We start from the raw sequence: 443,240 nt of genomic DNA on the forward strand, positions 1-443,240 counted from the left end.
GATCGCTTGAACCCAAGAGTTTGAATCCAGCCTGGGCAACACGGTGAAACCCCATCTCTACAAAAAACACGGAAGTTAGCCTGGCGTGGTGGTGCACACCTGTAGTCCCAGCTACTTGGGAGGCTGAAGTGGGAGGATTGCTTCAGCCTGGGAGGCAGAGGTTGCAGTGAGCCAAGATTGTACCACTGCACTCCAGCCTGGAGGACAAAAGTGAGACCCTGTCTCAAATTAAAAAGAAAAGAAGGGAAGGAAGGGAGGGAGGGAAGGGAAGGAAAGGGAACAGGAGCTGGGTGTCTGCCTCTAGTTCCAACTACTGAGGCAGAAGCCCAGGTAAGAAGATTGCTTGAGCTCAGGAGTTTGAATCCAGCCTGGGCAACATAGCAAGATCCTGTCTCTTAAACAATAAAAATAAAACCCCAGAAAAGTATGAGACAGAATGTATTTGTCTAGCAGTTTTTCTGCTTGATTTACAACTCTTTTTTTGTTTTTTAATTCTTTTTGATCTGTAACTCTTAACTACATCATTTGGTCCTCATCCCAGGCCTTGTATATTTAGGGGTGGGCCTGACTTCAAGTTCCAGACTCTAAATCTTCTTTTTAGAGAAAAGCTCTTGCTCTGTTGCCCTGGCTGGGCTGCTGTGGCGCGATCGCAACTCACTGCAGCCTCGAACTCACGGGCTCAAGTGATTCTCCCGCTTCAGCCTCCCTGAGCAGCTGGGACTACATGTGCATGCCACCATGCCTGTAGTCCCCGCTACACAATTTTAAAATTTATTTGTAGAGACAGGGTCTCACTATGTTGCCCAGCCCAGTCTCAAACTCCTGAGCTCAAGTGATCCTCCCTCCTCAGCCTCCCAAAGTGCTGGGATTACAGGTAAGAGCCACTGCACCCGGCCTCAGACTATATATCTTTGTTCAGCTGCTTTGTCTTCTATATATACCGGTCCCCTTGGAAACTTCCTGGGCTGTCTGAACACCGCTGTGGTTGTTATAATTATGGCCTGTGAGCCCGATGAGGTGGTGGAAGGGTCCCAAGGTCGAGGCTCCTTGAAGGGGGCTGGTCCCAGCTCACTAAGACCACGTGTTGGTGAGAGGCGGCTGGTTTTTCCCTGAAGGAGCTTATCTTGGCTGAATTCTCCTAATCCTCTTGCAGGATTAAGGAAACTCAACGCACGTCCCGTTAATAATGCCCTTTAAGGATTTAATAAGCTTTGGGCCTTCCAAGAGAAAGCCTTGCATGAGGAATTTGAAGAACTTGCTTCAGCTGCAGACTCTGCTTCTCACTCACTGGGTGACCTTGATCTGTGGCTCCGTTTCTCCACCTGCAAAGAAAAGGGGTGAATGGGCCGGGCGCGGTGGCTCACGCCTGTAATCCCAGCACTTTGGGAGGCCAAGGCGGGTGGATCACGAGGTCAAGAGATCGAGACCATCCTAGTCAACATGGTGAAACCCCGTCTCTACTAAAAATACAAAAAATTAGCTGGGTATGGTGGCGTGTGCCTGTAATCCCAGCTGCTCAGGAGGCTGAGGCAGGAGAATTGCCTGAACCCAGGAGGCGGAGGTTGCGGTGAGCCGAGATCGCGCCATTGCACTCCAGCCTGGGTAACAAGAGTGAAACTCCGTCTCAAAAAAAAAAAAAAAAAAGAAAAGGGGTGAATACTGTGGCCTGTGGTCCCTACGCAGTTGTGGTCTCAGGGGAAGGCTCTGGTCGCTAGAGTGTGTATTGGTTTGGAAAGCGTCTACCCCACCTACCCTGGGAGGAGGTAGGGCTGTGAGTCCCAAGCATCACCCAAGCCACATGGGACCGCGTCCACTGGAACACAGAAATTGATCAGGGAAGGGCATATGGCTGGAGCCTTCCTCGGAACTTTTACGAGGTCTTCCTGGATGGGTTGATTTTATGGCCCCTCAACTTGGGGAGATAAGATCAAGCTGCCGTAGCCACCTGTTCTCCATGTGCCCAGTACCTATGTGCAGAATGAAGTTCATGAAGACAAGCAGAACAGCAGATGAAGCCAGAGCCAGAGCCCTGGCAGCGTTACTTGGGACCCTGGATCCAGCCCTACCTGATACCTATGCTGTGAACTAGTAAATTCTCTTTTTAGCATAAAGCTGTTTGAGTGGTGTTTCTGCCACTTGGAACTGAAGGAGTGTGGATGTACCTGTTTCCAGGAGGAGGAATCTATGGATTTCATTAAATTCCCCTTGATTCCCCCAGAGACTAAGAAGCTCTGCCATGGTTTGAATGTTCGTCTTCTCTGACACTCGTGTTGAAACTTAATCCCCAATGTGGCAGTATGGAGAGGTGGGGCCTTTAAGAGGCAATTGGGTCTATGTAGGCTTTGCCCTCTCCAGTGGAGTAATCCATTCATTAATTAATGAATTAATTGGTTATTATGGGAGTGGGATTGGTGGCCTTACAAGAAAAAGAGAGACCTGAGATCGGATGCCAGCCCCCTCACTGTGGGATGTCCTGCGCCTCCTTGGGTCTTTGCAGAAGGGAGTCCCTGCTAGCAAGAAGGGACTCACCAGATGCAGCCCCACAACCTTGGACTTCTCAGCCTCTAGAACTGTAAGAAATAAATCCTTTTCTTTAAAAATTACCCAGCACTGGCCAGAGGAGGTGGCTCACGCATGTAATCCCAGCACTTTGGGAGGCTGAGTCGGGTGGATCACAAGGTCAGGAGTTTGAAACCAGCCTGGCCAATATGGTGAAACCTTGTCTTTACTAAAAATATAAAAATTAGCCAGGTGTGATGGTGCATGCCTATAGTCCTGGCTACTCGGGAGGCTGAGGCAGGAGAGTCGCTTGAACCGGGAAGCAGAGGTTGCAGTGAGCTGAGGTCACACCACTGCACTCCAGCCTGGGAAACAGAGCAAGACTTTACCTCCAAAAAAAAAAAAAAAACAGGAAAGAAAAGAAACCCTGTCTCTACTAAAAATACAAAAATTAACCAGGTGTGGTGGCAGGCACCCATAATCCCAGCTACTCGGGAGGTAGAGGCAGGAGAATTTCTTGAACCCGGGAGGCAGAGGTTGCAGTGACAGGACATCCAGCCATGGCACTCCAGCTCACTCCAGCTCACTCCAGCCTGAGCGACAGGAAAAAAAAATTATCCAGTGTCAGCGTCAGGTGTTCAGTTGTAGCAACAGAAAATGCACCAAGACAAGCCCTGCAGTAGGCTTCTTCCAGCTCCGGGTGCTCAAATCTCTCAGCAGCCACTGGCCGGTGTAACCTGGTGGGGGTCGTCACCAGACTGTTCCACTTTCATCCTGTTTTCCCGCCTGCCCATCTCCACCCTGCTCAGTGCCCTGGGGAGCTGCCCTGTAGGAGCCACCTCAGTGGACTCCCTGCCTCTCTCTTCCAGTGAGATTTGGCTAATGGAAGGAAGACACCAACAGGAGTTGGAGGGAGTGAGAAAGGGAGATCAACCATACCTTCCCCGACTCCCTCCCCGTGTGCTCACCCTGCCTAGAGTGTTCCTTGACGTAGATCACGGCTTCCCAAGGCCCCTCTGTGTCATTCCAGATTCCGGTGTCTGGTCCTTCCCTGCTGCTATGGGCTTAGGAGCGGTCATAGCTCCTTTTCTGCTATCCCAGGTCACGGCAGTGCCTGGCGGTTCCTGACCTCCTGTTCTCCCTCGTGTAAACCATCCCTTTGTAAATAACCCTCCTTGAATTACCCTAATCTCAACCTGCTGTTTTCTCTTAGGACCTCAGAGATGCAAGAGCCACCAAAACACCTTATGATCAAATAAAAGATGGTGACCCGGGATTGCTGCGTGGACCCTGGGGGGGAGCAGAAAGGGTGCTGAGTTGCCGGGGATGGGACACACTAGGGTGTTTTCTGGGCATGCAGAGTCACTCCTGGATACTCTACTTCATCGTCAGCAACAAGAAAGTTCACCTAAAACAGCACATCTCTCTGCTCCTAACTCCTTCAGCAGCCTTTCTTTTTCTTCTTGAGACAGTGTCTTGCTCTGTTGCCCCGGCTGGAGTGCAGTGGCGCCATCATAGCTCACTGCAGCCTCAACCTCCTGGACTCAAGCAATCCTCCCACCTCAGCCTCCCGAGTAGCTGGGACTACAGGCTCAGGCCACCACACCCAGCTAATTTTTGTGGTTTTTGTAGAGATGGGCTTTCACCATGTTGCCCGGGCTAGTCTTGAACTCCTGGGCTCAAGTGATCCCCTCCTGCTGGGAGGATCCCAAAGTGCTGGGATCACAGGCATGAGCCACCATGCCCAGCCTCAACATCAATTCCTTCTTTCTTTCTTTTTTTTTTTTTGAAATGGAGTCTCGCTGTTGTTACCTGGGCTGGAGTGCAATGGCATCATCTTGACTCACTGCAACCTCCACCTCCTGGGTTTCAGCAATTCCCCTGCCTCAGCCTTCCAAGTAACTGGGATTACAGGTGCCTGCCACCACGCTCAGCTAATTCTTTTTGTATTTTTAGTAGAGACGGGTTTCACCATGTTGGCCAGGCTGTTCTCAAACTTCTGACCTCAGGTGATCCACCTGCCTCAGCCTCCCAAAGTGCTGGGATTACAGGAGTGAGCCAACATCAATTCTTCAGAGCAGCATATTTCATGTTTACCATATTAACTTTATTTTATTTCATTTTTAAGAGTCAGGGTCTGGCCGGGCACAGTGGCTCACACCTGTAATTCTAGCACTTTGGGAGGCTGAGGCAAGTGGATCACTTGAGGTCAGGAGCTTGAGACCAGCCTGGCCAACATAGGGAATGCTGTCTCTATTGAAAATACAAAAATTAGCTGGGTGTGGTGGTGCACATCTGTAATCCCAGCTACTTTGGAGGCTGAGGCATGAGAATCACTTGAACCCGGGAAGTGGAGGTTGTGGTGAGCCAAGATCCCACCACTGCATTCTAGGCTGGGCTACAGAGCTAGACTCTGTCTCCAAAAAAACAAAGCAAAACAAAACAAAAAATGAGTCAGGGTCTAGCTGTGTTGTATAGGCTGGAGTGCAGTGTTCTGATCGAAGCTCACTGCAGCCTCGACCTCTTGGGCTCAAGCTGTCCTCCTGCCTCAGCCTCCCAAGTAGCTAACAGGCATTCACCCCCAAGCTTGACTAATTTTTTTCTTTTATTTTTGTAGAGATGGGGTCTCACTACATTGCCCAGGCGAAATAACATAATGAACGTAAGCAATCCTCTTGCCTCAGCCTCCCAAAGCGCTGGGATTACATACGTGAGCCACCCACGCCCGGGCAGAGGGAAGTTCTTAAAAAGGAAGCCTGTTGAGATGAAGCAGTGCACACAATATAATGATCCGCGGGAACGCAGGGTGAGCACTGCTTTGTGAAATGTGTGTCAGTGTCAGGTTTTGTTGGGTGAAATAAATATGCATGTGGGGGAGGGTGGGAAGAACTCTGTCCTTAGCTAAAAGTTTGCCTGTGAGTTCTTGGAGCGCTTGCCTGTGCAGCTGAGGGGAGAGTGAGAGTCAATTTCACACAGCCCTCCCACTCCCGCTAGACGTCAAAGGGACAACCTGGAAACCCCTCTGTGGCTCCCGGCATCTTGCTCTAAGTGAGGCTGGTCATTTTTCCAGGCAGACCAAAATGCTGAGAATTCCTACATTCTGCAATTTGTGGATTAACTCCCCATGGACTTAATTTTTCCTTTTTATTTATTTATTTTTTTGAGACGGAGTCTCGCTCTGTTGTCCAGGCTGGAGTGCAATGGTGCGATCTCAGCTCACTGCAACCTCCATATCCCAATTCAAGCAATTCTCCTGTCTCAGCCTCCTGAGTAGCTGGGATTACAGGCATGCGCCACCACACCAGGCTAATTTTTGTATTTTTAGTAGAGATGGGGTTTTGCCATGTTGGCCAGGCTGGTCTCGAACTCCTGACCTCATGTGATCCACCTGCCTCGGCCTCCCAGAGTGCTGGGATTACAGGCATGAGCCATCATGCCTGGCCTTAATTTTTCCTTCTTAGCCAAAGGTTGTGAGTGGTCTGATGTCTTCTGATCCAGTCCCATCTCAGTTTTCTGGGGCTTTTAAGGACATTTAATAATTGCTGGGGCAGCTGCCTTCTGAGCCATTGGGAGCACAGGGCGCTTTGGATTCTGGAGGAAGGGAAGTGTCAGGGAGTCAGGGAGCTTTCCCGGAACTTTATCACCCACCCAGCACCCTGCACTGTATGGCTTTGGGCAAGTTATGCCTACGCTTGGGGCCTTGGCCATCAAGTCTATGAGGGGGAGTGATTGCCCACAGTTGAAACGGCCCCTCCTCACCTCCCAAAGCATGAGGATGGGAGTGGCGGGCCCAGAGCAGGACTTGGAGAGTTTCTGGGGACATACACCCAGTTTGGAGGAGTTTAGGCCCAAAAGGATTTATTCACTTGTGTAACCGCATTGGGGCTAGAGCCAGGGTGAGGCTCTGCCCCGGAAGTGGCTGGAGGCCAGGCACAGGCCGGAGGATTGCTTGAGCTCAGGACGCTGAGGCTGCAGTGAGCTGAGATAGTACCACCGCACTCTAGCCTGGGTGTCAGAGAGAGACCTGGTCTCAAAAAATAAAAATAAAAAAAAAGAGAAATGGCTGGAACCAAGAATACCTGAGGGTCATCTCTGTCTTTGGCCACCCACACAGTTTCTGGCTCACAGCCACCCTCTTTAATTTATTTTATTGAGACAGAGTCTGGCTCTGTTGTCCAGGCTGTAGAGCAGTGGTGCAATCTCACTTCACTGCAATCTTCACCTCTTGGGTTCAAGAGATCTCCCACCTCAGCCTCTTGAGTAGCTGATTTTATAGGCACTCGCCACCCTGCCTGGCTAATTTTTGTGTTTTCAGTAGAAATGGGGTTTTGCCATGTTGCCCAGGCTGGTCTTGAACTCCTGACCTCAAGTGATCCTCCTGCCTTGGCCTCCCAAAGTGCTGGGATTACAGGTGTGAGCCACCACTCACACAGCCACCCACTTTTGTCTCCCAGGAGTGCCCAACCCTTCTCCCATGGTTCCAATGTGAAAAATCCCAGGGAGAATCTGATTGGCTCAGCTTGGGTCACATGGTTGCCAGGACCAGGAGAGTGGGGAAGTGGGAGGGCGTCACGTGGCTGGGGTGGGGGAGGAGGGGCTCTTCCTGATAAGGGTTGTCTGACCAGAACAGAGAGGGTGCCGGCTTTTGAGTGATGGAGGGTTGCACCACGGCCTGTAGAGTGTTCTCCAGAGGGAAGAGAGAGTGTGAAGTTTGGGAGAAAAGGCTCCCAGGAGTTAAGTGGGAAACAGCTCCTCAAGTCTATTCTTGTCCCTTTGATCCTCAGTGGTATTGTCAATTCCATGACAACGAGAGATGCAGCCTTTTAAGTCACAAGTGATTTTCGCAAGAAATAAACTTTATATTTTTATCACTCTGAATCCTCACAAATGACTGCTTTCTCAAGGGCTGTGCTTGGGGCCTCGCGGAGTCTCATCTAGAATTCACAGTGCTTCCAGGGGCGGATGACACCCCAGTGTTCTTGGGGCGCTCTTGGAATCCGCTCGGTGACGTCATTCCTGCTGCCGGGCGCTGCCTCTGTCTGGCTCCTGTGTCCCACCCCCTCCACTCCTGTCTCCTCTGCCTGAAGGACATTTGCAAGCAAATTGAGCTTTGTAGTGGAGAGAGTCAGCCTCAATTTCACTTGAAACCATCATCTTCAGCTTGAGAGGCCACACACACATAAACACACACAGACACCGTGACACACACATGCACGGGGGGACACACACACTAACACCCCTAAAACGCTGTCACACACAGAAATGCATATGCGCTTGCTTGGACACATATAGACACACACAGACACACACATGCATGCAAGACACACAAACACTGAAGCACACTCAGCCACAGCCACACACACACACAGATACACTTAGACACACAGATGCGTTCACAGAGATTCAGATAGGGACAGACAGATGAACAATGAAACATACAAAGGCAGTATAGATGGACAGACCCAGACACACACACACACTCAGTCTCATGTAGATACACACACTTGTCAGCTGGTGCTGGACTGGTCAGTATTTAACAACCAGTATTCTGACTTGTAGCAGTTGCTAATTTCCACGGTGTCAATATTCCCACCAGTTTCCAGCTATCATTGTAAGGTCGGAGTTGGGGAGAGGCCACACCATCATCTTTGGAGCTGGGAGGAGCTGACTCTGGCACCATGGCCACTGCCAGGCTCACACAGACACTCACAACAGATACATGCACATGTACTCTGCTGAAAACTGTCTCTACCCTGGTGTCCCAGCAGTCCTGGATTCAACCCCTGGCTATGCTGTGTGTCTTTGATCACCTTTCTTAACCTCTCTGAGCCTCTTTTTTTTTTTTTTTTTTTTTTGAGAGTTTCGCTCTTGTTGCCCAGGCTGGAGTGCAATGGCACTATCTTGGCTCAGCACAACCTCCGCCTCCCAGGTTCAAGCCATTCTTCTGCCTCAGCCTCCCGAGTAGCTGGGATTACAGGCATGCGCCACCACACCTGGCTAATTTTGTATTTTTAGTAGAGATGGAGTTTCACCATGTTGGTCAGGCTGGTCTTGAACTCCTGACCTCAGGTGATCCACCTGCCTTGGCCTCCCAAAGTGCTGGGATTACACAGCCGCTGTGACTGGCCGGCACCTCCCATCTCTTGTAAAATGGCAAAAGCCCATGTAGGGCTGATGGAAGGATGGGTGGTCATTTGGGAGTGCCCCACATGGCGCCTGGTGCTCAGTGGTGGCTTGGCCTTGCACAGAAGAGAGAGTGCCCTGTGACCTTCTGCTTGGTTCTGGGGTCCTGGCACTGGGATGGCATAGACACCTGTTCAGCTGCCAGAGCCCCAGGGCCACAGCTGGTGTGTGCCCATCGGCCCTTCAGCAGCTCAAGCTGTCGGTCTCTGCTGCTCTTGGGCAAGGTGTGGGTACGTCCTTGGCATAATTTAGTGCCCCCACCCCCTGCAACCTGGTCCCTCACACTTCCCCTTCCCAGATTTGGGTCTTGGGCAGGTCTCTCTGCCTGGAAGGTCCTGCCTCCAGCCTCTTACCCTTCGGATCATCAAAGTCCCAGCTACTTGGGAGGCTGAGGTGGGAGGATTGCTTGAGCCTAGGAGTTTGAGGCTGCAGGGAGCTATGATTACACCATGCACTCTAGCCTGGGTGACAGAGCAAGACCTTCTCTCTACAATCTTTTTTTTTTTTTTTTTGAGACAGAGTCTCACTCTGCTGCCAGGCTGGAGTGAGTGCAGTGGTGTGATCTTGGCTCACTGCAGCCTCCACCTCCCAGTTTCAAGCGATTCTCCTGTCTCAGCCTCCCGTACAAAAATTTTTTTAAATTAGCATTAGCTAGGTGTGGTGGTGGTGCACCTGTGGTCCCAGCTACTTGAGAGGCTGAGGTAGGAGGATCATTTGAGCCTGGGAGGTCTAGGGTGAGCTATGATGCAGTGAGCTATGATGGCTCCACTTCACTCCAGCCTGGGTGACAGAGCGAGACCCCAACTCTTAAAAAAGAAGAATTTATCAGAGAGGCAGGGCATGGTGGCTCATGCCTGTAATCCCAGCACTTTGGGAGGTCAAGGCAGGCAGATCACTTGAGGTCAGGAGTTCAAGACCAGCCTGGCCAACATGGTGAAACTCCGTCTCTACTAAAAAATACAAAAATTAGCCGAGTCTGATGGTGTGCACTTGCAATCCCAGCTACTTAGGAGGCTGAGGCAGGAGAATCACTTGAACCTGGGAGACAGAGGTTGCAGCGAGCCTCGATTGCACCACCGCACTCCAGCCTGGATGACAGAATGAGACTCTTGTCTCAAAAACGGAAAGGCTGGGTGTGGTGGCTCACAACCTCTAATCCCAGCACTTTGGGAGGACGGGGCAAGGTGGATCATGAGGTCAGGAGTTCAAGACCAGCCTGGCCAACGTGGTGAAACCCCGTCTCAACTAAAAATACAAAAATTAGCCAGGCATGGTGGCAGGTGCCTGTAATCCAGCTACTCAGGAGGCTGAGGCAGAGAATTGCTTGAACCCGGAGGTTACAGTGAACCGAGATCATCCCACTGTACTCCAGCCTGGGCAACAGAAACTCTGTCTCAAAAAAAAAAAAAAAAAAGAAAACAAAGAATTTACCATCAAGAGATTCCACAAACTGCCTTCAAAAGAGAGGAGACAAGAGGTGTGCGTCCAGCCTTCCAGAACCTTCCTGCATCTCCTTGCCAAACCCACTTCCCCTCAGTTCTGGGGTCTTGCCTGCACCCCAAGTTTCCTCTGCATACGGCTGTGATCTGAACTGGGGTGAGGCCCCCTTGTCTGGGCTGGAGCTCCCAGTTCCCAGTCTCATGACCGGCTCTGGGTGGGCCCTGAGGGACCCTCAGTTGGCTGGGCCACAGATACCAGGTCCCAGTCTGTGGGCAGCCTGTTCACCGGCTCGGGCAGCACAGGGGTCCTGTGGAGGGGGACATGTTGTCCCCTAGCCCACCTCTCTCTGGCCTGGGAGGCGTCTCGGCAGGCCCCCCTCCCACTCCAGGGCCAATTCAACCCTGTGGCTTCTCTGCTAATGGGGCCGTCTCTTCCCTCAAAATGTTTCCTGCTGCTGGAGTGGAAGTGATTTCTGCTGATATTTCAGAGGCAAAAGACCTTCCTGAGTGCCTGGAGAATGAAGATTAGAATGAGTGGGGTCGTTTCAGGCCCAGGGAGGCCAAGTAGGGGCCTGTGGCGATCTATTTGTCCTAGTTCCCGGGAGGGTGTCACCCGGGCCAGGGTCGGGGAGGAGGTGGAGATTCGGGGTGTCAACGGGCTCCCACAGCCCAGGCCTGAACCCCTTGCTGGGCTCCCCCGCCCTCAGCTCTGCCTCTGGAGGAGCCAGAGGCTAATCTTCCTCCCAACACTTCTTCATGCTTCAGGAAATCACAGGCTCTCAGAGTGCAGGGCCCCTCCCGGCCCAGCGAGCGTGAATTTTCCCGAGAAGTGGCTCTTATGAGACTGTCTAAGGGGTCCCTGACCTGAAGAGAAGGTTCAGCAGCCCTGCCTCGGAGGAGAAAAATGAACATTCGCTGTGCGTACAAAAATAGCTTGCACGCTCGGAGCCTGTGTTTGGGGGGTGCAGGCCCAGAGCACGGAGGTCTGGGCCCAAGCCCCCAGCTTGCTGGCACTCTCAGTGAACTTGCCAGCAGGTGCGCCCCTCCTGCAGGTTCATTCCCGTCAAGGAGGAAGAAACATTGCCCTCTCCTCTCTCTTCCTGTCCTCGTCCTGATCCCCACCCTTCCTCTCTTCTTCTCTTCTCTCCTTTGCCTTTCTTTCCTTTCCCTTTTTTTTTTTTTTTTTTTTGAGACAGGGTCTCGCTCTGTCCCCCAGGCTGGAGAGCAGTGGTGCGATCTCAGCTCACTGCAACCTCTGCCTCCCAGGTTCACGCGATTCTTCTGCTTCAGCCTCCTGAGTAGCTGGGATTACAGGCATGTGCCACCACACCCAGCTTATATACATATATACATTTTTTTTTTTTTTTAGATGGAGTTTTGCTCTTGTTGCCCAGACTGGAGTTCAGAGGCACGATCTTGGCTCACTACAACCTCTGCCACCCAGGTTCAAGCGATTCTCCTGCCTCAGCCTCTGGAGTAGCTGGGATTACAGGCATGCACCACTATGCCCAGCTATTTTTGTATTTTAAGTAGAGACGGGGTTTCATCATGTTGGACCGGCTGGTTTCGAACTCCTGACCTCAAGTGATCCACCTTGAGGTGGATCTCCTCGGCCTCCCAAAGTGCTGGGATTACAGGCGTGAGCCACTGCTCCCGATCTTTATATATATATAAGATGGCGTCTCGCTCTGTTGCCCTGTTGTATTTTTAGTAGAGATGGGGTTTCACCATATTGGGCAGGCTGGTCTCAAACTCCTGACCTCGTGATCTGCCCACTTGGCCTCCCAAAGTGCTGGGATTACAGGCATGAACCACCAGGCCTGATCTAATTTTTGTATTTTTAATAGAGACAGGATTTCACCATATGGGCCAGACTGGTCTCAAACTCCTGACCTCGTGATTCTCCTCTGCCCTTTTCTTTTTTCTTTTCTTTCTCTCTTTCTTTTCTCTCTCTCTCTCTTTTTTTTTTTTCGAGACAGGGTTTCGCTGTGTCCCCTAGGCTGGAGTGCAATGGCACCATCTCGGCTCACTGCAGCCTCCAACTCTTGGGCTCAAGTGATCCTCCTGCCTCAGCCTCCCTGCATAGCTGAGATCACAGGTGCGCGCCACCACGTCTGGCTAGTATTTTGTAGAGATGGAGCCTCACTATGTTGCCAGGCTGGTCTCGAACTCCTAGACTCAAGTGATTCTCCTGCCTCGGCCTCCCGAAGTGCTGAGACTATAGGTGTAAGACCATACCCAACCCCCTCTGCCTTTCTTGCCCCAACAGGTGAGCGTCAGCCGCCATGTCAGCTGCCATGTCGTTCTGCAGGTGCCGATCAGCTGCCACCTGAGGGCATTCCTGGTGCAGATGCACAGGTGGGGCTGGCCCACGCCCATGATGGGTGACAGCTGGTGGATAAACTCAGTCTTCCTGGTCTCTGGGTTGGGACAGCTACAGCAACCCAGGGGCTCCCAACCAGGTTGAGTTCCACTTGCCCACTGAGGGTCTGACTACCTAAAGAACAGGCTGGTGTGGCCGGACACGGTGGCTCATGCCTGTAATCCCAGCACTTTGGGAGGCCAAAGTGGGCGGATCACGAGGCCGGGGGTTCGAGACTAACCTGACCAACATGGAGAAACCCTGTCTCTACTAAAAATACAAAATTAGCCAGGCGTGGTAAGGCATGCCTGTAATCCCAGCTACTCAGGAGGCTGAGGCAGGAGAATCGTTTGAACCTGGGAGGTGGAGGCTGCTGTGAGCCGAGACCACGCCATTGCACTCCAGCCTGGGCAAGAAGAGTGAGACTCTGTCTCAAAAAAAAAAAAAAATTATATATATTAGTTGGGTGTGGTGGCACTCACCTGTAGTCCCAGCTACTTGGGAGGCTGAGGCAGGAGAATCAGTTGAACCCAGGAGGCAGAGGTTGCAGTGAGATAGTGCCACTGCACTCCAGCCTAGGCAACAGAGTGAAACAGGCGTGCACCACCATGCCTGGCTAATCAGAAAAAAAAATTGTGGAGATGGGGTCTCACTGTGTTGCCCATGCTGGGCTCAAACTCCTGGTCTCAAGCAATCCTCCCATTTTGGGTTCTCAAAGTGCTGGGATTACAGGCCCACCCTGGCCTCCAAAAGTGCTGGGACTACAGGCATGAGCCACCTTGCCTGACTTGTAAATTTTTTTTTTTATAAAAGGAGCTCCTCCCCATCACCAACACAAACCTGCTGGAGAGCTCAAGATACGCTGCATGGTTTTCCAAAAGAACGTGCTATATTTATGTGTGTCTATTTCTGGGCTTTCTATTCTGCTCCATTGATCTATCTGTCTGTTTGCTTGCCAATTCCACAGGGTCTTTATTTATTTATCTTTCCGAGACCAGGTCTCTCTCTGTTGTCCAGGCTGGAGTTCAATGGTGGATCATAGCTCACTGCAGCCTTGACCTCCTGAGCTCAAGGGATCCTCCTATCTCAGCTTCCTGAGTAGCTGGGACTACAAGTGTGTACCACAGTGCTCAGCTAATTTTTTATTTTTCATTTTTGCAGAGATGGAGTCTTGCTATATTTCCCAGGCTGGTCCCAAACTCCTGTCCTCAAGCCATCCTCCCATCTTAGGCTCCCAAAGTGCTGGGATTACAGGCGTGAGCCACTGCACTGTCTTCCCCACTTCTTTTTTATTTTATTTGAGACTAAGTCTCGCTCTGTCGCCCAGGCTGGAGTGCAGTGGCGTGATCTCGGCTTGCTGCAACCTCCAGCTCCCCAGTTCAAGCGATTCTCCTGCCTCAGCCTCCCAAGTAGCTGGGATTACAGGCTCATGCCACCGAGCCTGGCTAATTTTTGTATTTTTAGTAGAGATGGGGTTTCATCATATTGGCCAGGCTGGTCTCGAACTCCTGACCTCATGACCCACCTGCCTCAGCCTCTCAAAGTGCTGGGATTACAGGTGTGAGCCATACCACCTGGCCTATTTTTATGTTTATTTTATTTATTTTTTTATTTGAGATGGGGTCTCACTCTGTCGCCCAGGCTGGAGTGCAGTGGTGTGATATTGGCTCACGGCAACTGCTCACCGCAACGTCATCACCTCTGCTTCCCAGGTTCAAGAGATTCTCCTGCCTCAGCCTTCTGAGTAGCTGGGATTACAGGCGCCTGCCACCATGCCTGGTTAATTTTCGTAGTTTTAGTAGAGATTTGGTTTCACCATGTTGGCCAGGCTGTTCTTGAACTCCTGACCTCAGGTGATCCACCCACGTCTGCCTCCCAAAGTGCAGGGATTACAGGCATGAGCCACCTCGCCCAGCCCTGTTTTTATTTTTATTTTTTTAGGATTGGGCTCTCTCTGTGTTACCCAGGCTTGACTGCAGTTGCCATTCCCAGGTGCAATCATAGTGCACTGCAGCCTTGAACTCCTGAGCCCACTCAATCCTCCAGTCTCAGCCTCCCACATAGCTGGGACTATAGGTGTCCACCACCATGCCTGGCTCATGCCTTGATTACTGTAGTTTTATGGTAAATATTAAATCAGTGTTCCAACTTTCTTCTTCAATATTATGTTGGCTATTCTAGCTCTTTTGTCTCTCCATATAAACTTGAAAATCAGTTTGTCATTATCCATGAAATAATTTGCTAGGATTTTGATTGGGATTGTGTTGAATTGATAAATCAAGTAGAGAAGAAGTGACATCTTGATACCAAGTTTTCCATGAACATGGACTATCTCTCCATTTATTTGGATCTTCTTTGATTTATTTAATCAGACTTTTTTTTTTTTGAGACAGAGCCTCACTGTCACCAGGCTGGAGTGCAGTGACATAGTGATCTTGGCTCACTGCAACCTGCACCTCCCCGGTTCAAGTAATTCTCCTGCCTCAGCCTCCCAAGTAGCTGGGACTACAGGTGCACACCACCACAACTGGCTAATTTTTATATTTTTAGTAGATGATGGGGTTTCACTATGTTGGCCAGGTTTGTCTTGAACTCCTGATTTAAGATAATTCACTTGCCTTGGCCTCCCAATGTGCTGGGATTACAGGCATGAGCCACCACACCCGGCCTATTTCCTCAGACTTTTATAATTTCCCTCCTATCAATCCTATATGTATCTTGTTAGCTTCGTATGTATTTCAGTTTCAAGGTGCTACTATAAATGGTACCGTGTTTTAAATTTCAAATGCCAATTGTTCATTGCCGGTACTTGGGAAAGCAATTGACCTTTGTAAATTAATTTTGCATCCTGCAACCTTGCTATAATCGCTTATTAGTTCCAGAAACTTTGTGTTGATTCTTCATAATTTTCCACATAATCATGTCATCTTGGAACAATAATAGAGTCATTGGCCTTAGAAATATTTTTGTGATTGAATTACATAGAAGCCAAGAGACTAAAACAATGAACCCTTATGTCCTCATCACCTAGCTTTGGCAATTGTCAACCAACGGGTGAGCTTGTTTCATCCATACCTGTCCCTGTGCTTCCTCCCCCTCCACATCCCAGACTTTGAAAATCCCAGATATTCATACCATCCGATTATATTTCAGAATATACTTCTCAAAAAGGATGCTTTTGAAAACCATCGCATAAGACTGGGTGTGGTGGCTCACACCTATAATCCCAGAACTTTGGAAGGCCAAGGCAGGTGGATCATTTGAAGTCAGGAGTTCAATACCAACCTGGCCAACATGGTGAAAACCCGTCTCTACTTAAAAAAAACAAAACCAAAAATTATCCAGGCGTGGTGACAGGCACCTGTAGCCCCAGCTACTTAGGAAGCTGAGGCAGGAGAACTGCTTGGAGGATTCTAGGAGGCAGAGGCTGCAGTTGAGTTGATATCAAGCCACTGCACTCTAGACCTGGGCCACAGAGGGAGATTCCATCTCATGCAGAAAAGAAAAAAAAAAAAGGTGAGGGGTCTGTAATCCCAGAACTTTGAGAGGCCAAGGTAGGCAGATCATGAGGTCAGGAGTTCGAGACTGGCCTGACCAACATGGTGAAACCCTGTCTCTACTAAAAATACAAAAGTTAGCTGGGCGTGGTGGCGCATGCCTGTGGTCTCAGCTACTCAGGAGGCTGAGGCAGGAGCATCACTTGAACCCGGGATGTGGAGGTTTCAGTGAGCCAAGATAGTGCCACTGAACTCCAGCCTGGGAGAGGGAGTGAGATTCTGTCTCAAAAACAACAACAACAACAAAAAAAAACCATCAGGATACCCTTATCCCCCATTATCCCCTAAAAGAAATTAACAATGTTTCCTTAACAGCACTGAATATCCAATTAGTGCTCAAATGTTTCCAATTCCTTCATGAACTGTATAACTTTTTGTTGCGAAAATGTTCAATGTGACAACATGTCTAGAGGAACAGCATGATGAATCCCTGCAGGCCCTTCACCTGTTTTCACTAGTTGTTGAGATGTTGCATTTTATTGTTGATGCAAGAGTTTTACTAGTAGGTAAACATTGCTTTTAGCCATTCTAAATGAGTCATTATCCATTGCTTTGATTTCTTTTTAATAGTCTTTTTTTGTTTTTGTTTCAGCTTTTTTTTTTTTGAGATAGAGTCTCACTCTGTTGCCCAGGCTGGAGTGCAGTGGCATGTTCTTGGCTCACTGCAGCCTCTGCCTCCCAGGTTCAAGCAATTCTGCCTCAGCCTCCCGAGTAGCTGGGACTACAGGTACGCGCCACCACACCTAGCTATTTTTTTTGTATTTTTAGTAGAGATGGGGTTTCACCATGTTGGCCAGGCTGGTCTTGATCTCCTTACCTCGTGATGTGTCCACCTTGGCCTCCCAAAGTGCTGGGATTACAGGCGTGAGCCACCACACCCAGCCCAAACATTCTTATTGGTCCTAATAGTTTCCCATGGGTTTTCTTTCTTTCTTTTTTCATTTTCTTTTTCTTTTTTTTTTTTTTTTTTTGGTTTTGAGCCATGTTTCACTCTGTTGCCCAGGCTGGAGGGCAGTAGCACCATCTTAGCTCACTGTGGCCTTGAACTCCCAGGCCCAATGATCCCCCTACCTCAGCTTCCCAAGTAGCTGGGACTACAGGTGTACACCACCATGCCCAGCTAATTCTTGTATTTTCTGTAGAGACGGGGTTTTGCCGTGTGACCCAGGCTGGTCTCGAACTCCTGGCCTCAAGGGATCTGCTTGCCTCAGCCTCCCAAAGTGCTGAGATTATAGGCATGAGCCACCATCCTGTGAGTTTTCTAGGAAGACAGTCATATTATCTACAAGTGATAATTCTGACTCCTTCTTTCCCATATGTTTTGTTTTGCTTTTTTATTTCTATTTATTTTTTGAGACGAGTGTCTTGCTCTGTTGCCGAGGCTGGAGCGCAGTGCCATGATCTCGGCTTACTGCAACCTCCACTTTCTGGATTCAAGTGATTCTTGTGCCTCAACCTCCCGAGTAGCTGGGACTACAGGTGCCTGCCACCACATCTGGCTAATTTTTTTGTATTTTAGTAGATACAAGGCTTCACCATGTTGGCCAGGCTGGTCTTGAGCTCTTGACCTCAAGCAATCTGCCCAGCTCGGACTCCCAAAGTGCTGAGATTACAGGCGTGAGCCGCCGCACCTGGCCTGTTTTGCTTTTAAATGTGGGGAAATATACACAGCATAAAAGTGACTGTGAGGCCGGGCGCGGTGGCTCACGCCTGTAATCCAAGCACTTTGGAGGCCAAGGCGGGCGGATCACCTGAGGTCAGGAGTTCAAGACCAGCCTGACCAACATGGTGAAACCCCGTCTTTAAAAAAAAAAAAAAGTGACCAGTGCAGCCATTTTAAGTGAACAATTCCATGGCATCGGTTGCATTCATAATGTTGTGCAAACCATCTGGTTACAGAACTTTTCCACCATTCCTAACAGAAGCTCTGTACCCATGAAGCAAACGCTCCACATTCCAACCTCCCCCAGGCCCTGGCAAGCCCCGGAGCTCCCTGGATACACCAGACATCCTGAGCCTTCTTCAGGAATCTCTCTTGACTGGGCAGCTAGCTTTTCTTTTCTTTCTTTTTTTTTTTGATGGAGTTCTGCTCTTGTCGCCCAGGCTGGAGTGCAGTGGTGTGACCTTGGCTCACTGCAACCTCCGCCTCCTGGGTTCAAGTGATTCTCCTGAATGAGCCTCCCGAGTAGCTGGGATTAAAGGCACCCACCACCACTCCCAGCTAATTTTTGTATTTTTTAGTAGAGATGGGGTTTCACTATGTTGGTCAGCCTGGTCTTGAACTCCTGGCCTCAGGTGATCCACCTGCCTTGGCCTCCCAAAGTGCTGAGTTGACAGGCATGAGCCACTGTGCCCGGCCAGTGATTTGCATTTTGAGCCATCTCTGTTTTTGCATCTCAAACAAATTCAAGATCAAGTCTCACCTGGCATGGATATGATACTGCAGCCCCAACCTAGGACCTGGATCTGGGGTCCACACCCCCGACCCCAGGTGCCATAAGCCAACCTTCCCGCTCTCACATTTGAGAATTTGCCTCTCTTTCTCTCTCTCTGGTTTTTTTTTTTTTTTTTTTTTTTGAGATAGAGTCTCCCTTTATAGCCCAGGCTGGAGTGCAGTGGTACGATCTCAGCTTACTACAACCTCTGCCTCCTGGTTCAAGCAGTTCTCCTGCCTTAGTCTCCCTAGTGGCTAGGATTACAGACACGCACCACCACGCCAAGCTAATTTTGTATTTCAGTAGAGATGGCGTTTCACCATGTTGGCCAGGCTGGTCTCAAACTCCTGACCTCGTGATCTGCCCGCCTTGGCCTCCCAAAGTGTTGGGATTACAGGCTTGAGCCACTGTGTGCCTGGCCTTCTCTTTCTTTTGAGCTCAGCCACGTGTTTATAGCTGGGGGATCTGTGTCCACCTGGTTCATTCCTGTTGCTAAAACCCTCCACGTTTTTTCTCACTCTCCCACATAGCCTCTGACGGCAGCCTTTCCATTTAGAGCGCAGAAATAATGGTGCCTACCTCCCCCAGACATGAGCTGGGACTGTAGGCTGGTGCGTCGCCTCTGAAAAGTGAATACGGAATGTATTCCGTGACCAGCTGAAACGCAAAGTCAGGCCACCGCGTAAGAGGATTCGAGGGCCGAGCGTGAATTTAGGATGACTACTAGGTAATCACACCTTCTCTTAACTGGCCTGCTTCTTTGCTGGGTTTTATTTTAAGCACTTTGGAGCATTTGTGTTGCTTTTGTGATCCTTCTCTCATTGCTCTTTTGCAGCCAAGCCCTCCCCCAGCTTATGCAAATGTGAGTCCCCCAGAAGGCAGCCCCCACACCAACTGCAAGGGACAGAGATAGTAAATTCCACAGCCAGGTTCTCGGTTTTGCCACAGGAGAGATAAGGCCTGGAGTTGGGGCTGGGGGCAGGGCACAAAGCCCCTCCTCAATTATCCCCACTACCCAGAGCCCAGCTCCGTTAGTTCTTCTGCAACAGATGGCTCATTCCTTTGGACTGGTGTTACCAAACCAAACTCGAGTCTGCCCGCCTGGCACAGCAAAGCCTAATTCTGACATCAGGACTGCAGTGAAGAGAAAATGAGGTGTTTAGTGCAGGACTCCAAGCAAGGAGAATCGGGCAGCTCATGCTTAAAACCCAGACTCCCCGACGGCTTCCTGATGGCTTCTGGGTAAGGGTTTTTAAAGGTGGGGAGGGCTGGGCATGACGGCTGATGCCTGTAATCCTAACACTTTGGGAGGCTGAGGAGGACAGATCACTTGACACCAGGACTTCAAGATCAGCCTGTTGACATGGTGAAACCGTCTTTTTTTTTTTTGAGACAGTCTTGCTCTTGTTGCCCAGGCTGGAGTGCAGTGGCGCGATCTCAGCTCACCGCAACCTCCGCCTCCAGGGTTCAAACGATTCTCCTGCCTGAGCCTCCTGGGTAGCTGGGATTACAGGCGTGCACCACCATGCCCGGCCAATTATTGTATTTTTAGTAGAGACAGGGTTTCTTCATGTTGGTCAGGCTGGTCTCAAACTCTCCACGTTAGGTGGTCTGCCCATCTCAGCCTCTCAAAGTGCTGGGATTACAGGTGTGAGCCACTGCACCCAGCCGAAACCCTGTCTTTACTAAAAATACAAAAAATTAGCCAGGCGTGGTGGCTCGCACCTGTAATCCCAGCTAATCGGGAGGCTGAGACAGGAAAATCACTTGAACCTGGAGGTGGAAGTTGCAGTGAGCTGAGATTGCACCACTGCACTCCAGCCTTCCAGCCTGAGCAACAGAGCCTGACTCCATCTCAAAAAAAAAAAAAAAAAATCAGGGTCAGTGCAGATATAATTAGTTAAGGGTCTTGAGATGAGGTTGTATTGTATTTAGAGTGGTCCCTAAAGCCGACGACAGAGGAGAAGACAGAGACGCAGAGAGGAGACGGCCGGGTGACAGGGGAGGCAGAGCCTGGAGCGACGCAGCCTCAAAGCGAGGATGCCGGAGCCGCCGGAGCCACCGGAGCCTAGAAGGGGCAGGAAGGATCTCCTCCAGAGTCTGTGGAGGGAGTGTGGCCCTGCAGACACCCGAATCTCAGACCTGTGACCTCTGGAACAGTGAGAGAATCAAGTTCTGTGGTTGAAGCCGCCTGATCTGCGATACTTTGTGATGGCAGCCTCAGGACACTATCCTGCTGGCACCTGGCGGCGTTGGGATTCGAACCGAGATGGCTGATCATCTGGATTGGGTCATTCTTGTCATACTCAACTAAAACAGCATCGAGAGGCCGGGAAACACTGACACAGAACATTGCCCCAAAAATGTAATTCTCTGCAAGCCCCAAGGCTGGCACTGCCTCCTATAACCTGAGACCAGTTTTCTCTACGCTGCTGAGATAACTCACTACAACGCTAGGACTAATTTTGCCCCCTCCATCACCTGTCAATCAGAGCTTCCCAGGTTCCCTTCCTGGGAACCTCACTTGCATCCAGGATCTTTCTCAAAGAGCAGTATGTGCCAGGCTCAGTGTCTCATGACTGTAATCTCAGCACTTTGGGAGGCTGAGGCAGGACGATTCCGAGAGGACGGGAGTTCAGGACCAGTCTGGGCACACGATAAGACCTTATCTCTACAAAAACAAAATTGGGCCAGGTGCGGTGGCTCACGCCTGTAATCCCAACACTCTGGGAGGCTGAGGCGGGTGGATCACCTGAGGTCAGGAGTTGGAGACCAGCTTGGCTAACATGGCAAAACCCTGTCTCTACTAAAAATACAAAAAATTACCTGGGCGTGGTGGTAGGCATCTATTATCCCGGCTACTCGGGAGGCTGAGGCAGGAGAATTGCTGGAATCCGGGAGGTGGAGGTTGCGGTGAGCCAAGATCTCGCCATTCCACTCCAGCTTGGGCAACAAGAGTGAAACTCCGTCTCAAAAAAAAAAAAGAAAAAAAGAAAATGAGCCAGTCTGGTGGTGTGTGCCTGTAGTCCCAGCTGCTTGGGAGGCTGAGGCAGGAGGAGCACTTTAGTCTGGGAAGTCCAGGCTACAGTGAGCTATGATTGAGCCACTGTGCTCCAGCCTGGGCAATAGAGTTAGAGACCCTGTCTCAATAATAATAATAATAATAATAATAATTCAAAGAGCAATACGTTGTAACATTTCCCCTCTCTCTCTCTTTTTTCTACAAAACCTCCAGCCTCCATTTTGTTCTTGGGCATGCCCAGTCAGCGTGGATGCCCCAAATTACAGTTCTATCTCCCCACCTAAAACATTTTATTGTAATTTATTTATTTTGAGACAGAGTCTCACTCTGTTGCCCAGGCTGGAGTGCAGTGGTGCGATGGCTCACTGCAGCCTCCGCCTCCCAGGTTCAAGTGATTCTCGTGCCTCAGCCTCCCGAGTAGCTGGGATTACAGGTGTGAGCCATCACACCTAGCTAATTTTTGTATTTTTGGTAGAGATGGGTTTTACCTGTTGATCAGGCTGGTGTTGAACTCCTGACCTCAAGTGATGCGCCCTCCTCAGCCTCCCAAAGTGCTGGGAATACAGGCATGAGCCACCCCACTCTGCCCAAATAAAACATTTTAACTTCAGAGATTCATCTCTGCATTTTTTTTTTTTTTTTTTTTTTTTTTTTTTGAGATGCAGTCTTTCTCTGTCACCCAGGCTGGAGTACGATGGCACAGTCTCGGTTCCCTGCAACCTCCGCTTCCTGGATTTAAGTGATTCTCCTGCCTCAGCCTCCCAAGTAGCCAGGGCTACAGGTGTGCTCAAGTGATCCACCCTTCTTGGCCACCCAAAGTGCTCGGCCATGCATTTTTATCGTGACTTTCACAGAACCCTGATTTACCAAATCAGAGTGGACACAGGTTTTGAGCTCCTCGATGCTGAAAAGAACCCCTAAGAATCGAGCCTCTTACCTCTGGGATGCTGCATGCAAAATTCTCCCCCTTTTTCAAATATCCCAGGCCCCTCCCTGTGTCCCCTGGGCATCCCCTCAGCCTGTAGGCTAAGCCCCCAAGCCTGTGGCCTGGAAGGGGCTGCCCTGGGCAGGAGATGAGAAAAGCCCTGGCCGCTTCTTCTGGACACACTTCCTGGACTGTGACAAGGGACCCTTGTGGCTAGACGGGCAGGGGCTTAGGCTGAGTTTGTTTTCTCCTTGCAGTTCAGGGTGAGGTCTGGATTCGTCATGGCTGTGGCCTGCAGGGCTTGCAGCCAGCGGGCTCCCAGGAGGCCCTGCTAGGTGGTACTTAAATGAATAATAAATGAGATGGACTGTCTGCTGGGGGGATCTATGACAGTTCCATATCTTACAGAATGGAAACTGTCGGATAGATATGGTGCCTGCCTGGGAGTGGGGGCTTCCTGGGAGTAGCTGTTATCGTGCTGCAGCTGTCACGGCCCCCACCACCCAGGTGGGCCTGGGCCACACTCACGGCGGGGAAGCACCCAGGCCTGTAGCTCAAGGGCTCCAGGCCATCCAGCCCAATCTGCCTGATCAGTTTCACAGCAGCCTCTCTCTTCCTCCCTGGGAAAGGCTGGACCCCAGCAGCATCTGCTGACTCAGCGGATTCGGAGGGAGCCCCACTTCACTGGCTCTAGGATAATCCTCTCCAAGCAGGACCAAGGCCAGAAAGTGTTTCTTCTTACTCCCTCTTTTCAAAATGGCTTTATTTAGCCTTGGCATAATGGCTTACACCTGTAATCCTAGCACTTTGGGAGGCTGAGGCTGGTGGATCACTTGAACTCAGGAATCCAAGACCAGCCGGCCAAAATGGAGAAACCCCATCTCTGCTAAAAATACAAAAATTAACTAGGCATGGTGGCACATGCCAGTAGTCCCAGCTACTCAGGAGGCTGAGGCAGGAGAATTGCTTAGACCCAGGAGGCAGAGGTTGCAGTGAGCTGAGATTGTGCCACTGCACTCCAGCCTGGGTGACAGAGTGAGAGGCTGTCTTAAAAAAAAAAAAAAAAAAAAAAAAAAAGGCTTTATTGGTTGAGCTCCGTGGCTCATGCCTGTTATCCCAGCACTTTGGGAGGCCAAGGAGGGTGGATCACTTGAGGTCAGGAGTTCAAGACCAGCCTGGCCAACATGGTGAAACTCCGTCTCTACTAAAAATACAAAAAAATTAGCCGGGCATAGTAGTGCATGTCTGCAATCCCAGCTACTCAGGAGGATGAGGCAGGAGAATTGCTTGAACCCAAGAGGCAGAGGTTGCAGTGAGCCGAGATCACTCCACTGTACTTCAACATGGGCAACAGAGCCAGACTCGGTATCAAAAAAGACAGGGTCTCACTCTGTCACCCAGGCTGGAGTGTGGTGGCACAATCACAGCTCACTGCGGCCTCAAAAATCCTTGGCCCAAGCAATCCTCCTGCCTCAGCCTCCTGAGTAGCTGAGACTACAGGAACACATCACCACAACCCTGCTAATTTTTGTATTTTTTGTAGAGATGGGGTCTTGCTCTGTTGCCCAGGCTGGTCTCAAACTCCTGGTCTCAAGCCATCCTTCCGCCTCAGCCTCCAGCCTCCAAAGCGCTGAAATTACAGGTGTGACCATCATACCTGGTCTGCACTTGCAGCTTTTGAACTACTTACTGCTTGATGTCCAGAAACGGCCGAATTCCCAGTATCGGTGATTTCGCTCTTGTCACTTTGTCACCTCCACTTGCTCATCCTTGGGGACTTCCACACGGGATAGAGGAGGCAAAGCTGTCTTCCTGCTCACACGCTGTCCGTGTCAGGGGGCAGTAGGCTGCATATTTGAGTTGCTAACTGATAAGAAGGAATACAGCTCGAGTCAAAGGAGACCAATTATTTGTATTAAAAAAAAAGAAGAAGGAATACAGCAATGATGGAAGGGGGTCCCCGAAGACTTAGTTAACACAGTGAAGCTGGCTGGGCACAGTGGTTCACTCCTATAATCCCAGCACTTTGGGAGGCCGAGGTGAGCAGATCACTCGAGGTCAGGAATTCGAGACCAGCCTGGTCAACACGGTGAAACCCCGCATCTACTAAAAATATAAAACTCAGCTGTGCATGGTGGTGCACACCTGTAATCCCAGCTACTCAGGAAGATGAGGCAGGAGAATCGTTTGAACCTGGGAGGCGGAGGTTGCAGTGAGCCAGTATCATGGCTCTGAGCTCCATCCTGGCGAGGGTGAGACTCCATCTCAAAAAATAAATAAATAAAAAAGAAACACAGTAAAGCTGCAGGGCAAGGCAGGGCGCTCACAGGGGGAGCAAGTGCCCCCAAGGCCTATTTCTGCAGTAAGGAAGGTGTCGGCCCAAACTGAAGAGAGACAATTGCCCTGGGACATGATTGTGTTCAAAATCAAACAAGCAATCTTAATCAAAAAGACAGGGAAGCGGCTGGGCACGGCAGCTCACACCCGTAATCCCAGCACTTTGGGAGGCCGAGGCGGGTGGATCATTTGAGGTCAGGAGTTCAAGACCAGCCTGGCCAATGTTGTAAAACCCTGTCTCTACCAGAAATACAAAATTATGCCAGGTGTGGTGGCTCACACCTGTAATCGCAGTACTTTGGGAGGCCAAGGCAGGTGGATCACCCGAGGTTGGGAGTTCGAGACCAGCCTCACCAACATGGAGAAACCCTGTCTCTACGAAAAATACAAAATTAGCTGGGTGTGGTGGCACATGCCTGTAATCCCAGCTACTCGGGAGGCTGAGGCAGGAGAATCGCTTGAACCTCACTGCAGAAGTTGCAGTGAGCCGAAGTTGTGCCATTGTACTCCACCCTGGGTAACAAGAACTAAACTCCACCTCAAAAAAAAAAAAAAAAAAAAATTAGCCAGGCATAGTGGTGTGCCTGTAGTCCCAGCTACTCAGGAGGCTGAGGCAGGAGAATCACTTGAACCTGGGAGGCAGATGTTGTAGTGAGCCGAGATCACGCCACTGCACTCCAGCCTGGGCAACAGAGTGAGACTTGGTCTCAAAAAACAACCAACCAACCAACCAGGGTAGCACGAGATAGGGTGAGGCTTTGGGAGGCTGTGGGAATGGTGAATTCAGAGTCTGCATGAGCAGATTACGTTTACACAGTTCTGCATGGCAGAGGATGGGAATTTTCTGAAAAACCCAGGAGAAAATTATATTTAGATGTCATATTCTAAATACATCCTCTGGGATCCTGTGACTGTGTCTGTAAAACTCGACGAGAAGTCTTTTATTTCCTTCATCCATTCACGGGTCCTGTCAAATATCTGTGGATCATAAAGTGTCCCGCACTCAAGAAAATTGTGGCATGGGCCCAGAAGTGTTTCTCCTCCAGTGCAGGAGGGAAGACTCGGGATAAACCGCAGGGTGGCCAGAAAGTGGAAGCACCCACCAGGAGGGGATAGGGTGTGAAGGAACAACACAGCATGCCCCTCCCCACCCTTTTTTTTTGAGATGGAGTCTCACTCTGTTGCCCAGGCTGGAGTGTAGTGGCGTGATCTCGGCTCACTGCAACCTCCACCTCCCAGGTTCAAGCAATTCTCCTGTCTCAGCCTGCCAAGTAGCTGGGATCACAGGTGTGTGCCACTATGCCTGGCTAATTTTTCTATTTTTAGGAGAGGTGGGATTCACCATGTTGGTCAGGCTGGTCTCAAACTCCTGACCTCAGGTGATCCACCTATCTCGGCCTCCCAAAGTGTTGGAATTACAGGCATGAGCCACTTCGCCCGGCCAGCATGCTCTTTACAACATACATTGGCAGGGCTGTGTGTGGTGGCTCAACCTTATTAATCCCAGTGCTTTGGGAGGCCAAGGTAGGAGGATTGCTGGTGGCCAGGAGTGCGAGATCAGTCTCAGCAACATAAGGAGATGCCCTGTATCTAAACAATTTTTAAAAGATTAGCCAGGGGTAGTGGTGCATACCTGTAGTCCCAGCTACTTGGGAGGAGAAGGTGGGAGGATTGCTTCCCCAGGAGGTTGAGGCTGCAGTGAACTGTGATCATGCCACTATACTCCAGCCTGGGTGACAGAGTGAGACCCTGCCTAAAACAAACAAACAAACAAAAATAAACAAAAAACATCCAGTGTTTCCAATAATCAGGACCCATGATGACTCCATGGACATAAGTGCAGTGGCCACATAAAGGCAGGACACAGCCTGCTCTGCTTCTGCATCCAACCATCCACAGCCACACAGCCACTTAGTGCCCAGGCCAGAATCCTGGTCTGGGACAAAGGCCAATGATCTTCTCAACACTGCGTGAGCAGGAATCACACACATGTATACACACATGTGGACACATGAATGAACATGCAACCCCTGTTCCACGCCATCCTCTGTGCTTCCCGGTGAGGTAGGCACAGTCTCACATTCACACACCCTGCTCTGTGGTCTCAAGCCTTTCTTTTATTGATTGGTTGATTGATTGATTGAGACAGTCTCGCTCTGTTGCCAGGCTGGAGTGCAGTGGTAGGTTCTTGGCTCACTGCAACCTCCAACTCCCCGGTTCAAGCGATTCTCCTTTCTCAGCCTCCCAAGTAGCTGGGATTATAGGCACATGCCATATGCCCAGTTAATTTTTGTATTTTTAGTAGAGATGGGGTTTCTCCATGTTGGCCAGAATGGTCTCAATCTCCTGACCTCATGATCTGCCTGCCTCAGCCTCCCAAAGTGCTGGGATTACAGGTGTGAGCCATAGCGTCCAGCCTTTTATTTTTATATTTATTTTTTGGAGATAGAGTCTCACTCTGTCACCCAGGCTGGAGCACAGTGGCACAATCGTGGCTCACTCTAACCTCCACCTCCCAGGTTTAAGCAATTCTCCCACCTCAGCCTCCTGAGTAGCTGGGATTACAGGTGTCTGTCACCACACCCAGCTAATTTTCTGTATTTTAGTAGAGACAGGGTTTCACCATGTTGCCCATGCTGGTCTCGAACTCCTGACCTCATGATCTGCCCACCTTGGCCTCCCAAAGTGCTGGGATTACAGGTGTGAGCCACTGTGCCCAGCCTATTTATTTATTTTGAGAGGGTCTCGCTCTGTCGCCTAGGCTGGAGTGCAGTGGCATGATCTTGGCTCACTATAAGCTCTGCCTCCTGGATTCCAGAGATTCTCCTGCCTCGGCCTCCTGAGTAGCTGGGACTAATGGTACCTGCCACCATACCCAGCTAATTTTTTGTATTTTTAGTAGAGATCGGGTTTCACCATGTTGGCCAGGCTGGTCTCGATCTTCTGACCTCAAATGATCCATTTGCCTCGACCTCCCAAAGTGCTGGGATTATAGGTGTGAGCCACCGCACCCGGCCCATCTCAAGCATCTCAAATGCCTCCTGCATTCCTATCACTCAGCACGCACCCTTTCTAGGGAGCCTCTTTTGTCCAATACACAGATCCTGTTGTCAGACAACGGATTCCAATTTTGAGATTGGAAAATAAGATTCCCATTAGTCATGCAGGGAGAACACAAAATCGATGTGGGGCTACATACTAATGTAAAGAAATCAGCTCCTAACAGGATATCTCTGTTAGAAACGTAACCAGAAGGTAGGCCAGGTGCGGTGGCTCACGCCTGTAATCCCAGCACTTTGGGAGGCCGAGGCGGGCAGATCACGAGGTCAGGAGTTCCAGACCAGCCTGGCCAGCATGGTGAAACCTCGTCTCTACTAAAAATACAAAAATTAGTTGGGCGTGGTGACAGGCGTGGTGGCAAACGCCTGTAGTACCAGCTACTCAGGAGGCTGAGGCAGGAAAATTGCTTGAACCCGGATGGCGGAGGTTGCAGTGAGCTGAGATCGCACCATTGCAACTCCAGCCTGGGCAACAGATCGAGACTCTGTCTCAAACAACAACAACAACAAAAAAGTAACCAGAAGGAAACATGCAGCAGTGTTAACCCCAGGTTTGCTCTGGCTCTGGAAGTCTCAGATGATCTTTCTTTTCTTTTTTCTTTTTGAAATGGAGTCTCGCTCTGTCACCAGGCGCCAGGCTGGAGTGCAGTGTTGCGATCTCGGCTCACTGCAACCTCTGCCTCTGGGTTGAAGCAATTCTCCTGCCTCAGCTTCCCGAGTAGCTGGGACTACAGGCACGCACCACCACGCCAAGCTAATTCTTGAATTTTTTAGTAGAAACGGGGTTTTACCATGTTGGCCAGGATGGTTTCAATCTCTTGACCTCGTGATCTGCCCGCCTTGGCCTCCCAAAGTGCTGGGATTACAGGCGTGAGCCACCGAACCCGGCTGCTTTTCTTTTGTTCTTGAGATGATTTCTCAGATGATTCACCTGCCTCGGCCTCCCGAAGTGGTGGGATTACAGGCAAGAGCCACCGTACCTGACCAGGGACTGTTTTTTTTCTTTTTTTGTTGTTGTTGTTTTTTTTCAGACAGGGTCTCACTCTCTCCCCCAGGTTGGAGTGTGGTGGTGCAATCACAGCTCACTGCAGTTTTGAGCCCCTGGGCTCAAGTGATCCTCCCACCTCAGCCTCCCCAATAGCTGGGAGTACAGGTGTGTGCCACTATGCCCAGTTAGGGGCAGGGACAGTTTGTGAACAGAGTCACTTGCTGCCATGCAGGGTGAGCTCTCTCTCCCCGATGACCTTATCCAAGTCCTTCTGGAGGGCAGGGCCTAGGGAAGGACCCATGCTCTGAAGCCCCAAAGCCCTCTCTAATGGAAACCGTCCAGTGATGGGCATGTCTTCATCTCTCCAGGAGCCCAGTGGCTATTCCAGATTTGCGGGTGCCTCCTTAGAGGGACCACCAGAACACTGACACACTCCAACCCCTGGAGACAAGAAGCGGGGACAGGATCTGATCCCTTGAACTTTGTCAAAAGGAGCAGAGGACGGGCGCAGTGGCTCACGCTTGTAATCTCAGCACTTTGGGAGGCTGAGGCAAGCGGATCACGAGGTCAGGAGATCAAGACCATCCTAATCAACATGGTGAAACCCCGTCTCTACTAAAAATACAGAAATTAGCTAGGCATGCTGGCATGCGCCTGTAATTCCAGCTGCACAGGAGGCTGAGGCAGGAGAATTGCTTGAACCCAGGAGGCAGAGGTTGCAATGAGCCAAGATTACACCACTGCATTCCAGCCTGGTGACAGAGCAAGCCTCCATCTCAAAAAAAAAAAAGGGGCCGGGCATGGTGGCTCACGCCTGTAATCCCAACACTTTGGGAGGCTGAGGTGGGCAGATCACCTGAGGTCAGGAGTTCAAGACCAGCCTGACCAATACGGTGAAACCCCATCTTTAAAAAAAAATTAAAAAATAAAAATAAAAAATAAAAAAGGAATAGAAAGCCGAAAATAACCGGAAATGATGCCCCCCAGAGCCTCAAGCAAAGGAGCTTGTCTGAACAAACTGCGGGTTTTTCTCCTTTGCCAGCAAGGCTAAAGCTGCAGCTCTCAGCCCTGACTGCAGTGCCCACCTGAAGCAGAGTGACTGCCAGTCACAGTGACATTCTGCATTGCTGTAGGTTTCAGGACGGAATGGAGAAGTGTGGGCGCTCTCACTAAGGTCAACAAGGACACAAATGACGGAGCTGGCCAGCAGCCAGGACACAGGGCCCGTGGCGGACGGCAGGTTCTGAGGCAGTGGCCAGGCACCCTCTTGGGAGCCATTTGTCAGCACCAAGGAGGCTGCAGGGACACGGCTGTGGGTCTACCAAGAAAAGGAGCCGCAGGCAGCCTGGGGCACGGTGCCGTGCCTGGGCTGGGGGTGCCTCGTGGCCAATACCAGCGTGTGTCTGCACATTTCAGAAGGCGTCCAGGGGAGCCAGGCTGGGGTAGCTGAGGGTGGGGAGCTGTGCAGACCCTGGCCCTTCAGAGGACAGCAGTGGGCTCCGCCTGGCCCTGCTCCTTCGGCCTCTGCTAGGAGGAACTGAGCCCTGTCCTGCCCAATGGCACCAGCTAGGAGAACTTAGCTTACCCAGGGAGGGTCTTCTATTTGGGGAGGGGGTGTTTTGTGAACAAACTGCCTCTGAAGCCAATGGGTGACTGCACATACCAGGAGGGGTTTTCTTCACGCTAAGACATCACTTAGTTACGGATTTCCAGGGGACAGGCAGTCAAATTAATGACACTAGGTTGTGAAACACTCCAATTTCTTTCTTTCTTTCTTTTTTGAGACAGAGTCTCACTCTGTCCCCTGGACTGGAGGGCAATGGCGCGATCTCAGCTCACTGCAACCTTCACCTCCTGGGTTCAAGCAATTCTCCAGCCTCAGCCTCCCGAGTAGTTGGGATTACAGGTACCCGCCACCACGCCCAGCTAAGTTTTGTATTTTTAGTAGAGACAGCGTTTCACAATATTGGTCAGACTGGTCTCAAACTCCTGACCTCAGATGATTTGCCCGCCTTGGCCTCCCAAAGTGCTGGGATTACAGGCCTGAGCCACGGCGCCTGGCCAGTTTTTGTATTTTTTTAAAGCAGACAAGGTTTTGCCCTGTTGGCCAGGCTGGTGTTGAACTCCTGGCCTGAAATGATTCACCAGCCTAGGCCTCCCAAAGTGCTAGGGTTACAGGTGTGAGCCACCATGCCCAGCCCCTAACACACTGATTTCATAAACGCCATCACAGGGAAGGAACAGTCTTAGAATGAGTAGATGGCTGGGTGCAGTGCCTCATGCCTGTATTTCCAGCATTTTCAGAAGCTAAGGGAAGAAGATTACTTGAGCCCAGGAGTTCAAGACCAGCCTTGGCAATACAGTGAGACTCTGTCTCTACAAGAAGGCATGGTAGTGTGTACCAGGAGTCCCAGCTACTTGGGAGACTGAGGTGGGAGGATCACTTGAGCCCAGGAGCTTGAGGCTGCAGTGAGCTATGATCATGCCACTGCACTCCAGCCTGGGTGACAGAGTGAGACCCCCAATTCTAAAAGAAAGTGGAAAGAATAAGGCCAGGCGTGGTGGCTCATACCTGTAATCCCAGCACTTTGGGAGGCCAAGGCAGGCGGATTACTTGATGTCAGGAGTTCAAGACCAGCCTGGCCAACATGGCGAAACCCTGTCTCTACTAAAAATACAAAAATCAGTCAAGTGTGGTGATGGGCACCTATAATCCCAGCTACTCAGGAAGCTGAGGCAGGAGAATGGCTTGGACCTGGGAGGTGGAGTTTGCAGTGAGCAGAGATTGTGCCACTGCACTCTAGCCTGGGTGACAGAGTGAGACCCTGTCTCAAAAAGAAAGAGAAAGAAAGAAGGAAGGAAGGGAGGGAGGGAGGGAGAGAGTAGTAGGCCTGGTGTGGTGGCTCACGCCTGTAACCCCAGTGCTTTGGGAGGTCGAGGCAGGCAGATCACTAGGTCAGGAGTTCGAGACCAGCCTGGCCAGAATGGTAAACCCCATCTCTACTAAAAATACAAAAAATTAGCTGGGCATGGTGGTGCGTGCCTGTAGTCCCAGCTATTTGGGGAGTCTGAGGCAGGAGAATTGCTTGAACCAGGCAGGTAGAGGTTGCAGCGAGCCGAGATCGCGCCACTGCACTCCAGCCTGGAAGACAGAGTGAGACTCCATCTCAAAAAAAACCCAAAAAACAAAAAACGGGTGGAACATGTCTTGCACGGACAGAGCCTTGTGGTTTACACTCACTGCTCTGGAACCCCTTCACCACCACACGCCTGCTGTTATCTCCATGGGACGCAGGGGAGCCGAGGGCCCTCTCTAGCACTTTCTCCGTCCCGAGGTGCTGGACAGCTCTCTCCTCAAGCTCTCTTGGGAGCTGTCTCTGCTCAGCTGCCCTCCTTCCCCAGGGACGTGTCAGACTGCACAGTGCCTGCTTCAGAGCAGAGAGCGTTTGCTTGTGCGGTTTGTGTTTTGGTGGGGTGGGGGAGCCTCTGTCTCAAGGCTGAGATCAGGAGCTCAGAGTCAAGCCAGCCGGGGGTGATGCGCTGGATGTCCTCCCTAGATCTGACCAGCTTTTTCTTTCTTTTTCTTTTCTTTTTTGACATGCAGTCTCACTCTGTCACCCAGACTGGAGTGCAGCGGCACAATCTCAGCTCACTGCAACCTCCGCCTCCCAGATTCAAGCGATCCTTCTGCCCAAGCCTCCTGAGTAGCTGGGATTATAGGCGCCTGTCATCACGCCTGGCTAATTTTTGTATTTTTAGTAGAGATAGGGTTTCACCATGTTGGCCAGGCTGGTCTTGAACTCCTGATCTCAGATGATCCGCCCATCTTGGCCTCCCAAAGTGCTGGGATTATAGGCATGAGCCATTGTGCCCAGCCTGACTGGCTTTTTCGATTTATCATCTTAAATGGTGATGAATTGCTCTCCCTGGGGGAATGGCATGATTGGGAAACAGGTCCTTGAGAGGAGGGGAGGGTGGCCAATAAGAACGCAGGCTGTGAGGAGGCCGCGGGGCTGCAGATGGGGGAGGGAGCCCACTGGAGTGCAATGCCATTGTGGCAAGGTCACCCTGTCCCCAGAGGGAGAGGCGCCCTCAGAGACCCACACTCATCCCCAGGCAGTAAGGAGGACAGAGGAAAATTCCCGTTGTCGGAGGAAGCCAGGTTACTCCAAGGCCGCCTTTTGCCATTTTTGTGTTGGGAGTTCATTCAGACTAGCGCATTGGCAAAGCTTCCGGGGTGCGACTGCTCAGCTCCCAAGGACACGGTCTGGCCAGGGCACCCCCAGCACATCAACCTACCAGCCCTGCACAGTTGGGAGACTTCCACCACCTAGTGGCTGTGAGAAAACCCATCCACCCTCAGCAGAGCCCGGTGCTGGGAGACTCAGGCAGTTCCTGCGTCCCTGATGGTCTCTCCCTCTCTGGCAGTGTTAGGATCTAGAGAGGTACATGGAAGGCAGGGTGGGGGCAGGGAGGGCTACAGGGGAGTTCACCTGGCCCGGCCAGCCTCCCTTGTTTACCTAGCTCGCAGGATTCTGACAACAGCCCGCTGGGAAGGAAAATCTTAGCAAGGAAGAGTTTGTAACTGTAGCATGCTTGCAAACTAGAATATTAATTTGTTGAGAGCAATTCTTATGTGTGTGACATATCATATTGCAAGGAAAACCTAGTCAGCCTCCCAGAGCAGAAAACTGCTCAAAGCATTATAACACAGTAACCAATATGAATACCTCTCACACCAGATGAATTAGTTCTTTGAACACAGGATATGTGACTCTTTCCTTTGTTCCCTGGTAAAGAGTGTTTTCTAGTTTGCTTTAATCTATAGTAAACATACACTAGCTGCCAGGTTAGTTTACCTTTAACTAATGAAAGAACACAGAGCATCCCCTTGTAAAACTTGTCACTGGAAAGTAAAGGATAAATACGTGGGTCACAGTCTACTCTGGGCTTTCAGCTGGGAATGCCGGGAGATCCCTGATCGCCCACCTTTTACTTAATATGTGTGTTTCTTAATTCCTTCAGTGCCCTCTGGTTTGGGGTCTCCATGGCTGAGCTAGTCTCAGCATTAATTTTTTTTCTTTTTGGTAGAGAAGGGGGGTGGTCTCAAACTGTTGCCTAGGCTGGTCTCGAACTCCTGGCCTCAAGTGATCTTCCTGCCTCAGTCTCCTGAGTAGCTGGGCACATCAGCATGTCTGGCCAATTTTTAAAATTTTTCTTGTAAAGGCGGGGTCTTGCTCTGTTGCCCAGGCTGGTCTTCAACTCCTAGCCTCAAGCAATCCTCTTACCTCAGCCTCCTAAAGTGCTGGGATTACAGGTGTGAGCCACTGGGCCCGGCCCCTAGGATACTATTTTATAGTTCTAAAGATATCTGCATTACTTATATATTTTTTTGAGATGGAGTCTCACTCTGTCATCCAGGCTGGAGTGCAGTGTCGCAATCTCGGCTCACTGTAACCTCCGCCTCCCCGGTTTAAGCGATTCTCCTGCCTAAGCCTCCTGAGTAGCTGGGATTACAGGTATCCACCACCACGCCCGGCTAATTTTTGTATTTTTAGTAAAGACAGGGTTTCACCATGTTGGCCAGGCTTGAACTCGTGACTACAGATGATCCACCCGCCTCAGCCTCCCAAAGTGTTGGGATTACAGGCGTGAGCCACGGCATCCAGCCGGGAGCTTTTGAGACAGACTCTCGCTCTGTCATCCAGGTTGGAGTGCACTGCGTGCCACTCCTCAGAGTCACTGCAGGACTGAATGAAGGGAGAGGGCAAGCAGGCAGGACGCTCCCAGGCTTCCTTCAGAGCCCATTTCGTTTCGCTTGGGCTTCTGCTAGTACCCGCGTGCTCTGGGATGCCGGTTTGAGCAGGAAATCCCAGCAGCTATTTCCAAAGCTGGTGGCAGAGTTTAGAAGCGTCTCGACTTAACATGCACCCTGCCTCCTCACACTCAGCTCCTTCCTCTTTTCAGATCCGCGCCCTGCAGACAGAGCTGTGTGTTCAAGGAAGCCCACTCCCCAATCTTGTCATTCTGCTGCCCTCAGTGGACTTCGGTCTGAACTCTCCCAGGTCCCCAGGCTCAGGCCCAGGCTCAGCACCGAAAGCACCAGGGAAGGTCAAGAGGAGGGCGCTGAGGGGACCTCGCCAAGCGGGAGAAAAGGCAGCAAAAAGCCCTGCACCGCTCTGCTCCCCAAGTCACCCAGTCTTCAGAGTCCCTTGAGGAAAAGTCCTTTGATGTCGCAGGGAGCTCAAGGACGTTCTATGCCGACCCACTAAAAAGTAATGTCGAGGCCAGGCACGGTGGCTCATGCCTGTAATCCCAGCACTTTGGGAGATCAAGGCGGGTGGATCACTTGAGGCCAGGAATTTGAGAACAGCCTGTAAACATGGTAGAACCTCATCTCTACAGAAACATGCAAAATTAGCCAGGTGTGGTGGTGCATACCTGTAATCTCAGCTACTTGGGAGGTTGAGGCAGGAGGATCACTTGAACCCAGGAGGCGGAGGTTGTAGTGAGCCGAGATCATGTCACTGAACTCCAGCCTGGGCAGCAGAGCGAGACTCCATCTCAAAAAAAAGAAATAAATAAAATTAGAAGCAACAGAAATCAGCACAAGGAATGATGGAGTCTTGTGTGTGTCCCAAGGGATGACACGATGCCTCAGCGTCTGCTCAGACAGACGGTGGCTGTGAGAAGGCCGGATGGAGAGCGGCCAGCCTGGACAGTTGGCTGTGAAGACTCCATGCTGCCCTACACCCTGCAGGCCCCAGGGAGGTGGGCAGGACCGAAACCCACAAGGCTCAGCCTTTGATGTAGAAGAAGGCCCCAAGCTAGAAGGAAGTGTGTGATGAAGCAGTTCAGCTAAGAGAAGGATGTGCTTCTAAAAGAATCGCCACACCAGCACTGCATTTAAACTCACGCCCTAATCCAAACACGGTCTGGTGAGAATGCAGGCAGAACAAGTCCACTGTGTCCTGGCCCACACACGAGCAGGCCAACTGTTCGACCCACACAATTATTCAGACTTGGGGACACCCAGGGGTCTCACCTGTGTAATCCCATCCACCCTGAGAAAGTCTTTTTTGCTTTTTTTTTCTTTTTGAGACGGAGTTTTGTTCTGTCGCCCAGGCTGGAGTGCAGTGGCTCGATCTCGGCTCACTGCAACCTCCACCTCCCGGGTTCAAGCGATTCTCCTGCCTCAGCCTCCTGTGTAGCTGGGATTACAGGCATGCGCCACCACACCCGGCTAATTTTTGTATTTTAGCAGAGACGGGCTTTCACCATGTTGGACAGGCTGGTCTCAAACTCCTGACCTCATGATCTGCCCACCTCAGCCTCCCAAAGTGCTGAGCCATCGTGCCTGGCCAGGTTTCTTTAAAAGATTTTAGTCAGGCTTCCGGCATTTTGCTATAATATTCTAGGTAGAATTACAGGGCAATTTGGTATAAATTAGATGTTTAAGGCTGGGCGCAGTGGCTCATGCCTGAATCCTAGCACTTCAGGAGGCCGAGGTGAGCGGATCACCTGAGGTCAGGAGTTTGAGACCATCCTGGCCAACATGACAAAACCCGGTTTCTACTAAAAATACAAAAAATTAGCTGGGCATGGTGGCGCGTGCCTGTAATCCCAGCTACTCAGGAGGCTGAGGCAGGAGAATTGCCTGAACCCAGGAGGCGGAGGTTGCGGTGAGCCGAGATGGCGCCATTGCACTCTAGTCTGGGTAACAAGACCAAAACTCCGTCTCAAAAAAAAAAAAAAAAAAAAAAAAAGGAGATAATTCTATGTAAGACAGAGGAGAGTCCTGAACAGAAGATCCATGGCTTCCCTGCAGTTTCGTCTTACATCTCTGATACCACAGAGCTAAAGCCAGACGTTTCCACCTGTTTCTCTTGAGTTTAAGTACACTTGAAAATAATGCATTTGGATTTCCTGCTCTGCTGGCCAAGGTGTCACATGTACATTTTTCTTTTTTTTTTTTTGAGATGGAGTCTCACTCTGTCACCCAGGCTAGAGGGCAGTGGCGTGATCTCAGCTCACTGCAACCTCTGCCTCCCTGGTTCAAGCGATTCTCCTGTCTCAGCCTCCCTAGTAGCTGGGATTATAGGCACCCACCACCACACCCAGCTAAATTTTGTATTTTTAGTAGAAACAGGTTTCACCGTGTTGGCCAGGCTGGTCTCGAACTCCTGACCTCAGGTGATCCGCCCACTTCTGCCTCCCAAAGTGTTGGGATTACAGGTGTGAGCCATCACTCGTATATTTCAAACAAGTGACTCAGTCATTCCCTGCATGCAAAATTCTGGTCTACAAAGATGTGGGGCAGGGGACACATGAAACAACAAAGCAAACAAGCCTGCCCTATCCCCACCCTTTGCCAATGTGGCTATGAAACACGAGCGGCCGGGCACGGTGGCTCATGACTGTAATCCCAGCACTTCGGGAGGCCGAGGCAGTTGGATCATCTGAGGTCAGGAGTTTGAGACCAGCCTGGCCAACATGGTGAAATCCCACCTCTAGTACAAAAATTAGCCTGGCGTGGTGGTGCGTGCCTGTAATCCCAGTTATTCTGGAGGCTGAGGCAGGAGGACAGCTTGAACCCAGGAGGTGGAGGCTGCAGTGAGCCGAGATTGTGCCACTGCACTCCAGCCTGGGTGATAGAGCGAGACTCCGTCTCAAAAACAAAACAAAACAAAACACAGGAGTAACACGGATGAGTCAGGAACATGTTTTCCACTACCCCTCGTCCTGTTTCCTTGGCTAAGCTGTGGCCAAAGCACTCCCTGTCTTTTCCATGTGTGGCCTGCTGCTGCTAGTCATGGAGGCAGAGACTCTTTCCTTCCTCTCCAAATGAAACCGTGAGTGGGAAGAGTCACCAAATTCTCTTCATGGCAGGGTGTGGCAGCCATGGAGCTCCTTGGTCCCTGACAGGGACAGGGCCTGCTGCTCCAGGGCGCCCACCACCTCCCAGACCAGCTTGCACCACATGCCCATTACGCTTGGTGTGAAAAGGTGGGACGAAAGAGACCCACGTGTGACCCCCATGTGAAATGTTTCTTTTTCTTGAGATGGAGACTCGCTCTGTCGCCCAGGCTGGAGTGCAGTGGTGTGATCTTGGCTCACTGCAGCCTCTGCCTCCCAGGTTCATGTGATTCTCCTGCTTCAGTTCCCGAGTAGCTGGGATTACAGACGTGTACCATCATGCCCAGCTACTTTTTTTTTTTTTTGTAGAGACAGGGTTTCATCATGTTGGTGAGGCTGGTCTTGAATTCCTGACCTCAAGTAATCCACCTGCCTCAGCCTCCCAAAGTGCTGGGATTACAGGTGTGAGCCACCACCCTGGCCTCTGAATTACACTTCTTACCCAGACTGTCACCTCCCTCCCGCCTGGCTCCTTATTCAAAAACCAGAACTGAATAAACCTCGTGTTTAACTGCAGAAGACACGTTTATGCTGTAGTGTTTATTGGGTGCCCACCACCAGCTGGGCACTGAGCTGGGCATTTGCAGAACACATATTCACACGGCACCTCACAACAGCCCTGTGAGGTAGGGATGGTCCCGCGGAATGGTCCAGAAAACGTGGACGCCCTGCCACTCCCACAGGTAGGCAGGTGGTACAGCAGGGTTCTGAATGCAGTTCTTCTTGACTCCGGCTTCAATGCAGCTCTCGGTCCCATTATCTTGGAGATTACAGAAGGTTCGGTCCAGTCCACGGAGCCCATTCACAACGTTTACAGGTGTTGTTTCCTATCCCCCACCTTCATCGTCTTTTATGGAGTTTGGGAAAATGATATAATTTAATGAGCGTACAGTTTGTGGAGTTCGGCAAACGAGTACACGTTCTGTTTGGTTCAGGGTCCCTCTCCATCTGGGTCTCTGGCACAGCAGTGAGTTCCCACAGGCAACTCAGCGGCCTCTCTCTGTCCCTGTCACTCCCAAGCATGTCTGAGGTCAGCAGTGAGGCTGGGACCCACTGAATCAAGCAGAGAAGAGGAGCTGATGGCAATGAAATGGGTAACGGGAAAGTGGAGGCAGGTTACCCTCCACAATGGCTGGTGAGCAAACACAGAAATCCTCTTCCTTCTTCTTGACCAAGAATCTGCAGTCCTCCTCTCTTCTCTGGGGCGCACAGCTTAGCCTCGACACAGGAGGGCACAGAGTTTCCTGTGTTATGCAGGGAAAACGCCCAGCCAGACCTGCCGGGGCCACCCAAAGGCCGAGGGTCACAGGACATTCAAGGCCTCCTCTGCAAACGGTCTCATCTAACAGTGTGGGAAAACAAGGCTGAGTGAGGAAAAAAAACCCCAGCATCTTCTAGAACTATCAATCCCAAAGAACGATGAGAGAGACCTGGCAAAGGAGATTTGAGTTCCCATATCACCACGACAGGCAGGCACCAGAACTAATGATCCTTTAACACAGACCCTGAAATGCAGCTCACTCTTTGGTTAACAGGAAGCCTGGCTTAGGCTTCCAAATCTCTCATGCATAATTTGGACAATATTTTTTCTCCACAAACACTCACTTTAGCCAAACATGCCTCCCAGGAGATGGAGTCCAAGGTCAGGTTCTAGGTAGCGCCCTCAGGCCTTGTGCCCCGATGAGGGCGTGGGTCAAGGCTGCGTGCTGCTGCAGCCCTTCTCATCCCTGCTCAAGCACAGCCTGCTCTGGCCTCAGCGCTCCCCACTGTCTCAGCCTACATGACTGGGATCCCATTTCGTCAAAGATCCAGGACAGATATGCAGGTTTTGAAGAAAAGTTCTATCTCCCACTTGCATCTCGGCCTAATGCAAACGCCGTGTGTCCCTCACACCAGCAGCTGTGAAGAAACCTGTGTAGTCAGGAACGGCCCCAGCATCCCCTGCGTTTAGAAGTTTGCCGTAAAGCCAACCCAGGAATACCAGGACATTTCACCGCAGCCGCCCAGCTGAGGCGACAACTCCCCTTCAGCTCTTCGCCCAGTGTGACCACGACGCAACCGTCTGGAAACAGGTACCTCAGCCTTCCTCGGTTCAAAAACCCGAGCCTGTAAAGGCAGGGCAAAGCCAGTTTTTGCTTTTTCCCTTTTCGTAACTTACACCACTCCCAAGATTCTAAAGCCATCTCTCATGCCACTAATTCCACTTAAATGCCCTCAACACTTTCGCTGCTAGATGTCTTGGTTTAGAATGCAGAGTCTGAGGTATTTGAGGTTGTTTTAATTCTGTAAAAATGAAAAGGGAAGCGAGGTGAATACTGAAACTTGTAACCACAATCTCTCATCAGTTTGCTGAGGAAACTTTCTAAGATTAAAATAGAAAAGGCACATGCCACCCTGGAAAGGACGTGGCCCAGCCGCCTTATCTCTCTGTGGCTGCCTCCCACTACAACCTCTCACACAGGTAGGCAGCCCCTGTGGACGCAAGGCCCAGCGAGAGGGCAGCTCGGACGGCCATCACACTCTAATTCTGTGCTCTCCTGGGCACAGGAGTAGCTACAAACTTTCCTTAAAAAAAAAAAAAAAAAAAAAATCACACAGTTTTTCAACAAGAAGGGTAAAGTAGAAGAACAGATCATTTAATTATACAAACAAAATCGCTTTCCTTTGCTCCAGGGAGTCCAGGCAAACTTTCAAGTTCATTTGCTACCTGACAGAAAGGTTTTTAGTATCAGAAAGAACCTCGCTCTCCTCCGATATCCACATGGAAAACAAGATCAGAAACAGGAGTCCACCATGGAAAAAATCCCAGGATGATCCAATCTGGAAAGAATTTAATTGACAAAATAAAATGGAGGGAAAATGGTCCAGGTGGGGCCCTAGGGAGAGAGGACTCGTGTTCCAGGCCGAAGTCCGCCCAGCACACCCAGTGGGCAGCCTTGGACCTGTCACTGCAGAACCAGCCTTGATAAGCAGACCCAGTGTGCGTGGCCACGGCTTCCTGACGCACTCGGCATACGTACAGATATGAAAAACCCAATGGCAGGTGGTTGGAAAGTGGCTTCTAGCTCTCCTACGCTGGCTTGGCACATTCACGCATGCAAAGCGAGGAGGTTTTGCGGGCTTCACCAAATGGTTAATTTTGGCAAAAAGAGAAAACAAAAAGCTAAAATTCATAAGCAGGATTAAAAGCCACTGAAGTGAAAAAGATGTATTTCCTCGGCGTTATGGAGTTAGACTACCACTACAATCTTTTTTTTTTTTTTTTTTTTTTTTTATAAAGTCTGCCATCCTCTCCCCCGACTCAGGTCAAAGTTAATAGCAGCAATGCACAAAGTCCTCTGTGAAGCCAGTGTTCTCTGCTCCCTGGGTCAGAGGTCATAGGTCAAGTTCAGTCAGTCCGAAGAATCATGGGGGGCTGCTCGCTGTCCTCATCCAGGCGCAGGGCGCTGGCCTCATCCTCCAGGCAGGTGCCGCCCACGGCACCCAGGTCGTCTGCATAGGCTGCAAAGAGATGATGAAGTCAGACTTCAAAGGCTGGGGACACACAACAGACCCCATGACACAAACTGAGGACTGTGTTTTGGAAACGCTGGTGTATGTTTATAAATTGCAGCCTGTATGAAGACATTTTGAATTCTGATTGCTTTTCTAATGAAATCTTTGCAGCCTTAGGCAGCTTGAGATGAAGTCATTTGTTCTCTGACATTCTTAAATGTCAAAATGACACCTGCACAGTCAACAGAGGATTCCTAATGGATGGGACACAAACTCTCTCAAGCTGGGTATACTGAGCTCAAAAGTAATGCTAGGAAACAAACAACGATGCTAAGAGACTCCTGGCCTCATGAACTGGAAGCGCCAGTTCATGCATGGGAGTGACGTGAGCAGGCACAGCCCCGCGTGGGTGCAAACCGTAGGCTCTCCCACTAGAGGTCGAGTTGGCTTTTTTAAGAGGGTGGCTCGCATGGAGCGGAGGCTGTGGCTGGAGGATCTTGTGCATGGGTCTCAGTGCTGCCGCTGGAGGGGAGCCCACTGGCCTCATTCCTCTCCAGCCTCTGCACCTCACAGGCCCAGCACCAAGGCAGTACTCGATGCAGATTTGCTGAAGGATGAAAACGGTGGGACGGAAAGACTGAGGTCAAACCCTGGGCAGTGCTTTCCCCATGGATGAGAGGCGGCCATTCTGGGCGCAGGTCACGCACCCCCAGAGTCACCTAAGCCAGAATGACCACTTTTTCTTGAAAAATGGAGAAAAATGGGCCCGGTGCAGTGGCTCATGCCTGTGATCCCAGCACTTTGGGAGGCAGTGGCGGGAGGATCACTTGAGCCCAGGAGGAGTTTGAAGACCAGCCTGGGCAACATAGGGAGACCCTATCTCTACTTAAAAAAAAAAAAAAGCCAGGTGTGGTGGCTCAGCCGGTAATCCCAGCACTTTGGGAGACTGAGGCGGCCAGATCATGAGGTCAAGATATTGAGACCATCCTGACCAACACGGTGAAACCCCGTCTCTATTAAAAAACACAAAAATTAGCCAGGCGTGGTGGCGTGCGCCTGTAGTCCCAGCTACTTGGGAGGCTGAGGCAGGAGAATTGCTTGAATCTGGGAGGCGGAGGTTGCAGTGAGACAAGATCGTGCCACTGTACTCCAGCCTGGCGCCTGGCGCCAAAACCAGACTGTCTCAAAAAAAAAAAAGGAAACTGAATTCGGCCTTGAGAGGTCTTGGGAACACCCATTTATGAACACTGGTCCGCGTTCTCCAAACCATTCCTCCCTTTCCCAGTGAGGGGCTGGTGGGGCGGCTCTGGAGCCAACAGGAGGGAGCAACCCGGGGCGGCTGCGGCATTAATTACCTTCCAGGTTTGTGTCACGCCCCTTACCAAGTCTTGTTGGGGATGAAGGCACGTAAGTACCTTTTGCTGCAGCTGCGCTGTACGTCTGAGTGACTAAGGGGCAGTCGTGAGAGGCAGAGTCCAAGATCTCACTGGCCGTCTCCAGACTGCCATCCAGCCTGGAGGGGAGAGAAAGTGACACAGCTCAGCGTCTCCACTCAGGGTGGTCTCTTGGGCAGCACATGCCGGCAACAGAGCCGACGCGCCACTCACCACACAGGACACCAGGCATCCGCCACGCCGCAGCAACTTTAATCTCTTTGTGTATCTGCACACATTTTTACATGAAGAGTTTACATGGAAAGTCTAAAGAGGGAGTTATACCTAATGAGGCAATATTTCACTTTTACGATGGAGAAACATAATAACTAGGATTTACTGTTAAAAAAGACCCCATCTCTACAAAAAAATAATTAGCTGGATATGTTGCGTGCCTGTGGTCCCAGCTACTAGGGAGGCTGAGGTGGGAGGACTCCTTGAACCCAGGAGCTCAAGGCTACAGTGAGCTGTGATTGCACCATGGCACTCCAGCGTGGGCGAGTGTGAGACCCTGTCTCTAAAATAAATAATTATAGTATTGTTAGAACTTTTCGTCATAAAAAATGTGTAAGACAGAATGAAAATGCATTACTTCCTGATGAACAAATGTTAACTTCCTGTTTTCCAAGAGCAAACCCGTTCCCCACAGTGAGACAGGAGGCTCTCAACCATGTGTGCACTGAACTGTGGGGGCCACCACGCTGCGCCTTCCTTCCCAAATGCGAAGCTCCACCCTTTGGAAGAGGGCCTGGCCTCCCTGTGCCTCTACCCAGCTAAGAACAAATGCAGCTCCCGCCACCCTTGCGTCGCCTCTGTGCCCAGTCCCTGAGGGAGCCCTGGCACCGCATCGATTTCATCTGGGAAAGCAAAGCTCCTGACCAGCGCGGCATGGGCTGCCACACTGGAATCTGCCCCTCTATGTCGCTGGTTTTCAAGGAAATAAACAAATATATGCCAGGCACCCCAAAGGCCACCTGCCAGCGTGGAGCAGCTTGGCGCAGTGGGGCCGGGAGCAGACTCACCGGTGCTGCTTCATCAGGGCGCACTCACCGCCCTCCTGGGGGTCCAGGTTGTACATGTACAGATACCCGTCGGAGGCGCCCACCAGCAACCGTGGGATCTTCTGAATTCTAGGGAGAATCAAGAGCAGCCAAATTCTAGACAACCTTCACAAGAAGGGGCTTATTACACGGGCAGCCTCACTCTTGGCAAGGTGAGGGAGGAGACCCCAGCAAAACGAGCACTAGGGCAGCTCTGGGCATTTAGTGTGTCCGGCCCACAGTGTCAAGACTGCACTCCGTGCGCTGAGCCCTGAAGCCCACAGGAGTAGAGAGCAGGACAAAACCATTTTTGTGGCTTCTGTGAATATTACGGTCATTGTCAGAGAACTTTTCGACGACACTAGTCAGATAACAGAACTAGAAAACGATGTTTAGAGACGCACGGAATCCCAAAGCCCTGCTATCACTGGAGGTAAAGACAATCTTTCCTGCACACAGCACAGAGCCTTAGACGATCCCAGGCACCTTCACAGGCCCGTGTGCATTCTGAAGCTGGACCCTGGAGCTGGATGGAGGACTGAGACTCGGAAAGTGCGGTTAACTATGGCACGCCCACGAGGTTTGACTTAACGTCTTTTATTAATACTGCAGACAGACTGTCGACAAAAACAGAACAGCAGACCATGTAGAAATGAACCCCACATGAGACTTAGGAATTCTCTAACAAAAAACAAATAAAATAAAGAAAAAATAAACCCCGCACACAGCGGTGAGCCTAGCACCTGCCAGGGCGCCTCCCACCCCCGACGACTCTAGATGGAGCCCCAGCTCTAAGGAGCTGCTTTTGTTCAGGAGAAACATGGAAAGGATCACGAGCTGCCAGGACTGGGCCCCTCAGCCTCAGGCGCTCAGGGCAGGGGACGGAGGCACCGGCTCTACTCACGTGGCTAGCGAGCAGATGTTTTTGTGGCCGCAGAATGGCAGGCGGACCGTGGCGAAGGCTCGGCCCTGGTTGAACATTTCTGTCACTTGGGAAGGCAGGTAGCTGGTGGAGGCCATGAGCACTTTCCCAAAGTACCCAGTCCAGGTGGTGGGCTCCTCTGGGGGTCTGGAAGGAAAGGCCACCAGACACATGAAGCTGCACCCTCCCTGGAGGGACAGCCACCACCTACTCACATAGACATACAGCTCTGGAGCCAAGAGCCAAAGTCTCCATTCTTCACAGGAAAACTAAAAAGGTTTGGTTGGTTACATGCAGACACTCGGAGCCCCAGGGGTGTTACGGAGCTTCCTCTGGGAGGCATCGGAGGAGGCGGTGCTCAGGCTCCAGGGCAGGGGGAGCTGTGACCCTTGTGTGGCCATGGGCAAGACATGGCAGGTGACCACACATCCCCTTTGGAAGGGTGTGATGGGGCCTGATGAACCCTGCTAGATCTCTGTAACAGAAGTCTCCAAAAACCTTGAGTATAGACCCAAAATTGTTATTTTCTCATAGCCTATTTGTGTGGTTATTCATCATTTTTTTGGGGAATGGCAGGGCATGTTCCATTTGTTTTTAAAATTGTGATTAAATATATATAACAAAATTTATTATTTTTAACTATCTTAAGTATGATATAATACTGATCTGAGTGGGATGTTCTTTTTCAACTTTTTAAAGAGAGGCTGGGCACGGTGGCTCACGAGCAGATCACTTGAGCCTAGGAGTTCCAGATCAGCCTGGGCAACAGAGCAAGATTCCATCTCTACAAAAAATTTAAAAATCAGCCAGGTGTGGTGGCACATGCCTGTAGTCCCAAGTAGTCAGGAGGCTAAGGCAGGAGGATCACTTGAGTCCAGGAGGCTGAGGCACAGTGAGTAACGACTACATCACTGCACTGCAGCCTGGGTAACAGAGTAAGACCCTCTTTTTTTTTTTTTTGAGTCGGAGTTTCGCTCTTGTTGCCCAGGCTGGAGTGCAATGGCGCGATCTCGGCTCACCGCAACCTCCGCCTCCTGGGTTCAGGCAATTCTCCTGCCTCAGCCTCCCGAGTAGCTGGGATTACAGGCATGTGCCACCATGCCCAGCTAATTTTTTTGTATTTTTAGTAGAGACAGGGTTTCACCATGTTGACCAGGATGGTCTCGATCTCTTGACCTTGTGATCCACCCGCCTCGGCCTCCCAAGTGCTGGGATTATAGGCGTGAGCCACCGCGCCCGGCCCTCTTTTTTTTTTTTTTTTTGAGATGAAGTCTCGCTCTGTTGCCCAGGCTGGAGTGCAGCGGCACAGTCTCAGCTCACTGCAACCTCTGCGTCCCGGGTTCAAGTGATTCCCCTGCCTCAGCCTTCCAAGTAGCTGGGACTATAGGCACACGCCACCACACCCGGCTAATTTTTTTTTGTATTTTTAGTAGAGACGGGGTTTCACCATGTTAGCCAGGATGGTCTCGATCTCCTGACCTCGTGATCTGCCTGCCTCAGCCTCCCAAAGTGCTGAGATTATAGGCATAAGCCACTGCACCCAGTCAAGACCCTCTTAAAAGACCCTCCTCCCTCTACATATTCATTGCAATAGTAAATACTTATGGAAGTCACCCATGTCTCTGATTACCCATGGGCAGGGAAGAGACACAGCATTCACCCTTGAGGGCAGTCTGATCACAGATGCTTTTGTCTGTGAGGGGAGTGTGAGGAGAGGCCATCCTCCTCATATTCCCCTCACAGACAAAAGCAAAAAGAGGATGTCCACCTGGACCCTTCCTGCCCCACGCGAGGCCTCTGCCTGTCCTGTGTGCTGCCGGTGGGAGAACCTGCCTGCTTCAGCCTGCCCTCCTCACTGCCAAGCCCGATGGGGCCCGCCTTCCTCACTGCCAAGCCCGGATGTGGCAGTGCTGGTTCTATGGCCGTCTCCAGGGTCCTCACCGGCCAACAGTATCAGAGGGCGGGACAGATCCTTGCTTCCATCTCATCCCATCAGCAAGTGGAGACAAAGGGTTCTGCATTGTTTTTAAAGGAAGGAATGTTTGCAACTCACTTTTCTTTCACAGTCTCCAGTTTGAAGATGTGCACGGTCTCCGTGTTGCTGGAGGCGGAGAGGAACATGCCGTCCATGCTGAAGGCCAGGGAGCAGATGCTCACGCACCTGGGGAGACGCGCAGGTCGGGGTGGGCCACAGGAGCCAGCGGCTGCCCCAGGGGCTCAACTCAAGTGGCAGAGAAGAGTTCCTGTCACGGGCACACTTGGGCCTGCTAGTAAGTTTTATTCCCCTCCAGCCACCTTCTCAAACATTTTCCTTGAGAGAGGAAAATGTTCAAAAGGAAAAATACTAAGCACAACTGGTTAACACAGCTGCAACCTTCCAGGTGACAAAAGGAATCATGATTTCACTAAACCACTTTTAGCCGCATTAGGATGGATTTCTAGTCCTAAGGTGAGTAAAAGAAAACTCTGTAATTTAAGTTACAGCAATTCTTTCTATGCCAGAGGGTAAATCTGCAACTTAGGTAAGGTTTAAGAAAGAGTAAAGGGCCAGGCGCAGTGGCTCACGCCTATAATCCCAATACTTTGGGAGGCCGAAGTGGGTGGATCATGAGGTCAAGAGATTGAGACCATCCTGGCCAAGATGGTGAAACTTCGTCTCTATTAAAAATACAAAAAATTAGCCAGGCATGGTGGTGTGAGCCTGTAATCCCAGCTACTCAGGAGGCTGAGGCAGGAGAAGTGCTTGAACCCGGGAGGCAAAGGTTGCAGTGAGCTGATTATCTTGCCACTGCACTCCAGCCTGGGTGACAGAGCAAGACTCAGTCTCAAAAAACAGACAAAGAAACAAACAAAAAACAGAGCAAAACTTTGAACATGCAAAGTGGCTCAGGTGTATCTTAAAAACCAATCGGCATCCCAAAGCCACTAAATTCATGTGAATTTCTTCATAACAGTAGAACTGCAAGACAGTTAACCAAGGGCTAACCCTGTCCATAATAGGGATTTTCTTGGAGTCAGTATTTACTGCATGTATGAATTAGATATGGGTAGAAATTAGGAATGGTTCTTGCCTTAACACAGCGTTCAACGATGGAGGTGGGGTCAGTGAGGTGCAAATGAAACTGACTTGGCAAAATCATGACTGAGACGGTGAAAGAGATCTAACTTAACCGACTCCATCTTGCTACTCATCTCTAAGCTGTCCTTATTCCTTCCTGGCATAGGCTGAATTAACTTTGGGAGAAACTTTGCTTACGATATTTTGTAGACCCTACACTTGACAGATCTGCTGGCCCCTCCCAGATCAATCAACTGGCTCATCTGATCTTGTGGCCCCCACCCAGGAACTGACTGAGTGCAAGACAGCTCCAACTCCCTATGATTTAATCTCTGACCATCAGCACTCCTGGCTCACTGACTTCCCCCAACCCGAGTTATCCTTAAAAACTCTGCTCCCCAAATGCTCAGAGACACTGATCTGAGTAATAATAAAACTCCAGTCTCCCACACAGCCAGCTCTGAGTGAGTTAGTTTCTCTACTGCAATTCCCCTGTCTTGATGAATTGGCTCTGTCTAGGCAAGGGGAAAGTAAACCCCTTGGGTGGTCACCCAAATATTCCATCTGCTATAGGCAAAAGAATGTGAGAAAAATACACGTGGAAGGCACTAGAGAAGCACAGAGAAAAGGATTTAACCTAAGGATCAAAAAAAGGCCTCCTCTAGGGTGACACTCGACTTGGACTCCCAGGCTTATGGAAGCTGGCCAGGCCACTAGATCCGCCAGCCCACGCAAGACCCTAGTGGATGAAAGAGATCAGCTCTTCCGAAGTGTTGAAGGTGTGGCACAGCTGGAGCCGGGACAGGGAAAGCGGAATGGAATTGGACTGGGCGGAAAGCCTGGTGAAGCAAAGCAGGGAGCATGGGATCAACCCTGCAGGGGACAGCAGGGCGGTGGAAGATGTTAGGTGGGGTGTGATTGGATTACATTTACATTTTCAAAGAACAGTCTGGGAGAATCTGAAGACCAGCCTGAAGGGAATCCAGGGAACAGCAGAAACCAGCCAAAGCCTGGGTCTGGTGGGGTGGCGGACGTGGCGCAGGGCCAGCCCACAGTGGGAAGCTCCTTGGATGCACCGTTCCGGCAGAAGGACACAGGGCCGAGCCCCTCTGTCTTGGATGCTAGGGTGCTGGTGGGTGGCACTATTTACCAAGATGGGGAGGGTGAGGGATGAGGGGTTGCTGGGGGCACACTGGCCTGGTGACTTGAGGTGCCCAGCACCCAGCAGGGAGGAGGAACACGGGCACCTCACGAAGCTGGGCTACGCAACCAGCCCTGGGATTGGGACATATAGCCCATGGGAGTGTGGCAGGGGGCTGGGTGAGGAGCAGCTCCAGGCAGAAACAGGCACAGGAGGGGAACTGAGCAGAAGCAGCAACACAGGAAAAATCCAGAAAGGTATGCTGTGAGGAAGACCAAGGGACATGAGGAGGTAGGAGCTGGAGGAACAGTGACATTTGGGGACACTGAGGTCCACCTGTTTGCACCTATGGGGATCCCATGAGGAACGGGGGACCAGATGGCAGGAGGGTCCCTGAAAGACAGCCCCTCCTCTTTCAGTGGCCACCCTCAGGGAGGGAGGTACTGATCTGAAATGAGGAGCCAGAGACTTGGGGTCAGGTCCTGCCGACCAAGGCCACGTGGCGGCAAGTGTCCCCTAGGGGTCCGATCCGAAGCCTCCCCTGCTCTGCTGTCCGATGAGAGAGGGACGGTCCTGCCTCGGAAGCAGGAGCCACAGAGGGCATGCTAAGCACAGATGAGGGAGACTCTGCAGCCTGGATGGAGGAAGGCAAGGGAATGCCAGGCTGAGGCGTCTGGGTTTGTTCAAAGAAGGGGCCAACACCATTTGCTGAGGGTGAAAGCAGAATCAGAGAGCTGGGAACAGGTTCTCAGAGGGTAGCCTTTAAAGGAGGGGCGTGCTACCCACTGGGAGCCACAGGGCACTGAGGGCCTGCCTGGTTCTGTGAGCTCCTCACAACTCTCATACTAGCTGGTGGGACTGCAGACAAATAAAAACCCAGTTTGCTTTTCTCAAAGTGGTCTTGAACCCGTGACAAGATCAAGTCCTAGACCTCAACCGGTGACCCAGCTGGGCTAGAAATGCTCGTGTGGAATTCTCCTGGGGTGTTTGTTCACAGATAACATAAAACTGAAATCCAAATACGACCTCCAGAATCCATTTTGGACATTCATATACTTTACCTCTTCACTCCTCTCCGAAACTCAAAGAGTTTTTGTCCCTCTGGAATGGAAAATACCCTAATCACGGTCCCCTGTGGAAGAGAAAGAGAAAAGAAGAAAGAATTTCAGCTGAGTTAAAACAGGATTTTCCGATCTTTCACAGCAGACTGCAAATGCCCACCACATGGCTATCTCCAGGACAGCTCTGCACTGGGCCACCAGGGAGTCTGGGGTCCTCCAGGGCCCCCCATGAGTATCACCTCCACACTTTTTGCCATGAGCATAGGAAAACACTCCCCTGTTCTATTGTGGTCTTACTGTTCAATCTTCTCTTTAAATCTATTTTAATTGACTACTGACTCTCAACACTAACAGCCTTGAGGGCAAAAGTGGCATATCATCGTTCTAGTGTTCTGAGTCATTTGAAGTTTAAACTATTAAAAATAAAAGCCTGGACTTGTGTGTGGCACACTGGCAAGCCCCTGTGGTCTGACAAGGTTTCAGACCCCACTGAAGTCCTTTCCTGCTGCTTTCAATTCAGTTACTGACCAAGAGAACCGATTAGCTGCAAAGCTCAAGTATCTGGTAAGAGTAAATCCCAACTCATGAAATGGTAAGATGCACATGAAGAAAATCTTACTGCCGGGCGCGGTGGCTCACGCCTGTAATCCTAGCACTTTGGGAGGCTGAGGCGGGTAGATCACTAGGAATACATGGGAGCTCAGCATGTCCCTGTTTTAATGGGAAGTTCTTGAAGATGCCAGCTTCCCCAACTAAGGTAATATCAGATCTGTGGATGATGAGACAGATGTGAATATCTGGGGGAATAAATAAGAGAAGAGCCAAAAAATCATGAGAGGGACTTTCAATGCTTGAATATTAAAAGAATACTATCAGGTGATAATTTTAATGGTATTAAATTAGCACAAAAAGAGACTGATGGAAAGACAGGCCATCAAATGGGTAGCATTTCAAATTTGCAGGGCAGGAAAAATTATTCAACATTTATCCTCTGCAAATTTTAGAAGGTTCAAACTGTTAAATATAAAAACTGTTAAGCATATCTAGGCCAATGGGAGGCCGAGGCAGGCAGATCTCCTGAGCTTAGGAGTTTGAGACCGCCCTGGGCAACACAGTGAAACCCTGTCTCTACCAAAATACAAAAAAAATTAGCTGGGTGTGGTGGCACGTGCCCCCAGCTACTTGGGAGGCTGAGGCACGAGAATCACTTGAGTCCCAGAGATGGAGGTTGCAGTGAGCCAAGATCACGCCAGTGCACTCCAGCTTGGGCTACAGAGTGAAACTCTGTCAAAAAAAAAAAAAAAAAAGTATTAGGCCAAATGCAGTAACTCATGTCTGTAATCCCAGCACTTGGGGAGGCCAAGCTGGGACAAACACTAGAGCCCAGGAGTTCAAGACCAGCCTGGGCAACATAGCGAGACCCCATCTCTACAAAAAAAACAAAAAATTAGCCAAGGTTGATGGTATACTCCTGTTGTCCCAGGAGAGGAGGCAGCAGTAAGCTGTGATCATGCCACTGCACTATCTGCCATGCTTATAGATAGTAAAATGTGGCCGGGTGCGGTGGCTCACACCTGTAATCCCAGTACTTTGGGAGGCTGAGGCGGGTGTATCACGAAGTCAGGGGTTTAAGACCAGCCTGGCCAACATGGTGAAACCCCATCTCTACTAAAAATACAAAAATTAGCTAGACGTGGTGGCAAGCACTTGTAGTCCCAGCTACTTGGGAGGCTGCGGTGGGAGGATCACTTGAGCCTGGGAGGCAGAGGCTGCAGTGAGCAGAGATTGTGCCACTGCACTCCAGCCTGGGTGACAGAGCAAGCAAGACCTGCTTAAAAAAAAAACCAAAAACTGGCACTTAGAGGATAGCTGGTTCTTTCTGGATGGAGGGGCACAAAATGAATTTATAACACTGAGAATTAGGGGATCAAATATTTTCTGCATCCACATGTAAAAATAACCAAAGCAAAGGTTTTGTCTTCTGTAGCCTCAACTTTTAGATGGAGATAATTTTTTGGTGGCATATCTACTGTGCAATACTAATTAATTAAAGGTTGTTTTGTTGGCCAGGCGTGGTGGCTCACACCTGTAATCCCAGCACTTTGGGAGGCCAAGGTGGGCAGATCACAAGGTCAAGAGATCAAGACCATCCTAGCCAACATGGTAAAACCCCGTCTCTACTGAAAAATACAAAAATTAGCTGGGTGTGGTGGTGTGTGCCTGTAGTCCCAGCTACTCAGGAAGCTGAGGCAGGAGAGTTGCTTGAACCTGGGAAGTGGAGGTTGCAGTGAGCTGGGATCGTGCCACTGCACTCCAGCTTGGCAACAGAGTGAGACTCCGTCACAAAAATAAAAACAAAAACAAACAAAAAAAAGAGTTGTTTTGTTGCCACATGACCGCAAGATTCTTGAAAGCAGGGTTAGATCACAGGCCTCAGTGGGGCCTCGGCACCTGGGACAGAGCAGGGCTGGGAAGGTCTTGATCCTCTCACTCCAGAGACTAGGAGGATTCGTGTAAAAGCAATCACGTTTGCTCTTTATAGTCCAAAACGTATTATTCTATTTTTATGGGCCTTAAAATTCCATCAAGTACCTTTGGGCCTTTGTAAGAGCTACTGAAAAATATAACAGTGAGACTTTGATTAGTAAAGGAGTAACAGAATTTCAGGGCCATTTCAAAGGGAAATGAAAAGGACAAGGTGATACTGGGATAGTCTAGCACAATTAGAATCAAAGTCAGGCTTGGTGTCTGATCCCTCTGTTGCTGCCTGGCTGGGCAGCCCAGACACACTGCTTAACCTCTCTGAACCCTTGCTATGAGATGCAAAAATGTTTACCTTGCTGAGGGGAAACAAATGAGGTAATGAAGATAAAAGATCCAGGATAATGCATGACACAGAAGTGACCCATAAACAGTGACATCATTTATGAACTCAGGTGTGAGATTCAAGAACAAAGACTCAGGCAGGAAAGCTAAGGAAGTGAGCCGGCTCTTTATTGTATCTCATCTGCTTGGTAGTTTGAGGGGAGAGAGGACTTGAAAGGGGAGGCTATTTGAGGATTTCAATGAGAAGCAAAATCAAATCCAAATCAAAGTAACAGTCATCTGTGGGCAATGAAGAGCAGGACTGGCATCCAGAGGAGATGATGGAGGCGGGAGAGCAGACGCTACCTCAAGACAGAAGAAGGGAAGACGGAACTTTCAAGAAGAGAGGAACCGAAAAGAAAAAAGACGCAACAGTCCAAGTCAGGAAGAGAACAAGGACCCTTCAGTGTCCTGGAGGCTGAGGGAGCTTTGCCACATGTTCACAGGTACATGGGGACATTTAGAGGCCATGTCCTTTAAAGCCCGACATTCTTCTTACTGGAATCTCTTAAATTAATAGTTAGAAATACATATAAAAGATTGATACATAACTTAAATACACGACTATCTATGGCATCAACATGTTTGAAACATAGCGTCCCAAAAGGGTGATGTTGACATAAATCACAACTGAATGCTGCACAGCCATTACAAGTGTTTTTAGCTTAGAAAAATGTCATCATGCAGAGTGAAAAAGGATAAATTATACCCATAGTGGGATCTCAATTCTGTTGAATAAAGAGAAAATGAAAGGAAATACACAGAAATGTATTCAGATTGGCTGGAGAGAATTCTGTCTTGGCTTTTTTACGTTTCATTATTGTCTGGGTTCTTCCCCATAACATGTTAGTTTCATCATTTAGAAACACACGGGGCGAGTGGCACAGTTATACACAGTGTTTCCGTCTCCTTTGGACATTTCTGTGTTTTCTACTACTAACGTGTACCAGTTCTCCTGTCCACAGGGGCACGGCGCAAGCTCCGCTCACTCTCAGGCAGCACACGGCTACGGTCTGAGAAGCAGGAGGCTGTTTCTGCTTCTCCCTGAGCCGGTCGTATAGGACCTTGCTTCTGAATTGGCTATGTGAACAGAACTGGGAAAGTCTGTGGAAGCCTTCATACCACGGCTCCCCCAGGGAAAAACAGACTCACCTTCTCCGAAGCCGTGGCAAGCTTAGTTCCACTAGCATCAAAAGCCAACGCTGCTAAAGGACTGTCATGAGCCGGAATCATGTTTGCAGCTCTCTGAAAAAGGGAGACCAATAAAATGTGACCGCCGGGCAGTGACAGCCCACACCTCAGGGCTGGCACTTGGAGTACAGTCTAAAAATGCCAGTTAACTGTTCCTAAAACACCATCTATACAAATGCCAAACCCACTGATTTACTGGGGCTGGGAATCCAAGGAAACACTGCTCCAACTTTAGAAAAAACAAAGCAGTTTACCCCTAAGCTTTTCTACGTTCCTTAAAACATTCCTATGGCGAGGAGCTCAGCACTGGTGTGAATGCTGCAGCAGATCCAGAAGCAGAATGAGCCAGACCTGCTCTGTCAGTGAGAGGAGTAGCAGGGCCAGGTGCGGGGGCACCCGCCTGTAATCCCAGCACTTCAAGAGGCTGAGGCGGGAGGATGGCTTGAGGCTAGGAGTTTGAGGCCAGCCTGGGCAACACAGCAAGACTCCGTCTCTACCAAAGTAAAAAATTAGCTGGGTGTGGTGGTGCATGACTGTAGCTACTTGGGAGGCTGAGGCAGGAGGATCACTTGAGCCCAGGAGGTTAAGGCTGCAGTAAGCTAGGACTGCACTACTGCACTCCAGCCTGGGCAACAAAGTGAGACCCTGTCTCAAAAAAAAAAAAAAAAAAAAAAAAGTACAGCAGTTAGTATTGCTGAGCCAAGAAAGTCAGGATGCCAGAGATGCCACAGCGCTCCTCCGCAGGAAAAAGCTACACTTGAAAGAGCTATTCGAGTAGGAAAGGCATCTCACCAAATTAATGGTATCGAAGACCTGCACCTCTCCGATGGTTGCGCTCCCTGGGTACGCCAAGTAGCAGTTGTCATTGTTGATTGACAGCGCACACAGGCCTGCAAATGACACCCGGAGGACGAGATGCAAACTCACACCTGAGAGCTCCTTCTCAGATGTCAGATATAATTCAGCATTTATTTAACAAAGCATTAGGAACAAATAATAATAACTTGGATATGATCTTGTTTGCTGCGTTAAAAAAAAGTTCTATGACCCCAAATCCACCTTAGGTGATACCAGTATTGTAAAGAGATTAAAGGCCTTTGGTTTGAACTGATCGGTAACCTCAAACTTGAAAGCTGATCAAACCAATGAGTTTATGTGGTCACACGACCAGCATCAGTAGGAAGGTAGCCTGGTTTGGGATCAATACTTTTTAAATCTGTCTCATCTGCAGAACCTATACAGAGAAAAAATCTCTCACCTATAGCTATCTTTCAAAGGCAAAATCAGAAAAACAGGATTCTCTCCTCGCAAGTGAGCTCACCTGCAGGGTTTGGAGGCGTCTCCCTGATCGTGTGCAGTACCTTCATGTCCCGAATGTTGTGGATGTACAGGGACTCTTCCAGGCATACTATTAGCCTCTAGGCAAGAGATGAAATGAAACCAAATGTGAAGCAACAGCCGGTGCAACACACGCCCCAATCTTCACTGGATTCACTCCAGGACTATGATGCTCTCAGTTGCTCCTATTTTTATTTTTTTTGTAGTTAGTGTCTTGCTGTGTCACCCAGGCTGGAGTGCAGTGGTGCGATCTTGGCTCACCGCAACCTCTGCCTCACGGGTTCAAGTGATTCTCCTGCCTCAGCCTCTTGAGTAGCTGGGATTACAGGTGCCTGCCACCACGCCTGGCTAATTTTTGTATTTGTACAGATGGGGTCTCACCATGTTGGTCAGGCTGGTCTTGAACTCTTGACCTCAGGTGATCCACCCCCATGTTGGCCTCACAATCTTAGTTCCTTCTAGAACATCATGCAGACCAATGTTCGAAGCACTGAGGGTACAGCTGCTTTCCACCAACAATCAAGGGGGAGCCGGGGCGGGTGCACCTCTCCCTCGATACCCAGCTGTACTGGGAATTCTAACCAGGCCATTTAGTTCAGGGTTAGGCAAATGCTAACCTATAGCTAAGACAAGTGTGCTGTGAATAGATTTGGAAAGATTTGCTTTTTAAAACTGATGCTGACTGTGGCGCAGGTAAAGTGAAAATAAGAGCCTGGGGGTTTTAAAAGGTCTAACGTTTATTCTGCACTCAGATTAGCTTGCAAGTTCCTGCTCCATTTGGAAGAAAATGAATGTAGACTTGAAGATGATGCATTGCTGTGATGATTTATGCAAGAAAGATGATGGGCCATGCGCCCGGCTCTACATCAGGTGGATATGAACACAATTTGTATGCTTTAAAATTTTTACATGCTCAGGCTGGGCGCAGTGGCTCTTGCCTGTAATCCCAGCACTTTGGGAGGCTGAGGTGGGTGGATTACAAGGTCAGGAGATTGAGACCAGCTTGGCCAACATGGTGAAATCCTGTTTCTACAAAAATACAAAAATTAGCCCGGTGTGGTGGCATGCGCCTGTGGTCCCAGCTACTCAGGAGGCTGAGGCAGGAGAATGGCTTGAACCTGGGAGGCAGAGGTTTCAGTGAGTTGAGATTGCGCCACTGCACTCCAGCCTAAATGACAAAAAGTGAGACTCTGTCTCAAAAAAAACAAATCTTTTTTTAAATGCTCAAGGTATTATGTCTTATACTTTCCCATTCTAATTAACTTTGTCAATTAACAGACCAATTCCCAGTCTCAACTGTGTGAGGTAAGAGGGTCTCTACTGTGATCACTGCATCTAGTCACCGCATCTCAGAGTGCAGCTGTTGGCTGTCACAATGTACGCTCTGGAGGCAGCCAGCTGCTTCATCAGCTTTCCCTGCAGGGAATGTGGTCAGAAATAGCCTGCGAGGGGTCTTCTGGATGATGCCATTACATTGGGCTTGAGCACAGGCTGGGAGGCAGCCCCACGAAACACAGGCATGTGCCACCCACTGCATCCTTCCTCTAAGCCAGACGTTCTTATTAGTTTAGGGGGAGATACAGAAAATAGATCCTTTATCTTGAATTTCACGTTAAATTAACAATTTACAAAAGGAAAAAAAAGTCTAAAAATTTTAAGTAACATTCAAGAAGCAAAACCAGGCAATAAGTGAAAGAGACTCTGCTGTCCACCCTCTGGATAGGCCCAGGGATGCCTGTATGGGAACAGTGTGACAGAGGCCCGGGCATTCGTCGTGAATGGAACGGGCTGAGCAAAGCTGGTGGGATGAGAAAACAGAGCTGGTTGCTGGTGGCAAGGATCTGTGCCCAGTAACGTGGGGCCAGGCAGTCAAGCAATGGCGGAGGGACTTGCTGGTGGGGTGGGCTTGTCCCAGAGGCTAGAGGGAGCAGCAGACACGCCCACACCCAGCTGGGCGCTCACCTGCCTGTTGAGCTTCACAGCCAGAATCGTGTTGGAGTAGCTGTAGTTGCAGATCTCAGTTCCCTTCTTAAAGTGGCACACCTTTAGCTTCCTTGGTGCTTTAAGGCTCACGATGGCCACTAAGCTGCTAGAGAACAATCTCTCTACAATGCATACATCTTCTGTGTCGGCTGAAATCACAAAGGGAAGTACGTGCGTGAACATCTACACATGGCCACGGCCACAGGCAGAATCTGTGCTGGGAAATAAACACATGCCTGGGCAACACGCAGAGCACAGCGCTGGGGGGCGCCTGCAGAAGGTGTGGTCACGGCGGGGTGGGGGGGGAGGCGGGGACAGCACAGGGGGTCTGAGGGTCCTGATTCGCTGGAGCCTGAGGAGCGTTTCCACAGTGAGTAAGGAAGGCCCTACGTGAGCATTCACACGAAAGACAAAGGTTCCTTTCAATCAGTTCTGTTGCTGGATTTGAATGGTGTGACCTAAAAACACGCGTGAATTTAGGAACCAAACAAACTACTAGGTAAAGTCAAAGAGGAAGGTCTAGGACCCCCTTCATTAAGACACAAACTCCTAGGAAACTGCAATCGCTTCCTGTGGGTGGCACAGACTCACGTGCTGAGTGCTAGCCTACGTGTTCGCATACCGAGGCTGGCCAAAGAATCACACGTGTCCAAAGTGGCAAGACACATACTTATTTTTTAAAAAGATGCTGCTATTGTAACTCATGTGTCACAAAACACTGCCATACAGTCTAAGAAATGTCCGGTAGGCAATCCTGCTGTGCCTACACAAAGCTAGACGGTCGACCTACTAGGCCTCTAGGCTACATAGTGTGGCCTGTAGCTCCTGAGGACAGACCTGCTCGGCCTGTGACTGAATACTGTGGCCAGCCGCAGCACAGTTCTAAGTACCTGTGTGTCTAAACAAAACATGGGAAAGCTGCAGCAAGAACACGGCCTGGTCCTCTCACAGGACCACTGCGGCACACGCAGCCCCTTCGCTGGCTCACACACCAACGCAGCATGACGCCACTTTGAATGGAACAGCAGTCAACTCAAGTGCATCATTCTAAGCTCTTTTCAGTGGCCAGTTTCTTCTCAGTTGCTTTTACTAGACGGTTGCTATAAACCTTCTTTCTGACAACAGCAAATGACCTTTATTCAAAAAGAACAAAGGCAAGCGTCTGCACAAATGGGGGGGAGGGGGCGTGCACACGTGCAGGGAGGACAGGTTCTGTCTGCAGCTTCTCTGCCCAGCAGCATATCAGTCTAAGGGCCACCCACCGCCTTCCAGGATCTGTCATGCCAGTGCATGGGGGTGGGTGGTGATCATGCTCCTGTGTAGAGGCAGGAGTCCGTGTCTGTCAACGATGCCCTTCTAGTACCTGGCATGCAGCAGCACTCAAACACGAGGTCAACCCAACTCAGAAGAGATGGTGCATAACCTGGAATGTGTCAATTATTTGCAGTAAAATATAATTTCCCTAAAGATCAGACCCTCATGTTCTCTGATCAGTCCTCTCTTTCCTTCAGGAAACTGACATGGATACCAAGTCATGACAGAACCCTGCTTGCTAGACAGTGGGGGAGAAAGAGGGTTGGGCCAGATGTGGTGGCTCACACCTATAATCCCAGCACTCTGGGAGGCCAAGGTGGGAGGACTGCTTGAGGCCAGGAATTTGAGACCAGCCTGGGCAACATAGTGAGATCCCATCTCTACAAAAAAAGAACTTACTTCCAAATAGGTCTTCTCTTCATCACTCACAGGCTCTGTTCTGTGTACCTGCCTGCTTGGTAAGGTTTATTTGTGACCTCACATCAACACTCATGGTGCTTTTACAGTCGTCCATGGACACGTGCAAAGTGGGAAATTTTTTTTCTTTTTTTGAGATGGAGTTTCGCTCTTATTGTGCAGGCTGGAGTGCAGTGGTGTGATCTCAGTTCACTGCAACCTCCTCCTCCTGGGTTCAATCGATTCTCCTGCCTCAGCCTCCCAAGTAGCTAGGGCTACAGGTGCATGCCACCATGCCTGGCTAATTTTTGTATTTTTAGTAGAGACAGGGTTTTGCCATGTTGGTCAGGGTGGTCTCAAACTCCTGACCTCAGGTGATCCGCCCACCTTGGCCTCCCAAACTGCTGGGATGACAGCCTTGAGCCACCGCCCCAAGATTTGTCACATGATGCACATGTTCCTGGTTGAGGTCACACAGGGCGACGTCCTGTCTTCTCATGTCAATTCTCATACTGAAAACAACTGTCATTTTTGTGGTCTACTGAGGGCTACTGAGTGCCTGCTTTTCGTACTTTTGTGCTTTTTGGTGATTTCACTGTTGGGCCTGGCACAGTGTGGAGTGTCATCGAGTGTCCCTAAGCACAAGCAGTCTGTGATGTGCCCTGCGGAGAAAACATGCATGCGAGAGGAGTTCTGCTGACGAGAGTTCCATGCAAGCTGTTGAGTTCAATGTTAGTGACCCAGCAATCTGCATTGCATCAGCACGCCTTGAGGCAGGGGAGCACACAGAAAACCAGGTTTTTTTTTTTTTTTAAGGTTGATCTTCATACAATTTTTTTTTTTATTGTATTTGGGCTCTGGGGTTGTCTTTTGATCGGCTGATGAAAATGCTGTGACCAGAGGCGACCTCCCATCTTTCCCCTGGGGAGCAATACTTCATGATTCGCTAAGCCAGGGTCCCAGAGATTTACAGACTCTGTGAATAACGAGAATCAATTGTATTTTTATGTTTTTTCAAAGAACAGATTCTTACTGCTTTGCTTGGTGAAACTTACTTACTTCACTCATTCAACACAAACAACCACATCCTTACCAGGGGAGACCACTGCAAGTATACAGTGGTAAACAGGACGGCGCCATCACGGAGAGGAGGCCAAAGAGATGTGGGCCCAGGGCCCTGTGTGGCACTGAAACTATCCATGGTCAGCAAAGGAGACTGAGGAAGAGAGAAGCCAGGACCGTGTATGAGACGGAACCCAAAAGAAGAGGGTATCTGAAGACCGGCAGGAAAGCAACTGTGCCCAGCGCTGCAGGGGAGGAGGAAACAAGACACGTCCCCCGAGTCTGGGAACGAGAAGCTTATCTGGAGACCTTGACTTATTTTGAAGAAGATGTGCACAAAGAATGGCTGAAATGTGAAAGAGAGTGAGGAAGTGGGAAAAAAACTCAGACTATCTGCAAGAGTTATGCTACGGGCCAGGTGCGGGGGCTCACACCTGGAATTTCAGCACTTTGGGAAGCTGAGGTGGCCAGATCACCTGAGGTCAGCAGTTTGAGACCAGCCTGGCCAACATGGTGAAACCTCATTTCTACTAAAAAAAAAAAAAAAGTAGCCAGGCCTGGCGGTGTGTGCCTATATTCCCAGCTACTTGGGAGGCTGAGGCAGGAGAATCTCTTGAACCCAGGAGGCAGAAGTTGCAGTGGAGATCAGATCGCACCACTGGACAGTAGCTTTGTTCATAATAGCTAAACTAGAAAGAGCCCAGATATCTATCAGTAAGAGAATAGATGAACAACTGTGATATATTCACATAACCGGGCAAATGAGACACAAGATGTGGATAAATCTAAAAAACATGCAAAGCGAAAGGAACATCATCAAAAGAGTATATGCTCTGTTCATATGAAGTTCTAGAAGATACAAAGCTAATCTATAGGCTGGGCGCAGTGGCTCACGCCTATAATCCCAGCACTTTGGGAGGCGAAGGCAGGTACATCGTGAGGTCAGGAAATCGAGACTATCCTGGCTAACATGGTGAAACCCCACCTCTACTAAAAATAAAAAAAATTAGCCAGGTGTGGTGGCGCGTGCCTGTAGTTCCAGCTACCTGGGACGCTGAGGCTGAAGAATCGCTTGAACCCGGAAGGCGGATGATACGGTGAGCTGAGATCATGCCACTACACTCCAGCCTGGCGACAGAGTGAGGCTCCGTCTCAAAAAAAAAAAAAAAATGTATATGTTGCCTCTTGGGCAATGTGGGTGGAAGGGAGCTGTGACTGAAAGGAAGTATGAGAGAACTTTCTGGAGGGATGGTAAACCTTTCAGTTCAGAGATGCAGGCAACTGTTAAAACTCACGTAGCGCTCACTCAAGAAATGTGCATTCCACTGTAAGTAAATTTTACCTTACAAGAAAAAACAAACATTGAACTCTACTTAGTATTTAATTGATGCCTACCATCTATTCAGAAATGCATACACATAAAATAAAGCCGAGTGTGGCAGTTTGTCTGTAATCTCAGCACTCAGGGAGGTTGAGGTGGGAGGATCACTTGAGCCCAGGAGTCTGAGACTAGCCTGGGCAACACAGCAAGATCCTGTGCCTACAAAAAAAAGCTAATAAATTAGCTGAGCATGTCGGTACACTCCTATACTCCCAGCAACTCTGGAGGCAGAGGCAGGAGGATTGCTTCAGCCCGGAGGTTGAGGCTATAGCAAGCTATGATTGCACCACTGCACTCCAATCTGGCTGCCTGGGTGACAGAGCAAGATGCTATCTCAAAAATAAATAAATAGGCCAGGCGCGGTGGCTTACGCCTGTAATCCCAGCACTTTGGGAGGTTGAGGCGGGTGGATCACGAGGTCAAGAGATCGAGACCATCCTGGTCAACATGGTGAAACCCCGTCTCTACTAAAAATACAAAAATTAGCTGGGTGTGGTGGCGCGTGCCTGTAATCCCAGCTACTCGGGAGGCTGAGGCAGGAGAATTGCCTGAACCCAGGAGGCGGAGGTTGCGGTGAGCTGAGATCGCGCCATTGCACTCCAGCCTGGGTAACAAGAGCGAAACTCCATCTCAAAAATAAATAAATAAATAAAAAAGATGGATGGAGTGTGTGTGTGTGTGTGTGTGTGTGTGTGTGTGTGTGTGTGTGTGTGTATGTGTGTTAGGACAAGTATAGTGAAATGTTAAGGGAAGAATCTAAATGGTAGATACACAGGTGTTAGCTGTAAAATACTTTCAACTTTTCAGTTTGAAAATTTCCTTTAATAAAATGTTAGAAAAAGAAAAATGAGGTCTTCAGTTGCTTAAGTGCAGGTGCAGAGAAGGTAAAGAACTAATGGGTCAGGATGTCTGTTTATCTCTCCTACCAACTATCATCTAGAAAAGCAGAGCTTTCAGAATGTTTTAAACGGGGATGGGAGGATGAAAGCAGAAAAGTGCTTTAAAACTGTAAATATTCATAAAACAGTAAAGTGAACCTCCATATACCACCACCTAATCCAACAAACACTAACTTTTTCCCCTTTTGCTTCAATTATTTTTTCTTTATTGAAGTTTAGAAGAGAAGTTCATCCTGACATTTACCTAAATGCTGCAGAGTAAGCCCCTCTACCTAAGTAAGGACACAGACAAGCATCCTTCCCAGCCCCTGAATGCAAGTGAGAGGTCCTTACATTGAATACACTCCAAGTATTTCAGGTAAAACATAACCCCAAAGTATTAGATGACAAGCTTGGGAAATGTTTTACGTACATGCTGGGAGTAGGGAAAATCCTTTCTAGTATTTAGAAGCCTTAGCAAAAAAAAGACTGATGCACTTGAATATATAGAAATCCAAGACTTCGGCCAGGTGCTCACACCTATAATCCCAACACTTTGGGACGCCAAGGCAGGCAGATCACCTGAGGTCTGGAGTTTGAGACCAACTGACCAACATGGTGAAATCCCATCTCCACTAAAAATATGAAAAATTATAGGCATGTGCCACCTGGGCATGGTGGCACATGCCTATAATCCCAGCTACCTGGGAGGCAGAGGTAGGGGAATCGCTTCTACCCAGAAGGCGGAGGTTGCAGTGAGCCAAGAATGCGCCACTGCACTCCAGCCTGGGCAAAAAGAGTAAAACTCCATCTCAAAAAACAAACAAACAAACAAACAAAAAACCAAAAAAAAAAAAAAAAACTCAAGACTTCAGAATCATAAACAAGGTCAAAAGGCAAATGACAGTCCAGAAAAAAATATTTGCAACCGCTAACAAATAAATGGCTAATTTGCTTTAAGTCATTACAAGAGGTATAACCCAACAGAAAAACAGGCAAAGGACAGAAACAGGCAGTTAAAAAAAAAAGCAGCAGCAGCATGACTGCATGAGAAAAAAAAAGCCTTCAGTTTAAGTTGATTTCAGAAATGGAAATAAGGCCGGGAGCCATGGATCACACCTATAATCCCAGCACTTTAGGAGCCTGAGATGGGTGGATCACTTGAGGTCAGGAGTTCGAGACCAACCTGGGGAATAAGGGGAAACCCCACCTCTACTAAGAAAAAACATAAAAAACTGGCCAGGTGTGGTGGCACACGCCTCTGGTCCCAGCTACTAGGGAGGCTGAGGCAGGAGAATCAGTTGAACTCGGGAAGTGGAGGTTGCAGGGTTGTAGTGAGCTAAGATCGCACCACTGTGCTTCAGCTTGGGTGACAGAACAAGACTCTGTTTTCAAAAAGAAAAAAAAATGTAAATAATTAGCTGGGCGCTGTGGCTCATGCCTATAATTCCAGAACTTTGGAAGGCTGAGGCAGGCAGGTTGCTTGAGGTCAGGAGTTCAAGACCAGCCTGGCCAATATGGCGAAATCCCATCTCTACTAAAAATAACAAAAATTAGCTGGGCATGGTGAAGTGTGCCTGTAATCTCAGCTACTCGGGAGGCTTAGGCAGGAGAATCGTCTGAACCTGGGAGGCAGAGGTTGCAGTGAGCCAAGATCGAGACTGTGCCACTGTACTTTAGTCTGGGTAACAGAGCAAGACTCTGTCTTTAAAAAAAAAAAAAAAAAAAAAAAAAAAGATTTGTAAATAATAAAGAATAATAAAGGTAAATGGACATATTTTTTAAAATCTCAGACTCATAAACATAAAAATGCTGGGTAATGGACAGCACTGGTGGGGTGAGGGGAGGCAGGCACGCTCACTCTATTAAACAGGAACATAAACCAGTACAATTTTAAGGGCAACTTGGCAACGTTTATCCATTTTATAATGTGGTTAATCTGCTGATTCAACATTTCTGACTTTAGGGCTTTATCTCACAGCTGTACTCACAAGCAGGCAAAACAAAGATGTCCACCCAGCAACTGCACTCCTACAGTTATGAACATTAGTTACAATTTTTACGTGGAAAAAAAAATGTATTTCCACACAAAAACTTGTAACTAATGTTCACAGCAGCACTATTCACAGCAGCCAAAAACAGACCATCACCCCTATGTCCATCAGCAGACAAATGAATAAAGAAAGCAGGGTACATCCACACAACGTAATATTATTCAGCAATCTGAAGGAATGGTGCTGATGCGTGCTACAACACGGATGAACTGTGAACAATGCTACATGAAAGCAGCCAGCTGCATAGGATTCTGTTTATCTGAAAGGCCCAGTGCAGCAAATCTAAAGAGGCAGAAAGGAGGTTCATGAGTGCACAGTGCTGGAGGGTGGGGAAACAGGGAGAGGCTGCTAACGGACGCAGGGTTTCTTTTGGGGATGATAAAAATGTTTTAAAATTAGGTTATGATAAGGCTGCACAACTTAGTAAACAGACTAAACACACTGAATTGCAGACTTTAAAGAGGTGAATTTTATGACATACAAATTCCATTCCAAAAAAGGTGTTTAAAAGAAAAATCCTCTGTATGGCTGCTGCTGAAACAAACAAACAAACAAACCAAAACACCCTCAGCCAACCTACTGCACAGATGTGAACTTTGGTTGATATATTAAGATGTGACACACGACACACCTGATGTAAAGCAGCAGGGGACTTTGAATAGCAAGTCACACCTACTGTGGGGACACAGGCAGAAGCAGAGGCAGGACGGAAACTAAGTGTCAAGGCTGACTGCAGTGTCGGTAGATAGCTGGCTGGGCCTTGTGGGTCTCTAACACCACTGAAATCATATGCTAAACACTGAGCATTCTGGAAGAAACAGATCTGTAACTCTCACCACATTTACAAGAATCAGTAATCAAAAGTAGGAGAGGTGGCTCTGCAAAAGGTAGAGATGAACCACCCATCACTCTGAAGTGAACATATTTTTGTCATTACTTAAGACAAATAGGCCGGGGCCAAGCACGATGGCTCACGCCCGTAATCCCAGTACTTTGGAAGGCTGAGGCAGGCGGATCACCTGAGGTCAGGAGTCTGAGACGAGCCTGGCCAACATGGTGAAACCCTGTCTCTACTAAAATTACAAAAAATTAGCCAGGCGTGGTGGTGCACGCCTGTAATCCCAGCTACTCGGGAGGCTGAGGCAGGAGAATCACTTGAACCTGGGACGCGAAGGTTGCAGTGAGCCAAGATCTTGCCACTGCATTCCAGCCTGGGCAACAGAGCAAGACTCCGCCTCAAAAAAAAAAAAAAAAAAAAAAAAAGACTAAAATGCCGGGCATGTCAGCTCACACCTGAAAGCCCAGCACTTTGGGAGGCTGAGGTGGGAGGATGGCTTGAGCCCACGAGTTTAAGACCAGCCTGGGCAACACAGTGAGATCCCATCTCTTAAAAAAACAATTAGCTGGGCATGGTGGTGTGCACTTGTAGTCCTAGCTACGTGGGAAAAGAGGATCACCTGAGCCCGGGAGGTTGAGGCTACAGTGAGCCGTGCTGACACCACTGCACTCCAGCATGGGCGACAGAGCGAGAGCCTGTGTTTTGAAAAGCAGTTGTAGTAGCAGCAACAGACATAACTCAAAAGAATGTACTTCACAGTGACTAAGTTCACCAACCTGACTAGATCACTTCAGGAATACACCTTTTATAAAGCAACTTACTTTTATATAATGCTAGTAGTTTAGGTTTGTGCCATTTTTCTACTGCATTATTTCAAGATGCTCTAATATTTTTTTCTATTACAGTTCATATCCAGATGAACTTTTTTATTTTTTAGAGAGAGTCTTGTTCTGTCGCCTAGGCTGGAGCTCAGTGGCGCAATCTCAGCTCACTGCAACCTCTGCTTGCCAGGTTAAAGTGATTCTCCTGCCTCAGCCTTCCCAGTAGCTGGGATTACAGGAGTGTGCCACCATGTCTGGCTAATTTTTGTATTTTTAGTAGAGGTGGGGTTTCAGCATGTTGGCCAGGCTGGTCTTGAACTCCTGACCTCAGGTGATCCACCCGCCTCGGCCTCCCAAAGTGCTATGATTACAGGTGTGAGCCACTATGCTGGGCCCAGATGAAGTTTTAAACACATAAATACAGATGGAACCCTCATAGCCAGAACAATCACTTTCCACTAAACTGAAGCACAGACGCCCAGACCTCCCATGAAATAATGGTGGACAATGGATCAAACTGCTAGGTGAAAGATGCTATAATCATCAAACGAGGCTGGGTGCAGTGGCTCACATCTGTAATCCCAGCACTTTGGGAGGCCGAGGCAGGTGGATCACGAGGTCAGGAGTGCGAGACCAGCCTGGCTGACATAGTGAAATCCCGTCTCTACTGAAAAAAAAAAAAAAATACAAAAATTAGCCGGGCATGGTGGTGCGCGCCTGTAATCCCAGCTACTTGGGAGGCTGAGGCAGGAGAATCACTTGAACCCAGGAGGTGGAGGTTGCAGTGAGCCAAGATTAAGCCACAGTACTCCAGCCTGGGTGACAGAGGAAGATTCCCTCTCAAAAAAAAAAAAAGAAAAAAAAATAGTAGCAATCAAATGAAAGCAAAAGAAACCAAGCTGCACATATGTATTGACTCAAGATGGCATATCCCAGGACGCCGGTGCCAAGAAGCACTCAGGCTGACACTAAGAAGGGCTGAGCGTGAACTTCAGTGACCTCGTGTCAAAGGCCTTGCTTTTAGCCCTCATTCTAGGTGGCCTCAGCCACAGTTTCTGCCAAACTTCCCTCCTAGAGATTGCCTGACCAGCACTTAAGAAATTAATTAATTACTTGATTTAAGAAAGAATGCCTTTTTGTTTCTGCTGGTGAGGTTTGTAGCTGGCAATGATGAAACTCCTGGAGTGGGAAGGGAAGAGTTTTAATCCACTTCTGCAAAAGCCTGCGGCTCCTCCAGGATGCAAGGTAAGAGCCCAGCATTCCATCACCACAGACTGAGGCCAAGAGGTGCTCGTGGTTTCTCCTCTATAGGATCCATTACTATAAATCTCACTGAAATTAATATTCCAACCAGTGCACTGCCTGTCAAATACACTAATGTCAGAAAGCACCATTTCTCAAACCTTAAGATGCAGATGATGGCCCGTAAAGTAAATGATGATTAGTTTCTTGGCCAAGCAGGAAGGTTGATAAAAGGTGTTATATGTCAATGGTTGCGCTTCCATAATCAACGCAGGCTCTAGTCACTTTTGCTGAGCTAAGGAGCAGTCTGCTGGTGCTGGGTTTCAGAACTTAATGTTTATGAGCTCTGTTTTCCTAGCTCAGAAATCAGCTTAGCAAATGCAAAGAAAACACATAGTACAGTTTTTGAAGAAAGCCAACTTCTAAACTTTTGTGATCTTTTACAAATAACAAACCCATACCCTTCATTTCTTTTGCCTAACAGTGTAGGACACTGCTGTAGAATATTTTAGTGAAAAGAGAGCACATATTTGTGCATTATGTATATTCAAAAGACAACGACGACAACAAAAATGCACATGGAGAAAGAAAATAATCATATGAGAGGCTGGGTGTGGTAGCTCACACCTATAATCCCAGCACTTTGGGAGGCTGAGGCAGGAGGACTGTTTGAGGCCCGGAGTTCAAGACCAGCCTGGGCAACATAGCAAGACCCCATCTCTACACAAATTACAAATAAATTAGCCAGGCATAGTAGCTTGTGCCTGTGGTCACAGGTACTCAGGAGGCTGAGGTGGGAGGATTGCTTGAGCCCAGAAGGGCGAGAGTACAGGGAGCCATGATTATGCCACTGAACTCCAGCCTGGGTGACATAGAGTGGGACTCTCCTCATATGAGGCATCCATAAACAATGGGCAAAGCCTATCTGGCAGTTCTGCAACTTTCAAGTCTGAAATTATAACATCAATCATAGAAAATCTATCTTCCAGTACTGTTAGACCAGGCTTTTGTGTGTGTGTGTGAATTTTCTTTTCTAAATAAATAAAAGAAGAACAAGTAGTTGTCAATCTTGTTTTTCTCTAAGACCAGCTCTGGCTCATTCTTTCTGTAACAGCCACAGTGAGTGACAGCAAAGATCTGATTTTATGACAGATTGTTAAGGAGTTTTTAAGGTAGAAGTCAATCCTGAGCCTGAACTAAATATTGAGACATGAAATAATATTCTTTACTCTGAGTCTACTTACAAAAAAATGCTAGAAAACAATCTTGACATTTCACTTAGTAGCTAACCTGTTTTCTAAGTGACATTCTCTTATCTATTAAAAAAAAAAGGATATGAAACAGGAAAGGCAGATAATATTCCAGTAATAGAACGATGTAATAGCTTCAGTTTAAAGTATTAACCCTTAAAACATTCTTTGTCCATTTCATCATCTATTTTTAAGGGCCAAAGTTCACTAAGAAGAACACAGAAATTCATGCACCTGCCTTACCATGTTGGTCAGTAAATATCCATTCTTTATTTTTTATTTATTTATTGAGACAAAGTCTCACTGTCACTGAGGCTGGAGTGCAGTGGCACAATCTTGGCTCACTGCAACCTCTGCCTCCTGGGTTCACCTTGTGCCTCAGCCTCCCTAGTAGCTGGGATTACAGGTGCCCACCACCACACCTGGCTAATTTTTGTATTTTCAGTAGAGACGGGGTTTTGCCATGTTGGTCAGGCTCATCTCAAACTCCTGGCCTCATGTGATCCACCTGCATTGGCCTCCCAAAGTCCTGGGATTACAGGCATGAGCCACTGTACCTGGCCAATATCCACTCTTTAAAATATGCTATCAAAACATCTCATTTTGTTCCACAAAAAAATCTCTGGAAAATAAGGCACCAGAAGCCAGTAAATAAACTTCAATTTGTGGAAGAGGAAAGACCAGGTTTTGGCATTCTTCCACTCTAAGCACTAGCCTCCAATAGGGGAAAAAAATGCTGTGTGTTTCAAAACAGATGACTACAGTGACTCCTGCAACAATTTAATAGCACAATTCAGGCGCTTCATTCATCTGGACCTTGACTGAAGAGATGTTTCATTCATAAAAGCCTGGAGACAGGGCTGCCCTCCATTGCAGAAACCCCCCATGGGGAGCAGTCCTGTGTGGCTCAGGTGAAGGCAGCCAGGTGGCAGGGCTTCAGGAAGGCGGGTGGCACCTGGGATAAACAGCCCTGGTTCACACCTATGTTATCACCCAGATCACATCTCCCAGCCTCCATGGCAGAAGGCTTTTTTGGAAGATTTAGTAAGCACCAGTAGGCAAGTCTAAAGACAAAAAAAAAAAAAGGCATAAAACCTAAGCCAGCCAGCAGGAGCCCGGAGCAGAGATGCAGGCTCACTTGCAGAGAGGAGGCCAGGGTCCAAGAGGGAGCCTAAAAGGCCCCACCTCCTGGTGGGCCAGGAGAAGGCCATCATTTCAAGTCACCAGCACAAAGAAGTGATTTTTCCCAGTGTCTTCATCTTATGTTAACGGGGGCGGGGGGGGGGTGCTATCTATGTCTGCTCACCACTGTGTCCCTAGCCTGAGAGCTGACACCTATATATTTGCTCTTGGTCGTCCTCCACTGAAATGCAGGCATCATCAGAGCAGGAACTCTGTGGAAACTGCATTGGCATGCGGCAAGCCCTCAATCAACACATACAAGGGAAGAGAAACAAGAATGAATACAAAGTGTTTATCCACATGAGCTCCCTGATCCTCCTCATTCTTGAGAGATGTCAATAGGAAAAAGCAGAATTTCAAAATGTTACACCAAACCATGGTGAAAGCAAAGTTCCTCAAACCGGAACACTCAGAAAGGCAATAATGGCATTGTCAACAAGGAGGAAGCCCAGTTCCCCAAAAGCTCTGCAGATAATTAAAATGGTCACGATGAACTCTCTCCTTGACCCGATATCCCAGTATCACTACTGCGACTGCTGAACTCCTCCACTTCCTGTGACCATGATTCCTAACTGAAGTCAGGGCCACAGGGAGGTTCAGGTCTACTCTAAGTGTCACTCCTAGAGGAGACGATATTTACAAGGCACATTACCAACCAAGGATGAGTATCAAGCAGATACAATGAACTTGCAAAACTCAACACTAAAAACACAAATAATCCAATTAAAAAGTGTACAAGAACATGCATAGATGATTCACCAAGGAGGACATATAGATGACAGAGCAGCACATGAGGTGGCCTGCTAGGGTAACGCAATCACAACCACGGTGAGGCAGCAGCACACGTGTCATGTCCGTCAGAGGGGCTGGAAAAGCAGTGAGAACACCAAGTGCTGGCAAAGATGCAAAGACACAGGGTCACTCCTACATTATTGATGAGAATATAAAATAAGAGTTTGGGAATTCCTCAAAAAACGTTAACATGCAACTCTCATGTGGCCAGCAACTGCACTCCTGGGTATCTGCCTCTGACAAATGAAAACTGATGTCCCCACAGAACCCTGTACGTGAATGTTCACAGCAGCCTTATTTGTAATACCTAAAAACTGGAATCAGCTCACCTGTCCTTTAACAGGTGGGTGGCTACACAAGCTGTGGTACAGACAGAACATGGTGTATTACCCGGTAATACAAAATAAGCTGCTGACAGACACAACGGCTGGCATGCATTTCCAGGGAATGATGCTGACTGAAAAAGGCCATCACAAAAGGTTTTAGGCTTCCATTTATCAAACATTTTAGAAATGATAAAGTTTTAGAAGTGGAGGACAGGTGATGCCTGAGATTAGGGGTGAGATGCGGGGGCAGCGGGAGGGAGGGGGTGTGGTATGAAAGGGCAGCAGGAAGGAGCACTATGGTGTTCCAACTTGACTGTGGTGGATACAGGGAGCTGCACAGAACCTGACCGGGCCCGGTGGCTCATGCCTATAATCCCAACACTTTGGGAGGATAATGCAGGTGGATATCCTGAGCTCAGGAGTTCAAGATCAGCCTGGCCAACATGGTGAAACTCCGTCTCTACTAAAAATACAAAAATTATCTGAGGGTAGTGGTGGGTGCCTGTAAGTCCAACTACTCAGGAGCTGAAGCAGGAGAATCGCTTGAACCTGGGAGGCAGAGGTCGCAGTGAGCCAAGATTGCACCACTGCACTTCCAGCCTGGGCAGTCAGAGCAAAACTCTGTCTCAAACAAAAACAAAAACAAAACACAGGCCAGGAGTGGTGGCTCACGCCTGTAATTCCAGCACTTTGGGAGGCTGAGGCGGGCAGATCATGAGGTCAGAAGTGCAAGACCAGCCTGGCCAATATGGCGAAATCCCATCTATACTAAAAAATACAAAAATTAGCTGGGTGTGGTGTTGTGCGCTTGTAGTCCCAGCTACTCAGGAGGCTGAGGGAGGAGAATCACTTGGACCTGGGAGGTGGAGGTGAGCCAACATTGTACCACTGCACTCCCACCTGGGTGACAGAGTGAGACTCTGTCTCAAAAAAAAAACAAAAAACTTTCAACTTGCAAAGTGGCTCAAGTGTCTCAAAAAAAAACAAAAAAACCCTGCACAGAACTTACACGCACACAAATGAGCACAAGGAAGACTGGAGAGTGTGCACAGGAGAGGTGGATGTCAATATCCTGGCTATGATAGTACGCTAGGGCTTTGCGAGATGTTATCATGGGGAAGAACAAGGCAAAGGGTACAAGGGACCTATATTATTTCCTACATATGAATCTATAATTATCTTAATTAAAAATGACACGTGGGAAGAGTCCAAAGCTTCCCGTCACCGTCTCCATCACGGGGTTTACTTAGCAAGCACTATTTTGCACACTGTTAAGTATACACGTACATAATCTCTAATCCTGGCAATAATCTTACAGACCTGCATTATTTCTGTTTTGCAAAAAATAAAAGAAACTGAGGCCCAGAGATGAAGTATTCCACCTAGAACCACACACAACATGACTGAGCAAGAGGCCGATGCACCTGACCCTCCCCACTGTTCCACGTGCCTCTCTGACAGGCAGGCTGCTTCAATGCTGTAAAATGCCAATGCGAGAAAATACATTGTTCCTACAGGGGCTGTAAAATTTTCAATTTTCTGGGAGCCCTTTATGACAGTAATCTAGGCAGTTTAAACGGCATTAAAAAGGGAGAGACGTTACAGAACAGTACACATGGTATGAGATCATGTACTGAAGACCCTCATGAACAGAACTCCTTCTGTATCCAGAATCCTATGTGGGCAAATGCACAGATCTGGGCAGGCACCTACAGGTGTCACCAGTTGCCACCTCCTGGGAGATTAAGGTGGAAGCAGAGGACTGACTGGTTAAAGGGTGTTTGAACTTCAACCACAGTGTCTGAGTTTTAGACCGCATTCCAGTTCAAGTACAACTTGTCTTTTTTTTTTTTAAGAAGGGGAAAAATAAAGCAAACACTTACTGCATTCATAGATCTGTTCCAGCTTATCCACAGAAGAAAGGGAGAAAAATTTATAACCGGATTTACTACCAACAGCTAGGGACCTGCAAAAAAGCCAAATTCAGAAATAAGAGCTGATTACATGCAGACAGTGACAGTGTACAAACTAGCTCCCACATTCCCAGTGAGTACCCGGCTAGTTCCCAGCATGCCTACCACAAATCAGAGCAGACCATTTCACATCGTTTGTACCAAGTGCCTGGGACAGGAAGGTGTCACAAGGTCAGTAAAATAAGGACAATATTATTATTTAAAACCTGTAAAACTTTTCTGAGGCTGGATGTGGTGGCTCACGCCCGTAATCTCAACACTTTGGGAGGCTGAGGCGGGAGGACTGCTTGAGCCCAGGAGTTCAAGATTAGCCTGGGCAAAATACCGAGACTCCATCTCTATAAAAATATTAAAAATAAAACAATTAGCCAGGCATGGTGGTGTCCCTGTAGTCCCAGGGAGCTACTTGGAAGGCTGAGGTGGAAAGACTGCTTGAGTCTAGGACAGGAGGTTGAGGCTACAGTGAGCTATGATCACATCCAGCCTGGGCGACCGAGCAAGACAATCTAAAGAAACCAAAAAACTTTTTCTGGAGATCTAACATAAAGCATGGTGACTGTAGTTCACAATAACGTATTGTGTACTTGAAGTTTGCTAAGACATATCTTAAGTGTGCTTGTCACAAAAAGGAGGTAACTATTTGAGGTGATAGATGTGTTAATTAACTTGACTGTGGTGATCACTTCAAAAGGTACGTACATATAAAACATCACACTGTATACCTTAAACAGACACAATTTTAATTATACCTCAATAAAGCTAGGGAAAATACAAATAAAAATACTAAAAAACAAACTCTATAAAACTTTAAGTTTGGGATATAAGCGAACGTCATCAGCCTTAAATTACTGTTTCCTTCAAAACAATATATCAGCTCCTTCAAGTGAGCTGATATATACATACAGTATATGTCAGAGTAAGAGAGTTAAGTAAGCTGGCCGGGTGCAGTGGCTCAAGTCTGCAATCCCAGCACTTTGGGAGGCTGAGGCAGGCAGATTACTTGAGGTCAGGAGTTTGAGTCTGGCCTGGCCAACATGGTGAAACCCTGTCTCTACTAAAAACACAAAAATCAGTCAGGCATGGTGGTAGACGCTGCCTATAATCTCAGCTACTTGGGAGGCTGAGGCAGGAGATTGGCTTGAACCCAGGAGGAGGAGGCTGTGCCACTGCACTCCAGCCTGGATGATAGAGTGAGGCTCCATCAAAAAAAAAAAAAAAAAAAAAAAAAAAGTTAAGTGAGCGAATTTTCTAAATTTTAAACAAAGATACTTACAGTCAAGGTGGATGTAGGCATCTCTCTGCATTTCTGCAGGCCTTTACCACCTGTGGCTCCATCCCTTATGCTGTGCCATGGCTGAGCATTAGGATGGAAATGAAATGGACTCAAAAGCTACCTTAGAGTCTGGAATCAGAAGGCCCCATCATCGGCTGACAAGGACAAAGCAGAGGACTGGTTCGATGGCCTTGCGTTTAAGATTCCATAGTCCTCACCCAACACCACTGCTTCTTCGAGGAGGCTCAAGGAGCCCACAGCTCAGCAGCCCCTCCCAGCAGGGGCCTCAGGGATACCACAGGAGGGGTTTCCTCATCAGAAAAGTGCCTCTCCAGAACCCAGCTGACCAAAGAAAGCACAACAAGAAGCAAGTCCAGCTTTCAGCAAAAGAAAGATGAGTGAATGAGCAGGAAGCATTGGGTGCAGAGGAATCAGACACCATAATCACTTCGAACGTCTGGGAGAAGGTGAAAATGAGCAGGTAAAACAGAAGGCTGGAAACAGGGAACGGGTACGTTCCACACTGAGTATTTGTACCCCAATAGGATCAGGGCTAGTTTAATGATCATATCATTTATTAAAAACTTGAGATTTCCAACTACTCTTTCGCATGTATGTGGAAGAAATGTATTCCAAGAAGGAAGTTGCTACAATCAGTATTAATCTGTAAAATCACATTGGTTCATCTGACAAGTATAAAAAGAACAGAAACAAAACTCTTACAGCTCATATCATTTTTCTTTGCAAAAATTCTTTGCTTCTTTACTACATTGAATTATATCAATTGTTATAGCAATGAAACAATTAGGTATTACCTGTAAGTATTCTGAAAATTAATAAAAGAACCAAGAAGAATAGAGTAATATCCCTAGGTTAAAAATAAAACAAAATCTCAGCAACACAGAACTTTTGGGAAACTGATGTAAAGGAAAATATTTTCCAGATAACTAAGGGTTGCTATTTTAAGCATCACTCCCCCACTCCCATTTTATGATTAAAAAACAAATTGTTCCTGAATTATATACCTTCCTGTGTCCTTAAAAGAAGGGATGACAAATTGTGTCCTTAAAAGAAGGGATGACAAATTCTTTTTTTTTTTTTTTTTTTTTTGAGACAGAGTCTCGCTCTGTCGCCCAGGCTGGAGAGCAATGGCGCGATCTTGGCTCACTGCAACCTCTGCCTCCTGGGTTCAAGCAATTCTCCTGCTTCAGCCTCCTGAGTAGCTGGGATTACAGGCATGTACCACCATGCCCGGCTAATTTTTGTATTTTTAGTAGAGAGGGGTTTCACCATGTTGGTCAGGCTGGTCTCAAACTCCTGACCTCATGATCCACTGCCTGGGCCTCTCAAAGTGCTGGGAGAAGAGGTGTGAGCCACCGCGCCCGGCCTAGGGATGACAAATTCTTTTGAGGGCTTGGTGTACCCCATATCAAACAGCCAGACTGTAGTGCTGAGTTTATTTATTTATCTATTTTTGAGAATGAGTTTCACTCTGTCCCCCAGGCTGGAGAGCAGTGGCTTGATTTTGGCTTGCTGCAACCTCCCCGCCTCCCAGGTTCAAGCAATTCTCCTGCCTCTGCCTTCTGAGTAGCTAGGATTATAGGTGCCTGCCATCATGCCCGGCTAATTTTTGTATTTTTAGTACAGACAGGGTTTCTCCATGTTGGCCAGGCTGGTCTTGAACTCCTGAACTCAGGTGATCCACCTGCCTTAGCTTCCCAAAGTGCTGGGATTACAGGCATGAGCCACTGCGCCCGGCCTGTAGCAATGAGTTTATAAAAATATTTTTCTAAAAAAAAAATTTTTTTTCTATCTTTTGTTTTGCTAACAGTTATCACTTTTCCTCGTGACCATCCTACCATCATTAACAGCCCTTCTCCTTCCTAATTTCTTAGTAACTTGGAAACCAAATCACCAAGCTTATTAGCATTATGGATAAAATAAGCGTAGGTAGGGCTTCTCCCATGGGCAAAATTAACGAGTCTTACTTAGCCCCTGATCCCTGGGTTAGACATCCTGGTTCTCAGCTGTGCTCCCTACACACAGAATTTGTTAAAACTTGCCAATCAAATTCAGATATTTGGAAGCTGAGTTAGGATATTAAATACCTCAGCTAAAAGTTTAACCCCACAGTTTATAAAACTGTGCATTCCAATCAATAGAAAGGGAAGCAAAAATATTCCAAATATGTTTTGAGATGTATATATAACATAGTATGAGTACATACTATTAGTAAAGATAAGTTTTGTTTTGCTTTGTTTTAAGACAAAGTTTTGCTCTTGTTGCCCAGGCTGGAGTGCAATGGCACAATCTTGGCTCACTGCAACCACTTCCTCCCAGGTTCAAGTGATTCTCCTGCCTCAGCCTCCCAAGTAGCTGGGATTACAGGCATGCACCACCACGCCCAGCTAGTTTTTTATATTTAGTAGAGACAAGGTTTCACCATGTCTCTACCAAATATAAAAACTAGCTGGTCAGGCTGGTCTTGAACTCCTGACCTCAGGTGATCCACCTGACTCAGCCTCCCAAAGTGCTGGGATTACAGGCATGAGCCACCACTCCCAACCAAATGTAAATATTTTTAAAGAATGGTATTAAATATAAATACAATTGATATTTTCGTCTCAACATCAAACAATCAAGTTCCACACCCCTATGGAGATTTTGCTTTAAACCATTTTGAAACTGATCTGACCATAAAATGGCTGACATGTTAATGGGAGAGGCAGAGCAAGTATGAGATCTGCCCTAACACAGTTTTATTGCCAAAAAATGTTTATTTCTTTAGGGCAACAGAGTGAGTTTTTTTTTTTTTTTTTTTTTTTTTGAGACAGAGTCTCACTTTGCCACCTAGGCTGGAGTGCAGCAGTACCATCTCACCTTACTGCAGCATCAACCTCTCCTGATCTCAAATGATCCTCCCATCTCAGCCTCCCGAGTACCTGGGACCACAGGCGCGTGCCACCACACTCGGCTGATTTTTGTGTTTTGTGTAGAGACAGGGTCTCCCCGTGTTGCCTAACCTGGTCTTGAACTCCTAAACTCAGGGGATCCTCCTGCCTTGGCCTCGCAAAGTGCTGGGATTATAGGCATGAGCCACTGTACCTGGCCCCACCAGTGGGATCTTTCACTGACAAAGAGGAAAACTAGCACATCATAACCAAAAAAATGTGTATTTGCTCAATCCCCCAATCTTCAACTGTACCTGGTGTCCAAACCCAGAGATCCTGCTCTACCCTCCACAGAGACCAGGCCTGTGCTTTGCTAGGGAAGGAGAGTCACTGCGTTTTGTTTTGTTTTGTTTTGAAAGAAAAAGAATGAAGAAGAGGAAGAAAAAGGAAGAGAAAGAGAGAGAGAGAATGGGAGTATTGCTTTCTTGCCCAGGTTAGAATGCAGTTTAGTAATGGGTATTGAAAACCTCTTTTATACCAATAATTATACTTAATGATGTAGACAGGAAGGAATAAGGGAAGAAAATAACAAACAAGCAGCCAACCAATAGTTCATTTAAACCTATGAAATGCTATGTGATTACTGAGGAGTGATTTACTTCCAATTATGTAGTCACTTTTGGAATAGGTGTGAGGTGGTAATGTATGTTTTGTGTATTTGAAGTAGAGAGTTCTATAAATGTTTATTAAGTTTACTTGTTCCGGGTCTGAGTTCAAGTCCTGGATGTCCTTGTTAATTTTCTGTCTCGTTGATCTATAGAATCGTTAGCTCTTCTTGTTATATTGATCCTTTTGCCATTATGTAATGTCCTTCTTTGCCTCTTTTGATCTTTGTTGCTTTAAAGTCTACTTTATCAGAGGCGAGAATTGCATCTCCTGCTTTTTATTTATTTGTTTATTTTTACTCTCTGTTTGGCTGGTAAATCTTCCTCCTTCTCTTTGTTTTGAGTCTTTGTGTATCGTCGCACGTGAGATGGGTCTGGATGCAGCATACCGATGGGTTTTGGCTTTTTATCCAATTAGAATATATATAAGTTTAATACTGGTATTTGATGCTAGCTGGCTGTTTTGCCCATTAGTTGGTGTAGATTTTTCATTGTGTTAATAATGCTCTTTGCTTTTTGATATATTTTTGGAAAGGCTGATATTGGTTGTTCCTTTATATGTATAGTGCTTCTTTCAGAAGCTCTTGTAAAGCAGGCCTGGTGGTAGTGAAGTTTCTAAGTACTTGTTTGTTCGCAAAAGATTTAATTTTTCCTTCGCTTATAAAGCTTAGTTTGGCTGGATATGAAATTCTGGGTTGAAAGTTCTTTTCTTTAAGGATGTTAAATATTGGTCCCCACTCTTTTCTGGCTTGTAGGGTTTCTGCTGAGAGATCTGCTGTAAGTCTGATAGGTTTCCCTTTATGGGTAACCTGACCTTTCTCTCTGGCTGCCCTTAGTATTTTCTCCTTCATTTCAACCCTAAGAAATCTGGCGATTATGTGCCTTGGGGTTGGTCTTCTTGAAGAATATCTTTGTAGTGTTCTCTGTATTACCTGGAGTTGAATATTACCCTGCCTTGCTAGGTTGGGAAAGTTTTCCTGAATGATATCCTGAAGAGTATTTTCCAACTTGGATTCATTCTCTTCGTCACATTCAGGTACACCTATCAAACATAAATTAGGTCTTTTCACATAGTCCTGTATTTCCTGGAGACTTTGCTCATTCCTTTTTATCCTTTTTTCTCCAATCTTGTCTTCTCGTTTCATTTCACTGAGCTGGTCCTCGCCTTCTGATATCCTTTCTTCTGCTTGATCAATTCGACTGTTTAAACTGGTGCATACTTTGCGAAGTTCTCGTGTTGTGTTTTTCAGCTCCATCAATTCACTTATATTCCTCTCTAAATTGTCCATTCTTGTTAACATTTCGTCAAACCTTTTTTCAAGGTTCTTAGTTTCTTTGCAATGGGTTAGAACAAGTTCTTTTAATTCACAGAAGTTTCTTATCACCCACCTTTTGAAACCTGCTTCTGTTATTGGAACATACTCGTTCTCCATTAAGCCTTGTTCCGTTACTGATGAGGAATTGCGATCCCCTGTAGAGGGAGAGGCATTCTGATTTTGAGTATTCTCTGCCTTTTTAGGCTGGTTTCTTCCCTTCATTATATATTTATCCCTCTGTCGTCTTTGTAATTACCGACTTTCTAACTAGGTCTCTGAGCAGACGTCCAACTTGTTGATTCCCAGCGCCGAAATCTGAGCAATCCACTGTGCCGGTCAAAACAGCGGTGTTAAGATTGATGGTGCTTTTCTGCCCGGGAATCTCCAGACTCTGCACCAAGAATTGCTGCGCTAAGGCACCAGCAAAACCGCCGCGCCGGCCACAAGAGTCACCCTGGCGACCCATGGGGCTCCTCTGCTGGGAATCTCTTGGTCCGTGAGCAACAAATATTCGTCTGAAAGTGTGGCGTCCTCTCGTTCTCTGAGCTTTCACTGGGAGCTACGAGCCCGAGCTGCTAGTGATCAGCCATCTTGGATCTCTCTCCGAGTCACTGCGTTTTAAACACACTGGAATCCATCCTCCTCATTTCACACCCCACCACCCTGCTTCTGGAGCCCTAGACTGCCCATTCCTGAGCCTGTCGGGGATTCTGCAGTTTAAACTATGTTGCTTCTCTGCTTTCTCCACTAGTAATTTTAGATCCAGCTTCCTTTACCACTTGCTAGCTTCCAAACTGGCTAGTATCTCCTTTCTCATTCTTTCTATCCTATGGATTTAAGCCTTTTAAAATATCTTTTTGAGGTCAAGAGTGGTGGCTTGCATCTGCAATCTCAGCTACCCAGGCAGGAGGGTCAATTGAAGCTAGGAGTTTGAGACCGGTCGGGGGAACAAAGTGAAACCCCATCTCTACAAAAATTAAAAATTAATAAATGTTTAAAATTAGAAAATATAGCTTTTTGATATTTTACTGATTAACATTTTACTAGGGTCTGGGGATGGAGCCACAATAAATGTTTATGTTTGATCCATCATTTTTAACTGAAAGTCTCTGTCAATGAATTTAAACTTGAACCTTCAACATCAAAAAGACAGTGATAGCCACTAAAAAATGAAGATGTGAGTCAGATCTTTTGCTTAACTTCCTTTTCTCTACCATCCCTAATTGTCAGTCTGTAAAGGCTCTCCTCCTTTATGATCTTTGCGGAGGAGCCATACTCGACGGTGAGCTTAGGTGGATATAGCCCAACACTGTAAACCTAAAGCAACCTCAACTGTGGCTGCCAGTCCAGACCTCCAGTGGGTAGGCCCTGGTGCCCTCTTTTTCAGGGCTATGGACAGCTTACCCCATCCCCGCTCCACCTCACATCCTTTCCATTCCAGACCTCCACCTCCATATCCCTGCAGCCTTTCTGACTCATCAGTATCCCAAGCAGAGTTCACCCTTTCTAGGCTTTTTCACCATGATGTTATCACGTTCATTCAGAACCCAAGCCAGAAACTGGGCGTCACCTAACTTCTCCCTTGGCTGCATGATGCACGTCCTGTGGGTCACACAAGTCCTGATGACGAGTCAGTCTCCTTTCCAGTGGTCACTGCTGTTGGACAATATCCTCCTCAGTCACCCCCTGCCCTCCTCCAACATACCCTCCTGCAGAGCAGGCAGAATGACTTAACATTTTCAGGGTGAAGGATCTTAACAACCATCTTCAGGCCGGGCACAATGGCTCATGCCTGTAATCCCAATACTCTGGAGGCTGAGGCAGGAAAATAGCTTGAAGCCAGAAGTTCGAGACCAGCCTGGTCAACAGAGCAAGACCCTGTGCCTACAAAAACTAAAATTAGCCAGATGTGGGGGCCCATGCCTACAGTCCCATTTTCTCGGGAAGCTGAGGCAGGAGGACCGCTTGAGCCCCGGAATTCAAGGATGCAGTGAGCTATGATCATTACAATTGTGCCACTGCACTCTAGCCTGGGCAAAAGTGAGACTCCATCTCAAATACAAAAACCAAAACCCTTGATTAACAGATGAGCAAAGAGAGGAGAGCAGTACCTTTCCAGCACAATGACATAAACTAGAAGAGACATGGTGGAAGCAAACAGGTTTCTCCTATTGTCTCCAGACACTTCAGAACATAAATTCTGCAAACACAAGACTTGGAAAGTCAAGTCCCTTCTTTATCCCTTTAACACATGGCGTTTAAAACAGACATTGCTACATCACTAACTTCCCACAAGTTGCAGTGTCCACCGGAAAAATTTAGTCCTTGATATTTCCATTTAAGATTCAAGTGATCCTCTGCCACTTATTAATTTCACTTCAATTTCAGAAAGCCAAAAAGTCCTCTAACATAAACCTTCCAAGGTGATCGTTCAGAAACCAGGGTTGGAACTAACCAGACAACAGTGCGATGGCCAGGACCAGTTGCTCTTGATCCCCTTTTCACTGCTCTAGGTAAAAAAAAAACAAAAAAACACAAAAACAAAAACAGATGGTAAAACGCAAATAAAACTTATTTACATTTTTAAGATAAGAATCATGAGAAAGTACAACATTGGAAATCATATTACCAGTACAAGAAGAAGGCAGGACAGTTACAGTTTGGTATGTAACGACTACAGAAAGAATTTAAAAGACAAAAAAAGTGAAATGACCCTATAACTAATATATATTCTAGTAAGTGAACTGGCTTCCAAATTTTCTCACCGAATACAGTCAATGTGAGTTCTAGACGGACATTCTTTGTCTTGCTAAAAATGTTGTTCCTCAATAAATTCTGGAGATTAAGAAGGAAAAGGTAAAAGCCATTAAAGCTCCCTCCGGGAACTTCTCTGTTTCTTTCAATGGTAGATTTAAAACAAATCACAGTCATTTTGGCCTAGTCAGCTTTTGGTATAATCCTAACTTACTCTTCATTCTAATTTAGGGTTACACGACATCAAGGTCTCTCTGACAAGTCAAAGTTATGAAATCTCAAAGTTACAGAAATCTCTTGAACATAATAACTTCAGGGCACATAGAAAAGTGGGTAAGTGTGAAAATTTCCAAGTGTGAAAAGATCCTATTTCAGGCCAGAGTGACATTCTTCTACTACACTGGGAACTTGGCAGTCTAGCTGAAATCACAGCAAAAGAGAATGCTTTCCTTTATTTGATTTCATTCTGATATAAATAATTGGTGAAAAACTGAAAGAGTGGTCGATGATGTTTTGGAAACTCTCTAATTTATACAAGGCATAAAACCCCCTACTACCATTTCTTACTGGTCTCAAAATACTGTGGGCTTGGGCTTCAAAACCAAATCACAATTGGTTTGGAATGTCCTCTTCCCTATCTGGATTTAACATAGTCTATTCCACTTCAACTGCAACAGGTTGTCTGAAATGTTTCTGTTGTCTGGCTTTTGGTCACATTGAACACTACAGTATTTGGGAGTTTTAATCTTTACATGTCGTTATGCTATGATTTCTAAATTCACTGTCTTCAGAATTCTACTCCATAGGTAGAAAAAAACAGCATGGCAGAGCAGAAATAATATTGGAAGAGAACTCAGGAGGCTAGACTCTACTCCTGCCCCCACTCCACAATTAACCAATTCTAAGACCCAGGCCAGCTCAGAACCTTTCAGAATGAGTTCCTCATCTGTGGTGGGATGAGGCGATCTGCCCCTTCCAATTCTCATACAGTCCAACTGTGCGACTGTCTTCACAGCTTTGCGACAGTGCTATTGAACACCTGCTGCACACCATCCACTGGATATTGGCCATTCTAAACTTCTAATTTCCTAAAAAATCTAATTTACTGCTTTAATTCCACTCAGGCAGTAACAACTCAACCAATTACTTAGTAAGAAGCCAAATGACCCACTCCTCCTCCTCTTTCATCACTTCCTCTTACTCACTTCCAAGATGGCTCTCCTCCCTTCCAACCCCATAAGTCATCCTTCTCTCTCCAGAAAGCTCATCTATTAACCATCCTCACAAGTCCTCCTCCCAGGAATCTGAAGACCCAGCTTCTAACTCACATCAGTGTGGACAAACAGCGTTCCGAATGCATGGGCTAGCACTAAGGTCTTCTCTTGCCCTGAGGATGACCCACCCCCTAGAGCTCCGAGACCCCTGGGGCACTGGTCTGTAACGCCTCTCTTGGCTCAGGTTCTCCCTAGGTAGGTCAGATGCCAAGGTTATTGCTAAGTTTGTTCCTTGCTGGAGACGACATCAAAGTTACCTGCCAAAAAGAACAGTGAGGGCCGGGCGCCGTGGCTCACGCCTGTAATCCCAGCACTTTGAGAGGCCGGGGTGGGCGGATCACTTGAGGTCAGGAGTTCGAAACCAGCCTGGCCAACATGGTGAAATCCGGTCTCTACTAAAAATACAAAACAATCAGCCGAGTATGGTGGCGGGCACCTGTAATCCTAGCTACTTGGGAGGCTGAGGCAGGAATGCTGCTTGAACCAGAAGGTGGAGGTTGCAGTGATCTCAGATCCCGCTACTGCACTCCAGCCTGGGTGACAGAGACTCCCTCTCAAAAAAAAAAAAAGGAACAATGAGAAACGAAGAACAGAACATCAGAAAGAGAGAAGGGGCCTTAAGACGATGATGAAGAGACAATAAGAAGGAGCTGATTCAGAGAAGACTGAGTACGAGACGCTAAGCAAAAAGCAGGGAGAGGAGAGAAGAGGAAGCGACTCACTCCCACCGCTCCACAGGCGACCTAGACAAGCCAAGCCCCAAAGTTTGGCCCCAACTTTGCGAGAAGTAGTGAGGTGTAAAGCCAGGGGGCCTCCCCGCAGAAGGGTGAAAGCAGCCCCCTCTCCACCACCTCTCCCGCCCCGAGGCCGCAGCTGCAGGGCAGCAGCCGAGGGTCTCCCTGGAGGGCGCCCCTCCCTGCGCGCCCCGGGCCCGCCCCTGGGGACGCCTCTGCCCGCCTTGGCCCACAGGGAGGCCGAAACTGCGACTCCGCTGAGCTTGGCAGCAAGGACCTCCCCACACTGCCAAGGCCTAGGACCGACCCCGGCCTCACCCCGACCCCAACTCCCGACCCTGACCCTGACCATGGCCTTACGTGTTGTCCTGGTTGAAGTTGGCGAAGAGCAGCTGGCCGGCGCCGGCCTCCCCGCTCTGGCTCGCCAGGTTCATGGCTGGGCGCGCGGCGGGTGGGCCCGGCCGGGGAAGGCGCGCGCGGGCGCGCGAGGGCGGGTCAGGCTGCACTCAGGGTCGGCGCCGGGCCCCGCTCGCCGCCTCCGTCGCCGCCACTCGCCGCCCCAGGATCAATCGCCGCCTCATCCCCGCTCTTGTTTATGCTCCGGAGCCGGGGCGCCCGGTGCGCCTGCGCGACCCCGCCCCTCGCGACGCACGGCCTCGCACAGCGCAGGCGTACTGTGGAGGCCCCGCCCTCTCACCTCCTGCCCGGGCTCGGGTTCTGGTGGATCACGCACGCGTGGGGACGCGTAGGGGCACGCAGGGCCTGGCTGAGGGCGCGACGCGGCCGCGCATGTGCATGGGGAAGAGCTGGCGGGAGTCTATTCTCTGCGTACAGTCACTCAATCGCGGCGCGCGGTGGTTCACGCCTGTAATCCAGCACTTTGAGAGGCCAAGGTGGGTGGATCATTTGAGCTCAGGAGCTCGAGACCAGCCTGGCCAACATGGTGAAACCCCGTCTTTACTAAAAATACAAAAATTATCTGGGCGTGGTGGCGGGCGTCTGTAGTCCCAGCTACTCCGGAGGCTGGGGCAGGACAGTTGCTTGAACCCGGAAGGAGGAGGTTGCAGTGAGCCGAGATCACACCACTGCATTCCAGCCTGAGTGATAGAGCGAGACTCTGTCTAAAAAGAGAAAGAAAAAAAATCTCATTGGGCCCTCCGCTTGCCAATTACTGCTGGATTCTTCTGCACATTACCTTATCATTTTATTATTATTATTATTAATATTATGAGATGGAGTCTCACTCTGTAGCCCAGGCTGGAGTGCAGTGGTGCGATCTCGGCTCAGTGCAGCCTCCGCCTCCAGGGTTCCAGTTCAAGCAATTCTCCTACCTCAGCCTCCCAAGTAGCTGAGATTACAGGCACGAGCCACCATGCCCAGCTAATTTTTGTATTTTTAGTAGAGACGGGGTTTTACCATGTTGGCCAGTCTAGTCTTGAACTCCTGACCTCATGATCCACCCTCCTCGGCCTCCCAAAGTGCTGGGATTACAGATGTGAGCCACCTCACCCGGCCCATTTTGTTATTATTTTCTTTTTTTACTGTCCTCTGAAGAGAAGAAATTTGGTTTAACCATTTTATTATTTTTAAAGACAAAGTCTCGCTCTCTTGCCCAGGCTTGCAGTGCAGAGGCACAATCACAGCTCACTGCAGCCTCGAACTCATGGGCTCAAGAGATCCTCCTGCCTCAGCCTCCCAAGTAACTGAGAACACAGGCGCCCACCACTTTGCCCTGCTAACTTTTAAATTTTTTGTAGAGATGGAGGTGGGGGGGAGGTCTCACTATGTTGCCCAGGCTAGTCTCGAACTCCTAGCCTCAAGTGATGCTCCCGCCTCAGCCTCTCAAAACGCTGAGATTACAGTTGTGAGCCACCACGACCAGCCGCATTATCTTATTTGATGCCCACTACAATCCTATGTAGAGAATAGTACATCTTAATTTACAGATTTGGAAATCGAGGCTCGGAAATAATAATCTATTTGCCAAGCACTAGATCTGACACTGGAATGTCCTTGTTTCTCCAAGGTCCATGCTTTCTGGGTTCCTGGGACAGGATCATCCCTTAAATTTATTCATTCAACAGTACTTTGACACACCTCTCATTCGAACTAAATAGGCCTCCTTTCCCTCAGAGAAGTTATAGTAGGGGAGATATTTAAATATCATTAGAAGGCTGGGCTCAGTGGCTCTCACCTGTAATCCCAGCACTTTTGGGAGGGGGTTAATCACCTGAGGTCGGGAGTGGATCACGCTGAGGTGGGTGGATCATGAGACCAGGACTTTGAGACCAGCCCGGCCAACATGATGAAGGTCTGTCTCTACTAAAAATACAAAATTTAGCTGGGTGTGGTGGCAGGCGCCTGTAATCCCAGCTACTTAGAAGGCTGAGGTGGGAGAATCAATTGAGCCCAACAGATGGAGGTTTCAGTTACCCAAGATTGCGTCACTGCACTCCAGCCTGGATGGATGACAGAGCAGAAGAAAAAAAGGCCAGGCATGGTGACTCACGTCTGTAATCCCAATACTTTGGGAGGCTGAGGCAGGTGGATCACCTGAGGGCATGAGTTCGAGATTAGCTGGCACAACATGGTGAAACGCTGTCTCTACTAAAAATGTAAAAATTATCTGGATGTGGTGGCACGCCCTTGTAATCCCAGCCACTCAGGAGACTGAGGTGGGAGAATTGCTTGAACCTGGGAGGTGGAGGCTACAGTGAGCCGAGATTGAACCAGTGCACTCCAGCCTTGGCAACAGAGTGAGACCCCCGTCTCAAAAAATAAAATAAACACATAAATATAATTAGAAACTCAGGGGTATGACAAACACATATGGAAGTCATCCAACCTAGATTTAAAGGACAGGGACTGTGTTGAGAAGGCTCCCAGAAGAGATGAGACTTGAAGTTTGATTAAGTAGTCTAACAGGATGAAAACACTGTATGGAAAGGGCTTGGGGATGAGGGTGTGACCTGATCAAAGAACTCTGTATTCAAAGTGGAAATGCAGACACAAGGCAAGATTTGGCAGGCGAGACAGGAGGTGGCCAGATCAAGCTGGGTGCTGTTACACAAGGAACTGATCATTATCTGATTATTGTCCATAAGAGCAATGGTCTGCCATTAAAGACAGACGGGAAAATGGAATGATCCTATGAGTGCTTAAAGAAGTTAATTCTAACCATAGGGTCAGGAATGCATTGGAAATCATTGATGAAAGGGTGGTCTTTTCAATAAAATCCCCCTACCTTACACCATATCCAAAAATTAATTTAAGATAGATTATAGTCCTAGACGTGAGAGGTAAAAACAACAAAATTTCTAGAAGAAAACGAGAATGCCTTCGTGATTTTGGGATAAACAAAGTCATCTAGACAGGTACTTTAAGGCAGGCATGTTGGCTCGTCCCTATAATCTCTACACCTTGGGAGGCTGAGGCAAACAGATTGCTTGAGGCTAGGAGTTTGAAACGAGACTAGGCAACATAGGCAACCCACTCTCAACAAGAATACAAAAATTAGCTGGGTGTGGTGGTCTGTGCCTGTGGTCCTAGCTCCTCCAGAGGCTAAGGCAGGAGGATGGCTTGAGCCTGGGAGTTTGAGCCTGCAGTGAGCTACGATCGCACCACTGCACTCCAGCCTGCGCGACAGAGCGAGATCCTGTCTCAAAACAAAACAAGTTCTTTAAAAAGTACTAATCACAAAATAAAAGATTGGCCTTCATCAACGTTGAGAAAAATGGCCTGTTCATCAAGAGACCATTAGGAGAGGATGACAAGGCAAGCCTTAGGGATACATATGTTTGCAACATATATTTTTGATAAATGACTCACACCCAGAACTTCTACACATCAATAAGAAAAATATAGACAGCTCTTTTTTTTAACTAGGCAAAAATATATGAACACAAACACTTCACAAAACAGGATATCACAATGGTTAATGAGCACCTGAAAAGGTGATCATCATTAATACTCATTAAGAAAATGCAAATTAAGGCCAGTCATGGTGGCTCACTCCTGTAATCCCAGCACTTTGGGAGGGTGAGGCAGGCAGATAACCTGAGGTAAGGAGTTTGAGATCAGCCTGGCCAACATGCTGAAACCCCGTCTCTACTAAAAATACAAAAATTAGCCAGGTGTGCTGGCGTGCACATGTAATCTCAGTTACTCTGGAGGCTGAGGCAGGAGAATTGCTTGAACTCAGGAGGTGGAGGTTGCAGTGAGCTGAGACTGTACCACTGCACTCCAGCCTGGGCAACAGAGTGAGACCCTGTCTCAAAAAAAAAAGATTGAGAGGATCAATTTCTATGTTTATTCAAAGAAACCGTAAACATCAGTTCCATGGGATAATTGGGCTTGTTCCACCTAAAGAACTAAACCCTAAACCCTGGGCCTCCTTTACTGGTGGCCAAGTCATCTAGTTTTTTTGTTTTGTTTTTGTGTTTTAGACAGAGTCTCCCTCTGTCACTCAGGCTGGAGTGCAGTGGCGCAATCTAGGGTCACTGCAACCTCCGCCTCCCGGGTTCAAGTGATTCTCTGCCTCAGCCTCTTGAGTAGCCAGGACTACAGGCGCACGCCACCATGCCTGGCTAACTTTTTTGTATTTTTAGTAGAGACAGGGTTTCACCATGTTGACCAGGGTGATCTTGATCTCCTAACCTTGTGATCCACCTGCCTCAGCCTCCCACAGTACTGGGATTATAGGCATGAGCCACCACACCCGGCCTCACTTGTCCAGTTTTTGTTTCACTGCTCTATCATCTGTGTGATACTGGAAACAGCTGGAAGGTGTTGCTGGAGAGCAGGCTGGGTTTCTGCCAGGGACGTGATCTGCGTGTCACTCAGGAATGCACCTGCATGTCTCAGCTCACCTGGAGATAGCATCAGCTGACATTCCTGATGGCGTGGAGAGCAGGAAGGATGCTCAGGGGCTTCTATCACCACTTTGGGATTCCTCCAGGTGACTGGCCCGATGCCAAGCTCAGAGAGAAGAGACCTGCTTTCAATGTGACAGCAGAAGCATCATCTGCAGGTTTGTGGAGTCTCCTTATGTGCAACCTTTGGAGCTGAGCAATCCTCCCACAGACAAGTTCCTAAATAAACTTGTGGGATAAACAGCTGGCATGGAGGAGGGAACTAAGGACTGGAGTGAAAGGGCACATGAGATGAGGCAGTGGGGGAGGGGTTGGACATGCAGAATACCAAATCAGACAGGTGTATTGGGGTTCAAACCCTGGCACAGCTCTCAGGGGGTATATGACCTCATATCAGTCACCTAACCTCACTGAGCATCAGTCTCTTCTCTTCTCTTCTCTTCTCTTTTTTGAGATGGAATTTCGATCTTGTTGCCCAGGCTGGAGTACAATGGAGCGATCTTGGCTCACCTCAACCTCTGCCTCCTCCTGGGTTCAAGCAATTCTCCTGCCTCAGCCTTCTGAGTAGCTGGGATTACAGGTACCTGCCACCACACCCGGCTACTTTTTGTATGTAGAGATGAGGTTTCACCATGTTGGCTAGGCTGGTCTCAAACTCCCAACCTTGTGATCTGCCCGCCTCAGCCTCCCAAAGTGCTGGAATTACAGGAGTAAATAAGCCATTGCACCCGGTCACAGTTTCCTTAAAAAGAAGGGCTACAGCCGGGCGCGGTGGCTCACGCCTGTAATCCCAGCACTTAGGGAGGCCAAGGCGGGTGGATCACCTCAGGTCAGGAGTTCAAGACCAGCCTGGGCAGCACAGTGAAACCCTGTCTCTACTAAAACTATAAAAAATTGGCCAGGCGCGGTGGCTCACGCCTGTAATCCCAGCACTTTGGGAGGCCGAGGCGAGTGGATCACGAGGTTAAGAGATCGAGACCATCCTGGTCAACATGATGAAACCCCGTCTCTACTAAAAATACAAAAAATTAGCTGGGCATGGTAGCGCGTGCCTGTAATCCCAGCTACTCAGGAGGCTAAGGCAGGAGAATTGCCTGAACCCAGGAGGCAGAGGTTGTGGTGAGCCGACATCGCGCCATTGCACTCCAGCCTGGGTAACAAGAGCGAAACTCCGTTTCAAAAAAAAAAAAAATTAGCCGGGTGTGGTGGCAGGTGCCTGTTGTCCCAGCTACCCCAGAGACTGAGGCAGGAGGATTGCCTGAACCCGGGAGGCAGAGGTTGCAGTGAGCCAAGATCATACCACTGCACTTCAGCCTGGGCAACAGAGGAGACTCAATCTCAAAAAAAAAAAAAAAAAAAAAAGGCTTATGGCTGGGCATGATGGCTCATGCCCATAATCCCAGCACTTTAGGAGGACGAGTCGGGTGGATCACCTGAGGTCAGGAGTTCAAGACCAGCCTGGACAACATGGTGAAACCCCGTCTCTACTGAAAATACAAAAAATTAGCCAGGTGTGGTGACGCATGCCTGTAATCCCAGCTACTCAGGAGGCTAAGACAGGAGAATTGCTTGAACCTGGGAGGTGGAGGTTGCAGTGAGCCAAGATCACACCACTGCACTCCGGCCTGGGTGATAGAGCAAGACTCCATCTCAAAAAAAAAAAAAAAAAAAAGGGCTAGAATATCTCATCTCCTAAGAATGCTATTAAGATAGGATGGGGGTTGGAGGAAAGGGGGTAATGATTGACAAAGGGTACAAAATCTCAGTGACAGGAGGAATGCTTTTTTGAGAACTATTGCACAGCTTGGTGAATGTAATTAACAACAGTGTATAGTACATTTCAAAACTGTGAAGAGGTCAGGCGTGGTGGCTCATGCCTGTAACCCCATCACTTTGAAAGGCCGAGGTGGGAGGATCACTTGAGCTCTGGAGTTACAAACCAGTCTTGGCAATATAGTCGGGCTCCATCTCTACAAAACAAATTAAAAAATTACCCAGCCATGATGGCATGCAGCTCTAGTCCCAGCTACTTGAGAGGCTGAGGTGGGAAAATTTCTTGAGCTGGGAGGTTGAGGCTGCAGTGATCCGTGATCATGCCACTGCACTTCAGCCTAGGTGACAGAGTGAGATCCTGTCTCAAAAACAAACAAAAAAAAGTTAAGAAAATAAATTTTAAATGTCCTCACCACCAAAAAATATAAGTATTTGAGGTGGTGGATATAGTAATTAGTTTGATTTAATTATTCCATATTGTATGCATAAGTCATAACATCATGCTGTACACCATAAATACACACATGGTCAATGTACAATAAAATAAAAAAATTTAAAGCATAACAATGGAAAAAAATAGATTGAATGCATAAGAGGAAATGCTTCCAGAACAGTGGAGCAAGAATCTCCGAAAACCTGCTTCTCCATAAAAGCAAAGAGAACACTGACAAAAATGGTCAAAATCAACTTCCTCAGACCTGGAAATTATCTAAAGGCTTGCAGCAATTTGAAGAGCATGTGTTCAAGTAAAAGGGCTGAATCTCAGTATAAACACTGATTTTGTAGCATTTTAATTTGCCCTAAAAGCATCCCTGTTTCCCAGATCCATGAAAATCTGCCAGCTTTTAACCAAGATAGCTGTGAAAACAAGTATCCTGCCAGCCACTGGAAGAGGCAGGCTGGGCTTGGAGCTCCCTAAAGGCCCCATCCCCAGAGAACTGTCACTATTTGACTTGTCTGGCAGTTTGCTGGAAAATGCCATTCTCAAAGCTTATCTTTTTTTGATCCAAGAGTTTTCCAGTATCTGTGTGACTAGCCCTATGTCCAAGGCATTTGTCCAGAACAATCAGTGGCAATTGTTTAACATTGCAACTACCTGATATGGTGTAATCAGTTGGGGCCAATAAGAAACTGACCAAATTTTTTTAAAAGGAGTAAGTGGGAAACAGGATGTCAATAAGATACTTTAAAAAGTTCCTGCTGTGTTTCCAAGAATCCAGTGGGCTATATGTACGTGCAGGGCTGGGCACACACCCAGGAAGACCTGAGAAGATCCTAAATTCTCACCTCTAGCTGACCTTGAAAGCCTGCACAAGAGGAAATGAAGGCTAAGGCAGAGTTGTAAGTTGCCTGCTGGAATATTAAAGACATGCGTCAACACGCACACACTTCCTCAGAATATGCTGCAAAAGTTAATGGTTCAAAGCTTTTAAAAAGGTCTCTTTAATTTTTTAAATAAATTTTTTAAAAACATGTAATAATTCACGAATTTGTGTGTAATCCTTGTGCAAGGGTCAGATAATTTTCTCTGTATCATTTTAATTTTAGTATATGTGCTGCCAGAGCAAGTACATGTCTAGGCAGATCTCTGTTCAATTATTAGCTGACCACTGAGATAACTAAGCAAAGTCTTCAGTTGTTGCACAGAACAAAGAACACAGATTTTACAGAATTAAGTCCAGAGAAGTCACTAAACAACCACCATCAACAAGAAGCAACAACAACATGAAACCCCAGGGAGTAGGGAGAAAGGAATCTGATTTCCAGAAATGCCATATTGTTTGCTTGTTTGTTTGTTTATTTTTGTAGCAACAGGGTCTTCCTATGTTGCCCAGGCTGATCTCAAACTCCTGGGCTCAAGCAATCCTCCTATCTCAGCCTTCCAAAGTGCTGGGATTACAAGCATGATCCACTGCACCCGGCCATAAAGTATGATGTTTGCTAGGCTAGGTATATTGACTGCATTTTGACTTATGATATTTTCAACTTAAAATAGGTTTATCAAGACATAATTCTATTGTAAGTTGAGGAGTATTTGTATATGCATAATGGCAGTCCCCGAAGGATAGGATTAAGAAAAGGGAGCAAAGAATATTAGAAGAAATAGAGGGTGAAAACTTCCTGAGTTTGATTTTAAAAACATTAATCTAAATGTTTGAAAAATTTTATGAACTCCAAATAGGATAAACTAAAAAGCAATCCACAACTAGGCACATAATAGTCAAACTGTTGAAAGTCAATGAGAATCATAAAAGCATCAAGAAAGGGTGTCTCATTACATATAATGAGTATGTAATTAGTCATAACCTTCAATAGAATTAACAGCTGAGTTACTATCAGAAAAGATGGTCATGATCCAGTTTTCCCAGCACTAATTTTTTTGCAAAGGCAATTCTTTCCCCCTCAACTTGAAACACTTGTCAAAACTATAAGGGCTTCCTTCTGGACTCTTGATTCTATTCTATTGATCTAATATCTATCCTTATGCTAGTAATACACTGTCTTGATTACTGTAGCTTTTTCTTTTAGAGACAGGGTTGCTCAGGCTGGAGTGCAGTGGCTATTCACAGGGGTGATCCGCTACTGATCAGCATGGGAGTTTTGACCTGCTCCGTTTCCGGAGCCAGTTCACCGCTCCTTAGGCAACCTGGTGGTCCCCTGCTCCTGGGAGCTAACCACATTGATGCCGAACTTAATGTGGACACCTGATTGGCATAGCGCACTACAGCCCAAAACTCCTGGATTCAAGCGATTCCCCAGCCTCAGCCTCCTGAGTAGCTGGGACTACAGGCATGAGCCACCATGCCCAGCAATTACTATAGCTTTGTAGTAAGTTTTAAAACTCGAAAGTTGTGAGACCTCTAACTTGGTACATCTTTTTCCAGATTGTTTTAACTATTCCAGGTTTCTTAATTTTCATAGGAACTTTAGGGCCAGCTTGTCAGTTTTCATAAAACTACAGTCAGAATTCCGATAGGAATTGTGTTGACCCTGTAGATAATTTTTGAAAGAACTGGCATCTTAACAATATTAAATCCTAGGCATGGTGGCCCATGACTGTAGTGCCAGGTACTTGGGAGGCTGAAATAGAAGTATCATTTGATACTTCAGAAGCTCAAGTCCACCCTGGGCAACATAGCAAGACCCTCATCTCTAAAAACAAAAACAGCTGGGCGCGGTGGCTCACGCCTGTAATCCCAGCACTTTGGGAGGCTGAGGTAGATAGATCACCAGAGGTCAGGAGTTCGAGATCAGCCTGAGTGACCAACATGGAGGAAACCCTGTTTCTACTAAAAATACAAAAGTAACTAGGCATGGTGGTGCATGCCTATACACCCAGCTACTCGGGAGGCTGAGGCAGGAGAATCACTTGAATCCGGGAGGCAGAGGTGGTGGTGAGCTGAAATCTCACCCTTGTGCTCCATGGGCAACAGAGCAAAACTCCGTCTCAAAAGAAAAAAAAAAGCCAAAACTCACAATATTAAGTCTTTTTGATCCATGAATATGGAATGTCTTCCCATTTATTTAGGCCTTTGATTTCTTTCAACAATGTTCTGTGGTTTTCAATATACACATCTTGCAGTTTGTTTGTTTGTTTATTGATTGATTGACTTGAGATGGAGTCTCTGTCTGTCTCCCAGGCTGGAGTACAGTGGCGCGATAGCTCATTGCAACCTCCGCCTCCTGGGTTCAATCGATTCTCATGCCTCAGCCTCCCGGGTACCTAGGATTACAGGTGTGCGCCACCACGTCTGGCTAGTTTTTGTGTTTTCAGTAGAGAAGAGGTTTTGCCATGTTGGCCAAGTTGGTCTGGAACTCCTAATCTCAAGTGATCCAACTGCCTCAGCCTCCCAAAGTGTGGGGATGACAGGTGTGAGACAATGTGCTCGGCCCAAAATTGGCATTCTTTAAATGTTTGGTAGCATTTACCAGTGAAGCCTGTAAGATAGGTCATGCTATCCTACTCCTTCCCTCCCTTCCTTCCTTCCTTCCTTCCTTCCTTCCTTCCTTCCTTCCTTCCTTCCTTCCTTCTTTCTTTCTTTCTTTGTTTCTTTCTTTCTCTCGAGACAGAGTCTCACTCCATCACCCTGGCTGGAGTGCAGCGGCACAATCTCTGTTCACAGCAACCTCCGCCTCTCAGGTTCAAGTGATACTCTGGCCTCAGCATTCTGAGTAGCTGGGACTACAGGCTTATGCCACCACTCCTAGCTATTTTTTTTGATATTTTTAGTAGAAATGGGGTTTCCATGTTGCCCAGGCTGGTCTTGAACTCCTGACCTCAAGTGATCCGCTGGCCTCGGCCTCCCAAAGTGCTAGGATTACAGGCATGAGCCACCATGTCCAGCCTATCCTATCTCTTTGCATGTCTCATAGTTTTGTCTTGAAAGCCGGACTTTTTTTTTTTTTTTTTCTGAGATGGAGTCTGGCTGTATCGCCAGGCTGGAGTACAGTGGCAAGATCCCAGCTCACTGCAACTTCCGTTTTCTGGTTTCAAGCAATTCTCCTGCCTCAGCCTCGCAAGTAGCTGGGACTACAGGCATGCACCACCATGCCTGGCTAATTTTTTGTATTTTTAGTAGAGATGGGGTTTCACCACGTTGGCCAGGACGGTCTCAATCTCTTGACCTCATGATCCGCCCACCTCGGACTCCCAAAGTGCTAGGATTACAGGTGTGAGCCACTGCACCTGGCCAGCTGGACGTTTTAGATAATATATTTTAGCAACTCTGACACTTGATTACCCCAACTCCAGCCAGGGGTTGTGGTCACTGTTGTTTACTGGATCATGTATTGCTTTGTGACTTAGTTGAACAAGTTTCACCATCATGATCCTCATCTCACACTATGCAGACTCTGATGTCCCTGCTCAGATTTTCTCTTTCTGTTTTTACCTTTTAACTTGGCTACCTAGGGGTCACCCCTGGGTCAGCATAAGCCACTTAATGGTTAAAGGTTGTACTTGGCTAGGCACGGTGCCTCATGCCTGTAATCCCAGCACTTTGGGAGGCTGATGCAGGAGGATCACTTGAGCACAGGAATTTAAGACCAGCCTAGGCAACATAGCGAGACCCCCATCTCTTAAAAAAAAAAAAATTGACTGGTGTGGTGGCTCACACCTGTAATCCCAGTACTTTGGGAGGCCAATACAGGAGGATCACTTGAGCCCAGGAATTCAAGACCAGGCTGGGCAACATAGCAAGACCCCATCTCTACAAAAATTTTTAAAAAAATTAGTTGGTCATGGTGGTGCATGCCTGAAGTCCCAGCTACTCGGGAGGCTGAGGTAGGAGGATTGCTTGAGCTCAGGAGTTCAAGGTTGCAGTGAGCTGATTATGTCACTGCCCTCCAGCAGCCTGAGTGACAGGGCAAGACCTCGTCTCTTTGTCTCTCTCAAAAAAAATTGTGCTTAAGCCCCTTGGCCAGTTAGATTTTTGCCCTTTCCCATCAGATATGTATGTGGCTTGGAGGCTGCTATCACAGTTCGGAGTATTTCCCCTTTTGCCTCATTGTCAGCCAGGGACTAGTAGCTTGGCATTCTCCCTGTGCTGTCTCCTGAGAAGTCACAGCCTTGGGCAGGCAGCCTTCCAGATGGCCGGGTATGGCTGTGACGTCATCTTTAAGCCCAGCTTCCTAGGATTCACCGCTGTGCCAGAGCTCCTTATTGTTCACTCTGTGCTGGTCACAGCTTATGCTAAGCCCCCGTTGCCTGTGACGATGGGTCTGGGTGCGTGCGGGGAATGTTTCAGATCTACTCCAGGTGTCAGATTGCTTCGAGTGGGTGCCGCCGAGCACAGGTGCACAGACTGCCTGACCCCCAGTTTGTCTGTGATCCCAGTGGAGAAATTCTTGGCTGTTTCTTTCTTTGGTTCTCTCTCTCTCTTTTTTTTGGAGACAGAGTCTATGGCTGTTGCCCAGGCTGGTGTACAGTAGCTCCATCTTGGCTCACTGCAGCCTCCACCTTCTGGGTTCACCCGATTCTCCTGCCTCAGCCTCCCAAGTAGCTGGGACTAGAGGCACATGCCACCACGCCCAGCTAATTTTTGTATATTTAGTAGAGATGGGGTTTCACCATGTTGGCCAGGCTGGTCTTGAACTCCTGACCTCAGGTGATCTGCCTGCCTCGGCTTCCCAAAGTGCTGGGATTACAGACGTGAGCCACTACACCTGGCCTTAAGTTTCTTTTTAGTCAATGGTGCCTCTTTGCTGCCTGTTTTTATGTCAGGGATTTGTTGGAGAGACTGAAGCCCCTGTTGTACAGACGGTCCCGCATTCTGGATGTGGCCAGTTGTGTTCCTGTGGTTTTGTTTAACACAAAGATAAGAATATTCTTGTCTCTTTTACTTAGAACTAGAGGAAATCTGTTTGGGCAACAAGAGTTCTGTGATTCCCATAGGTTAGAGGGTGTATTGTATTTTAAATTTTGACTTGTGCTGCTAAAAAGTTTGCACTAATTTACAGGCCTCCAACCCTTTATGAAAATGCACCCCCTCCCCCACCAAAAAAAAGAAAAAAGTCCAGGTGCAGTGGCTTACACCTGTAATCCCAGCACTTTGGGAGCCCGAGGCGGGTGGATCATGAGGTCGGGAGATAAGACCATCCTGGCCAACATGGTGAAACCCTGTCTCCACTAAAAATACAAAAATTAGCTGGATGTGGTGGCACGCACCTGTGGTCCCAGCTACTAGGGAGGCTAAGGCAGGAGAATCACTTGAACCCAGGAGGCCGAGGTTGCAGTGAGCCAAAATTGCACCATTACACTCCAGACTGGCAACAGATTGAGACTCTGTGTCAAAAAGAAAAAAAAAAAAAAAAGAAAATGCCATTTCCACCCCAGTCATAAGCTGAATTAACCCTTATTGTGATCTTTTAATTTTTGAAATAGAGACAGGGTCTTGCTCTGTTGTCTGGAACTACTCCTGGGCTCAAGGGATTCTCCCACCTGGGTCTCCCAAAGTGTTGGGATACAGGCACGAGCCACCACACCTGGCCTACTCTGATCTTTTTGAAATTCTTTTAGTTTTTTTGAGATAGGGTCTCACTCTGTCACCTGGGCTGGAGTACAGTGGCACAATCATGACTCATTGCAGCCTTGACCTCCCAGGCTCAAGTGATCCTCCCACCTCAGCCTCCCAAGTAGCTGAGACTACAGGAGCGTGCCACTATGCCAGCTAATTTTTATTTTATTTTTCTGCAGAGATGAGGTTTTGTCATGTTGCCCAAACTGGTCTCAAACTCCTGGGCTCACCTGGGCTTCCCAAAGTGCTGGGATTACAGGCAACAGCCACCGTGCCCGGCCTATTGTGATTTTTTTTTTTTTTTTTTTTGAGAGGGAGTCTCTGTTGCTAGGCTGGAGTGCAGTGACGCGATCTTGGCTTACTGCAACCTCTGCCTCCTGGTTCAAGTGATTCTCCACCACAGCCTCTTGAGTAGCTGGGACTACAGGCATGTGCCACCATGCCCTGCTAATTTTTGTATTTTTAGTAGAGACGGGGTTTCACCATGTTGGCCAGGATGGTCTCGATCTCTTGACCTCGTAATCTGCCCGACTTGGCCTCCCAAAGTGCTGGGATTACAGGCCTGAGCCACCGCACCTGGCCTGTGATCATTCTTAACATGGGATAATTCTACTTCTAGCCACAAGAGGCCACCAAGGCCCAGCATATTGGACCCAAGGGGGCCCTCCTAGGCATGGGGTCCCCTCTTGGGAGGCCGGGATGGCACTATTGTTCTAGAAAATATCTCAGGTCCAGTGATCAGGAGTAGGGGAGTGAGGCTGACAGGGAAGGAGTGGACAAGAGGCTGCGCATGTCAGAGAAGGACCAGGTTGCATTTCAGACCTGGTGGTCAGCTCCTGGAAATTCGAGCCCTGAACATTTCTGTGATTAAAAATGCATGGCAGTTAAAGCTGCCAGTCATCGTTATGGTAGCAGCAGTAGCAGGTGTGCCCTCAAACTCACTTCTTCCTCCCTCTGCTGCGCATGTGCGCGCATGCACACACACGGTACAAAGATATAGAGATGTGCTCTCTCTCTTTTTGTTGGTACGGTTATATATATTTTCAGGGGCTTTTTGTTGGTTAATTGAAGTCTAATTTACATACGGCAAAATTCACCTGTGTTATGTGTATAGTTCTATAATTTTTTTTTTTGCGACGGAGTCTTGCTGTCACCCAGGCTGGAGTGCAGTGATGTAATCTCTGCTCACTGCAACCTCCATCTTCCAGGCTGAAGCGATTCTCCTGCCTCAGCCTCCCGAGAAGCTGGGATTACAGACTCCCAGCCACCACACCCGGCTAATTTTCGTATTTTCAGTAGAGGCAGGGTTTCATCATGTTGGCCAGGCTGGTCAACAAGCAATCTGCCCACCTTGGTCTCCCAAAGTGATGGGATTACAGGCATGAGCCACTGCACCCAGCCTAAACCATTTTTTTCAATTGTGATAGGACATATGTAACATAAAACACCATTTGCAGGTACACAGCTCAGTGGTACTAAGTAAATTTGCTGTGTTGTGCAAGAAGGCAGGTGTAGTTTACTCAATAGGAAACTGCCAAACTGTTCTCCTGAGAGGTTATGTCACTGGGTGGGTAACTAGGGAAGAAGGGCAGGGGTGGGCCAGCCTTCCCCCCAGCAATGCATTAAAGTTCCCTTTATGGCTCACGCCAGTAATCTCAGCACTTTGGGAGGCCGAGGCGGGCAGATCATGAGGTCAGGAGTTTGAGACCAGCCTGGCTAACATGGTGAAACCCCGTCTCTACTTAAAATACAAAAAAATTAGCTGGGTATGGTGGCAGGTGCCTGGTAGTCCCAGCTACTCGGGAGGCAGAGGCAGGAGAATCACTTGAACCTAGGAGGCGGAGGTTACAGTGAGCCGAGATCTCACCACTGCATTCCAGCCTGGGCGACAGAGTGAGATTCTGTCTCAAATAATAATAATAAATAAAAAGGAGTGAACTACTGATGGACACAACTTGGATGGATCTCAAACACATCATGAGGAATCTAGAATGATTCCATTTCTAGTAAGTTCTAGAATAGGCCAAACTAGTCAGAACAGGCAGTGGAGATTGGAACAGGCATGATGGAACTTTCTGAGATTCTTTTTTTTTTTTTGGAGACAGGATCTTGCTCTGTCACCCAGGTTGGAGTGCAGTGGTGCAGTAGCATGATCATAGCTCACTGCAGCCTTGACCTGCCGGGCTTAAGTGATCCTCCCACCTCAGCCTCCTGCCTAACTGGGACCACAGGCACGCCACCAGGCCTCACTAATTTTTGTAGCTTTTCTAGAGACAGGGTCTTGCCATGTTGTCTGGGCTGGTCTCAATCTCCTGGACTCAAGCAATCTGCCCCACCTTGGCCTCCCAAAGTGCTAGGACTACAGGCATGAGTCACCATGCCTGCCCCATCTTTTTTTTTCTTTTTATGCATTTCAAAGTAGCTGGCAAACATCACGATAAGCACTTCAGCATGCATATCATTAGCAGGAGTTGAATATGTGTTTACAGCTTCTTTTTTGGCAGGGGAAATTTACACAGTGAAATGCACAACTCTTGAGTGAACATTCACTGATGGCTAACAAAGGCAGACACATGTGTGAGCCAAAGCCCCTTAAAGAGATATAAAATCAGGCAGGCACGGTAGCTCACGCCTGTCATCCCAGCACTTTGGGAGGCCAAGGTGGGCGGATCAACTGAGGTCAGGAGTTCAGGACCAGCCTGGCCAACATGGTGAAACCCCATCTCTACTAAAAATAAAAAATTAGCCAGGTGTGGTGGTGGGCACATGTAATCCCAGCTACTTGGGAGGCTGAGGCAGGAGAATCTCTTGAAACTGGGAGGCAGAGGTTGTGGTGAGCCAACATCACACCACTGCACTCCAGCCTGGGTGACAGAGCGAGACTCCATCTCCAAAAAAAAAAACAAAAAAAAACCAACTATGTATATATAATCTGGCTGGCCAGGTGCAGTGATTCATTCATGCTTTGGGAGCACTTTGGGAGGCAAAGGTGGGTGGATGGTTTGAGGCCAGGAGTTCGAGATCATCCCAGGCAACATGGTGAAACCCCATCTCTAGTAGAAATACAAAATATTAGCTGGGCATGGTTGCAAGACAGCACCACTGTGCTTCCGCTCGGACTCAGAGTGAGACCCTGTCTCAAAATTTAAAAAAAAAAAAAAAAGGACTGATGAATGGATAAAGGGATAGATAGATACATGATGGGACAATTAGGGTAAGATGCCAGTAGTAGCATCTGGGAGGTGGCTATATGTGTGTTCATGGTACAATTCTGTTAAACTTCTCTGAATGCTTGAAAAAGTACAAGATAAAAATGTTGGCAAAATTAATTGCCAGTGATTTCTCTTTCTGCCTTTTTTTTTTTTGTTTCTGTGTAGAGACAGGGTCTGGCTCTGTTGCCCAGGCTGGAGTGTAGTGGTGTGATCATAGCTTTCTGTAGCCTCAACTTCCTGGGTTCAAGTGATCCTCCTGACTCAACCTCCCCAGTAGCTGGGATTAACATGCCCAGCTAATTAAAAAAATTTTTTGTAGAGCACTTTGGGAGGCCAAGGTGGGTGGATCACCTGAGGTCAGTAGTTCAAGACCAGCCTTGCCAGCATGGTGAAACCCCACCTCTACTAAAAATACAAAAAAAAAAAATTTAGCTGGGCATGGTGGCACACGCCTATAATCCCCAGCTACTTGGGAGGCTGAGCCAGGAAAATTTCTTGAATCTGGGAGGTAGAGGTTGCAGTGAGCAGAGATCATGCCATTGCTCTCCAGCCTGGGTGACAGAGCAAAACTTTATGTCAAAGAAAATTAAAAAAATTTTTTTTTTTAGAGATGGGTCTTACTCTGTTTCCCAGGCTGGTCTCAAACTCCTGAGCTCAAGGGATCTGCCCCGCCTTCGGCCTGCCAAGGTGCTGGGATTACAGATATGAGCTACCTTGTTTGGCTTGATTTCTCTTTCTTAGTAGTACCTAAGAGAAACATGCATCTTATAGGTGATAGTGTTCTAGGTCTGATGAAATATGGTATTATCGTCAAGAAGCTCAGCCAGGCTGGGTTTGGTGACTCACACCTGTAATCCCAACACTTTGGGAGGCTGAGGCGGTTGGATCACTTGAGATCAGGAGTTTGAGACCAGCTTGGCCCACATGGTGAAACCCCGTTTCTACCAAAAATACAAAAAATTAGATAGGCATGAGAATATCTTGAACCCGGTAGGCAGAGATTGCAGTGAGCCGAGATTGTGCCACTGCACGCTAGCCTGAGTGACAGAGCAAGACGACTCTCTCAAACAAACAAACAAAAAGGGCCGGTCTCGGTGGTTCATGCCTGTAATCCCAGCACTTTGGGAGGCTGAGGCAGGCGGATCACGAGATCGGGAGTTCAAGACCAGCCTGGCCAATACGGTGAAACACCAACTCTACTAAAAATACAAAAATTAGCCAGATGTGGTGGCGCACCACTGTAGTCCCAGCTGCTCGAGAGGCTGAGGCAGGAGAAACACTTGAACCTGGGAGGTGGAGGTTGCAGTTAGCCAAGATCACACCACTGCACCCCAGCCTGGGTGACAGAGCCAGACTCCATCTCAAAAACAACAACAACAACAACAAATGAGAAAGATCAGCAGCCAGGAACCAGGATCCTAGGCACTGCCCACGGTGGCCACCACCTACTCCTTTTCTTTGAAAACGCTGGTCTCTGTTTTCTGGAATATCCATTCTCTGATCCCTCAAGTCAACGTGGAACCCCCAGCTCCTGCCCTAAATGGCAGCACCACCTTTTTTTTTTTTTTTTTTTTTTGAGATGGAGTTTCGCTCTTGTTACCCAGGCTGGAGTGCAATGGCGTGATCTCGGCTCACCGCAACCTCCGCCTCCTGGGTGTAAGGTTTGTTCTTGCCGAGTTTAAAAGGAAGAAACTGAGGCCAACACAAGAAGATCCAATATGAAGGAATTTATTCAGGCTCCCGGGCGAGGTTCCACGGTCTGACAGGAGGGGCCTGAGAAGTCGCGCGGACTCCTCTTAGACGTGGCGTTTTATAGGGAGTGAAGGAGCTCGATTGGTTGTGGGAGAGCAGGACTGCTATTGGGTAAGGTTACAAGCCTTTGTTTGCATACAGGACTTGGCTGCTATTGGTTAGAATTACTCGGCTGCTATTGGCTAGAAAGACTCGGCTGCTATTGGCTAGAAAGACTTGGCTGCTTATTGGCTAGAATCACAAGACCCGGCTTGCATACTGGGTTCTTTAAGGGAAAGCCAGGATGTGCAAGAAAGAGAAAAGGGAACAACTACCTGAGCATGTCCGAGCTTTCGGAAAAAAGGCAGGGGGGGTGTGCGTCCGAGCTCCCGGTGAGGCAGCCGGCCTTACACTGGGTTCAGGCAATTCTTCTGCCTCAGCCTCCTGAGTAGCTGGGATTACAGGCACGTGCCACCATGCCCAGCTAATTTTTTGTATTTTTAGTAGAGACGGGGTTTCACCATGTTGACCAGGATGGTCTCGATCTCTTGACCTCGTGATCCACCCGCCTTGGCCTCCCAAAGTGCTGGGATTACAGGCGTGAGCCACCGCGCCTGGGTAGGCCCACCTTTTTGGAGCACCCATGCCACATCCTCCTGTGGCATTGAGTATGTGGTTCCCCTACTTTCTCGCCTCCCCAGCATCTGGAGGACAGAGGTCAGACTCCAATCCCAGGAACCAGAAGGACTCCAATTGCACCACACTGCTGCATGCGCTGAGCCTTTTCGGGTGCTGGCATTTTTGTTTGGCTTTTTGCTGTTGTGTTTTTTTAGATAGCATCTCACTCTGTCGCCCAGGCTGGAGAGCAGTGGCTCAGTCTCAGCTTACTGCAACCTCCGCTTCCTGGGATCAAGTGATTCTCATGCCTCAACCTCCCAAGTAGCTGGGATTACAGGCGTCTGCCGCCATGCCTGGCTATTTTTTTTTTTTTTTTTTTTTTTTTTTGAGACAGAGTCTCACTCTGTGGCCCAGGCTGAAGTGCAGTGGCACAATCACAGCTCACTGCAACCTCTGCCTTCTGGGTTCAAGCAATTCTCCTGCCTCAGCCTCCCGAGTAGCTGGGATTACAGGCATGTGCCACCACACCTGGCTAATTTTTTTGTATTTTTAGTAGAGACAGAGTTTCACCGTGTTAACCAGGATGGTCTCGATCTCCTGAGCTTGTGATCCTCCCACCTTGGCCTCTCAAACTGCTGGGATTACAGGAATGAGCCACCGTGCCCAGCCTAATTTTTGTATTTTTGGTAGAGACCGGTTTTTGCCATGTTTGCCAGGCTGGTCTCGAACTCCTGACCTCAAGTGATCTGCCTGCCTCGGCCTCCCAAAGTGTTGAGGTTACAGGCAACTGCCACCATGCCTGGCTAATTTTTGTATTTTTAGTAGAGACAGGGTTTTGCCATGTGGACCAGGCTGGTCTTGAACTCATGACTTCAGGTGATCTGCCTGCCTCAGCCTCCCAGAATGCTGAGAATATAAGCGTGAGCCACCACACCTGTCCACAGGTGCTGTTGATGCTGTTCCCTTTGCTTGGAACGCACTTCCCTACTTGGCTGCCTTTTTCTCACCTGCTCCCTCTTGCCCTCCTGCCTGTCTTCCAGCCATCTTGAAAAGAACTCAGCTAGAAGACTTCCCTGACGTCTTTCAGACCCTAATGCCCCAGGCAACGTTGTTTCCCCATCCCGAGGCCACCCTTCCCTCCCCCAACAAAGACACTCACCTTGGCCAAACTCCAGCCAGGCCCCTCTGAGCCCTTTCTCAGCTGGGCCTCGGCCTTGGCCCATAAAGACTTGAACAAACACGAACCTCGAACCTCGTTTTCAGCAGCTCAAAGCTGAAACTCTAGGATGGCCCCTGTCCCTCGTAAAGTGCCTGCCAAGAAAACTCAAGGCTGCCAGAAGTTAACAGTTTGTTCCAGCAACACAGGACGAGAGGGCCCCTGTGTCCCAGCCTCCGTGGGAGGGCAGGAACCTATGATAAGCACCGTTAGCAAATGAGTTCATGTGGACCAATGCCCGCTTCATGCGTTTTGTAACTTTTCACTTCCCGATCCTCCTGAGTCCCTAGCCAACCCCTCCCTTTTCCATCTTTCTCCTTTTAAAAAAATTTATTTATTTTTTTGAGACAGAGTCTTGTTCTGTTGCCCAGGCTGGAGTGCAGTGGCGCGATCTTGGCTGACTGTAACCTCTGCCTCCTGGGTTCAAGCGATTCTCCTGCCTCAGCCCCCAGAGTATCTGGGATTATAGCTGCACACCACCAGGCCTGGCTAATTTTTGTATTTTTAGTAGAGATGGGATTTCACCATGTTGGCCAGGCTGGTCTTGAACTTCTGAACTCAGATGATCCACCCGTCTCGGCCTCCCAAAGTTCTGAGATTACAGGCATGAGCCACTGCGCCTGGCCTTTAAATATATTTTTTTGGAGACAGGGTCTTGCTCTGCTGCCCAGGATCGAGTGCGGTGGCACGATTGTAGCTCACTGCACCCTCAAACTCCTGGGCTCAATCAATCCTACTTCAGCTTACCAAGTAGCTCGGACTATAGGTGTGCGCCCACCACACCTAGCTAATTTTTAATTTTTTGTAGAGATGGGGTCCCGCTATGCTGCTGGTCTTGAACTCCTGGCCTCAAGTGACCCTCCCACCTTGGCCTCCCCATGTGATGGGATTACAGGTATGAGCCACCATGCCTGGCATGCTTGCAAAACTTTCAAGTGCCACGAACCTGGCCCTGGTGGCTACTGGTGCTACCTTGATACCTTGAGAAGAAGAGGAACAGGGACGGAGGGGGAGTTTTTTTTTTTTTTTGAGATGGAGTCTCACTCTGTTGCCCAGGTTGGAGTGAAGTGGCGCAATCTCAGCACACTACAACCTCTACTTCCGGGGTTCAAGCGATTCTCCTGCCTCAGCTTCCTGAGTAGCTGGGATTACAGGTGCACACCACCATGCCTGGCTAATTTTTGTATTTTTAGTTGAGACGGGGTTTCACCATGTTTGTCAGGGTGGTCTCGAACTCCTGACCCCGTGATCCGCCCACCTTGATCTCCCAAAGTGCTGGGATATCAGGCGTGAGCCACCACGCCTGGCCTGAAGGGAGAGTTTTGGCTAGGTGAGGTTGATGGGGCTGAAGTACTCAGTGTGAGTTGTCCCTGAGGCAGGGGCCTCAGTTTCCACCTGGAGATGGGACAGCCACCCACTCCCAGAGGTAGCGTAGAGAGGCTTAGGTGACCAGGCTGGGCCAAGCTGGAGCCCACAGAGGCGGCAGGAGGCGAGTGTGGCTGAAGGGAGACAGAGTCATTAGGAACTCAGTCAGGTGAGCTCGATCAGGTGAGGGGATTGGGGGTACACTCCTGTCTGGAGGGGCAGACCTGCCGCCTGCCCTAGGCGTGTCCCCAGCTGCTGCCTGCCCCAGCCCCATCCCCGCCTCATCCCTCATCCCACTCCAACCCCACCTCCTCCTGAGCAGGAGTCAGGCCCTTGGTTGCCATAACAACTGGATCCCGGCAGTAAAAATAGTAACTAATTTTTTATTCAACTTCTTTTGCTCTTGGAGAAAAATAAAATCCATTTCTGGGCTTGAGTTTCACTTTGGGGGTCCCCTCTGGGGCCCTGAAATTTCCACTGCCAAGGTCTGCTTGAAGGTCAACAGCAGGCCGGGGCCAGGAGGAGGGCAGCGGACCACGGGGCCTGGACAGGTCCAGCCCCAGCCTTCTGGGAGCTGTGGTTACCAGTGGCAGCCTGGGCCTGGCTGGGGCAGAGGTGTCGCTGGTACCTGGGGACAGGTGTGTGTCCCGGTGCAGTGGACAGTGAGGCCTGGACCTGCGGGGTCAGAGCAAGGGTCATAGAAGTCAAGCTCAGGGCCGAAGCCAATGGCGTGCAGGGCTTGGCTTGGCTTACTTCTGTTTGATTTCTGTCTCCTGGAGGTCTGAGAAATCACCAGAACAGGAGTTCTGTGTCGGGAAATCAGCCTAGAGCTGGGCAGTCCTACCCCCACAGGCCCTGTGACCTTGGGAAGGACCCCTAGCCCATCAACCTCAGTTTCCCTCATTGGCCCGAGGGCATAGGAGGCATTCATCTCTCCTATCCGAGGTCTCACTGGTTTTGTGACTTGTGATGCCCAGCAGGGAACTCATTACCCATCCTGGCTGGGACACACACATGCAGACGCCAGACACGCAGCAGAAACAAGACTGCAAAAATGTGACTGCTCCTTACCATGCACCAGTGCTCAAAAGGTCATTTCTTCTGTTTCATTTCACTGTTTTGCTTCTTCTTTTTTTTTCCCTCTTTTTTCTTTTTTTGAGATGAAGTCTTGCTCTGTCACCCAGGCTGGAGTGCAGTGGCACAATCTGGGCTCACTGCAGCCTCTGCCTCCTGGGTTCAAGCAATTTTCATGCCTCAGCCTCCTGAGTAGCTGGGATTATAGGTGTGTACTACCACGCCCTGCTAATTTGTTTTATTTTTAATAGAGTTGGGTTTCACCATGTTGGCCAGGCCAGTCTGGAGCTCCTGACCTCAGGTGATCCACCCACCTTGGCCTCCCAAAGTGCTGGGATTACAGGCATGAGCCACGCACCTGGCCTTTTTCTTTTTATTAGAGATGGGGTCTCACTCTATGGCCTAGGCTGGAGTGCAGTGGCGCCATCACAGCTCATTGCAGCCTCCAACTCCTGGGCTCCAGTGATCTTCCTGCTTCAGCCTCCTGAGGAGCTGGGACTGAAGGTACATACTACCATGCCCAGCTAATTTTTAAATTTTCTATATAGATGGGGGTCTCACCATGTTACCAAGGCTGATCTTGAATTCTTGGCCTCAAGCGATCCTCCTGCCTGAGCCTTCCAAAATTCTGATATTATAGGCATGAGCAGTGGTTCGCCCCACCTGGTTAAAAAAAAAAAAAGATAGATGCTAGACGCAGTGGCTCACGCCTGTAATCCCAGCACTTTGGGAGGCCTAGGTGGGCTGATCATGAAGTCAGGAGTTCAAGACCAAAACGGCCAACATGGTGAAATCCCGTCTTTACTAAAAGATACAAAAATTAGCTGGGCATGGTGGCTCGTACCTGTATTCCCAGCTATGTGGGAGGCTGAGGTAGGAGAATTACTTCAACTGGGACCCGGGAGGCGGAGGTTGCAATGAGCAGAGATCACGACACTGCACTCCAGCCCGGGCTACAGAGCGAGACTCCATCTCAAAAAAAAAAAAAAAAAAAAAAAAGATAGATATGTGTGAGAGGATTTATTTGGAGAATTGGTTCTTGTGATTATGGAGGCTGGGGTTGGAGGCTGAGATGTCCCACAATAGGTTGTCAGCAAGATGGAGGCCCAGGGATGCTGGGAGCATGGTTCAGTCCAAGTCGGAAAGCCTCAGAACCAGAGAGGCCAATAGTGTAACTCTCAGTCCAAGGCTGAAACCCCGGGGGGCTGAGGAGGGTGGGGTATGGTGGGGAAAGCGGGGGAGGGACATTGGCGCAAATCCTGGAGGCAGAGGTTGGAAAACCTGGAGTTCTAATGTCCCAGGGCAGAAGAACATCCGGGCTCCAGGAGAGAGAGACCATCAGCTACTTTTTTTTTTTTTTTGAGATGGAGTCTTGCTCTGTCATCAGGCTGGAGTGCAGTGGTGCGATCTTGGCTCACTACAACCTCCACCCCCCAGGTTCAAGCGATTCTTCTGCCTCAGCCTTCTGAGTAGCTGGGATTACAGGCATGTGCCACCACGCCCGGATAATTTTTGTGTTTTTAGTAGAGACAGGGTTTCACCATGTTGGCCAGGATGGTCTCGATCTCCTGACCTTGTGATCCGCCCACCTTGGCCTCCCAAAGTGCTGGGATTACAGGTGTGAGCCACCGAACCCAGCTTCTAATCCACCATTCCACCATCAGGGTAGTCCAGTGGGCTTTACCTCCTAAGCATTCCTGACCCCTCCTCTGGTCCCCACCTCAGCCATCCGCACCCTACCCCTCAGCCTCCAACCCTGCTGTGGCCTCTGAAAGCATCTACCTGTAACTCTCTGGTCCTCCCCAATGGGAGTGCTGAAATAAATTAGATGGAGTCACTTGCAATCCCAGCACTTTGGGAGTGCTGGGGCAGATTACCTGAGGTCAGGAGTTCAAGACCAGCCTGGCCAACATGGTGAAACATGGTCTCTAGGAAAAAAATACAAAAATTAGCTGGGCATGGTAGCGGCGCCTGTAGTCCTAGCTACTCAGGAGTTTGAGGCAGGAGAATCGTTTGAACCTGGGAAGCAGAGGTTGTAGTGAGCTGAGATCCAGCCACTGCACTCCAGCCTGGGCAACAGAGTAAGACCCCGTCTCAAAAAAAAAAAAAAAAAAGATGGAATCCTTTGTCTTTTTCTTTTCTTGTCCTAGCTCCCTGGGGGCAGAGGGAGTGGGTGGAATTATCTTCTGAATGTTTAGTAGAATCTCAAATAAAGCATTGTTATATTAATAATAAGGAACAGAGGGGTGGGGAAGGCTGGTGAAGTGTATGTGCAAAGGAGGGGCCTTCCTTCAATTCGGGGACCAATCCTTGGGTTCCCCAGGTGCCGGTGGCATTTCTTTGGCATGGAAGGCTGTCTTCCCTCCATGGGTCCCCAAGGGTTCCAAGCCTCCCTTAGAGTGATTGGTTTTCCAAAGCTGAGAAGCTGGCCCAGGTCTCCTAAGGGAGAAAGCTGGATATTGTACTTGGGAATCCAGTCACCAGATGCAAATGTTCCTGCCATGGGGGTCACAAGGGTCTCTAAAGTCATAGTCTGGGGGAAGAGGGTTTCCTGGAGGCTCTGACCCTTTCTGGGCAGTTCACTTGGTGCCCTTGAGCCCCCAGCCTCGCAGGGACACAGGGTGGTGGTGGGAGAGGGGAGGAAGGTGGGGGGACAGGGGGAATAGGCGAACCACAGGTAGACCTGGCTATACTGGGGACGATGGGCACAGTATCCCCTGTCCCTCCAGCCCAACCGGGGCCAGTGGGGACAGAAAGCAGCAGCTCTGTCTATCCTTCACCGCCGTTTTCCTCCTCACTGGAAAAAGTACTGTCGGGGGAGACCTGGGAAAAAGGGGCTGGATTCAGAAGTCCCCCATCCATTTCCCACTTCCTCCACCCCGCACCAACCCCCCCACTTTCCACTCCCTCCACCCCCAGGTCCCCCACTTCCCCCAAACCCCCAACTTCTCACTCCCCCATTCTCAGGCCCCTGCTCCCCTCGACCCCCCCACTTCCCACTCCCCCCACCCCCAAGTCCCCCACTGCCCCACAACTCTCCCTTCCCACTTCCCTAACGTCCCTTCCCACTCTCCTTACCCCCTACTTCTCACTTCCTCCAACCCCTCCAGCACCCCAGTTCCCACTACCGCCCCTTCCCACTCCCCCACTCTCTCAGCCCCCCAACTTTGCACTCCACCCCCCACCCCCACTTCCCAGTTCCTTCCCACTCCCCCTACTACCACTTCCTGTTGACTACTCCAGTAGCCCCCCACTTTCCCCCTCCCAGCGAGGGCAAGGGGAAAGGGGGCCAGGAACACGGTCGCCCCAGCGATTGGTGGCTCGTGCACGCGTGGTCAGGACGCCCCCCGCCCCGCCCCGCCCCAACCCCTTACGCCCACTTTCTTACCCCCTCCTCCCCCATCCCCTTGTCCCGTCCACCCTCCCTCTCCCCGGTGGAGGCGGCGGGGTCGCGGGAGGGAGGGGGCCGGGCCCAGGCGATTGGCGGCGCGCGCCCCGGAGCCCCCCCGCGCCCCCGCCTGCCCGCCCGCCCCGCCCCCGCCACCATCTGCTAGGGATTTGGCGTCGGCGGCTCCGGGCGCCTACAGCTCCGGCTCCGGCTCGGGCTTGGGCTTCGGCTGCGGGTGCCGACCCAGTCCCTCCGGCCACCGCTGCGCGCCCTCCAACCTGCTGCTGCGGCCGCCGCGTCCCCCAGGCTCTGCCAGGCGCCCGCGCTCTGAGCCCGGGGCCGGATTCCCATGGAAGCGCCGCGATGTTCGCCCCCCGGCTGCTGGATTTCCAGAAGACGAAATACGCGAGGTGAGCGGGGGCCGCCGGGGGTCCCAGGAAGGGGGTGCGCACGGCGGCGGCGGGGACCGAGGGGCCACCCTGGCTCCTGGGCCCTGCTGCCCGGAGCACTGGAGGGGATCAGCGGACCCCTGACCCCCTCCCGAGGAAACCGGGACCCAGGCAGCCTCGTCTTCACGCTGGAATGGAGTAACCTGGGGGCCCGCGTCTCCTCGCTCCGCAGGGTGCCGTTGGGCTAGTCGCTTCACTTCTCTGAACCTCATTTCCACGTTTGCAAAACGGGGGTTATGCGAGTCCCCGTGCCCCGGGCCCCCGTGAGGATGAAGCGAGCTGGTCCTTGCAAAGCACTTTGCACAGCACCTAGAGCCCAGTTACGCTCGGTCACTTACGCTCGGTCTCTCTTGGGCACTCTTGTTCAAGGGAAAAGGCGTTGGTACCACCTCTGTCCACCCTTCCGGCAAGTCGGAGGAAAGAGTAAGGGCTCTTTGAAAATGGAGAAACTGAGGCTCAGGGCGCAGGACGGGCGGAGGGCACCTGTACATCCTGGTCTTTTCATAGTGTGAACTCCGCGGTCCCCTCAGAACCTCGGTTTTGTAAAATGGTAATAACAGACGCCGTGATAGCTAAGTAGAAGTTAGGCTCCTGTTGCTTGGAATTCCAGCTAAGGGGGTGGGCGTGGGGCTTGGCGTTTCTCCTTACTACATTTCTTTCTTTCTTTAATTCGGAGTTTCACTATGTTGCCCAGGTTGCAGTACAATGGCCCAATCTCTCGAAAGGCTCACCACAACCTCTGGCTCCCGGGTTCAAGTGATTCTTCTGCCTCAGCTTCCTGAGTAGCTGAGATTACAGGCATGCGCCACCACGCCTGGCTAGTTTTGTATTTTCGGTAGAGAGGGAGTTTCACCATGTTGGTCAGGCTGGTCTCGAACTCCCGACCTCAGGTGATCCTACGACCTAAGTTTCCCAAAGTGCTGGGATTACAGGCATGAGCCAAAGCGCCCCGCCCCTTATTACATTTCTTTAAGATTTTGTTGGGAGGTGTGCTTACCTGGAAGCTGGCATGAAAAATCCCCTCCTAAAGTTGCTCCTCGGTCCCCAGTGGTCTTTGGGGAGCACAGACCGTTCTGGTGGGATCAGCCCCCAGGACCTCTTTGGAGGGCGCACCAGCCTGTCCTCCAGGTCACCTTCCCCCCTCTGCCACCTGGGGTCCCCTGCCTTCATGCTTCAGCCTCCCGGAAAGCTGGATTACAGCCGCACACCACCATGTCTGGCTAATTTTTTTTTTTTTTTTTTTTTTTTGAGATGGAGTCTCGCTGTTGTTAGCCCCGGCTGGAGTGCAGTGGCGGAATCTTGGCTCACTGCAACCTCAGCCTCCCAGGTTCCAGCAATTCTCTTTCCTCAGCCTCCCAAGTAGCTGAGATTATAGGTGCCCGCCACCACACCCAGCTAATTTTCGTATTTTTTAGTAGAGATGGGGTTTCACCATGTTGGCCAGGGTGGTCTCAAACTCCTGACCTCAGGTGATCCACTGGGATTATAGGAGTCAGATACCGTGTCTGGCCAGCTTTAAATTTTCTAGTAGACATTCAGTTTAATGTGTGCCTAATATTCCATCTTGTTATAAGAAGGTAAAAATAAACAGGTGAAATTATTATAATTTTTAGAATATATTTTAGTTAACTCTTTATTCCAAAGCATTGTTATATCAACATGCAATGAATATGAACAAGTTATTTATGAGGTATTTTATATTTTTTTCCACCACAAGTCTTCAGCATCTAATGTGCATTTTATACTTACAGCCCATCTAATTTGGACTTGTCAATTCCAAGTACTCAATAACCGTATGTGATTCGTGTCTACCATATTGGTATCTTCTGTGGTGAGAGTATTCCAAATTAATGCTGTGTGACATTGCAAAAGATGCTCTCCTTGGAGCCTCTGTTTCTCAACGGATGGATGGGCCAGCTAATTCCTAGGTTGTATCCTAGAGTCTTTGATGTAAGTAACCATTTGGTCACCTGGAGTGGTTTTTGTACATAAGGAAACATTCATATCATAAAGCTGTAAGAATTAAGACAGTATGGTGTTGGTGCGTGGTTGGGCAAATTGACCAGTGGAGTAGAATAGAGAGGCCTGAAACAGATTCATGCATGTAAAGGCATTTTAAGCTGTGTGTAGTGGCACATGCCTGTAATCCCAGCTATACCTGAGGCCAAGGCAGAAGAATCACTTGAGGCCAGGAGTTTGAGAACACTCTGGGCAACATAGAAAGATCCTATCTCAACTTTTTGAAAGGCATTTTATTTTTACAAAAGATAGTGTTGCTGATAAACCTAGGCAAGGATGGTCTATTAAATACATGGTACTGAGACGATTCTCTATTCAGTGAGAACAGTGGAACAGGAGCCCTACCTCACACCATACAGAAAAGACACTTCTAGAGGGATAAAAGATGTAAATGAAATAAATAAAAAACTTGAAAATTTTGAGAATCTATGAAAGAATAACTTTTGACTTCAGGATAAGTAAAGGTTTCTGAAGGCACATAAAGTACAAATTGTTAAAAAAAAGATTGATGAACTTGACTACATTAAAAATTAAGTTTCAGACTGGGGAAGGTGGCTCATGTCTGTAATCCCAACACTTTGGGAGGATGAGGTGGGAGGACTGCTTGAGCCCAGGAGTTCGAGACTAGCTTGGGCAACATGGTGAAACCCCATCTCTACAAAAAATACAAACAATTAGCTGGGCTTAGTGGAGCGTGCCTGTAGTCCCAGTTACTCAAGAGGCTGAGGTGGGAGGCTTGTTTGAGCCTGGAGATTGAGGATGCAAGTGAGTGGAGACTGCGCCCTGCACTGCAGCCTGGGTGACAGAGGGAGACCCTGTCTCAAAAAAAAAAAAAAAAAGAAAAGAAAAAGAAAATTAAGTTTCTGTTCATCAAAAATGCCATGAAGAAAGTAGAAGACAAGCCACAGTGTGAAGGACATATTTGCACTCTAGCGTGGGTGACAGAGAAACTCCATCTCTAAAAAAATACAGTAAAATAGGCCGGGCACGGTGCCCTACGCCTGTAATCCCAGCATTTTGGGACGCTGAGGTGGGTGGATCATGAGGTCAGGAGATCGAGACCATTCTGGATAACACAGTGAAACTCCGTCTCTACTAAAAAAATACAAAAACTTAGTCAGGCGTGGTGGCACATGCCTGTAGTCTCAGCTACTTGGGAGGCTGAGGCAGGAGAATCGCTTGAACCTGGGAGATGGAAGTTGTAGCGAGCTGAGATCGCGCCACTGCATTCCAGCCTGGGTGACAGAGTGAGACTCCATCTCAAAAAATAGTAATAATAATAATTAATAAAATAAAATAAAAGGCAAAATATATAAATTTAAGATGAGTAACTATAAAAATTTAAAGTCCAAAGCAGTTCAATAAAATTGAAATATTTTATGGAAATGAGACTGAATCGCAAGAAAATGAAGGCGCTCAAGCTGAGGGTTCAATGTCCATGTAGTTGCCAGTGTAAATAACTGGAATTGTCTTTTATGCAAGTCGTGTCTAGCCCAACACCTGCATGAGTTCAGGAGTTGTTGGAATGTGTTGATATTGACAGTGTTTCCAGCTGCCCTGTGCACCTGTTGGAAGTAGCCAAGGCAGTGCTGACCAAGACAATTACCCGCCCTCCTGGAGCTCACATTCTTGTGTGGGAAGCAGACAACAGATAATAACTATGTGATAACACTTCAGACAGGAATATGGCCAGGCGAGGTGGGCAGCTGTGGGGATGGACGAAACAGGGATGAGGACGCCCTCTTCGGCTGGGCATCATGGTCATGCCTGTAATCCCGGTGGATTGCTTGAGGCTAGGAGTTCGAGACCATGTCTCAAAATAAACAAACAAAAAACACTGGGTGCTTACACCTGTAATCCCAGCACTTTGGGAGGCTGAGGCAGGTGATTCACTTGAGGCCAGAAGTTCGAGACCAGCTTGGCTAACATGGTGAAACCTCGTCTCTACTAAAAATACAAAAATTAGCTGGATGTGGTGGCAGGTGCCTGTAATCTCAGCCACTTGGGAGGCTGAGGCAGGAGAATTGCTTGACCCCAGGAGGCAGAGGTTTTGGTGAGCCAGGACTGTGCCACTGCGCTCCCTCCAGCCTGGGTGACAGAGCAAGACTGTGTCTCAAAAAAAAAAAAAAAAAAAAAAAAAAGATTCTCATAAGGAGCATGCAACCTAGATCCCTCACATGTGCAGTTCACAATAGGATTCATGCTCCTAGGAGAATCTGAAAAATAGGCCGGGCCCGGTGGCTCATGCCTGTAATCCCAGCACTTCAGGAGGCCGAGGCAGGTGGATCACGAGGTCAATAGATTGAGACCAGCCTGACCAACATGGTGAAACCCCGTCTCTACTAAAAATACAAAAAAAATTAGCTAGGCACGGTGGTACACGCCTGTAGTACCAGCTACTCGGGAGGCTGAGGTAGGAGAATCGCTTGAACCTGGGAGGTGGAGGTTGCGGTGAGCCAAGATTGTGCCACTACATTCCAGCCTGGTGACAGAGTGAGACTCCATCTCAAAATAAATAAATAAATAAATAAATAAAATAAAAATAAAAAATAAAAAAGAATGCCTTTTTGGTAGGATCGACTGTGAGGAAATGCACGCAGAATGGCATACAGTAGGTGCCAAATAAACAATGGGCTGATACTGTGCAGCGTTGGGGCAGTGGCTTCTGTGCCTATGCCCAGGGGAGCTGTCCTTTCAGCACCAGCGGGGCTCAGTGTGTTTCCTCCTTGACTGAAAAACTGAGTTGACAAATATGCAGGGAGAAGTAGGAAGTGAGATTTGCCTGGAAACCCCAGCAGTGCAGAAACGCATCTTCAGATTCATCCAGGCATAGCCCACCCTTCCAGGTTTATCCCAAGTGCCAGGCCTTTCAGACTTCAGGAATGAGCAGGGGATGGCCCCACAGGTACTGCAACTTTGCACACCTCTCCCCAGCCAGACTGCAAGCCCCTCAGAGCGGGAATGGGCTGGGGCTCTTCAAACCCTCTTATGTCCCACAAGGGACCAGCATGGGCTGGCATGTGGTGGGCGTCCCTGCCTTGTCCACTACCCACACCTGGTTCATTGCTTTATTGATGTATTCCAAAACCTTGTTGAGGCTGGGCATGATGGCTCATGCCTGTAGTCCCAACACTTTTGGAGACTGAGTTGGAAGATTGCTGGAGCCCAGGAGTTCAAGACCAACCTGGGTGACATGGTGAACCCTCATCTCTACCAAAAAAAAAAAAAAATGCAAAAAGTTAGCTGGGCATGGTAGCACAGACCTATAGTCCCAGCTACGTGGAAGACTGAGGCAGGAGGATTGCTTGAGCCCAGGAGTGTGAGACCAGTCTGGGCAACATAGCAAGACCCTGTCTCTACAAAAAAATTAAAAATTAGCCAGGTGTGGTGGCTCATATCTGTAGTCCAAGCTACTTTGGAGGCTGAGTTGGGAGAATCACCTGAGCCTAAGAGATCGAGGTTACAGTGAGCCATGATGGTGCCATTGCATTCCAGCCTGGGTGACAGAGGGAGACCTTGTCTTGGGAAAAAAAATGAGTGGGGCTAGATGCTGGATGACCAGAAACCACAGGTGTCCATGACAGGACAGGACCAGTCTCAGAGGTTGCAGCGTGTAGGTGGGGTTCTTCAGGATGAATAGGAGTTTTCCAGGGCGAGGGAAGGACATTTCTGAAGAATGAGGACATTATGGGGTGAAGTGCAGGGACCAGAACAGGATCTGGTGAGGCTGCAACACAGGCCAGGCGTGGAGAGGATCCTGAGCCTGGTCCCAACAGGCCCTGGGCACACCCAACCACTGTCCCATGGGCTCTATGGCACCATTAAGGGCTTTTAAATGGAGGGCACCATAATTTGGGCTCCAGAGGGAAGGAAATAAAGGGACAGAAGCTACTTTTGAGGTTGGATCACAGTTAGCAAGGGAGTAGCTCTCTGGGATTCCAAGGGCAGGGTGGAGCTGCAGATGCCTTGTCGGGTGAGGGCTGCCCTTCACCTCCTGGACTGTGGGAGTTACCTGTGGACATCAGGACCCTAGACCCACAAACCCTTCAAAGTGCTCTCTTATGCAATGAGATCAAAATAAGGAAATTTAGGCTGGGTGCTGTGGCTTATGCCTGTAGTCCCAAAACTTTGGGAGGCTGAGGCAGGTGGATCACCTGAAGTCAAGAGATCGAGACCAACCTGGCCAAGATGGTGAAACCAAACCCCATCTCTACTAACAATCCAAAATTAGCCGGGCTTGGTGGTGCCTGCCTGTAATCCCACCTACTTGACAGGCTGAGACAGGAGAATCGCTTGAACTTGGGAGATGAAGATTGCAGTGAGCCAAGATGCACTCCAGCCTGCTGGGTGACAGAATGAGACTCCATCTCAAAAAAAAGAAAGAAAGAAATTTAGCTTTAGAAAGGAAAGAAGTTCTGGCACACGCGGCAGCCTGGATGAACCACGAGGACGTTCATTATGCTAAGTGAAATCAGCCACAAAGGGACAAATACTGTATGATTCCACTTACCGAGGTCCCTCGAGGAGTCAAATCCAGAAACAGGAAGGGGAGTGGTGGCTGCCAGCAGCGGGTGGGGGCAGGTAGGGAATGGGGCATTAGTGTTTAATATGGACAGGCTTTCAGTTTTGCAAGATGAAAAGAGTTCTGGAGATGGATGGTGGTGACAGTGGTGTAAGAAGGTGAATGTACTTAATGACAGAAAATTGTATGCTTAAAAATGCTTAAGTATATTTGATGTGTATTTTATCATAATGAAAAAATTATTCTAAAAATACCTAGCTGGAAATAGTATCATAGGCAGTTCATTTATTAAATGTGAGAGGAATTGGTGGGGAAGAAAGGAAATTTGACATTGATGCAAAATTATGATCAAATTGCCTTAGCTCTTATAAAATGCCATCATACTATTCAGCCATAAAAAGACTGAGTCTGTCATTTGCAACAACATGGTTGGAACTGGAGACCATTCTGTTAAGTGAAATAAGCGAGGCACAGGAAGACAGACATTGCATGTTCTCACTTATTTGTGGGATCTGAAAATCAAAGCAATTGTGGCCAGATGTGGTGGCTGATGCCTGTAATCTCAGCACTTTGGGAGGCTGAGGCGGGCAGATCATGATGTCAGGAGGTTGAGACCATCCTGGCCAGCATGGTGAAACCCATCTCCACTAAAAATACACACGCACAAAATAATTAGCCAGGCATGGTGGTCTGTGCCTGTAATCCCAGCTACCTGGGAGGCTGAGGCAAGAGAATCGCTTGAACCAGGGAGGCGAAGGTTGCAGTGAACCGAGATCATGCCACAGCACTCCAGCCTAGGCAACAGAGTGAGACTCCATCTCAAAAAAACCAAAAACCCAAAACGATTGAACTCAGGGACATAGAAAGTAGAAGATCATTACCAGAGGTTGGGAAAGGTAGCAGGCAGGTGGGAAGGAGGTCAGGATAGTTAATGGGTACCCAAAAATAGAGTGAATAAGTAAGGCCTAATATTTGATGGTACAGCAGAGTGACTATAGCTGATAATAATTTAATTATATATATATGTAGAGAGAGAGAGAGGGAGAGACAGAGTCTTGCTTTGTCCTCCAGGCTGGAGTGCAGGGGTGTGATCTTGGCTCCCTCCACCTCCAGGGCTCAAGTGATTCTCTTTCCTCAGCCTACCGAGTAGCTGGGGTTACAGGGGCACGTCACCATGCCTGGCTAATTTTCGTATTTTTAGTAGAGATGGGTTTCGCCATGTCGGTTCAGCTCACTGCAACCATCTTTTGTATAAGAGAATACAAAAATTACTTGGGCATGATGGTGCACCGCTGTAGTCCTAGCTACTCTGGAGGCCAAAGTGGGAGGATCACCTGAGTTTGAGAGATGGAGGCTGCAGTGAATTGTGACCATGGCACTGCACTTCAGCCTAGACTAGATGGCTTATAAACCACAGAAATTTATAGAAGCTCAAAAGAATTTTGGAAAGAAAAAAAAGAAACCACAGAAATTTATTTCTCATGGTTCTGGAGGCCGGAAGTCAAGATCAGAGTGTCAGCACAGTCATATTTGTTCCCAGGTGGCAGATGGCTGACTTCTCATAGCCTCACATGCCAGAAAGAGCTCTCTGGTCTCTTCTTCTAGGGGCAGTAATCCCATTTGTGAGGGCTCCTCCCTCATCACCTCGTCACTTTTCAGAGGCGCCGCCTCCTAATACTATCACATTGATGAGTAAAGATTTCAACATGGCCGGGCGCGGTGGTTCACGCCTGTAATCCCAGCACTTTGGGAGGCCAAGGCGGGTGGATCACGAGGTCAAGAGATCGAGACCATCCTGGTCAACATGGTGAAACCCCGTCTCTACTAAAAATACAAAAATTAGCTGGGCATGGTGGTGCGTGCCTGTAATCCCAGCTACTCAGGCGGCTGAGGCAGGAGAATTGCCTGAACCCAGAGGCGGAGGTTGCGGTGAGCTGAGATTGCGCCATTGCACTCCAGTCTGGGTAACAAGAGTGAAACTCTGTCTCAAAAAAAAAAAAAAGATTTCAACATGTAGATTTTGTGTGTTTGTGTGTGTGAGATGGAGTCTCACTCTGTCACCCAGGCTGGAGTGCAGTGGTGTGATCTTGCCTTACTGCAACCTCTGCCTCCTGGGTTCAAGTGATTCTCCTGCCTCGGTCTCCCAAAGTGCTGGGATTACAGGTGTGAGCCACCACACCCAGCCTAAACTGCTTTTGTTTATGAGTGACACAGTCTCAGGTATTCATAGGAGTGCTGCTTGAGCCTGTAGTCTCAGCTACTGGGGAGGTGGGAGGATCTGCTGAGCCAAGGAGTTCGAGGCTGCAGTGAACTATGATTGCACCACTGCACTCCAGCTTGGGCGACAGAGCCAGATCCTGTCTCTAAAAATAAGAAGAAAGAAAGACAAGGAGAATTATAGGCCATGTGGTGTACATCATCTTACTGGAAGATACCTGGTAGAGCTGCTTCCCCTGGTGCTAGGTTGCTCCATGGGGGCTCTAAGGTAGCCCCTGAGATGATACTGAGCTGCTTTTCAGCATCCGGTTACTCAGCAGCCTCTCAGCCTATACTGGTCTTAGAATCCGTTGGTTATCATTGTCTGAATCCTTTGTTTCACTTGAGGTTGCAACATTGTACTTTTTCAAGATCCTCCCTTAGTGAAGACTCTGCACCCTACGCACCTCCAGCATTGCTGGACTCTGATTTTTAAAGTACTTAGATTTTCATTATTATCTTAGATAGAGCCAAGGTTTCATTTCTTTCGGAGAAAGGCCCCAGAGGGAAATGAATCGATCAGTCCGTGTTTGGAGCGTAGCTATTCTTAGGATGTGTGGATGGAGTTTCAACTGTGTGAGGCTCCTGGGATTGTGTGCACAGGGTGGTGTGTGTGTGTGTGTGTGTGTGTGTGTGTGTGTGTGTGTGTGTGTGCGCGCGCGCGCGCGCGCGCGCGCACGCATTTTGCCCCATAGAGGTGTAGGTCTCCAGAGGAATCTTCTCTGAGCTGGCAGCTGCATTGCTTAGGAATGAATGCTGAATTCTGGTCTTTGGGAAAGGAGTTGGGCTGGAAACTGGCTTGAACATATTTCAGAGCTCTCTGCTTTGGAATTTTCACTCCTCTGTCCCGGAGGAAAGAAGGAAAGGGGCTGGGCGCGGTGGCTCACACCCATAGTCCGAGCCCTCTTTGAGGCCGAGGAGGGCAGATCATTTGAGGTCAGGAGTTCGAGACCTGCCTGGGCAACATGGTGAAACCCCGTCTTCATTAAAATTACAAAAATTAGCCAGAAGTGGTGGTGCGCACCTGTAATCCCAGCTACTTATGAGGCTGAGGCAGGAGAATCATTTGAATCCTAGAGGCAGAAGTTGCAGGGAGCCAAGACTGCACCACTGCACTCCAGCCTGGGTGACAGAGTGAGGTCTCCAAAGGAAAGGAAGGGAGAAAGGGGAGGAGGGGGCCGAGTGCAGTGGCTCACGCCTATAATCCCTTTGGGAGGCTGAGGCAGGCGGATCACCTGAGGTCAGGAGTTCAAGACCAGCCTGGCCAACATGGTGAAATCCAGTCTCTACTAAAAATACAAAAATTAGCCAGGTGTGGTGGTACACGCCTGTAAACCCCAGCTACTTGGGAGGCTGAGGCAGGAGAATTGCTTGAACTTGGAAGGCAGAGGTTGCAGTGAGCCAAGATTTCACCACTGCACTCCAGCCTGGATGTCAGAATGAGATCTCCAAAGGAAAGGAAGGGAGAAAGGGGAGGGAAGGAAAGAGAGAGTGGAAGAAGAAGAAAGAGGAGGAAGAAGGAAGAAGGAAGAAAAAGAAGAGGGAAAGAAGAAGAAGGAGAGAAAGAGGAAAAAGGAAAAAGAAATGTGTTGGTTTCGAGGAGGAGGAAAAAAAAAGAAGAAAAGAAGAAAAAGCAGAAGAAAGAGAGAAAAAAGGAGTGTATTGGTGTTCAGAACTGGAAAGACTGGAAGTAGCCGGGGTGCAGCAGGACCCCGAGAGGCTGTCTCCTGTTCTGGGCTCTGGGATGGTACATCGGACCCGTGGCCATAACTTTGGTGGAGAATGGCCATTCCAAGGCCTCCCCCATCTTCCACCAGTCCTTTCACAGGAATAGTAGAAGTGCCGAGAGGGCTGAAAAGTGGAGAGGAGGCCAGGCGTGATGGCTCACACCTGTAATCCCAGCACTTTGGGAGGCCGAGGTGGGAGGATCACGAGGTCAGGACTTCGAGACTAGCCTGGCCAGCACGGTGAAACTCTGTCTCTAGTAAAAATACAAAAAATTAGCTGGGTGTGGTGGCCCACACCTGTAGTCCCAGCTACTCTGGAGGCTGAGGCAAAAGAATTGCTTGAACCTGGGAGGTGGAGGTTGCAGTGAGCCGAGATTGCACCATTGCCCTCCAGCCTGGGCAACAAGAGTGAAACTCCGTCTCAAAAAAATAAAAGGTATAGACAGGATGAAAAGTGTAATGGGAATTAGAAATGGCCTCCTAGGGCTGGGCGTGTGGCTCATGCCTGTAATCCCAGCACTTTGAATGCCAAGGCAGCATGATCACTTGAGGCCAGGAGTTCAAGACCGGCCTGGGCAACATAGCAAGACTCCATTTCTAATTATTATTATTATTATTATTTTCTAATTTTTTTAAATAAAAAATAAAATAAAATAAAAAAGAGAGAAAGAGATGTCCTCCCAGGCAGGGCCAGGTGGCTCGCACCTGTAATCTCAGCACTTTGGGAAGCCGAGGCAGGAGACTCGCATGAGGCCAGGAGTTCAAGACTAGCCTAGGCAACGTGATGAGACCTCCCATCTCTATAGAAAAATTAAAAATAAAAAAGCTGGGCATGGTGGCTTAGGCCTGGTGGCTCATGCCTATAATCCCAGCACTTTGGTAGGCCAACGTGATAGATCACCTGAGGTCAGGAGTTTGAGACCAACCTGGCCGACATGGCAAAATCCCGTCTCTACTAAAAATACAAAAACTAGCTGGGCATGGTGGCACTTGCTTGTAGTCTCAGCTACTCGAGAGGCCAAGGCAGGAGGATTGCTCGAACCCAGGAGGTACAGCTGCAGTGAGCTGAGATCGAGCCACTGCACTCCAGCCTGGTGACAGAGTGAGACTTCACCTCAAAAACATAAAAATAAATAAATAAATAAATAAATGACCTCCCACCAGCACCAGTAATGTTGCACCACAAATGTATCTTGAAAGTGTCCTTTGGCATGCAGACGATTTTGTCACCCCAAGGACAATTTAAAGATACATTTGTGGAGCAACATTACTGGTGCTATTAGGAAGACATTTATTTCTTTATTTGAGTCAGGGACACCTGATCCCCATGACATGCAATTCACCTACATAACAAACTTGCGCATTTACCCCTGAACCTAAAATAGAAGTTTTTAAAAGTATTAAAAATAATAATAAAATGCATTATTCGACTGTTAATATAAAGTGTCTTTTTTTTTTTTTTGAGACAGGATTTCACTCTGTTGCCCAGGCTGGTGTGCAGTGGCACGATCTCGGTTCACTGTGACCTCTACCTCCTGGGTTCAAGCGATTCTCCTGCCTCAGCCTCCTGAGTAGCTGGGATTACAGGCATGCAACACCATGCTTGGTTCATTTTTGTATTTTTAGCAGAGATGGCGTTTCATCATGTTGACCAGGCTGGTCTCGAACTCCTGGCCTCAGGTGATCCACCTGCCTCAGTCTCCCAAAGTGCTGGGATTACAGGTGTGATACGCCGTGCCCAGTCAGATGTGTCCTTTTTCTGTTATTACCTGAAAATTTACCAACTCTCAAAGTAAGGCTGCCTCTGACCTGCCAACCTGAGACACTGTGATTGGGTGCTGGTGAGGTCACAGGAATCTCTGGGAGATGATTGGTGGGTGAGAGCCCCCAGCTCAGGTGGAAGGAGGGCTTAATGGTTAGGGCTGGTGTTTGTGGCCTGTTCACAGAGGCAGACCCAGGAGCTAGCTGAGGACAAACAGGGCAAAGCGTTCCCCATCTTTGTTGGGGTGACCCCTCCTTCTAAACCCACTCAGAGCAGCCAGCAATGACCATGTCCTTTTCACCTGATAGCATCTGGGAGCTTCCTGAGCTGGGAAGATGGTCCTGGGAGATGGGAGATGTGGACACTTCTCAACCCATAGGGGAAGAGATTTCCTGGGGAGCCACAGGGTGGGCACCAGGGCTGGGAGCTGGTCTCAGATCTGTTGGGTCAGTACCCCCAGGCCCAGGGGGCCATTCGTATGGGATGCCACGCACAGTGCACCTGCCCGGGCCTGGCCCAGGGGTGCTGGTTCCTGCAGATCACGCCAGAGTCACCCAACTCTGGCACGAGATGCGAGCCCGGGCCTCTTCCACCCCTTGCTCAGTTTCCCCTTCCTGTTCCCATCACTGTCTGCTCCAGGATTTTATTTCATGACCATTCCCTGGTGGCACCGGCCCAAGGACTATTTCCCAAAGACTGAGCCAAGATACCACCAGCCTTTCAGGAGGAGCCTTGAATTCATGAATGAACACAAAGAAGCAACCAGGGCCAAGCGGAGATGGGGAGAGATGCTTAGCACGGCCGGGGCCAGCTTGGTCCTGCGTGGTCCTTTGCCTCTGTGGGACAGATGCACAAAACACCCTTTGTGTAGGAGCCTGGGCAAGTCTCTCTAGTTTTGTCCAAGGGACTCAGGGTCGCCACCGACAGGCACCAGCCCAGCCTGGGAGGGGTGGCTGCAGCCTCATTCCCGTGCCTGGGCTCATTCATGAAAGGGGGCGGGCTTCTCTCTGGGGGCCGCAGACCCCAGCTGGGTCAGGCCAGAAAGAGAGCGAGGAATTGCAGAAGCCGAGTTCTGAGGCTGGGCCTGGCTCCTGCCAGACTTCGAAGGAGGGAGCAGGGGGAGCTGAGGTGTGCCGGACCCTGCACCCAAGTCAGGATCCTCAACACGCTGGGACCCAGGGACCCCTTCACACCCTGTTAGTTCCTCCTCACCACCGTCAAGTGCAGCCACTCTCCTGCCTTTTGTCATCAGACCTGTGCTGGCTGTTCTTGAAGTTTATAGAAATAGATTGGGCCAGGCACAGTGGCTTACGCCTGTAATTCCAGCACTTTGGGAGGCTGAGGCGAGCAGATTGCTTGAGGTCAGGAGTTCAAGACCAGCCTGGCCAACATGGCGAAACCTCTTCTCTACTAAAAATACAAAAAAATTAGCTGGTATGGCTCTGTGTACCTGTAGACCCAGCTACTTGGGAGGCTGAGGCAGGAGAATGGCTTGAACCTGGGAGGCAGAGGTTCCAGTGAGCTGAGATTGTACCACTGCACTCTAGCCTGGTGACAGAGTAAGATTCCAGCTTTAAAAAAAAAACGAAAGAAAGAAATAGATTGGAAGTGTGTGCGCCGCCATTTGACATTTGTCTGCGATCTGCAGCGCATTGCAGATCCTTATTTCTGCTGAAAGCTGTAATTCATTCATTCGCATTACTATCTAGTGTTCCATTGTGTGAATATTTCCATTCTAATTCTACCATGGGTGGGCATTGGGTAGTTTCCGGGACATTTTTTTTTTTTTTAAGACAGGGTTTCTCTCTGTCCTCCAGGCTGGAGTGCAGTGACACGATCATAGCTCACACTGCAGCTTCAAACTCCTAGACTCAAGCCATCCTCCTACCTCAGCCTCTTGGGCAGCTGAGACCACAGTTACACACCACCACACCTGGCTAATTTAAAAAATTTTGTAGAGAAAGGGTCTTGCTATGTTGCCCAGGCTGGTCTTGAACTCCTGGCTTCAAGCAGTCCTCCTGCCTCAGCCTCCCTAAAGTGCTGGGATTACAGGCATGAGCCACCAGGCCCAGCTTCCGGGATTCCTTTTACCCAGCCCCTGCCCTCCTTAACTTTTTTTTTTAACTTTTTCTTTTTTTAAGATGGAGTCTTGCTCTGTCACCCAGGCTGGAGTGCAGGGGCATGATCTTGGCTCACTGCAAACTTCATCTCCTAAATTCAATTTATTCTCCTGCCTCAGTCTCCCTAGTAGCTGGGATTACAGGTGCCCGCCACCACACCAGGCTAATTTTTTGCATTTTTAGTAGAGACAGGGTTTCACCATGTTGGCCAGGATGGTCTTGAACTCCTGACCTCAGGTGATTCGCTGGCCTTGGCCTCCCAGTGATGGGATTACAAGTGTGAGCCGTCATGCCCAGCCACCCCTCCCCAACTTTGATGCAGCTTGTTTGAGGTCATCTGGCCTTGAGTGTTGATTTCAAAACTTGACTTTATCTAATACATTTTTTATTTGATTAGATTTTAAAAAGATCACTGACGTAGTACACGAACACTGTAGCTGGTCAAGTAACACAGAAATATAAAGAAAATAACATTTCTCATGCCTGTCTCTCCTCTGCTACAGCCAGCAACAAGGTTGGCTTTGCTTGCTTTTTTTTTTTTTTTTGAGTTGGAGTCCCTCCCTGTCGCCAGGCTGGAGTGCAGTGGTCCTCACTGCAACTTCCGCCTCCCGGGTTCAAATGCTTGTCCTGCCTCAGCCTCCCGAGTAGCTGGGACTACAGGTGCATGCCACCATGCCCGGCTAATTTTTGTATTTTTTGTAGAGACAAGGTTTCACCACGTTGGCCAGGATGGTCTTGATCTCTTGATCTCGTAATCCTCTAGCCTCAGCCTCCCAAAGTGGTGGGATTATGGGCGTGAGCCACCGTGCCTGGCCGGCTTTGTTTTCTTTCATACTTTCTGTCTTTCCAAGTCAACAACCTGGCCTTGCCCTTGCTATGTTTCGAATGTGTGTCTCTTCCAAAACTCATTCTGAAATTTAATCCCCATTGTAACAGTATGAAAAGGGTGGGAAATTTGACTGTGGGAGGTGGGACATTTGGGAGGTGATTAGGATTAGCTACAGCTGTGAGGTTGATGCATTAATGGCTTTAGAAGAGGAGAAAGACTTCAGTGAGTACCTACAGGTGTCTCACCAAGGGATGCCCCACACTGCCTCCAGATTCTACAGCGTTCCCAGCAGCAAGAAGGGCCCTGAAAGATACAGCCCCTAGACCCTGGACTTTCCAGCCTGCAGAACTGTAAGAAATTAAATCGTTTTCTTAGGACCAGGTGATGTGGCTCATGCCTGTAATCTCAGTGCTTTGGAAGGGGGAGGATTGTTTGAGGCCAGGAGTTTGGGACCAGCCTGGGCAACAATAGCAAGACCCAATCTCTACAAAAAAATGTTAAAAAAATTAGCTGGCTGTAGTGGTGCCCCCCTGTAGTCCTAGCTACTCAGGAGGCTGAGGCGGGAGAATCACCTGAGCCCAGGAGTTCAAGACCAGACTAGGCAACGTGGCGAGACCCTGTCTCTACAAAAAATTAAAAAGCTAGCTGGGTGTGGTGATGCATGTCTATAGTCCCAGTTACTTGGGAGGCTGAGGCAGGAACATGGCTTGAACCCAGGAGTTGGAGGCTGCAACGAGCTATGATTGTGCCAGTGCACTTCAGTGTGAATGACAGCGAGAACCCATCTCTAAAAAACCAAAACAGCAAAAAAAATGTATAATTTATAATAATTTCTTTTTCTTTTTTTTCCCTTTGAGACAGAGTCTCACTGTGTTGCCCAGGCTGGAGCACAGTAGTACAATCTCATCTCACTGCAACATCCACCTCCCGGGTTCAAGCAACTCTCCTGCCTCAGCTTCCTGAGTAGCTGGGATTACAGGTGTCCGCCATTGTGTCTGGCTAATTTTTGTATTTTTAGTAGTGACGGGGTTTCACCATGTTGGCCAGGCTGGTCTTGAACCCCTGACCTCAGGTGATCCACCTGCCTCAGCCTCCCATAGTGCTGGGATTACAGGCATGAGCCACCAGGTCCTGCCTATAATAATTTATTTATAAATTACCCAGTCTCAGGTATTCCAGCAAAAGATGGACTAAGACACCCTTTAAAGACTGCTTGAGGCCAGGCGTGGTGGCTCATGCCTGTAATCCTAGCACTTTGGGAGGCCGAGGTGGGTGGATCACCTGAGGTCAGGAGTTCGACACCAGCCTGACCCACATGGTGAAATCCCGTCTCTACTAAAAATACAAAAAATTAGCCGGGTGTGGTGGCAAGCACCTGTAATCCCAGCTATTCGGGAGGCTGAGGCAGGAGAATTGCTTGAACCTGGGAGGCAGAGGTTGTAGTGAGCTGAGATCGCACCATTGCACTCCAACCTGGGTGACCGAGTGAGACTCTGTCTCGATTTTTTTTTTTTTTTTTTTTGAGACGGAGTCTTGATTTGTTGCCAGGCTGGAGTGCAGACATGTGATCTCGGCTCACAGCAATCTCCGCCTCCTGGGTTCAAGTGATTCTCCTGCCTCAGCCTGCCGAGTAGCTGGGACTACAGGCACTTGGCACCATGCCTGACTAATGTTTTGTTTTTTGTGGGGTTTTTTTGTGTTTTAGTAGAGATGGTGTTTCATCATGTTGACCAGGATGGTCTCGATCTCCTGAACTCATGATCTGCCTGCCTTGGCCTCCCAAAGTGCTGGGATTACAGGCGTGAGCCACTGTGCTCGACCTCGAGGCTGCCTCGAAAACATAAAAATAAAAATAAAAAAATAAAATAAAATATTCTATGGCAAACATTTCCTGTAGAATTTTAGCATTTTTTTAGGCTGGGCGTGATGGCACATGCCTGCAATCCTAGCTCTTTGGGAGGCCAAGGTGGGAGGATTGCTTTAGCTCAGTTCAAAACCAGACTCGGCAACACAATGAAACCCCATCTCTACAAAATAAATTAATAATGAAATAAAGTCCGGGCATTTTGGCTCATGCCTGTAATCCCAGCACTTTGGGAGGCCGAGGCAGGTGGATCACAAGGTCAGGTGATCGAGACAATCCTGGCCAACATAGTGAAACCCTCTCTCTACTAAAAATACAAAAATTAGCCGGGTGTGGTGGCACATGCCTGTAGTCCCAGGGCTATTCGGGAGGCTGAGGCAGGAGAATCGTTTGATTCCAGGAGGCGGAGGTTGCAGCAAGCCGAGATCACACCACTGCACTCCAGCCTGGGTGACGGATTGAGACTGCGTCTCAAAAAAAAAAAAAAAGAAAAAAGAAATAAGAACACTTTTATTGTAGTTATATGAGTAAAACTTGAATACGATCTCATAAAGACTCAAATAACACAAGTCAAATGAAAGACCCTTTGTCTCCCACCCAATCCTAAAAATTAAAATATAAGGGAGGGGGGCAAAGTCCTCTGAGACCAGCACCCCCAAACTTACCAGTTCCTCCATTTTCTTTCAAGTCTATTTCTGTACATTTATGTTCCTAAAATGTTGGGGTGTGTGTGTTTTATACTAATTAAATCATGTTGTGTATATAATTTTATCACTTGATTTTTTTCATTTGATTTTCATGAACATCTTTGAGTTGTATGTGGTTACACTTAAAATTTTTTTTCCTTTTTTTTTTTGAGACAGAGTTTCATTCTTGTCGCCCAGGATGGAGGGCAGTGGCGCCATCTCAGCTCACTGCAACCTCTACCTCCTGGGTTCAAGTGATTTTTCTGCCTTAGCCTCCTGGGTAGCTGGGATTACAGGTGCCCACCACCACGCCTGGCTAGTTTTTGTATTATTATTATTATTATTATTATTATTTTGGATTCAGAGTTTTGCTCTGTTGCCCAGGCTGGAGTGCAGTGGCACAATCTTGGCTCACTGCAACCTCTACCTCCCAGGTTCAAACAATTCTCCTGCTTCAACCTCCTGAGTAGCTGGGACTACAGATGCCTGCCACCATGCTGGCTAATTTTTGTATTTTTTGTAGAGACCAAATTTCACCATGTTATTCAGGATGGTCTTGATCTGACCTTGTAATCAGCCCACCTCAGCCTCCCCAAGTGTTGGGATTACAGGGGTGAGCCACTGTGCCCAGCCTTATTATTATTATTTTTTGAGGCAGGGTCTCACTCTGTGGTCCAGGCTGGAGTGCAGTGGCACGATCATAGCTCACTGCAGCCTCGATCTCCTGGCTCACATGATCCTTCCACTTCACCCTCCCAAGTAGCTGGGACTACAGTCATGCACCACCACTTATGGCTAACTTTTTTTTTCTTTCTTTGAGACAGAGTCTTGCTCTGTCACCCAGGCTACAGTGAGGTGGCCTGATCTCAGCTCATTGCAACCTCTGCCTCCTGAGTTCAAGTGATTCTCCTGCCTCAGCCTCCTGAGGAGCTGGAATTACAGGCATGCGCCACCAAGCCCTGCTAATTTTTGTATTTTTAGTAGAGACAGAGTTTTACTATATGGGCCAGGCTGGTTTTGAACTCCTGACCACAGGTGATCCACTCACCTCAGCCTTTCAAAGTACTGGGATCACAGGCGTGAGCCACCACCTCGCCTGGCCTTAAACCATATTCTTTATGACACCTGTAGGCTACGTAATATTATTACCTTTTACATCCCCAGAAGCTGCAGCCCAGAGACGTTAAGTAATTTCCCCCAGCTCACACAGCAGCTAACTGCCCTTGCAGGCATTTTCCGCCCAACAGTGCCTGGCCCCAAAGCCTGTGCAGCCTCAAGTTCAGGGTGAGAATTCAGCATTCTCTCCTCGTCTCCTGCCAGTGTCTGGCTCTGGATCCTGGCTCAGTTTGGGAGTCCTCCACAAAGCCACGGCCGTGTGGTCATCTAAGCAGTAAGGGTTCGCTACAAAATGAGGATTCTGTTCTCCAGGGAGGAGGAAGAAAAGCCCACTTCTCTCCTTTAGTTTAACCAGTGACGGCCCGCTAGCAATGTCGGCTCTTTCAAGAGAAGTTTCCCACAGTCAAGGCTGCCTCTCTGACTGCCGGCTCTGTTCTCACACAGTCTTAATTTTATTTATGCATTTCATTTGTTAAAAATGCATCCTGACCAGGCACAGTGGTTCACACCTGTAATCCCGGCACTTTGGGAATTAAAGGCAGGAGGATTGCTCGAGACCAGCAGTTTGAGACTAGACTGGCAACATGGCAAAACTCTGTCTCTACTAAAAAGACAAAAAAAAAACCCCAAAAACCCAAAAAATTAGTTGAGTGTGGTGGTGGAAAAAAAAGCATTGTGGGCTGGGCGCGGTGGCTCATGCCTGTAATCCCAGCACTTTGGGAGGTCGAGGGGACAGGATCACCTGAGGTCAGAGTTCAAGACCAGCCTGGCCAGCGTGGCGAAACTCCGTCTCTACTGAAAATACAAAAATTAGCTGGGCATGGTGGCATGAGGCTGTAATCCCAGCTACTTGGGAGGCTGAGGCAGGAGAATCTCTTGAACCTGGGAGGTGGAAGTTGCAGTGAGCTGAGATTGTACCACTGCACTCCACCCCGGGAGAAAGTGCAAGACTTCATCTCATAAGAACAACAAAAAAAACATAGGACGGGGGGCAGGGCCTTGGCTGCCAAGCTGGCACTGGGCAGAGGTTTCAGGTGCAAAGACGGGGGCAGGAGAGAATTCTGGGGGATGGTAATCTTTTTTTTTTTTGAGGTGGAGTCTCGCTCTGTTGCCAGGCTGGAGTGCAGTGGCATGACTGTGGCTCACTGCAACCTCTGCCTTCCAGGTTCAAGCGATTCTCCTGCCTCAGCCTCCCAAGTAGCTGGGATTACAGGCACATGCCGTCACATCCAGATAATTTTGTTGTTTTAGTAGAGATGGGGTTTCACTATGTTGGCCAGGCTGGTCTCGAACTCCTGACCTCATGATCTGCCTGCCTCGGCCTCCCAAAGTGCTGGGATTACAGGTGTGAGTCACTGCGCCTGGCCCGGATCTGTTATTTATCTTGATGATGATGGTGGCAGTTATAGGACTCTCCACATTTGTCAAATCTCATAAAACTATAGCAAAAAAAGAGGAAATTTTACTTTTTGTAAATTAAAACACAAATGAAAATATGAATTCACGATTTTCTTAAAATCCTCGACTAGAGGTTTATGGAGGAAAGAAATGAGGTCACAAGGAGTTAAAGGGAAAGTGCTCGGGTCTTCAGGGTGGTGGGAACGCTCTTTCTTGGTAGTTTGCCCACGGCCCTGTCTCCGGGCCTCCCTCTCCCCTCTCCACCAGCATTCAATGGCCACAGTGACTGAGAGACAAGGAGAGTCTTGTGGAACCCAGAAATAAATAAATAACTGCCCGTCCCAGGTCGCCATGGCAACCGTGACATCATCCTGGGACCCTGTGGCTGGCACCCTTGGTGGCTTGCTGGTGTTTGTTATAGGAGTAAGGGGAGCCAGGGCTGTAGACCCGCGCCTGGTGGCAGGTGGAGGGGGAGATCTCAGGGGGAGAATGGGTTTCCCACCGTGGAGACTGGGGCGAGCTGCACCCTAACAGTTGGTGTCGGGACGCCCTGCCCTGTTAGTGGAAGCATAGATTGGCCTGGCTTCTTGGAGGGCTTTTGGGCAGAGTCTCTCTAAATGAATACTGTGAGGCTGGGTGCAGTGGCTCATGCCTGTAATCCTAGCACTTTGGGAGGCCAAGGAAGGAGGATCACTTGAGGTCAGGAGTTTGAGGCCAGCCTGGGCAACATAGCAAGACCCAGTCTTTACAAAAAAATTTAAAAATTAGCTGAGTGTTGTGGCATGCATCTGTAATCCCAGCTACTGAGGAGGCTGAGGCAGGAGGATCGCTTGAGCCCAGGAGTTTGAGACTCCTGAGCAACATAGTGAAACCCTATCTCTACAAAAATTAGAAAATATTAGCTGGGCATGGTGGAGTGCACCTGAGGAGGGAGGATCCCTTGAGCCCAGGAGTTCAAACTTGCAGTGAGCTATGATCACACCACTGCACTCCAGCCTGGGTGACAAAGTGAGCCCCTGTTTCAAAAGAAAAAGGAAAGGAGGCCGGGCATGGTGGCTCATTCCTGTAGAGGCTGAGGTAGGAGGATTAACTGAGGTCAGGAGTTTGAGACCAGCCTGGACAACATAGTGAGACCTCGCCTCTACAAAAATAAAAAAAATAAATTAGCCGGGGGTGCTGATGCATGCCTGTAATCCCGGCTACTCAGGAGGCTGAGGTGGGAGGATCGCTTGAGCCCAGGAGGTCGAGGCTGCAGTGAGCTATGATGGTGCTATGGCACCCCAGCCTGGGTCACAGAGCAAGAATGTTTCTCAAAAAAACCCCACCAAAACAAAACAAAACAAAACAAACAAAAACACCAACAACAAAGGCCGGGTGTGGTGGCTCGCACCGGTAATCCCAACACTTTAGGAGGCCGAGGCAGGCGGATCACTTGAGGTCAGGAGTTCGAGACCAGCCTGGCCAACATGGTGAAACCCCATCTCTACTAAAAATACAAAAATTAGCCGGGCGTGGTGATGTGTGCGCCTGTAATCCCAGCTACTCAGGAGGCTGACACAGGAGAATCGCTTGAATCCAGGAGGTGGAGGTTACAGTGAGATGAGATTGTGCCACTGCACTCCATCCTGGGAGACAGAGCAAGACTCTCTCAAATTAAAAAGAAATAAAAATAAAGAACAAAATAAGCACCACATGCACCTGTGTTTGTGTCCAAGCGCTGCAGTCACAGATGACCACACACCAGGCAGTTTACAACAGCAGCTATTTATTCTCTCACAGTTCTGGAGGCCAGAAGGCTAAACCTCAGGCTCTCCTGCAGGCTCTGAGGCCCGGGCTGTCTTGTGGCTTTTGGTGGCCGCCAGCAGTCCTGGGTACCACTGGCTGGTGGATGCATTGCCACAACCTCTGCCTGCACCGTCACGTGGTCATCCTCCCCCTGTGTGTCTCTGTCTTCATTTGCCATTGTCCTCTGTGTCTCTCTCATCTTTTTTTTTTCTTTGAAGTGGAGTCTTGCTCTTGTCGCCTAGGCTGGAGTGCAGTGGCTCCATCTCGGCTCACCACAACCTCCGCCTCCCAGGTTCAAGCGATTCTCATGCCTCAGCCTCCGGAGTAGCTGGGATTACGGGCGCCCACCACTACACCTGGCTAATTTTTGTATTTTTTTTAGTAGAGATGGGGTTTTACCTTGTTGGTCAGGCTGGTCTTGAACTCCTGACCTCAGGTGATCCACCCGCCTTGGCCTCTCGAAGTGCTGGGATTACAGGCATGAGCCACCATGCCCGGCCTGTCTTATCTTCTTAGGAAACTCTAGTCACCTTGGATGGGGCCCCACACTACTGCAGTCTGGCCTCATCTTAACCAGTGACATCTGCTCCAATCCTATTCCCAAATGAGGTCCCCTTCTGATACTGGGAGTAAGGGCTTCGATGTGTGAATGTTGGGAGGACATGGTTCAACCATATCACTATTTTTGTTGTTATTACTTACTATTTAATGAACCAGTCTTGGCCAGGCATGGTGGCTCATACCTGTAATCCGAGTACTTTGGGAGGCTAAGGTAGGCAGATCATGAGGTCAGGAGTTCGAGACCAGCCTGGCCAACATAGTGAAACCCCGTCTCTACTAAAAATACAAAAATTAGCCAGGTGTGGTGGCACACACCTGTAGTCCCAGGTACTTGGGAGCCCGATGCAGGAGAATCGCTTGAACCTGGACAACAGACGTTGCAGTGAGCCAAGACAGCGGCGTTGCATTCCAGCCTGGATGACAGAGCAAGATTGCATCTCCAAAAAAAAAAAAAAAAAAGACTCCATCTCAAATAATAATAATAATAAGCTAGTCTTGTCTACAGGTAGCTTCCTGGCCCACCTCGAGGAAGGTGGGTGGATGGACGGCATGTTCTGGGCTCCTGGGGAGGCTTCAGTGGAGTCTCCAGGGTGGGTCCTCCATTTTCTCTTGCTGCTTAGGCCATGGAAGATGGGGCGCTGGTGTCTCTTTGGCTTGGTTCAGAAGCCTGGCCCTGGCGGTCTTAGTTTTCTCACCTGTCGAATGGGCTTGGCGTGACCCTGGTGTTGAAGTCACTTGACTGACTGTGGAATCATGTGACCATGGAATCCCAGCTGGATGCAGGCAGAGGGCAGTCACCTGAACCGTTGGACCCCTGGGCTCACCCAGGCACCAAGTGTCCCACGGCAAGCCACAGTGTCTGTGCCTGGCAGACTCCCCTGCGCAGCCTTCACTCCTGCCCTGCCACACCAGCATACATAAAGCCAGCATACACGATGTGCTCCATAAATGCTCCCTGAACTGTGCTAGCATAAAGCCAGCACACAGAAGGTGCTCAATGAATGCCCCAGGGTCCGTACTAGCATGGTGGCAGCACACAGAAGGTGCTTAATAAATGCTCCATGAACTATACTTAGCATGGAGCCAGCACACAAAAGATGCTTAATAAATGCTCCATGAACTACACTTAGCATAGAGTCAGCACACAAAATGTGCTCAATGAATGTTCCAGGGTCTTTACTAGCATGGAGCCAGCACACAGGAGGTGCTTAATAAATGTTCCATGAACTACTGGTATGACATCGGCATACAGAAGGTGACCAATAAATACTTCGTGACTCATACATACTTTATGGAGCAATTTGTTCTGAACCATACACTCATTTTTTTGGGGGCAGTCTACAAAGTAATCATTGGACCTCAGGGGGACAGTTTTTGGTGTGTTTAGCGGAGTTGAACCCCATTGGGTGGCTGCTGCTTGGCAACGTCCAGGTGAGCTGTCCACTCACCTGATTCTGAGCCTGTGTGGGCCGAAGACATGCACACTGCTGTGGTCTCGGCTGCTGGTCTGACAGCCAGGTGTGTGCAGACCTTACCCCCAGCTCTTGGATGTCTCTTCCCTGCCCAGCCAACCCTTGTCTGTCTGCCCAGCCTGACCTAAGTCCCCCAGCACAGAGTCGTGTCAAGGCAGGACCAGAGGTTGGAATCAACCAGGGCTGGGTTGAGTCCCATCCCACCCGGTGATCTGTTTCCTTCACCTCCCTGCCCTGTAGCTTCTCCATCTATAAAATGGGTAATAGCTTCACATGGTGCTCCCATGGGGCTTAAACACAGGTGATAATGTTTTGAAGATTCTAAAAAAACACCAAAACATCAGGATTTTTTGTGTGTGTGTTTGAGAATGAGTCTCATTCTATCCCTCAGACTAGAGTGCAGTGGCATGATCTCAGCTCATTGCAACTTCCACCTCCGGGCTCAAGCGATTCTCCTGCCTCAGCCTCCCAAGTAGCTGGGATTATGGGCCGGTGCCACCACTCCTGGCTGTTTTTTAAAATTTTTTTGGAGATAGAGTCTTGCTCTTGTTGCCAAACTGGAGTGCAATGGTGTGATCTTGGCTCACTGCAACCTCCGCTTCCTGGGGTCAAGCAATTCTCTTGCCTCAGCTTCCCGAGTAGCTGGGATTATAGGCATGTTCCACCACGTCCAGCTAATTTTTTATATTTTTAGTAGAAACAGGGTTTTACCATGTTAGCCAGGCTGGTCTCAAACTCCTGACCTTAGGTGATCCACCTGTTCATGCCACCATGCCTGGCCTCTTTTTTTTTTTTTTTTTTTTTTTTGAGGTGGAGTCTCACTCTGTTGCCCAGGCTAGAGAGTGCAATGGCATGATCTTGGCTCACTGCAACCTCCAACTCCTGAATTCAAGCGATTCTCCTGCCTCAGCCTCCCAAATATTTAGGATTACAGGTGTGGGCCACTACACCCAGCTAATTTTTGTATTTTTAGTAGAGATGAGGTTTTGTCATGTTGGCCAGGCTGGTCTCGAACTCTTGGCCTGAAGTGATCCACACACCTTGGCCTCTTAAAGTGCTGGGGTTACAGGTGTGAGCCACCGCACCTGGTCAGGAATGTTTATTTTATTTTTAAAATTTTTTGTTTTTTCAGATGGAATCTCGCTCTGTCACGCAGGCTGGAGTGCAGTGGCTCAATCTTGGCTCACTGCAACCTCCGCCTCCTGGGTTCAAGGTATTCTCCTTTCTCAGCCTCCCAAGTAGCTGGGATTACAGGCACACACCACCATGCCTGGCTAATTTTTATATTTTTAGTAGAGACAGGGTTTCACCGTATTGGTCAGGCTGGTCTCAAACTCCTGACCTTAGGTGATCCACCTTCGTCAGCCTCCCAAAGTGCTGGGATTACAGATGTGAGTGACCACACCTGGCCAGGAACATTTATTTTTAACATGAAGTCATTTAGCAATTTCACCTGAGCCCAGCAGAAATAATTGCATGTGTTCAACAAAAAAAAGTGCACAAAATGTTCATGGGCCGAGTTATCCATGATATCCCCAAACAGGAGTGTCCACCTGCAGTGGATTGGGGAAATCACTCGTGGTGTGTTCACCCAGCGGAATACGATACAGCCATGAAAACTACCCATTGCTGTATGCCAAAAGGTGGATGAATCTCACAAAAATCATGTTAAGCAAAAGAAACCGTGCTCAGGTGTGCACCACCATGCCCAGCTAACTTTTGTATTTTTAGTAGGATGAGGTTTCGCCGTGTTGGCCAGGTTGGTCTTGAACTCCTGGCCTAAAGTGATCCACCCGCCCTGGCCTCTTAAAGTGCCAAGGCGAAACCTCATCGCTACTAAAAACACAAAAATTAGCTGGGTGTGGTGATGTGTTCTGTATGAGTTCACTGAGCAAGTGCAGGAAACAAATCTAAGATGACAGTGGCCGAGGTGGTTTCCCTGGGGAAAAGGGACCCATGGGAGGGGCACTGGGCACTTTCTTGGAGGTGAGAAGTGAGCTGTAGCTCTTCCTGGATGGTGATTGTGTGGGTCTACGCATCTGTAAAAATCTTTTGAGCTGCGCCTTTGCAGAACTATAGTGTATGTAAGTTATATTTAGAGAAAATAAAAACCAGGAAATGAAGCTGGAAGTGGTGGCTCACGCCTGTAATCCCAGCGCTCTGGGAGGCCGAGGTGGGCAGATCACAAGGTCAAGAGATTGAGACCATCCTGACCAACGTGGTAAAACTCCGTCTTTACCAAAAATACAAAAATTAGCTGGGTGTGGTGGTATGTGCCTGTAGGCCCAGCTACTCGGAAGGTTGAAGCAGGAGAATCGCTTGAATCCAGGAGGCGGAGGTTGTAGTGAGCCAAGATCGTACCACTGCACTCCAGCCAGGTGACAAAGTGAGACTCTATCCCAAACAAACAAATTTAGCCAGGCATGGTAGGTCATGCCTGGTAGATCGTGCCTGTAGTCCCAGCATCTGAGGAAGCTGAGGTGGAAGGATGGCTTGAGCCCAGGAGGTGGAGGCAACGGTGAGCCATGAATGTGCCACTGCACTCCAGCCTGAGCTCCAGCCTGAATGACAGAGTGAGAACCTGTGTCAAAAAAAAAAAAAAAAAAAAAGGAAGAGAATGTAACAAACACCACAATGGGGATTAGGCACAAAATATTGGACAATTCAAAACCATTTAATGATTGGAAAGAGGGAGGGAGGGAGGGAGAGGGAAGAGGGGAGAGAGGGGGGAGAAGGAGGTACTGTTCTTTTCCTACCAGCAGCAGGTGAAGTCTTCAGGCCTCCAGGGAATTCGGATGGCATCTCTTCCCCAGCGGAGCTTCCTGGAATTCTCCCTCTCCTTCCAGGTTCATGAACCACCGAGTCCCTGCCCACAAGAGGTACCAGCCCACAGAGTATGAACATGCAGCCAACTGTGCCACCCATGCTGTGAGTTGGCTTTTGGGGAACTGAGGACTGAGATGGGGACACTTCCGGGGAAGGGTGGGGGAAGGCACCTCCTTCACATATGTCCTAAGTGGCCTGTTCCTTGGGTCTTCTGTGGCCCTCAGAAGAGTAAGTGGACTGTGGTGCTGAGCATGCATCTCTCTTGCTCCAAGAACCTTGGATGGGGCTGGGTTCAGTGTCTCACGCCTGTAATCCCAGCACTTTGAGAGGCTGAGGCAGGTAGATCACCTGAGGTCAGGAGTTTGAGACCAGGCTGGCCAACATTGTGAAACCCCGTCTCTACTAAAAATACAAAAATTAGCTGGGCATGATGGCGGATGCCTGTAACCCCAGATACTCAGGAGGCTGAGGCAGGAGAATCGTTTGAACCCAGGAGGCAGAGGTAGCAGTGAGCTGAGATCGTGCCATTGCATCCAGCATGGGTGACAGAGCGAGACCGTGTCTCAAAAACAAACAAATAAACAAAAAAGAACCTTCGATGGCTCCCTAGTACCTACGACAGCATCCTGTCACCATAGCAAACTCCTAGCCCATCTGTCCACGCACCTCCCACCACCCTGCTCTTGCTCTCAGGCTCAAGCCCTTGAATCCCTCCATTTCCTAAATAGAAGGCATGACTCCATGCCTTTGCACATGCTGTTCCCGCTGCCTGGAATACTTGCCATCTCCACTCTAGCTCTGCCTATGAAACCCTTTTCATCATTCACAAGCCTTGCTGAAATGTTCCCCAACAAAGCCTTCCCCTCTGCCCAGATGCTGGGAAGCTGAGCCGGTGCCTACCTCCCCAGCCACCCTCACTGCCCACACCATGCTAGCTGGAATGTACCAGTCCATCGCACATTCATTCAGCAAACATTTCCTGGGTACCCTCAAGGCACCAGGCAGTGCTCCAGGCACTGGCGATGCAGACGTGAGTTCACACAGAATCCCTGCAGGGTTCTTTGGTATCTCAGGACATCTCAGCATGCCTGGCACAGGGAGGTGCCCAGATAGTGTGTGTGGAGGTGAATTGAATTAATTCTCAATGCCACCCCACCTGTTAGACTCTGGGGGCTAAAAAGTAGTGGCTGGTGCTGATTTGAACTTAGTGTGCGCCTGGGATCACGCTAAGTTCTTCCCCCCACTACCCAAGATAGTCTTGCTCTGTTACCCAGGCAGGAGTGTAGTGGTGCCATCTCAGCTCACTGCAACCTCTGCCTCCCGGGTTCAAGCAATTGTCCTCTCCTGCCTCAGCCTCCCAAGTAGCTGGGATTACAGGTGCCCACCACTGTGCCCAGCTAATTTTTGTATTTTTAGTAGAGACGGATTTCACCATATTGGCCAGGCTGGTCTCAAACTCCTTGACCTTGTGATCCTCCCACCTCAGCCTCCCAAAGTGCTGGGATTACAGGCGTGAGCCGCCATGCCCAGTCCACACCGAGTTCTAAGTTTGCATTTCCTCAGTCAGTCCCTTTAGAGCAAGTGCTCTGCTGAGCAGAAACTGGTTCTTACTGGCTCACTTCTGAAGCCCCGTGCTGTGTGCATAGTAGAGGCTCGGAAAACATTTGAAAATGGCCACATGACTCCCTCTTTTGCAAGGGAGGAAACTGAGGTTTGGGTCAGAGAATTCGCCCAAAGCTACAAGCTGACTCATCGACACAAGTCTGCAGTGCATCCCAGAAAGTGAAACTCTAGCAAGAGAAGACCTTTCAATCCCAGCTCCATTATTTAGTGGCCCTGAGCCTCAGTTTCCTTATCTGTAGCATGAGCATCGGAAGAGCCACTCCCAAGGGTGGCCGTGAGTGTTGCTCAAGGCACCTTGCTGGCACAGCGTAGGCACATTGACAAGTATGTTTCCTTTCCAGCACACTCTTGGGGAAAGAGGTGCTGAATTGGCCGGCCAGTGGCTCATGCCTGTAATCCCAGCACTTTGGGAGGCCGAGGTGGGCAGATCACAGTTCGAGACCAGCCTGGCCAACATGGTGAAACCCTGTTTCTACCAAAAATACAAAGATTAGCTGGGCATACTGGTTCGTGCCTGTAATCCCAGCTACTCAGGAGGCTGAGGCAGGAGAATTGCTTGAACCCAGGAGGTGGAGGTTACAATGGGCCAAGATCATGGCACTGCACTCCAGCGTGGGCGACAGAACAAGTGAGACTCAGTTTCCAAAAAAAAAAAAAAACCACCTGTAATCCCTGAATTGATCCTGCTGTCACACCTGTGAGAAGCTGTGAGGCTGGGGACAAAACCCTATTTATGATCTCCTCTGGGCACTGATGCTGTAAACACAAGGCATATTCATAGTCCAGCAGGCTCCAGGAAGGGAGTAACTGAGTCACGGGTACCAGGCCCCCGCTGTTAACTCATTCATTTATTGGATGCACCCTCAGTTAGCACCTGTGGGCATAGGGTGAGGGCAGGGTGATGGGCATGTATCATTTCATTCCTGAGGACATGTCCTGTGCTCACAGGTTTGTGGAATGAATGAATGAGTGAGTGAGCAACTGAATGAATACTAGGCATGGTAGGTGACCGAAAAATAGCACAAAATAGGAGCTATGTGCAGTGGCATATGTCTGTAGTCCCAGCTACTCCGGAGGCCAAGACAGGAGAATCACATGAGCCCAGGAGGTCGAGGCTGCAGTGAGCTGTGACTGTGCCACTGCACTCCAGCCTGGACAACAGAGTGAGACTCCATCTCTAAAAAATAAAATGAAATCTTTTAAAATAGCACAAAACATAATTGGAACCCATAGCCTAATGAGAATGATGTCCCCAAATTATGAAGTAGCATGAGATAGTTGCTATTATTTATTTATTTTTTGAGATGGAGTCTTGCTGGGACTACAGGCGTGTACCACCATGCCTGGGTAATTTTTGTATTTTTAGTAGAGACGGGGTTTCACCCTGTTGGCCAGGCTAGTCTCAAACTCCTGGCCTTAAGTGATCCACCCACTTCAGCTTCCCAAAGTGCTGGGATTACAGGCATGAGGCACCGTGCCTGGCCAGTTGCTGTATATTTTTTAAGATGATATAATAAGATTAACTAAAGTGATTTTTTTTTTTTTTTTTTTTTAACAGAGTCTTGCTCTGTCACCCAGGCTGGAGTGTGGTGGCGTGATCTTGGCTCACTACAACCTCCGCCTCCCAGGTTGAAGTGATTCTCCTGCCTCAGCCTCCTGAGTAGCTGGGACTACAGGTGCCTGCCACCACACCTACCTAATTTATGTATTTTTATTAGAGAGGGGGTTTCACTGTGTTGGCCAGGCTAGTCTTAAACTCCTGACCTCAAGTGATCCTCTTGCCTTGGCATCCCAAAGTGCTGGGATTACAGGTGTGAGCCACCACACCCAGCCAAAAGTGATTTTTTAAAGTTTGTAATTCCATCCCCTTCAGCAGGCTCCTGTCTTCCCTGTTGGTGTTCAGTCTGCCATGTGCAGATGGACTGTGGGTGGCTGATGGCCTCTTATTAAGGAACCATCCCATTCTGGTGCTTTGCTGTTGACCTGTCCCCATCCTGTCCCCAGCCTGGATGTCAGGGAGGCTAGCAGGACACCTCTTTCCTTTGGGACCCACCTGGGCTGATTTTGCAGACAGATTGCATTTCAGTGATTCCTAGAGGATGCACATCGTTGGGGCTGTACTCCCCACCTGCCTACTTAAAAAAAAAATTTTTTTTAATTATTATTATTTTTTGAGATGGAGTCTTTCTCTGTCGCCCAGGCTGAAGTGCAGTGGCAGGATCATGGCTCACTGCAGCCTGTGCCTCCTGGGTTAAAGTGATTCTCCTGCCTCAGTCTCCTGACTAGCTGGGATCACAGGCACCCCACCACCACACCTGGCTAATTTTTTTTTTGAGATGGAGTCTTGCTGTGTCACCCAGGCTGGAATGCAATGGCATGATCTCAGCTCACTGCAACCTCTGCCTCTCAGGTTCAAGTGATTCTCCTGCCTCAGCCTCCCGAGCAGCTGGGACTATAGGCATGCGCCACCACACCCAGCTAATTTTTGTATTTTTAGTAGAGATGGGGTTTCACCATGTTGGCCAGCATGGTCTCGATCTCCTGACCTTGTGATCCACCTGCCTCAGCCTCCCAAAGTGCTGGGATTACAGGCATGAGCCACTGTGCCTGGTGTGTATTTTTTTTTTTTTTTAAATAGAGATGGGGTTTCATGATGTTGGCCAGGCTGGTCTCAAACTCCTGATCTCAAGTGATCCGCCTGCCTTGGCCTCCTGAAGTGCTAGGATTACAGGCGTGAGCCATCATGCCCAACCCCACTTGCCCACTTCTTCCCTCTTTAGGCTCTTCCAGCATTTCTTCCTTCCTTCCTTTCTTCCTGCCTACCAGCCTGTCTTCGGTATATATTTGTCTAGGTGCCCACCCTGTGCAGCTCATGTCGTGTATGGGAAATAATGATCAAGTAAGTCTATCATATAAGATGTGGGGCTGCCAGGGAGAGAGGGCACCAGGTGCTACAAGAACAGACAATAGAAGAGACCTCTGTCAGACAAAGGACAGAGCAGGTGCTCCTGCCAGAGTGATATTAACCAGCTCCTGAATGATGACCGGGAGCCGGCCTCCCAGAGAGTTAAGGGAACAGCATGTGGAGGACAAGGGAACAGCACGTGCAGAGGCCCCGAGGCAGGAAAATGTTGGGACACTGGACGAAGGCCAGGAAGGCCAAGGCGTGGTGACCTGGGGCAGGGAGAGCAGAGTAGGAGGACTGGGCAGGGCCAGGCCATGCCCCTATAAAGGCAGAGGATTTGGGGATTCCATTCTCTACAGTGAATCCTGGCAGATCATCCGCTATTTAAATCCCTTTACAAGCTGAATGGTACCTGGGTGCCTGTGCTGCTCAGGGCTGGCCTCTGCCTTCAGGGCAGTCCAAGCAGGTGAGGTCAGGACATCAGTGATGATGGTGTGTGACATGTGGCACATCAGACTTCTCTGTGTGGTGGCCCAGGGAGGGCCTGGGGCGTGGTGGGGGTGGCTACTCCCTGGGACGTGGTCTTTGGCCGTTTCATACATGAACCCCCTTTGAGAATCGAATCAAAGATCTAGACCCGCACTGTCCAGGTTGGCAGCCACTGGCCCCACATGGCTGTTGAAATTGACACCTGAAGCTGGGCGTGGTGGATCACGCCTGTAATCCCAGTCTTTTGAAGGCCAAGGTGGATCGCCTGAAGCTAGGAGTTCAAGACCAGCCTGGGCAATATAGCCAGATCTCGTCTCTATAAAAGATGTTAAAACTGGCCAGTTGTGGTGATGTGAACCTGTAATCCCAGCTATTTGGGAGGCCAAGGTGGGAGGATCACTTGAGCCTAGGAAATTGAGGCTGCAGTGAACCGTGACTGGACCTCTGCACTCCAGCCTGGGTGATGAGACAAGGCAGGAAGGGAGAGAGGGAGGAAGGAAGGAGAGAGGGAGGAGGGAGGGAAAGAAAGAGGAAAGGAAAGGAGAATGAAAATAAAAAAGGAAAGGAAAGAAAAGGGGAAGGGGAAAAGGGAACTAATGGAAAGAAGGAAGGAAGGGAGAGAGGAAAGAAGGAAGGAAGGGAGGAAGGGAGGAAGGGAGAAAGGGAGAAAGGCAGGAAGGGAGGAAGGAAGGAGGGAAGGAAGGAGGGAAGGAAGGAAAGAAATTTACACTTTAATGAATTAAAGTAAAATAAAGTGATTCCACTCTTAAGTGGCACTGACCACATTTCAAGAGCTGAGTGCGCCATGTGGGGCAGCTCAGCCAGGGCAGGGGCGGAAGGCATGCTCTGAGCCGGTCAGCTGCTGCACCTGTCCCTGCTGTCCCCGCCCCTCCAGTTCTGGATCATCCCCAGCATCCTGGGCAGCTCCAACCTCTACTTCTTGTCGGACGACGACTGGGAGACCATCTCTGCCTGGATCTACGGCCTCGGCCTCTGCGGCCTCTTCGTGGTGTCCACCGTGTTCCACACCATCTCCTGGAAGAAGAGCCACCTCAGGTGCCTCCTGCCTAGAGGACCCATGCTGGGTGGGGGCCCGGGGCAGGGGGGCCCACGATGGCCCCGGGGGTGAACCAGGGCACCCGGTCTGCCTGGGGACATTCCCCGCTGAGCTGGGAGGGGCTGGGGTGGGCGACCCACGGGATGGCTTTGCAGAAGGCACAAGCCCTGCCTTATTTAAGCTGCAGTTAGGTCTCTTCTGGGCAGACCACCTCACCCACAGGAGCCTGGTTTGCTCACTTCTTTTTTTTTTTTCTTTGAGATGGAGTCTCGTTCTGTCGCCCAGGATGGAGTGCAGTGGCCGGATCTCAGCTCACTGCAACCTCCACCTCCTGGGTTCAAGTGATTCTCCTGCCTCAGCCTCCCAAGTAGCTGGAATTACAGGCACCCGCCACCACGCCTGGCTAATTTTTATGTTTGTTTTTGGTAGAGATAGGGTTTCACCATGTTGGCCTGGCTGGTCTCAAACTCCCCTGCCCACGTTGGCCTCCCAAAGTGCTGGGATTACAGGCATGAGCCACTGCACTTGGCCAACTTGTTTTTTTTTTTTGAGACAGAATCTCAATCTGTTGCCCAGACTGTAGTGCAGTGGTACAGTCTTGGCTCACTGTAACCTCTGCCTCCAGGGCTCAAGCGATCCTTCTGCCTCAGTCTCCTGAGGAGCTGAGACCACAGGTGTGTGCCATCATGCCTCGCTAATTTCTGTATTTGTTGGAGAGATGGGATTATGGGGTTTCACCATGTTACCCAGGCTGGTCTCCAACTCATGGGCTCAAGTAATCCACCCGCCTCAGCCTCCCAAAGTGCTGGGGTTACAGGGATGAGCCTTCATGCCTGGCTTGGTTTGTCTGCTTCTGAGAGGACCAAAAGAAAAGGCCTTGCTGGCTGAGGCCAGCTCCTCTCCAGGCCTCGTTCCAGGCATGCTACAGGTGCCATTTTCTAATCTTTTCAATAATTCTGCAATGTAGGGATTAGAATCCCTGAGTTTTATGGTTTTGATTTTTTTTTTTTTGAGATGAGGTCTCACTTTGTCTCCCAGGCTGGAGTGTGGTAGCGTCATCTTGGTTCACTGCAGCTTCCACCTCCAGGGCTCAAGTGATCCTTCTACCTCAGCCTCCCGAGTAGCTGGGACTACAGGCATGCACCACTGCATCTAGCTAATTTTATGTATTTCTTGTAGAGATGGGGTTTTATCATGTTGCCCAGGCTGGTCTCGAACTCCTGGGCTCAAGCATTCTACCCTCCTTGGCCTCCCAAAGTGCTGGGACTACACGTATGAGCCACTGCACCCATCTAGTTTTGATATATATATGAAAAAAAAAATACAGTGAAGCTGGGAGAGGTGGCTCATGCCTGTAATCCCAACACTTTGGGCGGCCGAGGTGGGAGAATCACTTGAGGTCAGGAATTTGAAACCAGCCTGGTCAACATGGTGAAACCCTGTCTCTACTAAAAATAAAAAAATTAGCCAGAAACAGTGGTGCACACCTGTAATCCCAGCTACTTGGGAGGATGAGGCATGAGAGTCACTTGAACCTGGTAGGTGGAGGTTGCAGTGAGCCAAGATGGTGCCACTGCATTCCAGCCTGGGCAATGGAGTGAGACTCCGTCAAGAAGGAAGGAAGGAAGGAAGGAAGGAAAGAAGAGAGGGAGGGAGGGAAGGAAGGAAGAGAAGGAAGGGAAGAAAGGAAGAGAGAGAAAAGGAAGGAAGGAGAGAAAGAAAAGAAACCTTATTGCTGAAGGTTGCACAGCAGCCAAATCCAATGCGAGCTGACTCCAGGAATCCAGGCCCCCCATAAAGCTGTATGCTGCCCCCTTTAATTTCTATGAAGATATGCAGTTGAGCCATGCATACAATCATTGGTCAAATTTGTTCAGGGTTGCACTTTGCTAGACAGAACCACAGTTGTATTGGTGAGCGATTGCTGTGTAACAAAGTATCCCAGAGCATCATGGCTTAAATAACGAGAAACACTTATTCTCTCTCAAAGCCTCAGAGGGTCAGGAATTTGAGAGCTTTCGCTGTGTAGCTCCAGTTCGTGATGTCTCCTGTAGTCAGAGGTTGGCTGGGGCTGCTGTCAGCTGTCATCTAATGGCTTGACCGGCACTGGAGGGTCTAAGCCCACTCACATGGCTGGTGAGCTAGTTAGTGCTGGGTTGTAATGCGGCTGTCTTCACAGCCACATGGGAGCTTGTTTGCCTCAAACTTAGTGACTTAATTGAACACGGTGGAAGCTCTAATGTCTTTCATAATCTGGCTTCAGAAACTACACACCATCATTTCTGCAATGTCCTACTGGTTCCCTGAGTTAATCCTGCTTTTTTTGGGAGGGGAGGGTCCCAAAGTGTGAATATCAGGAGTGTGGCTTATTGCACACCATTGTGGAGGCTGGCAGCATGCCAGTCCCATGTATTGAGGGTTACTGCTCACTATTCAAAGTGAAGTCATCATAAAAATGGCTGGTGTTTATTGAGCACTTACTATGTACTGTGCTATTAGCTAATTTAATCATCCCCACAGCCCTATGTTGGTTTGCTGGCATCCTCTGTATTTACAAAGGAAGAAGCTGAGACCTAGAACGAATAGGTAACTTGTTCAAGGTTGTGCACTCCTGAAGCGTAGAGCTGGAATTCAAACCCAGGCCTTCTGGCTCCAGAGCCTGGATTCTAGCTACTAAGTTCTAACACAGAATGTCAGCTCCCAGACACTTTTGAGGAGGACATAATTTAGTAGTTTTTGATTTTTTTTTTTTGAGACAGGGTCTAGCTCTGTTGCTTAGACTGGAGTGCAGTGGCACAAACATACAAACATGGCTTACTGCAGCCTCAACCTCGCAGGCTCAAGAGATCCTCCTGCCTCAGCCTCGTGAGTAGCTGGGCCTACAGGTGCACACCATTATCCTGGCTGATCTTTTTAACTTTTAGTAGAGATGAGGTCTCACTGTGTTGCCCAGGCTGGTCTCCAACCCCTGAGCTCAAGCAATTCTCCTGCCTCAGCCTCCCAATGCACTGGAATTACAGGTGTGAGCCACTGCATCTGGCTGTTTTTGCACTTTCTCCACAGAATTATTTCTCCATTTGAAATCTCTGGAAAAACCCCATATATAAAGCAGAAATGCACAATGGCTCAGATTAAAGTAGGGGAGGATGGCGGGGCGTAGTGGCTCATGCCTGTAATCCCAGCACTTTGGGAGGCCAAGATGGGTGGATCACGAGGTCAGGAGTTCGAGACCAGCCTGGCCAACATAGTAAATGCCAAAAATACAAAAATTACCCACGTGTGGTGGTGGGCACCTGTAGTCCCAGCTACTCGGGAGGCTGAGGCAGGAGAATTGCTTGAACCCGGGAGGTGGATGTTGCAGTGAGTCGAGATCGTGCCACTGCACTCCAGCCTGGGAGACAGAGCGAGACCTTGTCTCAAAAAAAAAGGTGGGGAGGAGGATGTACGATCCTTACCTTCAGGGGTGCAAGGCCTTCAGTGGGACTCTCGAGGCAAGGTGTCTCCATGCAGCCTCTAAGGTGATAAGGAGCCTGGTTTGGAGACCGCTGCCCTGGTCACTTACAGATGGGGATTCTGAGGCCCCAGGGGTCCTGGCTGGATAGAGGAGCCCAGCCCCGCTAACCTGTAGGCAGGCGCGATCAGCCCAGGGCATGGCTCTGGGGGCTCTGGCCCTTCCCTGCTGCGCAAGGGCCATGACCGCCGGCTTCTCTGCCGCCCTAGGATGGTGGAACACTGTCTGCACATGTTCGACCGGATGGTCATCTATTTCTTCATAGCAGCCTCCTACGCACCCTGGTGAGTACCGTCCCGCCCCCAGCAAATGCTTGGAGTCCTTTCTTTTCATTGTTTGAATTTATTTTTCTATTTGGCTGGGTGATATGTTGACTTGGCACAGAGGAGTCAGGGGAAAAGCTTCCTGACACCCTTTTCTCCTTCCTGGAAGCAGCTACATATACCCACTTTCTTTACCCACTTTCTTGTGTGTCCTTCTTGAGTTATTTTATGCAGATAAAAGAAAAATATACTTTTTTTTAGAATTCTGAGACAGAATCTCACTCTGTCACCCAGGCTGGAGTGCAGTGGCACGATCTCGGCTGACTGCAACCTCTGCCTCCCGGGTTCAAGTGATTCTCCTGCCTCAGCATCCCGAGTAGCTGGGATTACAGGCATCCACCACCATGGCCAGCTAATTTTTGTATTTTTAGTAAAGATGGGGTTTCACCATGTTGGCCAGGCTGGTCTCGAACTCCTGACCTCAAATGATCTACCTGCCTTGGCCTCCCAAAGTGTTTGGATTACAGGTGTGAGCCACTGTGCCCATCCAGAAAAGCAAATATTAATATGTAATATTTGTCTCTCTATATACACATATGCATATTTGCAATAGACATATTATATGCATATGTATATAGACATGTATATGCATGTGTCTATATATACATATAAATATGTGTAACAGACATAGACATATACATACACATGAATATGCACACATATATACTTATATTTATTTACTTAATATATAATTTATTTACTATGGCTTTTAAGTTTTTAACTGTTTTTTTAGAGACAGGGTCTCACTCTGTTGCCTATGCTGGAGTGCAGTATTGTGATCATAGCTCACTGCAGCCTCCAACTCCTGGGCTCAAGTCATTCTCCCGCCTCAGCCTCCCGAGTAGCTGGGACTGCAGGTGCAAGCCACCATGCTTGGCCACTATTTTTATTTTTGCAGGATCTCAATATGTAGCCCAGGCTGATCTTGAACTCCTGGCCTCAAGCCATCCTCCTGCCTCTGCCTCAGCCTCCCAAAGTGTTGGAGTACAGGCATGAGCCATTGTGATGGCCACATTTTATAAATATATGTTTATTTTGTTTTTATTTTTTGTTTTGTTTTTGTTTTTGAGATGGAGTCTTGCTCTCTCCCCAGGCTGGAGTGCAGTGGCTTAATCTCGGCTCACTGCAACCTCTGCCTCCCAGGTTCAAGCTATTCTCCTGCCTCAGCCTCCTGAGTAGCTGGGATTATAGGCATGCACCACCACACCTGGCTGATTTTTGTATTTTTAGTGGAGACGGGTTTTCACCACGTGGGCCAGGCTGGTCTCAAACTCCTGACCTCAGGTGATCCGCCTGCCTCGGCCTCCCACAGTTCTAGGATTACAGTCATGAGCCACCACGCCTGGCCTGAATTTCTCTTCGTTAGCCCTGGCTGTGATTGACTGGGCACTGCCCTGTGCCAGGCCCTGTGCTGGTATCTGAGGACATTGTGACAAACAAAAACCCCGGCTTCCTCTCCTTGTGGAAAAAAAAAACACTATTGAAAACCAAATACTGAAGGTTTTATATAATAAGGGAGAATACAGACATTTTCAGAAAGCCAATATTAAAGCAATCAGAGAGAAGCTGATAAAAATGAAAGACAGAGACAAATTCTTCAGGCTTCAAGACTGAACAAATAAATTATTTGCAAAGTGAAAAAACAAGCTGGCTTCTGAATGTGGCCACAGCACCATTTAATGCTGACACACAGTGGAGACGCTTCTAATAATTTCCCAAAGATAGACTTCAGAGGAAACATCAAGCGTGATTATCATGCAGACATAGAAACAACAGGCACCATGTCACACGTGAAAGAAGTCCAAGAGGCTGGCACGGTGGCTCATGCCTATAATTCCAGCACTTTGGGAAGCCGAGGCGGGCAGATCACCTGAGGTCAGGAGTTCAAGACTGGCCTGGCCAACATGGCGAAACCCCGTCTCTACTAAAAATATCAAAAGTAAGCCGGGCATGGTGGTAGGCACCTGTAATCCCAGCTACTCTGGTGGCTAAGACAGGAGAATTGCTTGAATCTGGAAGGCGGAGATTTCAGTGAGCCAAGATCAAGCCATTGCACTCCAGCCCAGCCAACAAGAGCGAGACGCCGTCTAAAAAAAAAGAAAGCCAAGAATACAGTACCCATGAGGAGTTTTTTAAAGAAACTAGTTTGTGATGGCACGTGCCGGTAGTTCCAGCTACTCAGGAGGTTGAGGCAAGAGGACTGCTTGAGCCCAGGAAGTCAAGGCTGCAGTGAGCTATGATTGTGCCACTGCACTCCAGCCTGGGGGATAAAGTGAGACTCTGTCTCTAAAAAAACAAACTAACAAAAAACCAGAAACATGTAATTTTAAAAACTCAACTTTCTTTTTTTTTTCCTGAGTGTTTTGCTCTTGTCACCCAGGCTGGAGTGCAGTGGAGCAATCTCGGCTCACTGCAACCTCTGGCTCCCAGGTTTAAGCAATTCTCCTGCATCAGCCTCCCAGGTAGCTGGGATTACAGGTGTAAGCCACCACACCCAGCTAATTTTTGTATTTTTAGTGGAGATGGGGTCTTGCCATGTTGGCCAGGCTGGTCTGGAACTCCTGACCTTAGGTGATCGACCTGCTTTGCCCTCCCAAAGTGCTGGAATTACCGGCATGAGCCACTGTGCCCAGCTGAAAATCCAATTTTCTTGTGCTTTACATAATTTATCTTCAGAGTCAAAGTGAATTTTACGGTGAAGAAACATTTGTTTGACATTCAGGAAAATTTTTAGGTTTCCATTTTCTTCTTTTAAAGTCAAGTTAAAATTAAATGTAATACTTTTAATTAAACATGATAAGTTAATTCTCACCCCTCTCCTTTCCCTTCATCCCATCCTATCCTTCTACCCAGCGGCCTATTTTTAGGTCTGCTTGGAAGGGTATGTAGAATGATGTTCACTGATGGTTATTTTGGGTAATGAGATGGGTTATTATTTTTTACCCTTAAACTTTTCAGTGTTATTTAACTCCTTTATAGTGACAGACTCTGAGCAGGTCACTTTTTTTTGGCAGAAGTTTACATAAGACATTCTCATTTCAGAAATTCATTTCAGGGCAGGCGCAGTCGCTCACGCCTATAATCCCAGCACTTTGGGAGGCCGAGGCAGCCTCCTGAGGTTGTGGGAGGCGGATCGCCTGACGTCAGGAGTTCAAGACCAGCCTGGCCAAATGGTGAAACCCTGTTTCTACTAAAAATACAAAAATTAGCCAGGCGTGGTATTGGGTACCTATAATCCCAGCTACTCGGGAGGCTGAGGCAGGAGAATTGCTTGAATCCAGGAGGCAGAGGTTGCAGTGAGCCAAGACTGTGCCACTGCACTCCAGCCTGGGTGACAGAGTGAGACTCTGCCTCAAAATAAATAAATAAAATAGTAAAATGACGTAATAAAATAAAACAGCATTGCTGGAACTGCAGTGACCGAGAATGCACAGTTGCCCTCCAAACAGGCTTTACTTGTTCATAATCCCACCAGTTTGAGGCGCCACTTACCTCTTCTCCTAGATATTGTCAGTTTTGCTAATTTTCCTCTAACCGTTGCTTGCTGTTTCAGTTTGTCTAGTGCCCTTTCTGCCTGTTCATCTGTCTTCCTGTGAGCGCCCCCGTCCCAGCCGTGAAGCCACAGGTGACAGGGCTTCCCTGGGATCTGTTTCCTGTGACAGGCCGGCCCTTGAGGGCAGAGGTCCTGGTGGGCCCCGCCTCAGGCCATGACTTTGGGTCTCTCTCCCAGGCTGAATCTCCGGGAGCTGGGCCCCTGGGCCTCCCACATGCGCTGGCTGGTCTGGATTATGGCTTCTGTGGGCACCGTCTATGTCTTTTTCTTCCACGAGCGGTAAGCTAGGCCTGGGGGCTTCAGGGAGGCGGGATTCTTTTTTTTGTAAGAGATGCTCGGGCCTCCCCAGTGCTCCTGGGCACCCGAGAGCCCAGGATGATACCATAATCATGAGAGCGTAGCTCTGGCTGGCATGCCATTCAGGCTCAGGGATGGCCACCAAGTCTTGCAGCCCCTAGGGTCAACCTGAAGTTGTCAAAAAGACATCATGGGTGGCCAGGCGCGGCGGCCCACACCTGTAATCCCAGCACTTTGGGAGGTCAAGGAGGGTGGATCACTTGAATTCAGGAGTTCGAGACCAGCCTGGCCAACATGGTGAAAACCCATCTCTATTAAAAATACAAAAATTAGTCAGGCATGGTGGTGGGTGGTGGGTCCCAGCTACTCAGGAGGCTGAGGCAGGAGAATGGTTTGAACCTGGGAGTTGGAGGTTGCAGTGAGCCAAGATCGCACCACTGCACTCCAGCCTGGGCGACAGAGTGAGACTCTTACCTTTAAAAAAAAAAAAAAAATGCCGGGCGCAGTGGCTCACGCCTGTAATCCCAACACTTTGGGAGGCCGAGGGGGGTAGATCACGAGGTCAAGAGATCGAGACCATCCTGGTCAACATGGTGAAACCCTGTCTCTACTAAAAATACAAAAAATTAGCTGGGCATGGTGGCGTGTGCCTGTAATCCCAGCTACTCAGGAGGCTGAGGCAGGAGAGTTGCCTGAACCCAGGAGGCGGAGGTTGCGGTGAGCCGAGATTGCGCCATTGCACTCCAGCCTGGGTAACAAGAGCGAAACTCCGTCTCAAAAAAAAAAAAAATCATAGGTTCCTAGCCCCATTGAATGGAGGGGGTGGGGGTGTGTCACATGCCACCTGCCCTTCTTAAACTATTAGCAGATGGAGGGGAGAGGTCCCGAAAGAGTCACACTCTCTGTATCCCCATTCTGCCGAGTGATGGGAACGGAAATAATTCAGTGGAGAAAGAAACAGGATAATAGAAGCAAAAGAGAATAACAGGCTTCTGCAGTCTCAGAGCCCAGAACCTCTGGAAGTCATTTAGTCCAGGGACAGCAGAGAGGCTTCAGTTGCTGCAGCAGCCCAGCTCGATTGGAAGTGGCTGCTCCGGCCCTGTGGGAAGAGATGCTGGGATTGAATAGTGATGTCTATTCATGCGGGAGTCCCCACATGTGTGCAATGCTCAATGTTTGCCATTCCTGCTCTGGCTCCTGCATGCATTTTACAGAAGTGGAAACTGAGTCTCAGGGAGGGAAAGTGCCCAAGGTCACACAACTGCCAGCACCTGTTGGCTGTAGCTGGGTGAAATCTGAGCCAAAGCATGCTAGACAGAGAAAGCATCCTTTCTTCTCACTGTTCTGGCAAGAGTGTTTCCTCTTCCCCAGGAACAGGGAGCTCTGCGTGGTTTCCTCATGGGGAGGCATGTCCTAAGGCTGGCATGGCTTGTCTTTCTGCCAGGTACAAGCTTGTGGAGCTTCTCTGCTACGTTGTGATGGGCTTCTTCCCTGCCCTGGTCATCCTCTCCATGGTAAGTGTTGGCTGCCCTGCGTGGATGGGTCCTTGCAAGGGACCAAGAGTGTCCGAGCTGGACATAACTGTTGAGATTGTCACAAACTCTCTCCTTTGGCAGATGGGGAAACTGAGGCCTGGCATGACTTGTCTAAAGAGGCAGTAGGGCGGGTGCAGTGGCTCATGCCTATAATCCAGTCCTTTGGGAGGCTGAGGTGGGAGGATAGTTTAAATTTAGGAGTTTGAGAGCAGCCTGGGCAACATAGCAAGACCCATCTCTGCAAAAAAAAAAAAAAAAAAAAAATTAGCCAGATGTGGTGCACACCAGTAGTCTCAGCTACTCCGGAGGCTGAGGCAGGAGAATCGCTTGAACCCAGGAGGCAGAGGCTGCAGTGAGCCGAGATCATGCCACTGCATTCCAGCCTGGGCAACAAAAGCGAAACTCTGCCTCAAAAAAATTTTTTTGTGTGTGGAGGCAGGGTCTCCCTGTGTTTCCAGGGATGGTCTCGAACCCTTGGCCCCATGAGGACTTGGCAGGTTCTTCTTGCTCAATTCCCTCCTATTCTATGACTGTTTCTCTCTCTCTCTCTTTTTTTTAAGAGATGGGGTCTCTCTATGTTGCCTAGGCTGGTCTCGATCTCCTGGGCTCAAGCCCACCTTGGCCTCCCAAAGTGCTAGGATTACAGACAGGAGCCACTGTCCCCAGCAGAGAGTTTCTTTTACTAAGAACAACTCATATTAATAGTACTCACATCTGAGGACTAGGACTACTACTTTTTCTTACCATGTTTTTTCTCTAAACATTTTTTGCCATGAAGAAAACAATTTTTGTTTTCTCTACTTTTTTTTTTTGCCGTGCCATTACTTTAAACATTTGTGGTAAAATCTTCAGTTCAGTGGCACATTCACTGTCATGCAAGCATCACCACTATCCATCTCCAGAACTTTTTGCATCTCTGCAAACTATAACTCTGTTCTCGGTTTTTTTTTTTTTTTTTTGAGAACCCAAGCTGGAGTGCAGTGATGTGATCTTGGCTCACTGCAACCTCCACCTCCTGGGTCCTGGTTCAAGCGATTCTCCTGCCTCAGCCTCCCAAGTAGCTGGGATTACAGGAGCACACCACCACACCCAGCTAATTTTTGTATTTTTAATAGAGATGACGTTTCACCATGTCGGCCAGGCTGGTCTTGAACTCCTGACCTCAGGTGATCAGCCTGCCTCGATCTCCCAAAGTGCTGGGATTATAGGTGTGAGCCACTGTAACAATAACGTTTTTTTCCCCCTTGCCCCAGCTCCTGGCAACCACCATTCTGCTTTCTTCCTTTATGAATCTGACAACTCTAGGAACCTCATATAAGTGGAATCATACAGTATTTGTCCTTTTGTGACTGACTGATTTCATTCAGCCCAATGTTGCCAAGGTTCACCTATGTTGTAGCATGCATTAGCATTTCCTTCCTTTTTAGGGCTGAATACTATTCCATTGTATGGATCGAGCTCATTTTGTTCGTTCATTCCTTGGTGGACACCTGGGTTGCTTCCATCGTTTGCTGTTGTGTTTATGCTGCAATGAACATGGGTTTGCAAACATCTGTCAAGACCCCGCTTTCAATTCTTTGGGTATATACCCAGATGCATTATAGGTTTACCAAAGATAAGCTATAGGGCGGGGGCAGTGGCTCACGCCTGTAATCCCAGCACTTTGAAAGACCAAGGTGGATGGATCGCCTGAAATCAGGAGTTTGAAACCAGCCTGGCCAACATGGCGAAACCGTCTCTACTAAAAATACAAAAATTAGCCAGTTGTGGTGATGCACGCCTGTAGTCCCGGCTACTTGGGAGGCTGAGGCAGGAGAACTGCTTGAACCTGGGAGGTGGAGGTTGCAGTGAGCTGAGATCTCACCACTGCACTCTAGCCTGGGTGACAGAGCAACTCTGTCTCAAGAAAGAAAGAAAGAAAGAAAGAAAGAAAGAAAGAAAGAAAGAAAGAAAGAAAGAAAGAAAGAAAGAAAGAAAGAAAGAAAGAAAGAAAGAAAGAAAGAAAGAAAGGAAGGAAGGAAGGAAGGAAGGAAGGAAGGAAGGAAGGAAGGAAGGAAGGAAGGAAGGAAGGAAGGAAGGAAGGAAGGAAGGAAGGAAGGGAAAGAAAGAAAGAAAAGAAAGAAAGAAAAAGAAAAGTCATAAAAAATATTATTTGAAGCTGAGTGTGGTGGCTTGCACCTGTAATGCCAGCACTTTGGGAAGCCGAGGTGGGAGAATCACTTGAGGCTAGGAGTTTGAGACCAGCCTGGGCAACATAGTGAGCCCCCCTACTCTCCAAAAATAAAATAAAATTAGCCAGGCATGGTGGTGTCATGGGATGTCTATAGTCCCAGCTACTGGGGAGGCTGAGGCAGGAGGATCACTTCAGGAGTTGGAGGCTGCAGTGAGCTACACTTGTGCCACTGTTCTCCAGCTGGGGCAACAGACCGAGACCCTGTCTCGAAAAAAAAAATTGGTGAGATTTTAATAGAAATGAGAATGTCTGTCCTTTGAGAACTAGTCTGGGGAGAATTGCTGGTGTATCAGTGTTAAGGCTTCCCACCTAGGAGTCTGGGCTGGTTTGCCCTCTGTGAGTCTTTTGGTTTTGGGGAATGGGGACCAGCTGATGCTTCCAGCCACACTGGCTGCTCTTCTGACCTGTGCCCCACCCTTGTCCTTGCCGACAGCCCAACACCGAGGGCATCTGGGAACTGATGACCGGAGGGGTCTTCTACTGCCTGGGCATGGTCTTCTTCAAGAGTGACGGGAGGATCCCCTTTGCCCACGCCATCTGGCATCTCTTTGTGGCATTTGGTGCTGGTACCCACTACTATGCCATCTGGAGGTACCTCTATCTGCCCAGCACCCTGCAGACCAAGGTGTCCAAATGAGGTGACCCAGACTCCAGAGGTTGTTTGGGCTTTAGGAGCGGAGCACCACAGAAAGCGTTTCTGCGAATGTTAACCCGGAGCACAGTGCCAAGGCCTGTCTTCCTTTCATTGGGTAGAGTTCTTGATGGGTCTCAGGCGACTTTTGGTGACAGCCAGATTGTCCCTCGAGTCCCCAGCGAGAAAGAAAGCATTTAGCCATTCTTACAGAGGAGAAATTAACCCTGTAATGTGTTTCTATTTTAGATGAGTGTTTCCTAATACAAGCAACATTAACATCTTTAGGAAAGGAAGCAGGCATGGTCCTGGAAAATTGGGGAATGGCAAGCCAATCTGTGTTTCTTAAGGTCCTGAGGAATCTGGCAAGGAGTCCTGTGGTTTGTGTATACCTGGTGGCCAGAGCCTCCCTCTCTGCTACCAAAGTCCAGGCTGGGGAATTGTCTCTGGTTCAGGGAAAGGGGACAGCCCAGCTTGTAGATGAGGGATGGTGAACGACTGTGACCATGGCAGACATCACCAATCAAGTGCAGCACGTGGGTGATGTCAGAATTCTTCCCAGCACAGTGTTCTGGGCAGCCAGTACCAATCAATTTGGCACTCACTATGGAACCTCTTTGCCCTTCCTGTCTGGTATGCTGTAAATGCGATCATGGCCAGAGTAGCTGAAAATCTCCATATGCGGATTTGCATGCCTATCTCCTCATCTCCCCCTCCCTTTTGGGAAGCTCCTGGAGTAGGCAGTTTGGGGGCAGTAGAGGGAAACTGAGGCACATACCCATGCAGCCCCTGACGTTCTGTTCCACCGTAGTTGGTTCTCAGTATAGTTGGGGATGAGGATGTTGTTACTTGGCCATTTCTTCCCATCTCCCAAAATCCAGAGACAAGAGCCATTCATTCATAATATGGGGCAAATATAATAATATGGGGCACTTGCTCCCTGCTTCATACTTAAGGTTGGTGATGCCAACATTTGGATTCTCTCTTGGTGCCAATCAGTGGCTGTTAGAGGCGACTCAAGTGCACCCCAGAGGGAAGGCACACGGATCTGGAGAGACTGTTCCAGGTCCCCTCAACCTCCAAAGTGCCCAGTAGCCCAACAACAAGGCTTCCGAGGGTCTGTTATTTAGTCCCTGTCAGGGCGGGGCCAGCCTTTCTGTCCAATGCTGCCTGGACGTTTACTGGGGAGGTGAGTAGCAGGCCCAGCTCCGAGACCTGAATTGGAATCTCAGATTCTCTGGATAAAGAATTTGTCTCCACCAGGCAAGGTGGCTCATGTCTGTAATCCCAGCACTTTGGGAGGCCAAGGCAGGCGGATCACGAATTCAGGCGTTTGAGACCAGCCTGGCCAACATGGTGAAACCCCGTCTCTACTAAAAATACAGAAATTAGTTGGGCCTGGTGGCGTGCCCCTGTAATCCCAGCTAGTCAGGAGGCTTACGCAGGAGAATTGCTTGAACCCAGGAGGTGGAGTTTGCAGTGAGCCGAGATTGTGCCACTGCACTCCAGCCTGGGTGACAGAGCACTGAGACTCCGTCTCAAAAGCAAACAACAACAACAACAACAACAAATCTATCTCAAGTCAGGAGGTTCTCATTCTGTGACTCCCAACCAGAGTGGGGTGGGCACAGACAGGAGGCCTTATGCCTATCTCTAGCACATTCCAGGGGGTTCTAGGGCTCCTGCACCTGGAATCCTGTGTATCCAAGCCAGTGTTAAATCGTCTTGACACATTCCACAGACCAGATGGCTTCTGAGCTGGGAGATGCTGTGTGAATAGCTTTTGTCTTCCTGCCCATTTGTGTATGTGTGTATGGTGCATGTGTGTGCACACGTGTGCCTACACGGTCACTCCTAATGCCTGGAAGCTGTCTTCTGTAAGCCTGCCCTGTGGAGCTCACCAAATACTTTCCACCAGCTGGGGTCAGGGCTGGAGGTCAACGGGGAAAGTTTTGCAGGGGAGGGCTGGTTGGGGAGAGACTTGCTCCCAAATGGGGACAGAGACACTGAAAAGTTGACCTCTGCCTGGGCCTGGGGCTGGGAGATGGGGTTCTGGGGTGCTGTTTAGGAGACCTCCCATAGCATGGCACCATGCCAGGCCAAGATAAAAATCCTGTCATCAAGATGCTGATGGAGGCCAAAGCACCTTCCTGGGACCAGTGACTTGGGACTCCTCCTCCCTCCCTCCCTCCCTCCCTCCCTCCCTCCCTTCCCCCTCCCCTTCCTTCCTTCTTTCCTCTTCTTCCTTCTCCTCCTCTTCCTCCTCCACTTCTTCTTCTCCTTCTCCTTCTTCATCTTCTTCCCCCTTTCTTCCCCTTCTCCTCTTTCTTCTTCTAAGATACTTTGACTTATTTCCCTATCTGGATGACTTGGGACTTCTTTAGTGACTCCATAGCCACTGCTGACTCCTCAGCCTGGCACCTGCGCTTCCTGTGCCCCTTCCTCCTGGGCATCTGGGCTTGCATTTTTCCCCAGGGCAGCCTGCCCCTTCATGCCCCTGGCTCTTTGGAGGTGCTGGTTCTGCTGGTGGGAACTCTATTTGTCCACCCAACTTACTCCTACTCATCCTTCAAAGCCCAGCTCAAGCATCAGCACTGGGGAACTTCTGGCCTTCCTCTGACTTAGGGGCATCTCCTCTGCTTCCTGCCAGGCTCCCTGCCCTCCTGCATCACGGCTTGGAGCCCTGTCCTTCATCACACAGGTACTTGCGTCGGTCCCAGACCTGGGAGCTCCTGGAGGGAGGGACTGTGTCTTGCTGGACTTGGAATCGAATCCAGCGTAACTCCAGCATTGTGAGAGCTTTAGACAGTTTCCTACCCTCTCTAAGCCTCAGTGTTCTCAGCTGCTAAATGGATATAGTAAGGCAGCACTTTGCCGGCTGCTTGAAGATGCAGCAGGATAACAAATGCACAAGACCAGTCTGCTCTCCTCATTAGTTCTGTTGGCTTTTCAATAGAAAGCAACCCCGATCCTGAAGATGACACGTTTTCAGGGGTGTTGGCCAAAGGAATGAATCACTAATGGTGGAATTTCCAACTGCAGCTAGTCTGGTGAGAACATGAAGGGCATTCTGAAGGGCTTTGGCCACATTTCCCCCCTCACTCCACTTCAGGACATGCTTCCCATGAGCCTTTTCTCTTTCCCAGCATCATTCTGGAAGAGTTTTTCCCAGGATTCCATTTCACCCAAGCCCAGAACCTGGATGTCCTCTGGATGCTTCGTAAGGTAGTGCAGGAAAGGGAAAGAAGTTTTCCTAGGCCATTCTCTCCCGTGGGCAAGTCCCCATCCTGGCAGCATTCTAGGCTGTGCATGGGGTGTATGACATAGAGAGGGGCACCAAGCATGGTGGCTCACGCCTGTAAGGCTGAGGTGGGTGGATCACCCGAGGTCAGGAGTTCAAGACCAGCCTGTTAACATGAGGAAACCCCATCTGTACTAAACATGCAAAAATTAGCTGAGACCAGGCATGGTGGCTCATGCCTGTAATCCCAGCACTTTGGGAGGCTGAGGCAGGTTGATCACCTGAGGTCAGGAGTTTGAGACCAGCCTGGCCAACATGGTGAAACGCTCTCTCTACTAAAAATAGAAAATTAACCCAGTGTGGTGGTGGGCACCTGTAATTCCAACTACTCAGGAGGATGAGGCAGGAGAATTGCTTGAACCTGGGAGGCAGAGCCGAGATCGCGCCACTGCACTCCAGCCTGGGCTACAAGAGCGAAACTCTGTCTCGAAAAAAAAAGTGGGAGTGCCTACTGGAAATTCAGACAGCAGCACTCTCTTCCTTTCCATTCCTGGGACCATGATGTTCCTGGTGACCCCGCAGAGCTGTTATCATGTCTCAGGGAGTCAGCAGAGCAGTCGGCAGCAGCCTGGCATGTGTGACATTCTGGGCTTGCCGGCATCTGCACCTGCGCTCAGTGGGCACTCCCAGGGCAGGATGAGTGATGGCTGGCAGGAGTGGGGCAGGGTCCTGCTCAGAGGACTCACATTTGGGAGGGCAGCTGAATTAGTGGCCCCAGGAAACACACTTCCCACTCTCTGGCCGCTGCCCAGCTGGGAGGACTTCCCTGTAAGGCCCAGATAGAGCCTGGCTAGGGTTGTCCCCAGGGTTGACAGCCTCCCGGTCAGGGAAGGGTTTGAGTCAGTGTCACAGACCAGAGCTGCCTTTCCCACTGGATTGGAAGCTGAAGGTGTGGTGTGAGCTGTGCTGAGCCTTCTCTGTTCCATCAGCATCAGGCTCCGCTGGGGAGAATCCTAGGATAGCGCTTGAGGGTGGGGAGTGGGAAGCAGAGATGGAAATTGCAAGTGGGCCCAGACTGGAGATCTAAAGCCACCTTGGTAGTGGGTGGGACTGTGCATAGTGCATGGTGGGATGACAGCACTGAAGGCTTGCAGAACACTTTTACAGTCCCTGGTTTTCAGTTTCCCAAACTAACTCCCCTTCCCTCCCCTCCCCTTCCTCTCCCTTCCCCCTCCCCTCCCCTCCCCTCTCCTTTCCTTTCCTTTCCTTTTTTTGATGGAATCTTGCTGTGTTGCCCAGGCTGGAGTGCAGTGGCACAATCTTGACTCACTGCAATCTCTGCCTCCTGGGTTCCAGTGATTCTCCTGCCTCAGCCTCTTGAGTAGCTGGAATTACAGATGCGTGCCACCACGCCCAGCTAATTTTTGTATTTTTAGTAGAGATGAAATTTCACCATGTTGGCCAGGCTGGTCTCAAACTCCTGACCTCAGGTGACCTGCCCACCTCAGCCACACAAAGTGCTGAGATTACAGGCATGAGCCACCACACCCTAAATTCTCTTTTCCATGTCAGTTTGCAAAAGCTACAGAGCCTTTTTCTCCACTGATGCCTGAGCCGCTGCTACTGGGCTCAGGAAGTGGGAGGTGGGGGCAGCTTGGGCTGCTAAGTGTGCCCACGGGCTTCATGCACCGCAGGGGACGAGAGGGGGCAGGTGGAGATCAAAGGGTCACAAGATGGACACTTGTCAAATTTGCCACCATGTGCAGTGTAACCAGATGCTGAAATGCAGGCTCTGGGGACAGCATCTGTAGGATTCAGAAAGAGCCAGTGACAATCCCAGCAGCCACTCCCAGTGAGTATGCTAATGTCACAGGCATGGTGTTCAGCAGGTGTGAAGAGAAAGAGCTAGAAGCTGGGGCTGGCAGAGGCTCACCTGTCTGGGTCTCCTCCAGGGTACCAGTCTTCCTTGGTGGTTTTATGGATGCTCTCTTCACTGATTCACACAGACTCCCCCATGGAGTAAGGATAATTTGCTGATATTAAAAAGCAAGAAGCCAAAGCCCAGAGAGGTTTGGCGATTTCCCCAAGGGCACCCAGCTTCTAACCAGCAGAGCAAAGCAATGAAGCCAAGACTGTCTAACACCCAAGCCTCCTGCCCTTGGCCAGACCTGGCTGCTTGCAAGGAAACCCACTGCCTCCAAATATTTTGCCCAGGGAGGAAAGCTGAACTTCAAAAAAATTAAAGAATTTTTTTTTGGCAGGGTGCAGTGGCTCACGCCTGTAATCCCAGCACTTTGGGAGGCCAAGGCGGGAGGATTACTTAAAGGCGAGAGGATTACTTGAAGTCGGGAGTTCGAGACCAAGCTGGCCAACATGGCGAAACCCTGTCTCTACCAAAAATATAAAAAGTTAACTGGGGTTGGTGGTGCATGCCTGTAATCCCAGCTACTCGAGTGGCTGAGGCAGCAGAATTGCTTGAACCTGGGAGGCAAAGGTTGCAGTGAGCCAAGATCACGCTACTGCACTCCAGCCTGGGCGACAGAGTAAGACTCGATGTCAAAAATAATAATAATAATAATAGTTTTAAAACCTCTGGTGTGTAGCATTGCCAGTTTCCATGGTGTAAACACTCATGCCAGGGCCAATTCTGTGCAGCCGCAGTGGCATTGCTGAGGATGAAAAGGGATGTATATAATTGATGGTCACAAATGCTACAAGCCAGGTGCAGGCTGCTGCCGCTCTGCCACCTCCCGGTCACACCTCTCACGAAGCCCGGCCAGGGAAGCCAGGTGTAAAGTTGGTGACAACAAACACAGCCCCAAAGGGTCCCTGTGCAGGGCCAGTTCTGTCACTGAGACGCGCAGAAACTGCATCGTAGGTGTCCAGAGTTTGGTGCCAGGTGGACCTGATCCAAATCCAGCTCTCCATAGACCAGTGTGCAAGACCCTTGCCTGTCCCTTATTCTTTCTCTGCCTCAGTTTTCTGATTTATGAAGTGGAGATTACTATCCACAAGAGCTTTACACAAAGGATTTGAGTTTTTCTGTTTGGTCTTTATTTTTATTTTTTTTTGAAACAGAGTCTCGCTCTGTCACCAGGTTGGAGTGCAGTGGCGTGATCTCGGCTCACTGCAACCTCTGCCTCCTGGGTTCAAGTGATTCTCCTGCTTCATCCTCCCAAGTAGCTGAGACTACAGGCATGCGCCACCACACCCAGCTAATTTTTGTATTTTTAGTAGAGACAGGGTTTCACCATGTTGGCCAGGCTGGTCTCAAACTCCTGACCTCGTGATCCGCCCACCTCAGCCTCCCAAAGTGCTGGGATTACAGGCACGAGCCACTGCGCCCAGTCCTTGTTTGGTCTTTAAATTTTGTTTATTTATTTATTTATTTATTGAGGCAGATTCTCTGTCACCCAGGCTGGAGTGCAGTGGCATGATCTCAGCTCACTGCTCAGCTCACTGCAACCTCTGCCTCCCAGGCTCAAGAGGTTCTCCTGCCTCAGCCTCCCAAGTACCTCGGACTACAGATGCCCACCACCATGCCTCATTAATTGTTGTATTTTTAGTAGAGATGGGATTTCACCATGTTGGCCAGGCTGGTCTCAAACTCCTGACCTCAAGTGATCTGCCCACCTCAGCCTCCCGAAGTGCTGGGATTACAGGTGTGAGCCACCGTGCCCGGCCTGTATCCCACTTTTAAAGTATCTTTTCGTGTTATTTCAAGCTCTTTGTAAAGCTTATTTAAAAAGTTTACATTAAATGGATGTGCCACAATTTATTTTGCTATTTTTGTAATTCAGGATGTATTTGTATATGTGTGTAGATAGTCTATAATGAGGATATTTTGATATAAAGCCAATCCCTCCATTTTTTTTTTTTTTTTTTTGAGATGGAGTCTTGCTCTATCCCCTAGCCTGGAGGTCCCAGGTTCAAGCTATTCTCCTGCTTTAGCCTCCTGAGTAGCTGAAATTACAGGCATGCACCACCATGCCCAGCGAATTTTTTGTATTTTTAGTAGAGCTGGGGTTTCACCATGTTAGCCAGGATGGTCTCGATCTCCTGACCTTGTCATCCACCCACCTTGGCCTCCCAAAGTGTTGGGATTACAGATGTGAGCCACCGCACCCTGCCCAACCCTCCATATTTAAGGTATTTTTCCTAGGGCACATTAAGAAATTAGGTATAACTTGCCTTCTGCTGACTGTACCCCCAGCCAGGGCTGCCATTCTGCCTGCTGTGACTGGACTGACCGTTCTCCACACTTAGCACTTGTCTGCATTCCTGTGGAGTCTGGACATTCAGGGAGCTACTGCCAGGGAGCTACTGCCAGAGAGCTGGTTTATCTGGAAAATCTAGAACAGTCAACTCTGGCACCAAGAGCAAGGTGTGGAGGGGAGGAGGCAAGAGGAGCCCCGCCCTTGTTCTACTGCTGACCTGGTGGGCGGCAAAATAGGGAATATGGGTTGTGGAGGGGACGCTGCTGGAGGGAGAGCCACGAGGGGTTTATGTGAGGAGGATATCCCATCCTGTCTCATGTTGCTCCACTGCTAGGGTGGGAGATGAGGAGTCATCGAAGGTATCAGTGTTCTTACATCCTTAGGACACCCTTGAGACCGATTGTTACATATTCAGGCTTTTGAAAGTCATTAAAGGACTGGTAGGGTGAAATTAACCAAGGTGTGAGTATTTACACCATGGCGATTGGCGAATGCTACAAATCAAAGCTTCGTGTTTTTGGAGAGCTAATTTGCAGGCACACTACGAGCTGCACCACATGCACACATCTCTGCACACCATCCTCCTGACTAGTCTAACAGATAATATATGCACTCATGAACGTGCATACATTCACATCATCCCTGTTCTTGTATTTTGCTCTTCCAAAAACCTGGCAAGATGAAATTACCCTTTTCTTTCTTTCTTTTTTTTTTTTGAGACACCATCTCGCTCTTTTGCCCAGGCTAGAGTGTGATGGCATGATCTTGGCTCACTGCAACTTCCATCTCCTTGATTCAAGTGATTCTCCTGCCTCAGCCTCCTGAGTAGTTGGGATTACAGGCACCCGCCACCATGCCCAGTTAATATTTGTATTTTTAGTAAAGATGGGGTTTCATTATGTTGGCCAGGCTGGTCTCGAACTCCTGACCTCAAGTGATCCACCCACCTTGGCCTCCCAAAATGCTGGGATTACAGGCATGAGCCGCTCGGCCAAAATTACTGTTTTCCTGCTACATGAGGACACTGTGGTTGCTCAGCCAGGGAAGTGACTTGTTCAAGGTCATCTAGTTAATGCAGGTGAGGCCTGGAATTCAGCTCATGGTCCTTGGGGGTCGCATGCTTCTTCTTTCCACAACACCAGGCTCTTTTGCTCCCCAAGAGGCCAGGCAGGTAAAGGCCATTTCTCTAAGTCCTCCTAGCAACCTGTGTCCTGGCTGCTGGATCCCTGATTTTGTCAGTTCTTCCTGAGCTGTGAGAAGTCTGAGGATACAAACACTGATGTTCTCTGCCTGTGCCTCCCATCAAGCCACTGCAGGGAACTGGAAAAGGCTGGAAATCTCTCTGGTGGGCAAGGACACTTTGTACCCAAAGCCTCCTGTGCAGCCTAGCAGCCTTTGCAACCTGAGCTCTGGGAAAGCCTTTTGTTTTGGGGGCTTGATTGGGCAGAAAGGAGGCCGTGGACCGTGGGTCTGTCTCCTGTAGCATCCATCTCTGTGCAGAGCTTTCTCCACCAGCAACCACACGATAAAGGGCATTTAAATACCTTAACAAGGCTATATATATACATATATTTTGAGATGGAGTCTCACTCTGTTGCTCAGGCTGGAGTGCCATGGCCAAATCTCAGCTCACTGCAGCCTCTACCTCCTGGGTTCAAGCAATTCTCTGCCTCAGCCTCTCGAGTAGCTGGGATTACAGGCACTTGCCACCACGCCCGGCTAATTTTTGTATTTTTAGTAGAGATGGGGTTTCACCATCTTGGCCAGCTGGTCTTGAACTTCTGACCCCGTGATCTGCCTACCTTGGACTCCCAAAGTGCTGGGATCACAGGTGTGAACCACCATGCCTAGCTGGCAGTATTTTATTTAAAGAATTGTGAGTGTGTACATAGAGAAGTGACTGTTTTTATCCATCGGGCATTTTGGGATTTGGGATTCTACTGGACTCGGCACAGCCATGACTGGTTATTACAGGTCTGTGAGCAGAGGTCTCTCTGCTCACACACCTGTGGCTTCTCCTGACAACTTTCTCTTTGCAAATCTGGCTTCCTGATGGACATTCAAATGGGTTTTTGCCCTTGTTGCAGTGTTAAAAAAGGAGGGTGCGGCTGGGTGCAGTAGCTCATGCCTGCAATCCCTGCACTTTTGGGGGCCAAGGCGGGCGGATCACCTGAGGTCAGGAGTTTGAGACCAGCCTGACCAACATGGCAAAACGCTGTCTCTACTAAAAATACAAAAATAGCTTGGTATGGTGGCACATGCCTGCAATCCTAGCTACTCAGGAGTCTGAGGCAGGAGAATCACTTGAACTTGAGAGGCAGAGGTTGCAGTGAGCCGAGACCGTACCATTGCACTCCAGCCTGGGCAACAAGAGCAAGACTCCGTCTCAAAAAAAAAAAAAAAAAAAAAAAAAGAGAAGGTGCTACATCCTGGCTGGGCCAGCAGCCCTTACAGGGTGGGTGTTGGGTTTATCTGTATATCATGTGACCCACCCATTTCATCACCTGGGATTCAGGTGGCAGAGGTCAGCGTCTTCTGTTTACTACTATAGGGCACTAAGAAATACATTTTCCAGACTGGGCACAGTGGCTCACACCTGTAATCCCAACACTTTGGGAGGCCAAGGCAGGCAGATCACGAGGTCAGGAGTTCGAGACCAGACTGACCAACATGGCGAAACCCCATCTCTACTAAAAATACAAAAAAAAAATTAGCTGGGCATGGTGGCACACACCTGTAATCCCAGCTACTCGAGTTGCTGGCAGGAGAATCGCTTGAACCTGGGAGGTGGAGACTGTAGTGAGCCGAGATCGCGCCACTGCACTTCAGCCTGGCGACAGAGTGAGACTATCTCAAAAAAAAAAAAAAAAAAAAGAAATAGGGCTGACTTCGGTTTCGGTGATGTGCTCTGATATTTGCTATGTTATCCTGTCCTAGCTTCATCTATTTTGGGTGCTACAACAAAATGCCATAGACTGGGTGCATTATAAACAACAGGAATTTATTTCCTATGGTTTTGGGGGTTGAGAAGTCCCAGAACAAGGAACTGGCAAGTTCAGTGTCTGCTTCCTGGTTCAAAGGTGGTGTTTTCTCATTGTGTCCTCCCATGGCCGACACAATGGGCAAAGCAGTCGGGCCTCTTATGTAAGGGTGCTAGTCCTATTCATGAAGGTGCAGCCTCCCCGACCTAATCACCTTCCAAGCGCCTCCCTCTCTCCCTCCCTCCTTCCTTCCTTCCCTCCTTTCTTTCTCTCTCTCTCTCTTCCTGCCCTCTCCTCTCCTTTCCTTCCCTTCTTTCCTCCCCTCCCCTTCCCTCCCCTCCCCTCAGAGTCTCACTCCATCGCCCAGGCTGGAGTGCAATGGCGCAATCTTGGCTCAACCTCCGTCTCCTGGGTTTAAGCGATTCTCCTGTTTTAGCCTCCTGAGTAGCTGAGATTACAGATGTGCGCCATGGCACCTGGCTAATTTTTGTATTTTTAGTAGAGATGGGGTTTCACCATGTTGGCCACTTCAAGGCTGGTCTTGAACTCCTGATCTCAAATGATTCACCTGCCTTGGCCTCCTCCCAAAGTGCTACGATTACGCCTGGCCCAAATGCTTCATTTCTTAATACCATCACTTTGGAGTTAGGCTTTCAAGATAGAATTTGGAGGGACACAAATCCTAGCACCATTCAATCTTATCCTATCCTATCCTTCCCTATCCTATCCTATCCCATCGTATGTCATTGTTTCAAATTGCTGGTTGCAACCCACCAAATTGATCTTATGACCCATGAGTGGGTCTGAATCCTCAGTTCTGGAAGCTGTTCTTGGTGGTACATTCCCGGAAAGCCACAGTTGCTGGTAACAGGTGCTTAGTGTCTATTTGCTGCGATTGGCAGGGCTCAACATGGTGTCATACCTTGGGAGCCAGAGAGCCCCCAGGCCATATGGGGACAGGTAAGGAGAAAGAAATTAGGAGCTTCCAAGAATCTGGTTACCCAGAAGCCTGAGCCCACTGGGAGGAATACAGGGTCACATTTTATGGGCTCTTGTCTTGGTGATGGCTGCATTCATGGGGGACCTTGGGGCTGGGTAGTCCTAGAGACCCAGTGGGCAGCGTGTCCCTGAGCCTACACCAGCATTAGGTCAGGAGGGTTGAGAAGGCAGGAGAAAGAGATTAAATAGGCCAGGTGCGGTGGCTCATGCCTGTAATCCCAGCACTTTGGGAGGCTGAGGTGGGCAGATCACTTGAGGCCAGAAGTTCGATACCAGCCTGGCCAACATGGTGAAACCCCATCTCTAGTAAAAATATGAAAATTAGCCAGGTGTGGTGGCAGGCACCTGTAATCCCAGCTACTCAGGAGGCTGAAGCAGGAGAATAGCTTGAACCGGGGAGGCGGAGGTTGCAGTGAGTTGAGATCGAGCCACTGCACTCCAGCCTGGGTGACAGAGAGAGACTCCCTCTCAAAAAAAACAAGCAAACAAACAAACAAAAAAAACAAAAGAGATTAAGTACACTGGAGAAAGGAGGGCACCCAATTTTGGAAGGGCTACTCTGCCTCCCTAAGCATTTTCAAATTTCAGGCTCTGGCCATTCACAGAATGCACTGCCCACCAGTCCTGTTTACACTGCCAGGTTCCGCCAGGAGCTCTTCCACTTCTGCAGGTGCAGGCCTCGCTGCTTCTTAAGGCCTTTCTCTGGGGTGGGGGGAAGCAGAAACTATATGATTGTCTTTCATATTCACTTTTATAGACCTGTGATGTCTACAACGTCTGAGCGTGGCATTTGCAGCATGACTTTTAAAAAATCCTGCTGGTATCGGACCCTTTCTGTGTTTGTGAAATTGCTATTTTGTATTAACACAGTATTTGGTAAACATTTGTATTAAGAAGAATAATCCCTCTGCTGAGTATTATTGTTTCCAATGGAGTAGAAAGAACTTAAATTTTAAAAAAATTCAAAATGTCTCACTCTCACCTAATAGTCTTTTTTAAAAAAATATAAAAAGGAAATAAAAAGATTTATATAAAGAGAAATCTTTTTATAAAAATGTTCTCTGTTCATTGTAGAAAATGGGATGATTGAGGTTGGGTGGGTGGGTGTAATCCCAGCACTTTTGTGGGGCTGAAGCGGGGGATCACCTGAGGTCAGGAGTTCCAAACCAACCTGACCAACATGGCAAAAGCCTGTCCCTACTAAAAATACAAAAATTAGCTGGGCTCTGGTGGTATGCACTTGTAATTGCAGCTACTTGAAAGGCCGAGGCAGGAGAATCACTTGAACTTGGGAGACGGAGGTTGCAGTAAGCCAAGATCGAGCCACTGACTGGGTGACAGAGCAAGATTCTGTCTCAAAAACAGAAAGAAAGAAAAAGAAAGAAAGAAAGAGGAAAGGAAGGGAGGGAGGGAGGGAAAGAGAGAGAGAGAGAGAAAGGAAGGAGAGGAGGTAGAGAGAGAATTATTGCCGAAATATATGGGGTAAAAAAGAGAAAGAAAGAAAGAAGGAAAGAAACTGGGATAATTATTGCTGAAATAAACGGGGGTGGAATAACACTAAAGAAAAAAAGAAAATGGGATATTTAGAAAAGACAAAATGAAAACTCCTGTATTAGCTATCGATTACTGCATGTAATAAATTATCTTAAAATAGTGGCTTTAAACAATAGTCATCCATGCATTTTGTGGTTTTCATGTGCCAGGAATTAGAGCCTGGGCCTCAGCTAAGGAGGTGGAAGTGAGGCTGGAATCACTTGAAGGCATGTTCTTGCACGCATCTGTTGGTTAATGCTGGTGGCTGACTAGGGACCCAGCTGGAGAAGTTGGCCAAATACCCTGTTTTAAAATGTAGGTTTCAGCTAGGTACAGTGGCTCATGTATATAATCCCAGCACTCTGGGAGGCTGAAGCAGTCAGATCACTTGATCCGAGGAGTTCAAGACCAGCCTAGGCAACACAGTGAGACCCCATCTCTACAAAAAATAAAAATAAGTTAGCTGGCATGGTGGTGCACACCTGGGGTCCCAGCTAACTTAGGGACTGAGGTGGGAGGATCGCTTGAGCCAGGGAGTCTGAGGCTGCAGTGAGCTGTGATTGTGCCACTGCACTCTAGCTTGGCGGTAAAACCTACATCATCATCATCATCATCATCATCATTGTTGTTGTTGTTGTTATTATTTGAGATGGAGTCTCACTCTGTCACCCAGGCTGGAGTGCAGTGGTGCAATCTTGGCTCACTGCAACCTCCACCTCCTGGGTTCAAGCGATTCTCCTGCCTCAGCCTCCTGAGTAGCTGGGATTGCAGGTGCACGCTGCCACACCCAGCTAATTTTTTGTATTTTAGTAGAGACAGGCTTTCACCATGTTGCCTAGGCTGGTCTCGAACTCCTGAGCTCAGGCAATCCACCCACCTTGGCCTCCCAAAGTGCTAGGATTATAGGCGTGAGCCATGGCCTGGCCTATTACTTATCTTTGAGACAGGAAAGCAAGACCCTGCCCTAAAAATAAATAATAAAAATGTAGGTTTTACCATGATTCAGGTATGGCGAGAGTAACAGATCATGCAACAAGTGCCACTGAAGACAGTTTGTTACTGTTGGAAATAGAAGTTGGAAACAGATGCTTGGTGCTGCAAAGAAAATTTAGCACTGAGACAAAGGATCTTTCAGCAACACAATTTTTACTTCCTGGGCTGCAGGAAGGGTACTCTCACTAGCCATCTTGCCACGGGAGTACCAAGAACAAAGGAAAACACACAAATTTATCCATTACGCATTTGAGGTCGTCCTTACTGCTGTGTCTGATCTCCATTGGCTGCAGCCAGACCTCACAATCTAAACTAAAACCCGATTGGCTAACTTAAAACTTTTCTAAACAGGTAGAAGCAATGGAGAGCTGGGACGTGCCTGTGAGCACATCCAGCACAGATATCTTGGTTAAAGTACAAGGACATAGAATGTACTATGTGCCCATAAGCATGTCTAACGGCTACATAGGATAGGGCTTAACAAAGATATTAGCACACTTATGATTTAACAAGAAAGGAAACTTTAAAAAGGAACTTTTCAACTTCCCACAGTTACTTACAGATCCCGAAAGGAGGGGAGCACATCACACAGGCAGGCCACGTGGGGAAGCACCAGGCTTGGTCAGGAAGGAGTGATGGAAGAACATGGGCAGGAGCCCTTGTCATGATTTCCCAGGAAGGAGTGGGCAGGGCATGGTAAACAGGTTTAGGATTTGCTCGTTGAGTAATTTAATCAGGTTCTGGGGTGTAGAGGTTTTCCTGATAATACAGAATGCCTTGGCTCCTAAACTCCACCCTCAAGCCGGAACCTCAGCCCTAAGTCAAAACAGCGGACCCCGAGTTTCTACTCTCCCCCACCACGCCCCCTGCAAATAATTGCCATGTTGGTCCACCTCACCCCTATCCTGTGCCCATAAAAAGCCTTCAGCTGGTCAGGTGCAGTGGCTTATGCCTGTAATCCCAACATTTTGGGAGGCCAAGGCAGGCAGATCACCTGAAGTTGGGAGTTTGAGACCAGCCTTGCCAACATGGTGAAACCTGTCTTTACTAAAACTACAAAAATTAGCTGGGTGTGGTGGCTGGCTCCTGTAATCCCAGCTACTTAGTAGGCTGTGGCAGGAGAATCGCTTGAACCCGGGAGGCGGAGGTTGCAGTGAGCAGAGATTGTGCCACTGCACTCCAGCCTGGGAGACAGGGCGAGACTCTGTCTCAAGAAAAAATAAAAAAAGACTTCAGCTGGCTGATGCAAGTGATTAGAGATGCAAGTGGCTGAGTGTCGGAGATGACACGATAGATGAGGCTAACTTCAGACGGAGCAGCTTCAGGGAAAGATCACTTTCTTCCCCTGAGAGCCACGTCCGTCACCCAATAAAATCCTCTGCATATGCTATCCTTCAACCCGTTTGGGTGACCTGATTCTTCCTGGACGCGGAACAAGAACCTGGTGCTGAGAGGGCAGGGGCATGGATGTTGCTGCTGCAGGGTTTGCACAGAGCCTGCTCCCACTGGAGGGAAAGGACTGGCTGGTTCCAGCGTTCGTTCCCTCCAGTTTCTGCGCTTGCTAGCTTGCATGCTCCTTCTCTGGAGGGGTGGCCAGGGGCGGGCTGAGTGAAACAACCCATTCCAGTTCCCACCCACGAAGGCGGTTAAGGTCAAGGGACTATCCCATCTCACTGAGACGTCTGGTACCTGGCCCTGGGGTGATTAGGATGGGGGAATATTGGCCTGTAATCTGGTAGCCCCATAGAGGAGGTGGAGGGGGTGAGCTGGGATTGCTTTGTTTGCATATAAACGGCATGCTTAAAAGCCACTGTGTTACTCTTTCTGGGAATTGACTAGCTCTGGGAGGGACAGTCCCTCCAGGATCAGAAAGGCCCCAGATGTCCAAGCAGACTTTTTATTTTATCAGAAATAACTGCCAGGCGTGGTGGCTCACGCCTGTAATCCCAGCACTTTGGGAGGCCAAGGCGGGTGGATCATCTGAGGTCAGGAGTTCAGGACCAGCCTGACCAACATGAAGAAACGCTGTCTATACTAAAAATATAAAAATTAGCCAGGTGTGGTGGCGCATGTCTGTAATCCTAGCTGCTTGGGATGCTGAGGTACGAGAATCGCTTGAACCTGAGAGGCAGAGGTTGCAGTGAGCCAAGATTGTGCCAGACATGGTGGTGTATGTCTGTAATCCCAGCTACTCAGGAGGCTGAGGCAGGAGAATCACTTGAACCTGAAGGCGGAGATTGTGGTGAGCTGAGATCGTGCCATTGCACTCCAGCCTGGGCATCAAGAGTGAGACTCTGTCTCAAAAAAAAAAAGAAAGAAATAACTAAAAAGAGATGCTTAATATACATTCACATGTGACTTCTCCATGTGGCCTGGACTTCCTTACAACATGGCTCTGTCCTAAGGCAAGTGTCTCAAGAGACAGAAATAGCCAGGTGGGAGACGTGTTGCCTTTTATGACCTAGCCTTGGAGGTCGTGCATCATCATTCCTGCCATATTCTTTGGTGAGAAGCGTTTGAACCAGAGGGACTCCATCTTGTATAGGCGCTGGGTGAAATGAGGCTGAGACCTGCTGGGCTGCATTCCCAGGTGTTCAGGCATTCTAAGTCACAGGATGAGATAGGAGGTCAACTTAAGATGCAGGTCACAAAGACCTTGCTGGTAACACAACATGTGATAAAGAAGCCGACCAAAACCCACCAAAACCAAGATGGTGAGGAAAGTGACCTTTGGTCGTCCTCACTGCTTATGCTAATTATAATACATTAGCATACTAAAAGACACTCCCACTGGCATCACAACATTTGCCAATGACATGGCAATGTCAAGAAGTTACCCTATATAGTCTATAAAGGGGAGAAACTGTTAGTTCTGGGAATTGCCCATCCTTTCCTTGAAAACTCATGAGTAATCCACTCCTTGTTCAGCATATAATCAAGAAATAACTAGGCTGGGCGCAGTGGCTCACGCCTGTAATCCCAGCACTTTAGGAGGCTGAATCAGCTGCATCACCTGAGTCAGGAGTTCGAGACCAGCCTGATCAACATGGTGAAACCCTGTCTATACTAAAAATATAAAAATTAGCTAGGTGTGGTGGCACATGTCTGTAATCCTAGCTGCTTGGGATGCTGAGGCACGAGAATTGCTTGAACCTGAGAAGCAGAGGTTGCAGTGAGCCGAGATCTTGCCACTGCACTCCAGCCTGGGTGACAGTGCAAGACTCTGTCTCAAAAAAAAAAAAAAAAAAAGAAAGAACCATAAAAATAGCCAATCAAAAATGAAAAAAATAAAAAGAAGTTGATGCTCTGGCTATGGAGTAGCCATTCTATTAATTATTTACTTTCTTGATAAACTTTCACTTTACTCTATGGACTCCCCCTGAATTCTTTTTTGCACGGAGTCCAAGAACCCTCTCTTGGGGTCTACATCAGACCTTTCCGGTAACACTTTTACTCAAGGCAGCTAAAAAGATCCTCCCAGTTTCAAGGGGAGGGAATGTAGACCCATTCTCCCACACCTGATAGAGGTACATTCACTCCTCTTATAGCAAGAAGAGTGCATGCAGTGGAATCTGTGTACTGAGGTGGCTATCTTCAGAAATAAATTGCAATCAGTCGGCTGGGTGTGGTGGCTCACACTTGTATTCCCACCATTTTGGGAGGCCGAGGTGGGCAGATCACAAGGTCAGGAGTTCGAGACCAGCCTGACCAACATGGTAAAATCCTCATCTCTACTAAAAATACAAAAAATTAGCTGGGCGTGGTGGTGAGTGCCTGTATTCCCAGCTACTGAGGAGGCTGAAGCAGTAGAATCACTTGAACTCAGGAGGCAGAGGTTGCAGTGAGCCAAGATTGCGCCACTGCACTCCAGCCTGGGCAACAGAACAAGACTCTGTCTCCAAAAAAAAAAAAAAAGAAGAAAAAGAAATTACAATCGGTCATAAACTCCATCATGCAGAAATCAACACTGTTAGTATGTTCTCCATATCCTGCTTGCACATATTTTAATTAATTGTTCTGATTTATTTATTTATTTATTTAGAGCAGATTCTCTCTTTGTCACCGAGGCTGGAATGCAGCGGCACAATCTCGGCTCGCTGTAACCTCTGTCTCCCAAGTTCTGGCGATTCTCCTGCCTCAGCTTCCCGAATAGCTGGGACTATAGGTGTCTACCACCACGCCCAGATAATTTTGGTATTTTCAGTAGAGATGGGGTTTCACCATGTTGGCCAGGCTGGTCTTGAACTCCTGACCTCGGGCGATTCACCTGCTTCAGCCTCCCAAAGTGCTGGAATTGCAAGCGTGAGCCACTGCTCCTGGCCTTCATTTATTTTTTATTTTGTTCTTTTAGTTCACAGATAAAAATTGTGTATATGTATCATGTATGGTGTGATGTTTTGAAGTATATATACACGGTGGAATGGCCCAATTGAGCTAATTACCATTTGCATTATCTCACTTATGTACCATATTTTGTCGTGTGAACCAAAAGTATCTGAGACAGGTCTCAATCAATTTAGAAAGCTTATTTTGCCAAGGTTAAGGATGTGCCTGTAACACAGCCTCAGGAGGTCCTGACAACATGTACCCAAGATGGCTGGGGTACAGCTTGGATTTATACATTTTAGGGAGATATGAGACATCAGTCAATATGTGTAAGATGGACAGTGGTTCAATCTAGAATGGTGAGACAAGGAGGGGTGCTTCCAGGACACAAGTAGATCAGAGACAAACAGTTGCTTTTTTTTTTTTTTTTTTAAGATGAAGTTCCGCTTTTGTCACCCAGGCTGGAGTGCAGTGAAGCAATCTCCGCTCACTGCAACCTCTGCCTCCTGGGTTCAAGCGATTCTCCTGCCTCAGCCTCCCGAGTAGCTGGGATTATAGGTGCCTGCCACCACACCTCGCCATTTTTTTGTATTTTTGGTAGAGACGGGGTTTCACAATGTTGGCCAGGCTGGTCTCAAACTCCTGTCTTCAAGTGATCCACCTGCCTCTGCCTCCCAAAGTGCTGTGATTACAGGTGTGAGCCAACACGCACAGCTTCAATTGCATTCTTTTGAGTCTTTGATCAGTTGTTCACCGAATATGCAATTTACATGTGAGAGTGGGGTAGAGGAAATAGTCATTTATGCTTTAGACTGGCTTAGTGAATGCACATTTTTATTAATACATACTAGGGCAGAGGAAGCAATCTGATATGCATTTGTCTTCGGTGGGCAGAGGGATGACTTTGTGTTCTGTCCTTTGTCCCTCGCCTGTGAAGGTCAGCTATCATTTACATTGCCAGGGTGAAATTCAACAGAACTGTTTTAGAGTAAAGATCTTGAAGCCCACAAGGTATTTTCTTGTGGACAAATTGTGAGGGAGGTATGTAGCTTTTTTTGTTTGTTTGTTTTTAAATCTTTGTAGCTATCTTATTCAGGAATAAAATGGGAAGCAGGTTTACCTGATGCAGTCCCCAGCTTGACTTTTCCCTTTGGCTTAGTGATTTGGGGGTCCCAAGATTTATTTTGCTTTCACAGTGGTGAGATTGCACATCTTTTAAAAAACATCTTGGCCAGGTGCAGTGGCTCACACCTGTCATTCCAACACTTTGTGAGGCTGAGTCAGGAGCATCACCTGAACCCAGCAGTTCGAGATCAGTCTGGGCAACATAGCTAGGCCCCCATCTCTACAAACAAAAAAATTTAGCTGCGTGTGGTGGCACATGTCTGTGGTCCCAGCTACTCAGGAGCTGAGGCGGGAGGATTGCTTGCGCTCAGTGGCTTTGATTGCATCACTGCACTCCAGCCTGGGTGACAGAGTGAGATCCTATCTCTGAAAAAACAAACAAACAAAGTGGATGGACATAATGATGTCCACCTTGCAGAGTGGAGGTGGCACGTTTACTTATCTCTGCAGATTGTATGATTCGTTCACACATCTTTCTTCGTTCTCATCGCAGACATGGCTACTTACCACCTTGAGAAGAGCATCCTATCCTGACCCCTGGACGTTGGACTTAGCCATGTGATTTGTTGCTTTTTTGTTTTGTTTTGTTTTGTTTTGTTCTTGAGGCAGAGTTTTGCTCGTTGCCTGGGCTGGAGTACAATGGCACGATCTTGATTCACTGCAGCCTCCGCCTCATGGGTTCATGCAATTCTCCTGCCTCAGCCTCCTGAGTAGTTGGGATCACAGGCATGCACCACCACGCTCAGCTAATTTTATATTTTTAGTAGAGAAGGGGTTTCTCCATGTTGGTCAGCCTGGTCTCGAACTCCCAACCTCTGGTGATCTGCGCACCTCAGCCTCTCAAAGTGCTGTGAACCACCACACTCAGCCTATTTTTTTTTTTTTTTTTTTGACACAAGGTCTTGCTCTGTCACCTGGGCTAGAGTAGAGTGATGCAATCACAACTCATTGCAGCCTCCACCTCCCAGGCTCAACTGATCCTCCTACCTCAGCCTCCCGAGTAGCTGGGGCTACAGGTGTGCACCACCACTTCTGGTTAATTTCTGTATTTGTTGTAGAGATGGGGTTTCACCATGTTGCCTAGGTTGGTCTTGAACTTCTGAACTCAAGTAATCCAACTTCCTTGGCCTCCCTAAGTGCTGGGATTATAGGCATGAGCCACTGCACCTGGCCATGTGATTTGTTTTGGTTGATGAAATGTCGGTGGGTATAACATTAGCAGATGCTTTAGGTAAACTTGTGGCTTGGCCTCTTGCATCTGCCAGCTATCATGAGAAGACTGTGCCCCTGGTAAATGCTGCTACCAGATTATGAAGGCATGTGGAGCAGATCTGAGCCCAAACCTTGCCAATTCAAACCCAGCTCTCTAGAGCCACAGGCAACCTGCAGAGCTTACCCACTCTCCATTTTTCAAAATAAACTTTGAAATTTTAGAATGTTTTCAGATTTGGAGGAAAGATGATGAACCTTGTTGGAAGTAGAAAAGTTCCTTTTTAAAGTTTCCTTTGTTGTTAAAAAAATAAGTGTGCTAATAACTTTGTTAAGCCGTATCCTATGTAGCTGTTAGACATGCCATGCTTACAGGCACACAATACACTCTATGTCCTTGTACTTTAACCAAGATATCTGTGCTGGACGTGCTCACAGCCATGTCCCAGCTCTCCATTGCTTTTACCTGTTTAGAAAAGTTTTAAGTTGTTAGCCAATCGGGTTTTAGTTTAGATTGTGAGGTCTGGCTGCAGCCAATGGAGATCAGACACAGCAGTAAGGACGACCCCAAATGTGTAAGGGATGAATTTGTGTGTTTTCCTTTGCTCGTTGTACTCTCATGGCATGATGGCTAGTGAGGGTACCCTTCCTGCAGTCCAGGAAGTAAAAATTGCATTGCTGAAGGATCCTTTGTCTCTGTGCTAATTTTTCTTTGCGGCACTGAGCATCTATTTCCAACAAACCTCAAAAACTATGCCAAGGGAAAGAATGCAGACACAAAAGGTCACATATTCTATGACTCTACTTATATGAAATATCCACAAGAGTTGTAACCACAGAGGCAGAAAGTGGATTGGTGGTTGCTGGGACCCAGGGGCAGGAGGGAATGGGGTGTGCCTGCCTAGCTGGCATGGTCTCTCCTTTGAAGGTGACAACAATTTTTTTTCTTTGAGATTGAGTCTCACTCTTTTGCCCAGGCTAGAGTGCAGTGGTATGATCTTGGCTCACTGCAACCTCCACCATTCGGATTCAAGCGATTCTCGTTCCTCAGCCTCCCAAGTAGCTGGGACTACAAGTGCACACCACCACACCCAGCTAATTTTTGTATTTTTAGTAGAGACAGGGTTTCACCATGTTGGCCAGGCTGGTCTCGAACTCCTGACCTCAAGTTATCTGCCCACCTCTGCCTCCCAAAGTTCTGGGATTACAGGTGTGAGCCACAGAGCCTGGCCAACAATATTTTAAAACTAGACAGTGGCGATGATTGAATAACACTGTGAATGCCCTAAATTCCACAGAATTATACACTTTAAAATAGTTATTTAATATGCTCTGTTCATCAGAGCGTAAGTTCCTTGAGGGTTCCTGCTCATCTCTGTAACTCCCTGTATCCTGTACATTATCAGGGACAGGAGGACCTACATCGTTGAGTGAAAATTGCTCCTCATAAGACAGGAAGAAAAATAATTGCTGAGTTTGGGCTGGGTGTGGTGGCTCACACCTATAATCTCAGCACTTTGGGAGGCCAAGGTGGGAGAATCAACTTGAGCCCGGGAGTTTGAGAACAGCCGGGAGTTTGAGACGGGCAACATAGCGAGACTCACCTGTAAAAAAAAAATTTTTTAATTAGCCATGCGTGGTGGTGCATACCTGTAGTCCAAGCTACTCGGGGGGCTGAGGCAGGAGGATCGCTTGAGCCTGGGAGGTTGAGGCTGCAGAGAGCTGTGATGGTACCACTGCACTCCAGCCTGGGCAACAGAGTGAGACTTTATCTCAGTAAAAGAACAAACAAACAATAACGCAAACAATTGCTGAGTTTGGGGCTTATGAGTTTACGAGGAATGGGTAAACCCAAAGCACTGCTATTTTTTTATTTTTTTTTGAGACAGAGTCTTGCTCTGTCACCCAGGCTGGAGTGCAGTGGTACAACCTTGACTCACTGCAGCTTCCACCTCCCGGGTTCATGCAATTCTCCCACCTCAGCCTCCCATGTAGCTGGGACTACAGGTGTGTGCCACCATGCCCAGCTCATTTTTAAATTTTTAGTAGAGTCGGAGTTTCACCGTGTTAACCAGGCTGGTCTCAAACTTCTGATCTCAAGTGGTCCTCCTGCCTTGGCCTCCCAAAGTGCTGGGATTACAGGCATGAGCCATAAGCACAGCTATTTATAGGTGTGGAGGGCCTGAAGAATGGAATCCAAGTATTAAATCACTTGTTCTGCCAGCCCCTTCTAGGGATACTGGATGTAGCAGTCTGGAAAAGAAAGGTTGGGATCTAATGCTCCCCAAGTACCTCCTAAAGCCTGCCTTCTCTCTCTTCTGGGCTCTGAAAGATCCCAGTCTCTTTGCCTCTGGACGGCCATCTCTTGGGCACCAAATGTTGGACTTTAGCCAGATCCTTTCCCTCTGGGCTCAGGTCTTTTCCTGGAGTCAGTTCCAGGATTCTGTCCCTCTCTGGTGGCCAAGCAGGACAGCTCAACCCTCCATTTTTGCCCAGTGGATTTCCAAAGATACTTAACCCGACAGTTCAAAAACTGCCCAGGACCCAGGTGCCGGAATATAGAGATGAATACAGCTTTGGACTTTCCCTGGAGGGAGGGGGTAAGAGTGGAAGGAAATCTATTCCATTCCTTCATCTACTCATTTAACAAATATTTATTGAGCACCTGCTAGGTGCCAAGTATAACAGTAAACAAGACACATGAAGCCCTTGCCTTCCAAGAACACAAATTCTAGTGTATGTTAAATACATAAGCAAGTACGTTGACCTGGTGATAAAGTCTATGAATTAAATAAAGCAGGTGGCCAGGTGTGGTGGCTTACACCTGTGATCCCAGTACTTTAGGAACCAAGATGGGAGGATCACTTAAGGCCAGGAATTTGAAACCAGTCTGGGAAACACAAGGAGACCCCAATCTCTACAAAAAATAAAAATAACAAAATTAGCCAGACATGTAGTCCCAGCTACTCAGGAGACTGAGGTGGGAGGATCATTTGAGCCTGGAAAGCACAGGATGCGGTGAGCTATGATCATACCACTGCATTACAGCCTGGGCAGCAAAGCCAAGACTCTCTCCTTCTCTCTCTCTCCCTCTCTCTCTCTCTCTCTCTCTATATATATATATATATATACACACACACAGATATATAATTTACATATATATGTAAATTAAACAGATAATAAAATCGAGAAAGACTCGGGGGTGATAGTCAAGAGGTGATCAGAAGACAGGAAGGGAGATGAGTTTTTGCACTGGGAAGGGGCCCAGCATGAAAACACAGAGGGGAGGCTGTGGGGTCAGGAGATCAAAAGAGAAAAGGTCTCAGAGAAGGGAGATGACCTCAGTGTGCATGAAAAAAGAAGCTCCAAGCGGCTGGAGTGCCAAGGCCAAGGAAGAGAGTAGTTGGAGCAGGGTTTTGCAAGCCCTACTTTATTCTAAGTGCAAAAGGAAAAGTCATTAGAGGGTTATAGGTGGAGGAGTAATAACATCTGGCTTATGTTTAAGGAACATAGTGTGATTAATGTGGGTTTGCTTAATAAAAAGGTAACAAAATAACAGACTGTGGGAGCATAGAAGAGGGCATGTAGCCAAGTCTAGGGGACAGGAAGATCTTCCCGGATAAGGGGTATTAGTTATCCATTGCTGCATAACGAACTGCTCTCAAAACTTAGTAGCTGAGGTCAATAATAAACATTTATTAGCCAGGTGGAGTGGCTCACGCCTGTCATCCCAGCACTTTGGGAGGCAGAAGTGGGCGGATCACCTTAGGTCAGGAGTTCGAGACCAGCCTGGCCAATATGGCAAAACCCCATCTCTACTAAAAATACAAAATTAGCTGGGTGTGGTGGCATGCGCCTGTAATCCCAGTTACTCAGAAGGCTGAGGCGGGAGGATCACTTGAACCTGGGAGGTAGAGGTTGCAGTGAGCTGAGATTGTGCCATTGCACTCTAGCCTGGGCGACAGAGTGAGCCTCCACCTCAGAAAACAAAAACAAAAACAAAAAAACATTTATCATCTCATAGTCTTCGAGGGTTGGGAATTTGGGAGTAGCCTTGCTGCAGGGAGGGGGAGATATTTTGGCTCAGAGTTCTTCATTGGAGTTCAGTTAGGATGTCAGTCACCTAAAGTCTCCTGGGGCTGAAGGACTCACACGCAACATGGCTCACTGACGTGGGTGGCGAGTTCACCTGGCTGTTGGTGGACGCCTTAGCTTCTCGCCATATGGACCTCTGTAGAGCTGCTTGAGTGTCCTCCCAACATGGCAGCTGGCTGACCTCAGAGCTAGTGATCTAAGAGAGAGCAAGGGCTTCTTTCATTATCACGTTTCCTTATCACGTCTTTCATTATCACGTTCCGGGAGTCACAATACCATTTTGGCAACATCTTACTGGTTACACAAGTCGGCCCTATTCAACCTGGGCCTACACAGGAGTGTGAAAACCAAGAGGTGGAAATCACTGGGGCCCATCTTGGAGGTTGGCTTGTCTAAGTCTCAAAGGATGAGTACAAATTAGCCAGGTAATGAAGGTTGCTGTTATGGTCTGAATTTTGTCCCCCTAAAATTCACGTGTTGAAGCCCCGACCCCTCACACCTCAGAATGTGACTATACTTGGAGACAAGTCCTTTAAAAAGATGATTAAGTTATAATGAGGCTGTTAGGTTGGTCCCTAGTCTAATCTGACTGTTGTCCTTATGAGAAGAGGAGATTGGGCCGGGTGTAGTGATGGTTCACGCCTGTAATCCCAGCACTTTGGGAGGCCAAGGTGGGAGGATCACCTGAAGTCAGGAGTTCAATATCAGCCTGGCCAACATGGTGAAACCCCATCTCTACTAAAAATACAAAAAATTAGCTGGACGTGGTGGCAGGTGCCTGCAATCCCAGCTACTCGGGAGGCTGAGGCAGGAGAATCGCTTGAACCCAGGAGGTGGAGGTTGCAGTAAGCCCAGATCGCACCACTGTACTCCAGCCTAGGTGACAGAGCAAAACTCTGTCTCAAAAAAACAAAGAGGAGATTGAACACACAGAGAGACAGCCAGGAGGTGCACACCCAGAAGAAAGGCCATGTGGGGACACAGCCAGAATGTGGCCATCTGCGAATCAAGGAGAGAGGCCTCTCAGGAAGCTGAACCTGCTGACAGCTTGACCTTGGACTTCCAGCCTCCAAACTGCAAGACAATCCATTTCTGTTTTTTGAGCCACCCAATCTGGAGTTTTGTTATGGCAGCCGGGGCAATCTCATATAGTTGGGAAAGGTGTTTCAAGGTCGAGGGACTGGCCTGAGCAAAGATATAGAGGCATGAAACAGCATATTCATACAAAAAAAAAAAAAAAAAAAAAAAAAATCAGCATTACTAGATCCAGAAGCAATCCACAAAATTTTTCTATAGAGGTCCAGATAATATTTTAGACATTTAGGACTGTAAAATCTTGGTTGCAGGAAAGCAGTCGTAGATAATATCTAGACAAATGAGGGTAACTGTGTTTGAATAAAACTTTATTTACAAAGACAGAAGGCAGCCCAGATCTGGCCCATGGGTTGTACTTATCTTGCCCCTGTGGAAGTGTGGGGAGTGTGGGAGATGGGCCAGGGGCAGGGTGAGGAATATTTCAGTAGGAAGACCCTGGCCTGAACCCAGACTCCTCTTCAGCTCTGATCATTTTGTCTCTTCATGTGTTCCTGAATTGAAATATTCAAGCATATCATTCCTTTCAAGCATCCCGTCCCAGGGCAGGTGATGAGGTTGGTGTGTTTACAGAAGGTCCTGTATTCCTGGCTCAGTTCTTGGCTCCACCTCTAGCAGCCTGACCCCTCTGTGCCTCTATTTTCTCATCTGAAAAACGGGAATATTACCAAACAAAAGGGTTCCGTGCTTGCTGTGCTAGAAGCCAATCTTGGCCAGGTGCAACAGCTCACGCCTGTAATCCCAGAACTTTGGGAGGCAGAGGTGCGTGGATTAACTGATGTCAGGAGTTCAAAGCCAGCCTGGCCAACATGCCGAAACCCCGTCTCTATTAAAAATACAAAAATTAGCTGGGCATGGTGGCAGGTGCCTGTAATCCCAGCTACTCAGGAGGCTGAGGCAGGAGAATCACTTGAACGCAGGAGGCAGAGGTTGCAGTGATTGTGCCATCACACTCCAGCCTGGGTGACAAGAGGAAACTTTGTCTCAAAAAAAAAAAAAAAAAAAAAAAAGCCAATCTCACTGCACTAAGTTTTTGAGACAAAAGCTTTTATTGTGAGTTGATCAATAAGGAGACAGGAGCCTGGCTCAAATCTGTCTCTCTGTGCTGGCTTTAAGGCAGTATTTTATTAGAAAAGATTTAGGAGGTGGATTTTAGGATTAGCAGGTGATAGGTAGAGGAAAGGGGAGGGCTGAAATGTCTCAGACATCTCTGTCTCACAAGAATTGATGTGAGCATTAAGTGAGGTGGCCGAGGTTGCCTAGGGCATGGCACACGGAAAGTCATCAATGTTTATTCCCACACCCGTCAATGTCTATTTCTACCTCCATTGTGAATATGGGGTCATTACTACTGGAAATCACACCATGATAGCTGTCCACAAAAAGGTTCACTCCCGGGCTAGGGGCAGTGGCTCACACCTGTAATCCCAGCACTTTGGGAGGCTGAGGCGGGCAGATCACGAGGTCAAGGGATTGAGATCATCCTGGCCAACATGGTAAAAACCTGTCTCTACTAAAAATACAAAATTAGCTGGACGTGGTGGCGAGCACCTGTAGTCCCAGCTACTCGGGAGGCTGAGGCAGGAGAATCGCTTGAACCCAGGAGGCAGAGGTTGCAGTGAGCAGAGATTGTACCACTGCACTCCAGACTGAGAAACAGAGTGAAACTCCATCTCAAAAAAAAAAAAAAAAAAGGTTCACTCCCAGGGCCTGGGTTCTGCATATTGATTCCAAGCCACCTGAATCTCCCAGCTCCAGCCCACATTCCTCAAAGGGAAAATCCCGGCCAAAGTGCTGAGGACACAGCTGGTTTTTAAACAAGTCCCCAGGGAGGGTAGTTGGGGCCACAGCCCAGAGCTGACCTGGCCTTTTTTTTGCATCATTGTAAGCAGGAGTGCATGACCTGATTTGTCTTTTAAAACTCTGAGTGAGAGACAGATTGTAGGGGAGAGGGAATTCCTCCCTTCTTCCTTTTCAATGTCTTAGATGTTCATTAATTGGGGGTCACGGCTCTACCCTCCTCTACACCCATTCACTGGGCTACTAGAAGGTTAGATCTCGAAATAGCCCACCCAACCGCGGAAGCCCAGAGACTACAAGCAACTCAGGGACACAGAACCGGCCCCGCCCTTCCTGCAGGGACCCCCTCTTTAAACTGCTGTCAGGTGGGCTGTAAACCCCGCCTCTCCACAATCAACCTCACCACTTCCTTCAAAACCCCGCCCCTCCTTGTGAGGCCTCGCCCCCTCGAGGCCGCATCCCCGTCCATTGAGTGGCCGGCAGGAGGCGCCAGAGCACAGCCCACCTTTACTAGTATGTTAGCCCCGCCCCTCTCCTCGGGGCCCCGCCTCCTCGAGGCTTTGATCTGCCTATTGGAAGCCGAGGCCCAGCTCCAGCCCGCCTTTTCTCGCCCGCCCCTTCCCCTCAGGACCTTGTTTCTGCCTATTGGGCGCCGAGGTGCCCGCTCCAGTCGCCTCTTCTCGCCCCGCCCCTCCCTTGGTGGCCCCGCCCCCGCGAGGCCCCACTCCGTGCGTTGTGCGGCCGGCAGGAGGCGCAGCGGCACGCGCGGGTCTGGGCGCCGGCCCCGGCCAACGGCGGGTGGGAGCAGCGCGGGAACGTGGTGGCGCGGCGGGCTGTGCCTGAGGTGAGTGCGGGGTGCGCGAGGAGTGGCTGCGGAGGTGGGGTGGCTCGCAGGGGGCGCTGCTCGGCCGCTGCCGGGGGCCCGGGGTGCGGAGGCCTCAGGGCGCACTCCGGAACCCTCCTGCGCTCGGGTCGGGGCGCGGAGGGCAGGCTTGCTCAGTTGCCATGGAAACCGACCGGCTCTCGGGCCCGGCCTGGTCGAGGGGACTGCATTCGGAGGCCAGCGAGCGCGGGCAAGGGCTGCCCAGACTTCGGGGGTCCAGGTGTCCGCGCTGCCATCCTCCGCGAGCCCCTGAGTCTGGCCGTCCGCGCTGGCCCCGGACCCTGAACTCCAGGGGACTCTCGGCCCTCAGTTTCCCCGGCTGTGCCCTGGAGGGGGACGTTCGTCTCGAGGTTGGGGGGCGCCGCGAGGGAGCGGGCCTCAGGGTTCCGCGCGCTCTCACACCCGGGCCGACGAGACGTCCCCAGCACGCACCCCTTCGCGGTTGCAGCCAGATCCCCACCCGTGCGCCAGCTCAAAGCCTTGTTTCCCGGTTATTTCTGTACCATTTCCAGCCCCTCGATAAATAACTGCATTCAAGAAAACAGATGCTGAGCCGAGCCCCTGTGGCCCCGCAGGAGGAGCCCGTTGGTGGGGTTGGCAGGACCCTGGCCGAGCTGCGGACCTGCCTGCGCTGCCCTGTCGCCTGTCAAGTGTTTAGCTAATCTGAATTGCACAAAAGAATGTGATTGTTCATGTCCCCGGGTTAACATGGGCCACCTCTTGTGAATTCCAGACAGGAACCAGTCTTGAAAGTCCCTTTTGCTGGGGGACAAGTCAGTCCCCTCTGCAGCACCTAGCAGGTCAGCATTAAATCTGATGGAATTATGTTTGCTTTTGAAAGCGTGGCTCCGGCTGGGGCAGTAAAGATAGGATTCATGGAAGGAGGGCAGAGGGCAGGGTGGGTGAAGCCTGCTCTTGGTTTTCCCTCCTGCTGGAAATCATAATGGGTTCCACATTGTCCTGTTGGAGCAGAGAGATCACTCCACCCATGTTGTCAGCGCAGCCCTGACCTAACTCCCTGGACTCGCGGCTAGGACTTGAGCTTGTTTTTCATCAGAAACTGGACCCTTCCTTCAGAACAAGAGAAAACATTCTCTAAGAGCAGCACCAGCCAGCGCCCCACACCCTCGCTGTCCAAGCCCTGAGCTTTTCCCAAGTATTTGTGTCACAGAGGAGCAAATGGGGCAGAAGAGACTGGTCGCACTTTCAGAAAAACAGATCTGGTTACCCAGAGTGTGCACCGCTCTCTGGGTCGGATTTTCCTGCACTCCTCTTGGCCTTTTAAAAAAACGAGTCCGTCGCATTCTCACAAACAGGCCGGTCCCTGCCTTCGGGGATTCGGAAGCTGGCTGCATGTGAGCAAGGGGGCACCCTCTGGGCTGGCGAAGGGAGGATGGCCACACTGGGAGAAAGGCTTTCTGAAAACCCCAAAACAGATAAGGTTTGTGTGCACAGGGACTTCTGGGGGCTTAAGAAGGAGTTACTGGAAAGGAGTGAATCACGTTCTCTCTGCTTACATTTTCTCCTGTCTCATGATGCTGCTAAGTCTGCCTCTGCCTTCGAAGCCTGCTCGAGTTTTCAGAGAAACTGCTGGAAAAGTAGAGGTGGGGGCGTGCGGGGAACGACACTGTGGAAGTTGAAGCTTCCAAGGCTCTGGGTGGGGACCTAGCAGTCGTGTGTTTGTAATTTTCCATTTGTTTTTTTATTAAGGAAGAATTGTGTAAATGTCAGACCTTACAAAACCGATATCCACCCCTGGGCTCCGAAATATCAACTCACTTCTCCATTGTATTTGGGGGCCTTTTTATAATTTTGGTCCTTTTTTTTTTTTTTTTTGAGATGGAGTCTCACTCTGTTGCCCAGGCTGGAGTGCAGTGCTGCTATCTCGGCTCACTGCAACCTCCGCCTCCTGGATTCAAGCGATTCTTCTGCCTCAGCCTTCTGAGTAGCTGGGACTATAGGTGCACACCATGCCTGGCTGATCTTTTATTTTTATTTTCTGTAGAGATCAGGATCTTGTTATGTTGCCCAGGCTAGTCTTGAACTCCTGACCTTAAGCCATTCTCCTGTCTTGGCCTCCTGTCTTGGCCTCCCATCTGGAGGCCTTTTAAACACTTGCCTCTGCTTTTCATTACTTTTCTGTGACGTGGGCTTTCTCCTGCATGGAGGGGGCTTCCCCAGTTTTTGGTGTCATGCGTACATCAGCATTCAGACTTCATTGCCAGAGGCAGAGGTTTCCTGAGCCACAGTTGCCTGGTGGCAGAGGCTGTACTGTCCACAACCTAGAGTTTGGCTTGGCACCCTGGGGAACCTCCTTTGGAAATGTCCACTGTGAGAAGGTGGTCGCTGATCCTCTGGCAGTGTGTGCTGGCTGGAGGCTTCTAAGCCGGGGCGTCTGGAGAAGCGCTTGCGGGCTTTGTGCAGCTCTCATGGATGGTTAATAAGGTGCTGGCTGGAGAGGCTCTTGAGGGGTTTTGTTCTCTGATTCCAGGTACTCACTTTGAAAACTGACCACAGGAGGCTGAGGTCAGACTCGAGGGCATTTTGAAGCTGCCGGTGTGGTGTGCCCAGGCAAAGCCACACATTTGTGATGTGAGCACTGTCTGAAAATGCTTTTGTTGTAAGTTAAATTGAGGCCTTTGACGAGTCCGTTGGGGAAGCTGCAGCCGGCTCTGAGCTGCTTAGGATTTGACAAGGAGACTCGTTGCACCGTCCTCAGAGGAAGAGAAACAAAGGCTTTCCTCCTTTATGGCCTGGCTTGCTGGGGCCAAAGAGAACCTGGAGGCTGTGTCTATCTGCTCATAACCTGTACTGCGATCTCCATGACACCTGTTATAGCAAGTTCACGTCTTCAGAAAGCCAGGCTCAATGAAAGGCTTTGCCATGGTGAACTGTCAGCAGTGGGCTGTGGGAACAGAAGAAGTGGCAGCCACCCACCCCGCAGGGCAGATGTCCGCGTTCACGACCCAGTCGTTGGTGTGCGAAGCTGTTGGAAGTATTTTTGAAGAGTTCAAGGTCCTTGGAGAAAGTGCAGCTGCTGGCTGACCTGGGCTGGTTCTGGAGGAAGCGCATGGTGGTCTGATTTCAGGAGTCATCCATGACCGCCCTGGTTAGCAGTGAGAGGCTCCAGAAAAGATGACCGATGCCTCGGCGATATTAGAAAGAGTCCAGTCTGCAGTGTCAGCTTTGGAGGCTGGGACGGTTCCACTGTTTAGTTCCCTAAGGGAGAGTGTGACTCCTTGTCTTTGGAGGGGTTCCCTGGTTGCTTTCTCCAGCCCTCGGCAGCCACCGTCCTTTCTAGATGCCTTCTGCAGTGCCCACTGCGTGAGGAGTGAGTCAGGCCTGGACAGTGTCAGTTGACTGCTGCCGAGTTTAGTGCTGACCCGGGTCTCAGTGGCGGGCGACCAGTGACTCGGTCCACTCTTTGCAGAGCTTTTCAGAAAACGGGCTTTCCTCGGGGCTCATTCGTCTGCCGCCTTTGTCTTTGATGAGAACCTGAGCACAGAAGTGGGCTGCAGGAATCAGGAGATGTGCACGCTGTTTTCCAGCGTTTCCCTGCATTGTGTTCAAGCCTCACCTTTTGCAAATCGGAGACCTGCCTTCCTTTTTCTCTGCCCTCCTGCCCCCACAGAGGTTCTGGAGGGAGACTGAGAAACCCTCTGGAACTCCTGGCCCTGGGCACACTAAGGACATTGGAAGTGTGATTGTATGACACGCCAACGTGTCCCGAGACTGTTTTCCTAGTTTACCCAGGAGACTGCATCTCTGTGGCCTGGAGCGCCGGGCACCCCAGCCTATGGTGGGCGGGATGCATGCATTCCGGCCATGCCTGCACCAGCTCTAGAGGGGCCCTTTGTGCCCGCTGTGCTTGTGAGGCCACTCAGCGCTGTGGTCCCAGGGAGTGTCTCCTTCAAGCCAGGACGATAGGTCTCTTGCCCAGAGAGGTAGATTCTGGGGGTTTGTGTCTGGAATGTCTGATGGTTGGTTCTGTTAATGTGGCTGCAATTTGCCAGTTTTCCTGGCTCCACCGTGTTTGTGATCCATTTCCCGCATTGCAGCCTGTGGTGGAGGAGACATGGGGTTTGTGGAGAAGTGAAGCTTTGCCCTCGGGCTGCCTGCTGCTCTTCTGCGGCTGTGGTGGTGCCGGGGGTAGCTCTGGGTGGGACGTTCCTTGATGCTCACCACACGCAGGCATTGCACCCAGCACTTCCCAGAAATCCAAGCCCCCACAGTGGAGTGTATCTTACTGTGGCGACCTCATCGTGTTTCGCAGTAATGGCTTTCCTTGAAGGACATCTAGCCTGTTGAGACCTCTCTGTCTCTGGTGGCCCTGAGAGCTCCAACCACATCCTTTGCTCAGGTGCTCTGTGAGGATTGGGCCCCTGGTGGCAGGTCTGTGGGGCCAGGATGCCCACGGCCTGTTATGACCATTAGGTTTTCAGATGTGGTCTTGCTCTGTTGCCCGGGCTGGAGGGCCATGGCATGATCATAGCTTGCTAAAACCTTGAACTTCTGGGCTCAAGCCATCCTCCAGCCTCAGCCTTCAGAGCAGTGGGTACTACAGGTGCACGCCACCACAGCTGGCTAATTTTTTAATTTTCTGTAGAGACGGTGTCTTACTATGTTGCCCAGGCTGGTCTGGAACTCCCAGGCTAAAATGATTGTCCTGCCTTGGCCTCCCAAAACGTGGGGATGACAGGCAGGAGCCACCACTTGTGGCTTCATTTGCTATTGGTGCTTGTGATGGGTGGCGCTAACCTCTCTCACTTTTTCTCCCAGGCCACAGCTCCCTAGCATCCTTTGGCTGAAGCCCCCGGTCCTTGTCCATGAAGCGTCACCCACCATGTTTTATGGGACACACTTCATCATGTCCCCGCCCACCAAGAGCAAGCTGAAGCGACAGAGCCAGCTGTTGTCCAGCATGCTGTCCCGGACGCTGAGCTACAAGTACCGGGACCTGGACTCCACCTTCTCCAGCCTGGGTGCCAGCGACGACCCTGCTGAGCTCTCCACCCAGCTCTCGGCCCCTGGTGTCCTGAAGGTGTTTGGGGACAGTGTCTGCACAGGAACTCACTACAAAAGTGTCCTGGCCACCGGCACCTCCAGTGCCCGTGAGCTGGTGAAAGAGGCACTGGAGCGGTATGCCCTGGACTCTGGGCAGGCCGGCCAGTACGTGCTGTGTGACGTGGTGGGCCAAGCCGGTGATGCTGGGCAGCAATGGCAGGCCCAGTGCTTTCGGGTTTTTGGGGACAGTGAGAAGCCCCTCTTGATCCAGAAATTATGGAAACCCCGAGAAGGTTTATCCCGGAGGTTTGAGCTGAGGAAGAGGTCGGACGTGGAGGAGCTGGCAGCCAAGGAGGTGGATACCATCACGGCAGGTGAGGAGGGCGGCAGGTTCAGGAAGAGCCTTGGGTCTGAGTGCTGAGGCCAGCCGGGGGAGGGGCAGAAGGAGTGGCGCAGGGACGCTCCTGGGGCAGGCTAGCTCTGCGGGAGGCAGTCGGAGCCCGTGTCCTGGATGTTTGAAGGCTTCCTCTTTTGTTTTCTGAGACAGGGTCTTGCTCCATTACCCAGGCTGGAGTGTAGCAGTGAGCAGTAGCACAGCTCACTGCAGCCTCAACCTCCTGGGCTCAAGTGATCCTCCTGCCTCAGCCTCCTGAGTAGCTAGGACTTTTTAGGTACATCACTACACCCAGCTAATTTTTTTTTTTTTTTGAGATGGAGTCTCACTCTGCCTCTTGGGTTCAAGCGACCGTGCCCAGCTGATTTTTGTATTTTTAGTAGAGACAGAATTTCACTATGTTGGCTGGGCTGGTCTCGAACTCCTGACCTCAAGTGATCCGCCCACCTTGACCTCCCAAAGTGCTGGGATTACAGGCTTGAGCCACCGCGCCTGGCGCTAATTTTTTACTTTTTGTAGAGATAGGAGTCTCACTGTGATACCCAAGCTAATTTTGAACTCCTGGCCTCAGTGATCCTCCTACCTTGGCCTCCCAAAGAAGGCTTCTTCTTGAACTCACCGTTTTCACCTCAGGTGTCTGTGAAGTCGTAGTTTGTCTACGTGGCAGGAGGCTGGCTGGTGTTCCTCAGTGGCTGGTGTTCCTCAGTGATATATTCTTGCAATGTTTGAGGCCATATCTGTTCTTTTATCTGATCAGATCATTGTCCAACTCTCCAGCAGTCATCTCATTGACCACAGCAACCACGTGAGCCTTGTTAAATCAGGGTCACGGCAAGTCCCTTGGCACCTGCGACCTTGTTGGGGAGTTTTTGGGGCAATCAAATGAAAAGACAATCAAGGAAGCTGTCCCAGGTGAAAACCTATGCGGCATTGCAGGGTTGCAAGGTCTCCAGAGGTGACCAGGTTGCGCTTGGCATGCCACGGGTCTGTGGGTACCTGGGCGGTCAGAGGCCTTCCTGAGGAGGGCCCAGCCACGGCAGCTGGTCATCATCCAGTCCGAGGGTGCCGAGAGTGGGAGCAGCCTGCTCCAGGCTTGAGAGCCCCATGACCTGGGCCCGTTGTTTGTGCCTGGTTATTTATTCAATGATGGAAAGAAGTTGATTATCTTAATAGGTATGTGTCATAAAAAATAATTTTGGCCCCATGTGGTAGCTCACACCTGTAATCCCAGCACTTTAGGGATTACAAAGTAATTACAAAGGGATCGCACCTGTAATCCCAGCAAATTAGCCAGGCATGGTGGTGTGCACCTGTAGTCCCAGCTACTCGGGAAGCTGAGGTGGAAAGATTGCTTGAGCTGTGGAGGCAGATGCTGCAGCTAGGATCACACCACTGCACTCCAGCCCAGGCAACAGAGTAAGACCATGTCTCAAAAAAAGAAAATTAAAAACAGTAACTTCAGGGTACTTTAATTATGAGTCTTAAAGTCTGCTCAGACAAGCACCCCCGACTGTCTGTACCTGGGGGCCCTTCCTCCACCCCAAAGGCCGCTGCTTCTGGGATTTGGTTTTCATCCTGTCCCTGCTGTATCATGATCCAGTGGCCCCTCGGAGGGACCAGTTATCCAGTGGCAGAGAAGGGGTCCCTCCCCTCCTGATTCAAAAAGACCTCCTGTGAGGCCGGGAAACCTGAATGGGAAGAGGTTCATGCTGGGATGTACTCTGCACAGAAACAAAGGGTCTTCAGTGTCAGACACAGAATTTTAGTTATTCTTCTGCCCTGCGTTGCTGCTGCCAAGTGGAGGGCAAAGAGTGAGTGGGACAGGGCCATCTCAGGGCTGTAGAGTATGGGCCGGGGCTGCTGCTGTGTGGCCGGGGTTCAGCCTGGCCAGTCCTGAGGCCATTGCGTTCTGCATCACTGGGTGAGGAGGAGCTTTGGGGAAGCCCACCTGCTGGCACCGGTGATGGGTGATTGCCGTTGTAGGATGGGCAGGGCCAGACTGCACATTGCAGGAGAAAGGAGCTTGTCTGAGGCTCATATGCTTCTTTTTTTTTTTTTTTGAGTTGGAGTCTCTGTCACCCAGGCTGGAGTGCAATGGTATGATCTTGGCTCACTGCATCCTCTGCCTCCTGGGTTCAAACAATTCTCCTGCCTCAGCCTCCCGAGTAGCTGGGATTACAGGTGTGTACCACCATGCCTGGCTAATTTTTCTATTTTTAGTAGAGACAGGGTTTCACCATGTTGGCCAGGCTTGTCTCGAACCCCTGACCTCAGGTGATCTGCCTGCCTCGGCCTCCTAAAGTACTGGGATTACAAGTGTGAGCCACTGCACCTGGCCAAGCTCATGCACTTCTTTTGGAGTCATTCCTGGCACGTTATTCAGGGCAAGCAAAAGTGCACCTGCTTACAGCCTGTCTAACTTGGTGCTGGTTTTCAAAACTTGCCAAAGAGTCCATCAGGTTGCCCAGCCATACTAACACACTCGTCTGGGCTGCGGCAGGTTGTGTTACCTGCCTAGAGCCAGCCCCCTGGGCCCTGGGGACTCATCCTTCCTTGCTGACCTTATTATCTGGCTGTGGCCCGGGGACTCCTGTGCCCCCCTGGCCATGCCAAGAAGGTTCACAGAGGTGGCTGGGTGGTTTGAGATGGAGCAGCTGGTACAGGCATGCACACATGCTTCCGCTCATACAGAACGGTTATTGAGCCTCTGCATGGAGCCAGGGGAAGGCTAGACTTGGGGATCCCCATGTGGATAAACCAGGCTTCTCTGGGGAGGACGCTGTACAGACCCCGCTACCGCCGGACACCCCTACCCCACGCCCAGAACCTTTGCGCTAGAGCATGTTCGGTTGTTGTGGTGACACATGGGTACCCAGACATGGGAATGTCCACACAGGTGCGCACACTCTCGAAGTCTCCCACTTGGAACTGTTCCCACATGAGGCACCTGTGCGGCCTTTCCGTGGATTGGAGGTGGCCTCTGTGCACATCCTGGGAGCTTGCCTGAGAAGTCTCTCTTGCTGACTTGGAGGCACGGAATGGGGAGTGCTGAGCTGTTGTGTCGTGTCCCGCGCCCCCCTCAGTGAGTCTGCAGCCTGCGCTAGGTGCTTCCTCCCTCACCCCTCTCAGGGGAATGACTGAGAGCCAGAGAAGGGGAGGCGGTGAGAAGCCGAGGGGTTGTTCACTGTAGCAGCTTCTCCAGCAGCCGTGGGCGCCACCTGTCTCAGGTTGGAGTGATGCAGAAGAATCCTGGTGGGGGAGGCTTTCCTAAAACCTGCCGTGTCCTTTCCCTTACATGCCCCCAGTGATGGGGAGCTCTGCACCTCCCAGCAGCCATCTGTCCTGCGCCTCCTTGGGCCCTGCCTCAGCCTCCCAAGTAGCTGGGATTACAGGCATGCACCATCATGCCTGGCTAATTCTTTTATATTTTCAGTAGAGATGGGGTTTCACCATGTTGGTCAGACCGGTCTCGAATTACTGACCTCAAATGATCTGCTGGCCTCACCCTCCCAAAGTGCTTTGGACAAAGTGTTTGTCCTGAGAGTGGTCCTCAGTGTGTGGCATGCGTCACGTGTCGCTGCAGAGGGCGGGGGCCTGCAGTGAAACAAATCCTACTGAAGTGGGTGCTGTAGTTTCAGAAGGACGGCAAGACGGCATGTGCCTCTGCAGGCAGGCCAGTGAGGTCCCGCTCACGCCAGGGCCCCTTCATCTCCTGCATTCTTTCCCCAGAGGACCCAGCATGGGGCTGTCCCTGCTCTCTGGTGAGAGAACAGTCCGACCTCATCTGGAAAAAGTGGCAAAAAAGGGAAGGAACCTTTGGCCTATGCGTGTGTGTCCATGTGTGCATGTGTGTGTGTCCAGGTGGTGTGCATGTGTGCATGTGTGTGTCTGTGTCCGTGTGTGTGAACGAGTCTGCCCCAGTTGCTGAACACAGTAACACTGTTTTTCTATAATTTCCAGTTATTGCTCCTACGGTGAGAGTCACACTTGGCCAGGCGCAGTAGCTCATGCCTCTAATCCCAGCACTTTGGGAGGGTGAGGCCAGCAGATCATTTGAGGTCAGTAGTTCGAGACCAGTCTGACCAACATGGTGAAACCCCATCTCTACTGAAAATATAAAAGAATTAGCCAGGCATGATGGTGCACGCCTGTAATCCCAGCTACTTGGGAGGCTGAGGCAGGAGAGTCGCTTGAACCTGGGAGAGGGAGGTTGCAGTGAGCCGAGATAGCACCACTGCACTCCAGCCTGGGTGACTGAGCGAGACTGACTCAAAAAGAAAAACAGGCCGGGCATGGTGGCTCACGCCTATAATCCCAGCACTTTGGGAGGCCAAGGTGGGCGGATCACAAGGTCAGGAGATTGAGACCATCCTGGACAACATGGTGAAACCTGTCTCTACTGAAAGACAAAAAAAATAGCTGGGCGTGGTGGCACATGCCTGTAGTCCCAGCTACTCAGGAGGCTGAGGCAGGGGAATTACTTGTACCCGGGAGGTGGAGGTTGTAGTGAGCCAAAATCACGCCACTGTACTTCAGCCTGGTGACAGAGCAAGACCCCGTCTCAAAAAAAAAAACCAGAGTCATGCTGGTCTGAGTTGGGCTAACAGGTTGCACCATTTCAGAGGAAGCATTTCGCCAGAGCCTCTCAGGCCTCTCCCCTGCCCCTTCACTGGGACTCCCCTGCAGAGTCAGGTGGGCAGGGTGAGTCAGCCAGGTGCTTCCTGCCGGAGGTCAGTCATCATTTTCTTCACTGCTGCCCACCTGTAGAAATGCACACAGGCACTTTGGGTGTTTGTTCTCCATAAACATTGCTCTTCATAGCTGTCAGGCTCCCCCTGGTTTCCAGAGTCACAAAACCTAGAGGGTCTCTTCCAGGAGGGGGCTGGTGCCGGAGGAGTGAGTGGGCTCGAAGTGGTTCTTACCCTCTTTTCCCAGAAGGCTGGTATTTAGGGCTGTTGCCTCTCGAGGAGAGGGCCTGGGTCCCGTCATGGAGATAAGACAGCAGTCACTTAGGCATACTGGGGAGGGGCGATGGCAGGGCCATGTGGCTCTTGTTAGGGCTGGGGAAGGGTGAGGGGAGGGTTGGTTTGCCTTTGTAGCAGGAGTGAGAGTCCTGGGAAGGCTGTCCTTCCTTGCTTTCTCCCTTTCTCCTGTTACATTTTAGGTTGGGGCATCTTTGCTGAGGGAGGTGTTCGTGGTTGCAGGGCATTGAGCAGTGTCCCTGGCTCCTGTGCCTCCACCCCTAAGTAGTAACAACCAAAGATATCTGCAGACATGGCTAGCTGTTCTCTGGGGATAAACTTTCGCTCTGTTGAGAGCTACAGTCTTGGACCTGGCTGCCTGGACTCGGCCACACCAGCCCCTGCTCACTGGGGCCATGTGGCTGAGTGCCCGCTCCAGGCCCTCAGGCCTGATCCACAGTGGCAACACTTGTCTCTCCCAGGCCACTGTTGGATGGGCTGGGGTGCCTGGGAAGCCCAGGGTCTCAGGGATGGTCACGTGCAGAGTCTCAGCATTCATGCGTTCCTGGAGACAGGGACATCACCGTGGCTTTGGATGTCCCCTTTGTAAAGAGGCATCCTAGAGAGTTTGTAAATTAGCCGGGGGAGGTTTAGCCAGGAATGTTCAGGCTAAACAAAGCCTGGGGATACCACCACAGCACTCACTGGGCTTTTGACTAGAAAACAGTCCATCTGATGTCTGGCAGAGAGTAGGCACTCATTAAATACCTGTGGAAGGGGTGGTGCCCTGAGGCGAGGAGGCGCCTCTGTGGGTTTCAGCTCCCATGCGTCTGCCAGACTGCAGAGTGGGGTCTGTTTTCTTTGTGTGTGTGTGTGGGAGGGTGGCATAGGGACTGTGTGGCCATCCAGGAGTGTCGATGTGGCTTAAGTGACAGAGGAAGCTACAGCCCTGGCCACCTGGCAGCGTGGTGGGCTGCCCTCCTGCCCCCAGCACCGCGATGGAGCTGGCAGGCAGGCAGCAGGTCTCTGTTGTCGCTGAGTGCCAGCTCTGAGTTTGTGTTTGTCATCCAACCTTGTCATTCGGGACAGGCAGGAGGACTCGGCCTCCCTGATGACTGCCAGTGGTGTTCAGGCTGCAGGGACTGTTGTGTGCATGCAGGAAGCCGCTGCTGTCTTCCTCTGCTGGCTAGGTGCCGTGAGTTCTGTCCTCCTGTGTCCCCAAACCTTTCTGTGGTGGTTTTCATTTGAAATATTTTTCTTCTGCTATGACTCCAACTTTAAAATAACTCTTATCTTAGGACGATGGAGGTGAATGGATTGCTTTTCCTCTTTTTACTTGGGAATAACTCACTGCTGCTTGACTGGGATTTCCTTTCCAGTGGATTCCCAATGACAGAGTCACCGTGGGAAATGTTCATTTTATGTGGTTTGGCTAAAAACAAAACAACCCCAAATCTTTTTTCACCAGCCTAAAACTAGAAAAGTTATTGAACTTTAAAGACATGTGTGAGCATTTCCAATTCAAAGAGAAAATAGTCGAATGGTTAGTTGTCAAAGCCAGTTGCATCCTTAAGTTTACCACTTAGACTTTTAAAAAAATCAGTAACCTTCCATTTTATCACAGAAGCACCATTAGCAGCCCTGTTGTCCCCTGAGCTGAGTGAGTCCCGGAGTGGCAGCGTCTCCTCTTACTCTAGAGACTGGGGTGACGTCCAGCCTCATTCCATAAGGGGCCGCTGACAGAGTTTAGCGTTAACACCAAAAACAAAGGGATGTTGTCACTGGTGTGAAACGTTTGAAAGACGTAAAACAGAAGACAGGTGGTAAAGATGTGGCCGAGGCGGACCTTACAGGGCAGAATTTTAGCCAGTGTAGGAAGCATGTAACTGGGGAGGGGGAGGGGCTCCAGACCCCCCGCCCCCGGATTGTTCAGGCACAGGCCTCCCAGAGAGCCCATTTAGGCATCAGCCTGAAGGCACAGGTGCGAGGAGTGGGGAAGAATCCCAGAGGTTTCTCAATCCATACGTTCTGTGATCCCAAGTTCAAAATTCTTGATTTTCCTTAATATTTTGCCCCAAATTGGGATACCCAAAATGTCAGTATATGTCATGAATAACCAGTGATTTTGTTAACTAAACAGCACTGAACTCATATTTTCAAAACCTCCTTATTGTTTTACTAAAATTGATTTTTAAATTCTAGAAATATATTTTTAAAAATTTATTAGCTAGCATTAATTGTTTAGTTAGTGCAACAGTGTGACCTGTTTCTGGATACACTTTTGTGTTGTACCAAATATCTTTCTTTTTCTTTTTTTTTGAGATGGGGCTTGGCTCTGTCACCCAGGCTAGAGTGCATTGTGCAATCTCAGCTCACTGCAGCCTCCACCTCCTGGGCTCAAGTGGTCTTCCTACCCCAGCCTTTTGAGTAGCTGGGACCACAGGCACGCATCACCATGCTCGGCTAATTTTTGTATTTGCTGTAGAGATGGGGTTTTGTTTTATTGCCCAGGGTGGTCTGGAACTCCCGTCCTCATCTATCCACCTTGCTCTCCCAAAGTGCTGCGATTACATGTGTGAGCCACCATGCCTGGCTGCCAAATTTCAATAAAATAAATAATCTCTTCAAAGCTGTCTTCAAACAGGCAAATATAAAAGCAGAATTTTGAATTTGGTTAAATGGAAATAGAGATCCTACTTTGTCCCATCAACAATGTGAAGCATTTCCAAGAAGTACTAACATATTAGCGTATTACTCCTAACATGTAAACCATGTTGGCCAGGTGCAGTGGCTCACTCCTGTAATCCTAGCACTTTGGGAAGCTGAGGCAGGCGGATCACTTGAGGTCAGGAGTTCGAAACCAGCATGGCCAACATGGTGAAACCTCATCTCTACTAAAAATACAAAAAAATTAGCCAGGCCTGGTGATGGGCGCCTGTAATCCCAGCTACTTGGGAGGCTGAGGCAGGAGAATTGCTTGAACATGGGAGGTAGAGGTTTCAGTGAGCCGAGATTGTGCCACTGCACTCCAGCCTGGGCGACAGAGTGAGACTCCTTCTCAAAACAAACAAAAAAACATGTTAATATCTGTTGGTTCCCAACAGTGACCTATAATGTTGGTTGAAATATGTTTGGGGATCTGTTTAAATCATACTGAGTAGCGTCTCTGTTGGTTTTAGAGAATATGCTAACATAGAGAATGTTAACTATCAAAGTATCTTTCGTTTTGATGTTTTAAGTGGCAGAAGAGTTTCCAGAGATTTCAGATATATACAGACTGAAAGAAGTAAGCTCGACCTGCGTGCTTCTTCTCCACTGTGCTGTCCTTGAAAGACTTGGTGTCCATGTTTGTTGTTGTTGTTGTTGTCATTGTTTGAGACAGGGACTAGCTCTGTCGCCCAGGCTGGACAGCAGCGGTGTGACTATGGCTTGCTGCAGCCTCAAACACCTGGGCTCAAGTGATCCTCCCACCTCAGCCCCTCTGAGTAGTTGGGAACACAGGATATGCCACCACACTCGACTTACTTCTTCATTTCATTTTTTTGGTAAGATGAGGTCTCATTATGTTGCCCAAGATGGTCTTGAACTCCTGAGCTCAGGTGATCCTCCTGCCTTGGCCTCCCAAAGTGCTGGGATTTCAGATGTGAGCCACTGCAACTGACCTGAGTGTCCATCTTTGTGAAAGAGTCAGATTCTCGAATGCCTATGATAGGTTTGAACAAGACAAGCAAAGGTGGGAAGGATTGACCTTATTAGTCTTGAGACATATCTTAAAGGCATGGTGATTGAAACTATGTGGTTTTAGGGGCAGGAGGAGTCAAATAAACCAATGAAACAGAATAGAGAGTGCAGACACAGACCAAATACCCTGTGGGAATTGGGTGAGCTACAGCATGCATCATAAATCCCAGGGAAAGGATTTTGTAAATGACGTTAGGATAACTGGCTTCAGCCATATGGAGAAAAAGGAAATGGACCCTTCCTCTAAATGCTTCAAAGACCTAGATGTCAAAAGTAAAATTATATGGCCAAATGAAAGATTTCATAAAGAGGGCTTAAAAAGTACAAACTGGTTGGGCATGGCGGCTCACACCTGTAATCCTAGCACTTTGGGAGGCTGAGGTGAGAGGATCACTTGGGCCAGGAGTTGGAGCCCAGCCTGAGCAACATTAGAGATTCTGTCTCTACAAAAAAATATAAAAATTAGCTGTGTATGGTGGCATAGGCCTGTAGTCCCAGCTACTCAGGAGGCTAAGGTGGGAAGATCACTTGATCCCAGGAGGTTAAGGCTGCAGTCAGCTGTGATCTGTGAGCTGTGATCATGCCACTGAACTCCAGCCTGGGCAGCAGGGCAAGACTTCATCTGTTTTGTTCTGTTTTGTTTTGTTTTTGAATTGGAGTCTCACTCTGTTGCCCAGACTGGAGTGCCATGGCTTGATCTCAGCTCACTGCAACCTCCACTTCCCGGCTTCAGGCCATTTTCCTGTGTCAGCCTCCTGAGTAGCTGGGATTATAGGCACCCACCATTTTTGTATTTTTAGTAGAGATGAGGTTTCACTGTGTTGGCCAGGCTAGTCTCGAACTCCTGACCTCAAGTGATCCACCTGCCTTGGCCTCCCAAAGTGCTGAGATTACAGGCATGAGCCACTATGCCCAGCCTGTTTTTTTTTTAAGTACAATCTGTAAGAAGAAAAAGTAGATAGATTTGACTGTATCAAAAATGAAAATTTCTGTTTGACCAAGGACACCATATAGATAAAAGATAGGTGATATACTAGAAGAAAATGTTTGCAGTATCTAAAACTGCTGTGATGAATAACTAGAATAAAGTAATGAATGTCTAAAAATCAGCAAGAAAACAGCAAAACACTCACTAGAAAACATGAAGCTGGTACAAGTTTGCAGCAGCTGGAAGAAGGTGAAGCCAGCGTGGCTAACACACACGACAGGGGAGGCCAGCCTCACTAATGCCATTGCCACCCATGGTTGGCTCTGGCTGCACAAAGCTGGACAAAGATTTTGGCTCTGCATCCTCTAGTACAAGGCAAAGAAGTTGTGAGGGTTGGGGATAGCTAATCCACTGGCTGCCACATGTATACATATATATTATTTTAAAAAACAGGTCAGGCGCAGTGGTTCACGCCTGTAATCCCAGCACTTTGGGAGGCTGCGATGGGTGGATCATGAGGTCAGGAGTTCAAGACCAGCCTGGACAAGATGGTGAAACTTTGTTTCTACTAAAAATACAAAAATCAACTGAGCGTGGTGGCGGGCGCCTGTAATCCTAACTACTCAGGAGGAATTGCTTGAACTCGGGACATGGAGGTTGCAGTGATCTGAGTGCGCCACTGCACTCCAGCCTGGGCGACAGAGCAAGACTGTCTCAAAAACAAACAAATAAACATGACAGTTCATTTCCCCAGAATAAGAAACCAATGATGTCAAAGTCAAGGTTATGAAAGTTAGTTTGCTCTGCCCTGCAGCCATGACCAAATGCCTAATACAAGGCAACCATCTTACTAATGTGGGGAACAAGTAAGTGCCAAGAAAGGGCTGCACAAGCTTCTGTCTGCTGTGTGTGGCCATCACATGCCAATCTTCTGGCACATGCTCTGGTGGATGGATAGGATCATTTTCTCTTTTCATTGCCATTCTGTCCGTGGGAACCCACTCTAGTGTATTAATGAATACCATTCCAATTTACCTTTCATATGTTTTGATTCATATGTATCCTTAGGACATAAATAATATTTTGTATATGTTTAATTTACCTAAGTGGGATTGTGCTATAAAGCCCATTGTTTCTTTTGTAACTCACATTGTGTTATTTATTTTAAAAATAGAGACAGGGTCTCACTTTGTTGCCCAGCCTGGTCTCGAACTCCTGGGTTCAAGTGATCCTCCCACCTCAGCCTCCCAAAATGCTGGGATTACAGCAATGAGCCACCACACCTGGCCTCACATTATGTTTTTAACATCTACTCATGGTGCTCTATTCAGTTAATTGCTTTTGACTGATGCATAGTTTTGCATTATATGCCTATACTACATATTCATTCCCCTAAGTACAGACACTCAAATTGTGTATAGCTTCTTCCTACTGAAAATGGTATTCATTAATAACTATGCCATTGTTAGGTATGTCTAACAATGATATATCTAACATGACATTGTCAGAACATCCTAGAATAACTTACACAAACCTAGATGGTACAGCTTACTACATACACAGGCTGTATGGCATAGCCTGTTGCTCCTGGGTTACACACCTGTACAGTATATTTCTGTTCAGTATATTTCTGTACAGTATATGTTCTGTACAGTATATTTCTGTTGCTCCTGGGTTACACATCTGTACAGTATATTTCTGCTAGGAGTAATTAGAACACAATAGTAAGTATTTGTGTGTCTAAACATATCTAAACAGAAAAGAAACAGTAAAAACACAATATTATATTCTTGTATGGCAATCATTGTATATATGGTCTGTTGTTGTTCAAAACATCATTATGTGGTACATGACTGCAACTACATGTTGTTTTATGTGCTAGGAAAAAGAAGCACAGCTGCTAATTTAGAATGAGGGTTAGGAAAATTCGCTCTGAAGAGGTGAAATGTAAGCCAGTCTCAAAGATGACAACACACCAATCAGGTGGAGAGCAGTGGGCAGTCGGTGGGGCAGGAAGAGCATTCTGGGAAGAGAGAATAGCATTGTGCAAAGACCCAGGGATGAGAGAGAATGAAGCAAAGGCAGGCACTGCAAGAAGGTCATTGAGCTGGTGCGAAGGGGAAAGTTGCAGAAGGTGCGGCCAGACAGATAGTCGGGGGAAAGAGCAACCTGGCTTGTTAAGTATTTTGGATTTTGCACTGTATATAATGCAGGGTCACTGGAGGGATTAAAAGACTTTAGCTCCTAGGTAGAGAATACTTTGAGAAGGTCAGTAATAGGAGATTAATTCAGTTGCTGTAGAAGTCAAAGTGAGAGTTGATGGTGGCTTACACTAGAGTTATAAGGGAAGGGGTGAAAGCAGTAGAGGGATTTTAAGTATATTCTGGAGATGAAATCAACAGAACTTGTAAATAATTGGATGCTGAGGATGCAGAAGAGGGAGATGTCCAGAATGACTCCTAGGTTTCTCGTATGAAGAGTTGGGTAGAAAGAGATGCCATTTCCTAAAATGGAGACTATTGAGAGAAAAGCAAATTATGGGAGGAAGAGTTAGAGTTCTCTTTAAACTATGTTAAGTTAGAGACATCCAAATATAGGTGGCAAACACAGGCAGTCAGATAATATGGATCTGGAGTTCAGAAGAGAATCTGATTAAAAGTATTTTTTTTGTAATTAATTTGTAAGTAGGTGATATTTAAAGCTGTGGAAACCAATAGATTAGGTAGTGAATGTACATGCAGTGAGGAGAAATGAGGGCTTAGAATGGAAACTGGAGGACCTCCAACATTTAGAGGTCAAATAAAGGAGGAGGAATCACCAAATCCAACTGAGGAGTGGCCAGACATGTAGAAGACAACATGAAGAGTGTGGTGTCACAGAGGCCAAGATGAAGCTAAGATAGGTCAAAAAGGATGGAAATCATTGGAGTCATGGATTGGGCAACATGGAGGTCACCAAAGACTTTTCTGATAGCTGTTTTTGAGCATGCAAGCCAATGTTGAAACGGGTGGAAAAGAAGGTATTTATATTGCTGGCAATATGTGGGATTAATTATCCTGAAAATCTTTCTATGTAAAGTACCTGGAAATGTTGAATAAATATAAGAAATCATCTATTAATGCATAGCTGAGTACCCATGAAAATAAAGGAAATCTCTAGGAGTGGAAAAAAAAAAAAAAAAAAAGAGATACCGAGGCATTTGCCAGTCTTAGAAACTGAGAAACTTAAGTTTAACAGCTGTCCAAGAAGAGACAGAAAGCCCTTGGGACCTTAAAGGGCAGGGAGTTAGAACTGAGACCCCTCCAAATACAGTTGGAATCCTTGAAGGGTGACACAGTGAGTGCAAAATTGGAATAGGAAGAATCTGCTACCTCGTGAAAGGAGATGACAAAGAAAGTTCTCTCTCTTGTACTGGGTGGGAAAAACTAAAGACTGTTCCTTAGAATTGAAAACCACATGTCCTCTCACATGTATTTGGGGTTCAAAACCGCACCACCTACATATTGTAGATAATCCCTGGATAAGAAATTACACTGTATGCAATTTGATAGTGTACAAGAACATCTGTTGGAAACAAAGCAAATCCTCTTTGGAAGGATACATCCTCTATAAAGGCATTCCAAGTCACACCAGAAATTAGCTCACAATCTAAAATTACAAGACACAATAGGTAATCCCACTCTGAGTTCTTTTTTTTTGAGACGGAGTTTCGCTCTTGTTACCCAGGCTGGAGTGCAATGGCGCTATCTCGGCTCACCGCAACCTCCGCCTCCTGGGTTCAGGCAATTCTCCTGCCTCAGCCTCCTGAGTAGCTGGGATTACAGGCACGCGCCACCATGCCCAGCTAATTTTTTTGTATTAGTAGAGACGGGGTTTCACCATGTTGACCAGGATGGTCTCGATCTCTTGACCTCGTGATCCACCCGCCTCCGCCTCCCAAAGTGCTGGGATTACAGGCTTGAGCCACCGCGCCCGGCCTAACTCTGAGTTCTTAACAACAAACTATAGATTTCTCAAGAGCATTCGGAATTGGAATCATTAGTTATAGAATACTAAATAAGTATGTTTAACACGTTTAAAGAAATAAAAGATGGGGGGAAAAAGCAGAGAAGCTTGGAAAAGAACAAAATAGTGTTTCTAGTAATAAAATAGAAGTATTTAAATGGATATTTCCATGATGCTTAAACAGCAGACTAAATACAACTGAAGAGAGGACTTGGCGGTAATCTGGCATCACCCAGAAAGACACATGACTTAAGAGACATGGAGAACAGAGTGAGAAGGTTGACCACGTGTCTAAATGAAGAGAATCAAGAGACAGGTGGGAGAACATATTCCGAGGAAGTGCCTGAGAAGCTTCTGGAAATCATGAAAACATGACTTCTGATTTGGGAATTATAGTGTATCCTGTGTAAGATTATTAAAGAGAAATCTATCCCTGGACACACAGTGGTGGGATCACAGGGCACTAGGGACAGAGACTTTTACAGCCGCCATAAGAAAAGACAGACGAGCAGCACTTAACCCAGCTGCGGGATTCTCAATGGGAACCAGAGGACAGCAGAATTGTGCCTTTAAAGCATGGCCAGAACACAGCTGTCGACCTCAAATGCTGCCCCAGCTTAAAACAACGTCCACAAACAGCTCAAGAAACAAGACAGGAACTGCTTCCCACCAACGAGTTCCCACTGAAGGGGTGTCTGGACATCCAAGGATGTATGCGAGGGTGAAGAGGGCTGAGGGTGCCCTCAGAAAGGATGCACGTCTGAGATGTCAGGAGACTTGGGGAGCAAAGAATTAGATGGGTAAAGCTGGGTAAATACGTAAACTAGTGGTGATAAAAGGGTTGAATTTGGCCGGCCATAGACCACTTGAGCCGTGCCCACCCACGTCTGGAGCCCACCGCACAGTTGGGGGGCCCAGCCCAGAAGGCCGTGGCTCCCGTAAACCCTTGCGCCGGCTGCTGGTGCGCAGGCGCCTACGCGTGTGCGGTTGGTTCTGGAACGCGGCCGCCTAGGGGCTGGCGCCATGTTGGGGCCGAGGGGAAGGAGGGGAAGCAGTTGAAGCCGTGGGCGCGCAGCGGGAGCGGGAGTAGGGTGAAGACCAGGGCTGCTAGGAGCCCTGCGCTTCCCGCCTCAGTGGATCATGACCTGGTCGGGGTGGTGGGGGACGTGCCCTGGCGGGACGGGCGCTGAAAGATGATGCCGTTTCCGGTGACAACCCAGGGAACACAGCAGCCGGCGAAGCGCTACGGCATCTCCTCACCGATCAGCTTAGCGGTCCCCAAGGAGACGGACTGCCTCCTCACCCAGAGGCTAATAGAAACTCTCAGGCCCTTCGGGGTCGTCGAAGAGGAAGAGGAACTGCAGCGCAGGATTTTAGTTTTGGAAAAATTAAATAATCTAGTAAAGGAATGGATACGCGAAATCAGTGAAAGCAAGAGTCTTCCGCAATCTATACTTGAAAACGTTGGAGGAAAGATTTTTACATTTGGCTCTTACAGATTAGGAGTATATACGACAGGCGCAGATATTGACGCCTTGTGCATTGCACCAAGGCATGTGGATCGAAGTGACTTTTTCACCTCCTTCTATGCTAAGCTGAAACTACAGGAGGAAGTAAAAGATTTAAGGGCTGTCGAGGAGGCATTTGTGCCAGTTATCAAACTGTGTTTTGATGGAATAAAGATTGATATTTTGTTTGCAAGATTAGCACTACAGACTATTCCAGAAGACTTGGACCTAAGAGATGACAGTCTACTTAAAAATTTAGACATTAGATGCATAAGAAGCCTCAACGGTTGCCGGGTAACCGGTGAAATTTTACATCTAGTGCCAAACATTGACAACTTCAGGTTGACTCTGAGAGCCATCAAATTGTGGGCCAAATGCCACAATATCTATTCCAATACACTAGGTTTTCTCGGAGGTGTTTCCTGGGCCATGCTAGTAGCAAGAACGTGTCAGCTTTATCCAAATGCAGTAGCGTCAACTCTTGTACAGAAATTCTTCTTGGTATTTTCTGCATGGGAATGGCCAAATCCAGTATTACTGAAAGAGCCTGAAGAACGGAATCTTAATTTGCCTGTATGGGACCCAAGAGTAAATCCCAGTGATAGGTGCCATCTTATGCCTATCATCACACCAGCATACCCACAGCAGAACTCCACGTACAACGTATCTGTTTCAACCAGGATGGTCATGATTGAGGAGTTTAAACAGGGACTTGCTATCACCGACGAAATTTTGCTGAGTAAGGCAGAGTGGTCCAAACTCTTTGAAGCTCCAAGGTTCTTTCAAAAGTACAAGCATTATATTGTACTTCTGGCAAGTGCACCAACAGAAAAACAACATTTAGAATGGGTGGGCTTGGTGGAATCAAAGATCCGGATCCTGGTTGGGAGCTTGGAGAAGAATGAATTTATTACACTGGCACATGTGAATCCACAGTCATTTCCAGCACCCAAAGAAAATCCTGATAAGGAAGAATTTTGTACAATGTGGGTGATTGGGTTAGTGCTAAAGAAGCCAGAAAACTCTGAAATTCTCAGTATTGATCTCACCTATGATATCCAGTCTTTCACAGATACTGTTTGTAGTCAAGCAATAAATAGTAAGATGTTTGAGACGGGTATGAAAATTGCTGCAATGCATTTAAGAAGAGAGGAACTTCATCAGCTGTTGCCTCATCATGTGCTTCAGGAAAAGCACACTCAACAGAAGGTAGAAAATTGACAGATTTGAATGACAGCAGCTTTGACTTGTCTGCAGGTGGTGAAAACAGCATTTCTGTGCCTTCATCTACTAGCACTATGAAGACAGGCCCATTGATTAGCAGTTCTCAGGGTAGAAACAGTCCTGCCCTGGCTGTAATGACAGCATCTGTGGTGAACATATAGGCTACTGAAATTTCCTTGCAACAGGGAATACCAGTGAAAGTGAAAGTTCAGGGGCTGCATTAAACGAAAGTATTCCTCACGCCGTCTCTCAGCCTGCCATTGCTCCATCACCAAAGCCCATGGTCACCAGAGTTGTTTCTTCAACATGTCTCATAAGCCATCCAGACCTTCAGGAAACGCAGCAACAAACATACCTAATCCTATAGTTGGAGTCTAGAGGATATTCTTGCTTCATAAAGAAGAAAGGACCAAGAAAACCTAAACAGGAAAAACTCAGTACAAAGACAAGTACAACTTCATTAGAAATAATTCAGACAGCATCTTCTCTGTTGGCCTCTCAGGGAACTTCAGTACAGATCTTTCTAGTATCCCCGTTCTCCCTGCAAATCCAATTCCTGTTATCAGGAATTCAGTAAAACAGGTTGAATGGATAAAAACAACCACAAGGGTCCATCAACAGTATCTGCTAACTCAGCCTGTTGTCTTCAAATACTAAAGAAGGAGAATGAAGGATACAGGACTAGATATGACTTGAAATGGATTTAGGCTCATTTAGTAACTTCTGTTACTGGGCTAGTCTTGATCAGAAGTCCAAATTAGTATGTGACAGCTAGAGGTACTGTTATTAATGTGTCAGCAACAGTTACATTAACTATTTCAAAACTGCCCTTAAAAAGAAAAAACTTTCCAGCTATATTTATACCTGTGACTGACATCTGGACTGGATTTATGTTTGATACATTGTTGGGAAAATTTGAATACAAACTGGTATCAGAATTCCTTACACTGATGATGCACTTTATATTTTTTGTTAGAAAGTAGAACTAATTTTAGATTTTTCAAACTGGTGAATTTTATTTTTCCCTGAAGAGGTTTCTTCACTATTAATCTTAAAATTGGATACCATTGTGCAGTGGTGTACTGTACTTCAGAGAAAGCAAAAAAGTACATCTGGCTCAGTCCCTATGAGGTAGCTGTAACCCTTTAAAATTAAATGTCAACTTTTAGGTATGTATTTGACATCAAAACAATCATTAGTAGGTGTTTGGTTTTGATGGCACACCATGGAGAAATGATACACTGGTTTTATCTGTAGAACTGTTTTAGAGAGTAATCAGAAATCAGATATTTTCTCTGAGCTGAGAAAGCTCCATATTGTCTTGTCCTCAATCATTAGTCCTAAAACAAAAAGGCTTTTTGCCTCCCCCTTTTCTCTTTGCTTGTATGCACAGAGTATGCTTATGTGTCATTTCACACACACACACACACACACACACACACACACACACAAAAGAATAATTTTCTAAACCATGATGTGAGACTGACAATCCTGTGGCCATATGGTACAAAACTCCACATTGTAGCAAAACTTTACTAAATATAATGCCTATGAGATGTGTTTCTGATCTTGGATGACCATTTGATCTCTACATATGGGAAGTGTTGTACATTCCTCGGAATACTTCCTGATAGGAAAGTTAATTTCCAGTTTCACACATAAGCAAAAAGGCATTTTCTCCAAGAGTTTTAAACACATTTTTATTTTTAAATGACTTATCGAAACTCATCTGTAAATTTTACATGTAGAAACATATAAAAGTAATTTTTAGCAAGCCCTTGACATCTTACTGGCTTTCTGCTCTTCTGTTTTAGTCTACAAAAGATCAGCAATACTTTAAGTGGAAAAAAGAAGATCCCTAGTAATTAAGCAGTAGAGCATCGATGTTTAGGAAATATGAGGGACAGCAGATGTGGATGAATGAAAGTTTAGTCTTTCTTAATCTAGACAGCAAACTTAACAGTCTCTCCAGTTAGCCTTGCTTTAATCCCTTCCCTCCCTCCTCTAATTGCAGTTTCATGTTAAACTGCAATTACTGAAACTCTTTTCCTGTCCTTCTGGATTAATTTTCCAAAGTTGAAATATAGTCATTTCCTATTAGGCTGTACATTACTTGAGACTTTTCTTTCATCATTACCTTCTGATGTCTAGTATATGATATTTCTTTTTTTCACATCTTTGCCCTTTCACCAGAATAATAAATTGGGTGAAGTGTGCACAACATCTGTATTTTGAATGGCTATGGTGTTAGGTTGAAACGGCCAGGCACAAATTTAATCTGATCATTTTGTTTACACATTGGGAAAAAAAATAGTTTATTAAACATTACCTGTAATGTACCTGTTTTACCAAGCTGGAACCTTGGGACTTCTTATTTCTAATTTTTATTACCTGAATGTGAGACTGTTTTTTCATGTGATGTACATAGTGAGTGGAGTTTGCTTTGTTTTATAGTATCTATACTCCTGGTATTTTCAAGCACTGCTTTGAAAACAGATGACTTATTTCTCCATTAAAAACGCAATAAAAGTAAATGGCAAACAAGCAAAGTGAAACTAAAATACTGGCAATAGTAACATTTAAATCTGAGATCTGAATTCAGATGTACTTACATTGTTCTGAAGGAGGGTAGAGACACTGATGAACTTTTCGACCTTACTAAGTCTAGAATGTAATAATGTTTAGGGAAACATGAAAAGGTTAAAATTTCATATCAGTAAAGGTGAAAAATAAAGCTAAGCTGAATCCAAAAGAAGGCAGGAAAGAAATGGGGGAAGCATACCAAAAAATAGGGTAAAAAGAAAACACGATCTGTAGTCATGGAAATGAAACCAAATATATCTGTCACTACAATAAATGGACCAAACTTCCTGACTAAAAGGCAGAGATTGTCAGATTCCATGGGAAAACCAAGTCCAACTCTATGCTATTTTACTTCTGAGAGACACATCTAAAATAAAAGAATGGAAAAAAAGGCATGTTAAGAGAAAAGAAGCTGGTATAATAACAATATCATTTAAGTAGGTGTTAGAGCAAAAATAATTATCAAGGACAGAAGGACCATGGATTGATGATAGAAGACCTACTGCATCAGGAAAACTGAATGATTTAAAACTTGTCTGCACCTGATAAATCACTCTTAACATAAAATAACAAAGATGAACAGAAATTGCTAGATGTGTCGTTATCATAGAATATTTCAAAACAGCTCTTTCATTAATTGATATCAAGCAGATAAAAATAGAAGGGAAACAGTTTTTGAACACAGTCCAGTGTAGCGGTTGGTGAACTTTTCCTATTAAGGACCAGATAGTAGCTATCTTCAGTTTTGTGAAGCCATACGGTCTCTGTCACAGCTACTTAACTCTGCTTTTGTAGGGTGAAATCAGTCGTAGACAATATGTAAACAGATGGCCAGGGCTGGATTTGTCACCCATCCCCCTCAGCCATTGTTTGCCATCAATGATCTAGTGAACGTTTATTATAGAACCTTCCGCCCAACAATTGGAAAATGCATATTATTCTCAAGTAAGTATTGGGATGTACAAAAATTAACCTCGTGCTGTATCAAAAGTAATATTTAACATACATCAAAGTATCTGATTTATAGGACATGTTCTCTGACCGCAGAACAGTAAGGTAGAAATTAAGTAACAAATAGCACAAAGAAGACACAAAAAAGCTTAAGCCATAAAAAGAGAGATTGGTACAATTATGAGATTTTGTTCATCAAATAATGAACGGTGAGAAACTGAAAAACAGGCCTTAAGCTGGGAGAAGATTTTGTGATAACATGAAACTGACAAATGTTTACTATCCAGAATTTATTAAGGATGGCAAAGGAAAAAGTCTAATTAAAAAGATCAATAGGCTGGGTGCAGTGGCTCATGCCTGTAATCCCAGCACTTTGGGAGGTCAAGGTGGGCAGATCACTTGAGGCCAGGAGTTTGAGGCCAGCCTGGGCAACATGGCCAAACCCTCTATTTACTAAAAATACAAAACTTAACTGGGTGTGGTGGCATGTAGCCGTAGTCCCAACTATTCCGGAGGTGGAGGCAGGAGAATCGCTTGAACCCAGGTGGTGGAGGTTGCAGTGAGCTGAGATCATGCCACTACACTCCAGACTGGGTAATGGTGAGAGTCTGTCTTAAAAACAAAACAAAACTGGGTGTAGTGGTTCATCCTTGTAATCCCAGCATTTTGGGAGGCTGAGGCAGGCAGATCACTTGAGGCCAGGAGTTCGAGACCAACCTGGCCAATGTGGTAAAACCTAACCTTTTGTATTTTTCTCTACTAAAATACAAAAATTTGCCAGGCATAGTGATTCGTGCCTCTAGTCCTAGCTACTTGGGAAGCTGAGGCATGAGAATCGCTTGAACCCAGGACATAGAGGTTGCAGTGAGCCAAGATCATGCCACTGCACTCCAGCCTGAGCAACAGAGCAAGACTCTGTCTCAAAAAAGGAAAATAATAAAATCTCCAACAACCTAGTTTAAAAAGTGGGCCAAAGAAATGCATAAGCATTTCACAGAAGAGGAACTAGGAATGGCCAATAAACATGAAAAGATGCCCAATCCCATTAGTCATAAGGAAAATACAACTTAAGACCAGAGAGGTGTTTTTTAATACAAAAATAAAAAAGTCTAACAGTGTCTAGGTTTGTCGAGGATGAGGAGCAATGGACATTCTAACATGGTGCCACTGAGAGTGAAAACTGTTTTGGCCCCTTTGGGAAACAGTTGGGTCTTATCTAGCAAAGTTGACAGGCCCACACTCTGTGTTCCAATTATTCCACTTGTAGGTCTTCATTATCATCCAGTGGGACACTGATGGACTTCATCTTACTGATTCCCCTTAGTCTTTGGGGTGACCAGAGTCTGTGGGACCACAGCCGTGTCCAGAACTCTACACACCTAGTTTACCTCCAGTGTGCCATTTAAATACCGTAATGTTCTATATATGTTGTGGTGTTAGAAAAGTCAGGAAGCACTTGGAGATGAGTATGAGAGTGTTTATGTCCACGTTTTGTAGTGGTCTAAAGTTCAAGACAATCCACATAGCCACCAATGAGAGAATGGCTGGATGGTGACATATTCACGCAATAAATAGTATAAAATTGTGAAATTAAACCGTAGCTACCTGTGTCAATGTAACTGTGTCTTATAATGTTGAGAGGAAAAGTGCATTGCAGAAAAATGCAGGATGTGATACCATTTATATAAGGTTTCAAAATAAGCAAAGTAGAGCAGTATAATTTAGGGTTCCAAACGTGTGGTATAACTATAAATGAAAAATAAGGCCATGTTAAACACAGAATCCAGAAGAGTGATTCCCTTTGGTAGGGTGAGAGGTGGGGACAGGCAGGAAGATGTGTTTGGGAGAGGTGATATGAGCCTGGAAATAGTCTATTCTTTTTAGGTTGGATGGTGGATGAAATGGTGTTCATTTTGTTATTAGTCTAAGTTATAAATGCTTTCATATGTGTGAAATATAGTTGAATAACCAATACCAAAGTGATATCTTAACCTCTTTATCAGCAGTGACAAAAAACAAACACCACCCTCCCCCAAAGTAAAAGCAAACAAACAGAAACCCCATGTAATGCCTCTTCATCAGTTAAGAATTGCATTTGACCAGGTTAGAGTAGCCTGGGCACAATACAGGTTACTTTTGCCTAGCAGTAAGTTCAGGGCTGGTAACATGGCTTTCCTGGTCACCAGGGACCAGGCTTTTCCTACTTTCGGCCCCATTGTTTTAGTTCATGCCTTCTGTCTTCAAGGTTACCTCAAGGTGCAGGATGGTTATGGGGGCCACTGCCATCACATCTTGATTTAAGGCAGGAAGAAAGAAGGAAGATGGGGAAGGGCAAAGGTGTCCCTGCAAACTATCCACCTATGGAGCTTTTCAAGAAGTTCCAACAGCGGCATCCCCTCATCTTTCACTGACTGCAACTTAGTCACATGGCTGTGCCTACCTGCAAGGGAGACAGGAAAATGTCGCTTTTCTTAGCTTGGTACATCACCTCACCAATAGGACAGGGCTTATGCTATTAAAAGGAAGGAGATAATGTCTAGTAAAAGGCAATGATAGCCTTCTCTTTCACAGCACACATATATTTAGAAGTTCAAAATCACTTCCAAATTACCCCCAGCATCATCTTCTTTTTTTTTTTTTTTTTTTTTTTACGTAGTTTTGCCCTTGTTGCCCAGGCTGGAGGGCAATGGCACGATCTCGGATCACTGCAGCCTCCGCCTCCTGGGTTCAAATGATACTCCTGCCTCAGCCTCCTGAGTAGCTGGGATTATAGGCATGTGCCACTATGCCCGACTAATTTTGTATTTTTAATAGAGATGGGGTTTCTCCATGTTGATCAGGCTGATCTTGAACTCCTGACCTCAGGTGATCTGCCTACCTCAGGTGATCCTGACCTCAGGTAATCCCTCCCAAAGTGCTGGGATTACAGGCATGAGCCACCGTGCCTGGCCTACCCCCAGCATCTTCAAGTCAGCAGTAGCACGTCAGATCTCCATCATTTTTTGAGTATTTGACTTCCTTTCTGCTTTTTTTTTTTTTTTTTTTGACGGAGTCTCGCTGTGTTGCCAGGCTGGAGTGCAGTGGCGCAATCTCGGCTCACTGCAACCTCCGCCTCCCAGGTTCAAGCAATTCTCCTGCCTCAGCCTATTGAATAGCTGGGACTACAGGCGTGTGCCACCATGCCCAGTTAATTTTTGTATTTTTTTGTAGAGACGGGGTTTCACCATGTTGGCTAGGATGGTCTCGATCTCTTGACCTCGTGATCCACCTGCCTCGGCCTCCCAAAGTGCTGGGATTACAGGTGTGAGCCACTGCACTCAGCCCCTTTCTGTTTTTTAAAAGGCCCTTAGGTTAGGCCCACCTGGATAATCTTCCTTTTGATGAACCCAGAGTGAACTGATTAGTAAACTTATTTATGTATCTGTGAAAATCTCTTTTGCCATACAACAAAACATAATCATGGAATGACATGATATAAACAGTTCCCAGTCACGCTCGAGGTTGGAGGGCAGATTATGCAAAGCAAGGGTCATTGGGGGTCATCTTAGAATTCTGGCTGCCACAGTCTGCCCTCTGGCCTCCAGTGATCCATAGTTACACCCGCATGCAAAATACACTCACCCCATCTTAAGGTCCCCCAGTCTTATCCTATTACAGTATCAGTTCAAGTCTAAAAATCTCATCATCTTAATCTAAATCAGGTGTGAATGGGACTTCTGGATATAATCTGTTAAGTAGAACTCTTGGGGCACAATTTCTCTCCATCTGTGGACCTGTGACACTAAAGACACAAGTATCTGCTCCAACCCTCCCAACTTACAAGGGTGGGACCTCTACATGGATGGTAACATGTTTATCAGCCACTTCCTGTCTGTATTCCCCCTTCATTTTTCAGTCTCTCTGTTCCTTTCAGTCTAGGCCAGCAGTGTTTCTGCTGGTATAATTTTCTGAAAAGCCTGTGTGCTAGAGAGGATTGCATGAGATTTCACTCCATTAGAAGCCACATTCACAAATGTCTCTGAGATAATCCCTTCTCTACTTTTAGCTTCTGGTGTGATGGTGGATGGAAAGTGCTCTTGAACTTCCTTGAGGTCCTCTGTTTTGACTAAGAAATATATATGAGAAATACCCTTACTCAACTGGAGGAGTCTTTTATGTGGCCAAGTACTCTGACCTTTTGGTCTTCCTGGGTTTCAGCAAAGGGTTGTACAGGCACACACGTGGTTTTTCCTCTGTGCCTCACATGAGAAGCCATTTCTGACTTTTGGCATCTCTTGACATCTGGAAAGGCTGCACATTTTCAAACTTGTCCAGTCCTGGTTCTTTTTTTGCTGAACAGTTCTTCAATTTTCCTCTCTCTCCTGTTGCCTCTCACCATAAGCAGCAAGAAGAAACCAGGTGGCACCTTCTACACTCTGCTTGGAAACCTCCTTGGCCATATCTTCAGGTTCTGCATTTGCAAACTCTGCTTTCCAGCAACGGCAGGATGACAATTTCAGTGAGCTCCCTGCCCTCACATCACAAGGACCCTCCTTCCTCCAGTTTCCAATAACGTGCCCTTCACTTCCTTCTGACCCTTTGCTGGCAGCATTGTGAGCATCTAGGTTTCTGCTGTTCACAGTAATTTTGCCTTTCTCTGAGGTGATTTAGGAAAGTTCTCACTTTATTCTGAGGAATAAGCAATGTCTTTACTGTGCGCATTTACTAGCAGCCTGTTCAAGGCAATGTAGACTTTTTCCATCCTGCTTCTGAGAGTCCTTCCAGCCTCCACCCATTGCCTGATTACCAAAGCACCTTCACGTTTTAGGTATTTGTTATAGTAGCACCCCATTTCCTGGAACTAAAATTTGAACTTTTCTCTTTTTTTGAGACAGAGTTTTGCCCTTGTCACCCAGGCAATGGTGTGATCTCGGCTCATTGCAACTTCTGCCTCCCAGGTTCAAGCAATTTTCCTGCCTCAGCCTCCCAAGTTGCTGGGATTACAGCCATGCACCACCATGCCTGGCTAATTTATTTGTGTTTTTAGCAGAGACGGTGTTTCACCATGTTGGCCAGGCTGGTCTTGAACTCCTGACCTCGGGTGATCCACCCGCCTCAGCTTCCCAAAGTGCTGGGAATACAGGCATGAGCCACAGCACCTGGCCCTGAACTTGTTTTCTATTGCTTGCAACTACAAGTGTAGCTACAAGTGCGGCTTAAAACTACACTTTTTAAAACTATCCTAACTCACAGTTTCCATGAGTCAGGAGTCTGGGCATGGGGGAGCTGGACCCTCTGCCCAGGTCTCACACAGCTGCACTCAGGGTATTGGCTGGGCTGCATTCCTCTCTGGAGTTCAGGGGCCCAGACTTACAAGGTTGTTGACAAAGTTCAATTCCTTGTGGTTGTAGGACTGAAGCCTCTGTATCTCTTCCTTCCTCTCTCACTGGCTTACAGCTGGGGACCACTCTCAGCTCCCAGTGACTGCTCTCAGGTTGCCCCATGGTGCCCTGGAGAACTGCCCTGGCATCACACCCTTCTCACACTTCAAACCTCTCTGACTTCTTTTCCGTGACCAGCTAGAGAGAATGCCCGGCTTTGAAGGAACACACTTGATTAGGTTTAGCCCAGTGCAAAACTTCTATATCTTTTTTTTTTGAGACGGAGTTTCACTCTTATTACCCAGGCTGGAGTGCAATGGCGCGATCTCGGCTCACCGCGACCTCCGCCTCCCGGGTTCAGGCAATTCTCCTGCCTCAGCCTCCTGAGTAGCTGGGATTACAGGCACGCACCACCGTGCCCAGCTAATTTTTTTTTTTTGTATTTTTAGTAGAGGCAGGGTTTCACCATGTTGACCAGGATGGTCTCGATCTCTTGACCTCGTGATCCGCCCGCCTCGGCCTCCCAAAGTGCTGGGATTACAGGCGTGAGCCACCGCGCCCGGCCCAACTTCTATTATCTTAAGGTCAACTGTTAGGCATCCTTAATTTTATCTGCAGAATCTCTTCTGCCATGTATCATCATCACAGAGTGAGCCCAGGAGGCAGAGATCATGGAGCCAGCTTAGAATTCTGCCTACTATAGTGAACTTCCATGCATTTAGTGTGCTTATATTATTCTTCAAGGGAGTTCTTACACACATATATACATACATACAGGGCTCTTTTTGTCAAGATTTTTTTTTTTTTTTTGAGACAGAGTCTTGTTCTGTTGCCAGGCTGGAGTGCAGTGACACGATCTTGGCTCACTGCAACCTCCACCTCCCAGTTCAAGCAATTCCCCTGCCTCAGCCTCCCGAGTAGCTGGGGCTACAGGCATGCACCACCACACCCAGCTAATTTTGTTGTGTTTTGGTAGAGATGGGGTTTCACCATGTTGGCCAGGATAATCTTCATCTCCTGACCTCATGATCCGCGTGCCTCGACCTCCCAAAGTGCTGTTGGGATTACAGGCATGAGCTGCTGTGCCCAGCCAAGTTTTTTTTTTTTTTTTAATGGGATCATCTGTGTAGTGTGGGTAAAAGGAATGAAGAAAAAAAATGAAAAGAAAAAAATGGGGGATCATATACTTACTTTTCTGTATTTTTCATACCAGATCCTCTCTGGAAGTTACATCATGTGTCATAGCTCCAATTCATTCATCTTAATGGTTATGGAATATTCCTTGGTGTAGATGAAACACAGTATTTGGGGATTGTTAGGAACAATTTTGCAACATACATTTCTTTACTAAAGAAAAGATGTTATCAGTGGTCAGATCACCAGTGTTTGCCAACATAAAAAATAACTACATTTAAACTAGGACATAATACTTTCTTATTACCTAGAATTTTAATTTTTGTACTTAAGCTATGTCATATCTAAATATTTATCTAAACACAGATTTTGATCTGTATTCATTTTGTGCATACACAGAAAGGTATGCAGGAGTGAAATGAATTCAGAGTCTTTTCGAATCAGAGCCCTCCCCATTCACATTCTCCACACAGTATCATTTTCTTTTTCCTGGAGAGGATTGGTGATGTGGCATCCCCTGCTGTCTCTAGCACTTTCTTCCAAGCCACTCGCATATTCAGTCTGCAAGTTCGTTGCAGATAACAGCTGGAAGGTATGTTCATTCTTTGGATGGTCCTGAATTAACTGAAATGTTGCAGAATCTTGCCCCAGGCAACAACAACCAAGTTCTCCTCACAGCTGCAGCCTGGCTGACATTCCACAGGATACAGGATGCCTTGTAGTTCCAGAGATGTTAGAATATAAACACGTGTGTTTAGGAGTTGATGCAATTGATCCTATGAACATTCATTCATTCATTCATTCATTCATTCTTGTAGTAGACTGAAAATATGTACACTTAAAAATTTTTCCTTATTATAATCAAAGTTATGCATATATGCACAGTGAAAGCAATACTTTCTTATTACTAATTAAAAGCAAAACAGCAGTTCTCTGTCATAGCCATTCCTTTGTCCCAGTTTGGAACTCCCTACAACCACTTTCAACTGTGAACTGTTTCTTTTTGGCATTTAATTCCCTATCTTTAAATAACAAATGTATCCTACTATGTCTTGATTTTTTTTTTTAATTTCAGACATTTTCTTTTCTTTTTTATTTATTTATTTTTTTGAGATGGAGTTTCTCTCTCGTTGCCCAGGTTAGAGTGCAATAGCGCGATCTCGGCTCACCGCAACCTCCACTTCCCAGGTTCAAGTGATTCTCCTGCCTCAGCCTCCGAAGTAGCTGGGATTACAGGCCCCCATCACCATGACTGGCTAATTTTGTATTTTTAGTAGAGATGGGGTTTCTCCATATTGGTCAGTCTGGTCTTGAACTCCCGAGTGCAGGTGATCCGCCTGCCTCAGCCTCCCAAAGTGCTGGGGTTACAGGCATGAGCCACCACACCTGGTCAAATTTCAGACATTTTCTAGTGACTTCCTTCAGTGAAAAATGAGAATATAGGTCTTTTCACCACTGCTCTCTCCAAATTTCCAATTCCTATTGCCTGATCTTCTCAATATAACCATTTTTTTTAGATTAGTAGTCAGGATTTACATTTTTATGATCATTTATAGCTTTTTATAACTGAAGATTGTCTATATAAAGATTGTTTCTCCTTCCTGTCCAACCTTTAGTTTGCTTTGTAGTTAATTATTGTCATTCTTGCTTGTCCATTCTTTTTCTTGGTATTTTTCATTATTTCAGCATTCCCTGAACACTCTGCTAATTGTCTTACCTCTTTTCAAGATGTTCAGGTATATTCGATATCTTATCAATTTCAGCTTCTTGGAGCCATCTTCTTTGCTTCTGTTTGGACTGGGGGCTTATGACATAAAGAAATGTATTTTCTGGGTTTAAAAAATCTTTTATTATGAGATATTTTTATACCATAACATTTACCTGTTTTTAGTATACAGTTGAATGAATTTTTAGTAAATTTACAAAGCTGTGTGATCATCATCACAGTCCAGTCTTAGCATCTTTTTTTTTTTTTTTTTTTTTGAGAAGGGGTCTCACTCTGTCACCCAGGCTGGAGTGCAGTGGTGTGATCTCAGCTCACTGCAACCTCTGCCACCTCCCAGGATCAAGCAGTCCTCCCAATTCAGCCTCCTGAGTAGCTGGGACTACAGATGTGTGCCACCGTACCTGACTAATTTTTGTATTTTTGGTAGAGACAGGATTTTGCCATGTTACCCAGGCTGGTCTCGAACTCCTGAGCTCAAGCAGGCCGCCTGCCTTGGCCTCCCTAAGTGCTGGGATTACAGGCAAGAGCCACTGTGCCCAGTTGGCACATTTTCATCACCAAAAGATCTTTTATGTCTGTTAGCAGTCAGCCGGTCCCACCCCCAGACCCAGGCAGCCCCTAATCAGTTTTCCAGCTGTATACATTGACTTTTTCCAGCTATTTCATATAAATAGAATCATACCTATGTTTTTTTGCCTCTAGCTTTTTTCACTTAGCATAGTATTTTTGAGTTTCATCCATGTTGTAAAAGGTATCAGTATGTTGTTCTTTATCATTGCTAAATAGTAGCCTATCATATGGATAGATTTAGTTCATCCATTCAGCGTGTGATGGACATTTGGCTTTTGGATTATTTCTACTTGTTGACTATTCTGGATAGCGCTCCTATGAACATTTGTGTATAAGCATTTGTGTGGACATGCATTTTTTTACTTCTCTTGGGCATATACCTAGGAGTGGAACTGATGAGTCACAGGCAAATTCATGTTTAATTTTTTTTTTTTCTTTTTTTTTTTTTTTTTGGAGACAGAGTCCTGCTCTGTCACCAGGCTGGAGAGTAATGGTGTGATCTTGGCTCACTGCAACCTCCACTTCCTGGGTTCAAGCGATTCTCCTGCCTCAGCCTCCTGAGTAGCTGGGATTACAGGTGTGTGCCACCACACCCAGCTAATTTTTGTATTTTTAGTAGAAACGGGGTTTTACCATGTTGGCCAGGATGGTCTTCGATCTCTTGACCTCGTGATCTGCCCGCCTCGGCCTCCCAAAGTGCTGGGATTACAGAAATGAGCCAGCGCGCCTGGCCTCCTGTGTAACATTTTAACACATCCACAAGGTGTTCTACACAGTGGCTACAGCACTTGACTTTTCACCAATCCTGTATGAGGGGTCCAGTCTCTACACTCTTGATATTGTTTACCCTTTTTGTTGTTGTTTGGTGAGATGGAGTCTCGCCCTGTTACCCAGTTGCAGTGCATTGGTGCAATCTCAGCTCACTGCAACCTCTGCCTCCCTGGTTCAAGCGATTCTCTTGCCTCAGCCTCACAAGCAGCTGGGATTACAGGCATGCACCACCACACCCAGCTAGTTTTTGTATCTTTAGTAAAGACAAGGTTTTACCATCTTGAACAGGCTAGTCTCAAACTCCTGATCTCAAATACAGACGTGAGCCACTGCGCCTGGCTTGTTTTCCTTTTTTATTATAACCATGGCAGTGGATGTCAAGTGGTGTCTTATTGTGGTTTTCATCTGCATTTCCCCAATGACTGATGTTGAGCATTTTGTATTGTATTTTAGTGGCCATGTGTATTTCTTCTTTGAAGAGATGTTCATTCAAATCCTTGCCCATTAAAATATGTGGTTGTGGCCGGGCACAGTAACTCATGCCTGTAATCCCAGCACTTTGGGAGGCTGAGGCAGGTGGATCACCTGAAGGCAGGAGTTTGAGACCAGCCTGACCAACATGGTGAAACCCCATCTCTACAAAAAAATACAAAAATTAGCCAGGCATGGTGGCACACACCTATAATCCAGCTACTTGGGAGGCTGAGGCAGGAGAATTGCATGAACTCATGAGGGAGAGTTTGCAGTGAGCCAAGATCGCACCACTGCACTCCGGCCTGGGCAACAAGAGTGAGACTCTGTCTCAAAAAAAAAAAAAAAAAAAGATGCAGGGGAGGGAAGGGAGTTTGAATGATTTTCTAGATGGGAAGGGAAGATTCCCCCACCAAAGTTAAGACTCAAGATACTTAGCAATAGAAGATTATAGCTCTGGAACAAAAGAGCCAGTTCTCCCACCCATCTCCCAGGAGACAAATACCTAGTGTTGCCTGAGATGAAACAGCACCCTCTATAGGGTTGTTGGTGTTGGTGGCCTGACTAGCACCATGCTGGATGTGGTGAGCTGGGGCGTGCTTCACTGGTCACCATGACCCTCTCTAAGAAAGGACTTAGCCGGGCGTGGTGGCTCACGCCTGTAATCCCAGCACTTTGGGAGGCTTAGGCGGGTGGATCACGAGGTCAAGAGATCTAGACCATCCTGACCAACATTATGAAACCCCATCTCTACTAAAAATACAAAAAGTAGCCGGGCATGATGGCGTGTGCTTATAGTCCCAGCTACCCAGGAGGCTGAGGCAGGAGAATCGCTTGAACCGGGAGGCGGAGGTTGTAGTGAGCCAAGATCACACTACTGCACTCCAGCCTCTCTTTCTTTCAAAAGAAAGAAAGAGAGAGAGAGAGGAGAGTGAGAGGGAGTGAGAGAGAGCGAGAGAGAGAGACAGAAAGACAGAAAAGAAAGAAAAGAAAGGGCTCACAGGCTTCCCAGGGTAACTGGCTACCGCCCTTGGTTTTGGCTGGAGAAAGTTCTCGGTTATGCAACGCTGCTCTTTGCTCGGCACAGTCCCCGGAGAGCTCCGTTTCCATCTGTGTCTGCCTAACAAATGGCTTAAGCATTTTATCTCCTCAGTTACCCATTATCTTAATTAGGTTTTCAGTTGCTTCTCAGAGAGGGCGATTGTTATTCCCTAAGACTCTAATTAGTATGAGGTGGTCCAAGTTTCATCATGGAAATAATACTCTATAGTATGTAAAAAAATAATTTCTCCCCCCTCTAAAAAAATGGAACCTCTTGATTGCTGAAAATTTGGAAACTAAGTGAGAGTATAAAGAAGGGAGTAAAAATCACCTGTCAGATCACATCCTGGAGAGAATCATCTTCAATGTTTTGGTGCTTTTTATTCTGGTGTTTTCTTAGTGTATGCATTCCTTTACTTCATTTATTGATTGATTAGAGATGGGGTTCTGGCGTTTTCTCAGAATATGCCTTCATTTTCTTTCTTTATTAGAGAGGAGGTCTTGCTCTGTCATCCAGGCTGGAGTGCAGTGGCACAATCATATCTCACTGCAGCCTCAATCTCCTGGGTTCAAGTGATCCTCCTGCCTCCACCTCCTGAGTAGCTGGGACTAAGGTGTGTCCCACCACATCTGGCTAATCTTCGTATTTTTGTGGATTCAGGGTCTTGCTGTGTTGCCTAGTCTACTCTCAAACTCCTGGCCTCCAGTGATCCTCCAGCCTCACCCTCCCAAAGTGCTGAAATTACAGGCGTGAACCACCATGACTAGCCTACATTAGCTTTCTTTAGGGTTTTTTTCCTCCCGCAAGATGGAGTCTTGCTCTCTTGCCCAGGCTGGAGTGCAGTGGCACGATCTTGGCTCACTTAAACCTTTGCCTCCTGGGTTCAAGCAATTCTCCTGCCTCAGCCTGAGTAGCTGGGATTACAGGCCCTCTGCCACCACACCTGGCTATTTTTTGTATTGTATTCACCATGTTGGCCATGCTGGTCTCAAACTCCTGACCTTGTGATCCAGCCGCCTCGGCCTCCCAAAGTGCTGGGATTACAGGCATGAGCCACCACACCTGGCCAGGTTAGGGTTTTGAAGTATTCTGCAAATATATAATTGTCATATACAGGACACCCCTTGCTTCTTTTTTCTTTTCTTTTCTTTTCCTATGCAAATCAAATTCTGACATCCCTCACTTCTTAATTTGGTCTCTTTCCTCGATCCTAGCATTCAGGGGCCACATGTGGTTGACTCCTCAGTCATGAATCTGACATGATTTGCTTCTAATCTTTAAAAATATTAATGGCCAGGTGCAGTGGTTTATACCCATAATCCCAGCACTTTGGAAGACTGAGGCGGGAGGATTGCCTTAGGCACAGGTGTTTGCGACCAGCCTGGGCAAAATAGTGAGAGCCTGTCTCTACAAAAAATACAAAATGAGCTGGGTGTGGTGGTCTGCACGTGTAGTCCCAGCTACTTGAGAGGCTGAGGCAGAAGGTTGCTTGAGCCCAGTAGGTGGGAGCTGCAGTGAGCTGTGATCGCACCACTGCACTCCAGTCTGGGTGACAGAGCAAGACCCTGTCTCAAAAACAAAACACAACAGCCTGAATTTTGCTTATTCACCACGTCTAGTCACCTTGCTGAATTCACTTGTTAATTGTAATATTTTTTCCATAGATGTTTTTGCATTTCCTACATGCACAATCATATCATCTGCAAAATAATGATAATTGAACTTCTTTCTTTTCAATCCTGTGTCTTTCCTCTATTTTTTCTTGCCTGTTGTACTGGCAAGGACCTAGTCCAATGCCGCATAGAAGTGGTTACAGCAGGAATCCTCACCTTGTTCCTGATGGCAGAGAGGAGGTTACATATACATTCTCCTTAGAATTGTTTCCCTAATGGTAGAATTGATTCCAAAAAGTGAGGCTAATATGTTCCTGTCTAGCCACAGTTCCTTTGTAGGGCTTTTTTTTTTTTTTTTTTTTGAGACAGTGTCTCACTCTGTCACTCAGGCTAGAGTACAGTGGCGTGATCTTGGCTCACTGTAACCTCCGCCTCCCGAGTTCATGCAATTCTCCTGTCTCAGCCTCCCAAGTAGCTGGGATTACAGGTGCATGCCACCATGCCTGGCTAATTTTTGTATTTTTAGTAGAGATGGGGTTTCACCATGTTGTCCAGGCTGGCCTCGAACTCCTGGCCTCAGGTGATCCACCTGCCTCGGCCCCTCAACTGCTGAGATTAAAGGCGTGAGCCATGCCCAGCCTTTGTAGGGTTTCTGTAATGAGAATAAAATGGAATTAGATGGAAAATGCCCAGAATCAAGCTGGTCGTGGCATAGAGATGTGCTTACCAAATTATGCCTAAGCAGTTCTTTTTTGTACATTTGAAATGATTTTCCTTCAAGGACTGCTTGATGGTCTTATGGCTCCGTGTCCTTTACTAGCTTAAAAGAGGGTGTTTCAGCTAAAAGAAGACTCGTTTCAGGCCCATCAGACCTCTGTGTTTTGCAGCAGTAACTGCAGTTTTTTTTAGCAGCACATCCCCAGCTGTGATGAGGGACCACTTTAAAATCATCTCCTGGCCAGGTGCAGTGTCTCACACCTGTAACCACAGCACTTTGGGAGGCCAAGGCGGACAGATCACTTGAGGTCAGGAGTTTGAGACCAGCCTGGCCAACATGGCGAAACCCTGTCTCTACTAAAAATGCAAAAAATTAGCCAGGCGTGGTGGTGGGCGCCTGTAATCCCAGCTACTTGGGAGGCTGAGGCACAAGAATTGCTTGAACCTGTGAGGCAGAAGCTGCAGTGAACTGAGATGGCACCAGTGCACTCCAGCCTGGGCAATAGAACAAGACTCCGTCTCAAAAAATAAGTCTCTTGCTGGGCATAGGGGTGCATGCCTGTAGTCCCAGCTATTCTGCGGCCAGAAGTTCGAGGCTGCAGGGTGTTATGGGGACCACGCCCATGAATCCACACTGCGCTCCAGCCTAGGCAACATAGCAAATAAGTACAATGGTCTCCTGTTCCCCCATAGCAGTAAAGTTCCCCAGCGCAGGCACGTTTCATTGCCTCCTCTGTCTCCAGTCATAGGCGCCTCATCTCTGAGGCCCAGGAGTGGGGATGAGCGACAGAAACGGTTCCAAGTTGTATATATCATTATTCCAAACCGTCGGAGCCAGGGAGGGAAGAGAAAACAGGATTGGGAGGTGAAAGCTGCCGGCTGAGTTTATAGAGGAACTGAGTGACGTTCAGGAAAAGCCTGTGTTTATCTTTCCAGGGCTGTTCAGAGCCTGTGAGAGCTGGTGATGGTCTCCAGCTGCTGTCCAGGTTCCCTGTGCACCCTCAGCACGCAGAGCCCTGCCCTCTCTTTCAGCAGCGGGTCACTAGGCACCGCCTTCTCGAGGAGGGGAGGCTGGTGGCCTAGACAAGAGCTGAGTGGCCGTGGTTGGGTGCTGCTCCCTCGCCACTTCCTCCAGCTGTGAGTACCCCACCTGGGAGATGAGGCTGTGCTCACCAGCTCGGTTCTGCCCAGGCTGGGAGGAAGGCGGCTAACAGGGCTTCAGGGACACGGAGCTCAGCACTCCTTTCCTTAAGGCCTCTGCTGTGAGAGGAGAGGAAGGAAGTCAAGGAGACTGTCCCATTCCATCTTCCCATCGCAGTGGCGCCCTGCACTTTCTACTCCTTCCATTCCAGTGTCAAAGGCAAACATTTCATGGCAAGGCTGGGCCTGTCTGTGAATCATGATCCCTTAGGAAGGGTGCAGTGCTATTCCAGGCTCTGGCCTTGTTTTTTTTTTTTTTTTTTGAGATAGGATCTTGCTCTGTTGCCCAGGCTGGAGTGCAGTGGCACAATCATAGCTCACTGCAGCTTTAACCTCATGGACTCAGGTGATTCTACCATTTCAGTCTCCCGAGTGGCTGGGACTGCAGGAACGTGCCACTATGCCCAGCTAATTTTTATATGTTTTGTAGAGATGGAGTCTTTGCTATGTTGCTCGGGCTGGGCTTGAACTCAAGCCCTCCTCCTGCGTTGGCCTCCCAAAGTGCTGGGATTAGAGGCCTGAGCCGTTGTGCCCGGCTTTGTGTTAAAATGTCAAGAAGTATACATTTTGCTTCTGAGGCTGGGACTCTGTGTATTAGCAGATGTTTAGAGCCAGGCAGTTCCCTGCAGGTTGCTGGGGGTGAAGCAGGGCTGCCCACCAAGGTCCTAGTTACCCAGACCCCTCCTCATTCCTGAGCGGATCAACAAGGGGCAGCAGGGGTCACCCGCACCCATCAGCCTCCTCTGCAGGAACCGACAGACACTTATCCCGAGAAGGATCGAAATCAGCACCAACTGGAGGTCCCCAGCAAGCTCTACCCACGCTTGTGGGTGTCCCCTTCTCCCCTGGAAGGAATCGCTGTGGACAGGGCTTTGGGGGAGGGGGAGTGCTCTGGCAGTGGCTCCTCTACCTGGCTGCTGTGTTCTAGAACCTTCCAGATGGCATTTACCAGTACAGATTCCTGGGCATCCCTCAAACCTCTGTAACACCTCTGATCCCAGTGAACTCAGTCATGCCAAGGCATGAAGAAGACGAGGGAGCTCGGGCCACAGCTGACCTCGGCTAAAACCAGGTGGCCCGTCTCATCTCTCACATGGGGCAAGCAACAAAGGACATGGGTGTATTCTGGCTTCCAACCCCTTCACCCACACCAGGGTCTAGAGCTTTATTTAAGAAGCACAACTTTCCATCTAAAATGACAGTTAGAAAAGGCTGCAACCATCCTGCCATTTTGCTTGATTAGAATTCATTTGTTTTGAAATAGTGGTTTCTTGATGATGTATTTCTCACTGAACTGATTGCATGTTGGTGGAATCTCCCATTGCTTGCATGGGGGCTTCTGGAGTGACCTTGTTCTTGGGAAAGGCCATGCCTGTATAAGACCCCCAAACCACTGGGTGTGGTGGCTCACGTCTGTAATCCCAGTACTTTGGGAGGCCTAGGCGGGCCGATCACCTGAGGTCAGGAGTTTGAGACCAGCCTGGTCAACAACGGAAAACCCTTTCTCTACTAAAAATACAAAATTACCTGGCATGGTGGCACATGCCTATAATCCCAGTTACTTGGGAGGCTGAGGTAGGAGAATCGCTTGAACCTGGGAGGCAGGGGTTGCGGTGAGCTGAGATCACGCCATTGCACTCCAGCCTAAGCAACAGGAGTGAAACTCCCTCTCAAAAAAAAAAAAAAAGACCCCCCAAACCAGGCAGTCCCTGCAACTGCAAATGCCTTGGCCTCCCCTTCCTCAGCAGTGTGCTGTCAGTCTGAGAGCCTTGAAAACACCACGATCTGTGTCTAGTGACGGCGCCATGTGATGCTTCTGAAGGTGTCTGGGGTCAATGTTGCCAGTGATGCTCTCTGTCACCTTCCACCCAAAGGCCAAGTGGGGTGGTTTCTGTCCCAGATTAGGCAGATCCGCCCTGGGTCTGGGCAGCACTGAGACCTTGGGTGACAACAAAGCTGTATCAAGTCAGGCGCAAACAGGGCACGATTGCAGCTCTCTATGAGAACTTGGGAGGCCACATAGACCCCCGACAAGCCTGACCGCTGACTCCCTGGGAACGCGAGTGCTAGGGTCGCATCTCCTGCAGCCTCATCTTGGGACAGGGCCGAGTCACAAAGCAGGGACGTGAGCAAGAGGCCTTTCAAACTTCTGTGATTTTTACTCTAACAAAAGTTTTTAGGCTGGGTCTGGTGGCTCACACCTGTAATGCCAGCACTTTGGGAGGCCAAGGTGGGTGGATCACTTGAGGTCAGGAATTTGAGACCAGCCTGTCCAAGATGGTAAAACCCCATCTGTACTAAAGATTCAAAAATTAGCCTGGCATGGTGATGCACACCTATAATCCCAGTTACTTGGGATGCTGAGGCAGGAAAATTGCTTGAACCTAGGAGGCAGAGGTTCCAGTAAGCCGAGATCTTGCTACTGCTACTCTAACCTGGGTGACAGAGTGAGACTCTGTGTCAAAACAAACAAACAAACAAATGTTTTAAAAAGTAAAGTATAATCAGTTACATTTACCTGACACCTGGGTTTTTACCTCCCAGATTTTACAGGTAAAGATTTTTATCATATTTGTTTGGAGTTCAAAAGAAATAAGTAAAATATGATATAAAGTTATGATAATATATGTATTATAAATTATATATAACATATATTCTGTTACATGCTGGACACTATATTAAATCCTATGAAATTGAATTCATTTCTTCCACTACCCCTAGACTTCCCCCCGCGCCTGTTGAGGACAGCCTCCGTGTGGTGAATTCACTGTGTGTGTGCATTTCTGTTTTAAAAAATAGCTCTACATTGGGCCAGTCTTGGTGGTTCACACCTGTAATCCCAGCACTTTGAGGCCGAGGCAGGTGGAGGGTGGATCACAAGGTCAGGAGTTCAAGACTAGACTTACCAACATGATGAAACCCCATCTTTTAAAAAATACAAAAATTAGCCAGACTTGGTGGCGGGTACCTGTAATCCCAGCTACTCAGGAGGTTGAGGCAGGAAAATCGCTTGAATCTAGGAAGTGGAGGTTGCAGTAAGCTGAGACTGCGCCACTGCACTCCAGCCTGGGAGACAGAGTGAGACTCCGTCTCAAAAAAAAAAAAAAGTAGCTCTACAATGACCACACATTTGATCATAAAACACATTTGTTTGAATTCTCAACAAATTCAAAAAACTAACCAGAGCGTGGTTATGCCAACCACACTCTCCAACCCCAGCCCAATAAAAATAGAAATCAGTACTAAGAAGATTGCTCAAAACTGTACAATTATATGGAAGTTAAGCAACCTGCTCCTGAATGACTTTGGGGTAAAAAATAGCTTTGCATGCACATATGTAGAAACCAGAAGTGAGGTACGGTGGTGTTTTAGGTGCTTTTAAGAAAACTGAGCCAATGAGTCGTGTCATGTGTTAACCTGCAGTTTGGTCTTTTACCCTGTGGTCACGTGCATGGCTGGCTGTAGGCTTCTCTCTGCAGAGTTGTCCTCCTGTGCATGGTGGCTCCCTGCAGGGGCAGACTGGGTGGGTTCCGGGCTTTGCTAATTCAGGCGGTGCTGAATGCGCGTGTGCACGTGTGCACGGGTCCTGCCGGCTGTCCCATGGCAGGGGACTGAGGAACAGAGTGCCGTGGTCAGTTGCTGTCCACACTGGTCATGCCCACAGCTGTGCCAGTGTCGGCAGTGGATGCTGTTGCTGCCTCACCCCCTCACCTGCACTGAGAGGGAGGCTCTGTCGTGCTTGTGGCCTTGGGTGCAGGGACAGCGCTGCTGCCCAGTGGAGAGGCCTCACTTCTGGCTCCTAGTTGAAGGCTGGCAGCCTGGCGCTTCTGCACTCGTGCGGGCCTGCCCAGCTCAAGGAAGGAGATCCTGGAAGTGGCCCCTGAGTGTCAGCGTTGGTTCTGCAGAGAGCGCAGCCCTGGGCCTGAGGAGGCTGTGGGGCCTTGCGTGGAGGAGCAGGGTGCACTTAGCTGTGAGCCACTTGCCTGGGGCTGCAGTCCCAGGGGATTCAGGCCTGGGACATCCCGTCCTGCAGTTGTGGTCAGGCCCTCTGGGAGCCCCTGGGAATCTAGGAGGAGAAGCCCTCCTTGCCCCATGGCCCTGGGACTTCTAGAAGGTCACCCTGAGGTCATCTCCTGCAACCCACCCCCAGATTTGGGAGAAACTTGGGGGCTGGAACATAATTTGGAGCTGTTTGTGTTCTTTCAGATCTGGCCCCACAGTTGTGCAGTGAGGCTGAGCTGTGGGGCTGGCAAAGCTTGTGGGAGTGGCGGGTGGGATGGGGTCGGAGAACTGGGCCCCACCTGCTGGGCACCTGCCACCCGCCAGGCTGGGCTGGGCTCTGTGGCAGGCAGGAGCACAGGGGCAGGAGCACAGCGGCGAGCAGCCAAGCCCAGCAGCCTCGCACTGCGGCTGGGCAGCCTCCCTCGCGACCCGGCCCCCCGCGGGCTGCAGATGCACAGGCTGCTGGCTGCCTTGGGAAGGACCGTGGGGCCGCCAGCGCTGGCAAGGGGCGTCCTCGGCCAGCTACCACCTCCCTCCGTCCGGCTTTTGTTTGGTTTTATTGTGAATGGCTGGAGGAAAGGCTGCCACAGATGGGCACGGATCTTAACCTGAAAGACTGCATACAGGAAACTCAGCAGAGAGCTCAGAAAAGACAGCGCCGGGTCAGCTGGGGACTGGTGAGCGGTTTTCATCTATCGCAGCCGGTTGGCTTTCCCAGAGCATGCATTTAGAGAGTGTGTCTGTATTTATGAGATTTTAAAAGTCTTCTAAGTGTGTGTGTTATCTCTGAGCTGTGTGTGCATGTGTGTGTGCACATGTATGTGTTAATGTGTGTGCATGTGTGTCGGCATGTGGGTGCACGTGTGTGTTTGTGTGCATGCCTGTGTGCATGTGTGTCTTTTTGTGTGGGTGCATGTGTATTTGTGGACATGTGTATGCACGTGTGTGCATGTGTGTGTGTGTGTGTGTGTGTGTGTGTGTGCCTGCCTGCTTTGACTTGAAGATGTCAGAGACAGGCTTGGGAAGGAGGCAGCCATGCTGTCGCAAAAGCAGGCCATCAGCAGCCCTGTGGGCTGGTGTGGCATGGCACAGTGGCACCCCCTTCTTGTAAAGTGGGGGCAGGATGATGACCATTCCATCTCATCTCATCAGAGCACCCCCCAGGGGAGTTTCACCTGGTACACAGATGGATGGGGCAGGGCTCTGGAGGTGGCGTGGTGACCCTGCAGAGGCCGCTGCTGCCGTGGGAAAGCATTTGTGGTTTGAGGCCCTGTGGGCCATGGTGCCGGCTGGTCGGCCAGGCCGTGGTGCGACCCTGGGCTGCTACAGGGCAGGCATGGTCCCCTCAGCATGAGGGTCTGACAGGCAAGCTGCTGGCTCTGAGACTATCCTGCCACAGTGGTGCCAAAGCACTGCCCAGTTTTTTGAGGGGCGTGGCTAGAGGACAGAATCCTTGAGCCTCTGCCAGACCTGCTTTGACAGAACAGTGACAGGCATTAGGAGACGTGGTTTAGTGGGGTTTGAACTCAGAAGGACCTGGACCATGGGTGCTATTAGACTTTTTTAGGGGGATGGAGTTTCGCTCTTGTCACTCAGGCTGGAGTACAATGGCACGATCTTGGCTCACTGCAACCTCCACCTTCTGGGTTCAAGCAATTCTTGTGCCTCAGCCTCCTGAGTAGCTGGGATTACAGGCGCCCACCATGCATTTTTGTATTTTTAGTAGAGACAGGGTTGTTGGCCAGGCTGGTCTCGAACTCCTGACCTCAGGTGACCCACCTGCCTCGTCTTCCCAAAGTGCGGGAATTATAGGTGTGAGCCACCGTGCCCGGCCCTGGAGCTATTAGACAGCTAACTGTTCACCCTGCACTGCTTCTGTTCCAGGGATAAACGCCCAGGCCCGGAGGCTGCAGCGGAGCCGTGCGAAGGGAACCCCGGCCCTGGCCCTGGGGGATGCCCGGAGCTCCCCTCCACCCCTGCTGCGCCGCACAGTCAGTGAGACCAGCCTGAGCCCAGCGACCGCCCTGCCTGCCACTGCCCACGGCCCTGAGGAGCCTGGCCCAGACGCCATGCGGTACTTGCTGTACCAGTCCCCACATCTGCTCCTTCTGCAGGGCTACAGCCAGCAACATGTGAGCCTCCCTCCTGGCACCCACTGCCCAGCGCCGCTGCGGGGACAGCACACAGGACTCAGAAGTCAAGGCCTCCTCCTGCCTTTAGCCCAGTTGGCCGTGAGCTCTGTGGCTGCAGCCCCTCTGGCTGTGCCGAGGCTGTGGAATGGGGCGGTGGGGGCGTGTGTGGGGTCCTCCACATTTTCCCTGTCCAGACCATGGCAGGCGGCAGCAGGGTCCCCTTACTTCCCCAGTCCCAAAGTGGGTGCCTTCAGCACCAGGCGCCTTCAGGGAGAGCTCCTCACACCTTTCTGGGCTGTATCTCCTGTCTGGCTCCGGGGAAGGACATGGGCAGGTGGCCAGGGCCAGTCTGCTTCCCGCTGCAGGCGAGGGGGTGCCAAGTCACCACTTGGTGACCATGTTCTCTGAGGGGGCACTGGGAAAAGGCCCCACCCACCCCCACCTGCCCAGAGCTGCTTCACACCACTTCCATCAGAGCAGATGGGCAGTCGCCTGAGCAAATGCCACGAGCACGGCTGCCTTGCCTCACCTTGCCTGACACTTGCTCTGCCCAGCAGCTGTTCTCCCCGCCCCTGCTTGCCCCACCCCCTCCCCTCCTGTGCAGCCAGCTCCTTTGCTGCTCGTTTCCATAAGCATTTTACAGCCTTTGGGCTCCTGTGCCCAGGTCTCAGGTGGCCTCTTCTGTCAGGGCAGTGCTCCCACACAGTTTTGGTGATGACCCGGAGGAAGCTGGGTAGTGCTTGGCCCAGTCTGTAGCAGCAGTGCCTGTTTCCCAGACAGCCCTGACCTGGCCTCTCGCTGTCTCAAAGCTGGGTCTCTCCTGTGCCCCCGGGGTTCCTCTGGGAAACCACCTTCCCTGGGATGGGCCTGGACATCGAGGGATGGGTTCCTGAGAGCCGCCAGGGCTCTGGTGTGGGGGTGGCCGGGGACATGGAGAGCCCGGGGGACAACGTCCCAACCACGCGGCTTCAGCAACCAGTGATGAGACAGGCGGCCTTTCGTGTCTGCCGCTGGCGTTTCACCTGCCCTGAGTGGAGTCTCTGTTTCAGGACAACCTGGTGTATGTGCTCAACCGGGACCGGCACACGGTGGGCCAGCGGACCCCCTCCAGCAAGCCCAGCATCATCCTCTCGGCCCCCGACATCCTGCCCCTGCACTGCACCATCCGCCGCCACCCGCTCCCGGACAGCGGCCAGGCAGGGGGGTGGCTGGTCCTGGAGCCCATCCCCGGGGCGCCCATCTCTGTCAACTTCTCTGAGGTGGGGCGCCGGACTGTGGTGCTGCACCACGGGGACCTGCTCTCCCTGGGGCTCTACTACCTGCTGCTGTTCAAGGACCCTGCGCAGGCCCAGCCCCTGCCCGCCCACGCCTTGGTGCGCCTCCGGGCGGTGCCGCAGAGCTGCCGGCTGTGTGGAGCTGCGCTAGGGGCCCAGGGAGCCACCTCCCCCACGCAAGCTGCCCTGCCCAGGCGCCAGCAGCTGCTCCTGGAGTTTGAGCCCCACCTGGAGGACATGCTGCTGCAGAGGATCATGACACTCATTGAGCCGGGGGGCGACGACCACAAGCTGACCCCCGCCTTCCTCCTGTGCCTCTGCATCCAGCACTCAGCCACCCACTTTGAGCCGGGCACATTCGGGCAGCTCCTGCTCAAGATAGCCAGGCTCATCCGCGAGACTGTATGGGTCAGTGTGCTGGGGTGGGTGGTCTGTGTCCTGTGCCAGGGTAGGGGAGAGGAGGGCCCGGAGCTGGCCGTGGTGGGGTGGCAGGAGTGCCTCTGTCTGACCCCCAAGATGCTGTGCTGCTGAGTGCAGGGAGGCCCTTCCCTGCCTGTTGCTGCCTCCCAGCCCCTTAGGCCACCAGGAGCCTCCCCAGAGCCCAAAGCATCAGCTGCAGCACTTTGCCCCTGAGGATGGGGCTGGTGTGGGGTCCAAGGTCACCTCCTGAGCTCTGGGCTTGTACCCTCCCTGGGGTCCCACTGGGCCCAGCACTGTCATGTGCCAAGAGCGAGGTGCCCCCCGAGCCTGGGCACTGTGAGGCTGAGGTGATGTTGGTAGCTCTCACAGGCCCCTGCCCAAGCACCCCAGAAGCCCCCGTCTGTGCTGGTGCCCCATGCTTGCTGCCAGGGGCTGGTCGAGCAGATGCCCACTGGAGCCATCCCCCATCCTTGGAGGCGCAGGGCTGGTCGGCTTTTGTGCTCTGACAAACTTTCCTGCAGGCCAGTGTCTCTTATCCCTGGCCCTGTGGACACTGGCAGGAGAGTTCCTTGCTGTGGGGCTGGCCTGGCCTCCACCCCTAGAGGCTGGTCACCCCCCGCTGCTCCGCCACACACGCACACACACACACACACATACACACCAATGGCTCCAGGCATTGCCAATGACCTTGTCAGTAGGCAGGACTGCCCCCTGGGCCCATGAGCGCTAGAGCAGGCATCACACAGTCTGGCTTCCCTTTGGGGCCTCGCCCCACAGTGACTCAGCTCCCAGGGACCCAAAGGATAGCTTGTAGTTGTTCAGGTTCATTTAGAGACCCTCAGACCCTCGCTAGTCTGGGCCATGCTTATCCACGACAGGCGTGGGAAGGGGGAACCATTGACTGTGTAGATACCTCATCAGTTTCTCATATCAAAATTCACATTTTAAATGTGTGAGGCTTTTAAAAAGTAAAAGCCAGCTAAGGCTGCCCTGTCCAAAGGTCAGTGGGTGCCATCTCTGCCTCATGGGTGTTGTGATCCAAGTGTCTGTGCCTTACCCCCTGGGTTCCTGGCGTGGGATGTGGTAGGAGTGCCATTGCGGCATGCCCATGTCCCCTCCATTTGTGGGCACAGAGCCAGGTGACGTCCATGTAGTGTGCGTCCACATCACCGCCGCTGTGACCCAGAGTTACCTGCTGGCCAGAAGTCATGGGTTTTTGCGCGATCATCGTCATTTCCGAGTCTCATCTGCGCTAGGCACTTATTTGCAAACCAAATGCTGTTTGATTTCTTTCTCACAACCACCCTGACGATGTAGATGCCACATCCTACGTCACAGCCAGGGAAACTGAAGCCAGGGGTTTGTAAGTCACTTGCTGAGGGAGCCAGGTTCCTGCCTGCGTCTCAGCCACTTGGGGCTTGCTGTGCACTGGCCCACTCCTGGCAGTGCACCAGGGCTCACCCTGCCCCTATTCTATAGGCTCCGAAACAGAGGCTCCCAGATGTGACCTGCCTGGTCCAGGGATTGAGCTATAGACATCAGACAGAGCCCCAGTCCACCTTTTCCCCCTGCACCCACTGTAGGAATCCGAAGCCTCCTCAGGGTGCCGTCCAGATCCCATGTGAATGTCATTAGCTTGTTTGTTTCCTGAGAATGAGCAACTACCCTGTCCTCCCGCCACTGCCCTGTCCTCATTTCTTACCAAATATATAGGCAGATGCTTAGAGTCTAAGCACAGTCAGCCGCCAGGGTTACATTTAGCTGGTAATAACTTACTACTAAGGCAAGAGTAATTCTTTTTTGTTTGTTTTTTTGAGACGGAGTCTCAGTCTCTTGCCCAGGCTGAAGTGCAGTGGTATGATCTGGTCTCACCGAAACCTCTGCCTCCCAGGTTCAAGCTATTGTTCTGACTCAGCCTCTTGAGTAGCTGGGATTACAGGTGCATGCCATCACACCTGGCTAATTTTTGTATTTTTAGTAAAGATGGGGTTTCACCATGTTTTCCAGGCTGGTCTTGAACTCCTGACTTCAAGTGATCTGCCAGCCTCAGCCTCCCAAAGTGCTGAGGTTACAGGTGTGAACCACAGCACCCAGCCAATAATAATTTCTTGGTTAAAAGTGACAACAGGGCCAGGTGCAGTGGTTCATGCCTATAATCCCAGCACTTTGGAAGACAGGACGACCATTTGAGGTCAGGAGTTAGCAACAAGCCTGGGCAACAGAGTGAGACCCTGTCTCTATAAAAAAAATGTTTTGAATTATCTAGGCATAGTGGCATGTACCCATAGTCCCAGCTACTTGGGAGGCTGAGGTGTTAGGATCACTTGAGCCCAGGAGTTAGAGGCTGCAGTGAGCTATAATTGGCCACTGTACTCCAGCCTGGGCAACATAGCAAAACCCTTTCTCTAACAATAAAAAAAAAAAATCAAAAAATACAGTGACAGCAAAACAGAAAATGTTAGCTAAGCCTGAGTCCCTGTTGAGAAGTTTAAATCTCTCTATAAATATTCAGGCACGTATGCATCTCCTTACGATTACTGTGCTGGCATTTCCAAATGTCTATATTCAGCTTAACAATGAGAGTATTAGTAGAATCTTCATTCTGGTATTTGTAAAATGTTTGGCCTGTCTCTGCTATTTTATTTTATTTTACTTTTTGAGATGGAATGTTGCTCGTTGGCCCAGGCTGGAGTGCAGTGGTGTGATCTTGGCTCACCACAACCTCCACTTCCTGGGTTCAAGTGATTCTCCTGCCTCAGCCTCCTGAGTAGCTGGGATTACAGGCATCTACCACCGTGCCTGGCTAATTTTTGTATTTTTAGTAAAGATGGGGTTTCACTAGTTTGGTCAGGCTGGTCTCGAACTCCTGACCTCAAGTGATCCGCCCACCTTGGCCTCCCAAAGTGCTGGGATTACAGGGGTGAGCCACTGTGCCCGGCCTCTACTATTTTAGCAGCCGGTTGTTATGTAAGCTAGAAAGCTGTGAGATATTCTATTGTGGGAAACTTGTAGGTCATATTCGGTAATGAAATGGGAAGATGTCTAAGTTACATGGAAAATGTCCTTTCCAGCATAGCTTGAATAAATAGTCAGTGTCACATAGGATGCCTGGGACAGCGTGGCTTCTTTTCATGTCAATGGTATAATGTGTATTTGAACGTGTCCCTGAGTTAGCCTGTTTTTCTCATGTGCTTTTTCTCCCACTTTGTAATTGTAGGAGAAAACCAAAGAACTAGCAGAGAAGCAGGCGCCACTGTGAGTATGACCCGGTTACTGTACCTGCTTCTTACCCAGGTCCTGGGGGCCCTCACTTCCCTTTGGAGCCACCCCACGCCTTGGGGTCAGCTCTGGGCTGTGTCCTTCCATCTGAGCCGCCTTTTTTGCTTCTTTAGTCATCCACTCTGGGAAGCTCTGAGTTGAGAAATTGCTTCAGGGCACCCTGAAGACAGGACGGGTGAAGTCCTCTTTGTTTGTTTGTTTGTTTGTTTGTTTGTTTTGAGAGGGACTCTCACAGTGTCGCCAGGCTGGAGTGCAGTGGCATCATCCCGGCTCACTGCAGTCTCTGCCTTCCAGGTTCAAGGGGTTCTCCTGCCTCAGCCTTCTGAGTAGCTGGGATTATGGCACCCGCCACAACACGGCTGGCTAATTTTTGTATTTTTAGTAGAGATGGGGTTTCACCATGTTGGCCAGGCTGGTCTCCAACTCCTGAACTCAAGTGACCCGCCCACCTTGGCCTCCCAAAGTGTTAGGATTACAGGCATGAGCCACTACGCCTGGGGTTGGTTTGTTTTTTTTTTTTTAAGGAGAATCTTTACAATTGTATTAATTTGTTTATTTTTCACTTTTATTTTAAGTTCAGGGGTACAAGTGCAGCTTTGTTACATAGGTAAACCTGTGTCATGGGGGTTTGTTGTACAGATCATTTCATCACCCGGGTATTAAGCCTAGTGCCCATTAGTTATATTTCCTGATCCTCTCCTTCCTCCTAACTTCCACCCTCTGAAAGGCCCCAGTGTATGCTGTTCCCTCTCTGTGTCCATGTGTTCTCATCATTTAGCTCCCACTTAGAAGTGAGAAGGTATTTGGTTTTCTGTTCCTGAGTTAGTTTGCTAAGCATAATAGCCTCTAGCTCCGACCATGTCCCTGCAGAGGGCATGATCTCGTGCCTTTTTATGGCTGCATGAGGCCCTCTTTTGAGCCTTCTCCTCCCTCGCTCTTCCCTGATTCTGTGTTAGAACTGACCTGCTCCTTCAGGGAAAGGCGCAGCCCTTGGGTTAGAGGCAGGGCTGTGCACCGCCACTCTCCAACGGTTGTTTGCACAGAAAACACTATCTCTACCCTAGACTCTTCTGGGGCACTTGGGAAACTATTCGTGTGGATCTGATATAGATGTGCAGCCCCCGGGGCCCACACTCCATTCTTGAGTGGACCCTAGAGAGCCACCTGCTCATGGAGGGCAACGTGTCCACACAGGAGCTGAAGCTGCCACGTGTCTCCTCCAGGCAGAGGGCTCAGCGGTGGCAGGGAATGACCTTCAGCCACTGCTCTCTCAGTGCAACTGAATCCAAGACAATGCTGGGAAAAAGTGCCCAGCACAGTGTCTGTGATATTAAATGTATGTGCGCGTGTGCTCGCATGTGCGCGCGCACACACACACACGTATGATATTCACAGCCAAACCATTCTATTTAAGATACACATGTGAGATGACACTGACAAAGGCAGAGTGGAAGGTGGTGGTGGCCACACTGGGCAGTGAGGGAGGGGATGCATCTCAGGGGCTCAGGCTGCATGGCTGGTAGCACCCCCTTAAGTCAGGCTATGGTACACAGAGCTTTGTGTGATTCCCGTCCGTGCCTGTATTAATCTGTTCTCACACTGCTAATAAAGACACGATGCCTTGGGGGTGGGTCCCAGCCTCTGAGGTCTGTGACTGTGTGGGGGACCCAGGCTCTACTTCTCAGCTGGCAGGAGGGGGCTCCAGACAGCATGGAAGGGTGATGGACAGCCTGACCCATGGCGAGGAGGTGGCCCAGGCTGGGACCCCCACGGTAGCACCTGACGTCTTGTGGGCTTTCAGTATTGAGGAGAAGTGTGTGTGGGAGGTGGGACTGGGCCCAGCGATGGTGTGGTGGCCTCCCTCTGGGGCTTTGCTCCAGGACAGCTGGAGTTCTAGGGTTGAGGCAGGATGTGGAGGGGATGGGAGTGTACCCAGCCCTTATCAGGGTCCCTTCCACCCCAGCACCTGTTTGTTGGGCGGCCTTCTGTCTGAAGCACACATCTGGGTGGACCCAGCTTCCTCGTTGATGGGAAGGCCTGGGCCCTCCCTGCTGCAGCCGTGTGCTTGCGCTGTGCCTTCCAGGATCGTCATCGTTAGGGCCTAAAAACAGCCCTGTTTCTATCCCTCATGCGTGCCTGGGGGCTTTTTCCTTTTTCCTTTGTAAAATAATGACTCACTTCCAAAACACAGAACAGTACAGAATCTGTCACTCACCCATGAAGCCACACCTAAAACTGACGTGATAGTGATGATGATGATTTGGGATTTAATATTCATTTTGCCCTGTTTGCCTCAAACCTTTGTGCCTGTGTTTCAAATTGTGAATGACCATTGAATTTGACTAAATAGTTTTCTGCGTCTGTGATCATCATATTTTCCCCCGTTAATCTGTTAATGTGGGGTGCTACGTTCCTAGGTTTTCTTTCTTTTTTGAGACACGATCTTATTCTATCACCTAGGCTATAGTGCAGTGGCGTGACTTCTGCTCACTGCAACCTCCACCTCCTGCACTGAAGCGATTCCTGCACCTCAGCCTTTAAACAGCTGGGACTACAAGTGTGCACCACTGCCTCTGGCTAATTTTTGCATTTTTCATGCCCAGCTAATTTTTGTATTTTTTGTAGAGATGGAGTTTCACTATGTCCAGGCTGGTCTTGAACTCCTGAGCTCAAAGCAGTCTTCTCACCTCAGCCTCCCAAAGTGCTGGGATTACAGGCATGAGCCACTGTGCTTCGCCTATATTTTTAATATTTTGAGGGGCCTCCATACTGTTTTCTGTAATGGCTGTGCTAATTTATGTTCCCACCAACAGCATGCAGTCCTTGCCAACACCTTGATCTGTCATCGTTTTGATAATGGCAGTTCCAACAGGAGTGAGGTGGCGTCTCGTGGTTTTGATTTGAATCTCCCTGATGATTAATGGTGTTGACTGTTGATCTTTTAATTAGGATTTTCCCATCTGAATTTATTGGTAAAATTGGTCTATGAACTTTTTTTTTTGCATTGTCCTTATCTGATTTTAGTAACAAGGTTCACAACACATGAGTTGGGGAGCTTTCTCTGTTTCTTAGTTCTCTGATTCTGTTCATATGAGGTGAGGACTGACTCTGAAAGTTTTCGAGAAAAACATCTGGGGCAGTGCCCTCCGGGAGGAAGACCCCTGTTTGCCTAATCCCTGTCTTTAATGATTATTGGTTTATTTCTTTTGTCTTTCTTCTCTTTTCTTTTCTTTTTTTGAGTCAGGGTCTCACTCTGTTGCCAGGCTGGAGTGCAGTGGCACAATCCCATTTCACTGCAACCTCTGCCTCCCAGGTTCAAGCAATTCTCCTGCCTTAGCCTCCTGAATATCTGGGATTACAGGCACCCACCACTGCACCCAGCTAATTTTTGTATTTTTAGTAGAGATGGGGTTTTACCATGTTGACCAGGCTTGTCTTGAACTCCTGACATCAAGCAATCCACCCACTTTGGCCTCCCAAAGTGCTGAAATGACAGGCACGCTTCCGGTCTGTCCTGATGATTCTTACTGCCCTAGAATCTTCCTTTCCCTGGGGGGAGCACCACATCTGCTTTCACTGGTTTGCTAATCGCCTGATGAGTTTCTTCCATGCCCGTACATGAGACTATGGGAAGTTTACATTCACCCTTTCTGTGTCCTGTTGTTTCATTTTTTGAAAGCAATTGTTTACTCACCTGACTTATCTTTGTTAACAGGCAAGTTGAATCTTTATTGCCATTCCTGATGTCTTTGGCCACATTTTTACCATCTGTTTTGCACTATTTTCCATGCCTTTTGCCTTTAGTTTTTATACTTTTCTGTCTGATTGGATTTTTTTTTTTTTTTAAATAGAGTCTGGCTCTGTTACCCAGGCTGGAATATAGTAGTGTGATCTCAGCTCACTGTAATCTCTACCCACAGGGTTCAAGTGAGTCTCGTGCTTCAGCCTCCTAAGTAGCTGGGATTACAGGCACATGCCACCAGGCCTGGCTAATTCTTGTATTTTTAGTGGAGACGGGGTTTCACCATGTTAGCCAGGCTGGTCTCGAACTCCTGACCTCACGTGATCCACCCGTCTCAGCCTCCCAAAGTGCTGGGATTACTGGTGGGAACCACTTCACACAGCTTCTGATTGGATTTTTAAAAATCCCTCCCTTTCCTCCTTTATTAGTTTCAAAGTAATTCTGAAAATATGTATATCTTCATCTTTTTGTGGAACACTAGATCTTAGGATGTTTTGACCCCCATCTTCACTTCTGGGATTTCATTTTATTACTTATCCTATTCCGGCTTCAGCTTGCTTTTAACACTGTGGTGTCCCAACTCATTCTTTGTTTTTACTTCATTTAATTTAATTAATTGTTATTATTTTTTGAGATAGGGTCTCACTCTGTTGCCCAGGCTGGAGTGCAGTGGTACAGTCACAGCTCGCTGGAGCCTCAACCTCCTGGGCTCAATTGATCCTCCCACCTCAGCCTCCCGCATAGCTGGGATTACAGGCATGCACCACCATACCCTGGCTAACTTTTTGATTTTTTTTTTTTTGTAGAGACAAGACTCAAGTGATCCTCTTGCTTTAGCCTCCCAAGGTGCTGGGATTACGGATGTGAGCCGCCGCACGTGGCCCCCAAAGAGCACTTCTAACAACTTGTTACAAAATAGTCACCATTTCATTCCCCTTCTTTTTATTTTTGAGATGGAGTCTCACTCTGTAGCCCAGACTGGAATACAGTGGCGCAATCTTAGCTCACTGCCACCTCCACCTCCCGGGTCCTGGTTCAAGCAATTCTCCTGCCTCAGCCTCACTAGTAGCTGGGATTACAGGAACGTGTCACCCTGCCCAGCTAATTTTCATATTTTTAGTAGAGAGGAAGTTTCACCATGTTGGCCAGGCTCGTCTCAAACTCCTGGCCTCAGGTGATCCACCAGCCTCAGCCTCCCAAAGTGCTGGGATTACAGGCGTGAGCCACTGTATCCAGCTTCTTTCTTTCTCTCTCTTTCCTCTTTCTCTTTCTTCCTTTCTTTCTGGGTGAGATGGCACTGGCTGAGCTATCTGTGGTTTGCTTTCTCACTCACGACCTCTCCAGGTGGGTGGATGTGGCTGACCTGCTTTTTGGGGCACGCCGTTCCCTGATCCTCTCCTGATGGAAGCGATAGGCATGTGCTGGCCATGGCTGGCCACCCACATTCTCGTCTCTGTGCTCCTTGTGGGCCATGTGAGTGTTTCCATGGCCTCGGCTCCCAGGACTGGGACTCCAGTGCCACGTTCCCTCCCTCCTCCCGCAGGAGATGCCCGCACCCTGACTGGCCTGCCCCAGCCAGCTGCGCCGGTTCCTCCTGCCAGGCTGTGCTGTCCCCACCCGAGTGCCCTTTCCTCTGCCTTCTTCTAGGACAACTTATGTATTCCTTTTCCACCAGACCTGGTCCTCCGTCCAGACAGGCCTGGATAGGATGGGCTGGATCTTCATCATTCCCTGGGCCCCCACTCACGTGGCCCCAGGGTAGCAGGTGGGGGGCATGCAGCGCTGACCTAGCCTGGGTTTGATCCTGAAACTCCAGCTGCAATGTCTGGTTGTTTGTTTTCCTGGAGAGGCCTGTCTATCCTCTGAGTTCCGGGGAAAATTGAAAAGGGCAGTAAATGTTGAAAACAAGATGGAATTAGTCTCCGAAGAGCCCAACAAACCCTTCTTTAACTGCATAAAGCTCCTTCTGCCCATCTGCAGACATGCATGTCCTTCAAGCCAGTGTACAGAATGGGCAAAAAGGAGCAGGACTTTGAGCTGTGCCAGATACACAGCAGGCAGCAGACCTGCTTAGCTGCCAAAACAAGGAGAGACGGTCTCAGGCCGGTTTCTTCCCTCCCGCAGTGTGAGCGCACGAGAGAGAGATCAACATTGTTTGTGGACAAAAGTGAAGTGACATCAGAGAGAGCAGACAACACTTTGGGCACCAGGGAGAATCTGGGACGCAGCCTGGGCTTCCTCCCTCTGCCTTTCTTGGCTGCCCAGCTGGGGAAAGAACAGGAAGGAAAACAGGGCCTCAGCCCTTCCCAGATGCCCTCACTAATGGCTGCCTGAAGGTCCTGGTGACTTTTCCTGTGGGCTTGGCACCTTTTGAAGGACCCCTTGGCACCTTTTGAAGGACCCCTGGGACTGTGTGCGTGGTGGTCACTCTGACAGCCATCCAGCCTTGAGCCTGGCTGTGCCCCAGGCCTGGGGGCAGGCACTGGGCTTGCACCATGCTCTGAGACCAGCAGAGTGGCAGTCACCTGGCTTGCCCCGTAGAGTCCCCCCAGTAAGGGACACAGGTGACGAGGGGTCCCTGGGCCAGCCGCGGGCCAGGCAACAGGGCTGCCCTCCACACCCCAGGCAGACCCGAGTCAGATCTGTGTGGTTTGATCTGTTTGCAAAAGGATCCCTTCTGCTCACCGTGCAGGGGCGCTCAGCTGTTTGCATCTGCCAGGTGCGATTGTGGAAGCTTATGGATGAATGTGTCCTCTGAGCTGCTGGGACCCCTGGGCGTCCCAGGCAGCCTGTCCAGTGGCTTAATGCTGAGCTGGTGCATGGACCAGACGAGGAACCTGTGAGAAAAATGTGTAGCTGGCATTTTAAATGAGGAATTACCCGGGGACCTCAGCACAGCCTTGCTGTATCCACCCCTCAGACGTTCCAAGAGGCCACCTGAGGACACTAGAAGGCAGTTTCAAGTCACACCAGACAGACACATCCTGGGGCTGGTTCCCAAGAGATGTGGGAGAAAGGGTTTGGGAGCTCTGAGCTTGGAAGCCAGCCTGATGGTGGAGGCTGCCGCCGAGGGTGGAGGCGGCCCTGATGTTGCTGTCATTCCCTGAAAAGGGAGCACTGATCCGCGGAGGCAGCAGGCCTGAGAGGGAAGAGCCTTCCACCCCTACCTGCATCAGGCTGGCGAAGGAGGGGCCTGAGCTACTGCTTTTGTTACTCAGAGTAACAACCAACTCCATGGATACAGAAGCATGGCCAGGCATGGTGGCTCATGCCTATAATCCCAGCTCTTGGGAGGCCAAAGCAAGAGGATTGCTTGAGGCTAGGAGTTCAAGAGCAGCCTGGGCAACATAGCAAGACCCCGTCTCTAAAAATAAAATGTTTTTTAGTAATTAGCCAGGGATGGCAGCGCATGCCTATAGTTCCAGCTACTTGGGAGGCTGAGATGGGAGGATTGCTTAAGCCCAGAAGTTGGAGGCTGCAGTGAGCTGTGATTGCACCACTGCACTCCAGCCTGGGTGACAGAAAGAGACCCTTGCCTCTAAATAAATATATTTTTAAAAAGACAATAAATAATAAAAAAAGAAAAAGAAAAAAGAGACAAAGAGACTGTGCCAAGAAGTTTGTGGTAGAAACCTGGCCCAGCCCCTTCCCTTATACAGATCTCAGAGGCAACCTTGATGAATGGTGTCCAGCGTCCAGTTTTTTTGTTTTTGTTTTTGTTTTTGTTTTTGTTTTAGAGACGGAGTCATGCTTTATCTTCCAGGCTAGAGTGCAATGGCGAGATCTCAGCTCACTGCAACTTCTACCTCCCAGGATCAAGTGATTCTCTTGCCTCAGCCTCCTGAGTAGGTGGGATTACAGGCGCCTGCCACCACACCAGGCTAATTTTTGTATTTTTAGTAGAGACGGGGTTTTGCCATCTTGGCCAGGCTGGTCTTGAACTCCTGACCTCAGGTAATCCACCTGCCTCGGCCTCCCAAAGTGCTGGGATGACAGGCGTGAGCCACCACGCCCGGCCTCAGTTTGGGTTTCTCATGATTGCCTCTGGGTCTTCAGTTCTCATGCTTTGTCTGCTACCCCATGATTCATGGACTTTTTCTGACTTCCTGCTTTAATAAAGTAGCAGTTCATCTTGCCTTGTGCACCTCCGAAAATGGCTCTATTATTGTTTATTTCCTTTGGTAATTACCTTGTAAACTTAAATAACATAATGGAACTGACATTTCTTGTTCTAAAAACTATGGACCCATCCCCTACCCCGTGCACGCATACAGGTGAACACACACATATTTGCACGCATTCTCTCTTAGCATTCACAGCTACTTTATGACCTCATTTCAAAAGAAAAGGCATGCAAGCTGTTTATTTACCAAGGTTTTTTACCAGTGGCTGTGGCACCTGGCTGTCTCCCCTGCCAGGTTTGTAGGGGCCTCTGGCTGTCTGGAGTTGTGGGCAGGTGTAAGGTGGGTACATATATTGTCAAATGTCCCCACCCAGCAGAGTCAGGTTGATGGTTGCAGTTGTTGTCAGTGTCCCATGAAGATGTGTGTCCTTGTATAGACAGAAGGCTAGGTTCAGCCTCCTGGGTGTCGGGTCCCCGCGTAACTCTTAGTCTTTCTGTCTTGGTAGCCAGGAGCCCGTCTCGCTGGCCAGCTGCGCCATGACTGACCTGGTTCCGGACCTGCAGCCCATTCTTTTCTGGATGTCTAACTCCATTGAGCTCCTGTACTTTATCCAGCAGAAATGCCCACTCTACATGCAGAGCATGGAGGAGCAGCTGGACATCACAGGTATGGCTGGCGCCCCAGGCAGGGGAGTATGGCAGCTCCTCTCCGTCGTTGGGACCGTGTTGGCCATGATAGCAGGGATGGACTCATGCTGGGGCTTTCTTAGCCCCTGGGCTGGTGCATGTCAGACCCTCAGGGATGGCCTTTGAGGCTGGTGCTGGTGGCGTGAACCAGTTAGGTACCTCCTGCCCACAGCACCTTGGTACTTAGGCTGTCCCCATCATCCCGTGTGCTCCATGCGGTGGTGTCCCCTTGACCGCAGCCTCACTCTGTTCTGCTTGCAAGAGGTCCTGGGGAGACACACGGGTCAGTAGGGAAGACACAGATGCCACTGTGAACCAAATGCAAGGGGTGGTGGAGAGAGCATCAGCCCTCAGCCACCACCTGTTCCTAGACGCACCGTTTTTCCAGAAGGATGGATGTTGCCAGTCCTCGTTGTGAAACTGTAGGTCATGTCGGTTTCACAGATTATTATGTGGGAAATACACATTTCAGGATTTCTTTTTTTTTCTTTTTGAGACGGAATCTCACTCTGTCGCCCAGGCTGGAGTGCAATGGTGTGATCTTGGCTTACTTCAACCTCCGACTTCCAGGTTCAAGCAATTCTTGTGCCTCAGCCTCCTAAGTAGCTGGGATTACAGGTGCCTGCCACCTCGCCTGACTAGTTTTTGTATTTTTGGTAGAGATGGGGTTTTACCATGTTGGCCAGGCTGGTCTTGAACTCCTGACCTCAGGTGATCCTCCCGCTTGGGTCTCCCAAAGTGCTGGGATTACACCCGTGAGCCACCACGCCCGGCCAACATTTCAGGATTTCTGAAATGCAGTGGGAAGTGTTCTGAAAATACTAAGGGAGAGGAGTTCCAACGGGGCAGTTGGCGGCGGCGGGGGCGGTTTGTGGGGAAGGCGGTGTGGGGTCAGCCCAGGGGCCAGGGTAGGATTTTGGCTGGCGAGTCTGCTGAGGGCTGTGTGGGGCCTGAAATGGAGCCAGGTGGGGCAGCAGGACTGTGCCGCTGTGCTGCGGAAGTGACGAGCGGGCACCCAGGGGACTGGGGCCAGAGCCGCTCGTGAGGGGCTTTGGTTCTAACCCCCACAGCCTTGCTATGCACCCTCTGCCCACACACCTGTGGGGTGCGCTGTCAGGCGGGCCCAGGGCCATAGAGTCCTGAGTGGCCGTGGCCTGGTGGCCCTGCCTCTGGAGGGCCTGGGTCAGTGAGTGGTGCATTTGGAGCTGCCCCAGGCTGCGTCTCTGAGCTTCGAGGGAGGCCTGGGCCAGGTGTGCAGGGATGGGTGCCCCCACTGGCGTGGTCTACCAGACACTGTGGGGTCTCTGTGTACTCAGCTGTGTCCCTATCCTGGGAGGGCGCTGTGGCTGTGGCTGCATCCGAGACAGCCCCGAATACACAAGGCCAGGCGAGGTCCTGGCCGGACTGAGTCAGGGGTGCTGGGGCCCTGCCGTGCCCCCCATGCCTTAGGGGCAGGTTTTCTGAGAGGAGAGGCTCTCGATGGTGAGAGGGAGGTGCCAGGGCATCTGCGCAGTGACCCTGTGGTGGGACAGGCTCCCACATTGTGTAGGGGCCCAGTCCTCAGCCTCCAGGTGGGGGCCGGGCTGCAGAGACCAGGCTGGACTGAAGATGCGTGGAGGAGGTCAGGCCAGCCCTGGCCATGAGGTTGTGGGGTGGGGTCCTGACTCCTAGGGGAGGCAGAGCCAGCTGGGATCTGTCCGCATTCCTTCCTGCTGGCCACGGCTCCTTCTCCCCTCCTTCACAGGGAAGGGAATGTGGGGCCCTGCCAGGGGCTCCCTGGCCTGGGAATTGGGGCTGCCTTGGATATGTGGGGGTAGCGTCGACCCCTCCTGGCTCCGGTGGGCATCCAGGCCTCTGGCCTGCGGCCTTAACCCCCACGTGACGGGGCAGCCCCTGCCTGTCCACAGGGCCTGGATCTAGGGCAGACCTTTCCTCTGGCTTTTTCCTGGAAAGTGACATAAACGACTGTGGGTCCTTAAGCCTCCACGCAAGGTCCCCACGTCCAGCTGCCTGGCACAGGCCTCCCCTGGGGGGCCTGGCCTCCCGGGACTCCAGCGCCCTCTCCCAGCACACCTGATTCCAGCATCCTCCAGCGCTGGAGTCACAGCTGGCAGGCGGGCCCTGGGATGGAGGAGGCTCTGGGATTGCAGCCCGCCAAGGGCGACTCTCGATGACTTTGCAGTGCACTTGGTCCTTCTGTGTGACACGGGGATGGGGGCAGGTTTTGTTCTGGCCCCCACAGAAAGACTCAGCTCTGGGACCTGTGACTTTTGGGCTCCGCATTCCTGGCGGGTCCCTGGCCAACTTTCCACGTGGCTTTGTGGCTGCCTGGGTTTGGTGGCCTCAGGCAGCTGGGTCCCATGCGGTCCCCGTGTTGGCTGCTCTTCATGGGAAAAATTGCTCTGGGCTGACGGAGCTGCTGCCTTTGGTCTTGGGAGGAAGTTATTTTTGGTCGGGGCCTGGGTGGCATTTGGCCCGGCGTTGGGAGTGGGGCCCAGGGACGCCTGCAGGCTCCGGGTGTCGAGGGCCAGGCAGACACCAGGGAACAGAGTGGGAAATAGCCCCAAGCAGGGGCTGGTGTGGGGGAGGAGGTCAGAGCCGAGTCCAGCTTCCCGACCCTCTGCAGGAAATGTCTGTGGGAAGAATTGGGAGAGCAGAGCTGTCGCTTCCCAAGAGCGAGTCACGTGGCTGTTGTCCTTCCCCAAACACTGTTTGTCCAAAGCTGTGACTCAGGCCCCTCCCTCGCCACCTCACAACTTCTTCGTGTGCGTCTAGGATTCTCCCATCTTCTCTCTTCACGGCTGAGGCTCAGCGCCTTCTTCTTTAGAGACAGGGCCGGCTTCCTCAGGGGTCCTGGGGCTTTGTGGGCAAGTCAGGGGCACTGGCCAGTGTGTCCCCTTAACGGCCTGTGGGCTTGGAGCTCTTCAGAAATTCCCACCGGCCGTGGCACCACAAGCAGAGGCGTCTCGGGGCAGGGGTTAGAAATGGAGTCTCAGGGCCAGGCTTACGCCTGTAATCCCAGCACTTTGGGAGGCCAAGGTGGGCAGATCAGTTGAGGTTAGTAGTTCAAGACCAGCCTGGCCAACATGGTGAAACCCTGTCTCTACTAAAAATACAAAAATTAGCCAGGCATGGTAGTGGGTGCCTGTAATCCCAGTTACTCAGGAGGCTGAGGCAGGAGAACCGCTTGAACCTGGGAAGCAGAGCCTGCAGTGAGCTGGGTTCGTGCCATTGCACTCCAGCCTGAGAGACAGAGTAAGTCTCCGTCTCCAAAAAAAAGAAAAAAGAAAGAAACAAATGGAGGCTCGGGGCCAGGTGTGGTGGGGGCTGCATGTCTGTAATCCCAGCACTTTGGGAGGCCAAGGCAGGCAGATTGCCTGAGCCCAGGAGTTCCAGACCAGCCTGGGCAACATAGTGAGACCCCCATTTCTACTAAAAATAAAAGAAGAAACGGAATCTCAGGCTCTTGGGGGGTGGTTGGAGCCTGCTCTGTGGTTTTGTTCCGCACAGTCCCTGCCACCTCCTCCTCCTCCCCATCATTCCCACAGCCCCGTTTCCCTCTTCCCACCAGTGCCCTGCCATTGCCCAGGGAGGGCTCTCAGACCTGGCAGCCTGAGGCAGCTGGGGGCCAGGGCACCAGGACAGGTGGATGGGTCAGAGCTCAGCCTCCTGGCCTGTCTCCCTGCTGCTGTGGTGTGAATATTCTCGGCTAGCACTTGCTGTGGGTGCCATTGGGCCACCTTGCACGTCTCTCAAGCGTGGAGGCTTCTGGGCACAGTGTCAAGGTTGGCAGAGCCTGAGAGCCCCTCACTGCCCCAGACCCTGGTGTCCCTCCAGCTGCCCTGCCTGGGTCCCAGATGTGACCCCATGGGCCAGGCACTAGGGGTGCCTCACAGGTTCTTGGGGAGTGGTCTTGGTGGGTGGCGGCTAGGCATCCCCGAGCCCCTGAAGGAGGAGGAGCACCACCCACAGTGGAGTGAAAGTGACGGGGGCTTGTCCAGGGGCTTGATGTAGCATTGTCCTGGTGATGAGTGGGCCGGCCCCTGGTGCAGTGTGCCCGGCAGAGGGTGGGCGGGGCCCGTGTTCCAGGGAGGCCAGCATCAGGGTGATTGTTGGCCTGGCTCACCAGGCACCACCCATGCAGCCCCAACAGGCAGCCCTGATGGTGCCGCCCCTCTGCCCCTCCTGTCACCACCACCACCACCCCTCCACAGTCCTGGGAGAGAATGAAGATGCCCAAAGGTGGATGTCCAGGGTCCTAGCCCCTTCCCTGGGTGCTGATGGGACCCCCAGTCACTGAGACCACTAGATGCCCCCTCACTTTCTGGAAGCCCCCCGGGGAAGGCTCCACCCTGTCGGGGGCCTTTTGACTTCACAAGCGCCCCCACCCAGAGGGCAGGAACCACCCAGTGACCACCGTCACTGCTCCCCCAGGGGTGGCTCCCCCAGTCTCAGCTCCAGCTGCCCCGGCTGACACCCAGGGGTGGGAGTGAAATAGGTGATTTGGGCTTTTTCTTCCTGAAAGACTGTTACGATTCCACGGCATGGTGGCCACTCACGGGCTGCTGCCAGAGTCCTTTGACCCGTGTTGCGAGCAAGAAGCGACCTGTGGGGAGGGGTTAGGACTCGCTCTTTTGGGTGCAGCTGGTTGTAACAGAAAACTCATCCAGAACATGGGAGTGAATGAGCACTTGGGCTGGGCTGGGCTGGGCGTTGTGACATTGGGTGTCCGGATCCCTCCTGCCCCCTCCCCAGCATTCCTGGCCCCAGGTAAGGGCGGTGATGGTTTGCTGCACTCCTCCAAGCCAGGGCCCAGAGTCCCTCGGCTGGTTCATCACATCTGCACCCCAGATGGGCACACTGGGCGGAGCTGGTGACCAGGAGGGAGCTGGCAGCTGGCTGAGTCACCACTGTCTGCTGTGCCCCTTGTGACTGTTGGTGTGGCTGTCTCCCGCAGGCTCGAAGGAGTCGCTCTTCTCCTGCACGCTGACGGCCAGCGAGGAGGCCATGGCAGTGCTAGAGGAGGTGGTGCTCTATGCCTTCCAGCAGTGCGTCTACTACGTCTCCAAGGTGCACGGGACGGGAACTGCTTCTGCACTCAGGCAGCTCCTGGGATGAAGCAGGACACAGGCTTGTGCCTGTGGCTCTCCTAGGGGCCTTCTGGGGGCTGAGGGAGGGGACTGTGACAAGCTCCACTTCAGCAGGGAGCAGTGGCTGCAGGTCCTGCCCAGGCCCGGCTGCACCCCCACACCCCACACCCACGTTTCTCCAGGTCAAGCAGAAACCCTAAAACAATCCTGGCTCCCTCTTTCCCTCACCTTGAAACACTTGCCCTTCCTGCCAGTGTTTTGAGGGTCAGCGATGAGGTGGGGGAAGCCCCAGCATGGGAAGTGAGGGATGAGGTAGGGGAGGCCCCAGCATGGGGTTCAGGGGACGTGGCATGGTTATCACCCTGGACCCATGGGTGCCAGAGGTGCTGCCGCTGGTCCCTCTGTGGCCCTGGCCAGCTTGGGGTACATCAGGGGTGCAGTGAACCACTTTCCTGGGGAGTGGTGGCTGTCCTGTTACTACCCACGGGTGTCTCCAGCCCCTTCGTTGGAGCCCATCCCCCAGGTGCCACCTCTGTGCGCCTTCTGAGGTCATCTGTGCCTTGGACAGGAGCAGATCCCTCTGAGCCCCCTGCACCCCACCTCTGCTCCCAGCAGCCCCAGGAGGCATCTCCTGCACCCCAACACCCTGCACTGGACATTTGCAAAGCCGTGACCTGTCCAGCAGGAAGCCACCGAGGCTGGGTCCCTGTGAGAAGTGCGCGGGTGGGAAGCTGGCTGGGTCAGGCCCGCATTTGGCCACCAGCGCTTCTGGAAATGCTGGCTGCTGTTTTCCTTTCATCCCCCCAGTCCCTGTACATCTGCCTCCCGGCGCTCTTGGAGTGCCCCCCGTTTCAGATGGAGCGCCGGGAGAGCTGGTCCTCAGCCCCCGAGCTGCCTGAGGAGCTGCGCCGTGTGGTGTCCGTGTACCAGGCGGCCCTGGACCTCCTGCGGCAGCTGCAGGTGCACCCCGAGGTAGCCTCACAGATGCTCGCCTACCTCTTCTTCTTCTCCGGGACCCTGCTCCTCAACCAGCTCCTCGACAGGGGTGAGGGCCTTGTGCGGGGCTGGGGGCTGGGGGCTCACATTCCTAGACATGACAGCTGCTGGCCCCTCCCTCGCCACTCCTGGGGACAGCTCTGCCCTTGTTGGGGCTCCTGCTTCCTGAGCATCTGGTGCCCCTGGGGAGTGGGAGGCTGGGGGGCAGAGGGACAGATTGCCACAGTGCATTCTGTAGGAGCCAGGGTCCCATCAGGGTTTCACAGAAGCCATGGCCGAGAGGTCTGCCCGGGCCCCTTGCCTGGGGAGGGAGGGAACAGGCTCAGGGCATCACTGGACTGTCCCAGAACTGCCCGGTGGACACGTCAGAGCCAGGATGGAACCCAGGTCTGTGCAGCTGTAGACTGGCCTTGGACCCTGCCTCGAAGAAGGACTTCCTCCATCACCTGCAGGGTCCAGGGACATTGGTCATTCCCAGCCGGGGCCACTTTGGGGGCACGGGGAGACTCTGGTGGGGGCAAGCCCATGGCACATGTGTGTGGGGGTGGGAGACGGTCCCAGCCAGGGGCTGCGCTGTGGAGTCAGTGGCTCTCACAGCCCACCCTGCCCTGCTACCTTCATCTCCCACTGCACCCCTGCTCCAGAGAGGGGTTTTAGGCTGGTCTGTTGCCTTGGAAACCTAGGGAAGGTCTCCTGCCTGTCATGGAGTTGTGATGTCCTCAGTGGCCTGGAGCCAGGGAGGGCAGGCTCTGGGGACAGGCCTGTGTCTGTGTCCCCGGGGAGGGCAGCCCAGGCATCACCCTCCCTCCCTCCCTACACAGGCCCATCGCTGAGCTGCTTCCACTGGCCCAGAGGCGTCCAGGCCTGCGCCCGCCTGCAGCAACTCCTGGAGTGGATGCGGAGCGCCGGCTTCGGGACAGCTGGAGAGCACTTCTTCCGCAAGCTCTCCTGCACCCTCAACCTGCTGGCCACGCCCAGGGCCCAGCTCATCCAGGTAGGGGGGGCACATGGGAGGCAGGGAGGGGCGGGGCCACATGCTGTGGGTCCCTGGCTCACAAACCAGGCCTGCGGTAATTAGCAAGATTGCTTCCATTCCATGGCTGTCTCCAACTGGGGTAGACAGGATAATGGCCCAAAAGATGTCTGAGACCTGTGACCCCGTTACCCCCTAAGGCAAAGACGACACTGGAGATGTGACTACAATTAAGACCTTGAGATTCAGAGATGACCTGGGTGTCTGAGTGGCCCAGTCCACTCCAGAAGGGTGGCTCAGAGAGAAGCGGAAGAAGAGGGGACGTGGCTCTGGAGCTGGAGGAGGGACCAGGGGTCGAGCAGTGTGGTGGCCTCTAAAAGCTGGAGTGGCCCCGGCTGACAGCCAGTCTAGAAACAGGACTTCAGTCCTACAACCGCAGGAACTGAATTCTGTCAGCAACCGGAAGAGCAGGGAGACAGGTCCTCCCCCAGGGCCCTCCTCTTGCTGTCCGCTCTGTGAGACCTGGCTGAGCTGCGGAGCCACAGAGCTGTGAGAGCGTACACTGGTGTGTCCAAGACTGCCCCGCGTGCGAGCATGTGTCACAGTGGCAGTGGGAAACCGACATGCCCCTCCCTGCCTCCCTCACCACTCACCACCCCCTTCCCAACACAGTCATTAATGGAAATGAACCGATGGTTTCACGTGCTGTAGGGTGATGGGAAGAGTGGCCACAGGGCAATAGCTTGAACTTGGGAGGTGGGGTTGCAGTGAGCCAGATCACGCCACTGCACTCCAGCTTGGGTGACATAGTGAGACTCTGACTCAAAAAAAAAAAGAAGTGAAGCATTTTTATTTACTATAGAAAATTTGGAAAATGAGGATGTCTGGATCCCATGTGTGGTAGATTGAACACATGAATTTAGTTAGCTTCTCCTACGGTATCACGGAACAAAAGTAAAACAATGCTTTTTAATGGCACACACCCATGAGGACAAAGTCGTAGAGGAGACAAAAGCAATGCTATTTTGGAAGGCAGAAAGCAGGTGGGGGAGCACCTGCCTTAGCAGACTGAAGAAAGCTGACTTGGCCAGGCACGATGGCTCATTCTGCCTGTCCTCCCAGGGCTCTGGGAGGCTGAAGTGAGAGGATCGCTTGAGGCCAGGTGTTTGAGACCAGCCTGGGCAACATGAGACCCCATCTCTACAAAAAAGAAGAAAATAAACTGACTCCTGAGAAGCCACTCAGTTTACATGAAGCCACCGAAAGGCTCAGGAATTGGTAGCTCCAGGATAGTGATGTCGAGATGGGGCTGAAACAGGAGAACATGTGATCGTCATTGTGGAAAGCACTGGGGCTTGGATGGAGGAGCCGAGCCTGCAGTTTCACTGCGGACAATTCGCACAGCCGGAAAGAAACATAGTCGTCGGTTGAAAGGCGTGAGAGCTCCTGAAGGATGAGGAGAGGGCAGACCGCAGACGGTGAGCCTCACAAAATGCTGACCTGTGGGTCCTGTTGCTTTTCCCTGGGGACATTGGCTGTCCTGGGAGCAGGTTATGGTGTGAGGCTGAGAATCCAGGCTTTGTCCAGGCAGGGGCCACTACTGGGGAAACAGAAACCCGCACAGCACAGCACTGGCCATCTCACAGGCGAGAGATAAGCTCAGAGACTTCAGGGCCTGAAATGCACGCCCGGCTTTTCCCTGAGACACTTGCAACTTTCTCAATCTCCAGGGAGTGCGATGGAGAGAGGCTTTAACACTAAACCAGAAACTTTGAAAAGAAGAGTGTAGGCCAGGTGTGTGGCTCATGCCTGTAATCCCAGCACTTTGGGAGGCTGAGGCGGGCAGATCACAAGGTCAGGAGATCGAGACCATCCTGGCTAACACAGTGAAACCCTATCTCTACTAAAAATACAAAAAATTAGCCAGGCATGGTGGCACGCGCCTGTAGTCCCAGCTACTCACTCAGGAGACTGAGGCAGGAGAATTGCTTGAACCTGGGAGGCAGAGGTTGCAGTGAGCCGAGATCGTGCTACCGTACTCCAGCTTGGGCAACAGAGTGAAACTCCGTCTCAGAAAAAGAAAAGAAGAGCAGAATCTGTGGTGGTTTCACAATGCAGAGGAGACAGAGATAAAGAATCCAGGACCCCTTAGGAAGTAAACACCAGGCCCTCAGTGGAAACCCTGGGGTGAGAGGCAGGCATGGGGCAAATGCCTGTAGTCCCAGCTACTTGGGAGGTTGAGGCAGCCATTTGAGTCCAGGAATTCAAGGCTTCAGTGAGCTATGATCACACCACTGCACTCCAACCTGGGCAATAGAGGAATATCCCAACTATAAGAAAGAAAGAAAAAGGAAGGAAGGGAAGAGAGGGAGGGAGGAAAAAAGGAAGGAAGGAACTAAGAAACAAACGAACCTTGGGGTGAGGACCCAGCAGAGGCCATCTGAGCCTTACCCAAAGCTTGCCAACCCCAGCTCAGCATTCAGCTCATCAGCAAAATGAAGATACAAAATCTCCAAACCTGTGGGCTGCAGTTACAGCAGTTTTATGGGGAAAAGTTAAAGCCTCATATGTATATATTAGAAAACAAGGAAGGCTAAGAATTAATAATCTTGAGGCAAGAAAGAGAACGACTAATCAAACCCAAGGAGAGCAGAAGGAAATGACAGATGAGAGCTAAAAATCAGTGAAATGGGAAACAAATGTGCTTGAGATGAGCAATAAAGTCAGGGGTTGGTTGTGTGAAAAGTTGAATAAAAGTCTGAGCGCAGCGGCTCATGCCTGCAATCCCAATACTTTGGGAGGCCGAGGCAGGTGGATCACCTGAGGTCAGGAGTTTGAGACCATCCTGGCCAACATGGTAAAACCTCATCACTATTAAAAATACAAAAATTAGCTGGGTGTGGGGGTGTGTGCCTGTAATCTCAGCTACTCGGGAGGCTGAGGCAGGAGAATCACTTAAGCACGGGAGGTCTGCAGTTAGCTGTGATTGCGCCACTGCACTCCAGCCTGGGTGACAGAGCAAGACTCTGTCATAAAATCATAAAATAAATAAGGCTGGGCACGGTGGGTGACGCCTGTGATCCCAGCACTTTGGGAGGCCAAGGCAATGGATCACCTGAGGTCAGGAGTTTGAGACCAGCCTGACCCTGTCTCTACTAAAAATACAAAAATTAGCCAGGTGTGGTGGTGCATGCCTGTAGTCCCAGCTACTCAGGAGGCCGAGACACATGAATCACTTGAACCTGAGAGATGGAGGTTGCAATGAGCCGAGATGGTGCCACTGAACTCCAGCCTGGGCAACAAAGCAAGACTCCATCTCTATATAAATAAGTAATATAAAAAAAAATAAGATATAAAATACTCCTGAAAGGGGAGGTTGAGCTGATGGAGTCAGTTGCAGTGAGCGCGCCTGCAGGGCTGGAAGTGGGTGGGGCCTGCCTTGGTGCTGGAGGGGCCTGGGGCTGCTGAGCTGCTGCTGCCCACGTTCTGGTTCTGGTTCTTGGGGCTGGGTACGCAGGTGTGTTCTTCTGGGAGAACTCGCTGAGTTGTGTGTGTCAGGTGTGTAGTTTTCTGTGTACACGGAAAGGAAGCAGCAGCAACACTCAGGATCTCTGCCTCCCCCTGCACAACTGGGTGGGGACATTTCTAGAACCTTAAAAACAGTTCTCCTGGCTGGGGAACCTAGGCCAAGCTGAGGGCAGGAACCCCTTGCTGGAAAGGGGGCCCCAGCCTCTTGCCCCACTTGGCAGCCAGGCCTGAGAACCCCTGTGGGAGATGGGCAGGCTCAAATCAGCAGTGACAGCCCTGGGGGGCAAAGGAAGGCATGAGGGATTTTTCAGAAGCGGCTGGGCCACCCCACACTGAGGCCGGGAAGTGCCCTCCCTGTACCCCACACCCTAACACAGCGTCTAAAGTAGATGTGGAGGGGCTGGTGGCGTGGGAAGGAGCAGACCAGGGCCTGCAGGCTTCTTCTCTGAAGGGCCAGGCTGTGAGGACTTTGGGCTTTGTGGTGGCCTTGTCTCTGTCCCATCTCCTTCTTTGTTTTTTTTTTCCAAACCCTTTAAAAATGTGAAAACCTAGCTTGGGGGCCCTATAAAAATAGGTCTCGCTGGGCCTAGTTTGATGACCCCTGAAACGAACAATTCAGGGAGAGTCTTGGTGAAAAAGCCATTTATAGCCTCATAAAAATAAAAGAAGATATAGTATCCATAAAATAATAGTAAGATTCTATCCATGAGAGAACAAGAGGAGTCTTGGAAAATAAAACTGTAGAAGCAGAAATAAAACGCTGTGTAGAGGGTGGGAAGCAAAGCTCCCAAGACCAGAGACCACCAGAGAGGAGGGCGAGGAGCAGGGAGAGAGGGGCGGAGGGATGGGGGAGTGGGGGCAAGAAGGGAGAAAGAGAGACAGGGAGAGAGAGAAGGAGGGGGGAGAGAGAAGAAGGGGGGAAGGAGAGGGGGAGAAGGGAAGAAAGGAGGAGGAGGGGAGAGAGATGGAGGGAGGAGGAAGGGAGAGAGATGGAGGGAGTGGGGAGAGATGGAGGAAGGGTGAGGAGGAAGGGGAGAGAGATGGAGGTGGGGAGGGATGGAAGGGAGAGAGATGGAGGGAGGGAGAGAGATGGAGGTGGGGAGAGAGATGGAGGGAGGGAGAGAGATGGAGGGAGGGAGAGAGATGGAGGGGAGAGGGAGGGAGAGGAGGAGGGGAGAGAGATGGAGGGAAGGGAGAGAAACGGAGGGAGAGAGAGGAGAGGGAGGAGGGAGGGGAAAGAGAGACGGAGGGAGGGAGGAAGAGAAGGAGAGGTGGAAGGGAGGGGAGAGGGTTCTGTTTCCTTGAAGCTGAAGCTGATCTCTCGGCCCTGACAGCTGGCCCCCTCTGACACTAACCCTGGACCAACCACAGAAGTGAGAGTAGACACAGTTCTAGGAACTCACAATTAAACAGAACCACCCCCGGGCAAACCAGAGACTTTCTTGAACTGGGGTGTGCGTGGGTGAGGGTGGTGGGGGGTGGAGGTGTTGAAGGAGGACCTTCTGAGGCTGGGGGGTGGTGCTGTGCCCTCGCCCCTCTCACACAAGGCTCTTGACACCGACTGTCCATCGGCATGGACAGCTGGTAGCCGCAGCCCAGGTCCCAGGATGTTGGCAGTAAAACTTGGGAGAGAAACAGAGGAAGCAAAGGTGAGAACAGGTAGGCCCCATCAGCGAGGCCAGCATCCAAACAGTGGGAGTCCAGAAAGAGCCACAGAGAGGGTGAGGCCCTGGACACTGGGCCAGGCCAGGGTTTGCACCCAAACTGTGCATCCCAGGACTACAGGATGCTGGGCACAGAGAACCACAGGCTTCCAGACAGGAATCAGTGCAAGGCCCATCCTGAAGATTTGCACTCAGGATGCTTTCGGCAGAGCAGCGTGGGAGTCACAGGACAAAGTGGTGCCTGCAGAATCTGAACGGTAATGCCCTCCGGCCTGGAGTGCTGGGCCAGCCAGAGGACTGGTCCAGGGTGGGAATGAAGACTCCCAACACTCGGAGCAGTGGTTTTCCTGTGAGTGCCCCTTTCGAGAAGCTACTAGAAGATCGGTTCCATGGAAACAGGACGAAGCAGAGAGCTGAAGAAGTGAATTCCAGAAAATAAGAACCAGCTGGGAGCCGGGAAGGGAACCCCAGAAGAACGATGACGGAAGTCCCAGGGGGCGCACAGCCTGTTTAATTTCATGGGAGGAATTCACCCTTTCCTTATGGCAGATGCTTTTTGACTTGCCTGGAAAGTTTTCCCAGGCCGGGCGCAGTGGCTCACACCTATAATCCCAACACTTTGAGACGCTGAGGCAGGAGGATCACTTGAGGCCAGGAGTTTGAGACCCACATAGTGAGACCCCCATCTCTACCAAAAAAAAAAAAAAAGAAACAGCAAAACTAATTAGCTGGACATAATGGTGCATGCCTGTGGTCCCAGCTACTCAGGAGGCTCAGGTGGGAGGATCACTTGATCCCGGGAGGTCAAGGCTGCAGTGAGCTATGACGGAGCAACTGCACCCCAACCTAAAACAACAAAACAACAAAGTGCTTTCCCTGCCTCCTGTCACCTGGGTGATGAATGTTCCTGCCTTCTGGTCAGGACTTTAGCCGACTTGACTTCTTTTCCGCTGTTGGAGGTAGGAATTGGATTTCACTGCTCGTTTCCCAGCAGTGGTTTCTCTGGTTGGCGGCCACAGTGTAAGGTGGGCACTTGCTTGAGATGGGGGTGGGTTCCCTGGGCAGGGGCTTCCTGATGGCACCTGCCGGCCTCTCTCTGGAGCAGCTGCCAGGAAGTGCCAGGGTGAACTGCTGCTGTGTCACCGTCCCCCTCACAGATGGCCCCTGGTGGGAGTGAGGACCGCAGCACCCCTCAGCCGGCCACCCCCAGCCACCCATGGAGGCTGCCCCTCCCTGGGCTGGGGTCTGCCCCTCCCTGGGCTGGGGTCTGCCCCTCCCGGGCTGGGGTCTGCCCCTCCCTGGGCTGGGGTCTGCCCCCAGAGGCCTGTGACCATGAGCTCCTTCTTGTCACCCAGATGAGCTGGGCAGCTCTGCGGGCCGCGTTCCCTGCCCTGAGCCCAGCCCAGCTGCACCGGCTGCTGACTCACTACCAGCTGGCCTCAGCCATGGGCCCCATAAGCGCCTGGGAGCCAGGGACCCAGGACAGCCCCGACGCCTTCAGGTCAGGTAAGCCCCACCCCAGGGCAGGAAGGGGCTGGGGACTCAGTGGGAGACTCGCTCCGAGCTGGACGGAGCCTGGAGGCAGCCTGAGCTCTCATCTCATCTGAAGTGAGTGTGGAAGCCCTTCCTCCTGGGGACCTCCCTGGAGGAGCCTCCACCTGGAAGACCCCTGACCCATCCCCCACCTGGGGACCTCCACAGCGGAGGGTCAAGAAGCCAAGAGTCCTTGCCCAAGTTCCAACCTCCAGGCTCAGGTCCCGGGTCCCCTCATTCCTCATGAAACTGGAGGATGGGGCCTCCCCAGTTGCATGGCTGCCTAAGAAGGGAGCAGAGGCGGCACACGGCCATGGGGAGGCATCCCTGAGCACCTGTGCTGTGTACGTGCACACGCAGGCTTCCACACGGAGGGGTCTGTGTGCATATATATGTGGACATGCATTCATACGAGTGCATTGTATTGATTTTATTTTTTGAGGCAGAGTCTCACTCTGTCCTCCAGGCTGGAGTGCAGTGGTGTAATCTTGGCTCACTGCAACCTTCACCTCTCAGGTTCAAGTGATTCTCCTGCCTCAGCCTTTCAAGTAGGTGAGTTACAGGTGCATGCCACCATGCCCAGCTAATTTTTGTATTTTTAGTAGATACAGGGTTTCACTGTGTTGGCCAGGCTGATCTTGAACTTCTGACCTCAGGTGATCCGCCTGCCTTGGCCTTCCAAAGTGCTGGGATTACAGGTATGAGCCACCTGGCCCAGCCAAGGGTAAATTTTATTTATTTATTTATTTACTTAGTTACTTACTGAGATAGTCTTGCTCTGTCACCCAGGCTGGAATGCAGTGGTGCAATCTTGGCTCACTGCAACCTTTGCCTCCCAGATTTAAGCCATTCTCCTGCCTCAGTTTCCCAAGTAGCTGGGACTACAGGTGCACACCACCATGCTCAGCTAATTTTCGTATTTTTAGTAGAGACAGAGTTTCACCATGTTGGCCAGGCTAGTCTTGAACTCCTCACCTCAATTGATCTGCCTGCCTTGACTTCCCAAAGTGCTAGGATTACAGGCGTGAGCCACCGCGCTTGGCCAGGGGTGCATTTTAATGTGTAGATTATTCACACATTTTCCTTCATTAGCGTTACATGTAAACACATCAACAAAATAGTACAGGATGGCAGAAGCGATGGGGCCTTGGATACTGTCCCACAGCCCCGGTTCACCTGGCACTGGGCGTGGGCATTCTCCCTCCCCATTGAGTCATTTTTGTGGCCTGCTACGTGGCAGGCTGTGCTAGGAGTTAGGAGCTCAGTGTGCACGCAGCTCTTCCGCCTCCTGAAAGGCGCCGGTGTTCCCAGGGACAGAGACCAGCCTGGACATAGGCCGTTCAGGTCCCACGAAGCCTGCAGGGAGGCAGTTGTCTCCTGCCCTGGGAGGAGCTTGTGTCAGCTCAGCAGGGCCAGAGGAGCTCCAGTTACCTGGGGACTCCAGCAGGGCAGAGATAGGCCTGGTACAGAGCAGCTCAGTGGGCCTGGAGGGTTCCTGGCCACAAGGCCCTATTCTCAGTCCTGAGATACTCGGACTTCATACCAGGTGGTCAGTGGGGATTCAGAAGGGATGAGAGCCAGGATAAGATCGGTCACTGTGGCCAGGATCCCAGCCTCCTGTGTCCATAGGTCAAGGGACTTGGCTCTATCTGCTGGTCCCTGGGTTCCCACAGCATTGGGCAGGGCAGCCTGGTGAGGGAGGCAGCTTCACCCATCACGGGCATCCTCTCTCCCCTACAGAGGACATTCTGGAGTCCTATGAAAACCCCCCACCCATCATCCTGCCCAGCGAGGGCTTCCAGGTGGACTTGGAAGCTGACTGCCTGGACGACAGCATCTACCAGCACCTGCTCTACATCCGCCACTTTCTGTGGGGCCTGCAGAGCAGAGCCAGCCCTGGCAGCCCTGGCAGCGGGGCCCCCCAGCCAGCCTGCCCCGAGGTACCTGGGGAGGGACCCAGCCAGCATGCCCCGAAGTACCCGGGGAGGAGACTCAGCCAGCATGCTCTGAGATTCCCAGGGAAGGGACCCAGCCAACATGCCCCAAGGTACCCAGGGAGGGGCCCAGCCAGCGTGCCCCCAGTGCAAGAGGACAGGAGAGGGCCTGGAAGCTGGACTGGGGACAGCAAGCAGGAGCTCCAGGGGCTCTGGGAGTCCTGGCCCAGCCCAGGCCGTGCTTCCGATGGCAGAGGAGCCCCCGGCCTCTTGCAACAGCTGCCAGGAGTGCTTCTCTGACTCTGCCCCCGCCTGACGGCCCTTCTGCCTGCAGGCTGCCCCTCAGTCACCCGAGTGCTGTGCCCACCTGGCCACCCCTCCTCTGCCTGATTTCTTGCCCTTCCTCTCCCCAGGGTGTGCACCACGCCATCCCTGAGGGGCACCTGGAGGCCCCGAGCTGCCCCCTGGCTTCCAGGGACCCCGGCCCAGCAGCCCGGGAAGCCGCCTTAGAGCGTACTCTTCCCTTGAGGGGGGCTCCCTGGGCACAGGCCCCCTCTGGAAGGCAGCCTGGCCTTGCGGGCTCCCAGGCTGGCCCCTTGCACAAGGACTCGTCCTGCTTGCTCACGCCTCCCAGCACTCCACTGGGCCCTGAGCCCGGGGACCCGGACTGGCCAGTGCCCGGCGGCCCCTATGGCAAAGTGCTCCCAGAAAGGCAGAGGAACGGACCCAGAGGCCTCCCGGGTGCAGCTTCGGAAGGTGAGGCCTGCCCAGCGCTCAGGTGGCCACCCCCCCCACACCCTGCACAGCACCCTGATGGCTGTCCCCTCAAGGTCATTCCATCCTCGGGGTCCTGGGTTTCAGCATCTGCCCCATGGACACCTGCATCCTGGGATGGGAGCCAGATGGAGAGGACTCGGGACAGCTCAGCCACACCGCTGCTGGGTCGAGTGGTTGCTGACATGTCTGTGATCTGGGAGGGAAAGGGTCTGGAAAGTGCTGAGTCACTCCAGTACCGGCGGAGGAAGGGATGGCTGAGCCAGTGGAGAGGATGTGCTGAGGGGGAACCCAGAGGTCTTCAGGGAGGAGGAGGAGCTGGAACCCTCTGAGGGCAGGGCATGTGCGTATGGATAGGTGTGCTCAACGTGTGCATGGATGTGCTTGTGCATGTGCATCTGTGTGTGCATATGAGTGTGTGCTTGTGTGTGTGTGCGCATATGGGTGTGTGCATGAGTGTGCGCATGGGTGTAAGTGCATGTGTATGCATGAGTATGTGTGTGCAGCTGGGCTAGGCTGGGGAGGGCATTGAGGGTGAAGCATACCCAGCTGGCCCTGGCCCCTGGTGAGGACTTGGGTGTGCCTTGCAGGAGCACAGTGTCCTGGGTGTGTGTGCAGAGTCCAGAGTGTGCCCTGTGGCTTGAGGCCACCTGGCCGAGCTGGGTCCCAGGCAGGCCACCTGCCCAGGTACACAACTTATCTCTGACCCAAGCGCCCCCACGGCAGGATCGCCATTATGGAGAGGGTGATCTCGGGGCAGGTGATTGGGCTGGGCTGGGCTAGGGCCTGGGGTCCAGGTCTGGTCAGTGGTGGGAACCCTCTGGTGCACATGGCCACATCTGGGTGTGGAGGGAGGAGGAGGAAGGGCAGAGACTGCTGAGGAGGCGGCATAGAATGCATGGGGCCCTGGAGCCCAAAAACAGCTGTCCCTGAGAGGGGCAGTGTCGTGGGGCTGTGGGAGGCGGGGACTGTGACGCTCCTTCAGGGCACATGGGGGTGTCACCCACAGGCGGACCCCAACCCTGATGTCTGGGTTGCCATTCGAATTCTGCCTGAATGGTGTCTCCTGGGAGCCACGGGAGGCCTTCCCTGTCCCTGGCCCCCCGCAGAGGCAGCCCGGCCAGGACATCCTGTTCCTCATCCTGACTCCTGGTGCCTCACTCCCACCCAACTTTCCTGGCCCCCCACCCAGGAGACTCTGCATCCCCCAAGGACGAGTCCCCTCCAGCCCCCTCCAGCCGCAGCTCCAGCACCGAGGATTTCTGCTACGTCTTCATGGTGGAGCTGGAACGAGGCCCCTCGGGGCTGGGAATGGGCCTGATCGATGGGATGGTGAGTGGCCCGGGCCCCTGCCCCACCCCCATGCAGGCTGCCTGGCTCCATTCACTGAAGCCTGGCTGCAGCTTGATTGGCCATATGGCCACACGAAGGCCTTTGGGGAGGAGAGTGGGGTGGCCCCCTGCAGCTGGGATGGAGGACCCGGCCTGTCCAATGGCCACACCCCCTGGGCCTGCTGTCTCTTTCTTCTGTCCTCAAGCCTTCAGGGGCTGTCCTGGGCCTGTGGGGATGGTCGTGTCCACTGCTTTTCTGGAGGGCTACGTGACAACCATGAGTGGGCCTGACTGGATGCCACGGGGACCTGTTGGTGCCAAGGGAGGGACTGCGGGGGTCCTTGCCGGGGAAAGCGAGTGTCAGAGGCTTGCAGAGAACCCTGAGGCCTCTGCTTGTCCCCAGCACACGCGCCTGGGCACCCCTGGGCTCTACATCCAGACCCTGCTCCCGGGCAGCCCCGCAGCGGCCGATGGGCGCCTGTCGCTGGGGGACCGCATTCTGGAGGTGAACGGCAGCAGCCTCCTGGGCCTCGGCTACCTGAGGTACCCCCACCGCTTGCATGCCCCGCTGCTCCTCCCAGACACCCTGCTCGGGGGAGGGGACCTGGGGCAGCAGGAGAGGCCGGGCTGCACCCTGTGGGGCCTCCCTGGTGCCCCGCTTCCCAGCCTCACCTCTGGCGTGGATTTCAGAGCCGTGGACCTGATCCGCCATGGGGGGAAGAAGATGCGGTTCCTGGTCGCCAAGTCTGACGTGGAAACAGCCAAGAAGATCCATTTCCGCACGCCCCCTCTCTAGGGGGCTGCAAGGACACCCCTGCACACCCAGCGCCCTGTTCCACCCGGTGACACCGGGCTTCCTCCCGCCTTCATCCCTGTTTTGTAACTGACTGAGTTGGGTGCCCGGGTGGGCAGCCTCACCGTGGGGACGCACCTATTGATAACCTGCATCTCAGTGGAGGTTTTATTTATATGGCAGATGACGCAAAGTTGTGATGTTTGTTACAGAGCTTTTATGTTTAAAGACTTTAATGGAGAAAGTACAGATTCAATAAACTATTTTTCTTGTTCTTAGAGGGTGACCTGATGGGATCTCATCTCGCGCAACAGTCGGGGGCCGCTCAGAGGGGCTACAGGGGGCTCCCTGTGGCCTCTACCTGCCAGTGCGGGAAGATGCGGTGACAGCTGTTGTCAGGATCATCTAAACTGACTCTCCCTGCCCCCGCCCCACCCCGACACAGGGCACAGCAGGAAGCAGCCCCAGCAGCCCCTCCCAGCCAGCACAGGGACCAGACCCGCCATAGAGGCTGCTGGGCTTCTGATCCTGCTGCTCAGCACAGGCCCCAGAGAAAGGTCTAGAAACCCAGGGGTTGGAAAGTGGATGGGCCTGATGGTCTCCGAGGCACCAAGCCCACCTTGGACCTTGCCTCCTCTCCCAGGACTCGTGCTCGCTCCCGAGTGCCTCTTCCCAACTAAAGCCACCAGCTTGGCCCTAGTACCAGGCTGCCGGCCCCAGGCTCTTATCCTCGTCGGCGTTCCCCTGGCCACAGGCCCTAACGAGGTGAGGAGGCTGGCCTCCCTCTCCACCAGCCGGCTGACCGTGCGCAGGGCCAGGGCAGGGCCCTGCCGGCATCGCAGTGACAGCGGGGCTGGCTGGGCATCTTCAACAGGGTTAGCAGCTCTGTGGCCCGGCTCCCACACCCTCCTCACTGTGGTGGAGCTGGTGGCCCCGGGTCATCTTTGATACCAAAAGAGAGGCCCTGGGGAAGAGGGTCCCTGCCAGTCAGTTGCAGATGCCCCCCTCACATGGCTAGGGGTCTGCGCGGGGTCCCCAAACCGGTGTCCTGGGCCCGTCCCAGGCACGGGGCCTTGTGCAGCTCCATGCTGCCCTCTGGTGTGCACTACAGTGAGGTGCAGCGTGTCCGCCTGGCGCCCTGTGCGGACCTGCAGTTCGCGGCTCCACGTTGCGCCTGGCTCCAAATGGCTGCCCACTGCCAGGTTCCTAAAGCACTATTTAAAAAAATATATATATTCGTGTATGTATATATATATATATGATATATATTTATATAAATATATATTTTATTATATAAAATATAAATATATATATATTTTTGAGATAGAGTCTCATTCTGTTTCCCAGGCTGGAGTGCAATGATGCGATCTCAGCTCACTGCAACATCTGCCTCTCAGGTTCAAGCAATTCTCCTGTCTCAGCCTCCCGAGTAGCTGGGATTACAGGTGCCTGCTACCACGCCCGGCTAAATTTTGTATTTTTCGTAGAGATGAGGTTTCACCATGTTGGCCAGGCTGGTCTCGAACTCCCGACCTTAGGTGATCTTCCCACCTCAGCCTCCCAAGGTGCCGGGATTACAGGTGTGAGCCACCGCGCCTGGCCTGTTTTTGTGTTTTAAAAGCATTTTATTTTGACATAATTATAGATCCAAAGGAAGCCGTAAAAATAGCAGAGTCCCGTGTACCTCCACCAGCTTTTCCCACTGCCGCACGGAAGCAAAACCTGAAAACTGACATTGATTTTTTACTATTAATATACCAGCTATGCTTTGTACAGTATTCAGTTGTCACCACTTTTTAAAGGAATTCACATAAAGTTAACTATTTAAAGTGTATAATTCAGTGGCATGTAGCACATTCACAGTGTTATGCAACCATTGCCACTGTCTAGTTTTAAAACACTGTCGTCACCTGTAAAGGAGAAAACATGGCCACTCAGCAGGCGCTCCTCCTTCCCTCCTGTGCCCAGGCCCTGGCAACCGCAGACCCACTTTCTGCCTCTGTGGCTACACGTCTTGTGGATATCTCACATCAGGGTTACCAGAAAGGGGTCCTGATCCAGACCCCAAGAGAAGGTTCTTGAACCTCAAGCAAGGAAGAATTCAGGGCAAGTCCATCAAGTGAAAGCAAGTTTATTAAGAATATAAAGAAACAAAACAATTGGCCAGGCGAGGTGGCTCACGCCTCTAATCCCAGCACTTTGGGAGGCTGAGGCAGGCAGATCACCTGAGGTCAGGAATTCGAGACCAGCCTGGCCAACATGGTGACTCTTGCCTCTACTAAAAATACAAAAATTAGCTGGGCTGGCCAGGCATGATGGCTCATGCCTGTAATCCCAGCACTTTGGGAGGCCAAGGTGGGGGAATCATCTGAGGTCAGGAGTTCGAGACCAGCCTGGCCAACATGGTGAATCCTGCCTTTACTAAAAATACAAAAATTAGCGGGACCGGCTGGGCGTGATGGCTCATGCCTGTAATCCCAGCTACTTGGGAGGCTGAGGCAGAAGAATTGCTTGAACCTGGGAGGAAGAGGTTGCAGTGAGCTGAGATTGTGTCATCGCACTCCAGCCTGGGCGACAGAGCGACTCTGTCTCAAAAAAAATGAAAAAAGAAGAAAAAAAGTCTACTCCATAGGCAAAGCAGCAGGGTGGGCTGCCAGACTGAGTATACTTAGAGTTATTTCTTGATTATATACTAAACAAGGGGTGGACTATTCGAGTTTTCTAGGAAAGGGATGAAGATTTCAGGGAACTAAGGGTCCTTCCCGTTTTTAGACTATATAGGGTAACTTCCTGATGTTGCCATGATCAGGAAACTATCACTGTGCCGGTGGGAGTGCCTTTTAGCATGCTAATACATTATAATTAGTGCATAATGAGCAGCGAGGATGAGTAGAGATCACCATGGTTGCTGTCTTGGTTTTGGTGGGTTTTGGCCAGTTTCTCTACAGCATCCCATTTTGTCAGGAGTGTCTTTGTGACCTGTATGTTGAACCTGCATCTTGTGCAGACCTCCTTTCTCATCCCGAGACAGAGTGCCTATCGTTCCAGGAATGCAGCCCAGTAGGGCTCAGCCTCGTTTTTACCCAGCCGCCATTCAAGATGGAGTTGCTCTAGTTCCAACGCCTCTGACATGATATGAAGTCATGCAACATGTGATCTAGGGTTTGCATTCTTTCACTTAGTATAATGTTTCTAAGGTTCATCATCTTTTCTGTAAATCTGAAACTATTCTAAAATTTTAGTTTATTAAAAAAACAGTTGTGAGCTGGTGAGCTCTGCCCCTTTCCCAGCTGCCTCCTGGAACCCCCCAGGAGGCCGCTCCTCCTTGGGCTGGGGTCGTGCCCTTGGAGTCACCAAGATGAACTGGACAGCCCTGCAAGCCACACCCCCCGTCCTAAGCCCGGCGCAGCTGCACAGGCTGCGGGAGTAGCACCAGGTGGCCTGGGCGGTGGCCCCATCAGTGCCTGGGAGCTGGGAGCCAGGACAGCACCGACGTCTTCAGGTCAGTGAAGCCCCGCCTCAGGGCAGGAGGGGAGCTGGGGACTCTGGGAGACTCATTTTAAGGCTAGGGGCGGCCCCGCGCTCTCTGAACTTCAGGATGGGCCCAGCGGCGCCCTCATACCCCCTGCTGCAGGCGGGGTCGTACAGCGCACGGGGAAGCGATCCCGAGACCCGCGCACATGCATGCACGTGCGCACGCACACCTTGGTGTGCACAGTTCTACACGTGCGCTGCTGTTTCCACGTGGAAACACAAACACAGCCGACGGAAGCGCCTTCCAGCGCCTGCCTTTCCTGCGGCCCCTGGCTATTCTGGGGCCAGCCCGCCCGGCCGCGGGGAACACCATCCTCCCTGGAGCTCAGAACGCGACCCCTGGCGGTGAGGACCTAGCGGGTTCGGCCCAGGCGTCTGGGGAGCTCCAGAGCCCGCACGGTGTCCCCTGCTCCGCCCCCTGCTCTCTCCGTAGTCCAGAAGCCGGGTTAGGGGCAGGATCCCCCGGCAGTCCCCAGCCGGTGGTTTCTTGGCCGCCAAGCGGCGGGGAATCGGGGTGGGGCCAGAGCAAAAAGTGGGCCGGAGGCGGAGCCAGAGCCGGGGGTGGGTCTGTGGGCGGGACGCGGGGCTCGCGGGGCAATGGCGCCCCCTGGTGGCTGAGCCCGTCCTAGGCGCCAGGCAGAGCGCAGAACAAAGCTGTGCCTCGATGGCCCGGTGGATAGGAGAGTAGGGCCCGGGAAGGTGGCGGGGCTGGTGCTGCACGCTCAGGCGCTCCCCTTCGCGCGAAGCCAGTGCTCTGAGCTCAGCCCTCGCGCAGGTGGCTCCCTGGGCCTTCCCCTCCGAATGGCCGGAGGCTGCAGCCTGCACAGGCCACAGCACCTGCAGCCCTCCCCGGGCCCTTCCTCAAGAGCATCAAAAGGGGCACTGACCAAGCGCACCGCGCAGCAGAGTGACCGCCCCGGGAACTCACACCACTGCCTTCTGGACTGTGCACGAATGCCGTTTTCTGCAGCACCTGGCAGCAGCCTGACCTGGCAGAGCCCCCAGGACTGGCAGCAGCTGCAGGGGCTCCCATCCCTGGCCCTCTCCCCAGGGTGCAGGGCACTGTTCACAGAGACACTTGTTAAAGGAGATTTATTTTTACTGCAGCTTTTCCTGCCCCTAAACTGCCCAAGAACAAAGACTAGGAAACAGACCCAGCAGCCTCCACCCAGCCCAGCCACAAGGCCTGCCTCCCATCAGAGCTGCTCCACAGCTCCCCTCAGCTCAGCTCAACATGGCCGAGGAGCAAAAGGCTTGGAGACAAAGCCCAGAGGGTGAACAGGGGGCCTGCCCTGAGTGTCTCTGAGGGCGCCAAGCCCAGCCTGGGCCCTGCCTCTCTCCCAGGACTCCTGTGCCCTCCTGAGTTCCTCTCCATCATGAAAGCTCACAGCTTGGCCCTAACAGCAAGCTGGCGGCCCCAGGTTCTTAATCTGCGCCGGCGTCCCTGGCCACTGTCCCTTCACCCTGGCAGAAGGCCAGCCTCCCTCTCCACCAGCCTGCTGACTGTGCGCAGAGCCAGGGGCAGGGCTGTGTTGGCGTCGCGGTGATAGCGGGGGCTGCACACCTCCGCGCTGGGCGTGAACACGAACTGGGCCACACTGGGCATCTTCAGCAGGGTCAGCAGCTCCGTGGCCCGGGTGCAGATGGCTTCCACGCCCTCCTTGCTGTGCGTGGAGCTGATGGCCGGGCTCTGAGCCAGGTTCCTCATCTTTGACAGCAACAGAGAGGTCCTGGGGAAGAGGGTCCCAGCTGTGAGCTGCAAATACTCCCCACCCAGGGATAGGGTCTGTGTGGACGCCCAGCCAGGGTGGCTTTAGCTCAGCAGGGCCCACCCCAGCCCAGCCAGCTGCGCCCACCCAGGACCTGAGCTGCTGAGGCTATTTCACACCTGGACAGGAAGACCTCAGAAGCCTCAGCTCTTCCTTTCCCCAGGAAAGCCAGAGGGCTTCTCTGCCTCCCCGCCCAGGCACCTGGGGATCAGGTCTTGGCTCCTGGAGGCCAGCTTCGTCAGCGTTGTCATCAGTACAGTGACCACCTGTGGGGGACAGCCGGGCAGTGTGGCAGAGGGGCGGCACTGGGTGACCTCGAACAGCAGGGCCTCCAGGGCTTCAAAGAACTTGTTGATCTGCTCCACGGTGCACCTCCGATCGTAGGTCACCGACAAGTACTCGCCGATGGCCCACACCTAGGCCCAGGGACACAGGCTCAGCCCCTACCCAGGCCTCCTGGGTCAGGAGTGGTGGAGGGAAGCCAGCGCCCGCCTTACCACGCTGGTGACGAGGCTCGCCCTGCTGTGGAGGCCATTCACGCTGCCCAGGAATTCCAGCAGGTCTCTCGCCAGCTCCACCACCAGGGAGGGCTTCAGCTTACATAGGGCCAGGAACTGGGAGCTCAGCACCCTGCCCGAGAGCTGGGTCCATGCTTGCTCTGTGCAGACTCCTGACCCTGTCCCCACCCCCTACCCCATCCAGGCCGAGGGCCCAGAGGGAGCCAGGAAGTGTCAATGGCAGGTGCAGGCTGCACCCTCAGATAGGGACATTAACAGATGATTGCCATCCCTAGAGGAACTGTTCACCTCACTGGGGAGAAGGCTGGCACCTGCACTGGCCTCGGGGCCCCAGCTCAGAGTGGAACCAGGATGGGCCTTTGGAGAGAAGGACCTGGGGGACGGGGTGTGGAAGAGGGACTCGAGCCAGGCCCGAAGATGACAGGTTTGGCAGAGGGAAGGACAGGGACAGAGAGGAAGCGCCCAGGACTGGGCATGGGGCCGAGGGTGGGGGTGGCAGGGTCGGAGGCTGCTGAGGGCCCAGCTGGGGGCGGAGCTGCAACCACTGAAGGGAAGGGAGAGGAGAAGGGTCCAGGAGGTGCCTGCCCAGGGCTGCGGCAGGGGCGCAGGAGGGACCCACCTGTGCACACAGGCCGCGTACCCTGGTGCCGGGTAGAGAGAGTCGCTCCTGCCCAGGAGCAGCAGCGCCAGCTGGTTGGTCAGGGCCCCATCAGCCACCTGGGGGTTGGGATCAGAGATGGGTTCGGCCCCACCCCCACTGCAGGCCCTAGGGTGGGGGTGAGGCCATGGTGAGGGCTGGAGGTAGCCAAGAGGCTGGAAACTTCTCGTCCACTGCCTTCTCCAACACCCAGGGACACAGAGACTGAGCTGGCAGCATCTGGGCACCGGGAGGGAAGCCCTGGGGCAGGCCCAGGAGCCCCTGGAGAAGTGTCGCTTCTGCTCCGCAGCTCCTCTGCCAACATCCGCTCTGCAAGGCTGGGGCATGTCCTGCTTGGACAAGGGTGCGCCCAGGGGATGCCCAGCCCTGCGTGCAGCCCCCTGCCAGCCTGCCCCCTTCTCAGCTCTCCTGTGCTGGCGTCCCACTTGTAGCGCTCCCAGAGGTGGGAACCAGCGACCAGTGTGTCGGGGGGGAGCCACCAGCCTTTGGGAGTCTTTATTTTGGCCTCGGATGAAGATGTTAAAGGTATCAGGGCAGCAAGGGGACAAATTGCTCTGCCTCAGCTATGCTGCCAGTGCCAGGGCTGCTCACTTTTCCCCCCAATGGGAGACGGGGCCTGCTGGGACGGGAGTGGGGATGGGGCCTGCCAGGTTGGGGGATGTGACCTGCCAGCACGGGGGACGGGGCCTGCCAGGGCTGTAGCATGTGGCTGTGGACAGTGTGTGTGGTGGGATGAGCCTTCTGCAGAGCTCAGGGGGACCCTGCCGGCTGGCTCTGACTTGCCCCTTGGTTGTGGGAATGGGGGGCTCCAGGCAGCGGGCTCACCTGGGTCACCGATGAGAAGAACACCTGCAGCAGTGTGGGCACGGCCTCAGCACACTGGGCCACGCGGGCGCAGCCGGCCATGGGCTGCAGCAGCTGGTGGAGCCGTGCCAACCTGGGGACACAGTGTGGCTGTGAGAGCCACCCGCTCCCTTACCCGATGACTGCCGGCCAGGGCCAGGCATCGGGGCCGCGTCATCACTACCCCCCCTCATGTGGCTGTGCCCGCTCCCATCCTGGCTTCTCGCCTCTCAGGACCACCTGCTCTCCTGGGTTCAGGGAGACCCCTGGTGTCGGCATACCAGGGACAGTGGAGCCGTTGGGGCAAAGGCTGGAGTGGGCCAAGGACAGGAGGTCTGTGGGCCAGTCCTGGGCCTCCTGCTTCCTGGGTTCAGCCTCGGTTTCTCCATCTGCAAAATGGAGCACCCACAGGGCCGACCCCCAGGCTTCTAAGGGTTGATCTGGGCAGCAGAGAGAACTGAGCCCTAGGCCCCTACCCAGCAGACCATGCTGCAGGAGGGCCTCTGCGACAGTCATGACAGCTGCTCTCTGGGGTGGGAACACAGCCTTGTCTGGGGCATAAAGCAACCTAGCCTCAGCCCAGGGCCCAGCAGCAAGCCCCATCCTGGCGGCTCCCCAGCCTGAGGGGAGGTAGGCACCACCTACTTCTCAGTGGTGCCACTGGCCTTGGGGCGCAGCAGGTATTGGAAAAGACCCTGGAACTGTGGGTCCCGGAAGGCCTCCAGGCAGCTGGGGACCCTGAGAGAGGTGTCCCAGAGTGGCCTCTCGGATAGAGCTGGCGATGACCTGCGTGGACAGATGCCCAAGGCCGGGCTGGGATGCGGCACAGGCCACTCAGGGTCCCATGCAGCCCCTGCCCCCACAGGCACACCCCTTGTTGGGAGACACGCAGCAGATGTCTGTAACATCACAGCGCCTGGATGCTGGGAAGGGCTTGGGGGCACGGGAAGGCTCCAGGCCTGGGCGTGAAGATGGGTAAGGAACCCCAGCGTGCAGGGGCTGCCCCTGGCGGGTGGCCAAGGATGACAGACTCGCCCTGTCCTGAAGGTGGCTTTGCAGGGCAGGACTGGCCGGGTGTTGGGAGTGGGGAGGAGGGTCCCCAGTGTAGGGGTCAAGAGCGGTGAGGAGAGGCCCAGTGTGCACGACCAGCTGGCTGGGTGAGGCGGTGCTGGCAGAGGGTGAGGGGCCCACCTGAGCTGCAGGTCCAGCGCCGCAGTCAGGCACGGCAGGTCCAGCAGCGCGTGCAGCATCTCCAGCGCCGTGCCTGCATCCACCAGGGCCGGGAGGAGCTCCACGAATTCGGAGGTGAGGGGTGGACTGTTCCAGGCCAGGAACTGTAGGCATAGCACAGTGGTTTGGACAGAGCTCAGAGCTGTGGGGCAGGCGTGACGCTGCATGGGCACCCTGGGCCCTCACCTTGTGCTGCACCCCACATCCCAGGCCCAGGATCCACAGGGCTCTATGCTCAGCCAGGACTTGTCCTGAACCCCGCTGGAAAGAGGGGAGGAGCCCAACCCCCGCCCTGGCACCCAGGGATGCCCAAATGTGCCTTAAAGAGGTTGGGGAAGCTCAATCTGAGGGTGCTGAGGTGCCCGGCGAACAGGTGAAGGTTGTCCCTGCAGAACTGGATGAACTCAAAGGCCAGCATGGGGCTGTGGAACTGCTCAGACGGGATCCTGGTGAACAGGTGCCGGTACACGGCTTCCGAGTCCACCGCAGCCACCTCCCCTGCAAGACCAGGGTCCGTCAGGGCGCACGCCTGCTGGACGCACGTGTCCTGACCTAGACCTAGTCCTGGCAGCACCGCTGTGTGGCTGGTTAGAGCCTCTGAGTCTCAGGCCTGCTCCCCAGGACACCAAGGGCTCTGTCCTACGTCCTACGCCGGGACGCTGGGGAAGCCGCACTCGGTCTCCCTCTCCCAGCAGCACGGCCAGCTCGTGAGTCACACAGACTATGGCACAGTTTTTGGAAGGTGCCAGTTCCTAGACTTTTGAATTTCATGGGCTAGGGACACAGCAAAGAGTTTCTGTTTATTTTCCTATTTAACAGTTTGAAAATTACCAACATCTAGCACAGGGATCCATAAAAAAGAAACATGACGGCCGGGCGCGGTGGCTCACGCCTGTAATCCCGGCACTGCGGGAGCCCGAGGCGGGTGGATCACGAGGTCATGAAATAGAGACCATCCTGGCCAACATGGTGAAACCCTGTCTCTACTAAAAATACAAAAAATTATCTGGGTGTGGTGGCGTACGCCTGTAGTCCCAGCTACTTGGGAGGCTGAGGCAAGAGAATTGCTTGAACCCAGGAGACGGAGATTACAGTGAGCCAAGATGACGCCTGCACTCCAGCCTGGGTGACAGTGTGAGACTCAGTCTCAAAAAAGAAAAAAAAGGCCGGGCACGGTGGCTCATGCATGTAATCCCAGCACTTTGGGAGGCCGAGGCAGGTGGATCACAAGGTCAAGAGATCGAGACCATCCCAGCCAACATGGTGAAACCCCATCTCTACTAAAAATACAAAAATTAGCTGGGCGTGGTGGCGTGCGCCTGTAGTCCCAGCTACTCAGGAGGCTGAGGCAGGAGAATTGCTTGAACCTGGGAGGCGGAGGCTGCAGTGAGCCGAGATCGCGCCACTGCACTCCAGCCTGGCGCCTGGCGACAGAGTGAGACTCTGTCTCAAAAAAATATATATATATATGAGCTGGGTGAGGTGGCTCATGCCCCTAATCCCAGCACCTTGGGAGGCCAAGGCAGGAGGACTGCTTGAGGCCAGGAGTTTAAGACCAGCCTGGCCAACATAGGAAGACCTGTCTCTATTCAGTTAAAAAAAAAAACAAAAAAGGGAAGAAGAAATCCTGTTCTAAAATGAGGGACAGGGGCAGAGCCCCGAGAGCTGTCGCCACCCCCTCTGGGCTCACCATGGCTCAGGAAGAAGCGGGCGAGGGGCAGCAGCACCCGCACAGAGGCTGGGTCCCCCTGCAGCCGCCCGTGCAGGGCCTTCAGGCAGGAGAGGCTGCGGTACAGGAAGGACGGGTCCTGCCGGCACAGCACATCCAACACCAGCACGGCCTCCACCAGGCACTGCGGGACAGGGGCCGCGTCAGACGGGCTGAGTTACCGCCTCCAGCACCCCACCCCCGCCGTACCCCCATCCCCAGCCACTTACAGCTTTCTGCAGGTCGGAGTCCCCCTTCCTCAGGGCTCCTGGAAGGATTGGGAATAGGTCAGCTGGCTCTGTCTCAGCCTCGGAGCAGCCCAATGAGGGGGCGGCATGTGTCCTGGAAGCTCCAGGCAGGACTGGGAGCAGAGGGGCAGACAGGTCCCCGGAAGGCTCGAGTGGGACTGAGGCTGAGGGGCCCAGGCGGGATGGGGCTGGGCTAAGGGCTGGGGTTGGAGCCTGAAGAGCGCTTGGGGCTGACCCCAGAAACAAAACGCCCCTGCTCCAAACTGGCTCCCCAGGGCCCACCCTCTGGAGCAACAGCTTGAGGAAAATCTGCGGGCCTCGGGTCACCTTGCGTGGCAGGTGGGTGGAGCCGGGGGGGCAGTGCCTGGGTGGGGGACTCACGCCGGTTACTCTGCTCGATGAGGCGCTGGCAGTACTCAAAGGCCACTTCCCGAAGCCGCTCCCGGGGCGGCAGCAGGCGGCCAGTGGAGGAGGTGGCGGAGATCACTGACAGCGTGGAGCCTTCCTGCTCTGACCCATCATCTGTGAGAGGAGGGGACGCTCAGCAGGCTGGCGTGTGGCTCCTGGGCTGGGACATGCCCGCTGCCCCCGCTTGGAAGGGCAGGAAGGGAACACAGGCCCCGGCCCCTCCCAGGGGTGTGCGGTGTCACCATCTTGGGACATCCACCCGCCCAGCAGCTTCCCCATCACAGCCGCCCTTCAGGGGAGCTGAGGCTTCTTCCCCAGCAAGTCCAGAGCAGCTGGGAGGAGCAGTGGGTGTCACGCCCACTCCAACAGTCTTAAGGGCGCCTGCCTTAAACGGCGACTCTGCTTCTCTTGCACATCGTATGATGGTCACTAGGCATCCACAGAGGACCCCCGGTGCTGACCCTGGACCCCAATCACGCTGGCCAGGAGTGTTCTCTGCCCAGCCCTGACCTCTGCCTGTGTCCCCTGCGACCGACCCACAGTGCACCCACCTCCCACCCATCTGACGCTGCCCCATCCCCAGCACACCTGTGTCCAGGGCACCTGGGCCCTCGGGACCGCTGTGCAGCAGCCACGCCCGCAGCATGGAGAAGCCCTGCACGTTCAGCCACTGGTCCTCCGTGAAGTGGTGGCCGGTAGACAGCACCGTGAAGAAGTCTGTGGCCACCGCCCCGTCCACCTCAGTGATGGGGCCCGGCTGTGGGAGGGACAGGCAGGGGTGGGTGGAGGGGCTGAGGCCAGGAAAATGCCGACCTGAACACAAGCTCCTCAGAGGGTGGAGGGGAAGCTGCCTGAACGTGAGCTGGGGCAGTGGCCCGCCCTGTGTGACGCATAAACACCGTCCCCACCTGACCCCCAAGGCAGACGCACATCCCACATCCTCCTGCGCAGGCCCCGGGAGTGAACCCACACACAGATCCCCAGAGCCACGCAGGTCGGGGGACTGTGGCCCTGTATGACCCAAGCCCCACAGCAGAGGCAGGCTTGTCCTGGACCCCGTGCAAGGACAGCAGGTATGGACGGGAACCTGCTGGGCAGGGCTGGCCACAGTGGGCACAGGAGCTCCCGGGGAGAGACTGTCTGTGACTCTGTTCCCCACGGTCCCGGAACAGCCCTGCCCTCACCTGCCGGGCCCTAGGCGTGGAGAAGAAGCTGCCAGAGTGCGGGAACCCCTGCTGGAGGCTGGCATAGCGCAGCCAGTCGACCAGTCGCTTGCTGAGCAGGGTGGTCTGGTCTACAACGGGCGGGGTGGTATGGGGAGAGGAGGTTAAATCCTACGGACGTCGGGATGCTGGCTGATTTTTCTCAGAAAACAGAATCCTGCAGCATCCCAGGCCCTTGGGCCTCCCTGTTCCCCCACCCACCCTCCACGCCCCCAACCCACCACAGGCCTTGCAGGCAAGGACCTGGGAGGGCAGACCCCGAACAGCCTCTTGGGAGGGGCCCCACGTACCCTCCTGGAGGGTGCCTGGGCTGAGGACCACGATCTTGGCCATGATGGGGAGGAGGTGTCTGAGGCTGGGCCCCTCTGGCTGCCGGCTCTCCAGGGCCCGCAGCACACCCTGGCCTACAGCTCGGACCTCCTCATTTCTGTCACCCTTCAAATCAAACACAGGGCAAATGCTGGGGTACTGGCCCATGGCACCTGCCAGAGACCAGCTCCGCCCATTTCAGAAGTCTGTGTGACACTCCTGAGAAGCGTCGGTCCCTGAGACCCCAAGCCCAAGGGGTGGCAGGGCAGACGTCGTGCCCAGGCCCACCCAGGGCAGCAAGGTGGTGCCTGCTCCGCCTCCAGTCTCTTTCCCTGAGAGCTGCATCCCTGAGGCTGGAGGAGGCCTGGGGGGGGCATGGCTAATTCAATGCTAAAAACACAGTGGCAGCCACCATGGGCGTGGCTGCAGCCACAGGACACCCCATCCTGCAGGGCCTCCAGTGTGGAGTCCCATCTTTAAACCGCCCACCTCACTCTGCACAGCCAGATGCTGAAACGTCTGAGCAGCACCAGGTGCACCCGGCACACAGGCCAGGCGGTCAGGGACAGGAGGAGGGCACTGGGTGGCTGGGAGGCACACCGCTGGCGCCTGGCAGCAAGATCATCTTCCACCAAAAAAAATTAGAGTTGCTTGAGGAAAAGGGGCTGCTTCCAGGCTAGGTCAGAAAATGAGTAAGAAGAGCCAGAGTCATCTTGTCGCAAAGGCGAGGAGCCATCACAGCGTTAGCGGGGTCATCTTGGGGGCCTGGAGGTGGCCTGCAGGGGCTCCGTGAGGTGAGGGAGCTGGGCACCACGAGGATGACCCCAATGACGGAGCACAACGCCCGGTATGCCGGCGCCCACGAGCTCTCATCCGCACAGCAACCACAGGCTCTGTGGCACCCTTCCTGCAGACTCCGCACCCCTGGGCAACCCACGAGCAGAGGCAGCAGCTTCCCTCACACAAAGGAAGCTTGTGAACCCCCGGATCCCCATGCTGAGTGTCCAGGCCTGCTCCCGACACAGAGGGAGGGAGGACATGGACTTGGGAAAAACTCCTGGCCGAGGAGGGTGGATTGCCTGAGCCCAGAAGTTCGAGACCAGCCTGGGCAACATAGAGAGACCCCAGGTCCCTACAAAAAATACAAAACTTAGCCGGGTGTGGAAACGCATGCCTGTAATCCCAGCTACTCAGGAGGTTGAGGTGGGAGGATTGCTTAAGCCAGGGAGGTTGAGGCTGCAGTGAGCTATGATCACGCCATGGCACTCCAGCCTGGGCAGCAGAGTGAGACACTGTTTCTAAAAAAAACCACCAACAACACCAAAAACAAAAACAAAAAAGGTCTGGAGGCCTGGCCTTCCCCAACGTACTGCCTCAAGGCCGTGCCTGAGAAACCGAACTCCGTCACCTCTACTGTGCCCCTCTAACAGCACAAATCCAGGTCTGAAAACTCCTGGAACGGGGCCCGGGGAGCTGAACCTGCTGCTCTATCCACGTCACCCACGCCACCCTACGTGGGTCTCGGAATGCCACCAGAGCAGCCCCGGCTCTGCAACCTCACTGAGTCGTCGACAGGGCATCGGGATGACGGCTTCCCCAGGAACAGGGGACACGAGAGGCCAGGTGACTGCTTCCCCAGGAACAGGGGACACGGGAGGCAGGGGCGCCGGCAGGTGTCTGCTCGTTCTTGGCAATCTCGGTGCTGAGTGTCTGGCACGCCTGAGGCCGTGACACGTCCTGTTGACTGGCACGGGGACCTGAGTCCACCAGGCCCACATGGCACATTGGTGCACGTGAGGGAACACAGGCCGGCCTGCTGGGTGCACCTGGGGCTGGATGGCCCACTGGGGTGGTGACTGTCACGTTACCTGGGCCAACAGCACAGAGGCCACCAGGCTCAGCTGCCGGCTGTTCTGGGTGGGATCCCAGGCCAGGCTGAGGCTGTCGCAGGGGGACATCTCTCGCAGGACGGCGGTGCAGAGCACCTGGAGCTGCTCGGGGCACGCAGGCAGGCTGAGGGTGGCCTGCAGCAGGTCTATGCACGTCTTCTCCAGCCTGCAAGGCCAGATGCCCACAGCGGGCGGCGACACGTCATGCCGGTGGCAGGAGCATCCGGCGCCCCAGAGGACCTGGCCGGGTATCCTCAGGCAGGGGGACAGAGCGTTTTATGTGAGGATGGACCTTCAGCACCAGTTTAAGTGGACAATGACTCAACCCCCCCACCCCCAACCAAGGAGCATCTGTGCTGACCTGCTGGGCATGGGGCGGGTTCTCCTGGGGCTGCTGCGTTGGGAGCCGGCCTGAGCCGTGGCCACACTCACCTCCGGTGGTACTTTGTGGCTGAGATGATGAGGAAGAGCCTCTGTAGGGAGTCGACGGTGTCCGGCCCCAAGTCCTCTGTCTGCAGCAATTTACTGATCCGGGAACAGAACTTCTTCAACTCCTCGTCCTGGATCTCCCTAAACAGAGAAGAGGACTTCAGAACCCAGAAGCACTCACTGCTCTGAACCAAAAAAAGAATAACTCTTGGAGTGGGGAAAAATCCCTCTTTAGAAAAGAGAAGCTGAGGCCAGGCGTGGTGGCTCACACCTCTAATCCCAGCACTTTGAGAGGCCAAGGTGGGCGGATCACGAGGTCAGGAGATCAAGACCTGGCTAACACTGTGAAACACCGTCTCTTCCTAAAAATACAAAAAATTAGCCGGGTGTGGTGGCACATGCCTGTAGTCCTAGCTCCTCAGGAGGCTAAGGCAGAGGAATCGCTTGAACCTGGGAGGCGGAAGTTACAGTGAGCCGAGACTGAGCCACTGCACTCCAGCCTGGAAACAAAGCAAGACTCCATGTCAAAAAAAAATTTTTTTACTAGAATAAGTAACTGGCTTAATTTAAAACTCTCTCTAGTAAGCCACAGGTAAGATACCGAATAAATTCCCAAATGGAAACCTGTTTTTTTTTTTCTTTTTTTGGAGTCCGATGTTTGAGGGCAGGAAGCACCCAGCATGGCCAAATGGAAACCTGTTTTTAGGTTTCTATTCTAGTCTAAAAGAAAGAGTCAATAATGTGCAAAGGGTCTGCTGTGCCAGGGGACTCTGGGGGCTCCCTGGGAAGTCCCCTAAGTGGCTATGCCCTCTACAGGCCACCTGTAATTCCAGCACTTTGGGAGGCTGAGGTGGGAGGATCACTTGAGCCCAGAAGTCTGAGACCAGCCTGGGCAACACAGTGAGATCCCGTCTCTACAAAAGAATTAAAAAAAAAAACTCGCTAGGCATGGTGTACCTGAAAGGCTGAGGTGGGAGAACTGCTTGAGCTAAAAGATCAGGCTGCAGTGAGCCGAGATTGTGCCACTGCACTCCAGCCTGGCCAACAGAGTGAGACCCTGTCTCAAAAAAAATACAATGGAGAATCTTTCCCAGAAAGGTGGAACTCCTTATCCCGATTTAATTCCCTTCAGCATATTCTCCAAATCCCAAGCTTCCTTCTAAAAAGCCAACTCACTCAAACCCTTCAATAGCTCCTCACTGCTTTCAAATCCAAACCCCTACAGGCCCTAATGCTGCCTAGAAGACCCCTGCCCCAGCTTCCCTCTCCAGCCTCCATGTCCTGTTTCTCTTGCTTCTGCCTCTTCACACGGACCCTCTGCATGAAACACACCCCAGCTTCCGGTCAGCGGCTCCTGAGCTTCCGGTCAGCGGCTCTACCTCCTGGAAATCCTGACCTTGCTGGGCATCCCTCCATGCCTCAATCCTTGACTCGCTTCCTGCTTTCTCCATTTATCCTTCAGCTTACAGAGCTATCTTTCTCTGATAACTTTTTCCACCCTTGCTTCTCGTACCTCTGACACATTTAGAGAGAAACTAAAGTTCACTCCAAATCTTTTTGGCTTTCTTTGGAGACAGGGCTTCCCTCTGTCACCCAAGCTGGAGTGCAATGGCACAATCATAGCTCACTGCAGCCTCAACCTTCTTGGCTCAAGTGGGACGATACTGCCTCCTGCCTCAGGCTCCCAAGTAGCTGGGACTACAGGTGCATGCCACCACACTTGGCTAAGTTTAAAAAAAATTCCGTTTTGTAGAGATGGGTCTTGCTATGTTGTCCAGGCTGGTCTTGAAGTCCTGGCCCCAAGCAATCCTCCTAACTCAGCATCCCAAAGTGCTGGGATTACAGGCGTGAGCCACTCACTGCACCTGGCCCACTCCAAACCTTAACCCTCAAACTATAGCTGTTGATTTTAAAACATCACCAGAAATCACAGGCTTAAATTTATTGTGAAAACTAATAAGCCCTGATGTATTATTAACCTTCTTTAAACCTTAACAGAGGGCAACTGTAGAACTCATGTATGTTACGTAGGGAAATTCAACCACACGCTATCCTCAAAAATGCCTGCCCACCCTAGCCAAGGAGGCAGAGAAACAGGTATTTAAATAGTGAGGGCTCAGCTGGGCTTGGTGGCTTGCGCCTGTAATCCTAGCACTTTGAGAGGGCAAGGCAGGCAGATCACCTGAGGTCAGGAGTTCCAGACCAGCCTGGCCAATGTGGCAAAACCCCATCCCTACTAAAAATATAAGAACTTAGCTGTGCATGGTGGCAAGCACCTGTAATCCCAACTACTTGGGAGGCTGAGGCAGGAGAACTGCTTGATCCTGGGAAGCGTAGGTTGCAGTGAGCTGAGATTGTGCCACTGCACTCCAGCCTGGGTGACAGAGGGAGACACTTTCTCAAATATAAACAAATAAATAAATAACTAGTGAGGGCTGTTCCTTTCGTCTTTCATGTCACAAGTTTATGACCTTGAGTAGCATGTGACTTGGGAATGGAGTTCTCAGTCAGTGTTTTTCCTTGTCTCTTGGTAAGGACTTTGGGATGAATATATTGCATGCTGAGTGAGATGCCAGTATTTTTCATTTTCATACAGTCCCTAAATTCAAATGAATTTATCTGTCCAGGACTAAAGGGAAGGCTGCTGGTGTTGAGCTACTGGGAGATGATACTGCATATTCACCAAGCACTTTCCTAATGAGTGGAATCTTTTTTTTTTATAAGATGGGGTTTCACTATGAAGGCCAGGCTGGTCTTGAACTCCTGACCTCAGGTGATCCACCAACCTCAGCCTCCCAAAGTGCTAGGATTACAGGCGTGAGCCACCGCGCCCGGCTATGAGTGGAATCTTAAGGGTTATTTTGATCAGAGATTTTTGTCCTGTTCGGACTTTAGCAGCTTCATCCATCTGAATCTTTCCCACCAATTGATCTAGCTCTGAATCCAGGTTTGCTTGTTTGTTTTGAGACGGAGTCTCGCTCTGTCGCCCAGGCTGGAGTGCAGTGGCGCCATCTTGGCCCACTGCAGCCTCCACCTCCTGGGTTCAAGGAATTCTCCTGTCTCAGCCTCCTGCCTCACCAAGTTTGTTTGTTTGTTTGTTTGCATTTACCAAGGGGCTGTAGTTCTGGCTGCATTTTCTTTTAAGCATGTAGTATCAAGCTTTGCCTGTTTGGTGGACTGTGAGTCTTTTCAGTCCTGGCCTATACTGTTTTCCCCCATGACTGGTTAGAGGTGAGGAAGGGTCAACCCACTCGTTAGTGGGAGTCCAGGGACAGCCTGGTACCAGCCTGTGGGGGATTTCTTAGCCTAGCCAATACAACCGCGCAAGAGCGACCTTTCTAAGTGATAAAACCCTCCCACGGTTCCACCAAGCCCTCGGATGGCGTCCAGCTCCGTGGCACACAGCCTTACTCCTAAGCAGCCCTTCGACCTCTCTGTGACTTTGTGTCCTTAACTGTGAGGCAACGAAAGCTTCTGGATGCCCGATTACCTGCCAGATGCGGGGTTCTCACCACCAAGCCTTTGACCAAACTGTCGCCTGGGCCCCGCCGAACTTGCTTTCACTCAGCTTTCACTTACCAAGACTCTGTTCAGGTGTAACCTTCTCCGGGGACCCACCGTGGCCCTCCCTGACCTCCTCACCCCAAGCCTGGCCGTCATGTTGCGTTCCCCGATCCCCAAGTCTCCAGGACGGGTCCAGTCGGGCTCCTGCAAGGCGGGCGCCCGGTCCCCTGTCCTGTGAGACCCACCCCCGGGAACCCCTAGGGAGAAGTGCGGGAAGGAGGGCTGGGGCTGCAGCTGCCCCACACCTGGCCTGGTGGAGCAAACTCTCCGCTCCTGCGGAGAACATCGCGTTGCCGCCGCCTCCAAGCGGGCATGAACCACGGAGACTCCAAGGGCAGCAGCCCCGCAGCCCAGCAGCCAGGCAGCCCCGCAGTCCCGCAACCCGGCCGACTTCCGGGACCGTGTCACGTGAGCGCACCCGGCTTCCGCGGTTGCGTCACGTGACGCATAACGTAGACGAACGGACAGGTTGCTAGCCAATGGGCTTCGGCGTGGAGCGTTTGGCGCAGGGCATAGGTGCTCTGGCCTGGGGACTACGGAGTGCAGCGACCCCGGAACCTCGGCACTCGGGGTCCCAGCGCCCTTCTATCCCGGAAGCCCTTCCGGCGGAAACTGGGCGCCTGGGGCCTTGGGAGAGGGTGTCGCCTGCCCCAAAGTGCCACTGCCCCAGTTCTGGTTTCTGTTTCGTAAACAACTTTATCGTGCTCGAATCCCTACGTTAAGACAGACCTGAGAATCTGACACAAACTCCGCCATTGGTGGGCTGAGCCCAGCAGCATCCAACAGTTTGCAAGGAATTGCCGCGGCTCTGGACAGTTTTGGGGATTTTTTGAGCTCCCATTTATTGAGCACCCATCACGCGCTGTTTCTGCTGCTTTAAACAAAAAAAATCGCTTATTCAATCCCTTATTCATGGGATCTCGCGATCTCTCTCTGTATATTTTTTTGAGACCGAGTCTCGCTCTGTCGCCCAGGCTGGAGTGCAGTGGCGCAATCTTGGCTCACTGCAACCTCCGCCTCCTGGGTTCAAACGATCTCTTGCCTCAGCCTCCCGAGTAGCTGGGAATATAGGTGCGCGCCACCACGCCCGGCTAATTTTTGTATTTTTAGTAGAGACGAGGTTTCACCGTGTTGGCCAGTATGGTCTCGATTTCTTGACCTCTTGATCTGTCTGCCTTGGCCTCCCAAAGTGCTGGGATTAGCGATCTCTATTTTACAGATGAGGCCACAGGCTCAGAGAGGGGAAGTTTCTGTTCATTCTAATAGATGTGTTGGTTGCCCAGGATGTGCTGGGTCCTGGGGATGTTTGCCACCCTGCAGACGGCAGGGAGGCACAGGGCAACACATCAGCGTCATGATGAACCCAAGGGTGTCCAGACCAAGAGGTAGAGATGGGGTGGGCTTAGGACAGGGATCTGCTTCCTGAGGCTTAAATGCACCCCAGGGAGAAACTGACCTCTGGCCACAGGGGAGAGAATGGATGGGGAAGCTCCCGAGGTAGAGAGAAGGCTGGTACAGCCTCGTGTCCCCCTCCCAGGGGAGGGAGTTTTACTGATGGATTTGCAGGCAGGAGGAAGAAAGTGGAGAAATCAGGGGTAACTTCATGTTTCTGGCTTTGGCACTGGGTGGTGCCATTCATTTGGTGCTGGGGCAGAAAAGGACAGGGAAGTTTGTGCCAAGAGTCATTCATTCAGTGGACAAGCGATGATTGAGTCCTACCTGCGCTAGGCACTGCTGAAGGTTCTGGGGATTAGGGTGGGGAGTGGGAATCAATGTTCCGTAGATAAGGTGTGTCAAGGTTAGACCTTGAAGGGGTAAGTCCCGAAAAGACACCTGATGGAAGGAAGGAGGAGGAGGAGGGAGGGAGGGTTTTCTGCAGGAGTTCCAAACATGGCTTTGAGATGCCCTTGGGTGCCCAGTGATGTCTGAGGGCACCTGGTGTGGAGGATGAAGAGATTGGAGTCTCTTGGTTCCCAAGCCAGAAACATGAATTTACCCTTGATTTCTCCACTTTCTTCTGCCTGCCTGCAAATCCATCAATCCCTTCCCTGGACCACAACTGTACCAGAATGAGAGAAGCTTCCAAACGTGGAGTGAGGTGGTGCCCCGGAGCCGCAGGTTGAAGACTGGTAAAGGAAAGCTGGTGACAGGTATCTTTGAAAAGCCTCCTACCAGTGTTCAACGTTTACTAGGGTAAAACGTACATGTCAAAGTGCACAAATCTGATATGAATTTTGTTTTTTATATTTCTAGAAATCTGTGGTAAATTGGAAAATGTCTTAAGTCTTGGCTCCATTGGTGGTGTGTGGGGGGGTGGGGGGGCTGATTTGTGTTTGATAATTTCTGTGGTGTAAATACTCCTGCCATGGCTGAGTTCAAGGTCTAGACCATTTCTAGCACCCCAGAAGTCCCCCTGTGGCCCCCTCCCAGTCAACACCCACTCACCTCCCACAGAAGTAACTGCTAGTCCTGCTTTTTCTTTGGGGGGAGGCGGGAAACGGAGTCTTGCTTTGTCACCAGGCTGGAGTGCAATGGTGCAGTCTCAGCTCGCTGTAACCTCCGCCTCCTGGGTTCAAGTGATTCTCCTGCCTCAGCCTCCCAAGTAGCTGGGACTACAGGTGCACGCCAGCACGCCTGGTTAATTTTTGTATTTTTAATAGAGACAAGATTTCACCATGTTGGTCAGGATGGTCTCGATCTCTTGACCTTGTGATCTGCCTGCCTCGACCTCCCAAAGTGCTGGGATTACAGGCATGAGCCACTGTACCCAGCCTAGTCTTGCTTCTAACCAGAGATTAGTTTCGCCCCTTTTTACACTTCACGCAAATGGAATCATACAGTACTTAGCTTTTCCTGTTCTTCCATGAATAGTTGATTGGTTTCCAGTTTCTGACAATAATTAATAGAGCTGCAGTGCACAATCATTATGTCTTCTGGGGTTCTCAGAGATGCACCCCTCTTTGTTGTGTATATACAGAGCAGCTAACTTAAACTGAGAATCTAACTATGTGCCAGGAATCTCAATCTCTGTCTCTCTCTCTCTCCACACAGGCACAACCCAAGCAATTTTACCAGGGGTAATATTTGACTTGTTTCTTACAAAATGTTTACATTAGTGTAATATGTTATTTTAAGGTCTCACTAGTGAAAAATGATTGTCCTAACCAAAAGCAAAAAAGGCCAGGTGCGGTGGCTCACACCTGCAATCCAAACACTGGGAGGTTGAGGAAGGAGAATTGCTTGACCTGGGCAACATAGCGAGACCCCATCTCTAAACAAACAAACAAATACAACAACATCTTAAAAAGGAGAGATTCGATTAATAATTACCCAACACAGCTCCCTGGAGGAAGCTTACGCTTCTCTCTCATGCTTGCTATTGAGCTGAATTTTTTTTTTTTTTTTTGAGACTGAGTCTTGCTCTGTCGCCCAGGCTGGAGTGCAGTGGTGAGATCTCAGCTCACTGCAACTTCCGCCTCCCAGGTTCAAGTGATTTTCCTGCCTCAGCCTGCTGAGTAACTGGGATTACAGGCACACACCACCATGCCTGGTTATTTTTTTGTATATATATATTTTTTGTAGAGATGGGGTTTTACCATGTTGCCCAGGCTGGTCTCAAACTCCTGACCTAAAGTGATCCATCCCCCCTCGGCCTCCCAAAGTGCTGGGATTACAGGCATGAGCCACCCTGCCCGACCTAGGCTGAAAATCTTTTTGTTTTTTGTTTTTTTCCTTTTTGTGCAGAACGGGGTCTCGCTATATTGCCTAGGCAGGTCTTGAACCCCTGGGCTCAAGCTATCCTCCCGCCTCTGCCTCCCTAAGAGCTGGGATTACAGGCGTGAGCCCCAGCATCCGGCCGAAATCTTAAACTAGAACTAATCTGTTAAAGTTATGTTAGACTCTCGCAGTGGACATGGAGTAACTTGAAGGCAGGCAGAGAAGCATTCAGACTTCAGCTGTGGCTGTGGGCAACTGTGCATTCTGAAAAGTGCAAGTTGTTTAGCTGAGTGAGTCACACGCAAACACTACAGAACCTTGACAAAAGATAGACTTGCGACAAGCACGCACTGCTATCAAGACTCCCTGTGGAGGTCGTTGCACAGACACCCAAGGGCCTTGTAAATCTGGGGGACTCTCAGAAGAGACAGAGGCTGACTGCATCACAGTCACAGTGCGTCACAGGCTAAGTCCCATAGCCAGTAAGGACAGAGCGGGAACCTGAACCCGGGTCTGTGTAGTTCCAAAGTCAATGCCATTCCCACCCCATGGGCCCCACACCTACAGTAAGCAAGGCCTGAGAGAATTTCTACCCATGCGCCAAGATGAGTAGAAAGTCTCACCTAGCCAAGCACCAGCAGGAAGGACCCACAGTTGCCCAGAAGCTGCTGGGGCAGCAGTGAGTACCTCTAAGTGCCCCCCAGCCAGGCTGTGGGCATGTGCCAGGAGCAGGGGGTTGGCTTAGCTGGTTTCTCCCTTGCCATATCTAAGGGGCAGACGCATGTTGTCTTCACATTCCTGGAGCTGCAAATATCCTTGCTCAGAGCACTCCCAGTGGGTGGGGGTCACCGAGTCCAGGAGCCACAGGCATCTGCAGAAGTGTCTCCTGCATGAGCCAGGAACGGGATACCCAGGGCCTATGGGGCAACTTCCCTTAGCAGCAGCCGCCCTTCAGCCTCTGGAGCAGGGGGCCTGGTATCTGTGTGTCCAGGGGGTCAGGAGCCCATGCGTCCAGGGGGCCAGGGGCCTGTGTGTTAGGGGGCCAGGACCAGGTGATCAGGAGCCTGTGTCTCTAGGGGGTCAGGAACCTGTGTGTCCAGGGGGCCTGGTGCCTGTGTGTCCAGGGGGCCTGGTGCCTATGTGTCCAGGGGGCTGGGTGCCTGTGTGTCCGGGGTCAGGAACCTGTGTGTCCAGGGGGCTGGGTGCCTGTGTATCTAGGGGGCTGGGTGCCTGTGTGTCCAGGGGGTCAGGAGCCTTTATGTCCAGGGGGCTGGGTGCCTGTGTGTCCAGGGGGTCAGGAGCCTGTATGTCCAGGGGGCTGGGTGCCTGTGTGTCCAGGGGGTCCGGAGCCTGTGTGTCTAGGGGGCTGGGTGCCTGTGTGTCCAGGGGGTCAGGAGCCTGTATGTCCAGGGGGCTGGGTGCCTGTGTGTCCAGGGGGCTGGGTGCCTGTGTGTCCAGGGGGTCAGGAGCCTGTGTGTCCAGGGGGCTGGGTGCCTGTGTGTCCAGGGGGTCGGGTGCCTATGTGTCCAGGGGGTTGAATGCCTGTGTGTCTAGGGGGCTGGGTGCCTGTGTGTCCAGGCCGCTCGCCACCCTCAGCCGCCATCCTGTGCACAAGGACCACACTGGAGCCTCAGGGTCATTTCTTTAATATAGAATTTTATTTCTGGTTATAGAAACAAATGCTAAGAGGAGAAACAAAACTTCCCCATCCACATACAACAATTTAATAGATAAAAGAACAGTTAAAATAAATGAAAAAAAAAAGGTAGAAATTTTAAACTTTGTTATAGCTTTAAAACATTAACGTCTGATACAATTAGAAATCACATTCAGATCTCGAACTTTAAAAAAAAAAGTATGGCTCCTTATTAAAAAAATACTGTATCCCATTTGAAATGAAAACACAGGCCGCCCGCTGTTGACATGGGTGGGGCTGTCCCTTCCTCTGGTCTCATGCGTGCCCTCTCCCGGTGCTGGGGTTCAGCCACCCTCCCTAGGCACCCACCTCCACTCCTTCAGGGCGGGACGTGCAAGGTGACATGAGCGGAACCTCACATCCAATGCTCTAGAACTGACATTTCCTCTTTCTAGGATACTGCTGCTTTTTAAAGCACTGATTATTAAACAAGTTGAGAAAAATACTTTAGACAGGCAGCCACTGTAAAAAAAAACCAAACACACTCACACACACACACAAATACACACACACACCCCCCGAACACCCACCCCTCCCAAATTATTTTTACAGGGGAATTATCATTCAGATTAAAAACAAAAACAAAAACAAAAGCTCAGGATTGGCTTTAACCCCTCCGGCACGGGTGCTGAGCTGCCAGCCTTTGTCACCTGCAGGGTGCTCGCAACCCGAGTGTCTGGACTCAGTGACATCTCAGGACAGAATCTGGAACACAGCTGTTGTCTCTCCTCCTGCCCCACCCCCCTTTTCCTGAAACAGAAATCAAGCCACATAGGTGAAGGTATTCCAGGTATCCAAAAAGCCTTTCTTGAAAGAAAGGAGAGAAGGGCAAGACTTAAAACATTTTATTTTATTTTTATTTTTGAGAGAGAGTCTCCCTCTGTTGCCCAGGCTGGAGTGCAGTGGTATGATCTCAGCTCACTGCAACCTCCACCTCCCGGGTTCCAGTGATTCTCATGCTTCAGCCTCCCTAGTAGCTGGGATTACAGGTGCCCGCCACCACCACGCCTGGCTAATTTTTTGTATTTTTAGTAGAGACGGGTTTCACCATGTTGGTCAGGCTGGTCTCAAATTCCTCAGGTGATCTGCCTGCCTTGGCCTCCCAAAGTGCTGGGATTACAGATGTGAGCCACCTCACCTGGCCAACCATATTATTTTAAATCCCCGTTGTTAAAAAAAATCTGGACCAGTTAACCTAGAAATTGAGAGACCACAGACACAATTTAACATCCATACAGGCCTGTGAACTTCATGCAGGAAAAATCATCTAATTCAGTCACAGATCTCGCTTCAGCTCAGCCAACACATTTGGAAACGGGGGACAGTTCTAGAAGCTGCTTTTGACTCTGGACTTGGAGGGGCAGGTCTTGTAGCCGGAGGGAAGAAAACATTTCTTGGCTGTGAACCCGCATTGAAGCCGCTTTGCTTCTCCTTGGCCCTGGCCTCCTGCACACTTTTCATTGTGTCTGACACGGGGTAAACCACCAATGACTCAACTGAGCAAATGATTCCAGAAAAAAGAATCTGAGATAAAGGATAACCAACCAGGAGTCTTCTGATTCTAGCCTCTCAAAAAAAAAAAAAAAACTGGGTAAGGAGCAAAAAAAGTGATAGAGGCTGGGCGCAGTGGCTCATGCCTGTAATCTCAGCACTTTGGGAAGCTGAGGTGGGTGGATCACCTAAGGTCAGCAGTTCAAGACCAGTCTGGCCAACATGGTGAAACTCCCATTTCTACTAGAAATACAAAAATTAGCCAGGTGTGGTGGCAGGCGCCTGTCAGCCCAGCTATTAGGGAGGCTGAGATAAGAGAACTGCTGAACCTGGGAGGCAGAGGTTGCAGTGAGCTGCGATTGCACCACTGCACTCCTGCCTGGGTGACAAAAAAAAAAAAAAGTGACAGAGTGACATGGAGACCTCTTCAGTCACCCTTGGCAGCCTCTGGTTGACTGAAATCTGGCGGATGGAACCTGAAGACGCAACTGGGTCACTGGGGCCTGGAGCGGGGTGGGGGTGGGGGGTCATTTATAGCCAGTGTTCAGCTGCTTAACCAAAGCAAAGAAATGCGTTTGTGAGCTTCTCCCTGGTCTTAGTATTTTTCTTTTCAACGCATCTTCCCTGTGGCAAGAATGACAGGCAGGTGCAAAGACTGACTAAGATTCTTCCGAGGGGTTTTCTCCCTGGACAGAAGGAAAGATGCCTAAAAATAGAGTGACTGCCTTCTTAGTTATATTCTCTGATACTCTGAGCAGCCAAAACCAGCCATTAGGATGAGTAAAAAAACAAAAAAGTCCAAGGCTCACTCATTCAAAGGAAGAATGCTCACTTCAGTCCCATAGAAAAATACAAGGAAAATGCCAGTCTTGGTGCCAGGCAGAACTTCTGGGTCACGCTCAGGCCTCCTGGGAATGGTGGCTTCGAGGGAGGGCCTCCAGTCACTGACCCCTAGGTATTCATTCTCCAGGGACTGGGCTGTTTCTCAGGGCAGGACTCTGACCTCCTAGCAGCTGGCACAGGCTTGGATGTGACAGGCAGTCATGGCGAGATTCATCAGAGATGAATCCTCCTCACCACTCTCCCCGCCACCCCTCTCTCTCATGGCCTTCTGATTCTGTTTTGTCCGAAGAACCTTCTCAGCCACCTCCTGGAAAAGCCAGCCCAGCTTCACACCTCTGGTAGCACCTCTGGTCATGGCGCATGCCGGGCCTGACCCTGGGCCCTCCACCCTGCCCACCTTCCAGAGGTGGCTCTGAAATGTCCCATCCAGCAGCAGAGCTGAAGGCTGCAGCCTCTGCTTGAGAAAGAGAAGCTGGGATGGGGTGGAAAAGCCCAGCAGAGGCAAGGTTACATGGCTGTGGGCTCAAAAGACAACCCAAGAGAGAAACTATTTTCCCTAAATGAAGTCAGTGAAATGGGTCTATTTAAAAAATTTCAGTTCAGAGGAAAATGTGTGTGGTTGTATCCCCAAAATCCCATTCTTCCAAGCAGCTGTGACTTCGAGTTTGGGTGACAGAGAGGACAGAGGGAAGGACGCAGCAGCTCCAACAGGACAATCCCTTCCACAGATTTAACTCCAACCAAATTCAAGCCACATGCAGTGGGAAAGGGCCCTCTCTCGAGGCACAGGCCCAGCTCACCACCCTGCGGGGGGCTGCAGTACCCACCAAGATCCCTGGCAAAGCACAGATTCTAAGCCTTCCCTCTGGTCACCAAATGTAGCAGCGTTTTGTATTAAAAGACAACACGAATTGCAAATGTCTTGCACCAAACCCAACAACAAAAAAAGCAGAAAGTATGTGGGTGAAGAAAACCGTGTCCTGAGCACTGAAAAACAGGCCTGGAGAAAGGAACTTGGAGAAGGAAATTGTAAGATGCAGGAAAACAATCTAAAAATAAGGGACAGAACCGGGTGAGAGACCATTTGTTATATTCTAAATTCTACCCTTACTTCCAAGAGCCGAAAAACATTACCCGGGAACCTCCAGAGCTGAGTCCCGTCTAAAGATTACTCCTGTCTTCATAGCAGCACATGTGAACTATTTAAAGTATTCTTATTAAATAATATTGCTTTGAAGCAGCGGTACTGTCAAGGAGGCTCGAGGCGAGGCTGTGGGTAAACACGTTTTCATCGGGAGTGTGAGGCCCACCGTGGCCGCCCCTTACCGCAGACCCACTGCAGCCAGGCCACACCCCGGGGGCCAACGAGGCCTCCATCCAGCATTCCGGGGCTCTGCATTTGCGAAGAGCCTCACAATCTGGTTTTGTAACTTATTCTAGCGTAAGGAGCGTGTGATTCCACCCTGACACGTGAGGCGGCACACTGGTGATTCTAAAGCCTTTTTGGGGGGGTTCTCTCTGAGAGGAGAGAGGAGGAGCCCAGGATGGACTTGGGGTGTCCTCCCTACAGAGGTCAACAGTTCCTCATCCCGCGTGAAGTCACTCAAAGACAAAGCAGAATGTGAAGCTTTTGAAGCCAAACAGACCCTGCGCTCCTGCCGGCTCTGAAAGCTAAGGGGAAAATCTTCTCTCCTCGGATGCGTCCCCATGTTAAACTACGTTTTCATTTTTCCTACTGAGGTCTGTTCTTTGTCTCTATAAAAACACTGGTTTCAAAGCCGAAAAGCTTTCTCTTCCTCCTGAACTTGCTGAACCGCCTGAAGAAGGGATTTCTCTCTCTCTCTCTCGAGGGGGACCTTACTCAGGGCTTTCTGAGAGTCACAGTGCCCTTGGGTGTTCCAGAGAGAGCCCGCTTTGTGTAGAGGACATAAGAGCATTCGCTGAATGACGCCTGCGATCTCAAACAGTACAGAAACGGACCAGGAGTCAGGGGGCCGAGGTTCAGGTGGGCTGAAAACTTCTTGGGGCTCCGGCAGTCTGGAGGGGGCAGGACGAGGCCCCCCCTACCCTGGCCCAACTCCACCAAATCCATTCCCTCCCTGCTCGAGAAGCCCAAAGCGTGGTACCTAAGATCAGGGAACACTCTGCAACTCAGAAACTCATCTCCACCTTTTTCACTTGGCATTGTTCTTAAATCAAAGAAAAAGGAAATACAAATAAACAGCAAATCCCAGGGAGGAACAACCAGACCGTGGGAGGGAAACTGAGGGGTGAGTGTGAGGTGCACAAGCCTCTGCCTGCCCAGTCATGGTCCCCCCGCAGTGTCTCCCAGTGCTGCCTTGAAGGTCTCTACATGGGGACCCGACAGCAGTGTCTCATTTCACTCAGAGCACACGGCGGCCTCTAACGTGAAGCCAGCAGGACAGGATGGGGTGCTGCACAACCATGAGGCCCTGCGGCCCGACTGGCGAGGGACTGACGTTGAGGTTTTTAGGAATGTAGAAAGAGCAGAAGAGGGATGCTCTCTCTGGGTCCCTCAAAGGCATGAGTGAGAGGTCCCATCCTCCACGGAGGCCAGGTGTCACTGGGAGAACGTCTGCATGGTAGGAAAGACAGAAGTAGCTAAGAACAGGCACACGCTGGGACGCCGGGCACTGTGCCCTCCACGGCCGGGTTTCCCTGAGCTCCTCTGGCTCTGCTGCTCTGTGGACACTGGGCTGGTTGCAGAAGCTGGCACAAGAGAGGGTGCCCTGAGCCACCTGCTGCCCTAGCAGTTGGGGGACACTCAGGCCCTGCCTTCCCACTTCTCAGGGGCCACCAGATGGTCTTGGTGGAATGCCTGTGCTCAGCTACTTCAGATGTTTTCTTTTGGGACTTACCTCCTATCCAAAGCGGGTGTCTTCTTGTATTTGGTAAACCTGGCAAGTTACTGAGCAGGAAGCAGGAAAGAGAAGTGGGTTACTGGGCCCATGGGCTCTGAGGGAGCCCCTTTCAGAACAGGGCAAAGTGGGAGGGGCCCTTCCCAAAGCCACCACTGTGACCTGCTGTTCTCGTCCATGGACCATGCCCCCAGCCCCTGGTTAAAGGAGGGCAGGCCCTCAGCCTCTGCTGTGACCCTAGTATGGGGCTGGAATCCAGTTACTTTTGCTCCCTGCATTCCTGCACATTGCTAGGGTCAACCCAGCCTTGACAACCTAGAGAAGGTTCTCAGGTTCCTGGCTCCCCACAGCTCAGGGTTACAGGTGGCTGGGACTGGGGGCTGAGGCTCTCCTGGTCCCCCGGCCTGTGCTCTTGCTTCTGCGAATGAGCCTGGCTGGGAGGTGCTCGCTGGGCTGGCTCAGGGCACACCAGGAGGCCTGGAGCCACGCGTGGTACCTGCTCCGATGACCAAAAACCCTTTCAAAATCTCATGGTTATGAGCCCAGAGCAGTGGGTCGAGGACCCAGCCATCCTCTCCCTGCCCTGCTCCGAGTCTGAGCTGACCCCTAGGCCCACTTCCCTTTGTCCCTCTTTGCAGTCGCTGCAGAAGCTACATAGCACGGACTCCCCACACAGCAGGACGCAGCAGCCCTGAGGTCCTGCGCTCGCTACCCCCCAGCTCCACCCACCACCCCCTTGGCATTGAAGCAGTAAAATCGGTGAGAATCCTACCGCTAACAGAAAGAATGTGCTCATCTCAAAAGCTGGGAAAGCAAGTGGGTCGGAGCCAGCCTGAGCAGACCAGGGTGAGAGGCTACCTCACATTTTGTGACCAACACGTCGTACGCAGTGCTCCATGCAGACATCAGCTTGCACAAGGAGGCCGACCTGTAGTGGCTCAAAAGCAAACAGAACTCCCCCATGAAGGTGGCCACACAGCCCTGGGGATACACGGTCACCATGGGGGAGAGGGCAGCAGCAGGTGATCACAGAGGCCCCCACTGACGGCACTGGCTCAGGCCACACAGGCACCAGTGTCAGGGAGCCATCTCTGACCACCACGCCCCGTTCCCTCATGCCACGCATGCACACACCAGGCAGCACAGAAAGAAAAGGCCCACAGACAACAGCAGGAGCTGCGCATGTGGCACGGAGCGCGATCTTTCACCCTCCATGGACGGAACTGCACCCGGGATGCCCGGCTGTGTTCGTCTCGCCCCTACTTCTCTGAAACCTCAACCAAGGCAACAGGTGTGGACTTCCACAAAGAGCTTATTTCCCATGGAAAGGTTAGTGCCATAGAAACGACTCGTTTGGGGGGCTTAGAAAAACAATGGAACAGAGGAAGGAAACAGAACAGGGGTGTTCTCTATCTAGGTGGAAGGAGGGGGCCACAGAAGTTCTGAACTTGTCCTAGGGTTGGGGACTCTGATGGGGCCATGGGCGCCCCCACTCCACCACACAGCACGCCGCTCCTCCTGCACTGCCTTGAAATCGCTTTGAAAAGCATTCTCTTTTCTTCTTCAGGGAGACACCTGCCCAGCCACCTCCCTCAGATGCCTTCCAGGCACCTGGGTTCCTCTGTGGCTCTCCTGCTGAGGCCCGGGTGGAGGCTGCTTTGCTGGTGAGAGGCTGTGATGCGGAGGATGGGCGATTCCCAGAAACACCGCTCCTCTGGCATTTCTGGAGCTCAATGTCGAATCTGCCACTGTTTCTTGTTGTGGTCCCCAACAGGAGGGCCAGCGCTGGAGGATTCGGGAAGATCTGGCCTGCAGAGCAGCGGCCCTGACCTTCTCCGGCAGCGTGATGCCTGCAGCCGGCAGATCCAGGGCCATCTTTCATCCGTGGAACCTTCCACGGTGAATGCCAATCCGGGAAGTTGTTGCTCTTACTTGAAGTTATCAGACAGAGCAGGTTTACTCTCCGAGAGGATGAATGCCAGCGGGAACCCCGGACCCACAGCCAGTCATCAGACCGTCAGCAGGTGAAATCCTCCAAAATAGATGATCCCTTTTGTGTCTGCCTCAGGTGTACAATGAAGTCTGAATTCCATGTTTAAACAAAGAAAAACCTGAGGTCCGAAGTGAAACCGGACACTCCCCGAGTTAATGCCAACACTCTCTATGTCACGTTCCGGGCAGAGAGGCTGTTAGATGGTCTGTGGCGTGGCAGCAGCTCCTGGCTTCCCCAACAGGCCTCGGTCTAGCACCTGGGCTTCCCCTATAGCCTCAGGGTGTGCCTTGCTGCGTTTCTGTCTGTCCTCCCAGGACAAAGGCGGCTGGCCATGTAGCATGGAGCGGGCAGAGCTATCTTGACACATTCCTCGAGATGCTGAACTACAGCCTGCTCCCCATACCTGACAGGGAGGCTTGGGGAGAGGCGAAGGACATGAAAGCAAAGAATTCCCAGAATCATACAATCAGTTGTCTGAACTTGTTTATGTTTTTGTTTTAAACCACGGGAGGACAGGCGATACCATGGAAAGGGCTGGGTGTGTCCAGGTGCCGCCGATGCCCACAGGCTGCTGTGGGCTGTCCTCCGTCCGTGGGTGCGGCCGCCTGTGCTGCTGGGTCCAGCTCTGGGGTCGCCGCTGGGTGAGTCCCACTCCCCCTCGTGCAGGTGACCTCATTCCCCGGTGCCCGGCCCCTGGGGGCCGGCGGCTGCGATCACTCCAGCCGGCGTGGTCGCGGTCCCACTGGGCTCCTCCACCCGAGACCTTTTGACCTCAGGCTCTCCAGTGGAGGAGGCGGAGGCAGAGGCGGTGGTGGCAGTGGCTGGGGTGGTGGTGGCCGTGGCTGCGACGGCTGCTGCTGGCTCCTTGGCCCCCACCTCGCATACCCGGGTGACCACCACCGGTGAGGACGAACTCGCTTGGGCCGCAAGGAGCTGCAGAGGGCTGGTGAGGGCTGGAGTGGAGGAAGAAGAGGGTTACTCTAGGGTCTGGTTGGAACCAAGCTGTTTTTTTCTGAATAGAGGCCCAAGTCACCCACACATGGGCTAAGCCACCAAGCAGGGGAGCTGAGTGCACCCTGTGGGCCCTGCTGTCCCCTCCCCACCAGGTCTGTCCTGTCCTTGCTGGCCCCAGTCTGCTGGGTGGAAGCCCCTCTCATTGCTGTCTGGATCCTGGGGGACATCAATGGGTCGCACCACTCCTTTACACAGATGTATTGCCCTGAGCTATCCCACTGACACCCCACCCAGCACCCTGGCTTCCTGCACTCTGCCTGGTGCCCTGGTGCCCCTGGGTTCCTGCACCCCAGCTCTCCTCCTTCCTTCTCAGACCTCCTGCCTCACCCCATGGAGTGTGAACTCCAGACAATGGGCAGATCTGGGCTTTCCTTCCACCTTCTTTCCTTTTTTTTTTTTTTTAAAGGGACAGGGTATCACTCTGTCATCCAGGCTGGCATGTAGCGGAAAAATTACAGCTCACTACAGCCTCACTCTCCTGAGCAGCTAGGACCACAAGTGTGCGACACCACACCTGGCCAAGTTTTGGAGTCTTATGTAGAGATGGGGTTTTGCTATATTGCCTAGGCTGGTCTTGAACTGGGCTCAAGCGATCTGCCTGTCACAGCCTCCCAAAGTGCTGGGATGATAAGTGTGAGCCACAGAGCCCAGCCCCTTCCACCCTCTTTTCTTAGCGCTGTCCTAGTGCCTGGAGTACAGCAGATGCTCAATAAACTGAACTGTGAGGAGGATCGGACAATACTGGAGAAACGTTGTCATGCTGCACTGACTACTAGGAAGAGCCACAGAGCTCGGGAGGTGGCGCAGAGAACGGGGCGGGGCCTCACCGTAAGCGTTGCCAGCTAAGCTGTTTGTGGGAACCGCATGCTTTCCATTCTGAGTGACGGCCCGGACTGGAAGGTGGTGCTGGCCGAGGGTCACGGGTGTGGCAGGCTGCAGGATGGTGACTGTGTGTCCGGGGACCCCGGGGGCCATCTGGCTGGCCACCGTCTGGATGACTCCGCTGGCTGCCGGGATTGTGGCAAACGCAATGGTGGGTTTCTCCTCTAGGCCTGCAGGACAGGAACCAAGTTAGCACCACACTCAGCCAACAAGACAATCGATTTCCTCGATGCCTGGGCAGCAGGTTGGCCAAGCGGGGGAGTGAGTCGGCACTGGGAAAAACGGGTTTGCCAGAGGAAAATCTCATGGGTGAAATAGGTTTGGGAAGAAAACGACTGCTAGGGTTTTAAAGTAATATTTTACTTATTCACCTATTTTTTTGAGACAGGGTTTTGTCGCTCTGTCACCCAACTGGAGTGCAATGGCACAATCTCGGCTCATTGTAACCCCACTTCCGGGGTTCAAGCGAATCTCCTGCCTCAGCCTCCCGAGTAGCTGGGATCACAGGCGCGCACCACCACACCCGGCTAATTTTTTTATTTTTAGTAGAGACAGGGTTTCACCATGTTGGCCAGGCTGGTCTCGAACTCCTGACCTCGTGATCTGCCTGCCTTGGCCTCCCAAAGTGCTGGGATGACAGGCATGAGCCACTGCACCTAGCCTAGACTTAGCTTTAACCAATCCAAATTCAGTCTGAGAAAGCAAATGTATTACTGGGAATGAAATGATCTGATTAGAGCTGTACCTTGGCCTTCCTTATTATGGCACTACTGAAACAAAAACCACCACTGAGATGAAGTCAACGGAGGTGAGTGAAGTCAGAGGCTGCTGCCCATCTGAAGGTGTTCCAGAGAGGGTCTTATGGGGGGTGGGGGTCAGCTGCATGCTCAGTATCTACCCCATCAAGCCCTGGGATCAGATTCCTTTCAGCAATTCAGAACTACCTTTTCCCTAAATGACTTTTAAAGTCTCCTTATGAGGGAGTAGAAAAGAACAGTCTTCCCAGGCTCATTCTTTCTTCCGTAGAAAATACTAAATTCCAAATTTATGCAAGGCCACAGCACAACTTAATTCAATGTTACCTTAAGGCAAGGACACAGCTGCATGCATCCGAGGGCATATTCAGCAAGGAAGGATGCATCTGTGGACAGTCATGCTTTTTTTTGGTGTGTGAGATAGGGTCTGGCTCTGTCACCCAAGCTGGAGTGCAGTGGTGCAATCTTGCTCACTGCAACCTCCGCCTCCAGGGTTCAAGCGATTCTTTTGCCTCAGCCTCCCAAGTAGCTGGGACTACAGGAGCGCACCACCATGCCCAGCTAATTTTTGTATTTTTATTAGAGACGGGGTTTCACTATGTTGGCCAGGCTGATCTTGAACTCCTGACCTCAAGTGATCCACCTGCTTGGGCCTCTCAAAGTGCTGGGATTACAGGTGTAAGCCACCGCACCTGGCTCATGCTGATTTAAAAGGACATGGCAGTGAGAGGCAGAGGCAGAGAATCATCCTCCTCAAGCCCCAGGCCCAGGCTGATGGTGCTGCCTTCAGGAACTGCTGGCCGGGACCACCACGGAGAGTCCTGTGAAGGCTGCCGTCCACGGCCGCATTACCTCTGGCCTCGCTGCCCAGGTCCAGCACAGCTGCGCCCGCTGCATCGTGGGAGCTCCCTGCCGAGCCCTGGCTGGTGAGGATGTATCCGTTGGCCGAGCTGGCGGACGTGGTGACCACCCTGACCATGGTGACGGTGGGGGCCTGCTGCACGACGTGGATGGCATGGCCCGTGGGCTGCTGTGAGGTCACGATGGAGGCGGGCATGTAGGCCACGGGCTTGGCCACAAGGCTGGATGGTCGGGGTGGCACGGCCATGATCACTGGCTGGGTGCTGACGGGGGAGCCTGCACGGAGGGTGCGGAGTGGACAGTGACCCCTCTTGTGCCCCGAGAGTCCCGCCCCGCCCCGCAAGAGGGCCGCCCGCTCCTTACCAGGTGCGCTTTGGGAATACCGGTACTCTGGGACAGAAGCTAACTTGGACCCGAAGTCAGGGTCGTGTGGAACGGGGGAGCCCTCCCGAGACAGGCACTCTGGGGTCTGCAGGCCACTGGAGCGAGGGGACATCAGCCCGGGGTGCGTGGGTGAAGCTGGAGCGCTCCTGGAGAAGAGGGAAGTACCTCGGCAGTCAGCACCCGCCCGTGCAGAGGGACGGGAGGATGTTTCCGAGACATCACGCAGCTCAGTGTCACCAGTGTCACCCCGTCGCCCACCCACGCTCCCTGGAGCTCATCTCTGTCCTCCCCATTCAGGCAGTGAGACCCACCCCCTGTAACCTGAACCCAGCGTTTAAAACTCCATTTGAGGGGGGCTGCACGGGGAGGCTCCGTTCAATGGGAGGGAGCGGTGTTATCTGAGGAGACACCCTAGTGTTCACTTCCACCACAGCCAGCCAGTTGTCTACGAAAATGGCTCAGACCTTCTCTATCAAAACATACAAGCTTCTGTTTGGTGGGCACAAGCGTTCTACCATGAAAACGCTACCCTGAGAGGCAAACGAGCTTTGGGAGCACAGCTGTTTCCTCAACAACCAACAGTCCGAGCACACTCACCCTGCACCACGAAATCACCACCCGCTCCCCATCCTGCCCCCCTGCCCACTCCCCATCACCATCGACCCGGGTTCTACAATAGAGACCCGGTTCTACAATACAGCGTTCCTGCCAGGTGCCACCCGCGAGGGGCTGGTGTGGGCGATGGCGACACAACCGAGACCCAGGCCTGGAAGTAGTCAACTTTCTTCTCCGGGACCACCCAGCACACACGTGCAGCAGGACAGCAGCCCACCCACGCTGCTGTGCACACAAAGCAGGAGGTTTCAGCAGAGACCCAGAGAGGCAGGAAGCTGGAACCCACCAGAGGCGCCTGGGGGTAAGGAACCAGTCTTTTTTAAAACTTTTTTTTTGGTAGAGACAGGGATCTTGCTAGGTTGCCCAGGCTGGTCTCAAACTCCTGGCCTCAAAGCGATCCTTCTGCTTCAGCCTCCCAAAGTGCTGGGATTATGGGCATGAGCCACTGTGTCAGCCAGTCTTCACTGTGTTACAAATACCCTTGGTCACTTTGCGTATGCTGTGTCTACTGCCGGTGGCTGTGCTTGGCCCTTCCTGGGCTCCTCGGGCAGAGGCCTGGGTGCTCCCTCCCTGTCCCTCCCCTCCCTGCTGCCCTGCGGTCTCTTCCAGACCACTTAGCTCCCCGTCTGCTCTTCATCCTGGGCCTGGAGGCCTTGCCTGCTGAGTTCAGTGCTCAGCTGATTCAGTCCCAGACCCGTGTGGCCAAGGCGGCTCCCCACTTCTCGAGTCTGCCATGGCTCTCATTCTTACCAAAGAGGCCGAACACCTATCAGGGCCCTCTCTAATCTCCCCTTCCTCTACCCAATCACCCCCTTCCCTATGACCTGCCTCCCTTTAAACCCATCCAGCCTCTGCAAGTCAAGCCAGCCTCCTCCCTCTACGGAAGACCCAGCTCTGGCTGTGCCATCCTCCTGGCCTGGAGGGTCCTCCTTCCCCCCATCACCCAAGCAGATTCTATCAGCAGATCTGCTTCCACAACTCCAAGGGTGACCTTGAAGATGGGACCCTGCCCTCCCTGCAGGCCTTCCTCACACACAGCTCCCCGGACAGCGCTGGGCATACAAAGCAAGTCCCAGCCACTTCCCCTGGCTGACAGACTGCCCTACAGGTGAAAAATGACACTGGCAACTGTCAGGGGTTTGCCTGTCCCACAGAGAAGACGCACTGAGTCCTAACCCCCAGTACTGCAGGATGTGACCTTATTTGGAGACAGGGTCTAACAGAGGTGATCAAGTCAAAATGCCACAGTCATTCAAGTGGATCCGAATCCGATGACTGGTGTCCTCATACGAAGGGGAAGTTTGCACCCAGACACCCAGACACAGATCACAGCACCACTTGAAGATGAAGCAGAGGTCGGGGTGATGTGCCCACAGGCCGAGGAGCACCAGAGACCGTGGGCAGCCATGGTGGAGGCCTGGGGAGACTCCCCGCAGCCTCAGAGGGACCTAGCTCTCCCGACACCTTGACTTTGGACTTCCAGCCTCCCTCCAGGACTGAGACAGTCATCATTTGTGTAAGCCACCCAGTGTGCGGTGCTTGTTTCAACAGCCCTAGCAACCTAACGGTGCAACAAAATTTCTCTCCACATTCCATTTAGGTGATGCTGTGTTCTGGAAAAGCTGAGCTCTGTTGAAATCTTCCAAATGATGTTCAAACACTTTTTTGAATTCCTACCTTAACCATATGCCCAGTTCACCTGAGAACCACCATGCCAGACCCTATGCCCGAAATTAATTTTCAGATATTTCAATCCCTTCCTTCCTTCCTCCTTCCCTCCTTCCTTCCTTCCCTCCTTCCTTCCTCCCTCCATCCCTCCTTTCCCTTCCCTCCTTTTCTTCCCTCCCTCCCTCCCTCCCTTATTTCCTTTCATGGAGTTTCATTCTTGTCACCCAGGCTGGAGTGCAGTGGTGTGATCTCAGCTCACTAAAACCTCCACCTCCTGGGTTTGAGTGATTCTTGTGCCTCAGACTCCCGAGTAGCTGGGATTATAGGCATTCGCCACCATGCCTGGCTAATTTTTGTATTTTTAGTAGAGAAGAGGTTTCTCCATGTTGGCCAGGCTGGTCTCAAACTCCCGACCACAGGTGATCTGCCCGCCTCGGCCTCCCAAAGTGTTGGGATTACAGGCGTGAGCCACTGCACCTGGCCAGATAGTTCAATCTTTCATCGAATTGTGTTGGAAACAGAATTTTGAAATGGGAAGCATGAGATGCTACCATGTCCTTCCACAGGGAAGGATTTCCGAGAGGGCCTCTTGGGAGATCTCCTCCCCAACACTAGAATGGGCTCATCTGATGGGCAACCTTGGGAAGAGCCACCCAGGCCGCTCACAGGCACCCAAGCTCCTCCAGACTGGGCTTGGCCAGGACAGAGCTGGGCAGGGGTGGTCCTGACCCACCAGGCGGGTGGCAGAGGCTGGGGGAGGGTCTGTCCCCCCGCCACCTGCAGCAGAGCCACGTTCTCCAACATCTGTGAAAAGCAAAGGCAGCTGTGGGCTCCCCAAGTCATACCCCGAGTCTGTCCCTTCAAAGATTGGCTCCCCCGGGTCCTCTCTCACTGCAGCAGAAAGCTCGGAGCCACCAGAAGCACCGCAAGCCGCAAGCCATTTACTCCTGGCCTTAGGAACTGTTCCCACTGCTACACACATTTCCACTTTCTTTTTTTTTTTTTAGATGGAGTCTTGCTCTGTTGCCCAGGCAGGAGTGCAGTGGCGCGATCTCAGCTCACTGTAACCTCCTCCTCCCGGGTTCAAGCAATTCTTTGCCTCAGGCTCCTGAGTGACTGGGATTACAGGCGTCTGCCACCATACCTGTAATTTTTCTATTTTTTAGTAGAGGCTAATTTTTCTTTTAGTAGAGACAGGGTTTCACCATGTTGGTCAGGCTGGTCTTGAACTGACCTCATGATCTGCCTGCCTCGGCCCAAAGTGCTGAGATTACAGGTGTGAGCCACTGCGCCGGCCCATATTTCTGCTTCTAAGAACTAAAATGTTATTATTAGTAGAATAGTCAGTGGCTTAGTAACATTACTATTTTAGGAATTCCTGGTCCTGAGATATTCTTTCAAAACAAAACCAAAACCAAAAAATGGTGGAGTCTTTAAGTGCCAAAAAGAGCAGTCACCCCTCAGTATTTGAGGGGAGGGGGCTGCAGCTAACAAATCTGCAGATGCTCAACCAAGTTCCTCATAAATATGGTGTCGCATTTGCATACAACCTATGTACATCCTCCTGTAAGCTTTAAATCCTATCCAGGGTACTTAGAATCCCTAACACAATGTACATGCTCTGTAAGTGGCTATTGTAGTGTGTATTGTTTCATTTGCATTACTTTTTTTTTGACAATTTTTTTTTTTAGTCAAAGTTTTGCTCATATCACCCAGGCTGGAGTGCAACGGCACAATCTCAACTCACTGCAACCTCTGCCTCCTGGGTTCAAGTGATCTCCTGCCTCAGCTTCCCAAGTAGCTGGAATTACAGGTGGCCACCACCATGCCCGGCTAATTTTGTATGTTTTTAGTAGAGATGGGGTTTTACCATCTTGGCCAGGCTGGTCAACTCCTGACCTCAGGTGAACCAGTCTTGGCCTCCTAGAGTGCGGGGATTACAGGTGTGAGCCACCGCACTAGCCTTTTTTTGGGACTGTTTTTGACCTGTGATCAGTTGCATGCCCAGACACTGAGCCTGCAGCTATGGAGGCTGCAGATAGGGAGGGGGAGGGCCGACTGTGCCACGCATCCCTAAACTCCAGGCCAGCCCAGCTTTCCTAACAGCTCTAGGACAGCCACACAGAGAGCTTTACCTTGAGGACAGAGGCCCGAAGGGGGTGCGGAAGCAGGAGACGCCCCTCTGCCTCCGTTTCCGGAATGCCTGTTCCACGAGCTTGGCTTCAGAGGCAGGGTCTATACGCCAAAAAGACCCCTTCCCAGGCTCCTCCTGGGAACGCGGGACTTTAATAAAGTAACGGTTCAAAGAGAGGTTGTGTCGGATAGAATTCTGCAGGGAAGCAGAGATATTCACCCGTCATCAGCAAGTCAGAAATCGAGTCCCACCTGCCCCAAATCTGCAACATAGGTGGGACCAGGGCGAGGGGAGGCCGTCCCGCTGTGCAGAGCCCTCGGTGCTGCGCGGGAGCAGATGCGGGGGGCAGGCCATGCCTATCACAATCTGACACAGCATCATTACCATTTTACCATCTGTTTTTTTTTTTTTTTTTAAGAAGGAGTCTCACTCTGTTGCCCAGGCTGGAGTGCAGTGTCATGATCTTGGCTCACTGCAAACTCCGCCTCCTGGGTTCAAGGGATTCTCCTGCCTCAGCCTCTTGAGTAGTTGGGACTACGGGTGTGGGCCACCATGCCTGGTTGATTTTTTTGTATTTTTAGTTGAGACGGACACACTCTTGGGCTTAAGCCATCCTCCCACCTTGGCCTCCCAAAGCGCTGGGATTACAGGTGTGACCTACTATGCCTGGCTGTCATTACCATTCTTTACAGAAACAGTGAAAGAGAAAGACTGATCTTGGTCTAGGAGCATGTCTGGGACAAAACAAAACAACAAACAAACAAACAAACACAACACTGGGTCTTGGCTGGGCGAGACGGCTCAGGCCTGTAATCCCAGCACTCTGGGAGGCCGAGGCGGGTGGAGTGCTGGAGGTCAGGAGTTCAAGACCAGCCTGGCCAACATGGCGAAACCCCATCTCTACTAAAGTGCAAAAAATAGCTGGGCATGGTGGTGGGCACCTGTAATCCCAGCTACTCAGGAGGCTGAGGCAGGAGAATGGCTTGAAGCTGGGAAGTGAAGGTTGCAGTGAGCGGAGATCGCGCCACTGCACTTCAGCCGGGCAACAGAACGAGATCCTATTAAAAAACAAAACAAAACAAAACAAAAAACAAAAAACAAAAAACCAAAACTAGTGGATGGGCTATACTGACTTTGGAGAGAAAATACAGGCAAATGCAACATGCGTCAGTCATGGCTGGTGTGAACAAAGTTCTTATAATCCCATCCACAATTCAGACGTGGGCGGTTTTATTAACAGTATATGGTGCATTTCCAACTTAGCATGGGACTGTAAAGCACAGCAAGCACAAAATCTAACAAGGTATGTCCCCATCTTCTCAGTCTGGGAAAATATCCCTCTTTTATTTTATTACTTAAATTTTTTTTTTCTTTTTAGACACAGGGTCTTGCTCTGTCTTCCAGGTTGGAGTGCAGCAGAGCGATCAAAGCTCACTGCAGCCTCCACCTCCTGGGCTCAAGTGATCCTCCCACCTCAGCCTCTGAGTAGCTGGGACTACAGGCATGCACCAGCACACCCAGCTAATCTTGAGTAGAAAAGAGGTTCTCGCTATGTTGCCAGGCTGGTCTTGATCCTCCTCCTGCGTTGGCCTCCCAAAGTGCTGGGGTTCCAGGCATGAGGCCCCTTACTGCCCTCTTTTCTGTCTATTTTCAGGGAAGCGATGTGCCTGTTAGTTTCGTGTTCCAGGGGCGTTTGGAGGCGCTCCAGGCCCAGGGCCCACCTCACCTGCCAGCCTTTGTCGGCTGTTCGGTAGTAGGGGTAATGCTTGGTGATGTGGGCGTAGATGCCGCTCAGGGTCAGCTGCCGGTCCTGGGCGGAGGAGATGGCCTGCACGATCAGCTGTGCGTAGGAGAACGGTGGCTTGGACTCGTCCTGCGGAGAGACGCGGCTCACAGGTGAGCTCCAGCAAGGTCCCCAGGTCCACCCCACCCGCCTGCCACTGCTGACGGGGAGGAACCTTCCCCTGAGGACGCACTCATCTCGACAATCCCAGTGCCCTCCAATGATCCTGTTAAGGGGCTCACATTAAACTAGGAACAGCGTTTTTGCCTCGTGGGAAGGAAAACTTCTGTTTTTATCATAGTTTAATTCTGAAATTTCTCACCTCTTCCACAAATCGATTTTAAAACAGCTGTTGGACAGAAATGAACTAAGACAGAGTTATAAGGAGGGCGCCATCCTTCTCAAGGGCTGTGTGAAGGCTCTGACGCCGGGCTGCCAGTGGCAGATGAACAAGGAGCGGAGCGGGAGGGGCCCTGGTGTCAGTGCCACCCATCACCAGCAAATGGCCAACAAGGACAATTTGGGCATGAAAAGGAGAAAGGGCCAATGGCTCTACTGCCAACTTCGGCTGCATTCCTTGTGGGTCAAGACTGCCTCGAGCGCACTGCCGCCCGCGCCGGGTCACTACAGCCCGATCCTGGTCACCACCTGCATCACGGCGCCGGCGCGGGGGGCGGGCTCAGACCTTGGGGCTGTCTCCTCCAGACGTGTCTGCCTGCTGCTCCGACGCGGCCTTCGCTGCAAACTCTGCTGCCAGTTGCAGGTCCGAGGTCACGTTCTGCACAAAGCGGTAACTGGAGGAGCCGGCACCTCGTGGACTAGCTGGGCAGGAGTTGGGGACACTGAGAAGAGAGAAGGACACTGTAAGCTTATGGCTCTGAAAAGGGGGTCCCTGAGGGGCACAGGACTTTCAGGACCTACCGGGAGGGTGGGGCTGTGGGGGAGAAACCTGCACTTTCCAATCATAAGTGCCGTCACACTGCCCCGCCCTCATAAAAGTCCAAGGTCACACAGCGTCAGGGACAACAAGATGCTGGAAACGGCAGACATGTTTCCTCCCAGCGATGACTTCTGCTCAGGGGCTGAGAGTGCCGTGGGCCCGCCTCCTGTCATTGTGCAGGGCCCAGGGCAGCACCTGGTCAGGAAGCTCTGTGGAGGCCCCTCCTCAGCTGCCCCACGTAGCTACAGGACGTGCACCTGGGGCAGGTAGCCTCTGCAGGCTGCTGGCCTGTGTGCAGGTGTCCACAAGGTGGCGCCATGGGAAAAGGCTTGGGCCCGGGACAACGCAGTGTGGTCAGAGGCAGATGTTGGAAAGGGGCCCTGGAGGTGCCATCGCCCTGCAGGATAAGGGCTCTGTGGCAGGTGGCTCTCCTGGAGGCACCGCCTTCGGGAAGAGCTGGCCCCTGTGGTTTCCCCCTGAGCCACTGAGATGCCCCAGCCCTCGTCCCCTCTCCCTCCCAGGCTGGAGCGATCACTGACTGTTGGGAGTGACCGACACCCCTGGCTGCAGGTGAGGCCAGGGCCATGGACGCGGGCTGCGTCCGGTGGCTGAGGAGTGCGCCCTGGCCTGCTTCCCTAACTCACTCAGGCACAATTCGGTGAGCAAACCACGGCAATGTTTTGCTTCTGAAAATGATTTCTATTATAGGTATTCAGAGAAAGTCAATGAGGACATGAAGAATGGGTGCAGAATCCCCCGAGAGAAAGAGCTCCCACTGTCCTGAGCACGTGGGCACCCACCTGGTCCCGTCCCAGGAAAGGCCCTGTCCCGGATGGGCCCTGCCCACCTGTGATGCTGACATCCCTGCCTCAACCGACTTACAGCCCCCATGGTGAGCAGGACGTTCCCTGCTGCCCTGCCCTGCAGGCCACCCAGAATCCTCCAGAAGGTCCACTCTCCTCCTCCCACCTTGCTGCCGCTTCCTCTGCCTGGAACATCCTTCCCTAACCGTCCAGGCACAAGACTCTCTCAGATCTCCAAACTTAGGCTCCGAGGCCGCCTCATCCATGCTGCCCTCCTGCCCCGACTCCTAGGGCAGCCCCAGGCCCAGAATGGTGATGCGAGTTTGCAATTTGTCTCTCCTACTAGGTAGGAGCCCCGCCTGCACTGAAGGGGGCTTGAGAAACATTTCTTGGATGGAACAGGAGGATGAATGAAAAAAGCCCTGTGGCTGAGAAAAACCTGGCAACTGACATGAATGATCAGTTCAGGTCTGGGGCTTTTTCAGGGATGACTCAGTGTCAGCCACACAGAACATTAAGGACTCTGATCTGGAATTCCTGCTCTCTCTTCCAACAGACTCCTCAAATATAGCACACACAGGTTAAGTTCTGCATGTGTCGAAACTTAAATGAACACACCCACAAATGGCTCGATCGAGGTAGGAAACAGTCAAAGGGAAATTTTTTTTTCTGAATTTAATTCTGAACCCAAAATACAAAACTCAAGCTTAAAAGTAAGGTGAGGCCGGGCGTGGTGGCTCATGCCTGTAATCCCAGCACTTTGGGAGGCCGAGGCAGGCGGATCACGAGGTCAAGAGATCGAGACCATCCTGGCCAACATGGTGAAATTCTGCCTCTGCTAAAAATACAAAAATTAGCCGCGGTGGCACGTGTCTGTGGTCCCAGCTACTCGGGAGGCTGAAGCAGGAGAATCGCTTGAACGCGGGAGGCAGAGGTTGCAGTGAGCTGAGTTCGTGCCACTGCACTCCAGCCTGGGTGACAGAGCGAGACTTTGTCTCAAAAAAAAAAAAAAAAGGCATGAAGGGGAGAGAAAGGTTTTGACTGATAACAGCACACAGCCCCCAAAATCAGCTTTGTCAAATGCCTCTGGGAACCAAACACCTCCCTGTCAAGGCAGGATGGCCTTGTGGCCGGGGCAGCTGCAGACGACGTGGCCAGCATCGCACCTGTGCACCCAGCCCCAGACCCAAAGCCACTGGACGTCCCCTGGGACTTAGTGGGAAGAACTGAGATTCAGGCCTTGCTGGGGACCACTGAGCCGAGCTGTCACTCAGATACATCCTGATCTCCAGCCACAGGATGGGGAATGGCCGCTCACCTCGGAAAATCCTGTCTGAGGCCCATGAGGTGGCAGGTGGGCTCCTCCATCCTTCCTAAAGACCAGCAAGGGGCTCCATGACAAACAGTGATTGGCCCAGCACGTGCAGCAGGGACCCGCTCCTGTTCCCAGCAATGATTTTGCAAAAGATCCTAGAAAATTCATGTCTGCTGGGCTCAAAGGCTCATACCTGTAAGCCCAGCAATTTGGGAGGCTGAGGTGGGAAGATCACTTGAGCCCAGATGTTCAAAACTAGCCTGGGCAACATAGTGACGACTCCATCTCTACAAACAATTTAAAAAATTAGCCAAGTATGGTGGCATGCACCTGCAGTCTCAAGCTACTCGGGAGGCTGAGGCAGGAGGATGGCTTGAGCCCAGGAGTTTAAGGCTGCAGTGAGCTATAATCGTGCCACTGCACTCCAGCCTGGGTGACACAGCAAGACCCTGTCTCTAAAAATAAATAAGTAATGTTTTAAAATTTAAAAAATGAGCCAGGCGTGGTAGTGCACACCTGTAGTTCTGGCTATCCAGGAGGCTGAGGCAGGAAGTTAGCTTGAGCCTAGGAGGTCGAGGCTGCAGTGAGCTATGATCACTGCAGTCTAGCCTGGGCAACAGACTGACACCTTGTCTCAAAAACACCAAAATTATTTCTAAACCTCAGGCAGTAAAACTCACCAGAAAGGTTGTCATTCCCAAAAGAAGGATTTCAAGTGAAAATAATAAAGGTTGGCAAAGCCTGGCTCAAAAAACAGGGAGAGAGGAGGGTGGTCTCTCCACCCCTTGCCCCAGCACTGAACCTGGCCTGGGCTGCTGGATCCTGGTGTCACTCCAGCTGGGACAGGTATGACACCGCAGTTTCTGAGGTTCTCCAGCCACCTGGGCTGAGGGACAACGTGTGTTTGTTCACATGGCTCCTCCCGCCCTTGAAGCAGCCCGTCTCTCAATAAGCCCCATTCAGCTGTCCTCTGCAGGCTGGCCTCAGCCATGGGGCTGTGCCTGGTACCAGGCCCCCAATGCCAAGGCCCCATACCAGGCCTGCAGCTGAGGGAAGCGGGGAGCAGAGGCCACTGGAGCCACAGCCGCTCAGGCCTGTAAAGTGCTCTGAGGGCGCCTGGACGTGGTGGCACGGGACACCCAGCTCCACAGCCAGGGTCCTAGTCTTGGGGACTGAACAGAAAGGGGCCTTGGAGTCATCTGAAAATGTAATCAACACATCCCGGCCAGGCGCGGTGGCTCATGCCTGTAATCCCAGCACTTTGGGAGGCCGAGATGGGTGGGTCAGGAGATCAAGACCATCCTGGCCAACATGGTGAAACCCTGTCTCTACTAAAAATACAAAAAACTAGCTGAGCATGGTGGTGGGCACCTATAGTTCCAGCTACTTCGGAAGCTGAGGCAGGAGAATTGCTTGAACCCACGAGGCAGAGGTTGCAGTGAGCTGAGATTGTGCCACTGCACTCCAGCCTGCTGACAGAGCAAGGAAAAAAAAAAAAATCCCGTGTCTGATGCCAGGAGTCCACGGAAACGTTCTCTGACCCTTAGCTGAAAATGGTGGCGTACACATCCACACGTGTCCTCCTGCAGGAATGACAGAGAGCAGGAAGCTGAGGGGACCCCATTGCTCCCTGACGGGGACTCCCAGCTCAATTGCAGGAAACAAGAAATCGCTCCTTCTGGGGGAAGTACCCCAGGCCTCCGCCAGCCCCCGTTCCCACTCCCCAGCTGCTAGTGTGGGCAGCAGAGGCTGGACAGCGGCAGCCCACAGATGTGTTAGGAATCAAATGCCTGTGCCCCCCAACTGGAGGCTGAGAGTGGGACTGAAGCACAGCAAGCAGCTCACCCCTAGGCCTGGATTTCCCCTCCCTTCTATAGAGGACAATTTCCAAGTCACATTTCTGCTTCATGCGAGAGAGCTGGAGGATCCTGAGTGGGGCACTCTCGGAGCTGTGTGCTTGCAGGGACAACCCTGTGTGGGCCCGGGACAGACAGCTTCCACCACACCCGGGAGCCGGGTCTAGAAGGTGCCTCCGGACCACCCAGGACATGCCTGTGCAGGGACACTGGAGAGGAATGGACAGCCTGCGGGACGCACGGGTAGCTGGGTCGTGTTGTGATGAGAACTCACACTGAGAAAGGCAAATCCAACGACAGACCCAAAGCCAACTCTGGAGCCGCCAGCTGGGTTCCACCTCCAGAGCCCAAGACAAGCCTTCCCCAGGGCACAGGGCAGCAGTCCTTCCAGATCGCCCTCAATGCCTGTGGCTCTTCGCTGAGGCGGAGAAGGCCACCCTGAGAGGCCTGGGATGTGGCTTCCCCCAGGCCCAGAGAGGGCATTGGGGGCCTGATCCTTCCCGAAGCCCGAGAGATGCAGATGGGACCTGCCTGGAGGGGCTGGAGGAAGGGGCTGGGACAGAGCCTTGTGGGCAATGGAGGGTCCAGGAGGCTTCGGGGGTCTGAGTTGTCCTTTGTGTCCTGAGGCGGTGCCTGAAGCCTCCTGGTGGAACCTCCCTGGAGATGAGGATGCTTGGGGTCCCTGCCCCAGCCCTTGTTCCAACACCAGCTGCTCTAAGAGGGCTTTTAGGACCTCGCTGTTAAATAGAACAGCTGGCCATGGCACATCTGTGGTTTGAGGAAGTTTCTACCAGGCAGGACATGGTGCAAGACAGAACAAGGGAGGAGGGACCCAGGGGAAGCTGACGGGAGCCGGGGGGGGGGGAGATGAAGCGCGGTTCCCATCCCTAGGGAGGTAATGATGCCGTCTCAGTAAGACAGTAAGAACACCACACAAAGCACACTTGCAGAGCAAGAACACTCTCTCATAATAAAAAAAAAAACTCAAAAAAGGAGAAATAAAAATCCAAGAAAGGGTAGAAGGAGAGACTGGAGAAAATCTCCCAGAAAGTAGAGAGGGAAAGGGAAGGAGCGGAGTGAGCTCAGCTCAGAGGCCCGCCAGGCACAGCCAGTCCCAGAAGTGGGGACGGGATCTGGGGGTCCAGGCGTGGTGGGTCACACTTGTAATCCCAGCGCTTTGGGAGGCTGAGGCAGGAAGATCACTGAGCACAGGAGTTCAAGACCAGCCTGAGCAACATAAGGAGATCCCATCTCTACAAAAAATACAAAAATTAGCCAGGCATGGTGGTGCACACATGTTGTCCCTGCTACTCGCGAGGCTGAGGCAGGAGGATCGCTTGAGCCCAGAAGTAACAGCCTAGGCCACCAAGTGAGACCTTGTCTCTTAAATCAGTAAATAAATGAAAAGTCTCTCTCCTGTGCCCTTTCCCAGGAAGCGACTGGAGGATGTACTCTAGTAAAACAAAGTAACAAATCAGGAAAGAGGAAGACCATGGGAATCAGGAAATAGCCCTCTCTCCACCACCACCTCCTAAGGGGACTCCCAGGATGGTGGAGAAGATGATCCTGTGGTCAGAGAGGAAGGCCTTCACAATAAATGGAGAAGAGGCCATTATATTAACTCCAAGAGGGGGGAGTGTGGCGGAAATAAGCCAATAGTACAGGAAGGAAATGGCTAAGCATTGTAATCACTACATAGTTCTAATACAGAAAACGCTAATGCTGAGTGAGCCAAACATGATGATGTAACTTTACGGGATGGAGCGGGGAAGCTAAATCCTCAATTTCCATATAAGAAGCTGTTGTACAATACCAAAAACTGAAAAACCAAGACAGTCATGTGCGACGATGACTCAGGGACACAGGAGTGAGAAGGGATTAGCTCTGGGGAGTGTCACATGGGGGATTTTCATTTTCTGAAATGTTTGGATTTTGTACGATGCGTATAGATAGATACAGTCTCTTCGTAATCTGGAAAAAAAAAAAAAGGAAAGAAAATTTCCAGAGGCAAATTTCTTACAACAATCGTAATGAATGTTTCTGTCCCTTTAAGATAAATCCGACACTGTAAAACTCTGGGAAGCTATTTTTAAAAATTAACTAGTGGACCACTCCTGTAGTCACGGCTGAGGTGGGAGGATCGCTTGAGTGCAGGAGGTAGAGGCTGCAGTGATCCGTGACGGTGCCACTGCACTCCAGCCTGGGTGTCAGACAAAACCCTGCCTCAAAACCAAACCAAAACAAACAACAACGACAACAAACCAGACCCACACCATGTAATCCTGGCACTTTGGGAGGTCGAGGTGGGAAGACTGCTCGAGGCCAGGAGTTCAAGACCAGCCTGGGCAACAAAGCAAGACACCATCTCAACAAAAATAAAAAATGAGCTGGGTGTGGCAGTGCGTGCTGTAGTCTTAGAAACACAGGAGGCTGAAGCGGGAGGATCGCTTGAGCCCGGGAGGTCGAGGTTGCAGTGAGCTGTGACTGTGTCACTGCACTCCAGCCTGGGCAATAGAGCGAGACCCTGTCAAAATACAAAAACAAAAACAAACCCCCAAAGCCACAATTGGAACTGCCATTAAAAATAATAATGTAGGGTCTGGGCGTGGTGGCTCATGCCTATAATCCTAGCTTGTACCCAGGAGGCGGAGGTTGCAGTGAGCTGAGATCACACCACTGCACTCCAGCCTGGGCAACAGAGACTCTGTCTCAAAATAATAATAATAATAATAATAATAATAATTATTATTATTATTATTTAGGCCAGGCACGGTGGCTCACACCTGTAATCCCAACACTTTGGGAGGCCAAGCTGGGCAGACCAGGAGGTCAAAAGATCGAGACCAGTCTGGCCAACATGGTGAAACCCCATCTCTACTAAAATACAAAAGTTAGCTGGGTGTGGTGGCATGCACCTGTAATCTCAGCTACTTGGGAGGCTGAGGCAGGAGAATCGCTTGAATCCAGGAGGCGGAGGTTGCAGTGAGCTGAGATCTCGCCACTGTACTCCAGCCTGGGCGACAGAGTGAGACTCTGTCTCAAAAATAATGATAATAATAATTTAAAAAATTAAATTAACTTGTTTCTGAAGTACATTTTGCCCCAGTGAAGAGTAACCAGCATGCTGGCCTGAACAGGAGCTGATCTTGGGTGAGACGTGGACCTGAGTGGGTGCTTGAGCGGAGAGGTGCCCCACAGCTCTGTAGGTGCTGGGGTCAGCTCCATGCCTGCAGACACCCTCTGCTTCCCCTGAGGCTCTCGTGGGGAACCTGGGAAGGACTGTCCCCGTGTATCACCTGCCTGCACAGAAGCCGTGTGACAGGCCTACTCCACACAAGCCTCGTGTCACCAGAGGTCTGAGAAGTTGGGTGCTACACCTAGAAGGGCCCTCCCAGAGATTACAGGACAGCCAGGGGTGGGGCCATCCGTTTACCAGATTCGAACAAACACAAGGACATCCCTACCAAGCTTCATTCCGAGCTCCCAACACTTCAGAGCCAAAGCCACCCCTCGAAGGGATCTAGGCAGGAGGGAAAAATAAAAGGAACACACAGAAAAGTCCCAACCTTCCCGTGTGGAGGAAGCAGTGGTTACTTCCCCAGAGTTCTCAGATTGGAAAAGGCGTGAGAGGGTGTGGTGGGGTGGGGAGGGGCGGCAAGGCCTACGGGAACAGGGACAGGGACAGGGAGATGGAGGGAAGAGGGACTCTCATCACCAGCATGGCTGATCAGTCAGGCGGGATCCCCGCTAGAGGTGACTCACACATTCGCACCACAGTCCTCCTGCAGCCATGCTGAAATACAGAGAAGACTGCAGCCACAAACTTGTGTTTTTTAATTACTATTATTTTTTGAGACGGGGTTTTGCTCTGTTGCCTAGGCTGGAGTGCAGTGGTGAGATCATAACTCACTGCAGCCTCCAACTGCTGGGCTCAAGTGATCGTCCTGCCTCAGCCTCTCAAGTAGCTGGGTCTACAGGCGTGAGTCACTGCACTTGGCTGATTGAAATTTTTTTTTTTGTAGAGATGGGGGTCTCACTATGTTGCCCAGGCTTGTCTGGAACTTCTGGCCTCAAGCAGTCCTCCTGCCTCAGCCTCCCAAAGTGCTGGGATTCCAGCCTACCAGAAACTTTGAAACAGATGAATCACTCTGTGGGAAGGAACCAAAGTTTGTCAGAAAAAGGAGAGTATTTCTAATGTAGACCCAATAACCTCCAAGCTCAAAAGCCCTCTAACATTACAAAACAACATAAACCGAATTAGGACTGAATGTCATCTAGCAATAAGTTAGAACTGTGTTTAAAGGTCATGAGTAAAAGGGAAAGATTTTGAAGTCAGTTGCTGAATTTTTACTGTATATTTATGTACTGCTGACCTTCACCAAATTGTACGAGTTACTTTCATTTTTGATCTCCGCATTGGAGAAATCAGGAAAGGCCTTCTGAGAGAAACAGCTCCTGAAGTCTTGCCCTCGTGAACAAAAACAGTCACTCTCTGTGCAATGCTCTTTCTCTCACTGAATTTCAGCAGTTTTCTTAAAACTCTACCTCTAAGGAACACTTTTTAGACTGGTGTCTGTTTGGTGGACTCTAGAAAATTATTAACTACTTTAATTATTTGATTAAATACTTTAATTCCTTCCTAAAAACACTTTTTTTTTTTTTTTTTTTGAGATGGAGTCTCGCTCTGCTCAGTCTGGAGTGCAGTGATCTCACCACTGCAACCGCCACCTCCCAGGTTCAAGCACTTCTCCTGCCTCAGCCTCCCGAGTAGCTGGGATTACATGCCTGGCTAATTTTTGTATTTTTAGTAGAGACGGGGTTTCACCATGTTGACCAGGCTGGTCTCGAACTCTTGACCTCAGGTGATCCGCCCGCCTCTGCCTCTCAAAGTGCTGGGATTACCAGCGTGAGCCACTGCGCCAGCCTGTAAAAACACTTCTTTGCAAAAAGGAAAGAAAGGTCAAAATGCTTCTAAAGATAGCAGAATTTATTTCAAAGAGAGTTCATTCATTTTCTGGGTGGACTACTTTCAGGGCAGAAAAAAATAAACCAGAAACACACACACACACACACACACACACACACACACACACGAAACCACACACCCACACCCACCCACCCTGGGAAAGGGAGTGAGGGCCTTCGAGAGCAAAGCAGGAGGAGTGGAAAAGAAGGAGGAAGAGTGGTGGGGGGCAGGGGCAGCTGATCAGGGAGGATCCCACAGGGAATAGCCGCTCCCTCCCAAGCCACTCCCGACTCCTGGGAACGAGGGGCTCCGAGCGAGCCGGCCCACACCCTAGGCAGGCCACTCCACGGCCAATGGGGACCGGCGAGGCGAACGCACACCAAATTAGGAAGGCAGGCATCGAGGGGGCGGGGCGGCACCCGGGAGGGGCCAGGCGGGCAGGAAGCCCCGCACTGGGCGTGGAGGCCAGCACCGCCCCGATGTCTTAGGGAGCGCAGCCAGCGGGAGGAGAGTGGGGAGGTGGCAGGGAAGGGCAGGGAGTGTTTGTAAACACGCCGGCTCCACCCTACGGCAGAAACTCAAACTGAAAAGTATCTTGGCAAGCAAAACCTCAAGGGCCTCTGAGGTTTCTAAACACTCAATTGAATTCCATGGTGCTAAGATAAACGGATGTAAACAGAGAGGCTTTTATTGTAACAATGGTAGGCCAAAGAGCCAGTCAGTCAGTCCCTAACTTACTACTTTCTCCGCAAACTCCCCTAACAAGAATCCTTTGCACAGGGCAGCTTCAAAGAACAAGACTGGGTTGGGGGCGGGGAACGGGGGTCTCCCACCTTCCCGGCTCCCACAGCAAGAGCAGGCTGGGTACAGGACCAAGGAGCTGCACACCCCAGCCCCCCGCCCCCGCCCATGGGAACTCGCGGTCACAGGAGGCCCACCCAGCTTCTCGGAGCTCCAGCCGCAAGAGCTTCAGGTGTTCAGTACAAAGTATCTTTACTCCCAGCTATAAAAAAGAACGAAATCTCGGCCAGGGAAGCAACACGATGGAGCTGGAGGCCCTCGTCTCAAATGAAATAACTCAGAAACAAAACTGCACACTGCCTGCTCTCACTTACAAGTGGGGGCTGAACAGGTGGGTGCCAGGAACACGAAGATGGAAACAACAGACGCTGGGACTCCAAAGCGGGGAGGTGGGAAGGGGCGAGGGGTGAAAGATGACCTCTGGGGTGTGAGGTTCACTATTTGGGTAACGGGCACCCTAGAAGCCCAATCCCCACCAGGATGTAATATCTCCCTGTCACAAACATGCACGCACACCCCCTGAATGGAAAATAAAATAAAAATAAACAGTACTTTCCCCGCCCTAATTTTTAAAACCAGTATCTTTTATCAACTCCTTTGCAAACCACTACCTTTCTTGTAATACAAAAGCGACTTTAACATGCAAATCTGGATTAATGCTGGGAAATATTTTTGTTTTTTAAGCCCCCTCCTGGAGCAAACCAAAACATTTTTCTTTCTTAAAAAGCTTGTTTAGCTGGATTACAACCTGCTGAGTAAGAACCTACTGCCAGGCTAAGGCGGGGGGCGCGGACCTAGCCCTGTGGCAGGAGCCCCGGGTCAGTGCCTGGCCTGCTTCTCTCTGGACCCCAAGGCCTTTGCTGCCCACCCCAAAAGCAGCAGGACCAGACTTTTTTTTTTTTTTGAGACAGAGCCTTGCTCTGTCGCCAGGCTGGAGTGCAGTGGTGCGATCTCGGTTCACTGCAACCTCCACCTCCTGGGTTCAAGTGATGCTCCTGCCTCAGCCTCCCGAGTAGCTGGGACCACAGGCGCCCACCACTGAGCTTGAATTTTTGCATTTTTAGTAGAGACAGGGTTTCTCCATGTTGGCCAGGATGGTCTCAATCTCCTGACCTCATGATCCGCCCGCCTCGGCCTCCCAAGGTGCTGGGATTACAGGCGTGAGCCCCTACACCTGGCCAGGACCAGCCTCTTCTGGTGTGAGCTCCCAGCAGCACATGAGCTCGTCTTGGCCACCGTTTCTAAAGTGCCTTTAAGGTGGTACTAGGTAAAGACTCAAGGACATAGGCGGTGTTCAGTTGTGTTCTTCAGATACAATTCTAATAATGCACAATTCACCATTTATTTATTTCTTACGTATTTATTTATTTTGAGATGGAGTCTCAACTCTGTCACCCAGGTTGGAGTGCAGTGTTGCAACCTCAGCTCACTGCAACCTCTGCCTCCTGGGTTCAAGCCATTCTCCCGCCTCAGCCTCCCAAGTAGCTGGGACTACAGGTGTGGGCAAACATGCCTGGGTAATTTTTATATTTTTAGTAGAGATGGGGTTTCGACATGTTGCCTAGGCTAGTCTTGAACTCCTGGCCTCAACTGATCCGCCTGCCTTGGCCTCCCACAGTGCTGGGATTACAGGTGTGAGCCACCTAGCCCAGCCAATTCACCCTTTAAAGTGACTTTTAGTATATTCACAAAGTTGAATAACCATCACTGCTATCTACTTCCAGAACATTCTCCCATAAAGCCATATGGACTAAAAAAAAATACTGCATGTGCACTGCTCAGCACAGGGCCAGGCAGGCACACACCAGGGTTTCAGTCACTTAGGATTCTCCATTATCACCATCATCATCATCATCCCAGAGGGTCATAACATCACAGCACTGGCTCCACAGATGGGAACCAGGCCCAGGGGTTGGGGGCTGAGGCAACCATGCAGAGTCACACACGCGACCATGCCTGGCCTGAGCCCAGCAGCTTTTCCACAGCAGCAGCTCTGTCCCTGAACTTCTCTTGCAATGAGAGACTCTCCTACCCACTGCCTCTGGAAAAAAGGAGGCCAACTCCAAGCAACTCAAATGGAAATGATTCGCACCTTGTAACTTGTAGGAAACCACTGGTAAGTTGTCGGCAAAGCTGGGTAGAGGTGCCGTCCCCCAATGGCTGTGTTCTAAGATAAGCCAGTGGGTAATTCTAACGTGGACTCTGAAAAGGTGCAGGCCACGTATGGGCCGGGTGTGTTGGCTCATGCCTATAACCCCAGCACTTTGGGAGGTGGAGGAGGGAGGATCTCTTGAGCCCAGGAGTTCCAGACCAACCTGGGCAACATAGCAAGACCCTGTCTCTACAAAAGATGAGAAAATTAGCTGGGTGTGGTGGTGCATGGTCCCAGCTACTTGGGAGGCTGGGGTGGGGGGATCACTTGAGCCCAGGAGTTGGAGGCTGCAGTGAGCTATGACTGTGCCACTGCACTCCAGCCTTGGTGACAGAGAGAGACACTGTCTCTGCAAAACAAACAAAAGTCCTCTCCTCTCCTACAGTTGCAAGAGGAAAAAAAGAAAGAAAGGTGTAGCCAGGGCTTGGCAGAGTGACGTGATTGGACTGGGAATGCCATGGTATTCCCTCTAACAGACCAGTGTGCCCAGAATGTTATTCACAGATGTCCCCAAGGGCCCTGAGCCCCTTCCAGGGTATACGTGAGGTCAACATCATGTTCACAACAACCATAAGATGCGATCTGCTTTTTCTACTGGGCCGACCTTTGCTGGTGACGCACGAGCAATGTGGAAGCTGCTGGTGCCACAGAGAAACCACAGCTCTGGCACCAAACCACACACGGCCACACATCTTCAGGGCCACCGATGTGCAGCTGGGAGCGAGAAAAGCCAGCCGTGTTTAGGAATGTCCGAGATAAGGCCGGGTGTGGTGGCTCACGCTGCAATCCCAGCACTTTGGGAGGCCGAGGTGGGCAGATCACAAGGTCAGGAGTTCCAGACCAGCCTCACCAACACGGTGAAACCTCATCTCTACTAAAAATACAAATGTTAGCTGGGCATGGTGGCATGTGCCTGTAGTCCCAGCTGCTCGGGAGGCTGAGGCAGGAGACTCGCTTGAACCCAGGAGGCAGAGGTTGCAGTGAGCCGAGATTGCACCACTACACTCCAGCCTGGGCGACAGAGCAAGACTCCATATCAAAAAAAAGAAAAGAAAAAGAAAGAAATGTCCATGATGCGATGAAGAGGTAAATCATTAAACAATGTATGACCCTCCAGCCTCAAGCACACATCTGCTTTTGCATCCTTGTATGACAGGACCCGGGCCAGCATTGTGTGCCACACATCCAGCTACTGCCAGAGGTTTGCGTGTGACTCAATCCAAGGCTCACCGGCACTCTCTACACAGAGCTCTGTTCACACTTTTTACCCTGAAATGCCTCCCTCCCACCCCCAGGGTTTATCGTTGTCTAACACACCAGAGATGAGAAAGTTTAAGGACTTTCTCCAAAATCTAGATTAATTTCTAAAAGGTCGTAGAGAATTTTCACAAATAAAGAAATAAAGTTCACCAAATCCTGGTGGACAAATATTACTTTAAAACATTTTCAGCTGGGCGCGGTGGCTCACGTCTGTCATCCCAGCACTTTGGGAGGCTGACGTGGGTGAATCACTTGAGGTCAGGAGTTCAAGACCAGCCTGGCCAACAGACCCGTCTCTACTAAAAATACAAAAGTTAGCCGGGTGTGGTGGCAGGCGCCTGTCATCCCACTATTTGGGAGGCTGAGGCAGGAGAATCGCTTGAACCCACAAGGTGGAGGTTGCAGTGAGCCAAGATCGCACCACTGAACTCCAGCCTGGGTGACAGAGTGAAACTCCGTCTCAAAAAAAAAAAAAAAAAAAAATTTTTCAATGTATTAAAAAAACAAAAAAAAAACCTGTGCTTGCTTTAATAAGCCCTAATAAGTAAAACTTCCAATGGGAAAAGTGGTGATGAGGCAGTGACCCTTCCCTTTACAAGAGAATTCACAGAGATTTCAGCCAGGTACCAGATGCACATACAGCACTTTCCATATTTTCATGCATGTCAATTCTCCTGAGAGATACAGAACCCGGTGTCGTGTGCATCAGGCATGCCCAAGTTATCTCCCTCTCTCCTGGGGGCTGAGGGCAGGCTGGGGGTGCTGCTCACCTGATGGTGCCAGTTGGGGAGGGGATGGGGCTGACCATGCTCCGGAGGTCCGGCTCCGGGATGTGGATCTTCAGTGGGGAGATCTGTGGGTAGAGCGGCCGGAGTGGGGAGGCCGGGGCCTCTTCTTTGTGGTAGAGCGACGTGAACTGGATCTTGATGGCCGTGCTGGGAAACCGGAAGGTACACCTGGAACGGGAGGAGGAGTGGGTGTGAGGTGCAGGACACTCGAGAGGACGCTAACACCCAGGGAAGGTGCGTGTCCGTGGGTCTAAGTGACCAGACCTCAACTCTCAAACCTGGGCCCCAGAGAGCAGTTCCATTGCTTTTGTTAGGACATGCAGGAACTGAGACTTAGGCTCATTTGGACATCAGTTGTCTTTCCTATTTTATTTTATTTTTTGAAAGGGAGTCTCACTCTGTCGCCTGGGCTGGGGTGCAGTGTGGCGCAATCTCGGCTCACTGCAACCTCCGCCCCCTGGGTTCAAGCGATTCTCCTGTCTCAGCCTCCTGAGTAGGTGGGATTACAGGCACCTGTCACCACACCCAGCTAATTTTTGCATTTTTAATAGAGACAAGGTTTCACCATGTTGGCCAGGCTAGTCTTGAACTCCTGACCTCAGGTGATCTGCCTGCCTTGGCCTCCCAAAGTGCTGGGATTACAGGCGTGAGCCACTGCACCCGGCTGTCAGTTGTCTTTCTACTGTGCCTGAGAACAGAAGAGATATAAATATCCCCAAACAAGCGCCGCTGATGCGTCCAACTCCCACTCAGGCTCCAGACAGTCAGGGCTACTTCCTGTCTCCCAGGGCAACTGCTGTGGCACCCAGGTGGGGTCCCTCTCAAAGGACACACTGGGAGGCTGAAATGGCATGGCAGCCACCTAAGCAGAGATTTTCAAGATGATTCCCTGCCGCTGCCTAGAAGATCTGACAGAGCAATTCCACCCCCGCACGGGCCGGCAGGAGTCGCAGAGTGTGTGCGTTATCCACCCAGCGCTTAATGGACCGGCTTCACAGTCTGTTCTGGGCTTAAAACCCTAAGCCTCGGTTTTTCTATGGGAGATGACCAAGTGCAAACAAAGCCAGCCACAAGCGCCAGCGTCAACACCGGTGTGCTGTGAACGGTATCCAAGGTTCATCTGGCTTGAGGAAACTGCCACCTTTTACAAAGCTGAGCGTTACTTATCCAGCTCACCTTTCAATTTCTAAACTGATGAGGCAGCAACTATCAAGTTGCTCATTGCAGGACTCAGTTCAAAACAAAACAAAAACAAAAACAAAAACAACGTAAAGCAGGAGCCTGCCCACACAGAGATAAGCAACGCTGGCCGCCTGCATAGCTGTTTGGAAAAGGCTCTCGTTTAAAAGCATGGGAGGGGGTAGAAAGAATGTATAGAAACCACCCGTGACAATGCACTTTTCAGAGTTCCAGAAGGCATTCAGAACAGGCCAAGGGACTCAACACTTGAGAAATGTTGAAGTCTCTTGTAGGGGAACTTGGATGAAGCCTCCAAGCACCAGGCTGCTGGGTCTCTGCCTGACTGTTTTTAAATCTGAGGCAGTGTTGAAAGAGGAAATCTATCTAAAATCCTGCACAGACACACGCAAACACCCATCTTTCGTTTGAAAGCCCCTTTGCTCTTCGTGAAAGCATTTCTGAAAAGCAGGATGGAGGAACAGGTCAGAGTGTGATGAAGGGTGCCTCTGGCTGTCGGCAGGGGGTCCCCTTGCGTCTTCTTCCCAGGGACCCGCTTCAAAGGAAGTGACTCAGCATTACAAATGTGCTGCTCCTCCCATAGCTCTGCTAGCCAGGCTGCCCACATCGGAGAGAGAAAATCAGGCACTTAAACTGGCTCAACTGGGCCAGTCCTGATTGTCCTCGAGATACTGGGCAGAGGAGGCCAGGCTGCATCGTTCAGCACCAGGTGCTGTCGGGCCTGTGGGCACCAGGTTTCTATTTCTAACACAAAAGGGATACTCTGAGACTGTTTCAGGATGAGAAGCTGTCTGGGAGGCTCGCCCAGCAAGTGGACCTTGGGTGGTCAGTCGTGGGTAGCCACCTCACCCTGAGGTTCTGCTTAAAGGGCAGCCCACGGCTATTTGAAAATATTCCGCAATTTCGTCCTCTTCAGTCACGTTGAGAGGAATGTCTGATGATGTCCTCCTTTACACTTTCTTCAGTTTTCAGCCCGATGGAAATTTCCTACATCTGTATTTTGACTGGAAATGTGCATCACCCATTTTTTTTTTTTTTTTTTTGAGACGTAGTCTCGTTCTGTCACCTAGGCTAGAGCACAATGGTGCAATCTTGGCTCACTGCAAACTCCGCCTCCCGGGTTCAAGTGATTCTCCTGTCTCAGCCTCTCCAGTAGCTGGGATTACAGGCATGCGCCACCACCCCTGGCTAATTTTTGTATTTTTAGTAGAGAAAGGGATTCGCCATGCTGGCCAGGCTGATCTCAAACTCCTGACCTCAGGTGACCCACCCACCGTGGCTCCCAAAGTGCTGGAATTACAGGCGTAATTCCTGTGCCCGGCCACATCACCCATTTTCTAAGATGTTTTATGAAGTCTAAAGGCTCTTCAGTGCTGGGGGCTGTCAGCTTTTGTGGGTCCCAGAGCCGATGTCCACCCAAGCTGGTGTCTGAGGATGGGCCAGCGGTCCCTGACCTAGAGAAGCAAGGAAAGAGGTTTGGGGCCAGCATCTGGCTGAGGGTCCAGACAGGGGAGCTAAGGTGAGCTCCACCTGTGAAGGATGGTGCTGAATGAACACAGTATGCATGCATGTGTATCTGTGCACACACACACGCATAACACACTGTTCCACCAGCGCTGGACACGGTGGCAGTCATGAGGACAAACGTTTAAAGACAGTTTCTATGGCCCTTGCTGTTTGTCTCTTTTCTCCAATTCCCTCAACCACTGCAAATCAATGAAACAAACCATGTTTTCCCGTTTGTCAGAAGGGCACAGTTGAGACCTCAGACTTTCTGCGTGGTGAAAGCCTCTATGTTAATACGGGATTGTATCATGCTGGAACCGTCAAGGTCAAGTAGAAAGAAGATGTGGCTTCTGGCCCATGACTGGGGTCACAAGAAGATGGGGACCTTGGAGACCGGGGTTCGGATGTGAAGACATGAAGAGGTGCTTATCGGTAAGACATCTGCGGATGCACGTGCGCATACGCAACACACAGGTGCACACATGTGCACGGAAGACAAGCATGGTCTCCCTCCGGACTGGGAGAAGCCAGAGCCTATCTGCCCCAACGCTTGACTTCTCCCCTTCAAAGAGCGAATTGTGGCAGCAAGGAGAGCCATAAGGTGTGGGGATCTGCAACAAAGGTGAACGCCACCAAAAGAGACAGCTGGTTTAGAACCACTTGACTTAACCTCTCTGTGCTTCCGGGATCTTTACGAACAAAACACAATGGCTGGAACAGAAGAGACCATTTCTAAGTTGCTTTCCAATTCAAAAAACTGATTCTAGGCTGGGCTTGGTGGCTCACGCCAGTAATCCCAGCACTGATGTGGGCAGATCACCTGAGGTCAGGAGTTTGAGACCAGCCTGGCCAAAATGGTGAAACCCCCTCTCTACTAAAACTACAAAAAAATTCGTTGGGCATGGTGGCACGCACATGTAATCCCAGCTGCTTGGAATGCTGAGGCAGGAAAATCGCTTCAACCTGGGAGGCGGCCATGCTAGTGAGCCAAGAACGTGCCACTGCACTCCAGCCTGGGCAACAGAGCAAGACTGTCTAAAAAACAACCCCCCCAAAAAAAAAACCCCAAAACTAATTCTAGATATTTACATATATATTGAGTTTTCAGTAAAACAAAATGACGTTTTGTAAGACAGGCAGGGATCTAATACCATCTATAGATGACATTAGGACAATTTCCTACTGTAATAGTAGTTTTCCAATTAAGGTTTAACAATAAAGATTTTCATAGTTTTTGCTGTAACAGTGATTGTCCTGAGGCAGGCGGCCTCATTACTAGGAAGAGGAGAAAATGCCATGAAGCATGCTACTTGATTTTATTTATTTTTTGAGACGGAGTCTTGTTCTGTCACTCAGGCTGGAGTGCAGTGGCACAATCTCAGCTCACTGCAACCTCGGTCTCCGGGGTTCAAGAGATTCTCCTGCCTCAGCCTCCTGAGTAGCTGGGTTTACAGGCATGAGCCACCACACCCGGCTAATTTTTTGTATTTTTAGTAGAGATGGGGTTTTACCATGTTGGCCAGGCTGGTCTTGAACTCCTGACCTCAAGTGATCCATCCACTTCAGCCACCTAAAGTGCTAGGATTACAGGTCTGTAATCCTAGCGTCTGGGGTTGATTTTGAATAGATGTTTCCCCAGCGTGCTCACGGAGTTTGCCAGTTACATCTCTCCCTGTAATATCTCATGGAGTTGCAGGGTTCTAGCTGGAATTTCAATGAGCACATTTTGCATCGTGAAGCTGCTGCACAGTGATTTAACCCCAGCCACACACACTGCTGGTCTTTCCTGGAGGAGCTTCCGCTACGGTCAAGTGGGTCCACAGGGTAGAAATCTCCGTCCACTGGGGGGCAGGTTCTTGTACAGGCAAGTGCCCATCTTTGGAGGAAATCTCTCTAGAACATTCTTGCCTGACTTAGACGGAAAGGAGATTAGTGGTTGCCTAGGGCTGGAGTGGCAGGTGGGACAGGAAGGGGGAATGGAAAATGACCAAGTGGCGCGGGGCTTCTTTCTGGAGCTGTGACAACGTTCCGAGCTTGCCTATGCTGGTGGCTACACTACTCGGTGAATGCACTGAAAATTACGGACTGGAACAATCCAAAGGGTTAGTTTTGGGTATGTGCATTCTATCTCAGGCAAGCTGTTTTTGGGGAGAATTGTTGCCCAAAAGCTCCCACACTGAGCATCTACTCCAGCCTTGGGTTTTTCTCATTTCTACCCAGAAGCCAACAGCTCCTGGAAGTTGGGCCAGACTGGTGACTTGGTTGGAGATGAGACTGCCTGGCTCAGCCTCAGACCACAAAGCCCTCTGCACAGTGAGCTGGCACTGGCCACCGCTCCACCAGTGATGAGCCCAAGTGACTTCGGACGTGTCACGTGCCATGCCTTCATTCCCATCCCCTCCTTAGGCCATGAATCCTACCACCTGCCCGGCCAACCAGAAAGCTGTCAGGAAAACAAAAATAGCTCACTTAATTCTCGATGATATAAATACAAATACAATTGCTGTCATTTTAGACACAGAGAAATAATCAGAGGGAAGGACCCGTGAAAGCTTCCGGAGGCAATTTTCAAGATGAATGCAACAGATTTCTCCTGTCCACAGCTGTCCCCCCTGCCCTGTCCCTCCCAGCAGAAAGACGGGTTTACTTTCTGGAGGGCATGAACCACGAGGTCTGGACAAGGGCACCTCACACAGAAGCAGCAGAGAATGACATCCCACGCCGAAAATAGCCTTGCAACCTGAAATTCTGTAGGAGGACCGGAGGAGTACCCCGCAAACTTCCAGAGCTGAGCCCAACTGTTGGCAGACAATGGCCCAGGAGAAAGGCCTGAGGCCCAGCCTTCCTAGGGCCCCTGTGAAGCCCCAGGGAGGGAGCCCCGTGCACCGATGCCCACACACAATTGGGCAGCAGGGAGTGGGGGCGCCTCCTCTGCCACAGGAACAGACACTTGGGGAACGTCACCAACAAGGAAGACAAGGACCGAGGCAAAGGATTTTGAGGGGCGCAGAGGCTGCAGACCATCAGGCACGGTGGGAGCCATACAGCATCGCCTCATTCTCCCAAGGTCAGAGCGGGCCCCGCCCACCCAGGCCAGGACCACAGGAAGCCACGTTCAGGGGAAAAGGGAAACCTCGCACAGTTTAAAGTGACTCAGAAAACTTCAAAAGGAAGGCTGGATGAGATGTGAAAACCTCTCCCAGGAAGGATGAAGTAAACAGGAATTTCAGAGACTCTGTCCGGGAGGCCTACGGCTTGAGTTAGCATCACCTCACACAGGCCGCTCCTTCTCAGGAGTCCGCGAATACATCTGTCTCCCAACTGTGGTGGGGCCGGTCCTAGAGCTGGACGGCACAGTCACCAAGGTTAAAACGCAGGCATTGCTTTGGTGGTTAGGAGCTGAAAACATGGGCGATGAGCTGGAAGTCTGATGGCCTTCCCTACACCAGGTGAAGCTTCCCTCGAGGCCCCTGGAGGACAGACCCCTTGTGGACAGCACCTGCCACTGGGAGGAGCTCTGGCGGAAATCCAGGGTTGGCGCATGCTGGGAGGCTCCTGTGGCTTCCATAGTCCCATGGGGCTGGCTGTGATGGCCAGAGAGAGGGAGCCAGCTGGAGTAAAGACCATGGAAAGGCTCCCACCGTCCCACCCAGCCTGCAGCTTCAGGGGCCTCAGAGCAGCCACCACTCCTGTGAGAGACACAGCAGACCCAAGCACAAGGACCAGAAGACGCCAGGCTGGTTTTTCCGGGTGGGTGCTGGGCAGCTTCCTGGACTGTGGTTCCCAGAGCACCTCCTCTCCTGCTTCTACAGCAAACATGGAGACAGAGAAATGCAACCATGAGACAATGAGCTGGTGGATGGGATACAAATGGATCATGTCTATATGAAGAACCAAGGGCCTTCTTCACTCCTCCCCTTCCCAACGGCCGGATGTGGCCATGATGGCAGGAGCCAAGCAGCCACAATGGGCCATAAAGGGGCAATGCATAACAGAGCAATGTAATAGAAAAAGCCTGGCGCCACCAGGTCATAGCTAACATTAAGATGGTCAAGTGTGGCCGGGCATGGTGGCTTACGCTTGTAATCCCAGCATGCTGGGAGGTGGAGGTGGGAGGACTGCTTGAGCCCAGGAGTCTGAAACCAGCCTGGGCAACATAGCAAAAGCCCAGCTTGAAATTAAAAAAAAAAAATTTTTTTTAAAAAAGACTGTCATGTGTAAAAGACACATGCCCTTGTCATTTTGACCTTTGTTACAAAATCAAAACTACATCCTCACTGAAAGAATCCAGGAAGAAGATGAAAAGCCCCAGAACAGAAGCTGTGCAGGAGCCTGACGCTGTGCAGGAGAGAGCCAGGGCTCTCGGGAGAAAGTCCCCAGGACAACTCAAGCACAGGAATGTCGTGTTACCCGACTGCTGAGCGGAGTTCTAGAGTTGTGTCAGCGTCCGCAGATCAGTTCTCGATAGGTACAGAGAATGCTGGGCGAGTGAAAGAGAAATTCTGCACCATGGGAAAAAGGCACACACGTGCAAAGAGGGTGTGTGGTGTGGACTTACGGCTCTCGGACGAGGATGGGCGGCAGGAGAGCCAGACCCTATGTTCTCCAACAGAAAGCCACGAGTGTCTACCACGGGGCGAAAATTCAGTGAATAGCAGCTCAGATTGTTCATCAGGAAGCTTTAAAAGCCATTGTTGGCCAGGCGTGGTGGCTTATACCTGTAATCCCAGCACTTTGGGAGGCCGAGGTGGTTGCATCATGAGGTCAATAGATGGAGACCATCCTGGCCAACATGGTGAAACCCTGTCTCTACTAAAAATACAAAAAAATTAGCTGGGCATGGTCGTGGATGCCTGTAATCACAGCTACTCGGAAGGCTGAGGCAGGAGAATCACTTGAACCTGGGAGGTGAAGGCTGCAGTGAGCCAAGATCACGCCAATGCACTCTAGCCTGGGGACAGAGTGAGACTTCGTCTCAAAAAAAAAAAAAAGCTGTTGCCTCTGGGAAGTGAGACCTGAGGACTTCTGTTTGAACCCATTACTGTGGCCATTGAAAACTATGTATATTGGCTGGCGCAGTGGCTCATGCCTATAGTCCCAGCGCTTTGGGAGGCTGAGGTGGGAGGATCACAGGAGTTCAAGATCAGCCTGGGCAACACAGCGAGACCCTGTCTCTAAAGTTTTTTAAAGAAATTAGCCAAGTGTGGTGGCTCACACCTATAGTCCCAGCTACTCAGGAGGCAGGATTGCTTGAGCCTGAGTGGTGGAGGCTGCAGTGGGCTATGATGGTGAATGAATGAATGAATGAATGGACAACTGTTGGCAATGGGATCTTTGGTCAATCTCTCCGTTGGTGTCGTTTGCCTCATCAGCGAAATTGGGGTAATGATGGTGCATATTCAGAGTTCTTGTGAGGTCTGAACAAATGATTCCAAGCAACGCCATCAGGAGCACACAGAGGGTGTCACACACAAGGAGCCCTCGCTAAATACTGACAATATGGAGATATTTACAACAGCTTCATCAATCTGGTGCAACACCAAGTGCAGCAATGCAGTGGCTAACAGCAGGGAGGGGAAGTTGGACCTGCCTGGCTTGAGCTTGGGCGGCTCGGATGCCCTGGGGACACCTGGGTAAGTCACTGGATCTGAGCCCTGCCCTGGCCGGCTTGTGTGGCCTCAGGTCTCCATGCCGTGAACGTCAGCCCTGTCCAGATGGCTGGCACATGGCAAGCGGTTACTGAAAGTTTGCTTCAGTTATTCTTGTTATTAGATAAGGACTGGAAGGAGAAATGAAAACAGCCCTGGATAAGGGTGGTGTATAGTAGCAGACCCCTCTTTCTTTTTATTTTTTTGAAACAGTTTTACTCTGTTGCCCAGGGTGAACTGCAATGGTACAATCTCAGCTCACTGCAACCTCTGTTTCCTGTCAAGCAATTCTCCTGCCTCAGCCTCCTGAGTAGCTGGGATTACAGGCACCCGCCACCACGCCCAGCTAATTTTTGTATTTTTAGTGGAGATGGGGTTTCACCATGTTGGCCAGGATGGTCTCCAACTCCTGACCTCAGGTGATCCACCTGCCTCGGCCTCCCAAAGTGCTGGGATTATAGGCATGAGCTGACGTGCCCAGCCGTCTCTCTCCTTTCAAAAGATTCTTTAGATGTTGCTACCATGTCCTTGAAGAAATGAAAGACTCAAGAATGGGAGGTAAAAGCTGTTATATACTTCCTAACAGGTTCTTTCAAATTTTGCAGGGTATAATGTGTCTTTAAGAAACCCAATCAAGTATTAAACCTAGCTCACCTGGTTCTGTTAAGGGGTCCGGCTCCGAGGTGGGGGAAAATGTCCCCCAGGGCCCAGGCTCCCGAGTCTCAAGGGAAGGCTGGGGAACAGCAGAGCTTGACTCGTAGGGATGCCGCCCACCATCTTGGAGCCCCCTCACTGCCTCCCACCAGCGTGTTCTCTGCACAGGCACAAGAAGTCAGGTGACGGTCCCAGGTGGACCACAATGGATAAGGCCTAAAGCTGGAATGCCAGAGGCCCCGAGGCTCAATGTTCGCTTAAACTCCTTGGAGGAATAAGACTGTTCAGCAAATGGTTTTAATGTTTTAATGTAGAGACAGGGTCTTGTTATGTTGCGCAGGCTAGTCTCGAACTCCTGGCCTCAAGGGATCCTCCTGCCTCAGCCTCCCAAAGTGCTGAGATTACAGGAGTGACTGCACCAAGCCTCAGGAAATGGTTTTGAAAGAAACTTTAACATATAAAACCCCCAAATCAGATAATTCTGAAAGTCTTAAATTTAACCTAAAATATTGTCTTTGTATTAAAAATGAAAGATACTTATTTATGATGCCCCAAAATGAACACAGGTGGCTACAGCCACAGGCGCCTCTCTATTGCAGAGACCCCATCTTTGCCAGTGTGCTAAGAACGGTACAAAGCAGCAAAGGGACGCAAGTTACAGGTGAATGCGCACAGAAACCAGCACTGGCATCTGCCAAGCATGCCCTCTCCACTGTGCCTGCGTCCCTCCTCCAGGAACCACAGCTGCAACGCTGACTCTCAGTCCATGCCCCAACCTCATCCTCCTAGAACCCAGGATTCATGTGGCAGTGGCACAGCTGACAGCGGTGGCAAGCTGGAGAGCAGGGTGGTCAGGGACGCAGCTCTGAGCCTGCCCACCACTCAACTGGCCACGTGGACTCGGCTCTGGACCCTCCGTTCTTGCAGCAACAACAATGTGGGGGTGTGCATGGGGTGTGCGAATTAAAACATACTAGTGGTTCTCGTGTTTGTAACTTATGTTTTCCTAGGGCCTAATTCTTTCAAATAGAGAGAATGCATTTATTTTTGTAGTCAGACAAATGAGCACATTTTATCTGGAAAAAGAAAAAAAGACAGCGAGATACTCAAGCCCATATGCTGAGTCAGCGACACGCAGTGAAAACCGCAGATGAAGGTCTGACAAAAGCCAGGGTTTCTTTTTCTTTTCGTTAGTCACTTTTTAGATGGAGTCTCGCTCTGTCACCCAAGCTGGAGTGCAGTGGGGTGATCTTGGCTCACTGCAACCTCTGCCTCCCGGGTTCAAGGGATTCTCCTGCCTCAACCTCCTGAGTAGCTGGGATTACAGGTACCCACCGCCATGCCCAGATAGTTTTTGTATTTTTAGTAGAGATGGGGTTTCTCCATGTTGGTCAGGCTGTTCTCGAACTCCTGACCTCAGGTGATCCACCTGCCTTGGCCTCCCAAAGTGCTGGGATTATAGGCGAGAGTCACTGCACCTGGCTGGGGTTTCTTTTTGAAGCTGAAGTCTCAGCCTCTGTCTCAGGAGGACTCTGGAGGAAGGTGACGAGAGACCTCACTGAACTAGGATGGAGGCCCACAGAGCAGGCCAAGCACAGCCACGGCCACCCACCCTCCCTGGGTCTCACACGTGTGTACCACTGGGTTGGGGCTCCCGGGGCCCAGCAGACCCCACAGCAGCACGGGCGAGGACGGCACCCTTCACGTTCACAGCTCCTTCAAAATCACCCCACCTTCCCTTCGCAGGAGGAACGCTCGTCTGGTAGGTGACTGCTTCCCAATCCTACCATGGGAACTCGCAGTGACTCCCACAGCTTTGCCCGGTGGAGGCTATAGGGCCCCCAGATGACTGACTCGGCCAAACGGCGGTAGCCCCAGTGACCTGCATTTCTCTCAGACACTCCCCTCCCCAAGACAGCCTTGCCTGCCCCAGGAGAAAGTCACTGCCCACTGTTCCCGAAGAGGATCCTGAGGTCAGAGAGTAGGCTGTGAAACAGTCTCCGCTCCCCACCATGCAGTGTGGCTTCAATGTAAACAAAAAGACTGCATAAAGATGGACTGGACTCTTTAAGACAGCAGACACAGACACAGCCTTCTGCAGCCCTCTGGGGCTGACCTGGGCAGAACAGGCTGCACACGATGCCAGAGCTTGCTGGTGATGAGCAGTTCAAGCTATCTTCCATCTTCTGTCTCTACGCTGATGTAAGAAAATGCTTCCAGGAAGTCCAAATGGCTTAATCTGCAGATCTCAAAATGCTGCCCACAGTAATTCCACTTAGTCATTATTCTGGCCACCTGATGGATACCAAGTACGAGACACTGCTTTATCCGAATAGACTTTGGGCCCTCCAAGACTCTGTTCCCCAAAGTCCCCTTCTCTATCTAGGCAGCCTTCCTTCAACTCCCTGGCTCACTCTCAGGCTCGACTTAGGGGAATACGTTTTCTTTCTTTCTTCTTCTTCTTCTTCTTCTTCTTTTTTTTTGAGATGGAGTCTCACTCTGTCACCCAGGCTGGAGTGCAGTGGCACAATCTTGGCTCACTGCAACCTCCACCTCCCAGGTACAAGCGATTCTCCTGCCTCAGCCTCCCAAGTAGCTGGGACCACAGGCATGTGCCACCATGCCTGGCTGATTTTTGTATTTTTAGTAGAGACGGGGTTTCACCATGTTGGCCAGGCTGGTCTTGAACTCCTGACCTCAGGTGATCCACCCACCTAGGCCTTCCAAAGTGCTGGGATTACAGGCATGAGCCACTGCGCCCGGCCTTCTTTCTTGTTTTTTTTTTTTTAAAGAGACATGGTTTCACTATGTTGCCCAGGCTGGCCTCAAATTCCTGGCCTTAAGCGATCCTCCTGCTGCAGCCTCCCAAAGTGCTAGGACTATAGGCTTGCACCAGCATGCCTAACTGGGAGCATGCCTTTCTCTGCCTTACTGGACTGCAGGTTCCTGGAGGACGGATCCCTCCGGCTGCTGGTTTGTTCTCCCCATAGCACGTGGCTCCCACAGGGCAGGGGGTCGGTACACATGCAGCATGTGCAGTTTAGTGCACATGAGTAAGAGTGCATAACCATGCAGTTCTTTCAGGAATTTGGCATCTACAGGAGGTAAACGCACAGAAGCAAGTGTATCATGTGAGGTGGAATGAGCTCAACGCTCCACAGCGGCACAGCCACAGCCAGGAAACCCGGAGGACTGAGAGCTAAAATCTGGGGGCTCTTTGGAAATTCTAAAAAACAGGAGAAATTTAACATTAGACTTTTCTGATCCTGGATTAACTTTGAAAGGACAGCAACAATACTTGCCTTTGCTGTGTTAGAATCGATGATCCAAAGAATCAGAGAACGTTCCGCAGGCAAGAAGGAGCCATGCCACATCTCCACTGGAGGCGGGGGCCGTCAACAGAACTGCTCCAAACAGAAGCTTCTGAGCCCATCCTGGCAGCCATCCAGGGCTGGGGCAGTCCCCTGGTTGCTGTTCCAGGGGCCCAGCTGCCTGAGGTCAGTGTCACTAAACATGCCTGGGGGAGGGGGCCCCTGGAATTGTCTGTGCAGTGATTGATATCTGTCTATACCAATGCCAATCCAATTGGCAAACAAACGCCACCGACTATCTCCATTTTACAGGCCAGTTTTCCTCCCCTTCTGAAGGACGGGTGTCCAAGCACCAATGTGAAGACCACAGACAGACCAGGAAACCAGGAGAGGCTCAGGGGTGGCCACAGGAGAGGTTCTCTGGCAAACAAGTCATAATATCATTTGCTCTGGTAAAGTGCTTCCTCTGTGCACTGGAGCCACTACTCCGATGTGACCTGGAGGAACGATGGGCTGGTGGGGCAGGGCCCAGTCCACTGCAGGGACGGACAGCAGGCCGCCCTCAGCACTGAAGCCTGAAAACAGAAACACTGCGCTTTAGAACAAACTGCAAAATCAGGCCCGGCACCATGGCTCACACCTGTAATCCCAGCAGTTTGAGAGGCCGAGGTGGGCAGATCATCTGAGGTCAGGAGTTCGAGACCAGCCTGGCCAGCATGGTGAAACTCAGTCTCTACTAAAAATACAAAAATTAGCTGGGTGTGGTGCTGCATGTCTATAATCCCAGCTACCTGGGAGGCTGAGGCACGAGAAGCACTTGAACCCAGGAGGCGGAGGTTGCAGTGAGTTAAGATCGCACCACTGCACTCCAGCCTGGGCGATAGAGTGAGACTCCTTTAAAAAAAAAAAAAAAAGATAGTAAAAGAATAATCTGCAAAATCAGGAGTCTGTTGCTTAAACCTTAACATGAAATTCTATAATAAAAATAGGCTGGGAGCTGTGGCTCACACCTGTAATCCCAACACTTTGGGAGGCCAAAGTGGGAGGATCACTTGAGGCCAGGAGTGCAAAGCCAGCCTGGGCAACAGAGCAAGACCCCATCTCTACAGAAAAAAATTTAAAAATTAGCTGGGCGTGGTGGCATGTGCCTGTAGTCCCACCTGCTCCAGGAGGCTGAGGCAGGAGGATCACTTGAGCCCAGGAATTCAAGGCTGCAATGAGTTGTGATTGTGCCACTGCACTCCAACCTGGGTGACAGAGCAAAATCCCGTTTGTTAAAAAAAAAAAAAAATTAAAATTAGTAGTTGACAATGAATATCTGCTATTATTACATATACCAGGTATTATGTGCTAAGCACTTTAAGTAGATGAACTCACCAAAATATCCCACTTCTCTGAACAGTTGAGTCATGTATAAATACATGGAGTTTGAGGGAAAGTGCCTGTTATCATTTGGCAAAGCAGCTGTCCCAGCAGAGAGGAGAAGAAACAGGAGTGGCACAGCAGACTGGGCTCCTGCTATCTGTCTTCTGGACTCAGGCACCTCCAAGGCCCAGATCCAGCTTTTTTTTTTTTTTTTTGAGAGGGAGTCTCGCTCTGTTGTCCAGGCTGGAGTGCAATGGCATGATCTTGGCTCACTACAACCTCTGCCTCTCAGGTTCAAGCGATTCTCCTGCTTCAGCCTCCCAAGTAGCTGAGATTATAGGCATGCACCACTGTGCCCAGCTAATTTTTTTGTATTTTTAGTAGAGACGGGGTTTCACCATGTTGGTCAGGCTGGTCTTGAACTCCTGACCTCAAATGATCTGCCAGGCCCAGTTTTGCTAAAGCTGGTGGAGGAAATGTTTTCAGAGCGGAGGGGGAGAGCCCGGGAGGGGCCTGCCAGGAAGGTGCTGGCCATCCCGCTGTGGCCAGCTCCAACAGACGGTCTGCAGCATGGGTCTCGTCCTCCCTAAGTAAAAGCATCTGTTTGCCAAGAACAAGAACGTGCTAGTGAAACATATGAAAACCTCCTGTCCCTCACCGCACAGACCTTCCTATCCAAACTCAAAGTTACTATTTTAAGACTTTCCTTTTAGATACTATCTTCAAAGACAGCGGCAACGCTCAAGAGAGCCCCCAAATGCAAACCTCAACCACACCCCAATAGAGAACAAAAGTTCTTTGCTGTTTAAAAAAAAAAGTTCTGTTTGCTGAAAGAAAACAGGGATGGTGTCTAAATGCCTTGACAAATCACTTCCTTGCTTCAGCCACTGCAGCCAAGCTCAGCTCCCCTTCCTAATATGGGGAATACCACCTGGCCCAAACCCACACCCCGCCAGCCAGAGGCCCCAGCCCCAGTCTGGCACATGTGCTCCTGGCTCCCTACTCCTCCGAGGGTGGGCACCTCACCTGGCACCCAGCCTGTTTCCCTGAAGAACTGAAATCACAGGGCAGCCTGGTCTGGGCAGCCACGGCAGTTGACAGAGATTGAGAAATCGCAGGCAAGTGGCATCACCCGCCCACCGGGCCAATCGGCAGCCTGGGTGTGTCCACTGCTGAGCGAGGTCTGTGCAGCGCCCGTTCTCCTGACAGAGCCACACGCCCGGAGCACCGGTGAGTCCCAGAAAGTCCGTCCACACAGACGGGCCAGAGAGGCCCAGCCAGAGGGACCCAGCCGCTAAGGCAGTGAGGTCTTGCTCCTCATGCCTTCGGAGCAAAAGAGAAAGCGGGACATCTGACCCCAGGCCTCTGCCTTCGAGCAGGAAGCTGTGTCCCCCTGGCTGGCTGGGATCCTGAGACAACTAAGGCTGGTTTCACTTTGGGCAACAGCAGTGAAAAAAAACCTGATGACATCACCCCCATTGCTTTCTGAACAAAAGCAGCCCCCCGGTCAGACCAAGGGACTGGACTCCCTGCTGCCTGCTATTCCTGGAGCCGAGGGGTCGGTGCTCTAAGGGGCGCTCTGGCCACTTGGGCCAAAGCCTGCACACTGCTGTTCTCAAGAGGCAGCTCCCACCTACCCACACAACCCCAGCTTTCAGTGTAGTGAAACCCATTCAGAGAGAGAACGTGTGCCTGCAGGAACTGCCAGTGAGTGGAGCGCAGTGAGGTGGGCGTGGAGGGCGCTGGGGTGTTGGGTGCACCCCACAGGGATGGGCCTGGGGGAGCTCCTGCAGGGGACAGTGGGTAGCAGGCACGGTTAGGAGGGCAGGGCGCCGCCCAAACCCACTTCTCCTCTCCCTGTCCCCACTGTTTTTCTGTGTGCCATGCACCCAGCTAAAAGCCAATGTTTCCTGCTCCCCTCGCAGCAGCTGGGGTCCAGCAATGCAAAGTGGGTGTGGCCTACGGCACAGCCCTCATGGGAGTCTCCGAAGAGGTGGGCAAAGAGCTACCAAGTGAGGATTACCACCCATCATCCCTCCCTCCTACCTCTTGCCTGGAATGGAAATGTAATGACTGGGGCACTGGCAACCATGCTGAACACCGAGGCCACTTTGAGACTTGAGATGGAGTTTCACAGACCAGTGGAAGCAGCCTGCTGGTCTGCTAAGCCCAGAGCCCTGGCCGGGACCACAGTATAGGATGGGGGCTGTGGAGCTATCACACACATCCTCCCCCCGCAAGGCACAGACCCCTTACACATACACACACACACACACACACACAAACACAGACACACACACACAGCACAGACCCCTTAACACTGACATATTTGGACAAAATAGAAATGCTTGGCTTTAGAGAGGAAAATAGTCAGAGCTCCCCAACCAAAGAAAAAGCGAACTCTGGGCGCAGTGGCTCACGTCTATGATCCCAACACTTTGGGAGGCCAAGGTGGGTGGATCACTTGAGGATAGGAGTTCAAGACCAGCCTGGCCATCATGGTGAAACCCCATCCCCACAAATAATACAAAAATTAGCTGGGTGTGCTGGTGGGCGCCTGTAATCCCAGCTACTTGGGAGGTTGAGACAGGAGAATCACTTGAACCCGGGAGGCAGAGGTTGCAGTGAGCCATTGCACCCCAGCCTAGCTGACAGAGCAAGACTCCATCTCAAAGAGAAAGAAAGAAAGAAAGAAAACAAACCCCAATACACAAACTCTGGATGTGCACAGAATCCCAGCTGGGAGTGGGAGGTCTCAGGCACTGCCTGGTGCCCAGCCATTCAGAGCACCAGAGCTGCTTTGGCAAGGCCATTATCGTGTTCACTCACACAAATTTACAACCCAAAGCATCAAAAGCTCTCGAAAAAGTAAGCAGGAGAACATGCAGGATCATTTAAGTTTTTAAAAATCAAATGGGCTGAGTGCAGTGGCTCACGCCTGTAAGCCCAGTACTTTGGGAAGCTGAGGTAGGAGGACCACTTGAGCCTAGGAGTTCAAGACCAGCCTGGGCAATACAGCGAGACTCCCATCTCTACCAAAAATGCAAAGAAGTTAGCCAGGTGTGGTAGCACACACTGGTAGTCTCAGCTATTCGGGAGGCTGAGGCGGGAAGATAGCTTCAGCCCAGGAGGTTGAGGCTGCAGTGAGCTATGACTGGGCGACAGAGCAAGACCCTGTCACAAACAAACAAACAAACATTGGTAGTAACTGTTTTGAGCAACATTTGGAGAAAGGAAAAGCTCCTTGCACGTCTGCAAATCTCCACACTTGGTCCTGTGCTGTGGTGACTGTAGCACAGCAATGAGGGACCTGTGTTTGCAGAGGGCAGGGGCAGGCGCCCAGGACTGACGACAGACAGACCCAACGGGCCACAGGGGCTGCGTTTGCTATTTTTAGTTTGCAACATTATTTAACTGAGCAAGATTATTCCAAGATGGTCCTTAAAGGAAGAATGCAAATGTAGTCAACTGGGAATGGCCAAAAAAAAACTGCACAGAAAACAAAAACAGCTTTGAGAAGACAAATTAAGCCAATGTTTTCAGGCAGTATTTACCAACAAGCTCTTTTGCTAGATTTGTCACTCTGGAGCCAGGCGGCAGCCACATCCTTCAGAGTCCAGGCCTGCCTGCTCGGTGCTGAGCCAGGGGGCATGCAATGTGCAAGCCGCCCTGGGTGTACACTCACCCGACGGGCAACTGAGAGCACATGCCCTGCACTGGGTGTTTTGACGTTCCCTCACAGCCACGGTGTTGGAATCAGCACGGTGCTGTTACCATCATCCTCACCAGGCTTGGGAGACCCATTGTTGTTCAGGATGGCGAGCTGATACAGGCAGTGTGGGGATCCGAACCCAGTTCTGCCTCTTGTCCAGATCTCAGGTCTGAGGGTGCCTGGGTCGGCCACCTGCTCCTGGGCGTTCTTCCTATAATGACTGCCCTGCCTCTGACCACACCATCTCCCATAAACAGCTCTGCCCACAGGCACCTCACCTGGACACCAATTCTGTGGCAACTGGACCCCGAACCGGAGAGTGACGGAGAAGGAGCAGAGACGCAGCGGAGGGCTGAGGAGGCCAGTGGCCAAGTGGGGCAGCAAAGGAATGGAATCCCCCAAAGCCATGCTGGGCAGTCGACTCGCCCTGAATGGGGACCCGAGCTACTGAGATGGGTCTCCTACAACTTCCCATTTCATGCAAGGAAGATCCCGTTTCTCAGAAACACTGGAGAGAGCCCGTGGATGTGCATGAGTGTGCGGCTGACGTGTATGTGTGCCCATTGTGTACATGAGTGTGCCCCTGGTACATGCATGCAAGTGTGTGGTTAACAGGCACAAGTGTACCCGTCCCAGCACAGGGCACTGCGCTGAGGCCACTGGCACTGAGCAGTGCACCACTCTGCTACGTTTCTCCGGCACTGCCGCCACTTGGCCACAGGACCTCTGGCCAGGATCTCAGGGAAGGCCTCTTCACAGAGAGAACAGTTTTCAAGCCTAGGAAATATGGACCACCAAGGTATATAAGAGGCAACAATGGGAATCTGGGCAAAACCTTAGAGAGTTTCTAGAACAAAGAATTTTGGAATCTGAAGCAGGGACACTCAGGAAAGGCAGAGAAGGCAAAGGCAGCTTGCACGGTGCTGGCATTTATTTCTAGGCAGCTGCGGATGCAAAATCCAGCATCTGCTGAGATACAGACACCTCCTGCTCCCTCATCTACTGAATCAGGGCAGGATGTGACCAAGAGCCCAAGGCCTCACCAAAGTCCCCTCTTCAAGCACGTCCGCCCACAGGAAGGAGGCTGCTGGGATGGGTGGAGGGTACAGGACTCAGAGGGGTCACCATTCCCGCCCTGGCCCCCTCCTCTTGGAGAAAGTGATGTGGCTGTGTGTGTCCCTGTTACTCCTGCATGAGAAAGGGATGCACTGACATTTGAGAAATCTAATTTGGAAAAACAAAACTCAAATATTAAAATGAAAACAGCCCAGGTGCACTGGCTCACACCTGTAATCTCAGCAATCTGGGGAGGCTGAGGTGGGCAGATCACTAAGTCAGGAGTTGGAGACCAGCCTGACCAACATGGTGAAACCTGTCTCTACTAAAAATGCAAAAATTAGTCGAGTGTGATGGCGGGCGCCTGTAATCCCAGCTACTTGGGAGGCTGAGGCAGGACAATCGCTTGAATCCAGAAGGCAGAGGTTGCAGTGAGCTGAAATCGTGCCATTGAATTCCAGCCTGGGAGACAGAACAAGCCTCTGACACTCAAAAACAAAAAGAAAAAAAAAAAAAAGAAGAGGGCTTTTTATGCTGCCATCCGTGGGTTCCTATCAGTGGAGAGCAGGGAATTACTCTTATTCTCAAAGTTTAAGAAAAAGTTCTTCATGCAATTTAGGTTAATTGATGGCAGACAGCTGGAGATAAGGATTCAAGGCCTTTTACTGAGCCACCTGCAGAAAATAGGCTGGAGGGCCCAGGGAATGTTGCTTCTCACCAAGGTCATCAGAAGGTTGCACCAGCGTGGGCCGCAGCATCACAGGGCCGGGCCAGCAGCTCAAGGCCAGGGAGCTCCAGGGGGTTCCATGCATCAAGACCCACATGCCCTGCCACACACAGGCAAGGCCCCACGATGCCCAGATCCAGGCTCCAATCGAGCCGCTGCATCGAGCCATGTGCGCAGACTGAACGGAGAGCCCCCTCCAGGGCCCTGATGCACAGAGGGAGGCTGCTGACTCGGGGGAAAGCACTTACGGCAACAGCGACAGAGTAAAGCAAGGAAGGGACAGAGGCACGGAGGGCAGTGCAGAGAAAACTGCAAGACTTAACTGAAGGGCAAGAAGACCTAGGTAAAAAGCTACTTTGAGAGGCTGAGGCGGGCGGGTCATTTAAGGTCAGGAGTTTGAGACCAGCCTGACCAGCATGGCAAAACCCTGTCTATACTAAAAATGCAAAAATTAGCTGGGCATGGTGGCATGCACCTGTAACCCCAGCTACTTGGGAGGCTGAGGCAGGAGAATCACTTGAACCTGGGAGGCAGCGGGTGCAGTAAGCCCAGATTATGTCACTGCACTCCAGCCTGGGCAACAGAGTGAGACTCTGTCTCAAAAATAAAAAAGCAAAAAGCTAGGCACGCAGCATACAAAGCCAGTTTCCAACAGCTCGGCCTAATTCTTAGGAAGCATCTGCCTGCTAGAGAGGGAGGGGGCTGAAGCTGGAGCCTCCCCGACCTGGCTCTGCCAGCGTTGAAGTGCGCCACAGGCCCCCCAACACACGCCACACGTCCCCGCCGAGGCACAGGGGAAATTTTAGATCTACAAAGTACAGCAGCTGAAATTAAACCTCAATGAACAGGCTCGTGCAGAATGAAAAAGCCAGAGTGAAAAAGAAATCAGTGAGCTTGAAACTGAAACAGTAAAAATTACCCAACCTGAACAACAGAGAAAAGAGACTGAAAATCAAATATTCGAGTCTCAGGGACACACTAGACCGTACATAACAAAAGCTCTCCCATGCATGTCCCAGAAGGACAGAAAGTGGGTGAGGTGAAAAATAGCCAAAGAAATAATGGCTGGAAAATTTCCAGATGTGGCAAGAATGATAAACCTACGGACTGAAGGTGCGTGAGGCCCATCTATAGGGCGAAGTCGATGAAACCCATCCAGGCTTCTGAAAACCAGAAACAAAGCAGCCAGGGAGAAAGCAGTGAGGGAAAAACAATTCAAATTTCAAACAATCCTTCAGGACCTGGGGCTTGGTGAAGAGTTCCTAGCCATGACACCAAAAACAGGATCCGTAAAAGAAAAACAAAATAAAAAACCTTGACACATCAGACTTCATAAAAATGTAAAGCTCTGTGTGGGCGCAGGTGTCCAATGAGAGGATAAAGAGGTCACATGCTGGGAGGAGAGTCTCCTCTCTAGAATACAGAAAGAACTCAAAATTCAGTATAAAAAACAAACAATTCCATTAGAACGAGGACAAAACACACGAGGAGATATTTCACTGAAGAGGTTCTGCAGCTGGCAAGTAAGCACATGAAGAGCTGTTCAGTACCGGCCGGGCGCGGTGGCTCAAGTCTGTAATCCCAGCACTTTGGGAGACTGAGGCAGGCGGCTCACCTGAGGTCAGGAGTTTGAGACCAGCCTAGGCAACATGGTGAAACCCCCATCTCTACTAAAAATAGAAAAATTAGCTAGGGTGTGGTAGGGCATGCCTGTAGTCCCAGCTACTCAGGAGGCTGACACTAGAGAATTGCTTGAACCCGGGAAGCAGAGGTTTTGGTGAGCCAAGATCTCGCCACTGTACTCCAGCCTGGGTGATGGAGTGAGACTCTGTGTTGGAAAAAAAAAAAAAAAAAGGATCTGCAGTATAGTTAGTTCACAGCAGCTCACACTGTAATCCTAACATGTCGGGAAGCCGAAGCAGCAGGATCATTTGAGGCTGAGTTTGCGAACTGCCTGGGCCACACAACAAGACCTCATCTCTATTAAAAGAATCTCTTTTAAAATTATCCAGGTATGGTGGTGTGTACTTGTAGTCCCAGCTACTTGGAGGCTCAGGCAGGAAGAACACTTGAGCCCAGGAGTTCAAGGCTATAGTGAGCTGTGATTGTGCCATTTCATTCCAGCCTGGGCAACAGAATGAGACCCTGTCTCAAAAAAAAAAAAAAAAAGGTGGGTGTGGTAGCTCACACCTGTGATCTCAGCACTCTGGGAGGCTGAGGCAGGCGGATCACCTGAGGTTGGGAGTTTGAGACCAGCCTGACCAACATTGTGAAACCCCATCTCTACTAAAAATACAAAATTAGCCGGGTGTGGTGGCAGATGCCTATAATCCTACCTACTCGGGAGGTTGAGGCAGGAGAATCACTCGAACCCAGAAGGCAGAGGTTGAGGTGGGCTGAGATTGCACCATTGCACTCCAGCCTGGGCAACAAGAGTGAAACTCCGTCTCAGAACAAACAAACAAAAAACAACAAAAGCTACATACCTATCAGAATGGCTAAAATTTTAAAAATACAGCAAATGCTGGTGAGATTGCAGAGACACTGGGCTTCTAATATATGGGTAGAAGGAATGTAAAATGTGGCAGCCACTCTGAAAGTGAGGTCGGCAGTTTCTTTAAAAACAAAACCTTTGCTGAGAATAGGCCTTAGCCACTGCGCTCCTGCATACTTACCCCGACAAGCAAAACCTATGTCCACTCAAAACCTAAACATGGTTGCTCATAGCAGCTATCATATTTGTAATATGCCAAAAAATGGAAAAACGACAACGCCCTTCAGTAGGCAAGGGGGTTATACAAACAGGGGAACCTCCACCCAGCACCCCCTCAGCAATAAAAAGGAATCCACTCCTGAGGCCTGAGATGCAGATGGACGCCCTGTGCTGGGGATGAGCCGCTTCCGAAACCTCAGAATGACAGGCCTGCAGCCGTGGAGACATGTTTACTGGTTGCCAGGGTTACAATGGCTGCGTGACCTCTGTGGTGGGGATGGCTCTGCATGGTGACCGAGGTGGCAGTCACACAGAGCCACATGGGATGAGATGATGGAACCACACACACTGCACCGATGCCAACTTCCTGGCGGTGATGCTGATGGAAGTGTTGGAGGAAGCTGGTGGCTTGTGCAGGGAGCTCTCTGCAACACACCTGCCGCTCCTTGTGAAACTGTAATTGTCTCCGAATGAAAAGTGCACCCGTGGAGCTGGTGGGAACAAGGGCAACGGGGCCCCCAGAGCAGTGACCCTCACTTTTCTTTCCTTCAACACTGAAACAGCACACAGGAGGGGTGAAACATCAACCACAGTCTGCGGACATTTATCAGGAAGAAAAAGTGATGAGGCAAAGATGCTTAATATTCTCCCGCTTCTGATCCAAGATGGCTGATGATTAGCAGCTCGGGCACGTACCTCCCAGTGAAAGCTCAAAGAACGAGAGGACGCCACACTTTCAGACGAATATTTGTTGCTCACGGACCAGGAGATTCCCAGTGGAGGAGCCCCACGGGTCGCCAGGGCGACTCTTGTGGCCGGCGTGGTGGTTTTGCTGGTGCCTTAGCACGCCAGTTCTTGGTGCAGAGTCCGGAGATTCCCGGGCAGAAAAGCACCATCAATCTTAACACCACTGTTTTGGCCGGCTCAGTGGATTGCTCAGATCTCGGCGCAGGGAATCAACAAGTTGGACGTCAGAGACCCAGTTAGAAAGCCGGTAATTATAAAGACGACAGACGGACAAATATATAATGAAGGGAAGAAACCAGCGTAAAAAGGTAGAGAATACTCAAAATCAGAATGCCTCTCTCTCTACAGGGGATTGCAATTCCTCATCAGTAACGGAACAAGGCTTAATAGATTACACGTGTGTTCCAATAACAGAAGCAGGTTTCAAAACGTGGGTGATAAGAAACTTCTGTGAATTAAAAGAACTTGTTCTAACCCAATGCAAAGAAACTAAGAACCTTGAAAAAAGGTTTGACGAACTGTTAACGAGAATGGACAATTTAGAGAAGAATATAAGTGAATTGATGGAGCTGAAAAACACAACACGAGAACTTCGCGAAGCATGCACAAGTTTAAACAGTCGAATTGATCAAGCAGAAGGAAGGATATCAGAAGTCGAGGACCAGCTCAGTGAAATGAAACGAGAAGACAAGAATGCAGAAAAAAGGATGAAAAGGAATGAGCAAAGTCTCCAGGAAATATGGGACTATGTGAAAAGACCTAATTTACGTTTGATAGGTGTACCTGAATGTGATGAAGAGAATGAATCCAAGTTGGAAAATACTCTTCAGGATATCATTCAGGAAAATTTTCCCAACCTGGCAAGGCAGGGTAATATTCAACTCCAGGTAATACAGAGAACACCACAAAGATATTCTTCAAGAAGACCAACCCCAAGGCACATAATCGCCAGATTTATTAGGGTTGAAATGAAGGAGAAAATACTAAGGGCAGCCAGAGAGAAAGGTCAGGTTACCCATAAAGGGAAACCTATCAGACTTACAGCAGATCTCTCAGCAGAAACCCTACAAGCCAGAAAAGAGTGGGGACCAATATTTAACATCCTTAAAGAAAAGAACTTTCAACCCAGAATTTCCTATCCAGCCAAACTAAACTTTATGAGCGAAGGAAAAATTAAATCTTTTGCAAACAAACAAGTACTTAGAGAGTTCACCACCACCAGGCCTGCTTTACAAGAGCTTCTGAAAGAAGCACTATACATATAAAGGAACAACCAATATCAGCCTTTCCAAAAATATATCAAAAAGCAAAGAACTTTAACACAATAAAAAATTTACATCAACTAATGAGCAAAACAGCCAGCTAGCATCAAACGCCGGTATTAAACCTATATATATTTTAATTGGATAAAAAGCCAAAACCCATCGGTATGCTGCATCCGGGCCCATCTTACATGCAACAATACACAAAGACTCAGAGAGAAGGAGGAAGATTTACCAATCAAACAGAGAGTAAAAATAAACTAATAAACAAAAAGCAGGAGATGCAATTCTCGCCTCTGATAAAGTAGACTTTAAAGCAACAAAGATCAAAAGAGGCGAGGAATGACATTACATAATGGCAAAAGGATCAATGTAACAAGAAGAGCTAACGATTCTATAGATCAACGAGATAGAAAATTAACAAGGATATTCAGAACTTGAACTCAGACCCGGAACAAGTAAACTTAATAAACATTTATAGAACTCTCCACTTCAAATACACAAAACATACATTACCACCTCACACCTATTCCAAAGGTGACTATATAATTGGAAGTAAATCACTCCTCAGTAATCGCATAGCATTTCATAGGTTTAAATTAAATATTGGTTGGCTGTTTGTTTGTTATCTTCTTCCCTTATTCCTTCCTGACTACATCATTAAGTATAATTATCAGTATAAAAGAGCTTTTCAATACCCATTACTAAATTGCATTCTAGCCTGGGCAAGAAAGCAATACTCCCATTCTCTCTCTCTCTTTCTTTTCCTTCTCCCTCCTCCCGATTCTCTCTCTCTCTTTCTCTTCCTTTTTCCTCCTTCCTATTCTCTCTCTCTCTTTCAAAAAAAAAAAAAATATATTCTCCCGCTTCTACAGCAGAAAACCATCACCCAACATACTCCAGCCAGCCTGACACCAGAGCCCAAAGACGTGAGCAACACAGGGCAGTGCTCGGTCTTCACCTGGAGCATGACCAGTGTGTTTGTAACTAAGAATGCACAGTGCAGCAAAGCTGCAGGATGAACAGCATTTAGAGGTGGGGTTCAAGCACCTCCTCATGCAGAAGAAGCTGCAATGCCCCGAGAGACAAGGCTGCCGCCAGGACCAGGTAGGCAGTGGGGTCAGGTGTAGGGAAGGGCCCAGCCTCTGGGGCTAGGGTGGAGTACCTCCCAACACGCACCCCACAGACACCTGCCTTAGAGCCACCCACCTCCTGCTACTGCCTCCCAGCCACCACCTCCCAGCCACCGCCTCCCAGTCATGTGCCTCCCAGCCACCACCTCCCAGCCACGCACCTCCCAGCCACTGCCTCCCAGCCACGTGCCTCCCAGCCACGGACCTCCCAGCCACACACCTCCTGCCACTGCCTCCCAGCCACTGCCTCCCAGCCACGCACCTCCCAGCCACGAAGCTCCCAGCCACACACCTCCCAGCCACCACCTCCCAGCCACTGCCTACCAGCCACCACCTCCCAGCCACTGCCTACCAGCCACCACCTCCCAGCCACACACCTCCCAGCCACTGCCTGCCAGCCACACACCTCCCAGCCACTGCCTACCAGCCACCACCTCCCAGCCACACACCTCCCAGCCACTGCCTACCAGCCACCACCTCCCAGCCACACACCTCCCAGCCACTGCCTGCCAGCCACACACCTCCCAGCCACTGCCTACCAGCCACCACCTCCCAGCCACACACCTCCCAGCCACTGCCTACCAGCCACCACCTCCCAGCCACACACCTCCCAGCCACTGCCTACAAGCCACCACCTCCCAGTCACACACCTCCCAGCAACCACCTTGCAGCCACACACCTCCCACCACGTACAACCTGCTCTTCACCTGGAGATGAGCTACACATGCAAGCCAGACACAAACAAACCCATTTTAATTTCTATCAAAATGAAGAAAAGTCAAGCGATCAGCTTAAAATAATTCACAAAAAGAAAACTTGCAGATATCTGTTTTGTGATGCCTTTGTAAGTCAGCTCCAAACCAGTAACATGGAGACACCCACAGCCCCTCTTACGCAGCTTCCAAGGAGCACATCTACCCAGCACCTGCCATGCCCTCACTGGCCTCTGTACTCACCTGCTCCCAAGACCAGCACTGGGTCTTGGAGAAGGACATAGGCTCAGGCCCTGCCCGTGGCCACAGTGACATGTCTGGGGCCCCTCTCACTGTACTGGCTTTTTGGAGGTGGCCCATTCTACTGGTCTGTATTTCTTTTCTCTCTCTTCCTATCTGCTGGTCTGTATTTCTTTTCCCTCCCTCCCGCCCTCCCTCTCCCTTTCTTTCTTTTTTTGACATAGGGCCTTGCTGTCACCCAGGCTGGAGTGCAGTGGTGTAATCATAGCTCACTGCAGCCCTGAACTCCCAGGCTCAAGTGATCCTCCTGCCTTAGCCTCCCAAGTACTTGAGGCTACAGATGCGTGCCATGACATCCAGTTGATCAAATTTCTTTTTGTAGCAACAGGGTCTTGCTATGTTACCTAGGCTGATCTTGAACTCCTGTCTTCAAGTGATCCTCCCACCTTGAAGTCCTCCCTCCCTCCCTCCCTTCTTCCCTTTCTCCCTTCCTTCCTGAGATAAGGTCTTGTTCCTCTGTTGCCCAGGCCGGAGTGCAGTGGTGTAATCTCAGCTCACTGCAGCCTCCACCTTCTGGGTAAAATCAATTCTCCTGCCTCAACCTCCCAAGTAGCTGGGACTACAGGCATGCACCATCACACCTGGATAATTTTTGTATTTTTAGTAGAGACAGGGTTTCATCATGTTAGCTAGGCTGGTCTCAAACTCCTGACCTAAGGTGATCCACCCGCCTTGGCCTCCCAAAGTGCTGGGATGACAGGCGTGAGCCAGCGCGCCTGGCTGAGGTCTGCCTTTCTGATCCTTCAAGCACAGACAGCAGATATTGGTGGCCAACACTGAAGCTCAGCAACTCCCATCCTGTGACCAGTGGCTGGAAGGACAGTCTTGTGAATTTTGCTTTTCCTACTTAAGTTTGAATACTTTTTACTTAAGTATTCAAAGAGATGGCTATGGACAGGAGCACTCTTTGGTAGAATCGCTATGGGAGAACCTCAGGGTGCCTGGTGCTGGCTTGTCCAATGACAACCAATCTAACAGCGTGCACTACAGAGTGACTTGGCAAGCCCCGGTTCCTGCCAGTCAGGCACAGCAGGGAACAAAGGGGACGGACACAAGGACTCACAAAGTTCCGTATTTCACAATGCCAGAGCATTTCAAATCCTATTCATTCATTCTAAACTTGACTCTGCTGAAGTTGAAAGCTGAATGCTGATAAATGAAGAGCTTCTCAGAGCTCAGGCATTCCAGCTCCTGCGGCCGGCCAGGGGGGCCAGAGTTCCAGCGAACCCCCCAGAAGGAGGGAGGCTGGGTGGGGATGGGTGCACTTCGAGCTGGACCACTGTGCAAATGATCCACTCCTGTACCCGGGCCGCCCACAGCCTAGTGCCCTGTGCACTTGGGCCTGATCATATCGGCTTCACTCTGAGACACACTTTGCCAGCAAACTGAAGCCATGACTTATAACTTCTCCTTGAAACAAAAATGCACTCTATCACAATGCCACCATGCCCTGTATCATCACAAATCCACCATGCCCTGTATCAGCACAATCCCACCATGTCATGTATCATCTCAATCCCACCACGCCCTGTATCATCACAATGCCACCATGCCCTGTATCATCACTATCCCACCATGCCCTGTATCATCACTATCCCACCATGCCCTGTATCATCACTATCCTACCATGCCCTGTATCATCACAATCCCACCATGCCCTGTATCATCACAATTCCACCATGCCCTGTATCATCACTATCCCACCATGCCCTGTATCATCACAATTCCACCATGCCCTGTATCATCACAATTCCACCATGCCCTGTATCATCACAATCCCACCATGCCCTGTATCATCACTATCCTACCATGCCCTGTATCATCACAATTCCACCATGCCCTGTATCATCACAATTCCACCATGCCCTGTATCATCACTATCCTACCATGCCCTGTATCATCACTATCCTACCATGCCCTGTATCATCACAATCCCACCATGCCCTGTATCATCACAATCCCACCATGCCCTGTATCATCACAATCCCACCATGCCCTGTATCATCACAATCCCACCATGCCCTGTATCATCACTATCCCACCATGCCCTGTATCATCACAATCCCACCATGCCCTGTATCATCACTATCCCACCATGCTCCGTATCATCACAATCCCACCATGCCCCGTATCATCACAATCCCACCATGCCCTGTATCATCACTATCCCACCATGCCCTGTATCATCACTATCCTACCATGCCCTGTATCATCACAATCCCACCATGCCCTGTATCATCACAATCCCACCATGCCCTGTATCATCACAATCCCACCATGCCCTGTATCATCACTATCCCACCATGCCCTGTATCATCACAATCCCACCATGCCCTGTATCATCACTATCCCACCATGCTCTGTATCATCACAATCCCACCATGCCCCGTATCATCACAATCCCACCATGCCCTGTATCATCACTATCCCACCATGCCCTGTATCATCACTATCCTACCATGCCCTGTATCATCACAATCCCACCATGCCCTGTATCATCACAATCCCACCATGCTCTGTATCATCACAATCCCACCATGCCCCGTATCATCACAATCCCACCATGCCCTGTATCATCACAAATCCACCATGCTCTATATCACAATTCCAGCTACACTTGCTTTGAATATTTCTGTACTAAAGCCATGAAACTCATCTGATCAGAAAAGCTACGCCACAAGCCTATGTAACCTCTGATTATTGCAGGTGCAAGATTTGGGAGTTACAGGCCAGTTTTCAGGGCTCATGAATAGACGACCTAAAAAACCATCTTAAAGATGGGTAAAAAAAAGGAGGCCAAGTGCAGTGGCTCACATCTGTAATCCCAGCACTTTTGGAAGCCGACACGAGTGGATCACCTGAGGTCAGGAGTTTAAGACCAGCCTGATCAACATAATGAAACCACATCTCTACTAAATATAAAAAATTAGCCAAGCGTGGTGGTGCATGCTTACAATCCTAGCTACTTGGAAGGCTGAGGCAGGAGAATCACTTGAACTTGGGAGGTGGAGATTGGAGTGAGCCAAGAGAGCGCCATTGCACTCCAGCCTGGGCAACAAGAGCAAAACTCCATCTCAAAAATAAAGAAGGAAGAAAGAAAGGGAGGGAGGGAGGGAAAAAAGAAATAAAAAAAAACAAAGGACCAGGAGCAGTTGCTCACGCCTGTAATCCTAACACTTTGGGAAGCTGAGGTGGGTGGATCATGAGGTCAGGAGTTTGAGATCAGCCTCACCAACATGGTGAAACCCCGTCTCTACTAAAAATACAAAAATCAGCCAGGTGTGGTGGTGCGCTCCTGTAATCCCAGCTACTCAGGAGGCTGAGGCAGGAGAATCAGGGAGGTGGAGGTTGCAGTGAGCCAAGATCATGCCACTGCACTCCAGCCTGGCCAACAGAGTGAGACTCCATCTCAAAAAATAAAAATAAAAAAGCAAAGATGGTGGTTATGCAAATTCTTTTGTTTAGGGAGCGGACCTTGCCTGGCTTTCCTGGCCCAGCAGCTGCGGTGGCCGTACTGTGGTCTAATTCTTTCTCTGCCTTCATTTTTTCCACGACACCAAGCCCACAGCAGCGGGAATCCCAGCCTGCCCGAAGCCCAGAGCCTAGCTTAGGGCCTGGCATGGAGTACCGTTACAGTCAGTATAGGAAAGAAATATTTTCCAACTACTTTAAAATTACACGATGGGCTGTGACCAGAGCTATGGACTTTGTTGACTATTTCAAAATGTAAATTACTAGCAAATTAATAGGGCAAGAAAAGAATTCTTTTTTCAAGCCACAAATGTACCTGGATTAAATGACCTGAACAAATGTTATCTGACTATGAGCTCCAGATGTGGAGTTATCGGTCTAAGAGGGACAGGAAGGGGGTGTGCCCCCTTTGCCGGTATTGGTCATTATTCCCACTCTTACTGTATAAAATGAAATCTTGTTTGGAGTTATGCAGAAGTCACAGAGTACTGAGCACAATTTAAAAATAAATGCCACCTCTTGTCAACTGGAAATAAACAGAACAGAGAACAATGATTCATCCCCTACCCCTCCATCGCCATCACGCTGCTGTGTGTCAATAAACTCTGCCCCAGCTGTTTGAGCAGTGTTTAATCATAAATGGATTTGAACACACTCTGCAGCATAAACAGATCCAAGTATCTCCGATCTGACAGAGCGACAGATTAGCGAGGTAAGAGGATAGGAAACCCTTGAGTCGTAAAATGAGAAGCCCGATCGCTGGTACACTTAAACACAAACATGACCAGTCTTTTTGAGACTGCAGTAACACACCCAGAATTCAGGGAGCAGTGGTTTGATTCTAACAGCTCTCCATGTTCCTTGCCAAGTGAGCGCACAGGCAGGACAAGTGGGTTCAACCGCCTCTGAGAGGTGTTTATGCCTTGATGGTAAATAATCAAACTGAAACTGACACGTCTCCTTTCCCTTCTCAATGATGATGATGTAAGGCGAAAGGCGTCCATGAACATGATTGGAGGACGGCAAGCCTTTGCTCTGAGGAGTTCTGAGGAACAGTCAATCCTCAGCTCGGATTATTCAAGACCACTGGCAATCAATACCAATTTACAGCCCTTTTTACATTCCCTTTAAAGCAGTCGTATTTATGGAGACAGGAACCAAGTGCGGGAGTAAATTGTTTCCAAGTCAATTACTGCACTGATGCGGGAGATGCTCTTGGTGAAGTCTGAGAACACATCACACATCTCACCCCAGGGAGGCGACCAACGGAGAAGGGAAACCATGTACCTGGATTTCATCTCTACCCTCCTCCCCATCTCATGGTTTAAAGGCAAATAAACTGTCATAGATAGATGGTGGATGAAAAATGAGAGACTGCTAAAAAAAAATAAGCACAGATGATCCACCTCCGAATATCAAAGAATCTGAACATCCAGCTTGGGACTTGGTGGGCTCTGAGACCTGCCACGTCCTCCCTCCTGCTCGGCGGCACCTGCCCTCCCCCGCCCAGAGTCCCTGCCCCATCCCAACTTTGAGTAATATTCCACCAAGTTCAGCCTCAGCTCCAGCCCCAACTCACAGGTTTCCCCTCGACACCAGCCGACCGTGATCTTTTCTCTCTGACCTTGCGTTTTCTCCACAGTCCGTGGCATCTGCCCTGCAGGCACCACCTTGCCGACCTGTGGCTGAGCCCAGCCTGATGGGTGACGCACAGCTGACCTCCTGGCAAGACATGACAGCACCACTGCCTACCCCTTATGGGTGATGCAGATGAGAGAGGATATGACGCCCTTAGCCCAGGGCACGCGGTAAGGACTAGGAGGCATAAGTAGTCACTATTGTGGTCATTATCATTATTCTCACAAAGGCCTTTTCTCACTACCACCATCTGCACAGTGCCGGGGACTTGTGCTCCTGAAACCTGCTCTGATCTCCCCACCTGACTGCTCTAGGAGCTTCTGCCAGTTCTCTAGTGGCCATGGGACAGGGCACACCTCTTCATGCTCTTCACTTGCCAAGACGCCTGAGGTCTACCGAGAGTCACATCTTCCTCAACATCCAGATCTCTCCCTCCTCAACACCCAGATATCACTCCAAGGAGAGCTGGCTGCTGACTGGGGCCCACCCAGGGACTGCCACATCCTCTTACAGGAAGCCCTTCCATGCTGGGCATGTTTATTACTGTGCCCCGGCCTCCCTGACCGATACATCCCATGGTTGCTTCCCATACCCTCAGCCTTCTCACCCTGTGCAAACACCCCCAGGTGTCGGACCCGCTGCTGTGCCTCCTGAGGCGCCCAGCAGAGCACACCAGCACACCTCCTAAACAGAGCTGAGCACATGCTGCCCCCAGCAAGGCATCAGGAATGGACATCTGTTTGAGTGGAAGAAGTGATGGAGACTAAGGAAGATCTAGGCCTAGCTTTGACCTGCACAGCTGATGGACGTCTGTATCTATCCATCTCTGGCTTCTCTAAGTGTTCTCGAAAGCCGTGCTGTGCTGCAACTCTGTGAAACTCAGGCATTGTGATCGGGCTTCCCAGAACAGTGGCTAGGACGGTGTCGACAGGTAATGCTATCAGACACATCTCTACCCAGAAGGAACTACACAGGCCAGGAGAAGGAACAAGAGTCACAACAAACAGGAAACAAACAAATGGGAAAAATCCAAGACATGGAATGGCTGTAATTCCCAGTGGTGGGAGCCGGTGGCTCCAACTGAGCTCAGCTTCTATTAACAGCACTGTGGCCCATGCAGACACAGAACAGACACCACTGGTGCTGCAAAGCCACCCTCGCCCTGAATGCAACCCTGCCTTCCAAAGCATGAACATACCCTGTGGTCCCACAAGCGGCAGAAAGCCATACACCAGGCTGTACCCATTTCTCCAAAATAAACAGCCATTTTTCATTTTTATTATTTATTTATTTTTGAGACAAAGTCTTGCTCTGTCGCCCAGGTTGGAGTGCAGTGGCGTGATCTTGGCTCACTGCAACCTCCGCCTCCTGAGTTCAAGTGATTTTCCTGCCTCAGCTTCCTGAGTAGCTGGAATTACAGACGAGTGCCACCACGCCTGGCTAATTTTTGTATTTTTAGTAGAGACAAGGCTTTACCATGTTGGCCAGGCTGGTCTTGAACTCCTGACCTTGGGTGATCCACCAGCCTCCACCTCTCAAAGTGCTGAGATTACAGGTGTGAGCCACCACACCCAGCCTAACAACCACTTTTTAATTGCAAGTATAAAATAGTCCTCTCCATAAAATTCCAATACTCCATTTCCAATTAAAATGCCAATTAAAACACTGATTGATGCCACCGTATCCAAAGCCAATGTGTGTGGGTCTTTTAAACAAACAGTGGAGGATGCAGTTAGAAAGAACTAACTAGAAAGAACTCACTTTATCCCTTATTTTCTTTTCTCTTTTGAGACAAGATCTCACTCTGTTATCCAGGCTGGACTGCAGTGGTGGGAACATAGCTCACTGCAGCGTTATCCTCCCTGGCTCAAGTGATCCTCCCACCTCAGCCTCCTAAGTAGCTGGAATACAGGTGCATACCACCATGCCCGGCTAATTTTTCAGCTTTTTTGTAGACACTGGGTCTTACTATGTTGCCCAGGCTGGTCTCAAAACTCCCGGGCTCCAGCAATCCTCCCGCATCAGCCTCCGAAGACGATGGGATTATAGGCGTGAGCCAGTGCACTGGCCTATCCTGTACTTTCTGAGACCTCTGTTATCTTAAGAAAGGAAGCTGGCATTTGTGTTGTTTACGGCTGAGGAAACTGAGGCTTGGAGCAGATGAGCTACTCATCCAAAGTCATCAAAACAGGAAGTCAGATTCTGTTTAAGTTCCAACCTTCTAATTCAGATGAGGAAACCAAGAAACTGAATTTTGTGAATTTGACAATACTATTAAAACCACAAGCAGTGCTGCTGAACTAACTTGCCACCACACAATTTAATGTTCAAAAGTCATGGATTTTTGGGCCGGGCACAGTGGCTCACCCCTGTAATCCCAGCACTTTGGGAGGTCGAGGTGGGCAGATCACCTGAGATCAGGAGTTCATGACCAGCCTGGCCAACATGGTGAAACCCCATCTCTACTAAAAATACAAAAAATTAGCTGGGTATAGTGGCGTATGCCTGTGATTCCAGCTACTTGGGAGGCTGAGGCAGGAAAATCACTTGAACCCAGGAGGCAGAGGTTGCAGTGAGCCAAGATCGTGTCACTGCAGTCCAGCCTCGGCAATAGAGTGAGACTCTGTCCCCCTCAAAAAAAAAAAAAAAAAAAAAAAAAAATCATGGATTTTGCCTGTTTTTCTACCCCTTCACACTGGAACAATGTTAACGCCTAACACATAGGCTCTTGTGCTTAAATGTGTCACATGTTGTTCTAAGTGAACTCATTCAATCCTCTCTCCTAGGAGGTGGGGATGGCTTTTGGACCTATTTTACAGATGGGGAATTGCTCGCTGAACAGTGAGAAGATGCACAGCACATCGTGAGGTCACTCAACGCCAGGAATTACCATTACACTGTGGAACTTACCACCCCAATGTTCAAACCAATGGCGTAAAATGCAATGTGACATTCTGTATTATGTGAACTACACTTTTGTGGCAAAATTAGTTCACAGTTTTACTAAAGTTACAATTCTCTGAAACCTCCCTTTTCCTAGCAGACCACAACGAGCCTGCTGCAAAACCAACTGTGCACAGGGCTCTGGGATAAGGTCCGTCTGCCCAGGTCACGATCTACCAGCAATGGTCATAGGCCAGCAGCGGTGGGCCAGCCTCAATCTGCTTGGAGGCGTCCAGTCCAAACAAGCAGCCAACATTGACTATGTACGTGGGAAAGGCCTGGAGAATGGAGACTGAAGCCAGGCTTGCAGACGCAGCAATGTGACGGTTGGGAAGGAGGTACAGTAGGCGGCCTCACATTGACCTGGTAGAACAAGGAGGGGTCCTGGCCAGATATGAAACGTGCAGTGGGGATTCTAGGGGTGACAGGCTGGGGATGTCAGGCACCAAACAGCGTGGAATGTGGATAAGGCACAAGGGGATCGTGGGGCCTCGGGGACCCAGTGTGCACAGCAACAGCCACGTGAGGCTTCCAGGAGCTACACTTTCCCACCAGCCTCTTTTCCTTTCTTTTCTTTTTGTTTTGAGATGGAGTCTCACTCTGTAGCCCAGGCTGGAGTGCAGTGGTGCAATCTCAGCTCACTGCAAACTCCGCCTCCCAGGTTCAAGTGATTCTCCTGTCTCAGCCTCCTGAGTAGCTGGGACTACAGGCACCTGCCACTACGCCCACCTAATTTTCATATTTTTAGTAGAGATGGGGTTTCATCATATTGGCCGGGATAGTCTTGATCTCTTGACCTCGTGATCTGCCCGCCTCGGCCTCCTAAAGTGCTGGGATTACAGGCGTGAGCCACCGAGCCTGGCCTTGCCTTCGGGTTAACTTCCCGCAGATCAGCAGCCCTGGAGGAAGGAGGGTCGGATCCCAGATCCAGGATTCGCAGGTGCTTCCAGTTTTCCTAAGGGCAGCTGGGGTCACTGCGGGCAACCAGGCCGTGTTTACAAATCAACGGGAACTCCTTTTTAGAGACCTCTCTGTCAACCAGGATAAAAACGGAACCCAAACAAAGCTGCACAGCATCAGCACCAATCAGCATCTGAAAAAGCCTTCATTTGGTGGAAGACTCGGGCCCTTCAAAGAGCACATTCCAAGCACTCCTGGAGGGCGGGGCGGGTTCCAGGCTGGGAAAAGGAACTAGGCTCTCATCCTTCCAGTTAATTCCCACCAGCTAAAAGGCTGTACCCCGGCGCCAGGGCGATTTCTCCCTCCACTTTTACTCAGATTTCAGAAAACAGGTGAAAACAGGCTGAGCGCGGTGGCTCACGCCTGTAATCCCAGCACTTTAGGAGGCCGAGGCGGGGTGGATCACTTGGAGTAAGGAGTTCGGGACCAGTCTGGTCAACATGGTGAAACTCCATCTCTACTAAAAATACAAAAATCAGCAGAGGTTGAGGCACGAGAATTGCTTGGACCCGGGAGGCGGAGGTAGCAGTAAGCCAAGATTGCACCACTGCACTGCAGCCTGGGCAACAGAGCAAGAGTTCGTCTCAAAAAAAAAAAAAAAAAAAGAAAGAAAGAAAAAGAAAAAAAGGGAAAACGGAGTACTGCTGGCAGGCTACGGTCGCACACGCATGAATCAGATACGAATGGCATTCGGGGAACATGCCAACTGCAAAGACCCAGTGAGGTAGCTTCTCCACGCACACCAGGAGAGGAAGGCGTCAATTCACCGACTCCCACACCCACCCTCTCGCTGCTGCAGATACCTGAGTCACTAACTATATCTTAACACTACGAAGGCGAAATGATCCATTTGGGGAAACTGGGTCATAAAGTAGATTAATAACACGGAAAGCCCGCCCAGGGAGAGGCCTGGTTTCAGCAGCATTGCAGGAGGTACTAAACTAGCTTAATCGTTATGTAAATTGCACTCTCGGTCCCATCTGTTTATCCCGGATGGCCCATTCATCAGAAGACTTTTCCCAGAAATAAACACTGAGCAGACCTGCTCTTTACCAGCGTCCCCGCGACCAGCACATCACCCCGAACGTCCTGAATTCCCTGCCCTGCGCCTCTTCCCTCTCCGTTAGTGTTTGGGCCGTGTTTGGGCCCCGACACCAGGGGTGGTAACAAAGCAGGCAGCGTGACGTCATGGGAAACGCGGAGGGGAGACATCGCCGCTCCTCTAAGGTTGGAAGGTGGTCCTTACAGACAAAGGCAGGAAACAACCATTGGTTTTTAGCTTTTTATTTTTAAGAAGAAAATGCAATGGAATTCAATTAGGGCGTAAAGTAGCTAAGTTATTTCCTTGAGAAGGGCAGAGGGAAGTGGGCCGGAAGTCTAGGGCACAGCCCTCCTCAAAGAAGGAACCCCCGGGGGGTGGGAGGGAGAAGGCGCAGGCAGACCCAGCAGTTCTAGACTAGAGGGGCCCAGCGGCTCTGCATCCGGGCGGCCAAGGAAGGTCAGCCCTAACTCTGGGGTCAATGATGACTTGGCTGATACTGACAAAGGAAAGCATTCCTCATTCAGATGACTTTCAAACGTTTCACCCTGTGATATCTTTCACGAGGATACATGAAGACCTTTTCTGCACTCCGAAAACAATTCAGAAAGAACTGTAAATCATATTTTGCTTTTTGGTGACTGTCGGCTTGATCTCATCCAGCTGGTCGGGTGGGGTGGATATCAGGATTCCGCCCACCTTGAAGAAGGGTGGAGAGGTTCCTTCTTCTTCTTCTTTTTTTTTTTTTTTTTTTTTTGAGACAGTCTCACTCTGTTGCCCAGGCTGGAGTGCTGGGAACAGGCGTGAGAGGTTCCTTCTTGATAGGAGGGAACCACAGACACCCAGCCAGGCTGCACAGGACTGTCCTGGCTGGGCCCCCAACTGTCAGCATCCATGGCCCCACCCTACTCTGGGGCTGGAGGCCCGAATTTCTGGAACTTCCCTGACCACCTCCCCTTGCTGTTTAGCTGGAGAGAGGGAGGGTCACAGATATAAACTCCTAACTTAGGGTGGCAGAGCTCTTTACTCACTTAAACAGATCATTCACAGAAAGTTTTGTTTTGTTTTGTTTTTTAAGTATTTAAGCCCCTAACCAATTGAGATTCTGATCAGCAGCTGTTGTGAATATGCAAATATATGGTTTCAGCCAAGTCCCTGCTATAGATTTTGTAAAAGGAAGCAGGAGGAAAACACTGGAATGTCATCTTTGTGGAGAGTTCTATGTGGTTTTTCTCCTTCTCACATTTCTGTATCTTTCAATTTTCTATAAGCATGGTTTGCATATATATATATATATATATAATTTTGAAAGTCTGAAATTATATAGTTTTTTTTCTTTCTTTTTTTTTTTTTTTTTTTTTTTAAGACGGGGTTTCACCATGTTGGTCAGGCTGGTCTTAAACTCCCAACCTCAGGTGATCTGCCCGTGTTGGCCTCCAAAGTGCTTGGATTACAGGCATGAGCCACCACGCCCGGCCTGAAATTATATAGTTTATATAGATATATAACATAAAAACTGAACTCTTAAAATTGGCTTTCTTTTAAAATTGGTTCCTACAAAAAGAAATGACACATAAGGGCCGGGGGTGTGGCACACTCCTGTCATCCCAGCACTTTGGGAGGCTGAGGCGGGCGGATCACGAGGTCAAGAGATTGAGACCATCCTGGCCAACATGGTAAAACCCCGTCTCTACTAAAAATACAAAAATTAGCTGGGCGTGGTGACGCATGCCTGTAGTCCCAGCTACTCGGGAGGCTGAGGCAGGAGAATCACGTGAACCCCAGAGGTAGATGTTGCAGTGAGCTGAGATAGAGCCACTGCACTCCAGCCTGGTGGCAGAGAGAGACTCTATCTCAAAAAATTTAAAAGTGACACATAAGAATTCTCACTTAAGGCCAGGTGCAGTGACTAACCCTTGTAATCACAGCACTGCAGGAGGCTGAGACAGGAGGATCACTTTAGCCCAGGAGTTCAAGATCAGCCTGGGCAACACAGCAAGACCCTGTCTGTAGGGAGCCGGAGTAGCCCACCTGCTCTGGGGGGATCAGCGGCAAGGCTGCTGTGAACTTTAGGTGAACTTCAGGGAAGTAAAACCACAGTAAGAGAATGTGTATGTCTCGGAGAAGAACAGACGGACCTAGAGAGAGATAACCAGCTTTCGCTGACCTTGCTGCAAGATAGTTTTTAGCTAAAGTATGTTAACTAAAGTATAAGAATAATAACCAAAGACTGTTCTAAGGAACTGCACCCTCCCTCAGCTATATGCTTTGTGAACATATAAAATAAAGTACACTAAGACAAGTCAGGGGCCAAAAAAACTAACATCATCACTTCCCAGACCGTCTGGCCCAGTTTTCTGTATTTCTATGTCTGTGTCTGTGTCTTTCCTTACCCCCTGCCGTTCCCTCTTAGGTCCTTAAAGCCCCGTGCAATGCAAAACACGGCACAACTGTCTTTACAAAAAAAAAAAAAAAAAAAATTGGCCAGGGTGATGGTGTGCACCTGTAGTCCCAGCTACTGAGGAAGCTAAGGTGGGAGGATGGCTTGAGTCCAGGAGGTTGAGGCTGCAGTGAGCTGTGATCGTGCCCCTGCCCCCAGCCTGGGTAACAGAGTGAGACTTTGTCTCTAATAACAGCAACAAAAAAATTAAATTCTGACTTTAAAAAATTGGAGAATTAGGCCAGGCACAGTGGCTCACGCCTGTAATCCCAGCACTGTGGGAGGCTGAGGTGGGCAAACCAGCCTGGCCAAAGGGTGAAACCCCATTTCTATTAAAAATAAAAAAATCAGCTGGGTGTAATGGTGGGTACCTGTAATCCCAGCTACTCAGGAGGCTGAGGCAGGAGAATCCCTTGAACCCGGCAGGTGGAAGTTGCAGTGAGCTGAGATTGCGCCACTGCTAGAGACTCTGTCTCAAAACAAAAAAAAGAGAATGTAGACAGATTGAAGAAAACTTATTAGGCCAGGAGCCATGGCTCATGCCTGTAATCTCAGCACTTTGAGAGGCTGAGGCGGATGGGTGGATCACCTGAGGTCAGAAGTTCGAGACCAGCCTGGCCAACATGGTGAAACCCCGTCTCTACTAAAAATATAAAAATTAACTGGGGGTGGTGGAAGGTGCCTGCAATCCCAGCCACTCGGGAGGCTGAGGCAGGAGAATCACGCAGTGAGCTGAGATCGCGCCATTCCACTCCAGCCTGAGTGACAGAGCTAGACACTGTCTCAAAAAAAAAAAAAAAAAAAGAATAAAACACAGATCTGTTTGGGAGGCCAACTCAAGGCCAGGAGTTTGAGACCAGCCTGGGCAACATAGTGAGACTCTATCACTACAAAATGAAAACAATTTAAAAAGTATCAATACAGATGGGCATGTGATCCGAGCACAGCCTGACACACTGCCACACTGATGTCAGCCTTGCCTAGGACACAGGGCAATCCCTCCTGTGCGTGGATCCCAGCTTAGCTTATCCAATTCTGAAATAGGGAAAGCATTTGTTCACAAAATACCTGGTAATCCTTTGAGGATTTATTTTTAATTTTTGAAATACTTATTTCTTGTTTTATGAAAGGAACATTTCTCCCTCCCTCCCTCCCTCTTTCTCTCTCTCTTTTGAGACAGAGCCTCACTCTGTTACCCAGGCTGGAGTGCAATGGCACGACCTCGGCTTACTACAATCTCTGCCTTCTGGGTTCAAGCGATTCTCCTGCTTCAGCCACCCGAGTATCTGGGATTACAGGTGTGCACCACCAGGCCTGACTCATTTTTATGTTTTTGTAGAAACGAGGTTTCACCACTTTGGCCAGGCTGGTCTCAAACTCCTGACCTCAAGTGATCTGCCCGCCTCAGCCTCCCAAAGTGCTGGAATTACAGGCGTGCGCCACCATGCCCAGCCAGGAATGTTTCTTAGCAATGCATTTTAAAAAATCTTTCACCTTTAAATGAAAAATGCCCATAGTGTACCCTTGGCAGGTCCTTTCAGCACAGCTATTGGCAGACGCTACTAGGGTTAGACGCTGATTGGAAGCCTCACCATGAGTAATTCATTCCCAAGTTATTTTGTTAAGCATGCAGTAGCCAATTTTCCACACGGAGGGGTACATACATACACGTTTTTTTCTACCATGTTTGGTTTTTCCATATTTATAGTGACTGAGAGTATTTATTTGGACTTCATGGTTGTAATGTTATGTGACTGTCACGTGTGACTTTTCTCCCTTCTCCAAAATAAATCATGGTCAGGGGAATCTCTCTAAAGCTCTCCGCAGGCTGTGATTCCATTTTCATCACTTTTATGTCACAACACTCGGAAAGACAAGGCTAAAAGTGCCTCCTGAGCACTGAAGGGCCTTCTGGTCGCCTGAGCAGTGCTGTGTGAATTTCATGGAGCACCAGTCCCCTCCTGCGGCTTTCCCTGAGATCATTTGGTTTTAATATCCAAACTTTTAGTTTTGCCAGATATAAAAACAATTCTTAATGATCTTCTGTCCCCAACCCTAAGATGAGTAAAATGTACCCAAGTCTCCTAGGCACCTTCAACTTCCTGTGGCTCTTTCCCTCCTGTGTAGCAGGGTCAGGCCACCCTGGAGGAGGCTTGCAGGGTGAGGACACCGGGACCCTTGTCCTGTGCTGGACGCTACCAGCCCTGCAGACTCGGTTCTCCGCATGGCCTGGGGACGCTAACTTCACCGAGTTGTCCTCCTGTGCCCTGAGAGCCAGGCTGTCGACATGCCCTATCCACTTGACGTCCTAAATAGCTGGCTCCCTTGGGTTCTCCCCCTCCCTCCCCTTGCCCCAGAGCTGAGAGGCCCAATGGCTGGAGGTGTGTCTCCCTGACTCCTCATCCCCAGCTCCTGCCTATAACTTAGACCTTGACTAAAACAGAGCTTCTTCAGAAAGGCCCTCCCTGCAGCCTGCCCTGCAATCTCCTGAGAGAGCCGGTCTTCCCAGCCCAGCCCAGCCCCCCACACAGCGGTGCTCTCACTCAGCACTGCAAGCAACCAGGGGTCTTGGTCTCCAACTGGACCTGGCGGGGGCAGCTGAAGACAGCCTTTCAGGTGGAGACGCAGGCCAGGAGCTCAGGAGGGTGAGGTGGACACGCAGCTCTGAGGACGGGGACAAAGGAACCCAGAGCCTGAGCTGGGTGGGACAGGCATGCTGGCTCTGCCACCCAGAGGGACACAAGCTTGCATCCCCTCTGGTGAAAGCTGAGAAGAGGAAGGCAGGGGAGAAGGCCATAGGCCCCTCAAGGCCCCGTCCCGGATGGGGGAGCTACACCCACAGGGGTCACGCACATCTGATGGCGCCCACCTATGATGTGATCTTTCCAGAGAAGTGGAAAATACAAATAGGATCATGAAGAAGATGGCATGATACCACTTATGCAAACCTGAAAACTCACACAAACTAAACAATGAATGTGGCTGGGCATGGCGGCTCACGCAGCACTTTGGGAGGCCAAGGCGGGCGGATCACCTGAAGCCAGGAGTTCGAGACCAGCCTGGCCAACATGGTGAAACCGTCTCTACTAAAAATACAAAAAATTAGCTGGGCATCGTAGCACACGCCTGTAATCCCAGCCATCTGGGAGGCTGAGGCAGGAGTATCACTTAAACTGGGGAGGTAGAAGTTGCAGTGAGCCGAGATCGTGCCACTGCACTCCAGCCTGGGTGACGCAGCAAGACTCTGTCTCAAAAAAACAAAACCCAAAAAACAAAAACAACACCAAAAACAAATAAACAACAAATGCCTCTTAGATATCTACATGTATATGGGACATATGCGAGAGGACTAGGGTTAAATTCCTCCAGGAGCTACCTCTGGAGAAGGGACAGAAACAGGAGGGGAAGGCGGAGGACAAGGGACCTCAATTTTATCTGTCATTTGTCTCATTTTAAAAAGGGCTTGAAAAAAATATAACAAAATGTGAATAAGCACTGATTCTTAGTGAGTATAATACAACTTGGTTTTCTTGTTTTTGTTTTTTTATTTTTATTTTTTGAGACAGGGTCTCACTCGGTCGCCCAGGCTGGAGCGCAGTGGTGCAATCACAGCTCACTGCAGCCTCAACCTTTCTGGCTCAGGCGATCTTCCCCTCTCCGCCTCCCGAATAGCTGCTACTACAGGCAAGCACAACCATGCCCAGATAATTTTTTATTTTTTGCAAGAACAGAGTCTTGCTATGTTGCCCAGGCTGGTTCTGAACTCCTGAGCTCAGTCTCCCAAAGTGTTGGGATTATAGGTGTGAGCCACCATGCCTGATCAATAGTACTTGTTACATATCCTTGTACTTTTCCATATTTAAAAAATGCCTTAAAATACATATGAATCGGCTGGGCACGGTGGCTAAAACTGGGGGCTGTCTTGAGATCAAACCTTATCTCAGTGCCCTCCCTAAGTTTTAGCCAGTCTCTATACCCGATGAAGGTTACTCAAACTCATTCAAGGTAAAACCTGAGTCTGTCTCTTCCAGTCCCCTGTACTTTGAGCTCCCATTGTCTAGATAAGCAGCTCAGAAAAACACAAGAAAATAAACCCCTGCTGTTTAGCTCTGATCATGAAAGCTTCAGAGCAGCAGGGAACTTGGAGATACTGGGCCCGCCACCCCTGCTGGAACAGGCTGGGGTGGGGAGCTCAACAGACCTGAGGGCCAGTCTGCTCCATTGTGAGCAGCTCAAAGCACCGCAGCATTTCCCTTTGCCCTGCAGCAAACCTCACTTCCGACATCACAGAATGAATACATCCTTGACAATAACAGCAGCGATGATGACAGCATAGACGCGTGTATATAGGATGTTTCTCTATTAGCGCTGTCTGTGTGTCAGGCACTGAGATAAATACTTGTTTAGTTATTTTCCCTTGAGACAGGGTCTTGCTCTGTTGCCCAGGCTGCAGAGTAGTGGTGTGATCACAGCTCACTTGACCTTTCAGGGCTCAAGGGATCCTTCCTCCTCAGCTTCCCAAGTAGCTGGTACCACAGGTGTGTGATACCATGCCTGACTAATTTTTGTATTTTTTGTAGAGACAGGGTTTCGCCATGTTGCCCAGGCTGGTCTTGAACTCCTGGCTTCAATCGATCCTCCCACCTTGGCCTCCCACAGTGCTGGGAGGGGATTATAGGTGTAATCCCACTGAGTCACCACACCTGGCCCATAAATACTTCTAATATTCTCCAGTTATTCTCACAATTACCTATGAAAAAGGAAGTGTGCCCACTTTATAGATAAGAAACAGGATCTCGGGGGTCAATCCAAGGGCACCCAGCAAAAAGCAGATCTTTAAGAAGCTAAGCTAATGTAACTTCTGATCACTTTCTTAGACCAGGTTATTTTTGTATTCAGATCTCTCCTATTTGTTCATTCATTTTGCCAACAATTATTTACAAAATGCCAACTATGTGCCAAGCATATTGGTATGTATTGAGGTTATGCAAGAAACAAGAAAAACTCGGTCCTGCCCCCACAAAACTCAGTGTGTCTCAGATAAATATAACTACAAACAATGACAGGCCACACGAGGTGCCATGGGGTGCTGCGGTGCACCCCAGTGGAATCTAAGCTCAGCCGGGAACCGGGGAAGACCCCCGAGAAAAGTGGCTCTCAGGCAGGCAGAGCGGTATTTACTCTGAAATGCTTCATAGGCTTTTCTTTCCAAGACAGAAACAAGAAGCCCATTATCATGGCACTTGGTCAGTGTTATTTGGAGATTCTAGAGGATTCAACCAGACAACACAAAGAAATGAGATCTAAAATACTGGCATAGCGCCAGGCACAGTGGCTCATGCCTGTAATCCCAGCACTTTGGGAGGCCACGATGGGCAGATCACGAAGTCAGGAGTTCGAGACCAGCCTGGCCAACATGGCAGAACCCCATCTCTACTAAAAGTACAAAAATTAGCTAGACATGGTGGCGGGCGCCTGTAATCCCAGCTACTCCGGAGGCTGAGACAGGAGAATCATTTGAACCCAGGAGGCAGAGGCTGCAGTGAGCCAAGATTGTGCCACTGCATTCCAGCCTGGGCGACAAGAGCAAGACTCTGTCTCAAAAAAAAAAAAAAAAAAACTGGAACAAAGAGAAGAATTATTATTTGCACATGAGGATTATAACCTAGGAAACCCAAACACATGAATTAAAAAACTGTTACTAGAAACAAAATGTGACGAGAAAAAAATTAGCAGGGCGTGGCGGAATGTGCCTATAGTCCCAGCTACTCAGGAGGCTGAGGTGAGAGGATCACTTGAGCCTGGGAGGTCGAGGCTACAGTGAGCTATGATGGTGCCCGTGCACTCCAGCCCGGGCAACACAGGGAGTCCCTATCACAAAGAAACAAAAAAACAAACAAAAAAAGTGGTCTGTGGACTGCACATGAGCTAATCATATGGGGTCAGTGTTAATGTTCCTGAATAACAAACTGTGGTTATATAAAATATCCTCCATCCCTTTTTTGGGTGTCCTGGGGTGGACATGAATAAAATATCCTTATTCTTGAATATGATGAAGCGAAAAGAAAAAAAAATCTTTATTCTTAGGAAATGCATCTTGTGGTATTAAGAAAAAGGGCACGATATATATACACATACATACATATATAAAATCTCACTCTCAGATACCATAAGTACAGACAGAAAATGCTAAACATGGCAGAGTGCTAAAAAAGAACAAATCTGGGCAGAGGACATGCAGGAGCTATTTGGACTCATCCTGCAACATTTTTGGAGGCGTGCAACGTTTTCAAAATGTAAAATTTTAATAACAAATTAGGGCCAGGCACAGTGGCTCTCGCCTGCAATCCCAGCAATTTGGGAGGCTAAGGCAGGAGGATCACTTGAAGTCAGGAGTTCAAGACCAGCCTGGCCAGCAAGGTGAAACCCCACCTCTACTAAAAATACAAAAATTAGCCAGGCGTGGTGGCACACTCTTGTAATCCCAGGTACTTGGGAGGCTGAGGCAGGAGAATCGCTTGAACCTGGGAGGTGGAGGTTGCAGTGAATCGAGATCGCACCACTGCCTCCAGCCTGGGTGACAGAGCGAGACTCCATCTCAAAAAAAAAGAAAAAAGAAAAACAAATTAGTATTATAAAATTCATACCAAAGAAATACACACACACACACACACACTCTCACATAGCCTACCTTTACTGTACGTAAACACTAACCTTCAGAAAATAGTAAGAAAAAAGATCCTGTTCATATTCCCAAAACCCAGGATTTAACATGACAAGAAACACAAGCAGTTTGATGTGAAGAGAAATTGGTAATAAAAGATGCTGATGAGCCCCAGTGAAATGCAAAGATATGGAAGAGTAGAAGTCTTTGGCCTAGGGCAGGGGTGTGCAGATGGGCCACCGGGCATGGCCAGAAAGAAATAACGCAGGTTCTGGGGTCCACGTCTCTGGCTCAGCTCGGCAGCCACAGACAGCACTTAACAAATGTGTGTGGTGTGTTCCAATAAAACTTTATTTACAAACACAGGCGGCTGGCTGGATTTGGCCCACAGGCTGCAGCTGGCTACCTTGAGCTAAAAAGTTGGCCACGACTACTGGCTGGCTGTTCAGCGAGCCACTGCCCTCTTTCTCCTGGGCACAGTGCCTTCCCTTGGGGTGGCCAGAGACTGAGCTCTGGTCACTGGCTTGAGTGGAAGTGAGATCTGCTGCTTCTGGGCCTGACCTCCCCTGGACCCCTGAGACCCTCCCTCTCTTTCTCCAGATGCAGACACCACTGCAGCAGGCACAGCCACGCCCAGGCCACTGGACTCCAGAATCACCCCTTGAAGGAGGCATTTTCTGTTTTTTTTTTTTTTGAGATAGAGTTTTGCTCTGTTACCCAGGCTGGAGTGCAATGGCGTGAGGATCTCAGCTCACTGCAGCCTCTGCCTCCTGGGTTCAAGGGATTCTCCTGCCTCAGCCTCCCGAGTAGCTGGGATTACAGGTGTACACCACCATGCCTGGCTACATTTTTGTATTTTTAGTAGAGACGGGGTTTCTCCATGTTGGTCAGGCTGGTCTTGAACTCTTGACCTCAGGTGATTCACCTGCTTTAGCCTCCCAAAGTGCTGGGATTACAGGCATGAGCCACTGCACCCGGCTATTTTTTGTACTTTTAGTAGAGGCGGGGTTTCGCCATGTTAGCCAGGTTGGTCTCAAACTCCTGACCTCAGGTGATCCACCTGCCTCAGCCTCCTGAAGTGCTGGGATTACAGGCGGGAATCACCACACTGGGCCACAAGACATTTCAAAAGGAGCCTTTAACAGGGGTCTGGAGGGTGGGCTCCCTGCCTCAGGGCACCTTGTGACCACAGACAACTTCAGGGGGTCTGCAAAATTCCACAGTTTTCACCAGACCTTCCTGATCATTTCCACCTCAAAGCCAACTGCAGAAAATCATACTGTGCCACTGAGGTCAATGGGGTAAACTGAGGCAGTGGCCACAACCAGTCACCAGGGAGCTTGGAAACCTATAACCTCTTCAAAGGCACTGCTGAGCAGCAGTGTGTGTGGTCACTTCAATTTAACTTAAAAACTAAAGCCAGGGCTAGACACAGTGGCTTATGCCTGTAATCTCGGCATTTTGGGAAGCTGAGGCAGGTGAACCACTTGAACCCAGGAGTTCAAGACCAGCCTTGGACACATGGTAAAACCCCATCTCTACAAAAAATATAATAATTAGCTGGGTGTAGTGATGTACACCTGTAGTCCCAGCTGCCCAGGAGGCTGAGGTAGGAGGATCATCTGAACCCTGGGAGCTAGCAGTGAGCCATGATTGCACCACTGGACTCCAGCCTGGGCAACAGAGTGAGACCCTGTATCCAAAAAAAAAAAAAAAAAAACTAAATCCAAATGAAAAATTCAGTTCTGTAGTGACATGGGCCACATTTCAATTTAAATGAAAATCATTATTATTTTTGAAGTGGAGTCTCGTTCTGTTCCCCAGGCTGCAGTGCAGTGGTGCGATCTCAGCTCACTGCAACCTCTACCTCCGAGGTTCACGTGATTCTTCTGCGTCAGCCTCCCGAGTAGCTGGGACTACAGGTATACACCACCACACCCAGCTAATTTTTATATTTTTAGTAAAGACAGGTTTTCACCATGTTGGCCAGGCTGGTCTCAAACTCCTGACCTCAGGTGATCCTCTCGCCTCGGCCTCCCAACGTGCTGGGATTACAGGCGTAAGCCACCGCGTCCAGCCTTGAGCCACCTTTCAAATACTCAACAGCCACACATGCCTAGTGGCGGCCATGCTGGACAGCACAGATATAAAACATTTCTACCACCATAGAAAGTGCTAGACTCGCCACGGCATCCCTGATTGGCCAATCCAAGGGTAGGCGGGGCTGTAAAATCTGTCCACACCACAATTTATGGAGAAAAACAGAATTGCGAAGGAAGCTGGTTATTCTAGCCAAATCTTCTTGCAGGTTAGGCACCAAATTCGGGCTGCCAATGTTCCCTGGTTAATATGGAATCTAACCCAAGGGAGGTGGACGTTCTTCAGGGAAAGATGTTTTCATCAAGCGGTGATGAATCACTGCTCCCAATGCCAGGGCGGTACGGCCAAGCAGACAGCATGGCTCCATCCCAAGGGCAGAGGGAGCGAACACAAACTTTGCAGTCTTCCTTCTTCTGAGCCTCATGGCTAAGGCCGGCCTGCTCTGTTGTCTGGCAGTATCAGCTATCATTTTAAACATTCTTTCAGAGTCAGCTCCAGAGAGTTACTAAGTTTACAAATCATTTTTCATTGACTAATTCTAGCCAGGGCTTCTTGGTAAGACGTAGGAGGTTCCCTAATTTCATTCGTAAACTGTATCCAAGTCACAGGATGGGAGGGTGTATTTCTGGGAAGGTTTTCTATGGAGGACTAATCCCACCCGCGGCGGCTTGTGCATTTATCCGGGCGTCAATCCCTCTGGCTCCTGGGTTTGGGGAATGAGAGGGCCTCTGCTGACAGACACCCTGCAGCTCCCTGCAACTAACTGACCCCGGCGGACTCCCAGCCACAGGTGAGACCCACACCGGTCATCCTACAGACAAGGCTGGCACAAAGTTCCAACTTTAGGTTATGACATTATTTCGGGGTTCTATATGCTGCCCCCAACAAAAACAAAAATAAAGACCAAGCCCCAAAACACATCTGTGAGACAGAGCACTGTTTGGGCCTGTGGGTGGGGCTGGGAGGAGCCTCTATCACAACTGTATGTTCGGAAAAACAGTAAGGACCTTTCACCTTCGTGACACAAATCATAAAAAGCAAGCTTTTTCAGAAAAGGCAGAAGACTGCTTTTATTCTCTGTGTAATACTGATTTACTGTGATTTATAGTGAGAAGGGAAAGAAAGAGAGAGAAATTTCTCCCAGGAGTTCCTATCAGACTGCGGAGGGAGAAAATGAATTTTTATGTTTATCCAAAGTGGCACAGTTTTTCAAAAAGTCTGCTTATTTAGATGTAAATGTTCCAAAGTAAACAAACAAACAAAACTTAAGAAAAGTTTCATGAAAAATTCCACACAACAACGTTTCCACATAAACACATCCTGGCTGGGTGTGGTGGCTCACACCTATAATCCTAACACTTTGGGAAGCCCAGGTGGGAGGATCCTGTGAGCCCAGGAGTTCAAGATCAGTCTGGACAATATGGCGAGATACAGATCTTTATTAAAAAAACAAAAAAAATTAGCTAGGCATGGTGATGTGCACCTGTAGTTCCAGCTACTCAGGAGGCTGAGGCAGGAGGATCGCTTGAGCCCAGGAGTTGGAGGCTATAGTGAGCTGTGATCATGCCATCGCACTCCAGCCTGGGCAACAACATCCGGTCTCTACAAAAAAAGGTTTTTGTTTTTTTTTTAAAGAGATTATTTATAGCCAGATGAGGTGACTCACATCTGAGCACAGTGGGAGGCAGAGGCTAGAGGATCACCTGAGCCTAGGAGTTCAAGACCAGCCTGGGTGACAGAATAAGACTGTCTCAAAATTAATCAATCAATCAAACAAACAAAACAACAACAACAACAACAAGAAAAACAAGTTCTGTTATCGACTTTACTCCAGGACTCACCTGGGACACCCCAACCCTGTCCCACCTCCCTCATCACTCTGCTGTTCTCCAGGGGAGGAGACCCCCACGTCTGTGCCTGAAAGGCCAGGGGCACCATCAGAGAGTGGCTTGGGAGACAGAGAGGCCCCCAGGGAAAATAGCAGAAACTGATGGGATGAATTGTGCTACCCTAAATTATCAAAAAGTTACTGTACATTAAAAAAAGTATGCTAAATTTAGCCAAGTCATGTCACAAGATGCTAATAAGGCCAATGACTAAATTATGTAACTTTTTTATTTCTATAAAAATATGCTTTTGCTGTGAACCTAAAACTGCTCTATAAAAAGTCTATTAAAAATATGCTGTGTCATTCAACTTTTAAAACAGATTTAAAAATTAACTGACTTCAAAATGCCTGTTCCTATAGAAGATTTCTACTTTAAAAAACATAGCTTATGGGGTTTGAAGGGATCAAGTTTAACTACCAGCTGAACCTCAGGATAAAACAGACTTTGTTTTGTATAATTATATTAATATTAGAAGATCTGCATAACTCAATCAATATTCTTCCCAATGGCCAATGTATGATGTTACAAAATCACACAGGGGGCAAAAGATTCATTCAAAATGAAAGACAGAGCAATGAGTTTTAACGTAACACAGTACAAAACATCCATGCACATAGCAGAGGGTGACTTAAGACCAGGAGTTTGAGACTAGCCAGGGAAGCATGGCAAGACCCCATCTTGACAAAAAAAAAAAGAAAGAAAGAAATAAGCTGATCTGGTGGTGCTCACTTGTGGTCCCAGCTACTCAGAAGGCTGAGGTGGGAGAATTGCTTGAGCCCAGGAGGTCGAGGCTGCAGTGAGCTATGATTGCACCACTGCACTGTAGCCTAGGCAACAGAGCAAGACGCTGTCTCAAAAAATAAATAAAGAGAGACTACCTAGCCAGCACGGTGGCTCATGCCTGTAATCCCAGCACTTTGGGAGGCCAAGGTGGGCAGATCACAAGTCAGGAGTTTGAGACCAGCCTGACTAACATGATGAAACCCCATCTCTACTAAAAATACAAAATTAGCCAGGCGTGGTGGCACATGCCTGTAATCCCAGCTACTCGGGAGGCTGAGGCAGGAGAATTGCTTGAACCCAGGAGGCGGAGGTTGCAGTGAGCTGAGATGGTGCCACTGCACTCCAACCTGGGCGACAGAGCAAGACTCCGTCTCAAAACAAAACAAACAAAAGAAACTATCCCTTGTCAGGTTTTAGTGAGGGATCAAGGATCATCCACAATATCTGAAAAGGCTACTAAAATACTTCCTTTTGCAACTACGTATCTGCAGGAGGCTGGCTGGTCTCCATGTACTTCAGCCTAAACCACACATCACAGCCAACTCAAAGCAGAAGCAGCCATGGATTCCAGCTGCCTTCTATTAAGCCAGACATTATAGAGTTCTACAAAAAAAACTCTTATTCTATTTTTTCGAGGGGGCAGAATTTAGTTTTTTTTAAATAAAAATATTTTTGAGGCCGGTTGCGGTGGCTCACACCTGTAATCCCAGCACTTTGAGAGGCTTAGGTGGGCGGATCATGAGGTCAAGAGATCGAGACCATCCTGGCCAACATGGTGAAACCCCATCTCTACTAAAAATACAAAAAAATTAGCTGGGCATGGTGGTGTGCGCCTGTAGTCCCAGCTACTCGGGAGGCTGCAGCAGGAGAACTGCTTGAATCCTGGAGGTGGAGGTTGCAATGAGCCAAGATTGCGCCACTGCACTCTAGCCTGGCACCTGGCAACAAAGCGAGACTCTGTCTCAAAAAAAAAATATATATATATATATTTTTTTCTTTTGAGATAGTTATTGCTATTTTTGAGCAGATGAAGAAATACGTATATTTTAATTTCTAATATGGTCAGCATCAATAGATATAGCCCATATAAACCAAAGCTCTTTGGGGTCCCCAGAAATGTGTAGGAGTATCAGAGTATAAAAGGGCTCTGAGACTGAAACAAATCTGGGGATTGCTGGTTTAAGCAGAGAACGTCCAGCAGCCATTCTGCCCCCAAAGAGAACCATGCCCTTTGACACTTAGGGGAACAAGATAGGGGAGGAACTTCAGAATACCAGGGTCTCTGCTGAAGGGCAGGGCCTCACCCCCCTGGATATATGGGAGCCATTGAGGTTTCCAGGCAGGGCAGCAACATAATCAGAGTGCAGCATCCTCTGAGGAAATAGATAAAAGACAGTTTACACCTTTTCCAGTAAGGTTAAATGCAGATTCTTCTTAATCAAATCATGTATAAAATCCCCATCTGGGTCAGGCATGGTGGCTCATGCCTATAATCCCAGCACTTTGGGAGGCTGAGGTGGGCAGATCATTTGAGATCAGGAGTTCAAAATCAGCCTGGCCACCATGGTGAAACCCTGTCTCTACTAAAAATACAAAAATTAGCTGGGGCGCCTGTAATCCCAGCTACTTGGGAGGCGGAGGCAGAAGAATCACTTGAACCCAGGAGGCAGAGGTTGCAGTGAGCTCAGATTGCACCACTGCACTCCAGCCTGGGAGACAGAGTGAGACTCTGTCTCAAAAAAAAAAAGAAAAAAAGAAAAAAGAAAAAGAAACCCATCTGTATTCTGTATGTTTATTGATCAGTTTGTCTATCTCCTGAAAATTATTCTTAGGAGAGAAAAGCTATGCATTTGCAAGCAGTGCATGATTTAATGATAGAACTGTTATGTTTAAATAAAGCAAAACATGCCCGAACACATCTTCACAGCATCCTAGGAGAAAACATATATCGTCAACACTGTAGAAATGGGTCTCGGATGAGGTGAGTTCTTTTTTCTTTTTTTTTTTTCTTGAGACAGAGTCTCATTCAGTTGCCAGACTGGACTCGATCTTGGCTCACTGAAACCTCCGCATCCCAGGTTCTAGCGATTCCTACTGTCTCAGCTTCCTGAGTAGCTGGGATTACAGGTGCGTGCCACCATGCTAGGCTAATTTTTGTATTTTTAGTAGAGTCGAGGTTTCACCATGTTCGTTGGGAAGGTCCTGATCTCTTAACCTTGTGATCCGCCCACTTCGGCCTCCCAAAGTGCTGGGATTACAGTCATGAGCCATCACGCCTGGGTGAGGCGAGTTCTTAAACCCTGGTTCCTCGAATCCTGGGAACACGCCGAACGCCTTCTTGGTTTCTCTTTGTAAATTCACCAACTACACTCACACGCACATTCTGTTTTCATCCTTTCTAATTACCCGGCAACATTTTACCAGGAAACTAGAAATTCATGAAAAGTAATAGTTGCAATGAAAATTAACTACAAGATCGCCCAACAAGTCACAACGCAGGGGCCTATTTCCAGGAAATCAAAGTAAGAGCATTTTATATAATCCTCTCATTTTAATATGAAATGCTTTAAATGTAGGGTAATTATGGAAATGAGGCATTGCTGCAATTTGGGTTGTCATTAATTTAGCAAGTTTATCCTCTGACATTCACAAGATGCAAAAACAGCAAATCGTAAATTACTCTATCTCCAAATCAAATGCTTTAGTTTCATTTCAGCCCATAATTTTAAACATAGCTGCGTCTTTTTCAAAAGTACTAAATATGAACACCATTATGTTCTACACTTTTAGCACCCACAAACTCTATTCCCCGTCAATATGACGAAGGCTTTCATGTGGATATTCTAAATTCAATTCAATAATACTACATGATAGCACCCTTCTCATAGATTGACTTTTAACATTCTATATAACTTTTCTTAAATAGGCAGCAAGTTGAAAAAATTCAACGTGAACCAAATACTAGAAGTGGCTCATATTTTTAACACAGACCCAATGCACTTGCCACGCGCCCACAAACCTTTTTAAAGTAACTTTTAACAAGTTGACAGTCTCACTTGGAACAAATATATGTGATACACAATAACTGCCAACTAGCAAAAAACCAGAATAAAGCCTTTATTCAGAGATGCCGCATTTCATATTTTGACTATCAAGATACAACCGGACAGAAACTAAAGCTTCACCCCCCTCCAGGAAGCAGCTCCCCTCCAGCCTCTGCAGAAGTGACCGTTCTCCCTGGCTCCGTTTCAAACCATCACCCAACGGGAACATTCCTTTCTTCAGCAGATCCTGCAACCCAGATCTGCTCCTCCCCAGGGAGCAGATCCGGGTGCAGATCCAGGGCTGCAGGTCTCAGGACAGGCCTTTGTCTCCTCCATGGTTTCCTTCACTAAGAGACCAACCCCCACTAATCACAGCCCTTCCCTGCCTTTCTCACTGCAGGTTGATCCTCCATGTGGAGAAGACAGCAACACCCAAATTTTCACATCTACCCGCTGGAAAGAGACTGATCTGACACCTTCTCTTGTCCCAAGTGCAAAGCCAAGCATGACACAGGCACTGGGTCACCTAAGGGGATGGGGGAGGGCAGTGACAAGGGTGGAAAAACCCCAGGAGAAGAGGAATGCCGTGACCGTCCCTTGATGCCAGATAGTGGGACGTTGGGCACAAGCTTACTGACTTCCCTATGTCTGGGTGACTTTCCAGTTAATTTCAAGATAATGTCATGTCAATCTATAACGAATTGTATGATGGTTATACAATGTATAAAATTAATTCGATATTCTTCAAGTGACCAGTTGGAAATAGCCATGAGAAACAGGCTTCTGTATGTTTTATTTATTAATTAATTTTTCAGGTCAGACAGGTAACGTGCCGACGTCGTAACAACGTTCCAGGGTGGCACATTTCACACACAGCGTGAAAACACCCAATCATCATGCTCATGAACTACAAAACGATCTCCGGATGTTTTTAAAGGGACTAAAACATTTATGTAGTAAAATGCTTTGGTGGTTACAATTAATTACTTCTTCTCATGGCACATGTGCAGAGGCTGTGATCCATAACACCTGCCATTCACACTACGCCTCTCAGCAGGTGGAGCACGGCAACCCGGCCAGGTATCCAAAGCTGGCAGCCAAAATGAACCACAAAAAAGTACAGGTGGCTGGGTGCAGTGGCTCATGTCTGCAATCCCAGCACTTTGGGAGGCGGAGGTGGGCAGATCGCCTGAGGTCAGGAGTTCAACACTGGCCTGGGCAACATGGCAAAACCCCCTCTCTACAAAAAATACAAAAATTAGCCAGGCGTGGTGGTGGACACCTGTAATCCCAGTTACTTACTCTGGAGGCTGAGGGAGGAGAATTGTTTGAACTTGGGAGGCAGAGGTTGCAGTGAGCTGAGATTGTGCCACTGCACTCCAGCCTTGGCAACAAGAGTGAAACTCTGTCTCGAAAAATAAAAAAAGTACAGGTGAGAACAAATTAAGGGACCCAGGCAATGACCACCGAAAGCTGCTAATGTTACAAATGGGGGACATCCAGACATTTTCACCTCTGTACACACCACCGCCTATAAGGCAATTCTGGCAGAAAAGCAAAACAAAGCAAAACAAAACACCTGAGTCTGATCAAATCCCCGGGTCTAGTAACCAATTTACAGAAATGACAAGGGGGAGGGACATAGTGAATGGACGCTGCCAGAATCCAATCTGTAAAGTCAGGTGTGGGGAACTACACAGGACAAATGACCTCATGAGAAAAAAAGCAGGGGGCGCTGGATGCAGTGGCTCACACCTGTAATCCCAGCACTTTTTGAGAGGCTGAGGCGGGCAGATCACTGGAGGTCAGGAGTTGGAGACCAGCCTGGCCAACATGGTGAAACCCCGTCTCTACTAAAAATACAAAAATTAGCCAGGTGTGATGAGGCATGCCTGTACTCCCAGCTACTCAGGAGGCTGAGGCAGGAGAATCACTTGAACCCGGAAAGCGGAGGTTGCAGTGAGCTGAGATCACACCACTGTACTCCAGCCTGAGCGACAAAGCGAGACTCCGTTTCAAAAAAAAAAGAAAGAAATAAATAATCATGCAGACAGTAAGAGAAACCTGCGGGCTGATTGAGGACAGTAAGAAATTATTATTCATTTTTTAGGTGTGATAATGACATTGTGGTTAAGTTTTTTTTTTAAAAAAGAATTATCTTCTAGAAATTTTGGTTGAAATATTTACAGACAGAGAAAGATGACATCTGTGATTTGCTTCCAAATAACTGGGACGAGGGGGAAAGGTGAATGGGGGTAAAGATAACACAAGCCTGGCCACCAGACGATAGCTAGATAGCTACTGACGCTGGCAACAGGCACATGGAAGGAAGCTCATTACTCTATGTTTGAAATTGAGCATGATAAAAAAGTGTGTTTTTAAAAAGCAGCCGGGTGGCCAGGCACGGTGGCTCAAAGCTGTAATGCCAGCACTTTGGGAGGCAGAGGCAGGTGGATCACGAGATCAGGAGATCGAGACCATCCTGGCTAACAAGGCGAAACCCCATCTCTACTAAAAATACAAAGAATTAGCTGGGTGTGGTGGCATGAGCCTGTAATCTCAGCTACTTGGGAGCCTGAGGAGGAGAATCACTTGAACCTGGGAGATGGAGGTTGCAGTGAGCTGAGATCCTGCCACTGTACTCCAGCCTGGGCAACAGAGTAAGACTCTGTCTCAAAAAAAAGCAGCTGGGCATGGTGGCTCATGCCTGTAATTCCAACACTTTAGGAGGCCAAGGTGAGAGGATCGTTTGAGGCCAGGAGTTCCAGACTAAGCTGGGAAATATGGCAAAACCTGTCTCTACAAAATTCAAAAATAATTTTAAAAAGTAACCATGTTCACTGCAGACAATATGGAAAACACATAAAAGTATAAAGAAAAAAAGATGCCCATATGAATCTTGCCACTGAAAGTTATCACAAACAAGTCTTGTTCTCACTGTAATTATTCAAGTAATCTACATTTACTATAAAAACACTGGGGAAAAGGCTGCAGAAAAAGAGGGGAGAGCAAGTATGGGATATGGTCGGGGTCTCTTAGGTTCATGAATAAAGCATAGTTTTTGAATTTTGAATTGGGTAATTCAAATTCAAAAGTAAGTGGCATCAGGCCAAAATTGGCAGGGTGCCGTGGCTCACGCCTGTAATCCCAGCATTTTGGGAGGCCAAGGCAGTGGATCCTAAGGTCAGGAGTTTGAGACCAGCCTGGCTAACATGGTGAAACCCTGTCTCTACTAAAAAAAAACAAAATACAAAAATTAGCCAGGCGTGATGGTACACACTTGTAATCCCAGTTACTTGGGAGACTGAGGCAGTAGAATCGCTTGAACTCGGGAAGCAGAGGTTGCAGTGAGCCGAGATCCCGCCCCTGCACTCCAGCCTGGATGAAAGAGTGAGACTCTGTCTCAAAACAAAAACAAAACAAGAATTCAATTGGTACATTCACTATGTAAAAAAAAATTAAGTAGCATCAAGGATGACAGCACACACACATGTGCACACACACCTCACACCCCTCTCCCCATAATGGAAGAAGGCTGTCTGAATTCCCCCACGACAGGCTCACCGGTCCTTTTAGGACACCAGGCTAAATCAATGATGTTATTTTTCTTCTATGGAAGCTGAAAATTCATTAGTGCCTTAATTTGTTCACTTGACAAACAGAACTCAGTTGTCGTGTACCTAATGCCAGCCAGTGCCTGCACGAGGTCTCTGGGGAAAGATCCTAAATTCTTGGCCCCAGCCACAGGGAGCTTATGGTTTAGAAGATACGCTACCATGGAGACCCAGGCAGGGCCTCCAAGTCAACACCAAGCAAGCCTGAATCAGAATCCACGCACACTCTCCTGTGCCTGGGAGCTCTGGTGACATGCTCACCCACCACACACAGCGTCAGATACCCAGTGGACCAAGATCAGCTCTAAGCTGGGTCACAAGCCATTTTTCTCTCCCGCCAATAATTAAGAATATTGAAGATTTGGAATTACATACTTCCAGTAACAAATAGGGGTGAATTCTGGTATCCTTCCTGGATGGGAAGGGTAACACACACAGAGAGTGTGTGTTACATGCACCTGATCCAAGGTGAAGCGGGCGGCCTGGGACGACATAGCTTTGGAAAATGGTGTGAGCACCAACACGACATGGACTTCCCACCAAATCCAAGCATGCTCAAGGCAATCGCACTTCAACGCAGCAAGAGAATTTGCAGTTTACAGTAAAGAAATTCACAACTTTCAATAGCAATGGCAATAGAGGTACCAAAGCCCAAGAGAAAACAGATACAGTAATTCTTGACATTCGGTGATGAATTTCCCACTCAGGGGTGACAAAAACTTATGCATCTAACTTCCTTGCTCTGAATTCCTTAAAATTTCTTAATGACTTCCAATGTAACAGGGTTAAGAATTGTGGTTTTTTTGTTTGTTTGTCTTTGTTTGTTTGAGACAAGAGTCTTGCTCTGTCACTCAGGCTGCAATGCAGCAGCATGATCTTAGCTCACTGAAACCTCTACCTCTCGGGTCCAAGGGAGTCTCCTGCCTCAGTCTCCCAAGTAGCTGGGCTACAGGCGTGAGCCATGCCCAGCTAATTTTTGTATTTTTTGTAGAAATAGAGTTTTGCCATATTGGCCAGGGTGGTCTTGAATTCCTGACCTCAAGTGATCCACCCACCTTGGCCTCCCAAAGTGCTGGGATTACAGGCATGGGCCACTGCACCTGGCCAGGCTTAGGAATCTTTAACTAAAAAGAAGTTTATGACAGCCTACTCTACCTATGTGACTAGTTAGGCGTTAAGTTTTCTAAAATTAAAAGAAAAAAATGTGAGGTGGTGGCTCATGCCTGTAATCCCAGCACTTAGGGAGGCTGAGGCAGGTGGATCACAGGGTCAGGAGATCCAGACCATCCTGGCTAACACGGTGAAACCCCATCTCTACTAAAAATACAAAAAATTAGCCAGGCGTGCCTATAGTCCCAGCTCCTTGGGAGGCTAAGGCAGAATTGCTTGAACCCAGGAGGCAGAGTTTGCAGTTAGCCGAGATCGAGCCACTGCGCTTCAGCCTGGGAGACAGCAAGACTCCCGTTACATTAAAAAAAAAAAAAGTGAAACTGCTTGAACTGCAAACATTTTTTGTTGAGATTTTCACAGCTTTCAGAAACAAACAGCTTTATGACCAGGTGAGTTGGCTCATGCCTATAATCCCAGCACTTTGGGAGGCCGAGGCAGGAGGATCACAAGGTCAGGAGATTGAGACTATCCTGGCTAACATGGTGAAACCTCGTTTCTACTAAAGTACAAAAAGTTAGCCAGGCGTGGTGGCACGTGTCTGTAGTCCCAGCTACTCAGGAGGCTGAGACAGAAGAATTGCTTGAACCCAGGAGGCAGAGTTTGCAGTGAGCTGAGATCGCGCCACTGTGCTCCAGCCTGGGCGACAGAGCAAGACTCCGTCTCAAAAAAAAAACAAAACTGCTTAAACTGCTAAATATTTTTGTTGACAGACTTTGGCAGCTTTCAGAAGCAAACAGCTTTATGGTCGGGCGAGTTGGCTCACGCCTGTAATCCCAGCACTTTGGGAGGCTGAGGCACGTAGATCACTTGAGGTCAGGAGTTTGCGACCAGCTTGGCCAACATGGTGAAACCCCGTGTCTACTAAAATATACAAAAATTAGCCGAGTGGTGGAGTATGCCTGTAATCTCAGCTACTTAGGAGGCTGAGGCACAAGAATGGCTGGCACCTCAAAGGTAGAGGTTGCAGTGAGATAAGATCCCGCCACTGCACTCTAGCCTGGGTAACAGAAGAGACTTCATCTCAAAACAACAACAACAACAACAACAGAAAGCAGCAGCAAAGAGCTCTTCTCTAGGCGGGTGGACATGGACATCCATTTAATGTTTTCCTTCTGCGCATCTGCTCTGTTCTTGTAAATTTTACGTTGCTGCCTACATAGATACTGCTCACACGTGCAGGTGAAGTCAAATAAAAACAGACAGGCACAGTGGGCTGAGCACTTCACGCACATCTAATGCACCAGGTCAGCAAGCGGGCATCTGTTTAGCCTGACAGCTCTGCCACGATGCTCTGTAATGTACCCACTAAGAACATGAGCTCCCTGGAGCATAAATGTGCAGGGACTGTATACACTGATAACATTTCGTAAATAACAGACTTGTTACTGGCCTATTCAGTGACGAGCTCAGGTCGAAATTTTTTCCCCTTGAGCTAGAAAAAAAATACTGTGAAAGCCTCCTTCAAGATTCACTAAAGCTGGGTCTGACTCGGGAGTGTACCTGTTTCCACGGCTGGGACGGGAAATTGAAAACAAGACTGTTTAAAGGAAGCACTCAGAGAACCTGAATTATATAAAGGTGCATTTGTAAAGCACGGCTCTAAGGGGGTCCTGGGGGAGCCCACCTGACATTTTCTTACCAGAGGGGAGACAGGCCAGGAAATGCATTAATGGCCCCAAATGGAGAGAGTGTGTAGGTTATGGAAAAGAGAGAGCAGAGTAATAACTGAGGCAAAGAACAACTTTGTTATCTCCCGAGTTCTGATTCTACCAAAATGCACACCTTTCAGCATGGTTGGAAAATGAAGGTATACTTCCCCTCTTACCCCTAAGTGGGAGTGAGTCATTGTTGATGTTGCATTTCAAATTATTCAATGTCATATTTGTAACCAAACAGACACAGGTTTGTAAGTTTACAGATACAAACTTTGGGCCCTAGAAATTATCCCAGCAAAAATCTCCCCCCCGCCCCCGACCCCATTCAAGGCGCTTATAAAAGGGAGTAATTAGACAGTCAGACAACCCTTGAACAAGAAACACATTGAAGAAATATAAACATGGGTGATGAGTTACAGGCAATCACTAAATAGAAAAAGAAAGTGGCTCCAGAGGAAATGAGTAATTAAACAGGCTTTCTCCTGATCAACAGACCTTGAGGTCGGGGCAGAGCAGAGGGTGGGGTGCTGGAAAGGAGGGAAGCGGAATGGGTGGGAGGTGACCCTGGGATGCTGAGAAAAGGCACGACAGGCCTGGGCAGCCATCCAGGCCCAGCTGGGTCTCTCTGTCCCCGGTGACCTCGGGCCCGGGGGAATCTAATTGGAGCTCGGGGTCCCGCTACTCCCTCTGAGGAGTACTCACTGGTGAGGTAAACTGAGGCCCGGGATTCGTGTCCTGGCCCCTCCCCACCAGGCCTCTGCCCCTTCAGCACAGTCCAAGCTCCTGGGGACCTCACACTTCCCAGAGTAAAACTCTCTCACCCTCCCGTGTGACTGCACTGGGGTCCTCAGGACCCAGACTGGATGGGGTAGGGGTGGCCCAGGGCAGGCCAGACAGGGTCAGGATGGCCACTGGGTTCCAGAGCAGCAGGGATAGGCACTAGGGTGACTCGAGGCTCTGGCTGGTGGAGGTAGAGGGTGGTCCTGAGAAACAGGCCAGGCTGTGGTGACCCTAAAGTCCAAGCCCGTGGGGGTCCAGGGTGACCTCACTGATTCAGCTGGGTAGAACAGGAGTGGGAGTGGCCCTTCAAGCCCAGGCTTGTGGGGTTAGCAGTCAGAGGTGACCCTGGGGTGCCTAGGAAGTGGGGGTTGTGGTTGACCTCGGGTGTTTAGACTGCGTGGGGATGAAGATGACCCCAGGGATCCAGGCCGTTGGGGGTTCAGAATGACCCAGAGTCCAGGCCGGTGGGAGGGGGGGCAGCAGGGATCTGGGTCAGGGGTGACCTCAGAGGCCCAACCAGTTGGGGTTGGGGTAGGGGTAGCTCCAGGAGCCCAGGCCAGTGGGAGTTGAGGTCAGGCGTGACCCCAGCGCCCGCGAGATATGGGCCAGGGTTGAACCCAGAATCCAGGCCGGTTGAGGTGGGAGGCGACCAGGATCCCCAAGTCCCGGCTGCAGGGAGTGGGGTCGGTGGTGACCACAGGGGTCCATTAGACAGGAGGTCCGAGTTGACCCCCGGGGGTCTAGGTCGGTGGGGGTTGGGGGCGACCAGAGGGTCCAGGCCCGGGAAAGTGGAGGGGGAACCTCAGGCCAGGGCCGCAAGAATCGGGGTCGTGGTGACCCCAGAGGCGCAGGAGGCCGGGGTCGGGGTTGAGCACGGAGTCCAGGCCGGTCGGGGGTTACGGGGGCGGGGAGGGGTTCAAGCTGGGGAGGGCCGCAGAGATCGAGGTCGGGGGTGAGCCCCGGGTGCGGGTGTCGGGGATCGCGGGGGCCACTCACTGCTTAGGCAGCTGCAGGGCGGGCGCGCCGCGCCGCTGGAAGGCCCCGTCCACGAAGACGCCGTTCTTGCCGAGACAGCGCAGGTAGAAGTGCGGCTCCTGGAAGCTGAGCTGCAGGTGGCGCCGCGAGATGAAGCTGGACAGGCCCATGCTCAGGTCCACTGAGCCCTGCGAGGAGTTGCGGCCGATGGTGACGCTGGGCTGGCGCATGAGGAACTCGAACTCGCGGCCCTCCAGCCGCGCCAGCGCCGGCCCCGGGCTCTGCCGCACCGAGGCGGCCGCCGCAGCCACTAGGGCGGGCGCCGCGCCCTCGTCCCCGACGCCCCCAGAGCCCGCTGCGTCCCCGGAGCCCCCGGAGGAGCCCCCGGAGGAGCCGGCAGAGGAGCCCGCGCCCGCGATCGCGCTCTGAGGCAGCGGCAGCGGCGGCGGCGGCGGCGGCGGTGGCGGCGGCCCGGGCGGGGGCTGGGGCTGCGCGGGGGCCGGCGGGGGCGCGGCCGCGGGGAAGGCGGCGGCGGCGGCCGCAGCGCACAGCACGGGGCTGCAGGGCGCCGAGCGTAGCGCCAGCAGGGCGCGGGCGCCGCTGTCCTCGCCGACTTCGGCCATGTTCGCGCGGCTCCGAGCGGCCTCCGGCGGCGGCAGCAGCGGCAGCGGCGCGGGGGGCGGGGAGGCCGGGGCGCGGGGCGGGCGCGGAAACCCGGGCCAGATCGCGCCGGCGCGGAGCGGAGCCTCCCAGCCCCCCGCGCGCCGCGCCCGCCGGTCCCGCCCAGCGCAGCCCACGCGGCGCGCGCCAGGTCGGGGTCGGGGGCAAGGCCTGGGCTGGCTGAGCTGGCGGGCCCTCCGGAGGGCTGGGCCCCGACGCCCCGCGGTGCTGCAGGCAGCCGCTTTTCCTCCATCGGAGGTACAGGAGACCCCTGAAATGCCCAGCTGGAAAGTTTTGAGCCTGGGCCACTGGAGAAAGGGACGGATGACCTCAGCATTTTCCCCAGCCCAACCACTCAGGCCCCCAACCCTAACGTGTGAGATAGATACATACATACATAGATAAAATACATGAGTATTATATATAATATACATGTTTCTGTTTTGAGATGGGGTCTTGCTCTATCGCCCAGGCTGGAGTGCAGTGGCACAATCATAGCTCACTGCAACTTCCACTTCCTATGCTCTAGTGACCCTTCTGCCTCTGCCTCCCAAGTACCACCATGCCCACCTATTTTTTTTTTTCTTTTCTTTTTTTACTTTTTATAGAGACAGGGTCTTGCTATGTTGACCAGGCTGGTCTTGAACTCCTGGCCTCAAGCAATCCATCTGCCTCGACCTCCCAAAGCACCCTGTGAGCCACTATGCCAGGACTGATGATTCTTAAGCCCTTAGATTAAAGGTCCTCATACTCTCCTTAACTGAAGACCACTTGAGATCAATCCCCGAATCCCTGATCCCCTCTCTCTCCTTCCTTCCCTGTCCCTCTCTCCTTTCTTCCCTCCCTCCCTCCCTTCCTTCTTTCTTTCCTCTTTCTCTCTTCCCTTCTTTCTCTTTCTTTCTCTCTTTTTCTCTCTCCCTTCCTTCCTTCCTTCCTCCCTCCCTCCCTTGCTCCCTTCCTTCCTTTCCTTCCCTTCCTTCCCTTTTTTTCTTTCTTCTTTTCTTTTTCTTTTGAGACAGGGTCTCTGTCACCCAGGCTGGAGTGCAGTGGCCCAATCATAGCTCACTGCAGCTTTGACCTCCTGGGCTCAGGTGATTCTCCCACCTCAGCCTCCCAAGTAGAGGACCACAGCTATGAGACATCATACTCAGCTAATTTTTTAAGTTTTTTATAGTGACGGGGTCTCACTATGTTGCCCAGGCTGGTCTCCAACTCCTGGGCTCAAGCAGCCTCCCACCTCAGCCCAGCTTCTCCAAATGCTGGGTTACAGGCACGAGCCATTGCCCCCAGCCTATCCCACTCTTTCCTTTTGGAGCCCTTCATTCACTCATTCAATACTCTAGACCCAGGCAAGGCACCAAGGCTACAAATGCCCCCACAGAGAAATCTTAGCTGAATACAGGGAGTGGCAAACTTGGGCATCTTTGGGATCCCTTTAGGACTTCAGTAGCCTGGTCCTCCTTCGATAATTCAGGTTCCCCTAAAAAGGCGGTGCAGTTTCCACATTTCCCTCATTTATGAATTATTGAGGGTGGGAAAGGAGACACAGTTCCCACCCTGGTGGAGCTGATAGTCAAGGGGGAATTACAGACATAAATCAAAGACGCATCCTAGTAAAAGTAAAATCAAGTCACAGCTGTGGTAAATCCAGTGAGGGATTGGTGCCTGGCGACATGCAAGTGTAGACGGGAGACTAGACCTGTCTAAGGCGGGAACTTCCCTTACCCACGCTCCAATCTGGGGCTGAAATAGGTATTAATCTCATCTCTCAGTCTTGAATATGTGCATGCAAACAGAGATAAATGTTTGGGAGGCAAGGAACTTATTATGAGCAAGCACCGAAACAGAGTACCTGCTTGATTGGGGGCGGGAGGAGAATGGTAAACAGAGTTGGGGGCTCCTCCCTGAGGTCTATGGGATGCTGATTAGGGAGGGGGCCTGGGACTGTGAGGGCAGTGCCCCAGCCAGGGAACTGCATGTGATAAAGAAGGAAGTATGGGCCTTGGAGGGTGGAACCCAGTGGCCTTGTTCAGCTGAACCAGGTTAGGCTAAGGAGGGAAGAGGGGTGGAGGTGAGTCCTATAAGGATCTGGGGCTGATCCCAAGAGCAATGGGAAGCTTTAAATGCAAGACGGCAGGCACATCCACGTGCAGTATCTGCAATGCAATCACTCCAGCTGCCCTGGGGATCCTGAGCTGCAAATAGGTTAGAGTGACAGTTGGAGGTCACTCAGAAAGCAGACATTTACATGCACACACTGTTGGTGGCAATGGAAGATGGGGCAGCCTCTGTGGGAACCAGCATGGTGGGTCCTCAAAAAGTTAAAACAAGACCAGGTAGGCAGTGGCTCACATCTGTAATCCCAGCACTTTGGGAGGCTGAGGAGGGTGGATCACCAGAGGTCAGGAGGAGATCACCAGAGATCACCAGGAGAGACCAGCCTGGCCAACAGGGTGAAACCCTGTCTCTACCAAAAATACAAAAAATTAGCCAAGTGTGGTGGTGTGCACCTCTCCAAGCTACTCGGGAGGCTGAGGCACGAGAATTGCTTGAAGCCAGAAGGCAGAGGTTGCAGTGAGCTGAGATCACACCACTGAACTCCAGCCTGGGTGATAGAATGAAGCTCTGTCTCAATCAATCAATCAATAAAACTAGAGTTCCCATAAGATGCAATGCAGAATTCCACTTCTGGATTTGTACCCCAAAGAATTGCAAGCAGGGTCTTTTTTCTTTTTTTCTTTTTTGAGACTGAGTCTCTCTCTGTCGCCCTGGCTGGAGTGCAGTGGCACAATCTTGGCTTACTGCAACCTCCGCCTCCCGGGTTCAAGCAATTCTCCTGCTTCAGCCTCCAAAGTAGCTGGGATTACAGGTGTGTGCCACCACATCCAGCTAATTTTTGTATTTTTGGTAGAGACAGGTTTTCATCATGTTGGCCAGGCTGATCTCGAACTCCTGACCTAAAGAGATCAGCCAGTCTCAGCCTCCCAAAGTGCTAGGATTACAGGCGTGAGCCACCACGCCCTGCTGACGAGCAGGGTCTTGAAGAGATACTTGCCTGGAGTGCTCACAGCAGCGTTACTTACTCATGAGAGCCAGAAGGTGGAAGCCATCCAAGTGTGCATTTACACCTGTGGCACCACATCCAGAGGGGCACGATTCAGGCTTGAAAGAAAGGAAACTCTGACACACGTGACATGTGAAGGGATGAGCTTTGGGGACGTTATGTTCAGTGAAATCAGCTGGTCACAGAAAGACACAGTAAGAGTCATAGAGACAGAGAGTAGAATGCCGGGTGCCGGGGATGGGGAGAGGGGAGACGGGGAGTTACTGTCAGATAGGGACAGAGTTTCTGTTTGAGGAGATGAGAACCTTTTGGAGGTGGATGATGGTGATGGTTCCACAACAGTGTGAATGTGCTTGATGCCACTGAGCTGTGCACTTAAAAACGGTTAAGATGGCTGGGCGTGGTGGTCACGCCTGTAATCCCAGCACTTTGAGAGGTTGAGGAAGGCAGATCACTTGAGCTCAGGAGTTTGAGACCAGCCTGGCCAACATGGTAAAACCCTGTCTCTACTAAAATACAAAAATTAGCCAGCTATTCAGGAGGCTGAGGCAAGAGAATTGCCTGAACCTCATACACTCTCTTCTTTCCCCAAGGAGTGAAGTACAATAATACTTCAAGAAGTCCATGAGGCCACCTCACTGTGACATTGGCAAGTCCAGACACAGATTTAATCATTTGCCATTCTTTTTGCCTTATGCAGTCACTGCATACATTGGTAGCGTCTACAGGGAATGTTAAAAAAGTACCACTGAAAAGGCATTGGCCAACCAAAATGTTAGAAACTGAATTCCTCTCTCACCCCCTCCAGGTCCAGAGGGCAGGTGAAAACTGTCTTACAAAACATGCGCGCAAAAAAAGAAGCATAGCCAGCCTGGTGGCTCATGCCAGCATTGAGAGGCTGAGGCAGGAGGATTGCTTGAGTTCATGAGTTGAAACCAGCCTGGGTAACATAGCGAGATCCCCGCCCCATCTCTACAAAAAAATACAAAAATTAGCCAAGCATGGTGGCGCACACCTGTAGTCCTAGCTACTTGGGAGGCTGAGGTGGGAGGATCACTGGAGACTGGGAGGTCACGCCTGTAGTGAGCTATGATCTCACCATTGCACTCCAGCCTAGGTGACTGTGGGAAGTAGAAAAGTTTCTTTTTAAAGTTTTCTTTCTTGTGAAAGAATAAGTGTGCTAATAACTTTGTTAAGCCCTATCCTATGTAGCTGTTAGACACGCCATGCTTAAAGGCACCTAGTACATTCTTCGTCCTTGTACTTTAACCAAGATACTCTGACACACGTGACATGTGAAGGGATGAGCTTTGGGGACGTTGTGCTCAGTGAAATCAGCTGGTCACAGAAAGACACATGCTGTGTGGACCCACTTCTATGGGGCCCCTTGGGGAGTAAGAGTCATAGAGACAGAGAGTAGAATGCTGGGTGCTGGGGATGGGGAGAGGGGAGACGGGGAGTTACTGTCGAATGGGGACAGAGTTTCTGTTTGAGGAGATGAGAACCTTTCGGAGGCAGATGATGGTGATGGTTCCACAACAGTGTGAATGTGCTTGATGCCACTGAGCTGTGCACTTAAAAACGGTTAAGATGGCTGGGCGTGGTGGTCACGCCTGTAATCCCAGCACTTTGAGAGGCCGAGGTGGGCAGATCACTTGAGCTCAGGAGTTTTCAGACCAGCCTGGCCAACATGGTGAAACCCCGTCTCTACTAAAAATATAAAAATTAGCCAGGCCTGGTGGTATGCACCTGTAATCCCAGGTACTTGTGAGGTGGAGGCAGAAGAATTGCTTGAACCTGGGAGAAGGAGATTGTAGTGAGCTGAGATCGCACCACTGCACTCCAGCATGGGAGATAGATTTAAAAAAATATGGTTAAGATGTTAAGTTTTATATTATGTGTATTTTACTGCAATTGTAAAGAGAGAAATTTACATACAATCTCCTTGTACAATCTCTTGCTTCGGACTCACTGAGATGACTTCTGACTTCTTTTTTTTGTTTTTTGAGATGGAGTCTCACTCTGTTGCCCAGGCTGGAGTGAGTGCAGTGGTGTGATCTTAGTTCACTGCAACCTCCGCCCCCTGGGTTCAAGCAATTCGCCTACCTCAGCCTTCCGAGTAACCGGGATTACAGGCGTCTGCCACCTCACCTGGCTAATTTTTTTGTACTTTTGGTGGAGATGGGGTTTCACCAACTTGGCAGACTAGTCTTGAACTCCTGACCTCGTGATCCACCCACCTTGGCCTCCCAAAGTGCTGGGATTACAGGTGTGAGCCACCATGTCCAGCACTTCTGACTTCTTAATGACAGATCTATTTAATGAGAAGAGGCATATATGTACCCCCAGGCACCACAGGCCTAACAATATTAAATGTAGAGAATCGTAGGCTGGGCATGGTGGCTCACACCTATAATCCCAGCACTTTGGGAGGCCGAGGTGGATGGATCACTTGAAGTCAGGAGTTTGAGACCAGCCTGAGCAAGATGGTGAAACCCCATCTCTACAAAAAATGCAAAAAATTATCCAGGTGTGGTGGCACAGGGCTGTAATCCCAGCTACTTGAGGGATGGAGGCTGGAGGATCACTTGAGCCCAGGAGGTTGAGACTGCAGTGAGCAAGATTGTCACACCACTGCACTCCAGGCTGGGGGACAGAGTGAGACCCTGTCAAAAGAAAGAAAATAAAAAAAAGAAAAGAAGAAAGAAAGAAAGAAAGAAAAGGAGGGAGGGAGGAAGGAAGGAAGGAAAGAAAGAATTGTGCACAAACTGACAAACCTAGGTGTTGTTTTCCCCAAGAGCAAAAAGCTGTACAGTAATACCGCAAGGAGTCCACAAGGCCACCTCACTGCGACCTTGGCAAGTCCAGACACGGATTTAATCATTTGCCATTCTTTTCCCTTACATAGTCAGTCACTGGATTTATTGGTAGTTTCTACAGGGAAGGTTAAAAAAGAAACAGTAAAAAGGCATTGGCCAACCAAAATGTAAGAAACCGAATTCCTCTCACACTCCCTCCAGGTCCAGAGGGCAGGTGAAAGCTGTCTCACAAAGCATGTGCTCAAAAAAATAAGCATAGCCGGCCTGGTGGCTCGCACCAGCACTTTGGGAGGCTGAAGCAGGAGGACTGCTTGAGTCTGTGAGTTGGAGACCAGCCTGGACAACATAGTGAGACACCGCCATGGCTACAGAAAACCACAAAAATTAGCCAAGCATGGTGGCACACACCTGCAGTCCTAGCTACTTGGGAGGCCGAGGTGGGAGGATTGCTTGAGCCTCGGACGCCAAGGCTGCAGTGAGCTATGATCACGCTACTGCACTCCAGCCTGGATGACAGAAAGAGATTCTGTCCCAAAACAAAAACAAACAAAAACAGGAAAGAAAAATAAAAAGGTTGCAGCCTGACGCAGTGGCTTATTGCCTGTAATCCCAGCACTTTGGAAGGCTGAGGAGGGTGGATCACCTGAGGTCAGGAGTTTGAGACCAGGCTGGCCAACATGGTGAGACGTCATCTCTACTAAAATACAAAATTGGTGAGCATGGTGGCGTGCACCTGTAATCCCAGCTACTCAGGAGGCAAGGCTGGAGAACAGCTTGAACCCAGGAGGTGGAGGTTGCAGTGGGCTGAGATTGCACCATTGCACTCCACCCTGGGTTACAGAGTGACACTCCATCTCAAAAAAAAAAAAAAAAAAAAAGCAAAGGAGGGATGAGTCAACCTTTTCAGGCCCCACCATACCCAGGCTCTTACCTTAGCAGAAGCCTGTGGAGCTGGTAGCGGAAACGAAAAGGAACGAAACTAACTCCAAGGCACTAAGCTATTCACAAGACCATGATGTGAAGTTCAGGCTGTATTAAAGAGGGAGTTTACTTAATCCTATTGTTAAAGAGGCAACAAAATATCTAGAGAAACAATCCATTGAAAGGCAAATCCAGCCTGGCCAATGTAGCAAAACCCCATCTACACAACAAATACAAAAATTAGCTGGGTGTGGTGGCAGGTGCCTGTAGCTACTCCGGAGGCTGAGGCAGGAGGATTGCTTGAGCCCAGGAGGTCAAGGCTTTAGTGAGCCATGATTGTGCCATTTCACGCAGCCTGAGCAACAAGAGTGAGACCTTGTCTCTAAAAATACATTAATTTATTTAAAAATTAGGCAAAAGACGCAAACAGATACTTTTCTAAAGAAAGTATATGGGAGGCTGAGGCCTGCACTCTGGGAGCCTGAGGTGGGTGGATCACCTGAGATTGGGAGTTCAAGACCAGCCTGGCCAACATGGTAACACCCCATCTCTATTGTAAAAATTAAAAAAAAAAAAATAGCTGGGCTTGGTGGCAGGCACCTGTAGTCCCAGCTACTTGGGAAGCTGAGGCAGGAGAATCACTTGAATTCAGCAGGCAGACGTTGCAGTGAGCCGAGATCACACCACTGCACTCCAGCCTGGGTGATAGAGTGAAACTGTCTCAAAATGTAAATAAATAAATAAATAAAACAACTAGAGTTCCCATAAGATGCAATGCAGAATTCCACTTCCGGCTTTACACCCCAAAGAATTGCAAGCAGGTTCTTGAAGAGATACTTGCCTGGCATGCTCACAGCAGCATTATTTACTCATGAGAGCCAGAAGGTGGAAGCCATCCAAGTGTGCATTTACACCTGTGGCACCACATCCAGAGGGGCATGATTCAGACTTGAAAGGAAGGAAACTCTGACACACGTGACATGTGAAGCGATGAGCTTTGGGGACGTTATGCTCAGTGAAATCAGCTGGTCACAGAAAGACACAGTAAGAGTCATAGAGACAGAGAGTAGAATGCCGGGTGCCGGGGATGGGGAGAGGGGAGACGGGGAGTTACTGTCAGATAGGGACAGAGTTTCTGTTTGAGGAGATGAGAACCTTTTGGAGGTGGATGATGGTGATGGTTCCACAACAGTGTGAATGTGCTTGATGCCACTGAGCTGTGCACTTAAAAACGGTTAAGATGGCTGGCCGTGGTGGTCACGCCTGTAATCCCAACACTTTGAGAAGCCGAGGCAGGCAGATCACTTGACCTCAGGAGTTCAAGACCAGCCTGGCCAACATAGTGAAACCTTGTCTCTACTAAAATACAAAAATTAGCCAGGCGAGGTGGGGTGTGCCTCTAATCCCAGCTACTTGGGAGGCTGAGGCAGGAGAATTGCTTGAACCTGGGAGGTGGAGGTTGCGGTGAGCCATGATCACGCCATTGCACTCCAGCCTGGGAGACAGAGTCAGACTCTGTTTCAAAAAAAAAAACCCAGAAAACAAAATGGTTAAGATGTTAAATTTTGTTATGTGTATTTTACTGCAGTTGTAAAGAGAGGGATTTCCATACAATCTCTTCCTTCCACTCATCTGGTTGACTTCTAACTTTTTAATGAAGGATCTATTTCAGGACAAGAGGCATGTATATACCTCCAGGCACTGCAGGCCTAACAATATTAAGTGTAAAGAACTGTAGGCTGGGCATGGTGGTTCACACCTGTAATCCCAGCACTTTGGGAGGTTGAGGTATTGGATCACTTGAGGTCAGGAGTTGGAGACCAATCTGGCCGATATAGTAAAATCCCGTCTCTACTAAAAACACAAAAAATTAGCTGCAATCCCAGCTACTTGGGATGCTGAGGCAGGAGAATCACTTGAACCCAGGAGGCGGCGGTTATAGTGAGCTGAGATGGCGCCATTGTACTCCAGCCTGGGCAACAGTGCGAGACTCCATCTTAAAGCACGCAAAGAAAACGTAAAGAACGGTAGGCTGAACACGGTGACTCACGCCTGTAATCCCAGCACTCTGGGAGGCCAAGGTGGGTGAATCACTTCAAGATGGGAGTTTGAGACCAGCCCGAGCAAGATGGTGAAACCCCATCTCTACAAAAAATGCAAAGAATTATCCGGGTGTGGTGGCACAGGGCTGTAATCCCAGCTACTTGGGGGATGGAGTCTGGAGGATCACTTGAGCCCAGGAGGTCAAGACTGTGGTGAGCAAGATTGTCACACCACTGCACTCCAGGCTGGGGGACAGAGTGAGACCCTGTCTCAGAAAAAGAAAAAAAAGCACAGAAAGAAAGAATTGTGTACTACCTGACAAACCTAGGTGTTGTTTTCTCCAAGAACAAAAAGCTGTACAATAATACCGCAAGGAGTCCACGAGGCCACCTCACTGCCACCTTGGCAAGTCCAGACATGGGTTTAATCATTTGCCATTCTTTTTCCTTACACAGTCAGTCACTGCACATATTGGTAGCTTCTACAGGGAAGGTTAGAAAAGGACCAGTAAAAAGGCACTGGCCAACCAAAATTAAGAAACTGAATTCCTCTCTCACTCCCTCCAGGTCCAGAGGGCAGGTGAAAGCCGTCTCAGAAAGCATGTGCTCAAAAAAAGAAGCATAGCTGGCCTGGTGGCTCACACCAGCACTTTGAGAGGCTGAAGTAGGAGGATTGCTTGAGTCTGTGAGTTGGAGACCAGCCTGGGCAACATAGTGAGACCCCCCCCATGCCATCTTTATAAATAAATACAAAAATTAGCCAAGCATGGTAGTACATACCTGTTGTCTTAGCTACTCGGGAGGCTGAGGTGGGAGGATCGCTTGAGCCTGGGAAGTCAAGGCTGCCGTGAACTATGTTACCACTACTGTACTGCAACCTGGGTGACAGAATGACATTCCATCTCAAAACAAACAAGAACAAAAGGAAGAAAAATAAAAAGGTTACAGCCTGGTGTGGTGGCTCATGCCTGTAATCACGGCACTTTGGAAGCCTAAGGAGGGTGGATCACCTGAGGTCAGGAGTTTGAGACCAGCCTGGCCAGCATGGTGAGACCCCGTCTCTACCAAAATACAAAATTAGCCGGGCATGGTGGTGTGCACCTGTAATCCCAGCTACTCAGGAGGCAAGGCCGGAGAATAGCTTGAACACAGAAAGTGGAGTTGCAGAGAGCTGAGATTGCACCATTGCACTCCAGCCTGGGTTACAGACTGATACTCTATCTCAAAAAAAAAAAAAAAAAAAAAAAAGTTGCAAAGGAGGAATGAGTCAACCTTTTTAGACCGCACCATACCCAGGCTGTTACCTTAGCAGAAGCCTGTGGAGCTGGCGGCAGAAACGAAAAGGAACGAAACTAACTCCAAGGCACTAAGCTATTCACAAGACCATGATGCGAAGTTCAAGCTGTGTTAAAGAGAGAGTTTATTTAATCTTATTGTTAAAGAGGCAATAAAATATCTAGAGAAACAATCCATTAAAAGATAGGCAAATCCTTCATCCGTGTGCTTCAATCTGAATCTGAAAAAAAAAAAAAAAAAAAAGATAGGCAAATCCAGCCTGGCCAATGTAGGGAAACCCTATCTACACAACAAACACAAAAATTAGCTGAGTGTGGTGGTGCATGCCTGTAGCTACTCGGGAAGCTGAGGCGGGAGGATTGCTTGAGCCCGGGAGGTCGAGGCTTCAGTGAGCCATGATTGTGCCATTTCACAGCAGCCTGAGTAATAAGACTGAGACCCTGTCTCTAAAAATACATTAATTTATTTAAAAATCAGGCAAAAGATGTGAACAGAGACTTCTCCAAAGAAGATATATGTGGTCCAGGTACGGTGGCTCATGCCTGTAATCTCAGCACTTTGGGAGGCTGAGGCAGGAGGACTGTTTGAACCCAGGAGTTTGAGACCTGCCTGGGCAACATAGGGAGATACTGTCTCTGCAGATAATTTTAAAAAATGGCCGGGTGTGGTGGCGCGTGCCTGTGGTACTCTGGAGGCTGAGGCAGGAGGATCAGTTGGGGCCAGGCAGTTGAGGCTGCCATGAGTTATGACAGCGCCGCTGCACTCCAGCCTGGATGACAGAGACAAACCCTGTCTCAGAGAGAGGAGACAGAGAGAGAGAGAATGTCAATGAGGGTGTGAGACACTCAGAAACTCACTCATGTTACCTCAAGACATGAAGCTTATTTGGCAAGAGTAGATTTGGAAATGAGAAAAGCAAGAATCATCGTAGCCCAAACACCAGATTCACAGCAGCTCCCCAAAAGCTGTTCAACTGGGATCATAGCACTGGACCGAGTTTGAGGACTAGAAGTCCATTGGGATCCAGAGATGCTCTGATGTCCACATCTCTGCCCCATTTAGGTGCAGGGGATGATGATAATAATAACAGCAGATACATGTATATCAGGCAGGTGCTGTGGACCAGGTACCGCTCAGAGCATTTTGCAAACATTCATCATTTCATCCTCACAACACCCTTACGTGATTATAGCTGACTCCGATTTTATAAATGAGAAGAATAAGGCACATTCAAGATGAGTGATTGGTTAGTCTCTGGTACCCGCCCCACCCAGTCCATCCATCTGGCCCTGGTAAAATAGTTTCCCTTGAGGGCAGGCCTTGCAAAGAATAGACAGCACTCTGGTGTGTTTCAAAACATCTATATTCTGCTTCCCTCTGCTGAAGCATGAGGGTTTGGTTTGGTTTTTCTCTGATCTTCACTGTGAAAATCTGGTAGGAGTCCAGGAGGCAAAACACAAAAGTGTGAGAACCCTCTAGGGCTGGGTCCCCTTGGAGATTTTAACACTCAGACTTGTCCATTCAGAGCCTCCAGGAATTCATCCGTTACTGCTTAGGTTTTCCTACCCTGGTACTGGTTCCCATGGAATTTTTTTTTTTCCGGGCAGTGTCTCGGTCTGTCCCACAAGCTGAAGTGCAGTGGCACAATCTTGGCTCACTGCAATCTCATGCTCCCAGGTTTAAGCGATTCTCCTGCCTCAGACTCCCAAGTAGCTGGGATTACAGGCTCCTATCTCCACACTTGGCCAATTTTTTTTTTAAATGGAGTCTTGCTCTGTTACTCAGGCCGGCTGGAGTGCAGTGGCGCAATCTCAGCTCACTGCAACCTCCACCTCCTGGGTTCAACCGATTTTCCTGCCTCAGCCTCCTGAGTAGCTGGGATTACAGGCATGTGCCACCATGCCTGGCTAATTTTTGTATCTTTTAGTAGAGATGGGGTTCCACCATGTTGGTCAGGCTGGTCTTGAACTCCTGACCTCAAGTGATCTGCCTGTCTTGGCCTCCCAAATTGCTGGAATTACAGATATGAGCCACCTCGCCCAGCCTAATTTTTGTATTTTTAGTAGAGACGGAGTTTCACCATGTTGGACAGAGTGGTCTTGAACTCCTGACCACAAGTAATCTACCCATCCACCCACCTTGACCTCCCAAAGTGCTGGGATTACAGGTGTAAGCCACTGTGCCTGGCCGAATTTTGTTTGTTTGTTTGAGACAGGATCTTGCTCTGTCACTCAGGTTGTAGTGCAGTGGTGCAATAATAACTCACTGCAGCCTCCACCTCCTGGGCTCAAGCGATCCTCCCACCTCAGCTTCCTTAGTAGCTGGGACCACAGGCTCACTCCACCATGCCCTTCTCATGGCTTGCATAAGTGTTAATGTCAAAGGGGTTCTGTGGGTGTAGCTGTATCAGTCGAAGACAGACAAGGAAAGGAAGCACACAGAATAGCTGACGCCCTGCAGAGGCTCTGCCATGGGGTACAGTGGTTTTGAGCCACAGAAGCCAACCCCAGCCAACTTAAACAAAAAAATGAATGTATTCGCCTGTAGTTCACATAACAGAGGAACGCCAAGATCCAGGCTTCAGAAAAGACAGGAGTCAGGGCTCCTGTGGGATTCAGCAGCAAAAACCCAAGACTGTGTCTCAGGATGTCCCACTGGGATCAATCAGCTCTGAGCTTTTCCATTCTTGCATCATTCTATATGAGACTGGAATCTGGAATCCCCCCAGGGATCCCAGGCGGCGATCAGCTTAGCAGAGGTTCTATGTCCAGGGCTGGGCTAAGGGTGGGTTGGTATATATGTATATTGCCTTGAGGGGCAGACTCCGGAAGGCTGCCTGTGAACGACTGGCTATTCCTTCAAGCGAAGCCTGACTCCTGTTAGCAGAAGGGGAAATGAATGCTGAGCAGGCAAAAACTAGACGTTCACTGCCTCATTCCAGCCAGATGTCGTCAGTGACCTGTGCTCCAGAGCTTCATTTTTGTTTTTTAAAAGACTCTTTAGTTTATCTTTATTTATTTATTTATTTTAGAGATGGGGTCCCGCTCTGTCACCCAGGCTGGAGCACAGTGCTGCGATCATAGCTCACTGCAGCCTTAAACTCCTGCATTCTAGTAGTCCTCCCGACTACAGGCAGGCACCATCATGCCCAGCTAATTTGTTTTGTTTTGCTTTTTGAAACGGAGTCTCTCTCTGTTGCCCAGGCTGGAGTGCAGTGGTGTGATCTCGGTTCACTGCAACCTCTGCCTCCCAAGTTCAAGTGATTCCCTGCATCAGCTTCCCAAGTAGCTGGAATTACAGGCATGTACCACCATGCCTGGATCATTTTTTTGTATTTTAGTAGAGATGAGGTTTAGCCATGTTGGTCAGGCTGGTCTCCAACTCCTGATCTCAGGTGACCTGCCCGCCTTGGCCTCCCAAAGTGCTGGGATTAACAAGCGTGAACCACTGTGCCTGGCCTAATTTTTGTATTTTTTTGTAGAGATGGGGGTCTCCCGATGTTGCCCAGGCTGGTCTTGAACCCCTGGTCTCAAGCAATCAATCCTTCCTTGGCCTCCCAAAATGATGAGATTACAGGTGTGAGCCACCGTGTCTGGTAGTTTATCTTTTAAAACTTTTTTTTTTTTTTTTGAGACAGAGTCTTACTCTGTTGCCCAGACTGGAGTGCAGTGGTGCAATCTTGGCTCACTGCTACCTGCACCTCTCTACAAAAAATAAAAGAATTAGGCCAGGTATGGTGGTTCACACCTAGAATCCCAGCACTTTGGGATGCCAAGGAGAGGGCAGATGACCTGAGGTCAGGAGTTCAAGACCATCCTGGCCAGCATGGTGAAACCTATATAGCTGGGTGTGGTGGCGGGCGCCTGCAATCCCAGTTGCTGGTGAGGCTGAGGCAGGATAATGGCTTGGACCTGGTAGGTGGAGGATGTAGTGAGCTGAGATTGCCCTACTGCACCCCAGCTTGGGCAACAGAGTGAGACTTCATCTCCTAAAAATAAATAAATAAATTAATTAAAATAAATTAAAAATTAGCTAGGTCTGGTGGTGTGTGCTTATATTCCAATTACTTGGGAGGCTGAGGTGGGAGGATTGGCTGAGCCCTGGAGTTCAAGTCTGCAGTGAGCTATGATCGCACCACTGCGCTCCAGCCTGGGTGACAGAGCCAGACTCCATCGCAAAAAAAAAGAAAAGAATATCTCCATCATCCTAAAAATTCTCTCACACCCATTTGCAGTCAGTCCTCACTCCAGCACCTGCTTTTCCCTTGACCATTTCTACTTTTATTTACTTATTTTTGAGATGAAATCTTACTCTGTCGCCCAGGCTAAAGTGCAATGATGCGATCTCAGCTCACTGCAACCACCGCCTCCTGGGTTCAAGCCATTCTCCTGCCTCAGCCTCCCAAATAGCTGGGATTACAGGTGCCTGCCACCACGCACGGCTAATTTTTGTATTTTTAGTAGAGATGAGGTTTCACCATATTGGCCAGGCTGGTCTTGAACTCCTGACCTCAGGTGATCCACCTGCCTTGGCCTCCCAAAATGCTGGGATTACAGGCGTGAGCCACAGCACCTGGCCCATTTAGACTTTTCCATCAATTTCACATACACAGGTTCATGCAACATGTGGCCTTTTGTATCTGGTTTCTTTCACAGAGCACAAGCTTTGGGGATTCATCTGTGTTGTTACATGTACCAGCACTTCATACTTTTTATTGCCAATAATGTTGTATGGTATAAATGTACCACACTTAAAACAATAAATTGGCCAGGAGCAGTGGCTCACACCTGTAATCCCAGCATTTTGGGAGGTGGAGGCTGGCAGATAACCTGAGGTCAGGAGTTCAAGACCAGCCTGGCCAACATGGTGAAACCCTGTCTCTACTAAAAATACAAAAATTAGCCAGTTGTAGTAGGACATGCCTGTACTCCCAGCTACTCAGGAGACTGAGACAGTAGAATCGCTTGAACACAGGCGGCGGAAGTTGCAGTGAGCCGAGATCGCACCATTGCACCCCAGCCTGGGCAATAAAGTGAGACTCTGTCTCAAAAATAAATAAATCCACAACTAGATGGACACATGGATTGCTTGCAGTTTTTGGCCCTATGAATAATGCAGTTGCTATGAACATTCACAGACTAGTCTTTGACATGTGTTTTCATTTCTCTCCAGTTAGATTCCTAGGGATGAAATTGCTGGGTTACATACTAAGTATATGTTTACTTTTTGAAGAAATTACCAGACTGCTTTCCCAAGCGGCTGCGGAATTTGACATTCCCAAGAACCACGTATGAGGGTTCTTGTAATTGCTTTGGGTCTAGGCTTCCCCATCCATTTCCTTTTCTTCCCCTTTCAAGAAACTGGGTCATTTGCTCATTAGAGTTTCTCACAGTCTGATTTTGCTGATTGCATCATGGTGGTGAAGTTCATCTGCTCTCAAATAAAAAAAAAATGCATTTCTGCTAGCTTACTCAGAATATACATACATCAAAATGAAAATAGATCAGTAAATGAGAAAACTAAAAACAGAAAAATAGTGACCAAAAAATAAAGATTAAACTATGCATATAGTGAGTACACAAAATACAAACCCTAATGTTTACGTAGTTGGGAGAGATGGATCCCAGTTTTGGTTCTGAGCTACCTAGCAGCCAAAACAAGGAAGGAAACATGTTCATTTCTAAGGTTAACTCTCTATAAGATTAAAAAGCTGATTGCTAAGTGGAAGCTACTTTTTTTTCCTGGCAGAGACCAAATAAAATTTTCTTTTTAAATTTAACTTAATTTTTAATAATAGAGGCAGGGTCCTGCTATGTTGCCCAGGCTGGTCTTGAACTCCGAGGCTCAAGCAATCCTCCCATCTCAGTCTCCCAAAGTGCTGGGATTACAGGGATGAGCTACCTTCCCTGGCCAAAAGGAAAATTTCAATCAGTATTCCTGCTTCTTTATTGAGCATGTGGGAGCAACTCTTGGGAAAGACACCCCCATTGTTAACCAGACCAATGGACAATGGTGTTTTTTGAGAAACTTCAGGAGTGGAAATGGCAGTTGGTTTCTTTGGGATCTGATGAAAGAACCTAAAAAGTCAGGTTTTCAATTCCAAGTCAAAGAAGGCAATTTTATTTCATTTTATTTATTTTTTTGAGATGGAGTCTTGCTCTGTAGCCCAGGCTGGAGTGCAGTGGCACAATCTTGGCTCACTGCAAACTCTGCCTCCTGGGTTCAAGTGATTCTTGTAAGGTTTGAATGAAGCAAGCGAGGTTCGAATGAGGCAACTGAGGCCAGTTATTGGAATAAAGAAATTTAATCGGCTCCTGGGCGAGGTTCTGTGGTCTGACAGGAGGGGCCAGAGAAGTCACAGGGACTCCTCTCAGACATGGGTTTTTATAGGAAGTGAAGGAGCTCGATTGGTTGTGGGAGAGCAGGACTACTATTGGATAAGGTTACAAGCCTTTGTTTGCATACAGGACTTGGCTGCTATTGGTTAGAATTACTCGGCTGCTATTCACTAGACTCAGCTGCTATTGGCTAGAAAGACTTGGCTACTATTGGCTAGAATCACAGGACCCTGCTTGCATACTGGGTTCTTTAAGGGAAGGCCAGACTGTGAGAGAAGGGGAGAAGGGAACATGCCCGAACATGTCCGAGCTTTTGGACAAAAGGAGGGGGGTGTGTCCGAGCTCCCGGCGAGGCAACCAGCCTTACATTCTGACCTTTTGATGATAGATAGAGGGTGCTGCTCTTTCTAACTACTTCCCGCTGAATAGGGGCAAAGTAAGGGGGACAGGTCAGTCAGCTGGTGCCTCGACTGTGAATTGGATGAAGGGATGAGGCAGCATTTGGTTGACAGCCACTTGTCCAATTTCTCACATACAAGCCTGTAGGAACCTCCTTTTTCTGCTGTTAATAGGTCAAGGGCCTGTCGGTTTTGGAGAATTACTTGGGCTAGTGACGTGATTTGTTGCTGGAGGGAGGCCAGAGAGGCAGCTGACGCTTCAATGGCCACACGGAGCTTATCTTCCAGTTGGGTGGCTGAAGTGACACTGTACTCTAGGGCACCACTCCCGAGTCCGGCTGCTGCTAGAGAGGCTGCTAGAGACCAACAACTATTGGGAGGAAGACAGACTGCTCGTTTGTTTCGGGGAGCAGAGGGAAGCGTAAGGAGAGATAGGAGCTCAGCTTTCCTGTATACCTCCAACTGTGAGACTAGAGTAAGGGGCACACAGAGGGAGGGGAGAGAGGCACTTATAACCTTGGTTAGGGTCCCATTACACCAAAAGTATCCTCCCGGAGGTGAAAAGGTAAGGTCTGGGCTAGAGAGAGGAAGGTTAGACAGGCCCTCCCGAGGTGTAACAAATGTATCCATTAGTTTAGGACAGGAATGGGCTGGGGAGGGGGAATGGGATGGAAGAGGAAACAAAGTAGCCCAGTTGAGTAGAGAAGTGGGATGAAGGCTGACTAAAGGATTTTCAAAGAGAAAGTAAGACTCAGAGTGTAGAGGAATAGTAAAGCAGGACTGAGACCTGGGAAGGTATGCTAGGCCCTGAGTAGGAAATAATAGTTAACTCCCATATCCACTAAGAAGGAAATGGACTTACCCGCTACCTGCAACTTTACCCTGGGCTTGGCAAGGGTGATGGGGGTCCTCAAGAAATTCAGGCAAAATGATTGCTTCCTGTGGACTGGCCTGCTCCTCACATACAGGTGTGGGGAGTGGGCCTGTGGTCTGGGACGGGCATTCAACCTTCCAGTGTTCAGTCTGTTTGCAGTTTGAGCAGGGTCTGGGAGGTGGACGAGGAGAGGGGCACTGCCGGGCCCAATGTCCCTTTTGACCACATCTGAAACAGGGCCTGGGCCAGGCCCTTGGAGCCTTTTGGAAAGGTTTCGATGGACCTCCCCCACTGGACGTTCAGGGGGCTGCCGGCCTCAGGGCTGCTACAAGAGCTCGGGTTTGGAGGCCTACCTTCTGCCATAAGTAGGCCTGTCGGGTGGCCTCAGCCTTATCCTCTCGGCCGTTAAAAACTTTAAATGCTATGTTTACCAGGTCCCGTATGGGAGCTTGGGGGCCCTCCTCAGCTTTTAAAGTTTCCTCCTTATATCAGCCTCCAACTAGGAGATGAAGTGGGTGGCTAGAACTGTAGCCCCTGCTAAAGAGGCCGGATCCAGCCGGGTATGGAGGATCATAGCATTAGTTAGTCGGTCGAGATAGGTGGCGGGGTTTTCAGTAGGGCCCTGAGTTATTTCCCTCAGCTTATCATAATTAACTACCTTCTGGGCTGTGCTTTGCATGCCCGCTAGGAGGCATTGTTAGGAACACAGCATGAGCAGGTGTGAGCACTAACAGGAGAGGCCAGGTTGTAATTAGGAGGTGGAGGAGCTGAGGGGGATTGAGGTCTGTCATAGGGCAGAGGATCATTGGGTCGGGCCAGCGGAAAGGAGAGTTCCTCAGACGAGGAGCACCTGGGCAGTGGTGCAAGAGGAACAGAGGGTGGGGTGGGAATGAAGATACCAGAAAGCCTGCAGGTTTACAATGATTATAATCGGAAAGAATACAAAAAAAGACAAGCTAGGGCTATCTGCCACATGGCAAAATTAGCGGAAAGCAAGAAACGGCCGTTATCTAGAGAGAGAGAGAGAGAGAGGGAGACAGAGAGTTAGGAGACAGGAGCAGAAACAGGAGCTGAGAATACAGCCGAATCTGGATTTACTGCTTAGAATTTACTCACTTACCCACTCACTTGTGCCGAGGTTAGGAGGAGAAACGAAAGTACAGTTACTGACGTTTTAGTGGTGCAAACCGGGGGTCTGGTCCTGCTCCTGAGCAGGGCCCGGGTTTGTAAACGGGGCTCCTGACTACCCAAGCCTCAGCTGCTGCCGCGGAGATGATCGGAAGGGCGACTCAGCATCGTGCCCCCCCCGAGCACCGGAGATGATTGGAAGGGTGACTCAGCGTCACGCCCCCGAGCACTGGAGGGTTCAGGAAGGTGGGGACATCTCCCTCAGATTCCTGACCCAGAGATACCCCTTACAGGGAGAAGACAAGAGTGTAGGGACGTCTCCTTTATGCTCAGGTCCTCGGAATGGAGCCGGGGCCCTGGGCCCTTGGCGGGAAGATGGGGTCCTGGACCCACAGCAGAAAGGAGTCCCTGACGCAGCCGCAATTACAGACAGGGAGTCCTCGGAGCAGGCGGTGGGAGAGGCTATGGGCAGCAGAAGTCTTACCTCATGGCAGAGCAGCTCCCTGGTCTGGCTTTGGGTGGAGGAGTCAGCTTCCCCAGGGGGGTCTTACAACTCCTCCCGGGTTTCCGGCACCACTTGTAAGGTTTGAATGAAGCAAGCGAGGTTTGAATGCGGCAACTGAGGCCAGTTATTGGAATAAAGAAATTTAATTGGCTCCTGGGCAAGGTTCTGCAGTCCAACAGGAGAGGCCAGAGAAGTCACATGGACTCCTCTCAGACATGGGTTTTTATAGGGAGTGGAGGAGATCAATTGGTTGTGGGAGAGCAGGACTACTATTGGATAAGGTTACAAGCCTTTGCTTGCATACGGGACTTGGCTGCTGTTGGTTAGAATTACTCGGCTGCTATTGGCTAGAAAGACTTGGCTACTATTGGCTAGAATCACAAGACTCTGCTTGCATACTGGGTTCTTTAAGGGAAAGCCAGACTGTGCGAGAAAGGGAGAAGGGAACATGTCCGAGCATGTCCGAGCTTTCGGACTAAAGCGGGTGGGGTGTGTCTGAGCTCCCGGCGAGGCAACCAGCCTTACACTTCTTCTGCCTCAGCCTCCCAAGTAGCTGGGATTACAGGTGCCTGCCTCCACATTTGGCCAATTTTTGTGTTTTTAGTAGAGACTGAGTTTCACCATTTTGGCCAGGCTGGTCTTGAACTCCTGACCTTAAATGATCCACCCGCCTTGGCCTCCCAAAGTGCTGAGATTATAGGTGTGAGCCACTGCACCTGGCTACAATGGCATATTATTTGGCAATAAACAGGGGTGAGGTACTGATACATGTTACATTACGGGTGAAGCTTGAAAACATTATGCTAAGTGAAGTAAGCCAATCACAAAAGACCACCTAATGTGTGGTTCCATTTATATGAAACGTCCAGAATGGGCAAATCCACAGAGACAGCAGATTAGTGGTTTCTTAGGACTGGATGGGATGGGGGTGTGGGAGAGAAAGCTGATAGCTAAGGAGCATGGAATTTCCTTTTGGTGTAATGAAAATGTTTTAAGGCTGGGCATGGTGGCTTACGCCTGTAATCCAGCACTTTACAGGTCCAAGGTGGGTGGATTGCTTGAGTCCAGGAGTTCGAGACCAGTCTCAGTGACATGGCGTGATCCTGTCTCTAGAAAAATTAGCCAGGTGTGGTAGTGCACACCTGTAGTCCTGGCTACTTGGGATGCTGAAGTGGGAGGATCGCTTCAGCCGAGGAGGCAGAGGTTGCAGTGAGCCATAATCATGCTACTGCACTCCAGCTTGGGCGAGAGTGAGACTCTGTCTCAACAACAAAAAGAAAATGTTCTGAAGTAAACTGTGTTGATGGATGTGCACATCTGTGAATATACCAAGAGCCACTAAATCGTACATTCAAAATGGGTGATTTATATAATATGCACATTTTGTCTCAGCTGTTAAAAGTTGGCAGAAATTTTGTGGGAACTAAATTCAGTGAAGTGTAAGTTAAACCAATTTATTTGAATCATCTTTCTAGGTAAAGTCTGAATCATGCCTTTCTTGTTCCCTACAAACCTCACAAAATTTCACAGAGTTAAAAAGTTTTTGTTTCCATTTTAAGTGGATTCATGGTAAGCAGCTTTTTAATGCAGATCATAAGGTCCTGCTGTATGTCAAATCCTCTTACCCTGAAGTGACAAATAGCCACGTGTTTGACAGATGTGAGAACAGCAATGAGGAGATCAGACCATTTTCCGAAGAAACTGGTTTCCAGGCGCGGTGGCTCACCCCTATAATCCCAGCAGTTTGGGAGGTTGAGGCTGTAGGATTGCTTGAGGCCAGGAGTTGAAGATCGGCCTGGGCAACAAAGGGAGAACTCTCCCCCGCCCCGTCTCTCTCTCTCTCTCTCTCTTTTTTTTTTGGAGACAATCTCACTCTGGCGCCCAGGCTGGAGTGCAGTGGTGTGATCTCAGCTCACTACAACCTCTGCCTCCCAGGTTCAAACACTTCTTGTGCTTCAGCTTCCTGATTAGCTGAGATTACAGGTGCATGCTACCACTCCTAGCTAATTTTTGTATTTTTAGTAGAGACGGGGTTTCACCATGTTGGCCAGGCTGGTCTCGAACTCCTGACCTCAAGAGATCCACCTGCCTTGGCCTCCCAAAGCTCTGGGATTACAGGCGTGAGCTACCATGCCTGGCCAGACTCCTGAGTTTTAACTGCAGCTCCAGCATTTACTAACTGCATGATCCTGATCAAATCACTTAATCTCCATGTATGCCTGCCTCAGTTTCCCCACTTCAGGTGAATCTGCAGTCTAACTGGGGGTTATGTGTGTAAAAACTTGGTGCAGGGCTGGGCGCGGTGGCTCACGCCTGTAATCCCAGCACTTTGGGAGGCCGAGGCGGGTGGATCACAAGTTCAAGAGATTGAGACCATCCTGGTCAACATGGTGAAACCCCGTCTCTACTAAAAATACAAAAAAATTTAGCTGGGCATGGTGGCGTGTGCCTGTAATCCCAGCTACTCAGGAGGCTGAGGCAGAAGAATTGCCTGAACCCAGGAGGCGGAGGTCGCGGTGAGCCGAGATCGCGCCATTGCAGTCCAGCCTGGGTAACAAAAGCGAAACTCTGTCTCAAAAAAAAAAAAAACCAAAAAACTTGGTGCCATGCCATGAATATAAGCACGATCTCAATATATGCAGCTTATAGTTAGGTTGAATCAGATGCAACTGCCATTCAAAAATGGTCAAATGTGAGGGCCAGGAGTGGTGGCTCATACCTGTAATTCCAGCATTTTGGGAGGTTGATGTGGGTGGATCACCTGAGGTCAGGAGTTTGAGATCGGACTTGCCAACATGGTGAAACCTCATCTCTACTAAAAATACAAAAAAATTAGCCAAGTGTGGTGGTGGGCTCCTGTAGTCCCAGGTACTCAGGAGGCTGAAGCAGGACAATCACTTGAACCCAGGAGGTGGAGGTTGCAGCAAGCCAAGATCGAGCAACCGTACTCCAGCCTGGGCAACAAAGCGAGACTCTGTCTCAAAAAAAAGGTAAAAATGTGGTTAATTGTCATTACTTTCATATGGCTCAATCTAAAATTATAATCAAAACTGAAGTAAGAAACAAAAGCCCAAGTGTAGGAGTTTAATTACAAATCTTCAGAGCTTTGAACAGGAAAAAAGGAATTACATGGAGACAAGGAGAGAAAATGAAATTGGATGTTAGTGAATTACATGTGAGATGTAGGAACTGCTTGTTTCTCATGCTACTCTAAATATATATTCACATATTCACTGTTTTGAAGCGAGATGAAAGGAAAGAGGAAACGTAGCTTCCCACATCTATGAGGAAATTCGTATCCTAGAGAAGGAAATGGAATTTGAGAAACCCTGGCTTCCAGCCCGTTGCTCAGCCATTTATAAGAAGTGTGGTTGTACTGAGCATACGTGGTGCTGCGGTAATTGAAAGCAGATGAGATGTGGCCTGTTTTATGTGTACCTTGCAGCTATGCAGCCTCCAACGATGAAGAGGTGTGGGGAGACCACAAAATGTCCATGAAATATGCAAGGCCCAGTGTCCCTTGGCTGATACCTATTGATCACATTGTCTCCTCTGCAGTTTGTCCTATTCATGCTTCGAAGGAACAAACCAAGCTGGCCAAGAAAGTCTTCCACTAAGTTGATAAAAAAGATTCAATCTAGGCCAGGTGTGGTGGCTCACACCTGTAATTTCAGCACTTTGGGAGGCTGAGGTGGGTGAATCATGGTGTCAGGAGTTCAAGACCAGCCTGGCCAATATGGTGAAACCTCGTCTCTACTAAAAATACAAAAATTAGCCGGGCGTGGTGGCTTGTGCCTGTAATCCCAGTTACTCAGGAGGCTGAGGCAGGAGAATTGCTTGAACTGAGACCCGGGAGGCAGAGGTTGCAGTGAGCCCAGATCATGCCACTGCACTCCAGCCTGGGCTACAGAGCCAGACTCTGTCTCAAAAAAAAGATTCAATCTATGAGACTTAAATTTGCTTTCCTCTTTTTATGTATATTAATGCCATAAAGCCAAAGCACCTGGCTGCTGAAATGAAAGTGAGCCAGCATATGGATTTCATGGATTTGAAATCCTCCCAAACAAGCATTTTATTACCAAGTCAATAAGAGTAAATGCAGGTACCAAAAGGTACCCAGAATAAAGACATCTAGAATAAAACAATACTTGGCAGGGAGCAGTGGCTCACGCCTGCAATCCCAGCACTTTGGAAGGTCGAAGCAGGCAGATCACCTGAGGTCAGGAGTTCAAGACCAGCCTGGCCAACATGGTGAAATCCCGTTTCTACCAAAAATACAAAAATTAGCTGGGTGTGGTGGTGCACACCTGTAGTCCCAGCTACTCGGAAGGCTGAGGCAGGAGACTTGCTTGAACCCGGGAGGTGGAGGTTGCCGTGAGCCAAGATGGCAGCACTGTACTCCAGCCTGGTGACAGAGCGAGACTCCATCTGAAAAAACAAAACAAAACAAAAAAACTTAATGTTTGAGAAAAACAGCAGATAAATACAAAATCAAAAGAGAGTACAGGACACAGGATTCCTGAACCCATCGCAAAACTAAAACAATTTTTAAAAATTGCAATGGGGTCTTGCTGTGTTTCCCTGGCTAGTCTTGTTTTTGTTTTTTAAATTGAGATGGGGTGTTGCTGTGTTGCCCAGGCTGGTCTCAAACTCCTGAGCTCAATTGATCTGCCCACCTTGGCCTCTCAAAGTGTTGGGATTACAGGTGTGAGCCACCGTGCCCGGCCAAAACTAAAATCTGTGTGTGTGTGTGTGTGTGTCTGTGAGACAGAGTCTCACTCTGTTACCCAGGCTGGAGTTCAGTGGCATGATCTCAGCTCACTGCAACCTCTGCCTACTGGGCTCCAGCAAGTGGGACTACAGGGACATCCCCACACCTGGCCAGTGTTTGTATTGGTTGTAGAGACAGGGTTTTTTCATGTTGTCCAGGCTGGTCTCAAGTTGTTGAGCTCAAGCAATCTACCCATCCCAGCCTTCCAAAGTGCTAGGATTAGAGGCGTGAGGCATTGTACCCAGCCAAAACTAAAATATATATATATATATTTTTAAGATGGAATCTGACTCTGTTGCACAGGCTGGAGTGCAGTGGTATGATCTTGGCTCACTGCAACCTCCGCCTCCTGGGTTCAAATGATTCTTCTGCCTCAGCCTCCTGAGTAGCTGGGACTACAGGCTCCCTCCACCATGGCCGGCTAATTATTATTATTATTATTATTATTTTGTATTTTGAGTCAAGACAGGGTTTCACCATATTGGCCAAGCTGATCTTGAACTCCTGACCTTGTGATCTGCTCATGAAGGCCTCCCAAAGTGCTGAGATGATAGGCGTGAGCCACCGCACATGGCCCAAAACTAAAATCTTAAAACCAGAATTTCCATTCAGAAAGAGCCAAGCATGACTGCAAACCACAGAAGGAAAAATGGCATGTATGTAAAATCATCCATGGTTCCACTGGATGATCACTTTCACCTGGTAACTCACCAAGACATAGTGGGAAGGTTTTCTGCATAAACCTCTCACCTTTTGAATATAATTAGTCACTGAAGATTCAAAATGCTAACATATGGAAATGGTTTTCTCTCTTGGCTGCCAGAAATGAATAATTGTTTGAATGAGAGAAACAGACAGTGTATCCTATGTGGGCCACCAGCAGAAGACCTGGCTTCTGGTCACAACTCTAATGATAGCCATGTGATCTCAGGCAATGTTGCAGGGTGGTTAATGATTTTTTTTTTTTTTATTTTCGAGACAGAGTTTCGCTCTTGTTACCCAGGCTGGAGTGCAATGGTGCGATCTCGGCTCACCGCAACCTCCGCCTCCTGGGTTCAGGCAATTCTCCTGCCTCAGCCTCCTGAGTAGCTGGGATTACAGGCACATGCCACCATGCCCAGCTAATTTTTGTATTTTTAGTAGAGACAGGGTTTCACCATGTTGACCAGGATGGTCTCGATCTCTTGACCTCGTGATCCACCCGCCTCGGCCTCCCAAAGTGCTGGGATTATAGGCTTGAGCCACCGCGCCTGGCCTGGTTAATGATTGCTGTCTGGAGTTAAAGGGCAGAACCACTAGCTGCCTCCCCAGTATCCATTCTGCCCTTCCTTCTAATTAACAGGACTCTGTTTTTGCCTGGGGTGGTCATGAGCCCTGCTAAAAACCTACATATCTCAGCCTTCCTTGAAGCCAGAGGTGACCAAGGTGACCTTAGAAATAACTACAGTCAATGCGTTTAAACAGAAGTCACAGTTTAGGGTGATCAACTCATCTATGTTTGCCCAGACTTTCTCAGTTTCGCCACAAAAGTCCTGCCTCCTGGGGAATAATTCTTCAGCCATGCACAATCAGGGACAACTGATCATCCTAGTAGAAAGCTCTTTGAAAGGGGAAGGTGTGGCTGACAAACACCATTTCCCTCTCTTGCTGCATGGGATGTCGGCCCAATGCTAGACTATGAAGCAACACGCATGAACTCAAGAGCCACCAAGTTATTTTAATAGAAAGAACTTGATCTAATGAACCATTAGCTAGGTATAAAATTGTGACCTCTGTAACCAACATGGTAAAAACAGAATTCCAAGTTTATCTTAGAGGTAGCAACTGGATGAAGTAGCTATTACCCAATAGGGATGAGTGGGGAGGGGGGGGCATTGCATGAAGAGGTTGGAATTATTGAAATTCAGGAACTTAGGGGAGCTGAAACTCTGATTTCTGAAGAGTGGGTTGGCAGGAGCCGGTGATGGTGAAGGGTCACAATGAGGCTAGTTTTGTGAAGTGATGGAAAAATGGCATGCAGGATTTAGCTGCTGCTGCACAAAGGAATGATGGTGCAAGGTTGAAGAAGTTTTGCTGGGAACCTTTAAAAGGGGCAGGAAACAGGTGGAGGCCCAAAAGGGAACAAACAGGAAGGAGGAAGTCCTTCCTGTTCCAGCCTCAAAGTCCTTCTCTAGTGCCCCCTATGGGAAGAGCTGGGTGAAGGGAAAAGGGTGATGTGGATCCCAGATTCAACATCACAAAGCCCAGCCCTAAAGGTTCAGAACTTAATAACTGGCATGCATTCTTGCCCTTTTCCCTGAGAGGAAGACGCTATGCCAATGACTTTGATCATCATTTCCTTGCTTTTCCTTAGTTTTATCAGATATGCATGCAACCCTAAATAATGTGGTTTGATTTGAGCTCTTTTCATTTTTATGATTAGGTTTCTACTGTTATGATCTTTTATGTCTGGCTTTGGGAATTGTTTAGAGATGCATCTATATTTTGCACCTGGCTACAGTTCATTCATTTCCAATGCTTTGCAGTATTCCATTATAGAAACATGCCATCCTTCAAGGGTCCTCAGTCTCCAAGCCCCGAACTGGGAATCAGGCCACACAGCAGGAGGTGAGAGGCCAACTAGCCAGCGAAGCTTCATCTGTATTTACAGCTGCTCCTCCACTTGCATTACTACCTGAGCTCCGCTTCCTGTCAGGTCAGTGGCAGCATTAGATTCTCATAGAAGTGTGAATTCTATTGCAAACTGCACATTTGAGGATCTAGGTTGCACAACTCCTCATGAGAATCCAATGCCTGATGATCTCCCATCATCCCCAGATGGGACTGTCTAGTTGCAGGAAAACAAGCTCAGGGCTCCTACTGATTCTGCATTATCATGAGTGGTGTAATTATTTCATTATATATTACAATGTAATAATAATAGAAATAAAGTGTACAATAAATGTAATATGTTTGAATCATCCTGAAACCATCCCTCCAAACTCTGGACTGTGGAAAAATTGTCTTCCACACAACTGGTCCCTGGTACCAAAAAGGTTGGGACTGTTGGGAACAGATGCTCCGTGCCACAAAGAAAAATCAGCACTGAGACAAAGGATCTCTCAGCAAGCAATTTTCACTTCCTATAAGAAGGGTACCCTCACTAACCATCTTGCCATGAGAGTACAATGAACAAAGGAAAATCAGACATATTTATCCCTTACGCATTTGAGGTTGTTCTTACTGCTGTGTCTGATCTCAGCAGCAGCCATACCTTACAATCTAAACTAAAACCCAACTGGCTAACAACTTAAAACTTTTCTTAAAAGGTAAAAGCAATGGCATAGGCTGTGAGCTGGGACATACCTTGGTTAAAGTATAAGGACATGGAATGTACTACGTGCCTGTAAGCATGGCATGTTTAACAGCTACATAGGATAGGGCTTAACAAAGAGTTATTAGCACACTTATGATTTATTCTTTAACAAGAAAGGAAACTTTGAAGAGGAACTTTTACTTCCCACAAGGACCACTGCCATATTTTATTCATTCAACTGGTGATGGACATTTTTAGTTGTTACTCTATTCACAGGTCTTGTGTGTATATCTGGGTACTGTGCATGTTTCTCAAAGTGTGATCCTCAGACCAGCAGCATCAGCATCACCTGGGAATTTCTTAGAAATGCACATTCTCAGGTCCCACCCCTGATCTACTGATTCAAACTCTGAGAGGTGGCTCAAAAGCCTTCCATGGGATTCTGATGCTAAGATTTGAGAAGAATTGTTCCAGGTTATGAATCTAGAAGCAGATTCACTGAGTCATAGGATTTGCAAAGTTCAAATATTTTAGGTAATGCCAAGCTATTTTCCAAAGCCATTGCAGCAATCTACACTCCCACCTGTAGTGTCTAAGAGTTCCCATTGCTTTACGTCTTTGCTATCACTTGGCTTTAAAATGTCTGACAGCCTCAAGAGTATAAATGTATCTCACTACTGTTTTAATAGGCACTTGAATGACTTCTAATGAGATTGAATGCCTTTTCAAATGTTTATTGGCCATTTGGACTGCCCCTTTTGTGAATACAAGGAACCTATATGAACCACGAAAGTCAGTCATCAAAAAAGGTAGCATATGGGAGAAAAGGAATATTAAAGTGCTGTTCTTGTTTCTGTTATATCTCATGTAAGAAATAATATTTCCATTTCTAGATCCTTGAGGAATTGCCACACTGTCTTCCACAATGGGTGCACTAATTTACACTCCCACCAACAGTGTAAAAGTGTTCCTATTTCTTCACATCCTCTCCAGCATCTGTTGTCTCCAGATTTTTTAATGATCGCCATTCTAACTGACGTGAGATGGTATCTCAATGTAGTTTTGATTTGCATTTCTCTAATGACCAGTGATGATAAGCATTTTCTCATATATTTGTTGGCTGCATAAATGTCTTCTTTTGAAAAGTGCCTGTTCATATCCTTCACCCACTTTTTGATGGGGTTGTTTGTTTTTTTCTTGTAAATTTGTTTTAGTTCTTTGTAGATTCTGGATATTAGCCCTTTGTCAGATGGGTAGATTGCATTCTGTTGGTTGCCAGTTCACTCTGATGATTGTTTCTTTTGCTGTGCGGAAGCTCTTAAGTTTAATCAGATCCCATTTGTCTATTTTGGCTTTTCTTGCCATTGCTTTTGGTGTTTTAGTCATGAAGTCCTTGCCTATGCCTATGTCCTGAATGGTATTGCCTATGTTTTCTTCTAGGGTTTTTATGGTTTAAATCTTTAATCCATCTGGAGTTAAATTTTGTATAAAGTGTAAGGAATGGGTCCAGTTTCAGCTTTCTGCACATGGTTAGCCAGTTTTCCTAACACCATTTATTTAATAGGGAATTCTTTCCCCATTGCTTGTTTTTGTCAGGTTCATCAAAGACCATTTGACCCAGCAATCCCATTACTGGGTAGATACCCAAAGGATTATAAATCCTTCTATTATAAAGACATATGCACATGTATGTTCACTGTGGCACTGTTTACAATAGCAAAGACTTGGAACCAACCCAAATGCCCATCAAGGATAGACTGGAAAAAGAAAATGTGGCACATATACACCATGGAATACTATGCAGCCACAAAAAAGGACGAGTTCATGTCCTTTGCAGGATCATGGATGAATCTGGAAACCATCATTCTCAGCAAATTGACACAAGAACAGAAAATCCAACACACATGTTCTCACTCATAAGTGGGTGTTGAACAATGAGAACACATGGACACAGGGAGGGGAACATCACACACTGCGGGCTGCTGGGGGGTGGGGGGCTAGGGGAGCAATAGCAGGGGGTGGGGATGTTGGGGAGGGATAACATTAGGAGAAATACCTAATATAGCTGATGGGGGATGGAGGCAGCAAACCACCATGGCATATGTATACCTATGTAACAATCCTGCAAGATCTGCACGTGTATCCCAGAACTTAAAGTATAATTGAAAGAAAAAGAAAAAAAAAACTTTACTTCCAAAAAATAAATAAATAAATAAATAAATAAAGAAATGATATTTCCCTTTTGTGAAGCGCCTATTACAGTCTTTTGCCCATTTTTCTATAGGGTCATCTGTTTTTCCTTTATTGGTTTGAAGTTCTTTGAACTGTAGGAAAACTACTAGTCCCGGTTGGTTACAGATGTTGCAAGTATCTTCTACTATTCTCTGTGACTGTTTTTTTAATTTTCATTTTCTTTTTGTGGCTGTACACTGATGAACAACTTCTTAATTTTAATTCAGTCATATGTATCACTATTTTCCTTTGAGATTAATGTTTTCAGTAATCTTGATACTTTGGGAGACTGAGGCAGGAGGATCACTTGAGCCCAAGAGTTTGAGACCAAACCGAGCAACATGGTGGGACCCCATCTCTTAAAAAAATGAAAGAAAATAGCCAGGCTTAGTGCCATGCACCTGTAGCCCTAGATACTCAGGGAGGCTGAGTTGGGAGGATCACTTGAGCCTGGGAGATTGAGGCTCACTGTGACCTTTACCTCCTGGGCTCAACCAATACTCCCACCTCAGCTTCCTGAGTAGCTGGGACTACAGGTGTGCACCACCACACCTGGCTAATTTTTTTTGGATTTTTTTTGTAGAGATGGGGGTTTTGTTATATTGCCCAGGCTAGTCTTGAACTCCTAGGCACAAGCAATCCACCCACCTTGGCCTCTCAAAGTGCTGGGATTACAAGATGAGCTGAAATTATCTCTTTTTATAAGGACAGCAGTTGTATTGGATTGGGGCTGGCCCAACTCCAGTATAACCTCATCTTTTTTTTCTTCATAGACAGTGTCTCTCTCTGTCACCCAGGCTGAAGTGCAGTGGTGCAACTGTAGCTCACTGCAGCCTTGACATCTTGGTCTCAAGCGATCCTCCTACCTCAGCCTCCTGAGTAGGTGGGACTACAACCAAGTGCCAGGACCTCCAGCTAATTTAAAATAAACTGTTCATATAGATAGGGTCTCACTATCTTGCCCAGACTGGTCTCGAACTCCTGGTCTCAAAGGGATCCTCCCACCTCAGCCTCCCAAAGTGCTGGGATTACAGGCATGAGCCATTGTGCCCACCCATATAACCTCATCTTAACTACCGATATCTGAAATGACCCTATTTCCAAACAAGGTCACACTTTGAGGGACTGAAAGTTAGAACTTAAACATAGGAATTTCAGGGGCATGCAATTCAATTCACAACAAGAAGCAGACGCTCAAAGCTGGGACACTTTTGAGAGTAAAGCAAGGGGTTTTTATAATTACACCAAGATCACAGGTGCAGTCTGAGTGTGGTGGATGGCCCCAATGGATAGGTCACCCAATGCAGAGGGGAGATTGGGGTATCCACATCATGCAAGCCTTTAACTTAAGCACTGGCTCAGTGAGATGGCTTCAGATGGGAAATAGCAGAAAGTTTAACTCAACATGGCTCTGACACTGAGGGTATTTATATTTTGCATAATAAGAACTTAGGAGGCTGAGCACTGTGGCTTATGCTTGTAATTCTACCAATTTGGAAAGCTGAGGCAGGCAGATCACTTGAGGTCAGGAGTTCAAGACCAGCCTGGCCAACATGGTGAAACCCCGTCTCTACTAAAAATACAAAAATTAGCCAGGTGTGGTGGCACACGCTTGTAGTTTTAGCTACTCGAGAGATTAAAGCAGGGGAATCATTTGAACCCGGAAGGCAGAGGTTGCAGTGAGCTGAAATCACACCACTGGACTCCAGCTAAAAAAAAAAAGAACTTAAGAGATGAACAGTCAGTCCTGCGGTGGACTGATTCAGTGACTATGATGTCATTGAGGACTCCATTTCTTTTTATTTTTCTTTTTTTGAGACAGAGTCTCGCTCTGTCGACTAGGCTATAGTGCAGTGGTGTGATCTGGGCTCACTGCGACCTCTGCCTCCCGGGTTCAAACAATTCTCCTGCCTCAGCCTTCTGAGTAGCTGGGATTACAGGTGCCCACCACCACGTCCAGCTAATTTTTTGTATTTTTAGTAGAGATGAAGTTTTGCCATGTTGGCCAGGCTGGTCTCGAACTCCTGACCTTGTGATTCGCCCGCCTCAGCCTCCCAAAGTGCTGGGATTACAGGCGTGAGCCACCGCGACCGGCCCGAGGACTCCATTTCTTTCTATCATTCATCCCCTCTGTCCTGGTATGTTGGCTCTGATGATTTCACGATGACTGCAGGGACCTTAGGCTTGCCATCCACAATGCAGGCTCCAGATACCATTTTTGCTTTATTAGTCTCTTTTTAGGAACAAAGATCCCTTTTTCCTGTGCTCCCCTCCCCCAGCATGCTTCCCCTCTTGTCTCACTGGCCACAATGACATCACGTGTCCATGCTTGGAACCCATTCCAAGAGAGCTGTCTGGGATCACTTTGCTTTTCTTGGCTCTGCCATGATTCCCTCTTAGGAACTGGGGTCCACCTCCCCTGAAGCTGATGGAAAATGAATATCTGGATGAAATCTGGGTTCTCTGGATAGGAAAGGGGGAAGGGCTGATAGAAAAGTTTGCAATTGGTGGGGTGCGGTGGCTCAAGGCTGTAGTCCCAGCACTTTGGGAGGCCGAGGCGGGCATAGCACAAGGTCAGGAGTTTGAGACCAGCCAAGCCAACATGGTGAAACCCTGTATCTACTAAAAATACAAAAATTAGCCTGGTGTGGTGGTGAGCCTGTAATCCCAGTTACTCGGGAGGCTGAGGCAGGAGAATCGCTTGAACCTGGGAGGCGGAGATTGCAGTAAGCCGAGACCACGCCATTGCACTCTAGCCTGGGTGACAGAGCGAGAGACACTGTCTCAAAAAAAAAAGTTTGCACTTTGGTACCCAACTCATTCCCTTTTCCTCTTTTTCTCCTTCAATATGCCTCCCAAAGCACACATTTATACTGTTTTGCAAAGAGTAATTTATTAATGCATGTACTAGACAGTTATTTAAAATAATGTTGGGCAGATGCAGTGACTCACACCTGTAATCCCAACACTTGGGTGGGGCCAAGGCAGGAGGATCATTTAAGGCCAGGAGTTTGAAACAAGCCTGGGCAAGATAGCACATACAAAAGGCATGTGCTGTAACAGGTCAGTGGAGAACTCTGAGACAGAGACAGCAGTGTGCAAGGGACTGACAGATCTGTACACCTGCAAATTGAAGCAAAAACAGGGAACCATGAATCTTTAAGGTGTTATTCTTTCCGGTACATTTGTTCACTGTAATGTTTTGGGAAATTGCCAGTGGTTCCGACGTCCACTCGGTAATTGAGAAGGCCAGGTAGTTTCACTGCGGCCCTGGTCTGCAATCATTTCACACCAGATTGCTCTGCAGCTCAGCCCTGCTCAAGGGGACCGGTGAGAAAAAGATCTCATTAAAAATGACTGTTACCAAGCAACAAGCTAGCATCTCAAGAATTGCATACAAGGAACTTAAGTGGACCACAAACGTCAACCATCAAAAAACGGTAGCATATGGGAGAAAAGGAATATTACAGCATTGTTCCTGTTTCTGTTACATCTCATTTAAGAAATGATATTTCTCTGAATTAGAACTGCAGTGTGTATTCATTGTAGGAAATTAGGAAATATATATACAAAAGAAACAGATCTTATGCCTCACCTTACAGCTGGCTATTTTCAGCTTCTTTTCTTGCTTTTTTTTTTTTTCACTTTATGTGGTATTTCCCCGTGCTATTATAAATTCTTAGTTGACATAATCAAACAAATTTTTTAATAGACAAGGTCTCGCTCTGTCACTTAGTCTGGCATGAACATAGCTCACTTGCAGCCTCAATTTCCTGGGCTCAAGTGATCCTCTGGCCTCAGCCTCCTGATGAACTGGGACCACAGCCATGCATCACCATGACTGGTTAATTTCTTTATTCTTTATAGAGATGGGATCTTGCTATCTTGCCCAGGCTTGCTTCAAACTCCTGGCCTCAAATGTTCCTCCTACCTTGGCCCTCCAAAGTGTGAGTTACTGCACCTGGCCAACATCATTTTAAGTAACTGTATAGTTATTCAAAATGCATTAATCAAGTACTCTTTGCAAAACACTATAAATTTGTGCTTTGGAGGAATATCACAGGGGAAAAAGAGAAAAAGGGAGTGAGTTCGGTACCAAAGTGCAAACCTTTCTCACTAATCTTATTTGTTGAACTTTGAAATTAGGCAAAGGTTGGCATTCTTCTAATGTCTTCTTTAGTCTGGGGAAAATAAAAGCCTGTGTTGAGGATGGAGCAAGAGAAACATTTCTGAACTTTTTTTTGTGTGTAAGATCCTGTACATTGATTGGTGCTGTGAACCATAAAGCAAAATACGAAACGTTCCAGTCACTATTGGCATTAAAGATCAGCTGAGGGCTGGGTACAGTGGCTCACACCTGCAGTCCCAGCACTTTGGGAGGCCAAAGCTGGAGGATCAATTGAGGCCAGGTGTTTGAGACCAGCCTGGGAAACATAGTGAGACCCCATCTCTACAAAAAAATAAAAAACGTAGCCAGGCATGATGGTATGCACCTGTGGTCCCAGCTACTTGGGAAGCTGAGGTGGGAGGCTCATTTGCACACAGGAGTTCCAGGTTGCAGTGAGCTATGACCATGCTGCCACACTCCAGGCTGGCAACCAAGTGAGGCTCTGTTTAAAACAAAAACAAACCAAAAAGGTCAGCTGAGAGTTATTTGAATTCTTCGTGGCAAATAACAGTGAGTAGAACCTCAGCTATATTGTAAATTGTTTACTTTTCCAGGTCTCATTAATCCTTAGGCAGCACGTAAAGACATTATTATAATCATCTCTCTAATTAGAGTGTCTTTTTTTTTTTTAGTTAAAAAAAAAATCTTGGCCGGGCTCGGTGGCTCACGTCTGTGATCTCAGCACTTCAGAAGGCTGATGCGGGCGGATCACAAGGTCAGGAGTTTGAGACCAGTCTGGCCAACATGGTGAAACTCTGTCTCTACTAAAAATGCAAAAATTAGCTGGGCGTGGTGGCGTGCTCCTGTAATCCCAGCTACTCAAAAGGGTGAGGCAGGAGAATCGCTTGAACTAGGGAGCCAGAGGTTGCAGGGAGCCAGAGAGATCGCACCACTGCACTCCAGCCTGGCGACAGAGTGAGACTCCATCTCAAAAAAATAAGTAAATAAATAAATAAAATAAAAAGAAGAAATTTGGACATGGAAACAGATACGTGTAAAGGGAAGATGATGTGAAAAGACGGAGAAGATGGCCTTGTAAAAGTAGAGACGTGAAGAATTTGCAATCTCAGGATTGCATTTGATATTCCTCCCAAAACACACATTTGTAGTGTTTTGCAAAGAATACTTGATTAATCCAAGGACTGCAGAAATGATGCCTCTATGGGCCAAGGAGCGCCCATGGCTGCTGGGAGCTGGGACAGAGGCCTGAAAGATTCCTCCCAAGGGCCCTCAGGGGAACTGTGGCCCTGCTGACACCGTGATTTCAGAATTCAGGCCTCCAGAACTGCAGGAGAACAAACTTCTGTCATTTTAAGCCAAAAATGAAACAAAAACAGAAGAACACAGAGTGGGAAGTAAAGAAAGGCAGGAAAGGATTGGGCAGGAGGGAGGGAAGGAGACAGCAACGTGTCATCAAGTAAGTTAGGAAATAAAACTTGGTTGTGGCTGGGTGCAGTGGCTCACGCCTGTAATCACGGTACTTTGGGAGGCTGAGGTGGGAGGATCGCTTGAGGCCAAGAGTTTGAGACCAGCTTGGGCAACATAGCAAGATCCTGTCTCTATCTACTAAAACAAAACAAAACAAAACAACACAAAACAACTTCGGCCGGGTGCAGTGGCTCACACCTGTATTCCCAACACTTTGGGAGGCCGATGGGGGGATCACTTGAGGTCAGGAGTTTCAGACCAGCCTGGCCAACATGGCGAATCCCTGTCTCTACTAAAAATACAAAAAAATTAGCTGGGCGTGGTGATATGCACCTGTAATCCCAGCTACCTGGGAGGCTGAGGCAGGAGAATCGCTTGAACCCGGGAGGCAGAGGTTGTAGTGAGCAGAGATCCCGCCATTGCACTCCAGCCTGGTGACAGATTGAGACACAGTCTCAAAAAAAACAAAACAAACAAACAAAACCCCCAGAGAACCAGAAAACAATTTATATGAAAAAGAACACCATTCAGAAGCTTAACAATCTAGGACTGTCCCCTTATGCCTGATAGCAGCCACAGTCTCCGGGTCAACAGGCAGCCCTGGGCCAAGCACAGCAGCTCACGCCTATAATCCCAGCACTTTGGGAGGCTGAGGCGGGCAGATCACCTGAGGTCAGGAGTTCAAGACCAGCCTGGCTAACATGGTGAAACCTCATTTCTACAAAAATACAAAAGTTAGCCAGGCATGATGGTGCATGCCTGTAATCTCAGCTACTCAGGAGGCTGGGGCTGGAGAATGGCTTGAACCCAGGAGGCGGAGGTTGCAGTGACCTGAGATCGTGCCATTGCACTCCAGCCTGGGCAACAGAGCAAGACTTGGTCTGAAAGATTTAAAAAAAAGGAAAATTAATTGGGCATGGTGGCATGTGCCTGTAGTCCCAGGTACTTGGAAGGCTGAGGCAGGAGAATTGCTTGAGCCTAGGAGTGTGAGGCTGCAGGGAGCCGTGATCATGCCAGTGACCGCGCTCTCCAGCCTGGGCAACAGAGTGAGACTCTGTCTCAAAAAAAATAATAATAAAATAAAAAATAAATAAAAATATTAAAAAGCGGTATCTCAATAACAGACAAACACACACCCACAGGCAGCAGGCCTGGTCCCGGGGGGTAGCGAGTGCTTACCAGGGGAAATGATTGCTTGGTGTATTAGCCTGTTTAAAAATAGAAGCCAAACTTCACATTGATAGGTTAATGAATAACGCAATATCGGTTATTGGTTAATGCAGAACAGCAACATCAGGTGGGGGAAAAAAGAGAAACAAAGAAGTTGTGATTCAACGTTACGTCTAAGAAGGAAAGAAAATGGGAGTTTTGCCAGGCACCGTGGCTCATGCCTGTAATCCCAGCACTTTGGGTGGTTGAGGCGGGCAGACCACCTGAGGTCAGGGGTTCCAGACCAGCCTGGGCAACATGGAGAAACCCCGTCTCTAATAAAAATACGAAATTAGTCAAGCATGGTGGCGCATGCCTGTAATCCCAGCTACTTGGGAGGCTGAGGCAGGAGAATCGCTTGAATCCGGGAGGTGGAGGTTGTGGTGAGCTGAGATTGTGCCATTGCACTCCAGCCCGAGCAACAGGAGCAAAACTCCATCTAAAAAAAAAAAAGAAAATGGGAGTTTTGTTTTTTTCTCTACTTTGCTCCTAGTAAATGTCTACTAAAAAAAAACCAAACATTATTCGATTGGGTCTTTTCAGTTTCTAAAATAAAACAAGGAAGGGGCTGCATGAAGCGAGACCCCTCGCTCACCCACTCTGCTTCCTGCACGGAGCTCTTTGGGGTCCCGAGTGAAACTGGTCACGTTCCAACTTCCCCCCGCCACCATGCACCCAAGCAGGCTTTTCTTGTGTGTTAAGTTGGCCAGAGGGGCTGGGGGAATTTTCTGCTCAGGCCTCTGCAAACCTCTTCCTGCTTAGAAAAGAGGTTTTGTTTGACTCCTTTTGGGGCCTCTGAGGCGCCAGGGGGAGTGATTAATAGAGAACCACCTCAAGATTTCAATAGAGCAGCAGCATGAGCTCCCAGGGCCAGCCGGGCCTTTGTTCCGCAGAAAACGGCGATAAAGCCCCATGGGCTGCCTGCTGCAATCCAGTCCTCATCCGGCCTGGTTTTATCCCTGCGAGGCCAACCTCACGACCTAAGCCGGCCTGGGAAGATCCGTCTACCCGCACACAGGGCAGCGTGAACAGCAGGGGCCTCCCTCCTTGGCAGAACGCTTGGGGCTGGTGTGGGGGCCCAGGGGCCCTTGGTTTCTTTTGTGAAATTCTGCAGATGAGAGCAAATGCACAGTGGCGAGGCCATGATGTTTTGGCTTCCCAGGGAAGGGGGACAGGGAACTCTGAGGCTGAGGGGTGGAGAGAAGATGTGAATTTGTGAACAGGGAGGTGGAGTTTGGTTAGCCTTGGCTGAGCTTTGAGCAGGTTCTGTGGGCCTCTTTTTTTTTTTTTTTTAACTTTTTTATTTTTATTTTTTTAAAGACTGGGTTTCACCATGTTGGTCAGGCTGGTCTTGAACTCCCGACCTCAGGTGATCCACCCGCCTTGGCCTCCAAAGTGCTTGGATTACAGGCGTGAGCCACCACGCCTAGCCTTCTGTGGGCCTCTTAATATCCCAGCAGAAGAGAGGGAGAGCTTTGGAAGTGAGAGGAGGGTGACAAGGTACAGCAGAGTTAAAGAGGGAGGAAGGCAGTGGTCAGCAGGCCCAGGCAGCAAGGTACCAGTGAGCTGAGATCGTACCACTGCACTTCAGCCTGGGCGACAGAGCAAGACTCTGTCTAAAAAAAAAAAATTGGGAAATGTAACACACATACAGAACGGTGCATCCATATGTTTAATAATTACGTATTTGTTAGCAGCTTAAACCAACATCCATCTAGCACCGCATGGTCTCCCTGGGGCAGGAGCCTGGGCACAGCTCAGCTGGGTCCTCTGCTCAGAGCCTCCCATGGCTGTAATCCAGGTTGAGTTGGGCTGCATTCTCATCCAGAGGCTCAAATGGGCAAGAATCCTCTCTCAAGCTCATTCAGCCTGTGGCAGCGTGCATTTCCTTGTGGCCACATGACTGAGGGTCCCAGTGTCTTTCTGGCCATCTGCTGGAGGCTGCCTTCAGGTCCTGGAGGCCACTCATAGTCCCTGGCCATGGGGTCCTCTCCAGGGGCTGTTCACAACATGCTGTTTGCTTCTGCAAGGCCAGCAGGAGTGTCTGTGTCTCTAGTGGGCCAGGACCGGATCTTCTATAATGTCATGTGACCATGGGAGCGATGGGAATAGGAGCCTCTTGCCCTTTGCATATAACATAACCAGCATAACCATATCTGGGCAATGACATCTGCCCCATCTGCCATGTTCCACTGGTTAGAAGCCCATCACAGGCCCTGCACTCACTGAAGGGAGGGTGTGATACACGTGTGTGACTCCTGGGCAGGTGGTCACTTTTGGGTATGCCTAAGTGTAACCCATGCTAAGAAATGGAACTCTGTCTACCATTCCAGAAGCCCATCTCCACTTCCAGATAAGACTAATGCTGAGTTGGAGCTGTTCATGAGAGCCGATCTGTGAAATGTTCAGGATTTCGGTGAATTGGTTGTTATAAAAATTAAATTATATTAGGCAAGGCACGGTGGTTCACACGTGTAATCCCAGCACTTTGGGAGGCTGAGGCAGGTGGATCACTTGAGCTCAGGAGTTTGAGACCAGCCTGGGTGACATGGTGAAACCCCGTTTCTACAAAAATATAAAAATTATCCAGGCATAGTGGTGCCTGCCTGTACTCCCAGCTACTAGAGAGGCTGAGGCAGGAGCACTGCTTGAACCTGAGCAGTGGAGGTTGCAATGAGCTGAGATCACACCACTGCACTCCAGCCTGGGTAACAGAGAAAGATTCCATCTCAAAAAAAAAAAAAAAAAAAAAATTAAATTACATTAAGCTTGCAGTGAAATAAATTCTATTGAAAGGGTCTCAAAACTTACCATGTCCTAATTATTGTACTGTAATCTATGCTTTTGAGGTTACTTATAACTACCCCATCTATGTACTGGAAATTCTCTTCCCAACTCCAAGTTCAGATACTCTGCGTTGGTTCAGATACTCCACTTGGCAGCTCGGATCAGATATTTACACTGCAGAAATCTGAAAATACTACAATTCAGGGTTTTGAAGGCCAAATCTGGCTCTTGCTTGTGCTAAAATTTTTTTTTTTTTTTTTTTTACATTGTTAAAGGGTGGTTAAGACAAAACAAGAGACTGCGCCAAAGACGGCATGTGTCTGGAAAAGTGGAAAATATTTACCATCTGACTCTGCAGAATCCATTTGCCAATCCCTAGACATAAGAAAATAATGGAGAAAATTAACAATGTGGTTAAACTTCAAATTCTGTGATGTCTGTAGCCATTACATTGAGAATAGCACAAAATGTTGAGGAAATATTCATCCAGTAGTAGAAAACCGTTCTCCAATACAGCAAAGAAGTTGTTGACATCATCAAGGAACAAATAAAGTTCTGATCTGCACGGTTTTTTGCTTCATTTCTTACTCGTTAACGTAAGTGAAAATATCAACACTCCTGTCAAACATTACATTTATTTTACTTTTATTTTTCTGAGACAGGGTCTCACTGTTCCCCGGGATAGAGTGCAGTGGTGTGATCATGGCTCACTGCAGCCTCCAACTCCTGGGCTCAAAAGATCCTCCAGCCTCAGCCTCCCAAGTAGCTGAAACCACAGGTGCATGCTACCATGCCTGGCTAATTGTTTTACTTTTTGTAGAGACCAGATCTTGCCGAGGCTGGTCTCAAACTCCTGGGTTAAAGTGATCCTCCTGCCTTGGCGTCCCATACAGTCCCAAAAGTGCTGTGATTACAGGTGTGAGCCACTCTACCAGGCCAAGCATTATGTTTAAAGACAACAAATTTACTGGGAAAATGGGGGTTGGGTAACAACTCAACCTTGAAGATTACAATTCAGTTTCAAGCACAGGCTGGCTATGGACATGGGAGTTCAACGATGCTGAAGGAAAGAATTCTCTGAGAATCAGCTGACCATGGAATTTACAAACAAAAAGAGTACGGTGCGTTTTATCATTATTTGTAATTGATATGATACACATGCTTCATACCAGTAACATTTATAATAAATGTGTGTGTATACATGCAGTCCTTCCCCAGTTGATTGTTAAACATGTGCCATTAGCCTGACCGTTAGGATATGTACTTCCTGGCCTTCCTTTATAATGTCACCACGTTTAGATTTTCCTTTTACCTGAATAGCGTCACCTCAGAGCCCGGAGCAGTATCTGGCACACACTAGGTATTTACAGTCATGAAACAGGCCAACCATTCAGGCCATATATGACAGCAGTCCTCTAAGATTATAATACTGTATCCCTTTTTTTTCTTTTTTTTTTTTTGAGATGGAGTTTCGCTCTTGCCCAGGCTGAGTGCAATGGCGCAATCTTGGCTCACAGCAACCTCTGCCTCCCAGGTTCAAGTGATTCTCCTGCCTCAGCCACCTGAATAGCTGGGATTACAGGTATGCACCACCACGCCTAGCTAATGTTTTGGATTTTTAGTAGAGATGGGGTTTCTCCATGTTGGTCAGGCTGGTCTTGAACTCCTAAACTCAGGTGATACACCTACCTTGGCCTCCCAAGGTGCTGGGATTACAGGTGTGAGTCACCATGCCCAGCCTATAATACTATATCTTTACTTTACCTTGTCTATGTTTAGATATGTAAATACCGTTGTGTTACAATTGCTCATAGTATTCAGCACATTACATTAATATGCTGTTAAAGGTTCGTAGCCTAGGAGCAACAGGCTGTACCATACAGGTTTGTGTAATTACACACTATGATGTTCACACAAGGATGAAATTGCCTTACAATGCATTTCTCAAGTATCCCCTTTCTCAAGCAATGCGTGGCTGTATTTAAGATGGGCTGGCAGAGGTGGCTTAGACCTGTAATCCCAGCACTTTGGGAGGCTGAGGTGGGAGGATTGCTTGAGCCCAGGAGTTTGAGACCAGCCTGGGCAACACAGTGAGACTTTTGTTTCTACAAAAATAAAAAATAAAGGATGTTGCTGGGCTGGGCATGGTGACTCATGCCTGTAATTGCAGCACTTTGGGAGGCTAAGGTGGGAGGACCACTTGAAGCCAGGAGTTTGAAACCAGCCTGGGCAATATGGCAAAACCCTGTCTCTAAAAAATATAATAATACAAAAATTAGCTGGGCAGGGAGGATTGTGCCTGTAATGCCAGCTACTCGGGAGACTGAGGCAGGAGAATCACTTGAGCCCAGTAGGCTGAGGGTGCAGCGAGCCATGACTGTACCACTGCACTAAAGTCTGGGCAACACAGTGAGATTCTGTCTCAAGGAAAAAAATGTCCCTGGAGTAGATAAATTGAAAAATACTAATTTTACACAAACAACCAGCAGTGGCAATGCAGTTCTGAGCCTTTGCTATAAAATGGCAGAAAAAGGAGAAATTTTGCGTTTTTATTTTTTCCTGCCACTTGCTTTTTAATCTTTATAAATCTCTCAAATCCTTTTAGAATAGGGTATACATTTATTTCTGTTTTTGTTTTTAAACAACCATAACAACTACCACTGACTGCTTAGGAAATGCCCAATAGATTTCATGTAGAATCTCATCAACACGCCTGTAATCCCAGCACTTCGGGAAGCTAAGGCGGGAGGATGGTTTGAGCCCAGGAGTTTGAGACCAGCCTGGGCAACATAAAAAACAACAAAAAGTCTCATAAAATCTGTAAGAGCAGGTGACATAGTAAAAAATCTGAAACATTCTTTTTAATATTGTACACATTTTCCCCCCATTCGTTTATTTATTTACACACCACTGACCCAGGCACGGTCGTCCTAGTGGAGGGGTACCCAGCCCACGCCCCCAGGTTCGAGGACACCCAGTGTTTAGAAAACGGGTCCAGCGAATCCCACTGGCCCCACGTGGACTCTTGGGGGCTAGCCCCCACTCAAATCCGGCCTTCACCCGTCACTCGCGCACACGACGTTGGGCAGGCGACCCCACCGCCCCGGAACCTCCCGGCGCAGCCGTCGCAAGGATGCAACAGACCCCGCCGCGCCACCGGAAGACGCCTCGGGACGCATTGTACGCATGCGCAATATGCAACCCGGCGTCGCCAGGGGGCGTTGTAGCCCGGCTCGCGCCGTGGGGGAGGGGAGCCGCCGCGCCGGGGCCGAACCACGTGCGCACCACGTGGCGCCCCGGCAGCCCCGGTCCGCAGTAGGGCGGCCCGGCCATCCACGCTGCGCAGCCAGCAGTCTCCGAGGGTGGGTAGGGTCGGTCTCCCCACCGGCGCCCCCGCGCCCGGTAACCTGTGACCTCCCACCCCACTCCCCTTAGGGTTACCCCTCGCCGACCACCGCGCGGTGTGTTTATAAACAGAGCTCCCGGCGAGCCTGAAAGCCCGGATCGGCGGATTCACGCCCGGGGGAACGGAGCCTTCCGTGCGTGTGCACCTCCAGCGCAGGCGCCCTAAGGCTCCGACGTGCTGCTCCTCTTGCGCTTGCTCAGCGGCGGCGCAGGGTGGGCGGTGAGTAGGGCCCGGGGCGGGGCCGTACTCTGCTGTCAGGCGGTGTTGCGGGGCGCAGAGAGGCGGACCCGGACAGCCCCGCCCTGCTCTTCGCCCAGCGGTGCCTCACCTGCTGCGTGTCCTTGTGCAGGCCGTCTACGGGCCTCTGAGTCCGGGACCCTCGCCTGCAAAGTGGGACCCCTGTGGGTGGTAGTGGAGGTGCAGTGGTGACCTGGCTGGAGGGCAGCACCGGCCCCTGAGTGCCCCTTTGGGCGGCTGCACCCGGCAGCTAAGAGGACCCCTCGAGACACAACAGTCCCAGGGATGAGCAGCAGACCATGTAGTACGATTTAGCCTTAAAAAGGAGTGGAGTACAGTTTATGTTTTGTATGTGTATATCTATGTATCTCTATTTTTTAACTTTTATTTTTGAGACGGTCTTGTTCTGTTGCCTAGGCTGGAGTGTAGTGATAATGCAGTGATGCCGTCATCACTCACTGCAGACTCCACCTCCCGGGCTCAGGTGATCCTCTCACCTCCACCTCAACCTCCCAAATAGCTGAACTACAGGCAGGCACCACCACACCCAGGTATATATATATGTATGTGTATATATATATATTTGTTGTTGTTTTTGTTTTTGAGATGGAGTCTCGCTCTGTCGCCCAGGCTGAAGTGCAGTGGTGCGATATCGGCTCACTGCAATCTCTGCCTCATGGGTTCAAGGGATTCTCCTGCCTCAGCCTCAAGAGTAGCTGAGATTACAGGCGTGCACCACCACGCCCAGCTAATTTTTTTGTATTTTTAGTAGGGACAAGTTTCATCATGTTGGCTAGGCTGATCTTGAACTCCTGTCAGGTGATCTGCCTGCCTCAGCCTCCCCAAGTGCTGGGATTACAGGCGTGAGCCACCATGTCCGGCCATTTTTTTTCCTGTTTTTGGTAGAGATGGGGTCTTGCTGTGTTGCCCAGGCTGGTTGTGAATATTTGGGCTCAAGCGATTTTTTTACCTTATCCTCCCAAAATGTTGGGATTGCAGGTGTGAGCCATCTCGCCCATCCTACATGTTTTAATTTAATTTTTTAAAAAATTTTTAATTTTTATGGGTACATAGTAGGTGTATATATTTATGGGACACATGAGATATTTGTGTTATAATCATATTAGGGTAAATGGGGTTTCCATCACCCCCAGCATTCATCATTTCTGTGTGATGAACATTCCAATTGCATGCTCTTGGTTATTCTAAAATGTACAAGAAATTAGTGCTGACTGTGGTCATGCTGCTGTGCTAGAAAACACTAGATCTTATTGTATCTAATGTTTTGTATATTTTATAACAATTTTATTTTATTTTATTATTTTTTTGAGACAGAGTTTTACTCTGTTGCCCAGGCTGGAGTGCAATGGTCTGATCTCATCTCACTGTAACCTCTGCCCCCTGGGTTCAAGCGATTCTTGTATTTCAGCCTCCCTAGGAGCTTGATTACAGACCACGCTAGTAATTCAGCTAAACATTTTTGTAATTTTAGTAGAGACGGGGTTTGCCATGTCGGCCAGGCTGGTCTCGAACTCCTGACCTCAAGTGATATACCTGTCTTGGCCTTCCAAAGTGCTGGGATAATGGGGGTGAGCCACGCATGTTATCACAATTTTAAAAAGGAAGGAGATTCTGACACATGCTTCTACATGGATGAACCTTAAGGACATGGTGCTGAGTGAAATAAGCCAGACACAGGAGGACAGACAGTGTATGATTCTGCTTATATAAGGTTCTAGAGCCATCAGATTTGTTGTCACAGAAAGGAGAGTGGTGGTTCCCAGGGGCTGGCGGCACAGGGTTTGGAAGTGAGTGTTTGATGGGGATGGTGTTTGAGTTTGGGAAGATGAAAGAGTTCTGGAGATGGGTAGTGGTGACCAAACTCAAACACCATCCCCATCAAACACTCACTTCCAAACCCTGTGCCGCCAACCCCTGGGAACCACCAATGTGAATGTGCTTAATGCCCCTGAACTGCATGTTTAAACATGGTTAAGCTTAGCTTGGTGCGGTGGCTCACGCCTGTAATCCCAGCACTTTGGGAGGCTGAGGTGGGCGGATCATCTGAGGTAAGGAGTTTGAGACCAGCCTGACCAATATGGTGAAACTCCATCTTTTTAAAAAAAAAAAAAAAAAAAAAGAAAAGCTGAGGCGGGAGAATTGCTTGATCCTGGGAGGCGGAGGTTGCAAGTGAGCATAGATCACACCATTGCACCCTAGCCTAGGTGACAAAAAAAAAGAAAGAAAGAAAGAAAGAAAATTAGCCAAAAGTGGGTTTCATGAGCTTCTTGCTTATTATTTTATTTATTTATTTATTTATTGAGACAAAGTCTCATTCTATTGCCCAAGCTGGAGTGCAGTAGTGCTATTTCAGCTCACTGCAACCTCTGCCTCCCAGGTTCAAGTGATTCTCCTCCCTCAGCCTCCTGAGTAGATGGGACTACAGGTGCATGCCACCATGCCCGGTTTTTTTTCTTTTTTCTTTTTTTTTTTTTTGAGACGGAGTTTCACTCGTTGCCCAGGCTGGAGTGTAATGGCGCAATCTTGGCTCACTGCAACCTCCACCTCCCAGGTTCAAGTGATTCTCCCGCCTAAGCCTCCCAAGTAGCTGGGATTACAGGTGCCCTCCATCATGCCTGGTTAATTTTTGTATTTTTGTAGAGAGACGAGGTTTCACCATGTTGGCCAGGCTGGTCTTGAACTCCTGACCCACCTGCCTCAGCCTCCCAAAGTGCTGCCATTACAGGCATGAGCCACCATGCCCGGCTGTCACCTATTTTAGAAAACAAAAGCATGGGCCAGGCGCGGTGGCTCAAGCCTGTAATCCCAGCACTTTGGGAGGCCGAGGCTGGCGGATCACGAGGTCAAGAGATCGAGACCATCCTGGCCAACATGGTGAAACCCCGTCTCTACTAAAAATACAAAAATTAGCTGGGCATGATGGTGTGAGCCTGTAGTCCCAGCTACTTGGAAGGCTGAGGCAGGAGAATTGTTTGAACCCGGGAGGCGGAGGTTGCAGTGAGCCGAGATTGTGCCACTGCACTCCAGCCTGGCGCCTGGCGACAGAGTGAGACTCTGTCTCAAAAAAATAAAAAATAAAAAAGAAAAGAAAACAAAAGCATGACCCTTCACCACAGGTAGTTTCAGAAGTGCTGGAATAAAGACCGATCTAAAACTTTTTGTGCGTGACATGACCTACGCCTAGAAACCTGACAATTGACTGGAAAACTCCCATGAACAATAAGAAAATTCAGTAAGATGAGTGACATAGTGAATATTTTTAAAAAATAGAATTCCAATATGCAAATAACAGCTCTCTAGAAAAAGACCCTTTTATGATAGATGCTAAAATGAAAATACCCAAGAATAAACCAAGAAATGTGCAAAATCTTTTGGCATGATTTTCTCCCTTTGAGATCTGGAAGATGCAAGAAATCCTCTTGAGGAAATGGAGGTGCTTTAGCTGGTTAAGGAGACTCCTGACTCATAGGCCAGGGGTGGTGGCTCATACTTGTAATCCCAGCACTTTGGGAGGCCGAGGTGGGCGGAGCACTTGAGGTTGGGAGTTCGAGACCAGCCTGGCCAACACGGAGAAACCCCGTTTGTACTAAAAATACAAAAATTAGCCAGGCATGGTGACACATGCCTATAATTCTAGCTACTGGGGAGACTGAGGCAGGAGAATGGCTTAAACCCAGGAGATGGAGGTTGCAGTGAGTGGAGATCATGCCATTACACTCCAGCCTGGGTGACAGAGCGAGACTCTGTCACAAAAAAAAAAAAAAAAAAAAAAAAGGTCCTGACTCACTTTGCAATAGGATAGGAGGTTGTCCTGGAAAGCCAAGGTGTGGTCTCTGCAACTCATGGCTTCTTGGAGAGCCTCGAGCCTCGATGGCTGATTCTGGATTCATAAAATGAAGGTGAAGTCCAGAGTATCTGAGATTGGGCAGAAGCTCGCAGCTAGCTTTGAAATCCCTGACTCGGGGGTTAGAATCTGCCTGGGAAGGAAACAAGGGGACACGACACTCCTGTCTTCCATGAGCATTTATGAGAATGATGGGACACACGTGTCTGCCTGAGCGCGGACATCCCTGTAGGATGTTGGGGACACTGGTAACTGTTGTTCCTGGGTAAGGGAGGTGGGTGGGGGCAGAGGTGGGAGGGAGACAGAAATGTCACTGGTTGGTTTTGTTCCTTTTATTTTTTGAGACATGGCCTTGCTCTGTAGTCCAGGCTGGAGTGCAGGGGTGCAATCATAGCTCACTGCAGCCCCAGCTCCTGGGTTCAAGCTATCCTTTTGCCTCAGTCTTCTGAAGGTATGTACCATCATGCCCAGCTAATTTTTTTTTTTTTTTTTTTTTTTTTGAGATGGAGTTTCACTCTTGTTACCTGGGCTGGAGTGCAGTGGCATGATCTCGGCTCACCGCAACTTCCGCCTCCCAGGTTCAAGCAATTCTCCTGCCTCAGCCTCCCCAGTAGCTGGGACTACAGGCGCATGCCATCATGCCCAGCTAATTTTTTTTGTATTTTTAGTAGAGACGGGGTTTCACCATGTTGACCAGGATGGTCTTGATCTCCTGACTTTGTGATCCACCCGCCTTGGCCTCCCAAAGTGCTGGGATTACAGGTGTGAGCCACTGCGCCCAGCCACACCCAGCTAATTTTTAAATTAAATTTATTTTTTATTTTCAGTTTTTAAAAATTTTTTTTCCAAAATCTTATTTACACTGAAGAACCAGATTTTTAATTTTTTTGTAGAGATGGCGGTCTCACATCTCCAGGCTGGTCTCAAACTCTTGACCTCAAGTGATCCTCCTGCTTTGGCCTCCCAAAGTGCTGGGATACAGGCTTGTGATTATCTCCACACCTGGCCTCAAACTTTCACATGTCTATGAATCACCAGGGCTCTGACTCAGCGGCTCTGCCGGGGCCTGAGACTGTATTTTAACAAGCTCCCAGCTGATGCCAATGCTGCCTAGATGAGGCATTTTACATTTTGGGAAACAAAAATCTTCCAGGTGCTGGCCAGGCGTGGTGGCCTGTAATCCCAACACTTTGGGAGGTCAAGGCGAGAGGATCACTTGGAGCCAGGAGTTCGAGACCAGCCTGGCCAACATGGTGGACCCCTCTCTCTACTAAAAATACAAAAATTAGCCGGGCATGGTGGCAGCTGCCTGTAATCCCAGCTACTTGGGAGGCCGAGGCAGGAGAATCACTTAAACCTGGGAGGCAGAGGTTGCAGTGAGCCAAGATCGCACCACTGCACTCCAGCCTGGGTGACAGAGTGAGACCTGTCTAGAAAAAAAAAAAAAAGTGTCTTTTTTTTTTTTTTTTTTACTGTCAAATAATGTATTTTATTATTTTTTAGAATACTTTTTAAAACTTCTATTTTAAGTCCAGTGGTACATGTGCAGGTTTGTTATATAGGTAAATTGCATGTCATAGAGGTCTGGTGTCACTGACTCAAATAAAAAAATAAATAAATGTCTTCCTATCAGCACCAAGAACGTTGCACCACAAATGTATCTTTAACTTGTCCTCAGGGTGACAAAATAAGCTGCAAGCCAAAGGACACTTAAAGATACATCTGTTGGCCAGGTGCGGTGGCTCACGCCTGTAATCCCAGCACTTTGGGAGGCTGAGGTGGGCAGATCACGAGATCAACAGATCGAGACCATCCTGGCCAACATGGTGAAACCCGTCTCTACTAAAAATACAAAAATTAGCTGGGCATGGTGGCACACGCCTGTAGTCCCAGCTACTCAGGAGGCTGAGGCAGGAGAATTGCTTGAACCCTGGAGGCGGAGGTTGCAGTGAGCCGAGATCGTACCACTGCACTCCAGCCTGGCACCTGGCGATGGAGCAAGACTCTGTCTCAAAAAAAAAAAAAAGATACATTTGTTGAGGTAAAGATATATTTGTCGAGGCAGGTGGATCACCAGAGATCAGGAGTTGGAGACCAGCGTGACCAACATGCTGAAACCTTGTCTCTACTCAATATACAAAATTAGCTGGGCGTGGTGGTGGGCACTTGTAATCCCAGCTACTCAGGAGGCTGAGGCAGGAGAATCACTTGAACCCAGGAGGCATAGGTTGCAGTGAGCTGAGATCACACTGATGCACTCCAGCCTGGGCGACAGAATGAGTGAGACTCCATCTCAAAAAAAAAAAAAAAATCTTCCAGGTGCTGCTGCTGGGCCTCGCACCACGTTTTGCCTCTCATGGACTGACCATGGCTCAGACCTGCACCATCAGCTGCTTCTGGAATTTGCTAGAAATGCTGGCTTTCAGGCCCCACCCCAGGCGACTGCCTTGGAATCTGTATTGTGCAAGATGCCCTGAGCTGGCAAGGGACATTGCCACGGGGTGTGAGCGCTGGGCCAGGGCACTCTCTATCGTGGCTGGCGCTGTGTTCTCACCAGCTAATAGCGTAGGAGATGTGCCTTTAACAACTGGCTTTCCCCGTTTTCTCACCACTGCATAGCAAAGGGAGATGAATGATGAGCAAATGTTCCCCAATAAGCTCCGACCTTCCTGGATCAAAAGCCCTGGTCACGAGGGTGATGTTGCATTTTTTCCCGCTGGGTTGGCTGCCACTTTGATCATCCTGGAGAGGGCTCCTGTGCCCTGGAGATGGCTCCTGTGCCCTGGAGATGGCAGTGCAGGACGAGAATTGAACAGAAAACCCACAGCGGCTTCTCCCCGGCTTCATGCCGTCAGTCCTGCTGTAATAGTCTGAGCTGGCCTGTTGTTCTCCGGGGCTCCTGCTTCGAGCTGTAGCTCTTCGAATACGTCTAAGGCACCAGCCCGAGCAGCGCTGTCCTGAGCAGCTCTCAACAGCACAATGTGGGACGTGGTTGGGAGGCTGGCATGTATCAGTTGGAGTGGGAGAATATTCCTTTAATTATCCCACCCACATTTATTGATCACCTACTGTGTGACGGGCAGCCTGCTGAGTGCTAGAGATGAGGGTTCCATGCAAAGAAAACAAACAGCGATTAAGCATCACCCTAATGTATTACACGTGAACTATGAAGTGCTACATGGGGGAGCTGAGAACAGACCTAAGAAGGGCTTTGACCTTGTCTGGAGGTGAGATCCTAGCGGGCAGCGTCAAGGGGTGGGCAGGAAGCGTGCATAGTGGCTTGAAAGCGAAAATACACCTATGCCTGTTTGCACAAAGCACAGAGTTCTTGGGCTGGGTGCGGTGGCTCACGCCTGTCATTCTAACACTTTGGGAGATTGAGGCAGGAGGACTGCTTGAGGCTGGGAGTTTGAGACTAGCCTGGGTAACATGGCAAGACCCTGTCTTTAGCAAAAATACAAAAATTAGCTGGGTGCGGTGGTGGGCACCTGTAGGCCCAGCTACTTGGGATGCTGAAGCAGGAGGATGGAGTGAGCCCACAGGAAGTGGAGGCTGCAGTGAGCCATGATTTTATATATATATATATATATATTTTTTTTTTAATTAAAAATATTATATATTTTATATATATTTTTAATATATATATGTATATTATTATATATATATTTTTTGAGACAGAGTTTTGCTCTTGTCTGGGTTCAAGCAATTCTCCTGCCTCAGCCTCCCAAGTAGCTGGGATTACAGGCACCTGCCACCACACATGGCTAATTTTGTATTTTTAGTACAGGTGAGGTTTGTCCATGTTGGTCAGGCTGGTCTCGAACTCCCGACCTCAGGAGATCTGCCCGCCTCAGCCTCCCAGAGTGCTGGGATTACAGATGTGAGCCACTGTGCCAAGTCTATAATTTTTTTTAATGGGTAAATAAGCCAAAGACCCAAGCACGGTGGTTCATGCCTGTAATCCCAGCACTTTGGGAAGCCAAGGTGGGCAGATCATGAGGTCAGTAGATCGAGACCATCCTGGCCAACGTAGTGAAACCCTGTCTCTACTAAAAATACAACAACAACAACAAAAATAGCTGGGCGTGGTGGCAGTTGCCTGTAATCCCAGCTACTCTGGAGGCTGAGGCAGGAGAATTATATATATATATATATATATTATATATATAATTATATATATATAATTATATATAATTTTATATATAATATATGTAATTATATATTAAAAATATATATTATAATATATATATAATTATATATAATATATATATATATAATAGAGACAGGGTCTCAGTACGTTGCCCAGGCTGGTCTCCAACTCTTGGGCTCAAGTGATCCTCCTGCCTTAGTCTCCCAAAGTGCTGGGATTATAGGTGTAAGCCACGGCACCCAGCCTATTTGCCTATTTTATTTTATTTTATTTTATTTTTGAGACAAGGTTTTGCTCTGTCACCTAGGTTGGAGTGCAGTGGCACAATCTCGGCTCACTGCAACCCCTGCCTCCCAGGTTCAAGTGATTCTCCTGACTCAGCTTCCCGAGTAGCTGAGATTATAGGCATGCGCCACCGCACCTGGCTAATTTTTTAAATTTTTAGTAGAGAGTTTCATCATGTTGCTCAGGCTGGTCTTAAACTTGTGGTCTCAAATAATCCACCCGCCTCGGCCTCCCAAAGTGCTAGGATTACAGGCATGAGCCACTGCGCCCGGCCCTATTTGTTCATTGTAAATATCTATTTACCATCCATCTCTGCCCTGGATAGTAAACGCTGCCGTGAAGGCAGAGGTTGTGTCTCTTGTACACCCACACCCTGCAGGGTACTTGGCATCTGCTAGATGCTTTGATAGTAGTGTTTGGCTTTGTGGTGGTCAATCCAAACACTCAATGTACACAGCATGTCCTTTTTTAAGCCCCACAAACTCCAAGAAGTAGGTAGAATCTACCCCTTTTACAGATAAAGAAACTGAGGCGGAAGGAGAGTTGGAGTCACTTGTCTTAATGCACACACCTGGACAACGTGGTTGGGGATGGGAACTCAGGTGTTATTGAATGCAAAGACCCTGTGCCTCCCATAAAACCAAACTGCCTTCAGCCTAAGAGGATGGGCTCTGGGGTAGACACACTGGCTTTGCAAAGATGGCAGACTTTTGGGTGACAGTGTCCAAAGGACGCTTGCAGACTGGAAGGATCTTGGATTTGGGAAGGACAGTGAAGGACACCACTCAGTTCTCTCATCCAGGGATGGACTTTTCTTCATCTTCATGGGCACAGTGGCGGCAGTTTCCCATCACAAAAGACAAACCAGCTCTTTTTCCCAAGAGGTTTCATTAAGTTCTCCATCCTCAGCCAACATCTGTTTCCCTGGTCAAGAAAATGATAAACAGGACAGAGCCAAGAGGAGAAGTGTCAGGTCTCAAGACCTTTCTCTGGATTAATACAGCTCATTAATCAAAACTGTGTATGCGGTGGGTCATTCTTCTGCATCTGAAGAATGCCACACTCACTCCACTCCCCTCCAGCCCATATTGGTCTAACTCACCCGTGGGATTGTCATGAGACCTTTGCCAAATGTCTGGCTGAAATCCCGACATGCAATCTCTTTAGTCTTCCCTTCTCCAGAAGGAAAATGAGCTTCCTTTGGTTCGAATGTTCCTGGTGGGTCCTGACTGTCTCCTAAGGACCACCCTTCTGTGCCTTGTTCCCCTAGGATTTGCAAGAGTTTAGAATTTTTGCCTTGTCATAAGACGTAGAGTTCTGTGGCTTCCAGAGTCTGCCGTTCTTTGCTTTTTTTTTTTTTTTTTTTTGCAAAATGGGACATCTGTTCATCTCTCCTCTCCTTGCACCTTTCTAGTCCTTGGGGGTCTCTGAGGATGGAGACCACATCTGTCACTCACTGTCCTGTTTGCGGCAGTGGTTATGGAGCCTGACAAAGCAGAAACGCTCAGGAGCTATTTGGATGAGAACTGAATGAACTTGAATTCTGCAGCCGCGTCCACAAGTTCTGCCATGTCTGCAATCATCTTGATTTCTCTTATCCTAACCTGTCTCCTCCTTTAGTTATTCTTTAAAAAATATTCTTTTCATTTCTTTTTTTAGAGATGGGGTCTTGCTATGTTGCCCAGGCTGGAGTGCAGTGGCTATTCACAGGTGCGATCCCACTACTGATCAGCATGGGAGTTTTGATCTGCTCCATTTTCCACCTGGGCCGGTTCACCCCTCCTTAGGCAACCCAGTGTTCCCCCGATCCCTGGGAGGTCACCATATTGATGCCGAATTTAGTTAGGACACCTGATCGGCATAGCACACTACAGCCCAGAACTCCTGGGCTCAAGCGATCCTCCAGCCTCAGCCTCCCGAATAGCTGGGACTATAGGCACACACCACCATGCCTGGCAAAAAAAAAAAATATATTCTTTTTGGTAACTATAAAAGTAACATGTGCCTATCAAGACCCCTAAAAATAATCAAACAAAAATATTCCACAATTTCATTGTTCAAAGGTAATGATCACCGGTGACCAGTCTTCTCGAATTTTAATTAATTAGTTAGTTGATTAATTTTTTTAGATGGTGCCTCACTATGTTACACAGGCTGGTTTTGGACTCCCAGGCTCAAGCGATCCTCCCACCTAATCCTCCAGAGTAGCTGTGGTTACAAGTGCATATCACCACACCTGGCTTCTTCCTGAGTTTTGGACTCAAGATTTTCAACACCCTGGGCTGGGCCTGGTGGCTCATGCCTGTACTCCCAGCCCTTTGGGAGGCTGAAGTGGGAGGATCGCTTGAGGCCAGGAGTTCAAGACCAGTCTGGGCAACCTAGTGAGATCCTGTCTGTACAAAAAATAAACACAATTATCAGGTGTGGTGGTGTGTGCCTGTGGTCCCAGCTACTCGAGAGGCTGAGATGGGAGGATCTCTTAAGCCTGCCAGGTAGAGGTGGCAGTGAGCCAAGATGGTGCCACTGCACTCTAGCCTGGGCAAATGAGCAAGACCCTGTCTTAAAAAAAGAAGAAAAATTCCAGCAACCTGCAGAACATTCCCACCAGCGTATCTCTGAAACATCTCAAGCTGTATCTGACCCCAATCAACCTCACCCTCTTCTCCCTGCACACCGCTTCTGAGTTTCCCGGATTGAGTAATAGCATCACCATTCACCAAATCACCCAAGACAGAAATCTTGCATTATCTTCCATTCGACCCCCACCATCCAATTATTCATCAGGACCTGCCCAGTCCAGCTCCCTGAAATGTGGTTTCCTATCATTACCCTCACTTACCGGTCCTCTAAGGCAGGCCCTTATCTTTCATCTGCCTTATTGCGACAACATTCTTACTGGTCTCCTAACCTTTAACCTCTCCCTCTGGGACCATCTAATCTCTACATTGTTGCTGAGATAAGATCATATTTATCCCTCTGCTCAAAAACCTTCAACAGTACTGTCACGGAAAAATTCAGCATAACATTCAAAGCTCTACATCATTTGTTCTAAACCTCTGTTCTCTATGCTCATCTCCTACTCAAACGCTGCCTCCTGCAGGAAGCGTCCTCTAATTCTGTTGAATTGACAACCCCGGTCTCTGTTCTCCCACGGTGCTTGGGTAGGTTATCTTGAATGGTTCTTACCGATCCTTTTTTGGTTTGTGGCGTGTATATCTTGCTCCCTCTCTAGACTGGGGTCTTGTTGATGTCAGGGACCGTTTCACTTCTTTTTGTGTGACCTGAGAAAACCACATAATTGTCCAGGTTGATTTTAGTATAGAATCTATTTGGACATGGAAACTCTCTCTCTCTCTTTTTTAAGAGATGGGGGCTGGGCACGGTGGCTCACCTCCTGTAATGCCAGCACTTTGGGAGGCTGAGGTGGCCAGATCACCTGAGGTCAGGAGTTTGAGACTAGCTCCACCAACATGGAGCAATCCGGTCTCTACTAAAAATACAAAAATCAGCCAGGTGTGGGGGGGCATGCCTATGATCACAGCTACTTGGGAGGCTGAGTAAGGAGAATTGCTTGAACCTGGGAGGTAGAGGTTGTAATGAGCTGAGATGGCACCACTGCACACCAGTCTGGGTGACAGAGCAAGACCCTATCTCAATCAATCAATCAATCAATCAGTCACCCAGGCTAAAGTGCAGTGGTGTGATCATAGCTCACTGCAGCCTTGACCTCCTGGGCTCAAATGATCCTTGCATCTCAGCTCTGGGAGTAGTTGGGACTACAGGTACACACCACCATGCCCGGCTGATTTAAAATTTTTGGTAGAGACAGGGTTTAGATGTCTTACCCAGGATGGTCTCAAACTCCTGTCCTCAAGTTGGCCTCCCAAAGTGTTAGGATTACAGGTATGAGCCACTGTGTCCAGCCTCAAACTCTTGTAAAGCACAAATATGCTTGCCTATCTGGAGCTTCAGTTTTCTTTTTTAAAAGAAGTTTAAGGCCAGTCGCTGTGGCTCACACCTGTAATCTCGGTGCTTTGGGAGGCCGAGGCGGGCAGATCACAAGGTCAGGAGTTTGAGACCAGCCTGGCCAGTATGGTGAAACCCTGTCTCTATTAAAAATATAAAAAATTACCTGGCTGTGGTGGCAGGTGCCTGTAATCCCAGCTATTTAGGAGTCTGAGGCAGGAGAATTGCTTGAACCCGGGAGGCGGAGGTTGCAGTGAGCTGAGACTGTGCTATAGCACTCCAGCCTGGGCAGCAGAGTGAGACTCTGTCTAAAAAAAAAAAAGTTTAAAATTAATTAGAATGGACGTTATTTTTTCTTTATTCCCCAGTTCTCCATTTCCCTTGGTTTCTTCTTGAGGAAGTGTCCATCCCTTTCCCGCTGGATATTGCCAAGCGGTGTAGGGTTGAGGTTCGTAAGCAGGGCTCTCTTCCAGAAGCCAAATGGTGTCATGTGAGCCAAGGTAGACCCAATTGGTTGCTCTTCCTCTAGAAACTGAATCAGTGGCAAAAAAAAACAAAGATTCTAAAAGTCAGTGGGGTTTCTCCTGCCTTCCTTCCCCAGTCCCTCTTGTAGGGTCCTTGTCTTAGGATGTGTCAAAATTAGGGCTTTCCTCCCTAGAGTAGTCAGTCCATTCTCATACTATAAAGACATACCCAATACTGGGTAATTTACTAGGTTGATGCAAAAGTGTGTTTTTTGCCATTGTAAGTGGCAATTTACTTATAATGGCAAAAACCACAATTATGTTTGCACCAATTTAATATAAAGGAAAGAGGTTTAATGGAGTCACAGTTCTGCATGGCTGGGGAGGCCTCAGGAAATTTACAATCGTGGCAGAAGGGGAAGAGGAAGCAAGGACCTTCTTCACATGGCGGCAGGAGGGAGAGGAGTGAAAGCGCAGGGAAAACCGCCATTTATAAAGCCATTGGATCCGTGAGAACTCACTCATGGTCACAACAACAGCACAGGGAACCACCCGCATGATTCAGGCGCCTCCCACCAGGTCCCTGTCTCCCTCAACACCTGGAGATCACAATCCAAGAGGAGATTTGGGTGGACCACAGAGCCAAACCGTGTCACGCCCCTTGTGGGGTCAGAGCACACTTAAATTTCTGAAAATTACAATGAGAGGGAAATTCTAGGACTTCAAAGGGCTTTCCTATCCTTTTATTCTCTCACAAACACTACAGGAGTCCCCCCTTATCTGTGGGGATTATGTGCCAGGAACCCCAGTGGATGCCTGAAAACTCAGATAGTACCAAACCCTAATATACTATGTTTTATCCTACGTGTACATTCCAATGATAAAGCTTCATTTCTAAACTAGGCACAGTAAGAGATTAACAACAACTAATAATTAAATAGAACAATTGTAACAATGCACTGTAATGAAAGTTAAGTGAATGTGAATGTGGTCTCTCTTTCAATATCTTTCTTTTGGGGGGTGGAGTCTCACTTTATCTCCTAGGCTGGAGTGCATTGGCGTGATCTCAGCTCACTGCAACCTCCACCTCCTGGGTTCAAGCCATTCTTGTGCCTCAGCCTCCCAAGCAGCTGGGATTACAGGTGTGTGCCATCATGCCCAAACTAAGTTTTGTATTTTTAGTGGAGACAGGATTTCTCCGTGTTGGCCAGGGCGATCTTGAACTCCTGGCAATCCACCTACCTCAGCCTCCCGAAGTGCTGGGATTACAGGCGTGAGCCAACGTGCTCAACCTGCTCAATATCTTATTATACTGTACTAACCCTTCTTCTCATGATCTGTCGATCTGAAAACCGAGATGGCTACTGAGTGACAACAGGTGGGTAACATGCACAGCGTGGGTTCCCTGGACAAAGGTGTCTGTGTCCCAAGTGGGATGGAGCAGGGTGTTGTAAGACTTAATCATGCTGCTCAGAACAGGATGTCATTTAAAACTTATGACTGGTCATTTCTGGAATTTTCCATGTCATATTTTTGGGTCATAGCTGACCATGGCTAACTGAAATTGGAGAAAGCAAACCCCTGGACAAGGGGGAACAACAGTATATCAAGCTGTCTGCAGATATCCCCTGCGGTGCTTCTGGTTGTCTGCTGAGGCGGGCCCTGTTGCTTGTCTAACCTGGCAAGTCTTATCTGATGTGGGCACAAGAGGTCGCCCACCGTCTCCAGGTTAGCATGGTGGAGAAAGCCTTCCTGACTGGAGAGGTGGTGGAAACATCTATTCGTAACTCTAGTTTTATTTGCGCCATTGAGTGGGTATGATTCTCTCTGGAAATATCATAACAATAAACAGGCAAAATTGGCCGGGCACGGTGGCTCACTCCTGTAATCCCAGCACTTTGGGAGGCCGAGGCAGGCAGATCACCTGAGGTCGGGAGTTTGAAACTGGCCTGACCAACATGGTGAAACCCCATCTTTACTAAAAATACAAACTTAGCTGGGTGTGGTGGCGCATGCCTGTAATCCCAGCTACTTGGGAGGCTGAGGCAGGAGAATCACTTGAACCCCGGAGGCAGAGGTTGCAGTGAGCTGAGATCGTGCCACTGCACTCCAGCCTGGGTGACAGTGAGACTCTCTAAAAATAACTAACTAAATAAATAAAATAAACAAGCAAAATCTCCAAAGAGGGGCTTTTATTTATTTTTAGTTATTTCTAAAATCTAAATATATAGTGATAGGGTCTTGCTATGTTTCACAGACTGGTCTCAATCTCCTAGGCTCAAGCCATCCTCAAGCCTCGGCCTCCCAAAGTGCTTAGATTAACAGGCATGAGTCACTGTGCCTGGGCCAGAAAGGGACTTTAAGAAGGAAAATGTACAGACTCGTACGGTCTCTTTTCTTGTCCTAGCCTGACACTTGGCTTCCAGGAAAGGGTGTGGCTTCCTTCTGCCTGCCAGTGACTGTTTATATTCCCAGCTGCTCCTGCAAGGAGGCGACTCGCCTTGTGACAATAATGGGGCCACCGGTACCTTCCTGGATATGATTCTGGCTTCTTCACCATCGGGATGCCTTTGTTTTTGTTCCTGTTTCAGCCTGGTTCTCCAGATTCTCACTGGTCTTTTGAGACCCGGTTAGGGACTGAGGGATGAGTTTCCAAGTAGTAGAAAAAAAATGGCTTAAATATCAGAAGTGGGCAGCTCAGCCCAGGTCTGGTCTCCGGCTCTGTGGAGTCACTGTATCCCAGGCTCTCCTTTTCTGTCCCCTCCATCCTCTGCATTCTCCGGGTTTCCATCTTTAGCATCACCTCATGGGTCTCAACTGCTGCTGCAGCACCAGCCATCACATCCATATTCCAGATAAAAGGAAGAAGAGTGGTTTAAAGGGCATTGACTGCAGCACTGCGGCTCACACTTGTAATCCCAGAGCTTTGGGTGCTGAAGTGGGAGGATCACTTGAGGTCAGGAGTTTGAGACCAGCCAGAGCAACATAGTGAGACTGCTGTCTCTAGAAAAATTAAAAAATTAACTGAGCATAGTGATAAGCACCTGTAATCTCAGCTACTTGGGAGGCTGAGGCAGGAGGATGGCTTGAGGCCAGGAGTGTGAGGCTACACTGAGCTATGATCACACTGCTGCAATTCAAGCTGGGTGACAGAGCAAAAAAAAAAAAAGACCAGACAAGATGGCTCACACCTGTAATCCCAGCGCTTTGGGAGGCCAAAGTGGGTGGATCACCTGAGGTCAGGAGTTCAAGACTAGCCTGGCCAACATGGTTAAACCTTGTCTCTACTAAAAATACAAAAATTAGTCAGACATGGTGGCAGGTGCCTGTACCCCAGCTACTTGGAAGGATGAGACAGGAGAATTGCTTGAACCCTGGAGGCGGAGGTTGCAGTGAGCTGAGATCTCACCACTGCACTCCAGCCTGGGCAAGGAAGAGTGAAACTCCACCCCCGCCCTCCAAAAAAAGAGCAGTCAGCCACTTAAAAAAAATCTTTCCCAGAGTTCTAACCCAGTGACTTCCACTTGTGTCTTATTTTTCATCACAATGATGCATTGCCCGCCCAGAGAGCCATGATCACACCACTGCACTAAGCCTGGGTAATGGAGTGAGACCCTGTTTCTAAAACAACAACAACACACACACTCTTTATTTTGAAATAATTCTGTTTATAGGAAATTGAAGGAAAAAAGTACAGAGAAGTCCCATGGACTTGTCATTCTGTTTCCCTCAATGGCAACATTTTGCATATCTGTAGTACAATATCAAAACCAGGAAATGGACATTGGTACAATCCACAGACCTAATAGTGGTGATATACATACATTGGTGTGTGTGTGTGTGTGTGTCTATGTGTGGGTTCAGACAGCGTATTCTTCTGTTGCCAAGGCTGGAGTTCAGTGGTGAGATTATAGCACACTGCAGCCTCAATCGCCTGGGCTCAAGCGATCCTCCCGCCTCATTCTCCTGAGGAGCTGAGACTACAGGCATGCACCACCATGCCTGGTGATTTTCTAATTTTTCTGTAGAGATGGAGTCTCACTATGTTGTTCAGTCTGGTCTTGAACTCCTGGCCTCCCACCTTTGCCTCTCAATATGCTGGATTATGGGCATGAACCACCATGCCTAACAGTGTGTGTGTTTGTGTGTGTGATGTAATTTTATCACCTGTGCAGATTTGTGTGACAGTCACCACAATCAAGATACAGAATGGTTCCATCACTATCCCTTACAGTCCCACCCACCCACTCACCCCAGTTCCTAATCCCTGGCAACCACTAATCTGTTCTTCATCTCCGTAAGGTTGTCATTTACATTTAAAGAATGTTTTATAAATGGATTCCTATAGTATGTAAGCTTTTGAGATTAGCTTTTTTTCCCCACTCAGCATAACTCTCTTGAGATCCATCAAAGTTATGTGTATCTATGGTTTATTCCCTTTTATTAATTAGAAGTGTTTGGGTTGGGGATGTTACACTTTCATTGAAGGGCAAGGGGTTTATATCAGACCACTCTCCCATTGCTATGGAGAAATACTCTAGACTGGGTAATTTATAAAGGAAAGAGGTTTAATTGACTCACAGTTCCACATGGCTGGGGAGGCCTTAGGAAACTTATAATCGTGGCTGAAGGCAAAGGAGAAGCAGATGCCTTCTTCACAGGGCGGCAGGCCGGAGTGAGTGCAAGCAGGGGAAATGCCAGATGCTTATAAGACCGTCAGATCTCGTGAGACTCACTCACTATTAGGAGAACAGCCTGGGGGAAACTTCCCCATCATCCAATCACCTCCACCTGGTCCTGCCCTTGACACGTGGGGATTACCGGGCCCACGGGGATTACAGTTCAGGGTTGTTTCCAGTTTTTGGTTATGATAAATAAAGCAGCTCCGAGCAATTGTGTATAGGTTTTTGTGTGACCATAACTTTCCATTTTCTCTCATTTAAATGCCCAAGAGTGCAATTGCTGGGTTGATGATATGTACATGTTTAGTTTTTGAAGAAACAGCCAAACTATTTTCAGAGTAGCTGTACCAGTTTACTTTCTCACCAGCAACATATGAGGGATCTAGTTTCCCTACATCCTCACCAGCATTTTGTGTTGTTACTATTTTTATTTTTTAATTTAGCTGTTCTGAAAGTGTCTTGTGATACCTCACTGTGGTTTTAATTGGCCTCTCTCCAGTGGCTAATGATATTTAATATCTTTTCATGTGCTTGTTTTCCATCTGTGTATCTTTTTTAGTGAAATGTTTCTTCATTTCTTTTTTTTTTTTCTTTTTGAGACAGTCTTACTCTGTAGCGCAGGCTGGAGTGCAATGGCATGATCTTGGCTCATGGCAACTTCTGCCTCCCAGGCTCAAGAGATTGTCCTGCCTCAGCCTCACGAGTAGCTGGGATTACAGGCACTGCCATCATGCCTGGCTAATTTTTGTATTTTTGTAGAGATGGAGGTTTCACCATGTTGGCCAGGCTGGTCTTGAACTCCTGCCTTCAGGTGATCTGCCTGCCTTGACCTCCCAAAGTGCTGGTATTACAGGCATGAGCCATGGCTCCCGGCCATGTGTCTTCATTTCTTTTTCTTCTTTTTTTTTCAAAGATGGGGTTTCACCATGATGGCCAGGCTGGTTTTGAACTCCTGACCTCAGGTGATCCACCCACCTCAGCCTCCCAAACTGCTAGGATTACAGGTGTGAGCCACTGCACCCAGCTATGTCTTCATTTCTTTTGCCCATTTTCTAATTAGATTGTTTTTTCACCGTTGGTTTTTGAAGAGCTCCTTTTTAAAAAATATACTCTAAATACAAGTCCCCTGGAAAGTATGTGGTTTGCAAACATTTTCTCCCAGTCTGTAGCTTGGCTTTTCATCCTCTTCAACAGGGTCTCTCTCTATTTTTTTTTTTTTTTGAAAATCAAGCTGCAATTTACATACCATAAATTCACCCTTTAAAGTGTACCGTTCAGTAGTTTTTAGTATATTTACAAAATTGTGCTGTCACTGCTGTTTAATTCCAGAACATTTTTTATTATCCTAAAAATAACTCCACGCCCATGAGCAATCACTCCCCATTCTTCCCTTCCCTCCAGCCCCTATAATCTGCTTTTGGTCTCTATGGATTTGCCTGTTCAGGCTATTTCACATAAGTGAAATTGTACAATACGTGGCCTTTTGTGTCTCGCATCTTTCATTTAGCATAAAGTTTTAGTTTGATCTGTGCTGTAGCATGTACCAGAATTTCATTCCCTTCCTTCCTTCCTTCCTTTCTTTCTTTGTTTCTTTTCTTTTGTTCCTTCCTTCCTTCCATCCTTCACGCTCTTTCTTTCTCTTTCTCCTTCCTTCCTTCCTTCTTCTTCCTTTCTTCCTTCCTTTCTTTTTTTTATTCGAAAAACACAGAGCTTTATTATTCTCAACATCAATGGCGGCGGTCTTTGTAGGACCCGGGAGTGAGTTCTGTCAACGGATAGGTGGCCCCTACCTGCCGGCGATGAGCGGGTGCTGCAGGACCACGCTGGCCTGGTTCCCATACAGGAACATCTTGGCGATATAGCGGTCTTTATCGACTGGCTTGGACTTCTTCTTGCCCTTGCCACTCTTGGGTGCCTCAGTTCGCATCTCCCTCTCGTTCTCCAGCACCAAGTTGCAGCGCCTATCGAAGGCCTTCACGCGGCCCAGGAGTTTCTTATTGTTGCAGCAATTGAGAAGCCCTTGGGTGTTGTTCTTGATTGACTGTGTGAGCGCAGAGAGTGGGCCCGTGTTAAATTCCTCCTCCTCACGCTTCTGCAGCTCCTCCGGGGTCATCTCACTCTTGAGCTTGTTGAGGAGGCTCGTGATGGTTACTACAGTCTTGGTTCACTCCCGTTTTTCCTCTTTTTTTTTTTTTTTTTTTGAGATGGAGTCTCCCTCTGTTGCCCAGGCTAGAGTGTGGTGGCATGATCTTGCCTCACTGCAGCCTCCACTTCCCAGGTTCAAGTGATTCTCCTGCCTCAGCCTCCCAAGTAGCTGGGATTACAGGTACCCACCACCACGCCCGGATAGTTTTTGTACTTTTAGTAGAGACAGGGTTTCACCATGTGGCCAGGATGGTCTCGATCTCCTGACCTCATGATCTGCCCACCTCGGCCTCCCAAAGTGCTGGGATTGCAGGCGGGAGCCACCGCGCCCGGCCTCATTCCCTTTTATGACTGAACAACATTCGTTTGTATGGGATACCACCGTTTATTTGTTTATCCATTGTTAGAAGTTGACCTGGGTCTCCCACAAAAGCAAACTTTGCAGTCCTGGCCCCCAGAACCTCTGACTGTGACCTCCTTTCCACATGGAGTTGTTGCAGATGTGAACTGGTTAAGATGAGGTCACTCTAGACGGGGGTGAGCCTTTAATCCATCATGACTGATGTCCATACAAGAGGCACGGAGAAAAGAGACAAGGGGCTGTGTGACAAGAGAGGCAGAGGTTGGAGTGATGCAGCCAGGTGCCAGGGCCGGAAGGTCCTCTCCTTCAGGTTCAGGGTGGACAGGGCCCTGCCACACCTGAACCTTGATTTTAAATCAGCTAATCTGAGTTCCTGGGGTCTTCCCCCAGTTTGAGGCAGAAGATAACTTTTTGTCTCCTGGAATCAAGTCAGTTATTCAGCACAGGTGTCTAGCCTGG

At 49.8% G+C, this 443,240-nt stretch overlaps 7 protein-coding genes and 2 non-coding genes across 18 annotated transcripts; 3 read left to right on the top strand and 6 right to left on the bottom strand.

The window, feature by feature from the left end:
• Positions 1–40,337: 40,337 nt before the first annotated feature.
• Positions 40,338–84,104, bottom strand: WIPI2 (WD repeat domain, phosphoinositide interacting 2). Of its 5 annotated transcripts, none has more exons than XM_021675978.2 (13): positions 84,026–84,099; positions 81,359–81,412; positions 72,669–72,751; positions 57,229–57,398; positions 55,250–55,346; positions 54,721–54,818; positions 53,890–53,982; positions 49,873–49,943; positions 46,666–46,773; positions 44,595–44,759; positions 43,673–43,780; positions 42,633–42,730; positions 40,338–41,223 (listed from the first exon to the last, which is right to left on the bottom strand). In XM_021675978.2, exons 1-13 carry the CDS (start codon positions 84,097–84,099, stop codon positions 41,111–41,113), a joined length of 1,332 nt encoding a protein of 443 aa, XP_021531653.2. In that variant the 3' UTR covers positions 40,338–41,110. The 5 variants fall into 5 exon arrangements, with proteins under 5 accessions (XP_021531653.2, XP_021531652.2, XP_021531651.2 ...); XM_021675977.2 differs by having other exon boundaries at positions 42,600–42,730; XM_021675976.2 differs by lacking the exon at positions 81,359–81,412 and having other exon boundaries at positions 84,026–84,104.
• A 7,671-nt stretch (positions 84,105–91,775) lies between these two features.
• LOC135275128 (U6 spliceosomal RNA) lies at positions 91,776–91,881 on the bottom strand. The gene has a single exon (XR_010342845.1). It is a non-coding gene; the product is annotated as a U6 spliceosomal RNA (small nuclear RNA).
• Positions 91,882–110,266: 18,385 nt separating this feature from the next.
• MMD2 (monocyte to macrophage differentiation associated 2) lies at positions 110,267–165,343 on the top strand. 2 transcript variants are annotated; one of them, XM_012455584.2, is made up of 7 exons: positions 110,267–110,339; positions 137,342–137,423; positions 143,234–143,394; positions 147,116–147,190; positions 150,960–151,061; positions 152,524–152,593; positions 155,281–165,343. In XM_012455584.2, the coding sequence occupies exons 1-7, from the start codon at positions 110,293–110,295 to the stop codon at positions 155,482–155,484; spliced, it is 741 nt and encodes a 246-aa protein (XP_012311007.2). In that variant the 5' UTR covers positions 110,267–110,292; the 3' UTR covers positions 155,485–165,343. The 2 variants fall into 2 exon arrangements, with proteins under 2 accessions (XP_012311007.2, XP_012311008.2); XM_012455585.2 differs by lacking the exon at positions 110,267–110,339 and adding an exon at positions 111,682–112,328.
• RADIL (Rap associating with DIL domain) lies at positions 152,528–262,428 on the top strand. 5 transcript variants are annotated; one of them, XM_012455582.2, is made up of 15 exons: positions 185,094–185,327; positions 188,752–189,350; positions 229,762–230,009; positions 231,059–231,691; positions 234,921–234,958; positions 243,354–243,514; positions 248,492–248,604; positions 249,432–249,669; positions 250,442–250,614; positions 257,141–257,291; positions 259,059–259,258; positions 259,666–260,008; positions 261,219–261,358; positions 261,761–261,900; positions 262,048–262,428. In XM_012455582.2, the coding sequence occupies exons 1-15, from the start codon at positions 185,152–185,154 to the stop codon at positions 262,151–262,153; spliced, it is 3,459 nt and encodes a 1,152-aa protein (XP_012311005.2). In that variant the 5' UTR covers positions 185,094–185,151; the 3' UTR covers positions 262,154–262,428. The 5 variants fall into 5 exon arrangements, with proteins under 5 accessions (XP_012311003.2, XP_012311004.2, XP_012311005.2 ...); XM_012455580.2 differs by lacking the exons at positions 185,094–185,327; positions 259,666–260,008; positions 261,219–261,358; positions 261,761–261,900; positions 262,048–262,428 and adding an exon at positions 152,528–152,593 and having other exon boundaries at positions 259,059–259,630; XM_012455581.3 differs by lacking the exons at positions 185,094–185,327; positions 259,666–260,008; positions 261,219–261,358; positions 261,761–261,900; positions 262,048–262,428 and adding an exon at positions 183,901–183,933 and having other exon boundaries at positions 259,059–259,630.
• PAPOLB (poly(A) polymerase beta) lies at positions 204,202–205,818 on the top strand. The gene has a single exon (XM_012455583.3). It carries the CDS (start codon positions 204,202–204,204, stop codon positions 205,732–205,734), a length of 1,533 nt encoding a protein of 510 aa, XP_012311006.3. The 3' UTR covers positions 205,735–205,818.
• Positions 262,429–266,760: 4,332 nt separating the features above from the next.
• On the bottom strand, positions 266,761–280,870 carry AP5Z1 (adaptor related protein complex 5 subunit zeta 1). The gene is made up of 17 exons (XM_012455586.3): positions 280,726–280,870; positions 276,920–277,057; positions 276,467–276,653; positions 274,580–274,724; positions 274,251–274,360; positions 273,655–273,823; positions 273,040–273,180; positions 272,641–272,678; positions 272,393–272,555; positions 271,022–271,200; positions 270,664–270,806; positions 270,118–270,258; positions 269,455–269,566; positions 268,591–268,688; positions 267,951–268,083; positions 267,655–267,869; positions 266,761–267,414 (listed from the first exon to the last, which is right to left on the bottom strand). The coding sequence occupies exons 1-17, from the start codon at positions 280,764–280,766 to the stop codon at positions 267,144–267,146; spliced, it is 2,424 nt and encodes an 807-aa protein (XP_012311009.3). The 5' UTR covers positions 280,767–280,870; the 3' UTR covers positions 266,761–267,143.
• Positions 280,871–293,771: 12,901 nt separating this feature from the next.
• FOXK1 (forkhead box K1) lies at positions 293,772–379,908 on the bottom strand. The gene is made up of 9 exons (XM_021675981.2): positions 379,307–379,908; positions 318,059–318,244; positions 303,881–304,037; positions 303,139–303,285; positions 301,414–301,607; positions 296,975–297,141; positions 296,603–296,887; positions 294,941–295,165; positions 293,772–294,052 (listed from the first exon to the last, which is right to left on the bottom strand). Exons 1-9 carry the CDS (start codon positions 379,906–379,908, stop codon positions 293,772–293,774), a joined length of 2,244 nt encoding a protein of 747 aa, XP_021531656.2.
• LOC135275140 (small nucleolar RNA U13) lies at positions 371,906–372,010 on the bottom strand. The gene has a single exon (XR_010342854.1). It is a non-coding gene; the product is annotated as a small nucleolar RNA U13 (small nucleolar RNA).
• A 62,153-nt stretch (positions 379,909–442,061) lies between the features above and the next one.
• On the bottom strand, positions 442,062–442,388 carry LOC105719484 (small nuclear ribonucleoprotein Sm D2-like). The gene has a single exon (XM_064376357.1). It carries the CDS (start codon positions 442,386–442,388, stop codon positions 442,062–442,064), a length of 327 nt encoding a protein of 108 aa, XP_064232427.1.
• Between the last annotated feature and the right edge of the window lie 852 nt (positions 442,389–443,240).

This window comes from Aotus nancymaae, unplaced genomic scaffold (assembly GCF_030222135.1).
Source record: "Aotus nancymaae isolate 86718 unplaced genomic scaffold, 86718_ANA_hifiasm-v0.15.2.pri h1tg000015l_0, whole genome shotgun sequence".
NCBI classification, from domain to species: Eukaryota; Metazoa; Chordata; class Mammalia; order Primates; family Aotidae; genus Aotus; species Aotus nancymaae.

Bases quoted from the DNA above. Each gene is read 5' to 3' on its own strand.
- FOXK1 (XM_021675981.2), bottom strand. From the start codon at position 379,908: ATGGCCGAAGTCGGCGAGGACAGCGGCGCCCGCGCCCTGCTGGCGCTA. The intron at 318,245-379,306 runs GTGAGTGGCCCC...CTCCCGTTCCAG, and splicing joins GCCCTGCAGCTGCCTAAGCA to GTGTACCTTCCGGTTTCCCA. The intron at 295,166-296,602 runs GTAATGCGGCCG...CCTGTCCTGCAG, and splicing joins CCTGGGCAGCGAGGCCAGAG to GCCTAGAGGAGAAACCCACC.
- RADIL (XM_012455582.2), top strand. From the start codon at position 185,152: ATGGGGCAGAAGAGACTGGTCGCACTTTCAGAAAAACAGATCTGGTTA. The intron at 249,670-250,441 runs GTGAGGGCCTTG...CTCCCTACACAG, and splicing joins CAACCAGCTCCTCGACAGGG to GCCCATCGCTGAGCTGCTTC. The intron at 259,259-259,665 runs GTACCTGGGGAG...TCCTCTCCCCAG, and splicing joins CCCAGCCAGCCTGCCCCGAG to GGTGTGCACCACGCCATCCC.
- MMD2 (XM_012455584.2), top strand. From the start codon at position 110,293: ATGTTCGCCCCCCGGCTGCTGGATTTCCAGAAGACGAAATACGCGAG. The intron at 110,340-137,341 runs GTGAGCGGGGGC...CTCTCCTTCCAG, and splicing joins CAGAAGACGAAATACGCGAG to GTTCATGAACCACCGAGTCC. The intron at 143,395-147,115 runs GTGCCTCCTGCC...CTGCCGCCCTAG, and splicing joins TGGAAGAAGAGCCACCTCAG to GATGGTGGAACACTGTCTGC.
- AP5Z1 (XM_012455586.3), bottom strand. From the start codon at position 280,766: ATGTTCTCCGCAGGAGCGGAGAGTTTGCTCCACCAGGCCAG. The intron at 273,824-274,250 runs GTGAGGGCAGGG...TCCCTCCCACAG, and splicing joins CCACGCCTAGGGCCCGGCAG to CCGGGCCCCATCACTGAGGT. The intron at 270,259-270,663 runs GTGGGCCCCTCA...CTGTCCACGCAG, and splicing joins GCGCTGGACCTGCAGCTCAG to GTCATCGCCAGCTCTATCCG.
- WIPI2 (XM_021675977.2), bottom strand. From the start codon at position 84,099: ATGAACCTGGCGAGCCAGAGCGGGGAGGCCGGCGCCGGCCAGCTGCTC. The intron at 54,819-55,249 runs GTGAGCTCACTT...TGTCATTTGCAG, and splicing joins GACGCCTCCAAACCCTGCAG to GCCTGTGTGCGCTGTCAATC. The intron at 49,944-53,889 runs GTGAGTCTGTTT...TCTCTTCCACAG, and splicing joins TTGCCACGGCTTCGGAGAAG to GGGACCGTGATTAGGGTATT.
- LOC105719484 (XM_064376357.1), bottom strand. From the start codon at position 442,388: ATGACCCCGGAGGAGCTGCAGAAGCGTGAGGAGGAGGAATTTAACACG.
- PAPOLB (XM_012455583.3), top strand. From the start codon at position 204,202: ATGCCGTTTCCGGTGACAACCCAGGGAACACAGCAGCCGGCGAAGCGC.